Raw genomic sequence first — 576,716 nt, forward strand, 5'->3', positions numbered from 1 at the left:
CAAAGATGTGCCCCCACTTGCATATCTGAAGTCTTCACTTGCTCACTTAATCCTAGTTGTCATCTTTCTTTTTTATTTTTTTTTTACCTTGTCTAAGTCCCATATATGCTAGTGATGCATGCAGGCATGCTCTCTCATCTAAGGAGAGACCTACTGAATTTACCGAGCTGCTATGCAGATGCATTACTCTATTTCTTTTTGTAGGACTGGGGACACATGGAGACACTCCTGCTCACATTATTCTGGCAAATTCTCCCTTTATCCCAAAGGGACTAGAGGGTCTGAACATACACTAAGTTTTCTAAGAAGAAAAGACATGTTTTCCCTTTGATTTTAATATTTACATTTTCAAACTTTCTGAGGTTACAAAGCAATATATTTTTAATCAAAAATGTTCATAGAATTACGTTAATTCAGCAAACCACATGGATGAACAGAAGCAGTTTTCCTGGTTTTAAACAGGTTAGGAAAGTTGTTGTGCACCAATATTGTGTCTTCAAAAGTAAACTGGTCCTTGGATAGGACTTCCATTTGCTTACATGCTGCATTTCTTTTATTTATTTTATTTTTACTCTAAAAAATATGGTCTTAGTGGGCTTAGACAAAAGAAATTTGTTACAATGCCAGGCAGGCAGTTGTTTTAATTTAAATTACTATTAGTATGATTTTAATGAATCATCACTAAAAGATCATTTCAGAAATTATGTTTAAAAACATGGCTTGAAAAGCCCTGACATTTCTGAATAATCTGTTTGGGAATCCTGCCCCAGGTGCAGTGATGCTCTCAGTAATGAGTGAATAAATGCAAAGCTATTCAGTCACTTTTAACGAAACAGCTGAAACAAAAACATTGAAAGTATCTTAGTTGCAAATAGAAACATAGTTTTGCACTGTTAGTTATGAGTGGATACAGCCTTCCTGACCCCTCATGATGTCCCATACAAGGGCAAGCCCAGTACATAGATCCCATGTAACTTCTCAGCAGTGCAGTCAGCAAGTTACTTTAACATCCAATGTTTTGTTTGGTTAATACCATTATCTCTGGACAATAATTCTCTTTAGTAGTTTTCAGGCACTTTTATGAACACTGTACATCACACTACTGGCCATACAGTGCATACATCACACTAAAGTCGTATCCAAACGGTCCTATTAAATGCAGTCCAGATAACTCCATGGCTTTAGTAAAAATGTATTAAAAATAAGTCTCAAGGGATGAACTTAACCTACAATCACTGCCCCGACCACCTTACAGATGTGCCTAAGTGCTTCCAAAATGTTGACTTACGGGTACATCTTTCCTGTCATTCAGGTGAACTACAATCACAATCATAAAGTTATCATGGACTTAACATAATGTACATAACAATCACAGCTTAGCAATGTCTTAAAATATTCATGTGTTGTGTATGTGTGTCTGTTGTATGCATTTTGTGTATATACAGTTTAAATAAATGAGATCACTTATCTCAGGTGGATGTTTGTTTAGTCCGGTATTCTAACAGTGGCCAGTACAGGTTTCTAAGTTCAAGATAATCAGTAGCAGGCAATTACCAAAGATCTAGTCAACAGAAAGATTTTTTGTTATGCTATTGATCCCCAAGCTAGAGGTAGATCCAGCTTGCACACTGTTTGGCCAACTTCACTTGGCATTGTTGATTACTTGCTGAGGGAGATTCCAGCTGGTGAAATGTTTCATAGGTGAAGTGGAAAGATGTAGTCTTCTCACACCATATATGTGCTAGGTGTATCTGTCATCTAGCATGCAGCAGGCCCTGCATCCAGTTCCACTACAGAAGTAGTTTAGGAATTTCTGAGGGCTAGGGCAATATTTCTTCTAATATTTCTTCTTGCATGATAGGACTTTTATTTTAGCTGATGTCTACTTTGGCAAAACAGAGGAGAGCACAGAAGGCAAGGAATTTATGAGAAAATACTTTTTTGCAGGGCATATAATATACCTGTAGAACTTAAGATAGATGGGCCAACAGCTTAGGAGGATTCTGAAAAGCACTAGATATTTATGTGAGTAATAGGTATTAGAACAGGGAGCAGGCACTGACTCAGACAATAAAGATTTGGTACCTAACACTTGCAAGCTTCTTGTGTAACTTCCAGAAAATAATTTTTATTTGTAGCTCAGTTCCTCATATATGGAATGGGGATAATATTTCCTGACTTTAAAGGGGCTATAGGGTAAATAAATTTTGTTAGTCAACTAGGCCGTAGACCAAGACCGAAGACGTTTTTAAATATTCTTTGCAATGTCAAAGGACCAACCATACCTAGGAAGCTATTATTTTAGCCGTCATATATTCACAAGACACAGACCATGTTCTGAAGAATTCGCTATATATGTATGACAAGACAAATTAACAAAGATGAAATGCAAGCAAGCAATTTCAAAGTGAACAAATACAATTTCAGATAAACAGATTTTAAGAGGTGGACAAATGAATTAAATGATACTTCAGCAACAAGTGCAGTAGTGCTCTCAGAGCTAGTAACAAAATCTAATAATGTTCTCCCAGGACACCTATAAACAGAGAGATTGCATTCATATGTTTCCATTCCATTTATTGCTACTGAGTCATGTGGTTTAATTGGTCAGATGAAAGGTAATCATCATTTGGAGAGAGAGGAGGTTTTGTTAAACAAACCTCAAGTAATGATTTATTTATTTGCTAGTCTTTTAAAGCTGGAATGCCTGGAAGAATTGCTCTGTTTAATAACATATGCTTGCCAAGTTGATTTTGTATTAGAAACTTTCTCAGTCTGCCTAAGAGTTATCTGCACTGAAAGCAGTACTTTATAGTTAAACCATCAAAAAATACTGCACTGTGAGAGATGGTAAAAAATTTCAAACAATTGACTCTAGTATGTTAAAGAAAAACTTTACCTTGATCTGCCTTTGGCCAAGAATTATAAAGATACAGAATATGTGAATTGTTTGGCACAGTTAATCATGAGGTAAGCCCAGGCCGATGTCTTAATGGCTCAGACTGTAGGCATACTAGTGCCTCAGAGAGCAAAGACACACCCTTCAAAGAATAGCTTTTTTAAAAAATGCATTTTTAGTTCCAGCTTGGAAATATGTGTGTGCTGTGTGAGTTTGGTTTTTTCGTCTGGCACCTATGGAAAGGAAGGCTAGCACTAAGTGCCCTTGTTATGAACCTGACAGAATCAAGAACAATTTGTTTTTGTGAAGAAATGGTGGAGTTCCCATTCCATGGGAGGGAAGGGATAAGTACTTTCAACAACTTGGTACACATTCATTTTTTGCATCTGTTTTCACACTTTGATGTTAGAAGTGACATTAGTGTTAGCCCTTGATAGCCAATAAATGGCTGACTTTATATTTTGAGAATATTATGAATCCCATTTAAAATATTCCCTTCATCAAAAGTAATTATCAAGACCAAATCATTTTCATTATGTAGAAAATTGTTCAGAATTTTTTTAAATTCCAAAAGCAGTCTTCTAGTTTCTTCTTAGGCTGAATTTAAAAACTGGCAGCTTGCACTAATACAGCTGAAATGCAAATATTTTAGATGTGAGAGAAATGTAATAGAATGGTTGCAGATATTTAGTAGTCGACCAGACTGGTTGACTGGAGCAGGCAGAAAAACCTGGTACATATTTAGACTCATCTTAAATTTCAGTTTCACTTCAATGAGTCATTCACAAAGGTGACTCTCAGACCTTAAAGTCAGGAATGATAGACTTTATGATTTAATCTGAACTACATAACGAAGGCTGATAACTTTCGATTGAGATTAATTTATGTCTTTTAATAAGATGACACATCAAGGAACAAGAACCTACTCACTGTGCAGGCCTGTCTTTTGCCTTAGCACTTTACAGAATCGGGCCTAAGGTGTTAGAGTTTAAGAGATTTATGGATAAAAATTTACCAAAAGGAAAGATAAAGGTTCTAAATATGTGAAATAACTATTTCTTTGAGGCATGTAAAGGACAGGCGTAGATAAGTGTCTGTTGGCCAGAACAGCTGCTGGCATTGCTCCTTAGGTTTAATATCCTATGTGCTGTGGAAACTAGAGTTTGACCTTTGCTCCATCTCTTCTGGGTAAATGTTTTTGCATGATTTAATAGAAAGGTTATTTTTTATGCAGATGACTGTTAGCCATGCTCTGAGAGGCAAAGAGAAATTTTGAGTAGAAACTAACTCTATCAGCATGGTTGAATAAGCAGAAAGATTCTTCTAGCTATTCTAGTTTTAAGACACTTAAATAAAAAATACAGAAAATGAAATTTGTTCAATGGATATTTGTTTCAACCTATGTAATTATTATTAATACAATTAATTAAACTATGAATGAATCATGCTTTTAGATGTTGTTGGAGAATATTAGTAGTTTTAGAATTACCTCTGGGAGATTTACTGTGATTTGCTGATTCTCACAGTGCTCTTCTGTATTTTTTGTGAAAAAACTGTCTTTCTTTTCTCACACACTTGTAACTTGGCAAGTATATGCCATTGACAGGTGCAGTTTTTCTAATTAAATGTAAAATTTAAACATTACCCTGAATTTCAGAAGTTACTTTTTTATTGTCTGATTTTTTGTGGCATTTTACTGTGGTATATGCAAAATATTATCACATCTCATTTTATTGTACACTTCACAGAGGATACAGAGAAGCAAAGCTAGCTAATGATGAACTTTACCTTGAAGATGTAATTGTGACACTGTATGTCCAGGGTAAAAAAGTGAGAGAGTGATAGACTGTAGAAGGAGGAGGATTACAGTGATGGAGTGCAGGTATCCAGGTAAGCATATACAGATATGAAACACAGTTATCCTGGTTCATCTGTCTTTAATTTATGAAGATACTGACCCACAGCTGTGGAATTCAAGGAGGAATTAACTTTGTAAGATGAATTTGAAGAGAAAAAAGTCATGATTTTTTTGACTACTCAAGGAGGCAATGAGAAAAGGGAACTTTGACACTTAACAGGTTTTCTGGAATGGGGGTGAATTTAATGATGACATACATATAATTTTAATGTAGGAAAAAATCCTTTAAAAATCAAAAATAATTAAAACATTATTTCTCAGCCTCTACAAAATATCTGGCCAGTGTCATTGCTCTACTGAGACAGCTCCGGTTGCCTAATACAGCAAAAAAAAAAAAAAAAAAAAACAGTTAAAAAAGTTTGTCATAGTGTAAGAGAGTCAGATTACAACATTCAGTCTGTGTTTTATATTTAATAGATACCAGTCCAAAGAATAAAAGTTTCACTGAATCTGGGAGAGGGAAAATGGTGTTTATAATGGAGCTGAACAAGTATACTTGTACCTCCTTATTCTTTAACTAAATGGTTACTGTACAGCTAAGAATTATATATTAGTATTATTATAAATAATAAAATAATACAATCTCTGAATCTTTTATAATACTTTTATCTCAAAATTTTAATATTTTAAGATTTTATTAATTCAGATTTTATTTGTTTTATTTGGTTTTCAAGGATCACAAAAAATCTTATCCAACTTATGAAGTAGGTTAAGTTAATAGTCAAATAGTCAAATAATATATATTACAATGAAATTTTGCTTGTGGAGAAATGATTGTTTGGTGAAAAGTGTGTTCAATAAGTGACTTAAAGTGAGTTTTAAAATATCAGCTTCACTAGTTTTGGCCTATAGTAGACCTATCTTCACTCATTATAGAATAATTATCAAAATACATACTGAAGTATTCAGTGTTATATACATTTTGTACTCTTTTGAAGCGGAAAGTATGGAGTGCAAAGATGGAATTCAGCACCAAGAACAGCACTTAGTTCACAGTTTACGTTTACATACAGCTATAAAAGTTGATAAAAATTGTATATAATTTTAAGTGAAATCCTTGAACTTTTTTAAAGTATAAGTACTCCTTGTTATATAAAATGGGTTTTAGATACAAGGTCAAAGGAAAGTAAGGGGCTTTTTTGGATGACAATGAGATTTTTTAAACTCTTAGTTCATGCTCATAGACTAGGTATTTTGACTCATTATTATCATTACTTGAACTATTTTAGTATTTTCGTATTCTCTCATGGTCCAGGGTCCCATTGTAGGTATTGCACAAGCACAGAAATTGGTCTTTTTTTTCCTGAAGAACTGATACTCCACGGGTTTGTAATTACTAGAATGAGTGGTTTAAGCTGATGCAAGTATGAGCTGCTACTGAAGGGAACAGTCTCTCCAGCAACCTCCTTATGTTGTCATTAGTGATTTTTGTGGTGATCTAGATCATGATTACATGTTTTTCATCTAGATCCATTCCTAGGTCACCCTTCTTGCACTCATTCCTCTCTATATTCCCATGTTATGGTGCTACAAAATTTGCCTCCACAGCTGAGAATTGTTGAGCCAGCTCTGCACGCAGGTGGCTGGTAGTTGTGTTTGATGTGATAGAGTAGGTGTAAATAATAGAAAATTTTAAGTAAGTAGAGAAAAAACACTGTAATATAATCATTTTGTGTTGTACTGCTAGAAAAATAAATCTACCTATAGACACACTCAGCTATAGATCATCCTGGTATAGGGTGTCCTTTAGTAACAGAAAATCCTACACCGTTGTCATGGGAAATGCAGGTAAAGAGAACCAGGGTGGGGCAGTGAACTTGCACATTAGTCTTTTATAACTAGTTGTATCTAGAGCAGTATCAGGATGCTCTAAAATACGGAAGAGAGCCTTGGACCAAATTCAGTAGAACAGACCACTGTAATAACTCTTTACTGAGCAATAACGTATTATCCATGGCTAAATCCAGGCATCCATTCCTCTTGTCTTACACAATAAATTTCCTTCTCTGGTTTTTAAAAAAGCATATATATATTATTTATATTTTGTTGAATTAATACTTAAAGCCAAAAAACATGCACTCTTATTTTTTATTATTTTGTAGTGGGAGATTCTGACTAAAGAATGATGCTTTTCATTTTTAAAGATACCTTGCATTAATGCATACTGAAATAAAGATGTCTGGCAGAACCTTGAGTTTTCTGTAATTATCTGTATATACATGAATCATTAATATCAAAAAACTGTACCTCTCTGTGCACTTTAAATGTCACACGATTTTTTAAAAATATGTAAGCACTCATTAGTCCTGACCTAGTTACTTTATTTTAAAGCGTTATAATCAAAGGTAATATGAGATTTAAAACTAAAATGCAGTCCTTTTGATAGGGTGTTAAAAAGCCAGCTGAGCTCAATTCCTTGCCAGTAGGTGGAGCTAGCATGTAATATGCTGTCTTTTTTTTTCCTCGCCCCCCCCCCCTTCTTCTTCCTCCCCTTTTTTTTCCCACAACCAATTTTCTGATCGATGCTGGGATTCATAGAGTGAATCTCAGAACAGGAAGCAGGAGCAGAGAATTCAGAATACTGCAGAGGTTCCTTTGTTGCTTTGATGGGAAGGTTCTTTCTTCATTTCTTTCCTTTTTCATTTCAGTGAGATTAAGAGTTTACAAGCTTCTTTGCCAAGGAACCTGAACCTGCAATAAAAGGACCCTTATCATCTACAAGTGTATGGATATTTCTTATGCCATGATTTGTAATTCTCTTTTAATCAGGTAAGGCAACATGATATTTAATTAAAATGCTCATGCAACAAATTTCAGTCCTGTTGTACCAAGGTTCTTCTCTCATGGTGCCACACCTAGTTTTCAATTAATATTAATACAACAAGAGGACTGGAAAATAATAGCCATCTTTGTAGCTGTATGGATTTTTCATAGTATTTAATTAGGTTTTAGTGCAATAATAAAATATTTTGCTGTTCTTTGCAGTTTTATGGTCCTACATCTTTTAAAGATTGTATGTTTATATTTAGAATTACTTTTTGGTTTTTATTTTTCATCCTTATTGTGGTAATTTGTTGTTGTTGCTTTCAGGTGGTCATCTACAAGTGTTTTCCTTTCTGCTAGAGATTATATTGATGCTGTATCCAGAATACAAATTGGAGTGATATTTTAAGGCACATTAGCACATCCCTGGGATTGCCCAGTTTTAATGCTACCCTGTTTTGATGCAGAAATGTGCTGTTTCTTCTCTATAGCATCTTCAGACAGAGGCTTTCTTTGCTTCCTGAATTCATCATTTTGTTTCTGTGAGGTATAGGAGATGTATGGGATTCTCCCCTCCCTCATCTCCCAAAACAGCCTCTCCCTGGTAGAAAACAGAATGGAGGACTTGTCTGTAACTAAACATGATTTTTCACTGCTGCAGCTATCATATAAAAAATATAATGTGAATTTTTACATATAAGAATGAATTGTTATTTCAAAAACTTCATTCTGTATTGCATGAGAAAGAAATATTTTTCTATCATTATTTTTTAGAGATATGATACACACTGGGAGAGACAGCAGAATGACTCAGGAGGTGGGAAGCTCATGCAGCACCCCCTGACTTTTCTTTCCAACCTTCTGTTTTTTCTTACCTTCCCTTAATTACAGTAATAATGTATTTAGTCAGGAAAAACTGCACAGAAATTCACTGATTTACAAAGTCACAGATCAGAGAAAGGACTTAGTAGCCAATAGGTAAGAAAAAAGAATGTCTGATTAAATAAAACATTTCTTGCTTTATGCTATAAGGAGGTAAGTAGGAAAGCATTTATTCAAAATTTTCACATGCCTGTGTAAAGGTAGACTTTTTTATCAGTGTTTACTGAAGCAACAGAAATTTGCCTGTTGGGATTTGAGTGCTAGATGCTGTCTTGGATTTAGATGATTCCTTTGATATATGTGAAATGTTAAGAAGGTTCACACACATTCTTGTAATCTGTGCATGTTTCCTGCTTACACTTTTCTGATCAATGCTGACAATATGTGTGTGCGCATATGGCTCAGCCATTGTAGCTCTGAAGAGGTCTTCATTAGGTGGTAAAGGACCATCCATTCTTGAACAGACTTAGAGTGAAGATAAATAATCACATCCAAATGATCTGCAGTTTCCTCTAGTGATAAATGCATTAAATAAGTGATGGTCCCTTATGTCTGTAGGCCCCAATTCAACAACAAACAGGCGTGTCAATGGGATGACTCATGTTCTTAATATTAGGCAAGTGGATGAGTACCTGTCTCTGTTCTCTTGATTTTAAACCACACCAGTGCTCAGGGAAAGAGTAACTTTTTTCATGAGAGAGATTTTGCATTGTTCATGGAATGCAGTTAGTAGGCCAAACGAGTGCAGAGCTTCAAAGATGAGCTTTAGATTTACATTAAAAAAAATTCCAGTGAGTTCTTAGAAGCCTTAAAGGAAAATATTGAAGCTGAATCCTTACTAACTTTGAGTAAGGTAAACAGTAGTCCTTGGGAAGTACAAACACATAAATGGCCATATCATATCAAAGCATGATCCCTTTCAGTAGCAATGGCTAATGCCAGATGTTCCAGATGAGAAGTTCAAGAGAAAGTTGACCCTAGGAGAAAGTTGGTCCTCCCTTCCTCTCATGACATTTAAATAACCTGAAGCCTTAAATATCTCCAAAAAATCAGTCTGCTTTACTGTAATTGTGTTCTCTGCAAGTGTTCTCTGTATCCATATAAGCATCAGATCTTCCCAACCCAAGAGACCCACTCTGCAGCCAGAACAAGCGTCCAGCAGTGGTCACGTTGCCTGTGCTCCTTGCTCAGTTTCTTCATTGCGTGTCTTGATTAACGGATTTGCCTGGTTACTACCTGCAGCTCCACTCTACCCTGACTAGCCCCTGAACTCCTCCCCTAAGGAGATAGAGAGGACACTTAAGTCTACTATAGCGTAATTGTTTGAATCATGCTAGACGCTGGTGAATGGAAGGATGAGCATCTACAGCAAGCCCTTCCGATACATGCGCTTTTGTGCTGAAGTGAGAAAACACAAACAAGCTTTTTTCCGTGTTGCTCCCATTGCTTTCCAGCCTCACACACATGCGTGCACACTACACACTCTCACACCGGCTTCCCCACAGGACAGGTTGCACCTGCATGGACAGAGCTTCGCTTGCTGTCCCCCAGGGCCCCCTCCATCTCGCTGCCTTCGGCCTTGCTGCCGGCGTGCTGAGGAGGCGCAGGAGAGCCCACAGGCCTCTCTTCTGGAGTCTTCCAGAAGCCACCTGAAATAATCCATTTTCTGTCCTTCCTTGCCTCTCACCAGCACCTGCCAGTCTGACAGCTGCTGCAGTAAAAAATGATTTGGCCTTAATCTCTCTGTTCTTCTGTTATTCATCTTTCGAAAGACTATAATGTACCTGATTTGAAAGGGGTGTTAATGGAGGTGAGGCAAGCAATGTTGCGAATCACTAAATACTGTAAAGAATAAGAATCATAAAAAAGCTGAGGAGGAAATGAATAATTTTGTAGTCATTGCAGTTTTGGGAAGATATACAGAAAAGAAGGTTTGGGACCAAAATACTGAAAGAGAAAAATTTAAAGAAATGTCAGATAACCGTAGTCCTGTTACTCAGTTCACATTCCTATTGTTTCCCAGCTTGCAACTTTCTCTCTTTTGTTTCTGTTGCTTAATCTACTGTTGTTCCTTTTTCTCTTCCTACCTCCTATTTAAAGTTAGGCTGCTTCCTCTTTCTGCTTCTTACTGATTTGGGACCCGCAAAGGAGTCTTGCTTCTGCTCTTCGTTTCAGCATTTGATGTCACAGCAGTTCTCAGCAGCTATGATTATCAATCGCACTGAAGGAGCTGCTAAAGCTAGGCAGAAATGCAGTCAACACATATGGAAGCTCTGTTAAGTATTTATTGCAAGCTGCTAAGAAGCTTTTTCTGAGCATGTTTAGAAATTATTCTTGAGATGTGCTGAATAGCCAGATTTCAATAAATTTGAACGGGAACAGTAAAACGCAAACTTCCAGGCTCTTGAGCAGCCCAGGTGCCAAAATTCAGAGTAAAGAGATTGTAACAAAAATTCTTAATGAAATGGTTGGAAAAATATTTTATTGCTGCAGTATTACTAACCATACTCATTAGATAATCAGGAAATTAGTTTCTAATCTTCCTGTTTAAAAAAAAAAAGCAAATTTAGATTTGTTGTTTTTGACTTTTTGTTTTTAAACTTGTCAATTAGTGAAATGATATTTTCAAACCTTTCCCAAAAAGCAGACTAGAAACGTACTTTTTCTATTAAATGGGAAAGTTCTTGTAATTATAAGCATTCAAACTAAAAGAAATAAGAAATATCATGAGGTCACATGGCTCTGCATTGTCAAGCTGTGATTTCTTTCCAATTTCATTAAAAGAAATATCTGACCATTTATGGTGACATTAAAAAAAATCAGGGTGAGGCTTACAGGGTAAATTCACTCTGAACAATTAAGGTTTGACAAAACTGAATGCATTGGAAATTGATCCTCGTGATGGAAAATATTAGGCAAACAAACCTGTCAGCTCTGTTCATGCTACGTATAGAAAAGTTGAAAAAAAATTCAACAATAACCGTCTTAAGTGTCTGTATCTGAAGTGAAGTAATTGTTTCTATATGAAGTTTTCTTAGGTTTCATGTAACTCCCATTACACTTCTTTCTTAATTCTTAGCTGTTTCCCCTTAGATGTGAGTGGAATGAGATTCTGGCCAGATGAGTTGTTCTTCTGACCTGCTAATGCTAGCCAATTCTCGGCCATCTTCTTTACTGAGTTCCTCATGGGTATTTCCTGTTATGTGGTGAAAATACAGACTTTCCCCATCAATAGGGTAATTTCAATAAGATTCCTACATGCAGTGCGTAGTCACCTTGGATAAACTGATAACCTGTAATATTAGTATCTTAGGATGACAGATGTCTAGGTTTTGACATGGACCTGTCATATGGCAGGAGGTGCCTGCGTTTTTGTCATTGATGCTGCTCGTCTGGTCTTAGATGGAGTTGTAATGTATAGCCCTTAAGTACTTTTAGAAGATGTCAAGTGGCCCATTCCAACCAAAGAATTGATTACCACTCTGATAATTGCATATCTCAAACCTGCAGTAAAAAGTATGATTGCGGTAGGCTTAGAAATATCTGAGCCAGCTTTCAGCTTAGTACGCAGGTTTCAAAGGCAGTTTCTGTGCTGTATGGAACTGTACGTACCCATTTGATAATTTGGCTACTTATTTGGCCTGCTAGCCTATCACTCCATAGCTTTGCTGTCACTGGCACTGAGATAGCTAAATTAAAGCTAGAATATTTTCACATCTACTGCTGTCATACTTCTGACTGCAGTGCAGATTTTGCTTTAGTTAAATCATTATCAGCAGGCTTTCATTGTGGGGCAGAAACTTAGTCTTGTTATTTGAATGGATGTTATTTATACATTTTTTTCTATACCATCCTCACCATATCTCACCCTCCTCAGTGCAACTGCAAAATTCTCAGCAGACTTTGACCCCAATGTGGTTTTGTTTGATGACAAATATAAATGACTCATTCTGAAATTAGGAGTCTGACTCAAGTTCTCCAAAGCAAATACGCTGTGTTCTAGACTCACTCATTTGTCTTGGTAGGATCACAGATCTGTTAGGAGCCAGATTACACGTATGTATACAAAATGGAGTCAGATGCATGCAAACAGATTCGACAGTCTATGATCTCAGGAAGAGTGGCCTGATTTTAATACATTATGGACAGCATACAGCTAGACCAAGGTCAGAAATGAGTAAACACAGTCCTTTCCCTGGACAGACTGTGGTCTGAATGTGGTATTTAGACATGAGTTCCATAAGCAGGCACTGACAAAGAGAAGGTTGTAGTAGGCATGTGCTTATAGGAAAGTTAATGGCAAATTTCTATACAGTTTCTATACAACCACCACAACTTTTATGAAAAGAGAACTCTACCCAATATATTTGAAGTGTGACTGTCTATCTCTTTACTAAAATGAAAATGATTTAGTAGCACTGAATACTCATTGTATTTTTTTGCTTATAAATATTTGTGCCTAATGCAAAAGAGTGGAAAATCCTACATTTTGGGCCACAAAGAAAGCTTTGTTGCATCAGTTTTGCAGACTGGAGCTCTCTGGAGAAGTCATTCTAATTGGGACCCTGCGACATAGGGTCATATTACAAGAGTGTAACAGGTGAATCTGTGGAGTGTGTGAGCTCCATATGTTTTCTATTTACTGAGAGTCAATAAGGAAACCATGGAAACTAGAAGACAAGTTATAGCAGCTCTTGGGAAAGCTGATACCAGGCAGAATGAAGAAATCTCCCATCTGTACTTGCATTAACCTGAAAGCAGACATGGGCACGGTTGTTTCCAGGTTGAGACCTCGGTGATACCTGCACAAACATCCTAATGGCAAATGCATTTGCACAGGTTAGATTTTCCAGTGCAGACACTGGTTTCCATTTCATAGTATGGCAGGTACCACAAAAGTGCTGATGGTAGGCAGCATCCTAGGTACCATAGTAATACAACTGAAAAATTCTCCTAATAATGAAGCAATGAGAAAATATTTAGAAATACCAGTGAGCAGGACATTTTATAGTAATTTGGCTTGTGGAATTTCTAATACTAATGGGTAAAATGGAAAGCACCCAATCTTACCGTCAGTGGCAATGATAAGATACAAATATTAAGTTTATTAAGGGAATCAGTTTGATTAGGAAGTAGTAGACTGTAACTGTCACTGGGCCATATTTGAGAGTCACTTTTTCTTAGAATAACATTTTACATCTTGCAACCAGCTCGCTTTTGTAGTTTTATAAGATAATCATATGCAACAGTCACAGAACATTTTCAAGAGTTACTGTTTCAAATATAGTTTTTTTCCAGTACAGTATTTTCAGTTACAGGTAACATTTAAGCACTCCATGGACATTCAGAACATTTGTGAGTGTAATAAGATCTTGTGCTTTTGCCAGCTGTAGCTTTTATGAATTAAGTGATCTTTGATCTGAAGCAAAGCTCTGGCTCTCCAAGTCAAGCCGAAGGCAGGTCAGCAATGATACAGACAAAAACCTGTTACTCTATTCCACCAGTATTCTTCAGGGGAAAAAAAAAAAAAAAAAAAGTTGAGTGTAAGCCTAAAGGCGTGAACATGATGACCTCTAATATTTATGTAGGACATTTGGGTGCAAGTACTGATGCTGATATCTTGCTCCCTGGGGTAGCAGAGACTGGGAACCCAGAAGCATTCTCCATTGCTGGGAAAGGGATTGTATTGCTTTTCTCAGTATTGACCTCACTTCCAAATTAGTTTAAAGATTCATACATTCTCAAAAATAATCTGTCCTTAGTGAGAAAGATGATGGACATGATGCAGACGTTGAGTGAGCTTGTATGAATATTGTGGAGATAGGAGAACTGCTCTGAATCTGTGATAAGGGAAGGAAAGGAAATATCCTGTGGGAATCTGAAGAAAAGAGGAGAAAAGAGATTGACAGGGGAAAAGCAATCGAATGTAGGGAGAAAGGAGATTCAGTGAAAATTTTAGGAAGGAGCAAAAAATCTGTTCATAAGAGGAAAAAAAAAAAAGCAGAATCCACTGTAAAGCAAATATTTAAATGTGTATTTGTCTTTCTGTGTGGAGGTGAACAGTGCAATCTACATTGCCCCAGTGGGAAGATCTCCTTGCAGTGATGTACCTGCAGGTAGCAGGTGATGCTGTGAGGAAGGAGCTCTGGTGCCAGCTCTTTGGGGAGCTCTTGTATTCCCTCCAGTCAGAACCAGTTCAGCTGGCTTAAATATAGAGGGAAAAGAAAAACTGAGGAGATTTTCAACATCTGCTCCCTTATTCACATGTATGAACAAATGCAAATGGGTATGCACCAAAAAAATTTACATTAAGACATGATTCTGAACTGGTGCAAACTGTCATAACTCACATAAAGTGAATAAATCTGAAGTTCCCAATTACCCAGCTATAATGGGCTACAGCTGTGTTTTAGCGCAGAGTTTTGTAGATTATCCTGGGCAATCCTTTTCCCCCCATACTTATAAAGTGATGTTGTAATGGAAGAATCCTCTCCCTGCTTTTTTTAGTTACTTTGAAGCTGAAACCACTTTTTCAAAGATAGTGACTAGAATTTTACAGCTCTGGATCTCTATGGTTTGTTTCATGAGTGTTTCCCTCTTCTTGCAGAAAAAGCTCAGGAAGCTTAAATAGGTGAGTTTGGGGCAGATATATAACGCAACTGCTCAGCTTTCCATTTCCAGCACATTCTTAAACTTGAAAGGACAAGAATCTTGTGGCACAGATGTTTTCTTAACTTCATTACGCAGGAAATTAATGTCTAAGTATATAGAAAATTATTAAAAATAGTAATGCATTAAAACTTGGTTCAGAAGTGTAAAAGCAGCTAAGCATGCAATCTTAAGCTATATTAAAATGTATGTGTCCTCCTGCTGCTTCAGATATGAATTAAGAGAGGTTTGGATAGAAAAATAAACATTTAAAATAAGGCACACATTTTACTGCAATAATACAAAGCCATCAGAACAACCTACTAAAGGATTATCATGAATTTGGCTCTTTAAAAAGTTATGTTCCAACTGAGGCAGATGTTAAATCAGGGGAATGCTATAAGCTGTACTATGCAGAATGTCAGAACAAACACTCATAATGAGTGATTCTCTCATCCTACATTTATGAATCTCTGTTGCTCCCTCAGGCCTTTCAAATTTTTTGATGGAATAGTGCTATCACCTTTCTGCTCTTACTTAACTGCATATGTCAGCCACATGCACTTTGTCCCCCAGGATAACTTGATCCATAAAGATGTTTTTACAGTGTTCATAATATTCTCAATTAATGTCTTGACATGACAGTTAGGTTATCATGACAATATAAAAAGCAAGCAGAAACTGGGCTTGGCAAGCTGTTTCAGTTTTTTTTAAATGGCATTTCTATTTAATCGTGGGCCAATTAACCACTCAGTTTCCTTTCAGATGAAAAAAAATCCTCCAAACTTAATAGAGAGTTGTTTAATGCTTCCTAATGTTGTATATCTGACTAAGCTTTTAATTTCTCAGAGAAGTAAGCATGCTGGTCGGGTCACTAGGGAGTGCTGGTGGTGCTTCCTGTCTTCTGCTGTGAGAGAGAAAGAGAGCGAGTGCAGGGTGGGGGGGGGAAAGGTGAAATTCTAGGTTTTAGTGGTTCTTGTATAATGGTCTGGGAAAGGCTATATAGTCACCCAGCTGTGTTCCACCATATTATTTGACCATATTATTCATCATGGTATCTGATTTCCTTTCCCTATTTTGGTTGCCAAAGTTTGAATATACGTCCCGCCTTACGTGCCTCACACTGATGACATCTTTATTTAAAGGTCATTCTCCCTCAATTGCAAGGGTGCCTGTGGTGTGAAGTTTTGGATAGCTGGCAGAGGTGTAATAAGTCATAACTATTATAATTATTATAATTAATATATATGCTAATTCCATGACAGGAATACTCAGTTCCCACCCTGTCTCTGTTATTCTGGATCAGTAGGCAAACCACGTATGTTGTGGTATGTCATTCTGTTTCCCAAACCACATGTTGTTCTCTTTCTCAAAATGTAAAGTAGAAGTAATGGCCGTAAGTACAAAATAAGTAGCTGATATTTAATAGAGAGGTGTGGAAATATAAAGCTCCATCTAAATACTTCACAGGCCTAAGTGGCATTAAAAGAATATTAGTAAGTGGCAGAGTCAAACAGTAGTTGTGGGACACCAAATGACAGTTGTCTTTACATTCAGGAGACACACAATTTGTAGTCACCTGTGAAAAGTGTGAATTGAGTGAATTGCCTGCCATCATATCGGAGTACTGAGTGGGATTCATCTCATCTCTCCCTCTTTATAGTCAGTGGAGAGGAATAGGAACTTCTAGGGCACAGTTTGTGTCATCCTAAGGTAGATGTCTAAAATAGGTCAGAATTGCCTTTTAACGTACCTACTTTTCTCCAGTGAATATGAAAGGAGTTCAAAGTGACTTAGATGCAGATGTCTCCAGATACAAACACCTGAAGTTAGGGAAGGTGAGTCCTACTCATTGTGCCAGAGGCAGAAAGGTAACATCCAGTTCTCCAAGACAACATAGAGTTACCTTAGAAAATGGACTGTACTTTTTTCTCTGCATAGTTATCCTCCTTTCTCAGTTCCCATTATCCACTTTTCACTATCCATGTTCAGCATCAATGAATGAAGGAGCTCTCCTTCAAAACAAATCTCACACTGATCTTAAGAGCTCATCCATATTGTGTACTGCAGAAGATAGTATGTGACCCATTTAATGGAATGATGCATTACAGTACCTACTGGCATATTCTATCATTTGAGTCCTTCTTTCTCCAACAATAATAGTTGTCTTTTATTGGAGTGTTTGTATATAATTTTAGAGAAAGCACAGCAATGCCCATATGAACTATTAGCAATTATTGAATGTTTACATATACTTTGCAGACCTCTGCGCTTGCCATCTTTATGGTTCTCTATAAACTTATTTTAAAATCTTGCTTTATTGTCCGCTTGTCCGAGTTAATTCCAGTCCAGTTACCTCAGCTTTTTAGTCACTCTCTTGCCTATTCAGTCCAAGCCTTTTTGCTCTTCGTCCTGTCTCAGCTTGCCCCATTATGCTGGCTCTTACCGCCCCTTTTCTTTCACTTATTCCCAGCCTGGTTTCCTGTGAGGTGAAACCGAGCAACCTAGATGATTTGCCTGGACTTAATAATCTACATATCTTTGAGTTCTTCATGTCTCTCCAGCCAGCCTCCAGGACTCCTATAGCTAATTTCAAGACAGTGTCTTTATCCAGGCAGACAGTTCTCCTCCCAGATCTGATTCCCTGGAGGTTTTTTCTGCTGCCAGACTTCAATCCCAGATATGTCTCCCCTTCTTCTTACCTCCCCCCCTCCTTTTTCCTTTTATAATCTAAGTTTTGCATTTTTTTAGTAACCAACATACAGGATGACTGAGAACACAAAGAAGAAAGCTTTCTTCCTCTTAGTTGAGTCCAAAACCAGTGAGGCCTATAGAGAGACAGCACTTCAGCTGCAGAAAAATCCTCTCAGCTGAAGACTGAAACATTCACAGAAAAGGCAGCATCTCTGGAGTTCAGAGCTTTAAACCTCTGGTGTCTTCTTCCAAATGTATGCGAACTACTTCTTTTTTTTTTCCAGATCTGGCCCAGTTTTATAGAGATGTTGCTTTGACAGGAAAGCCAAAAATTCATGTTACTGTTCAAAAAGTTCTGCAAAACTTCACATTCATGTTTTGAAAATTGGCAGCTCTTGAGTATTTTTAAAGGCTTGAAGTTCACCAGAATTGTTTAAACAGTAGAAATACATATCTATAGCTGTTTCTTGGACATGGATGCATCATTTGACTGGAAACTTCCCTCAAAAAATGGGCCTGAAGCAAAAATGGAAGATTTTAGCCTGAGTGTTGAAAGTTTGGCCTAATCAAGCAATGAAAAAAAAAAAGTGTAAAAGGACAGGTTCAGTCATCACAGGGATAAACAGCACTGCCAGCCTTGCCTGTAACTATCATAAAACACGACAGCCCGTATCCCCTATCAGTGAGACCAGCTTGCTTCCATCTTACTTGAACGGGCAATTTCCTGAAACAAAGCCAGCCCTGCCAGTGCAGCGGCAAAGGGAGTGCAGTGGTGGCGATTAGCTGGAGCAGGGATTCGTGAGGAAGGGAGCTGAGCTTCTTCCTGTTGCTGTTTGCCTCAGAGACCTTGCTTTGTGTTTTTTTGCAGCTGCACACGCAGGTGAAGGCCTGGCTAGCGTTGCTGCGGGAGCAGGCGCTGCGGCGTGGTGCCCCCTGAGGCCCACGGCTACGCCAGGGTGTTAATGTTTCTTTCGAGCTGCATTAACTCCTGCAAGATCCCGCAGCAGCTGGTGCTGTGCAGCTGCAGGGAGCCTGTCAGCGGCAGCTCAGTTCCTGGGGGAGAATACTCATATGTTATCCCTGAAGATGTCTGTTTTCCCCCATGCGGACTGGTGCTCGTGCTTTCTGGGTCCATTGTATTTTGATTTTAGAAGTTCCTCGAGAAGCAGTTGTGTTTGTTACTAATAAGCTGTCTTTGCAGTTGCAGGCCTATTTTTCGCACACAAAATTCAGATTCAGATTCCCTTTATTTTGTAAAGTTACAAATTAAGTATGTTCCTCCTGATACTCTCTTACTCGTGTATATCAAAACATAAGCTCCAGGTTATTTGGCATATGGTGGAAGAGGCTATTTTTTCTTAAAAGGATACCAGCAACTTGAAATAAGGCCATCATCTTTTAAAAGTGGAGATAATTAGAAACTGTCCCAGCATCAGATTCTCCATGCCAGTTTCTATGGTTTTACAGTCACAGTTTCCTATTTAAAAAACAAAACAAAAAAAGAAAACCCACCCACATGAAAAAGAGAATTTGGCTGCCTACTGCGGGGAAACAGCATGGCTGGCTGCACGCAGGGCGCACAGTAAACAAACCTAAAAAAACAGGGGCCAATAATTCCCTGCGTCCTTCTACCTATGTGGTGCAAAGCCGGGGCATGGTAGCGCCCCGCTTGCCGCACCCTTCTCGCCACGGGCGGAGCCGGAGCCCGGGCGGCGGCATGGCGGCCTGGAGGGTGGCGGGCGGCAGCACCGCGGTGAGGGCGAGCAGTGGTGCCTTGCCGTGGCGACGCCTTTATGCATCCCCCGCTGAGGCTGCCGGTCTCCCTCATTCTGTGCCTGCCTCTTGGCCGGGCGCTGCTGAGGCGGCCAGGGCAAGTCTTCTGTCTGGCAAAGCTGCCCGCGGGCTGGTGCGGTGGCGGTGGTGGCGGCGGCGGCGGCGGGGCGCTGGGGCTGCCAGGTCGCAGCGCTGCCGCAGCGGCCGGGCCCCGTCGCTAGGCAACGGCGCCCGCTGCCTCCCGGCGCAGCGCGCCGCCACCGCGCCCCTCCCGCCGCGCCGGCAGGAAAAGGCAGAGCCGCTACGGCGAAGCCGTTTGTTTCCCGGGGCGGATGGCTCTGCCCGTGCCTCACTCGGCGCTTTCGCTTCAAACGGCCTCCTCCTGCCGCCGAGGCCTGCGTGCTCTGGCGGGGTAGCCAGCCTCGGGCTGCCGCACCTGCGGCCCGTGCGAGCCCTCGGTGCGGCTGGCTCCTCGCGCAGTGGCCTGCCGTTTGCTCTGCCGCCCAAATCCTTGCTCTGCAGAGAGGACTGCAATATCTTTACCTGCTTATCCACTCTGCTGAGTTGAAAAGAGGGGTTAACACTTCTGGGTGTTGAAATGGAGAGCTCACTGTAGCAGTTCCTTGAGGCGGAGGGGTGCTTAACCTGAAATTGGTGACCTGCAAGGAAGGGGCTCCAGCCTTGCTGCCAGGGCCTGGCGCAGGTCGACCTGAGGGATGACTGCAGAGGAATGTTTTTGTTCGTAAACTGGGTGTGCCTGCGTTACGATTCAGTAAGACATGATAAAAGTGGAAACGCACGTATTTTCTACCATCACCTGTCAGTGGGTTCAGAATCATAATTTACGTTGTTTGTCCAAAGCTGCTAGCTGGTTGTTACGGGGATATTAAAATCTCCTATCTACCTAGCATCTTTTATTCAAAAGGATGTAAACTGTATAAGATTGAATCTTCTATAGCAATGCTGTGGTTAACAGAGATTTCATTCTAAACATCTTTACATAATGCCCATAGTGGGAATGTTAAACTAAGGATTCTGGTTTGTCAGGAAAGAAATCACAGCATGTTTTATTAACAGCATAAGCAGTAAGCACATTCTTGTCTTCTGGCATCTGGAAATATCTAGCTCATCCCATACGCATGGCACTTCTGTTATCATTACCTCTGTGAATTGTATAGTCACTCTCCCCGTGCAAACACACTGAAAGTGGATGTATCTCTAGCTTGACGCTTGGTTTTACACAGACATACTTATGGGGATACATTTCTCACAACAGATACCAAAGATTAATTATTTGATGAAAAGCCCACCTCATCTAGATGGTTGAAAGACCTTGATCCCTTAACCAGCTTTGTTTGGGATTTGGGGAATGCTCTTCTCCCGTGACTTTGTCTCCTAAATTAATGTTTGCTTTGGAGAAGTCACTGTATTTGTCTTTTTGCAAAGGGAAACTTGAACAGTTTTGAATCTCGCTCAGGTGGGAATATGTTGTTTTGAATCTTGCTCAGGTGGGACTCACCCTTTGTTTGTTCCTCTGGTCATGAGGGAGCACTAGAGGAGCTCACCTAGATCTGGCAGACAGCTTATTTCACTTTGTGCAAAAAAGTAAAGAATGGTATTGTCATCTGGTGAAAAATGAAATGAATTGTCTAATGCTAAAAAGGAAGACGTAGGGGCCTCTTCCTTATCTGGAGAAGCAAAGAGCTTTTTTTTGTCTATTCACTGACATTTGATAGAAAATCACAGTTGTTTAGGTACCATTTTTGATGAAAGAGGAAAATGGAATATGTAACTATAACCAAATATGAGACATTGCTAGTTATCAACTAACAGTAAGTAAAGATACTGATCCATTTATTTTTACCAATGTTTCTCATTTTTCCGTAAAGTACATCTGACCATAGCTGATGAGCAGCATCCTGAAAGAAGCTTTAAATAAGATGAGAAAACTGATTTGAAGGAACCCCACAACTTTCACAGTAAAGATCTTTGTGCATATATCTTCCTGTTAGATAATTCTTGCCATCCATGTTGCATAAAATGCTATCCTGATACACAGTTCTCGTTGGGAGGCGGAGGGTGATCCTGGAAAAGCCGTCTGGAGGCTGCTGTAACTGCCGACTAGCCTGACAATCTCTAGAGTCTCTAGGGTTTAGGAATTACAATGAGCCTTTTTGCTTTTCTGTCCTCCCTGTACTGGATTCTGCACCATGTCTAAGGCCTGCAGATCTGCGTACGTTTATTAACTGTTCAACCATTAGAGCTGTGTTCAGCTCCAGTGTTCAAGCATTGAAGACCCACTTATCCATACTCTGGAGCCTTAAGCCTTACAGAGCTTTGAAATTAGGAGAAGCAGTAAAATTTGAAAAACATTGCAGATAATCAACTAGTCCTTTTCACTCTAAAAGAAAGGGGACAATTTAAGCCTCTTAACTTCCTTTCCTACTTCTCAACGTGTATCTTCATACTGGCAAGCATTCCCTTTGCTCAGCTGTACTTTCCTGTCTCCTTATTTTTACCAGCGTTAGGACCAGTGTGACCCCATGGTGTGGTGGATCAGCTCTATGATATAGCTGACATATGGTCACTTATTTCTAGTTTTCAAACAGGACAGTGAGCTGATCTGACTACAATGTATAGTTGCACAAGTGCTAAAGCCAGCACAGTGGCAAGTGAACAGAGTAAGAGTAGGTGGAGAACAGGACTGTCCCTTCTGACAGCAACACCATCTTATATTGGTTTAAGATTTTTCAGAAACTGCAGTTTCAGAGGTGATTTGCTAGTTATACATCTCTTAAATGTACATGTTGGACAATGTATAGGCAACGTTATTTTGGAATAGCTCTTGTAAGAGCCATTTGGAAGAATTTGTTGTACAGAAATGCCTACTGTTTGAATCTTGCCATTCAGAACATAGGTGCTGTATGAAGGGACCTCCGTCCGAGTCCTTGAGTTTGGTCACTGAACATACAATGCAGCATGGTGTGAGACATGCACACCTCAAGCACAGGAAGATTGATTTTTATCTGCTCTCTACTAATTTCAGTAGTGGAGTGGTGCGACCATAAATCCTTGCATAGATTGTACACCAGCTATAAACCTTCCTCCTTCAGACAGGGCAATCAAGTGCTTTGCATTCTTCTGTGCAGTGCCATGGGCTCTAACACATCCAGAAGGGCTACAGCCCTTTGAGGCTGAACAGATTTTATCCAGCAGTTGTTTTACCTGTGTATGGGAATAGCAATGGTGCTAGGTGTAAGTGGGGGAAGAGACTACAGAATAGCTCTTTTAAACTAGATTGTTTAATTTCTCTTTGTCAGCCTAGGAGAAAAGGGAAGAACTGGAAGGAAAGAGAGGTGAGTTATGAGAAACTGGGGGCAGGTCTTTCCTGTTCCACACCACTGCCTCCTTAGGCTCTCTCCTCCTCTGTAAAAATATCTTTGGGACTTTGCTGGATGTGAGAATCCTTTCCTCTGTCCTGCATGACACTGACTCTTCAACAACTTCCTCAGCCAACAGCAACTGCAACCAAAACCTCTTTCTGTGTTGTTTCTATACAAACAATAAGCTCATGCTCCCTTGGGACCTGGGGAGAAATGTAACAGATGGATCAGCACAGGACAGTAAGAAACCTATGCTTATATTGGAGACGCTAAAATTCTTAATGGCCCTGTGACAAGTTTCCAAATTCTCAGGCTGTTCAGTTTTGCTACAAGACTCACACTCATCACTGATCTTTCTTCTAGCCTCTTTTTACAAGGCCTAGCTTTTCTCAAAGCCCTTGAATGATTGCAGTGCGTCTACTGTCATTCTTCTCTGTTTTTACTTGTAAAAGATTTTCCTTTGAATCACCCTTGCTGCAATTTAAGCCTGCAACTTTTTCACCTATATGCCACAAAAAAAGAAAATGAATTCCTCTTCTTCTTTGGAGCAGCGTTCCAGACCCATAAAGGCTGTGATCATGTCTTCCATCAGTCTTTCAGAAGTTTAAAAAACCCACACAAATCCCATGAGGTGGCAGGAATTTGTTTATATCCAATGTATTTAACTGAATGTACAGTACTTACAGGAAGAAAAAGCTCCTTTTCCCTCTTCCCCTTTTTATTCTTTTCTTCTTCCCCCCTTCCCTCTTTCAATGCAAAAATACTATTACACTTAAAAGCATAAACTCCAGGAATGTTTGAAGATTAAAGTTCTTAGAGTAGTATTAACATACTTTGCAAATTAGAGCAAAGACTATAGTAATCCTGTACTTTGGTAAAAGTTGCTAGTTACCACTACAGTCTTGGGAGAGATCTTATTTTAATTTTTAGGTTTTTTTATTTTAATTAATTGTTTCAGGCCAAAAGTGGAAATATGCTGGTGTAGTTTGTTCCTATCACAAAGTTAGGAGGCATTGTCAAGCAAAGAAGGAGCAGGCTATCACACAGAATGGACTAGATGAGCTTGATGACTAGCGTTACTGGAATGAGATGAAATTCAGAATTATAAATGAAAAGTCATGCACTTAGGGACTATTCTATTATAGTACAGGAACACGCAGCTGGAAATAGCCGAGGAGTAAAAGGATCATAGAACCGCAGAATGATGGCAGGTTGCCACTTGTGCATTTAAATGCTCAACCTTAGCATTGAACAAACACAATTAATTTTTACAGATCTCTGAGGAGAAGCTGGTAATTTGCTTTCCTTCTGACTTTATTCATCAGGGTTGTCTGTAGATGAAGGCCTCCTAACAGACAGGAAAAGACTCAGAAGTCTCTCTCTCTGCTCAGTTCTGTCAGAAGTCATGCAGGCTTTTGTAGAATTTCTTTTCATGTAACACTGAACAGCTCTTAAACTCTACCCTTTCTATGGGCCATGAGTGTTTCTCTGAATGAATAAAAGATGGAATAGGATGGAGTCCACTTTAAGGTCTCAGACGTGCAATAATAGTGGGAATGCAGACACCACTGGTGAGAAAGTTATTGCTAGAGTTTATCCATGGCTTTAGGCTGGAAGCTAGGCAGCAATCAGAAGTAACTTAACAGAATTCTTACTATTTCATGTTTGTATTTTAGATAGTTTTTGACTGTTTGAACAATGTTTTAAATGTAGTTTATGTTTGGTTGGTTTCTGAATGATCATTTATTTGATTTGATCAATAGCTCAGCTTATTTTATTAATTTTGTCTAGATATGTAGCATGTATTTACAATGTTCATGCCTAAATATATCTTTATGATTGTTACTAGTTTCTCTAGGTGTACTACTGTGGTCTGCTCTTTATAAGTATATACATTTCTCTCTTAGAGAGCAAATATTGCATTTCATGCCCATTACTGTCTCTCTAAAATACTTGTTCTCTTCACCTTACACCTAGTAATGTTGTAGACCCATGCTGAAAGTTGCTGCAAGTTTTGAAAACACTATCTAGATCCACTCAAACTGTTCTTGCTCTCACCACAATTGCCTATGAAACAGATTATCAATATTTGTTCCCCTCTTCACTGTCCTCTTTTCAAAGCAACAGAAGTGGCTTTTCTCTAGCTCCTGTATTCATTCTTTTTCCATTCCTTTCTCACTTTATAGTGGCCCTGTGCTCTTTGTTCCTTGCCACAGCATCTCTAATCCTCTTCACAGCTGCGTGAGGGAGAGATGTAAATAACTACCTGAAGGACTGAATCTGTAGATACAGGAATGCACTGCTTGAAATGTTTGAAAGAGACTGGATACATGTGAGAGTAGGAGGGAATGGTAGAAAGTTGATGGTAGGGAGAGAGAGAGTATAAAACAACGACAATACTGCAGAGGGAGGAAGAGAAAAAGAGCTGAGAAAATCAGTAAGCTCTGCCACACAGGAGAGGCTTACAAGGCTCCCGATTCTGTATCTAGTCTTGCTCGCTGCTAATAGTGGCTGATTTCTGTGCAGAAATTTGCCACTGCAGTGAGCATTCATACCTGCCATCCCCCCGTTGCATTGCTGGGTTTCCCGGGTGCTTACAAAGAATACACATCAATTATATTGTTACATGAGCAAACTGGTACAGACTGTAGTTCAGAATAATCCAGACTGTTGTGAGTCCCAGCAAGTGCTTTAGTTGTACACTGTCTGGGCAACCTCCATTTTTGTATTTATCTGACTTTGCTGTCCCTCCTTCTTTCTTTTCTGTGTCAGCCTCACAGCTGTGGTCTCAATAGCCGATGCATAGTCGAAATATTTTGGAGAATCCTGAGTCATGGTCAGTTCTGCACAAGCGTGAATCTTAGTCCCAGAGTCTCAGCTTAAGCAAGTATTTGAACATTCAAAAATTCGCTCAGAAATCTAAAGCCAGTTTCTGACAAGAATTTATGGGCATATATCAGTACCATCTAGTGGCAGTAAGAGTTATAGCAGCTAGTAGGCTCGCACAGGAAATGCTGGATTTGACTTCAATAACCAGGATCCTTTAGCAGGAAGTTAGGTGTGGTCTTCAGAAGGAGAATTAAAAAAAAAAGAAAAGAAAAAGAAAAAAAAGAAAGGAAAAGACATGATGGGATTTTAGCTGCAGTCTTCCTTGGTGCCATTCCAAACCCACTTAAGTGCAAGAGTCTACACTGGTAATGAATTTTTCATTGCTTCCTGCAGTATTAAGACAGGGATATGCCTTTTTTTTTTCTGTAATTAACAATAAAATCTAGCAGGATTCTGCAGCAGGACCACTTTCCTTTTCCTAATTAACCCTTCTGCTGCTACTCGGCTGTGCATGTGTTTCAGCAGCAGTTTTCTAGAGACCGTCCATGACAGAATGCACCAGGTGCATTTGACCGCAGTGGAAGAGCATGTTCCACAGGGAGACCTGCAGGAGTTGGGATGCGTGTGCATGTGCCTGCAGATGGAAATGGCTATAAGCATATTAGGGATAACGAGGAGAAAACATCATGTTGCAGTTTAGCAGGCTTCAAAAATACGAATTTGTTGCAGCTGTGCTGGAGTCTGACAGATGTGTGTGTGTGTTTAGTGAGGCAATAAAATAGGATCGTACTGATTGTAGTCTGATTATTGTATCATTTTAATGTGATAATTGGTTTTGGGTATGTTGTCTTGCAAAGATGATGTTACTTTTTTATTCTATTTCCTGTATTTTTAATGTGCTTACTCAGGATAAGGATTCTCGAGAAAAATTGTGGAAGGCTATGGCAGAGATCAAATTTATGATTTCGTATCAAAGTGTCTGCATTGGGAATATTTTCTGTTTGTTGTTTTTAACCGAGCTGTCTGGAGGCGTTAAGAAGAGATGGTTCTGCTCTTGGTAGTGAAAATTTTGAAAAATATATACCATTTATATGATATCAGACTTAAAAGAGCTAAAAATGCAGTGTCTGATGTTTAAAGATAATTTTTGCTTAATTCAGAAATTCTTCCAGTGCACAGCATGTTGCAAGGCAGGGGATCTGAATGCAGGTGTCTATGCCCGATTCCTTGTTTCCTGAGCTGGCAGCTCTGCAAAGGCAGCATATTTGCACCTGAACAGAAGGGGCATCTCACACTGCTTTCAAACTGATCCCTCTGGCCTTAAATGTCAGTGGTGGATTCTGGGAGTCATTTCTGGTCCTTTTAGCTAGAGGGTTCATCCAACATCCAGCTTTCGGGTTAATGAAGAAGTGAATTGACAGTAGTCTCACTCCTCAACACCACACCATAACCACTTCAAACTGTTGATTACTCACAGTGAATGTACTGGAAAACATATCCTACCTTATTCACTGGAGTGATCAAACCATTACCCTTGGAAATGAGAAGAAGTCATTACTGTATTCTATGTGACATTATTTTATACAGTTTGTAGAATTGCCAATCTATCGTCTTCAGAAGCACTAAGAGAACTTTGAACAAAACATTTTAAGAACTGATGCCTTCGAGATGCCTCGAGGATGCCAACTGCAAAGGAAAATGGTCTGTCTTGAAATAAAAATGAACAAAAAAGTCCTCCTTTTGGATGATGATTACTGTATTTAACAAGTTGTCCCACAGAAAATTACATAAAGGTGTATTCCTGTAAATTGCTTGTGACTATGTGTATTGCTCTAAATTTTTTCTAAATTTGTGTTTTTTATGTTTTTAGCACTTTTTTATGAGGGAGGCTAAACAGTAATTAAGAGGTGCAGGATGAAAAGATGGCACAATCAGTGCTGGTACCACCAGGACCTGACAGCTTCCGCTATTTCACAAGAGAATCACTTGCAGCTATTGAACAACGTATCAACGAAGAAAAAGCTAAAAAATCCAAACAAGAACGCAAAGATGATGATGATGAAGATGGCCCAAAGCCAAATAGTGACTTGGAGGCAGGAAAGACGCTGCCATTTATTTATGGCGACATACCTCCAGGAATGGTGTCCGAACCCTTGGAAGACCTGGACCCATATTATATCAATAAAAAAGTGAGTGTTTATTACTAGTGTATGGTATATTTCTATCAGACTTTAAGAAGATTAGAATACAACAAACCCATTCATGGGCATAATATTTCAACTGCTTTTGGCCCAGTCTTTACTGTTAATTACGTTATTCCAGCTGACTTCATTGGCAGAAACCTCAGTTGTAAGAACAGAAGTTCCTAATGCAAGTTTGCAGAACCTAGTTTGTAGGTAGAGATGCATTTGTTTTTTTTCATGTATTTGGCATTTTACTCTAATTTGTAGTTTTCAGTGTTTTACATGCAGGAAAATTATTGAAGAAGTAGCACAAGGGCTATTTTTAGAGTGTTATTATTTTATTAATTGCCCTATTATAAATGTGAAAAGAGCAGATCTTCCTTAACAGTTTCAGCATTTTCGTTATGAAACACATTTAAAAGGTAGCTAAACACCTTCTCAGTAACTTTCATCTGTGTCATGTGAAAAGCCAAGGTCTTACTCTCTTTTTGCTGGCAAACGATGAGGTAATAGGCAAAGGTTATTTCTCAGGTCTATGCCAAAGATCTTCCTCTTTCATGCTGTACTCTATAGAAGCATCATATGTCTCTTCTAAATATTCTGGGTGAAAAATTTTTCTTATCCAGATTCATGATGTTCTATGATTGCTATCAAAGGGGGCGGGGGGTGTGTGTTTAAAGAGGCAAATAAATAAAGAGGTAGGAATTTCTATTGCAGTTTCCACAAAATAAAAAGTTGTGTTATTTGAAAAAAAATTATTTAAATATTTTATTTAGAAAAAACATTATATATTCTCTTTTGAGTAAAAAAAAGTCTTAGAGACAAGCACAGTAGCGCTAAACTTTAGACTTTTGTCCAGATGGCCTTGGGTTTCCTCCAGATTCCCACTCCCTCGGATTATGGCATCACAGCTATTGCACCATCATTATTCTACCAGGAAAGAAGGACCTACTGAAATTCTTGTGGTTTTCCATCTTTGTCTTTTTTACTTGCGTAGATAAAGTTTTTCTCTGTGGAAATTAGTGAGTAAAAACAAGTGAATTTAAAAACACACACACAAAAATACTTCAAAGGAAAAGAAGGACACCCCCCAAGAATTTTTAGGAGTCAAACTTGAACTAAGGAAAAAAAGAAATGAAGATTTTTCCTTCAGGAGTTAGGGATATGCCTCATGACTCGCATGTTCCTTGAGACAACAGCAATATAGGCATATCATGCTAAGCTAAAGAGAGAGAACAGCTTTAAAAAAAAATAAACTGCACCTTAAATGTTCAGTGCAACATTCTTAAAGCTCATTTTATGCTGTGGAAAACTATGAGTTAAATTTGAAAACTAAGTTTTCAATTAAGTACTGTGTTCTGCTGCTTTTCCTCCAGTGATTAATCCTGTTGAGGTCTGGAAGTAAGGCAAATGGTATTTGGGTCAAAGTGCTGTTCCATTTCCTTCCTTCTCTCCCAGTTCTGCAGTAATAAAAATACAGATTTCAGTGCTGGAAATCCTGAAATTAGCACACGCATTATCATGCTTTGGAAACCAGAAGAGTAATTCTGCAATTAACTGTGAAAATGAAGTAAAGTCCTTCTTCTGAATTGCTTGTTTGAGATGGACACAGCCGTTGTGTTGTTTTCTGAAAGCATAGTGGTTTCTAGCTGGAGATCTAAGATCCTAAAGTACATGCATTGCAGTCATAATTTCTCTTGATATTTTTCTTGCTGTCTTTGTATATCTTTGAACATCTTTGTTTATTTAGGTCAGGTTCCATTTTAAACTGTAATATATCTTGATAGGCCAGCATTACATAAGTGGTGCTTCATCAGAGGTTTTGCCAGAGTAAAGGCAATAGTATTTGAAAATCTCTGATTTTTGACCAGTGTTTCTTGAACTCAAGGAAGAAAGGAATACAGTTGAAAAGCAATGGTAGTCAAGGTAGTATTTTAGAGACTAGTTCTTTCTCCTCTCCAAATAAGGACCAAAGTGTGCCATGAGAAACAGTGGGTAGCGGGGAACAAAAATACGTTCAGTTTGGAAGAGCTGAAGTTTATGATTTCCAGCAGGGGAAGGCATCATATATGCAGGGTTTCAGCTGCTGTATTTGGCACACCTGCTCAGAAAGCAGAGCAAGATCTTTACAAACACTGCCCTCTGATCCCCGCTGAGGCAGAGCACGGCTACTGGCAGTGCTCTGGGTTTGCATGGCTCATGGTCCCTTTGGGATTTCTAGTGCTGCCAGCAATACTAGTTGGATCCTCTTACCTTCAATGAGAAGAAACTTCCACTTTTGGCTGTCCCGTGTGTAGAAAGAAGGGATAATAAAAATAGTTAGTAATTTGCCCAAATGCATGCAAATGTCAATAATTAAAAACTTGCTGCATGTTAAAAAAAAGGCTTTATCCTTCTCTATTTCCTAGGTTTTAAGAAAACTATTAACATTTATAAATGCTGTTTTAATGCTGGCAGTATGTATGAATTATTGCTGAAACCACAGACAGTGAAAATAAATGGATTATTGAATTCTGTATTAGGTAAAAGTAAATTATGACATAAAAAATAGACAGAACTGCAGATACGAAACTCTCAAGAAACGTTTGAAAAGAGAAACAATGTTATTCTTTTCCTAAAATACAGAGAAAACTATCCACTACATTGATGCTATGTCCAAAAACTGGTTATTGAACACTTACAATTTCATTTATTTTTATGACGATCATTCCTGAATATCATATTGCTCCATCGTAATAATGTATTAGTACTCAGATGATGCCATAATTAATGTTGGTATCTCATCAGGGAGTGCCAAAGTTTTAATGACTCTTATAATATTATGTATCTCAGTTTATATATGTTAAAAGCTACATAAAGTACACTAATACCTCAAATATTGTATACTTTAGTACCTTATATACTTGTGACTCTGTTTTCTAGCTAGCAATATCTGGATTGCTTATGGTTTCTAAATTAACTCCTTAAAATGCTTTCATCTTGTAGTAGTTTGGCTGGAGGCTGCTATATGTGAACTAGACAAGGAAACTGTGACTGGGCTGGTGGGGTGCAAATTAAAGAAGATTTTGGCCAAATATAATTAGTGATGAAATGCAAATTATGCTGGATTTGAAAGTTGTAATTGTTGGTATCTTTTAAATGCTGTTTTTCATTCTGTGTTTCTTCTTCCAGACCTTTATAGTATTGAATAAAGGAAAGGCAATATTCCGGTTCAGTGCCACCTCTGCCCTGTACATGTTAACTCCTTTCAATCCTCTTAGAAAAATAGCTATTAAGATTTTGGTACATTCATATCCTTTTCAAGTGGTTAGTCTTAAAATTGTAGTGAATGAAATGTTACTTAGTATTTAAATCATTCTCTGGCACATGTCCCAGGATGAATGTGATCTACAGTGCTTTGTCCCTCTTCTCTCTTCTATTTCTGTCTTCTGTTCTTTCCCTTCTTTCCTTTTTACATTTCTGCTTATTGCTGGATCTTAATATAGTAATATCAGAATCCAGACAACCAGTCATCTTCCTTTACGATTTCCTCCTATGTCTTTTTTCTTCCCCCACCTATTTCTTTTTTTCCCTTCCCTCTATTTTTCTGTAATGTTCAAATCTTTTTTCATCTTTTCCCCTCCTCCACATTTTTCACAAACTGCAGATAGATTGCTCAAAATGCTTTCAGTCCTTCCCTGATGTTTTGCGTTAGAATCAAATCTTTGATTCCAGGTTTTTGCTTGCATGACTATTTAGTAAAAATATGGTTTCGTTATTCCTTTTCATTTTACGATTCACATCACAATTGCAGAGGATCGGTTGATAGAACAGCTTAGATTTCTTGTTTTATCATACATGCTCAGTCCTATATGCATCTTACCTGTCTATTTTATTGCTTGATCATTATTACTTTATGTGCTTGTAATCCTATAGTCTTCAAGTGGGTCATGAGATTTCCATGTTGTAGGTAGAGAGGATTGCAAAGCTAGTGCTAGTAATTGCGTATCTAATTCTATCATTTTGTTTTTTTCAGTGTTTTGATATATGACTACCACAAGCATCCCATTGGTCTGATCCCAAATACTAACAAGGAGGGCATTGACTCCCTTACTGAAGTCTGCTTAAGACTTGCTTAAGCAAGTCTGCTTCCTTAAGGAGCAAATACGAATGTTTGCAACGTTACATCTCAGAAGAGTCAACATACGCAGTCTGTATTAATGAAAGGGGTTTAACGTAGCATTATCTGTAGGGATCCTATGATCACATAGAATAAATGTTTGGAAGGAACTTTTTAAATTTTATATATATAGTGGAATATTGGAAGTGGAAGTTTGTTAGTTGCGGTAGTTTATTATGTGATGGATGTTCGTATCAATGGCTAGCCTACAAGCAAATGCAAAATTACTCACAACTCTAGGTTTTCTGGTTCATATTTGCTTGCTACAGGTGTCACAACAAATATGCATTTGTCAATTATGCGACACTTTTTAGCATGTAACAGAGTATTACTCTATGACACAGAATAATCGAAAATCATGGAACTGACACGGCGGAAGTCAGAACGTTTAAAAATGTTGTTTAAAATTGTGGAAAGGGGTATTCTAGTCATCTCTCCATTGGTAGAAGAATAGTGAGCATTTGCGAATCTGAGAGGGTATTTAATCAAAAAAAAATCAGAAGCCTATGTACAATATAGGATTGTTAAAAAAGCTTATAACAAGTTATTTTATATGTTCCTGAATATGTCTTAAAATAGTGACCTTTCTCTTCTGCTGCTTGTATATAAGAATTATATAGGAAGAATCCTTATTCTGAGTAAAAGATTTGAAATATTTTTACTGAGCAGAACAACTCAAAGAATTGCTGCATGTCATGCCACAGCAGTTTGACAGTTCGGAAGGTAGAAATATTTACTGTCACTTGAAGATTGTTTTTGTTAATGTAGACATGCAAAGGAAACTTTGTGAGGGGAACGTCATTGTACTTCCCACCTCAATACGCTCAGTTTTCTGGGTGGGAGCACCGTATGAACCTGCATTTTAGCTACAGAATCTAAAGCTCATCTCGAAAATCTAGCTCTTTCTAATTTTGGGTCATGTTGCCATCATGTGGACATTTTGTGTATCATCTGTCTGGTTTTCATTTTGGTGTTTGTTTTATTTTAATTTCTAAGATGAATGTCACCAGTAATGAGAGCCGAGGATGTAAATCCAGAGCTGTTCTGTCAAAATCAGTGAAGTTACTTACGACTTGAAACTGTTCTGAATTCTCATTAGGTTGCTCTTTCTCAGAATATAACGTGCTTTCCCTTCCACCACCGTTTATATTACTAAAGTCATATATAAAAGAAACATGGATAACGTAATTTTTGCCCTAGAATTTCCCTATACTCTCTCCTACAAAATGATAACTATAGCTTTCAATATGTGTATTATAATGATAAGCAAAAAGTTTGGTATTTGCCAAATTTTCTGGTGAAACATAGCAGTATTATGAGGAAAATGTTTTCTTTTTATTGTTTTGTATGCATGAAGCAAATCAGATTTACCTAGATCCTCCAATACAAATGCTTGTTGCATCATTACATAACGTTAGAAGCCATCCCTTTAAATTTTCACATTTTTATTTCAAAAGAAATAATTATCTAGGATCTTCTTAAAGTTAAGGTTTTCTTTATATCTTTCAGATTTTAATTTTCAGTGCATGATTTTTCTCTTTTACTTATTAAGCAATGACTATGGACATTTTAAAATACTCAGGGCTTTTCCCTGAGCGTCAACAGAGCAGTGGAAGGATAAATAGCTCTTGATACTGGAAATCTGCCAAAGAGGGTGTTATTTGATATTATTTTAAAGAGATTTTCTGGCTTACATTCCTTAACTCCTAACCTACATTATTCAGCATGCTTATCATGTGCACTATTTTGACCAACTGTGTATTCATGACCATGAGTAACCCTCCAGACTGGACAAAGAATGTAGAGTAAGTTAAATGATTTTTCTTTGAATAATATTCAGAAGTCTGAAATAAACTGCTTTAAATGATTTTGTATTAATAAGGATGACATCTACTGACAGCAGCTACTTTGTGGCATATGTCTTCAACAGCTATTCTGATGCTAGTTTCTTCTGTGTAGTATTAAATTGATACATTTTACATTTCCCTTGTAATGAGTTTTTCAATTTCCATTCTCTATTTGCAGTGCTAAATGGGGAATGTACGAAGAAGAAGGTGGTCTTATGACTATGCAAAAAGTGGTTTATAAATATTTTCAACTGTATTCTCTATTGCATCTGTGTAAGGACATGGGGGAATATACCCTTCTGTCTGTATTGTGTAACCGTTATAAATAAAGGGAGTGTCTAATGGATGACTATGTTCACCATTAGGCAGCTTTCATTTACCAAAGACAATCCAACAATGACAAGCTTGTATAAAACAGAAGTTATTAGCTAAGTATTTAAGGGGTTGGCTGTTCTTCCCATGGGAAGTAACCCCTAGAAAGGAGAGGTCCAGCACAGTATTGACCCCTAGGTCCCCATACACCATTGACATGGACTTTGTGATAATTCTACGGCTGTAAACCACAGTTTGAAAACACTGCTCTTCATGGCGCTTAATTTTTATAAGAGCATTTTGTGCTTCTGCTGTTGCACTCTTACTGCTTTGGATGTTATTTATTTGATTAATCTTCAGTTATCAACAGGGAAATCGTAGCTCTATTAAAGTCAATGAAAGTATTGTCATTTTGAGTTCAATGTGAACATACATGTATCCAGGATGTCTAGCACATAGTAAGTGTTTATGAATAGAGATAGCTAGCTTGATTATTTCTTCGTATCATTATATTACATCATTTAGATATACAACAGAAGTCCTGATTATCTGTTGAGTAGAGTTGTGCAAGAGATTAATTTTTGTTTTAGTGCTTGAACTGAAAAAAAATCACATGGAGAAACTGATTTCAGGTTGACTGAAGTCTGAAATCCACTCTGAGCCTTTTCAACAGTCCAATATGAAACAGCATGTTTCATCTTCTTTTCCATTAAAAATAAAAATGAAAATAAATTTTAAGATGACATTATTTAAAGATGGAAAATTTAAATCACTCGGAATGCCAGAATTAAATATTTTCACTTTTTACATTTCATCCACATTTTTTCAGTCAAAATGAGTAGCTGAATTTGATTGGAATTTGTAAATATTTTTGGTTGATCTCACATGGGATTTTGCATATGAAAGCACTCATCTCATGCCAGTACTATATGCTTTTCTTGCTGAATGTGAAGTACTGAGCATGCTTGCCCTATAACAAAGTCAGTGAGGATTGATGAGGGTTGGCTTATTGCCAGATCGTGCTACTAACCAATGTTTCAGCATAAAGATGAGATTTGAAAGAAAAAAATTTAGTCTAGAAACTTCTCCTGAAATCAGAACTTAATCATCTGTGTGTTGTGACATGGATTCAGACTGGACATAAATATGCGCCAATGAAATAACGGGGAATTTTGCAGCTGACTCATTGGTGTGGATTGTGGAATCTGAACTTCCCCTATGGGTTGTCCTGCAGTCATTCCTTTTTTCGCCCCCAAAATAAATTCTGCAGATGTTTAAAGTTAGTTATATCTTCCATTAAATTCTTATACCACCTAAAGACAAGAAAATAATGAGAATAAAGCAACTAGAAAGTATAATCTATAAAGATAAGATATATTTGTTTCTATAAATTTCATTTTGCATATTTTCCTCAGATACACATTCACGGGAATTTATACCTTTGAGTCACTTATCAAAATTCTTGCACGAGGCTTCTGTTTAGAAGATTTTACGTTTCTTCGAGACCCCTGGAACTGGCTAGATTTCACTGTCATTACATTTGCGTAAGTCTTCTACTTGTTTTTTCTCCCTTTTTTTTTTCCTTCTGATAGCTTGAAATTGGTGACTAAAAATTGCCTCATATTTTGTCAGCCAGAACATTTGGAGCCTGGACTTCCTGCGGTTTCAATATGTTTCTTCTACCTCTTTTGTACAGTTTAGTATTTCTAACTAAGCATGTGCTGCAGAGGCCAGTATGGTGTGTCAGCCCATTAGGATTGCCAACGCCATCAGAGCAAACTGTTCATATCCTGTCTTCTTTCTGTACACCAGAATTAAAGGCATCCTTTTTACTTCCTGTCATAAACTGCCAAATTAGGTTTCAAAAATCAAGTCAATGTGGTTTACTTTGGCAAAATTTAGTTTAATTTTGTGGTCAGCAGCATTTTAATAATACAGGCAAAATGCAGTGAAAGGTGAAGAGGTCTTGATCAAAGACCCGAGTAAATAGGATAAGCTCTGCCTCAATTCTGAATAACTGTGATTTAATCCTACAGGTATGTAACAGAATTTGTAAACCTAGGCAATGTTTCAGCTCTTCGAACTTTCAGAGTATTGAGAGCTTTGAAAACTATTTCTGTAATCCCAGGTAAGAAGTAGTTGGTGTAAGGTGTTAGGCCCCTCGTATCTCCAACTGTTATTTGTGTGCTGTCATTGTGTTTGTGTGTGAACTCCCCTATTACAGATATGTGACAGAGTTTGTGGACCTGGGCAATGTCTCAGCGTTGAGAACATTCAGAGTTCTCCGAGCTTTGAAAACAATATCAGTCATTCCAGGTGAGAGCTAGGTTAAACACTGAGGCTGACTTTTGTTCCACTAAGGCTGTACTCACGTTTTTAAAGCATAAGCCTTGTTGTTTGCTACACATTGCTAACAAAATAAAAAAGCAGGAATCAAGACTAGTAATTTTATTTAAATTGATTTCTGCTTCTTTAATATTAGCTCTATTTTCTTTCAAAAAAAATCAGCCTTTGAGTTTAACAATTCTTGCATGAGATATTTGCAGTAAACAGCCTATGTGATTTGCATCTTATGACATCAAGCTTTCCTTTACATGTTCTAAAAATAAGTTAATTTTAAGCTTTCATATTGATGCAAATTTTATCATTTATTGCAGGCACTTGCTATAGAAACTTTAAATCAGTTTTGAATGTCATGTATAAAAAATAAAACTATAAAGGATAGCATGGGCTATGCATGGGGAATTGTTTTAAAGATGTCTTTCTTCTCCAAACCATCACCCCTTTTATATTGTAAGAATATTATCATGAGGATATCATTCACAGATGAATTTATAATGTCTTCCTGAGGATTTATTAATACAGAATACTTTTTAAATGGTTCATATAAAAAGGTTTGGGCAAGAGGCATCAGCAAAAGCGAACGATACTTTTCTATGTAGGGTTGAGATATAGCATGAATAATAAAATCACTTCTTTTGGCATAAACAATGTTTTGGGGAATATCTACTTTTTATTTCTGTACACTCAAAAAGCATAAACTTACAGCTTTTCACTCATCTTCACAAATAATCAGGCTTTTCATGAAAATTATTGTATCACAAACATTAGACTCATTTAGTTGTCATTTTGCATGAAATCTTTACCTTGTCAGGAAAAATCACATGATATTTTGTGTTTAGTATCTGTTTAACATCATAATAAAAGTGTTTTCTCTTTGCAGGCTTGAAGACTATCGTGGGAGCCCTAATTCAGTCTGTGAAGAAGCTCTCGGATGTCATGATCCTGACTGTGTTTTGTCTGAGTGTATTTGCACTAATAGGGCTGCAGCTGTTCATGGGCAACTTGAGGAATAAATGCCTGCAGTGGCCTCCAGACAATTCTACTTTTGAAACAACTGTTATTTCCTACTTTAATAACTCTATAGGTGAAAATGGTACATTTATTAATACAACAGTGACAACATTTAACTGGGATGAGTACATCGAAGATAGAAGTAAGAATTAATTATATCATTTACTGCATTTTTTGTCTCGAAATTTTAAAAACAGATACAAAAGCATGTTAGTATATTTCCATTGCAATTAAAATGGTGTAATCTGGCCCAAAGACATAAAAACTGTCAGATTTAGCAAATCAGATGCATCAAAAAATCCACCATGTATAGTAAATAAAGCAACAATTATAATGTGTATTAACATAACAACATGCCGGGTGCCAAAATGTCTTTTTACTGTTTAGTAAGTATGACTTTTAGGGCGTATGTACAATGCAGCACAATGCAGAGGTTTCCAAGCTATTTTCAAGCCTGCTAAAGTAGTGTGATGGTCCTAATATGGAATCTGAAATCTAATATAGCTACATTAGCACAAGATAATGTCCAAGATAATGTCCAAAATCATAAGCCCATAGTTGAACATTAATTAGCTCATGAAGCCTGCTAGTAATTCTTCCTGTGCACTTTGTTCTAGCAAACTAGGAAGCAGATTACATGTTATATATCTTTTCATTTGTTGCTAATACAGGGAAAATCAAGAAGACTAACATATTAGGCTCTGTTACACCTCATAATGCAGTATTTTCTCTGTCTTAGGTAATGTCACTACTGCATTAACAAAAATTGTTTTAAAATTCAGGTAGAACAACTCTGAAATTTTTTGCAATACCTTGCTACTCTGTCTTTTATGATGGTAGCTAGCTTCTGTCTCTCCTATTTATCTATTTTATTGTATTTAGTGTTTTAACTTTGTAACTAGGCACAACCTTAATTTTTTTATAAAGACTGCATAAATGTTGCAACTGATGCCTATGTCCACAAGGTATTTGGGTGTCTAGTTCCTGTAAAGCACCTAGCTCTCAGTGACTTTTGCTGAAAGTTAGGAGACCTCAGTTTAACAGATAAACCCCTTTGGATCTGAGTCTCATTGCCTTATAATCTTTTAATATACTTATCCTCTCAACATGCTAGTATTATCATAGAAATGTTGGATTGGAAGAGATGTTGGATGAGAACGTATTCTTAAAAACCTCTGAAAAAGAGATTCTGTTCTGTTCTGTTGTACTCTACTCTACTCCATGCTGTTCACCCTTTAGCTTCTTCTAGCACTACATCACACAAATAGAAAGTTTTTTTAATACCTGACGTGTTGTGAATTTCAGATTGAATATATTACTACTTCTCCTATGGTTTGAGAAATAAGATAATCAAGTGTACTTTATAATAACCTTTATGATATTTTGAAACTGTTATTTTCTCTGTTTCTGGTGTTTTCTAAATCAAGCAAGCCTGTTTTCTGTACCTCTTCTCACATTTTTTGCTCTTTAGGTCTCTTTCCAATTAGTCTGTATTTTTTTAAAAGTGAGGTGCTTATATCTCTTACTTTCTACTCCAGTAACAGTACAAATTAGAGATAAGTAATTAACTCATGTCCCACGTATGCAACATTCCTATTAACACATCTCAAAATTACACCGTTTTTTACATCAGCGCCATGTCACAGTCAGCTTGTGGTTCATGGCAGTCGCTGCATCCCTTTGTACTGCAGTGGTTATGGCCAGTGCAGTACACTGTGTAGACAGTTACTGTCTATTTTGCTTTTTGTATTTGATTTTTCCTTGTCAACAGTAGCATTTTCCACTTATCCCTATTGAAATAAATCCAGTTGCTTGTAGATCTGCTCATCCGTTTGTAAAAGTCATTCTAAATTTCAGTCATGTTCTCTCCTAGCTTGATGTCTTCAGAGTACTTGATGCATGTCCACATTATTCTGTCTTGAATTGGTAATGAAACTTGTTATGAAAACCTTGTATAGCACAGATCCCTTTAGGATCTTCAAGAAAATGCCCTCCTAAGTTAACATTGGGCCACTGGTAACGACTCTCTGAGAATAATTTTTCAAGTATTTTGTGATGATTCCAGCCAGAACATATCTCCTTAATTTGCTTGTGAGAGTGTCATGTAGGACTTGTTCCTGTGGCTGCTGTTATGTTACCAGCTTAGGCAAAGAAGGAGTCAGGAATATGATAATGATAAACTCATATTGACTATTTTTTTATTACATTATTATTATCATCGGTGTACTGACAAAATGATTTTTCCCCCAAAATATTAAGTTAAGCTGACTGGACATTCATCTGGGTCCTCTGCTTACCAGAGGAGGAGCTGTGCTACATAGGAGTGGGAATTAGGGACACCAACAATTTTGAAAAAACGGTTTGTGCCTATCTGCATCTTTAGATGTGTAATCCCTATTTAGGAGCTTAAAATCTCTGACAGGATATGGAAACAAGTCTCTTGAGGATTACATGAGCACCTGAATGTCTGAAGACCCACTGTTTTCCTATCTGATATCTGAGAATAGATTGCTGGTGTAGAAGTTTTGTACATAATCTCTCTGTTTTTAAATTAAGCAGATTTTATGCTGTGTCCATTGTATAGTGGTGGTGGCAGAGTAGAAACAGTCAGTAGGAACGGGTTGCAGTTCCCTGATTATCTGTTTAGCATTGGCCCCTAGCTGGTTCGTGCCAGCTAAGTTAGACTGCCAGCTGGCAGTGGATCTCAGGGAACCATCTGCTTCCTGGGAACAGCCAGAACGGAACCTAATTGTGGCCATTTCCCTTTAACTTAATGTGTCACCTGAACCAAAATTCTGCGCTAGAGATTCCCATTTTACCGTAAGGATCCCAAACAAGGAACTGATGGCAAACTGGTTTTCCGTTTCTGCCTTAAAGCAGGCCAAAGAAAAGAATGTGTCTGGAGATTTTAAGACTTCCATCTTTTTAAACTATATTTTACCTCATTTTAGTTGTTAGCTGAGGCTTAACATATTCTTACCTTAGTTCTATTAAGAAAATTCATGTAAAAATTTCAAGTGGATTCTTCTAATGGAGGATTTTGCCTAGTGATTTTGTATCATGTACAATAAAAGCTTGATTTCTCCCTCAGCTCCTTAAACCAAGATCCACTGGCAACTTGTTGTGCATGGTTTGTTGTGTTGCAAAGATTTCAAAATGTTTGCAAGTAATGTTTGGATAAAATAGTATGTAATGAATATTACAAATGAGTAACACTAAGTGCATTAAAATGCATGAACAAAGGCAGGGGATCCCTCATCCTTGGTCTTATTTTCCTGGCATTTATTCAGTCATTTGCTGACATACAAAATTTGATGTCAGTTGTATCTTTTTGGTAGCTTACTGACAATTAACTATCCAACTGTCTTTCCATTTTCTAAATCGGTGGGCCAAACTTGAAGACTGCGTAGAAAATCATTTTCCTGTAGAACAGTATTTTCCATGCTTTTTTTTATTTCTAATCATCAGATATTCCAGTTAAACTGTTTCTTAGTTCTGTTTGTTTCTTTAAAGTCTAAAAGTCTGTATCATTTCTCAGCTGGTATTACATATAAATGATATATTTCTTACCACTTTTTCTTTTTTTAAAAAAATAGACCATTTCTACTTCTTGGAAGGACAAAATGATGCTCTGCTGTGTGGCAATAGCTCGGATGCAGGGTAAGATAATGGTCATTGTTTTTTGTTGTGTATCAAGAAAAAATAATTACCTACTTAGAATAGTTCAGGTGGTCAAGTTAAGTATCAACTGTACTGTACAGTTTCAAATTACCAGTGTTTTGGAATATGAAACTATACCTAAATATAACCATCTGTGTGATTTGAGTTTACACTGGCATTTTGTCAGCATCTTAGGCTAGTACTGTAAAGGTAACCACGTGAATACTATGTGCATAAATGTTACTGCCAGCTGGCTGACAACTGCTTATCACCAGCCATGGTAGCTGACATTCTTCTGCTGTCCCGATGGAGATGTGTTGACATGACAAATTTGTGGGGAAGGGTAGCTTACTCTTAGTTATATTTTAAAGCATTGAAATATCAGTAGGAAATGAAATTAAAAATATATGTTATTGATTTTCAATTTTATCTTAGGTATGTAGAATAAAATTTTATTTGTTCATAATTGCATTAGCAACTGGTACTCCTGAACAATTTTGTGATTTACTATAGCATATCGTAATTTAGAGTAGTTGTTAAAAATAGCATTTCCTCTTCTTTTGTAGTCAATGTCCAGAAGGATATATATGTGTGAAAGCTGGTAGAAACCCCAACTATGGCTACACAAGTTTTGATACATTCAGTTGGGCATTCTTGTCACTGTTTCGATTGATGACTCAGGACTTTTGGGAGAATCTTTACCAGCTGGTGAGGACTTACTAAAATAAACAGCACCATCACCAATACCATTACTACATAGTATTTGCATAGTTATTTTCATTCACGTTTCCCTAAGGCCTTTGGGACAGAAATCATCTTTTATGTCATATATGTAAGCTGTAGGGGCTCTGTCCATAACTTAGGTTCCCATGTGCTACTCAAATACACAGTAATAAGAAATAGCTGTTATTTTATGGAGGTGGTTAAGTATTATTGGTTCCGTGCTATGAGTATATACTACAGTAAAATTGACTTGCAGTCCAGTACAAATACGTTGTCTTTGAAAAGGCTACATCACATCGCTAAACTACACAGATCCTAAATCTGAAGGACAATGTTGTTGTGCAGCATGACAATTCATAAACTGCACGGTCTTTGTGGCACTGTGTAGTTTGGGACTGATGAGACAAGAAGGTAAGATGCTGGCTAGTGGCCCCTCTACTGTTAGATTTAAAGACTACAACAGAATATAGAAGTATAGTGGGGGCAGCAATTGCTGCTATGGATTCTCATTAGTAGAAGTTCTGGAGTATTCAAGCTATAGAATGTTACTTACTTTGACCATAGCAGACACAAAACTTGAATTTTGCCCATGTAGCCAGGATATAATACTAAATACTTGTATATGGAAAAATTAAGTAAACTTGTGCTAACACAAGCAATCTTAAAATGTATTTCTAAATTGCAACACAGATGCCACCATTTTATATAGCAATATTTAAAAGTCTGCTAAAAATGTGTATATCTCTTTTTCCCCAGACACTACGTGCTGCTGGGAAAACATACATGATCTTTTTTGTTTTGGTCATCTTCCTGGGCTCTTTCTACCTGATTAATTTGATCCTGGCTGTGGTTGCCATGGCCTATGAAGAACAGAATCAAGCAACCATGGAAGAAGCAGAACAGAAAGAAGCAGAATTTCAACAAATGCTGGAACAACTGAAGAAGCAACAGGAAGAAGCTCAGGTATCTCTGCAAATGAAAATTCCTCCTTGTGATCAAATGTTTTATGACCATATGTGAGAATATTTTCACCCCCCCCCCACTCCTAAGAATATGTTACCTCCCATCTTATAAATTCCTTTGTTTTGCATCCAATCTTTAATTAATGTTTTCCATTGCACTAATTCTGCTGGCTTGAGTGGACCTTCTAGTTAGTGACAAAAATGATTGATAAAGAGCCAATAAGCTAAAATATTGGAATTTCAAATTGGAGATGGAAATGGAGATGAAGATGTGGAGAAAAAAAAAACAGGAGTTCTGCTTATTTAAGTAACACAAGCAAAATTATTTTAGGTAGTGTGGGAGAAATGTTTTGCTTCAGCAACACTTGGCTTTTTCTGCTCCCTCCCCAGCTCTCTCAGCAGAAAGCAATAGTGTTCCAGTTTCAAAGAAAGCTGGAAAAAGTGGAGAAACTGGAGAAAATGCTTCTCTGGTACAGACATCATGATTTCATACTATTTTGAATCTCCTTTTCTTTTTTTGGAGACCCTGAGAATTTTAATAGGATAACTGATAATGTCTACTTGACTTGTGACCACATAGAGCAAGAGTTGAACTACATCTTCCATGTAAGCAAATGACTAAAGTCAGGGACAGGTGTTTTTATGACAACTTGTAAATAAATGTTAAACAAATGCTCTGCAGATGTTTGAAGCTTTGAAAAGCAGCAGGACTCTAACAGCCTGCAGATTATCTCAGGTCTCTGATGATCATTTGCAACACTGATGTAAATAATGTTACGTCACATCTTGAATAGACTAGAGACTATTCAAAATACAGCAAAATGGTGTAAGAAAATGTTATTTCCTGCTAACAGGGATTTTTTCCCCCTGTTTGAGCCCTGATTCCTGACTTTTACGTAGTTTTGTTGTTTAGTGTAGTATTTGCAGGTGAAAAATTCACTGCAGCAGATTGCTTCAATCCAGAACAGATGCTTGTTAACTTGGTTCTTTGATAGTGCAGTTCTCCCTCAGGCTGCTCTAATTTCTGGATTATGGAGCAGTGGCAAATTATTGTTCATATGCTTGTTTTGCAAACTACACTTTATACAATATGCTGGGTTCAATGAATTGGGATCACTGCTTTCATTTCAGATTCTTTTTTTTTAAAGAATGGCAATACATTTAAAATAGTGAATGGTGTATATTTGTATAAATGGTGTAAACTGCGTATGTGCTTGTATATATAGGCAGCAGCAGCAGCTGCAGCAGCTGACTCAAGAGATTATAGTGGCGTAGGTGGAATAGGTGGATTCTCTGAAAGTTCGTCTGAGGCATCAAAACTGAGCTCGAAGAGTGCTAAAGAGAGAAGGAATAGAAGAAAGAAAAAAAAGCAAAAAGAACAATCTGAAGGAGAGGAGAAAGATGAGGAAGAATTTCACAAATCTGAATCAGAGGACAGCATCAGAAAGAAAGGTTTCCGATTATCCATTGAGGGGAATAGACTGACATATGAAAAGAGATTCTCTTCCCCACACCAGGTACCTTCATTACCTCTTAACACTGCTGTAATCTACTGATCATAAAAAAATCCAACCTGTAAAGTTGTTTGGTCAGGACATGAAAATCTCAATTCTTAAAAAAGTTACCACAGACCCTTTAATATCTTAAATCAAAATATGACCAAGTTAATACTTGCAATAAAAGATGAAAAGTAAGAATTTGAGAGTTTTTCTTTTTATTCTAAATTGATGCATGAAAATCAAAATAATATATATTACTTAAAATTGTATTTGCAAATTTCCTATTGAAAATGGACCTTTTTCTCCATTATGGATGATGTATTCAGCATGATCAGTGGATTCAAAATTCGGTACACATATACTCAGGAATTTCACATTTTCAGTGAGAAAACTGCTAAATTTGGGGTGCTAAAAACCTGGTAGACATGGCATAAAGGTTATTGTGAAATTTGATGAACTCATTGATTTGAGACTGTTAATTGTGTTATCTTAAGGTAGAAATATCTGTGGCAATGTGTTCTTGCATGTGTTCTCCTACCTTGATACACCAGTGACTCAGAAAGAGTGCCATCTGCATCTAACATCCAGACATTTATTTCATTTGATAGTTTTGTTATGTTATTCCTTCTACAGCTTTCAGTAGCTCCTCTTCATTTCTCCAGCTCAGACTCTCCCCTCAGCAGTTCAAGTCCCGATCTCACATCCATTTCATCCTTTTTTTGCCCCATCATGTGATGTTTGCCTCAATATGCCTCTTCCTTTTGTCCCCACCTTCTTGATTCTCCCTGGTCTTTATGACTTGCTTTTTCCCTCTTTTTAGTCACTGTTACTAAACTCATTCCTTCCTTTTTTATCCTCTTCTGTTCCTGTCTCTGGAAAGCTTGTTCCATCCCTAAAGAGATCAAGGGCATCCATATTCTCTTCATGTATCACTTTTTGCAGCTCCCATTCTCACAGAAGCTCAGACCTCTTCGTCCGCTGTTCTCTTATTTATTCAGGACTGTCCTCTTCAGATCAGGCTGTGGTGGGAATATAATGCTTCCAGTCCTGCCAAGTTAACTCCTCCTTTCACTTCTTTCCAACATATTTCTTTTTTTAATAGCACTGCATCCAGTTTTTTTTCTTGGTCTGCCACTGTTTTATGTTGTTAATTGTCTAAGCTCTGTTAAGACATCATTGCTGAGTTTAGTTCATGATCCATTCTGTTCCTTCTACAGATTTTCACATCTATCTCCATTGACTTCAACTTCCATGTTGAAGACCCATCTGATCCCTTAGGTACATATTCTTACCTGTGTCTTCATTCAAATTGCAGCCTTAGCTCAACTCATGCATCTTGTAAGAAATGAAGCACTCCTCATCCAACTTGCTTCTCCTACCTTTTCATCTCCAAGTTCATTTACAGCTGTTTATTATTGCAGTTTAGTGTTCCCCTTCCCTCTGGTTTTCCAACCCTAGTTCCTTTCCACTCTGGCTTCTGGCCACTATACTCAACAAAAATTCTGCTCACTACAGTTTTTAATAACCTTTGCCTAGCCAAAACTCAAATTTATATCTCATCTTTGACGTCTTCCTTGACATTTCACTTGCCTTCAACATAACTGACCATTCTGTTCTTCTTGAAAACTTATTCTTCCTAACATTCATGATTTGGTCTCCTCTCAGTTCTCCTGATTTAATTGTGCTTTAGAAGATCCTTTTGTTCCTTCTCCAGTTTTCTAAGGGATTTCCACTAGGCCCTGTTGATGGCCCCCTTCTTTCTTTTCCTTTCCTTTTTTTTTTTTAACTCTACTCTGGCCCCACAGCTGTGAATCATTTTCAGCTTGGACCTCTTTCCATGTCCCAGCTACTGCCGTATTCATCAAGAATGTTGTTGCAAAGAGCACTAACCATCATTGCTTTTACCTAATCTGCAAGTTAACATCACTACCTATAAATATTTTCGGTACCATAAAACATATAGCGCCTAAAGCTCTTCCTAACCTGCCCTGTCTACTTACTGTCAGCAAGTCAAGTCCCAGCTTTGACTGACCCATGCCAGCATCTATGACCTCCTGTTAAGTTTTCAAACTAGTTTCTTTGTGCTCTTTCTGTATGCCACCCCTCCTGCTTCCAAGAAGCTCCCCATGAGTTTCCACAAAACCACTTCATTGCTTTCCTCAAATCCCTCTTTAAAACTCTCTTTTACCATGCTGCCTACAGAAAGCTTGACAGGGAAGTGACTTCAGGTGAGCTAAGACCACTGTTTATCATACCCATCAATTTTGCCTCCTTGTACACCCTCTCTTCTGTATCCATCTGTTGTGTTATACTTAGATAATAAGTTCTTGCGGGGTGCCTTTTTGTTCTGCATTTTGCACTACCTAGAACAAATGGGGCCCGGGTCCATAAAGATAAGTTACAGAACAGAAACAAAGATACTGCTTTAAGTACTTCCGCTGTTCATAGAGGTCTTGAGTGAAATTAGGTGTTAACACAAGGTGGCAGTCTTTGTGCAACAGTAGTGTTTTTGTCATAGCTGTCCATCATATGCAATCATTCAAGTCAAGAGAACCACTGATGTGAATAAAAGTTAAACACATACATAAATATTTGCAAGATTAGAGCTTTGTTTTGACTCTGATCCCGAAAAGAACTTCCCATAGCAGAACACTTACTTGCATGAATAAGTCAATGAAGATTAGTGAGACTGTTCATATAAAATGACATGCATGTCTTCGCATATTCAGGATAGCTCACACTTTTGAACAGTAATACAAACTTTAAACACAAGAAATACAAACTTAGCAGTACTGTTGCTATTGACTAGCATCCCTGAAAATATGTATATTTTTTAAAAAAATAGGTGGTATTTGGGAGCTACCTCTATGTGCAGACTGAGTCACAGGAAATTTGCCAAAAATTTTATTTACTCAGCTGTGCAGACTAATGCCAACCTGGGGCAAATAGTGTCTAGGTGTATTTACTCCATTTATGAACAGTTGGTAATAAAACAAGCAGAATGGCAGAGAAAGCAATTCTGTCAAGCAGTTTCTTTTACTGTAATTAAACTGAATGATTTCATGTTTCCAAAGTAGTAAAATGACTAGTCTTTGTCTGTCACTTACGTGCGCTTTGTTTACTACCCAAAAGGGAGTGTATGAGAATGGGGGGTTATACTAGTTTATTTCTTTATAGATGACCTTACCCTTTAAGACATATTAACCTTTTTTTTTTTTTTTTTTTTTTTACCCTGGTATAAAAAAATGTATTTAAAGGAATTTTCAGCTGATAATTATTGTTTTTATTTGCCTACAGTCTTTGCTGAGCATTCGTGGCTCCCTGTTTTCCCCAAGGCGCAATAGCAGAACAAGTCTTTTCAGCTTCAGAGGTCGAGCGAAGGATGTAGGATCAGAAAATGACTTTGCTGATGATGAGCACAGCACTTTTGAAGACAATGAGAGCAGAAGAGATTCTCTCTTTGTTCCTCATAGACACGGCGAACGGCGCAACAGTAACATTAGTCAGGCCAGTAGGTCGTCCAGGACAGTACCTCCACTTCCAGTGAATGGGAAGATGCACAGCACTGTGGATTGCAATGGAGTAGTTTCTTTAGTCGGTGGGCCTCCAGCTCTGACGTCACCTACTGGACAGCTTCTGCCAGAGGTGATGATTGATAAAGCAGCCACTGCTAGCAATGTAAGGAAGTCTACAATAGCTCAGGCATGATGACCTCTCCCTGTATCACTGACTAGTATCTCTTTGGAGTGATTCCTCTCTTGGCCAAGCTGTGAATGCTCCTTTCATATATTGTAGTTATAAGCTAAAGTAGAAAATGAAGTTGTCTAGCTCTTGTTAACTAAACGTATGAAAATATACGTTAATTCACAAGGAATTAACACAGTAGCATAGTAAACAATTGACTAAAGTAATATGTAATATCTTATAGTATTTAGTTCATTATGCTAACGGAAGACTCAGCTGGGAGGTTCTGTATTCTTATATGTGACAGGTTATCAAAACTGAAAAAAATTACAAATGAGATATATTTGCTTAATGGAATATACTGAGTGAGAATGCAGTTCTCACTGACCATACATGAAGCTTTTGATGCCGCAGTATTTGATATTAAAACTTACATGGGTTGTGATAGCATTCCTATCAAATAGTTAATTTTTATAGTTAATTTTTTTGGAGATGTCAGCATTATTAAATATTTTTTATTTTATTTTGTTTGAAAATGTGTGCTAGGAAATGAAAAATTTAATCCAAATTAGGAGATATCTTAAGAAAACATATTCACTCTGTGTGCTCTCACAGCTGGCTATGTGGGCTGTGCATTTTCATATTTAGAAAAAGACTTCACTGCCTCATTAGAAAGATATTTATGGCAGAGCTCATTGACAAGCGTTATGAAACTTTTTTGAAACTTAAAACTCATGAATCTGTTTTAATCTCAGCCCTGATTCAGCAAAATCATGGTTAAAAACACGTACTTTAAGCCCAAGAGCAATGGCAATTTGGCCATTTGCTATATACAAAGTTAAGTAGACACTAGTCTTTGCAGAACCAGGATGTAAATGAAGCAGAGTGCAGGACAGCAGAATGTTTGAAGCCATTATACTATTGTAATACTTTACAGTGTTATTAAATGAACAATTGCTAGTCTGTTTTATCAGTGTTTTATTTTCAGGGAACTACTACAGAAACCGAATTAAGAAAGAGACGATCTAGTTCTTATCATGTTCCTATGGACTATCTAACAGATCCTAGTGCAAGGCAAAGAGCAATGAGTATAGCCAGCATGCTTACAAACACAATGGAAGGTATGTAACATCGAATTTTTGTATGGCAGTGCTATAAAAGGCTACTGAATATATGATACACTATGTAGTAGTGATGTTTTAATATAGCCATGTTGATCTAAGGGTGTAGGCACGACAAGATTTCTAAGTAGAGGTAGTATTTTTATAAGATAGTCTGATATATTTGGAAAAATCAGTCAAGCTTTCACCATACAAACAGGTCTGAGACGGAAGCAGCAAACTTAAATGCAAGTGGAGAGTAATTGATCAATGCAGTGTTTCTCTAGAGAAGCTACGTTTTTGGGTGAAAGCTCTATTTCAGTTACTGAAACAGCTATGATTCTTGCAGTAGAACAATCCCCTTTTACAGATGCATCAGACATGCTGTTTCTGAAAAAAATTCAGTGTACAAAGGACCAAATTGCTCTTTCTGCAAGGATAAATACAATGAATCTGAGTCATGGAACTAAACCGACGTGTAACAAAGGCCAAAATGTTGTTTTAGGGCAAAAATGACTATGCCCAAGACAGTAAATGGGAAGGTAAAAATGAGCAATTTCGCACATTTGGACCATAATACTGTGTAAAGAGTTGTCTGACTTTAGGGTAGTCTGAAGTATTTAACCTTCAAGAATAAAAGTTGAAATATTTTGTTCCTGCTATGTATGCGGTATTTCTAAGGCAAATTTCTTCTTTGCATCCTATTTAGCATTGGTTTGTGAACAATTATTTTATTTACTGAATATTTAGTATTCTTTTAACATGAATTTAAAAAGTAGCAGTCCAGAAATAGAGAAATATTGTTTAAAGTGTTATTTATATTTTTCTCTCTAGAACTTGAAGAATCCAGACAGAAATGCCCACCATGCTGGTATAAATTTGCTAACACTTGCTTGATTTGGGACTGCTGCACTCCCTGGCTGAAAGTAAAACATATTGTAAATCTGATTGTGATGGACCCATTTGTTGATCTGGCCATTACTATCTGCATTGTTCTTAACACCTTGTTCATGGCCATGGAGCACTATCCAATGACAGAGCAGTTTAGTGGTGTGCTTTCAGTGGGAAACCTTGTAAGTTTTTCATGATGTACCATGTATGACAAATGCATTTTTCCTAAATAATTCTTGAGTGATCTTTGTAAACATCTTTAAAAGTAAATTTGATTAGATATTTATAGGCTTGGGATGGTTGAATTTGGAACATTTAAGCTGTATTGAATGCCTCCTTGTTGACATTCCTGGACTTCTCCAGCTTTGCTTTAGGAAGTTGAATTCTCTTCCCTTTGCAGAAGATAGTAAGAGTTATAGAGCCAATAAGCATTTTAATTTTTAAAACCTTCAGCTTCCGTCACTGTAGCTGGTTTGTTAGGTTACAGGAACTTTCCTATCAGATAGGATACTTGCAAATCAGAAGAACCTTCAGGTCCATGCCCACACCTGTTCCACTGCTTGCTAGCATCTCCTGATGTCCTGAGTGTTCAAAGGAGGATAGAGCGGAAAGGCCCACTGAGCATCGCAGATGTACTGCAGCTTGTCAGGTGGTGCGGGGGGTCGACAGTCCCTTCTGCAGGTCCTCCTGAGGAAGAATGGTTCCACCCAACCTTCAATATAACTTTTTTTCCTAATGAAATAATTGTCCCTTGTATAAAGTTATCTTTATTCCTGGAGGCAAAAAAAATATCCCAAGCCAAAGATGAGATTTAAGGAGGAAAATCTGGAGATTAAAATCAGAAGAGATTCTGTGTATCAGTGTTTATATTAGCAGCCTGAATAGAAAACATATTTCTGCCCTTTACCTCTTATTGTTTAGCAGCCAAACATTGTGATGCCTATTTAAGCTTCATATCAGAGTATAATTCCTAACTCCCAATATATAGGAATATAAAGGAGCTATTCAGATTTATCATAGGTTGAAAATACAATGTGACAGAAATGTATAGTGTTAGTTTTAAAGTATTTTCTCATTACACTGAGTAAGAAACTATTTTGCTTGCAGGTGTTTACTGGAATTTTCACAGCAGAAATGTTTCTCAAGATAATTGCCATGGATCCTTATTACTATTTCCAAGAAGGCTGGAATATTTTTGATGGTTTCATTGTGAGTCTTAGTTTAATGGAGCTTGGCCTTGCAAATGTAGAAGGATTATCTGTCCTCCGGTCATTCCGATTGGTAAATATACTAAATAAACAACATGTTTCTATCTTATATTTTTTATTTGTGCATGTATGTTGTGTATTTTTCATTGTACATTATATTTGTGGCTGAGTCAGAAGTTCTTTGCATAAGAACTTACAAAATACTAAATTGCATATAGGTGACACGCATCTATAATATCAAGTTTCTTTTCCGTATTATCTTGATAAGGTGTATTTCCTAGTCAAGACATTGTCAACGCCGGTTCTGTTCTTGTAATGAATGTGCTTTAAGGAATAATTTTTTTAATAGCAGTATCTTTTAGAGTCTTTCTCTGCATAGATGAGGAAATAAAAAGTGCAAGAGCCACAACCCACATTCAATTCCTTCTTACTACCTGTGACTGAAGATTAGTAAATTGCTTAGTTAGTAAATAACTCATTAGTTAATAAAGTTTATTAAAATTTATTACAATAAAGTTTATGACAATTTAAGCTGATGAACTTCCATTATCAGGGTAACTTGCATCATTAGTTTTAGAAGAGATATTAAGATTAGTATTAAGATTAATATCAGAGATTTTTCTTTGGATAGGGATTTTTGAATGATGCAAAAGGTGTTGTTAGAGATACTTGCAAGCAACCTGTATGCCCGTCATTAAAAACTTTGGTTGTGCCTTTTTTGGGGAAAACTATTTCTTCTTTCTTTCTGCCAGTTAAAAAGCCAGAGGTCTGTAGAGTGTTGGTACACTTGCAATCTTGTAAAACTAATTGTATTTTATATGCGCAGGTTTATTTTTATGTAGTTGTAATGAGCATATAGACGATATTTTTAAATTATTATGACTTGAATTAGGACTTAAGACTGCCAGTGCCTAGTATGCTGCAAAGACCTGGAAGCATAAATTCTGTAACTAAGGTTTCGGAAAGTTATGTGGGACAGGATTTTGTCGCAAAGTAACTGAAATATGAAATGTATAACGACGACTTCATTATAGTTAGCAACACGAATAACTATATACTGTTCTTCTGTTTTGCAGCTTCGAGTTTTCAAATTGGCAAAATCTTGGCCAACTCTAAATATGCTGATTAAGATTATTGGCAACTCAGTGGGGGCTTTGGGGAATTTGACCCTGGTGCTTGCCATCATTGTCTTCATTTTTGCTGTGGTTGGGATGCAGCTGTTTGGGAAAAGCTACAAGGAATGTGTCTGCAAGATCTCTAGCGACTGTGAACTCCCACGCTGGCACATGCATGACTTTTTCCACTCTTTCTTGATTGTATTCCGAGTGCTATGTGGAGAATGGATAGAGACGATGTGGGACTGCATGGAGGTTGCAGGCCAAACCATGTGCCTTACTGTCTTCATGATGGTCATGGTGATTGGAAACCTCGTGGTATGTAATCAGTGGGGGGTTTTTTAACTACTAGAATGTATCTCATAATTTTCATAGTTTATAGATCAGAGAGATGAGGACTGGAGAAAGACTTTATGAGATCATGTAGTTCATTTGTTCTTTCTTTAACACAGGTTCAAATATACCTTGATCAGTTATGAAAAATGTTTGTCTACCTTTTCTTTAAAATCTTAGGTGAGTGTACAACCTCTTTAGTAAGATCAGTGCTGAATGATTCTTACAGTTAAAAATGCTTTTTAATAAAATATCTAACTTAAATCACCTTTGCCACAGATTAAACTGACTGCTCTCAATAGTCATGGAGAACAGTTGGCCATCAGCTTCTTCATACCAACATTTATAATACTTAAAGGCTTACTGTTTCCACTTTCAGTCTTTTCCTTCTGAAATAAAACAAGCGTAGTTATTCAGATTTTTCTCATAGGCCATGATTTTTAAAATACTTACTGCTTTTTTCACTGGCCTCTGAATTCCTCCCAAGCAATGTTCTAGATGGAGACACCAGTACCAAATCATGTGGAATAATTCTATGCCATGTCTTATACCCAGCATTCCTCATGGTATATCCCCAAATGACATATGAAAATGTTATAACAGCATTGCTTTTCTGACACACTCTATATGCCCTTTTTTTGCAGTGCTTCCACTTTGCCAGTTTTTACCCCTTTTGTAGGTTTGATTTTTATCATTTTATCATTTATACATCTGATTTTTCCTAACCAGCATTTTTACACTACTGCTTCATTATTGAATGCCCTATTGATTTTGGATTATTTCACTAATTTTCCATGGTTATGCCAAATGCTTGCTAGCATCCCACCTCTGTTTGATATCACCCACAAAGTTTATAAACATGCTTATCCACAGGCATAATGAAATACCAAGCCTAATGTGACTAATGTGAGACTCCTGTGGCACCCCTTCTAAAAATATTCTGCAAGTTTGAACAAAAAGAATTGATCAATATCATTTAAAAACAATTTTAAATAGGTTTTGCACACACCGTATCAGAATTACCTATAGTCTGAATTCCTCTAGTGTGTTTGTAAAAAGTCATACAAGAAAGTGTGAAGTAGTTTCCTAAAATCAAGATATGTCACACCTGTGGATTCTTTCTGTTAGCTAGTTTTCCTGTCTAAAACAAAAATAGATTGACTGATATATTCTTGGCAAATATATCAACTTATTATACTCTGAATTAGAGGCACTAAAATTATGGTCTGTTGAACCCTAGGACTGGAGCTTGTGCCCACCTTTCCTTCACCTATGAACACCACTGAGGATGTAGTTTGTATAGGTTATTACATCATACTGTATCCTTATTCCTTGTGTTATGCTCCACTTTGAGGAGTAGACCTACAATACTTCCAACGTGAAGGAAAAGGTGAAGGTAAAGGTTAGATTTTCACCTAAGTTAGTGAAGTTATGAAAGCTAGAAAATGTTTTTGGCAAGGTAATAAAATCTGGGGGACAGGGAGTATGGCCTGCTAAGAACAGCAAGCAGGTGGTTTGACATAAAGTTCTAGCTGTGAAATAAAAATTGTGTCATATTGAACAAGCCATAACAGAAATACGTTTATGACTTGAAAATAAGAGCTCCAGTATATTTTCTCCTTACTGTTTTTTAGGTACTCAACCTCTTTTTGGCCTTGCTGCTGAGCTCATTTAGTTCAGACAACCTTGCTGCTACTGATGATGATAATGAAATGAACAATCTACAAATTGCTGTGGCGAGGATTCAGAAGGGAATAGATTATGTGAAAAGAAAAGTGCGTGAATTCATCCAGAAAGCCTTTGTTAGAAAGCAGAAAGTATTAGATGAAATCAAACCTCTTGAAGACCTAAATAACAAGAAAGACAGCTGTATTTCCAACCACACCATAGTAGAAATAGGTAAAAACCTTGCCTATCTTAAAGAAGGGAATGGAACTACCAGTGGCATAGGCAGCAGCGTGGAAAAATATGTTGTTGATGAAAGTGATTACATGTCATTCATAAACAACCCAAGTCTCACTGTGACAGTGCCGATCGCTGTCGGGGAATCGGATTTTGAAAATTTAAATACAGAAGAGTTTAGCAGCGAGTCTGACCTGGAAGAAAGCAAAGAGGTAGGACTATTTCTGTATTAAAAAAAAGACTGGTGTTTTTTTCTTTTCTAAAGTTTCTAGTGGTGGTTTAAAATCTGTATTTCATTCTTGTATAGTAATGTACAGAAACTTGCAATTATGTTTAAGATAAATTGATGTAAGGTTGCTAGTTTTGAATGAGGTGGTAGTATGGTATTGTATTTACAGTAATAATCAAGATGCATAAGACAATTTTTTAGAAAATTAATATTCTTTTATTTTATTGAGTTGAATCATTAACCAGAAAAAGAACCAATCTGATAGTCTTAGATACTGAAGTCCTGGATACTGAAAGTGTGCAGGGGTTGTACAAGTTTCTCCATACTTACTTCATCTGTGCAGTTTATTATTTTATCTGCTTTCTGGAGGGCTTCCTGTCAAATTAACAGTCCATCCTGATCGTTTTGAAATTTTTGATACTTCAGAAGCCTTTGAATACACCATGAGTACATTTGAATACTGGACTAGCACCACTAAACAATTTTTTTTTACAAATTGCTTGTATTAGTATTTCTCGTTTGCCTCAAAATCATGTCTTGGGTGTGAAACCACAGAAACTGTTGCAGTTTGTCCTTTAATTGATCTGTATAATGGATAGGGTGGGTATATGAAAGTTTCTTGCTCTCCCTGTAGGATTTTGATTGATTCTATTCTATCTTTGTACTTAGGGTGAGAAAAGGAATCTTCTTCAGCCACCTCCCAAAACCCTGGGCTAGTGCTTTGTTCCATTGTTCCATTGTTCTGTTGTTCTATTGTTCCATTGTTAGCTGTTTAAAACTGCCATTGCTGCCAAAGCAGCAGCCAGTACTATTGCCAGTCGTGTCCAATTGCACCCAGCAGTGAGATCATCTCTAGTGACTGCATATGGCTGTAATGGCACACGTTATTTCTCTGTCTTTATGTAAATCACATAGCTTCTTAGTACAGGCCTGTTTCCTGGACCTTCTGGGTTTGGGCTTTTTTTTTCCTGCTAGTCATGCTCAAGTACATCTATCATTTTCACTGTTTTCCTGCATAGCAACTAGTGATACCCATAGCATATACTGAAAATTTGGGAATGAAGGATCATAAGTTAAAGTTCAGTACTAGGAAGCAGAATACTTTGGATTTCTTTTTTACAAAATATTTATTGCTATCTTGGTGAAGTAACAAATTCCCATCTGTCATTCTGTATTTGTCTGTAAAGTAAGTGTAATTATTCTATCAGTTTTAAGGGTGCTGTCAGCCTAAATGTATTATTTTTCATACAACTTTCTAAATACCTCAGTTGGAAAGCGTGAAGAAGATACTGTTATTTCATTCTGTAGATGGATTGTAACTGGTAATGAGGCCTCAGGTGATATTACTGTATGAATGATGCTAAAGGAGAATCCTCTGACATAGATAGTCTGAGATGGTGACCGGTAAGTCCTGTTAGGATCAGAAGTATATTCTCATAAAAACATTATTTTAAACTCTCCTCCCTTCACTCCTTATTTTGAGCTCCCACCCATATCAAATTAATTCCTGTTAGTAGTTAATCAGTCCATATTTCAACGTGTCCTATATACTTTTCCTGTGCTTGTTCTTTTTTATGGTTATGCAGGTATGCACATATTAACTGAAATTTTATCAAGATGTATTATAGCTCTGATAATTTTTAATTGGGAACTTGTCTGAAAAAAGTAATTCGGAAATGTAATTGAACTAGCTTAAATACTATGTCATTAAAATCACTGAAAAAGAAATACTTCAAACATTTTCATTGCTGTTTATTAGATTTGTGTGATGCTGAAATCTATTTTTGAAAATGTAATCACAGGAGTTTCCCATATTCGTGGAGTATTCTGCAATTCTCATGCTGAAGCTGCAACTATTGTGCAGTAAGGAGAAATGTGTTTTTCACTGAATGGTGGCAGAAAGAAGGAACATGACTTTTGTTATTGCCTGATGATTATGGCATTTATTTTGATAAACCTTTTCTTGCTACAAAAACTGTTTATAAATTTTTACATAGAATAGTCAATGGCTAAAATATAGGAACTACCTTGGAGTATGGACTAAAACCTGAATTTCCCACATAAATTCCCTGATTACCAATATTCTCCCTTTTACTTCCCCCTCTTTTTTGTAGTCCATTCAGTTTTTAACTATTTATTGCACAGGAGCATAACCTCACTAGCAGAAGAGATGGTGGAGGTCCCTTCTTCAATCCAACCTGTAGTCTGATGGTTAGCACTGGATGGGAGCACAATGACAGCGGTACATCTGTTTCTCCATTGTATAACAGGATGGTACAACAAGTGACTCTAATTACCGAAGTCTATCCTTTTCCCAGTGGACAGACCCCCACTTGGTTATCCTTCAAGGAGACAAAAATACTGGTTTGAATTCCTTTAGGGAGAATATCAAAGTGGAATCTCTCACATTTGAGACATGGACTCCAGTCATTATGCTACCATTATAAAAGACAGGCTTTCTCCTCCAGATGCGATATTTTAAAAGAAAAAGGTGTTATCACTGCATTCTTGGAGGCACTTAATTCTTTGTAAGCGTGTGTTAATCATGCTTGGAGAACTCCAACAAATGCTTCAGATGATTAGACAAAGAAATGCATATTCAGTCAGGAATGAGCTACTGCCAAGCAGTCTAGACTGGTCAAGGCTGAAACACTTCTGAGCATATTTAGGATCAAAATTTATTGTTCTTGCAGAAATTGAAGGTAAAAAATTGAAGGGAAGCCTTTACAAATTACAGGCACCTTGAAGAGAGAGAGTGAGCAGTTAAGCAATGACTGTGAGCCTATTTCTGGATTTAAGTGCCTAAATTTCAGTCAGATTGTAAGCACAAAATTATGGTTTTTGATCATAATCCTAGTTCCTGCTTCTGACTGGATGATTCTTATCTGCTATAGTTTTTGATATAAAGATGAATGAGGACGTACTAGTCACAGGGCCAACACTCTCGTCGTGAAAATGATCCATAGCAAAAGAAGGCATGTAAAATGTTTTTTGTAGTCAAAAAAGTGTCTGAAAATGTTTTTTTGTTCAATGATTCCTCTTTTTCTTCACGCCATAATGTTCTGCACTCTTGTGTTTTCCCACTTATATGATTCTGCCGTTGCTAAGTGTTTCTCTGCAGTCACTTTGTTGCTTTTAGCCACAGTCTAGAAGTGCTGAAAATAGAACCTGCTACCAAACCACGCTCACGTAGCAGATTCCCTAATGACAGGCAACGTAGGCATCAATCTACTGTGGAAACACTGCACGGCACAAGATGGCCAGATGCTGATGGATGCGTGTGTGTGTGTGTGTGTCTGTGTGTGTCTGTGTGCTTTTGTTTGTGTCTGCGTACATACGTACATACATATATTCATTGCAGTATAAGGCAATGAGCTGAATTTCTACAGAGTCATTATCATTTATTAGAAGTTTTAATTCAGTACATTAATGTTTGGTGAGTTCTTTATTATGACATACGACATACATCTTTTCCAGTATTTTGATGGAAATGTTAACTAGATTATGCCTTTCTAGAAACATGTGCGATATTGTACATGTTAGTACATGTGAATCTAAATAATAAAAAGGAGATTGGAATTTGTCTAGAAAATTGCCATTGAAACCTAAAAAAGGAGAAATAGGTATGAGAACATTGTGTCTATAAGAAAGGTAATAGAGGAATATAATGAAAAAAGGAAATTAAAGAACAAATACTAAATAAAACTTTTACTGTGGAAGTAGAGCTGTTTATATGTATGGGGCCACTATGCTGAGTCTGTTGTCTTATTAACAAAGGTTTATAGATCTGGGGTGCATTACTGCTATCTAGCACAGAAGCTATAAAATAAATTTTCCTTTCATGTTAGGTCCTTAAGTACTATTGGGATGGTTTATATAGAAAATTTTATAGTGCATGTATAGCTATATAATGATTAGATTTTTATTTAAAGTGTAACTTTTGGCTGGTGGTTACACGAAGATATACAGTTATGAGATATTTTTAAATGCCTTAAAGAAGGTGGGATCACTTAATGCTGTTGCAGACACCTTAACAGGGGACATTTTACTTTGCTCAGTATTCAGCAATCTGAAAGATATTTACTCTCCGGTTCTCACCCATATTCATATTATTCTGAACTAATGGAAAGTAAATGTGTGAAATCGTTAATCAGCTATTATATCTATATAAGAATTTCCAGTGCAAAAAAGCAGTGGTGCTGTATCCTGAACTTCATTTCCTACCATTCTTACTTCTCACAGGGGTAAGACCAAGCTGGATCAGTCAAGAATGCAGCTCTGGTGCCTTTTAACGAGGCAGAGCATCGTGTCACCAATTTTACGCAGGTTACCTAAACAAGTTATACCTATATATATATATTATTTAATCACTTTTTAATGGATACTGACTGGCCTGCATGCTACTCAGCTATGTCCCATTCATTGCAAGACAGTAGAAACATGCACAGCTGCTCTCTGTGGAGTCATGGGACTCGCATCACGGCATGGTCAGGCGGGATTGGCAACCCCAACATTTCCTCGATTCAGACGCTGTAGTTTTCATGATATTCTGACAGTATTTGTAGTGCATGCTATGTATGTTTCCCAGGCTTGATGGTAAAGTTTTCAGGACTCTAATTTTGAAGGGTTTTCTTTCCTTTTGAAAGGACGACAGAGTATGTAACACACAGAGTACGTTTCTCCTCAAAATTATAAGCCTATGTGTGAATTGTGTTGATACTTAGACTCTGCCAGCTGTTTCGGAAAATATTCATGCTATTGTATTTTAGGTTATAATGGAGGTAACTTGCAAACTCATATTATTATATAGTCGTGTTTACTTTTTACAATTTTTTGCTTAGAAATGCTTTTCTTCAGTAAATTTCGTATAAGCTTTTAGTTATATTGGAGACTAATATGCAGTAATTGAAGCACCATTAAGCATGAAATTCATTTAATTTCCACAGTCAAAGCATGTGACCATCATTTGGTAAAAAAGCTTATACAAAAGTGATATTTGGCTGGTCAAACATTCAGAGATCAGTTCTGCTCTTACTTACACCCACACTTAAAAGTGTAGAGGTGCAAAGAGAAAACTGATAGCAAAATCTGGTCATAGCTCTTTAATTTATGCTCACAAACTGACTACCTCCCCAAACATCTAAAATTGTCTGCAGTGAGAAACTTAAACTGACTGACATTTTTTTGAGTAGTAAATACAGTTCAGCAATCTAGTAAATAACTTGCGGACTTTGAACAAAAGGGTCCCTAGCTTCAGTATGATTTACAACTCCACTATTTAATAATACCATAGTATTTACTATGCCATAGCACAATATAGTGCTGCTTCCAGTTTGGATTATCACAAAACATAATGTAAATCAGTGGAGCTAAAGATAGTTTTTTATCTTATATTTTGTAATGAGTAATTTATCTAAGTCTGACTTTGATTTACAAATATTCATTATTCAAAAGTCTTTAATACCCTGATAAACTTAGTCTTTGGATTGTCAATTGGTCACACAGCATTGGCATATTGTGATTCAGAGTGGATGGTATTAAATTGTAAAGTATTGTTTCACTTTGCAGTTAGCGTTATTAATCTTTATAAGCAGCAGTTCTTTTCTCTATTTCAGAAATATATTTTTACTATTGCTTGTGTGAATTAAAGAGCCATTTTAAAGTAGCTTCCAGTGGAGTGCTTTTGCAAATACTTGCACTGCTACTTAGGATGTTTTTGCTTTCATCAAACATTCTTGCAAATATTTAGTTTCTCAAATGTTTGTAACTAAGTAGGTCGAAGGAATTATGAATAGCAATAAACTACAGAGTGGACTGTAGTTCAAGGATCCTGGGTTTTGCAGTAATTGTTAACAAGAGTTAGCACAGAATTGTTTTGCCTTGAATTACAATGTTCTGGTTTTTGAGCAGATAGAGTTACTATGCCTGACTATATAAGCACTATAAAGAGCGACATCTAGATTTCTCTTATAGCTATACCAGTAGAAATTCAAGGGTATTCAGACACTTGGTCATTTTTGTAGGTGGTGTAGCTGTACTTGAACAGACTGTCTGTTTGAATATAACTGCTATTTATATCACAAATCATCTGATTTTCATAATGCTACCCATACAGTTCTGAGAAAATTGAAAAATATTTAATTTCCATTATTTAACATTTTCACAGGTATTTGGGAGGAAAGGAAATTAAAAGCAAAACTAGAATGGTGGTTTCTCTTGGAGCCATCTTCCTGCTTCTGTCTGTTCTGCTCTTTGCTCCTTCGGTCCCTTAAATTGTGATTTCAACAGCAATTAGTGACATCTTGGCCAACAATGAAATTTCAAGCTTTGTTAAAAATGTTAAAGTAAGAGCTTTTCAGCTACTCTCAGATTACCATTTTGGAAACAAGGAAAGAAAGAAACGTTAGAAGTTCAAAGTGGCCTGGCTGTAAGTGAAGCAGAATTGTATGAATCTATGAGATGTTGTCAAGGTTCAGAAAGTAATTATGTCTAAAACTTCCTGACCTGAACTTGGCTGCTGCTTTCTGCAATGCTTCTCTGATAGGCAAGCTGCTTTCCACTTTCAGTTTCTATATTGAAAGCTAAACTAAAAACGGTATCTTGTATGGTATTGTATTGCTGACTGAAGCATGACTGGCAATGCTGTTGGTAAATGTGGCATAAGCGATATATGTATCTATGATGATCAGTATAATGCTGCTTTAAAACCATGTAAGTACTTTTGTCCCATTATTGTCTTCTGTGCAAAGGAGATGGAGAATGTACATCCTGAGCTTTTGAAAAGTAGACTTCTCTGAGAATAATTTCCTTAGCATATTATTCAGAAAACCTTTCTCTTGTGCAATCAAGGCTCAGGACTCTTGAACAATGTCTAATAGCTGATCCTGATAGATTGTTTATAATCTGGGTGACTGAATATTTTTGAAACCTAGAAGCGTGGTATCAAATAATAATCAAAAAGGACATGCTGCCCTATCAAAGATAAAGTTTGGTTTTGATAAATGATTACCTTGTTTCTACAGGTTCATTCTTTTAAAAAAGCTGTATGCATGTTAAGTACATAGCATTGCCTAAATCCAGTTTATGTAATGCTGGTGAGAAGTTACCAAGTACCTTGAGATATGTTCAGGTAAAGAACTGGGCATATGCTACATTCCCAACATGTTCCATTCCCAGATGGGTTTGAGTTGAATACATAGAAATCAGTGGAACATCCCTGTGTCAAGTGCTTTGTACCAGGGAAGAAGTTTGCTGTGGAAATATGTGATTGTTACTGAAAAATTTTTTTAGCATACTGAATTTAGTTGATTTGGTGACATCTTAAGATGCCGTATCAGGAAAACTTCCTAGCTGTTTGTAATGCATGCTTAACTTTTTAAATATTGCATAGAATGCCATACAATAAATTCATTGTGGAAAAAATAACAAAGAAACAGAAAGATAATTAAGTATTTTGTTGAATAAATTTAAACTTTTCCTATCACAGATGATACTGAATCATTACAGATTGAATTTATTGAATAAAGTTTATAATATGCTTCTTCACACAGTGATCTAGTTGGAGCTAAATTCAGGTATACACAGCCAGCATGCTAAGGAAATACTGTGTTACATCAACAGCAGAAGAGTAACTGAAATATCAGTAGGATAAAGTGTTTGGTTGTTGTTCTGTTTTAAATATCAAGTGCTGTTGCTTCAATTTAGGATTTATTTGTTCAGCTTAACTCCTGTGATTATTATTGCAGCTCTTTATGAGAAGCATGCCAGATTTTCAATGAGAAGAGACTTGTAAGATACAATTCACCATGCACACCGCCCCACATAAATAAAAATGGATTTCTGATGTTCCTGATAAATGACCATTCTGTATCATATTTCTGCCTGATCATTTTGATCTCTCCTTATAGTGGATATCTCTAAGCTTCTGTCTTGAGTTATCTGCTAGTTTTATGCAACTTCAGTAATAGGAATTTGTTACTCCTTCTTAAAATTAACACATGCTGAATTAACTCACTGCATAATGACTGAGTTACTGAACTCTTCATTTTCCTATAAAAAAATGGACAGTAGGTCTTTCAACCTTATATTTTAAACCAGTTCATAATTTTTGTTTGCTCTGCTACTACTGCAGCATTTTGCTAGAAATGCTGTCCAGATTGGAATGATGAAAGCAACATTTCAATAAAACTCTACAGAATACAGATAGTCACTTCTCAGTTTAAAAGTGATTTTTTTGTATTGTATTGATACCAGGTAATTTAAGCGCCATGCATAAAATTCCTTGGAAGGTACCTTGGGTTTATAGTATTTCTGGCCTTTCCTCAAATGGGTGATGGACATTCACTGATGTTTTAACACTGTGGTCCTTACTTGAGGACTGCAGAATTTGTCCCATACTTTCCAGTTTCACCCTTTTAGAGGCAGTATTCCACAATGGCCAAACTGCCATGCATCATCTGTAATTTTTAATATGTTGCAATGAGAAATTTGGAAATACTAGTCTTCAGAAAAGAGTGCATCCATGTGTGTACATTGAACCTAATCTCATAGATGCTAAAGCTCATGCACAAAAATGACACATGAATATGTAAACTGGGATTTTCAAAGAAACAGAAGGGAAGTGGGTTTGCAGATATCATTGAAATTACATGCATACAATAATGCATACACTAAATGTTTCTCTTTGTATTGTCTTCCTCTAAGATGTGGGCTACAGACCACTGTGGTACACAGAAATCAAAGTTAAGCCTATGTCAAAATCACAACACAGCAGATTGTCAGTATGACTTGATAAAATCAGAGTGTGGAGAAAGAAATTAATTTTCTCTGTGTTTGAAGAACATACTGAATGTTGTTTGCAATGTAAAATTATATCAAAGTCTTCCAATACTTTCTGTATGCACATACTAATACTATTTACATTTCCTTTAAAAAAAACTTTACAGAAATTGGGGCTTCTTGAGCATGTTTCAAAGGAATAATGCCTCTAACTTAAGTTTTAAGTGTCAGCAAAGATACATCTTTAATGTTATCGTGGAACATCCCTCTGTCTAAAGTTAATTCCCCATAAACTGTGTTCTAAATCTGCTTACATCATTCCCTTTATAAAATTAGCTACTTATCAATGCAGCCATTTTACTGATGTTATGCTCCACATAGTGATAACATTACAGGAGTCATCGAATGCTGTGATAGAACTGCTTTTACTTATTATAGTACTCATATTTGTCTGTTGTCAGCATAATATGAGGGTGTAAAAGAATCATTTTGAAGATCTGGCTTATGTTATGAGTATGATTCATTGGTGCAGTATTGCTTTTAAAGCATTTGTTTTCACTTCAACCCTCTGAAAAAAAAGATTTTTGGCTATTTATTTGACATGTATGTGTACTATAGCAGAGTAATAAGTAGTTTCAAATTGCACAATAAATTCAGAAAATGCATTGGCAAGTGAGAATGCAAAATAACAGCTACTGCTCTAAAAGAAATGTGCTGCTCTTTTGGAAATAAATAGATTTAAAATATCCTATATGGCTGGTAATATGTGTTTTCATGTCAATGACAGTGAAAAGTTTATATTCAAACTTTTTAGATTTTATGGACTTGATAGAATAACATGTATTTGAGACATGAAAATACATCTGTGCAGCTTGCTGTTGGTTTGGTCATGATGTTGGAAAAATTATTTGTATTAACATTTGCTATCTGAAATGTGATCTAAAATGCAGCCACATGATTGGAATAATTAAACAGTATGAAGCATGGAAGGCATCCATTCCTAAACTTTCTGAAATTTCATTTCAGAATTCTTCTGTGTGGCTCAGAATAGTAGTGTAATCATTTCAGCAATTCCTTGTATGAAAATATCAGAATATTTTCAATAGGGAAAATATACATGGTGTAGTTTCTAATCTTGTGACCTCACCTGTAGTAGAGCAATTTGGCATTATATATTGTAGATAAGAAATTCTTCTTTTAACATTAGAGCACGGAATACATGCAAAATATTTTGGTATGCATTTCAAACATTAACATCCACTCAAAATAAATAAAAATTCTTAAAAAATGTGGGGTTTCATTCACAGAAATTAAATGCATCCAGTTCATCGGAAGGCAGCACAGTTGATATTGGACTCCCTCCCGAAGGGGAACAGCCAGAAGCAGAACCTGAAGAAGCTCTGGAGCCAGAGGCTTGTTTTACAGAAGGTAAGAGGAGCAAAATATGCCCGAGGTGATTATACCTAACTATGTTGCTTTCTGGGCTGGGTTCTACTCTCACTCAGACTTAAGAGGTAGTTTTGTGATTATGGTTATATTTTCTTTTTGTACTACTATCTTCTTCAGAGGTGCTGCCACAGACATACTGTTCTGGTTCTCTCTCTGTGCTTGGTTGGTATTGTAAGAGTTACAAAATTTCGCTTCCAATATTGAAACTAAAGCCCTCAGATACTCAGGAAGATACATATTTACAAGCATCTGTTGCAAGTAATACTGAAATTAGCCAATGACTTCTGTTCATTTGTGATTCCTAATAAATGTTTGCCTTATTCTCACATCTCACAACTTGATATCGCACTTACCAGGCTGTGTGCGGAGATTCAAGTGCTGTCAAGTCAGTGTAGAAGATGGGAAAGGGAAAATCTGGTGGAACCTTAGGAAAACCTGCTACAAGATTGTTGAACACAACTGGTTTGAGACCTTCATTGTCTTCATGATTCTTCTCAGCAGTGGTGCTCTGGTAAATTCAATGTGGAACAATTGTGCGATACTTTAAACAGCAAGCTCTCAGAATTATAGTTAATTGTATAGCTACAGATGACATGTCAGAACTTAGTAGCCAATTCATTTATGTTCTAATATTGAAATATATCAACAAGCATTTAGCATGTATTGTATGATATGTAAGTTTTCTCACAGGCTGTGAAAGAAATGTATGTGGAGAGTTCAAAATATCTATTCATGGAAGTAAGAACTCAGTTGTATCAGACTGGTACTAACATGTCTTCACATTCCTTTTACATGTTGATAACTTTTTTTTTGTTTTCTTCAGTCAGAAATACAATATGATTTGTTAGCTTTTTTCTGATTATATAGATTTATAATAAACCACAGCTGAGGTAGGAATGTATCACCAGCAACTTGAACTGTCAAACTGAGATGTAAGGTGCAAAAGTGAGTCAATTACTTTACCAAATTTTACCAAAAATTTTTAAAATATTTTAAAATCATAAACTATAAATTATATAATATATTATTATATATTATATATTGTGTAATATATGCGATAATAATTATACTACATATAATTATTATATATTACATATGAAACTACATATTAAAAATTAAAAAGATAAAAATATTTTACCAGTATCACATTTTGCCAACTTGATGTAAGTCAGGTGTGTTGAGTTAGTACTGAAGTAATTAGTATTTCGTAGCAGAAGCAGAATATACTGTACTTGCTACTCTTGGGATTCAATGCACCGTGATTCTGTCAATGTAGACAATTCCTTTTGAAGGGAGAGTTATTAATCTCTGCACAGGATTGCTTTGTGGGTTACTCTATACACTTCATTTTCAATTATTATTTTCTCAAAAATTCTGTATCACAAGAGCCAGTATTAAATCCCTAGTATAATTTTGCTATCAAGTTGTAGCTACAACAAAGGAAATCCTTATGTCAATAAGAATTGCTATTCATGAAAATGAGAGAAAATGAGATCTGGAGAGTTGTATTACACTGAGTTTCATGGATCACAATTCAGCTCAGCAAAGAACTGAATATTGTATTTAGACTTGGCATTCTGAAAAGGCTACAGTATGGAGTGAAAGAGAAAGTTATGCTTGAGGGAAGGATATATAGAGTATCATCACATGTATCTTTCCAATTCAAATTCTTTCTTGGCTATTATATCTTCCATTGCAAATTGTGAAACCATTTAATTATGTCTTTGAAATCTTTTTTTCACAGGCATTTGAAGATATATACATAGAACAACGTAAGACTATCAAGACCATGCTGGAATATGCTGACAAAGTTTTCACTTACATCTTCATTCTGGAAATGCTGTTAAAATGGGTGGCTTATGGCTTTCAAACCTATTTCACTAATGCGTGGTGCTGGCTGGACTTCCTTATTGTTGATGTATGTATTCCTTTTCATATCCTTTACTACAGGCTGTAAAAATCAGAATATTAAGTTTTTAAGGTAAACTTTCTATTCTGTCCAATGGGAATTCTGTTTTAAAACTGTTGTGATACAGTTTGTAATTCTGTTTCTAAGAGAAAAATTACATAGAGGTGTTTTGCTGATATTCTATAGTTTTATGATGCTTTAATCCTTAATTTAAATGATGCCTTTTAATAATGTTTTTGCTGTATGGAAAGGATGCTGTTCATCCTCTTTAGTTTTTACTGCATAAGGAATTTGAATATTTCAAAGCAATTTCTTTTAAGGTTTCTAACATTTTAATCAATTACTCTAAATGTCCTATCACTTAGTCAGTGTAATCAGAAGGGAAAATGTTGCAAGGAACTCTCAGTTCCATTGTACTACACGCTACTCTGGGAGTTTTCACTGCATCGCATGGGGAACCTAAAGAAGCACTTGGAGCACTGTAGAGGTGCACCCATAGAACAAGTACCCAAATCACTTTCAAAAGGCTGTCCCATCAAGGAGAGAGGTGGCATAACTTCAAGCCTACATGCTCACAGTGTTGGGTAGCAAAAGTGGAAGTCTACAGTTCTTTAACTGTATAGCAGACATTCATTTCCCTTCCATCCCCAATAGCCTGACTACAGCTGTATGTGCTAATAGGGCACCTTTCAGTTCTGCGTATGTAATTCATGTGGAATGCAAGATAAGGATGTATCTTGAATTAACTTACTGAATTCACTCATGTTCACAAATTGTGATCAGCAGCAGAATTCTGTAGATATCATGATACATTATTCATCTCCCTCAGAATGCAGTGATATCATAGACCGTGAAGTCTTTACTACACAGAGCTTGGAAAACATAACTTTTATATCCACACCAACATTGTTGATTCCATGATAAAAAGTGGCCATATGCACACCTAGTATTCTGTGGTAGAGTCTGTACCCTGCTAAGTTACTGGCTCGGTAATGAGATTGCATAAATCATCATGATCAGTGAGTTTACAGAGACATGATGAATAATGCTTCATACTGTCATTATATGTTTATTGTATTTTTAACAAATACTTACTTCTTATCTGATAGTCTGTGGTTTAGTTACTTCTGTGAACTTTATGAAAAACTTTCTTAGTTTTTCATGGCAACCTTATTCTAGTGCATTTTTTCATGGAAAAAAAGTTAATTTCTGAAGTACTTTTTCTTTTTTTAGTGTTTAGCCAGGGGATAGAGATAATCAAACAGCAAGATTCATTTGGAAAATGAGAGAAATACGAGAGAACAGGAAGGTTGGAAGGGAAGGGCATTAAATGCTGGGTAATGGAAGATGTTAAATTATTTTTTTTACTAGGGCTTCTCCTTCCCAATGGTTTACTATAAATAAATTTCTAAGGATTGTTGATGAAAGATAATTGTATTATTTATTTTACAGCTATTCTAGTATATTTTCTCATCTGCCTGCAGACCAGACCAGCGTACAAGCCAGAATTGATGAAGTGGTTAAAGGAGTCACAGGGAATGTAATGAAGTGTGAATATGGCTAACAATGAAGCTTCTACTATTGTCTAACAAACTATTGTTTATCAGTCTTGATTAGTCTGGTTAAATCTGAGCAGCACTGGTAGCTATGTCTGTTGAATAAGATTTTGTAGACAGTAGAAAGTTGCATTTGACTGAATATCAGGTCTGAATGTGGGTTTTGAGAGCTTTGACATTCTCATCAAGTTCTGAAGGTACCAGGGAAAGTCCTGTCCTAAACTGACCATTCCAATTCACCCAACTTTTGGGAGTTTTCTTTTTGCATGTGACTTCATTTTTTCTTTAAATACACCAAATGATGACTGGTTTATGTGAATTTAGAAGGTATTTTTATACCATTCTGCCAACATGATTTCATCAACAGGTACCTACAATATACGTTTGTTCTACTTTGTCTGACTGAAAACATCTTTCTGCATTATAGAAGGATTCCTGGAGAAAGAGGTCCAGCCTTGAATCTTCTTGAGAAGTTCAGGGTACACATCATTCCCACCATATGCATATGGATATACAAGATGAATGAGCAATATTGCCTTTCTGTTTTTGTGTAGGTCTCTTTGGTTAGCTTAACAGCTAATGCCTTGGGCTACTCAGAACTTGGTGCCATTAAATCCCTTAGGACACTAAGAGCTTTGAGACCTCTAAGAGCCTTGTCGCGATTTGAAGGGATGAGGGTAAGACAAAATGAAAGAATCTGAAGTAGTGCATGCATACGAAGTAAAAATGCATGCAGAATAGTTAATGACAGATCCATGCAGAAATGCTACACTGTCATCCTATGTATTTTACATTTATCGCTAACATATAAGCAAAAGGCTTCGTCTGCTTATATGAATGCACGTGTTACTGCGCACATTATTACACTTATTTAGGTTCCTTGGCTTTTCAGCTAATTTCATATTTTCCTGGAAGGCCCAAGGAATTTTCAGCTGCATGGATCTATGCTATGTTAATACAAAACCGAATTTATCCCATACAATTAAATCCTGCTATAGATAGAACAGTTTAAAAAAACAGTACTTCCTCATACAAGTATGTGCACATATACACACACATATATGCCTAACGTGTATTTCATATAAATATAAAATGCATAGCCTATCAAAAATCTATTAACATATTATTCTATTAATATTATTTGGCAGTTTTTGTTGCAAGTTAAAGGGCTTGTTATGAACTCCTATGTTAATAAGTAAATTGGCAATGTTTAAATGCCTTCTGTCTTTCAGATTAGATGACTTGCATTCTATTTGAGACATTTCTAGTATATCAGAGATGCAGCTAGTATTTTATTTTATGACTTCTGGCTTAAATTGGCTGCATACTGCTTTCCATATTGATTTTAAGATGTTGATTTTAATCTATAGAGCACTAAGTAGCCTGAAAACATATCAGAAGACTTTTTGTTGACAAAGTTGGATAGATTTGGGAAGTTACTGTCCCTAGCTGTTTGTTATCACCATATTGGTTTCTACGTCTGAAACTCTGAATTGCCCAGCTGGGCCCGCTCAGTCTATTTCAATGCAAAGTCAGACTGATTAGTTTAAATCACTTCTTTAGTGCACTGAAATGGACAAAGACTTTACGAAATCTATGACGTGACAGCTCTAGAAACATTTCTCTTAGGGGCAGTAGTCCACAACTGGGGGTGGTAGATGTTTCTAGCTCCAACCACAAGACAAGGGCTGCCTCAAGCCTTCAGAGTCCATCTGTTTGCCTGGGGCATATTGCCATAGAGCTAATCAGGAGATGCACTTGAGCTGAAAAGCTATTGCTATAATTAAAAAGGATCCATGTGTGAGCTCCCTACTGGAATCACTGCCCTTTGGCAGCCCAGGTTACAAGCTTATTAGTAAACTTATAAATTTACTTATGACTGTACTTATGACTGTTTGGTGACCTTCTGGAGAAAATGCAATGTTGTGTGTCTATGGAAATTAGTGGACTTCAACCGAAAAAGAAACACGCTTTGATGAAAGCTAAACAATTTAAATAGAAAATACCACTTCCTTGCCTCCAAGGAATCTTAGGGTCTCACAGGCCCTTTCTTCATGGGCTGCCAAGCTACTCTGCATTTCCTGTGGTACACTACCACATCTCTTCTTAACAGCTATGGAGCAATAGATAAGTGAATTATAGTCCAGCTGAGGAACAGGGCCATAGAGAAGGCCGAGACTATGTAATATTCAATCCATGAAAATATTTCTGTAACTAAACTTTTGGATGGCAGCCAAGAAAACCCTTTTTGGCTCAAATTATTAAGCTCTTTTTTCCTCCAAATTATTAAGCTTGCTTTTTGAGTGTGTTTTCTACTACCAGATCTCAATTTTCTGCAGAAAGCAGATACTTTCAATTTTGAAAAATGTATTTCAGTTAACCTCTCCTCCTATTTCCATAAAAATAATTTCAATAGAAATGTTTCAGTCACCATTTAACAAATTTTAGTAAAGTTAGCAATCTGAGTCCTTTTTACTAATTGTCTTTATGCAAGAGTTATCTCTAAACTAAGTGAGATTGATTGCATGTTTAGATTGATTGCTGCTCTTTTTCTTATTGAATAGCTACAGGGAAGGTCTGTTAAAGTTTTATTAAAATATTTTTCAAACAAAATCTATTTCATAGCTCTGCATCACCATAACTGTGGAGGTCCCTTTAAAAAATCATGTGGCCTTCTTTGTAGGTAAAGATAGTATATTTATACTCCGCTATGTAACAAAACTTCATATTCTTTGGACTTTTTCTATCTGAAAATCAGTCTGCACAACACTTCACCATCTTTGAGAGATTCTGAATGCTTTGTCAAAATATGAATTCTCATAGTTTCTTCAGTATAACACACTTTTTATTCCTACAGCATTTTTGGAAAAGAGAAAGTCTGGAGCTGTCTGTGACAAAGTTTGCATGTTCAGATCATGTCTGACAGCCCCATAACCATTCAGTATTCTAAGAAGCTATACATATTTTCTCTTCTGATGTGACGTACTTGTTTTCACAGTTAAAGAGAAAGTAAAGTTTTCATAAGTCTTCTTAGCAAGCTTTGTCAAAATGTTTCCTGTGTTTAGACTGGCTAAAGCATACACCTATTCTTTATTTTAAAAAATTCCTCCAGAACCATGCTGAAGCGAATTTGAAACTTTAGGTTGTTTACATCAGATATAAGATCCATGTAAAACCTCAATAATACCTGGCTAAAATGCACATCATCCCCCTCCCCCCCTTTTTTTTAACAATAGTGATGAGCAAAAAAAACGAATACAAAATATTACAAATTTTACATGTGCAGTAAATTGCTTAAGTGGCAATTTAATGTTGCAAGGAGAAAAAAAAATCACTTCCTATTGTGAAGGTTTACCGATAATTTTCAATCCCGCAACTTCCATGTTGGCGTAAAGTTTACCTAGTGATTTGATCCTGACCTACTAACTGTATCTCTTTGTAAAACACCTAGAGAGTTCTGACTTTAGCAAAAGACATAATAGGAAGCAGTAGGTGAAGTTAGATAACTTCATACTGTGTGAGATGCAGATTTCTATTAGTTAGGTGATTAACCATTTGAATAACTTTTCTATGGATATAATGAACTTTGCATTATTTAAAGTCATTAATTTCAGGCTTAATATATTTAAAGATACAGTAGTCCAAGTTGGTGAAGAAATTAGTACAACGAAATTCTAAGGCCTGATATATGGAAACTCAAGATACCTGTTCATAACATAATCTTTTTGCTGTTTAAAATCTGTAAACTGAAAATATGACAATGTAGTATAGTTTACTATTTGCATGGGCACTTATAATTACTTCCAGTGAGTATTATATATGTGCAAGAAATTCCATTCTACACATTTTACATTTTTAGTCTGCCATACTATTCCTTTTGGAATCTGGAAACAAATCTGGATTTGTTTCTCCTTCCCCCCCACCCTGAACTCATAATTCATAGAAAACATTCCCCCAAGGGAAAGCATGTGATGTTTCTCCTGCTTCTTCTCACCACTACTATTGCTAGAGGAAGTACACTTTAATTTGCAGTTTAGACTACATGAAAGTAGCCTGTGGGAGTATAATTAAGAATTATGCTGAGACATGATCGAACTATGTTCTCTCCCAACCAGCATCACTTACGCCTGTATGGTGCTAGTCCCATACTATCTTTTCCTAATCAGTAAAGGGCACTTTTTAATCTCTTTCTAATACTGTCCCCACTTTCACTAGGTATATGTTGCGGTCAGGCCTTGCCCTCTCTTCTCTAAGCCCTACCACCAATGGAAGCCAGGAGGTGTCTAGATCACTGTTTTCCTTGATGTTCTGTCTCAAATGATTCATATTACAAGCTGGTCTTTTTATAGCTTCAGGACTTAGACTAAAAAGAGAAAAAGTAGGTCAACTGTAGAAATGCAGCAGTTATGGAAAGAATAACATGACTGGACCTGCAGCTGTAAGAGAAAGAGACTTCTTGGGTGTAATGAGACTGAAAGCTTGAGGAAAAATATCTTCACTTCAGTAACTATCCCTTTGTATCTCAATAACTATTTCTGATGGATGATATTATTACATTTAAGAAATCTAGTTATATTTTTAAGGAGAAGAATCGAGATAAGCTTAAGTAAAAATGTTTTCTTATATACTACCTTTTTTCAAAAATATTCCAGAATATGTAGATTTTGGCAAAAAAATCTGTATCCATTTATTACTTCCAGTCAAGTTTCCCACTAAAATCAATGGATTCACAGATTTCACATTAAAATTATTTCAACATTCATATTAAACTAATAATTTGTTTAAGTCAAACTATTCTTCTATCCGTGGCCTTCTACAGTCATGTCATCGACAAAGGTGAAAGTACAGGTTGGTCAACAGAAGACAGCACTGGAGAAATACTCAGGATTTACCCATTAGTCAGGGAATCATCTCTGCCCTGCTGATGAGCAATAAAATGCTGTATTATTTTTGCTTATTGATCTGTAAAAGGTATCGCTACAGATTTTTAGTATGAGTAACAAACTACTTTGAGTTTTTAAATTTCCCTATTAAAAATCAACATTTTTTTACAATATGTGACTTTTTTTCTGATTATGACATATAAATGTCTGATTTAAAGACATTTGGGCAAAAAACAAATCTGCACTGAAGTATGGAGAAAGTTCGTCCATCGTTCTATGCATTTTAGAGAGTCATAGAGTAATTTATGTTGAAAGGAACCTCATCTGGTCCAACTCCTAAATTTAACATAACAACAATTTCATTGAAGACATATGAGATCTCGAATATTGCCCAAAGTATGTAGCACCCCAAAAAGGTATTGTTTTGACAGGAATGGATCCATGAAAGTGCAAGAAATAGTTTTCCTTTCCTTCATGGAGGTGATGTTCATCATCTACTCTAACATTTAAAGTTTTTTTTTTTCTATTGTATAAAATGCCAATGAATGAGAGATGATCTACCTGGATGACTAGTTTAACAAGTAATTGAATCTATGGAGCCTATTAATTGTAGATATACGCTTAATGCCAGTATGTTTTACAGGCTTAAGCTACATATTTATGTTTCAAACAGAAAGAGATAAGATAGTGTGCAAAAGATCTGTTGTAGTACCCACATCATATAAACTAAATGAATTATAAATAATCACATCTATGTAGTGCCTAGTGTCCTACATTTTTAAAACAAAATCTTCATTAGGTTATAAGGATATGATTCAATTGTTTTTGCAAAACTGCTATTGGTGATCCATAGCTATTAAAGTGTATAATATTAGACTTATTTACAAACAAATTTAAAATAGTTAACTTTCTTGCAGTTCATCAATTTCATCATCAAATAAATCATTCTCATTCATAATGGACCTGCTTTCTCCCCAACTTTCTTTTCTTTACTTCTTCGTTTGATTCTGGCATGTTTTTAATCATCAGTCATCATACATTAACACATTCTGCATTTTTCTTTCGTGAAGTCTGATTTTCCCCAAAATAATTTGGAAATTAAATCAAGTCTCTCTGTTCTTGGAGCTATTTGCCACTTGTCTGAACAGCTTTTATGTGTTTGGATACTTAGCCAATTTCCTGGTTTGAATATATATCTGCTTTTCTGCTTTTGTATATGACCATGCAAATCAACATGCACACATCCCTTAATTTTCTTTTATTTAAAAGACATTTCAAAATCACTTTCAATTAAAAATTTGCTCAGTAATATTGATTTGGACTGTTTCTCCAGTAAATAAATAGTAGAAACAAGTTTGTTGTGTTTGATGCAATAAGTTATTAGAAGAATACGTAAAAATACAGATATGGTTTTGCAGACTTACATGAAGTAAATAGTCTAAAAAGAAGAATTAAATAATGCTGTTTTTTCTGTTTTTCTCAGAATTCTTTTTACCTATTTGTTCTTCTATTTTCATTTTTTAAAGCTACCATTTGCTGTTATGCTATATTATTGCTATATGTTTTTCCTTCATATTATGTTGACATTTTATCTTTCTTCTATACCTCTTTTCTTACTTGTTACTCTTAACGATTCAAAAAGCAAAATACAGATGTTAGAATTAAAATAATGTGTAACATTTAAAACTGATAAAGCATTTTTAAGATACTGGTGCCTGTGATCTTACGCTCTGTCTCCTTGGTTTCATTTGTACACTAGGTGGTTGTGAATGCCCTCCTAGGAGCAATTCCATCCATTATGAATGTGCTTCTTGTTTGCCTTATATTCTGGCTGATCTTCAGTATCATGGGAGTAAATTTATTTGCTGGAAAATTTTACTACTGTGTTAACACTACAACTGATGAGAGATTTGATATCAGCCAAATCAACAACTATAGCCAATGTGAGGAGCTCATAAAAAACAATGAAACTGCTCGATGGAAGAATGTGAAGGTTAACTTTGATAACGTAGGCCTTGGCTATCTGTCACTGCTTCAAGTAGTAAGTCACTATTTCTGTTTCTATATTTCTGTTGTTTAATCGTAACAGTCAAAAGTAGTTTCTTTAAGAAATCATTTAGGTTTGCAATTATGCTTATAAAAATCCTTTACACAGAAATGTGGAGTACATGTTTTAAAAACACAGAATCACATATGTGTGTGTGTGTGTGTGTGTGTGTGTATGTATTTATGTATGTATGCAGAAATGGATATTTAACATATATAAAGCGTATCTGTGAACTTCTCTTCAAATATATATCTGCCTTGCATCTCTGTTCAACTGATTATACTAGCTCCTTCTGTGTTGGAAGTCAAGTTTGGTAATCAGGAAAACTATCAAAGGTATATAGCCAAAATAATACACCTATAAACCAAATAAAAGGCAAAAATGAATTCTAGAAAGAAACTGAGCAGATGAATGTCGGCAGTACAGAATTCCTGTGAGGCTGGAAAGAATGCTGTTTAGGAGATTAGGTCATAAGATGTGAACTTCTGGGGCACATGGGAAGGTTTGGCGCTTTCAGGATACCCACAACTGAGATCAAAGCTTTAACTTTGGGACATTCCATTCATTTTTATTAATACTTGTATCCCTGTTTTTAAAACTTTTGCGAAATGTTATCTCTCATATTAGTGAAATCCTTGTATTTCACAAGATGCTGACTTAAAACCACTCTATGCAAACATGCCTGCCACATGCAAGATACTTTTTCTTTCTTTCTTGAAGTTTGTAAGAATCCCGAGAATTCATACATTCAGAATTGCAGGCATTTCCCTTATCTTTCTGATTTTTAGAGTTATAATATATCCTTTCCAGCTGGGATATCCTTTGTTAACTTCTTTCCCTCCACAAGGCTGCGTATTTTAGGGAAGCACTTCATCATAACTGATAAGATAGTTCTCCCTGTATTCATCGTTTATAATGTGTTAATTAATTGTGACAGATTAGTTGTCATGGGCACTGGAAAAATAATAATTCCTGGTCTAGAGTTAAGTTAATTCCTGTGAACTAGAAAGGTAAATAATTTTGAGCTCCTGCTCAGGAACTATAGAGTATCACTGCAACTGTTGAAAAGTGTCATGCCTTTGAGCCAAGAACTGGTGATGGCTTAAAGTGTGGGATAAATTCATGACTCCACAGAAGTAATATAAACAGTAGAGGCTATAAAGACTATGATAAAAGAAAATATGTAATTCAAACCCAATTCAACTTAGCTGCATTGAGTCAACATCAAGTACACTTACTCTGCTGTAACACAGAAAATAACTTTTATATCAGATATTACTCATAATGGATAAAAGTTCTTAATAAGATGTTGTGTCCTCTGTAGTAAAATATTAGACATTGCTTGCAATTCTTATATACAAATAAAAAACACAATAGAAAGCAAGAATCACCTATTAATATTGTACCATGCTGGTGTTTATTATGAGCCTTTGAGACATTTAGTCTTCACCTCTTAAACAATGTTTCTGACAAGCCATTTTCCAGGAAAAGCATAAGATAAACACAACTGTTCTGCTTATAGGCTACATTTAAAGGATGGATGGATATCATGTATGCAGCTGTGGATTCTCGTAATGTAAGTATACTCCCTTGACTCCATTTGTTTTGACTGCATGAGCTCCAAGATTCAAGAATGTATTTTTAACATCTTTCAGAAATAACAGTAAAAATGAGAGAACAAGGGGTTATTATAGTTTTATAGTTAGAGCAAATGGAGACCATAGGAAAAATACAAGAGACAAAGAGAGCAGAGGAGCAATTGAAAGCATTCTGCGTTCTCAGTGGTACAGTCGGACCAAATTTCCTAAATTCCACAGCAGACTGCACTATTGCCATGAAATGTGTTTTCCTGCTATCATTATGTGCCTTGAGGTATTACTTACATTTGGAAATAGGAACTGATAGCTTAGAGATGATTGTTTATAACACTGATTGTTTTTTTTAAGGTTGATACTGAGCCTTGCAGGCAGCTTGGTGCCTTTCCTCAGGGCACAGCTCTTATTCTCAACTCAACCTGTGCATTTTCTTACCCTTTTGCCTTCCCCTTTCTCCCTTGGTACAAGTTGTGCACTAGCTCTAAGTAGAGAACTGCATAAACTATACTGGTAACCCCCTAGCCTTTTTGGTAAGCTGCGCTCACAGAGAGAGGCCTGTTTTTGTGTAATAAATGTGCATAGCTATACCAAGAAAGTATGCTTACTCTAAACGTGCTTTGGATGCCTCCCTTTAGACAGCCTATGCCCATTAAGCTGTGAAGGATGTGTGCTGTGACCAGTGCATACTTTGAGTTAAAACTCAGGTTAAAGCAAGGGTCAGCTGCAGGGAAACTGCCAGAGCAGTGAGATAAAACAGTGAGAGAAGAAGTTACATAAAAATGGCAACTCATGGTACAAATACTAAAATCCATTGCAGTTTACCGAGCACCCATAGCAGTGAAAGCTCCACAGGCCCACGTCAGGGCCTTCCCGTGAGATATATGGGAAAATTCACGCCTTTAAGAGCTGTTTTTTCATGCTGGCTATAGATTCAGACAGATGGTACTATGCTAGTTTAAACGAATTGTGTCTTCAGTATTTTTTCGGCACTCAAATAGGCCAGTTACGTTTTCTAAATGAAAGATCAGGTTCTATAGCAGAGCCCTTTGTCAAGGTTGTAAATTCGGGGATTGCACAACAGTGGGATACGTGTGACCTTGAGCATAAGAAGCAAAGGTCAGAGTGACAAAGCCCTGAATTCTACCCAGCAGATGTTTGATTCCGTGTTCACAGTTAAAATAAGGCTTAGTATCTATGCATTTTTGCAGGTCTTGGATCAACCTAAGTATGAAGATAACCTGTACATGTATCTTTACTTTGTCATCTTTATCATCTTTGGATCATTCTTTACCTTGAACCTTTTCATTGGTGTCATCATAGACAATTTCAACCAGCAGAAAAAGAAGATAAGTACTTCATTATTATTCAGAGAAAAAGCTAAAAAATACTTCTTTTGGGTCCCTCCACAATGATTTTATTAATAAAATATATTTTCATATTTTATGATAAATTAACATGTGCCTTACATATTACATACATTAAATTATTAAGACTGGACAGTTTGGTATGATGAGAGGTTGGTGGACAATGACACTGTAAATCTGTCCATGTATAGTGGAACGCTCAGTATCATCTGTGTGAAGATGGGGTTTGGCGCTGGAGTCTTTAACTGAATCATAAAAAGGCTAACCATTGCAATAGCTAAATGTAGCTTTAAAAATTCTTACGTAGGTTGCCTTCATAACTCAGAGCTCATCAGTTCTGATCCCTAATAATAAACATTGTTATCTTTACTTTTATTCTCTTTAGTGTTAGTATTTTGTCAGCACTGCATCCAAAATACCAGTCTTTCAGCTGCAGAACTTAACTAAAGTATGGTTACACAAAAAGTTATTACAGTAGTGGAAGTGCTTCTGAATGCATGTGCTTCCTTTAGAAATTGGTTGAGATGGTGAGATGCTTTTTTTTTTCCTACTCACTCCACGTAGTAATTTCAGGAACTCCAAATTCAAGTCCCTAATGCCAGGAGAGGAAGAGGGTGTGAAATCTGATTGTGTGGATCCCTCCTAGTTCTCCTTTGGTATCATAGTTATCAATACTGAAATTATTCCAAAATGTACTACCGAGGAGAAACAAGCAAAAGGGATTGGAATAGTTTATCAGTCTGAGTCTCAGAATAACTGAAGGAATTTAGTAAAAGAAAGAAAAAGCACCTCTCTTGCCTGAAAGCTCCCATCCTCCGCAATTCCCCTTTCCCCGGTGAACACCAGAGGTCCATTACAAAAATTTAAAGTTCAAGAGCCTCTCAGAAAAGATCTAAACATTTAGAATGGAAGGTGTAAAGCAGTTCTTCTGCTTCCAATCACAACAAAACAAGACTTTTATGTCTTTCCTAACTTCTTCTACAGATGAGAGGGTGAACAAGAGTTATAATTATTGCTGCTCTGTATTTCTGGTTATAAGTAATTAAGGCAAGATATGTGATTGTAACCAGTTTTTGTTTCATTGCTTTACTTTGGAGGTCAAGACATTTTTATGACAGAAGAACAGAAGAAATACTACAATGCAATGAAAAAATTGGGTTCAAAGAAACCACAAAAACCTATACCTCGACCAGCAGTAAGAATGAAAATCTTGTTTCTTATTTTTACATTTATTTAATAATTGGACTGTTTTAACTAAGCCATAGGCTGAATTAAATTGTAATCTAAAAGAACAAATGATATAAGACAAGCTTCATCCATTCAAAATCCAATGTTTTTTTTGTCTTTTGTAATCTGCTTGAATATGTAGGACTCTTCCATTTCCTTTTTTTTCCTCATTTTCTCTCTGCTGATGACAATGACATTTTACATGGCATTTTTTCAAAGCACTGGTTTAGCTAGAAGAATCAATTGTGCCAGTGTATTTGTCAAAATATCTAAGCCTTAGGATACAGTCATTTTCAATAGCCAAGAAAGGTTCTCTGAAACTACTGTGTAAGGGCAACTTACCATATTATTGCCTGGAAAAAAGTCCTTCTTGTCTGTCACACTCCTGTCCTACAATACGAATCCCTACAACAGCTTGCTCTCCCAAGCAGGGCTACCTGCATGCTACAGAGCAGGGCTTGGCTTGGGCCAGAACGTGATTCCAGTTCTGCAGTTCCAGTTCTGCTTGTGAAACCTTCTGGAGCCAGTTCAGTGGCCAGTTCAGCCCTCAGTAATTTATCTATAGCTGAGAAATGGAAGACAGATTTTTTAAATGCTATTTTGGTAGCATGGAGACTACTGAACTCTGGGCTTGAAAACTTTGTATGTTTTCTGGCTGATGAAGTGCTATCAACTCTTCAGCCTGCCTGCCAGCACCCCGTACCGCCCCCTTTTTTTTTCAAAGTTTGCCGAGTTAAACATTCATTCAATAGTCTGTTTCACAAAAGCATACAGTGAATTGGTTTGAGATGGCAAAGTCTTCCCTGCAACTTTAAAAAATGCACCACGTTTTTAAGTCTTCCCTTCAGTGCTTGTAAATACCATAATTGCATGCCTATTTGATTTGTGTTTACATATACAAACTGGAAAATTCATACAAATGGAGGACTTCATGGAAGACATGAAATCATTTGCATGTACACCACAAGATTCAGTTAATTTGTAACAATTTGGAAAAAGAAATTCTACCAATGCATATCAAAATGATTCTTTTTTTTCCACAGAACAAATTCCAAGGCATGGTCTTTGATTTTGTAACAAAACAAGCATTTGATATCAGTATCATGATACTTATCTGCCTTAACATGGTCACAATGATGGTAGAAACAGATGACCAGAGTGAAGATATGGAAAACATTTTATACTGGATTAACTTGGTGTTTATTGTACTTTTCACTGGAGAATGTGTCCTGAAATTGATTTCACTTCGCCATTACTACTTTACTATAGGCTGGAATATTTTTGATTTTGTGGTTGTCATTCTCTCTATAGTAGGTAAGAACAATTCATTTTCATGAAAGAGCTAATTCAGTGGAAACTGAAAATTTATTTTTGGAATTTGAAGTCTATTTGCATTTGGGTTCAGCACTGTCACTAGAATGTCTGACTTCAGTTTTTCTGTCTTCTGATTTCATATTATTCATAAAATAATTGAACAGCATGGAAGAGAATTTTTATCAATAGGTTTCATATACTCTGACTTTTCCATTAGTTGAAATTAGACCTTTGTTCTGAATTCAGTAGAAATTCCATAGCACCTCACCACAGAAACAAATCAAGAAAGGAACAGTGATTTTGACCCTAACAGTGCCTAAATCCAAGAGCAGAATCTGTGTGGGACTGTTGTTAGGCAAACACGCTAGGTAGCATTTTAGGATGCCACGCAGCGGTGTAAAACCCTTGGCTTTCTTCAGAGCTGTGTTTGCCAAGGAGAGGTCTTACACCTGAGCTAATGTGAGCAAATGGACAAGCAGAGCTGAAGCACATGTAGTAATAAATATATGGCTTCACTAATCTTTCCTTTATCTAGAGCAGAAAACTGGAAAGACCTTGAATAAAAATTCTTTCATTTTAACTTCTCAGAGCTCCTTACTAAACAAACTGGTTTTGTCATTTTTGGATGGAAACAGGCCATAGTTACTGTTTTTCTGCTTCTCTGAGGCCCATAATATAATGCCCACCTCTGCTGCTCTCTGATGGGTTCTGTGAAGCCTCTATATTATCAGTTTATTTATGTTTGGAATTGCTGTGTCATTATTATTAAATTTGTGGTCATGTTATTTCATGTGTGATTAACAAGTTACAGTTCCCTTCAAACCTTTTTATTTGAATATTTATTTGAATACTGTAAGAAGAAAGATATTCTTCTGATCTCAGCATTTGCTCATCTACACCACACTAATTAGCAGTTTGTCCTAGAAAACTTGCCTTGTATATGTGAGTGTGTTTGTATATATAGTCATATAATTAATACATAGAAATCTCTTTGATGCACTTTTTCATTACTCTGCAAACTGCTTCAGAAGTTCTGTTGGGATTTATGGATTTCCATAGCATACCAAAGTTTAAAAGTTTTTTTAAAAAGAACTGAAAGGCTGGAAGCCAAATTTCTAAAATCTCTTCAAATTTGCTTTTCTTCTAAAAGATCTGCAATGTTTGTAGAATAAATCTTTAGCAGTGGCTTTTAAATGTAATAATATTCTTTACTAATTTAACTTGTTTTTCAACAGGTATGTTCTTAGCTGAGATGATTGAGAAATATTTTGTATCCCCCACACTATTCAGAGTCATTCGACTTGCCAGAATAGGTCGAATCCTGCGTCTCATTAAGGGCGCTAAGGGCATCCGCACTCTGCTTTTTGCTTTGATGATGTCTCTTCCTGCTTTGTTCAACATTGGTCTGCTGCTGTTCCTGGTCATGTTTATCTATGCCATATTTGGGATGTCCAACTTTGCCTATGTCAAGAGGGAAGTTGGGATTGATGACATGTTCAATTTTGAAACGTTTGGCAACAGCATGATCTGTCTCTTCCAAATTACCACATCTGCTGGCTGGGATGGCCTGTTAGCCCCAATTCTCAACAGTGGGGAACCAGACTGTGACCCTCATAAAGATCATCCGGGCAGCTCTGTTAAAGGAGACTGCGGCAACCCTTCCGTTGGGATTTTCTTCTTTGTCAGCTACATTATCATATCGTTTCTGGTAGTGGTGAACATGTACATTGCTGTGATTTTGGAGAACTTCAGTGTTGCTACTGAAGAAAGTGCTGAGCCCTTGAGCGAGGATGACTTTGAGATGTTCTATGAAGTCTGGGAGAAGTTTGATCCAGATGCAACACAATTCATAGAGTTCAGTAAACTATCAGATTTTGCAGCTTCATTAGATCCTCCTCTTCTTATAGCAAAGCCAAACAAAGTCCAGCTTATTGCAATGGATCTGCCCATGGTAAGTGGTGACAGAATTCACTGCCTTGACATCTTGTTTGCTTTCACGAAGCGTGTTTTGGGGGAAAGTGGAGAGATGGATGCCCTCAGAATCCAGATGGAAGATCGGTTTATGGCAGCCAATCCTTCTAAAGTCTCCTATGAACCAATTACAACCACATTAAAACGAAAACAGGAGGAGGTGTCTGCTGTCATCATTCAGCGTGCTTTCAGACGTCATCTTTTAAGGCAAAAAGTCAAAAAAGTTTCATGTATATTTAATCAGGATAAAGATAAAGATGAGGATGATCTGCCCATGAAAGAAGATATGATTATGGATAAACTAAATGAGAACTCCACTCCAGAAAAAACAGATATGACCCCCTCCACCACATCCCCCCCATCCTATGATAGTGTAACAAAGCCGGACAAGGATAAATATGAAAAGGACAAATCAGAGAAAGAAGATAAAGGTAAAGACAGCAGGGAAACTAAAAAGTAACAGAGAATTCTGTTTGTGATAAACTGTTTACAGCATGAGAAAGTCATGTATCTGTGTCACCAGGACTCCTGTAGGAGGTACATGCCAAACTGACAGTTTTTACATATATAAATATATATATAAATAATTATATATATATATATAAAAGGTCAGTGCCTATAATAAGACAGTGACCCCTCCTCATCAAACTGCAACTCTGTAAAACAGGGTAACATCTTGACAGGAGGTTGTTGTTTTTATTACCAGCTGACACTGCTGAAGGGAAGACAAAATGGCCAATCAGACTGTAGGGACCAGTTAAAAAAAGGTGCGAACCTATGAATATCTGTGTTTAACATGAAACACTGAGTAAAATAATTATATCCACTGTTTGCATTTCAACAGCCACATTTGCCATATTTTTACAAAAATCAGTGTTGGTGAATTTATCATTTTTTAATTCACAGGTTGTTTACTATTATATGTGACTATTTTTGTAAATGGGTTTTATGTTGGGGAAGGGGGTATGAGAACCAGGTGTTCCACTCTCGGATTCTCTATAATGTACAGACAGAAGTGATTTGCATGAAGGCATGCTGCACTTGTAGTTCATGCATGGAAAAACATGACGTCGCACAAAGCAACAGAGTCTAACTACTTCCACGTTTCAGGGTGGCTCTACATTTTGAGGTGCTTAATAACAGTATCCATCTAGTGTCTCATCCAGAGAAATCTTAATGTGCCTGTAAAGTCCCATAGAGTCTACAGTAATAGAACAGATGTTTTATTTTTTCATAAGTCATTAAACTGTAGTTGAATAAACTCTGCATAAAAAATTTACTGGGGGATATAAGGTCCATTTTAAAGCATTCTTCTGTAGAGAACAGCTTACCTGAACTTGGGAAATTGAATTTATCAAAACCCCACAAAACTAAATGATTATAAAGTTGTTCTGCTTCACCCTGCAGTATCGTTTAGCCATCTTCTGCTCTCAGCAAGGTTGACATTGTATGTGTTGATAAAATAATACCGTCTATGTAAATAGTTATTTTATCCTGTGGTGCATGTTTGAGCAAACAAATAATGACCTGTGCACAATATTTATTGCATCAAATATGTACCACAATAAGTGTAGTTTGCAAGCTTTTAACAGCTAATATGAAGTATTCTGTACCATTATAGATAGTTTGGAAGCTATCACTGATGCATGTTTATCTTGCCTTTGCTGCTGTAATTTTACTCCTTCCACTGTTAAAAGTCTAATATGGGAAGCCATATCTCAGTGGTTAAGTGAAACAAATTGTTCAATCAGTCATCATTCTTTCATGACATCAAGCAATAGTTTGCAGCTATTTAAGAGCTTCTTGCTTTGCATTCTAAAATTTTAAGTGAACACTGTACGGTGTATAGTCAGACTGTACAGGATATGTTGCAAACTGCTTAATCTGTTGAAAATACATGGATAGAATTTTCTAAGAAAGTATAAATATTGTAAAAATATCATTTTATTTTATTTTTCAGCGTTTTGTACATAAAATAAGAAATGAGAATTATCTTCAGGTTGATGTCACTGTCACTTTTGTTACTTTCTATCCATAGCACTTTTTAATTCGAGAACTTCACAAAATAAGAAAAAAGGAGAGAATGGGGTAGCTTTAGGTTTCTGCTTTTTTATTAGTACTGTATTTTTGCACACATTTTAATGTGAAATAAGTTTCAAACTGAGTCCAAAATGCACTTGCTTCCAAATAGGTATAACTTGTAATTGAAATGTGGTTGGGAAGATTTGTTTAAAATTCTAGCACTGCCTGCATCAGAAGTTTCAAGATAGTCTTTTTATTCATGAAATCTCTACCAGTGTTTGTTTACATAGACTATTCTTATTCTTGTTGATTCATGCTGCACTAGAACTGTTCTAAATATAATATGGGATCCACAATGGTTTTTTTTTTTTCCACAGGAATTAAATAGCAAACTTGTATAACTGAGCACATCAGGACATTTTGTGTTTCTAACACAAGCAAAAATTTGATGTTAATTCCTCCTTTTACAAAAATAATGACTTGTGTGTCGGTGAACTGCATGCAGGAAAATGCTATTACCATAAAGAACAGTAAACCACATTACAGTTGAGCCAAAAGAATAAAGACTTCATTTTTTATTGTATTTAATTGTTCTGTCTTTGTTTTAATCACTAAAAGCTATTGGCTATCAAAAGGTGCTATGAAAAAATTAATATATAAAATACAGGAGTAGTGATTAAAAGTCATTATAATAATAGAACTGTAAAAAGTAAAAAAATTGAAGCTTTATACTTTTGAAAATATCTATAATTAATTTGATTTGCACTTATATTCTTCAGGTGATTAATCCTATTTGAAATTATTGTGCAGTAGGATAATGTTTATATACATGATGCTTAAAACCCTTTTTCACATCAGGTATTCTGAGACAACTAGAAAAGCAGATGTTACAGAAATTATCTAGCTACAAAGCCTACAAACCAGTATGTATAATCTCAATGATATTTTACATTTGAAGTCAAGAATCATCTTTATGTTATAAGGAAAACTTTGTATGCTACAGAATTTGTAAAATATTTATAATTGATTATTTTACTTTAAGGCATGAGGAGGTGACTGAAGTCAGTGGACACTCTGCTGGAAGTTTTGGTAAAGCATCGAATCCATAAGATTTTTATTTATCTTAGGGTGCTGAGTGCAATTCGCCATAGAAGTTTAATATTATTTTCATACTATGAAAAATATGAAAAATAATATTAAACTTTTATGCTGAATTTATACACAGCACTTTTCACTGTAAAGGAACTGGCGTATGCACTGAATGATTCACATATGCCTATGTAAGTGTTAATACCAGAATACAGAAGGTAGGTGTAGAACAGTATTGCAAGAGTAGCAGCAGTGGAATTGAGGAAAAATTTTGAATGAGAACAAAGATGTGAAATACACATTTACTGAAGTGCTATGAGATTTCTATGAGATTTCTAATATAAAAACAACAGAAAGGTCATTGAGAAAGTTAGGTAAATTTATCCTGTATTTTATTTTTCTGTCTTCTGTTAGATGACCTTCACTGCTTACAAATTCAGTGGCTCCCTATTGGAGAAATGTTTGGGGGGGAAGAGGCTCTCATATAAATCAACTTTACCTTGTGTCAGTCTTGTCATGCAAATTTCCTAACTCCACTTTACAGAATCTATTATGAGGTGCTTGAAATTATTATGGAAAAATGCATTATATTGAAGTATTTCTTGCTTCTTCCCTAGCTGGGCTTCCTAAACTCTAAGATACAAAGTCTTTTCTGTAAATTTGAGGAGCAAGAAGTTGTCATAAGGCTATCTTATGACTATGACAGGATTATTTTCTCAATGCATTAAAGAGACTGTTCATTTACACTATTGCAGAGTGGTCTGTGATCCTATAAAAATGCTAAAACTGGTTCTGAAAAAAAAAAGCATTTGATACACTAGGAGGAGAAGAGTCAAATTTTTAGGTAGCAATCAAATTTAAGTGCTATTTCTAAAGAGAAATTCGGTCTGTTGTAAATTTCCAATAATGCCTTTAGGATGGGATACATTAAACAAATTAAAAGCCAGGGAAAACAGGCACAATCCCAAATAATCACTTCAAATACCTTATACTGTATCTCATCTACATGAAGAATGATACCGTATGTCTTGTAATCCTACCCTGAATGTGTGCAGACATGTCTCTACAGAGCATCAGGCAGGATAACCGGACATACCTAATTGTGTATTTGATGTATAAATCTTAGCTTTGGATGTGGACCCTAGACCAGGACAAAACCTCCCAAATGGCCTTTGCCCAAACGGAGCAGTAGGATGGTTTCCTTCATCTTCTCAGAGTATTCAACCACTAATGATCTGTTGAGATTGTTTAATCCAGATTTGGGAAATCAGTATTAGTATACTAAGTACAGCAAGCTCTTGGGCCACAGTGTTGCAATTAGAATTTTTATCTCTGCCTACAAAAAAATCAGTTGTCTAAGAAAGGGAGAGACTAGAGGATCTCAAATTCTGTAACTTAGGTACTGAATTTATGGCTGTTTGGTTGATTTTGTGGAGAGAGAGCGCTATTAAATGCAGATATCTATAATAGGTTTGTATGAATTAGACCATTCAAAAAATAATCAGTATGCTTCTTGAGATGATTTATACTTAAAAGAATAGTACAAATAATAAAGAAAAATACTTCAAACCTGACGAGCAGGGTTTTTTTTTTTTTTTTTTTTTTTTTTTTGCTTGGTACTTTTCCCCCCTTTTTTCTTCTATCTCTGTAGATTTAGTAAAAACACATACTACCACTTTGCAAAGCAGTCGTTCACAGCTTTATCCATCACCGGAAACTCACGTATTTTGCCCAGCCGATTAAGGCAGGACTGTGCTGCCCGACGCGATCCCCGGACCGAACCGGGCCGGCGCCGGCCTCGGGGCGGAGGGAGCTCCGGGCCCGCCCGCTGCGCCGAGCAGGCGGCGCGAGGCGGCGCTGAGGGACGTCAGAAGGGAGCCCGTTACCAGCACTGATCGCGCCTCCCTCGCTGTTAATTACGCCGCCGCGCAACGAGCGCTCCGCGACGCGACGCGACGCGCCGGGCCAGGCCGCGCCGCATCTCCCGCGGCTGCGGGCTCCGCCGAGCTGCGCCGCAGTGCCGCTCCGCGGCCGCTCCGCGCCTCGGCAGCGCCGCCCCCTGCTCCGCCGGCGCCGGGGGGACGAGCAGCGCAGCCCGGCATGGTGCGGCCGCGGGGGGCTGTCTCCCGGGCGGGCAGGTAGCGGGAGCCCGCTCCGAGCCGGCGGCGCTCTTTTGCCTCAGGGCCCTCCGGCGTCTCCAGCCGCCCGGCCCAGGTAGGAGGAGCAAGGGCCGCCGTGCGGGGGACGAGGGCTGCTGGTTCCCCGGGGGGAGGCGGGCTGCGAGCGGGGGCCGGCGGAGCGGGCACGGGGGGCTGCGCCGCTCGCCTGCGCGCGGCCTTGGGGGCGGCGGCGGGAGCCCAGCGGCAGGTGCGGGCGGGCCGGGGGGGGGGGGGCGGCGCGAGCCTAACGGCAGGTGCGGGCGGGCCGGGGGGGGGGCGGCTGCGCGAGCCTAACGGCAGGTGCGGGCGGGCCGGGGGGGGGGGGGGGCGGCTGCGCGAGCCTAACGGCAGGTGCGGGCGGGCCGGGGGGGGGGGGCGGCTGCGCGAGCCTAACGGCAGGTGCGGGCCGAGGAGGAGGCGGGAGGCTGGCGGGCTGGGGAAGGCGTTGGCGTCGGCCTTCGTGGGCTGCGAAACTGCTCGGTGTCACCCGGCCTGAGGGCAGGGGAAGCTCTCTGCTGGCAGCGAAGGGGTAGGTGGCCGTAAGGAGGACAGGCGTTCCCGTTATTCGTGTTATCTATAACTGGCACGGTAGCACTGATTAGTCTAGGCGGTGTCGCGAGTAGGCGCAGCGCTAATGCCTCGGCGGAGGACCCGCGAGTGCGCTGTGTGGCTGGCTCAAGGCTCGCCGTTCCGAGAAGCCGGCGGGCGAGGCCCTGCCTCGGGGCTCCGCCGCTCCGGCTGCCCCCGGGCGCCTGCAACTCCCGGCTGCGGGGGGCTCGGAGCCCCCTGGGCGCCGGTCTGCAGTACCGCGCCCGCCTGTGAGGCGGCAGGTGTGCGCCGCTCCGCCCGCGTTGCCGCGCAGGTGGTGCCGATGCGAGGCAGGCTGGTAACATCTTGCATAGCTGCAGCTGTCGCCTGAGATAGCAGAATAAATGGGAACCATGCTGTGGGTTTTCTGTATGTTCTCACGGTGCTTCTGGATAAATTATGTGCTGCTGCAAGACTGTGCTAGTTCTTGCCTAGTTAAAGTTAGCTCGAATAGCTGTACTGCTGTATTCTTGCCTCTTATTTTTTTTTTCTTTCCCCCGCGGAGGTTTCTATGTGAGAACCTCTTCAGAATCTGCTTAGTGCAGCAAACTCTGAAGCAACAAAATTATCAGCTCTCTCTTTGCTTGAAACACCTTCTGGTCTAGGTAGACAAGAAAGGCAAACTATTTTGGGGGAGACTGGTTGGGGCAGACTATTAGAGCTAAAAATACACAGACCAGTTCAGGATGAAGGAACTGCTCAGTTTTTGTATTCTTTCACTCATACCGATGAATTGACCCACTTGATTTTTGAAATGGGATAATTAAATTTGGGGATATGCTGAAGGAAGATTTTTTTTCTGTGTTGTTCTTTTACATTTGTTTCCTAAAATGCACAGTAATAGTTGGGGGTTGGGAGGGAATAACTGATGTAACAACCCAGTTACAATATGCCACGGTTATTTAATATGCATCAGCTATTGTGAATTGTAATTTCAAAACAAAAACCTTCATAAAGAAGATACAGGACAGAGTACAGACTAATTTGGTACTGGTGACACTGATAGCCAGCACAGTAGTAGAAGTAGCAGCTCTCTCTAACCACAGACAGATGTTACTCTGTGATCACAGAACTGATGTCATCCATTGATCTATTTGTTGAGAGTGGAGTGAATGGGGCCGAACTGTGGTTTGTTTTCTTTTTTTTTAAATAGCCAAATAGGGTTGGAGAATCTTCTACAGATGGTGGGTAGTGACTAATTTAGAGAAACAATGGGCCAGAGGAAAGGAGAGTTGCATGTGCCTGGCAGTGGCAAAGACATCTGCCTAATGTTTATAGGAATCTGAGAAACCCAGAGCATCTTTGTTGCTGAAATAAGGACTGATCAAATAGCTGTGACTTTAAGTAAAAGATCATCTAGAAGAATAAATATTTTTCTGTGTCTTTTACTATTTCTAATACACTTAGGTGTTGTTTTGTATTAGTTAATTTCTTTCCTTCAGAGATGATTGGTGAGGAAGAAGGGCCACGGAGTAAGAAAGTAAGACGTTTGTATTTTTGCTGATTCGAAAAACTTGTCAAATGAATGATGCCACAGGATTATAAATACAACATTTTACTTTGAAAAACTTTGCACACTGAACTGTTTCACTGTGTTGTAAATTGCTTGACTTCTTGAGTCCAATTAAAAAATACTTGAAAGTTTTGCAAAGTATTAATAAAGATACAGGTATCATCCCCCCGCCCCCAGCCACCATCATCCTGTTTATTTTTATGGCTTTGACGGATGAAAAAGTCTTGTTGCAGTTCCCCGATGAGAACAGTCTCCTTTGGAAATGACTTCCATTACTCTGAATACCCTCAATTCTGATTACCTGTCCAAGCATTTCATGAGACCAGTGCAGTTCTGTGCTGAGGTGTGCAGAGAAGGTCAAAATGGAGGCAGGTGCGGTTAAGTTTCAGGTAGCTGCTGTAAATTATTCTCCCAGTAATCTGCCCAGGGAATGAAGTGAAAAGCTAATCAAAACTAATTGTTTTAAGTAGTACTACATTCTGTATAATGTGCTCTCTGACGAACAAATGTTGTTAGGTTTTAATTAGGAAATACATTCTACTTTTTTTTAAGTTTTGCAGAGCCATCTTAAACCATGAAGCTGTCTGCAGATCAAACTTCCACTTAGTTTCCAAAATTTTTTTTTAAGTAGTCTCTCCTGGTACAATATTTAAACAGTTACGGTGTTAAAAGAAAAATGTATTTATAATATATTGAAACTACTTATACATACAGAAGCAATTTTTGCAGACATTGTTCTGCAGCATTTAAAAACTGCTTTCTCCAGGGATCTTCCCAAAATCGTTGCTGTATTACAGATCAGCTTATGGCATAGAGCTCCAGTAATTTTAACAGCATTTATGTGTAGTACTTGCAACGTTATCAAGACATTTTACAACTGTAAGATTATAGTGGAGTACTGAACAGGGTACATTTGATAGTATCATGAATTCTGTGTTATTACATGGATGTTTTGATCTTTTTTTTTTTCCTTTGTCGCTCACACTTCTGGGAGCTGTTTGTGTTCAAGCAGGAATTGCATGACTCTAGATTGGACACTGATTTTCACTTCGCTTTGAAGTGACAACAGCCTTCTCAAAAGGTTTGCATTTCTATTTTAGTAATCAAATTTTAATTTTTATTACCTGTTGAGAATACAGATACAAAGGCCAATTGGCGTGTATAATGAACCTTGAAATATTGTTTTAAATGAGTGCATTTTAAATCTTGATTTATGTAGTCTGTCCCATGTGATGGTTTTTTGGGTGTATCTTTCATCAAGTGCCTTAGTCTCAGTTTTTTTGAAAGGTCTATTTATTGTCCTATGTATAGATGGACTGAGCAATATGAATCGTTAACTAGTGCACAAGTTGTACCAAGTAGGTCTGGAAAAGACATGTATTCAAGTTGATAATATATTGTATTTAGTGTATTTTTAACACATTTTCTTGCCTTATTCTGTAGAAATAATATATGTTTGAGCACTTCTTAATGAAAGTTTATTAAAATGTGCAGGAGGAGGGTTTGTCAGTAAGACTTGAGGAAGCATTTCGTCTTGAGGTTGAAAACACCCCAGTATTTCTGATATGAAAACCTGGAGTACTGGTAATTTCCTGGCAGACATGTTTCTATTATAGCCTTGCTATGTCATGACTGACTTTTTTGTAGTTCCCATGGCAACGAGGATTTTAGATCTGCAAAACGGAATGCTGTGTATGGTTTGGGGAGGTATAAATTTTCTTTATAACAGAAGAAGTGTTGATCCATGAAAGGAGCTGATCAGGCACCCTGCTGTGTTTTTTTTCGTTAATAATCTGTGTTCTGCCTATAAGATTACATGTAAATATGAATTTCTTTTTGACAGAAATAAGGTTACTACTTCTAATTCTTGTCACAGTGGAAGAGGTGTTGGAAAATGTGAAGGCTTATTGTAGTTTTAGCATGGAAAACACATCGTCTTCCAGGTGGAATCTTGACAAACAGGAGGCCACATGTGTAAACACTGTATATGCATATAGCAAAGTAATGAGAGTTAAATTCACCCAGGATTTGTATTGGCTTCTACTAATGTTTACTTTGGCTTAATGGACCTGTTTGCAAGATGCATTAATAAAATATTTACTTTCTAAATGGACTTACAACACTTGAGATTCTCGTGTTAAAATGTGCTTTAATTCACATGCCAAGTTTTGTAAGAAGTGACAATCTCATAAGTGTGTGTGTGTGTGTCTCTTACCTTCTGAGATGAATACTTTGATTGTTTTGCTCAGGATAGTTTACGAAGACAGTGGGTGAAGCTCAGGGTCACGATCAGAGATTTTGCACTTTCCGAATTCGGGTTACATGGTCTGAAGTCACTGTACCTGCAGTAGGATATTGGCAATGTAGGCAGTGGGACGCTACTGCTTCCTCTCATGTTCTCTCTCTGAGCAAAATTGCAGCTGCATTGCCAAAACTTGCTTCTGAAAGCTGTGGATGGTAAAAACCTATTACTGCTTTCTTTGTGCAGTTCCCTTCTGAAAGGAAGGCTTTTGACAGCAGCTTTGCATATCCATTTCTCAAGACTTCTTAAAGTGTTTATTACTCTTGAGAATAATGATATTGATAGGGCTGGGTGCCAAAACAAAACTTTTAGCATCATATTTAATAAGTCACCCCTCATTAAATCATTTTTAACTCAAGAGCAGGATTCCAATATGTAGGTTAGAATTGGAAATGAAAGGTTTGGGATCTGCCCTGAGTACAGCATAGATGTTTCGAACTAAAGGCTTATAGGAGAACCCTTGATAGAGGAAGTACCTTTAGTGCATAGGCCATTTTTTCTAAATTAGATTCCCCCCCCCCCCCCCCAAAGAAGGAAAGCAAAATATTACTGGAACACTTTTTCTGAAAAAAATTAAGTCCATTCCAACTTGTCAATTTTTTTATTCTGTGCTTGTTATTTCTGTTTTTCACTGTTTTGATAACTGGTAACAAAGAAAGTGGGTAAACTACACAATTATTGTTTATTTTGTGAAAGCCTCTACAACAAAGAAAAACATCTACATGGCATCTGAAAGGCAATACAGAAGTGCATTGAAAACAAATTTGGGAGATTAAGTCTGCTCCCAGATCTCTGCAGAGATCAAACGCATGCAGTTCTGCTGGGGAAGTAGCGTATGGGATGGTAGTATGGCAACCTACTACTTAGGTGATAGCTTCATCCAAACACTCATGTTTGAAAGATTTTTCACTAGCATGGCCACCTTTACATGTCATAGCTTGTGTCAAAGCAAGAGTTGCATACACATAAGGGAGAGACCAAGCTTCACCCTTGTACCTGTGCATGCATTCCCTGGATGCATTAAAGTATGAGTATGTTGAATAATAGCTTATAGCCAGCAGTAATGTGTCATTCAGAATGCTTTATATGATTTTTGTGCATCCTCATGTTTGGGAATTCAAGAAAATTGGAGCGGGAAAAATAGAATTTTGAACGTGGGTCTGCAAAGCCTGATAGCATCTGGTAGTTTATTGTGTACCCCTTCTCCCTCCGCTATGCCAAGAAAACCGATTTCTAGTTTTGCTTGTAGTACTAGGCAGTGCAGTTCTTCATAGAGTGATTTGTTCAATGCTGCCTTGGTGAGAATTCAGGAGGTGGTTGGTAGGTCAGACTTTGTGCTTGAGAAGTGCCCCAAGGTCAGAAGAAGGGATCCCTTAACTGTACTTAATAAAAAGAAGAGTTGTGGGTTGCAGTGTCAGGTCTTTTCCATTACATATGGAGAGGATGAGGGGCTGGTGATTCCATGTGAAATTTGATGAACAGGTCAAACAGCTAGTTTCTGTAGCTCTGTAGGGACACCTTAGAAGGAGGAACAATGCAGTGACATAATCACCGACCCCAGATTGTTCTCAGCTATAAATCCTTCAATTGCAATCTCTGCTGTTCCTTCAGCATGTGTTGTTCACATTTAAGGGCTTTTCAGATCATCTCCATCACCATCTGCTACGTAATGGAAACAAAACAATTTCTGCTGAGAGAGATGAGGATTTGCAGAAATACATCTGGTCTCTAAGAACTTGTTTATCGGGTTGGTTTCAGTGGCATACTCTGCACTAGTCACTATGCTGTCATTATGGATGAAAAACAAGAAGATGTAATAAGTTGTTTGTAGGGACATACAAGGTTTTCAAACAGTTCAGGTACTATGTACTGTATGTTTGCATACCCACTGTTGCATACAAAGTTCTTTCATGCTTTTATATAAGAAATACTACACATCCTAATGTCTCTGCAGTTAGAATGAGGGAAACATAGTCCATATGTGAAGCATCTTGTCCACATGAATATAATATTAATTAATAACACTTGTTCCGCACAGGCAGTTAGAAGATAAGCAACAGTATTTCTTAACTGAAAGTATTCACTAGGTGTCAGTGCATGATCACACCAAGCTGATGTTCTTGCTGAGTTGCGTGAAAAATATGGTATCTCCCTTGTGAATAAGGATTTTAAAGGAAATGCTGCTTTTGCCTTGAGAATATAATATGACTTAAATTTAAGAATAAAAGCTCATTAAAAGCAGTCAATTCAATATATTTTATTTAGGAGTGGTTCTGATAGAAAGGTTGATTTAAAAAAAAAAAAATCATGCTTCATGCTAAGTAAAGGTATTCTAAAGACTTATAATAGCCCATGGGTTGATCATCATCTAGCCTTTTTGGCAAGATCTGATGATGGTGAAATGTTGATGTATCTGATGGTTTGATATACTGATCAAACAGCCTACATGATACTGCTTCTGATGCTGGGTATGACTAAAATTTCCATTAAGACAAGGGGGAAAAAAATCATAGTTTTCATAATGATACATTATCTGTAGAACAAACACATTCGCTTGTTTGCAAAACTATTGTTTTCTGTAATGGCTGTAAAAATCAGGTCCATAGTTATCAAAGTGGAGGACAAACACTGTGAATACAGCTAAAGTTGACTGGTTTTATTTAAGCAAATGATCTTACTCTCTTGCCATATCTCGTCACTAGAATGAAATGTGATGTTGTTTATTAGAATATCTTTTCATGCTTGAATTACATGCATCTCAGCAATAGGCTATTTTTTTCCAACAGATTTAAATTCAGAATATTTAAACTAGCTTTAAACTGATTTTAGTGACAGATGATTAGAGGAAGTATCTTTTTAATTCTGCAAAGGGTAGTAAGCATACATTTAGCATTTTAACTTGTTGCAAAACTATTCTCTTTTCTGTCTTGTATGTGGAGGTATTCAGTGAGAGCTATACATTAGTAGGTTAAAATATAATCTGGCATTCACTTGGTGAATATTTGAAATGTAGATCACTGGCTTTCTTATATCTTCTACTTCATGCAGAACTCTTCCTATTAGGTTTCAATCCATGCCATGTAGTGAGTGATAAATGCACATTTACACACGACTTGTATGCCTGATCTATTTACAGGTGAGGCCTTCCTTAACTCTACTATCTTGCATGCTCAGGAAGTTGTTAATACTTGTGCTAATAGATAAAAGAAGTCCGTTCGGTTATAAATACAAATTTTTAACTCATTCTTAGCAGTATATTGCTGGATATTCAAAATGTAGTGGAAATAATGATGTGATACACTTGGTGGCTGGCATTTAGTATTTTTCCTATTGTTGTAGCTGTAAAAGAGAACCTGTCATTGGTGTCATCTTTGTTTATCCATACCACTTAACTTTCAGATACTCTTCTATCTGATTGTCAGAAACAGAGGAGTATTTCTTGGTCTTCATTACATTTGTATAATGAGATTTGTGCACATCTTTCACTAGGGATGCAGCCACCTATCTAGCCAGATTTCAAGACAAATTTTGATTTAGCTTGCATACAGAAGGTCCATAAGATACGAGCTAATAAGACAAGTAGGGATTAGGTGGACCAGTGTTTAACATATGCTTCTCCCTTATACTGACATACTGAATGTAGATGTGTATAACAAGCTGCTAATGTAAGAGAGTGTGAGTGACTTCTCATTGTATATGATTTTTTTTTTTTTTTGAATTTGTGTCTCTGAACAGTGGATGAAAGTCCATTCTCCAGCCTCAATTGCTCATTAACCTCACCAGAATTACTACTGATTCATAATGATGGAAAATAGAGAAGATTCTCTCACTGTCTTAATTGCTCCTAACTAAGGTTTAACAATCTATATATAAGAAATGTTCATTTTTGTTTTTAATGACAACTTTGGTATTCTTTCAAGACCTCTCTTCAGAAGTTGATTTTTCTGAAAAGAGATCTCTTTGCTCAATGGCAAATAATTTATCTTTCCTCATTTGACATGTCTTGAGAAATTTTGTTAAAATCAATGCCAGTGCTTTCTGCTGTGCTGCTTTTCATTGCCAACTGTGACACTTTTTTTGGTATGGTTCCTGTGAATTTCATGTGATGCATTTTTTGCAGCCCTAATGATATGTTGGGGATGATTAAAAAGGTACTTGCAACCTGGGAAATCAATTTGATGGGTCTCTTCAGCTGCAGCTTACAAAGTAATACATTGCTGTGTTTTTAGCATAGCATCCCACTCTTCCATGTGGGTTCTTCATTATGATCTGTAAGGATCAGAATACTTACTTTAGTCATGCACCTTAGGCATCGCTTCTAGAATGTAGGTGCCTGTTCCTAGCAGGATAATCCTTAATGTCTAATTTAGCCTTGTTTTTTTCCTACCCAGTTAATGAAGAAGCATTTACATTGTCAAATCTATGGCTGGTACCGAGTTTTCTGTTCCACGTTGGCAGATTGATCCACCTCCAGTCCAGAGATTATGTAGTCGGATTAGCATAGAAACAATAATCCTTGTCTAAGATGATTTGGAATGTTTTGTCTGGGGATGCTTCTCTCTTGCTAAAATGGACAGGTTAGCACAACAGTATGTCTGAATTTCTGACTTTGGAGTATGGGCAGTTGTGTATACTGGGAATCCAAAGCACGGATCCCTCTTCTATGGGTGGACTCTTAATGTAATAGAATTTTCTCTTTTACAAATGTTAGATGTTTCCTTTTTTTATTGTAGTTGAGAGCAGTCGCAAAGAAAGCGAGAGACTTGGTTAAAGTTCTTTCCTCAGCCTGAAAGTGTTCAAATCTACACCTGCGTCTTCCAGAAATGTGCCATAATTGACAGGCTACAAAACAGTTTGTGGAAGACCGCAGAATAGTGAGAAATGCAACCTTGGGAGGAGAGGAAGAACAAAAAGAGGCATAATACTCTAAAACCTAATGATTGTGTCACTTATCTGGGCAAAGGGATATCTGGGCTTTCTCTCTTGCTCACAAGATTGCTTCTGTATTTTTTACAATGTTTTGGGAATAGTGACTAGGACCCTGGGCTGTCTCCTACCAGCTGCGTTTCCTCTTCTAGAACTTTTTTGCAGATCTGTTTGAGAAGACACAAGTGGATTATTTGCAGAGTCCTGTTTTCTTTCTTTGGTGTGGCTGAAGTTCATGTCATGCAGCAACCAAATATGTCTCAATTTATGAGTAAAACTCTGCTCAGCACTATGAACTCTGTCTTAGCTCTGATAGAGCTAGAAGGTAAACTAGGAAGGACCTTTTCACTGCAAAGAGCATGATAAATCAGACACCCAGTGAATTTTTCAAAAGACAACTAACCTTCTTTCATATTATTTCTCTAGAGTTCTTTTAGCAGCTCTGCTACATACAAACCTTGTATTTGTTTACTTTTCATTCAATTGTTGAATTCAGTGCTATACAGGGCATCATTTAAGATCGAAGATCTTTATCCGGTGCTTACATGGTGCATAAGTTCTTATGTTTTTTAGATATACAGTATTGAGTTTCACTTTAAAAAGCCAATTATGGTTTTAAAAAATACATACCAGAAGAAACACAAATAGAACAGGTGAAAGAATGGCTCTTAGAATACAATGGCATTGAAAGGTTAATGATTACTGGTTAGTTGCATGTCTTTATGGACTGGGTGCTATTCCCTCAGATATTGTTTTTTCCCTGTGTATTTTTGTGAGCCGTGCCTCAGCAGCACAGGGGATAAACAGTGAGTACTATGATAGCAGTTGTGCACAGCCTTTCTTAAAAGTATGCATAGGTTAAAGCAGTAGCTCCTTCAGTGACTTCTGGTGTTGCATTTTGCACAAGTGAAATAAATTTAGTCCTTGTATTGGGAAGAATGTAAAGTGATGTTATTCTTTAAAAAAAATTAGATTATGAAAAAAATATATTTTTTTATGATTGTATAATGTACTTGAGGACCAGACTTACCATTTGGTCTCTCCTCTTTGATCACTGGTGCTGGCTGACGTAGCAGCAAATGCAAAATAAGAGACAGAAAAAGCCTAAAATAAGGGTTACTGGGGTAGTCTTGTGAGCTGTCTGGTAACGTACCGGGGCTGATTGTGGGCAGTCCCTCAGTATTATCTGTGTCTTGGTTTAGAGCTGGTTTTAGGTGAATGTGACCAACATGTAAGGCTGAGGACAGGGAAGCTGTGGAGTTACGCGTGAAGCTGGGCTGTGCAGGGAGGGCAGAACATGTGGGGAAGAACAGGATTAGGAGAGTAAGGAGACTCAAGCTGAAATCAATGGTGGCACTCAGGGCTTAATTTATCTAGTGTAAATTAAGCTTTTTTTTTTCTTTCTTTCTTTCTTTTTTTTTTTTAATTTTCTTCTTTGTAAAATAAGAGATGTCCACAAAGCTAACATAGGGTCAGTGTCAAATGTCTGGAGCAAATGAAACTCTGTATTATCTCTGTTCCTTATGGTTTTCCACCTTCCCTTTCTGAATTAGATGTTTGTAACTAAGTTTGGTCTAACTTGTTAAGCACAGAATATTCAAATTCATGGATTTATGTTTTGGGGATTTTTATTATATTGTAGTACTGTCTGCAGTGAATTCTGAAAGAACCACGAAAGACTCAAAAAAGGAGGAATATTTACATGATGTCTGTTTGTTAAATATTTAACAAGCTTCCAAGAATGCAGGCATATGTGTGTGTACACACATACACATGCATGCATATATGACATCTAAAATCAGATTTCAAGTGTTTTCTTTACATGCAGGTTCAGTAGCAACATCTACGGGAATTATTTACCATTAGCATTCCATATAAAGCATTTTCTGGTTTTGAATAGGAAATTTGATCTGATGACAGAAATGTCGGTATTTAAGACTGATCTTGTAGGTCTTTCATCAGTAAGAATCTCTTATGGTCAGAAAACAGACAAATATTACAAATGGTCTTTGGTATTTATTAAAGTAACTATTCATGCAAGAATGAATCTCCAGGTAGGCCTAGGACACAGGCAAGCATTTTTTTCAGGCATCTTTATGCCTAATTGCTAGCTAGGTCAAAATTAGTTTGACTCGAGGTCAGCTTAAAGGTTTCATCAAGGCAGTGCATTAGCAGAGAAGGAAGGAGTATAAGTAAAAAGAGGAGACTCATCTAACCTGCTAAATAAGCAGAAAGAAAAAGAAACCTTATTAATCTTTCAGCTGTTCCGCTGTGGTGACTAAGACTCATAAACAACCTGTCGTAGCATTAAAAAGTTGTACTTTTCCTTGAACTAGGTGTCAGCTTCCACTTTGCCATCAGTTTGTGGCTGTGCTTGTTCCAGAGGGCGTGATCCCTTGTCTTTTTTCTTCCAGTGCTGTCGAAATGTTATGGTCCTGGACTTGATGTGGCTGAAAGCTAATCTTTTTTTCTTTCTTTTTTCCCTTCTTCTTCTTCCTTTTTTCCTACAGCTAGCAAAAACTAGGTTAGTATGTATTTATTTAGATTTGCTTAATTTTCTTTCAGTCATGAAGTCTAAGCTATGGTTCAAAGGAAACTTGCTTTCAAAGTCTTACATTCCGTCTTGTTTTCTGTTACTTATCATGAGAAGTGGATTTCTGATTTTGGAAAGAACTTATCTTAGTTATTGGTGTGTGCATAGTTGGAGTTGGAAATAATTGCCATGCTAGAAAGCTGAGTTATGATTGCCACAGATGAATTAATGGGAATCTGTGTATACTCTGGCACAGAAGTTCTTTTCTTACCTTTTTCTCTCCTAATCTTTTGTCACTTATTGTACTGCTTTTGATTTCACCGAAGGCAAATGACTGTACTCTTAAGTTGATTGAAGGAATATAAATGGAGGTTGGTAAGTGGGCAGGAGTCTGAGGAAGTTGAAATTTATGTAACTTGCATTTTGAAGAGGTGAAAATTAGATGGCCTGAATATACTTAATTTTTTCCTCAGATTTGTTTCCACCTGACAGTAGTTTTATGGAGGTTTCTGGTATTCTTGCACAAGCTATGTGTACGTGTGTGTGTCTATGTATGTATATATACACATATAAGAGAGGAAGTAAGAGTCGTTCCATTTGTTTTTATTAAAGTGTAAAGAAAAAGTTTCTACTCTGCTTCCTTCCATTTCCAGCTGTGACTTTTTTTGGCGTAATAGGTATAATACCTATTATAACAGAGGTGCTGTGGTACTCTCTCTCTTAAAACTGGGGGAGGAACTAAAGTTTTCTGCTTTTGGCATCCTTTCAGCTGCACAGCAAGCAGTGTATTTCTTTTCTTCTTCACCATCTTAAAATAGTTTTTTTTCTCCCTAAAATAACATTTTTGTCAGGTGTCAGATCCACTGACCAGTATGGTTGCTTGTTAGCATCCTCATGTAGTGTATAAAAAGGGCTTGGTTTCAAAAGGGGTAAACTGGAACACATTGTTAGGCACAGCTGGTTCAGAGACGGCAAAGTCCTCTAGATTCTACTAGGCAGTAAATATGAATGAATGCTATGGGAAAGTAATCCTATTCTGCTCTCGTGATGCAGTTTAGCTTCTCAAACTATAGGATGATGCATTTTCACTGTGTATGCGTTGTCCATAATTATCCAACTTCTCCAACCCCAACAGCCATTCCTTCAGGCTTCATTAAATGAGGTCAGTAGGACAATGAAGCCGATATAAGTTTATGAAGCCAAAATAAGTGCGTGGCTTCTGCATTTTAATATATTGATACTTCTGACTTCAGAGTTCTGGTTTGTTCCGAGACATAGGGAATCTCTGTAACACCTGCCCTATTTGATAGCTTCTCACTATTTAAACTTCGGATTTTGTATGGATTATACCCTACATGCATCAAGAGATTTTTAGGGCTGGAATATGATGGCATCTGTCCACTGTTCGTGAGAAAGAAACCTCAGTTTTCCATTTGCTTTGCCATAAATTGTAAGTAACTCTCTGTGATGGCAGCAGCATTCAAATTAAAGGAATGTGAGCAAGCTTGGTGTGGATTTCATAACAGAACATCAGTGGATCAGTTTTTCTGACCAAGCAAGATTTTCCAGGCAGCAGCCCTGAGTATACACCAAAAAGTCATAAATAGTTCATTCCTCACTTTCTTCTTTTTCTTCTGTCAGTGTTTATTCCACTTTGGACCATACTGGCACATTTCTTAATACCACTGGATTCTGAGTTGCTGCATGGAATTGGCAGTGGCTGTGAAATTCATATAATCTCATTGCTGCTTCACAGTGCTTGGTCTCTGGTACCCTTCGGGGATCTTTTCTCAAGTGTCTGCTTAAATCCGGAAGTCCCTGGGAGATACAGAAGTACTTCCCATTCATCACAATAGCTGCTGTTTTTTTTTACAATGGTTACTTCATTTTGCAAAGAGGAAGGGAAGTTGGCCACCCATTCTGGATTTAAGGCAGCTAAACCTCAGAATCCAGAAATTCAAATTCAGAGTTGTCAGTAGCCAATATTATTCCTGGTATGAAGAAAACGAATTCGTTTGTGATGCATCTGGGACACTGAACATGGTTTCATATAGTAATAATACAAGTTCAGCAATGAATAATCCCAGTCCATAAGAGGAAATATCATTTCAATTTACTTCCATCTCGTACTTCCACAGCTTCTTAGATCTTTACGATCTTCCTCAGATGGATGGTGGTGTCTTTCCCCCCTCACTCCTCACTATTTGGATAGTTGGTTGTATAAGAGAGCAGATCTTTATGTAGCTCATTTTTCACCTTAGTGAGAATGACTTTTAAGAAGTTGAACCTTTTGTCTTCACAAACTGTGCTAGTCATTGGTGTAACTCTTGATTCAAAGCAATGAGAGCCTTTTTTCCTCTAGACAGTTTCCTGGTCACTTTAGACTTTTAATTCTACAGCTGATCTTCCAATCAAGCACTGACAGTGGTTGTTTTTCCTAGACCACATGGCCTCTGACACCTAAGTAATGCTGTATGCCACGCTTTCTCAGCTGCCTCTAGGTGTGCTGCGCTGTAATATTTTGCTAATAGATCTTTCAGCAGGCACATTGCTCTTCCTCAAGTTGTATAACAGCATCTCCCAATTTGGCAAGACCCATGCAGTGTTTTCGGGAGCCTCTGTCCTAACCCTGGACATAAGCACATGTGTTTATCCTGGAGATTTTTTTGAATGATAAGACTGCAAAAGCCACTTGCCTCCAGAAGAACAGAGCCTGCACATCAGTGTATTAGAACCCAAGTATATTTAGAATGCATGCAAAGGACTTACCTCTTGTTTCGAATTATGCTCCAGTCATGACAGACATGTAGGGTGTAGAAAACTGAGAAACAGAATGTCTGTGCCCTTTCAGGAGATCGAAGAGATCTAATGTGTAGAGCATGACATATCTTCCTGGGATCCTGCTAGCAGAAGGGTAGATAAAATTCTTATTTCTAGACCATGTGTAAGAGATTTGTTCTGATGTCCTACTAACAATCTTCTGAGAGAGCTGTAATACTGTTGGAGATCTGTTTGCTTCCCATATTAATAGGGGAGATGATAGCATTTTTGTTCCTGAGCTAGACGGTAGCTAGTGTGTGGTTTTGTTTTGTTTTTAAGCAAATGCCTGATCCTGTGTTTAGTAGGCTGATGAACAAGTTGGTAACAGTTCCAACTGTCTGTCTCTATCACCAAGTATCAAGCTCTATCTCTATCTTCATTAAGCAGTAAGAGCTGATCTCACACTTGACAGAAGAGATCTACAGTAATCGTTTTAATGAAGGATTATGTGATCAGCTATCAAAAAGTTGCTTAACCTGAGGATATCTGATGGCAGTCACCCAGTATATGAATGTCTGTATGGATTATCAAGTGAAGATAAAAGATGTTACCAGTAATTGGAGTTCTCTTAGCCATCTTTTCCCTTTCCTTTTCTCCTACATGTAAAGATTTGCATTTCAGAAGAAACTAAAATGGTACAAGGTATGCTGCACAGCATCCTAAACATGAGGGCAGATGGGGCATGAGCACATCCTCTACTGGACTGTAGGAGGAACAAAGTTGTCTAGTCTTGATGTGAATCTACAGGTGAAGCATAAGGAACTGTAGTTACTAGTAATCAAGCTATCACCCACTAACACCCCACCCCCAAATCTGACTACTACATACTTTTTTTTTTTCCCCAAACTATGCAGTAAAGGCCACTAACAGAAAATTGGATGGCGAACTTAACCAGGGATCCTCTTTGATATCAAACGCTACTGTAAACAGTTTTCTGTACTGATGTAGCTTTAAAGAATTTAAACTTCTCTGTCTCTAGATAAATAAATCCTTTTTAGTATTTGGAAGGAGACTGGTGTGTACACTAAAGTGCTGTGGACCAGATATGGGATGGAATAAAGAACTGCTGTTTTGAGTGTGGGTTTTTGTGCTTTTTTGGGGGGGGGCGATTTGTGCTTTTTTGGGGGGGGGGGGTTGTGCTTTTTTTGGGGGGGGTTGTGCTTTTTTTGGGGGGGGGTTGTGCTTTTTTAAAAAAAATAAACAAGCATAAAACCTAAAGGGAAAGAAAAAGGGACTACTGATCGAGCCTACTGAGTCAGGGGAGTGGACCAATTAGCTCTATTGAAGGAAGATGCTAAAAGAAGGTATTCTGGGAAAGGTCATGGTTATGTTACAAAATACAAGAGATCATTTGAGATTTTAATTTCTTACTAAACCGTGTCTCTTCACCTTCACAAATCAGGCTCACCTAAGGCATTAAGATAAACATGAGTTTTGTTTGTTTTTTTCCGGGATCCCTAAGTGTGGAGGTGTGTATGGTTTAAGCATCATTGTAAATAACTTGTACTATGCAAGTGTCATTTTGCTTGTCTCCAGTGAGTCTGTGACAGCACCTGTCAAGTTGGTGTCCACTGTACCTTATCATTAGCTTACAGTAAGAAGTAAAAAATATCAGATGATAAGCTCCAACACAAAGAACTGTAAGTTGCAAGTGAAACCTGAAACAAGATTCAAGAATGTTTCATAATGAACCAAGCCAAATAGGGAACTGCCTTCAGCCCTGGCAGCATAGCTATATAGCTTCAGCCAAAGGACACGGGCAGCCTAGCAGGTACTGAGTTCAGCTTAGTCTTTCAATTTACTGAGTCAGTACCATTGTATGGTAAAGCAGAGGGGATTACTGAGGTATAATTTATATAGACTTTCTACACTTTTTCTTTTCTTTGAAGCTTTTGTTCAGGAAGGAGCTGATCTGCAACATAGTGCAGTTCTATAAAGGGATTATAAAAAGGAGCCTCATTCTATGTAGTCAGAGAAAATGTGAGCAAATATTTCAGTAGCGCAGACATAATCATGGAAAGGAGAAGCGAAAAAGTCATCTCAGGAATTTGCTTCCTGCTGAAGCCTTCCTTTTGTCTAGCAGAATTGTTCTAGAGAAACATTTTAAAATATATGTTGTAGGGAGCAGAAGTAAAGAGGGGAAAACAGAGTGCTAGAAGTTCAAAGAAAGATGAAACAGTCAAATGATTTATAAGCGCATCTCTTAATCACTTGAGTCACAGCAGGAAGTAGGTACAAACCTGGGTTCAAAAAGGGTACAATTTCTCGTTCCCCATCTCTGTGTATATGTGATTAGTCCAATATTAGCACTTCAGAGCTGGAAAGAATTAAGACTTTGCAGATGTTATCTATAGAAACTGACAGTCTGGTTCATATGTGGTGCCAGGGAGTCGCAAGGGCAGCAGGCTGCTTTGAGGGCAAGTGAGTCGGGAGCTGAGGGTGCCAGCAAGGCAGGCAGGGTCCGACCTCCCGGCTAGGGCACAGTGCTGCAGTAGCCAAGCAAGGCAGGCCCGGGGATGGTGGCCAGAGAGGCCAAGAGTCCCGTGGCTGCCCTGCGGGTCAGGGCCATAGTGGTGAAGCAGGTCTGGAGTCAATCCAGGAAGTCAAGTCTGTGGGTCAGGATCTGGAGCAAGGGGGTTTGTGCCAGGTACAGGCATGGCTGCAGTGTTGCAGCATAGCTCAGGCAGGGGCCAAGGGGAAGAGGCTTCACTTAAAAGCAGATTCCTGGCAAAGGAGGGGCAGGCCCTTGCTGGGGCTTCCGCTAGCTCTTTCTTTCAAGGCCACGAGCTGCACTGTCTCTAAGCTGGCCTTCAGCCCAGGCAGCCACGAGAGAGATGCACTCGGGGTCCTCACATACTAGCAGAATCACATTTCATAAATTAAAATGATATTTATCAAGTCAGATGACTTAAGTTTTGATGTACATAACAGTGCAAATTTCACATGGACTGACTGAACAGTATTCAGAATTTATAACCTCCATTTGACAGTTTCTTCAAAAGATCACCCAAACACCAGTCTGTTAGTGAGGTTTGTGTGTGCAGTTCTTATGAAGTGTGGAGGAAACATCAGCCTACTTAATCATTTTTAGAGCAGGACTATTTACTTTATTTTAGAAACATTGTCTATCTGTAATATAGAATTGCTTCAGTCTGAGACTAACGTGGAGGGGTTTTTTGTTGTTTTTTGTTTTTGTTTTAGCAATACTTTTTTCACAATAGGTTTTTGCAAGACATTCTGGCTTGTGTGTGTGTGTACTGCCCACTGCTCTGTGATTAATTAGTCTAATAATGCTTCAGGGCTGGAACACGGTTGCACTTTGTATCTGCACTGAAAAGATTATTAAATCCAATTTTGTGACTACCGTTCTCTGCTTCCTTCTGTCTCCCTCAGCAGTTCGGCTAGTTGAGAGGTGGAGCCTTGGTGCTGAGCTTCTGAAAGTGTACATAGATGACTGGTTAGTTTAAACTTTTTCGTATAGATTTAAAAAAAAAAACTCTGACAGGTATCTTCCAGCCAGTCAATCCTTAGGGCAAAATTTCTGTTTATGCTTTCCTCAGTATTCATGAAATTCCTTCTGCATGAGAAGATTTTTCTGGGTTTGAAGCCTAATACTAATTATAGTGTTTTTAACACTTTTGCAGGAATGGATTTCCCTTTTGTAGACACCCAGGAAGAGGTTTTAAGTTAAACTGAGGTAATTTAGTTGAAAAGACACCTACTTTGCTTGTTCAGACAGAATCTGGATGTTGTGCACATGATCCACTGACAGTTCATTATGATAAGTCTGACAGCTAATTTTCTCAGAAGCTAAAACAGCTATTACTTTACAGTGGAAGTATGTTAATTCATATGGTCTCACTGTGGTTAAAGATCAATAATTCAGTAAAGAGGATAGATGCTGTTATTTAAAGGAATTAATAGTTAATTTTATTAGAGAGTCATAGCCAAAGATTGAAATTTGTAAACAGAAATGTATTTGTCAGCTTCTGCTGCTTAACGTTTTCCTTTCAAATGGAAATCCTGGAGTACAAATGCTTTGAAGTGGTGGTAAACTTTGCCTTTGCTAAGACTGAAAACACATTCTTGATTTTTAGTTTAACTTAAACTGTCATAAAATCAGTGTAATGCTCTTGTCTTCAGCTGAGTTGAAACCTGATTGATATAGATATATGGAAAAATCAAGCTTGTCTTGGCTTGAAAAGACATTTTTCATGAAGATTGAAGAGGTTGCAGATAGACTTAGTCTAACTGAGGCACACAGACTCTGAATTCTCATTTAGGTTGAAAGTTTTGTGAGGACAAGGTTCACATTGGATTTTGGCACAGGATTTTGGCCAGTATATTATAAACAAGTAATAAAGATACACAAGCACAAGTTATTTAGGTAGATCTTAAAGAAAAGGTAAGTGTCTAGTACTTACTGTTTCAGGTATCTCATAAACTACCTCAAGCAGAAACATTAGTATGCTTTAATAAAAGAAAATGTGTTTAGCTGGTCTTAGGGATTGTATATATTAACATGAATGAAGTACAGTTACAATTCAATAGAAATTAAAGCCACAGAAGATCTGAGTTCTCTCCTTCCTTTTTATTTTGGCCTTTGAGCTTGTGATACTGCAAATCTTGGTGCCTGACCATTATTTTTACCCCTTACACTTGGTATTAATTTGCAGTTGAATGGTAGTAGGAAATCACTGCCATCAGTCTCTGAATTATTCTAATTTGCATTGAGATTTCAGATCCTTGTTTTGTGTAAAAGCTTCATTGTTATTTTGATGATAAAATTTCTTAAATGCAGGGCAGCACTCTTCACTGAAAATCTGGAGAGCTGAGTCAGCCTCAAAGAATGTGTATAGGCAGTAAACGTGTTCATACAGCTGCTTTCTTGTTTTTTCTTGGAAAAGGGCACTGAAGGGGAGAATTGCTATTCGCTAGTGGAGCTGCAGGTTTATTAATAGAGAGACTTCTTTCTTTTTTCCTGTCTCTAAATTTTGTCATTATCTTCCAGTGTGGAGTATCCTCACTGACTACTGAGTAGCTTATCAAAGCCGTTTTTCAGATGTGCTTTTTTTTTTTTTTTTTTTTTTTTTTTGGTTTGTTTTCCTCCCTTTGCTGTTTTCCCTTTTTGCTAGCATGTAGATGGGGGCGGGGAGTGGGAAATAAGAGAGAGAGCATGTTCCGGAGGATGCCAGGATGACTTCAGTTATTGGATGACTGCTGCTGATGGATGGAGAAAGGAGGAGTAAACCTTTCAGTCTGCACTGACGGAGCTGAAACACAGAAAGCCCGTTTACAGGTAAGGGAGAAAAAAATTCCTTTCTGAATAGCTGTTCTCGGTCCTTGCCACAATATTTCTTGGCTATAAAAATGCATGTGCAAGCATCTTGCAGTTTGTGCCTCACTCATGACTTTGAAGCATCTTCTCAGTTTATTATTCCATCTTTCTAGGAGATTTCAACTAGTATGAGATCCATAGCATCAGGCACGCCTATGATTTCCCTGTCTATCTGATAACTTTCCCATTTGACAGTATAAGCATTCCATCTGACTGATGCTGAAGTTGCTCAGTAAGCCGTAGGAAAACAGGTCTTGTGTGATGGAAAAACTCGCTGTTGAACAATACAATCGTATCAGCTATAAAACAGTGCAGGAAGATCTAAAATTGTTTTCCTTGAGTCTGGGTGCAAAAAGGACTTGCAAATGGACTGCTTCTAAAATTGTATATATTCTATTTAGAATGTTGAATGTACAGTGAAAATAGATCCTCAAAACAACTTACAGGTTTAAGGTTTTTTGTGGATTTTTTACATTACTTTTTGGTTTGGAATGAGTGTAGTTTATAATTCAATCATAAAATTGTCATTAAAAATATGTTGCGTATAACTAAATTATGTGTTTAAAAGGGGAAAAATCTTGTAGTACCCACAGCAGTTACATACCAGATTCAATCAACTGTTGAAATAGTTTGTATGCAACCTATGCTACCAAGTTTGCATATTATCAGCAGATTTTAATTCATAGACATTGGGATGGCAAGTATCAAATAACTCACTTGGTACAGGAAAGAGGATTATTTATCTAACCACGTCATTTGAGGATATAGGACTGGAGAATGAAGTCCCGGCCTCACTGAAGGAATAAGGTTTTGATACGGGCCTCACTGGGGCCAAGATTTCAGTGTGTGAACTCTTTATTGACATATTTCAGCGTGTTATTCATGTAGTGAATAATTGTTATACCACAGGATCCTATTATGCTGGTTTGAAGCAGAAGTTTTCATTGAAATAAATGACTTGTGATTAAAAATTGTTGCCTGTTTATAGCCTTTTTTGCCCTTTTTTGTCAGTCATTTATATGGCTTCACATTACTGATGGTTTAGATTACTATTTTTTTGGTGTATTTCATCTCATAATTATTTTAAAGGAGCTACTGCAGATACTCAAGCTACCACTATATACCTCTGTTGTGACTATTTATTTTTATACTACATTGAAAATGCAGTGATGGGATTATTTAATTGTTGCAGTCCATTTATACAACACTGAAATAAAGGAAAGGGGTAGAAGCCTTCTGCCTGGTTAGAGATTATGTAGTCATGTAATATGTTTATAAAGCTAGATTCTACTAAACAGTTGGAATTTAATTTTAAAAGATTTCAGAGATTAAAAACAGTAAATGAATGTATCCAGTTTTGTTGTATCCACTGAGAGTGAATTCACTTTAAGCAGAGTCAAAATTCTTAAAGTGTTGTTATTTAAAAAAAAAAAATGGAAAAGGTCAGTAAAACTCTTAGTGACTGCTAAAGATGATTGGAAAAAGCTCTATCCTCTGTCCAATTATTTATACACCTTACCAGCTGCAAACATGCAGTGGTGTCCTTTTCCCCCAGTTGTCCCTTCAGCAGTAGAGCCTAATGCAAATTTGCTAAACAAGCAATCAAAAAAAGCCTTAAGACTTACAGCAAATGTCAAGGATTTACAAAATTTTTCTAAAAGGCTGACAAACTGTTTCCATATCAATGTTTTATACTGAAATGTAAACACTGGTAAATAATACTGACTGAAAAATACATGAATTGCATCCTAATATTTTTGTTGTTTGTAGGGAATGGATATGCTTCTGAAACCATAATCAAAAATGTTAGAATACAATCTGAAACCTATATATTCCAATCACCCTTCAATCACTTTTTTTTTTCCCTATCAAATGAGAAATTTGACTCAAGGCAGCTCCAATAACAGAGAGGAACTGATGAAAACAGAGATTTTGGTTCCACATGTATTTAAATTATTCTGTTTCCCTGGAAACGCTGCTGCTGCAGATGCATTTGGCTTTTGGTGGCTAAAAATATCTACTCCTTAATAATGACAGCGTGAAAGATACTGAATAAAACTACTGTGTGTTGTAACTAGCTTTATAGTTCCCTAATGATTCAGGTATACTACCTGAGCTACAGATTTGCATTTTCTATCTAAGGTTCCCTCTCGGCTGCTGGCAGCACTCACCAGCTTTTTGGAAATGAGGTAAGCTCATTAGCCTTAGTTGCAGACCCTACTGAGAAGGCAGCATATGCGTGGGAGGTGGGATAGCCAAAAGGTTTGAAACCAGGTAGAAAGTTGGAATTTAAAAAAAGTTCATGAGAGTGTGTGTATATCTAATGTAATATTTGGGGTTCCAGGTTTACTCCCATTGAAGTCAATGGTAGGAGCCCCACTTAAATAAGAGAATGTTTAAACCTGCCTTTTTTATCTAGTCCCTCAGTGTAAGTTAACTGTTTGTCAATAAAATGTTTTACTTATTATATGACTTCTTCATCGGTTTTATGTGTAGATGGCTAAAATATCACACAAACAGGTCAGCAGTTGCTTTTTAAGTCAAATACTAAATTACCTTAAGCAAAAGCTGAAACCTAAATTACTGAAAACCTTGTCTTAAACAAGAAATACCTGTTACCGTTACTAGGAAGTTTCATCCTCTAAAGAATGAATTCTTTGCTTTTAAGAAAGTATAGTCACTTTATTTTTTTTTTACATCCAATTCATTATTCATTCTTCTGAGAAATGTATTTTTAATGGATTTACAGCTTCCACATACCATAGCTTCTTTTGTTCTTAGCTGATAATCAATATATACAAAAACAGCACTGGTATTCAACATACACGAAAACACCACTGTTCTGCTTTTCTTTGACCTCTTCTTTATTTCCATTGGATGACTTCCTGATTGTGCCAAGAAAACAGAACCAAGGACACACATTTCCTGAATGCTGTCTGGTGGGCTGCATATGCATGTGTGTGTGTGTGTGTGTGTGTGTGTGTGTGTGTGTGTGTTGTGTTTTTTTTATTACATGTGTTTTGTTTTAGCATAAATCACAATTGCTGATTAATTTTCCAGCATTGAAGGAGGCATTTTTCCTGTTCTGCAATGTCTCAAAGGCAACATGAAAATATTACAAGTTATTGTTTCACAGATAAATAATTAATCCTCTGCAAATTTAATACTAAAATCCATTTTTATCTGACAACAGAAGTACCAAAGGTGATTTAAAGTAAAAGCTGAATACTTGGTTTTGATTAGTTGAAATGAGTAAGAGGAAGTGATATGGTATCTTTCATTCTATAAGAAAGTATTAACATATTAATAGGGCAGATTATTGAATGGTTTATAAAAACTCTTCTATGAGGACAATGTAAATTAATCATAGCAGGCCTTCTTGTTGAGAATAATTTGTTTTGTAGGAAGATGAGCTAACCTGAATCACTTTAAAATTAAAGACAATTTCCTATAGTACATGACAACTTAATTCTAGAAATATAATATGCAGGATTACGATTTAAGATTCCATGCAGATGATAAGTAAATCTGAATATTATTTGAGGAAGAGAAGGTGTGAGAAGCTACTGGAAGTAACAACAGTGAATTTTACATCTGTGGTGTAATTGTACCAATTTGACATGGATCCTTTGATTTCTAGATATAGAAGCAGAAGTTCTCCTCTGCCGAAAACAGTAATGAGAAATTTTGTCTCATGTTGCCTGTCGCTATTTTTGGCTTGTGGAAGATAGTGATAATAACAGAGAGAGAAAACTAGAATAGTACTTTTTTTTTTTTTTTTAATGAGTTGGTTGTAGGCAGATGAGCTGCAGTTTCCTGCCAGGCTAGGCCTTTCCAGCAATTTTCTGCATTATTTGTTCATGCCTGCAGAAAAGAGGATTTAATTGTTCTATGCTAAACAGCTGATATCAGACCATGTGTGTGAAGATAGTCTATCTTGCCACATTTGTCACTCTCCAAAAGAAAAGAAATCCATTCATCTTGTTTCTCATCTCCTGGAATTAGACACTTTCTATCATATTACATATAGGTAGCACTGTTGTTGGCAATAGTTATGGTAAGAGCAAGGTAAGAAGGATTTCGTTTTTTGAAACTCTGTTAAACACTACAGATTTCAGAGGAAAGAGTAGCTAACCCTGAACCAAAATTCAAGAAACCATGGGACAGAAGAAGAGAGCTGTTGGATTCATGCTGTCTCTCCTAGCTTCAGTGGCAGTGCTGAATGAGTGCCCAGGCTATATGTTAAATAGATGCAGCAGGAAACTAGGTAGCATGCATCTGTGCTGTAGATGTCTGAGGGCCGCTTTGGTATATACCAGTCATGTCCACACTATACTTTGGCAGAAGTGTACTGAGATGCACAAGATACCCTGCCACCCTGTGCACTTTGCAAACAGTGCACAAGACTGATGTTCACAAAAAAGCAGTGTAGAAGATCAGAACCGAATTATTATGAAGATTATTATTATTATTATGTTGCAGTATGCCTATTAATGTTACTACCTGGGCTAATCTGGGCAAAATTTATATGAAGAACCACTCATTTCCAGCACTGTAAGTTAATGGTATTGACAGTCTCCATTACAGAGCTGGACTCTACTGTCATTCCTGCATGGGGAGCTGGGAGCAGCATAGTGCAAAGCAGCTGTGCTGAAAAAATGCAAAAACCACTACTGCTAGTCTCAAAATCTCTTTCCAGTTGCAAGGGGGTTGCTGAGCAAACCAAAGGTTCTCAGTCCTTTTGCAAAGAGGTGCAAAAAGACGCATTGTTAGCATGCTGTGTCTTACGCAGCAGTCAGACCAGTTCTTCCCTCATCTACGTGCTAGCTTCCTCTTTTATCAAAGGCTGTGTTTCTGTAGAGTTAGGCAGGACCGTTGGCAATGTCTTGCTCTCTCCCCCACACTTTGATCTTACGAGCAGTTGTGATGACTGCTGGCCAGAACTTTGCTATAAGCAGCTTCCTGGAACATAGTCTAAAAAGTAAAAACCTTTTCTGAGAATCCACCAACGAACTTTAGAAATGTCTTCTTGGATACAGATGCTTCTGTGGTGGAGGCAGAATACAGTGCACTGTATTTTTTCTTCATACACAAGCAAAAAATAAACTGGTTGCTTCCACAAGGATTTCTGCTGGAAATATTTTCATTAGTGAAAGCTTAAAGCCTTACATAAGAGAACTAGCCAACAGCAGGTCTTTGTCCCCTGAAAACTTTGGAGGGAGCTTCATGATGACCCCAGAAAAAAGTGTCCTGGATGACTTAGCTGGAGGTTAGGCATCATGCATCTGAGTCTGTAACCCAGTTTCAGCATAGCTTTCTCCTTAATCTCGTTTGCCTGTAGGACTCAGTGTCTTCTATGCATCTTAGACTGCGGTGGAAGCAGCTCTTGCTTCTAACACAACAGCAAGCTGAGAAGAGTGTTCTAAATGGAACACAACCTCAAACTAAATGTCTTGTATGGCCAAGTCTTCTCATGCTGACAGGAAAGCCCAGTCTCTTGTTGATTGCCTCTTAGTCTTCCTTCTCTGCTGCTGGCTTGTGCTCTTATTGCTGGAGACCTGAATGCCAAGCTCCTGGATTCCTGGTTGAACACCTCTTACTCATCTCCCTTTGACTTCAGGAGGTCATCCTGAGAGAGAAGACTTAGAAAAGCTAGCCTAGAATTTTCTTCTGTTGAAGGACTATGTGTGCGAGTGTATCTGCTGTAACTGTTGCCCAGTGTTTCTCCTGTGCTCTTTGTTGCTCGGCTTGAACCTCAGCTGTTGTAGCAAAGAAGTGAACTGAGACATCAGAAGGTTGCTTCGCTACTGGTGTATTTGGGGAGGAGGGTTATATTTGCATGATGGAGATGAGGATATTTGACCATTGGCAGTGTTGTGTGATGGCCCAGACAAGTGTGAAGGACAGGACCTTATGAGATGTTCCTGAAGAGCTGAAGGAGCTAGATCTATCATGGCTGTATCCATGCTGCATATAGGAGCTGAGCATATGCCAACATCCCTTCTGCATTCTACCTTCATTGCCAGTGGAGCCAGTTGATGTGTTAGAGCGTACAGCGATATGTAGACAGTCTAGAAGATTAGTGGATTAGTACTCAAGTGTGAAATCAGGAGCGTTCAAAAGCTATGATATAGAAACCCTGAAAAGAGCAGACTTGGCAGGATTTGGCTTGCCACGTCAGAGCAAATTCCCAGGTTGAATTGCACAGCCTTATTCTGCAGGATTTACCTAGTGCTATAGGTTTAGCTAGACTGAAGCAAACAAACAGGGAAAGACTTTTCCTAGTGTGTGTAAGTTGGCGACTGATGAGCATAAATTTAGGTACATAGTAAATGGATTATTTTTTTATATTTATTTCCCTCAGTCAAAAAACCGAAGCAGTAGAACTTGCTGTATCCTGCATATGTTATATAGGATTTTTCAAAAAAATTTTATATATAGAGAAAACTTGGAACGTTTTCAGTTGGAAACAATTGTGGTTTCATAGAGGATATGCATAATCCTTAAGAGTCAGGAAGAAACATGGAGATAAGGATTCTCCTCAGGTTTGCAGAGGACCGCAAACTGGGGAGAGTAGTCGATGGCCTCAAGGCTCCCATTCCGAGGGACCTAGGCAGGCTGGAGGAGTGGGCTGATATGAGCCTTGTAAAATTCAGCAGGGACAAATGCAAAGGCATGCACCTGGGAGGGAAGAGCCCCTTGCAAGAATATAGACAGGCTGGTGGCTGGCTGGCTGGGGAGCAGCTCTACAGAAGAGGTGCTGGGGGTCTTGGCTGGCAGGCAGACAGCAGTGTGTCGTGGCGGCCAAGAAGGGCAAGAGCCTCCCACGCCGCATTATCAGGAGCCCAGCCGGCAGGGTGAGGGAAGTGATTTTGCCCCTCTACACAGCACTCGTTAGACCCTATCTGGAATGTTGTGCCCAGGTTTGCATCTCTCCGCCCCCGCCCCCAAGAGCGACATTGATAAGCTGGAGCAAGCTCAGCAGAGGGTCGCCAAGATGAAGAGGGGCCTGGAGTGCTTGCCCTGGGAGGAGAGGCTGAGGGACCTGGGCTTGTTCAGCCTGGAGCAGGGAAGGCTTTGAGGGGGACCTGATAGAAGCTGTGCAGTACCTACGAGGAAGTTATGAAGGATGGAGTCAGGCTTTTGGCAGTGGTACGTGGCAGGAGGGCAAGAGACAGCAGACATAAATTGAAATGAGAGGTTCACGCTGGATATAAGGAGAAGCTTTTTCCCCGGGAGGACATCCGGGCCTTGGGACAGGTTGCCCAGAGAGACTGTGCGGTCATTGTCCTTGGAGGTTTTGAAGACCAGGCTGGTTAAAGCCATGAGCAGCCTAGTCTGCTCTCCTTAGCTGACTTTGCTTTGATCAGGAGGTTGGGCAAGAAACCTGCTGAGGTCCCTCCCACCCTGAATTATCCTATGACTCTAAGCAGATTTTATTTTTTATATCCTACAAATGAAAATTAGAGAACTTACAGATAAGTGCTGAAGTCATTTTTTTAATTTATTTTTGAAGCAGTTCCTCATAACTTTGAACTTGAGTGTTATTTTTCATGGAACTCTCATCTTATGAATCAGTTTCACTCTTATCTCCTGTTAAAACTGGATTTTTTGTAATGTACATGGTGATTTTTCTGTCTCTGGTTTTGTGCTGTTAAATAGAGTAGCAGGTCCTGAGAAGACAAATTCAAAAGGGCATTTTTATTTGCCCTTCTCCTCCCCAGAGGAGGAGGCATGAAAAGTGCAAAAGAAAAGGAAGAGCTGAAGGGGTGTGTGTGTGTGTGGGGGGGAAGCACATAGACTTCTCAGCGTAATTTAACTCTTCTGAAATCGTAAAAGAAGATCTGAAAGACTTTATCTGAAGTTGTGCACCTGTACAGGAACCATCAGTGAGAATCACTGTATCTGTCTCTCCCCAGACTTTTAGCTGCTGGATTTTACTGCAAAGTAAAGGTGTCACCTGACTGCAGGGATCAACTAGTGGTATTCCTTGGACCTACAAAGAACAGTTTCTATGTGGAATTATCTTGCTATGTGTTGCTAGTTTTTACAGACTGTGCTGGTGAAACTGTCGGAGCTTACCTCTGGCAACTGCTGCTTGTGATTAGAGCTGCCAACTACAGCAAAACATGTATTGCAAACATTAATTTGAATTCTGAACAGCTGTTTGATTCATGTTCTTGTACCTCTGTTGTTCACTGTTTGCAAGCATTCATGCAAATGGATTTTTGTCTGCATTAATGCAGTGCTTTACATGAATAGTCATTTTCACAAGCAAATGATATTCTTTGTCAGTGAAGTTGTCACTTTTGGTTTTGACCCTATTTTTTTCCCATTTATAACTGTCAGTTGCACAAAGAGCAAAATAATTAAGTGCAATATGTGTGACCACACAAACACCTTGATTAGTGAACAGTTCACGACTATCTCTGTTACTGGCATTTGTTCAGCAGGTGATTAGATAAGGAAAATTTGTTTTTTTAAAAGAAATCAAGTTTAGTTTACAAGCTTAAAAAAAGACCCTAATTCCAAAAGAATATTAATCACAACAGATAGTCCGAACATCTCTGCTTGTGAGCATCAATATTCATGATTTAACTGTGAAATTATTTGCCAACTCTCCCCTAGCAAGTTATAGTCCATGCTGACTGGCCAGTAGGTGCAAGTTGTTTGTGATGAGTGCTTTGCAGTAATGTTTTATGTCTAACATCTGCATTCTGCATCCTCCTGTTCAGTTTGCAATTGTTTGCATAGAAGTGTTTTTAGAAGCAAATCTATATTGCTGCTGAGGGCTTTGTCTAAAATTTTCTGTGCTTTCCAGCTGATATATTTGAGACATGGCAAAATGCTGTGCAGGTGATTCATAGGTCAGTCTTTAATGCCCTTATTTTCAGATGTGAATTCTTATCCAGGTAGACTTTATCATCGTATGTGATCTGCTTTCAAGAAGGAATTGATACAGAATAAGATTTCAGTAGTGAATGAAAAAGGCTGTTTATTGGGTTTTTTTCCTAAATGCCTGTATGTTCTTGGACTTTTTCCTGCTTTTCCTGAACTTTTAGTCAATAACCGATTCCTACAGTGAGGCTTTTCTCTAAAGCATGAGGATGTATTATCTGAGGCAGCGGCCTATTTTATCATTTCTTAGAAGTTGTTCTATTTTATGTTATGGTTACTGCATATGGTACATACTTGATGTTTATGTTTTCATGTATATTCCGTGCTTGTTCAGTTTCCCATATGATGCTGTTTAAGTTGTGTACGATAGCACTGAGTTATGCAAAATTATGTGTAGATTAACACTATGATGCAAATGTTATTTGACTATGTCTTTGTCATTGCACAAAGATTTTTTTCAATTCCCTATTTCCACATTGCAGCTTGTTCTCTGTTTTCTTAGTATCTGTTATCACCTTTTTATTGCTTTTCAAAGCAATAGCTGAAGTGCAAGATAGGAGAAGTCCTTTTACCACTCCCTGTGCTGCCTGTCTGATTTGGTTTGATTGTTTTGTGTGTGTGTGGTGGGTCCTTCTCCCTCATTTCTGTTCTCAGGTGCCAGTGAAACACTGAGGGTGATGATTTGGCATTAGTTTCTGTAAGGCTAGTTTGGCATTGAATCTCGTAGATATAACATCGTAATGAATAAGAAGGTTCTTTGAGGACCACAGGTAAGGCACTCTCACTCATCTCCACTCACTCAGTAATTCTGACACAGCCCTTTGGGGGCCTTTCACTGGTATTTGGAGACACCTGCTTTCTAAAGGACTGCTGCAGTGAGATTGTTACCATGGTGTTCTTAAAATTTCCAGCCTTTTCAGGCACAGGAGAAAGTCAGTCTAGCCAGGCTTTTACACCGATTTACTGTGTATATTTCAGGTAGTGTTGTGACTATTTTAAATACCCCCCCGCCCCGCCATTCCATTTACAAGGGATTTTTTTTTCTTCTAGTAATAACATATTGCCTCTGAACTTTTCAAATGTATGGTGCCTGCCAATTATCTGGCACTGTAGCAAGGTGAAGCCTGTTGCCATGGAGCTTTGTAGTCTTGCTTTGCCAGTCAGTGTACCTGCAACTAGAGAACTTGTTAAATGATTGCTTTGTAGGAGTAGTTTCTTCAGGGTGGAGGAAGATTAAGGGAAAAAGGAAGAAAAATGGTCAGGGGAGGGACTTGAGAAAAACACATTCTTCTCCCGCAGTCTTCCATCACATGCTTCTGCTGTGGCAAACTGCCATTTCCTTTACGAATCTGTATCTGCGTCAGGCAATTGGTGTTTGATCCGTAGCTCACACGATGCATGTGTGTGGTTGGGTTTGCTTGCTGTAATGTTCTTCCCTCTGTTTTCAGCTTTGTTTTGTCTTTCTGTGGATTAGTGCCATATTAGCATGGTGAGAAGTATGGCAGAGGATGATGCATCACATCTCTGTGTGAGCGCTTTGGTGGAGGGTACGTCAACAAACAGGAATGCTTCCAGTGCCAACTCATTACTCAGTTGTGTGAGTCAGTGGGATGCTGGTCCAAATCAAGAAGTAGCTTAGCTGTTAGATATCTATTTAATAATTATGCAGAAGGTCTGTTTTTAATTGAACTCTTCCACCCAACTTTCTCCCCTTTTCACCTAAAAGTCTGGTATAGCAGATCTGTAGCTGTTTATTGTCTCAGTGTTTGCCTCTGGAGACTGGAACTGCCTGGTATCTTACTGGGAGTCTAAGCATATTGAATTACCACTTCTTTAATTTCAGTTTTTAATCTGTTCTGTGCGACTGCTTTTCTGAGTCATGTGATGCTGTTTGGTTCCTATATGCAAGCATTTATTTTGGGGTATTGTATTCTATGCAGAAATGCAGAGATTTTGTTATTTTTCTTCATATATATATATATATATATATATATGTTGCTACAGTATGTCTATGAGGTTATTCCTGTTCCATATGACCTACTGTTCTGCTTACCATAAGTGACGTTTTTTCAGTGAAAGTTGTATCATTGTGTAGTTATGCTATCCTTATGGTTCTGCTGATAAGTGGTTTATTTGCGTATAGGTTTACTTTCTGTCCATATACATGAAAGTATGCTTTTTTGCAACTCCTTTGTGTCCTGCCCCTGAAACCTGTAGAGTTTTGAGTTAAGATCAGATAGGATCCAGGGCTTTTTGTGACTGTAGTTGTTTTAGTTTGGTTCCCCAAAACCTGAAAATATTGATTCAGGTGTAGTTGCAGTACAGGAAAACAATGGCAGTTCAGTCAGAATTGCCTGGCTTGGCTCCCTGGAAGGTATGGTTGTTGACATAGGGAGCCTTTATATCACCGACTTTGGGGCTTCATTGCTGTTAGAAGTTTGACTGCTGCTTTTTCTTGTCGATTACTGTCCTCCACTGGGATATATCACATCATCAATAGAGGGTGTGAAATAACGGCCTGATAAACAGTATCAGGCTGCATGTCACCATGTTTGTCACCATGCTTGTCTCCTAGTCGATGGAGATGTGGATCTCGCTCAGGTACTGCATGAAGTCTCTGTAAGCGATGAGTGGGTTAAATGTATCAGATAGAACATTCCTCATTTACTTCTGTGCAGATGGGCCTCTATCTGAAGAATATTGGCTTATGGAGTGGCAGCTGTTAATGCAGATGTTATTCTAAAGGAATCTGCTGCTGATGTGTAATGTGTACAAACAGTTTTGGATACTTGTTAGTCTGTCAGTGTAATATCTGAGCTTCTGAGTAATGGAAGTATTTTTTCCTTTCCCCTGTCTCCTGGGGAGATTTGATACCAGAGAGACTAGGATCAACAGATCCCAGGCAAGTGGCAACACCTAAATATTGGTGGGAATGCTTGGTCAAACAACATTCGTACCTGGAAGAGAGATTCAGGACAAAAAATAGGCAACAGTGACTCCAAAAATATACACCTTTTAAATGAATATTTTTAAATGAATATTAAATGAATATGCCTTCTTTATGAGTCATGGTGATACTCAAGCCAGGAGATATGGGAGCATCATAGAAGTTATCTTCATCAGGTAGCTGGGTATGGAACTAACCTGTATGTCTCTCCCAGGGATTCTAGGAATCACTTGTTAGGGTTCATACAGAAATTCTCGTTGTCTTAATAAAATGGCCCTGCTACTGCCAGGTCATGACACTTGATACAAATGTAGGCTATGCTATATGCAAGGAAATTTAAAATCCTTTGGTGTGAAAAATAGTTGTGTCTGCTACTAGCTGTAGTGGCCTTACTAATGTGCAAGATGCATGTTAGTTGTGTAGTCACTGTGTGGCATATTTGCAGAAGAGAATGTCTGACAAAAGGGTTTTTTGGGGAGAATTGTTTCAGGCTGTGAAACTAGTTCTTGCTTTCTGACAGTCTGTACACTAGTGATGATTACAGCTGTTAAGTTTGACTTAGAATTCAGTTTCGAAAGGGGTTATTTGGACTTGCAACTTTAAGAATCCTGTAGCCACAATTTGAATATGCTTTGACATGGGTTTGACCTAGGTTGCACTTACACAGTAAACCCTTTGTCAGCCCTTTTCTCACTTTCCTGTCTCTTCGTTGAGATGTTTGAATGTAAGCATTTTCTTTCTCACACTCCAGCTGCTTCTTTACCCTCTTCTACAGTCAAGCTGTAATCCTTTGGTTTTGATATTGCAGGCTGTTGCCATGGAAATAATTGTGATTTCACAAATTCTGTGCTATAAGCACTGCAGGAGGCAGTGGAAAAGGTGGTTGGCAAGAGGTACAGCAAGGACATGGGGGCAGTTCAGAGGAGTTGTTTCTGAACCTATCTTTTGAGATTTTCTGCTCCCTGTCCATTTTTTCTGGGTTTTGCCTTTTCTCCCCACTTTTTTCCTTTTTCTGTGTGTTTTTTCCCCTTTTTTGTAAATGTGATTTTATTAATGGTTGAAGCTTAACAATTTGGTGTATTCTTAAGTTGCTTGCAGAGGTTATTACAAAATGATGCAAAATGTTCCTTTTCTTGTCCTCAGGACAAGAATATAATGATTGCTGCTTGTGATAACTCACTTTTGGACAAAAGGGCAAGGGCTTAGAGCTAAGCATATTCAGTTTAAGTTACGTCTTTAGCCTAAAGAAATCCCTCTCAGGAAAACATTTTTCATAAATAGCAAAATAGGCTGAGGTGATCATGACAGGCAGATGCACTTAAAATTCTCTGTGATTGACAGTATTAAAACCTAATATAGTCGTTATTTAATTTTTAGCATGCTCTGCATTCAAACAAGTGCAGTCCTGAAGATCATTTTATGCAGCATCTGTTTTTAGCATTATATTGCAATTGCACATCTATACTGAAATCTTTTCTCTAAATTGGACACGTCCATGAAGACCTAATGAATCTTACTGGAGGAAATCAACTTTGTTATAAAATAAATTGAATTGTCAGCTTCCACAAGCTGAAAGCAAGTGGCACTCAGAAGAAGGAGAAATTCTGCTACTATATGTTTGAAAGCATCAAATAGTTTTTTCCCAGCTATTTACAGCAACTTTTCACTGATTAGTGTAGTTAGAGAATAAATATATTTGTGACTTTTAAATTAAGATCTTAACATTCATTTCTGGTCTTTTAGTAGGATGTAATTAGTAGTGATGAGGTCTTTTTAAATTAAAAATATAGAAAAAATGTTCTAGCCTGTCAGTTGTGTTAAACTGATCTAGAAATTGCTCTATTATTATTTTGATCTTTTTATGCTTTGTTACTCTGTAAATGGAGATAATAAGATCAGCTGTTATAAATGAAAGGGAAACGATAAGGATTGTTGAACATGACTGGCTTTACTGGACATATCTCAAATACTAGATATTTATCTTTTTTAGGCATGAGATTAGTTATAGAACTTTGTGCTGGTAGAGTAGAGGTAGTTATCAGTGAGATGATGAATATACTGATTCCTTTCTGGTAAAGTTGTTTAAAAGTCTTGGTAAGGAACCATTTGGCTAAAGGTAGTAGGATCTGACTGATATATAAACTCCTCCGTGATAAATGAATTTGAAGATCTTTGTTGCATGGATAGCCAGCAGATGTTTCAGTGCTTCACTGCCTATTCCTGTTACAGGTACATGTGACAGCATTGCAGCTATGAGTGGAATTTTAAAGAGGAAGTTTGAAGAAGTTGATGGCTCTTCATCCTGTTCCTGTGTGTGGGAATCAGATGATGACATTTCTAGCAGTGAAAGTGCTGACAGTGGAAATAATGTTCATCCAACAGCCAGTAATCATTTTATCCGTAAGTACTAAAGTGGTGTGTAAGCATGATCCTCCATTTTATACGACCTAAGGATTCAGCTTACTTGAAAGAGATGCAGTGTAGGCTATCTGCATTCATTTGGAAGCTTTTTTCTGTTTTTATTACATTTCAGTGTTGAGATTGTTAGAAATATTTCTTGTTTAAAAAAGCAACTACTTCTCTAATAGTTGTTTATGTAAAAACTAGTAGCTGTCAGAGTAAAATTCAGAAGTAACTTCACTTTTTTACTAATTCATTTACATCTAGAGAGATTGAAATGTTTCAAGTGTATGGGAGAGCACTTTCTGTTTTGGGTGGTGATTTGGGTGAGGAGGGAGGAGGGATTATCAACAGCAGCTTGGCTTGAAGTCTAGTGCTTTTGCTTGATCCTGGCAGTCAGGGTTGAGAGTAGCCTGCACTATCTGCTGTTTCAGAATAGCTGATTCCTATGGTTATCCACCATACTGCCTGAGCCAATGCAACCACATAGCCCTCTGTCCTTTTCTTTCATTCGTTACAGGAGTAAACTCAGTGTGTAATTCTCCCTGAGTGGAATATTAGATCTGTGCTTGATGTCTTGTGAGATGCTCAAAGAAAGCAGAAATTCTTTCCTTGTTTCCACTCAAGACCCAGCTGAACAGGAATAGTTAATTTACAGCATATTTTCTTTTGACTTCAGAGGTTGAGTTTGCAAGTTATGAGACTTGCATAATTTATCAAATCTATATAAACCCTCATATGTGCAGAAAATCATACATGTAAATGAGTAACAATAAGTGACCTGAACTACTTCTGAGAATTCATATGTACTTGCTGAGAGGATATTGCTTTTTTTTGGTTGGTGGGTTGGGTTGGGTTGGTTTGGTTTGGTTTGGTTTGTTTAAATTATCTGTCTTGCAAAGCTAGGCTAGTGCTATTTGTGAATCACAGCCGGAAGTAAGGTTAGTGTAGTTCCTTACCTGAAAATGAAAAAAGGCTACTCTGAATAAGGAACCCGCCACCTTTTCTCTGAGTAGACCTTTCAAAAGCACATTGATGGCTTGGATAATTGGGCTCAGAGGGTCAGGGTGAATGGATTGTTCTCTGCCTGGAGGCTGGTAACAGGTGGGGTAGCATAGGGGTCTGTCCTGGAACCTGTCCTGTTTAACATCTTTTTCAACGATCTGGAGGAGGTGATGGAGTGCACTTGTATCAGGTTTGCAAACTGGGGAGAGTAGTCGATGGCCTCAAGGCTCCCATTCCGAGGGACCTAGGCAGGCTGGAGGAGTGGGCTGATATAAGCCTTGTAAAATTCAGCAGGGACAAATGCAAAGGCATGCACCTGGGAGGGAAGAGCCCCTTGCAAGAATATAGACAGGCTGGTGGCTGGCTGGCTGGGGAGCAGCTCTACAGAAGAGGTGCTGGGGGTCTTGGCTGGCAGGCAGACAGCAGTGTGTCGTGGCGGCCAAGAAGGGCAAGAGCCTCCCACGCCGCATTATCAGGAGCCCAGCCGGCAGGGTGAGGGAAGTGATTTTGCCCCTCTACACAGCACTCGTTAGACCCTATCTGGAATGTTGTGCCCAGGTTTGCATCTCTCCGCCCCCGCCCCCAAGAGCGACATTGATAAGCTGGAGCAAGCTCAGCAGAGGGTCGCCAAGATGAAGAGGGGCCTGGAGTGCTTGCCCTGGGAGGAGAGGCTGAGGGACCTGGGCTTGTTCAGCCTGGAGCAGGGAAGGCTTTGAGGGGGACCTGATAGAAGCTGTGCAGTACCTACGAGGAAGTTATGAAGGATGGAGTCAGGCTTTTGGCAGTGGTACGTGGCAGGAGGGCAAGAGACAGCAGACATAAATTGAAATGAGAGGTTCACGCTGGATATAAGGAGAAGCTTTTTCCCCGGGAGGACATCCGGGCCTTGGGACAGGTTGCCCAGAGAGACTGTGCGGTCATTGTCCTTGGAGGTTTTGAAGACCAGGCTGGTTAAAGCCATGAGCAGCCTAGTCTGCTCTCCTTAGCTGACTTTGCTTTGATCAGGAGGTTGGGCAAGAAACCTGCTGAGGTCCTTTCTAACTTGAATTATTTTCTGGTTTTATGGGTTATGTACATGAGAGATTCAGAGAGAACTGAACTAGCTCTGCTTGTGCTAATTTTAGAACTGGGTTCACTGGGAAAGACAGTGTGGTAGTACCACGCATGTGTTTAGATTTTTGGGCTTTTGGATTTTTTTCTGCCAAGTCTATAGGGAGCCTTGTTTTGCTTCATCAACTTACTAGCTCAAGCATCTGCCAGCTCTGGTAGCTATCTGACCTGTTTCACTGCCAAATGTGTGTCTGTGTTCTGATTTGGAGTCTTGATGCCTTACTTCTGTGGGGGCAGAGAGAAGCCAGTACTGAGTGGTTTTGAAAAGCCAGTAGTTTTCTTCAAGAACTTAAAATACTAGTGAGAAGAAGAGGGATTGGGAATGGCTTGAGATACAGGTAGATGTGAGGACTTCCTCCCTCCCTGCTCCCCCAGCTCATTACCCTGTTCTGATTGAATTGGAGGCTTTTGTTGTTGGCTCTTGAACTTGAACTCCCTAGCTTAGTGATGGGGTTTTCAGAATCTGGAATTTGTTCCACTTGGCAGTCTGCCAGTGCTTCAGTCTAGTGAATAGGCTTCAGGGCATGATGCAGATGCATTTATTTTGCTTAGCTTTCATTTGTTTTCCATTTTTAGGTGGTTTTTGTTTTTTCATTTTCATTGTTTCATGCCTGACAAAGCTGCAACTTATTTGCTCGTGTTTCTGTAGTCAATGGCAGTACTTCTTTAATGCAGTTCATTTTGGGTAACTACTTTGTAAGGTTTTTGTGGGGGAGAAAAAAAAAAGCCTGACTGCTACAACAATAGACTTTGTAATTCACAAAGTAAATAAATCAGTTTGTGTTTTTGTGAAGCAGAAGAGAGAACAAAGATTGAATCTAAGGAGCACAGCTCAGCATAGCCACAGAATAGAAGCCACATCCACTTCTTACAGTTGTGTTTATATAAGGTGATGGAGAATCAGACCTATGGTCCAAGAAAATGCAGTAGTTCATGTAAATTACTCAGGAACTTCTGACTATTCTTTGAGGTCACAAGGAGAAGAAAATTTTGTGATTCCTTTATGAAGATATGATGCTAAAGCAGTTTTATTTTCCTAATTTTGCTAGCACTCATCATTTTTGGAAATATACTATTTTCTGGGGAGAGTGGGCTACTTTGAGCAATTACTGCAACAATTTTTTACTTAGAACAGGTTGTTCTGTTTTGCTTTGTTTTTCCTTCGTACAGGTTCTGGGATATGATTGTGTATTTTGTACCAGAACCCATTTTTTCTCAGCCAGATACTGGCAGTAGTTGTTTTCAGATTCCTGTTTTAAGAACCCAGTTCTCTATCATTGTTTTCAGTTAGTCATCAGCTTCTACAAAACGCAGATATTAAAATTTATTAACAGGCTGTGATCTCTAGATATACAAATGGAAGTCAGTAAGAATATTCAGAAATAAAGATCATCTGTGGGAGAAAGTTGCAGGATTAGCTCATACGGTATTTGAATACAGGGCAAAACATGCCTCACTAATGCAGGCAAGTATATCGTCACTAGCGTATGTTATATGCGTAACAGTAGGCTTTTAGAATATGTAAGATGTTTACCCTCATCTGAGATTACTGTCAAATTCTTTCCTCCTCAGCCCACTTCATGCAGTAGTGTGGTTATTCTGTATACATGTTCCTTGAACTCTAGGCTCCTGCTGTGTGCACAAGGCCACTGTGCTCTTCAGAAAAATCTAGAATAGTTAGTTTGAATTCCTCTCATTCTTCTTATGGATATATGCCAATTCATTGTTTCTCCAAGGGATCACTGAAACACATAAAAGCAACCTAAAAAACACTCTGTTATGCCATGAGCTCCAGTAATCCCTGTTAGTACATAGTAACTCTTTATGATAATGGAATGCAATATTATAACACTATATCATAAGTTGCACATAGATTAAGACTGCTGTTAATTATTAATGCTCAACATTTCACATTAATGTGTATGTTTCTTTTTCTGTGGTAGCATACTTTTTTCAAAATTAAATTTTGGGCATTTTCAAATCAATTTAATGATTACAGTAGCATTATATATTATATTAGATTTCCCTGGTGATGTGCACTGGATTTGAATATACTTTTTTAAAAAATACATAGTTATATGTGTGTTTGTGTGTGTGTGTGTGTATATATATATATAAAGTACAGTAAATGCAATAACCGTATATAGAAATATTCACTGATGTTTCAAATGTAAAATTTGTGACAAAATACTGCAGAACTGAAGAGGAGAGTGAGCAGCTACAGTATTTTTTGTGTTATGATTACTTCCTTCTCAGCAGGACTGTCTGCTTAAAGGGCAAATGGCTGCAGTAAGCTACTCCTGTAGGTTAGTTGTGACTAAGTGTCAGGTGGTTCCAGTAAAATGTTGGATGAACTCTCGTGTGGAGTTTGGTCTGTGATTTGGCTCTAGGAGATGGAGAGTGAAAAGCGGTTGTAGCTGTTGTTAGTTAAGAGTAGAATTTTACTTTGTGGAATTTCGTGTGGCACAGAAAGAGCCTGAAATAGTGTTTGGCATGGAGCTGGACCTGCTTGGTTGGAGAACAGGCATGCAGTTTATAATTCTTTTTTTGAATAGACTATGTAGGAGTCAAGAAAGCTAATGGCAGTATGTATTTTTTTTTAAAGGGACATTTGATTTGCCTTAGTTTAAAAGGCCAAAAATGGGATCTAAGGAATGTTGAGAACACTGTCCAAAAGTCCCTCCAGGGTATCTCAACCTTGCAGTCAAAGAAGTTCTGTCCGTCAAATTGGAGGCCTGTACTGAATGTTTTGGAAATAGTCTTTCTGTAGTTCATATAGCCCATGAGCAGAGCAGGGATAATACTACTTCACAGACTGTTAAGCAGATTATTGAAAATCATAATCATACCCGTTTTTAGAAGATGCTGTGTTTTTGATTTGAGGAATTAGTTGAGACTCTAGTTAAATTCACGGAAGCATTTCCAGCATGAAAACCTGTGTCAGGAGACATTTTCCTTTATCCCATTTTTATGTCATGACTGACTTCTCAGTTTTTACAGTTTCTATGGCAACCATGATTTTTGATTGGTAAAGAATAATAATAGTACTGAAAGGTTTTTTTTCTTTTTTTTCCTGACCATATAGTATTTTTCCATCAAAGGAATAGAGCAAGCACACCCAAGATGCTTTTCACTAATTAGTATTGTAGTTGAATTGCTGTTTAAATATGGATTCCTGTTTGTAGCAGACTCTACATATACTAATTTTTCAGATAGTACACATGAGAAAATAGCCTTATTAAAGTTGCTGAATAACTTTCTGGAAAACTCTTGATCATTTATACTTAGAATTTAAGACACTTTTACTTTTCAAATCATGTAGATATTTACATTCCCATGTTAATAGCTTCAGGAAACAGATTTACCAAGATACGGTGCTAAACAATGCAGCAGGCGATTTCCTGAGGTTCTTTGGCAATTCTGCAATTCATCAGCAAAATGATAGTTGGGAACTAAGGATGGAATTTCATCAGGTGAGAGTCTAAAGAAAGAAGAGAAGGGTAAGGAAATAAATTGCTAGGTTACAAGAGAACAGGGAGAGTGGTCTGGGATAACACAGAGAAGAACAAACAGAGAGCTAATCAGTGTGGGAAGACAGATTGTTGATGGTGTCCTATATGAAAGAAAGGAGAGAAGAGGTTCCCTGAGACAGGAGGAGCTTGACAAGCAACAGTTCTTTTATTTACTTTTTTTTGTTAGTATGAGCAAGAAAGTGGTAGTAACAGATTTCACTTGGTAAATATGTCAGCTTGCAGAAAAGGCTACAGATTGGCTGGCTCATAACTGGGAAAAGAGGGAGGGCTAATGAACAAAATGAGAATGAGTCAGCTTATCAAGACCAAAAGAATTTAATGCTTCAGCAGTTTACAAATTCTTCATCAGTGAAAATGACTTATCCTCTTTCACTGATGTGTATGTAACGTATTTCAAAATATCTGGTAACACTTTAGAAAATTACTGGAAAATGTTGATTGGGACATTCTGTAGTACTTCAGGTTTTGTTTTCTATTTATTAGCTAGAGAAAAGCCCCTTGTGCTAAGAACATATTTATAAATCTTGGTCCATATTCAGTAGTATGTACGGACTGCAGATCTGGAACCATCTTGTGCAGGCAGATCTGAAATCCTTAGATCAGAATGAGGGCAGCATGATGTATGAAATGAGATTTTCAAAACTGTTCTTGTCTGAGAGTTTTGTTAAAATTTAATATGGTGGTTGTATTTTTCCTTGATTTGTGGTACAAAATAAAAAACAGATTAGCAATTGAAGTATACCAGATCAAATTGTAAGCCATTATTTTTGGACTTCACAGATGATGATGTCTTCAGGTGCAATTATAATGTGAAAAACAATTTGAATAATTTTATGAATTTTATGAGTGCATGAAAATAATTTACAGGAATAGCATGTGTAGCTTCTTTTCTCTCTCCTGTGACATGTATGTACAATTTGAACAACATAAAATCATAATGACTGTGATTTTATTGATAAAGAGGTATGTAACTAAATCCACAGTCTTTAAAATCCTTCCATAAATTCATGTTTTTGACTAACTTTAAGCTATTTGAGCTAATTTTACCCCATGACCTTTTCTGGAGAAACCACAAGGTTAGAAAGTAGATGGGTTTTCTTTTAGTGAAGACTTCCTCTTTGGTCTTGGAAAAATAAGATCAAAATTTTAAAACTTTTTTCCTAAAGGTAAGCACTTAAGTATCTTGGGTGTTAAAGTAGCTGTTCTGCTTTTCACACATGAAGAAATATTGTGATGATATTTGGATAACATTTTGGACACAGTATGAGTACCTGGACAGATAGTGAAAGCTGTGGGTGGTGTGATGTCATCACATTTGCTTCTGTGAGAAAATTAAAGATTTTTATTCAGATTTGGATTTTTTATTAGGATAATGGATTTTCTTTTACCATTTTGTAACTTCTAATATCTTCATTTTTGTCTGGAAGTTTTTCTTTGTGCTTTCTTTCTCAAGGCCGCTCTATCCTAACACTAGCTTTTATTCCTACTGAGAGTCTCAATAGCCTTTCAGCAGCTTCCTTTGGATTATCTTTATGTGCTCTTATGAAGTAAACGAAGCTTCAGAAAGACTTATAATATCCTCTTTTCAAATCTAGTGCTATCTTTCTTGTTTCATGTTTAGTACATATGCTGCATTTTATGCTGGTTTACACCTTTTTAGTACCAGTCTTTAAAGGTGACTGATAAGCTAAGCCTGTTCTGCTGTTGTAAAAACTTAAAGCCAAGTTAGAATTAGTGCTGTTAATCAATGGTTAATTATTATAAGCTTTATAAATATTTTCATTGTGTATCATACTCAATATATGAGCCACTGATAATGTTTTCTGCTTTTTGAACCCTGCCCTGTTGTTCTTTGCCCACACAAACAATTAGTTTAGCTAGGGGAGAAAAACAGCAGAGAGACAATCACATACTCTAATTTAGAGGTTGGAAAAACAGTATATACATAGACTAAGTGCCAATATCTTTTTCCATTTTTGAATTAAATGTCTCCAATTTCTCAGTAAACTGATCTGCATTAGTGGTACGATTTCTTGTAGGCATTTTGATGGAAGTGAGTCTTTGAGAAAAATTAAGTAAAAGAAGATTATATTCTTAACATTTAGCAGTTTTTAAGTTCAAGAAGAACATTTCTTTCATTAAGGGCAACATGGAAGAAGGCCCTCAGCCGTTAAAATCAGAAATGTTAATAAGACGTTTCACTCTTCTAGAGAAAATGTTGTATTTTCAGATAATATAGATATACATTAACATTCCACTAATCTGTTGCTTTTCCATCTGTTATTTTGGCATTCCATTGTCAATCATTTCACACCATGTGCTGCCAATAAGTATCACTACTCTGTTTTTCTATCTGTCATTGCCTTGATTGAATCGATTCATATTGATAAGCAAAGGGCATCTGAGAACAAGGCTGAAAGAGGCAGCGAGAATGCTCACGCTAAAAGGTTTCTGTTGATGTTTGGTCTCATAGATGACGCACTGAGATCTCTTGGCATCGATTCGGTTTAGATGGTGGTTGGAGATTGAGCTGGCAGTCCTCATAATCCTGTTTCTCCATTCTCCATACCAGGCATACTGTCCCTGTATAATTAAGCTATGTGTATTTCTTAACATAACTGTGTGGTGACACATGCAGGGTCTTAATTCTTACAGGAAAAAATTGCTTTACTATCCACTGAGTTGATAACCATTGTACATCTCAGGAATATATCCTTGGAAGAAAGCAGGGTATGGTTATACTGCAGTAGTATAATGTCAAAAGAAGAAATCGGAATAGAGACAATAGAGAATAAATTACTGTTACTTTAAACATATTTTGGGGGAGTTTTGATTATATCGCATTCACACTGCTTAAGTTAAATACTTGAGATACTAAGTTCTAGACAATGTATAACTTTGATAATTGCATTTCATACATGGGAAACTAGATTTGTTCAGCAAATTTTTTAAGATCTTTACACAATCAGTCTCACAATTTGTGGATTTTGCTCACTTCTTATGAAGTCACATGCAATTTACGTGATGGACTGTTTCCCCTCCCTGGGTTCTGCTGCCTGAGGCTTTTTTCTTTTTTGTGGTCAGTCTTCATTGAAGTAAGTGGAGCTTTAAGTAGGAGTAGGTATTTTATTTGTGAGGAATTATACAGTGCTGCAATTACAACGTGTCACTGCAGGAGAGTGGGTTACCTTCTTATTATTGATTATCTGCTCATTATTTTAATATTATCTACTGAATACAAGATGATGCAATAAAGTCGTATTGTGCATATGTTCACTGTTAGTGGCTTCTTATGTCTAGCATTTTGAACAAACAAGAGGATTGCATCTGTGTCCTTGAGGACCTTACCATCTAAACAGCCAGTACTGTGGTAACTTAAGGAGGTGCATTCTTCTGCCTGTGTTGCACAAGCCTGATGACAGGGACAAGGTTACACGGATATCAAAATAAAGAGATGAATGAAAGCAATAGGAAATTAAATTTAAAAAAAAATATGTTTGGGAAGCACTATATCTAAGGTATAACAATGCAATTTTGCAGTTGTCATCTTGCAGTGTGTAAACATAGGGGACTGAAAGTCCAGAGTTGCGACCTTTATCCTCAGTTCTGCCAGAGACTGACTATATAAATTTAAGGAATCCATTCTTTAAGCTAAGGAAATAGGAACATAGGTTGGCCTTCCTGAGACATGGGAGTTAATTCCTTATTTTTAGTTGTCATTTTGGAACGTATTCCTAAGGAGAGCTTTATGAGTCATCAGAAGTAGGTACAGTAAAGTCCTACACTAAGATTCAAAGTATGCAAATTATACAGTAAGAGAAACAAACTGCAAGGTAGACCTATAAGAGCTGTACTTGCCTCACAGAAACTTGGGAAAGACTTCTGCTTTTCTCACAAATACATTTGCTTTCAAACAGAGATATTAAAAATGCAAAATACGACTATTGCTCTCATTTGAAGCCTACTGGAACATCAGAAAACAGTTTATGACCCAGTTCAACATTAGCAGTACTGTCTTTCAAGGCCACGTTCTGTGAGTCGGTGATTTGCACTTCTGGCAATGGCAGCTGAGGTGTCTTATCTTTTTGTCAGGTAAACTGCTGAAGTTGGCAGGTGCCAAGATGTTACTTAGTTAATCTTAGAAAAACATATAATGCTAGTAATTGTAGTAGTAAAGTATTTAAGATTCTGAGCCTGCTTTAAAAAAAAAATCAGAAATGCTCTCCTCAATGCTAATCAACACTGTTAATAGTCATTCTTCTGTTCACTGAACTTGTAATGTCTTTGGTGTTTTGTTTGTGTATATGAATGCTGATACTACCATACCACATTGTATTTGTAGCACTAACAACGTTGAGGCATGTGGATAGAGTCCAGACCTCAAAGCTTTTAATTCAGAATTTTCACAATACCTGTTAATAAATAGTTGGATAGTTGATAAGTAGCTGGTTCAGTCTGAATTCACGTAATAAAATGACTCTGTTCTAAAAGAGGAAGACCAGTTAGCAGTCCTCAAGGACACTGACCTGTCCTGTTCTTTTCTAGTTAACTATCAAAGTTGTTAGTATATTTTTGTAAGGTGGAGTCTTTCTATTTTAATTAATTCATCTTCAACTCTGTGCCCCAGAGTAATAGTGGTGAAAAAGGGATTTTCACCATCAGGTTGACTGAAGACTCTACTGTTATCTCCCAAATGAGGCATTAGCTGGTGTTACCTATTATTCCAGCCTTTTTATATTACTGGGTTTTGCTCTGTGTTTGGGTGCAAGATAATATGCCAACCCATAAAGTCCCACTTGCAGTGAATGTACTGAATATGCCATCGTGGAACTGACTGTGTCCTTATCAAAGATGGTTTAAGCTAGTATGAATGCTTTTTGAGCTTTCTGTATTACTGATGTTTAGTGGATTGCTCTGTTTAAATATTTTGCTTGTTCACAATTTCTTCTGAAGTTGATTGTTTTTGATGCTCCAGACTTAGGATGCAGGCAAAGGGTAGATTTTTAGTACTGAATAGCTAGTTTTTATGTTTTTCCAACTGAATAGCTAGTTTTTATGTTTTTCCAACTGAATAGCTAGTTTTTATGTTTTTCCAACCGAATAGCTAGTTTTTATGTTTTTCCAACCGAATAGCTAGTTTATCTATTCAAGGATATTAGGGGGATACTTTTGAAAATATTAAAGCAGGAGCTATATTTAAAGGTAAACCTCTTTTGTACTTTAACTGAGGCACAGCTGTACTTGTACATCACCTGTTATCAAAGAAAGCAGCTATAGGCGATGGTCATCTGTAGAGCCATAGTTCAGCAGTGGTTACTATGGAAACAGTAAGTGACCTACATTTTACCAAAAGTGATGAAGTTTCTGTGATTTCTTTTTTAAATGACACATGCCTATTTTAATTTATTTCTACTACTGTTTTTCTTCTTTTGCTCATTGTTTTACTCAATTTTTAGTTTTGAGTGATTAGTGTGGAATTGACACAAATCTTGGAGCAGAGATATCATTTCCATGTTACACTGCTATCTAAAGTTAATAGAAATTGCAGCCTTTCTGTCATGTCTAATTATATGTTCATAGGAAGAAGATAACACAATTTAATTACAGAGTGCATTATTATAATAATGTATTATTTATATAGCTTTTGGTATATGGTCTATAATGGCTTGCAGTGGAAGGCCAATTCACACAAATTTATCTATTTGACTAACACTTCAAGTCACTAGGCTACTGTATGAATAAAGTTACTCAAACTGTTAGGCCTTGAGTAAATGGTAACTTCAGCTTGTCATTGCCTTTAAAGAAATGAGAATTTTATCATAAAACAAGAGAATATTCTGCAGAGATTGTTGAAGAAATGAGCAGCCAGAAGAGAGGATGATATATGACATTCGAAATAAGGCTTCAGTTGGCATTTCAGATGTACATCTCACACAACAAGATCAACATAAAAGATAAATGTTGGGCTAGAGCATGTGTCTAATGAAGTCGTTAACTGTTCTGATTTGTCTAAAGCTATAGCTTACAGATGAGCCAGGCCTGGATTTTCAGAAGGTTTTATTAAAACAGGTTCTCAGAAAAGAATTTAAATTTAATGATTTTCATTTGGGTGGTTTTGTTGATGTTTAGATAAAACCTTGTTCTACTTTGAATTGTTTAATGTACTTTGTGTTAAGGAATCTTAAGTTTCATAGAATTTGAAGACAGAGAAAAGCTAGAATACAGAGTTGTTTGGGGCCAAATATATATTCCCTAGTTATTTTGTGAGCCATCTGCTAATCACGGAAACAGTCTCCCATAGCCATCAGAGCCTAACATGACATTTGGTGGGACTACCTGAGGCTGTGGTGGGAATACACAGATTCGTAACTACCAGTATCTGCAGTCCTTGCTCTCTGTCCCACTGGCAGCACAAAATGATAAACTGCTCACACGTGCAGTATCATACACACAGCAGCTGATACTGAAACCACCTCCTGATTACTCCCATCTTCCCCATTTCTGCTTAATGCTTAAGCATATTTTGCAGCTCTGTTTATTGCTCTGAAGTTTGTACAAGCTATTCTGTGTGGTCCATGCTGCTGGGCGTGCTGCTTTCCATCACCTCAGCCATGTATTACTACATCAGCTACTGACCCATTTTTGTTTGCATACCTCAAAAATTAAAACATTTTTTGTTACCCTGTTTTTTGCCCTAGAAAGTTTGAGTTGCATGTACATCTGCCTACACTGTGATGCATGAAAACAGCAGCAGCAGTATCAGTGAGAAATATTAATTACTTTGTGTAAAATGGCCAGTTCTAAGTGCTTTGGGAGTTATCTAGTCTGCCTTTGTTACAGGCTTTAATTATCACCTGAACTTCCTGTATCATGATCTAAAACATGGTATTCTCATATTATTTCGATCCTGAAAAATCATAAGTGTGCTTTAAATAGAGAATAGTATTTGTCAATCATCACATCACTGACACTCGAGATCACAGTAAAGGCAGAGTTGTTGCGATGTGTTATATGCCCAGAGAATCACAGCTAACAGAGCATGCCCTGTGCTGAAGGAAGATATGAAAATCACCAGAAGTCCCTCTGGACTCTGGACCTAGCTTCTTAACAACTGCATCATTATAAACTAGCTATGGGCATGAAATACCTTCCAGGCACCTTTGAAGTTTCTCTGTACTACTTCTGGGCATGAGCTAGTTTCCAGCTGTGATCAGTTTTCAGTGCCACAGAAGGAGGTGAAAAATGATGAGTCAAACCATAGAAACCAGATTCTGTATTCAGAAGTGTTGAAATGAATATTCCTTTCTGGTCCTCCACAAGTTGAGTTGAAATGCAGAACCAAAATATTATTATGAAGTTATTTTAATGCAGGACCACACATGTTATGGGCCAGAATGGAAGGTGATGCAAACTGGTATCTAATCCTGAAGCCAAAACTGTCACTGGCTTGTGCCATTGTTTCCTTCTCCCTTTACCGTAGCCACATGCACAAGTATGCAGTATGGACCAAATGTCTTTTCCAAAACCTAAATCCAAGAATGTCTTTTAGAAAAATAGCAAACCTTGCTTTAAGGACTTCAACAGATGGCAAGTCTGCCACCTGCCTTGGTAAACAAGATTAATGTTTAATTGTCCTTGCTGTTACAAAATTATGTCATGTTCTGCGAAAGATGCCTTCTAGGTTTTCAGACTTACTGTTGTGTCAGAACAAAAGTAGCTGCAGCGTACTGGAAACCAAATTTGTGTACCAGTTACGTGCTCAAAGATTATATATTTATCTAAACTAAAAAATCAGATCTGCTCCTTATTAAATATTTCATCTTGTAGAGGTAATAATTATTGTTCTTATATTAAATATTTTGGTGAAATAATCTCTATGGCTTACTTACACACAACTCGCATGTTGTCTTCTGACATTTTTTCCTCATATGTTAATTGGCTTCATTGCAAACAAAGTGTTTGTCCTGTGAGTGTGCATAAGGCATCACTAATACTTTGACAGAAATTCTGAATGTTCGTTGGTATCATTTTAACGGTAATGAGATGTGAATTTCATTTTTTTAAGGACAGATTAAGGAATTGTCTACAGACTGAAAACATGATTTCAGAGGTCTAAAAATCTCCTGAGAGAAACTGGCGTTCTTTGAGATCACAAGGTCAGTAGTACGGTAGCAGTTATTCGTGTGCATATATCCATACAGTTATGTGGCCCCAGTTTCAATTTTCTACTATCTGACGGTGCAAGGCATGATGTTATATTTTAAGCTGCAGGGATTTTTATTAGCAATTTTAGAACCATATTAGTGAAAACATTCCAATTTCCAGCTGCAACTTTAAGTTTAAAATTTTTACAATTCACACTAAAAACTATTGGAAGATCAGTATACATCAGCAGCTTGCAATGTGATTGGATTTGTACAGGAAAAATGTTCCTAAATTGTTGCCTGTGTTTGTAAATTAACTGTTGTATATTTACATTTTTATTCACTTGCTTGCAAGGGTATAAACTCTTTAATATTTTGGAAAAGGAAACACAAAGTTGTCTGAAGAGGTACTTTTAAAGCTTGTATTTTAATTTTTATGATGTGATGGGTTGTTCACTTGTTTGTTTGGAAAGTTCACCTAATCAAAGACTGGAAGTAATCAGTATGATGTATTCAACCACTAAGACCTAGGCAATACATTTCAAGTAGTAAATGTGTTCAGAGCTGTGTGTAATCAGTGTATAGGGTTTTAGTAACTTCACAAAATAATTTAAAATGTTTGATACATAGCAAAACTGATGCTAGTATCTTCTTTTAGATATTGTGTCCATAATTTATTGTAAGCTTTGCTCAGATATAGGAAAAAAACTAAAATTTTCCAGTATCACTGTATAACGGCTTTGAACATATTTCATTTATCTTTTTCCCCTGAATGACAACATGTAACATATCTTTGAGCATTTGTATAATCGTCATTAAATCTTTTAAGCGTTCGTTATTAGAATGTTATTTTTAAATGTTGCATGTATTGCTGAAATTGGAAAGTTTGAGTGTGGATAACTCTTATTTTGAAAGGACTATATGGATTGTGGGTTAACAAGTCTGTGAGTGCACACATTCAACATGGCTTTTTATGAATGAGAGGATCCAAATGTAGTAATGTTCTGCCTACGTACAGGGCTGTATCATGTGGACCTGCTTAGGGCAGTATTCCACAACCATAGATTCACTGATTGTCTTCTACTATTACACGCTCACTGAATATTTTTATAGTTTGACTCAAATGCACCTTTTCTGTGATCTCTTTACTTTATCGAGATTATCCTAATCACATGTTACTGAAGATGATTGAGAATTGATTCTGTTTCCATAACTTGAGCGTTAAATAATGTTGTGTCTGACTTTGATTATCTCTGATGAGTTTCTACAATGAAAAGGAGGACCCAACTGCTTAATAAAGGTTTACCTGAAATAGAAATGGTCTCAACTTTCCTCATCTCTAGTGTACAAGTGAAGACCAATTCATTAGAATTTTCTCCTAACTCATTTAAGAACGAGTAACACTCTTGATACTGAAATATTTTCCTTTTGGTATGCTCAAATGATGTGAAGAAGAGTGTTCCTCCTGTTTCTGTGCTTAGCATGCAATATACTGGAGCTATAATGAAAGAAAAAACAGTCTTGCTGACCTAAGAGATCCTCTGTTCAGTTAGTGACAAATGCTGCAGGAAAACTTTATGAATGAAATAATCCTTGGTGTCCCCATTGTTCCATGGCTAGATACAATTAAAAATGTGATTTAGAAAGGTAATAGGTCAATATTCCGGTAGTGACTGTGTTAGACAGAGGGGTATGTGGGGGATTTTCCAGTACTGAACAGTTTACATTAAGATGAGCTGAATAGCTCACTCTTAATATGTTACCTTCTCTAGACAGATGGATACATATGTAAAATGATGGGAAAATCTTCAGTAGAAGAGTGGTATGTCTGTGTTGCAGTATATTAATGTTATTAAAATTATCAAACTTAATTATTATTTAATTATTTAAAACGATCAAACTTCTTTGAATTATGGTGCATAAAGAAATCTTGTAAGGCCCTTACTGAAGGGAAAACTTTTGAGCTTACTAGCTACACGATAATGCTATATCTGTAACTTTATTTTTCAGTTTCTGGTGAATTTTTGGCTTGATATTATTGACTCCTGATGGGTTTTAGAGACCAGAGGAAGCTTAGCTAGGGTTCACTAGTAATAAATCTATAAAGAGGTTGGACAATTCATAGATACACAAACAGGCAGAATCCTTTGAATCCTTCAGAGCATAACATCAGTGATCATCAAAACCCATGCCCTAAGTGCTATGATGTTTATTCCTGTTTCATCATCTCATGCTATATTACAGTGCTTTAGGTGACCGTATAACATTTCCTTTAGATATCTGAATCTCTATTTAAATATTGGCATTCTAGTGAAATAAAGCATATGCAGGGACTTTTCCATCCTTATGATGGATGAACTGGTTTTTTTAGTCAACAGACTAGTATAATTTTATACTAAAATTTGTATCTTTTTAACCTGTATATCAAAAGAAACATTTATTAGGATAATTTCACAAAAGTACATGATTTAGGAATCTAAACTTCATTACTTTTTAATAGAATGAAGACTTCTTATTCAACTGTTTACTTTTTTCAAATTTCTATCGATAATGTGTCACTATGTTTAATCTTGCCTTAGTGAGAGAAGTATCTTAGAGCTCAAAAGTACTGTAAAGAAGCCAGTGTCTTACATACCCTCAGTTTACTAGAATTCCTTTCCTAACCTGTAGGTATTCCCAGTTTCCAACCTGATGTTGCTTGTCATTTTGTAGTATTTGTTGTTTTGTTGAAATCTTTATGAAATTGGGGGGGAAAGGGGAGGAAAAAGCACAAAAGACACACAAAGCAACTTCAGCTAAATGCCAGAAGTTTCAACCTGAGTAAAAATAGTGGAATTGTTTGTGAAAGGCAGTTGCATGCCATAGGTAGATCCCATGCTACCATTTTACATGGAAAATACATTGTAGACTCAGTGAGCTGAACTTTTGGAGTTACCTGCAAAACACTTATAAGGAAGAAAGATTTTTATCTGCTATTGTACAGCTGAAAAAAATCCAGGAGAGCCTTTCACTCACTGCCAAATCTGTGTTTAAAGGAAAAGACCTCAAGCGCTCCATGCAGAGGAGCACCCAGTTCCTGTAGCCACTGGGTATAGGAGTTTGTGTTCTCATTTGTTGTGATGAATAGCCTTTTGGTAAGAAGATAGTACTCTCCCTCCTGTTTCTGTAATTTTCTCAGAACTATGTATAACAGAGGAGCTTGTGATTCTTGACTTTGACCATGTGATTTGATAGGAATCTTAGATTTATTAAAAATTGTTGTTTAATATTAACTTAAAGAAAATGCTTCATTTATTTCAGAAAACATGGAAACATGAGTCAGATTTCTGGAATACATTTCTTAGATACCTAGATATTGCAGAACTTCTGGAACATGTTGATATAATTGCACCTAAAAATTCTGGGTCATCCTCAGACACTGGAAGATAGTTATTGCCCGCTACTAATTCCTTGCTACATATGTTATCCTATAATCATCTAGTACTTCAGTGTCATGCAAAGTTTTTTCATGTTCTTCTGATTTGAGAAGTGAAAGAAGGATAAAATTCCCCCCAGCACTTGGAATGAAGTTTCTGAACTACGTAAGAGAGCAGCTAACAGGGCTTTCCTTTTTTAGGATTTACTTAATAAATAACAGAAGTAACGTAATACATACCCTAAGAGCATAACTATTACATTATCAAGATAATTATTTACCATATTCATCTCTGGCTAGTGTTTTACATTCTTTTTGGAACAATTTTTCCTCCTGTCTCCCTTCTTTTTGTGAGGAGGAATTTTGTTTTGTGTGCTTCTTAAATAGCAGTGTGACTGCTGTAGCTAATTCATAAGAATAAGCAAGCTATCAAAACAAGGACAAGCTGGGAAAATTCAAAAATGAACCTCAGGTGAGATCTGCACAGAATTACTGATAAAAAGTTTTTCAAAGAGGTTTTTGTGTTAATAAGTTAAATTTAAGTAGCTTTAGAAGTTCCTATTCTGCAGTTATCTCATAACAGACCACAGTTTCAAACATCTCTGTGACTTCTTTGCCTTCTTCAGGCAGCAGCCTCTTTTCCACGCTTCATGGACACCCCTCCCTTACCTTCTCTCCCAACAGCATCACAACAGCCTCCACTTAATTTCTCCTTGTGGATCAGCCCTCCTCAGCATTGTTGACAGTCTTCATGGCCTTAATAGAGCAAGTGTATTTCAGGATATAATTTGATGCATTGAGTGAGGCCATTTTTCCATTTTTGGAGTGTTTTCCCATCTTTGTGTGTTGATATATTTGAATTTCTCTTTCAGTTACAGGAGAGACAAGTGATAGAAATTTCTGCCTACCTGTAAGATGCCAAATACAATTTTGATGAAACACATTTTTGTCCTTCCATAAGGAGTAACTGCTAGCTAATAACAATTCTGCTTTTAAAACATGAAGTCCCTGACCACTGTCTCCATGCTGCAAGCTTTGGCTAGCAACAAAGGAGGAAAAAAAACCCTGTCCAAACATCTACAACTCTTGAAATGACTCCGTATTCATAAAGGGACTGAATGGTGACGGAAGTGGAAGATGTACGTGTTTAAATCTCAATCCGTTGTCCTAAAGCTTGTAAAGGAATGAAAAGAAAGCAGTTACCCAATTGTGCTGGTACAGCTGCCCAGGTACAGCAACTGTGAAATCTGTAGTAGAACATGATTCAGTTGTTCTAAACCACTATGTCACCTAATTTGGCCCTGTGTGCTGTATCATAGTATCTGGATCCAGTGGCTGCTGTAGTCCTTCTTAGCTGGTGGGGATGACTTTGTTGAGGGTGTTACACTGCACACAGGTGCTGTTCCAATGCTGCTGGCTTGGTGTTCGCCTGTGCGCTGTTCACTCTTAGCACAGGAGAGAAGTAAGACACAGAAAGATTTGCCAAAGACTCTGAATTTCTGGTGGGGACGGTCTCCACTATCACAAAGGTAGTGGCTTCTCCCGACAGGATCTGTAAAAGTGCAGGATAACTGAACAGACATCTTATAGTTGATACTTCAGAACCTAATGGGATGGTTTTCTGTTTAAAACAGGCATCATTTAATTTTATATGACAGCAGCTGAATTTTAATGCATAGCATAATAAAGCCTGAACCCGTTAGCTGAGGTCGGTCAGTCTACTAGTGTTTCCTTATAGGCTTGGTTAAGCATATAAAGAAAAATTCTTATCTTCTAAGCACCTTCCAATGAATAACCATCTAGTACAAGAGAGTTTTTAATCAGAAATCACAGAATATAGGAACCTAGAAGGAAGACTTTGACTATAAATTTTCTCATAGCACTTTTCGTCATAGAAATTAGAAATATGTCATAAAAAGAAGATTTAAAGGCATGTGTCCCATATTCCAACTGAGAGACCAGCTGCTGCAAAATTTCTGTCATGGTTCTAGGGGCTCGTGTTGTGGATTGTAGGGCTGTGATTTCCTTTAGAGTTTTGCTCTGATACTGGTATTAGCTAAAAAAAAATTTCCTGGTCGTCGCAAAACCCAGTGTTCAGAGAGGAAAATTAATTTATATGTTGTGTACTTCTTATTAAATGTTAGCTATAAAAATACATAAGCTGTCTATTTCAGGATGGGAACCAGTTTAAAAATCCTCAATAATTCCCTTGGAGAAGGTGTGAATAATTTTAAAGAATAAGCACTTCTCTCTTCTCTCACTCTACTCTTTTGTCCATTAAGATATGGATTTTGTTCATAATATGATGTAGTGGTTGAACTGCAGACTTGGGAGACTTGTTTTTAAGGCTGTTGCCTTCCCTTGCTTTGGGTATCTGAGGAATTCATTAAGTGAATCTGGCCAGGAGAGATTAGGGCCCTCTTTCAGGAAGGTGCTTTAGTTATTGTTATACTTAACAAAATTAACTGTGGGGACCATTGTTTTTTTAGTATCTGCACTCACTCAAACGAGACCTTAAAAATCCAACCAAATTACAGCTGAATAAATGCTGAAAGATGCTGATGAGCAATTTCAAAAATGCACATTATTTGTGCTTAAATATTTTAACAATCTATTTCTCCCTGCCTCATTTTCTTCATCATCTCTATTGTCATTTTGATTGTTTGAAAAGCATTAAAATTCAGCAGTCCAGTTTAGTAAGCCCTAGACACATTCTTGCTATTTCTAATCCATCAAGAGTACCCAACAGCTCTTTTATTTCTTTACTTGGGCTTCCCTACCTAGCTGTCTAATGAGGTCAGGAAGGTCAGAAGAAACTAGCAAGAAAGGTCAGAACGGCTTATGCATCGGTCCTTTTCCGTAGGCTGATATTCAACATGCTGGGAATGGGTCAGGTTGTACTGTTTGGATTGTACGGAGAAAGAATGACCAGTTTGACAAGTAGCTCTCATTACCCTTTCCCACAGAATGTATTTCTGTGACTACAGCAATTAGTAGGGATTATCCTTGAGAAGAGAAAGAAATGGCTTTTAACAGTTTGTGTGTACTAAAATAATGCTAAATGTTTTAGATGTTTCTTATTTGAAGGATTTTTTGTAACTTCAGTTGGCAGGATATCACCGTTTATCAGAAGAAACAATACATTTCCATCCACTTATTCCTATTACTTAGATGTAAGTAAAATTGTGAAGTTCATATTAAGCTTAAACTTTTACATTTGCCACCGTAATTTGTTTTTTTTTTCTTTTTAAATGATAATAGCGCAAAATAATTCCTGCGCGATTTTCTTCCTATTAATTATTTTGACTTCTTCAATCAGACTGAATCTTTCTGGCAGTCTTGAAGCACGCCTTATACTCTTAATTCACTAAGAGCAAAATTGTGAGATAAGTAACAATAAGATGTTTGACTATGTACATATGGAGAAGCTAAGTTCAAAGTGGTTAAACTGCCCAAGATCTCACAATTATTCATTAAAAATGGCTTTCAGGGCTTTAACTGTTTTTGGATTTCAGGTCGTTGCTGCCAGGCCAATGCTAACAGTTAGATAGGTTCTCCATTTTTTAATCCATATCCTCTTTTTAATCCTCTGTATAATGAAAATAAATGTGCTGCAATTAATAATAATTGCTTGGCTTATTCTTTGCAATATTTCTCTTCTCAGGCTATGCTTCAGAGTTTTCACTGATTAGCCACTGTCTAGTAAAAATTCCCCTACAATCTATTTGATACTTAATGTACACGTTGGTCTCTGAATTTTTTTTTTTTTTGTCTTCTGAAGAAGATTTGGCTTTGATAGAAGACTGAGTGTTGGAGTGTTTCAGTGCTCTTAACACTAGTAAAGTCACCTGGTAACTTGTTTATATGCTTAGATCAAACAAATTGCCAGATTTGTGGACAGGCAGGAATTTTTACTCAGTTTTTGGTTCAGGCCAGATTTGACTTAGGCTCTGGGCCTGTTTAGTACTTTGGGTTTTGGCTATTTTTATCCCTGTCGCATTAGTTTGAGGTCACTTGTACACTTTGACCAATTGCTCTGTGATTTTTATGAAGCTATGTGATGCCTCTGCTATTCTGCTCAGCGCATACTGCGTTTTGTGGATTTTGCCTCTAACTTTGCTGGAGAGTTTGGATGCAAGTGAGTTTTGGGGAGGAGAAGTGGGTACAAATGTATTCCTAGCACAGGTTGGCAGTGCCATAGTGTGTATTTCTGATTTTCTCACTCAGTTGCTTTACAGGTGTGTTCCTTTCGGACTTTTACTATAAACTCATTTTTCACTGAATAGTTTGTCTTGTGCATCTCCTGCTAGATAGCTAACGGAACATCTTTTATATTTAACATGAACATCTTTGAGTGATGTTGAGCTGAAGGTCCCCAACTAAAACTGAGTTGTTAAGCCTTCTACCTTTGTGCTTGATTTCTTGGCTATTATAGATAATCTCTGTATCCTGCCTGCAACTTAACCACTGAGTCTTAATATAAGCTAAGTCTATTCCTCGCAATCTTCATTACTCTTAAGCCTTAAAAATTCCTTCTACAAATCATCTTTTCGGTTGGACTTTTCAACTCATCTGGGAGGCAAACTTTTTAGTATTTCCCATCTCAAGTATTACTGTGTTCTCGTGTGTATCTAATGCTGCTTCAAAGATGACTTTACTTTGACCACCTCATGCATCTCTTTGCATCCCCTTCAGCAGAACACTTTTTTACTGTTGTAAATGTATGCTATTTGACTCTGCTTCTTGGTAGAGACAAGTTCTTCTTCATCTTTTCCTCTCCACTTACCTGTCAACATTCATTAATATTGGTAGCTTTTAAAATTTTCAGCTCCCATGCTGTTTCTAATGTTTTGTTCCAGTTCCTGTAAGTCTGTAAATGTACTTCATTGGTTTTTAGATCCTTTTGTAAAACTCACCTTTGCCATTATGCCTAAAAATTTTTCAGATGCCATGTAAAAATAACTGTTATGAGATGACAAATGCCATCTCTTCATTTTCTTTGCGATCCCATCTCTTTGAATCGATCTTTATCTCTTCCTTGACATTTAAGATATATTACTTTTAAAACAGAGACCAACTTTTTTAGTTTCTGTTAATGCTGTTGTTATTGTGGTATGATAATGTAAGGATACCTACCAGGCAAGGTTTGTGGGAAAAGTAACATTTTTTTAATTAGATTAACTTATACAGACAGGCTTTTGTGTATATGACCTCATGTCCTCAAAGCATTCCGTTTTCCTAGTTATCTTAGCTGGTCTAATTAATGATACTACTTTTCTCTGCAAACTGCCTCTATCATTGCTTGACACAATGTCATGAAAGGGCTATCAGTTATCAATTTGTGTCTGTTCATGATTATGACTGTAACTTTTGAGTTTGCAACTGCAGCAAAAAAATAAGATCAACACCAAGTAAATACCAGTTTGCTGTGGTAGGTATGTTAAAAGCTAAACATGAGAACTTTTCAGGAATTCTTTTAAGTGCTGCAGATAATAAGAGAACTGCAGGATACTCAATGCATGGTTGTGACCTTATTGTCGTAAAAGGCATGAAATACGTCTTTGGCATTTAAAAGGGGTAACTACTGTCTCTCAATCCAAGACATCCAGGGTAGTGAGAATGTCGTTACTCTGGAAGAGTAGAACGGTTGGCCCTGGCAAACAGTAATAGTTTTTGAAATCTGCATTTACTATCCTTTGTCTTGGTGACTTACATAGTCATTACTGACAGGGGAGTTGCTGCAGAATGGGAACAGTTATATGGACACAGCTAAAGCAGCAGGATCATTGAAATCCGCCTGCTTGAAGAGATCGAATGAGACAGCAGAGGACCTTGACTTCATTCTTTTCAGTCACAAAACTGGTTAGTTCCTCTGAGCTTGGAGCTGTTGACCTGGTAGAAGGCTGCTAACAGTAAATGACAGCTGGTGCTGTCAGCTGACACCTTTTCTGTAACCTGGAAGGTCAAAACAGGCAAGTTGACTAGGCTCTTTCTAAATATCTGACAAGACTAGTATTATCTCCATCTATTTTAGTAGAAATAACCAGGGTCTTCATGCTGCTAAAAGGGAAAATCTTGTGACAGACACAGGACTATCCGCAGTGCTTCAAGATGTCAGGCCAAAGGGATAAATTTGGTTGGCAAACCTATTCACTGATACATTTATTGTGAGGATCCCAAAAATCACACTGAATTAATAATCACTTCTTTTCTGCAACATAGGAAACCACCAAGTGAAGCAACTTCCTACCAGGTGATATCAGTGTTCCCCACAGTCAGTCAGTTTTGTCTGTGCCATAAATTGGTGAGCCTTATTCAAAATATTTGCATATAATCCTGGACAGAAGTTTGATATTTTTTAACTGCTCACTGGAAAAGATGTGAAGTAATGATAAAATAGGGACTCATCTCCATTGAAAATGCACAAATACAACATAAAATGCTGAAAAAACATGATCTTTGAAGACTAGCCTGACATATTCAACCCTTGGCATTGCACTTCAATCTGAGAGATCAGCATATCTACTTCATACTATGAGGAAAAGTCTAATTGGAACATTAAGGCCTGTAGCTGGTAGGTGGCAAGCAATTTAATTTTAAAAATTCATGAAGATATCTGAAATGCTGAAGTCTTGAAAGACATTTGGGCTTTAAAAATAGTCTGAAGGTATCTTTATTCAGTCTCGATGCATTTCAGATAGACTTCTGAGATAAAACAAGCACTTGATTACCACTTCTACAAAAGAACTTCCAGACTTCAGCACGTTCCAAAAATGTTGATCCTTATACTGTTTAGGGCATGTGACAACTGCAGTTATCCTTTATACCTTTGGAAAGGTAGACCCAAAGCACAGTGTCCTTGAACACCAGTTGAAAACTGTGTAGTCAAATTGTAAATCAGTAGTCTGTTTTAATTGTTCATTGAAGTCGTGGATTCATAATGAGACATCTTAAAACTGTCTACCAATTTTCTAATCCGAATGTGGTTATTTAACTACTGTTAATCAGTCTCCTTCCTGTAGGAAAGAAATGGCAATCATTGTTCATTAGAAAGCATATTTCTGAACTGGAGGGTCTTACTGTATCACTGACACTTTGTTTTCTTTCAATGTTTCAATGTCATCTCCAAGTCATTAATGTTTATAATGAAATAATCAAAGGATTGCTGTAAGCATATTGTGGTTCAGGTTCTAACTTGATGGCAATCTGGCATATAGGCTATGTAACTTATTTTGGTTTCTAAATATATGAAAGGAGTCTTCTCTATTGAATTTCTTAACTACTTTAACATTGATTTCAGAGGAAGCCACATCATCACCGTATTTTTAGGGAACAAGGAGGAAAATCTCCTGCAAAATACTTTTGCCTAATAACCTTCTTAATGTAGTCTTCTGTCATGGAACATATGGGGGAAAATTGTATTTTGTTCTGCTGGTAGAGAAAATTCAACATAAGTAATAAACTTTCCAGTGCTGTGCTGACGTTATCGATGATGCTGGTACACAAAAAAGGAAGTGAAGAAAAATTATTTTCAAGCTCTGCTGGATACATGTATGGGAAAGAAATCAATGCTGGCCAAATGGAAATGGGCAGAATTATTAAAGGAGAATCAGTTTCTAGGCTGTAAAGGTTATTTAAAACAGTGAAAAATTAAAGAAAAATGAAAAGGACCTGAAAATACAGCCTGGAATATAGTGTCCTTTTAAACTTTGAACAACAGATCTAAGGTGGTATGTGGGGTGTACAAAGGTGGGAGTGTTGCAGCCAATTCACTTCCTGTGGAACAAGATCTTTAATTGATGTTTTTTTAAATTCAATACAGACACCTTGTTTTAGTATTTAAGTCTCTTCTTGCTTATAAGAATAAAAGTCCACACACTGTATACTTTATTCTAAGTAGTGCGTTGGAAATGTCTTGTGTTGTAGGTTGGGCCTCTTTGTAAGTTACTCCCTAGCTGTTGTGAAATGCAAAAATACTTTACGCTGCTGTTGAGGTCTGTCTGTGTGCCTATTATTTTATCTTTGTCGCTATTCAAATTAATAAACTTGTGCATGTATGGTAGGCAGGAACAATTTCCAAGATTTTAATGAAAGATTCATCTTCCAGTGGAAGGAATCTTTAGTAGCTGACAAAAACTAAAGAGCTTTTCTGCTGCAGTATGAAAATCTTCAAAGTGAAGAAAGAGGTAATGCTGCTGGTTATAGTGGTGAAGAGAACTTCAGAAAGTTCTATCGAGAGTAAGTCCAGTAAGAAAAGATGGTCTGCTGCTTCTTGACCAGATTTTATTCCTGTTTCAACTGCATTAACGTCAGTAAATTTCTTTCTGGTTTTCTGTTGTATAAGGGAGATTAGAACCAAATACTTGAAGGGAAAGAGAGAGGGAAAATAATAGTTATCATGCTTGCTTCAAGTATCTCTGTGTGATTTTATTTATTTTTAAGCTTTCTGCTGGTCAACAATCAAATGAAACTTAGAAGCTGAAAAATTGTAATTAGAGAAAAGGTGCGCTTAGTAACCAAGCAATAGAAAAGGAAAGAAGTATGTCAGTTAATTAATAACTAAAAGCCACCTTTATGTTTCTGCTGTTTACATCTTACAATTTCTAGCCACATTAGGAATAGCTCTGTGTAGCTCTGAATTACTACCCGGCATGGTTCATGTTGTGATGTCTGAGCTGTCATGGAAACTAGCTAGAGCAAAGCTGGCTTGTGAAATAGATGGCAGCAAAGGCACTCTGCTTTCTTAAAGTATATGGCTTTTTCTTAAGTCTTTTTTTTTCCTTATCTTTTTTAACAAGATAACGAGACATTTACTCTTTAAAATAGAGCAAACTCTTGAGAAACTTCATGGTCTGCTGGTATTCTGGACCTTGTATAAGGCCAACCATGGCTGTATCAAGCATTACAGCAACACTTGCAAAATTAATTACTTTGATTATTCACATTGTCTAATGCAGCAGCAGTTAAGAGGTTCTTTTGCCACTTGCTGTATGTCTCTCAGTGCATTAATTAGCCTGCCACAGTGTTAATATGCTCTTTGTTTTTGGTAGTTAACCAGCAGTTTTGAGGAAGGTTGTCAAAGGAGAAAGAAAGTCTACATGTTTACTACAGAGTATTTTTGTTTGAGTCTAGTAGCTTTTCTAATGCGTAGTACTATTCAAGTACATCCAGTTATCTTCTGAAAGGAAGTGTGCTTTCCTCTGAGATCTCACCCTGGTGAGAAGGTGCATTAAGATTTTGTTTTATCTTAAAAAAGTTCAGGTACTGTAAGATGTAGCAAGAATATGTCATTTTAAGTGAGGTTGTTTTCAAGAGCTGGTGTGTTAAAAATCACTTGGGAAATGGTATGATGGTGTTATACCTCTTAAGATATGTAAACAGAATTCACTCTTGCACTGTGGCTGCTTTACATCACATTTTTTGGGAAGTCGTTTTTGGTCAAAGAAACTTTTTTTTGAGTCAGAAGGAAGGGCAACTCTACAGACTGTCCTTTAAGCTGATACTGCATGGCAAATGTGCCAGAAGATTATCCACAGTAAGAGTGAAGGGCGGCCTAGGCAGTCTTACATCAGTTGACATGATACGGGTCACTGCATTATGTCTTAAGGTGAGATTGCTAATATGCCAGAAGTCGGAACAGGTTCTGACAAGCCTGTCCTTCAGTTTTTATCTGCTTTCTCCCTCCATCTATGGAGCTGAGGGTATCTTCTTACCTTTCAAATAGATTTTGTCTGTTTTCCTGCATTTCACTGACTAGACTCTTGCTTAAAACTATGGTTGTACTTGTTTGTTGGAAATTCATTTGGGAACAAGTAAGTTTTTCATATTGTGTAATTCAAGAATCCAAAGTATGTTGTTGTTCTTAACAGGCTAGTAAAATACATCAAGCCCCAGTATTTTGAACTGAGCAGTTAACTTGGTACTGCTTGAAGGCAGTTTAGTTGTGGCTGTGAGGTATCCAGAGAAAGCAAGATGTTTAGGGCAAGGGTGAGGGTGCTAAATAAATTTGATTGAATTATGTTAGGTCTAGGAAGAAATATATGGAATTTATGTTTAGGATTATTTTACCATGGTGGTATTGGCAGTAACTTCAGATGGAGAGCTTTAATTAGTATTACACTGCTTTCACTCATAGAACACAGGATGTGGGTTTTTAGCTCTGTAGAACTGCTTCTGAAATGACAGAGTTCCATAGGAAATTTGCAGCTATGCCTCATCCTGAGCTCAAACCAGAGGGTGTTGCAGGGGCAAGGGTTACAGATCTCACAAAGAACTGATAGGCCATCTACTTTCAAGCCTGAAAGCCAGGGCTCAGTTGAAAGCCAAGTTGCTGCTGCTAGTTCGTAGAATAAAAGCTGTGGCCTTCTAACTATGCTGCTGCTTAGAATTGTAGTGCAGAGCATGTGTGGTCCACTGGACTCATTTCATAAACCCTGGGCTTCTGATCTCAGACTGCAATAGAGAGTTTAAGCTAAACTGTCTATTCTCAGTTGCTGTGGAAATTGTGGCATTTCTGGTGCACTTGGAGAAACATACTCTTCTGTTTTACTGGAGGGTAAAGGATTTGGTCCTTTAGAATAACAAAGCACTGAATGCAAATTGTTTCCTTTTGTTTAATAAAATTGAACTGTATTGTTCCAACAGTTACTTTGATTCATATCTTGAATCATTCAACTTTGAGATAAGATACTGAATGACAGATCAGACTAAGTGTCTAACAAGAAGTTAGTGGTTAGAAGATGGAAATGATCTGAAGTTCAAATCTCAGGCTCAGCCTGTGTTCTGGTATGTGGCATATGGCTGTTTTCTGAATTCTGTGCAAGATCTGTATTTTGGTGCATATAATCTGTGTAAAAATATGCAGATTTAAATGCATACGGAGTAGAACAAACCAGACTTTATTCAACTATTCCTTTATAATGAAGGAGGTGATTCAGAGTCCAGACTTTCTTAACAATCCTCTTCTGCTGTAGCTTCTTTGGAATGGAAAAACATAAGAATGTTCCTATGAATTGCTTTTCCTGCAAAGCAGACATGAGATCTGATAGTTTGCCCTTATTTACAATTTACCAGCAGGTTCTCAGTTCTATTTACATTCAGATTCACGAAAAGCCTTACGTTAGAGAGGAGAGAGCCCCTGCTTGCTCTCGATTCCCATGGGAGACTCTCCGGGTGGGAGGGACTGCTAGGCAAATACACATCATTCTCCCACTTGAGAGGTGATTTTGGACTCTCCTGAAAAGCCTTCTCTGTGACAGGAAAATTCCTGCATGAGGGATACTAGATGCATCAATATGAGAAGGGTATGAAAGTATCGGCTCATTTGGAGCTGTTCCTACCCTGGAGTGACAAGGGTTCTTCTAATGGCAGCCTGGGTTCTTGCTACTGTGAAACTCTTAGGAGATCTTTAACTCCTTTCATGATGGTAAAACAGCACTTTCTGATTGGGCAGAAATCCCACAGATGGCTCTGATAAAGACTTCCTTCTATTTAGTAAACCTGTAAGAAGAGCCTATGGGACGGAAAATACTTAGCTTCCTAAAGATGTCAAATTGCAATTAGGAAACCCTAAATTCCACTGTGGAAGACTGAAGCATTTTCTTCCAACCTTGAACAGCTGATTGACTGAGGCTTTATCTTTTGTACAGCATTAAGACTGCTTGCTGTATGGTCTCCCTGCAGAATCAACACTTGCCTGCTAACTGGTTTAACTGTATCATGTTCCTGAATAGTTTCTGCTCTAACCTCCTTTTAAGATTTAAAAAAGGCTCCATAGTGTATATAATGACACACAGGAAACGTGACAATAATTCTCTTTTCCTTATCAATCAATTTTTGTTCTTTCCATCTGTCAAACATTTGGTGTGTTGCTCCCCTTCCTCCCCTCCCTGCCCCCCCTTCTACTGCAGCAAAAATGCCTGCCTGCCTTTTGTTTATGTCTTTCTACACTAGCATCGTGACATCATCAGTGGTATTGCCAGGGGAGAAAATATGCATAGCTGTAGCTAAACCAGCTGTTCGTTAGCAACCCATCTAGTCTGCTTTCGTTTCTTCTCATTAGCGTATATGCGATAGCGTTTCCTGCTTAAGAGATACAGAAGGTTCTCAGCCACGAACCTTCTGCTCAGACCATGTCTTTGGGTAGATAAAAATGGTGGCACTTTAAAATAAATACATTCTTGATAATGAAATTTTTTTGTTTTAAGAAAACAAATGTTAAATTGTAGAGGAGATTCATCAGTGGATTTAGTTGTGGTTTGTTCAGAATCCTTTACTCTCTTAATAATTCAGTTTAATTATAGAGACTGCCTATCAACTGTTCTAATAAAACCTTAATATATGATGAGCAGGATGCTGGGAACAACAAAGAAACCGAAAGTTTTGTCATTTATTTGCATGACGACACAGTAAGGCACATGATTGTCAGTGTTCATCATGCTTGTTCCTTCTTCCATGCAAATCAGTGGCACAACTCGCACTGAATTCCATAGAACCAGAATAAAGCCAACAAAGAGCAACAAGCTGTCAGTAATTCTAATGAGAGAGATGGTAAAAAGAATGGGTCGTAGGTGTTTCATTTGTGGAATTTTAATGAGTAAACTACTCCTTTTTGTCAATTTATATATTCAGAATGCTATGAATTATTCCAGAGATAATTCACTATTTCATAGTGCATATTTGCAATGTTAATATTACAGTTAATTACTTGTTAGGTACCAGTTTTCAGGGTAGTGAAGAGACATTCGGTTATCATCTCTAGCTCTATATTAGAATTTTAAACTAGCTTATTCTGTGAATTCTCTCTGAAGTAGAAGTTAGGCTATCTCCAAATATTCTGAAATGAATCACTGATACTGATAATGTATCAGTGAACTAGTCGTTAAATATTTATCATTTTATGTAAGTGCTTTCATAATTGTGAATGTAGTTTTTTATTTACTCCGACATACGGTGTTATTTAAATATTAAGTTTTTAACCAATATAAAATGTTATTTGAATTTATAATTTTGTGTAAATAAAAACCTGAGCTATTATCAAAAAGAGATCAGACTTCATTGTACTGTATAATTTGTCATTTAGATTTGGGAATAATCCTTACTCAAATGGCCAATTCTAATTCACCTGAGTAGTCTCATTGAAATCAGTAAAATTAATTTTATGACCAAAGATTACAGGATAATGCTCTTGACTGATGAGAGAATTTTAAAACAAGGGGCTGCTTTTTAGGAACAATTTTTCATTCAGAAGCTCTACCTTCTACATAAAGGATAAATGCTGGCAGACTTAGTGTGTTGGCAAAATATTACCTCTTTAGAATATTAATTTCAGTGTGTGCTATGTGTGGAGCAATGCAGACAATGCGAGGTTTTTGCCACTCCCCTCATGAAAAAATTACTTCTTAATTCTTTTGAATTTCTACCTGAAGCTTTGTTACAATGGGAGGGGGAAAAAAAAGTTGAGAGGGATTTCCGTAATTTCTGCCTCCTTAATGAGCTAAAGAAGCTTTAGAATTTGCTATTCCTTCCTCATAGTAGACCTCAGCTGATAAAAATATCCATAGACAGTGAGATCAGTGGCATGCCTGGCTTTCTCAGACAAAACTCCCATGTGATCACATAGGCAGCCTCAGTGAGACTGAAGCTGCTCAGCAAGCAGTAGGTAATGAGTCTTTGTGCAGAGTGAAGCTCTTGTCGCTGAACAATAAAGCATATGGTACCAGCAATAAAACACAGTGCTGGGAAATTTAAGAAGATTCTGCTGGAACTAGGAAGACAGTGAATATGTCAAACGTTATAAAATGACGATCAATCTGTTTTGGTTCCTAATTAAAAAAAACAGTGCATGGATTGGAAAAACAACAATTTGAACAGGTCAGTTGTTTTATAGATTATTCACACACTTCAGTGTTTTAAATATAAGCGTGTTTTTGCTATTTCCTTATTTTTAATTAAATCATTTTTTTGCATTTGGTAAGGCGGGATTGGAAAGATGCACATCAATGTGTTACCAAGCTAAATAAATTGTGCAAGTTCTGTGATCAGATTCATTGTACAAATGTTTTTACTATTATTCCTCTGCAATCCAAACTTCAATTATGCATGAAAAACTGGATAGCAAGTAAAATTAAATTTATGCTAGATGGATCATTTACCAATATCATAAAATATTTAATAACAACAATCTATTTTTGTGCTATATATTCAAGACTAATCCTTTCTTGAAAGGAAATTTGTAGTGTCTGTGGTCCTAAAAAATACAACATTGGAACGTACCTAACAGTGCACCTAGATTTTTTAGATTATTTTTCTTGAGTAATGTTAGAAGTGGTGTTTTATTTATTTTTAATACAACTGCATCCACACAAGAATGATACATTATAATGCTCTGCATTTATTTAACTCTAACATTAATGCAAAATGTATTTCTTTTTCTTTTTCAAGCAAGTATTTATTTCTGTTATTAATTCTTACAGTTAACTATGCATATTTTTTCTTTTTTGGGGAACTGGTCCCAAGGATTTTAATGGCCTGCGTTTTGTACAGGATAGACATTTAATATCTCCATCATATTGCACCACATTGAAATTAACCTTTTAAAAACTTTTTACCCATAAATCTCCAATTAGTAGTGTTTTTCTTATTTCTCCACCACTTCAAAAATCATAAGCTATGTATACTGGCAATGCCTGAAAGAAATGGAATTGCTGGGTGTTTTTTTTGTTTGTTTGTTTGGGGTTTTTTTTTTTTTTTGAGTACTTCAGCAATAGTGAGGTTGAGCCCTTGCAAAGGGAGTGCAGAAATAAAAAAAACAGAACGTGGACTCTTTTTCCTAAGGACAGGTTGTCGTTTTTATGTGAACTTCATGTGATAGCAACTGAGACATGTATTTTATAAATAACAGCTTGAATAGTTTAAAAAAAGAAAAAAGATTTACTTTGTGTTGCTGTCCAGATAGGAGTGAGAACATATCTGTACAGGCAGAGGCTTTGCACAGACGTCTGGGCGAGTTAGCCATAATTACTGGCAGTGCTAATGGCCAGTAAATACAGGCACCGGCTGGAGATGTACTCTCATATTCATCCCCTTTTACTATTGTGTCTGTATGTGATGCTAATTCACATGGGCGACTTGAGACAAGCTGTGCATAAATTAACCCCCTGAATTTCTAACCGGAAGTCGATGCCCTCTTTAATTAAAAAAACAAAAATAAAAGAAAAATGAAAGGCCGCCCGCGGGGGCACGTGGGGCGCCGCGCCCGGGCCCCGTGGGCTGCGGGCGGCGCTGCGGGCCGGCTGTGCCGGCGGGCGGGCCCGGCGCGCCCCTCGGCGGGGCGGGGCGGGGCGGGCCCAGGCCGAACGCGGCGGCGGCGGCGGCAGCGGCGCGGCCTGCAGGGGCGGCCGGCAGCCGGTGGGGGCCGCGCGGCGGCCGCGGGAGCGTAGCGCTGCCACGGGGAGGGCGGCTGCCGTGCGCCTGCGGCGGCTGCCCGGGCTGTCGCCGGTTTTCTCGGCTGGAAAATCTAACGCTGTCAAACGTTACGGTTAAAATGTTATTTCATTGCATCTGAAACACGGCGCTTTCTTCTCAGCTTCCCTGAGGGGAAGGATGAGGAACGGTTCTTCGTTGGCTGCTGTGCAAAATAAGAATTCGGGTTGCAGGATATCTGCAGATATTTGATCCGCGTGGCTCTCATTTGGCAGAGGTCAGTTTAAACCGTGCTGGTCTTAGAGTCAGAAATTCGAGTGTTTTTAAATGCAAAATTCTCCACTTACTACTAAAACCCGAGTGAAGATGCTCTGCCATCACTGTATTAAAATGCTTTTCCTGTAAAAATTCTGTATAAGAAAGGTGTAGCTTGGCATCTCTTTGAAAATAGACGTATATGTTTTTGAGAATAGAATGCGAAGAAGAATGCTGGTAACAGCACAGATACGTTATCTGTAATGTTCACCGTCAGACTGGTTGAGCTATGCTGAATCGGTTCTTTTAAATTATTTTAGAAGGAAAAAAAAGCAGTATATAGTCATACAATTTCCCTATTCATATAAAACAAATATGATGTACTTTCAGATTAGATTTATGAGGCTATTAGGTACTTACAGCAGGTACACGACGTAAATTAACAGCTCTCACTAAAATAACAATAGGAACATCACTATAGAACAGCATCCCCACTGCTAAAATGGATTCATAACATGAAGGTACACCTGTCTTTTCCATATGTGCAAACAGGAATAAAAAACAGTTTTCCTGTGGAAGATATCTTCATAAATTTCAGGTACTTAATGTTTTAAAGAGTTTTAAATAAAAAAAATCCAAAGAACTTCTGAAGCAAACAGGTGTTAATGTATTGCTGCCAAGTCCTGGTAATCCTGAAATACATTTTGTTCCTAATCTAGACTCCATTAATACTTCTGTTAATTTGTGGTCTATAAAAACATTTTGCTGCCATTTGATTGCTGGATGTTGAGCTCCTTTAAACATCATAAATAGAACCAAATATTTCTGCACAGATAAGAAATTCTGGAGACAGAGACTTGATAAGACCACCTGCATCACTGAAATTCAGTGTTAATTGTATTATTCCTGGTTTACCTCAAGATCAGAGAAGTATGAGTCTGCCGTGTAACACCCTGCTTTGAGCATGTGCAAAGTTTATCATATTTAGTGCTTTCTGTCTTTTTTGTTTAAAAATATACTGGTTTGGTCGGGTACAATGGTTGAATAGTAAGGTTTAAGTTTAGTAGTAATTGAAGGCATAAGCCATGGTTTAGCGTACAGAAGGGAGAATGTTTGGAAATTCATTCTGAAATGTTTTCCTTATTTTAGCAACAAAGGATTCTGCTGTGTCTGGAACTCTCTCTTGTCCTTAAAAGAGGCTTCTAGCAACAGAACCCTGCAGTTTAGGTGTTTTTTCCCTTGAAAAACAGATGGGAAGATCATGCTGAAGTGAGGCAGGTATAATCTATTGCAAGATTGATAAAGCTTTTTGAAAGATAAATTGCCGTGTTGTCTTTCACTATCTATCTTTGTCCTTGTTCTGAACCATTATGAAGCTGAGATAAACTGGATTAGTAATGTGCCATTCTCTCACCAAAATATCACCAAAGGCCATCAGATCTTTAAAATGTTTCTACTCGAAGTCCTACTGCTGAGTTTTGATCACTGTTGCTTCATTGCTCTTTGTAGTTTGCTTGACGCTGAAAAAGGGATTGAATTTAGCTAAAAGACAGATAAAACTTGTCTAGAAACATACACAGAAGCAGCAAAGATTTACTAGGTTAAAATAAATCTGTGGCTTTAATTTCCCATCCCTTCACAAATAGGGATACAATGTTCTAATGAAACCGGTGATAAATGGAAGTGAATAATTTCAAACAAAAAACCTCAGGCTGTTTTCTTATTCCAGATTTAAATATAATTCTCTTCAGTGACTTCGTCCTTTGTCTATTCTTACTCTTCCCCTCAAAATTTTATATTTCTAGGACCTCTCCTTCAGGTCTCCATCACTTCATACGTGTTTTTCACAAAGGAATAAGGAAAATGAGGAGGCAAAGAAATCTGTATCAACATAAAAATGTGATTAAAATTCCACTCAATATTTAAGTTTTAGGTTGTTTGAAGGGAAAACTGAGAAAAAGGAAGAGAGGTTTCTTGAATTCTTCAGGTTTTTGTTTATTTAAATACTAAAATTAAAAGCAAGGCTTGTTCTCAAGGCTAACATTTAAATGCATCAGACTGCTTATATTTAGGCTTTCTGATGAAAAGATAGATGGCTTTCAGTTAACACTTCATGAATCTTTTCATGAGATATTTAACTTGATTTCCTGACTTAGTCTGGGGCTAGATAGTATCCTTCTCTTTTACAAGCAATGGGGATTTGCATATTTATCCTTATTGACTAGTGTGAAATAGGAAATACAGAGTACATGGTATAGAGCCTGGCCCTCATTAGAGTCTTTCTGAGGGATCTGAGCAGGAACTAGAACGTTTACCAGTTGTACCATCACCATCCTGCGTATGTTGTTGGATTTTGATGTAGAAATTTAATCAAGTGCTACTGTTATGTAGGGTAAGACTGCAGAGTAAATAAGCCTCCATGGTAATCGTAGTTTTTGTTAGTACGCTGCCGCTTTGAGGATAGCAGGAAGAATTTGAGGTTGTGTTATATATCCATTTCCAACTGGTAAATCATTTTTATGTATGCCTATAAATAAATCATTTTTGTCTTCTGTGCTGAGAATCAGGGTAAATTGGTCTGTGTCGAGCTCCATGCTGCTGCAACTATTGTACTGTGAGTACTTCAGCTAGCTGGTTAGAAACTAGCTGGGGGATCTGTGCACCACTGCAGTAAAAGTCCTGTCCGCTTAAAGCAGCGGGAAGTGCTGCAGCCCCCGGAGCTGGGGAGGAAGGGCTGGCAGCCTGGCACATGGGCTTTGGTCCCCCTGCGAGGGGTCGCAGCTGGAGGAAGAAGGCTGCCTGTTCACAGCCGTCTCCCTGGGTGCCTCGTGAGCCCCTCGCGGGCATCTCCCACCCGCGGGGCTTCTGGCAGGTGCTGCTGTAAGGGTGAGTGTGCCGATCTAGCAGTGACTTCAGGAACTGATTGTTTCTTTGAATAGAAATCTGAGTTTGATAGGGGATTTCTCAGGCATTCAAAATTTGTTTTTTATTAGAAATGAATGAAGTCTTCTCTTAAGGTAGCAAAAATAAAGAAAAGAAGATTGGTTACAGATGTTTTCAGTTGCCCTGCCTATGAAACAGCAATCTCTAGCAAGTGCTGTTTTGTGTGGGAGTGAAAAGGCAAAGAAAAAAAAGTTGAAATCCACAAAATTTATTAATTCATTGTTTTTAGTGTGGATAACAAATGGCAGCGCTACTTGTTCCCAACAGGAAGAATGACAGCTGAGCGGCCTTCTCTCAGACTAACACTCTGTCCGTCTTAAAATATTTTATTATGATGGGGGGAGGGAAGCCCCATGACTCTTGCGGGATTAAAATACTGACAGAGTTTCTATTGTTTTGCTCTCCTATGATACCAGAGTTTTTGTTGAGCTTCTAATGGCTGTTCACATTAGTAGCTTTGAATTAAGTTCACTCAATTGTTTACCATTATGTCCTCCTCATTTTAGAAACTCATGTTTCTAAACAAGTGTCTTTTCAAGATGAAAATGAAAAAGTGGAAATCACAGAATATTAACTTTCTTGTATCAGCTGTCTTGGAAAAGACAAAATAATCAGTGATTTTATAAAGGAAAATGTCATTTTAAAAAAAATCTAGGATTAAAGGTGTAAGTGACATACCTTCACAGCAGGTTTATGGGAGAGCATAGGGCAGATGATTAGTTTTGTCCCAACAGAGTTCTCTGGCTGAGATGTTGTTGAATGGTCATAAGGAAGGTGCTTACAAGTCAGGCAATGCTATGGGAATGAGGTAGCTGCTTAGTTTCTGTTCATCACTGTCTTGGTGACAAGAGTGTCTTGGGAATTGGATGGGTACATACTTATTACTAGAGCTGCAGCTCTTCTGTCAGCCTTATGGAAGGGTTTTCAGCTGTGAATTATAAAGTGGACTGAAGGATTTTTAGACATGGTTATTATGATGCCAAGTCACTGGATCCATAAAGTCCAGATTTTCTTTAAAACTACAAAAAAGAGGAGAGTCAGCATTCAAGTTTAATACACTTATTTTGGGTCAATCTCATTGTGTTCTGTAGCTTTACACATTCACATTGTGATAACACCATACCCCTTCCTGCATGTGCTTTTAAGTCAAAATGCGATGTTGCAGTTAACAGTATATGCATAATTTTTGCTGGCCAAAAATATGAAGTTATCTTGAGAAAGAATGGCTGTAATCGAATATTTATTTTAAAAATCCTACCTTTCTGAGGGTGTTAGTTTTATTGAAATTATTGAGAAGACCACAGGCTTATAGAGAAAGGTTTTATTTTATTGGTTATACTTATTTTGTCTCCTCATAGAAATCAGCCAGTTTAGCCTGTGATGATGTGGTTACTAAATTCAGGACTTTGCAATCTTAGTGCAGCTGATCTTTTTTTCCTGTTTTCTTAGGCTAGTGCAGTTATGCTTTCCCTATACCGGTCGTACTGTCACATATCCCTATCGTATTGTCCTTATTAGCTTTTGAACTCATTACCTCATTTCAGCCAAATTTGAAAGAGAAATAGTAGATGATCTTCAAGTGTCATGCAAGTACGTGGTGAGATAGAGAACAGGCTGTTACTTTGCACCACAAAAAAAAGAGGTTGCACTGTGAGTAAATCCCTGCATGCCAAAGTGTAACCATATAGAAGAATGCTTTAAATGCCCTGACCTGCTGTGGGGAAAAGCATCAATGAAGCAAACCCCTTACTGTGCCTCAGGTGATCCAGCCACAAGAGGCAGATCCATAGTGAATCAAGCTCTGTTTGTTTCACAGAATGATTTTTTGTAAACTTGAAATTAAATCCTGCTTGTAGTTTGTAGCTGATAATTGAGTAGCAGATTTTCACCTTGTGCTCTTCTTAGAAGAGAAGGTGAATTGTCCACACTTTGCATGTGTGTCGGTGGCAGGGGGGATCTTATCACTAGTTGTTTTACACAAAGTCAGTTATTTGTTGTGAGTCTTATGCTTTTTGGTGATTTTTCCTCCTCAGTGTTAACTGTTGAAATTATACAGTTGCTAAAAAATCTCATCAGAATGGATGAAAAATCAAAAGGCAAATAATAGAAGCAAATACTCATTAATTTTACATCTTTTATTTTTAACATGTGTGATTTTTGTGGGCCTGAATGTCTGTTTAAGACTGTCTTAGGTTTGCATTAAACTGCAAATTTAATATTATATGTTGGTTGTACATTGCCCTCAAATTAGATATAAAAGCTTGAACTATTATGGCCATGAAGCTATTTTCGAAGATAGTTTCAAAACATCGCAGCCTTCCAGTAGGTATTAATAATTTATATTTTCCAGTATGAATATTTTTATTGAATCTGTTCTCTGGGGAGAAGGATGCACTTAAACATCGTTTTGCTAATTTTGGCTTTGTTTGAGGCCAAACTCAGAATGAAGTCATCACTTTACTCTTAAGCCATGAAGCTATATTCATTTCTTTGGTGGTAATTAAATGTTGAGCTCCTCTTGACGAAAATTATTTTTGTTTATAGGGGCCTGTTTCTTACACCATTCCTTAAATATTTCTGCAAAAGAAAATAATAGATTTTCTGATATTTTTGAGCTTCTGTTTAGTCTCCTTCATTTGCTTTCAGTTTTCCGGTAGGAAAAGGCCACAGGGTCTCCTCTTCAAGTAAGCTTTGAGCTACCAGAGACAATAATCTGTCACCAAATTGCTACTAATAACTGCCCCAAATATTTCTTTGGTGTCTTAAAAATGTGCAGAGTCCTGTGAGTGTATTGTAGAATTGGGCTAATAATGTTTTTTCTACTTAACAATTTGTACAAAGAGAAAAACAAGATGTTAGCAGAGATTTTTTTTTGGTTATTGGGAATAAAATGTCTTCCCACATTTAAAAGCAGTCAGAAAAAAAATCCCAACAGACTAAAACCCCTTGCTTACCAGATCCAATGAACCAAAGCTCACGCCATCAATTTTAAATGACTTGTTACTGAAGTTGGAAGAACATGATCCAACCATTTGTAGCATCAGGAGCTGTACACCAGGGTAAAAATGTTCTGCCTCACAGGAAGCCTGGAGGCTCCAGGAGCTCCCAAGTCTGTGATAGGACTTGCATAAGCATCGTAGATGGTATTCCTGCTGCTGTGCCTTTTCTTAGATGGATGTGACTTTGGCTTCTTCAAGACAAAGGCATCGGGTTGGGCAGAATCATCTGCCAAGCTGGGATTTGAACACTGAATTAGGAGAGGAAAGTTGAAACACAGTCTCCATCGCAGAACGTGCTGAGCATGCCGATTGTATGACAAACTGCAGCAATACTGAAAAGCAAATGGCTGCTGGCTGTGCAGAGGCAGTTCTTTAATATCTCAGGATTAGGTGCACAATAAACAGAGTATTTTTCATGCTACCTGTGCTATAAATTCTTTTTAACAATATCTCTTGAGACATGATAAATCTCTAAGATGTATATACAATTCAGTTTTATCAGCGTATGTAAAAAGAAAAGCTATGTTAGAAGAGTGGTAAAATTTGCAGCAGTAAGCTACAATGAATAATTGGGAAATAACAGAGTTTTTGCAGTCATATGACCCTTTACTGTATATTTGTTATGATATCCCAAAATGCATACCTGCACTTAGGAGATGTCTGCTGAAGGTAAGGACAAATTTCAGAAGGGTATTCCGAACAGTATAACTGTAGTAGGGCAGCATTGCCTTGGCAAATTAATTCTGCTAATAAGCTGGGTTATATTCATCCAGCTGATCTGCTTCTGCTGTTTGTGATAGCTTGTTCAAAGCAAACTAAGCATTTCCTTAGCTACATGTTCAAACACAAAGAAGAGATGAATACCTGCTGCAGGATGACACTTAACTTTGAGGATACCTGTTTTTTAATACCTGTTTTATTTACCTTGTCCCTTAAAACTGGCCTCCAGTGATCACACCACCACATGGCTTTGCTGGTTGATTTTACACTTCTCTTAAACATGAAGAAAACTTGAAGCTCAGCACTTTTGGATCAGATTCCAGCTTCTATAGGAAAGGATTTTTTTCAAGTTTGCTTAACCCTTCAGCCACTTCTTATCCTTCTTCTCTTTCCTGTTGTATCTCTCCTGTGTGTCTCCTCTCTCCTTTTAAATCGTTATTGTCATTCTCAAAAGCTTGTTAATTTGAGCAATTTTTTGTGTGTTTGGGCACATCTTTGACATCTGAAAGATGCCTCTGCTAAATTTCAAGTCTTTTCCTTGAAGTTCTTGGGAGTGAGAGTACTTTTCAACTAAGTTGCAAATTTTTTTGTACTTTTTTGCTTTTTAACAGAGGTAAAACATTTTCCCTAGTGTTTGTTCTTAGAAGTGGTCAGACTAAAAAGCAAATGAAAGTAAGTTTTACAGTGGAAGGCCATAAGCAAATCTAGCCATAGGCATCATGACACGTTCATGTGTTATGGGAGAGTCATTGCACAAATACTTTTGCTGTTTATCTCGTAACATTTTAAATATTTTTTGCCAAGTTTAAACTTTGTATGAAGGGATGTATGAAACGTGAGAAGGAGGTAGGAGAGCAAGTGGGTGAAAAGTGAAGGAATAGAAGAGGAAGCTCTTTATGTTCTCCTTTCCAGAAGAACATGTTTAGAGATCAGAATAGTCAGCATAATTGATTCCTGCCAGAGGTAGTAGTAATTTATATCTTTACCCTTGACTTGACTTTTAGCCTATATTTATTTAGCCATTTAAGTTATTATAGCCATTTCTTTTGACCATCTCCTTGGCAGTTTCTTTCATTGTTGCTGCTTACCCTTCACTTCCTCCATGCGTAAAGTCATAATGGCCAGAAATACTTTGAAAGAAAGCATATAGGCTACAATTAATACTGTGTCACTCTTTAACTCCAGTTGTTAATGCTTTCTCAATTAAATCAAACATTGTTTAGATGTATATTTCCTTATGGGGAAGTTTCAACTAAATATTTAAATTGTAATCATGATTATATGTTAATTGTATGTGACAGACAAATTTAACCTAATTAAGGATGTTAAGAAAGCAAAGTTGATTTTAAGGTGGCCAGTAGATAAATAAAAGGAATTCAGCTCCCTTTTATTGAAGGGGAGAGAGGTCAATATTCAGACAAGGAGTTACGAAATGAACAGGCCAAGGTATCATTTCCACAGAGAGCCTATTATTTAATACACCTCTTCTGTTTTTCAAACATTTCCTTTCAAACTGTTTTACATCAGAATCCCACTGTGTGTGAAGACAGGGCAAAATTACAGTGCCAGTAGTGCTGGTTTTCTCATGCAAAGGCCTAGTAACATAACGCAACTCCATCACTCTAGGAGGGAGCATGTGTTCCACAGCTATGTCAAAATAGCTATAGAATACCCTTTCCTTCCAATAGCTGCCTTGAAGTATTTTGTTACGTAGTAAGGTTAGCCTGTGGCCTTCAAGGACCACAGGTCTTTTGTTTCGGAATAAAGTTTTAGGATTAGTTGCAAGTAGCATCACATTAATATAATAATAAGAAACAAGGCAATTTGAGGTTAGAGGCTTAAAATTTAAATATTTTAATACATAAATTCTGGATGGCTGGCCTTCAACATGGAACTGGAACTCAATTGTTTGTTATCTAAGCTCCCTATACTCATTAGCCACCCTCTCCTGAAGGCAGGCCCATAAATCTTTTAAGAGCAGAGCATGGGTCACTCTTTCTCTTAAAGCATCTTTCTTTTAAAAATCTGGTACTGAATGGGTGTCCTGTCTTTTACACTGTAGTTTAATGGCTAAAGAACTCACTAAATGGCACTGGATGGCTGAATCTGTTGTCCAGTAATTGCTGCCTCTAAGCTATAGCTTCCTGAGAGAGCACCTTAATGTTCTGGTTAGGTAGAGACTGTATCATTGTGCAGAAAATAATCTGAGATTCATAGGCCAGAGAGAGTGCGCCCAAGGTAGCATGCTGAGTATTGTGTTGTATTAAACAGCTTTCAGACGCATAAACAGTCACTCTGGGAATGGGGCCCAACTCTACCTTTCCTTCCCTTTTCCTTCTGAACATGAGCTACAATCATATCCCATTTTTGGATACCTCCTTTCAAAGAATACCAAGTTTCAAGCTCCCAGGGAGGCTTAGACATCAAGTTGCTCAGACTTCTAAAATCTTGGTGCACATATCTTTGGATATGTGCACAAGCAGCCTGTAGATGTCAGGGGAACTTTAAAGTCAAAAAGTGAGACCTCAGAAAAGTATAGATGCCTTTGAAGTTTTTTGACAGATGAACAGTCTTTTAGGAAAGCAGTTTTGGTGTAAGGACAAGAGAGTCAAAGACAAGAGCATTGTAGTGGTTTAAAAGTTACTGTTTTTTCAGGTGAAAACTGCTATTTCTCAACCAACAAACAGTAATCAACCATTTGTGCACCCCTGTTCCATTGCAAGGAGTAGACTGAGCAAGTGTAATCGCTCTTAGTGGTGACTATAGTGTGTTTGCTTGGTGATATGTACTTGTCTAGATTCCTCAAATTCCTCTTATAATAATTCCTCTTATTTTCTGGCCATAGGGAGTTTTGGCACTAGTTCCCACAGCAGAATCAAGAAACCTGTATAAAGGACTAGTGCTCTCTATACATTGCGCTCAAGAATCAGATACCTTCTGATGGGATTCCTTGTCTTCTTTTGTGAATCTGTAACACAAGATTGTGAAGAATCCATCTGAATAATAACTAACTGGACAAGGGCTTTCAGATCAGTGTTTTTTTTTCCCTCACTTTCTCTTACTTGCTCTGGCCAGTAAACACCTCAGTTATCAGTAAAACTGGAATAGTATCAGCAAGAGCCTATGCTGTTTTGTGGAATTTCCCAAAAGCAGAATGTTACAAATTACGAAGCTAGGAGATTGCAAATACAGGCACTAACAGACTCAGTGCTTTTGGGAGACTAAAGCAGTATGACAGACTCCTAGTTTTGGGCTTAGCGTCCCATCCCCTTTTCCCCCAATTTTAAAGACTTTTCCAAGCTCTGTACAGGGTCAGTGGAGGTACTGCACCTCCGCTGTTATATAGTCGCTATTTGGTATTGAAATGGAAATATCACTATGAAAATGTAAGAAGAACTCTTCAGCTATTTCCATTTTGTGAGAAGTACCTATATGCGTAAAGAGTTCTAGTACAGCATACTGCTAGACACTGGCACACTTCTACTGCTTTCTACTGTGCAAAATATTATAAAGGCTGACATTGCTGTGGTTTTGAAGGGTCTGTGACTATAGTTTTGGAAGATTTGTTTGTTTGTTTTTGATACACTAATATGGAACTTGTTGCCTCAGGAGAGCAAGTCAAATGAATTTATAAGGGGCTGTGTGCACTGTCATATAGCAACGTTTCAGTCATATGCTTAGCAGAAATTGACTGCAAGGATCAGGGAGCAGAGCCGTGTATCTACAATGGCTTGTGGCTGGATTTCTCACTGCAGCGCTTTCCACTGAAGTATCAAATGCTGCCTACTACCCGAGACAGGATATTCAAACTTGGTGCAATCTTGTATGAGCTCCTCAAGAGCTTTTACTTCTTAAGAGGTGAATGATCTCCCATATTATAAGACTTAAGACTTCTGTTCTTGTCTTTGCAATTAAATAACATTAAAAAATTCTATTATGTGTCTGCAATGTCTAGTTTTGGCTTATAAAGCCAAGTTTAAGCCTGCCCATAACTCCCTTCTGCTGTGCGTAGGTCCTAAGAGCTAAGGCTAAGAGCAGGGCATCCTCATTCAAATGGCCTTCTGGATTTGGCACCTGCTATGTCTTGCAACATTGAGGAAAGTGCTAGTTGGCCTAGGTCAAAACTGTGAAGAAATCTGCTACTTGTTAAACAGTATGGCAGCTACTTGAGTCTGTGTCTTAGCCTTGTTTCCTCTAATAGTAGTCAGCCTGACATATATTAGTTTCTTGACAGATTTTTTCTTTTAACATATAATCATAGAAATGTTGTCTGGAAGGGCCCTCTGCAGGTCATCTACTCCGACCTCCTGGTCAAAGCAGAATGCAGTGTTGGCCTGGGATTAATCAGTCCTCAAGTCAGCAGCAGTGATTTAAAAAATTCCATTTCAATGAGGAATGCAGATGTCTTTTTTTCTGCTTTCAGTGAGATTTGGCAGTAGTCTTTGGTAAGTCCGTAGTGCTAGGGTGTGTCCTACCTGCTAAATCTAGCATTTCATCCTAGATAAACTTTTTGCCTGGATAAACATCTGCACTGCTTGCCTCTGCAGTGCTGTGGAAAGAAGCTTGAGATTGTGACAGGTGTGTGTCTGCTGGGCAAGCTCCAAGTGTCCTTGATCTCTCTCAGTTAGTTGAGCGTACACTTTCTCCTAAATGATGCACAATTCATGTTAAAGTTCTACCTCTGCTGCTAAATTTCTGCTTGCATACTTACCTTTCTGATCTTCTGTTCAAATTCAAGGCTTCTCATTTAGCCATATGAGGCTTCTCATTTCTTAATATGGAGAGGGGAGAGTTTGGGAGGCATTTCCTTCAGATTTTTTTTTTTTTTAAAAAGGTGCATTGCCTAGTATTTAGTGCCTCTGACTGGAATGGGGAATTTCTGAATTCCAGATATTTCCTGACCACAATATTGGTGTATGGTCTTTGTGAATTCATTGCATTTTATCTGTCTGTAATACAGGAATTATCAGGTAATACTCTCCTATGATGTCTTATAGGGGTGACATGAACGCTAATTAGAGCATGCACATTTGGGAACTGGAGTGTTCAGTGTGATTTCTTGTCTTTTAAATCCATCTCTAATAATGAACATTCCTTCCTCCACTAATGGCCTCAGATACTCATGTCTATGTGAGGGCCCAAGTAAGGGTGTCTGAAGAGAAACTCCAGTTTCTTTCCTCGTTTGCGGTCTCACAATTTAGCGCAGATAGGGGCTGATGTCAATGGAATCAGGGGTTCCAGGCGCTTTGAAAGATGAGACTGTTGCTGTTACAGTTCTCTCTGGCCTGAAGGTGTCTGCATTTCAAATAAAATTTGTGTACTTCCCATGAAAAGAGGTAACTTGAAAATGACAAAAACACCCCTCAGAAAGCAATTTGATACGTGTTATTGTAACAACAGAACCATCTTCACAGATAGGAAGTTAGAGTTCAGCCTACGAGGGCTTTTCCCTTTTCTCTAGTTTCACCGTCTCCTGATATATTATATCTAATTTCATGTTGAATGGTTGTGCAAGACTGTGGCAACTAAATAAAAATGACTTTGGAGACTGACTTGCTACTCTGCCTTTAGAGGTTTCAATGCTTCATTGCTTCTGTTCCTGTCACAGGTACATGTGACAGCATTGCAGCTATGAGCGGAATTCTAAAGAGGAAGTTTGAAGAAGTTGATGGCTCCTCACCTTGTTCCTCTGTGCGGGAATCAGATGATGAAGTATCAAGCAGTGAAAGTGCTGACAGTGGTGATAGTGTCAATCCATCCACCTCTAATCATTTTACCCGTAAGTATTAAAAGTTGTGTACCTAAATAATTCTTCCTGTTCTTCAAAATAAACTAGACTTTATGGTTAGATAAATGTGATGATGTAAAAATGAACTCCTATATGCCACTTTTCATCACTGATCACTTGGTACATTACAAGGAGGTGAGTGTCATTATCCTTAACTTACAGATGATAAAATTGACTTTCAGAGAGTTTGTGACTTGCTCAAAGTGACCTAGTAGACTTGTACCCTTTTGCCTTCGTGCTATTGATGTAAAATTATTTGTAATTCTAAAAATTGGAAGTCCCTAACTACTTGCTATTTGAATTTCATAGCTTTTTGTAGTTAACCTTCAGAGTTGTCACACTGAAGATATTTGAACAGGTACTCTAGCAAAGTGTTTTAGGTAAGCTTATTTATTTTTCTTGGATAAGCATAGTGAAGCTGTCAGCTATCTGCAGTACTGTATTGGTGAAAGTTTTTCTCCAAAGCGAGTAATAAAATTTCTTTCATTTAGGAATTGAGGAACATTGTACATTAGGCAAAGAGATACTGATCATTGCAGTAGTTTCTGTTCTTCACGTTCATGTGGGTATCTCTGTATTCAGCAATTGTTTTGTGTAAGGATAAGTGTTTTTAAGTTAGCAAATCTAGGTAGATTATGTGGGCAGCTTATCTATCAAGAATGAATTTGGGGTTTATTATTGTTGTTTATGATATTTGTTGTAGGTGGTTATGTTATTTTAATGGTGAACTGCATGTTTTAAACAGCTAGGGTTTGAATCCTTCAGTTTTGCTGTATAGTAATCTCTCCACTGAAGCTAGTGGAGGAATATAGCTGTTTCTTAAGATTGTGGGCCAAGCAGCAGGTAAGGGCTCCTGGTCACCACCCATATACAAGGTGATCCTTGTAAGTACGGTTTAGGTTGTGCCTAGAAATCATGCTTGTTGCATGTGATATGGAGGATCTCACAACTGATTTGTCTATCAAATGCTGTTGTGCAGTTCGAGCTTGATCTGGACATGAAAGTCCAAATCATCTTTGATCTAATGTGGAACACACCTGTGAAAAGGGTTACACGGGCACAACTTTTCGGATGTGTCTGTGTGTAACAATCTCGATGACACGTATTGCATTTAAGATACAGTATTAGTAGGGGACCTTATTTTATAAAAATGACACAAAGGAATGAGTGACCCTGTAAATCTTATTGGTAGTATTAGGCAATAGCTTGGTGACGATATTATCTGCATGCTGATCTTCTAACTTTTCCATCTGTTTAGGGCCTTAAATGGTTATTCATCATAGATTGAAAGTAGTCCTTTTGCATCAAACAATCATTGTCACCCACACAGAAGACAGCAATTTTATTGTGAATATACAGATAATATAAAAAAGGCTAATAATTCAGAGGCGAAACTTGGAAATTATAATACATGTACGGAACAATAAGCTTTGGTTGTAGTTGACACAATAAATATTATAGTTTAGCTTCTGAATAAAATCTTTAAGGGCAAAGTGAAACTGTAGCATTTCAGAGTATTATGATCCACATAACAGGTATTTTTGACCAGAGTAATAAATGTCTGTCTGTCTGTCTATCTGACAATTCCTAAAAATTAAAATATAAATATATATATATATATGTATAAATAACATTTATACATACATATATATCAGCTGGCAATATGGAAATACGAAGAGTAAATTGTTTTTATGTGCTTCGATACTACTTTTTACAAAGTACTGTCTTTAATATAGATGCAATGGCCTAAATTCCAAGAAATCAGTACAGAATTTTCATAGTTTTATGTAGAGGTGATTTGGGAAGAAAGTGATTGAATGAGTGGCCTTGCTGTATATTTGAATAGGCAAGTCTCAGGGTCTCCAGCAAAATGACTCTTGGAGACTGGTATATGGCTGAAAGTGGCATCTTTCAGAGTCTAACATTTTGCTTTGCTATTACTGTATGCAGTGCATTTGGAGGGGTTTGATAAAGGTAGCAATTTTTTTTTTATTGGTAGGAAAATAGGGAATGTTGATGCTCAGGTGGAGTACAAAATGGAAAGATGGTTTTATCCCCGCTTAGTTACTTTCACCTTGCATCCGGATTTTCTTCCAATCTGCATCGTTATTTCCTGGCTTTACCTGACACACTAATTTAAGCCATGTTACACCCGATGAGAAAGTTAGATTTTGTTAAATAATGGTTAAGGTGATACAAATGAGCTTTTTGAGACATTTTCTTCTTTCTTATTATTAAAACGTATTAGTTATTCATATGTTTACACAGTCATCTACCAATTGAGCAGTATTAGAAAAACTGAGATCACTAGTTTGTAGCTGGCCTTAGACACATCTGCTAAGAGCAACTCTGTACTAAAAAGGTAAGTCTTGATGATGATGTATGCTAGTAAAAGTTAATAGGTGTATGAAATAAAAACTACTCATGTTTTAGAAAAGATCCTAATTCCTTTCCCATTTAAAGTAAATGTTAAGAGTAATATTAACATTTTTCTTATTTTTGCCAATTAAATAGGATTTATTTTTAGATGCTTGACAAAAACTGAAAGATTTTCAACTTGATAAATGCCTCGTCCTAGAAAAAAACAATTTATTTTTGTTCAGGTGGCATTTTTTTTTATTCTATTCTTTTTAAATTTTTATGGAAGAGACTTCATGCCCTTTATACTGGAAAGAACACATTTTAAATGGAGAATTTATGAAGTTTTTATACATGTACAAGATTTGTTTTCATTTTGGTTCATGTCAGTTGTTTGACATTAGTTATGTGTGTTAGGTTTATGCTTCTCAGGACAAGAACACTTTTGTTTTTATGTTCTTAGATTTTTTTAATTTGTAAATTTTTAAAGTAATATTATTTGAAAAGCCTATTTTGAGTTCTGGGTAGTGATGAAAAGTGAGCTGATCCTGCTGTGGTACTTGGCCCTGTTTTGTGGAAGCAACGAGTATGTGGAAGTAGCACTTCTCATAATCTTGTATGTATATCATGACGTGTGTTTTACATATGGAGTAAGTTTCCTTTTGCTCTTGAGTAAAATGCTACCTTTAATGCACATCATACAGCCTGTGTATTAAAAAATAACCTTGATGAGGCAGGAGGGGCTTGCCTAGTGCCAGGAAGGGTGCCTGATACAAAGATGCTTCTCTCTTTTTTGAAATAGCTTTGAATCATAGCCCCAGCTTATTAACCAAGGCAGCAGAGAGACATTTTCTCTCAGTGGGGAGAGCATTGCCAACTCCAGGCACTCTGAATGTACGTTACTATTGCATTTCAAAAAAAAGTTTGTATATTCAGGAGTGCAGTCCAGTGTTGTACAAACAGGGTTGTAGTCAGTGTGTTATTTCACTTGCCGAATGAATACACAGGTGTCTTGCAGAGCTGCTGCATTAGAGCTCTCCCGTAAGTGATACTTATTTGAAAGGTGCGTGCAGGCATTTTGTTATGCAATAAAAAAACCTGTTAGCAATGTACATTAAAATATGTTTTGTTCATTCTTTAGAGACATTCAACTACTGAAATAAGAGATAGAAGCATTCCTATCTAGAATATTCAAATGAGTACTTTTAAGGGCATATGGAAAGGAGGAGTTCTGTGAAACTCCTTCAGGACAGTAAACAGACGGAAAATAGCCAGTGCGGAGGAGCTGTAGCTAGCACTCTTTCAGTCCCTCAGCAAGCATGCAGTATGTATAAACCTATTAGAATAGCTGATGCACCTTGTATTTAGGTAACCCTTGAAGTGCTACCTGTTGGGTCAGATAAACAAGAATGCTTCAGCTCTCCTGCTCTGTTAGCTGTTAAGTTCAGTTTAACCTGCCAACTAAACTAGGCGTATGGCTGCTGTGGATCACGCAAGTGGGGCAGAACCAGAAGGTGGCTTTAATCTGAACAATTATCCCTGTAGTGTGGTGGCAGAAAATATGTGAGTAATGTGTCCCTAAATGCTATCCATTGTGATTATTATGCAGAGATGACTGCCTGGTTTCTTTAACAGTATATTCATTTAAACAAATCAAGACAGCAGTAAGAAAAATCTCTTAGCCCAAGTTACACATATCTTTTTCTGAGTCATGAAATTAAATTACAGTGTGCTTCAGGCAGAGTGTACTGCTAAATAAAGTGGTTGCTGCTTTCTGCTTCAGAGCTTTCAGTTGATTTAGGGTTAGTCCAATATATATTTATATAAAATACAAAGTGCTCTATAAAGCATAGATAACTGTTGCAAGGTTCATAACCAGAAAAATAAACAACTGTTGCTGTCTCTTGGTCAGGTAGGTGTGTACATCTGCAGGTTTTTAATTCTCCTATCAAATGGTGATCAAGCAGTTTCATTATCAGACATTATCATGACAGATATAATCCTTACTGTCTCTTTTACTTACTTTCCTCAGTCTGTTGAGATCATTTCAGTTTCATTCAGCAGGCCAGTAGTCAGGCCACAGATTTACCTTTATAGATGCCAAAGCATATTCAAAACATTACTAACCAGTCTGCTTACCTGTCCCATCTCACAGCCCCTCATCCATATCAGAAAGGGCGATGTTCATCTTCAAATAGCAGTCCAAATGTGCAGTCTGTTATTAGTCAGGACTAAGAATATTTGTTCAAACCTACGTATGTGTTATTAGTCAGGCCTGAGAATATTTGTTCACTTTTTCTTGTGGGAAGGGGCATGTAAGGTGGGAGTGCACCCAGTGTAATTTCAGCTCCTTTTAATTTCCGTGTTGAGACAGGGCACCCTATCAGCTGCCCAGCAGGTTTTCTTTGGCAATTGCCATCCCAGATGTCTGTACAACTCCATGACAGTTTCTGCAGTTTTGCACACTGATAGACACTAGATTCCATGCTGGTGCCTTGTAGAGGTGCCTATCCCTAATAAATGCTTGATCTATTTTTCTGTTAAAGAAAAATATCCAAATATAAGCTGCAGAATTACATGCAATTGAAAGAGCTGTGAAGACCTCATTAGGTCCAGCCTTTGGTTCTTTTGTTCTGGTGAGAACTCCCTACACCAAATTAATCACAGATGAGTCTCTTAAGGAATACAATTTGAGGAGCTGCCTTTTTCATCTGCCATTTTGACTTCGGTTTAGTGAAGCTGAAACTTTCAGGCTAATGTAGTTATTACAGAGGCTTCTCAGGCAGGTAATATCTCTAACACTAGCTCATCTGAAAAGATGATGATCATATAATCTTCATCAACAGAAGGCAGAACTGTCACATGGTCTAGTGGATATCCTTCATCAGTTATCCATATCTTGCATAACAGTGTCATTAACAAGGTCATCCTACAGCCAACCCGCCTTTTCTTGATATTATCATACATTGTGTTGTTCTGCTAATTAGGGTGGCTATGGTAGTAGTGGTACTCTCTTAAAGAGTATTGGATGCCTGAAATTCATTATGAATGTGGCTGATCAGTAATGGGTTCTGAGGAAACCCTTCAGTCTTTATAAATATTGCCTCCAGCTTTTGCTTTTACCCTTAAAAATACCAGAAGGATTCAAAAATACAAATACAGCCCCATTGCATTTCTTTTCATATGCCCTTAAAATTACTCATTCAAGTATTCTAGAATGGCTAAAAATTGAGATTGTCTTGTCTGTGTGGTTACTTAGAATTTTGAAGAATTGTATCAAATCCTTTGAAATCTTTACGATAGTCTAGATTCTCTTATGTTATCTTTATGCAAAAGATACAAGTGTTATTTGGTGTGAGGTCAATGGCATAAGGCATTACCTGAGCCTTGAGCTTTAACTGTGTGTTTAATTACTGGTTAATGGTAGAAATCTATGTGGTGATGCTGGTTTATTATGGGAAAACACTTAAAGGGTGCAACTAAATGTAGGCATTTTTTTTTCGTGACAGCTTGCAATTATTTATATTGCCTGCAACCAGGCGCAGAATTTCCTTGTTAATGAGGAATACATTCTTACTGTTATTTGTTGACTCGCCTTATGAAATGCAAACAGATTGAGATTCTCTTGTTTCATTTTAAAAGAAGTGGGTTCATCTGGGCAGTAAACAAGAAATGCAAAGAAATTGAGTGAAGTGTGGTGTAATGTTTTAGCTTAAATACTCATACAAAATGGTAGGGCAGGATATGGCATGAGAGAATCTTGCCTGCTGTCTTTCATTGGGAGCAATGACTATTGTAGAGGGAATTTTTCAAAAAAGAGAAAGAGGGATTAGGAGGCAGGCTCCCGCTGATTTTTAGAAAGGTTTGTGTGACTAATTCTGTTTCTCTGATTTTGAGAATTTCTCACCTATAAATTAGTGCACTTCACACATTATACACACAAAGGGACAAGTTTTGCCTAAAATGATGGTTTTTTGGTCTGAAATAACTCCTAAACAAAAATTCTGCATGGAGAATGTTTATAACAGATATGCAAAATATGTTTGAAAATGTGAGGATGTGGCAGCTAAATGGGTAGTTGTATCAGACAGATAATTGCAGAAGTCACCCATAAGGTGGGAGAAAGGGGTAGACCGTAGTGCCTTAGAAGAGCTCAGTGCATACAACTGCTACGCATGGGTGTTCCTGCAAGGATACATGGTGACAGCTTTCCTCCTCACACTGTCAGAAACTAGAGCCAAGGTCAGAAATAATCATCCAAGAAACAGCAGCTGGCATTTAGAGCATTTAGAGTAAATGGTGAGGCAGAGGGCAGTTAACTGTCTCCACTTCTCCCCGTAGGCTGATTATATTTGCAGGATGGAGAAGCTGGACTATTATGATGAGGAATGTCACAGAAGAGTGTTAGAGGGATAGAGGATGGTGAGGAAGGAAACGTAAAGCTTTCATTGAAATTTTAGCAGTAAATTTCCAGCTTTTGGCTTGCATTCAAAGAATTTGACGTTTCTGTAAAATTTTAAACAAAACTGACGGAATGTTTAATTAAATGTTAAATGAAAAACCTCTCCTATTCATGTCAAACTCCTCTGTGAATTAGTCCTTTTCAAAAACCTTTTCAAATATGACATAAATAAATCTAGCATTAGGCAAGCATTCCCATTGAGCCACTCCTGTGAGGTGAGTTTAGCTGTGATTTTATCTGGGAGGAAGGTACCAGCAGGATGGAGCAGTAGAACGCTATCAGAGTGGGTGTTATTCCACAGCATAGCCCCTGTCCTGCCTAATTTCCATTCCTCAGTTTACTTCTTCCTGAGTGCACAGTTCCCTTAAAGACTTTCCGGTTCAAAGTTCTTTCAGAAAATGCCATCCTGTTCTCAAATGCATGTGTATTTTGGGGAGGGGATATAGTTGTGCCATTGTATTGCCTCCTAATGTGGATTTCTAGGCATATAGGAGAAACGTTTAATTTTTAAGGCATTTAAATTTGTAGATTTAGTGTATGGAGACTAGTAGAGATTTATCTTTTGGGAGGCACTGGGGGAAAGGTGGAAACAATTTCTGGAATATGCTCTTTTCCCCAGTTTTTGCTGTCTAGGAAGACTGCTAAGCAAGCTGGCTTTTGTAAGTGATGTTCTGACCTGGATTACTATGATGTATTAGGCTTGGCTGTTCTATATTGTTAGACTTGATTAAATACTGTGTGGGAAAGTCATGGAGCAGGTGCAGAATGGTGTTAATCCTCCTTACCATACTGGTTCATATGGTATGTAAAAAGCAGACAAACAGGATAGTAGAGTTTAGGAAAAGCAGCACTTCCCTCCTGTCAGAGACAGAGTTTTAATCAAAAAGACTGCTTCCTGCAGGTTTTTCCAGCCTTTTGAAATTTTCATGTGGCTAAGATACTTCTGCGATGGTGGCAATGAATTGCTTTGCCCTCATTGATGCAAGAGTGCTAGTAATCTGCTGCGTAGCCATATGGTTCACATTTATTTTAATGTGTCTTTGACATCAGGAGAATAGCTGATACAGCAGAAGAAAGTGCTTATGTTTTGGAGTTTGGCCAGAACTTAGGTTATTTATGTTTAGTAATCAAAGAACTACCAGTTTTCTCAGTAGAAATGGTTTGAAAAACATTATGAGCTTAACATGTCATTCCTGTCAGGATTTTATAAAATTAGGAAGCATGCTTTGCATTTTGTAGGCAGTGATACAGCTATAGTGGGATCCATTCTCAGTTGTGGGGTTCTGGATACTCTTTTGGCAGCTCAGTGTACAGAAGTAAATGCTCTCTCTTTCCAGGTTTTTCACTGCTGTAGTTCCACTGACGTCTATAAGGCACAGAGGACAAAATAGGATGTTCAGAGGCTGATAAAGCGTGAATGCATAGTGCATTATATGTTAGTACTGAGAGTAAGACTTTGTTTCAGTCTTCCAGTATGTTATTTCTGTTGCTTACCTATTTCATCAGTTATAATTTATTCGTATAGGAATGATACTTGGATGTTTCTCAAAGATATACTGGACTACTAGGCTAAATTCTGATATGTATCTAATATTGATTTTCCCTTTTGGAAAATTATTTTTCTTGGGATTGGGGAGTGGGCCTGTGATTGAAGTCTTTTACCAAGACATAAGAAATATGTTAACCTGAATTTTTCAAATATGGAAAGGGTTGGATTTGTGTATTTGTTCTTTGTATTGCATGTTTCATTTTATTTCAAGTCTATGCTTACTTACAAATAGTAAGTAAAAAAAATCCCCACCTTATTTATCTATTATTAATTATATATTTATTGTATTTAATGCTTATAAAAAGGTAGTCTCAGAAATTCCCAGATACATAAAGAACAGTTATTCTCAAGGAAGAGGGCACAAAATACAGCTTGAGTTGGAGAAAGAAGGGGGCCCCAGCACCGGCTGCAGACTGGTGCGGTGGCTGGGCAGGGGGGTGCGCAGGCGGCCCCTGCCATTGTGTCCCCCCCGCCTCTCTGCGATGTGCACTGCCTAAGGTGCTGGGAGCGTGGCTCCTTTACCAGGGGCAAGGGCTAGCAGAGGCAGCCCAGCCCAGCGCAGAGAGGTCCGTAGGAATCCCCTCTGCTGCTGGCTTTTTACTCTGTGCTTTGAGAATCCCTTGGTATGGGGTAGGGAGAGCCAAATTAAGACATTTGGAAAGAAGGGGGCAGGTTTCAAAAGTTGGAGAGCTTCTGATACATAGCTTTAAGTAACCTGTAGCAAATGAGTTAGTAATGAAAATCTAAGCTATAGTAACCTTCAGTCCTCCAGTGACACATAAAATGAAAAATAAATTTCATTTGTAATCTGCAAGGTAAATACAAAAAGTCTTAAATTTACAGGTCTGTTGGTATGAATATGGTGATGACAGCCATTATTTGAAAGGAACTTAGCAGCAGGACTTGGTGTTTTATTCCATGTAATTATGACACTAAGTAGGCTTCATCTTTATTGATGAACAAAAACCTCTCTTATTTTCTGACTTCACATGACTTGAGTGGTTCTCATTTTTCTTGCCATTCTCATTGATAAGAGTGACTTTCCAAAGCCAGAAAGTATTTCCTCACTGACTAGGTTTTTTGGTCAGAGAATTCTAGCAAAGATAAATGCTTTGTGCAACAGACATTAGCCAGAATGAATTGCCAGGTTAAAACCACTATTCATAATATTTGCCCCTCTCCCACTGACTGTCAATACAGCAGTGAGCTATGCCACACTGTAGCCCAAATGAGAAAAGAACAGCAGCCATGGAAGCTATCTTACATAGTTTTATTTAAGGCTGTTGTTGTATCTTTCGTGATAGATTTTTACATTGATACTTTCTGCAATTTTTACTTTAAATTTTTATTTTTAGAATATCTTTGAAAAATGAATTAGTGGGGCCTCCTGTTTCATGCAGACATACAAGTCACACTGAGTCTAGATAAAAACAGTTTAATGCACTCGATCAAGTATATCTATATCTATAAGCTTTAAAAAAATCTAAGGAACTTAATCTTTCCGGAACGGGTTCCATAAACCATCTTGTATGCCATTAATGTTTGTCAGTGGATGATAAAAATCATACTTTGCATTTAAATAGATAAAATGTTATATTAAATTGCAAACATTTTAATATAAATGGTGGTAATAAAAAATATGACTTGGTGGCCCAATGCAGGAGATGGTACCCAACTATATCTGTAGTTAACCACCTCCTGAAACAACCATAGTGATGTTTGTGTGTTTATTTTTAATCATTTCACAGTTCATCATCTAATATCTACTAGACCAGCGGTTGGGCTTTACTGAGTCACGCCTTCATCTATGTAATTTGGAATAGTAGCTCTGTGTGTGTGTGTGCGCGCGTGTGTGTGTATATACATCCATCCATCCATCTATATACATACATATGTACATGTGTGCATTCTTAGCAATATATATTGCTATGTCCTGCATGCTCTGCAATTGAGAAACAGATTGTATTGCGTTAAATGAAGCTTGTTGGGTGTCGGTGTGTAGTGTGATGAACAAAGCACTGGAAGAAATCTCAACTTCTTGAATTACTGCTAAGCAATTTCCTGTATTCCGTACTACTGAAAAAAGGACCTTACTGAAAACTGAAGGGCTGTAACTAAGATACTTAACATCTTGTGTTTAGGCATTGTAGATTTCTATAGATCTCTGACTCGTCTTACAGATGTTCTTAAATTTTGGAATTGCTGGAGAGTCCTTAATAGCCAGATAAGTGCATAAGCCAGGAACTGTGCATACCAAGAAATGGCAAAAGTATCCTACATAGTCATGAAATAATTATAACTGTTGTGGATAAAGAGAATTGTTATGAGAGAGAGACCAGTAGTTGAGAAAAAGGTGAAATAAAAGCATTCTGCTGTGCGTGTGTACATGCACATCACGAACAAAGACAACAAAAGGACAAGAACAAAGGTTAGGTTGATTTCTCTGAAGAGTTAACCATAATAACCACAGATGATAATTTTTCCAAGATTGCTTTGAAGTCTTTGGGCCTGATCTTTAGTTTGTTTACAGATGATTCTCAGTTTCCTTAAATACTCTGTGTCGCAGATTGCCTATGCTGTGGCTGTTAGCTCAGGTTCAGTGTGGCATGGATGTGGCTGTGGTGTGTCTAGATACAGGCCTGGATGCACAGCAGCTGCTTTTGCATAGCTAAGACACGGAGCTAGCATGCCCGACAGGACGAGCCGTGCTTCCACGAGGAGCCAGGCCAGCTGCAAGCAGGTTGTTAACTCGAGCCTGGCTCTGCTCAACCCAGAAGCTGAACCACTCAAATGTCAAGTGCCAAAACTCAAAATTTCAGCTGTTGGTATCATCTCAGAGGACAAATTCTAACAATGCTTTTTGAAGATAAGTATGTCTGAAGATGTTGTGACCTTTTCTGAGACAGTTCTGTACCAGTAATTATGTTCTTAAGAGTATCATCTTTCCCTCTGGTCATAGATATATTTTATGCATTGCAGTACTTAAGTTTTTATCAAAAGTATTAAATTCCATGTATTCTTAAACCCTATACCTATAAGTTATATTCATTGTTTAAATATATGAGAATGGAATATTTTTTCCCTTTATGGAAGTATAGCAGACTTAGGTATCAGACTTGTAATATACGTTAAACATCGTATGCGATCCATAGGACAGTTTTAGATGATGATGAATATTTATATTCCCACTGGCATCCTCTCCAGCCTTAAACTGGTAGACCCAAGAGAGTGGAGGTTCATTTTCAAAAATCACCTTCCAGTTCCTACTGACGTTATGTATGTAGCAGATGCTGGAATGAGTTAGTATCACCCCTTTTGCACAGTTGATAATGGCATTTGCTGATACCACTTGTTGCACAGGCAGATGACATGTAGGTATCTTTTTCTGAAGCTGGCCAAGCAAGGAAGCCTTTACCAGATCTCTTCCAGAAAAGTCTGGTGATTACATTCTCTTTGCATAAGTTTTTAGGTTGCAAGCTCTTCCTTCCCTGCAAAACCTTTTGAAACTGACTCCAAAAAGGCACACAAGCCAATTAATGATCCATGTACATCACTCCAAAAGGAGCCTGCAGGTGGATTAATGTCAGCAATTTTTTTCTGGGTCTATGTTCATGCTTTCTAATATATCAGAAAATAGATGTCCTGTATATCCTTTTGCTCTGTCATCCTTTCTGCTCCGTTTGGTCAGCAGAGTTCCCAGCAGTAATTGTGACTGATTTGACCCTACTATTTAAGGTACTATGCATGGAAAATAACATGTACCTCTGACTCTTGATAAGATGATCTGAGAATCTGAATTTTGGTTGGCCTGAAGTAAAAAAGCTCAATGGGTTATAGAGAGCTTTGTCACTGATGTTGAAAAACATTTAACTTTTCCATTGAATATCTACTTGTTTTTTAGAGAGAGGTGTCACTGTAAAGCAGTCCTCTGCTTAGAGGTTTTAGGAAGTACAGTAGAACAGGAACAGAGTGCTTTTGCAGTGCTGGCTCTGTGCAGTTGAATGTCTTACACCTCGCTTCCTTGCGTGCCCTTTGTTACTGAGGTGGTTGCAATTCTCCGGTCCCCTCACTGATGGCAAGCTGATTGTATTTTCAAAAACAAGGCAGACCTGAACATCTCTAATCTATGTTTCCTGGTAAACAAATAAAATCTTATAATCTTTTGCAGCTCCTGTCTGCTCTGCTCCTGAAAATAACGTTCTCATAAATATGAATATATTCTGACTATTTTCTAGCAGTAACACAGAAGAGATGACTACAGAATTATTCATAGAACTTTAGCTCTTTCCTTTAATGAGCTCTTGGGTGACACGGAAGCAGAACCATAAGATAGGATGTCTTTCAGAAAAAAATAATTGCATGTAATCTGAGGCGTCCGAATGTTTACGTGCTTGGTTACTTACACAGATTAGCATGTAATTTGCTTGACTAGGAACTACAGCTTTAATAAATAAAAGTATGAACTTTAATGACATTTGCAACAAATGCATGTGAGCTCCTGCCCTGTCTTCGTTCCAGTTGTATAGTGCTGGGTTGATAGTGCTGGTCGTTTTGCAATTACAGTATCCCAGTATCATCTTGAAGTTCATCTTAATTGCATTTTAACACAGTTTTTGTCAGTGATGATAAAAAAAAAAAAAAAAGTTCAACTTTGGTATTGATAATTTATTCACTAAAAGTGATAAAAACTATAAGGAAGTTGAGGAAATGCACAAAAAAGTTCTGTAAGACATCTCATCAAAAACTACAGGCTCTTGGAGAGAGATTGCTGATTTAACATATAGGCATAAAGTTAGCATGTTGTGTGCAGTGATGTATCCCAACTGTTGTTCTAAATTTTGACAAAACACATGCACACGTGTGCACTCCCTTTCCCCAAATGCCATACTGGAAAAGCTTATTCATGTAATCTAATTTTTACCATAATTACATTCTTTTTTTGGATTGGAAAAAGTTATATCACACAGTCGTCTTCTGAAGTTCATTTAACTATTAAGATCAGTGTTTAGATTGTGAATAAACTTAAAGTTGATTCCTTTATATGTAGAAAGAAAGTAGTCTAATCTAATTCTTCCATGAAAAGGATGACAGATATAAAACAAAGAAGCTTTGTTGCAACATTTGGTATTCCTGCCAGTAAGCAAAGATGTCAGGAAAATCCAATAGCTAAGTTCTAAAACAAATTTCTTTAAATTTAGACCTTATGTAGTAGATAATGAAGTTCACAGATACAGATTCAAAGGCATTAGTGTGTGCAATTCATGGGCATATTTACCTTCTGTTTCATCCAGAAGCAGCCTTTTTTTTTTTTTTTTTGATTTAACCTTCTTTATTTTCTTTCCTTTAATATTTTACCGTAGTACTATCTCTCATCCCATTTATGGCTGATTCTTTTACGTGGTAAAAATGCTGCTTGCACTTTGGTAGTTATCAGTATTGCCTCCCAAATACAGGCAAGATGCAACTGAGATTCAAATAATATCAACACAATTACATCAGATACTGGATACATCCCAGAATGGTTCATATGCCTCCTTCGCTAGGAACAGGATTTTTTAATACGCACTTTCCTGTGTAAAAGAGCATATAGGCAATGGAATTTCTGACTCAGAGTATTTGTTTTCATTCCAAATTGAAAGAGAATGTCAATGTCAAAATTACCCCATCTTTCAGATTCTATTAAAAACTTGGTTTTATTAATGGTAACAATTTTGTTTTGAAAACACGGCATATATGAAAAACAAGAGTACATTAAATCAATATTTAGTATTATACAAAATTGACACATTTTCTTCCCTCCAGTAAAACCTTCCTATAAATATTTTTGACAGGTTCTCTTGATATGAGATTTGCTTAAACTTGGACGCAAGTTTAGATATATCTAATATAAGAGAGTCTATCTTTTCATTGCTCCATGTACATCCTACATCCTTTTTGGAAAGCAGTTGTATCACTGAGAACATTTCCATGAATATAGGACCTCTGTTTATTGATATGAAATCTAGCATACCTTCAGCATATCTGAAGAAGTGCATATTATTTATTTAACAAACCATAATTTTAGCTGTTTATCAGTACTTAGTCAAAGTAATAATTATTTCAGTGTTGTACTGAATGCAAAATATTTTTACATTAGTGAGGCATGCCAACTGTAGTTTGGTTACAGGAATATATTTTCTAATATACTTTTTTCTCATATAGCTAGGTAGGTCATACTAATTTTTGGATAGAATTTCTGTATGTAAAAGTGACTTTTTTTCTACATTTCTGATTATCGTTTTGCTACATAATATTATTGAGAATGAACTATTTTTTAACTATGACAATAAACCAAACCTGTTTCAAAACCAGGGCTGAAAGCCAAGTGCTTCCAGTCTCTAGAGATAGCGCAATTCTAGATCAGTGCTGTACATCATGTTGTACCTTACTGCTTTTATAAAATGGTTCCAACTCTTTCAAAAGTGGTCAGGCACTTTTAAAATCATTTTACTGCCTGAATTCTGTCGGTTAGGTCTCTCATTTACCCCCGCTCAAGTGTTGCATCTAAGCTGCAAAGCTGTAGATTGTTAGCTACTTTCTCAACATCCTGTTGTCATTTTGCAATAAATCAAATAAACCAGGCTGCTGGCACGTCTTAAAAACCAAGGAGTGTCTCTTACGTTTCTCTAAAGTTTGTCTCTCTTATTTTAATCTAAAGGCTTACCATTGTTACCAGCGAGAAACAATATATCGGTATCACTGGAAGGAGTTACTAAATGTCCCTACAAAAAGAATAATATTTAAAAGTTAAAATAACACATTTATTTTTAAATAAATCCATTTTATATGATACTGTGTATTTGTATAAGAGAAACTGAGCAAGAGAGATGAATGTATGGGGTATTAGAAAAGAGAAAGGAATAGATTTTTTTTTTAATCAAGACTCTACACATTATAGCGAGTACGTGTGCACACACACACATACACACACACACGTATTCAGCGGATGGCAACAGAAATAAGGATGAAGGGAAAGAAAAAGAAAGTCCATCAGATTTTTTAATCAGCATTATTCATATATTATCATTCCGTGATGATGATGCTGTGAATTTCTGAGACAGTCTGAAACACTACATATATTGCCTTTATAGTTTTTCTAACACTAATTGCACATATTTTAGAATATAAGATAGGAATCTTCTCCTCTAATATGATCCAGTGATATGAAGATCTAGCCATACATCTCTGCAGCTGTAACCTTACTGACAGAATAATAATAGAGCTTATAGCTCTGTGAGAGACATTGGTCCACTGTTCTCCGGACTCCTGTCATAGGTAGTGTCATTGTGTTCACTGCGTTCAAAGAGGTGCAGTCGCTATCTTTGAGGTGAGACATTAGAAGAAGTTCCTTTTGCTAGGCTTTATTTGCTGCCTTGGTGAAATGATAACACATTATTAAAGTGCTGTGGGAAAACCCAAATGTCCTAGCCAAGAATTTCTGTTCTGAAATAGACAATAATGTTCATGGTTGTATCAGTTTGTAAGAGCTTCTAGGTTTGCCTATACTATAAATATTTCAGCTCTTATCTCCTCATTTGGAGTGCATTCCCCCGAACTTTAGCATAATCAGGTATTGTTAAGGCAAATTAAACTACTGAAGTGACAAAGTATTTGCTTATATGACTTCAAGTTATCATAAATGTAATCTGCTTCTGTTCTAGCTTCTTCAATCCTGAAGAGAGAGAAGCGGAAGAGAACAAAAAATGTCCATTTTAACTGTGTTACTGTGTACTACTTCACAAGAAGGCAAGGCTTCACCAGTGTTCCCAGCCAAGGGGGAAGCACGTTGGGAATGTCCACTCGCCACAACAGTGTGCGCCAATACACGCTTGGAGAGTTTGCAATGGAACAGGAGAGGCTTCACCGAGAAATGTTAAGAGAGCATCTAAGGGAGGAAAAACTTAATTCTCTAAAATTAAAGGTAAAAATTCCTTGGAGACTTTGATCCCTGCCTCCTGCACTTAATTGGGCAGTGTTAGGGTCATATGGACCCAATTTGTACATTTTAAACAAAACCCCTTCCTCGCAGTCAACTCTATTTTCAATGTAAATACTGATTTTTTTTCTTTTTTATTTCACTGAAGATAAATTTTTGTTTGATAATACTTAGTACTGCTGTAGCTATTTTTATTGTGTACCTCAAAGAGCTTTTCAGGGGGGTGGTTGTTTATTCCCTGTTTTCTACAGATAGGAAACAAAGGCAGAGAGGCAGTGTAACTGAGCCTTGACTAGGGTGTCCAGCAGAAGTCTAGAAGCACCAGAAAGAGAATGAGTCTTCTGAGACCTTGCACAGTGCCCTTATTAGACAAGAGATGGTAACATCGTGGTAATAAGTACAGGATACGAAACAGCTTATTTTCCTGGCTAACTAAAGCGAATTTGACAAAAAGTAAGAAACAGTTATGCTAGTTTTTTTAGTGTACTAATTTATATGATCATGTATCGTGTTATTACCAGCATGAGTGTTTAATATTTCACAAAAGGGTGATTAACCATCTATATCAGTTCAGTTGGTCAGAACTGGAGATACCAAGTGATATAAATCCACACTAAAGGTTTGAAGAGGGCTTTTTAAATATAGCAGAATAGAGAAAATAAACTGTGCATCTGAGGAGAGCAGAATAGAGGAGAAGATTATGGTCTTGAAAGTGTCCCTTGTGTCTTTTTCAAACTGGTGACAAAACTTCCATTTTTGTTATATTTTTGGTGGGTGAAATATTTCCTGTATAGTTGCTTGTCCCCCATATATTTTGGACTTTTTTTCAGGTGAATCCTGTAATTATAATTGAACAATTTTTTGAATTGTAGCCAAACTACTGTGCTTCACAGCCCCTTCATGATATTATATTTCTGTGTCAGACACTACTACAGTTGCCCAAAGTAAACTAGTATCCACGCAGTTTGAGAAATGCCTCTTAGCATTTTTCCCACAGATCTATATCTGAACTCCTGGAGAAGTGCATATGACTCTTATTATTCTAATTATTTTTTTCAGTCTCCTAATTGTTTTTTATTTGAATAGCTAAATAGATTCTTAAATAGTTTATAAAAATTGAACTGGCATAATAAAAACAAACATAAAATCACTCAGGACAAGAGGAAATTGAAGACGGATATTTGTACAGGTTGGAAGCGAAAGGCTTGAGTATTATTAATTTAACCACTGAACAGAGAGATTATACCTCTAAATGTCTTGCATCACAGGATCTTCAGAGCATTGTATGTGAATAGAGCTGTGTCAGTGTAACCAATGACTCTGTGCAGATCCCTAGGCAGACTTCCAGGACTCAGCTCAGATCATATATTCCCCAGAAATACAGATAGAGGATGAAATGGAGAGAGGGAGGAATCCCCAGTGGAGTGAGTAAAGAATAGTAAGGCATGCAAATATTTCATTTTTCCTTTTTATTGGGAGAAAGTTAATCATGAAAGATCATAAATCCTATTTACTTCTAAAGACCGGGTGAGACCTCTTAGCTTTCATCTATACTGAGTATAGAGCTTGCCTCTGTGTGCTTTCGTAGTTCATCTCCTGGCTGTGATGGATCTTCTTTCAACTACTTCACTCCAGCCCACTCTTTTTTAAAACACAGACTCTACTTTCGGCTCCTCTTCCAAACACAATGCATTCTTCCATCTGCCCTGTCACATTTTCCCATGCACCATAAATACTTAAGTGGATGATAATCTCTACTCTGAATGTTAAACTTCTGCAAAATCTCTTCATAAGTATTGAGTGAATAATGAAAGCCTGATTTGCATTCTTCCCTGTCTTAATTGTTTCCTTTTCCCAAATGGAAAAATCCTTACCCTACACTTAATTCAGCGTTGCCAAGATTCTTTCTTCATCGATCCTCAGCAGCTGATATGGGAATAGTTTACTAACCTTTCTGAGACTAGTAAACAGACTCCAAAGTTTCAAATTCAGATATGAAGAAATCGTGGTTAAGCGTTCAGAATCCTGAGAGTGTCTTAAAAATTGTGGCATCTAATTAGTGTTAAATCTTTTAGTAGAGTAAAATATTTCTTTCCACTCTAGAGCATATATAAAGAGGTAGGAAACAGAACACTTCCTTTAGGAAATAGTTTTGATTTGAGATAAAAAAAGAAACACTTTCCCTCCCAAAAACCTATGTGGGAATCCTTGATTTATATTGAAGAATGACTGTAAAGCACTGAGGATGTTTTATTTGCTTATAAGAATTGGGCCGTGGTGATTTCCTGTTACAGAGATGGAGGAGCTGTTTTGCTATTTGCCTGGTTTCTAAATAAACACAACAAGGAAAGGCTGTAGAGTTTTAAGGTGATAATGACAGTGATTATGATCTTTATTTAAAATGTACTGATCGGGATTTTCATCCAAATTACTGTACATCTGCAAAGAAAAATGAAGAAAAGGAGAAACTGCAGTAAGGCAAAGTTTGTTCGAAAAGGTTTTTTTTGTTGTTTGAAAATCTACATGCAAAAGGAAAGAAATAAGTTTCAGCATTTTTTTTTAATCTTGGTTTTCCTGGTTTGTTAATTTTTTCAATTGAATTAAACTGTTCAAGTCAATAGGTAGAGGGCACTATCTCTTGTAGAATTTGTTTAAAAAAAAACAGGTATACAGTAATATAGAGAATTGAGACTGTTACGTACTGTTAGGTACTTGCTAAAAGTAGAGAGCCAAATAAGAAACTTCTCTTAATTAAAATCAGAGAAAGACTTTAAAATCATCTTCAAGTGACTTTAGCCATTTAGCAGAAGCACTTTGGTGTAAACACTGCTGGTTGTGGCATACACACTATTAGCAGCTGAGTGTGAAAAGTCTAATGGCAAGCTGGGCATGAAAGCCATCTTGTCAAGATGAAAGGTACAAGGGAGGCTTTACTTTAATATGCTGCAATTTGAGTAAACGTTATGAGCAAGCACAGTAAATTAGCTGGAATGTTCCTTACTGCTTACTCATAACGTTTCCTCAAATGAAGATACATTAAAATAATTAGCATGACCCTAATGATGGTAGGGCTCATGGATCTGTGGACTGATAGATAAAACAGCACAGATTATTCTCATTCTGAAAACAGGGCAAATGCAAATGGAAAAGGATGTGGGTTTGCCTCTGAACAGAATTACCCTAGGAGTCTTTTTCCTTTTTTTTTAAAAAAAAAGATGTGTTTAAAAAGATTCCATCCCTTTTCCTGCCTTTTTATCTCCATAAGACATTAGGGAACGTGCATGAACACATGGCAAGGAATGGTAAAACCCTTGAATAGCTGCTTTGAAAATCTCTGTGCCGTTTCTTGGTTTCTTTATAAGCTAGGTAAAAAGCTATTGAGGAAACCTAAGTGGTGTGATTATAATGGTGCATATGAAGGTGTGTGCTCAACAATTTCCAAGAAAAGAAAGTAGCAGTACACTATCTGCATTAGACATATATGAATGAACTTAATTCATTCAAGTCTATCATGGAACTGTCAATAATTGGCCAATTAGTTTTATTTTAGGACAGAGTATTCAAATTTTACTTGCTAGTGCTGTCTAGGAACTTGCACAAATCTTTAACTTAAGGCTGTATCCTACTCTAGTATACATAGCCATGAGCTATTTAATTTCTACAGTTGAATGGTACAAATAGAAGCCAGTAGTTCTAACAGGCAGAATTAAAATGAATTGAACTGAAAATGAGTTCAATTTTCCTAGAGAAAACTGCAGAAACTAAAACTCTATGTTTTGTTTTGGTTTCCAGTGTAGGAAATTGTAAGGAATAATTTCCAGCTGGGGCAGGTAAAGGTGCTATGTGTCTAACCTAAATTTTACAGGTTTTACAGAACTGAAGTGAATTTCACCCAAGGACTTCACATATTGATCGTCATGAAAGTTACCTTTAGTTAACTTTTACCCATCTATATGCCAAAGTTTAATTCAGATAAGCAATGTTATCACGATCAGGAGAACTTAATGTAGTTTTGAGTAGGAAAATGTAATTTGATGGTCCTTGATAATCTTCCTCTTTCTGTAGTTACTCAATTACTTGTATGAGAGATGTTCAAATCTTACTTTTCTCAACCTTTCGTTGAAGTATTTAATTTCTTTCTTTACATCTGTGGTTGTGTCATTTGCTGTTTCCTCTGCCAGGCAAAAATAACCAGTCACAAAAACAAAAAATAATTTCCCCATCTGATCATTTGATGCAGAGATCATGACTGCATCCTGTCTATTTTGTTGGAGAAGTACACTGAAGTCCATCAGGAGCAAGTGTTGGCTGCTAATCAAACTATCTGATATTTTGATTGATCACTTAGTCTCATTCTGACCATATTTAATCTATGATGTACTGACCTAAAGAGAGTGTATTAAAAAATCAAACAGTAAAATGACGACTGAGAGCATGACCCAGTGCTCTGAACACAGGCTTGTGATAAGAGACTTGAGTCCAGACCATGTTGTCACCTTTGCAGAAATTTATGTGTCAGCAGAAAATAGAATTACCCACTTTTGCTGTTTGAAATAAACACAATAATTAGGTGATAATCTGAATGACCTATGAGTTATTATCATTCTTAAGACAGTACGTTCAAGCTCCTAACTAAAAGTATTGAATATGCTAAGCAGAAAAATAAGGGTTATTAAATGAGGAAAGATCAGTAGGCTCCAACTAAAACCCTAGATCTGAACATTTACAGAATTTGCATCTGGAGCCGAATTTTTCGGGTTTGGTTCCTGCAAAGCAAAAACAGAAGTAAAATCTGTTTTCTTGTCGAAATAGTTGAGATCAACTTGTCCCTATGTTTTGTGCAAGGTTGGAAAAATTCTGTGTGTTTTTATTTCCCACCCTGGATAACGAATCTCTCTTAGTTAGTGGTTACCCCCAAAATTCTCAGCCCCCAAGAAGCCTCCCAACTCAATGTCATTTTTTCAGTGTGGTATTTCTAAAGAGAAACTAGAATATACATTGTTTTTCTATAATGGACACCATTAGCGTTTGTTCTCTGGGTGACAAATTTGAGAAAAAAATCAGAGGACACAACAAAATGCAGTTTGATTTAAAAAAACGTGTAGTGTTCCATTCCAAATAACAATTTTGTAGACTTTTTTTTGTCGATGAATAAGAGTGCAGAGCAATGCAGCAAAGGACTCAGGATGAGCTAAAGTTCTCTGAAACTGCAAACTGCTGTCTAATCTCACTTGATGCCCTAATATTTGGCTTTATGGTCTGATGGCTGCATACAGCATTCAGCACCTGACTGGTATCCACCCCTTAATGCTCTACTGCTGTGTAGATTTACAGGAAGGGAAGAAAAAAACACGACAGGTCTGGTATCGTTTTGTATGTGCCTTTGTAAGCTGAGCAGTTACAGCATTCACCTCAGAGGTGAAAGCCCTCTACTCCTAGGACTGAAACTTAGTTTTTATTAAGTAGTCATATAATAAAAAAAATATTACAGAAGCATGGACTGGATCAGAATTGTTCCCCCCTTCCCAGTTTCACTTTTAAATTCTGATAGGCCATTAAGTAACACTGATCCGCTAAAGAAGTGGTTGAGTCATCTGTATTTATTTATTTGGAGAACTCAGAATTCTTAAGTCATTCTCCTATTGAATGAAAAAGCAAAGCAAAGAAACATAAATATACTGTACTTAGCTGTACCTAACTAACAAAAAAGGAAAAACAAACAAACCCCTGAAATCTGTTCAAAAGATGGCATTCTGGATTTGAACATTCAGGCTAAGTTGCATGTATAGTGGGGTATTCCCACACACTAGCTTCAGGCAGTTAATTCAAGATGATTTTAATCAATCCATGGATTTACCTGTCTCTCACCATAGATTGTACAGAAGGAGGAAGAGTTCTAATGTTAGCTTCTCTCCTTAACTCACTGAACTAATACATCGAAGTACCTGGAGTAAATTATCTCTCCATTGCGCCAGAGTCAAGCAGAACTGATTAGGGAGCTCTTACCCCTCTTTTCCTAGCCCCTATAAAAAAAGATAAATAGTAGAAAACAGAGTAGGAAAAAATATAAAGGTAGTTTGAGAGGACATTTTGAAAATGCCTGCATTTAAGATGAAGAAAGAACTGGAAGTATATGCACATATAGGGATTTGAACGTTATAGGGATAACAGACATGGAATTAAAATGAAACATGAAATAGAATGAGGGCGTCGAACTCCGAAGGCTGTAGTTAAGGAGTGAGAATACACTGGAAAGAGAAGGACACAGTAATGCCTGTAACGCGGAGCTGTGGAAATGGCAGAACACCTCTGCATGAACTCAGTGTTCTGAATTGCTAAGAGGAATGAATGATTACTGATGCTAAGGAGATTTTTTTCCTTATGTAGTGTAATGTATAGTCTTTACACAGTATGTAAGGACTACCAGTCATGATACTGGGACTCTTCTCCTCAAAGGGTATTGCTTTTAACCTGACTTAACAAGGAAGTAGCTGAATCATCTCTTTTTCTCTGTGATTGCTGTATCCAGTTGCTATAAACACAAAACTGCAATCACAAAGACAGTAAACAGTCAACAGAAGCCCACTGTTGATTAATTCATTTATGCCATAAAATGACAGTTGCAATCCAGAAGGTTGTGGAAAGGCCAAACTGTTAATGTAAATGGGAAAACTAAAATACCTACCCCAGTTGGGAACATTAAAAAAGCAGAAATAGTAAGGTGGGTCAGATTCAGGACTGCTTTCTTACTCGTAAACATAGCTAGATGGAGCATCAGGAGGAGAGGTGACAGGATTAGGTAGCAGAAAAAAAGGGAGTTCACTACACAGTGATAATTTTTAAATGGCTAACAGTGAAATGCATAAAACCCAGGAAACGGCAGCTATGACTTCAGAATTGTATCTCTATGTGAAATGGGTGTCTGAAAATCTATTTGGGATAACAGGCCAAGCTAAAATTTTCTGCAGCTTAATAAAGCAAACAAAATTAATTTGAATGCTTACTTTTCTATAGGTAAGAAACAATCAAATTACATTCACTGAGAGCCATTTTTCTGAGATCATGGTGATGCCCATGATGAAACAGTGTTTTAATGCAAACAAAACTTGAGATTTCACCACTGTACAAATACAATTTATATCATATTCTGTTCGCAAAATTATGGGTCCAGGTGCTCTGCTAGTGTAAGTCAGTAGCCTCAATTCAAAACATTGCTTAGTGCAGGGTGAACATTGGGAATATGTTTTTTTGTTTTTCCATTTTCCATTTTCAGCAAAATGATTTCATAGAACTAAAAGAATAAGGGTTCATTGCATGACAAAACAGTCACATAACTGCACTTGCTACAGATGTTTGCTGTGGTACCATGCTCAGTGTGTGTAACTTGAGATTGAGAAAATACATTTCCATGTAGTAAATGTTACCATCCCTCTCAAGATTTTTTTAGCGCTCACTATTCTTTTGATTCTCAATTTTCTCTTCAGAAGAACTTTTATAAAAGCTCTAGTTTTATTATCTGGCAGGTGTAGCAAGCTAGCTGTACCATGGATAGAAAAGTTACCCTTCCTTCAGTACAGTAGATGAAAGAATGTGGCCTTTTTCATCTTTTTCTTTTCTTCTTGAATATGTACACGCCTTTCTATATGAAATGGTTTACAAGCACATATGACACACATGGCACTGAAGTGTACTAATTTATGAAAGTGGAAAGTGCCTTTGGAGTTTTGTGCTTGATGCTCATGGGCATTTACTTTTGAAACAAATTTAAAAAGATTTGAGAGGAAAACTATACATCAGAAATGGTCTAGGGAACTCATAGTGCTAGGGAACTCGTATATACAGAGGGTCAAAAATTAATCTTGTTAGGAAATGAGCAGGAAAAAGCTTTTCTCGAGATCCCCCACAACAGGTTAACACCATATTTCTTTGTTTATTCATTAACAATCTAAGAATAATCTGGACTGGTTAGTGAAGTACTAAAATATATGATGGCACAAAGCTATTATTTAGGTTATTTTCAGGACCTAATATGACTGTAAAGAACTTCAGAAAAGCTGTATGCATAAGCAGCATGAAATCTATTGCAAATAAATTTGAAGTTACAGAGGTAGAAAGTAGGTAATATTAAGTGACTTACAGGTTCAAAAATAATAAGCAGATACAGGCATCTGCGCAAACACTTCAGTGGAAATACTGCTTTTTGACCTCAGCTGTACACATAGCAAATACGTTGTCAGGCTACATGAGGAAGAGGATAGAGAACAGTACATAAAATAAATATGCCATTTTAGAAATCTCTGATGTAACCTAATCTGGAACAGTGTTGGTAGAATAACTACTAAGCTCAAGAGGGATAATGAAGAATTACAAAGTGCTAAGAAATAGGAACTAAAATCAATTGAGGGCTCAGAAAAATCATCCTATGCAGAAATTTTGTAAAGGCTAGAATCTTATAAAGGCATGAGATCTGCCAAACTACTGCATATGGTAAAGGACATAAAGAACAGTTAAGAAATTGGAGTTTATAAGAAATACAGTTTCATGACAAACCTGAAACTAAAAATGAATTGCCTTTTCACCTCCCCATCTATGATTATATTATAGAACTTACTGACAGTTGTGGAGACTAGAGCAAGGCATGACAAGTAACAGGATTTTTACATATGGCTTTCTACTGTTGTAATTCATTACATGTATTTACATATATGACACACATTTGTAAGTATAGTCTACACATTATGTATGTTAATTGTTCTGTATTACAGATGACAAAGAATGGTACAGTGGAATCTGAAGAAGCTAATACCCTGACACTGGATGACATTTCTGATGATGATATTGATCTAGACAACACTGAAGTAGATGAGTACTTCTTTCTACAACCCCTGCCAACAAAAAAACGAAGGGCACTGCTACGAGCTTCTGGAGTGAAGAAGATTGATGTGGAAGAGAAACACGAGTTGCGAGCCATCCGCTTGTCCAGAGAGGATTGTGGCTGTGACTGCCGTGTATTCTGTGATCCAGAAACTTGTACTTGCAGTCTTGCAGGCATAAAATGTCAGGTAAATATCTATATTGTTGTTGTCATTTAACTAACAAGGGGTGTGTGTGTGTATTTTTTGTTGTTGTTAAAGTGATAACTAAACATATTATGGAAAATCATTAAATGAATTATTACATGATGATGCTTGTGGATCTCAAACTAGTTTTTTAAGGCCCAGTTTAAGAGTATATTGTGTGCAGTACAAATTATCTCCTTAAAACCATTATTTATTTTACAGTTGGTTTAGACGCACACATTTATACACATTTATCTGGTATTTTTTCATTCACATACAAATACAGTGCTCCTCATGTTCTTCTCTGGCCTTTATCTAAATGTTCAAATGGAGAAAACAGACGAATCAATAACCTGCAGATGTCAGAAGGGATATTAGCTTTTAGTCTAGAGACAGTTCACATACTGTTCAAATGTGAATTATAATCAAAACTCAGTAAGAAGCAACGCATGAAACCCTATGATACTGTCCTTACCCAACATGCAGATGTCAGCAATAGAGTACAACTGCTAATATGTCATGTAGTTTTTCTCTCTGAACTGAAAAGGTATTTTGTGTCACACATTTACATGGTCTCCTATGTACAGCTGTAAATGTTCCAGAATGTCCCCTAAAAGATGCTTCCACTAATTCTCTTGAGTAGCTGCTAGCACCTGAGTTGATTTCTCCATGAATACATTTTTCATAATTACTTAAACCCAAGCAAAACTCTCTCTGCTGTTCTAAATAATGTTCCCTTCTTTGCTGTTTGTTTTCATCTTCAGGTGTCTGGGCTTTATTTGGTTCTCCTCTGCATTACATTTTATGCTTAGGTATCACAGTGTAGATGAAAAAATCATAGACCTTAAGTCATCTGACTGAAGTACCTGATTTGTGGATTCACTCACATTTTTAGATATTTAAGCTAGGTATTATTAGATACGTAAGTTCTGCCCACAGTCTGTTGAGCTTACAACATTGCATCTACAACTGACTGAAGTATCTTTTAACACGTATTCAAGCTTCCATTTCCTATCTTCTGTGGTCAGGTGTTGCCCTATTGGAAGCTTTACAAAGTTTTTTATACATAATTCATGTTTCATTAGGTTTCTAATTATTTCCATGATTTTCATCAAATTCCATAATTTTTTTTTTCCTGCTAGTGATTTTGCCAGGATTTGAACACATTTAGTGTAGCTGTAGCAGATCCGTAAATAGAAAAACTGTGTATTCTTTGTTCCACTCTGTAATGCCTACAGCTGTGAAACTGAAGTATTTTTCCTATTCTGCAACATTGTAAATCCATGCCTTACTATTTTTTGCAGTATTGCTAAACTCCAGGTTAGCTGTCTGAATTATTGTTATTTTGGATTATTCTCACGAATACTTCTCAGGTGACTCCTGTTTTGTTTCTTTAGGCTGACTAGGTTCTGTCATAACACCAGATTTATGATATGTATTACTAATCTGTACTCTCTTTTTCTAAAAGGTGGATCGTATGTCTTTTCCATGTGGTTGCACTAAAGAAGGGTGTAGCAATACAGCAGGTAGAATTGAATTTAATCCTATCCGTGTACGGACTCACTTTTTGCACACAATAATGAAACTTGAATTGGAGAAAAATAGAGAGCAGCAAGTTCCTGCACTAAATGGCTGCCACAGTGAGATAAGTGCACACACTAGTTCTATGAGTCCAGGACCCCATCCAGCTGAATATTCAATCACAGAGAATTTTGAGATTGAACCTGAACCGCAGGCTGCAGTTATGCATTCTCAGTCAGCCGAGGACTTGGACTGCCCAGGGGAAGATGAGGAAGAGGAAGATGGGAGTAGCTTTTGTAGTGGAGTTACAGATTCTAGCACACAAAGTTTAGCCCCTAGTGAATCAGAAGATGATGAAGAGGAGGAGGAAGAGGAAGAGGAGGAAGAAGAAAAAGCAGATGATTTTGTGGAAAGCATGGGCTCCCATGCTGACATGGTGCCTCTTCCTACTGTCCTTTGCTACTCTGATGGCACTGCTGTGCATGAAAACCACTCTAAAAATGCCTCATACTATACTAACTCTTCAAATCTGTATTACCAAATAGAGAACCATGTTGCTGGCACTACTAACCAGATTGGTGAGACTTACTCAGAAAGAGATGCTGTCAAGAATGGTAGTCTTTCTCTGGTGCCTTACAACATGACTTCAGAACAGTTTGTTGACTACACGCGGCAATCAGAGGAAACTTTTAGCAGCCCTCATTACCCTTCTGCAAATCCCTCAGTGATTGTTTGCTGCTCATCGTCTGAAGGTGATAACAGCGCTCCATGTAACAGTTTATACACTGAACATAGGCCAGGCCATCCTCAAGTGGAATTTCACTCATACTTGAAAGGTCCCTCTCAAGATGGATTTGTTTCAGCTTTGAATGGTGACAGTCATTTACAAGACCACCCTGCTGAGAATTCGCTAAACCTCCCAGAAAAAAGCAGACTGCATGAAGAGTGCATCAAATCACCAGTGGTAGAAACAGTACCTGTTTAATATTAAAATTATTCTAGGACTGAATTCCTTTATTAAATGCACTCAGATTAGATTTCCTAGAATCTTACTTTTTTTAAGAGGTAGACAACACTTGGACTATGGTCAACGTTCCAGACACTTTTTTTTTTTTTTTTGAGATACATTGGCAGTGGCATTGCACACAGACAGTTCGTGTAAAGATTAAAGAAACAAACTGTCTTTTGATTTTAAAAAAAGCATAAGTAAAAAAAATATATATATTCAAAGTAGCCTACCTATCAAAGTATGTGAAACCTGCCAAGCTATGTGAATCAAAGCTTCATGTTTTTGATTGTCGGGCCTGTGCAAGATTGTTAAAAATGGTACTTTGAAATAATCATGTTTAGAGTCCTAATTTTCAACATATCTGGAAAGATGGTGAGTTTTAATGTAAAAGTAATTACTGTACAAAAAATTTTAATTGTTCTGTACTGTATGTATTTAATTTATGGTAGTTTAGTACTCATGTTTTGATAAAAATGAACAGCATGTTCATTTGAACAGAAGATCCATAGCTAATAACAAAGAGCATGTCCACTTTTCATCTGGAGTACCATGTACTTTTTTTTTTTTTTTTTAAAACACTATTCCTTGTAAGTTATCTAGTTATCTTGAAATGCATTTTTAGAGTGTACTCTTTTCTCTTTTTACTGTTCTGGACAAACTGAAGAGTCAGAAAGGGGGCATTTACATTTTCTAGAAAGGTGAAAGGTAGACAATCCGCCATTAAAATTAGAATCAGTGGCATTCTCAGAACTAACCTCTCCCTCCCCAAAGAAAAATGATCTTGTATATAATGGCAAAGCAGTAGTTTAAGCTTACACAGCACCTTTTAGCCCTACAAAACATTCAGATATTTATGCACTTTAGTGCCATTTTGCAGTACTTTATTAACTATGGGAACTGTGAACTATTTTGGAGAAATGCCATAGCTCCAGACTCTGAGGTATACGTAACATAATAGCATCCTAATCATTGTAACAAAACCGGTAAGTTTTCCCAAGCCAGTTTATGACTATTTCAGCAAGCAATTTATAAAGACTAAGTCTTGCTGATCACAGTTTAAATGAAGCATGGAAAACAATGTGAAAATGTCTAGGTTTTCCTAAATATTTAGCAGTTTTTATAAAATATGAGACTGCCTTTTTTTGGACGTCTGATCATATCGCAGATTTAGAGACCTAATTAGGTGCAGGAACCTGCATATTCAGTGAGAAACATAGCTTCAGAAATTTTGTATCTGTGACAGTTTGCAAGCAAAATACAAAAGTGCATCATGTGGATATCAATTACCTCGTACTCCGTTTTTTTTTAAATGAAAAGGGAATTAAAAGATCTATGTCTCAACCTTTAATTTATTAACTAAAGTTGCTTTCTTCTAGAGAAGGAGATGCAGGAGCCTGTTTTTCTATACACTGATAATTCTGCCCTGCCTTATTTTAATTTCAAAATTATTTTGATATTTTTTGTTTTTCTAATACTGAAATATTATTTATTATTTATCCAGTAGTTTGAAATGTAGACATGTCTTATTTGTTGAATTAAGGATCAGGATCTTAACTTTTATCTAATCAAATCTAGATGGTTAGCAGTATGCATGTAAACACAGTGTAAATTTTAGCTCATAACAGTGACTCTTCTGGTTAGAAGCTTTTTATGACATCATGTACAATACTCCAGTAGAAAAGATTGCCAGACTTAAAATGCTTTTTAAAAAATAAGCTTAATTGTTTTTTTATGAAAACTGTGCACAATGATTTCCAATTTTTATTTTTACATAAATTGGCAAAATATTTTTACTCCATGTAGTAGCCAGGAAGGGGTTTTTTTTTTTTTATTTATTTGTTTCCACACCAAGTCCTACGTGTTTTATCTTAAAAGAATTGCATTAAAAAGTCCTAGCTCTCTAGGGACTGGATCCACCTTTGCGAAGTATTCCATCTCCTGGGTAAGTGCAGTCATGTTGATTCTCTGTTCAGCAGTTCCTTGAGCTCTGTTCCTCTTATTCACAGAACACTCCAGTCTCGTTCTCTAACAGTTGAGTAGCCAGGTAAATGCATGTACTCTCCACTCTATATAGTATATACCCACCTTCATTTTTAAAGAGAAACATGTTAGGAACAGTTCATAAAAAGTTCTGCATGTAAGAATGAGAATAGTATAATGCTATTCAAGATATTTTACAGGCAGATATAACAAGTCTCTGTATATAGGCATCTTGCATTAACAGCAGGCTTAAATCTGGCAATCTCACTCAACACCAGCACCGAAAGCACAAATCCCTACTACTTGAGCTGGAAGAGTAGCTGTGAATCAGTAGCAGCTTTTTAACCTCAGTGTGTGTTGGCCACGGGAGGATACGATCAGGCACACTTTACCAGGGTATTACTCTCAGGGGAAAGTTAAATGAAATAGTTTTGTTTCATTATTCACCCCGTTACTGAGCAATAAGAATTTTTCTTGGTCCCTATGCTTTCACATGAGAAATATCTTTAATAATGTTAGCAAGCACAGTACATAATTAACTTTATAAAATACATCTCAGCTAGCTTTAAAATACTGAGATGGTGGTTATTTAATATTTCCATCGCCACAGGCTTCAGACCCAGGATTCCTTAACATTAGCATCTATATAAACTGAGTACCCAGATGTATATCTTCTATGCCACTGTAGCATCAGAGGTGAATACAGCTGAATTCTCCAAAGCATGCGGCATAAGCTGACAAGTAGCTGATACAGTGAGGGGTAAAGAAGGCAGTGGCTATATAAAGAGCTTTTGCTATGCTATTTTCCCTTGCTTAAAGGAGCTAGTTCCTGGGAACTGAAAAATAACATATGCCTAGTAAAGATTAATACTGAGAACATAATTACTGGGCCGTGGTGTAGACAGTGTAGATGATAGTAATACCCTTGTTTTGTCCTTCATGTGGTCTGGTATTTTGTGATCCAGATTTGATTTCAGGATACAAACTAAACAAATCTTGTTTAATTCTGGGAACAACTTAAAAAGTGAAGTCTGTGTTTATAATTGACAGAGATTTCCTGGTAACTATACTAATAATATTAACATGCCTTCTAAGAGATATAAAGCTTGTACTGAGGAAAAAAGAAAAAAAAAAGCCTTAAAAAAAAAGGCTTACTACAGCATGGGACAGAGAATTTTTTAGCTTCATTTTTTGGGCTTATATATAATAATATATGATGTGTCCAATTTTCCAGGTAATTATCATTAATGTTGATAACCACTCCTTTCATTATGGGTAGGCTTATTTCTGTGCACTGAGTTATGTTATTAAATGATAAACATAGAGCAGTGTGTGCTTCTGAATAGATCTGGCGCATCATTTGTTGAAATGTTTACTGATAGCCTGTATCAGCTTTATTTCCCAAGGTGTTTAGCTACTAATAATTATTTGTAAGAAGGCAGATAATAAACTAGCAGATAATTTATGATTACATTTAGGCAGTTCAGAAAAATTAGTAATAAGAAAAGCAGTTCCCTCTGTAAGAATAAAATAAATTTCCACACTAAAGATCACTGAAACAGCACATAAAATGGACTGCCTTTTTTCCCATAATGTGAACTTTGACTCTCTTAAGAAATGCATTGTTAAAGTTTATATATAAAGCTTTAACTGATGTTTGTTAGAGGTGAAACTGGAACTTTGCTGGCAAAAAGCAATTATAGTGATTGCAATTGTTTCCTTAGAGCTATAATTCATGCCCACTAGTACATCCTTTGAAAATTAAATGCCGGTCAGTAAAAGTTTCTAGTATTTCTTTTCATTTTTTTAAGGAAAATTTCTGATCAGCTCTATTCCATTCAGATCAAAAAGTTTTACTATTTTGCATTTACACAAGTTGCTGATCATGAATCAGAATTTGAGTTGACATCTATCATTTCCTTAAAGGCCATTTGATTATTCTTAGTAACCATCTTCACTTGTTATAAATATGGTTCAGCCCTCTCACTCATCTGTTAAATTGTTCTGAGTCAACTAAAAATATTAGCCTGCCTTTTGTGCAAGGTCTGTAGAAGCTGCATGTAGTGTTCATGGTGGTGTTACTCACAGGATTACTAACAGCTATAGATACAGTTTCTTATCTTACCTGGGTGTCATATTTCAGTAAATGCCCTAACAAACCAATCCTGTAGCACCTCTCCCATCAGTTGAGAGTGTATCTTCAGTAAGCCCAATTAGTTGGATAAAGATTGTATACATACATTTGTACACAAAACAGAAAAATGTGTTGTATTTGAGTATTTCAGATGTTTATGACATCTTGCTAAAAATCTGATCTACTTAATAGAGAACTGGGCTAGGAAAGAAGAGACCTGGACTCTGTTTTTGGCTTTGCCTTCATCCAGCTCTGTCACCGCCCCCCCTGCCCCATGTCACCCCCATTCTCTGTGCTGTGGTAGTAAGGTACTTGGATATGTAGTGATTAAAAAAAAAAAAATCTATAGATCAGCCAAAATATCATTTGCATCTTTTTTTGGCATCATTACTAAATTTCTGTAATACTGAGACACTTTCCCAGTCCAGCCCAATCCTGCTCAGAAGTGAACAGAAATTTTACCACAGAGAAGAAATATAGCAAAAGCAAGCTCTTCTTTCCATGGATCAAGTTAACGAGCAAAAATTTAATAATAAAGTTCACCATAAAAATGGGAAAATTAGAATAAAAGCTATGTTGAATACCTAACATTTACCTATAGACTGCTTAACATTTGAGCAGCAAGACTAGTTTGCCTACAACACCACACAGGGCAGCAAAAGCAGTCTTACTCCCCTGCATGTCTTCCTCCTTTGCCAGGTTAATTCCCTGAGTCAAAACTCCATGCCTAGGCTGCCTCCGAGGCAAGGCAGGTGGCCTTACTCGGAGCTAAAGCAAAAGAGACATTGGACCCACAATATTGTTTAAAGGGCATTTGCTAAATAAGAAGCTCGTGTCTGTGCTGTGGTCTATACTGTAAAGCAGTGTCATGAGCTGGGCTTAGTTATTGTGCCAGTTGTTAAATTTCCTGAAGGAGTCAGGAACAGACATCATAGAGGATGAGATGAGAAATCCTTAAATGTTTAGGGATGTTATGCTTTCCTCCTGGGGCTAAAGGGTACCCTCTACTTTATTATGGTTACAGAACATTTGATGTAAAATACATAGAAAAAAATAGAATTAACTCAGAGAATATATTCTATAGAATTTATTTCTAAAATATTAAATCTGATTACTATTTTTTTAAAATAGTAGAAAACTACAGTTATTTTCAGAAAATAGATACATGGAGTCTGGTTTGTTAACATGTTCCTTAGTGAGTAAGAGAAATCTCAACATTTGCCTTTTTGAATGTTTCCAAAAATTTCTTTTAAAAAACAATGTACCTTGTTTAATTTTGCTGTTCTCAGTAATCACTGTCTATGTGCTAATTAACAATTGTCTTTTCTCCAAGAGGTGTGCAATCGAAAGCAAGAACATTGTGAAGTGATGAAAAAGTGTGATTTAGTTGTAAAGACATCTGAGTGAGCACCTGCTTGAGTTGTTCATAAGTGCTTCCTGTGCATTGTCTCTTCCCCCTCCCAAATCAGAGGCAGTTTTTAACTTGTTTGCTAATAAATGTGCCACAAGGTTGTTGCTATCACTTAAGGAGAAGGAAAGCTATAAACACCCTTGAGACCTTTCTGCCAGCCTACTAGCTGATACCACGTTTTGACTTATTATAAGCACATCCAACTTAGGAGACATCTCAGTGTTTTGTAGCCTTTTGTTTTCCTTCCTCTTTTCACATCTTTGTCTCTGAGACAGGTTTGTTTTACAGTAAGGCTTTTCATTAAAAAAAAGGTTTGAAATGTATATGAGGGCAACTCTAGTGTCCTCTGTGCTATCGTTTACTTTGCTAGAAGAGTTAATTTTATGTTTCACTTAACATTAGCACGCAGATGGACTGGGACTTCGGGGAAAGCGTACCCTGTAGGCTCTGACTAGAGAGTCTTTGGGGCTGATCCCAACAAGGTCTGTAGGTGCCCCTACTCCATGCATGCAAACAAGCACGAAGGAAACCTACCCCCACCGGCTGCAGATGTACAGTATGAGATACTCACTGTCTCCTAATGTGCGTAGATCTAGGGGAAGAGTGTCAGTCTTGATGTAGCACAGCCCAGTACTGGATGAAAAATCCCAAATAAGGGAAGGCAGAAAAACATCACCTAGGGAAACAAAAAATTTCCATTAAAACTACCAGTGAGACATTAGCAATAAATAAATAAATGTAAACACCCTTTTGTAAAATGGAAGTGAATTGGATCTGAAAAAAGGAAAATTAAAATGTGTGTGGCTTTACTACTGCATAGGCTTCATGGTTAGGAAGATACCCAGCATGTAGAAGGTCCCACCAACTGGAGAACCGTATTCATGATGCTCCATAATGTTACCACTCAATTGGGAAGACGAGTCTTTCATCCAGGCTAGGAAACAAAAAATCAGAGGGCAAACTTCCATTTGTTTGCTCAGTTATTTTCATTTGGATCTTAGCAATGACTCTTTAGCAAGTTTTTTGTTTTTGTTTTTAGCTTTTTTATAAACCTCAAATGGAACAAAGTCAAAAGAAGTTTGTCTCATGTGTGTGTACTTCTCTAACTGTACACTTTTTCAACAACCTGTGAAGACTGGATTAGCTTTTCTGTATGGGCGGGAAGAACAATGGAAGATAAATATCAATACCACTATTATAACCCAAGGATCAAGACAGTCCTTTGTCTTGGCATGGGTGGATACACCCTGGGCAGGGGGGGAGGGGACAACAGAAAGGGCAATATAGAGGAAAGGAAGGAAGAAGGCAAGAGGTAGATTGATGAGAAGGAAATTTTTTTTTTCTAGAGGACAAAAGAAAATATAACAGAAAAAAAGGAAATAAAGACATGCCCAGACAAAAGATAGACATGTGTATGTTCTCTACAAGTTAGGTCATGTTAGAACATGATACGAGTTATGCCAATTCATATATTTTAAAACAAAACCATGAACTCAGTGCAAACAGGAAATGTCTTTTTTTTTTTTTTTTTTAACATAACAGTTGGATGCAGATAAACATTAAATAAAACATGATTATCCAATAGTACGGGGTAAAAAAAAAAACCAACACAATGAAACTCTAGAAACAGCATTACTGTCTTTTCTTTGCCTATGTCAACTGCAGAGGCATGTTAAAATACCGTTTTCGTTAACTCAGCTCCCAGGCATACGTTCTAACACAACCAATTTCTCAGATAACAAGTGACATTAAAGGCAAAGAAGAAATAGCTGTCTTTCTTACTAGCAATTCAGCTTGGGCTTTTCAAATGAGATTTAGTACCTTATTGGCAGCTAATTCCTCTAGGTTTCACCACCTTAAACTTTTTTTAGGTATGCAATTTTGTTTGGGATTATGGGTGCAGGTCAACCTTGCTGGGGTACTGGGGCATTGCTGTAAAAACAGCCACCTATCTGTGAGTTTCTGGTATGCAGATTGAGCACAGATGTTCATCTTCTTCAAAAGATCATGTCATTGTGTGCAGCAGCTGGTTCTCTTAAAACAAGACTAGAAAAAAAAGCATCCTGTTTTTTTCAAACCATCACACACCAAATACCGCCACTTTAGTTCTCACATAACAATGCCCACATAAACATTGCTTAACCACTGGGCCCTTCTTTTAATTGACTGATTGTAGGCACTTCTATGGAAATATGTCCGAAGTGTAGTTTGTGAAACGTTAAAAAAGTGTTTGATGTAAAATAAGCGCTAGACATTTAACAGTGCAAAAATAGTCAAAATCTGTAATTACAAATCCATTCCTAACAGCCTCAGCCTGTAATAGTGTCTTAGTAAAGTTGATCTTTAAGTTACATTGCATTCTGGTGTAATAATCTTTTGAAAATAAATTTGTTAATACAGATGTGCTGGTTAATACCTGCTAACATAAAACACGGCATTTCGTTACTTTGATTTGATTCCATCTACAGCCAATAGATAGCAATTCTGGAAAAAAACCCCCAACATTTATTATTACAGTATTACAGTTCTATGTTAAGTGTTTTCATCGTTTTAACAAATATGGACTGTGTCAAATTTACACTGTCTATTCCAGCTCTGTCTTTCAAAAGATTCATCTGTCTGTATATCTATATATAGATATATATTCCCATAAGAATATAAAATTGCTTTTGAAATTTTTGTTGGCAAGTAGTAAATAATACACTGCAGCATAGATTCAAAAGCATTTAAGTTGATGGTCTTTCAGACATGTAGTCCATTCAAATGGGACTAGTAAAATTGTGGTATAATTGCAGCCATATGTTTAAAATTTATACATTACTTCTAACTTCAGCAATTTTTGAGAAAAATAATTATGTAAAGGAATTAATATTTTCCATTCCGTAACGTTAACATTACAGATAATCTTACATGCTAAAATTATGGAGGTCTCAACAGAAAAGCAACATTTTTAATTGGACTGCTACTTTAAAACTGTTTGAAGAAGTGAAAGGAAAGAAAGTTCATCTTAAAATATGTACATGAAAATAATTCTACAGCTTCATGAATTACACATTTCCTTTTTAAAAAAAAAAAAAAAAGTTGTAACATCAAAGATGCCAAAGGGTAATATAAGCTACAATAATATTCAACAGAACGTAACCTAGACCTTATGTTGTAATAATTTATTCAAATTAACTGTATTCTTCTGTATTTATATTTTCAGTATTTATTATGAATGATATGGAATTTGATGTATTTATTGTGGCTTATTACTGCAATGTATATATTACAAAAATGAGCATTTTTAAGTCTTAACATTAGGATTTTTTGTTAATTAGTGGCACTTGTATCGGCTGTATTTTTATTATATATTGTACAATATATATTGTCCATTTGTTTGCAATGAAGTAAAACAGGTTTCTACGTTACATCAACAGTGCATCTTATTTCTATTATGCAGTCTAGACATTCCTCTCTTGTCTCGCCGTACCAGGATTAGTACAACATCTCCTCCCCCGGACCCACAGTGCCTGTCTTAAAGACGCACTGTGAAATTTCTAGCATTTCTCCCATTCCCCGTAGCATAAGAAGAAACAGTTTCAAAATTTTTTTTAACTTAACCAGTGTATAAATATTTAAGAAAATGAATATAAATGCCTTTTTTGGTATATCTGGTTGCACTTTAAGGAACACTAATGTCTACACTTTTCTTTGGCCAATGGAATAAACTATGTGATTCCTCTATACACTTCATAGTAAATTTGATCAGTTTGGTTATGTAGTAACGAAAGAAAGGTTTTCAACAACTGCTAGAGAAAAAAATTTGCAATAGCTCCCTCTGGTGGACATTTTCAGTATTTTTTCATACAGCAAATCATTTCAACAGTAACAAAGGCATATAAGCCATACTGTTAGATTTCAGGACAACTGCTTAATTATTTTTAAAATTGCTGATTAAGATTCCTTTATTATGACAATAATTTAAAATCACAGCTCTCTGCCATCTTTATGACATTTATAAATACTGAGCTTTAGATGTGTAAAAGGTGAGTTGTCCGTAAGTCTTCATTGATGACAAATTATATATGGCTAAGTTATTTGTATTTGTAACAATTGATAAAGATCAGGTGCTGTTCTCTAGATTAAAAAAAAAGTCCTCAGAGGGTTTAAGGTAGCATTCAGAGCTTTAATTTATTAGGAGTTACAGAGAAGAGAATACACAAACATATGCTATCAGACTGCTTTTGAGCTGCCATGAACTATGTATGACTAACCATGCTCCAGCACCTGGTAAGCCATAGGGATAAAGTCTTTTCTATAAAACAATGTTCAAGAGAAGTGTTCTGATTCAGGATGCCAGTTCAGACATAGGAAGGCTTAGCACTAAGATTCAGCTATGTAGTGATTAATAAATAGTACTCACATATTCTCTGCTCATGCTGGTGTGAGTCAGTAGTTACTCCTGAAGTAAGGAGACAAAATCCTCAGGTGTAGCAAGCTGCTGAAGCTCGGCTGCAGTTAATAGCACCATGCCCAAGTAGAGCCACCGAGGATCCAGGATCATCATTTATGGGGGCTGAGGCTGCTCGTCACCACAGGCTCTGCTGTTCTGGACCATTCAGGACCTGTGTTGTCCTGCAGGGAGTAAGGCTGAGCTGGTTTTGCCTTAAATCAAGCCTTCTTCAAATTGTGTAATTATGTTCATGAATGTGTAAGAGAGCACAGTGAGATCACTGATGCTAGCTTTTCTGGTAAACTTTAGTAGCCCACATAGCCATCTGACTGATGCATGGTTTTTACATAAATGTATAAGTACAATAATGCACTATGTACATATATAATGGTATTACTATTATACTATTATTGTTTGTTTTAGATTTCCTGCTAAAGAGTGAGAGAGAAAGGATTTTTGGAAATAGGGTGACCTCCTATAAAGTGGAGCGTAGAACAAGGGGAATATTCAATTGATCATGGTAAAACCCTGTAAACTGTTAAGCTGTTTAAAGTATAGTCATAGAGCTCCCTGAAATGAGATAATAAAATAGAGAAATGATTCATTACTAAGGAGAGTTTTGAATTATACAACAAATAATTCTTGGTTTCTGACACAGAAATGGGATTTAGCTTGAATAGCTTTTGTTTGCATTTTTTATTCAGTTTTATATATACATAGGCAGACTGCAGAAACCCTTTTTATTTCCACATTTGTTTTTAACTAGTTCGAGCAGCTACAAGCTGTGGATAATGGCAAGTCAGCATTTCCAGAAGACCTCTCCCATTTATACTTTGTACTGGAAATCGCCATACAGAAAGTGTTTCTAGTTACAATTCTTCTAAGTGTTGGGTTTTTTTCCCCTGAAATGCACACTGGACATTAAGGCTGCACCTCTGCCTCTTCCTTCCCATTCACATCAAAGGCACAGGCCACCTCTCATCTCTCTTGGCCTCTACATGGCTTCAGCTTATGCTGCTTGGGCCTGGTAGGACCAGCCACCCACCGAAACCGATCTTTGTTCCACAGCCAGCAAACACATTGAACACAGGCCTCAAATAAGTCAATAATAGGTGGCCTCTAGCTCTTAATATCCTGTTATCTAGACAGGAGGTAGTATCCATGATTCACCATGAGCTCTCTCTTTTCCCCTTACTCCCTTTTTTCCTCCCTGGCTACAGATTCCAGATCCTTTTAAAAATATACACAAGAGCTCTTGGATTAGCAGTCAGGCTAGAGAACCTAGCACATTCAGTGAATGTTTCCTGATCCTAGAGTAGAACAGTTCAATGCTTTAGGTAAGTGTGCTGTGTCACTGTTAACTGCTGTCACCTGCTAAATTGCAAATTTTATATTCTCATGGTAATTATTTATTATAAAAGCCAGGGTTAATACTAAAGCTAAGGTTTTTGATTAGATGCAAGGTAACCTATGCAAATAAATGGTATTTCACTGAATGCCATTTAGAAGCAATTATACCAGTGTGACCAAAACTATGTAATGGTTCTCCTTGGCCACAGGCCCAGTAGCCAGCAGCCTGTCAACTGACCAGTTATCAATCATGAGGCCTTGCGATGATTTTGTGATAGCATAACCACTGTCAACCACTTCTCTTCCTCCAGGCACAACTGCAGGTTTGAAGTAGAATGGGTTTAGGCAAATGGGGAAGACAGCATCTAAACTTCTCAAACCTATATAGTCCAGGAGACGCAGAAGCACTCCGCAAGAATCACTATTTCAGTGAAGTTTGATACAAATGAAGTTGGTGTTAAGAAACCTCAGCAGCACTGCATGATTCTAACCCTTGGAGCTCTTCCTTAATATGCTCACCAACATTTACTGTGCGACTTCCATTTCTGCTAATACTCTTCCCACCACCAATTCCAGATTCCTTATTTTCTTCAAACATAGCTTGCTACCTCACTTTTCTAGCTCTCTCCCGAATTCTCAACGGGCCCTCACTTGCACTGGCTGTCCCACACTCAGTCCTATTGGAGAGGAACCTGCTCCCTCCGGTTTCTTCATTTTTCCCTCCCACATCTTTTCTTTGTCCCTAAAGTTTCCCACTCAGTCCTTGACTAGCCATCCCGCCTCCTGCCTTGGTCACTGCTTCCCAACAGTATGTTCTTGCCCTTCAGGCTCCACTAGTACTCCCTTCTAGCAGAAGGCCTCTTTTTCTGGAGCTCTGAGTGTGCCAGAAAGTGGTCTTCTCTTCTTTATTCATGGGTTAACACCTGCTAGGCAGAACCAACCTTTCTTCTGCAGCTGTCCTTACCAACCATTTGCACACGGCACAGACTGTTGATGTCCATTGAGCAAATTATTGTTACTTCAACTTCAGTTATGTACTAGCTTGAAATGTTTCTCCATCTTCCACAAATACCCCAGGACTTACTGCTAATGATTTCAGGCCTCAGTCATACTGACTGAATCCAGATGGAAATTTGACTAGAGCTGCAGCACTGCCAAGTTTCACAATCACAAATTCACCAGAGTAGATCATCCTTTCCGCAACTCCACTGCAAAGACATTATCAACCACACACTCAGTCCCTGATGCTGGACTTCATACTACCAGAGACATTCCCCTTTCTGCTTCCTTTCAGCCCACCAAGAACTACAAAAAGAAGGGAAACAAAATAGATGAAAATAGAAAAACGGGGAGAAGGACAGAGCTAATCCCAAGCCTCCACTTCAGGACCTGCTATTTCTCCCGATCCTTCCCATTTGACACGTTGCTCCCTCCAGCAATTCCTCTCAGTTCCACCTCCCCTGTTAACTTCAAGCAGCATCCAAATTTCAAAGATTTGTTAGCTTTTCTCTCCCACCTCCTCTCTCAAATTACTACCAAATCCCAGCAAAATACACCTATTTATCCTTAGACCATTGCCTGAGCTCTCCTGTAACTCTGAGTTTTCTTGCACCTACCTTCTCCTTCCTGGACAAATTCTATTACTCTTTGTTGTTATTATTTCACTCTCCCAATCCTTCATTCTATTGTAGGCATTCCCTTCTTTCACCAGACACTCCCATATGTATTTCTCCTTCATGATCCCAAACATCATATATTCCTTCCTGGCTGTTCAACACCTACTAAATTTATCCACAATATTCAAGATATTACTGTCGAGGAAGGATTTACCCTAAACTGTCTCTACACTCTAGCCATACAAAATTATAACTTAGTACATAAAGCAGGCCATTCTGGAGGCTTGAAAAAAATACAATATCCACATGAAAATGTCTCAATCTGATCTTTCTGTGACTGCCAAGGTTCCTCCTGGTGGTAGAAGGAGACAGAGGAGGTTTAAAGGACTGTCAGGAGGGAGGGAAAAAAAAAGCTAGCAAGATGTTCCTCTCTTGAATGTGGCTTAGTTGATTCTAATCCCTCCCTAAGCATTTTGCAACAGCTTTTAATAGCAAAGACACATTACTACCAACAGTTTGTAATGCTGCTTTTGAGCTGTGCTGAGTCAACTTATTACGAGTCCAGAATTCCACTACATAGTTCTCCAGGTGTCTAAAGGACTGTCAGGAGGGAGGGAAAAAAAAAAGCTAGCAAGATGTTCCTCTCTTGAATGTGGCTTAGTTGATTCTAATCCCTCCCTAAGCATTTTGCAACAGCTTTTAATAGCAAAGACACATTACTACCAACAGTTTGTAATGCTGCTTTTGAGCTGTGCTGAGTCAACTTATTACGAGTCCAGAATTCCACTACATAGTTCTCCAGGTGTCCCGTTAGCTTTATCTGGTAACTAGTTCTACCAGAAAGACTGGCAGGATCCTACTGAATCACAGTGGACAACATACTCCCCAGATGATCGCTAACTTGCCTCAAGTAAGTTGCATCGCAGCACTCAGCCATCAGTAGATAACTTCCACAATTAATCAATCTTACCTTTTAGGATAAGCCAGTGGAATTGAACTCAGAATAGAATCTAATGTAAACATTGTATTCTGGGAACATAATACATTAGAGTTTCCCATTTGTTCTGAGGTCATTATCCCTAAGAAATTCTCTATTAGCAAAAATAGCATTTTTCCAGGTGCTTTATGCACTCTAGCAAAATGCAGCATAAGAAAATACACCAGAGAGAAAGCACAGTAAGTTTTCAAAAACTAACTGTAACAACTAGCCATTTTTATGCCTATCATTTAAGTATAATATAATGAAGTACTGTATAATAATTATATAATGAAGTGTGTGAAGAGTAGATGAAGTACGTATCTAAAAAGAGAAGCCAGGACAGCTTTAGTCATAAAGTGACAAAAAGATGATGTGTTATATCACCCATCTTCTAGATGATGTGTTATATCACCCATCTTCTAGGTTAGTTATAGATAGAGACAATCCCAAATGGCAATTAAACTATTTCACAGTGTTTAAAAAAAAAAAAAAGAATATATATATAATTAAATATATATAAGTTAATTTATATATATATATATATATATATATATATATATATATATATAAAATTTAAGTTTTAATTGCAACGGCACTTCAAAATTTGTTTTTGGTGTTGTCCAGAGCTGCAACCAGGATAGAGGAAAAATAATGTTTTGACATGCAAACCATAGATTAAAATGAAGAGAGAAAGAGGAAACTGCATTGGGGACACAGAAAAACCCACAAAAAATAAATTAAGCAAACAAGGGTGCTATTGGAAGTGTCTACCTTTGAGATTAATTTTTTGTAGAGACTGGCTTTAGGAGTAAAGGCCACTTTAGCAACATAAATGTTATTCGTTAAATAAATCTTATTCCTTACCCATGAGCTTATTTAATCCTGAAACTCATATATCCTATGCAACTGAAGCAGCACCTGTCAGAAAACATAGCATATCTTTTTTTTTATTTTGCGCAGACAGAAATGGCTGAATCGTCACTTCCTAGCTTTTCAGTGTGTGAATGTGTTGATCTACTCTAAGCAACTTTTAAATGCAATTCCTTTTAGAAAACCAACAAGTCAGAACCTTCATCACGTAAAACTATTTCACAAGGAAGTGGATTGGGCAGAGCATTCAGCGTTTAGTGCATTTCACTTTCTTTTGCCAAGCCTGGGGATAGCAATGTGTAAGTCTAATCTCTGCATGGAAAGCTGTAGTTTTAAACAGCTCTTTTCCTCATCCATCAAACTCCTTTTCTATTTTTCTTCTTCTCTTGGTTTCCTACACAGTGATACTGCTTTACTTTTAAAAGTTTGTTACTTCCTCTGGGCAGCAGTAATCTTCTTTTAATTTCTCCATCCAGCTGGGGAGAAATTTAACATTTAAACAAGACATACTAAAGTTATCATTTCCACCCTTTAAAAAAATACAAAGTCAAGCTAACATTTGGATTATAAAGGACAGATTCAACTACTGGAGATTTAAATGTAAAAATACAATTTTAAAAACAGTTAAGAGGATAACTTGAAGATGTAATATTTATAAGGCAAAGCTTTTTAATAAAATCAGTGATTTTTTTCTAAACACTACAAAATTAAACTAGGACTTGAAATACTATTGTGCCATGGAGACAAAGGCAGTTTTGGACAAAACATTCTATGAAGCAGGTTCCCTACTTGGAGAACTAAGGAGACAGGTTAATGTATAGAAAAGAAGAAAAGATTACATGCCTCTTCCTTGGATTTTTTTTATTTTTTTTTTTGGTAGAAAGTAGAACCATAAAGGGCACCCACGTGCTAAGAGTTCAAATGACTGGCTCTGGTTCTGACAACCCAGCCACTGACCTCAGGCCTCCTACATCTCAATCTAGTATTTTAATCTTGATTAGATGCATAAGATTACATAAGGGTAATTCACAAAATGTGGAAGATTATTTTTTTAAGGAAGTAGTGACCACAAGTTCTTGCAACTTCTCATATTTCTCAGTTGTAGTAACTCAAATATTTAAAGAAATGCATACAGCAAACCATCAAGTAGATAAAAGTCAGCATCACAATACAGAACGCACTGTATTACTCAAGAGAGTCATGCTGAAAGAGTAAGTTATGCCAAGAAGCACATCTGCTTCTGCCTTCTAACAAAAAACTACAAGGAAGTTTACTTTTCAGTAAAGATTAAAGAGCAATGCTAAAAAAGCATGGAAAAGATGCGTAATGACTAATACTTGAACCCCTTGCAATTTTTTTACTGCTGCTTTACTGCTACATTTTAAAGAAAAATTTTAAGAAGTTTTAGCTGCTAGTCACTGCAAATCTTCCCTGGGGAGTATTGGAGTATTTTGTTAAAGGATCACATATTCCACTTAGATACACTTTTCTAACTTTCTTTAAGTCTCCAATAGAAAGTCCACATCTTTCTAGACATCTGTTCCTATGTTTAAGTGTCCTGAGCATTCAACAGTTACTTTTTAGTTTTGTGAATTGTAGCAAGGAAAGCTTAAGTCTAACATTTTGCACTATGGATGTAGAACACTGTTCCCTTTCTCTCTGCTGCTACTGGTCACAAACTTAAGATTTATATCATTTAATAGAGAGGAGCCTAAAGGATATATATTTTCAGTCCTTCCTCCTAGTTCATCTAAACCTCCAATCATATTTACTGCTCTCATCTTGCTCATCTGAAATTGTCCTATATATATATATATTTTGGAGGCGATACCCAAAATAGGCACAAAACTTCATCTGAGATCTTTGCACAGAAAAGTTACTTAGTATCTTTCACTGTTCATACATCTGCCTCCCTCTTTTATTTTACTCAAAAGCATGGCATTGTTAATATTTTTCAGCTGCACAATAACCCCCAGCTCTTTTCTGCTGTAAACCTCTAGCAGGTAGTAGGAGTCCAAGTAACAGACTTAACTGCTGTTACAGTAAGTGCTGCAAAAATGCAGACTAAAATGTCTGCTCATAACTTAAAGAATAGATAGGAAACACAGAGAAAAGATTAGAATGTTTCATGGTGGTTGAAAAAAGCTTTATGTTGAAGTGTTTTACAGGTTTTGGACTACTCACCTGTGTTATGCCAGAAAAGAAAAAAAAAGCAAAATCTTAAAGGCATTTAGAGATCACAGAATAAACTTTCCCTTCCCACAGCTAGAAGTTGTCACAGAATATTAAAACTAGGCTAACTGCTATACCTGATCTTCCTAGAAAACAGGAGGACAAGTATATATATTTGCTGTACTTGTCATAACATGGTCTTAGATTAACACTTAGATGAAGAAAAAAGACAGAAGTGGTACTCTACAGCACTGAACTCCCCTCCATGCATCAATTCCTATCTCCAAGTGCAAGAGGATCCTTGTTTCCTTGCAATTTAAATTCTATCCACGTTTTGAATGTTATCTCTAAAAAGAAGAAACACTAATGAGCAATAAAGTTCAGATATGTAAATTCCAGTCTGGCAAATTTGTAAGAAAAACATATTGCATGAAAAAATTACACTTTAGCAGTATGAAAAATAATGTAATGCATTCGCTGTATAACATGATCTATCTTCACTGAAGTTTTTTTAAAACGATCAGTTATTCTAAATACCTTGTCTTCTAGAACTGGTTCCCTGAAAGCTCTTGGTTTTCATCTCATAACTGGGGACCAACACAGCATAGCTGCTATCTACGTACTCATCCTCTATTCATTCTTGTTGAACAATTTTCTCATTGACATGCATCCTATTCTTCCTCAAATGCTTCTCCAGTTTGTCAAGAGCATTTGCTGCCCTTCCCACATTGGTTTGATCTGCAAAAGTAATAAGAATACTTTGTATTCCATATTGAATCTATTCACTGAAAGATCTCAGGGCATAGGAGTGATCTTGGTGGAATCCCACCTGATACAGAATTTGAGCTTTACAAGTGTCATTAATAACCTTTTCCAGTACTGCTTTTCAATAACTTGTGTCCACCTTGTAGCAGCTTAGTTTAAGCCATATTGCTTTTACTTACTTCCTAGGATATTCTCACAGGTATCACCAAAAGCCTTAACAGAAGCCAAGACAGGACTTGACTTCTTCTAATCAAAAACATGATTATCAAGCCAGAAAAAGAAGTTAGCTTAAACTAATGATCCTGACAAATTTTTGCTGGACCTTACTTATGCTCTTGTTATCTTGTTACCTTACACCTACTGAAAGGATTTGTTCTTGCTTTTCTTCAGAAGCTGAACTTCTCATTAGTCAGATATTGCAAAATTAACCAAAGACAGGCTCCTGCCCACATTTTGTTTTTAAATTATCATTCATCCATTAACCAAATCCTAAAGGCAAATTACCATTGATCTTTAATGCGATATTACTATAGACCACAGACTACAGTTCATCAGGATAAATCAAACTTGATATTAGTCCCCAACCCTTCATTTTAAGTCTTAACTTTGTATTTGATCATGCAGCCAATTTTGTCTTCACCTTAAAAAAGGTAAGACTTCTTCCTCTATCTTCCTCCTCTTACAAATACAGTACTTAAAGAAAATACTATTTTCCTTATGAGTTGCATCTAACTAGTCTTGATCTCATTGTTCCATTTTCCACTCTTATGCACACCTTTCCTGAGATTTAGATCATTAAAGAGTTTATTATTAAGGAATGCTGGCTGCTCTTACACCTCCTAATTTTTTCCTATTTAAATAGATACCACAGATGTTCAATGCAGTTCCTTTGACAGACTGCCAAATCAAAGTGCCTTTTTACCTTTGACGTTTCCCGTAACTACTTAACAACAACAATGGCACCAATTACGCTAAATCTTCTCTTTGTCTTTATTTTGCCACTTCCCTCCCTCTGTGGAAGTTTGATTCTTATTTCATATTCACATTCCCCCCATATCACAAAATATGCAACTTTGAGGTTTATTTAAATCTCTATAATTCACATCACCCAGTTAAGTCTTCTCCAATCAAACTACAGAATTTTATTATGAAATGGAGTTTACCTTATTAAAGTGCACTTTTTATGTGATCTTAGATGCTTTAAGGGTGGGATGGTGTTTACTCTCACATACATACCCTGAAGTTTTTAAACACTACATCTCTGTTCTGTAAGAGGCCATTTCTTATGCTGAAGAGATACCTTCATTAAAGAAGGTCAGGAAATTGGCACGACTGGTGATTGTAATAGAAGACCAAGTGAAGGATGTTTGTATGTCTTCATGTATTTTACTATATGCACAGTTGTCATATTTTTAAAGTCCCTAATCAAAGGAAGGCTATTTATAAAGCCACAGCTCTACATGCTCTATTAAAATATACTTCTGGATACCTACAAGAATAAAATATTTCACTAAAAGAGTCAGCAGAACAGTTAGGAGGGCAAAGCTTTCACTTTGACTGATAAGCTGTCCTTTGGAAAAGGGAAAACAACAATAAAAAAGACAAGACATAAATGTTTTCATAAGAAATGATGTACAGAAAAAGTTAGAAACCTGTTAGGTAAACATTGCACAAATCACTACAGACCATATAAAGAAAAGTGGTGTTAGTAGATATGTGCAAGTTAAAAGCAACAATTAACAAAATACTTGAAAAATGTGTTAATGTTAAACAGCGTAGGAAATCTGTTACAATATAACTTTGTCATAAAATTCAAAGTTCATGAAATTATAAGAAAAGCTATACAAGAAGTTTTAGCTGAATAAAAGGAGATTAAGATCAGGATGAGTAGATTCTCCATTGAAAGAATCATACATAAATAGTGTATCAAGGAGAAGATACTCTTCCACAACAAAAGGATTGACTTGATAGAAGCTGAGCACAATGTGGCTCATTTGGTTTCAGTATGAAAGTCAAATATTTCTTTTTTTTTTTTCCTCAAGTGAGAGAAGTTTAAAAAATATTAAGAAAGGTACACTGAAGAAAATAAATGGTGAAAAAAATTGAAGTCAAGCAACTGAGCATTTTATATATATATATATATAAAATATATATATATATATATATAATCTTAGTTTTCAGATAGTATACAAGAATTTCTCCTAACTCTACAGAAAAAAAAAATTGCCTTCCTCAGAAGTCCTTATAGTATGTGGAAAAACAATATATATTTGGTCCCCCAGACGACAGGGGACTATGACATCCATAAATCAGTGGTTAAGATAGACTCACGGAAAGGCTGTAAACATTCTTCTTAACTGTGAGGCCTCAAAACATTCTTTGGTATAACAGTCTCCCCTAAGGGATCTCTGATGACACATTTTATATCCAGCTTCAAGTAAGGGGGAAAAGAAACTGCTTAAACACTTTACATTTAAACTTTGCATCACTTAAAAAATGCAGTATACACATATGGTCACAGTTTAGAATGCATCTGTTATTTTAATAAAATGCCTCCTAGTCTATAAATAGCAAATCTTAATTGTTTTGGCCAAAGATCCACTTCTGGAAGAGGTCTGATGGGTTACATGATGCCAGACTTGGATGCTCTCCATTTCCTGTAAGGCACATGTGTAGTGCTGCACTGTACAGTGTTTGATCCTAAAGTGGGTGAGAAAGGAAGAAAAAAGAAAATAAGCATCCAATGAGCATGCTATTTACCCTCCCCCCCCTTTTTTTTTTCCTCGCATGTTTACTGTCATTAAAAAGAGTTGGGCCATACGGGCAGAGCAGAAGAGGGCTAGCAAAAGAATTCTAATAGTACGCAAGTGTGAACTTGTTTTGATAGGAAGAAAAAACATTAAGTATTTTAAAAGATACAAAAAATCTGGACCAACTTCCAGACACACACTGCCCAAACACAGACACACTACAGGATATCAATCGTTTTTGTAAGTGATATTTCCACTTCAGTAAAATAAGGCCATCAGTCCAATTACATTTACAATAGTGAAATCATCAAGTTTCGACCTGGTAACCCAAAAGGTGAAACTATCTACATCTTCTCCCAGAACTGAACTTCCTCCTTTTTGGCTTCAGAGTTTTGTTTTGTTGGGGTTCTCTCTTTTACTGGAAACCAGAATTAACTGACACAAAAGATCACCAAAGATGCCCGTTCACTGCACAGTCTAAATACCTTTCGATGCTCCCATTGCTCTTCTCTGAGAGCAAAGGTTTTCCAGCCTTTGTAGTTACATTCACGAAGCTGCACTGGTCCTTTCGAAGCATGCAGACAAAGCTCCTTCTGAACGTTATGTCGGATTTCATGGTGTGCAGAATATTCAAAATACTATTTAAATAATTTTAAAAGATTAGTAAATAAATACAAACAAGAATATCGAACTAAATTAATCCCTTGAAATTCCAATATACGGAGAAATAGACTTCTTTTGTTATTCAACAATTTGAAACTAAGGAATGATTTCTCTAATATTTAGCAGGTACACTATAAAAAAAGTACAAAAATAAAAGCACTTTTGAATGTTCATACAACCAAATATAGTCAGTAGTACTTTAAAGTAAAACATGAAAAAACACTTGGTGCAAAGGCATTATGAGGCAAGATCTCATTGCTTGCTTCCCCAGGAATCATAACACAAGGAGGCAAAAGGAATAGTGGAGGCAGTTTCATGGATAATTTTAAATTTGTTATTTCTTAACTTCAGAAGTCTTACTCAATTTTTGTTGCAGATTTTGGTTTTTCTTAGAGCAACTGAAAACAAATTTTATCACATAAAACAAAACTGATTCCCATTTGCCAACTTTTACTGCTTGAACTAAGCAACAAATGCTAACAATAGGATGCTGTCATGTTCTGTGTGAGCTAGGCATTAGAAAAGTGTAACACAAGCACATATTTTGCCAGTGAGTTCTACTGTTATTTCCTGACAGCAGACTATTCTTAAGACTCAGGAATCCTAGGCTGTAATTCAGGTCTAAAAAGGGATTCTAGTAGTTACAGACACAGCTGTCCTTTTATACCTCTCGTCCTTCCCTTCTCTTCCTTTTCTCCTTCTTCAAACAGCAGGATTCCTATCACTGTATGTGCTTGGTTCCACACGTCAGCCTTCTTCACCAAATCCTTCCTTCAACTATTAAGTCCAGGTTCAGTTAGCTCCCAGTGGCTTCTACCTACCTGTCCAACTGGTCAGCTTCCCTCTCCTCACTGCCTTGGCATGAATGCAAATAGCACTGAGAAACAGGTATCTTACTCTTAGTTCCTGTGCCCAGCATCATTGCCTGAAACAGATACTGGAAGGAGTGACCTGCTTAGTCACTTAGCTCTTAGCCATAATAATTTACTCTAAAGAGTTAGTCTGCTCTTATTTACCTTTTGAACTCCAAAATTTCTACTAGCCCTGAAAACACGAACTGAAAGCTAGCTTAATGAACCTTAATTTTGATATCAAGATGCCACTGAGATGGATATGATCCCAGCTCTAGAATATCATTTGCTGTGCCAAAAGGGAAAAATGACAGACAACTGCTGTACAAGTCTGAAAATTAGGTTCCCATCTTGAACATACGGACTGAGAAGACAAGTAGCATGGAAAATTTCAGCCTACACTGCTAAAGTTCGGCAAAGAACATAAAACATCTGAAAACAGGATATTGCTATGAAAAGGGTTAGGTAATCAAATATATACAACTCTTGTGCAACACCAGCACAATCTGTATTAAAAGGCTGGCATTTAAAGGGATTCAGACTGTTATTGTATAGCAGGAGAAAAAGCAAAAACCACAAAACCTGAAAACAGAGTAGTACACCCTAAGATAGCTTAGAAATAGATGACAATAGAAGCATAAAACAGATGCATTAATACAATATTCTCAGTACAGTGTTCCTGCATCAGGGACTGTGACAATCTGAAAAGGTTTATATAGTATTAACCCACAAACAGAATCCAAAGAAAAATACAAAACTGTAAGAAATACCAACATAACAGGGTCGCTGTTTTTAATTCATAGAGTTTTCCTGCTCCCCCAGAACTTAATTAGGAAAGCATCAACTGACTTCAGGATAAGGTATCTGACTTATCATAATGCCATTAACTGGATGGCTATTAGGAGTAAAGTTTTTATACAGAGTGGTAACTGCAATAACCATTTTCTAACTAAAATGTTTAAACCTTTAGTAATTAAGGATCTCCAGTTAATAGAATGTATTCCCCAGATACTTCTCTGTTGCTTTAAAGAGTTATGTGTTTCGGGGCAGGGAGGGAGATGCTACTTTACTAATATTACAATAGTGTCTGAAGGATTCACTGTCTGACATCTATTGCAAGTCATACTGTAGAAGAAACAGAAGACCATTGCTTCCTTCAAGAGCTATGTATCAGAGAGAGCTCTTCTTGGACAAATTCAGTCATATTACTCATTTGCATTAGCCAGTATAGGGTAGACCATTTGGACCTCACACTACAAGGCTGCAATCGTGATAGGGAAGGTGGCTCAGGCCTGGCCACTTGGTCTCCCATTGACAGGATTCTCATCAACATCTTCCTTGACAGTGCGAGTCCTGGTGGCAGAGAAAGAAGCAATAGGAGGAAGTATGAGGAAAGGAAGAATCAAGCAGGCAACACTTACAAGAAAGTAGTAAGGGTAGGGTGAAAAGGCTGTGCATAGCAGAAAAGAGAGATCAAGTGAAGAAGTGCAATTGCATTATAGAGGAATTTGCGTATTTTGTCATGCAGAGTTTTTGTCCAGCTGATTCTGTACGCTGCTCTCAGAATAATCGTATTCTGTTGATCCAAGTCCAAAACTGAGGCTTAACTATAAAACTGTGTTCTCAAAAGTCTGTGCCAGCAATTCCATAGCTTAAATATTACTAGTTGTTTCCTGGCATAATGATTGCAATGTAACATACTGTAGGTGGAGATACCAAAGGTGCCTGTAGCATACTTCTGACAGAATATAAATTTCAAGACATAGAATACTTAAAATAATTTTTAAAACCTCTAGGAAACACATACACACACATACTATAAGCATACAGCTATCCCATTGCGTTTCTAACGTCCCACCACAGGAAGTATAAAGTGTGAATTTGTATGCTGAAGATATAACGCTAGAAGATTCCTTGAATAAATACATATAGGAATTAACTCTTAATAAAAAAAATGAAGCGTGAAATATACTAGAAAAATAAATGGTAAAAATGAGTCAGTTTCTCTAAAATAAATGTTAAGCTTTGCGACGGTAAAGTTATAGCTGAACAGATCATAAAAATTAGGTATCAAATATTTTACCTGATTTCCTCCAAGCCCATGACAAGAATACATAATCAGGGGTTTGCCACCATGGTTGTTTTCACCAACATCCAGACAGGTATGGCTACCTATATTTTTTAACTGAAGAAAACACATTATCAGCAAAAATGAAATAAAAACTCAGCGGTGATGAGGAGAATTAAATTGCCTCGCTTGTATATGAAACAATCCTTTCGCTTGACAATAGTTACAACAGTTAAGTCATTTTTACATACTTATGCTCAGATTTAAAAATACAGGTCTCTCAGTTAATCTTTTCTAGCCAAAGCCTAGTAACTGTGTTATGGTTATCTCCAGCCATGCGCTATGAGTTATCAGGTTACTAGTGCATGGTTACTATATTATTCACATTACAATTTGACCAAATAAACATAAAATATTCAAAACTGGAGGAAGGGAAAGTTTTATTTGCAAATACATGCTAAACATTCACATTTACCTGAAATTAAGAAAGAGTTGTTTAATATTTTGTTATTTTTACGACTGCAATACATAAGTTATTTGGTAGAGAAAATACACTGGTGTATACAGCTGCACACAGTTTATTTTTTTAAACACACATTTTCCTCACCACAAATCTAATTCTGAGAAGCAAACAGCTGTCAAAGCACAGGTTTCCTCTTTAACATGAACAAAAATTCCCTCAAACTTCTTACTATTTAAAGCTAAAATTACTCTGACAATTCAGAAAATCTCTCACCACTGGCTTAGTCATTTCATTGTTAGTGATGGGCAGAACACTGCTCATCTTAGCAGGCTGAAATGCTGCTGTTGGTTAGGACAAGGGTTTGCTAAAGTTTCATATCAGCATTGACAGAGTGTCAAAATACTTAAATAACAAGGTATGCAGAAGAGAGTCTTTGTCCAGAGTGAAAGTAAATGCTAGACCAATGGTAATGATGGCTAAAGTAGAACAAAAGATTAGCGAACTTTTTAAATTCTGAAATGCTATAGAAAATAAGTAAAATTAGAAATAAACTTACATATCCAAAAAACAAAGGATTCAGATCTGGCACGTATGCTTCCGGATAAACATTATTTAGATACCACGTAAAATTTTTACATTGCAGACGCTGCCTTAAATCAAGTCTTTCTGAGATGTCTCCAAATGTTTTCTGATGAAGGGAAGGAATAAATGGTAGATGGAAGAGGACTATGTTCAGGTTACTAACACCAATGTTGTGCATATAAATCTATGACATTCTGTATTGATATTCTGTATAGTATTATTAAACAGATTTTAAGCTTCATTTTTTGATTTTTTTTTAAATATACTAAACTACCACCATTAATGCTGCTTTTTTTCCAGTAGCATAACACCACTGACCTCCTGCAAGCAGGACCTCCTTTCAAAGCATGTGCAAGAAATGTACTTTGCCGCGTGGAAGCAGTACAAGCATCCTTAGTCCCAAGAGGGATTTAACACAGCACCGTAAGAGGGGAAACTACACACAGGTAAAGATCATATTGACCACAGCTATAAAGCCAGATGCATACATCTCATCTCACTAAAAATAATGTGCTGAAATAATGAATTGGATTAACCCAATAATCAGCATAATAGTCAGTGTAATGCAGAATCTCCCAAATAAAATGCAGTTATTGTTAGCCATTAAGCAAGCTAATTCTGTTAGTGATATTATTTTTTCTCAAAACTTCATCACATGAAGGGAGAAAAATTGGCTTTTCAAAAAGTGAAGTATAGGTTCCAGCTGGCAGAACACCTAAGTTCCAGAACACACAAAAATAAACAAACCAACCCCTGCCCCCAAATCTGCATTTAGCTTAAGGTTTTAATCAGATAGAAGTAGCATTGATATCATTGAGTAAGCTTTATTTTGCAGTTAAAGAACAACAAAAGCTGCTTTTAAGACAAAAATACTAAGCAGCCTGAGAAAAATGAGTCAGTACATTTCTCACTCAAAAAAAGGAATTTGCATTTTTTGTATTCAGTATTCTTCTAATAGCTCCAATAGCTGTTCAATGGAAACAACCCAGAGTTTTAGAGAATGTATGAAAAACTCTACCAATCAAAAAAACCCCATCATAGCCATCACTCAAACTCCTAAGTGTTTTGGGGCTACAGTGTTAAGCAAAATGAACTCTGCCTGCCTTTTCATTAAAATATCTAGAATTCTTACATACTTTGTCAATAAATAACTTTTGCTCACCAAAACTTTCAACGCAGCAAGCGTGATTTCTAATACCACCACCACCACCTACTTGTTTCACAATTTTTGCTGCCTCTGTATTTCTTCGGTAAAATATTTCTTTATATTCATCCATCCAGACTTCTGCAAGGCGGACTTGATTACGTGTGATCACTTGAGTACCTTTGGGGAAAGTATGGGGGCTCTTGCTGCGAAAGACATGGCCAACAACAGAGCAAGGCATGATCTCCAACTGTCCACCACATTGCCATACCTAATAATAACATTTTTGGTATAAGTGCACTGCAGTTAGAATTAAAGGGGTGGAAAAAATTCAACAATGTTACTGTTTACCTGAAAAACCAAAAACTAGCAAGAATGCGTATCTTAGGAATACCATAAGTGAATTTCCTATTCAGGTACACCCTGGAAACATAAATTCTGGCTATCAAACCTAAAAGCATTTTAGAAAAATCACTTCACTGAGCAAGTTTTTAGTTTATTTCACAGATCATTAGTGATTCATTTCCCATTTTCTATGTCCTAGCAGGCTGATTCAGCAGAGAAGTCAAGATCTAATAATCTGCCCTCAAACATCCTATACAGTGTGAGCATAGAGACTTCAACCTGAGCATTAATTAAATAGCTAAACTTACTCTGAAAGACATTTCTATATTTTCACCTCCCCATATTTCCATTTCTTCATCGTAGCTTCCAATTTGTTCAAAATAGTCCTTTGATATCGAAAAGAGACCTCCAGCAAAAGTAGGTGTTCTGCAAAAAAAGAAATTTACTGAGGAAATCAGGATTCAAACTGCATTAAAGGTATGTTAACTATAGGTTTAAAATCTCTGTATAACTATTCTAGGAAGTTTCAATGAACTTGCTAGTGTTTTACTGCATTGATACATTTTCCTAGCAGGGTTAATATCTCAAGCAATTAAATCTGCCCATATCAAGTCTCACTTGACAGTTTTATCATCATTTATTAAAAACGGATTTAGACAAATGACTTCTGGAATAATAGACAGCATCAGGAGAAATAGCATCTTTTCCCTGTAGAGAGGATATCGAGCAAAGTATTACTCTTCTAGACCAGTAACCAGTCTGAGGCCAAAGCACATACAAGTATCACTGAATGCACCACCATAACTGTCCAGTATTTCAGGGTTCTGAACTTTTATTGCCATCGCTTTAGGAATGATGAATGGGGCGCCAGAATCTGTGGTACCATCTTTGAAAAGAACAACTTATAATCCTCTCCTCTCCAAGAAAAAAAACAGAAATTGCTTATGAACTTCTTTTCAAGGCTTCTTTCTCAAATTTGAAATCACAGTACTGTACATATTTCCTACTTTATATAGGAAAAAAGAAATGCATAGCCTTTAGAAGGCTATGTATATTTTTATGAAAGCTTTAAAATTTACTATCTGCTATTTAAGGAAACTATTATTAAAAAAAACTCAGACATTAAGACTTCTGATCATACTCATCTGAAGAACTAGTTCATTTAAAAACTGCTGTTTATAACAAAAGGCATGAAAACTGAAGCATTTAAAATAGTCTTCAAATTCTGTTTACCTAATTGGGTAAGTTTCATCTTTTCTTCTTTTATTTTCGTGTTTAGGAAGAGACTCCCATCCAAATGACAAACTCCAATCAAAATTTCCTCTGTTATGGCTTTGCCCATAAGGAGACGGTTTACTGAATTCAAAAGTATTGAGATCTATAGAAGCAATATCAGGGCTTACAACAGCAACAGAATTCTCAGCTATTCTTGCCAATAGTGGCTCTAACCATCCATAAAAGCATTCACCTGCAGACAAAGAAAAAATTGGAGCAAGCACTAAATTTTGACTTCACTATATAGTAGCAGACAGACTACTTTAACATGCCCACAAGAAGCAACCATGCGATATCTTTAAATAGCAACGCCAATATACTTTAAATAATATAAAATAGTGGTTGGAGAGATTACACAATATTAATGTTCATAAATATTTGCAATATTAAATCAAAGCAAACAACGTTATAAACCAGACCTGCTGCAGTTACACTTACAGTGAGCATCCAGAAAGGTAAGGGTCTCTCCTGTTGCTACTGATGCTCCCAACAACCGTGCAGTGATTAGACCTTTTCTTTCCTTTTGACGGACTACTTTAACTATTTGAAATTGTTTCACGTATTCATCTAGTTTATCATGCAAGTATTCTAAAATGAGAAATCAATTTTAGGATATTCAGTACATATATGCCACTGCCTAAGCTTTTACTTTCACTTTACTAAACTAACAGGGTAAAAAAGAAGTTCACTCTAATGCAAGCAGTGACCTCTACATCAAAGCAGTAAACAATTCCTGACAGTCAAATGTTATTTTTAGGGGCTGATTTTTGTTTGTTTGGGGGAGAGCAGGCAGGGAAGTGTGCTAAAAATATTCTGTAAAAGGACATTGTCTAGTACATCTGTTCTGCAGTATCACCAGTAAAATACTCAAAATCCATTTTCAGGGCAAATAGATCATGTACCTACTTACTCAAGTTATCTGCAGCACCTGCAACTGCTTTTCCTTAATGACAGCACATTTTAAACACAGTTTCCAAAGGCTATATTTACTTGTGACAGAAACCACACAAAAATCTTTTTAGACATGCAAAATTTGAAAAACAATCCCACATTCCACTTTAAACATCCTGCATCCTCCCATCCCTTAGTTTTTAACTGTACTGAATACACGTCACATCTGTGTGTCAATATACTAAAAATAGATTTAAAAGTAAGTGTGAGTACAGTAATCAGTATGTACACACAGATGTGTTCATCTGAAGTTAAGCATACAAAGTTTTCTGAACTTTCATTTGTGATCACTCTCTGTATACATTAAATTATTTTTGGCAGTCAGATGGAGTATCAAAGATTATTTTTATATTAAATAATTTTACATTCTAGGAAAGAAGCTGCCCTTCATATTAAGGAAATTCATTTGCATAAAGGTAATCGATATGATAAAATCTTTGAAAACTGTTATAAGCATTGATTGATTTATCCTTGGATACTTTGTTCCATAAACTGTAATTAGTTTTAAACATACATTAGTGTTACTTGTCATGCTACCATTTATGCAGTTTAAGTAGCATTAGACAACTTAGAAAATTAGGTTATAACTGGAATCACAAGAACCGGGGTTTAAAAACCTGTTAGCAGACAAGAATTTCATATTTGACCACCCTTACGAAGACAAGATGAGGGGGTGACTATTTTTTATTTTACAGAAAAAGAAAGGAACAAAAGCACTTCAAATACTGTTACACATCTCAATGGTGTTAAAGAGCACCTTGTTTAATCAATTGTTTAATAAATTCTGTATAGAAACTTAACATGCATTAAATCAAAAAAACACATTCCAAAGCAAAATAGAAAGACTTTTCCTTACCATCAACACTGGCATCATCCACCAAAATAATCTCCTTTAGCAGTATGGCAGGAGACGTATACATCACACTGTGAACAGTTCTGAGCAGGGTGGACCATGCTTCATTATGAAAAACTATTATAATACTTGTGGTTGGCAATGGTGGGCAACGCTTAAACTTTTGTTCAATACATCTACAGATTAAAAAGTGTCAGATGTTACAAAACATACACTAAGTTTTGACTCAAACTCTTAAAAAACCCTTCTCTTTCTAATGCAAAGTTTAAAGAACGGAAATTAAATGGTTAAACTAAATTTCTAGCCAAATTTTAGAGCACAAAAGCCAGCATTAACTGGAGAAGCTGTAAAAAATATTTTTAAAAATCTGATGAATAAAAACTCTACTTGAACAATTAGCTCAGTCCTGCTTTTGTCCTCGCAAACATTTGAATACATTTGATATAGCACCCAAGTCTTCTCCGGACAAAACTATATGACTTCTGTTGAGTCCAACAGACATTGAGCTGCAAAGTTGAGACACCGTTACTGTTGAAAAGTGCAATCCAAAAATAAGATGACAAATATCTACCAGAAGATACAGGTATAAAATTCTGGATGGGTAGCTAACATATAGAACTAATACAGAATAAATTTTGAGGAGTGAAAGAGTTTCCAAACTTTCCATACTGGAGACTATGAAAATGTTATCTCCAGAGGAAGTTGTACTTAAGCATTCCTGTTCTCAAGAGGTGCAATGCCAATGTTGGTAATAATACCAATGTATTACTATCTAGACACTTGAGATATTTAGAACAGAAAAATGCGGAGCATTTCTGCGGTAGCACAATTCCACACTTGGAGAATTTTGTGCCTCTTGAAGACTGTCTGTCCAGAATCTTCCAAGCTTTTCAAGCAAGGAAAGATGGTTTCTACTCACAGCTTGTATGACACTGAGCATATCTGGCCATTAATGCTAATCATCTCCCACTGTCTACAAGAATATAGGTAAGAGTCCTCACATGAAGGGAAGCATTCAGCCTTTAACACCTAAATCAGATTTGTTTCTAAAAATCTGCAACTCTTTTGATTAAATCTTATCTAATTTTTAAATGATAAATATCTGTTCCTCATATTCAAGTTTTTCAAGATTTCTAGAGACAAGATAATATATTTTTGTCAATAAAGGTAACAATTTTATACATGAAATACTCAAATCAGTTAAGCATAGGATATTAGAGGGTCATCAGATGGTAACTTCCATCCATTATTACTTGGACATAGATTTAAAACTCATAAAGATGAAAGAAAATCCCCATTAATTATTATAACCTCTGCAAACATCATTTAAATAGAAGATTGCATTTTGGAGGTTTCTTTAAAGAAATATTTAGTTCTCCAAAATGTCTGTGAAGCCTGTAAAGCATGTATAGAATCATGTGCTTTGCAGAGTTTGAAAGGAAAGAGAGAATAAATCTGATTCAGCACTTCAAAATTTTGCAGGAATACCATATAATGCTTAGGGAATTATATCTCATTTAGAGGCAATGATTTTAAACTTAGTTTTTCAAGGTCAATGTATTCTAAACAGAGCTTTAAACCCAATTCCAAGTCTAGATCAACAAGACAACACTTCTGCATGTCATAAGCGACACACTAAGTGTTATTGCCTGTCAGCTCTAGAGACTGGAACACTCATCAAGCCAAGTATCACAGCCACAGCCAAAGCTCTCACAAAATACACAAGCCAAATCTCATCAGTTACCCTCTACCAAAGGGTACTGTGAGCTGCACCACATATAATGTGATACTCTTACTATCAGCAGCAGTTCAGGAAGATTAGTCACTTCTGATGCTGACAGCTAAAAACATTCTGACACTAACAGAGATTGCTCGAAACCAAAACCAATCCCACCCGCCAAGTCCTATAGGTTTCATTAGCAAAATCACTTCGGACTATAAGGTTGCAGAGATGTTCCACCATCTTGCTCACCAATTTACAACTCCTGGTTTATTAAATTATGCTAGTAGTTTTTTATTAATATGTAATACTAAAAAAGGAAAAAAATCTCTAAAATGTAAAAATATCAAACACATTGTTCATTTTCTTTAAGTAAAATTTAACAAGACCTCAGAAAATCACTGAGAAAATTTAGCTTAAAGGCAAAGCCAGAAAACCTTATTTAATTATCTCTGCTTTGAATTCAACAACCATGAAATAAGTGAGCCTTTCTAGACATTCTTGGCTTTGGCACTGTGGATCAGTCAATCATTATGTATAGTTAAGAGGCTTCCTTTCTTAAACTATCGCCTAATGCTGAATCCAATCACTTTGCACAGACTAGGCATTTCTGACAAGTTTTTCAACTCTCAGCACATACAGATTTCAACATACTCAGGAGGTCGAGTGTCTGGTCCAAGATCTCGGTGCAGAGAAATCCGGTCACTCGCAAATGCATTAAAACAGTGTTTTTCTTCTCCATGCTCTTTTTCTTTCTGCTCTTCTGAACTTAAGTTGATGGTTTTAAATGCTTTACCAGAAGCTCCAGGAGCATTAGGATCCTGAAGGGGTCGATCCAGAAAGGGTTTTAGTTCCACGGATGTATAGTGTCCCGGCAAACAGCGCCTCTCTCCAGGAACCTTAGTTTGCCTAACAGGTGCTTTTATCTGCATTTTCGGTTTTGCACCTTTGATATTGTTCACTGCATTTAACACGAGACCTAATACGTGACTTTTCTTTCCCACAACTGGCTCAATCCCTGCTTCATCTTTAGAATCCTCAATGCCAACTTCTCTTTGTAATAAAAGCAAAAATACCAGAAAGACAAGAACAATAATGCTAAATTTCCAGAGTTTCCAGTGAAAAAATAATTTCTTGAATAGTTTAAGTATTTTTTTCAAAGCCATGCTAGTTTTAGAAGTTTATCACAAGAAAAAAAGTTTCTGTGAATGATGTTCTTTAATGCTGACGAGGTCACAAAATTTCTTGAAATTGTAACACCTGTATATTGAAATAAAGAAGTCTTAATTTAGACATCTAATATACACAGCAATGTAAAACCAAAAGTAGAAAATATCTAGGAATTAATTTACAAGTCCCAACGGTCAAACATCGTATCTTTATCATTTAAATCTAGGTCAAACTGATCTGCAAGATACCCAAGATGCATGTTCCCCCATTTTTTCTAAACACTTCAAATAGAAGAACCAGAAAGCAAGCATACCAACAAGAATAAAATAAAAAAGTTTCTAGGCAAAGTTATTAATTTTCTTGCAAATCTTGAAAACTAAGTTTTTTTTTAAATTAGAGAAGAGTGTTGTTCTAGGTCTTCCAGAAGCAGGGAATTTTAGTTCAACAATGAAAGAGCAGGAAACCAGATGGGATCAATATGGTAGGTTCTGTGTGTAAAGATCCACATCAGACATGAACTGTAAAGGACAAGAAAGACCTCTCAAATCAATCCACTGAATCTTACTTCATCAATTTTGAAATTTCCAATAATTTTAAAAATATTTCTATTTCAAGATCAAACTTAATCAAATTTCTGAGTGGGAAATTTTTAGACTCATTTATATTCTGGGATACATGTTCAATGCAGACTTCATACAGGTAATTTGGAGTATGTTAATTTAGTTTGAGCAACTAGTAGCTATTTCCTACTTTTTTTTATTCACTTGTACTGCATTCTCTGGCATGTGCTGCTGCAACTCACCAAGAGAGCACGTCAAAGAGCTGTCATTCAGGAACTGTGACACTAATTTTTTCACAGACAAGCAAAAACTCAGTGGCTTTGAAAGACAGGGAACTGTGAAAAACATCTGAGGACTACCAGCATCCAAGTGATTTGAATTAAGTTCTCACCACAAAATTGGCAGTTTATGAGACGTGGAAAAAATGGCAGCCAGCCTGAATTTAAAGCAGCAATTTATTTTTGTATAAGTTGCATGTATGTGAACTGAGAAAAGAAGTGAGCAGCATCCAGGTAAAAGCCATACTTAATTCCCACTTGCTAACTACTGACTGTACAGAATTGCAGGAAGCCACTTCTCTATTTCATCCTTTAAAATAGATACAGACTCCTCATTTGTTAATTAGGATAACATACAAAAAGATATACAAGTCATAGAAAAAAGAAAAAACTCGCTTCCTTTCCTTCAAGAATTTGTGAGATAAGCTAAGCATCAGGACTTGTTCATATGATACTTTATTTCAAAGCTTATGCCAGCTTTTTAATAGAATCATATATTCAAATCACAGTAGTTTTACCATAGACCTACTGGTCTAAGGAGGAAGGGGGAGGAACTATCTCTAAACTCATTACAGCACAGCCATAAGATACTAAAAGTTATCAAAAATACTCTTCACAAGGCTCACAAGATTTCCAAGAAAATCCATTAAAAAAACCCCAAGCAACTTCAGTCTCACACATTATTTTGCCACACTTTAGTGCTGAAGGCTTTGCACTACAATATTGATGCCTGTGTATAGCACAACTGAGAATAGAAACGACTTTTTTCCTGGGGAAAGGACTGTAATCAACTTATGAAACTGCCAGATGAAAAACTGCCTTGCTTTACTGCACTGTAAAACATTAAGAATATGTACAAGTTCAGCATCCACCAAGGAGACTGTAACTTAGAAAACCATTATTGCCAGGTTTGCAAGGGTTCAGCTGTCTACAGTCTCTGCAACCTGTTTACCATGAATGTTTTCTGTAGCACCATAAAAAACACATTATTATTTATCTGTGCACATGCGCATGATATTTGTAAATCTTAAATCTTAGGAACTGATAAGCAATGTAGAATCTTCCTCAAATTTAAAAAGAAACATCTTTTTCATACTTGAGGCATTTAGTATCACAAGAGACATCTGGGAATTTCTTTATCTCACCAAGCAGTCATGAGGCATATTCAATCAGACAAACATCTGGCTAGAGGAAGCGGGGGGCAGCGGGGTTGTTTCCAAACATCATTGCCCTCAAATTTCTTTTGTATTACTAAACAAGCAACAATCCTCTCCAACCTCCTCCTCTTGCTCTTGGAAAAGGGATGCTAACGTTTGTTCATGACAAGGGAACAGTCAAGTTTTAATAAACCTTATGGTATGAGACATATCATGAATACAGATGTTAAAGTTCATTCCAGACAAGAATTAATACTGACTGTTAGACACTGAAGTTATCCTTCTGTTTGAGAACTTTATCAGCACTTGAGTCAAATACTGAAGACTGACTCTTTTTGAGTTAGTGAGCTTGCGGAGAGCTCTGTCTTGCTAGAGAGAGAATTAAGTCTCAGTTGTCAGATTTCCATTGCCCATCTAACTTTTCAATGCAGCAATATTTACTTACACTAAGCTCACTGCCTCATTAGACTTTTTTTTTCAATTTTATGTATATTACATGAAATTTGGCTTCATGTTTCCAGTAACAAAAAAGAAAAATGAACTAGATGACACCAAAGATTTCTTCTATAGATTTTCACACATACTTCAGATAAATAAAATCTTTTGAAGCTGATGGCTTTGATGGTTACACACCGACCTATTTTTAACAAAACATTTAAAGTACATTTGTACATTTTACCAAAAATGTGAAAAAACTAAATTAGTGCTAGGGTTAATTTAGTGTTAATTAGTGCTAGTTTTATTTGGGAATATTTCTTGCACAAATTGAGCATATACAAATCCTTAGGACACTCATAACTAGTACAACATAATATTCAAGATACCTGTAAACCAAAATAACCAAAACCTAAAATCTATCCAGGATATTTCTTACACTTCCAGTGTGTTACATGTGTCTGTCTTCAGACAAATTGTTCAAGGCTGTAATAAGCAGACTTAACGAGCAACCAAGAATGTAGGCAAATCATGCAGCATTTTATTTCCTTCATAACTATGTTCGCTTTTATATGCATGCACTTTGACTTCCCTCTGACACCACATCTCCTTGTATTGGAGACATCTGTCCCAGCTGCTCAGGACCAACTGCAGCAGGCTGCCATAATGCACAGGTGAAATGTGTCTATCCCAGGAAAGGAACAGACAACTCACTTTAGTGGGTTGTGCAGGCAGAGCAACACAACAACTTACCCTTTCAATGTGGCTTCACAGCATTCCAGTAGCATACATGGCAGCATGCTACAAACAGAAATAAAAACAAGTGATGCCTCATAGGGTGAGGAAGAAAGGGATAGCCTTGGGATAGCACATATAGCAGAAGTGAAGAGGACAAGCATGGGCTTGTTTGCCATGAAGCTTGGGCTTGTTTGCCATGAACATGAAGCAAACTCTTCAATACAGACAAACCCTGAATGTAATTTTATTGACAAAATATTTTATAGGTATGCTGCTTACAAGTAAGAGGAGAGCTATTTGTCTTACAAAATAATGTCAGTTTCCAGAACAGAGACTACATTGTCAAAAGAACTTCTGTCAAGGAAGCTGCATCTTCCTTAGGGATTTTGCCAGGATAATTTTGCAGTCAGAAGTGCAATCTTTATTCCACACAAACTCCTCACACATTTTTATGGCATAGCAACGTCAGTAAGCACAGACCAAGGTACTGTTCCATCGTCCAGGACATGCTCAAGAAATATGTGGCATGATTAAATTCCCCGAGGTTACTGTTTAGTTAAGTATTTCATCTTCTATTCAATTAGTGTTATTTTCACTGATAGTATTCTTTCTATAGGACTTTGAAATAATTAGCCCTGAACATGAGAAGTTTGATTCTAGGGGAAATTTTTTAGAAGAAAATAACCAAAAAACTAATATGCACTATAAAAGTCTTCCAAAATGTGCCGAAAAGCAGATGCCACACCACTACTATACCATATCACACGGGCAGTGTGTGAATTCAATACCCACTGTATGTTACATTTTGCCACCCACTAACTCTGATGTAAACCAGAGTTTTTTGCAGACAGTCTGACAAGAAAGCCTCACTCCGGTAGCCAACACACAGACAACTTTGACTTTTTGTTAGTTAGCTTGAACGGCACTGTAGACACTCTTTCTTTTTTTTTTAATTAAAAATTTCAAAATAACCCAAATCAGTGGTAGATCTTAGGTTACAGGGTTTTTTTCCCCCCAGCTTCTCTATCTTCAGCCTTTAATTTACGTAATGATGCTACCCTTTAATCAGCAGAAATTCTTTTAGACCGTCCTCGTAAGGAGAAATTTCTTGGTGTTATTGTTAACAATACTGTATTTGACCTTATTTTTTAATAAAAAACCAACAAAAATCTATCTTTATTTTATCTGCGTGTTAAAGAAGTTTCTAATGTTACTTGAAAATGTTCCCTATGGAACAAAAAATACTTAAGAAATAAATAATGACTTTAGCCTTAAGAATGACTCTAATTACAGCTATTGAACTATCCAATTTAGCTTCATCCTTAATTTAATTTCTTCTGTAACTCCTGCATCAGTTTGATTAAAAAGCTTGTCTATCTTTTCTCATTAGCTTAGTATACAATGCCTTTATCAAGACCTTAATGCTCCCCTTAACATGTACGGGAACAGAAACACTGAACAAATTCTTGACAACAAGGAGCTCATACTGATGATCAGCTGTTCTCACCAGATTAACACAAGCCAGCCAAAGATTAGGTACAGGGAATACTTCACCAATAAGAAATCCTACTTTCACCATTGCTGTTTCTGAAGGTTATCTAAAATGCTAGACAGTGCTTTCTGCCTCCTTTATGAATACCAGTGTAGGTGTTATTAATATATTAACTACTGAAGTTATAATTTAGGAAAGTGATATTCTCTTCTTCTGCCACCATGAAAAGTGAGATTTTTCTACCAGCAAAAAGTCACTGAACAAAACTAATTGTGTTCACTTCCCAGAACATCCACCCACAATACGAGCTCTTGTGACAAATTAAGAAATGTCAAATTCGGAGTGAACTTTGCCTTCGGGTCTAGGTGATCATGGAACAGCAAGGCAATCCACACAATCAAGAACATTCTTTGAAACTTGAGGGGAAAAAGTAAAAAACAGAGCGGCCTAAGATTTCCAAACAACGCTACTGTTTAGGAGAATATTAGCATTTGGCTTAAAGAAAGGAACAAGTTACAAAACGAAGCATGAAGAAGTTACAGATCAAGGCTTCATGTAAAAATAAACAGAATCAGTCTGCCAGTTCCTATCTCTTCACTCACAAGAGAAGATACCACGTCTGTCTGCCCCACCGAGAATTCCCACTGAACACACCCCTGGCCAGGGCACACAAGCCTCAAGGAAACGCAGATCCACAGACCTGCGATGCTGCTCCTCTAGGGACGTTCCTTGAAGCTCGGCCAGTGGAAATTTAGTTCTGCTCCTGAAAAGAGGAAGCTACAAGAGGAATACTGACTGCATTCAGTTCCTGAGCTGTAGTTTTAGAAACTCGAAGGGCATGGACTATTCCAGCAAAGACTGGAAGGAATCTGCCCCAGTGATCATTATGGAAAAATCAGCAGAAATAACCGGCTGATAATACCCTGGGTTGAAGAAATTCAAATCAGCAGCAGCAGTCAGGAATGCCTAGCTGTATTCCAATTTTGTAAACTACCTTCTTCTGCAATTTACTTGAGAGTAAAAAAAAACAAGCAAACAAAAGCACCCCTCCCCCCACCAATACCCTCTTCTACATCTTCTAATGGAAGTGTTTCCAAAAACTCTTTCCAAATAAGCATTGCTACTATTTCTCTACAGCTAAGCACTGTACGGGATGGGCAGAGACTGAAAGAAAGCTCCTCATGACAAAAAATTAGTATATTAAAGTAAACAGTAACTGTATAACAACAGTAAGATTTATTGCTTATTTTTACAGTCTTGGAACTATGAACTTGCATCAAAATTGAGTTAAATTTAAATATCACACAACACTGCAGCTTCCTATTTTCTTGACCAGTTTGGTTTAGGCCTCTGATAAAATAATTTTAGACTGTCCCTAAAAGTGCCAGGATAACAGGTGCCATATCAGCTGTAGAGTGCTGTTTTAACTTAAGATGGATTAGTGGCTGATTTTTATTTAAGCACCACAAAATAATCCCTGGATAACATCAAAGGGAACTTTTTGTTTTCCTGTCTGTTCCCCAGGACCTAAATTAATCTTGCCAGAACCTCCCAAAGGCATCTCTTCTCCTCTCCACACTCAATTTGTTCTTTTCCAGCTACATATTGCTGCTAGCAATCTTACCTAACACACAATGAGTAGTCACTTAACTATAAAATTTCATTACTAAGTAACTAAGTAGTTCTGTCAACATGATTTCTCTGTGTAGAGAACACAGAGAAGCAGAGAAGCAGAACTCGCACCTGTGACATGGTATCAGCAAAACTTCAGACGGTTGTGATCTACACCGAAGGCTAGCGCACTTCGGCAAGAAAATAAAAATGTGTTTTACACAAGTGGACAAAATACAGCACTTCATAGTATAAAATCTTGAGGCGCTTTCACACCTTCTAGAAGATGAGCACAGGAACAAGCGGATTACAAGGACAAACATCAGTGCTGGCAGGCACCTGATCGGCAATCCAGGTTACAAACGTGACTCTCTAACTTGCTTTTGAAGAAAGGCGAAGCCCTGCGCTAGATGTCAGCTCCCAGGACTGACAGACCAAGGAACACCTTCGCGCAAAGCACAAAGTAATGTCGCTAAGCAAAGTGGGCTGCCACTAAAACAGCAGACTTTCAGAAAGGACAGTTATATCCTGTGTCTGTTTCAACAGCCGTCAAGAGATCCAGGCTGCTGCTGGTATTGCCCCCAAAGAAGGGGGCAAACTTAAATGGTGACAGCAACTACAAGAGGGAAAGCTGTTCATCTGCCCCTCCACCCAGTGCACTAAAAATACTGAGTCTGGCTCTCTGCAACTATCTTAATTCTCATTTTGCTATCTTACTGAGAAGCCTTGAGAAGACAGTAGCACATGCCAAGTTGACCAGGCCACTGGGCAAACCCTAAGCTAAAAAAGAGAAACCACAAGCCATAAATTGGCTGTTCTGTTGGGCTGAGTCTTTAGCTCTGGCTCTAGGCTCAGTAGCATTGCAAGTATGGCTTTACTCCAGACTGAATAGATCGCTTACAATTTTTCAACAAAAGATGCTATTTTGTAAGAGAAGACTAACATGTAAAACACTACTGAGATGAACACTTGAAATTCATGTTTCCAATAAGATATTTTCTATTTAATCAATATCAATGTTTATTAATAAATTTTTTTTAATAAACATATTTTGCACAAAGCTAAAAATAAATCCCATGACACTAATGTTATCTGTGTTACAATCCACTTTTAGACTCGGTTCTCCGGAGCCAAGAAAATACTTGGTAAGTACTGTCACCTGCTGTGCAGAAATAAGACTAACAAACTGCCAGGAAAGAGACAATCTAGTAATTTAAAAACACTTAAATAACGTGGGATGAAGGATGCCAAAGGAAGGTGGCAGAACAACGCAATGGAAGTGCCACCCCGCCGTTATCAACGCGGTACCACGGACACATATTTGGAGGCGATGGGTACGTGGCGAAGGACACCTCCCTCGGTCAACACCGGCTTTGGACGCCGCATCCGGCCCGCGGCCCGCGTTTCCCGCAGACCTGTTTGCTCAGCTGGCGGGCGGCAGCACCCTGCCCGGTGCCGCCCGAGCTCCCCGCGCCCCTTCGCGCTCCCCCCGGGGGGGTGGCGGAGCTGGGCTGCCCCCAGCCCCCTGGAAGACGCTCGGGTCTGGCCCAAGGGGGCGGTGCGAAGGGAGTGGGGGGGGGGGTGTGCGGGGGGTGTGAGGAGAGAGGAGGCGGTGGGGTGGGGGGGACGAGGAGGGGGGTGCTAGGGAAGCGGTGAGAGGGGGGCGAAGGGGCGTGTGGAGGGGGATACGTGGGGGGTGCGGAGGGGCGAAGGGGAGCGTTTGGGGCTGCGTGTGGGGAGGGGCCGGGGCTCCCGCGGGCCGGCGCCGCCCCCCCCGACCTCTCCCTCCCGCCGCGCCCCCCGCAGCGCCGCGCGCGCCGGGCCGTTGGCGGGCCGCGCCGGGGCCCGAGGGGAAAGGGGGGGCGGGGCGGGGGCCGCGCGCCGGCTCCGCTGCGCGGCGGGACGGGGCCCCCCGCGGGGAGCGGCGCTGCCCGCGGCGCAGGGGGCCGCGCCGGGGTCTCCTGTGGGCACCGGGCTTCCCCGCGCCCCGCGGCGCTCACCTCGGTCCGGCAGCAGGAAAGGCGAGAGCGCAGCCCGCAGCGCGGCTGCAGGCGACGGCCGAGCCTGGCGCCCTCCGCCGCCTCCGCCCCGGCCGGGAGGCCGCCCACGGCGCGGGGAGGCTGCAGCCAGGCCGGTCCGACGGCTTCCGCTCGGCGGCGGCCAGGTGCGCGCGGGCGGCGGGCGCTGCGCTGCGCCTGCGCACGGCGCCGCCCTCACCTGCCAGGTGCGCGGCGGCTGCGAGCCCCGCCCGGGCCCCGAGCGCGGCGCGGGGCAGCGCCCGCCCGGCCGCATCGCCGCCCCGCAGCCGGCCCAGCGGCGGGGAAGGCACGTCCGTGCCGGCGCTCTGGCCCCGCGCGAAAGCGTAATTTTCAGACAATTACATAATGCGCACGGCGGGAGCAGCGAGGCGTGATGTGGGATCGCAGCTCGGGGTTGCTTTTCAAGCAGCCCGGCAGGGCGCTGCGGTTTTCCTTCAGCCCCGACGCGTGCTGTCACGCGGGACGGCGCTGACCGAGCGCTCCCAGCACCCGTTGCCGGGAAACGCAGCACCAAACCCCTCCGAGGTGAGAACAGGCTGAGGGAAGGATATCACACTGGGCTCCCTTCCTTTACCCTGCACACTTTCCCAGAGGCAGAGACATAAAATCACTTCTCTATAAAAGCAGCGTTGGACGGTTTTTTCGTTCCACAGCGAAGTTCTCTTAAGATAGTGCACTCTCTCCCCTTCTTCCTACCCTCAAATAAAAGTCGGGCCTTTCCCCGTTGATTTCTTTAAGCTTGCTGAACTGCAGGTAGCTCAGCTTGCTGAGCAAAGTTGGCAGCAGTTATATTGACTCAACAAAATTTTTATTACTAAATTTTATGAGGGAATTCTTTCCCAGGAGGTATTTTATCCATCAAGATTTAGAGCAGCATTTAATCACAGTTAGCATATACTGTTATTTCTAGCATATACTGTTATTTCTACCATGTCAAAATCCTTCTTTTTGCCTTTCAACGTTGAGGCATCTCAGTTATACAATTAAGTTGAATGTGTCATGAAATTCAAGTACAGCAAACTTCTAGCAGGAAGACAGTTTAAAAAAGGGGCCTTTTCAAATAAAGTTTACATTAACAGATGTATTTACTCCTTTAAAAAAAAAAAACAGTACTTTGAAGGAAGATGTAGATCATTCAGGCTGCTGCTGTTTTAGCAAGTGCCATGTCATATAATTACCAAACCAGCATGATATTTGAAGTAACAATAGTCCAATTGTAAGCAACTTAAAGCAGGTCAATGTTTTTTAAAAAAAAAAAAAAAAAAAAAAGCAAGAAAAAAAAAAAAAGCTATGATTTCACTGCAAGATGAACCACGAGGTAAAACCAGAGAGTGAATGAAGCCAAAAACTGAAGCCACAGTTGTAAGAGCAGAAAGTGATAAAGCAGTGATGTTGCTTTAAGTAGCAACAAGCAGATCAAGTACTTGCTAGTGGAACAATTCCTTATTTTTTTTTTTTTAATCTTTCTATAGGAAACACTCCAGACAATGAGATCCTTGCCATCAACATCTTAAGAGCCAGGATTCAACCCCAGATGTCATGACTACACTGTAATTTGGTCACCCAAACGCTTTCAAAGACAGCTCTTTCAGAAGTATTTCAGCAAGCTCCCCCACAGTACAGATTGTCTCATTTCAAAAAGATTCCTTGTTTGTAAAGCTACTCACTCATATAACAGCTCACAAAATTAAGGTTTAGGCTCCTAATCCAGAGTTGTTTGAATTACGAGCCTTTTTAAAATTGTTGTAGCCATACGAGAGATGCCTCAGGAGATGGTCAAACCTAGTCCAAAAAGTATGAACACTATAAACTACTTTTCCTGCTTTATTTTTCTATAGGATTCTTACTAATATGTTACCTAATGATGCTTTCTAGGCCATTTTTCTAATATTTGTACAAATTAGAAAGAAACAGTGGAGAATTAAGACAAAAGTATTATTTAGTGTTAATATTACCAGAAATCTTTATATACCCTCTAAAAGATATTCCAGGCATTCTGTACCTGCAGGGGGGAAGGGGAAAGAGAGGGGAGGAAGAGACACCTATGGCTTATGTTGCTATAGTTATGAGATGCTTGAATTTCCAGTTTCAGTGAATGAATCAATAGAAAACACAGCTTCACTCTCCTCTTTTATTCACCAAAGGCAAAACTGGAAGATGGGTTGCTAAGCAACAACATAAAGACTGCAACTCTTTGAAATTAGCCTTACTGACTCCTCTCAGTCCCAGGAGTCTCTCCCATTCAAAACCATTTATTAAGAAGGTGCCCCCTCCTCCCCCAAAAAAACAACAAAAAAAACCCCCCACTACGAGACTAAAGACATCCGTTTTGATATAGGAAATTAAAAGCAAAAAATGGAAAACAGAAGTTAACACTATCAATTAACTTGATAAAACAGAAAGCAAACAAAGCCATTCCTTCTGCAGAGGAAGTAAAAAAGATATAGCAAGGACAGAAACTTAGACTGGCTTATAGAAACCAGAAGGGAAATGGAAAAGCCATCTATTTCTTCTCAGAATACTATATTAAAGCAAGATTTTCTCCAAAGGAGTATTTATAGCCACAGATTCTTTTTTTAATTGAAATCCAAAGATATGCCTCAATTGCACTCTTCTTTTTAAAACCTCATCCATAAAAAACAAACATCTGTGACTGGATATGCTCAGGATTGCTAATGGGAATTTAGAAACCTTTTACCAGTGTGCCATGTGAAAAAAAGCTCTGCTAAAAATTAACAAGAAAAAAATGCATGTCTCAGTTCAATTTCTATCAACTAATTTTGTATCATATCAGTGTCACGAGGCAATCTCTTACCCATCCTAGTTTTTCACTATGAAAACCAAAGAATGAGCAGATGCACATACACATTAGTCTTGCCTCTTTTGAGCACATCTCTTGTACGTAGTGATATGAAAGCACCTATTTTTATTCTCAACTTAAGTTAAACATTACTCCAATGCTACTGAGCAAGCAAAAAAGACATTAAGCCTGTAGGAGAAGAGCTATGGATAAGAGAAGTGCTGTTTTACTAGAAGCTGCTGTGGTATAGTCCACATACCTATTCTTTGAGCAGTGGAAAAAGTCCAGCATAGTTTCTTATGGATTTGTAGCCTACTGACTCCTATGGCCCAGATGCCTTATAGTTTCCCCCAGCCCCAGTGCTTTCCTGATCCTTCTATGTTTCTCATTCCACCATCATACCACTAGTTTCCCCCCAGTCTCCTAAAACCTACTTTCTCCTCAGAGCTCTACCATGTTGCTTAACTACCAGGCAAAAGCCAGGAAGCCCGTATCGTGCCACCCTCGGAGTTAGGCCCATGCTGATCGCCAGTGCCCAGGCAGAAGGGATAAAGGCTGCAGCCTAAGTTTCAAGGTTCCTTGGGGAAGGAGAGGGGCTTATTTGGGTCTTTTTCCAGCTCTAATTTTCATAGAAAGCCCATAAAATTGTTATATATTTGACACCTGTAAGTTTCTATTAATTTTATGTTAGCTTACCAATAGCTCAACAGCTACTGAAATGCAGAGGCTGGAACTGCTGTGCCCCGCCCCCCCAGGTAGCATCATTCCTGCATAGAATGAGATTTATGCAAACTAGCCTATTAAGCTACCCAAGATACAGTACCCACTTACTGATAGTCAAGATTAGATACAATTTTAAACTGGCTCCCTTTTGTAGCCTTAAGTTGTCATAAAAAAAAAATACTTTACACAATGCAAAATGTCAACATAAAAACCTAAAATTACCTATGGAACAAAATAGAAACTGGTTATTTTACAAAAAAAAATACTAGTTTTAAGAATTTCATGCCAAAATCTAATTTTTCCAAATACATAAAAATGTGCTGCTTGGATATCAAATATAGTAGCATAAGTGTTTGATTTTTTTCTCCAAAGATATGACAAAGAAAAAAAATTGATCTTTCTCCTTCATCTCCTTTATGACATGCTATTGCTCCCTTAAGGATCCGCAAGTATATTATGTGCATAAGACAGGATCATAACTCCCTGTAATTAAAACAATTTCTCCAAAAAGATGTTTTATATGGGTTGAATTAGACTAGTGATAGCTTCTGCACATACAACTCCGCTGTCTACATAGATAAGGTTTAAAGTTTAAAGGCTTCAAAATGAAAAGCAATACGCATTTCTTCTAATGGAAATCTGACAAATACGTGACTGATGGACAGTATGATTAGGAAATAAATGCTGTGCAAAAAAGTTTAGAGAATCTTTAAAAGGCTTTACTGAAAATTTTCAACAGGATTTTAATACTAGATTTTTTTTAAAAAAATGGGTTTCATTGAGACAACTATATAACTAATTTTTCAACATTAAAAAATAAAGCATGCTTAAAAATATGTAAATGCCCCCGCCCCCGCCCCCCCCCCACACACACACACTGTGGAAAGATACCCAGAGTAATAATAAAAAAATCACATTTTTATTCTGAATAAATGCTTTGCTAGGACTGAATTTCAGCATCTTAGTAATAAATGAAGACAGAGAACCTACCCTAATAAGGGCAGGCTGTCATTTTGAGTGCTATTTCAAATGGACAAAGAACAATACTGAGTTACCAAGCATTTGCTTTAAAACATTTTTTTAATGCTAAGATTCAAAGGAACAAAAGACTGTGCACTCAATCTCCTCTATACTGTTTCTCTGAAAAGAGATCACCATAGGTACTTCTATATGGAATTATGTTATGTTATTTAAAGTTTTTCCTAGAAACACAGAGAAGTGTAGTTTCCTTACTACACATAGTGTAGAATATATATGAGTTTTTTGAAAAATAGATTTGAAAAGCACTTACAGTAAATAAGTCACTAGTGCCCTAGCTGTGGGTGAATCATTTTATCTAAGATACACTTGGGCAGTATTCTGTAGAGATGTTCATGGTTTTACATTTGTTATTTTTAGTTTTGGATGACACGCTACATATTGCTCATGTAACAGTATTACAGACCTAAGTATCTTTATACACAAATAACATCTGTTCAAACTGCAAAAACACCAATTGTCATCTAGATTCCTATCTATCTTCAAAAATTATAATGAACATACTTTTTGATATTAATATATTAAATCCTTGTGTATAAAAGACTCCTTTGCTGAATAAAGATAAATAAAATTCCTTTCAGGGCTGCAGTTTTCTTCTTTCTTGAAAATAATCTAGATCTCTAATACAATTCAAATTCTTCATATTTCTGATTCTTTTGTGCTGATATGCCTTCTGTCACTGCAGTACCTCATTCATAATTTCCAAAGTCAGATTAAGCACATACACAAATCAATGAGCCATAAAAAAAATTCAATTTCTTAATGATGCACGGGCCTTGTCAAGTATTTCCTTTCTGATCTTTGGATAGTTTGGGTGTGCTTCAAGGACCTGTCAAAAGACAAAAAAACCAAAAAACCCAAAACATACACAAATGTAGAGAGTTCTGTGTTTAAAAGGAAGGAATACTGTGGTTGGTTATTCCTCGCATCACTGAATTTACATGTCATAAAACTCAATAATAATATGACCAATTTGTTTAAAAATGCACAAGTATTTAACTGTAGCTAGAGAGAGGTCAAGACCAGATGTGTCAAAGAGACACTGCTTCCCTTCCACTCTGCCCTGTGACCTTAGCAGGAAAAATGCAGACGCTTTAGCTTTTGACACCTAGGTGGTTTTAAACATGCATTCAGAAGAGCGATCTCCAGAGACATTGCCGAATTTTTAAGCGTACTTTCTCTGTAACGATGAAGTATTCTAATGTTTCCACTCCCTTGGGCTCTTTCTTGCTATAACCATCCACTTCATCTTCTTGCCCTCCAATTCCCTCCTCTTCCTTATCCTTCAATTCAATTTATCCTCTCCAGCTCTCTTCATTTCCCCCACAAAGTCGGAGCAAATGTATTTAATTTCATTATCGTAATGTTCACTCTGCTGGTGTAACTGTACCCCCTTCCCTTAATCTTTAGCTGCTCTATATATGCTTGGACCATACAAACAAAGTACTGGAAGTCACTTCCTACCAGTTTCTTCTGATATTAAGATCTGATCAACTTCTTCAGCTACGTTTCTGTATGATTTACCAACTTGCAACCACAGGGCCAAAAGAAGGAGTTGCCACTTGGATATGATCCCACATAAGATATCCAGCCACTTCTTCCTCCCCATTTACTGGTGGCCAGAGAGCTCAAGGTAAAGCAGATGGATTATGTAAGAGGATATTTAATGCAAGCTTATTAAACTGGACATCCTTCTGTTGTTAAGCTGTATATTTTGTAAATATTAAAGTCAACAAAAAGAAACAGTATGTGAAAGAGTCACCATAGTAAAGAGAACATTAAGTATGTATAAAAATTTTACCTTATGACAAACATCAATTGCATCAACATATCTCTTTCCTTTCAGGTAATTGAAAGCAAGCTTGTATCCTGTAAGCAGCAGGAAAGAAAAGGTGACAGTTACTGTTTCTGTATTAACTAATGAAACCATCACATTCAAATTCATTTTGTCCACTGTATATTTCTGCAGTTAGTATAATTGTTTTCTAATACTCTTTCACCCAAACCTGTAAAGATCAAAATATCTGTTGTTCTTAAACTCGCTTCAAATAGTAAATAAAACTCTTCACGCTAGTAGTTATTTTTGAATCAAAAGGCAACAATATTCCAATGAGTATGTGTTACTACAGAGAACACCTAAAGGTTGCCCTTGTTCATTTACTGCAGTACCCCACGTAACTTCTCACTGTAGTTTACAATACACTGCTCCTCTAGAAACAACAACAACAAAATCAACAATTCCTTTATTAAAAGATGAAAATGAAAAGATATCAGGTTAGCAAAAACAAACTAGGGAATTAAAAATGCTACTTTGTTTCACTGTCAGCAGACCATAGATTAAAAAAGAATACATGCCAAGTCCCATAGCAACATGTCAGGCTGATTTTCAGGGTAATAGACACAGCTTATGTATACGAGCGTGGACAGAATTCAGGACTGAGAAAAAGGTTAAAAATATGTAATTTCCAAAAGATGGTAAAATGGAGTTTGGAAGTTCAAACCTTTCATTTACAAATCTATCCTTCTCTAGCAAATGAGTAAGAGGGATCTGAGACCAGTTTTTATGGTTTTACTTGGCAGCCCCAGTTTTTGCTGCTTTAGCCATTTTAGTTTTAGGGCATGGCAATTCTAAGTCTCAGAATGCTGTACAACAAAACAGAAGACAGAGCATACAGTGCCTTTAATTTGACCTTTAATTTTTTTGTAGGTAAGATCATTATACGTTTCACTTTGCTAAGGCACTCTTATGCAGACACCAAATGACAATCAGATTTTGTATTTTTGCCCAATTCTGACCCTCAAGAGGGTTTCAAAATAGCAAAAAAAAGTTTTAATGCATGTTTACTGCAAACTCAAGAAATTACCACACCTTTTTGCTGTTAAAAGCACCTTTTTGCTATTAAAATTGTATTTAATATATTTATTTGAACAATAACTAAGATCTTGGCCAAGACATCCATGGATCCTTCTATAAGACAATTAAAATTACTGCATTCAAGCTCTTACTTAATCTGGAGATTTTTTCCATATAAACAGAGTCAGATTTCTAGCAGTCCTTTTTAGTTCTGTTTTGACATTCGAGTCTTATTTCCGCTTTCACTCTCCTGATTTTGTGACCCAGAATATGCAGGGTCATATCTAGTTTTGGCAATCCATCCATGCCTGTCCATTACTATATCTTTAACTGTATTACAAAAGCAGGAGCTAAACAACAACACATTTAGCTCCATTAACAAAACACTTATTTCTTTATTTTACAGAGCATATCAGATATAATCATGAACCCAGATCATTGTGGCATCCAGGAGCTGCAGCTAGAAGAACAACAGGTATGACAGTTCATATGCATAACAATTATAATCATGCTAAAAAGCACTGGTGTTTCAGTCAACACTGAAAGCTGTCTCACCCTAACACTAAAGAGAATAAGGATGAGGAAAAAAAAAAAAAAAAAAAAACTGAAACAAAAAACCTACCACACGTTACAGACTGCAAGAAGTATGTATTTTTCCAAGCACAAGATCTATCTCAAAAATTTATCCCAAAACTGAGAACAAAAGTTGGGAAAACCACTATCCTTGGGACCTAGAGACAGACCACAGGAAATGAATAGTGAAGGGGATTATAGCCTATGTACAGTTTTTAAAGGATTTCCTATATTAAATAGTCTAAAAATATGACAGACTTCTATTAACCATCTGAAGTGGAACTTTAATATTATCCCAAGCTGTCAGTTGAGCAATTTTAAATGATAGATAAAACATTTAAATAACATTTTAAAAATCCTTAGTCACGTATACATACTCATATCCATATAGATATTTGTCTGATGACCAAAATGAAATAGTTAAATCAATGATCTGCCACCATATGATATAGAAGTACTATAAATAGTTCTAGTATGTGATATGTACTAGTATATGTCTAGTATTCCTATAAACACATTCAAAATGCATACTGTACTTAGATCAGTATATAAGTTGTTTACAAAGACATTAAACTATAAAACTATTCCAAACTAAACCTTGTGGGGAAGCCAGCTATAACTGGAAACTTCTTAAGTATTATAAAATTGCTATCTCTTGCCAGGAAGGCTCCTCAAGTGACTGCTGAATGGGCCTTTAGCCATTTAAGGCTTTTATGAGAAGACAACTAGTAAACACACACTACTTCTTTGGAAAATTAAATGCAGTCTTTCCAATAAAAGGTGGCTGTTTCATTTCTACTGTATTGCCAGAAATCATAAATGTAGGCTGTATAAACATACCTATTGTTGGATTCGTTTGGTTTCCGTATTTCCAGGCCATCTCATAATTTATTGCTGCATCCCTATATGCTTGTTCTTTTTCCATTATGTATCCCATGTATTCATAAGCCTTGCAACATGACTGCAAAATATAAGTATTCATTCAAAGTTTTATTTGGAAAAGCTCATATAGTACTGACAGCCTAATGCTTAAACACTTGAAATCTGTACAGCTAGAAAACATAAATAATATTTGTGTTAACTTCTATGACATGTTATTCTTTATTTAAAATATCAGTAATACAAATCAGCTGTATGGAATTCTGCACAGTGACTTTCTAAATTACTCTGAGTAAATACAGAGTAAGTACAGAGTTCTTCACAGAGGATACAGTTAATCTTCCAAAAGTGTTTAGAGCCTCCAGAAGGCCAGTAGATACCTCTCTTAATAGTAATAATCTTTTATGGCAGCCACATTTCAAGTCCAGTCTGAAAGTATTAGATCTTCCACAAATACTGTTTCACTATTTCTTAAAAACAAAAAAAAGCTTTTTCTTAGCCTTATTTTTGGAAGATGTTTTGCATTACAATTTTCCATTTAAAGCAAAACAGAGACAAAAATATCCCAAACAGAACACCAACTATTAAATATTTCATCTTGAATAATTGCAACTGGCAAGGTACAAGCAACTGAAAAGCAAATTCCAGAAAGTTTCAAACACTACATAAAACCATTAGTTTCAATTGTTACACCTACATAAAAAATCATTTAATTCCATATTTAAAACCTTTCTGCATTCAGAAAAAAATAACCCTGCAGAAATCTTGTATTAAGTATATAAATCAAATAAGCAAAAATGCAAATTATTTTAAGGTCTTAGTTTGAACAGCTTATAAGCTTGCAAGTTTACATGGTGTTGTCAGTAGGCCAAATATTTTCAAGGCAAAAATGAAACGATCATAAAAATATGCACCTAGTTTTATCATACAACAGAGCAAAGATAAATATTGATAGATAAATTATATTCAGTCTTTAACTTTGCCATTCCCAATTAGGCTTCCAAAGTCTACTGATGAAAAGTGCGCACATCACAGCATATTGGGATAAACAGAGTACCTGGAGGATGAGGACAATGTATTCCCTACAGTCTCTCCCATTTGTGATAAATTGGGGGGGACAGGGCGGCTCAAAATCCAGGAAGTCAGTAAGAAACCCAAATTTCATAGAAAAAAAAGCCTGCTCATTGGGCTCTCACTGATTTGAGATACAGCTCATGGACTGAAATTCTAAGCCTTTTAAATGGAAACAAACCCGTACTACATGATATTAGGCTTTTGTACAATCTTCACTCAACATATTTACTTGCACCGAATATATATAAATCCACATCATTATTTCTGATTGCTAAAAACAAACCTAAAAACTAAATAATCAGAATAATGTGTTCTCTCAATCTAATCAAATCCTCTAACTTGGAATATATTTTTTTTCTACGTCATTCTCCAATATCTAAAACAGTCATGATCTAATTGTACAGTATGATTCCTGCCTGGCTTCCTTCTTTGTATGCAAGCTGAAGAAAAAGCAGCATCTTCACTGTGCTGTGCTGGTAAAGAAGCAGAGTTGCAGATTTCTAACTTGCTATCCTTCCTCCTATTATCCAGAGCTTGTTTATGTAAGTACTTCAGGCATCTCAAACCTTTTAGAAGAAAACAAATTATTTGGTAGTCTGATGTAGACTATGCCTTTGGAGCTGTGTGGATATTTCTGCAGCAAGATGTCATTCGTGGTATAGACGTGACCAGCAGATCATCTATTTTGAGCTATGTCTTCTTTTGAAAGATGATTCACATATGTCTGCCCTGCAATAAGGATTTTACAGCTTCCCTTGGTCATCTGGACAAGCAAGCAACTGTCCTCATAGTTAGAACTTTTTCTTAACTAAATTCAAAACAATTTTCTGAAAAATGAAACTGAACATATCCTATTTTAAGAGGCATCTCAGCAGAAGTACATGATACCATTATGCCAGCATCTGTGGTGGTTGCCTCTTAATTTTATGTGTAAAAATAAAACGAGCACAAGTCTGAAAAAGTCAAAAGCTAAGACCCACAATTGTTCCTGTAGTCAAAGCAGAATATTTTGCAATTTGCCTGCTCAGAAATCCTGAGGTAAAGCATAAGGACTTGTCTCAAGTCAATTTACAAAATAATAGCTTCACAGCAGAGAATTAATACAGGCCTTATTATAAAAAATACTGCATAGCAGCAGGCTTGCAAAATAAGGCTTACAAACTTAAATGTTTAAAAATATATTTCAAGATAGGAAGATAACATCCCTTAATAAACAGAGCAAGTGCCCACAATTTTTATGGCTACATTTTCAATGGCTTTTACAAGACTTGGTGAAATGCATCTCTGACATTCCATGAACACCTTCAGACTGTAGTGTCACCACAGCTAAGACTTGCATAAATTGCTTACTGAATATGAATAAAAATGACTACGAAGCATTTACAAACAGATTTGTTTTCTGTCCTCCAGAGCAAATTGCTGGATCCCTAGTTTGCTTTGGTCTACTTCTTAAGTTAAATACTAGGCAGCTGGGAAAAAGATACATTTTGCAAGCATTTTTCAGAGGCAAACTAAACATTCAGATGAATTATAATGGAAGGTTGTTTTTACTATGTAGTCACTTACCCTGTTATGACGAAGGCATCGTTTTAATAAATCACCTGCCATATCATATTTTGCAGATTGAATATATATATCAGCAAGCAGAAGCCAACTCTTTTCAAACTCCTCTGCATCGATGGGATTCCAATTCATTTTTGAAATTCGTTTTAACTGATTTCTGGCTCGTGGAGTCTGTTTTAAGATCATGTAGGCTGTGGCCATTCCCAGAAGTGCTGGTATATGATCCTTCTGCAATAAAAAGCGTAGTTGCTTGGGTTTTTTTGTTATTGTTTTGAGAAAAAAAAAAGTTTTCTAAATTAAGACTTTCAGTGAACATCAGAAAGTTAGCTTGCACACCTCTTTTGGGTTGTGCCATAAATAGGATTATGGTAGTAAATTAAAAAAATGTCCCCTTCTCCCATCATCACCATCTTTTATGCAGATGGATCACTTTGCACTGGAATATAAATTCCATCAAATTGGCAATAGAGTACATGAAGGCAGCTTATACCAAGTTGTTTGTGCTTACAGAAGACACTGTATGAACTTATCAGACATGCTGTTGGCAAAGACTGCGAATTAGAAAACAATAGACCCAACAATCCAAGCCAAAAATTCAATTCACATTTTAGTAATTGTAGCAAGGTTGGCATACAGTTAAAGTTCGCAATTCAATGGAAAACTTAAAAAGATTTGCTGAAAATAACATCTTTTACATCAATTTGAAATAAAACATTCTTCATGAGAAAAATAAAAACCTCAGAATCAGTATTGTTAAGACACATCATAATATTTCTGAATGTAAACTGTGAGATTAGTTAAATAACCTGCCATGTATGAGGCAGGACAGTGAGGAGGATGAGACAGATTACTAACCTCAGCCACGACGATTTCAGTGAAAGCGTTCAGTGCTCGTTCAACATTTGATTTCTGTTTGGTTGCCATGAGACAATAATTTTCCATGATTCGCAACTGAATGTGACCCTGAACAGTCTGTGGTTTGAGTTCTTTGAGGAGATTTTCTGCTGTTCTCACTGCCAACTGCACAGACTCCTGCTTCTCTGTTGAATTACTATTATAGGAAAGAAAGTGTTTGTAAAAACCATTTTTATTATACGCCAAATTATGAGTTACTACAGATTCCATGCTAAAGGCATACTATTTTGTATAACATGTATCTGTTATATAGGTATTCTACATTGATTGTCTTCTGTAACAAAGGCAATTCCAACCTATCTAAGGCGGCAGGTTTTTAAACCTACAAGAGACTAGAATTCCAGATAAAATCCTCTTTATTTTCTGTTTGGAATTTGATAGGTTTCTTTCATAGTCCAGGATAGTCTCTCACAGTATAGTAGGTATAATACCCAAAGCATTAGACGAATTCAATTTCTAGTACTTCAGATAAGGCACATTATTAAGGGCGCAGCAGGGGGACTTAAGAACACAAACAGTATTTACTTCATTTGCTTACCCTATGTCAGCATCCAAATTTTCAAAAACTTCACCTCCTACGGTTTCATTATCTGGGTTCAAACAAATTTCAATCATGTTATAAACAGCATTCTGTCCCCAGTCACTGTCCTTTCGAGCTTTATTAAAATGTCGGAGTGCATCATTTGGTTCACCTGTATACCTAAATGAAGAATTAAAATATTTAAGCTTAAGTAAAACTCCATCCCCCAAACCCCACCCAAAACCCAAGAAGAAACTCAAGCATTTAAAAAACAAATCACATACTTGCACACATTGAAAATACAAGTTTTGAACAGCATGCACATTATTGCAATGAACATGTTTTTGCAGACTAAAAACAGTCTAAGAAATTCTAAGAATTGAAAATAAGAAATGTTATTACATTATTAAATCAACAAGAATATCCCTTTTAACAAACACCAAATATGAAAGATGCATGCAAGACAGATTAAATGAACAGCTTCACTTTCAAAAGGAGCTCACTGGAAAGTATTTTAGAAGAGATGAGGAAACCTATCCTAAAATCTAAGCTAGCATCTAAAGCAAAGTAATGCTATAGTACCTGGCACAATATAAGTAGGACCTTTGAATGATAACAGACAACAAGAAAGTTACTTCATTTATGTATTACATAATCAAATAAACCTTATCTTAATTATAATTGCAAATACCAAAGATATAGTCCTTTGCAGTAGTGAAAGCCTGGTTCAAGTTTCGTTCTGGAAGAATGTTTCTCAGCCATTAAAAGAAATCTTGGGACTTCTTCTAGCTTCCCAGCTCTTCTTAACAGATCAATTAATCGTGAAAGGGTTGCATAATTATCTAAATATACAATAATGAGACATTATAATTCCAGTTAATTGTAGTATGAATAGATTTAGAAATGAAAAGCCTCATTTTTCAGATACAAAAATACAATGTGTAATACATAAGGCATATTACATAATGACAACAGACTAAAAGAGATAACAAGTGATACTGATCTTTTACAGCTTTTTTAATAGTATTGCAAGTACAATTGTACTTCACTTTCAGAAACACCCAAAAGCTATTTGCTATTGCAAATAGCTCAAAGAAACTTCATCCTGTCAGGTTCAAGTTTCTTATATTAATCTTCAAAGGAAATGCTAGGTTTGTGTGTATACACCTTGATATCTTTAGCACAAGAGAAAGTGCTTTACGGTTACAATTAAATAACCCTGTAGCTATATTTGGCTTTAGGTAAGCAAGACATTATTTCTCCTAGGTACAGTAATTTACATTGTGGCAATGTAATTGTCACATCTTCTCCTACAGTAACAACATTTTTTTGAAAATATGTATATATACACATATATATACACACAAATAGAAAATGTTTATATAAAATTTAATTTTACATACATACACCCTTATATATAAAAATATATTTTAGAGTGTACAGTGGCCTAAAATATACCTTATATTTTAGACAACACATTTCTTTTTAATAACACAAAGCATTTTTTTTTAAGATGTGTGCTTCTAGCTCATTAGACTTGCATATCAGAAATAATTAAAGATATCACTACTAAGTATTCACCTGGCTTACGTTCTAGGAGCTGCTGGAAATGAAAGACAGCTTGTTCATAATCTTGCTTCCTGAACATGATATCAGCCATCATCTACAGTAGTGACCCATTTAGAGAAAACAAAACAAAAACATTATAAATGGCATTTTATAATCAACTGTGGTTCTTTAAAACTGCGGTTCTTTAAAACTGCGAGCTGAAACTATAGCTTTAAAGAGTTCCAGGAACTGTGCAAGAAGCAACTAAGTGTAGTTGTCATTGGTTTCTTTCTTAACATCTGGAGAATAAGCACACTATAGACACAGACACACATAATAGTGAGCAGGTACAGCTTCTCTACTCATTTTTCACTTAAAGTATAAATTAGAAAGAAACTAAGACCTTTTAATGTACATCTCTAATATGTTTTGGTTTTACTTGAATATTTATTCTTATTTTTGCTTCCCAGAAATGCAGATTAAGCATTTTTTTGTTAAGATGTTTGATTCAGTATTACTGTGCATGGAAAAATAACTTTTTCCCTGACCATCAGTCAACCATTAAAAGTATATCTGTTAAGCCATGCCTTAGTCAATCTTGTAACTACTATGTCTTCCTCTACTGGTATTTTAGCACACTTTTTGCATTGAGATAAAAGGAAGGTTACGAATGCTAGAAACTTTGTACTGAATTATCATCAAGCATAAACAGGAGAACATTTTCTTGCAAAAAATTTTTCACATTTTTGAAATCAGATAATGCAGACTTTCAGGAGTAATATTTATAGTTCCATCACATTTTATACAGGATATACACCTCAAAAAACTTCTGATATAGAATTAGTACAAAAGTACATTACCATTGTAGCTGCTTCATTATCTTGGTCATTCTTCAGTAACAGCGAACACTGGTGTTGACAGGCATCAGTATCATCTTGTGCAAGATATAAACGTGCAAGTTCCAACATTGCCTGTAGATAAAAACATTTAACCATATGTAATTCAAAGATATAAGAAAGCTCATTCAGTTCTAAGGGCGTTAACCTGAGATTTGAGACCCTCAAGTACAATTTTCTTCCCTTCTAAAACAAAAGCTTTCTCTGCTGTTTAGTGTGGGCTCTTGGCCAAGTAGTTTCACTTATTTCCATTCCCTCACCTGTAAAATGGATATATTTTCTGCTTCAAAGGGATATGCTGGAGGTATATTGAAAACAGATGCTTAGTATTGCTCTGAAGATAATACCTTTATCTTCAGTTAAAAAAAGAAAAAGTTCACTTGGAAAAAAAAAAAAAGGAAATGCAAGTAGTTTTAAACTCATTGACAGAAGCCAATCTCATCAACATTTACTGATTAGTATTAGAGTATCAGCAAATTCCAGCAGCTTTCTTATTTGCATTTTCAAGCCCATGAAGCCTGTGTGTGGATCTATTTCTGAGAAGCAACTACAGTATAGATATTAACAAACTGAAATTTGCATAAGCATGCATCATTAAGACTGAAGTCCCATCATTCTGAATAAAATCCCTCAAAAGTCTGTAAACACCAGAGTTACCACAGATTTAATTAAGTTGCCATTGAAGTAAAAGGGAGTTAAACCACCTACAAAGTAAAACTGTCAGTAGAAAAAATGGTAAGCAATAATCACTCCTGGTTAATTTTAAAGTTTTTCTTTTTGTTGATTTTGTTTTTAAAAAGGAGGCATTTATAATTGCATCTCAATTCTCCCTCTGGTTACACTTGTGAAAGGCACTCCTGAATACAAATTGTATTTTGAACATCCTGTTCAACATAAGCTTATTTGCATAATATTTAACAACTGTTCTGTGTATTTTCTACTAATTTATTCCCCACAGTTACTAAGGTAGCCAATATAATTCTTGTTTTACAGACCAGGCAACTGAGCAACTGACATCCCCGAAGGCTACAAAATAATCAGCAGGAACAGAAAAAAAAAAAAGAAAAAGAAAAAAATTTAGTTAACCTTATACTGAAAGTCCAGAACACATTTACATTAGCATACTTCAGTGGATTTAGTATTAACCAAGATAAGTTCTAACATCTTTTTAATACAAATAAATCAGTACAACATCTGCCTTGCTATTTTGTCAAGGCAACTGATTACAAGTCTCAGGTTACACAAAATTCAATTTCTCCCAACCTTTCTATTAGCTCTTCTATAAATACATTAAAGCCTTACTCACTGGCCACAGGAAAAGGGCAAAAAGGTTAAAACAAAACAAACCTGCAAGAAAAGAACAAACAAGCTATACAGGAAAATATATCCCTCACAACTGAACAATTCTTTCAAGCTTCTGTTTAAACAGTACACACATGCATCTCTGACCATAATCACAGAACTGCCTTCAGCAAATGGAAGGAAAGAAACAAAAAATCCCCAACATTATTTCCAATATAGCCCCTGGAGATCTTTGGAATGTGTTACTCTTGCGTACATTCCGCCAGCAAAGTAGACATATGCATAACCTTAGAAATTATGACCATGGCTGGGTGTATGGCAAAAAATATCGGGCACTGCAAAGTTTGTGTTTTGCTTAGTACTGTGTTATCTACTTATTCAAATATATGCTATGTAATTCCAACACAGGAACCCAAGTGAGCAAGGAATGGCATGCATATGGAGATAGCACATATATAAGAATTTTAATTATGGAACCATAATGAAAACTTTCTCCAAGCCACTGTTCCTACATGCATACCAGAAGATTTGGAAAAAAAACAAAACAAAACAAACAAAAAAAACCCACAGTAAAACCACAGTATTCTAGTTGAGAGAGACTTCCCGCTTGGAGCATGGGAAGAAAACCAAGGAAACTGGACATCTACACCGGATCCTAGTGACTGGAAGCTGTATCTAAATCTCCAGTTCCGACTCCAACCTCAAAACAATGATACTGTGAAGTGATACTCACGTGTTAATCCACGTCTGCATTTGGAAACTGCATTACCTCCTATTTGGTAAGAGAAACAAGGACTCTAGAGTATTACCTACAAGGTCTAACTATGTGGAAAAAAAAAAAAACTTCATATGGGTTGCCATCTCCTCAGTTAGCTGAATAATTTGGTTAATACATGTCAATTCTGTTCTGGGTTACTTTGGCTCAAGTCCAGGATGAAATAAGGTATAGATGGTATCAGACAAGGGAATTGCCAGTTCTTCCATGCATAATCAAGGAAAGTAACCCCCATGAGGGCACGAAAAAATGGGCATGTAATTAACAGCTCAGATTTAAATTTCACGATAATATAAGCATTCAATTCAGATCTTGTACTAGCAATGGTTTTAAAAATGAAGGGCAGCAAACAAGCTCAAGTCTACTGAAACTACAGGCAGAGAGAGATGATTCATTTATTGTAGCTGTTGGTTACAGAGCTGTTGCTTTCAGTACTCTAAACAGGGAATAAGATGTCATTGTATTTCATGTTGCTTGTGAGAAAGTATTAAAGCAAAAAAAAAAAAGGCAAAAAACCCCCACCCACCTCTCTAGTTAAAGTGCACAAAACAAAGATATGTCAGTGCATAACATACATTGTAACAATGGGAATTTCAGTTGTGAGCTTTTAGCAAGAAATGCAGGGAAATGCCATGCTTGTATTTCAGTACTGGTATGAAGAAAAGATGTATGCTTTGATCCTGAATTACTGGGACTGCACACCATCAAAGCCATAGCCGTACCTATATTAGCACAGGCAGTCTCCTGGCTTTTAACAGCAGAATGAGCAAATCTGCCTCCTTTGAAGATTTTAAGGATATTTTATTCCCTCTCCCAATTTTTTTTCCTTTATCCTTCTTGCAAGTTGCCTTGAAGTTGCCTGTCTCAAAGATCCTGAAGCTGTAGCTTTGGAAAGGCCCTAGATTCTTAGGAGCACAAGGCATGAGCATTAAGTACTAAAACCAGGTGACATGCTGATTATTTAGCAGCTGGTGAACCTGAGAGCTGTGCAACAAAAAGAAAACGAGAAGCTAAATAAATCTTCACATACACCCAAATATACAATAATGTACTTATGCTAGAACATTATGGAAGTAAATTTGATAAAAATTTATTTTTAATCTAAGAAAACCTGAAGTTGACACTTATTTTTGGTTCCGATAGACAGTGGTCATTGTAAATTTCTCAGCTCTTCCCTTCTCCCTCTGTTATTTCTAGAGCACAGGACTACTAAATTGGAAGAAGGAAGAGGGAATAAAAATAAGCTCAAATTTACCAGCAATTATCAACAGGCAGATTTGTGGGAAAAAGATCAGAAAAGAAAGTAGCAGCACAATAATCACTGCTGAACAATAGCAAGTTATTAAAACCAGAACACTACCAAGTACAGTGAGAAGTCTAAAACTGTTAAAACAAACAAAAGATGGAAACAAACCATCTGAACGGACTGAGGACACTGGGACTTCATTCCAGACCACAGGCAACAAGCAGGACTGGCACAACCTCTGCTATTTCCCTGCTCTACCTTACACGTCCTCCACTGGTGCACGAAGACAGGTGGATTGTACGGTCTAATGGACAATTCAGATTGAATGCAGAGAACCACTTGAATGAGAAATTGCGTAAACAGACAGGAATTGGTAGTAAATAAAACTTTTATCAAAATAAACACGGAAAGGAAGAAACTCCAAAGTAGAAACAAATACAAAAACTTTAAAAGCTTTGTGTACATCATAAAGCAGACATAACTAATATATACTTCTATACTGTGGATAATTGGAAAAATCTATTTTAGATATCGTGATGGAATGAAAAGCAACGTAAAATAGCCAGTGGGAGGACTGACCTTGTTATCGGTTTCACAGTGAACAAGAGCTTCTTTGTAAAATCTAATTGCTTTTTCATAGTTTCTCTGGGCTGTAGAAAGTTTTGCAATCTCAGCACAAATTTCAGCTGCTAACTGTTTCTGTGCCGGAACTGCATCCAGCTGTTCTATCTGAGCCCGTTTAAGTACTCTGGCTTGTAATTCCCGAGCCTAGTAGAAGAAAAGAATAAAGAATGACTGATGAAAATTTTTCAATGGAATGAATGTTACAAGCCTATAAATGCAAATTCTCCTGTGCATTTTATAGATATAACCCCCAAATAATAATAAAAAAACAGGTAAAAATGTCCCTGCTTCACAAAACAAATAAAACCAACAAAACAAAAACCCAAATATCCCTCCTTCAACAACCATGTTAAATTGCTTCATCTCCCCAAAACCCACATTAAAAGCACACTGAAAAGCAACCTAGTGTTTAACACTTCCAAAGAGACAGAATTCCAATATATTTTTTTTAAATACTCCTTATTACAAGTATATGCCAATGCAATACTTCCCAATCCAAAATCTACACTTCATACAATGTCATTTTGAGGTAACCATACATTTTGTTATATGTAAGAACAGCGCATTAAAAAAAAAAAAAAAAAAAAAAAAAAAGTCAGGGAGAATTCTAATTTATCCCTCACATACTGGATGAAGAGGGTGGTATGAACAAAATCCCTTAGGTAAATCTGTGTATAGATTTCCTTAACTTTTATTAGGGAGAATATATCAGTACCAAAGGTAAATGTGTCAAAGGACTGTCTTTCAGTCTGTCTCTGTAGCAACGGCACTAGTGAGACTTAATTAAAACTGAAGTTACTCTTGTGATTATATGGATTAGTTAAATATTACTAATATTTAGGGCAAATGCATTAACTTCAATTAAGATGTCACATTTTTATTGGTCTATATTTCCTCCATTTTTTATGTCTTGCATTATTTATAACTAATGTCTTCTCTAATTTAAATGGTTATGCTCAAATTTATAACTAATGGAGTTGCAATAACAAAAATAGTGGCCTAGGACATCATTGAACAAAGCCTAGTTATTAAAGGGAAAAGCAATGCTTTGGCACACAAACTCTACAGTTTTGCTTAGAGCTCTTTCTTCATCATCTCCATGGGTTCCTGTTAATAACTTGCTTTTTTTCAAATCTGTTTTATAACATCAAAATTATTCAATAGAAGTGCTACATAACTTTTTTTCCCCTTCTCTAATTTTTTAAAAAATTAAGCTTTTGATAAGGTGGATAAACAAGACCTGAAGGGCCCAAAGTCCTTTATTAAGCACAAAACTCAGCAAAAATGCAAAAAAAAGTCTTTGTTTTTTGGAGGATCTTCACTTACGGAGTGATTAAGGTTATAGCAGGAGCAAGGAAACAGAGCTCTTTATTAGCATTAGATGCCCCAAAAGAATAAAATGTCAGATAAGGGAATAGCTACACCCAATTCTGATTATACTCGATCTGTTCTCTTTGATTTCAACCCAGAATTCTACCCAGCTAGTATACCTCAGATAGCAGACTGCTTAAGCAGAAAGGAGAAGCCTAACTATCTCAACTTCAAAATCTGAGAAGAGCTGCTCACTCATTTAAAAGTTCACCAGCTGAAGAGATGGAAGCTCTAATACCATTTGCTTTTTCTTCTTCCCTACCTTTTCACCCAGTAAGGAAGAAGAATAAACAGACATAGTAAAATCTGGGGGGTAATTCTCATATCCCTCTGAAAAGCAAGGGAAGAAAGTTGTTTAATGAAAGAGGTAGTAATATGATTGTGCAGTCACTCCTACTGAAATAATCAGAATACAGGTGTTTTTGTAGAAATGAATGTGGCAGTAAAGGTGAAGCAGCAGAAAGACTTCAAAGAGAATGGATACAAGGAAGGGCGGTTGTGAGGCCAGTAACAAAAACAGCGACAAAAAAAGGGGAGAGAAACAGTCCTGAAATGATAAAACAATTTAATACATCTTTTTATTTCTTATGTAAAATTATCCTTCTAACCAATCTATGTGACTGACTCTTCTTGATGTTACCAAGGCTTATTGTTTGTGTAACGGAATTAAGGTGTAATGGAAGAGCAAAATGTATTGACACATCATCTTACTTTGCTTTCCAATACAGAACAATTTAGGGAAAAAAATCCTTGACACATTTAGTATTTGTGTGTTAAGAAATTATCTTTTGAATAGATAAAACTTATCTCTAGCTTCCAGTTCTGCTCCTTTCAAGCCTCATTCTGAGTGATAATGTTCAACTCTACAATTAACAGAACTTATTATTAATGCTTTCTTTAGGGAGGAAAGAAGAAAACACACAAAAAGCACAAAACAAAAACCAAGGATACCACAAGGCAACATGCATCCACTAAAAGCTGTACCAGATTGTTCTGTGACTAGTCTTCAATTCCAAGCTAAAGCTACATAAGCTAGCTGTCTTCATAGTTGCTTAAACTATGCTCCACAAAAAAAAAACCCTCATACTATGAATCCAGGCTTCCAGTGGTACCTTCAATTCTGTTCTGGAATGAATCCAGGCTTCCAGTGGTACCTTCAATTCTGTTCTGGAATTCAGATGATACTGGTCACAAAAAGCTTCTTTTTTTTTTCCTAATCACTTATGTTCTTTACATTTCATATCAGTCACTGGTATGAAATCACTGTGGTCATTTCAATCACTCATGGTTTATCACTACCATGTGTGAGTTTCTCCTCATTCACAAAAAATATTATAGTCAGAACCTGTGATAAAAGCGAAGACAATACAAGCTTTTCTAATTTTTTTTTCCCTCCCTTTACCTGTTGTAAGGAAGCAATAGCTTCATCATTCTTCTCCATTTTGCTGTAAATTTTTGCCAGAAGAGCCTGGTAACGTCCATCTTCCATCAGAGAAGACAATTCATTAACTATAAAAATAACATTAAACAAACATCATTCTTTCAAGAAATGAACCTGGGAAGTTCAAAGAAATATGAAGCTCCAGGCAAAAGTTTAAATGAAAAGTTTGCAGCTCAGGTTTTAAGTGTTTAGGATTGTGATTTGACTCTATGCTTGGAGTTAACAGGTAATGGAAGGAGTAAGCATTACATGACCTATGAACAGAGTGAGATTTGAGGCAGAAAGATGTTGAAGATCCATTTAAAAAGCATACAAAAAAATTATACATTAGTCTGTCTATTTGCATTCTCAGAAATACATGAGAGAAAGGCTTCTGACTTAAATGGAAAGGGGAGTAAAGTTCATCCTAATATTTCTTGTATAAAACCTCCCTCAAGGCAATGAAAAATGTCCAAACCAATTCAATAAGCATGTAAGTGTACCCAAAAAGCATAAAATCTTATCATGAAGTTTCCAGTCAGACCTCAAACTGCTTTCCTTTTGCTAGAATCTGAGAAAGACATGAACAAGAGCAGTTATTTTAATTAAATATTTTAGTATCTACTCAAAAAGCAGCAAGCTACTTTTGATTAGTGGTTGAAATATGTATGCATAAAATAATCCTTGAAAAATACAAGTTATGCCCTAGTTTGTATTAATTTTAATCTACTGACAAAGTAATATCTTGAATGCAGTTACCTATTTAAACACCACCAAAACCTATGTATTTTTTTTTAAAAAAATTAAGGTAATGAGCGATACTCTCTTAGCAAACTGTCTTTAAGGAGCTGTCATTGTGACAAAAAATATTTTAAGTTAGAGATCAGCTCAGGTACTCAATCATGTGAAATTATTCCCTCCAGTACATTTCCTATATTTAATTTTTCTTTTCCAGAGGACATATAGTTTTGAAATTCCACAAGAGATAGTTAACTGTTCTGTACTTCACCCAGTGGAACAGCTCAGTCAGTGACAGACACACACACACATTCCACAAGAAAAAAGAAACCAATGAACACTGATTTGTGTACTTTTTGCTTCATTATGAGATGGAAGAAAAGATTTTAAAGTATATGGGGGCAAGCTGTATTCACTGCTAGTTTATCTTTACTAAGAGATCAAATTTAGTCTTGCGTATGATTATTAGATTAGCCAGAGCCACAAAAGGGCTCAGCTAAGACAGGAATAAGAAGAGTGGTTTGATTTTTTTGAGAATAAAGAAGAAAACAAGACAGAAAAACACTTCCCTGCACGGTCAAAGATTAGTAAAGCAGTGACATAAGAAAAGCTTACCACAGGGATTGGTTACAGGACTTTATAACACTATTTCTGTTTCTCTATTTAAGTATTTGCAATAACTAAGTATTAGAATTAAACTACTGCAGAAAAGACTCCCTTAATTAAAAAGTGCTCAATTGCTCACAATAAACACCTCAGTGCCTCTTAATGGTCTTTTAACAAAAATAAGGAAAAAAAAAATCAGAAGTTTTAGCCTTATAAGCGCACATTCTTAACATGTAAAGTGGAGTCCTAGCAAGTATCTGAACCCAGTTTAGCTTCTTTTCCCTGAAGGATACTGAGCAGCATTTATCACTTGAACAACTGTTCCCAACAGCAGCAATGACTCATCTATACTTCATCAATTCAGAACCAGAGAAAGAATTTTGCCCCCTTGAAGCTCTACTATTGCATCTACTGGGCTACATTATATATCAAAGATGTCCAAAGTCTAGAAGTCCTGACAAAAGCACATTTAAATAAGAATGAAGTTTAGAGTATTCTACTTATTTTTCACTTAACAGTTCCAGGTGGTTTAAAGTTCAAATAAAATGTTTACATTGAACTTGTTTACTCCTTACAGTCACACAGAAAATACAAACAAGAAACAGCAGCAATTGAGTGTTTTCTTGTAAATTAATGACATTCGTACCAGGCTCATGATCTAAAGCTTGCTGAAGTACTCTTTCTGCCTTTTCATACTGCTTCAATTTCATTAAAAGCACAGCCAAATCATAGCAAAGGAAATTCTGTTGACCACTTCTCAATGCAGCCTCGTAGTAACTGATTGCCTAAAAGGAATAAACAAAAAATCCAAGATTTTTTTTAAAGACAACCAGCTTGCTACTTAGGTATTTAATGACTTATCTACTTTCCTCACTCCTGTTGTAACCAAGTATTTTTAAATAAATCCTATATTAAAAGAATGGCATTTAGTTGCAAGTTCAGCCTTTCAAAAATGTAGAAATTCTATTTGTCTTTAATTTGGCATAACGAGAGCCCACATTTCAGTAAACATGAATTAACAAAACGTAACCACATTATCACATTCTATTTTGACAGGATCACTGCTGATTCAACTACATTTTCATTAGCTGATAAAACTGTACAAGTCCAGTCAGATTGGTAAATAGTAAAACAGAACTTGAATTCTAAGGACAAATATCTTCCCAAACCTAGGTCTACCTGCAAAACATTAAGATGAGAAAAGTCATGGAAAAGTTAAAAAACAAACCAGTTATAATCTAACAGAAAGAGGTCACTCTAGTCTCTTTATATTTTAAAATGTGACAGTCTATGAAAAAATGTCTGAAGTACTTCCTCAAGAGAAAAAAGCAGTGTTCTGTCTCAATAGCTTATTACCATAGATTACAAAAAAGTTCATAACAACTTAGCCTTGAAATCAGATGTTGCTTTAGGTTTCATTGCAGTAGTTCCAAATCACAAAGGCAAAAAATATTTTGTTTATAGGCATTTCTAATTTTTGTCTTACATATTTCAATATCTCCTGGATTTCTCAAGTAGCTATGAATATGCTACTTCCAAGATGAAAGCATCAACTACAACCCCCTGGCTACTGGAAGTATACATTTGAAAATGCTGACTTCACTAGCTGAAAGGATAATTGGAACTGGAAATATGTTGAAAAATTACATTTCCAAAATGTCTTTGAAATATTTTATTAATTTCTATTGCTTTAAAATAGAGTATGCTCAAACATGCATAATATATGCCCCCACTCTATATTAGTTTATTCCCCAAAAAGTCTGAAGTTTCATTGAGCAAGTCAGGAATGATGTACTGACCTGCTTATAATACTGACCTAAACAGAAGCAAATGAATATTCTAACTCTTCTAAACATACAATGCAATCTTGACACACTCTCTAACAGTTGAGGTTACCCAGATAACATCATTTGGTCCTGTAAGTATTCCCCCTCCCCCCCCCCCCAAATTTCCTGTTTAAGTTAAAAGCCTCTATTACTGCTCTCCTAGCCAATGTTAAGGCTAGGAGATGTAAATATGACTGAGTCCATGGAGAACTATTTAACCAGTTTTGAGTCCCAACTGCAAGTCTGTTACAAGTTGTTTACCTTGTTTGGAAGTTTATTGATATGTAGCTCTCACTATCCATAATGGCAGATGGTAGTGGGAGGCTGCTGATAATATATGTTGCTACATGATTCCTGCACCTGGCAGTGCAGACTGTCAAACTCAAGTCAGAACACACACCATGCTTTTAAGTTCACTTCTCATCTCATGCACAGCATATAATATAGACTCAGCTTTCGTATCTGAACACAGTGCTACTAGTGCCTGAGAAGATACTATTCTGTTAAATAGATCTTTGCAGAGTATCTGTTAACACACAGCTATCAGCTATTTTAGTGCCGCTGATTGATCATGCTGTGTATCAGAAGGATTAGGAAATGTATGTGTTCAAGAACCAAGTTATACATGAAAAATATCAAACTTGTACCTTCCCTGGAATAAAACACTGAATATTTCAAACTTGTTTTGATAACAGAGATACCTGTTGTGGGATTTCAACGTGACAGAACTCCTCAGTCACTGCTTGGGGCTGGTCGCAGAAAGTTCATGTGCTTTCTGTACCCATTTTGTATTTTTTATTTCAATATATGTGACTAGGGAAAGAAATGCTGGTATTGAAAGACAGGAACTTGACACCAATTTCTCTGCAATCTGAACATGTCTGTCAGTCCATATCAAAGCCACTTGTATGGAAGAAAGCATATGTCAACTGGGGAATATGTTGACTTCCTCCAAAAAAAGAAAGAAAACTCAGCTTCTTTCACACCACACATGCAAAACAATACTGTGAGCATGAAAAATGTTAAGTCTTTTTAGCAACATAGAGACTATTTAAAAACAGGGTATTAGAGAGCTCAGGGAGATAAAGATGTCAAAAACCCAAGTTCTTAATGTAAGTACTAAGGCTACATCACACCCTTCCCTTAGCATCATTCTCCTAGGCTGCCCTAAAATACACAGTACAGGGAAGGAGAAAGTCCCATGAAATTAACTTTCGTGAGCTATTTCAAAGGGAACCTTCAAACTTACTTCCAGAATCAAAAGTGCTGTGAAGTAAAATGCTTTTTTCTACTCAACCTGAAAATAAAACTAAATAAAAAGCAGCCAAAACTCAAATGTTGACAATAATGGACACAATACTTCATTAGTCTAATGCAATATTTATTACATACCTTTGAGTAGTTATGTGTTTTGATTAGGGCTTTTCCAATTTTACTTGCTAAAGCTGGATCTTTTGGATTCTTCTTTAAGGCCTGCTCATAGACTTCTATGGCTTCATCAGGCTTGAAAAGTAACAGGCAAAAACACAGAATTCAAAAATTAAGATAAAAAGTTTGTGAAGAAACAAAATCTGGCGATACCACCAAGAATGAATTCAGTACTAGATGTTCATAAGCTGTAATACTTCTGAGAGAAGAATGATCACTACAAGATTCCAGAAAACTAAAGCTCATTTTAACATATATTTTCACGTTAAAACAGAACGTGCAGAGGATCTGGCAAACAAATGAGTTTGAATTAACCTTAGATTCTTTTTCCACTGTGATTCCCCCACAACTTCACTAGAATGTATCATAAAGCACATGCAATTTTTTTAAGAGATACCTAGCACACAAATTCCCTTTTCTTTTACTATTCTCTCTTAAGGAGAAAAACATACACAAACATTAATACCCAAATGATTGTTAATCACCTATGGTTCCGAAAACTAGACCAGTCAACTAAGCAATTAGTTGTGTGTCCCAACCCAACCTATCCTTTCAAAATCTGAACTCAAAAGCATATCTTTCAGATTCTTATGTCTACCTCACTACACTGCCTCTTCTACAAACACTGAATGACATCCGTGCTTTCTTGATTAACTGAAAAAAATACAAAAGGAATTCAATAATTTAAGATCAACTGAGCTTGAAATATAACTTCCAATATATGAACTAATTTAACTAGACATATTCTAAGCTTCATGATTCTTCTAAACATCACTAACTTCTCTGAATTAGATTTAGCTCTCACTTTGGATTCATAATTAGTCATGGGTAAATAATTATTCTTCAAGATAAAATTCTCTCCTTGACTTGCCACTATTCAGTCAGCAGAAAAAATGCATTTTCAGTATTTTTTTTCTTTGAATGAACTTATGTTCATAGAAAGTAAAAAAAAAATTTTTACATCTTTAAGCACATTTTGTTCGCTAATTATCTATTGATACGAGAATGTTACATAGTCTCAGCTTGCCAAAGTCAGCCAATGACTTTTGATCATGACTCAGTCACTCTACTCATCTCTAGCAAGCACCTACCTCTTGAATATTCATGTATGCATCACCAAGAAGGAGAAAAGTATGAGCACTTGGCAGCTTTTCTACCAGGTCTCTGGAAACAGAAGACAGAACCTTGCTCATTATTTAACAATTTTAACCTCTAGGCTTTTTTTTTCCCTCAAGACAGAAAAAATAAAAAATGTAAGATATCTTTCAAAAGCAAACTCCAATTACTGTTTTGAATGTTACGACACTTAAATTAATTCATTAAATTACCTAAATAAGTATTTCTGACTTATTTTAGTGGAAAAGTAAAACAGGAACTAATGTTAGCATTTAACATCTAGGAAAACAACATATATATATTTTGTGTGTGTGTGTGTGTGTGTGTGTGTGTGTGTGTGTGTGTGTGTGTGTGTGTGTGTGTGTGTGTGTGTGTGTGTGTATTTACATATACCCCCCCACACACTCACACAAACTTTTACCTGTAGCAGCCAGCATATAACTTCTTATCTTTTCTGCACTGAAGATAAATGTCTGCCATTTTTTCTTTAGCTTGTACAAAGTAAGATTGTTCAGGTGTAATATTTCTGAGCATAGTTAATGCTTGTTCTACATCTCCTTGAGCAAGTGCCAGATCTGCATTAGCAATCACGACTCTTAGTTCTTCAGGAGTTCCAGAAAATTCATTAATGGCATCTTGCAGTACTATAGCAGCTTCGTGCTGCAAATAATAAAACCAATAGAATTAAAGTATTTCTTGTCCTTGAACAGTCCAAAATAAAGGCACTCTAAGCAAACAGATGACTGTGGGGGTTATACAAAAGAAAACCAAGGAACCAAACCATAATGTCCCCATTTATTTTGCTTAATACATCTAAAAGGTAGAAAAGTGTTACTTTTCTCCTGATTTTGTAAGTGAAAGTTATATAATATGAATTATTAGAAAAAATATAGATAAAAACATTTTTGTTGCATATATCCATGAACACACTCAAAATTCAACTGGACAATGACTAGAGAAGGCTGCTTTAACTGACCCTGCTATGAGCAGGAGGTGAGAGTAGATAACCTCTGAACATCCCTTCTAACTACATGATTCTATGGATGATGGTATATTCTTATATATATGTAATGTCCTACTGTATGTTAGGATATAGCTGATAGTAAGGATGCTGCTACACCAAAGCAATGTCAGTATCTAAAGTATTTCTTGTAGCACTCTGACAGCAAAGCAGGCATCTGTAGGCCAACAAGAGAAAGTCAACAGTAGCCCCTTCCCAAAATTAAAGAAGGGACTTGCAGACTCAAACTAAGCACCTGCAAACACAATGAAGTCTATAGGATATATCTGAAATAGATATATGATGATACATAGTATATAATGAACACACACATAATACTCGAAAGGAAAAGTGTTAATGTAACTTCTGAAAAATCAGATCTGAACCTTTTGTTTCAGGTTTTTCCTTGGTAGAATTTAAGGCAGAAAATGTCAAGTCAGGTATTACATGTCTTTGGCATTGTGCCAAGCAAATCCTCTTAGTAAAAGAAGCCATGGTTTTCCATTTTGAACTAATGAGGATACACACTTCTGTTAAAAGGGAACTGCTTTCAGATATACATTACTCAAGTTTGTTATCATACCGGTTCTCCATTAAAACGATGAGCTTCTACTAATTCTAGAAAGACAGACACACGATCACTGGCATCAATTTCGATTCTTTTTGCTTTGGCTTTTGAGGAAGCTGTAGGTTTTCTCATTCCAGGTAAATTCCTTGCCATCTGTAAGGTCTTAATAGCTTCTGAGAGTTCTCCCATCTTCTTTTGTGTTTGGGCTTTAATTAAGTGATAAACAGGATGTTCTCTCACCTAAAAAATAAACAGCTGAAGAGTTTCTAAATTTTACTTTATGTATAATATTCAACCCCTGAAAAGAAGTTTTTATTCTTTTTTTCCCTAAATACTGACCTGTTTCTTTTCTCCCAATATGTCCAGTTTGAATTTCAGTAAGTTATTAATGAAAACATTACAATTTTCAAAGAGTATACAAATCAATAATAAAATGCTTAATAATCAAAAACTACTTCATGACACAAGACTTCGAGATAGAAAAACACGCACTACAGCATGTTTTGAAACTAGCTTGAATTTTAAGAGATTTTGAGCGTATCTCACACTGCAGCACATTCTTCATTAGGCCGTTAATAAAAAAAAATCAGTATAGGAACTATATGATCATTATCTGGCATAAGTCCTGCTTGCCATTTTTCCACCTTCTTAAAACAGAATTTTCATGTGAAAAACAAAACTCAGTGATGGAAACGTTACTGTGTACAAAGCTGCAAGCTCCTCAGTATCTCATGATTAGGTAGTTATCCTTCAGCTTTCTGACATCGCTTGGAGCAAGAAACTAATATGGGACCCTTTCTGTAAGGAAACGATAAATCAGTTTGCTCTGCGTTTCAGCTTAGCATGTACTTGTACATGCTAAGCATGTACTTGTTCTCTATCAAGAGATTTAGCACAACTTAGTCCTATAGAGCGCTGAGTACAGTGGTCCTAATTTACTGTTAATCATAAAAGATTCCATTGATGTCAACAAATCAAAAAATCCCAATATTGCGATGTATTGGCCACAAGAAATGAAGCTAGAGATGACCACTCCAAAACAGTGAAGGTTATTTATTCTACAACAATGCTTGATTTACCAGACTTGCTACCCAAGGGACAGAAGAGATGAACAAAGATGTGATGCTAGTAGAAGACCAGCATAGCGATATGGCTACTTCTCTTATCACTTCAAGCACTTATAGCAGCATGAATTGTCAGGGTCTGTTGCTTCTTCCTTTCTCACCCACTCATGAATCTGTGCTTATCTTCATCAGTAACTGCACTTTTGTGCAAGAAGTTTAGAAACAACACTGTGTCATTCTTCAAGTCCTTCTGTGTAGGCTTTTAAAGACTCTGCTGCAAGTTTTGTCTAGAACTACAAATTCAGTTTATGTAACTTATTCTTGACATCTTTGTATGGATTTGAGAAAAGGTACAATTTCTTTCTCTTGTATTCCATGACAATTTCTGTATGTTGCAGAAGTGATTAGTTTTGTCCTAATAGTCATTTCTCTGATAAATGTTTATCTGAACATGGAATCTGAATATTTAGGTACTGAACTTGCAGAGAGAGAGTCATAAAAAGTTCTGTTTAAAAAAAACCTGTATCCAAAACGTACATGAAACTTTGGATGACTGAATAAGATGGTTTCATTTTTTTTGTCTAACTTACCTCAAAATTGTAGCTCAGACAAAGTTCTAGGGATTGAGAACACAACTTAGTATTATTTTGAGCCAAATACACCTGAGCCATCAGTAGGTGTGCATCTGCATAAGAAGGATTCCTTTCAAGACAGTGACGTAGATTATTATGGGCTGCTTCAATATCTCCTAAGAAATTAAAAGGAGGAAAGTGGGAAAAAATAGATGGTAGTAGATAATGAATGGATAAATATTCTACATTTAACCTCTGTATTTCATAAATTCATAACTTTTTTCATAAGTGTGAGCATTTAACAAAAGAACTCCATATGAAGTTTTTTTTTTAATTGCTGTCATAACCTGAAATCAAAGCTAAGTCACAGACAAGACTTTTATTCTCAGTGTCACATCCCTAAATCATTCACTAACTGATCCTGTTTTGGAAACAATACGTGAAGTAACAATACCATAACTCTACATCTTTAAAAGTGCATTTTAGAATTAGAATATACTCATAAAAATCACTCACAAAAAAAGTGCAAGTGCTCTTCACTTAATTGTAATGCAGCACACTGCACTGGAAAAAAAATATTCTATTCATTATGACTGAGTTTTAAAAGTGCGCAAATAATTTCATTCATTCAGTTCATATAAAGGGCGACTAGCTAGCCATTAGCCGAAGTATTACCTGACAAGTATTTCACCTTCGCAATTAGAAAGACAGCTTGTTGAAGACCTGGCACAGTCCTTACCACAGTTTCAAGAACAGAGGCACAGTGCTTGAGAAGTGGTGAAGGAGACTGCCCAGAACTTGCAGGCTAGGAGTGAAAAAAGTACTGAATATCAACAGGAACACAAAATACACTCACTGACTCCAAGGAAGATCCAACAATTCAAATATGACATAAGCTAAAGAGCAAAGGTACAAATTTTTGGCCATATACTCTGAATTACCACGTCAAATAATTCTACATAATGGAAAGATGAATTAAATTTTAAGAGAACCAAGCTGCAATGACCAGTAGGATGAGAACAAAAGGTACTGGGCCAGACCTGTCCCTCCTGCCCTCATTTCGTTCCACAGAACATACCCACACAACTAGCAACTGAAAATAGCAGTTGAGAAATAGCTACTCTCATATAAACTGCTAGTATAATGTATGACATTTTAGTTACTTGTATTAGAAATGCTGTTCATTTCCCTCTACTGCTTTAGTTAGTTGCCTGAAGGGAATCTGTTGTATATAACCAAGGAAACGGCCTTCTGTTCACAGCTAACACATTTCCTCGGGACACATGCCCTGGGGGAGCAGCAATCCTCTGTTATCAAAATGGAAGCCTCCACCACCTGACTAAACTCCTCAGTTTTTAATGTCACAAACTCCTCTTTTTGTAATAAAGGGATTTTCCTGAAGTTTTCTTTATCTGTTTTTTACAGATCCTGCTATGAACAATAGTTGCAAAAACAGTTTTCTTCCCATGCTAAAGAACCATCAGCACCATTGATTAGTTCTGGAAAATACCCCAGGGAAATCTTCAGATAAGGTTTACTTAATAGAATGACATTGCTTATTTATGCCATCTTCATCTGCATACAAAATCAGATGACACTGACATTGCTATTAATGTTTTAGACTTTCAAACATTGCCATTTCACTGCAGATGGTGTGACAGAGTATAATAATGAAAAACTATTAATTTGCTGCTGAGATACTAAAATCATACATAAGCAAATATTTACAGGAAGGTTCTACAGTTAGCAGCTATAATTATATAACTCCTAAATTACAGGATAATAAAGCCTTCTCCCAGCCATTTCAGAGGAATAATCTATGTTAAGGAACATACTTTAAGGAAACATAAATGTTTTTCTTTCCTGCTTTGGAGATGTCAGGTCCCCATTCAGTTTGTGGAGCTACTGTTGCCAAAACTAGAGCAAATTCAGTCACAGAAAATTAGCTATCTAGGTAAGGGAGATTTTTGTTCGGTATTAAAGTTTAAGAACAGAAGAAAAAATATTATTATTCTGCTGACTTGCACCAACACATAAAAGGAACTGAAATGAAAATGGAACATATCTTTACTGGAAAGATATCCTGAGCTGATAAAGTATTTCGAGAACAGAATAATCACATTGTGAACATCCAAGTTTCACCTTAAGATAGTTCTGTTCATCATACTGTTATAATTTCCTGATCAAATAAGGTATTAAAAAATTACAAATACCTGCTGTTTATTAAACCTATACCCAAATTTTCCTCAAATATCATTACTGCATCTTGCTCACTTCACAAAAGATATTTCCCTAGTTTCAGATTAAAAAGTGGTAAAACATAAAACATTTTTTACTTCATATAAATTCACATTTTGAAGGGGAAAATTTTCTAAATAAAATCCAAGAATAATTCCCATTTTCAGACAGATGTGGTCTCTGGCTGCTTACCTGTGCTGGGCAAAAATTGAGATATTCCCTAATAATTTCTAGCAAGAAATCGGGATTTAATTTTTCAAAGTACTCCACACCAAGAGGAAAACCATGCAAAGACGAGAAGTGAGTATCCAGAACATCATTCAATAAGGGAATAACTTCCTCTTGTCTCTTATGTTTTTTCAAAGCTAAGACTGCACGCAAGAAAGATAATTCCTACAGAAAAAAGAAACAGAACAATTCTCAACATCCCAGATGCATTCTTCTCTTACTCATACAGCAGTATGTAATTATTAGTGCTAGCCATTTCTTCTTTATATGTAGGAATATTTAAGATATTCATTGTAAGTGACACCAATAATTATTGTATCAGTGTATTCCTTTAATTTGTGCAAGAAGCTATAAAGCTTCCTAACTGCAAAATCCTGAAAATAATCAGTATACCTCCCTCCCTGCTATTTCAATCTTATCTTCAGAGATAAAGTTTAAATAAGCAAATAGTTTTGTGTTGCAAAGTTAAGTAGCATGTTAACTTAAATTGATAGGGGAAGAAATGAAAGTTAGTTAAAATGCTGCTGCATTAAGAATGCTCTGCTCAAGTGATAGAAATATGGAACATAAACTAGCTGGTATCAGTAGAACCAAAACTCAGATCGTAACTGAAGTATTTTAATGAAGGAAGACATCTCCTACCCCAGATTTCCCAATGGACTGTTGAATTTCATTAAGAAATTCCAACTGCTGCTCTGCATCTTCTAACTGCCCCTGTGTTAGCTGACAGCGAATAATTCCTGCAACATATTAAAACATTGTATTTCAGATTCATCTTCATAGTTGAACACACACACTTTGTTTTCCAAAAATAATCTCCTATAATCAGCTTTTCTGTACACTGCAAATTCTTCAGCCTTTTAATAAAGTAGTGATAAGAAGAAAAGGAATAGATCAACATTTATAATCGTAATGCACTTAGAAATACCTAAACTGAATGACATATAACCAATACATTAATATATGCAATGCTATGAAGTACTTGCATAGACAGATCTCATTCCTAGTATTAAAAACTTAAAACGTTATATCTTCAATCTGTTCTAGGATAACACAAATAAAAGCAATGTAAAGCTTGGCTTCCAAACTCAGAACATGTTCAAAAGGCAAAAACAAATAAATAAAAGACAGCCTTCTCCCTCCTCCCCCCCAAACACTAAGTTTTTAGTATTGTTTAAATATCAAAGTAGAAGGCAATGGCACAGTCACGGAGAAAAATGCAAGGAAAATGCTGTGATGCAAGTATGTCATGTTCATTGTCTGTTTTCTTGATAGCAATTGAGTTTCATCAAAAGTGGATTTTTAAAAAAAAAAATAATATGTGCATACCTCAAACTCCTAAGTTATTGTAAATTTCAAATATTTTGAATTGTGTTTCTTTAATTTAGACATATGCATAAACACGTACCTTAGTCTTAGCCATGGATCTGGAAGATAAAATACCTTGTTCTGTCAACTGACCTTAAAGTTATCTCTCTACTGCCTAAGAGCTCTCTAGTCCTGGACCATGTAGGCATTGTACTGAAACACACTGGAATGGTAATGCTGCTTAAAAGAGTGCAATTTGCTAATTTAAACACTTTATAAATTAATAAAAAGGTAATAAATGTTTTCATACTAAAAACCATCCACGACACATAGGTATAGACATCTAAATCTCTGGTCTTTACCATTACTTTAAGAGTTCTAACTGAAAGGAGAAAAGTTTCTCTTTTGAAAAGGAAGACTGAAAGACTGATCCAAACAGTGGAAACCATTGCTGTAAGGAAGACAGCATAACATGAATACAGAAAGCACTGCCCAATGCTCTTTACCTGTTAGTCCTAGCTTTTCCTAGTAGCGGTAGCAGAAAAACTAGATCAAAAAAGTAGTGTTGTGTCTTAAAGCAAAAAAAAGGTAAGGCCTTACCAGTTAGTGCAGAAACACTTGTTTCATCAAGTGTCATAGCAGTCTTGTACCATTTTAAAGCTTCTTTGACTTTCCCTTGTAAAATCATTTGGTAGCCAAGTTCAGTAGCAAATTCTGCATTGTCAGATGCCAAACCAAATGCTCTTTCAACTAAGGTTTGTGTATGTTGAAGGATGAGTTGGTTGCGGCCACACTAAAGGTAAGAATAATCTTTTATCCTAAGCCGTTCAGATTTTTCAGTTTCATTTAGAAAAAGATACTTAAACAATCTCTCCAGGATTTTTTTTAAAGTTTGCACAGAGTATTGCTGCAGCTATTGAGACAATAACATCTTATTAAATTAATCTAATCTGCAATAATTTTTATGGAATTTTGACATTAAAGTGTGCTGGATTCAAATATAAATATATAATATCATATAGCAAAGAATTCTACAGGGAGAGTTGATAGCTGCTTTGAATGCTTCCTTAAAAAGCTTACAATAAACAAAAATTAAAAAAACCTTCCATTTCGAGGCTGTGCGCTTAACCTTACCCAACCATTGTCACTTTTCCTACATGCTGCAAGAATATGGTCAGTGGACATTTGAGGGTATTTTCACTGGAAGTCTGTTTCTTGTTTAAAAACAAGCAGTAAAAACATTTCTTGCAATGAGATGACTCAAGTATTTCAGTTCACACAATGTGAAACTTAAAACTTCAGATACCAAAGGCTACACAAGTTAACCTATTTAAACTTTCTGCAAGGCACTTTTTAGTAGATACTTAACATCTACCAGAAAATAAATCAAAACCAGGATATATGGATATCTGCATCTTGTATAAGAAGAAGAAAAAACAAAAGCATACTCACTGTTCTACTGAAAGCTAAAGCCATTTTACAGCACAGCTGCGGATTACGTGGTTCTAACCTGTCCAGTGCATTAATTAGGTCTCCCAATCTTGCTGAAGCCTTGCAAAAAAAAAAAGGGAATCATAATTAAAAAAGGAACAAGTACATTAGGACAATTGAAAAGCTTTCACTAAAAATTAGTCGCATAATATTTTACTACATAAATGGATCTTGAAACTCAAAGTCAGAATTTTTCAGGGTTAGGAGTTGGATTTATTCAGTCAGATTATTTTCTAGAAAAATACTTTGAAATAGTAAAGAGACAAAGTAGATCACCGCACATCCTCTTGCTGTGCTTCAGAAGTGACTGATTTGAGCCAAGTCCAACACACTTCTTCATAGGAAGAGTCCCATGAAGCAAGACAGTCTGAGGAATGCCTGATCTGTTAATCTTCCCAGGGCTTCAGTGTGATACAGGCATGCATGCTCTTCAGTTTCTTGCAAAACTGAAGCACTTCTAGATGCTCTGACTTTCAACATTACAGTTTCTCAAACACTTAAGGCACTTCAGGCATCTCTAGGGTTGAAATAATAACCTAAATGTTTAAAAGTTTTGTTTTTTTTTTTTAATGATTTTTGATGTAGGCCCTTGAATCATGCTTAAGTCTTATTTAAGGTTTTTATGATCTTTTTCCTAAATCTGGGTCTTGATCATATTTGACATTTTACTCTGGAATCTTCTGTTTGCATCTTATGATATTAAGCAAGTTCAATAAATTCCTGGACAGCTTTAATGAATTGGAGTCTGCAATTGCTACTGTAAGACATATGTTTCTGCATTTCCTTTGACTGTACCCAGTAAGACTTTTTGATTAACAACATTAAAGAATTCATTACAGCTGCTTAAAAATGCTTAAAACAACCTGAAATATCTTCTCCTCTACAACTTAAAAAACCCTATGAAACACCAAAACCTCTTCATTTATTACTAAATCTACGTTTAAATGTATTATACTAGCATTTTCATACAATAAGAAAAAGATATGTAAAGTTATTCAATGATTTTTTTCATGATAATTTAGATATTTCCTGAAAGTGGCAGAACCACCATATATGCACTCCTGTGCAAAAAGGGATCTAGGGAGAGGAAAGAAACATTAAAGAACTCACAGACCTATAAAAACATTGCTTGTCAAAAAAGGGTGGACAAAACACAGGACTGCATAATCTAATCTTGCAGATATATTGCTAATAGAAAATGGACCGATACATTGTTAATAGAACATGGACCCTTCCAAAAAGGGTCACTACAAGAGCTCATCACTTTATTTCTGTTAATAAGATATTTAAAACGAACAGCATACTCGCAATAACTTCAGAATTTATAAAAAGAACATACAGGAAGATGTTTGGGCAGCCAATGTTTCCGTCTGTACCTGGAAAACATCCCAACTACAAGCTACAGCAGTCACAGGGGTCAGAATAGGGGAATACATGTCCTCTTGTATCACAAGGGAACATACCTCCTCCTGTAAGTACATACTGTAGCACAGGACCAGTCGGAATATCCAAAGGGCAGGACACAAGGAAGATCACATACATGAGATCTAGTCCCTATAAAAGCTATGTTATGCTCAACAGCCTGCTAACAGACTCACCTCAGATATATTTCCTTCCCTACACAGATAGTGCAGAGCCTCCATCCTTATGGCTTCTAAATTGAGAGCATCTTTCTGCAACAGTCTAAAAACAAATAAAGATGAATCTAAAGAAACCAAAAACTTTGCTCAATTATTTCTTTTATCCTAAAAAGGGATTAAAATACACTTTAATAATATTCTGTTAAATTCTTTTTTTCCCAAATAAGCACCTTATGTTTTTGACACTAAGATGGACTGCTAAAACTTTGAAAATTAAAAGAGAGGAAATAAAACTTATTTTCAATGGAAGAGTTAAACTGCATGAAATTTAAACACATCTTCAACATAGATATTATTTTATATACATCAAAATCCTGTTTAAAAGGACTTTAATCCAGATGGTTTTGTATTGCCTTTCTATTATTTATAACTTTTCTAGTACTATTTGCCTTATAATTTAAAATAGTAGAAAATTCATAGTTTAAGAACTGGAGGATATAGCCTCTTTTGATCAGAGATCCTGCCCATAATTATACAAGAAAAAAGTTCCAGCCCACTGAGTTTAAGTTTTACAGGATGAGATCCACAGACAAATGTCCCTCACACACTATCCATGTGCAAATAGTACATAAGAAAAAGGAAAGTAATAACCCCTATTTTCAAGAACTCCAAGAAATGAACTGAAAGTTTCTATTGATGATGCACCTAACAGCTGTAGCCCCCACTATCAAGAAAACTGTTTCAAAGACTTTGTGGTTTTTCCAGAGTTTTGTTTCTTGTGCAAGGAAAGGTTAGTGTCATTCTTCAGTTAGGTTCAGAATTCTATAGACAGGTCTTATTTTCAACAGTTGTTAAAACTCAAATGATTCTTTTGGACAATGCAAACTGTTTGGTGTTTGGTGCATGGAAAATCAGGCAGACAACTACCTAAATATGGATTTAAGGCTCTTCCTCCTTTGTTTCAAGGATCTCCTCAATATTCAATAAAGTTGTTTAAATTAACTTGAGGTTCCTAAGTTGAGCTAGTTTTTAAAATGTAATATTATCATACGTAAAGCTATGAGAAAATTTCTCAAGAGTAAAGCTTTTCACAAAATCCGTCCATCTTAAAATGACCTTAAAACTTTTTCTGCTAATATGCCTCTAGCAGAAAGAAAGGAAAAAAATTTTTTTTAAATAAATAAATATCAAGCTATGAAGGAGACTGTTATAAAATGCTGACAGAGACAGCTATCATAACTTGCATGACACAGTCACTTTGAATCATAATTCTCTGCTGAAAGCGCAGCTTTATCACTTCATGTCTATCTCAGAACAGGCCCTCCGTTACACTCCTTTCAAAATCAATCCACATACCAATATAGTATCCTCATGAATTGCGAGGCTAGGTTCTTTCAAAAATTAATTTACTTTAAAATTCTGGCAGCGTACACACACTAAAAACATATGAGATGATCTGGATCAATTTTCTTACTATCACATACTAAATCACACAAATATTTTCTTGATTATTTGAACACAAATGAAAACCCAGCTACCTATTTTCAAAATATTCCTAATAGCTAAGCACAGCAAGAGCACAACCAGTGACATGCTGCTTCATACTCAACCTGTGTGCTGTTTCGACTGCCTGTTCCCAGTCTTGCAAGGCTAGTTGTAGCTTCATTTTCTTTATGAAAGCAGGAAGGAAGTTTGGAAAGTTTGCAATTATCTGGTTCACAGTTTCCAGAGCTCCTGAATAATTCTGGCGGACCTCAAAATACTGTGCCTAATGAAAGGAAGAGAAGTCATATCAAAAGCCTGTACTGACAGAAGTGAAAAGATTCAGTTCTTCCACAAGAAAATCTAGAAAAGCTGGTGAGGAAAAAAATACATATACATATTTTTTTTTTTATACATACATACATATATATACACACACACACACACACACACACACACACTTCAATAATATTTTTACCTCAGTCTCAATCACAACTAGAGATTCTGCAACAATGAAAAAGCAAAAGATGACACAAAACCCAGTACTTTGTAAGCACCTCCATAACAAAGGTAACTGTAGTACAGTACTTAAAAGTTACTGGTCATTTACATATAAAAAAGAGGGATGCAGCTGAAAGAAGTAACTGAGGGGCATTACTGCCTTATTAACTTTAAAACAGTTATGTATTAAGAATCTCAAAATTTTAGGATATTGAACACAATCTGGGGAGGCTAAACAATTTTTTGAGCCTTGAGATATGCAGAATCTGGAAAACCTATACTCTATAGGTCACTGCTGTTATCAAAATTAACAATATTTCATTATAAAGCAATTTAAAGGATACCCTAAATATAAGGCTTCTCCACAGGAATTGAATATCACAGTTTTAAATAAGGTAAGAGCAGCACTTAATTCTCTCTGAGCAGAAGTCAGCTTAGGGCTTAGATGCTCAATTTTGCTATAATGGTTAAAAGTTACCATACCCCAGACAACTAGGTGCGTGTCATTTTATTTCATATTTTGAGATAGAGCTGGTGCAAATATAGTACGTACTGAAATTTAGTTTCTTACGCCACAGCAAGGTAACTGCCTAAAATGTAACTGCCGTAACCAAATTTGAAATACACTAGTAATTGAACTCAGTAACTCACATAAAGCCATGCACACATACATACCCAAATACTATTGGCATGCTTTTCTGAATTTTAGTCTTATTTTCATTAATTAAGCAATTTTTTCTAGAAGTCTGCATTCAGTCTTAGAAGACTAAACAAGCATTATATTCATGAGTAATGACTTGTAATTACATGTCCATAACATAACCAAAGTTTAAAACAGAAACTGTTGTAAAGAAAAAAGTCATGCTGTTACCTTAATGAAATATAATTAAAACAAACACTTGAAATGGACAAGTGACAATTAAAATACCATATAAAATGTTTATAAACACTGCAGTTTCATGGTGCAACTACTACAATTTTTTGTGATAACACACAGCAATTCTGTGATGTTGACAGGTCTCTCTTGCAACAAGGAAGAATTCAAATTGAATTTTACATGTTCAAGTGTTTCGAAACCTCATCTCTGACATACCAATACAGGAATAAAACCAGTTTTTCTTGTGTTTATAGTATAACCGTAAACTCAGTATAAGGTTGGAGTGATCGTATTTAATCTATAGCTTCTTTTTTACATGGGTGGCTGGTGGACCCTAAGTTTCACCCACTAACTAATTATATTCTAAGAAAGAAACAGTATCTTTTAACACACTTGAAAGAAACACGAATGTTCAGAAACAAATAGGTACTAGCAGCAGTTCAACAGGAAAAAAAAAAAAAAGGAAAATTGATTTAAACAAACAATAACTGCCCCCTCCCTGCCCTCCAGGGCTAAATTTCTACTTCTGACAAGCATGCTTGTTATGGACAACTTTTCTCAGCATCTCTCTAATAACACAGTATTTATAAAGTGCTAAAATTACAAAATAAGCTTACTTTACCAAGCAGAGCAAAAACATCATTCCCTTCCAGCAACGCTTCATCAAAGTACTTCACAGCTTTTTTAATATGAGTTTCTTTCCCACAGGTGAGATCAAGCCATGCTTTTAGAATCAGTCCCTGCAAGCAAAATATAAATTGAAATTTTTCACTAACTAGGTAGCAAAAGAAATACTAGATATTTCATAGTAATAAGTATAAATAATCTAATAATAAACTAGGACTTAAAGCAAGAGTAAATGAAAACACCATTTTAACTATTTAAAACACATTTGAAATTATAACCAGTCTGTAACAGGAGCTAAAATGTTAATTCATTACAACATTAAATTGAAAATAATCAAATAGCATTACAGAATTAACAACAGTGCCTCTGAACTACACTAACATGCTAGGCAGTCATAACAAAATCTTGCAGAAGTCATCACCTATATTTTAAGAGTATTTTCTGCAAACATTTCTGCAGCATATCTTTTTCTTAAAATTTGGTTTATATGATCAGACACCAAGAAGTTTCTGGGGTGCTGAAAAAAAGAGAAATTTACTTTCTTCTTCTAGTATCTGACTAAAAGACAAAAACCCTCGTGTAAGGGGAAAAGATCTGACATTTCCAAAATCCAAAACAGTACTTTAACAAAACATAGTAGTTCAATTCATTAATTACAAAGAATAGTTCCTTTAATGAAAAGCTACCTTTCATATTTTCCTGTTGTATGTCCCAGGTACTTGACTGTAGGTTTAATTAAGTAAATCAAATCTACTTTGAAGTGTTGGATTATTTACCAAATTACAAAACAAAAGTTTATACTAGAAAATATCACTAGCCATTTTCTAAAATAAAATGAAAAAAATGCAACACACATTTAAAACCCCAAGGTTTGTACGAGAGCCCTATTTTGCTAACAATCAGCCAGTTATTTTTTATGCAACAGAAATGGAATGCAATTAATATATTAAAGCATTTAAAAGAATAGGAAGGATTTTATTGCTATGTAACAAGTACACAATAAAATATCCAATGAAAAAAACCTATATATAAGCAATAGTACTACATTAAGTTTAAGCATAACATTTCCCCCGCCCCAATAAAAGTACACATAGCTTCATAGTGTTAAATTAGGAAAAGGGATGTATACAAGCATACAGTGAACTCAGGAAAAGAAAGGAAAATAGTTTTATATATAAAAATACATATTAGCATTCAAATGTATATGTGCATGTACTACTGCAAAAATAAAAATTATTTGAAAGACATTAAATACTTCAGCTTGTAATACTTCCTACTGAGCAGTATTCCAAGAGTCATAAATACCGCTATTGTGCCAAAATAAGTATATCTCTATTCCTATTAGAAATCGGCACACTGGCTTTATGATGTCCTTAACTATTTCTTTAATTACTTGCATTTTCTTAGTGATATGTTCAAAAGCTAAAATATTACTTGAATTAGTATAGTCTCAGAAATCAGTTAAGAATAGTTATAGTTTCTAACTCTTCTAACTCTTGTAATATCATAGAAACTATAAAACTGTAGATTACAAATTAAAGTGAGCACTCTACTGCACCACACAAAAACAATTCAGAGATAACATTAAATACTGATGTCATTTGTAAGAGTACTGCACTGCTCACAGGGAGAGAGAACAACTTGGAAAAATTTTAGTCAGCTCTGTCTTCAGGTGATTTTTTTTTTTTGTGGGGGGGGGGGGGGGGAGAATCACCCTGAATTCAAGGGAAAAAAAAACCCACCACATAAATTCTTCACAACCCCATTTAAAGATTCTAAAAATGGCAAACTTTCATACCTGTAGACAAATGCAGGTGTCGCTACATACAATACTCATGCAGATTTAAAAATAAATGACATCTAGTAAAGGCAAAATTCGTCTAGGGTCTTGTTTATTAAATGCTGAAATTCTAAAGCCCAGATACTCTGGGTATTTTTGAATCTTCTATTTAAAATGGATGCCTCCCTCTTTAAGAGCAATGGAAGGGACCATCACTCTTAGGTTTTTGCTAGAAATCACCATGACGCTGAGCTTCAAATAGCAAAATTGATGTAACTACATATTAGAAAGATAAAAAATTCTGAAGATACAAAACAGTCTGATTAGCCTCCACATAGCATTGGATCAGTAAGTCTAGTTTCACAGTATACCTGATCCTATTCTTATTTAATATAGGAGAAGGGGGGAAAAAAAAGTTACCTCTTTACCACCATTAGAAACTTTGATCATTCTATCAACATATTCACGGGCTTTGTCCTCGCGACCAAGATGCCACAAAAATAAGCCTGCGTAGTACAGAGCTTGCTGTCCTGCAGTTTTACGTTGCTCCTTCATTTTTGCATCCAATTCTAGAATAGCATCTCGATCTGAAAAGGTTTTGTTCAGGTCTTTTGTGATACCATCTCAAAATATTACAGAAGAGCAGCACACAAAGCAAGGACTTCCAAAGCAAACATTGTTTTCTGTATTGTATATTGGTAAACACATAAGCATTACCTCCCAACTGAAAATATTAATCAAATACAAACATAAAAGACAGAAGAGGGGTCCCTTTAACATAGCCATTTACATCAAAACCCAACTACTTCACAAACCTCCTAGCTGAGATTTCTGCCAGATAAATGGAAACCTGACAGTGAGTTTCACCTTTGCATCAATGTCTGCTAAGTAAACAGTAGTTGTAGACTGACTCTAACATACTGAATACAAGATGATTGCAGTCCAGAATACTTTGAAAATCTGGGATCTAAATTTTATTTTCTCACATCCTCATTGTTATTGTCACCTGTTCTCACCCGGTTAATCACCTGCTCACATTTTGTTTGCCATGTGGGACCTACTGCCAAGTGTTTCTCTTTTATCCACATTCATTTCTGGGGTTTTTTTTGTTTGTTTGTTTTAAGTGAGACAGTAAATTTAAATGCCACACTCTTACTGCTGTGACTTTCACAAGAAGTACTTAAGTGAGGCAGTAATTTTACTACTACTACATTTGAAGCCGTGAGGACTACTACTAAGAGTGATGCCATTAGTCAGAGCTAAGCTTCACATCATACTGCTTCACAAGATTTGTAATAACAGAGTTATCAATTTGCAGAGTCAAGAAGACACCATGGCAACAATTTAATCACAACTCAGTGTACCTGTGTTCTTCATATGTATTTTTCAGAATCTAATTTTGAGCAAAATATTGCAGTTTTTAGATTGGAGAAAGGAGTACCAAAGCCTACCAAATTCTTTTATCCATTTGTAAAGTCAAGGTAACCTGAAAGGCAGAAATGGCCTGGCTTTCATGACTCCTTACTTAAGTTGCAGTTCTGCTCAAAAGAACTAGCATCAGTCAATAGTAAACAACCAGAAACATCTTGATTCAAGTATTCTCCATAGACGATTTTTCACCGTGGTAGATAACACAAGATTAAAGTTTTTTTAGTGTTTTATTTTAAAATTCAATCTTACTCTTCATAGTTTTGTATTTTGGTATTGTTATTTACAATCTTGATGCATTTCACTCAACTACACTACTAGACACTACATTAAACACAAAGCTGAAGTGTATCTTTTTAAAAAAGCTGAAACAATCTACAACTCTCAGGCCGTAACTTACAAAACACTTTTATAGACATCAAACTGTGTAAAACTTTAAACAGTATTGTCTTATTGATCATACCTGGATTAGGGCTCTTTTTATGCGCATAGATTAGAGCCATCATTGTACAAAGTGACACCTCCTGTTCATTTTTAATACACTCCAGTTGCCGAACACTGTCTTGGATGTCACCTAGTAAAAACAAGAGCAGAATAACCTCTCTCTCTTTCAGGACAGAAAATATAATAACTAAAACCGGCTTAAATTTTTTTCCTTAATTTTTTATTCTCTGCCTTTGGTTAGCCTTTCTATAGAACTTATGTCATTATTCACACATCCATTTTCATGTTTGTGCAAGTCTTTCAAAGGCAGGAAAGAAGAAAGCATCTCAAGGCAGAGAACTTGAAAGGAGTTATGTGCTAGTTCTGCCAACTGCCATAAATATGAAAGTCATCTTTATTATTTGGTTTATATGGGGCATTCGCAACCATTTGCACTCCTGTTTCTGCATATAGCCAGAATATTTGCTTGGTTTGTGAGAATCTTTTGAAGATCAAGAGGAGAGGAAAGAAAACTTTTTGAAAGATAGGAATGTATGATTGTAAAACCACACAAAAACAATTAGGGAGTTTGGGAACAGATGAAGCATCTCACTACCTTTGGAATTCTTCCTATTGCCTTCCCCTCACTCCTCCCCTCCAGCAAGAAGTTACACAAACTTTACTGATAGCCCAAAACTCCAAATTAATACACTTCACCTTATTTTAGTTTCAATAACTTAAAAGATGTCCAGCAGTGAAGTCTAGGAATACTTATTGTTTGTTTATATCTGCTTTGTTTTCCAGGACTTGTTAGATTTTTTTATTTAGACCGGAAATTTCCAAGATATAGAGGGACCTCTTTGAAGTGGTATGAAATAGCAGCTTTTGACTGCCTATATGAAGGTATTTAACTTGGTCTAAACACCATCACAAAAACAACTTTTTTAAAGATATGCATTTGGTAGCTGAGTTCAGCACATAGACAGATACTGCCAACCAGATGCTGAGATACATCTACCTTACCAGTTCACTTCTTGGAAAAAAAAATACAAAAAAAAAATCATCCTTGTTAATACAAGCTTTGGGTTACTCATTAGTATTCTATGACTTCCTAGCAACATGGATTTAGTTAAATAAACTTCTCAGAACAGTTTAGTGTATATGAAGATTTTCCCAGTAGGAATTATTTGTCAGCTCTCCAGAGGCAGATGGGTATCACAAAGTTACATATGACTGTATTGAAGAGAGAATACATTTAGCTGGGACAACCAACCAATTTATCTTTGTGATACAAAACAAGGGGCATTCGGGCAAGCACTAGTAGACTGCCCCTTGTCCCCAGAGCCAACAAACTTACCTTAAAAACGGCAGGCTGACAAGCATTTCAGCTCCACAGACCAGGAAAGCACAGCATATCCTGATCTGATCATCACTTCCACCCATTCACAGATAAAACTGCCTTCACATACCAGTCTTCGTGTTTGCATCCTCAGAGAGCCAGCAGGGACCAGCGCTCGAGCAAAGAGCCGGCTCCGAGCGGGCCCCGCACGCCTGCGAGGCAACCGGAGGGCGATCCGAGAAGAGGGGCACCGCGAGCTCCCGGCCAGTCACCGCAGCCGACTCCCGAGGAGGGAGAAGCCCCCGACGGGAGCCACCGCCCGGCTCGCTGCGCCGAGGCCCGGGAGAGCCCCTCGCGGGCCGCCAGCCGCATCGGCAGCGCCGCCCGCCCCCCGGCCCCGCCTCACCTGCTCTGAGGGCGCCGTAGGCCCGGTAGAAGAGCAGCACCGGGTCGCTGCCCAGCCGCCCCAGCGCCTCCTCGGCGGCGGCGCGGACGTGCTGGAAGTAGCCCTCCCGGCAGTAGTAGTTCAGCAAGGCCTGCGGGAGAGGCGGCCGCGTCAGAGCCGAGCCCCCCGGGCACGCGCTTCGCCCCGGCGCCGCAGGAGGCCGCAGGAGGCCGCGCCGCCCGCCGCGCTCCCCCTCCTCCCGCCGGCCCCCGCGGCCCCGCTCCCCCGGGGGTGGCGGGGTGGCGGCGACCGCCGCGAAGCGCCCCAACCTGTTGCCCCGCGGCGTCCATCGCCTCAGCGCGTTGCTACCCAGCGCCGCCCGGGCGGGGCCAGCAGGAGGGCGAGGCCTGCGGTGAGGGAGCTCGCTGCCATTGGCTGGCTGGCAGGAGCGCGCGTCGCCATTGGCTTGGAGGGAAAAGAGGCGTGAGAGACACGGGAAGATAGACAGCGAAGAGACGGAGTGTCCCTGCTGGTGCCATTGGTAGCTCAGGAGATGGAGGCGGGACTGTAGGGCCAGAGCGAGTTCCCATTTGCTACCCCCGACAGGAGGTTGTTACCATTGGGTGGGCAGTGGGCGAGGCGGGGAGGGGGTGGAACACGCCTTGTTTGGTTGGTGGTGGTTGGGGTGCGGCGCGCCCTGCCGGCGGGAGGGGGGGCCGCGGCTAGCTCGGACAGCGGTGAGCCGGGATGCGCTAGCGGCCGACGTCGGACGGCCCGGGGTGGGTGGGCGAAACGCTTCTGTGAAGAATATGACGTGGTATAAATGCTGCAAAGGCTTTACTAAGCAAGCTTGGATCTTTACAGCTAGCTTGATAATATTTGCACGCGTTTTCTTCTTGAAAAAGCCTAATACTTCCCCTCGCGTATCTTGCCATGTGCAGAGACGTGCCCTGGCCGCTCAGGAGCCATGATGTCTGTGCCATCCCCGTGCGGGCTGTGCAGGTTACTTCCAAATTGTCACTTGCTTTTTCAGCAATTCTGTACACTAGTAAATTAGTTTTGGCGTCTCATGCTTAAAAGATCAGGAAACCATAGTTTACAGAGGATTTTTTTTTTCATGAATCATCTCACTGACTCTCTCTTGAATATTTACACAAGCTGTTGTCTGAATGGAAGGCTTTGACACTTTGTTTATTCTCTCTCTCCCTCTTTTTTTTTTTTAGGCTCTGTGGTCTTAGAGATGACTAGACTGATGACTAAAAGGCCCAAACTGAGTAAGGTTTGTCAAAGACCACAATATTGAGCTCTTTGGGTTATGTAAAGCTCTGTAGAAATGAAATGAAATGTAGAAAGTTCCCTTTTTTGCTCTTTCTCTCCTCACAGTGAATTACAGAATTGGAAAGACTAGTGAAATTCAGGATTTCCACTTGATATGAAAGCATCCTCTTTCATTGTTGAGAGTTACCAGAAACAAACAAATATTCCTAAATAATTTTGCTTTATAGTCCATCTAACATGTAAACGAAGTATCCTTTGCAAAACCATCAAAATTGCAGTTTAATACAAGGAGGCAAACCAGGCTTCAAATCTTGCATATAACATTTCAGCTTCTGTAACATTGAAAACCTCAGATAGGTGTGAGGAAACTATTATTTCTGTGTGACTACGACCTGTAATCAGCAATTACAATGGTATAGTTCTCTTTTTATCTTGAAAGCTATTTTTTGAGCAAAGGAAGGCTTAAAATTTGTAGATAGAATATTAAATAATAATATTCAACTTACTCCTAGATTTTTGAAGCAGTCTATTATTTCTGTCAGATTGTGGATAATTTACATACCTTTGAAGATAACCTTTTAAGACCTATTTTGTCTATATACTAATCTGAAAATACATATCTTTTCACTTTGACACTTAAGCCTTTGTACCAAAGGTTTAGACTTTATTTTCAATGATGCATTTCAGAGCAATTTGAAGGAGAAATTGAATTCTGTGTGTAGGAGAAACTCTTCCTTTAAAAGATCTGTAATGAATTTTGGGAAACATGCTTTGAATTTTTATTTCTGCATTAGCACCTGCTCAAGCATACAGAACATGTTTGCTCACATACTGGTTTTATGCTAAGGTCAGTATTCACTTCAGACTTTCTTCAGTATGAGTTGGGACTGCAGTGTAAAATTAGGTAAGCATATAAAATGAATATTTTCAGAAATCCATAAGGAGTAAATTTCCATAAGAATCCATAAGGAGTAAATGACAGTCCCACTTTCCAGCTGTGTTTGTTTTGTCAATATTAGTATCCACAAAAGATAGCTTTTAGGCTAGTGATGCTTTCCAAAAAGGTTCTTAAAAATTCCTGAGAATAAAACAAATGGTTACTCACTCCAATGCTGATTCCCTTTTTCAGAAATGCACTTGAATAGGAGATGTTCTGTATCCTACTCATGAATAGGAATTAGCAAGAATAAAGTGGTTCTCTTGATCTAATGTGGGGAATATTATGCATGCAGTACTATTTCCTGTCCTCAGTTTCTCTTTATAAACGGAAGAATGTTCAGTTCTTCATGTTCAAATAAATGGTATGCGTCTCCTAGGATATATTTGGGATGGCGCAAGTGTTTGACTGTTGATTGCTCCATTGCATGGAGTTGCTGCATGAAGTCACTCAATTGTGAATATGTGTGTTGAAACATACAGAATCATCATGTTAGGTGTCTAACAGGTGTTGAATTAGAAATTTTTAGTTGGTGATTAACAGGACAGTCACAAGGATTTGCTTAGTGAAAAAATAATGAGCATAATCCTGTGGTATCCTGGGTGCCACAGGGCTACATCTTTAGATGCAGGTGATCTATCTGTAAATCAGTGTTTGTTAGCTTAAGAACTTCAGCATTGTGGCAAAAAAAGCTTTTACAGTTGATTTAGATGTTTTCAGTTTCCTTCCTGGTAATGGCTGAACATTAGGAGTTAACCTCTTAACTACCAAATCTCTCTTACCTTCAGTCATGAAATATTGCTGACACCTTTACAGTGTGGCTGTTTTTCAGTGGCATGCTTCCATCCCTTTCTTCCAAGATATCTCAGAGATTATTATTGAACAATGACATTCCTGCACCTGTGATTTTCATATGGAATGAACTGTTTTATCTGGCAATGTCTTAAGAAATACATTTGATCTGTCTCTCTTTTACTTGGGTAGGAAGTGAAATGCAGTGCAAAAAACCTTTATTTGGTATCGACATTCTTCTAGTGTCTCCACTGTGATATGCAGGTATCTTTCCTGCCTAGGTATTTCTGCAGCCTAATAGCCTATAGCCAGAGCATATTTTTGTCCTTTTGCAAGTAATGTGTCTGTTCCAGTGTTTACAGCATGTTATGGAAATTAGGCTTGTCGGCCACCATAACAGGGCCCGACCCTAGGTTCCTGCAGAAAAGTTCAGAGCCAAATCAAAGCAAATTAAATAATTACATTTTAATGACACGCGTGCAGTAATTACAGCTCGAGCTGGGTGCCTCCGAAGAGGGACCCCGAACAAAGAAATCCCTGGGCAATTATACCTTCCAGTCTAAGCTCTCCAGCCCTCGCGCGGTAGTTTGGACCAATAGTAATATTTTGGTCTGGGGTCTCCTGCTCCTTATTGGGTCTCATCACTGTCCCTAGGTAGGCTGTTTATCTTTACTGTTGCGGTTTCTGTTGACAGATGTGTCTTGATTCCTCGGGTCCCGCCCTTGTCTCTCAAGGCCCTGACAAAGAGGTGTTGTTCCAGCAATTAGCACTGCCCCAGCAGTGACAATAGGTGTTATCTCCCAGGGTCCTGACGAAGGGGATATAATCCAGACCCCAAGATAGTCCAGACCCCCTAATTAACACTGTTTCAGCAGTGAGAGGAGGCTTTGTTTCCCAGGGTCCTGGCGCCCAAGCAGGCCTTATTTCAAAGCCTTGACATCCTCCCTCCTGGAGCGCGAAGCACAGGAATGCAGACTGCTTGCAACTCCCTTACCATTCCAGTTTGAACCAGCTCTCAGGCCCTTTTCTTACTGAACTAGGTAAAAGTTCATTATTTTATCTAAGTGCTGCCTAAGGCTTCAACAAATTTAGCTACTCATGCTAAGCAAGTTTTATATAAGTTGTGCTATGCAGTTACCTCTAGACAGTTTCAGCTCAATATTCTTTAACACAGCATATCTTTGTAGCATGCTATTCGTACAGAAAAATGTTACTGAAATACAGTTAAGGTTGCAGGAGCAGGTCCTTACAAGGCAATATACGGAAAAATTGAAAAAGATAGTACTATGTACAAAACCAAAACAAAGTCTAACCAAAACAAACATTTTCTCTTCAGGAATTAACAAATAATAGTTTTATTTTTATATATAGCTGTTTCCTTTTATGAAATAGTATATTTCATCTGTATTTTGTCTTTCTCATCAGTACAGAAATAGTACTACCTTTAGGATAGCCTTGTGACAGCACTAGGATTTTAATAGTAAAGGTTTTCAGTATCCTATTTTCAGTATCCTGTGCATTTTTAAATTGTACCTTTTTAATGTCAGGTAATAAAAACAACAGGAACATACAATAAAAAATGTAATCTTTATTATTTTGGCGCATTAGTAATGTTGTTTAGCATCATTTAGGGTAATAGTAGCATTTTCCTGCATGCAGTTCACTAATACAGTATTAGTCAATGATTTTAGTAAAAGTAATCTATATTTAATTTTCCTGTGTAAGAAACATAAAATGTCCTGATGTGTTTGATTATACAATTTTGCTACTTTCTCTGTGTGAAAAAATATTGTGGACCCAAGATTACATTTAGAACTGTTCTAATGCAGCATGAAACTAAAAAAAAATCACAATTAAAAAAAAGAAAAAATCAAGAATTCTGAGAAAGAAAAATTGTACCTGAAAATTTCTGATGCAGGCACTACTTAGACATTCAATTAAAACTTTACACCATTTCCTAACTGCAAAAAAATGAGTCTTTTGGAAGCAAATTATGAACTTGTTTTGCAGAAAGTATTGAAATGTTTGCAAATATAGTAAAAAGTAACAACCTACAGCTATCCATTCTCTTGGACATCTCTTGCTCTCTGGAGTTCTATGAAAAAGTGCTATGGACAGAAAGTAATAAAAATGGTGTGACATCAACCTGAAGATAAAATTCAGTTCTTATTTTATGTACATAATGCTGAAAAATAAAATAAAATGATTTTTACAGTATTTATATTTGCTTATAAAATTCTAACATTATTTTCAACAGGTTTAGTAGTTTTCAACATGTCTGTACAGTTTGGATACACACTATATGCATTTCACTTAAAATTCAAAAATGTAAATAAGCTCCTAAATAGCTGCAAAATATTGCTTAATGGTATGAGGAATGAGGTCTTGTTGAAGAGTTTATTTCATTTAGCTCTGATGTATGGCTTCCATATTCAAGAATCCTGGACAGTCAAAGGAACAGCAGCATAGGCAATATAAGCATGCATTGATAGCATCCAAACTATCTATAATGGTAGAGAATACATAATTTTACCTGTCGAAAGCTTGCACGCTACACTTATTGTGGTACATATTTGATGCAATAAATGTGCTCAGGTCATTCTTTGTTTGCTCAAACATGCACCACAGGTTAAAAATTACTATATACATAACAGAGGGCTTTTCATTAACATATACAACATCAACCTTACTGAGAGCTGAAGATGGCTAAACAATACTGCAGGATAAAGCAGAACAACGTTATAAAGGGCTCTTTTCGATCAATTCTGTGGTTTTGGGCAGATTCATTTAGTATTTGTATGTAGAAGAACTTGACAAAATCTGTGACTCTAGACTTAGAAAGAAATTTGCTCTTTCTGAAATTTAATGGTCTGTGTAAGAAAATAATCCATTTTTACTTTTGTGAATTACAGAGGGGACTTTACAGGCATACCAAGACTTGTTTGGGTGTAATACAACATGAATACATTAATTAAGCACCTCAAAATTTATTATTCCTTTCCAGAGACACTGAGTTAAAAAAACCTGTTGTTCTTTGTGACTTAATATTTTTTCATGCATGATCTATAAGTGCAGCATGCCTTCATGCAAATCATTTCTGTCTGTATATTAGAGAGTCATATAATAGAACACCTGGTCCTTATACCTGTAAAGTAGTACTTAACCCTTCCCCAACAGAAGCCCCATTTACAAAAATAGTCACATATAATAAACAACGTATGAATAAAAAAAAGATGAATCCACCAACACAGATCTTGTAAAAATATGACATATGTGGCAGTTGAAATGCAAACAGTGGATACAGTTACTGTATTGTTTTACGCTAAACACACAAATTATTCGTTTGCACCCCTTTAACTAGTCCCTACAGCCTGAGTAGCCATTTTTTCTCTCCTCTTCAGCAGTGTCAGCTGGTAGTGAGAACAGTAACCTCCTGTCAAGGTTGTTTCCCCATATCACAGTCACAGTTACTGACGAGGGGTCACTGTCTTTTAATAGGCACTGACCTTAAATATACAGTACATTTGTAAAAACTGTCCGTTTGGCATAGACCTCCCATCAGGAGTCCTGTTGACACAAACACATCACCCTTACAGGCTATGAACTGTTTTGCACATAGATGATTTTGCTTGCAATTTACTTTTATTTCTGAACATCTTTGCCTTCCTTTTCATGCTTTTCTGTGACTGGCCTTGTTACACGATCATAAGATGGGGGACAAACTGCTGTTGATGCAGTTATATCGGTTTTCTCTGTAAATGAGTTTTCATTTAACTTGTCAATAAGAATTTCATCTTTGATACCCTGACCAGCCCCTCCTTCAGTTTTATTTTTGTTATAGATAAAGGAAGCTTGTTTTACTGTTCGCTTTAAAAGGTGACGTCTATAAGCACGTTGAATAATGACAGCAGATACTTCTTCTTGTTTTCGTTTTAATGTGGTTGTAATTGGTTCATAGGAGGCTTTAGAAGGATTTGATGCCATAAACCGATCTTCCATCTGGATTCTGAGGGCATCCATCTCTCCACTTTCCCCCAAAACACGCTTCGTGAAAGCAAACAAGATGTCAAGGCAGTGAATTCTGTCACCACTTACCATGGGTAGATCCATTGCAATAAGCTGGACTTTGTTTGGTTTGGGTAGATGAAGAGGAGGCTCAAGTGCTGCTGCAAAATCAGATAATTTCTCAAATTCCATGAATTGTGTTGCATCTGGATCAAACTTCTCCCAGACTTCATAGAACATCTCAAAGTCATCCTCGCTCAAGGGCTCAGCGCTTTCTTCGGTAGCAACACCAAAGTTCTCCAAAATCACAGCAATGTACATGTTCACCACTACCAGAAACGATATGATAATGTAGCTGACAAAGAAGAAAATCCCAACGGAAGGGTTGCCGCAGTCTCCTTTAACAGAGCTGCCCGGATGAGCTTTATAAGGGTCACAGTCTGGTTCCCCGCTGTTGAGAATTGGGGCTAACAGGCCATCCCAGCCAGCAGATGTGGTAATTTGGAAGAGACAGATCATGCTGTTGCCAAATGTTTCAAAATTGAACATATCATCTATACCGGCTTCCCTCTTGACATAGGCAAAGTTGGACATCCCAAATATGGCATAGATAAACATGACCAGGAACAGCAGCAGACCAATGTTGAACAAAGCAGGAAGAGACATCATCAAAGCAAAAAGCAGAGTGCGGATGCCCTTAGCGCCCTTAATGAGACGCAGGATTCGACCTATTCTGGCAAGTCGAATGACTCTGAACAGAGTAGGGGACACAAAATACTTTTCAATCATCTCAGCTAGAAACATACCTAAAACAGGAAAAAAAAAAAAAAAAAAAAAAGAGGTTTTACCACTTATTCTCCATATTATAGTAGAAATTTAGATATAAAAGTAATTTTAAAGTTGCTGGTTACATATAACAATTAAAGATATTCTGTAGATTCTACTTGCCTAATTTCCTTATATGACATTTAAAATTTGCAGGCACAATATATGTTGAGGGATAATAGTTTTGATTGTTGGATTAGATAAATTATTAGAGAAAATGAAAGTTGCATGACTTATTTGTAAACGTTACAGTGACAAAAGCCAACCATGCAGCCCCTTGAGTAAATGTTCACTTTATATTCATTTTACCCTCTTTTTTGTAAGTACAATAAACAATACTTACCAACTATTGAGAGAATGACAACTACAAAATCAAAAATGTTCCATCCTATGGTGAAATAGTAATGGCGAAGTGAAATTAATTTCAGTACACATTCTCCAGTAAAAAGAACAATGAAGACTAGGTTTATCCAGTATAAAATATTTTCCATTTCATCACTTTGGTCATCAGTTTCTACCATCATGGTAACCATGTTAAGACAAATGAGAATCATGATGCTGATGTCAAATACTTGCTGGGTCACAAAATCAAAAACCATGCCTTGAAATTTGTTCTGAGGAGAAAAGAAGAAAAAAGAAACATCCAATATGAATTATAATTGTTTTTCTTTTCCCATTAGTAGAAAATTATATTCAGTAATCCCTATAAGACTTCAATAAAAAAGTAATTAGTGAAATTAACTAGAATAGTCAAAGTGAATACAACAGCTTCATTCAGCTTCCTTTGCATGTATGCAGTGTGATCGTCTTCATCCATCCATCCATCTGGCAGATTTATGAATGAAATTTAGCTCTGTTGGGTCCTGGTTTCACCACCACATCTTTTTTCCTTGAAGCTTTTGCCTCAGCCGCTTTCTGTTCTGTGAAATGAATAAGACTGAGCCCTTGCAGAAAAAATACACAATGAGATAATGTCATTAAAGACAGTCCTTAAAGCATAGCCGTGAAAATGGATGAATGGAGATTGCCTGATCAATTTTAATTTTATGTGTCTTAACTTCTACAGTTCTGGTTTGGCTGTCTTAGCATTTTTTCTAAAATTGCTTCAACTAATCTATCTTTGACCAGGCTACTCATTTTTCCTCTTTTCTTTGAACTTTTTTTGCTGGAAAGTTCCAGGAGAAACAACTCAAGTTAACCAGCAAGTATGAGAAATTTTAATCAAATCTTTGCAAAGTATAGGAAATTTAAAATGAATTACGATTGATGGATTACAATCCATGGGGAGTGTTAGGAAATTTTAACCAGAAGTATTTCTAACATGAATAGTTTAAAAATACAATGGTTTTGATAATTTTTTTGTCAAATATTTTGACAGATGTCATTGAACTCTAAGGACATAGGCATTTGAATGCCTCAGGCATTTTTGAAAAATCTTAGCTATCAGTAAGTGGATGGTTTCATTTCTGTTTTCGTTGCTGTAGTGAAAGAAGATACATGTCTTTTGTTTGCTTAGCAAAAGTAAAACTCTGGAATTCACACATGAAATGACTGCAAGGGAAAAAATTTTTTTCTGTGTTTTTATACCCACTTTTGCTGACTGATATATTACTTAGAGATAATTTGTACATAAGCAAATTCCTGTTCTGTATGTATCAATGAAAACTGAGCTCTTCATAAATAACTACTGGCCTGATGAATATAAATAATTTTACCCCTGGTCTTGGTATAGGTTTTTGTGGTTTTTTGGATCCCAACTTTTTCATTGCATTGTAGTATTTCTTCTGCTCTTCTGTCATAAATATGTCTTGACCTCCAAAGTAAAAACATGACATCAGAACTGGTTATAATCACATTTATATGCAGTGTTAAAAAAAACTTTTAGAGAAAAGAGATTAGTATACATATATATATATGTATATTACTATGAAGACACAAGACTACACTGACATTGAGCTACTGCTCTTTTCCGTAGCCATTTTCAAATTTTAATATTAACATGCATTATGAAGTTTAGTTAATAATTAAGCTAGTGAGTTTTTAGTTTAAGGCTTTGTTATATCTGGAGGTAAGGCATATGTATGCTGTCAGTAATAATAAGCAGGACGTCTAATGTAAGCACATGCACTGATCCTCAGCATCCTTTGTTTGTCAGACTTAAACTTTGAATACTGGACACTGACTAGGAAGTGTCATGTCTGACAAAGGTGACCCACTTTTGTATCTGTATTGAAATGGCATTGTCTGTGATAGATATTAAGTCATTTTCCACCAGATTTAGTAATTTTTATATTGAAGCTTCTTTTAATTGAAATAGCAGTTTTCTAAAAAATGTGCCTTAAGGAAGATCCTTCCCTCAAAAGTTCTTAAAAGGCACTGAATATAAGTCACTTACTGGACAGGCAAATGTTGATTAATCATTTAGGAAATTGAGATTACTGAGTGGCTAAAGAGATACTCCTTTGAATAGTTAGATACGCTGATACTGAAAAAAAGTGAATTTTCACAAAAGCTATTGTGTCTTGATTATTAAAGTTCACTGAATAATCCAGGAGGGCTGAAAGCAGAGTGCATGAGAAAATTGATATTAGTAACCTTACTCTAACCCCTGCTAACCCATATCCATGTGAATGCATAAAATTCCAATATGGTGGCTTTCCAGGTGTGAAAAAGTTTTTTTCGAATTCCCAAATAAAAACATCCAGAACCAAGCTAGGCAATGTTTAAAGTTGTTCTGACTGGATCATAGATCTGCAGAGAGTTGTTAGGCAACGTGGATATCCCTCCCAAGGTTTAGGCACTGATTCCTGTCATTTTTTATTTAATGGCAGTTGAAAGCCAAAATACAACTTGTTACCAGCTTCAGTAGTTTGGTGAACCATAATTGTCTCAGCTATATGTGAGGAAGCAGCAGTCAGAAAAAAACACATTCTGTGTATTCAGTAGTATTCCTGCTCTAAAATGTTACAGGAGTATTTGCAACAGTAAACATCAGATACGCAGAGGTATTCTGTTTTCTGAAAATTCAAATGGCACAAATATTTCAAAAGATAGATGTTGTTCCTTGGTGCTTTGGGACAGCCTGTCTAGTAAAACAAGAGCAAAGATAAAGTACATATCCTTGCAGTAATTTTGGTTATGTATTATATAGTAGTGTTGACATCCATTAGGGTCATTCTTTTAAATGAAACAGGATAGGCTTTGCATACATTTGATAAATATTATGTGTATCACCTTGAATCCTGATTATTTTATAGTTCTTGTATTGGTTTAGTCTCTCCACATCATATGGCAGTACTGCAAATGAATAATCTTAAAGGTTCATGCAAAATCTTCTAAAATGTTCATTGTTTATGGAACTGACAGGAAATGTCATCTAAGGCCTGCCGCCTTCTGATTAGTTCCGAGACAAACATAACATTAATATCTTAGCAGAGTTAACACATTAAATTTGAGACAAACATAAAAATATCATGGATCTAAGGCTTGGAGCTACCTATCAATTTCAGATTAAACCTGGAAGACAGAGTATTTTGATGCAGGCAGCAATTTCCTGAAAAGCAAGAAGACTGGCTGGGGAAGAATCCCTTAGTTCATTACATATGGCTGTTGGCAATCTGAGCATTTATCCCAGGAGTTGTCTGCTGAACATCCAATACTGCATGTCACAAAAAAACAGTAATGTGACATTTTTCTACAGTTATTTTCCTTGGATTCCAACAAATCGTTTTCAGTATCTCTTTTCTTTCATAGGAAGTGATATGGAAAATAGAATTTGAGATAAACTCAGGTAGTCTGAGCTATTAAATGCTCTCATTTCTCATCTGTGACTGTAGTGGAAGAAAGGAAGTGGACAAATTCAGCATGTGAATGCGTCAGTGCTTTAGATACCTCTGGTTTAGCAATCACATTAGCTTTGGGACTCAGAGTCTTCAAGGTTCTTGAGAAAGTGGGCTACTAGGCTTTGGAGAAACTGAACTAATGAGGGAAGCAGTCTTGATATTGTTAACAGCAAAGTGCTCTCTTTTAACTCTTTTATGTTGATTGGCTTCTGTGCTTAATTAAATTCTTAGCAGATGCCAGAATTGGCCTTTGCAGTCTGATGGTGAAGATAAAAAGATATATATGGGACCTTCATGGCACCCTAAACAAAATCCACTGCCTCTTGTAACAGATGGCTTGAATGAAAACCCATCAGACTCTGCATACCTCTTGGAGTTCATTTTTCCCAGATAAAAAAAGAGACCTGCAGACATCTAATTCCAGGAATATCTATGAACACATAGGACTGGATGGCAGCCCTTTTTTGGATAGGCGTTTAGGAACTGCTATTGATGACATGGGAATGCATGCACTGTGCACTGCAAAGGTCCCTAATCATATACCTCTTGGTGTCTAGCTTGTATAATTTCCAAAATCTTTCTGTGGGTCTGTTGCTAGTGGCATAAACCCAAAGAAAGTGAGGAAGTCCAGTGAAAGTAATGAAAGAAATGTGAATGAAAGAAAATTAAATACAATTTTAATGAAGAAGTATTTTAGTAAATCATAGATTTTTTTTCCACTTAGCTTTAACTATCTAAAAAATTTACAGAAAATTATTTTAAGGATGAGCATTTGGTACTCAGACCACCTATACCAGCAAGATTCTCCACATCTGCACTACCAAACAGTAAAAAAGGCCCTGAAACAGTTACAGATTGGTCCTGTTCTGTATTGTTCTATATTGTTCAGTGCCACAAAACAACTTGTGCCATTGAATACTCAGGATCATTAAAACAGTATCTATAGTAGTGTGTAGAAATAATGCTTTATTTTTCATAACCAAGTAGCTAATAATACTTAAAAATATTCATAGTGATAAACTCATTACAAATCAAGAAAAAAATTATTCATACCCAAATGAATGAAAAAAATCAAGAAATTTTGAGTGCTTGAATGTAGAGGTCTAAATCAGAAGTTTGATCACATAAAGAGATTTCATTAAGTGTAGCCATGAAAAAGCAGATGACTTGAGGAACACTAAACAGGACACTGAAAACAGAAGAGCGTGTTCCATTCACTATGATGTACAGTCTTACAAAGTTAATATATACTATATCTTGGTTAAGATTTTATATCATAATGTTCTTTGGCTTTTTCAATTTTGAACAAAGCTTGGGTGTACATTCTGTATTTTATGAACCTTTGAAAAATTAACGTTTTTCAGTATCTTTAGAAGCAAAAGGAAATACTTAATACTTATCTTCTTTTTTTGTTGATTGAAGTTATCGATGATGACACCAATGAACAGGTTCAGGGTGAAAAAAGACCCAAAAATGATAAAGATGACAAAATACAAATACATGTACAAGTTGTCTTCATACTTGGGTTGCAGTGATACCTGAGGAAAAAATGTGAAATATCATTCCTAAGATTTCATGTGAAAATTTCAACTGAATGAGCAGCAACCTTAGACAAAACGTCCAGAATATTTTGTATTTGGACAATATCCTTGTCACTTAAATCAATGTATTTTTGCCCATTATATTTACTGCCAGCAGCATCTGGTAGTTCACTTTCAGTTTTCAACAATTTGTTACAGCAGAATTTGTCTCATATTAGATCATTTAATTTGGTTCATTCTATTATATAGATATTAATTGCTTTTGTAAGATATATAAATATATATTTGTTGATAGCAGACCTCAAGAAAAAAGGTACTTTAAAATATTTGCAGTACTTACATCTCTTGAATCAATAGCTGCATACATAATATCCATCCAGCCTTTAAATGTAGCCTGTAAACAGTACACACCTATTTAAGCATATTGCTTTAAGAAAGTTATATAACTATTTCGAACAACTGAGTACGGTACCAGGAATTATTAGCATAACATAGGATTTCTAGATAATTTAATCTCTTGGCTTTCTTCAGAGCTGCTCAGCAGATACACTACTGTGCCCCCCTGTTTTGTCTCTGTATGAGCAGTGGCATTATAGGCAATAAGTATAACCAACTAATTTATCACAAATGATAGAATGCAGTATCATTTTAATGGATTAAATGTTCATCAAAGTCACATCAATTGTGAAGGCTATGTACAGCTGAGAAATAGCTTTTGTAACTCAGTCGCCACCAATGAAGACTGATGTGTGGTCCCTGCCTCTCGTATCAGTCAGAAAGGTGGCAGCCAAAGGGAACCAAAGGTCAGATGGGCTCAGAAAAGGCGAGTATTTTCCTATTAATCAGAACTCTGATTTCTCTACTTTAAAAGATTTTTCCTGATTTAGTGGTTCTGTTTTCACTTTAAGTATATTTTATTGTGTTTTACAGAGGCTGGATCCCTCAAATATGTTCAGAGATGAACAAGAGCATGTGTGTTCTGTGTGCATCAAAGACTGAAGATGCCTTATACATAGTGGAATTCAGTTAACTATTATAGCTGTTTCCTCTGCCCCAAATTTGTAAATTTTCACATTTCACATTGAGGTGCATATTGCTTCATCTGAGGTTTCAAAATAGAAAGCCATTTTCTCTGTTGTAGCAATTAGTTCTGTTTTGAAGCAGGCACAGCGGAGGCAACATGTCCAAGCAGACATGTCCAAGTAGAAATCACTGTTTTTCATCCAGTTGTGCTCAGCATAAAGAAACAAAGATCTGAGATAGTTCTCTATCATTTAATCCCTATTATAATTTTTCTACACAAGGCTGCAGGTCATTGATTGCTTCATATTCCTTGCAGTAGAGACCAGTGCAGGCACAAGCTGAGAATGGGACACTCTTCATCCATGATTGTTCCTGTATCTCCAGCATCTTGAGGTTTCTTTACTAGTGGGGGTCTCGAAAAGGTTTCACTTATGCAGCATACAAAGCAACTGGCATCATCATAAGATGGAATTCAAATGAGAAGTTATTTTCTTAAAGGAAAAGTAGTCTCTTACACTTCTGAAATGGTAGAATCTTAAAACAAGCAGGGTTATCCTGAGATGTAAGTCCAATATGCAAGAAGTTTCACAACTTTGAGCCAACACACAAAAAATGAAGTAATTCAGGCAACTTATGGTGTGATGGTGAATTCAAAACGCAGTATCTGAGGACCAGTAAATCACCAATAAATCTGAAAAGGTGAAACACTCAGCTGAACAATCTAAAGCCCCTGTGGAATATTTGGATTGCAAGAGTAGTAGGATCAACTTGAATCTTTGCATATCATCTTTAGGCAAAGTGGAATTATTTTTTGTAAGCTTATCAGTGTAACCTGGACTAACTAAAGTGGAAGGAAAAAACTTCTAATTTTAAATATTTAGCTTCACCATCATCTACTGATAAAAGTAAAAATAGTATTCCATTATAAACAGGCAGTACCCTTTGCTCAGAGCTAGGAAAAAGATCTGAAGAACTATCAGAGCTGTTGTAGGCTTTGTTGTTGTTGTTGTTGTTGTTGTTGTTGTTGTTAAAAAGGAGACTTGAAAAGAGAGTGGAGACCAAAAAGATTTAAATATTATATGTTACTATCTTGTAGTTTAAAATATCTAAAATATAATCTGCATTTACCACAACTCAGTTAAACAAACCTGTGAAAAATTACCATTCTTGAAGAGGTGAAGAAAAAAAAACAAAAGCAAAACTTAATTAAAATGATGAATGGTTTCTTTCAATAATAAAATATGCTCCCTCATCATATTTTTTGTTTCAGATCCTTCATGTGAATCTTAAGAAACCTTGAATATAATCATCACTATGCAAAAATATGTACATTATTTGGGAGCTCAGCTGCAAACAAACCTGATTCTGTAATTTCCAAAGCAGAAGCCACAGCTCAGTATGAGAATTTTCATTTTGTTAAGTATGTTGCCTGAGCAAAGCAGAACAATTGAACTGGAGGTTCATTGTCAAGGTATCAAATCTAATGAGAGAGTGTCATTTCTCTTGCAGACAGTAGATGCTTATGCCTGCTTATGTTAGGCTTAAATTTGTCTACAATTATTTTTATTTCACAGAAATACTTACTTTACTTTTGTTAAAAGTATATCAACTTTTTTTCCTGATGAATAATTTCCAATGAAGTTAAAAGTAATGTTGGAGTTACACCACTCTATTTCTTTACCAGAAAGAACTGTCAGGAACATTCTGATTCCCTCTGAGATACAATAGTATCTATCTTCTTTTTAAAATACTAACCTGTTGGAGCTTTGCAGCCATCTTAAACTCTGTGATAGCCCTAGACTTCATCTTCTGATTTTTTTACCCTACACTTACCAAGATTTGTTTTATATTGTATATAATACTGTGTTTTGAGACCCACTGGTTTGCCACATATTATCCTGGTAAGCATCTAGGCTTCCAGGAGATTTACTTACCAAAGAATCCAAACACTAGGATGCAAATTTTTCTTACAAAGGCATAACTCTGTAAAAGTATCCAGGCAGATGTCACATCTCTTTGTGCACACCTACCTCTTCCTCTTCACTTACTGATGCATGAGAATTGTGAAAGGGGTTTCTCCAGCAGATCTGTCTTTGCTTTGACGCTTCTCTTTAGGGACAGAGAAATACTTGTACAAGTTCCGACCAAAAAGTGAAAAAAGAACTTTGCAGATCCACATAGACCAACATGAGCTATGCCAGATCATAGCAGATAAAATGTCTTACGGAGACAGTTGTGAACTAGCATGAATATTTACACTCCAGTTAAATATATCTGACTGCAAATTATATAAGACTTTTGGAAAATGGTATTGGTCTCTGATCACCAAAGTCTATAAAATTTGGTAACATTGCTGGCACATATTGTTCGCCTGTATATTTGGGCAGGAAAGAATTACAACATTGCTCTCAATACCATGGATTTTCCAGCCCCCCAAAATACAAAACACAAACCAAGATTAGTTTATCTCCTTTTCTGAGGTTTCTTCTAGGAGTCCATTCCTCCCCCCACCAAGGAAACTGAAGAAGGAGCTTCTCAGAGACTTATTTTGACTTAAAAATCCGCAGTGACACATTTCCGATCTATTTTTGGAGCCTACAATATTTCTTTCTGAAGTTGTCTCCCAGTTCTTTTGAGTAGTTCGGTATGAAATGGCTATGTTTAATTTTTACTTTACTCTTAAAAAGAGTTTTTCAGAGATGAACAGACCCATATATCACCAGCAAAGGCACAAGTTCATGATTCAGAAGAATTTTTTTTCATGGAACTCATATGTCTTTCCTAGAAAACTAAGCTCTTCAATCCCAGGTTTTGGAGTTTTTCAAGTTTTCGTTTGGATCTTTTTTTTCATGAGAAGGTACTACTTCCAGTAATATTCCCTTCAAATAGAAAGTATCAGTGATCCAGGAAATGAGGATTTATCTCATATTATCTATAATCCAAAAAAGCTGAAGGAATTTACAGATTTCTTCTTTGAATAACTCAAAAGGCATAAATTGGGGGAGAGAATAATGGAAAAAATACTGAATTGTAAGACACAGCCTGCTGTTGTTACTAGCCTCCTGCAAAAAGGACTTTGTAGCTGTAATTCTTTCATTGACACTTATCACTGTGTTTGTCATTAGAAAAATGGTATTGATCTCTATGGGGTTATTCTCAGGTCCCTCACAACCTAAACAACAGTGTGTGCCTTAGTTTGGAAAGGCAGAGAACCAAATCATTTTAGAGGACTTTTCAACTAATCATTAAGATGTAAAGAATGGTCCTTAATGTTTACATCGAGAGCACGGAAGGCATATCCACTGGAAACCATGATTTTTTAAATCAGATTTTTCAGACTTAATGTCTTACTTTGAGCTAAATACCCAACTTTCAATAGCTTCATCTTTGTTTCTGACATATTAGTGGATCCCTCTAATTAATTAATTAGTATTTTTTGTTACTAGAAGCTGAATAAGAAGGGTAGGTAAGTCTAAGATTATGATATACCTATTCACTTCTCAAGTTTCTTCAGAACATCATGACCTTAGAAGCCTGTACTAGATCCTCATTCAAAGTGCTTTATATATCAAACAGAAAATCACCTTATAAATATCTTCCCAGATTAGAATGATGCAGAGAATCTCAAACACTTATGAATTGTGGCCTTATTGTATTCTTAAAGGTGAAAAAAAGGTGAAAAAACCATAGCTTCTGCAAAATTTAAAGCATTAGTATCAAGTGGATACTTCCTTTTCTTTGCTGTAGGGCTTTTATCATTCCGTAACTGCAAAATCACTGCTACTAGTGTATTTACTAAACCCTAAAAGATGCAGGACCAAGTGTCTTTTTTTGTGCAGTGACAGAAATGTCTTTTTTTGGGGGGTATGTAAAACACAAAATCTCTTCACACTTTTTCACAGAAAAAATGACAGTGAATTTTCAGTGACAGTGGCGTCACTGAAATCCTACTCACACAACAAACTCCATCCACTAGGCAAGCCTTTGATACCTGTGTGAAATAGTACTCATATGACATTGCAGAGATATTAACAACTGGCCTTTCCTCCTATGAGAGCTGAGTCCCCCCTTTGGCCTAGATTAATTTTCCCATTTGGAAGCATGGGAACAAAATAGGCAAATTTCTCTGAACTTGGCTCCCAGAGCAATGCAATTATTTAAGTATCTAAGTTTTCATGTCAGAAATAATTTTTGTTGTCACCATTGGAGTGAAGATGGTATAAATTATGCATAACTGAGACACTGAAGTGTATATCACTCTGCAAATAGCTGATGGGTGGCAGCTGAGGCCATTAGCCAGGAAGATGGGTCCCTGGTCTTACCCTTGTCCCAGAATAGACTAGGTTACTACTAGAAGAGATGCAAACCTGGGAAGAGTTTTGCTGATGCCTTGCCTCTCCTGAGCATGGCCAATAAAGCATCTGAACCTCCCTTTCCTCATTCTAGGCCAATGGATTTCAAAAATCAGACTGGGAGAAAAGAAATATTCAAGATCTTTCTAGTACAACCCAGTTTTGTATTCAGTAGTTTATGTATGTTTCTTTAATACTGCTGGTCCCTCTCTGCTCTTTCCTGATGTGACAGTAATTAATCACAAAGAAATTTAAATTGTCAGAGTTGTCAGAGTTACACAAGGGAGACACTATGATATTGGCTGGAAGGGGCAGTTCATGATCCTCCGAAATACTGTTTCAGGTCCTCTGCAGGCCCACATCAATCACTGCATCATGTAACTGAACTAAAATGTTAACTAAACTAAAAAAAGGAAACTACTGACTTAGACAATAAACCTCAAAAAACATAGAGCTTGCTGACTGCGCATAACTCAGAGTCCAACGTTTTGTTGACTAAAGCTGGGACAGATTGTAAGCTATTCTAAAACACAAAGCAGTAGCTAATGCTCTGAGAACACAGTTTTTGATAGTGAAGACATAACTTACAGTGTGTTTCCACATATATTTGACACTCTTCCTTCTGTTTTTGCTAAATAAACTACACTAGGTGTTAATGCACAAAATACCAGGGAAAATATGTCATAGATTATATTATCTAACGTTTTTTTCTCCCATTTCTCTTCCTAGTGAGAAATTTCTTCTTAGATCACATAAGTCTGCACTGGTGGCAGCCACATCATTGAGAAGGGATTTCCTATCTGGAATTCTTTCTGTGACTTAATCAAACCAATGCAGATTTTTATTTTCAGCAACAGTAAAACTTAAAGTATTCAAATACCTCTAGAAACTCTTAAAGTTAGAAGGGCCTGGAGGACTAAAGGAAATATAAATGGGAAGACTAACAAATGTTCTGTCAGATGTCCTAAAAATTCTTTATTGTTAGTAGCCTCTATCTGCTGCTTACTATGAAAAGAGTAATCAGTTATCAATGCAGTGGTATTACTAAGTCACAGATAAAAATCGTCAGGTAAATATTTATCTTTTCCATTTTTGGAGCTAGTATTGCTTTTCACTATTACATTATAAACAATAAGAGGTATATAAAGAGTGATCACTTACTACTTGAAGTAAAGAAAGATACCCAAATCCTACATTATCAAAGTTTACTTTCACGTTTTTCCATCGGGCACTTTGATTGTTTTTTATGAGTTCCTCGCACTGACTAAAATTGTTGATTTGGTCGACTTCAAACCTTTCATCAGTTGTGGTGTTAACACAGTAGTAGAACTTCCCAGCAAACAGATTTACTCCCATGATGCTGAAAATTAGCCAGAATATAAGACAAACGAGAAGCACGTTCATGATGGATGGAATTGCTCCTAAAAGGGCATTCACAACCACCTAGTACACAAATACAGGGGGAAAAAGAAAAGAGTGTAAGAATATTTACAGCAATAAGGTTTTGTATACTGTTTTACCAATGCTTAATAAATGTTTGTTAAGAAACTAATACTATAAATGTTAATGCAATACATTGATAACTGTAGCATTGCACTGTTCTTTTAAACACTTAACATTAGTACATGTTATGAAAGAAAAATAAGTGAGAAAAATGAAATAGTTAACAAAACAAAAAAGAAGACCTGGTAGTAGTAAGATGAAGCCTGACACTGGTGTGTTCTATATAAAAGAGAGATATGTGTTAAATACAAATACAGAAATAATAATAATCTAAAAATGCAACAAATTATAGCTTAAAAATGATTTTAAAAAAAAGTGGCAACCTGGAGATTTGATCAACATAGCTTTGAAATTTAAGCTGAAAAAACAAATGCCATGAATCTAGAAACTAAGATCTCTATTAAGAGGATTATGCAGGAATATACATATCTTTATTGCCTTATTGATCCATGCAAGATTATAACAAAGATTAATTTCTTTGTATAGAAAAGCAAGACAGTTTTGCAATATGTTTCTATTTGAATCAACATAATTTATTTCAAGCTCCAGTCTTATTGTTTGATTTATTGAGTTTAAGTCAGTAACACCCTTCATTTATCTAAAGAAAGAAAAGTATCAAGGACATATTTAGGATTTTGATTTTGCATTTTAAATTATTTTTGGCTAGTTGCCTGCTCAGCCCCTTGTAGGCAAGAGGTCAATAATTACTTATGTAGAAAAAATATATTTTCTGATAGATATAGTAAGCAATTGCATGTGTCCGTCAGAGCTACCAAAACTTTTGTGATATCTGCTTGGCTGAACAGCTGAGCAATCACTTCTCCTTAAATATCCAATACCAGATCTTTTCACTTACTAGTTGCATTTTATTTTAAATTTTATTTTCTTCTCTGTAAAACTTTATGACCTTGTAGGAAGATAAATAGAATATATACTAGGGGTCTGTTTCTCAGTAATCCAATTCCTGCAGTAAGGCAGGAATGGATTGGGGTGGGTACTTGAGGTGTATTAAGGTGTCTTATTCCATCTTTGTTGTCCCTGCTTTCTGCAGCATGCAGGAATCTTCCCCACCGTCAGTATGATTTCCAGCAAGCTCAGAGCTGCTCAGTCTTACTACCTGTATTTCACAGCCTCTTGAAGGCCTTTGGAAGCAGAGTGTTGTGGCAGTGTTACTCGTCACTCAGCACCCTCCTCCTCCCAAATGTTATGGCCAGGAATTAGGACCTGTTTAGAGATCTTAGGTAGAAATGTTATTTTCAGGGCATATTTCCTTCTGATTTTAAGGACCTCCTCTATTGCCAGAAGGTAGAAATGGGACCTTTCTGTAACAGAGAATTATCCTATCATTTATAAAAACCTGAATGTTTAAAGATTTAACTTTTATCGGCAGCTTCTGGTTTTGGTGATAACTTTAAAGGAAGCGTGCTTGCATTCTTGAGATTTTTATTACAGAAAATGTGAAGTATTTAGATCATGTGTGCACAAGCTAGCCATTTATTGAAATTTTTGTTTAAAAAGGCTAATAAGGTCTGAACATACGAATCCCAATCTCAAAGGACTGAGGGAAATCTTGTCTTACTGTCCAGTAGGGGGAATAAATCTGTTGCTATTTAGGTTGATGAAATTGAGAGTAACATAAAAATTAGGAATGATTCTGGAATTTATTCTTAGTCTGACCTGATCAATGTCACTGCATTATGGTATTGCTGTTTTGAAATTCTAGGCCAGCTAGTGCCTGTATCCTGTTCAGGATGCATTATACAGATTGGGATTCATCTGTTTAGTCTTAATGAGAAACCTGAAAATAAAAATGTCAAGAGAGGAAGATGGGGATTTATTCCCACAACTCAAATAAATTAAGGTTACCTGCACTCACAGTAAAGAATGGTTTTATTGTATAAATTGAATGCCTGTGGCAGTTACCTTATTAACAACCCCTCAGGGGGTTGGACCACCGCACAGATCCAGAACAGGCAGCAGAATACTAACAGCTACAGTAATTTTTACGACAGTTATGAATTGATAATAGTTGTAGAAAGAAAGATTTCTACAAAATGCCATCAAAGTGTCTCGCATCTTCAGATGAACACGTAATGCAGTCTATCTACTGAGACTGCCAAAAAAGAAGCCACATGTTCTTGAATAAGAACTGAACAGCTTCCAACAACTGTTCCAACAACGGTTCCAACAACTTAATTCATATAGGTCACTGAATACCCATCAAATGGTAACAATTTTTGGTCACTACTGACCTGGCCTGGATGCGAACTGGTGACCTAGAGATGAAAGGCTCTGTATCCTATTACCAACCCCTTGAGCTATCCAGTCCCCCTGGAAGGTTTTTTAAGAAAAGAAGAAAAGAAAATTAAAACTTTTAGAAGTTGTTTTCTGTTTGTGTTTTTTGTTTTGTTTTTGTTTGTTCTTTTTTCTGCACCAGTGTTGAGCCTTTGCCCTACCTATGTATAATGTAAAACTGGATTTTTACATGCTGGTCAGATGCTATGGGGCTGACTGTTAAGTCCACTTTGGGAAGAAGCCTTTAATTTCTTCAAAATATACAGTTGGAGGCAATCACTTTTTCAGTGTTTTTTTTTTCATTTACTTTTTCTGTATTGTATTCGGGAACACCTGAGGTATATTAGGATAATGAGGATATTATCTTACATAATAAATATCCAAGATAGCACCAATACATACACAAACACAACACTTTCACACATAAGTTACTGCAAATGGACACCAAAAAAGAGAACCAATTAAAAAGTGAACTGAATCCAGAAGAGAAGTCAAGCAGCATTTCTTCATTGCTTAAACAATTTAACAAATAAAAAACTGCCAGTCTCCTCTTGTTGGAAACATGTCGAAAACTCCAGTGTTTTTGCTTTTTCTTCAAATCTAGATCAAATGTATGTGATTCTAAATGTAATTTTTAAGGGGCTGTTCTTTTTGGTCTATTTTCTGTTATTCCTTGATATTGAATGGAATGCCAATAAACTGGAAAAATATGTTTTCAGAGTTTTCCTTTCAAAATTACCAGAGCTGGGGATGGTGTGTGCCAGGTTCATTCGAGTGAGCAAGCTGCAAAAGCCTCAAGCTGAGTCTGCTCGTTCACCTTCCTATGGCCTCAAGTATGTGAAGTGGCAATAAGTAAAAGTGAGAAGCAACAGCTGACACCTGCACAGTCAAGTGGAATATAGATCATCTTAAATCTCAGTCAGTATTTATCCAGAAAAAAAAGAAAAAAAAACAATGTGGGGAATCATAATGACTCTTCTAGAAGAAAGCAGTATCCCATACATATACATAGCTTTTTTGTGTTCAGACTTTCATAACATTCATCTTCCAAGCATGAGATATAAGATACAAGAATTACTGCAATGCTAACTGTATGTCTAATCTTGTGGCTGACATGGAACTATGCCAATACAAATTAGTAATCCAGTTTGTTGTTGTGGTTGTTGTTGTTGTTGTTTGTATCTTTTTTCGGACAGCTGACCAAAGAAGACAGACCGTTTAGATGTACAGCATGAGGAATGTGCACTGGAATACGCAAAGTAACAGCTTATCCCTGCTATATGAGTAGAATATAAGGAAGTTTTATTGGATTCAGCCTTGCTGCATGACAGGACCTAAAGCATGTAGTGAGTCTCATAGCTGTAACTGTATTATAGGTCTCACAGCAAAACAGTTTCAGCAAAACAGCTCCTAGCATCTCAGCAACTAGATCCTAGCAACTACAGGCTTTCTAGGAACTCCAACATTACATCTGATTAATGGATCTATCTTGATATCTGTAAACAAACCAGGAACAATCTTCAGTAGTAGTTAGCAATTTTGTCAGTAAAATTTGTAGCTTCTTCACAGAAGTTCCAAACTCTGTCTCTGGTACAAAAGAGAAGGAAGCTACCATCTTTCAGATAAAAAGAAAGATTATAGGATTATGTCTGGAACATTCTTCCTAATAAAAATGAAAAACTGAAGTGACTGCCTACTTTATTTGCTTCCACTTTGGGAGTCATCAGCTTAATGTTTTTATAATCTAAATAATAGAAGTTCACCAAAGATTTGATGTGTCTGGTCTCGTATCTCAGTTCTCTGAAGGTGCCTATTGAAGGCTAGAGAGGTTATTAAACTGTTACGATTCCTCAGATTTTTTTCTGTACCTACTTTCTTAAATAAGATTTATGTACACAAGCACAGAAAGTGAAACAGTTTTTACTTCAACAGTACCTTTATGGATGAAAGCAAACTTTGTCTTCTCTGCATGCTTGGTAAATGACCGTAACGCGCGTGGGACGTGTTTCTCCCATACACAATTCCTTGCTAGCTGAGAAAGCCTGAGAAAACTTTCAAGAATTTCAAGGAAGAAGAGCAAAGAGTAGGCTTGAATACATATATCTCAGAGATGGAGTTTCTTTCTCTCTGAGTGACTCTCTGCATAGTCATGCAGTCAGAGACGTCACACAGTGCAATTTACAAAAAGCCATTCATGTTTCTCGGCAGTACAAAGGCTGAAGACCCAGTTGTTCATAGGCTGCAGAGAGAGTTTGGCAGTAGTATACCTAGCATTAGGAAGGAAAATCAATTGCTGACTCAGTTGAACTTCTGAAACTGCCTTGGGTGGGATATGGGAGTGACTTGTAAGTCTTGGCTTGAACAAATACAATATAAGAACATCTGCCATAAGATCACGAATCTCTCCTGCTCACCTGGCCAATGTCTGGAGGTACACAAACCTCTCAGAGCATTTCATTGAAAGATGAAGAAGCAAGCAAGTAGCCATTGGTTTATATGCTTGGCCCACTGTTTTTGATACTTGGCCCGTCACAGAGGTAAGATGCTAGAATGAGCAGGTAGGCATGCGATGAGTGGAAAGGAATAGAGGCTCAGGTGACATCCACGGTCTGAGTTTAGTATGTTCACATAGAACAATGGATAAATTTGGGGACTTAACACTAAGAAGGTTAGAAGATGCTGAAACAACACTGACTTGACCAGGAAGTGGGCATCAGGGTAACTACAGCTGTATTCTGTCTTAAACTGTGGATGAGTTGAGGCAAGGAAGGAAAAGACAAAAGGAATACAGTAACTTTCCTAGCATGAGATCAAAAGCATATCTGAGCAAGACCATAGAGAAAGCCCAAACCTGAATCAAAAAGATGGTGCTACCTGGTAGTCCAAGGCAAAGAATTATTGGAACAAACCTTTGTCCTGAAAGCTATCACCCCCTGCTCTCTCCATTCATGAATCAACAGCTTGAAGTGGCTCAGCCCATCAGCTGATTTGTTTTTACTATGGCAGCATAAGCATACCACCAGCCTGTCATCAGCCAAGTGCCAACACAGTGACATCAGCTGTCCAGTAGCTTGAATTCAATGTATGGCTCTCATTCATGTACATTTAACTGATTTCTTTTTCACTGTCTCATGAATTCTCTTACTGGTGCTTATCCTCTATCATACGTATACTATTCATTTTCTAATTTACTCATCACTAACCATGGGTGCACGTACCAATCCAACCAAGTGAGAAATATACAATAGGAACTTTTCTATTTACAGATGGTGTTTTCCAAAGTAAAAAAAAAGAAAGACTTTTGGTAATTGCACAGTAAATCCAAATCCAAAATATGAGTTGACCTATTGAAAATCCCTTTTGAAAGGTAATGAGAAATGCAAAGGCAGGTAATGTAGAGCAGCAGGTCCCAAGAATTCTTTAAATACCTTCCAAAAAATACTTGAATGGCTCCTCAGTCTCCAGGATGAAATTCTTCTCATAACTGTGTTTATGAAGAATGGGGAACTTCCTGAAGTTCTCTTGCAGAGTATCTCTTTGTTATCTTTTCGTACTTTGGGGTTCATAGGTGGCTTGGTGGTTTCTGGCTTTTCACTACTCAAATCATATAGATAAAGATAATCTGGAACCTTGTAGATGTGTAGTGTGATGTAAAACAGAGCACTAGATTTCTAGAAGAGAAGTACCTTAGGAAATGTGCAAATTCTCATTTGGTTTGTCAAGTAAAAAGAGGAAATCATGCACCTGCAGGGCAATCAGTGATGATAAATTCTTAATCAACAAACAAAGTCAACAGAAAGAAATCTCAGCAAACATAATTTTCATCAATTATCAGATCATCCACCAGTGCAGTGAAGAAATTTGCTAGTATCCAGGTTTGTGCTCAGGTTAACAATGGTGAAGGTGAGCTTAAACATTTAAATAATTCAAATTAAAAGTGTAAAATCCTTAAAATAATTCAGTTGGAAGATGTCCAGATGGTAAGTATTTGAATTCATTTACATCACGACAGCATCTTGTGACAGCATTGAGATGATATCATCAATATGCTGTCCCTAAGTAATTTGTAAACACTCTCTACCAAAATAATTTTAACCAGGTAGGAGATGGATTTGACTTGTGAAACAGTGAATTATAGTCATTCAAATCAATTCAAGATTTCTGCTGACAGCTTACTCCAAACACAGTGATTTATACGTAAGTGTACACATGCATACAGAAGAACACATAATTCTGTCCTCTTTAAACCTAAAATCTGGAATCTAAAAATTAGTGTATAGGAGTTTTCCTCCTAGACGATTTAAAACAAGGTATGAATTTCAAAGAACTGGCACTCCAATGATAAAGCAAGCGTGTCCCCTGAATTTCTACTGTTTCAAAATCCCCAAAAGCTTGAAAATTAGAAGTACTATTTTCTTACTCAGTAAACCTGACACTTGGGAGCAACCTCGTTTCTTAAAAAAAAAAAGAAAGACTCAGAAATAATTCATCAATAACCACTCATTTTTCCAAAGTGTAGTATACATGTAATGTAAACAGCATGTGCAGGTAGTGTAGTGCACATTCCCTTTGTGTGTTTATAGTGCTGGCCTGAAACCAGGGAAGTTTGTGTCTCTCCAGTATCATGGGAGGGCAGCAGCCTCACTCTTGGTCTACCTTCCTTCCCTCATGTGTCCTATGAGTGTTTATAAGGTGGATGAGGGAGGGCTCAGCAGAAGCTCAGTTCCTTCTCGGCTGCAGGGTAAAAACATTAGATAGGTAAGGATTAAAAGTTCTTTATGCGGAAGTGATAATACATATATACTGTCCCACAACGGTAATGTAGATGGGATTTTTTTATTCAAAGATAATATTCTTCCCTCATTCTGTCCTCATTTGCTAGGTTGCATTGCCAGATATGTTTTATTATCTGATATAAAAGTTGGAAAAAGATAAGCTGTCTTTACAGAGAGAGAGAGATTGCTGTTTTAGTTGTTTTATATGCCAATCTGTAATTTAATAAGATATCTCAAAATCATATAGTTTCTCATTGAGTAGGTTGGAACTGCTACTTTAGGATATAAGTAAACAATAAGAAATTGGGAAGATGTATGCTGCATATATATGATGACCAGATATGAGATGGCCTTAGAGACAACAGAGGATAGGAATTAGATATTTCTGTGAGAGGAAGTGTAATCTGCTTGACATCTTCCAAACAATGACTTTAGAGAGAAAGTATGGTGATTCTAAAAGTCCACGTTGTTAAAACCTTCTCATTTCCAGTAAATTATTCCCCAGTGTAACATTTTAATGGAATTTTTGTGAGAAACTCTCAAACCTGTCTCTCACAAACAGAAATCAGGGTGGTGAACCATGTTTGCATGAACATGTAATCTATAATCTGCTAGTTATTGATTCATCTAATCCAACCTCCTGCTCAAAGCATGTCTAAAAGATCGGGTTGCTCAGGGACTTGGCTGCTCAAGTCTTGAACACCTCCAAAGTTAGAGATTCCCAAGTGTCTCTGGAAAGCCTGTTCTAGTATTTATTTACCCCATGGTTAAAAAAAAAAAAAAAAGAAAGAAAGAAAAGAAAAGGAAAATCCTATGTCTACTGAGAATGGCCTATGTTCCAACTTTTGTTGCCTTTTGTCCTATTGCTGTGCACATCTGAGAAGAGTCTTTGTCTTCTCTGTATCCTCCAATCAAAAATTAGAGGTATTTCATCGAATTTGGCTTTAAAAAGTGCATATTTGGTAGTAAAAGAACTAGAATTTTGTTGTGAATTCACCTTTGCTACATAGTTTTCCTTAATGCCATGTATCTCCATATAATTTATTCTTAAATATGTGACCTATGATTATGCAAAAAAATTTAGAAGAATGTTTATAATAGTTAGAAGCAAGGGAAGAGATAAAACTCAAATCTTATTTGAGCAAACTAATTCTTTTATCCTTAATTCAGGATGACTAAAATGTAGAAAAGAGAAAGTACGTAAAAGGAAGTTACAACAGTGAAAATAGAATGTTATTTAAATCAAGAAAATAATCATGAAAGGTTGTTTCATGAAATATATCATGAAAGAAATGAATGCATTTGTCGAAGTCTTAAAAATGGCATGTGAAACATCTGACATGAAACAATTGGAAAATGTGAGCATTAAATGACAAGATTTATGACCAAGTTTTCAGTTTTCTGACTAAAATGAAGACTGTGTTAAGGACATAGGGTGAAAATTATGAGAAATCTACCTTTTAGAGCAGCAGTAGGAAAAAACTTTGGAGTTAATTGAGAATATGCAATGATAAGATAGGCAGATGGAAAGGATCAGAGAGAGACCCTGACAAAGTGAAACAACTTAGTCTTAACAATAGTGAAATACAAAGTTGAAGCAAGAGACAAAAGGTCACAGAGGAAAAGAAAATGGTTTCCTGAACAAGGCAATGCAGTCATTTCTACGTTTCCTTAATTGTTACTGTACAAGTGTGGCTGACTCTGCAGAATGCCTCCGGTAGCTTTTTTATTCATATAACAGTCTATTAAAAACAAACTACACTTTTACATTTAATAAAATACTGGGGTTCCCAGAGCAACTTTGATTCTGTTTCTTACCAGAGATCAAGTATATGACAAAATACTTTTAAAGAAATAACATAGGAAAAAGATGTCATTTAACAAAATGTACGGTGGAGGACAATAATTATCTGCCAAGCAATACATCACATGGCAGCAGTTATATGGGAAGACCTATAAATATTGGTAACAACACATATGAACTTGAAAACAGAATAATTAGTTCATGTGGGAACGACATCTTTAAATTTCACTGGATGTAGTGAAAAAATAACATTTTGCTCTTGCTGTTGCATAAATATGATACTGCCCTTTATTTTGCCGTTAAAATTTTAAATAAAAGTATAAACTATATTATGTAGCCCATAAACATTTCATTAAATTGTGATCCTAAAAGTAAGAATTCTCATCAAGATATGACAAACAAACATAAATCTTGACAAAAGTCATATCAGTTTCAATTATATAAGGAACTCCTTCAGAAGTTCTCTTGTAATTGAAGAAGTGTAGTCTAAGAAAAATCTCAAAATACTAAAATATTTACTTTTTGATTTATGAACATCTATACACAGAGTCTTCTCACACTGAATTTTGTAAATTTTGTAACTCTATTTCAGGAGACATAGACTTCCCATAGACTTTCCTTAAAACACAAAAGTAGGGAATAAGATCACAGTCCTCAAACAAAAATCCTTCATAGTTCATAATCTTTTGATCGACAAAATGTAGTTCTCTATAAATGTAAGGGAAACTTGCAGAACTTTCTTGAGAGTAAGTACACAATTCATAACTGTGACAAAAGATGCTAAATTTATGGTGAATCCTGTTTATGTTGATGCACCATTTATACTGAAGCTATAAAAGAAAGCTGCACAAGCGATACCCTCTTACAGTTGGTGCTTGTAAATGGTATAGTCAAAGATCTTTTTTTTCCTAAAGATGTGATAACGAATGCAAATTTTTGCATCACTAACATATCTCTTGCATAAGATTTCTAAACTCCAAGGAAGATACTATAAAAATAATGCTCAGAAAGTTGTTGGCATTTTATGAAAATTATAAATATTAATTTCCAATACAGACCAGCTCCTATCACAATGAAGACTGAAGGCCAATAATAATAAGTACTTGCAACAACTCACTGAATGGCCTGTTTTCTCATATAATTTTCTTCCCCTTATGTGCTCAATTCCATTCTACTTGAACAACTGTGATTCTGTGATAGAGATTCTAAGAAAGGAATATATATGCCATATGATATGTATGATCTCGTGATCTATAAACACTTGGAGTGATATACTTAAGTAAGATATATGAGTTTAAAAGCTTCTGTAAAAATTTAAACTACAATTATATAAATGTGTACTTGTGATTATTCAGATGACAGTATTTTGATGCATTTGCTGTATTATAAATAATGTTCAAAACTGATTCAATGAGATATTTTCAAATGTTTGTAACTATAAACTGAGTAAAGCACAGATCTTTCAAAAACAACATAAAAACAGATTTTTAGTTTAAAAGAAAAACTTTTTTTCTCAGTAAAACAGCATCTAAAAATCTAAAAGCAGGTGAAGTACCTTTCTCATGCAAAAAGAACTCATATAACTCAAAATAACCATCCTGATTTTCTCAAAAGTTTTCATGTTATTTCTGTAACTTCAGAAATTTCAAATGATTATTTTCAGAGATTGAAAACAATTAAGAAGGGGGTGTAGGGTGACTATATAAACTAATATTGCTGTTACTAAGGCTCTCCAATGAGATTATTTCTCCTTCCTAACGTTCAATCCACAATGTAGTGATTTGTCACACTGTAAACATTAAGGGTAGAAAAGGGGGAAATACTGTACCCATAATATAGATAAGGGGAGGAACCAGTGCTCCACCCCATCCCAGTTGAAGAAAGGTTATCCTATATGAAATAGAAATATATAGCTTGTTATTAGTCATGAATCTGTAATGACAGACACTTGATGTTATGTTTTATAACTAATCATATGAGAAATTGTTGTTTTCCTATTAATGAGGTTTGGAGAACTCTTGAAGATGCCTCATTATCGCTTTCCTGGTAAGGGAATCTAAGGAATAGCCATTGAATTTTAGAGGATATTTAAGACATCAAATACTCTAATTTAGTTTTACAGGTTATGAAATTGGACTGGAAATTTGAAATACAGTAAATGTTTAAAGCCATCAGCCAGAAATATGCATAAGGCATGCAAAACTGAAAGTGCAAGTGGTTTTCAGATTGTTTGCTGCCTTCTACTATTTCTCTAATAAATAAATCAAGCACGGCATGACATGCTTTATTTTGTGAAATTACACACAAATGCATGCGTCATTGTCACTTAATTCTCTAACTCAGCAAAGCAATGTATATTCAGTATTCTACATTTACAGGTAGCATACCAATTCAGAACTAGCGCAAAAGCATTATGTTGCAAGTACTAAAAAGCTAAACAAAAAGCAATGGGTATATTCAAATCTCAGTTTGCAGATAGTTCTGCTCAGTACATACATTAATTGAGATGAGAATATAAACCCTATGATAGAAATCTGAATTAAATGAAAGCAATTCTTTACTTTGCCTTCCAGCATCTGAGTGGAGTTGGTTTAGAGATTCACTGTAGAAAGTATTAAAATTTCTCAGAATGGAGTATATCAGCAGATATTTTAAATGCCCTTAGTATGGCAAAATTTACTTAGGGCAAGCACAAGCTATGGACCACTTGTATCCTGTTTTGGCGCAAGTGATTCATAGATCTTTTATTGGCTCTGTAAAGAGGATTTGTTTAACTCACTTACGAAACAATGTATTTACAAAATTAACCTGTAACTGTGGACTATATAATGATTTAGAAAGTGAAGTACGTTTCATATTTAGGGATAACAGAACAGTTGTTAGTATTTACTGATTATGTAAAAAGCTGTATTCTTCTAATTCACCAGAATTATAAACTTATTTAAGAAAAAAACCCCAAAAATGTGTGTCTGATTCATAGCTTCTGTATACTGTCATTTCATAACAAAATCGTGGAACTATATCAATTTAAAGTTCCTGAGAAATTAGCCTCTTATTTTCCAAAATGATACAGCGCTTCTTACATATAGGGGATTTTTTGGAATACATTTGATCTCTTATGTTTTCAGGACAAATTTTTCACAGTTTTGAACATGGGCAAAAATTGTAAAATTACAAATACATGCTGAATAAAAAAACTCAGCTTGTTTTGCCACAGCTCAATACAGGTAGAAGCAATATAAGTAAGCAAAGAGGTTGATTTATGATTACTGCCTTCTGGCAGATAAAAGAATATTTTTTAATGGACTTTTATGAAATGAATTAAGTTTCTGAGAGGACTGTGACTTGATATGGCAATAGTCTTATCATGAGCTGGTCAATTATTTGTTGCCATTTGTTATATGAATCTTTTTACTGTTCGTGAGTCATTCATAAACTAATACTAATCTCTCTGAATACACTGTTGTTGTAAATGTTTGCCAAGTGCTGTGGAAAAATGACTTTCAGAACTGCACATAATTCACAGCGAGGATAAGGACTACGGAGTTGGCCAGATTTGTTAAGCGACTGGAATCAGGTACTTTGCTGATTATCACTAACTTTGCAGGACAGAACTGTAACCCTTTTTGCCTTTCCAGGCTTGTCTGTGATTCTTGCATGATGTGCTGCTCATGAATTACTCACGTTGTATATCTGAGATTCTACTATATGATTGGGCTTTTGGCATAGTTTTGTAGTTTTTCAGCGAGAAAATCTTTTTATAAGGGAAAGCAATAAACAGATCTCAAATAGCAGATATCTGTCTTTGATCAGGAATATCCTGAATCTTTTTAAATAGAAAGATTTACTGAGGAAATCATGTAAGGGTACAGAGAATGGAATAAAACATTTAGCAATCAGTTTCAACATTATCTTTCTAGTTTCATTAGTTAATTGACATTATCTTCTGTTATCTTTCTGTTTTTTCCAAAATCATCTAAAAAGGTATTTCTTGTCCCTGTGTAACTTTTGTATTAGTCTCACAGTGCTCCTGCAGCTGATCCAGGAAGCTATTAGAAGTAAAACTGACAGCAATTTCCCAAACATTTGTCTGTACAAAAAACACATTTATCTGAATGTTCATGAACAGTAAGTACAAAGACAAAGAGAAAACGGGTAAATCAAATAGTCATTCTAAACTTAAATGAAAACTCATACACTCTGTAGTACTTGACCAGCTCTTACCCTGCTGAATTATCAATTCATGAACTTCAAATGATGAGAAAACTGTTAAAAGTCAAACTGTTACATGAAACTGAAATTAATTAATCTAGCAACCATCTGTTAGCAATATTTTTTCTGATGCATTCTGAAGTAGAGATACGCGACCTGATGGATACAATTTAAGGAACAGAACTCTAGGAATCTGAATTTGATTTCATTAAGCTAACATTTATATCTCAAAACTGTTCAGACACTACATTGTAGACTATTTCATTAGATTATATGTGACTTTTGAAATTCATTAGCACACTGTTTCCTCTCACGTTTCCATGAAGTAGAAAAAAGCATTCTCTTAAAACATAGTTCAATAACATGCACATAGAGTTAGTTTGTATTCAGTGGCTTTAAGGAACAGAAGGCATAGACAAATGAAAAAACAGGTTAAAATGCTTTCTTGAGTGAAATGCAAGTAAGCAGGGCCTCTAAGTTACTCAGAATAAGTTTGCATAACCTTATATACTTTGTACTGACTTTTGAATAATTGGAGTTTTGTTGAAGTAAGAAAAGCACTTACTTTACAAAAAGAATAATTTCATAGAGAAATCAAATAATTTGATTTATTTTTATTTTAAAGTCAGCCAAACTCAGATTTAAACCACTAGCTAGTATGACTCTCTGGTGTGATCTAGTAAAATTCAGTGGGGATAGACCAAAGTTGATTTATCAAATATAAAGAAAAATGGAAGATTTGAAGAGGTGACAGAAAATACAGTTATTACATTTATTAATTAATGTTAATTTAGATTCCTGCATAAGTATTGTGATCAGTAAAAAATTAATAAAATCCTGTTACATTTTATTCATTATTAAGAGTGTGTTAAGAGAGTTCATAGTTGGTAATTTCAAAGCCTTAAATGAAAAACTCCTGAGATTGGCTAGAAAGTAAAGTAACCTTGAAGAACACAACTCTTATGTGATACTGCATATGGATTTAGGTGAACTGATGAAGCTTTTTGCTTATCTGTTAGTAAAAAGTATGCAATAGATATAGTGCAGCCTTTCTGCATGGATTTGTCATTCCTTATTCTGCATGCATGATTCTTTGTATGCATGCATAATTTCAGATTCTTTCATGTTGTCTTACCCTCATGCCTTCAAATCGTGACAAAGCTCTTAGAGGTCTCAAAGCTCTTAGTGTCCTAAGGGACTTAATGGCACCAAGCTCAGAGTAACCCAATGCATTTGCTGTTAAGCTAACCAAAGAGACCTATATGAAAACAGGAAAGTAAAAATTATTATATTGTACATACTACTTTACATACCATAAATGTGAGATACAAACTTCTTTAGAAGGATCTAATTTTGCACCACTTTCTTCAAGAATAGGAAGTCTTTTGAGTAAAAAAGAAGTAATAAGAAAGAAGAGTAGGATAGGTAAATAAATAAATGAACAAGAATGCCGTAAGTTAACAGTTAAATAATATCTGGAAACATTAATACTTTGGAATTTTGTATTTTGCTGGTGATTTGAGGACATTTAAAACCCCCAAAGCAAATGAAATTAATCTTTCCTTTTTACCAATTTAGGTCCTGAACTCACTTTTTCTCTATTTTATAATGCTGTTGGGATCAATAAATTAAGTTGATGAAACCCAGTTGATTGCCCACAACTGAAAGGGAAGAATTAACAGATTTTGCCTGACTAATTTATGTGCTTTATAGGCTGACATTAACCTGGATTATACTCTTTCTTAAAAGACATTATAAAAACTGTTCCATAGGCAGCAGAACTAATAAAGTACCTCTTCCACAGGTCTATATATATTCTATGTCCCTACATTTCCTCAGTGAAAAACACTTTGTTCTTTACATTCACTATGGTTCCTGGCCAACATAATATCATCATTTTCCTTCACATTTCCCCTAAATGCTCCTTCAGTAACCTCTTCATCTTTAACTGTTTGTTGGAAAAAAACTAGCATAATAATCTAATGTGCTGTTTTCTCATAAAAACAATATATCAGAATTCTAGGACAGTGCTTTTTATTAACCATACTTTGAAACAAGCATTATATGTGAAAGCTTTAGCTTTTAAGTGTTAATAACTTTACTATGCTTGGCAATCCTGAGTTCTAGTATCCCATGAAACCAGGTCCTCCTGAAATCTGAATTTCCTTCTCCAGTCCATTCATCATGCTATAGGAAACTTTGTTTTTCAAACTGCCATAATCTAAAGCCAAATTAAAGCAAATACCCAGGTGTGTAAATCCACAATTTAATCATGACTTTATTCAGACACCTGAGTATGTGTTACAGCTTCAGGCAAAGAAGTATTCATATTTGCACATTCACAAGATTGCAGAGTTTCAGATATTATGATTAAAACAGTGATAAGTGAAAATGAGTTTAGGAAAGGCAATATCACTGCCATCTGCATATTTCTTAAAGCTTTTTTGTTAGAGGTACTACTTAGATACCCATTCTGAGGAGAGTTGAGATACTAAAGAACCAGTGACTGTTTTCCATACAGTACTTTCTTTGGATGGTTGCTATATTTGAACATGGTTATCTGTAATTGTATTTTTAATGTTGAATCCTATATATATTTAATGCATAACGTACACAAATCACAAAGGTTGTCAACACCAGTCACAAAGCAAAGCTCCATTTGATTTGATTAGCCCTTGTATGCAGGGAACACAGTCAAAGCTCCTTGGATTTTTAGCAATTCTTTGGTTCATTAATTGCTTAAGAAGACCATTTACTTAGTCAATGTCCATTCTTAAGTCATTCAAATCAGGACAAAATTAATCATAATTTTAAATCTGAATTTGTTTAATATTTATTTTCCTGTAAGTTTTACAAGGCATTTTTATCTTAAAAAATGAAGCCAATAGTTTTGCTTTTGTAACTATGTAAAACAAAGTATTCTAGTTTCACACACAGGATGTCATGGACTGCAGAAACAGCATGTGTTTCTGTACATTAGGGGGTTTCTCAAAGGGCCATACTTAGGACATTACCTTTTAAATTCTTTATCTGTAATTGGATCAATACATCAAGAAATGGTATCCCACCATTCACAGCATAGCACAGCAGAGTTATAACTATCGCTTGCTAGAAAGATTATTGAGCCTGATTTCAAACGCAGCTGTGAACACTGTAGGTTCAGTAACATGTACGTGAGTCAGTTAATCCTGAGTAAGCCACACCACCAATTCTACAGCTACATCTTCTGTTCCTTTTAAAAACCTGATTCAGCCACATGCTAAAATCTGTGGACATGGTAGTCTTTTTCTTGCCAGGGAAGTCTTAATTCAGGTCAATGTCTGATCTGGTTCCTCATGTTGCTGGAAGTTGTTTAGACCACAGAGGGAGAGAAAGTAGATCTGAAGGAACCAGCAGCCAGGAGCAGAAGGGGGGACAGCACAACCTCTCTCAGCGGCAGCGCTGGGTTACACTCTTAACTGCTTATAGATCTGCAGTGTTATAGCGGAACATCTTCCCATCTTTCTTAACTCTGTGATATAGGAAGAAAGTGTTGCAAGTGTAAAGTGAAAGACAGTGAACTATGGAATTTTTTCTATCTATCCACCTTGTTTTTTAAATTGAACAGTAAATTAGTTGGTTTACATAGATATTATAGTTGCAAAGAAAGTAATACAAAACAGATAAAATAAATAGAAAATTAACAGTGAGGAAATATGCTACATACATCAACAATCAGGAAGTCCAGCCAGCACCAGGCATTAGTAAAGTATGTTTGATAGCCATAGGCTACCCACTTTAGCAGCATTTCCAGAATGAAGATGTAAGTGAAGACCTTGTCAGCATATTCCAGCATGGTCTTGATAGTTTTGCGCTGTTCAATATATATGTCTTCGAATGCCTGTAAGTAAAAACATTCAAAAATATTTGTTATTCCATTTTGTTACTGCACATAGTTTAGATTGTAGGCACATACAACAACAAAAAAAGGTCTTTCTTCAGGAAAACACATGGGAGTATGGGTTTTATCTCATGTTTCCTTTTCTGCTAACTCAGTTTGTATCTCTCTTTTGTTCCCTATGGAATTGTATTTTGCAGCTTACAGGAGGTAAAAGCAGCAACCCAGCCACAGCTTCATTAGTCACTGATGGTTTTTTTTATTGCTGAATTGTTAAACAGGTTGTTTATGCTACTTACAAATAGTTCTGATTCTGCAAAGTGATATGCCTGAACTGAATTCTAGTGAAATCAGTTGGTTTGTATGCAGACAGATCAAGTTTCAAAATTAAAGGCCATGGTTGTAAAATTTTCACAGCATTGACAATATAGTTTCTGGTTTTAAGTCCTGCTGCTTTTTGAAAATTGTAGGTAATAAATCATAAAACAAGTTCTTTCTTTCCCCAAAGAAATGTATTTCTTTTACCTACCTGTGCAGGTAAATATAATACCTGTGTATTTCTCACATTTTATGAAACAGATACATAAAATTTCTGATGATCTTTTTGATAGTATTTTGTGTTTTCATTTAGATATCATTTACTATCATTTAGACAGTATTGTGTGTTTTCATTTTTAGAGATTTGAAAAAGAAGCTATTCAAACATACAACTTATGCTTTTCAGAAATTCTTCCCATCCTTCAAGAAATTTTCCCTTTAATTGTTTTTATATGAAGAGAAAAGTTGGTTTTATTGGATTGAAAGGACTGGAATCATCTGCTAGCTTTACAAAAATTCAGATATTTATCAATACTAACATTCATTTTTACCCAGTCTGCTTTTGAATCGCTTCACACCTATAAGTTCAAATGATCAGTGTTTGTCCATCAATTATCAAATTAGTATCTGTGTCAGTATTTTTGGATACTTAGAACAGGTACTGTGGTACCTGAGAATCTCATAATCACTAACAACTTTATCTCACAAAAATGGGAACCACTAGTGCATACCATTTCCATTTTACAGCTGAGACTATCCCAGAGGCTAAGTTAGCAATGCCCTTGGCAGCTGGAAGTATGTCTGCTCTCTGACTGAATGCTCCTACATCTGGCTTTCGCAGGCACATGGTGTTCAGTAAAAGCCGTTTATTTGATATGTTGATATTAGACCAAACAAAAGCAGAATGGTTATAGATTATTACAGATTTGGTTACAGATTTAACCAAAACTAACTCCAGGTATATGCATAAACTGCTAACCATTAACAGTATTTTAAAGTTTTGGGTGGAGTCTAAGAAGTTTCTAATACACTTTTGCAAAGTACTATTGTTTTATAACGTAGCAACCTAAAAGGCTACCTACTAAAGGGTAAGCACATCTACCAGGGTGTATACCAGCTATACTACAGGTTATCTCAGGCTAAATAGTTTGCCTAAGAAACTTCAGTTCAGTATGTGTCTAGGTTCAGCTTTATTTAACAATTCATTTCCATTTTTTGTATTATTTGTAATTATTTGCATTTGTAAACTAATATATTATTGGTATTTTTTTTCTTTTATTCTTATAATTTTATACTAAGATTGGCTTCTCTTTATTCTGTCCTCACATTCTTGCTAAACTTAGAGCATGCTGTTTGGTATGTTTGCATTTGCAGATATCCCTTTAGTCTACTTGAGTATGACTCTGTAGAGGCTGGATTAGAAGAATATATAATACGTTCTTATTCCTAGAGAGCAATAATTACAAAAACATAGTTTTAATCTTTTTTACTTTTCCAGCATATCGCAACATTTCTAAGGCTGTATAAGCCAGCTGCGGCTCTTGCAAGGTAGTGTAAGCTGTTTGTGCCCTCACAGTTACCTCCAAGGCACTCTCTTTCTTGAGGTACAGTTTTTTCCTGAGTTAGGCCAGTAAACACTGGTAAAATTAGAAGGAAAACTCACATAATAAAGTTAACTATGTTCTCCTCTTGTACTGCATGGTGTCACTTTCCCTGCTTCAGGCATATCACAATCTCTTTCAGGAATGTAGTTAACCCTGTCTAATCAATTATGTCTGTTCTTTTTTTGAACATATTGTTGAAAAGAGACTTTTTCTACCCTTTTTCAAAAGCAGGACTAAAATTTAGTCCTCATCATTTAAAGACATGGAATTATGGTTTGTTTGTTTGGTTTTTTTTCTCCTAGTGGAGAAAACCAAGCTACAGCAATATTTGAAAAGCCATCTTTTACGTTTTCTCATAAAATGATTACACTTTGTTCATGTTTTACTCACCAGAGCACCACTACTCAGGAGAATCATAAAGACAATGAAAGTCTCAAACCAGTTGTGTTCAACAATCCTGAAGCAGGTTTTTCTAAGGTTCCACCACTGTTTTCCTCTCCCCTCTTCTACACTTACTTGACAGCACTTGAACCTTCGTACACAGCCTTTACAAGATGTGTATTGAGAAAACAAAAGAGAGAATTTTTGCTGAATTGCGTTACCTCTAATTATGCATTCTGTTAGTGATATAACCACTACTTTTCCACAAACAGTGCTATATAGTAAAACCCAGCAGATTTTAGCTAAATGTCCTTTTTTTTTTCCAAAGGAAGAAAATTAAGTACTGGGACAATTAGAATTTACAATTAAATGAAAGAATGAGAAAAATTATTTCCCTTTTTTCAAGAACTAATCAAATGATCAATATGATACACACAAAAAGATAAAGTCAATGCATTATGAAGGCAAATTACAAAATATGAGGTAAAAATATACTAGCAAATGTCATCCAAATTTAAAGTAGGTTTATGCATTAATATGTGTGCAAGAGTTATTAAATTGTACTTTCTTCTTGTTCAGGATACTGGCCTAGACAATTTTTGTATTTACAGTGTGAATAAATTCCAAGCCCCCTTTCTGAGTTCTGAGTTTTTCACTACCAGCTGACTTCTCTAACTTGTGCCCTTAATTTATTTAAGGTTTACCTTTGCTTTAGCTGCTGACTTGATTTTGTTTCTTCTTGCATTTATTTTAGGTGGAAAATATTTATAATATATAATGGTTTTTTTCTTTACCAAAAGCCAAGTCTGTAAGAGTATTACTTCGTACTAGTTCAGTGTAAATTTGTAAAGAAATCTGTCTCTTATCACATCCAGAAATAACTCATTCCCAGCACTGATGGTAGCAATTATTTTCCAAACTTTATCTGGGCTAGTACCTCATACTAGTCTAGTGTGAAGGTGCTTTTTCCATTTGTATTTCCCTCTGTCTAGTATTATTACAGAGCCCCTCACTTCACCCATCCTGTTCCAGGAGAACCGTAGAATCTATAGTCGGCTTTTCAGACTATCCCAATAATATCTCTTTGATTAACATTTCACAGGTGATACTGACCTAAACAGATTTGGATTTATCAATGATATCCTTTTCTTACATTTTCACCTTTGACATATCTCATGTACAATGCTACCTATCAAAGCCAACTAGTTCCGTTTTTCTTGTATATACCTTTCAATTGCTAGGTTCTAGTTGTGATTAGAGCATTTTAATCTCTATCATATCAGACTTACTACTATATCATACTGTTACATATATGTAACAGTAATTGAGTTTTCTTCAGTTTGGTCTACAGGCAGCTTGGCAGGTACCCAAACACTGCTCTTGTCTTTTACTGGCCATAGCCAGCTTCTAACAGGATCTGGCAGTAATTTTCTCAGCAAGAAGCAAGAAGTTAGATTATTACCTATATTGATTATGATTTTTTTTTTGAGTCAAGGCATCATCCAGTCTACTTGCATTTTCAGAATCTAAATTTTGATTATAGGTACTAAAACCGGCATTTGTATGCTTACATTACTATTGTAAACTGATCCTCTTTCCCCACCTCCTTCACACATGCACACACTCATGATGTTTCTCACAAGGAAAGAAAATAGCTTAGCGAATCATGTTTAAGACCACATTCCTGTTATATCAAGTTGTGTAAAAAGTCCAATGGATGGAAGCAACAAAGATGAGTGAGTCAACCAGGTGTGCCTGTTATTTTTCCCTCAGGTGACACACAAAGGCTTTTCTGCCTCCTTTTGCCAATTTGTAGAAGGTTCATTTAGCATTTTGCACAAGACCATCCAGCTGCACTTTTTATTCACCAGTCAATAGCAATTTCAGTGATATACACTTTGCAAGGCACTTTGATAGCTACAAGGAGTGCTATAAAAAGTGTGCTATTGTATTATCTAATTAGACTGTAACTCAATTCAGGCAGTATAGTAGCTGGTGCTAAAATAAAACTGAGTAATATATTTCTTGTCATTTTAAAAATAATGATAAATTTCTGATAGATTGTTATGTTTTCTTAATTGTTATCTGAAAGGTCATATCATTATCAGTATTCATATTGTAAATTATGCTGTAAAAGTACAGATCATAGTTAAAAGATTGACAAAAGAGTAGGTAATATGTAAATATTAATAGCTGGTTTAAATAGATTATTCATTTTATTCCATATTTCATGAATAAGTATGATTATTTTTGTTCCAAATACCTTCTGTGAAGCAGGCCTCTGGCTCCTGGGCTTCTTCAGGTTCAATTTCTGGTTGCTCTTCTGCAGGAAGTCCAATGTCAACTGTGCTGCCTTCAGATGAACTGGACAAATTTAGCTTCTGTAAAGAAAAAAATTGGATCACAAATGCACAATAAATCTTTTAAAGGAAAATAGTACTTTTCAGAATAAGTAAATAATTCTGCTGGTTTTGAATGTTTTAATATTTAATATAAGTGAATAGCTGATAAACATACTTAAGTGAAATTTGTACGTTTTTTGCTTTTTCTTCTGCACTGCATGGGTCCTTTCAATAGAAAATGTATCAGTGATAATGCTGTAAACAAAATGACATTTTTAAACTGAAAAGTATGAATGATGGTCTGAAGCCTGCAAAGAGTTATGACCACAAGTAGCAATGATCTGTTGAACTGAATAGAACTAATAAAGCTAAATATGCATACAGGAATTTGTAGAGCCCACTGAAAGGTAGGTAAGACCCTAAATATAACAAAATAAACAAGGTGGGAGATCAGAGGAATGAGGGGGAAAAGCACTGATCAGCACAGAAAGCTATAATTTAGAGGTCAGCAAGGGATTAAAATTACTGCAAGTCTAGCTTAGAAGGAAGTGGAAGCAGCAGACAACGAGGCTGAGGTAGATTAACAACAGCCCATAAAACATTAAATCACATTTCATAATTTAGTCAAGTTTTTAGTAACATGATGGCATAAAGAGTGGGATAGTGGAAGGTGGAAACCAAACTCAAAAAACTTAATGCATTTCACTAACCCCACCATAAAATTCTAAAACAACTGTAATGTGCAGTTGTGGCCTGGTTGCAATATAGGTTCAGCAAAGCCGTGTTGCAGCAGGCTCTTTAATAACTGATTTTCTAGGCAAAGTAGTACTGTGGATCTAACATACTTGAATTTAAGTAAAAGACTTGTAAGGCTGTCATATTTGAAATTACTAGGTCAAGCTACTTTCTCAGGTGAAGACCCGAAGATTGCTCCTGGGTTAACACTGGATTTTTATTGAGAACACTAGAGGGCTTATGTACACTGAGGCGACAGCAGCACAGAATTCAGTTAGCCTAAAATTAAGTATCTGAAGTACTGTTTGCAATGCAACAGTGGCAGGAAGAAGATGAGCTAGCCCTCCAAAAAATTTGATTGCTACCAGAATGTAAACTGGCTAGTTTGAGGATAATCTCTGTGATAATTTAGGGACTAATTTCAGGTTCTTCAAGTCAGGAAATTAAATTTCTTAAATGTCTGGAAATAATTTTCTGATTTGGCCAACAAATTAAACCACCGAGGGTGTGGTTGTTTTGCAAATAATATCATCAAATTGATTTAAATTATTTTGTTAAAACATTCATGGACACAAAGCCATGTAAAGGAACATTTATAGGCTCAATATGTTTTTTTCTTTTTAACCACTATTTTCAATAACGCCTTATATCTATAACTTACTTTGGCATTCACTTAGCAACAGGAGATGGTCTAGTCTATTGATACTATTTTCAGTTTTAACAACAAAGTGGATTTGAAGTATGTGAAAGAGTCTGTGGTTAAAAACTCCTTTTTTGGGACTCCTGGTCTAGAAGAGTTGACAATCTAAAAATCTAAAAGAATTCTAGGGTCTAAAACACATAAACTAACTCTGTACTTTCTGATTTAGCCCTGCTCACAAAAAACATCACATAAAAGGGAATTTTCTGAGTGGCAGAGAGATGTTTATCACTCCTAAAGGGACCCTTGTTACAGGAGGCAAAGAAAAGTGTTTCTGGGGAAATAAGGGTGCAGATAAGATGCACTGCTCTGCTCTGCCAGTTATCGCAGTGACCATGAGAATCACAGCCAGTTCTTAGAGATTCAGCCCCTCATTGCCTGGCATCCTATCTGCTCTTGGAACTACCATAATTTTTAACCCCTCCTCATACTTTTGTTTATCAAGAATTAAGGCCTCTTTTATACACTCATTTTTGCCCATGTACAAAGAAGTGTAAAAATCACAAATGCTCTAGAACTGAATATGCTGGCTTCTGCTGAAAAAAAGGAAAATGTTCAATAGATCACAGAGAAATATTTGCACAAAATATCTAAGTACCTCTTTGCTTTCTTCCAGATCTGATTCACTACTAAATTCCTCTGTATTTAAATTTTCAAAGTCAGATTCGCCCACAGCAATGGGCACTGTCACGGTGAGGCTTGGGTTGTTTATGAACGACATGTAATCACTTTCGTCAATTATGTACTTTTCCACACTGCTGCCCGTGCCTATGCCACTAGTTGTTCCATTCCCATCTTTAATAAAATCATGGTCCTTGCTTATTTCCATATTTGTATGGTTAGAAATACAGCTGTTTTTGTTGTTTAAATCTTCAAGTGGTTTGATTTCATCTAATGCTTTCTGTTTTTTAACAAAAGCTTTTTGGAGGAATTCACGTGCTTTTCTTTTCACGTAATCTATGCCCTTCTGCATTCTTGCTACAGCAATCTGGAGATTGTTCATTTCATTATCATCATCTGTGACAGCAAGGTTGTCTGCACTAAAGGAGCTCAACAGCAAGGCCAAAAAGAGGTTCAGTACCTGCAGAAAGATAAAAAAGGACATTCTAGAATTTATCACAATGAGGAATATTTATTTTATAAAAATTGGTCATATTAGGTAACACCTAAGACCAAAGTCCCAAATAAGTCACCAAAACCAAACAAAAAAATTCTCAATACCTTTTCTTTGCTCCATAAAAATCTGAGGGTTTTTTTGGTTTTTTTTTTTTTTGTTTTTTTTTTTGCTTTAGGTCCTCTTCAGTACTGAAAAAAATCCTATAACTGTCTTATATCTGTAAATGTGTCTTTAAATCCCCACAGTATATAAGTATTTTGGTGCAAAAGCTTATCATCTAAAAAGGGAGATAAACTTTGCTATTCATCATCATCCAAAAGCTTAATATAGCCCATCACACAGCAGAAATTATATCAGATTATTTAGTTGACTAATTATATGTGATAAATAATAAAAAATACAGCAAATGGTTTATAAAGAGCCCATAAACTAAAATTATGTGAAGCACAAAATATTCACAAACAGCCAAAAGACAAATTAAGAATGTGACTAAGTGCTCACTCCAACATTAAGTCTCTGGATTTTGACATTGCAAGGTGCAGAATGCTTTGTTCCCAATTCAAAAAAGCTCTTATGCTTAACTTTAAGCATTGCGTCAAACCACCTGCTTAAGTGCTTTGTTGAAGTAGAGCCAGACCACTTAGTGCACCTCAGGACTGAGCCCACCCTGTTGCCAAATAATTTTTGGTTAATGTTTTCATTACATACCACGAGGTTTCCAATCACCATGACCATCATGAAGACAGTAAGGCACATGGCTTGGCCTGCAACCTCCATGCAGTCCCACATCGTCTCTATCCATTCTCCACACAGCACTCGGAATACAATCAAGAAAGAGTGGAAAAAATCTTGCATGTGCCAGCGTGGAAGTACACAGTCACTTGCAATTTTGCAGACACATTCCTTGTAGTTTTTCCCAAACAGCTGCATCCCAACCACAGCAAAAATGAAGACAATGATGGCCAGCACCAGGGTCAAATTTCCTAGAGCTCCCACAGAGTTACCGATAATTTTTATCAGCATATTTAGCGTTGGCCAAGATTTCGCTAGTTTGAAAACTCGTAACTGGAAGAAAAGAAAAGCCATTGTTAGGACAAGCAGCAGGAAAGACACAAAAGGACTTTAAAGTTAATCTGTGGAAAGGTACTACTGCAAAGTGTGACCAGAGTATGACTGTTGAGATGGTATCTTCCTATCTACAAGCATGATGACAGAAGTGCCAGCCGCAAAATTTTGTGAAGTTAGAGCTAGGTGGCCTCAAAGCATAATTTTTACTAAAAGCCAAAAAAGCTACCAGACATACTGGTAGCTCATACCAGACACGGAATTTAAAATCTAGGGTTCATCTCTTATAAAACGTCTGGGCTCCCCACTTCTCTATTTTTATTTGCAGAGCAGATCTACCCCGTGCTGTCAAGCAGAGCACCATACATCTAGCAGCTCTGCTTGTTTCTGCATCATGGAAAGTTTGAAGTGTGTATGTGCAAAAAACACATAGGAAATAGGCCCAGGCACCCTTTGCTACCCACTTGCCTGGATCCCCACCAGTTCCCATTGAAGACAGTAGAATACTGCACGTAATAAGGATGTGTACTAATGAAAGAGATTTCAGGATCAGTATCACAGCAAGCATCAAGCAAATTTTTAAGGCAAATAGAATATCACCAGTGCAATGAAACCCCATTGAAAAAAATCAGTGCAACTGATGTATATTTACCAATCTGAATGATCGAAGAACTGAGAGTCCTTCCACATCTGCAAGACCAAGTTCAACCAAACTAAGGGTTACAATAAAACCATCAAAAATATTCCAGCCTTCCTGGAAATAATAATAAGGGTCCATCGCAATTATCTTGAGGAACATTTCTGCTGTGAAGATTCCAGTGAAGACCTGAATTCAAAAGGCAGTTTGTTGTTTCTGTGTAAAATGTAATACTACAAGCTTAGCTGTTGTTTAGTTTTTACATTCAAGCAACATAACTGCAATAGGCCTCGTGCAAAACTGATACTTAAAAATAGTTCGGTGTACTGCAGTGATTTATTATGCTCACCTTCTCTTAACAAGTGCCATACACACTAAGTAATTTTTTTCAGTTATTTAAATTTTAGACTAAACACATTACATAAAATTCTGGTTTATGATGTTTATAATCCAATCTGAACTCTATCAGGATATGGACTTTCTCATTAACTGTACAAACAATGTCTGAAATTTGATTTTACAACATAAAACAGAATGCTTTCCAAGAAATTATATGTATAACATCATTCTTGGTATACTAATAACATTCTACAGAAGCATTAATGATGCCAAATCTAAGACTCCTGCATGTCAGCTCCTTTTCCGGTATAAACTACCACAATTCCATTCAGTTCTATAGAGAAACTTATTTATACAAGCTGAGGCTCAATCGAGTTACAATAATCTGCAAAAGCTGAGGAACTTCCATATGGGTGGTTCCACTAAAGGCAGTGAACACCAGATCACTAACTTTAACATCAGGAAGGAGACAGCATTTAATAATGCATTTTGAAAGTGATATTACTCATAACGCTTTCTTACCAGGGGACACAGTACAGTGTAATGGGATACAGTACACGTAAATCACATTTAAGAGCTGCCAAAATAGACCCCCAGTAGCTTTGAGAAAAAGCTCTTCAGGTCCTAGGAATATTAGGAGAACTTCCCATAGGATAGGAAAGTACTAATGCTTTTTTTCAGTTTTGATAACCCATTTTCAAACAAGCTGAACCAAAAGTGGAACAGGTAATAAGAATAATCTGAGATAATCAGAAGATGGACCAGAAGAGTCTGACTTGCTCAGCCTCTATGCTCAAGGTAGATTTTACTGCTGTTTTTAAATACATCACAGATATGAACACTGGAGAGGGAAAAGATTTTTTTTTTTTTTTGGCATTTTAAATTACAGATTTGGAGTAAGAGGTGGGAATGAAGAAGTACAGTCTGAAAATGTGAATAAGCTTCCTAAGCATGGGAAGAGTGAGATTCTAGAGGAGCTCTAGAGTGGAACTACTGGTGTGCGAAAACCCCAGGAGATTTCTCAGCACAGAGAGCTGAGATTATAGCCAGGTTCTCTCCCACCCTCTTCACAGTCTAATGTTCCCATATTATTCACCAAGGTTTAGATGGCATTTTTTTTGGTTGGAAAACAAAACTATAAAATGCTACAATACAAGATTTTAGGTTTAGATGGCATTTTTTTGGTTGGAAAACAAAACTATAAAATGCTACAATACAAGATTTTACAATTTACTAGGAAGCACATATTCAGAGGTTCACTTATTTTAAGTACATGAAAAGAAGTTATGCATTTATCTATTAGTTCTCCATAGTAAGTCTGGTATTTATTTGCATGAACTTAACTATTTGTTCTCATTACAAAACCAGGCGTATTAAAAATCTCATTACAAGAAATCAATTCTTAAAATAAGAGAAAAAGTAGGACTGCAGCTGCAAATACTTCTACATGATCAAACCTGTCAGTTCAAAAGCCTTAGAGTGCTGAATTCTTTAATAATTTATCTTTTTGAAGTAGAAGGGAGAAAACAGAGTTGACGACATAAGGAAAAGATATCTTACTAATTTTATGATACTAAAAAATATTTTAAAAGTACTGCAGGACATTTTTCTATTTTTACATAAAGCATACAGAGGAAACAATCAACCTATCCCCATAAAAAGTAATTTACAGAAGAAAATACTAGAAATGCTTTTAAATAGCTTTCAGCTATTGCAGACCTGTGCTCAGGAAACAGAGCAACAAGAGGAACACAATTAAAAACACATTCATAATTTATGCCTTTGTAAAGTACTGATTGAATAAGCACCACTACATTTATTTGCTTAATCTCCTTTGCACAGAAGTAATGAATTTACTGGCTTAGTAGTTAGATAAACCAACTTTTATTTAAGCTGGACTTAATGTAGCATTGGTGCCATTTTTTAAATATTTAATTTGGTTTTGTAGAACACTGGCATATATTGATTTTAAGGAATCCTAATTTACATGAGCCAGGGTTGAAGGTGAAATTTCCAAAAATGTTCTGGCAGAGATATCTCTAGAGGCCAATACATTCACTTTCTAAAGTGGTGGGGGAAAGCTATCAAAACTCCTGCTTTCAGTTCCTTCAGTAAACATAGAAAGTCATAAACATAGAAAAGTAAAAATATGTCACATGACAACAAATAGACTTACCAGATTTCCGACTGAAAGAACGTTATTGAATTCAGGAGTCATCGGATAATGTTCCATGGCCATAAAGAGTGTATTTAAAACAATGCAAATAGTTATGGCTAGATCGACAAATGGATCCATCACCACTAGGTTGACGATATGTTTTACTTTTAACCAATGTGGACTGCAGTCCCAGATCAAGAAAATATTTGCAAATTTATACCAGCATGGTGGGCATTTCTGTCTTGATTCTTCAAGTTCTAGGGGAAAAACATGCCAGGTGAGTATATGATTGCCCTAACCTTCCTCAAACCTACATGAATTATATCAGTCAAATTGTCAATCTGCACTGGTACCCATAAATCCCTATAAGTATGCTCTTTATAATCCTTACAGAGCTTTTTTATAAACCTATTAAAATGTTTATCAAATATATTTATTTTTTTCAAAGCTTATCTGCCTAAAACAATTTCTTTGCATTCCAATCACTGTTCTAGACACTAGCAATTTATGTATTGATTTGCACTTTGTATTTTATTATTCCCTGATTAAACTTCAACCTCTTTCCCCAACTTGCTGTTCCATTATGTGAATATTTTTATTTTGAAATTTTTGGTGTTTAGATATGAATTTTCACTATACTTTTAATTCCTATTTCAAGAAAAAATATTTTTATCAGCTAGAATAGAACTTCTTTATAGAGTAACTGAATAGATATAACTGCTAAAAATGTATTTTTTTAAGAATGATTGCATATATTTGAAAACTGTTTTATACAAGCTCAAATTTTGTGTCCAACAATATGTTTTTTTAATTAATATGCATAAGCTTCTATTCAGTTCTGATCCTTGAATGTAGCTCTCTAGTCCTAATGTGCACATGAGATAGATGGTAGCACAACAGTGAGGTACAAATGCTTACTTACTTAATATATAGCAAATATAGCAATGAATATGAGGTTTTGGGTTTACTGATAAATATTTGCTGGTTTATGGGATGATATCAATTAATATATTTTAAATCAGTTTTTAAGTTTCTACTCAAGTTTACAGAAGTTCATTGAAAAAACAGTAATTAAATATTAAACTACACATGGCACACACCTTCCACAGTGTTTGTGAGTATGCTAGCGATACTCATTGCTCTTTCTCTTAAAGCTGGATCTTCTAGAAAGTCCATAGAAACGTGAAAAGAGCTTGATATTCTCTTTCTCATTTCTGTTTCTGTTGTGGTGCCCTACACAGAGAACAATAACAGACGAGACCATGTTTGAGTAATGAGGGAAGCAAATAATATATAGAACCCTGTTAGTAATGTCTTAGCTTGGATACGTGCTTCGTGCACTGCAATTTTTATTTGTTGTGTCAGACTTTTCTTACTTTTCAACATCTTTAAAATAATTTTGAAAAGATATCTGAGGGAATAGTCACCTGCTGGAGTTTCTGTTCAAGACTTAGGCAGAGTGTGATATTTGCTTAACTTTTGCATTTCTTTCCTTCAAACATCAGATTAAGCAACCAAAAAAGATTTAAACAAATGGAAAGTGACTGAGTCTGAAGTAGGGTATCAAATATTTGCAAATTGTGATTTTTTTTTCCTTTTTCTGCTGACAAAATAGCCTGTTTTTTTATAACATTGACAATCTTTTCCTCCAGGCTCACTGTAACAAATAAGAAAAGTATGACTTCATCATGCTGCCTCATGCTAGTATTTTTTTTAAAGTGATGTAAGTAGACAACTTTTAACTAAGCCAAGAAATTTGTTTTCAGGACATATTCTCCTACCTGCAGATACAATGACAGCAATATGTGCTGCACAAATGCTCACAAAGACATTTGTATTTTTGGAAGTGTGTATATAAATGTGATCTTCCAATGAGCTATTTGTTGTCTACACTACAGAACTACACCAGCAAAGGATGGAAAATAAATAGGAATGAGAAATGAATGGTAATAATGAACTTACAACTTTATTCCATTTTCATGGGGCTGATATAGAAGAATGTTATCAAAATTATCTGATATTGCTAATTTTGATAAACTGGTATCAGCAGTGTTATATTGATTGCAGTTATACGATAACATTTTTGTATACTATTTTCAATTGTGTGGTAACTTTGATTTTGCAGACTATAGCCAGATAGATATTTATAGTAGCAAAAGTAGCGTAGCATATTTCTGTGAGTGTATACATAAATAATTATTAAATAAATTTACTATTTGGAAACTGCAATTTGCATTTGTTAGTTTTGAGAATGTTTGTAAATAAATGCTTAGATTGCAAACCTATCTATCTTATCTGTGTTATTTATTCAAGATTTTACAAGATGCAGGAGCATTCACAGCTTGGCCAACCAGGAATCATTCCAAGGACTCCATTCTGGAGTAAACACTGGCTGGTGCAGCGAGAAAAGGCCACGATGCCTCAACTATTTAAATCTTTCTTACATTGTCATCAGTAGCTGGTTTATCTATTATCACCTCTGGCAGAAGCTGTCCAACAGGCGATGTAGGAGCAGATGGTCCACCAACCAGAGAAACGACCCCATTGCAATCCACAGTGCTGTGCATCTTCCCGTTCACCGGAAACACCGCCAGCATCCTCGAAGACCTGCTGGCCTGACTAATGTTACTGTTGCGCCGTTCGCCGTGTCTGCGTGGCACAAAGAGGGAATCTCTTCTGCTGTCATTGTCTTCAAAAGTGCTGTGCTCATCATCAGCAAAGTCATTTTCTGAGCCTATGTCCTTCGCCCGGCCTCTGAAGCTGAAAAGACTTGTTCTGCTGTTGCGCCTCGGAGAAAACAGGGAGCCACGAATGCTCAGCAAGGACTGCAGGCAAACAAAATTTGTAATTATTAGCTGAAACCTTCAAACTTAGCATTGGAATGAGATAGATTTTTTTTCATATATGAGTGAAACCATTATTTCCAGAAGCTAAATGTTGCTGTGAGATTTTTGTATGTATTTCATTATATTTATATTTTGCAGACAGAAATATCACCATTCATGGATCCTTAAGATAAAAACAATTTTGAGCACTCCCTGCTCCTAATGCCAGTCAGAGTTGCTGAGTAGCTGCACAATACCCATCAAACAAAAATGGGAGCCTAAACATGCACATAGGTTTCATATATACAGTATCCTTCACATATTGAGCCAACTTACAAACATTACTGAAGCAAGAAGAAAATGTGAGGATATCATTATGGAAAAGTACTGTCGCATTTTAATAAGAGTATAGATAATGTATAATCACGCTAAGAAACCCACAGAATCAATTGGAGAATATTTTAATATGATTTTTAAATAACTCTACTACAAGAATGGAATTATGAGGTTACATTTCATTCTTTGTGCTTTTTTACAAGAGGGTCTAGCAGCTACAGCACTTTCTCTCAAGCAATAATAAAGAAAAAAATCTGGTAACAATAATTGAGCTTAATCAAAATATCGATCTTTCCTTTCTTTAGGCAGTAGGGCGATAATACTGTACCAGGAAGACTAAAGCAGTTTTGTAACAGCCTATGATGCTTTAAATGTGTGCTTCCACTAAGAATAACAATATGCAATACCTGATGTGGAGAAGAGTATTTCTTTTCATATGTCAGTCTATTGCCTTCAATAGAGAATCGGAAACCTTTCCTTCTGATGCTGTCTTCTGATTCAGACTTGTGAAATTCATCTTCATCTTTCTCCTCTCCTCCAGACTGTTCTTTCTGTTTTCTTTTCTTCCTTCTATTTCTTCTCTCTTTTGCACTCTTGGAGCTCAGTTTTGACACCTCTGAAGAACTTTCTGAGACCCCCCCAGCTCCTTCCCCCACACTGGGCTCTCTGGACTCTGCGGACGCTGTTACTGCTGCCGCCGCCACCGCTGCCGCCTGCCATGTTGCAGAATGCATTTGTGTCACTGAGCAAGCCACGACATCAGGGTTTCTTAAATTTTACTTACAGAGACTTTTTAGTCCAAAACCTCTGGACCTTAAGACTTTCCATAGGAAATCTGCTTCCTAGTTTCTTCTCTTTTTTAATACTTAATTGATTAAATATGTACATGTTTTGGTTATAACCTTCCTCCACCTTTCAAATCACATTTTTCTTCTGAGATTGCAAGCATTTCAGATCATGAATGAGTAGTTTTTAATTGTGGAATTGTATTACTGGTACTAGACTAGAAAGAAAACATAATGAATAAAGTATTCATAGTTTTGAATATTCCTTCTTGTTTATGCCTGGATTATTCACAGTAATGCCTGGATTGTTCTGCAGCAATGTCCCTGCTGCAGAAGGGAAAATGTCTGACCTAACTCTGTTATTGAAAGACCAACAGGTGGGTTTACAACTCATATTTCAGAAAGCATGCTAAATCTAAGGAGACTGAATATCTCTAGAAAAGTTACTTCCATATGCTTTTGCATTACTACAGCATAAGTTATACCTGAGCTGCTTCTTGTTGTTTTTTCAGTTGTTCCAGCATCTGTTGAAATTCTGCCTCTTTCTGCTCTGCTTCTTCCAAAGTTGCTTGATTCTGTTCTTCATAGGCCATGGCAACCACAGCCAGGATCAAGTTGATCAGATAGAAAGAGCCCAGAAAAATCACCAGAACAAAAAATATCATGTACGTTTTCCCAGCAGCACGTAGAGTCTGGAAGTAACAATACATTTATAAGCAAGAATAGGTTAATAAAAGTTCTGTTTTCCATACTGTGAAAATTAAGATGACATAAGATAATTAGTGTTAGGCCTCTTGTGTTATTGGTATAAGCTTATTTAATCTACTTGCCATAAAAATTTCTCACCAATTGATAAAGGTTTTCCCAGAAGTCTTGAGTCATCAAGCGAAACAGTGACAGGAAAGCCCAGCTGAAGGTGTCAAAACTTGTGTAGCCATAATTGGGGTTTCTACCAGCTTTCACACATGTATATCCTTCTGGGCACTGCCTACAAACATAAATTGGGTGTTACCTTACATAGTTATCCTAATATCATCATCTGGAAGGTCCAGAAGAAGATAAAGATTAAAAAGTGGATTTTTCTTTAGTGAATCAGGCTAGAAATAATAATAATTGTGATTTTTAGTAGAAAATTATTCTAAAGAACACCCAAAAAATTATGCAGGAAAGACACATAAAAAAATTAGCATCAAAAGTTTAATCTCAGCTTCTAAAATATAATGTTCCCAATAATAGATTTAATTATTAATGTTATAGTTTATGTCAATTACAGTATTTTCTACCTGTCTGTTCCTGAACCTCTTAATATTCATATAAGTGGCTGGAACTGCAAAATAACGTGTTTTCCAGCTGCTGATTCTGTTACTTCTCGCCCAAGCAGGAGCTGCACTAACACTAAATTACTGAGTTGGCCACACAGAGATTAAGTTTATATGACCAGTCCACTGAGCACTGACCAGGAACTCAAAGCCACAGGCCAGGGAAAGATCCTAGTAACATATCTTATGTGAAAGAATGTGATCGATCACTCAAAATATTTAAAAAATCAAAACCGTTTGTCTTAAGATGATGACTCTAATTTCTACATGGTGCAATAATACGGTGAAATTTGTTCTTACCCAGCATCAGAACTGTTTCCACAGAGCAGAGCATCATTTTGCCCTTCCAGAAAATAAAAGTGACCTGTTTAGAAAAGAATAATAATAAAAAAAAGAATATTACAATTCTATTTTTACTAAAGCTCTACGAAATAGCTAGCACTGACCTAAAAGTGTTAAGGTAATTTCAGGATGCAATTTTAAACAAGCAGTACTATTTTTCAGCAGGACCACAACTTCAAAACAAATGACAATAGGAATTGTAATAAGTGCTGCCTGTAACTCTTACTGTTAATATGCCAAAAATGTACTAAAAACCCTCTCAAATGCTGCTCGATCTAGATGAGATACACTGCTTTCCTTTTAGACTGATCACTAAACTAAATCATGCTTTGTGTGATTTTATTTTGCTCTTACTTATTACAGTACTGCTGCAGGTATCCTCCGTGTTGTGACTGAGGCACACCATTCGTGTGAGCAGTCACCAACACTGGAATTGCACAAATAGCAGCCTGAAAGCAGATATCATTTTTTTATTATTACTAAGTAATTAATATTCGTTAGTCACATACATAAGAATGGCAACAGAATTTGAAAGCCACATTTAAATTCATCTTCTAGTTCTGCTTACAAACAGTTCAAGAAGAACTAGTTATGAATTAGAGATAAGTTTTAGTTAAATAAAAATTAAATGCTTAACAGTAAAGCTATTTTTAAAACTAGGATTTGTTATTTCAAATTTTAACTGCTTCCAGTACATTGTATTTAATCCAATACATTCTAGCCTGGAGAACAGGGAAGAATAAGGGTTTAATTAGACTTTTGGCCCTGCAGTGTACCTAACTGGCTACAAAAAAACAGCATGCTGAATAACATTGAGGCCTAAGTGTCAGCTGCTTCTCAAGTAAATATGCAAGATCTAAATGACTTCAATGAGAACAACGTAGCTGTAGGTGAAGTACCAAGTTCTGCAATGTAGGCAAAGTAAGGTAAGTAGAAATACGTGAACAGTTCTTGAGGTTCCTGCAATTGAAGGAGTGCTCCATGACTCCTGACTCAGCTTCTAGGGAAGGTTAACGGGCAAATGTCAGATTCCAGTGTCTTTGACTTGCCGTAGGAAATATCCTGGCACAGATTTCCTCACGTTTCTTAAAGTGTTTGCACGTACAACATTTCAGAGAAATGATTTCTCTCCATATGATACACACAGAAACCGAGGGAATCTTTCAGGATGTGAAGCCTGGATGGCTGGACATCACAATGAAGGAATTGAATGAAAAAATAATTAATGAAAAAAAACACAAAATGTAATGAAGGAATTAAAAGTCTCTCAAATGAGAAGTACGATGAACTATACTAAATTGTGCTACATTCCAGCTTCACATCAGATCATGCATCACATGAAGGACCTGGAGTAACTGTTGGTCACATTGTCTTTCATAGACATGGTTTATTTAATAAGCGAAAACTCAGAAGTACCCATGACAAAATCTTGGCTTTGAGCATAAACATTTCATGTGTATACCAAAGAAAGACACACAGAGAAGAGGCTTGAAAGATATTTAAAATTAGAATGGGAATAATCTAAAGAGACAGAAAAACTATGTAAGAGATCAGCCATGCTAAAAATGAATAAATGTATAAAAATGATAGTCTTAACACATTGCTGCAGTTAATCTAGAAGTCGATACTATGAGATGCTAAGCAGCTTCTGTCCTCTCCTAGGTCAGATAAATGTAATTCATGCTGTAAGGAATATGGATAAAAAACTCAGTAATTCAACGTCAGGTGCCTATTTAAGGCACTATTTCTTAATGAATAGAAGCTGAAGGTATGCAGCATCAGTAAATGCTCAGCAATGTGGTAAATGGTCAGGAACTTTGAAAGAGCGAGTTGATCATCTCCGCTTCCCAAAGCTGAAGCTATTTGATATAGGAGGAAGGATGAATTAATCCTAGATATGTCTTACCTATCTAAAAAACATTTGAAAGTTGATTTATTTCGTAAGATTGTACAAAATGCAGTCCTGGCTAAATGAATATCCTTAAAATGAAATATTGTTTAGCACAAACTATCATAGAATGTCTAATATTACTTTTCTAAGGTGGCAATGAACATGCACAAAACAGTTTTGGTGTTTTACAAATATTTTAAAATATTAAATGCTTAGAATTACTGCTTTGTCCTCACTGCGCTGCCCAGGCCAAGGTACGGCTCACAGCTGACTGGCAGGATCTCGCCCATTTGCAGAGCAGCACAGTCGGGATTCTGACACGTTTCTGCCAGCACACGCTACTTCTTATTCACCTACAACGTTCAGCATGACTAGAGAAGAGAGTCACTCAGGCTAAAAGTATTAAGGTTGCACCATATTTTCTCACACGGTAGAAAAGGTTGATTAATATTCCTTGCTCCTCCTTGTACAGCTTTCCACTTCTGCAGTGAGGCTCACGTCCTCCCAGAAGTGATGAAATCGTTGATTATTTTAAGAAAGAAAACTTGGGTAAATTCCACCTAATTTTCCTATAGCTAACCATCTGATAATCTGTACAGTAACCTTGTATTTAAAGGACAGCTCAGATGGTTTAAACAGCAGTGACATTGACGTGTCTTTTCTTATAAAAATAAAAAGCGATGGCAAGTAAAAAATTGTGGGTTTTAAGATTTACTTTGACTATATCCTTGAAAAGTGCTTTTCTTTTTTTCCTCCTCAAATCAGACTCCTACAGCTGCTGTGCTCTTGCTTTTGCAAGAGTTACCGTGGTGGCAGATTCTCGGAGTGGTAAAGGGCTCCTGTTTAATCACAGACATAGGGACACAGTTTATGCAGGGTCAGGTCACGTAGCCCCGCGTCTCATTTCTGACAGAGACCGAAAGTGATGCTCCAGGCAGACACTAAGGACAGGGCAAGGGCGCCCCGAGTGCTCTCCCAGCCTCCCGCAGTTTTGAAGCACAGGCATCTCCGAGGTCAAATGGTCCCCTTTTTTGCTTCCTAAGGCGATTGCTACAGATCTGGTAACCCTCACTGGATTTCTGCTCCACTGAACCAGCCTATCAAGCCTCCCTAGGAGCCCATCTGTGATGCTACTAGCACTCTTCAGCTTAAACGTGACCGCAGGTACCCGCTGTGCTGCTGGAGCACCGATATCACGGAAGGTAACGGATCCGGGGGTTGAAGAGGTGTCACGAGTGATCGGTCCCGGCCGATCTGCAGCAGGGAAACAATATCTGAGCCAGCTGCAGCTCCTTTCTCTCAGTTCTGAGTGAGGCCCGCCCTTTGGGAAGGCAAGGCTTGGAGCTGTACGTAACCCTTGTCCTGACACTCTGGGCAGGACCGAACTGCAGTATCGAATGCTACATCTGCGTCCTACAGCGCACAACCTCCCTGCTGCGCACGGCGCACAGCCCTTGGCGCTGCTGCCATCGCTGGGGGCTGGCATGCATGGCAGAGCAGCAGTGTGCCGAAACGGAGCTGCGAAGAGTAAAGCTACCTGACCGGAGGCTGACCACAACTGACCATATAAAGCAAATCTTATGCTGCACTGTGTCAGCCCGTCTGAATCAAAACACGCTGGAACATAACAGCGGGCTGGGAGAAACCCAAATCTGATTCCACATTTACCTGGAGCGGTCAGCCATGCTCAGTGCGGCATCAGCTAAACTCAGTCTTCAGAACAGTTTACTTTACTAAAACTTTACTAAAGTTTTGTAGTTTAGACAAGATGTGCCCTAAAAGCAGTTTGTTCTTGCCAGATGCACAGGAAACAGCCATCCGGACTTTCCCTTAATGCCCTGATACAGCCATGTTATGCAGGGGGGCAGATAGAAACGCTCAAAATATTACCATGACAGGAAGATTTTTATGACTACGCAAGGTGACCGGCATAAGCATGTACCCCTAACTAGATGCAAAATTCAGAATGGCGTTTTGTCAAAGTAGTGTGGAAAGTCCCTCTCTGCTTCAAAGGTATATGTTTGACTTCCCTTTATTTGATTGTGAAATGGGAAAGAAATTCCTGAGATATGAGTACTTTTACCTAAACAGAAATTAAATTTTTTTGGCAAAACTTAGGGTGAAGACTAGAAATGAGTGTTTGCTGCATAAGTAAACAGTCACTAGGACTTCAGAGGGAACCCAGCGTCTAGGAGTGGGAAGACCACAGTGACAGGAGAAAGATCAAGGCTTTCCGAAACCTAGCACAAGGAAAAGGAGGAGCCTTGCAGGTGCTGCAAGATCTGGCACCGGATGGTGAGAAGGAGCATTTGCAACACTGAGTCAGTGGCAAAGTCATGTATTTTGGGATCAGCAGTACCAAATCCTTCGGTGTTTGCAACCACTATTGTGCAGGGACATTAGCGAGAGCACCTGGGCTGTGGCCTCTGGCCCTGAGACTTGTGGTGGTGGCTCCTCACCTTACGCAGTTCCAGGCACAGGAGGCCTCTGTGCAGTGTCCACTGTAGCTTCTTTCTGCTCCTTTCAAGTAACTTAGGAGGGAACTTAGTCTCTCTACCAGCCTTGGTCTTTCAAAGATCCAGAACACTACCTGATAAGCAGCTCTCAGGCTGTTTCCCTCTGCTCCTGAGCAGACTCATTGACAATATGTTTAAGATGAGAACACATTTTTTTAATAATATTATAAATATTATACCATAATATTATATATTATAATTAGATACATTATTACTATGGTATATAATAAAATAATATAATGTAATGTAATGTAATATAGTATTTTAATTTTTCTTAACCTATTTACAAGGTTAATAAAATGCAGAGGCAAGGAAAAATAGATATTTCAACTCAATTACATGGAAAGAAAGAACAGAGACTGCACAGGGACATCCCAAAAGATTCTGCTAGCTAAACCAAAAAAATCTGATTTCACGGACTTGAGCTGCACAGTTCATCAGAAGAGTAGATAATGTGGCCATCACTGGAATGATTCCCTAACGAGCAATGATGAATTTCAGAATTGTTCTGAAAGTCTCCCTGCAATGTTCCAGAGCACACCATTAAATACATAATATTAACTGGGAGACAGCAATTACTAGCTGAAAAAGTGTGTTTCAACACTCAGTGCAAGATTTATTTCCCAGAAAAATTTGCTTATGACAAGCTTAATGAGTAAACCTAAACAGATCTAGTATTAAATTTATTAGATTTGATATCACAGAAAAAAAATGGTAAAAGGAAGAAAGCATTTGACTTACCAATGTCAGCAGAGCTTACATAAAGTCTTTCTAAATGGTATTTCCAAAAATGAACTCAGAAGAAAAATTAGGGCTTACATGCTTTCTTTGCCTAGTACATAGAACTGTCGTCCTCAAAACTTTTATAATTCCTACCAAAGACATTGCCATTGCACTGCTGTGAGCTCCAGATAAGTCCTTTCTTATTGCCCTGTCACGCAACTGATTTAAGAACTAATTGCAACTCGTCCCCATTGCTGTATCCTGTCTGCCCACCGCAAAAAGACTAAGCTGTGAGAAGATCATTTTTTCTCTGTGCAACTGCCTGTAAGCAAGGACAAGCCTACTAACTTCATAATAAGCCTCATAATTTCATAATAAATTTCATAATACATATGAACTCCTGTGTAAATATACCAAAAGTGAAGTAGCCAATCCAAAAAAGTATTTTCTCTGCCTAATTCAACTTCATTTTTCAAGGGGCTTCAGGACTTCTATAAGCCAAATGGAATCAGAGGTTGAATTTATAGATTCCTTGTTATAAAGCTAGAAAATAAAGTTCAACCTTGAAGACTAGGTTGTTATTAGGAGACTTTGCTTAGATTTTGTTATATGCTGCAGCATGGGATCCTCCTGAATGCACATGTGTTTAAATGAGGTGTGTTTTGTAAAAAGATTGCATCTGGATTTAAGAAATTCAGATGGAAATCCATCACAGACATCGATCAGCTCCTTAATTGCCATCACAGTTAGAAACTGTCTTCTTTCTATTTCAAATTTGTCTAGCTTTGACTTCCAGCTATTGAACCTGTTATGTCTTTGCCTGCTAGATCAAAGAGATGTCTATGATGAATTTTCTGTTCCCCATGAGGTTTTTTCTCAACTGTGATCAAATCAGCCCTTAAACCTTCTCTTTGATATGCTAAGTAGGTTGAGCTCCTGGTCTATCTTGGTATAAGGCATGTTTTCCAATCCTTTAATCATTCTTCTCTTTCTGAACATTGTCCAATTTTTCAACATTCTACCTAAATTGAACTCTATATAGTATTCCAGTAGCAACTGCACTAGTGCTAAATACAGAGGCAATACTGCCTGCCTATTCAATAATTTATTTATGCGAACAGGATAGTATTTAGCTTTCTGGCTGCAGATTTTTGGCCTTAATTTTCCAGAGTCATGGCTGTTGCACAGTGCCTTAGGGGCCCCAGCCTTTATCTTGCTAAGGCCTTCTAATTGCAATTTTATACCCTGCCTCTCAGTTGCAGCTCTGTAACCCTTCACATGCAGTGTGAACACTGTGGCAGTGTTTTCCAGAGCCTCTGTGGCATTATTTTGCCTTGGTTTGCATGCTGTTTTTCCTGTGCTCTTATTTTCCTGGCCTTGCACCTGTGGCTGCTACTGGCATGAGGAGCACCCCTTCTTCCCCCCACTTCTCCTACTTCTTGGCTGCAGCATTTGGTTTATATTAGGAAAGCCAATATATGCATGCACAAAGCTTAGCAATTAGCCATGCCGTGCTGGCCCCCTTCAAAGCGAATTCCCATCAACGCTAACAGCACTCTAAGAAGGAGCAACCAGGAGGGATTTTGAGCAAATCATGGTGAAAAATATATGTTTAATGTGGGAAAAGTATTACGGGGGAACCACCTACTTTCACTGGAAAAGTGAGAACCCAGCAGAGGACACTCACCAGGGGACCCCAACACTTCTCTTTGCAGCTGGCCACTTTAGGTAATTTTCTCTTCTCCTTTCTCTTTCCCTTTTCCTTCCTCTTTCTTTCTCTCTCTTCCCTTTTGTTTTTATTTTTCTCCAAAAATAACTTTTACTGTTAGGGATGATGTATCCTATCAGCCACATAACTGCACTAAGAAATCTTTGTGCATGCGAACCTGTCCCAATGTGCTTTGTGCAGTATTGCTTTTTAGGATAGGGAGCTTAAGTTTGTAACCTCACATTTAGCTGCACTGAAATGTATTTGTTCATCTCTCTCCAGTTTGTCAGACTACTCTGCTTCAGCAAAACTCATTAGAAAATCATATGTTGGGATACTATCAAAACGGAAAGATGTTTCAAGAGGGCTTCTGACAAAATTTTTCTGGGACTGGTCCTATTCAAGAATTTTACTAATCTAGATGATGGAAGAGGAATTATGCTTATTAAATTTGTGAATTATTATACATATCTGATAAGGACGGCAAGTGAGTTGGAGGAAAGGACTACAATTTACAAGATCTGGGACAACTGGAGATACGGCCTGAAAAACCAGGGCACTATTCAGGCTGGAACAATGAACTGTGCAAATACAAAGTGAGGACCTAATGTGGTAAAAGTCTGTAAAAGATTCAAGAGACAGGCAGACCACAAGCTGAGCAGTATTTATGGATTTCAGTTGCAAACAAAGGCAAACACTAGCTTAGGGTACATAGCACAGAAATGTAAGTTACTGGGCTACAACATAATTCTTCTTTACTTAGCAGGCTTCATGTGCAGAAGAAATGCCTAGATGTGGGTACTGAACTTTAAGAAGGATGTTTACAAACAAGAAAGAGTCCAATGAGAGATCTAGATCTAGGGCACGACAACATGAGAACCGTTTCTAAATACCTCAGACACACTGTTTAAAGCTAGGGAATAATTTGTTTTTCATGCCTGTGGAGAATATAATAAGAACAATGAGCTTAAACTGCATCAGGAAGATTTATGTTGGATCTTAAGAAAGTTTCTAACAATAAGGCTCGTGAAGCACAAGAATGGGTAAAAGGTGAAACTAAAGAAGACTCCATCACTCTAACCACATGTTAGGTGGACATCTGTCAGAAATGACTTTGCAGTCTATTGTGATCTTGCTTTAGAGTATGGGAATGGACAATGTTTAAGATTCTGAACTAATTTTGAGGACTAATTTCGACTGCTCTCTATCCTCATGTAGCTGTGTACCTAGCAGAGGGAGGTGAGAAAAAGAGCTGTATCATCTAGAGCGACTGTGCTCCTTGTTCCTTCCTCTGCCACGCAGGCTCCTGGGGCAGGTCTATGAGAAAGAAAAAACACTTTTCCTGCTTCTTCTCAGCCAAACATATCCCTTCTTCCTCGCCTTATTTCTAAGAACTGTGTTAGCCACAAATCATTCCAGTAAGAATTACGTTAACAATACTTACTTTCATCCTCAATGTACCCCTTCCAGTCAAATGGAGTCACTGTTGAATTAACCAATGTACCATTTTCCCCTATTGTGGTGTTGAACTGGGAAGTAATATTTGTTTCCAAAGTAAAATTTTCTGGAGGCCACTGCAGGCATTTATTCCTCAAGTTGCCCATGAACAGCTGCAGCCCTATTAGTGCAAATACACTCAGACAAAACACAGTCAGGATCATGACATCCGAGAGCTTCTTCACAGACTGAATTAGGGCTCCCACGATAGTCTTCAAGCCTGCAAAAGGAAAGGAATTTTTATTCTGATGTTCAAAATATTTTTAAAGCATAAAAATGACAATGTCTCCCAGTAAAGTTATAGATTTCATGCAGAAGCCCAAATAAATGATTATAATGTCTGTGAAATAACATTTTTGTGAAGAACTTATTCACTTGTGAAAATGAATAAACAGCAGAAGTTTATGTTCATTTGAAACTGTGAATGGAATGAGTTGCATATATTTCAAAACACTTGTTTTAATGCTAAAACAAGTGACTTCATTATTCATGCTGTACAGGAATCTTACATAAAAGTCTTCCTTCTTTTTATTTGCCAATACCTCTTGCCCCAAACCTTTGCTATTATCAGTTTTATAACATACTAGATTGAGAAAACAATAGTAAAGAGCCCATTCAACAATAAACAAGATCAAAATTTAATGCTATAAAACTGGAGATGGTTTGGAAAATTGTAGAATTTTAAGATAATAAATCCCCCATGCAATGCCCATGCTATTCTTTATTATCTTATTCCTTTATCTACACTACTAAGTCAACATTTCAAACATTTTTATTTTTAGTCACAAATAGTCACAACAAAAAACACATAACATCATGTAGGTAAAATACACATGGGTAAGAAAACTTCAGGATTACTGATTTTCGTTGAATGTGGAGAAGAAAGCTTGACATCATAAGATGCAAACCACACACGCTGTGTACTGCAATGTCTCATGCAAGAATCTGTTAAACGCAAAGGCTGATTTCAAAAGGAAAGAGCTCATGTTAAAAAGCAACGAATCAGAGATTTCGGTGAATTCTAATATCTTCCGATTCCCGCTTTTTTGTGGAAATAAATCAGGCTTATGTTTAAAAAATGTGAATTCAGTTCCGGTGAATTAAAATCAGCCTCAGTGTTTAACCTAGCTCTCACCTGGAATGACTGATATTGTTTTCAAAGCTCGGAGAACTCTGAATGTTCTCAACGCTGAGACATTGCCCAGGTCCACAAACTCTGTCACATATCTGTAATAGGGGAGTTCACACACAAACACAATGACAGGATAAAAAGGAACAGTTGGGAGGTACGAGGGGCCTAACACCTTACACCAGTTACTTCTTACCTGGGATTACAGAAATAGTTTTCAAAGCTCTCAATACTCTGAAAGTTCGAAGAGCTGAAACATTGCCTAGGTTTACAAATTCTGTTACATACCTGTAGGATTAAATCACAGTTATTCAGAATTTAGGCAAAGTTTATGCTACTTACTTGGGTCTTTCATCAAGACCGCTTTGGCGAGTTTAGCAAAAAATTAAATAGCAACAGTCAGAGGTTTACCTTTCACTGCAGTTTCCCTTGCATTAATATGCTTTCAGGGCCTTCAGTTAAATTAAATGTCACTGAAGTGAATCACAGTGATTTAACTTTGAAAGCCTAAAAGTTATCTAGACTAGATTGGTAAGTTTGTAGAAGGAAGTCAAAGGGATGCTCCTTTTCTGCTCAGAGAAAAAAATTCAGGACATGAAATTAGCCGCTCTAATACTAACTGTACTAATGGCTTCTGCAGTATTTACGTTTACATCAAAATATGCATTTAGAATGTGAAAATTGTTTTAGACAAAGTAAATCCATAGAACAATTTCCTTTTTAATGCAATTGATGTTTATTGATACTAATTTCATGCCCTTTATACCCTTCACTTTCCAAGAAAAAGCAAAAAACAAAAACTTACGCAAAGGTAATGACAGTGAAATCAAGCCAGTTCCATGGATCTCGCAGAAAAGTAAAATCTTCTAAGCAGAAGCCTCTTGCAATGATTTTTATAAGTGACTCAAACGTGTATATTCCAGTGAACGTATACCTGGAAAATATCAGAAGATTGAAAGGAGGAAATAAGTAGCAACATTTCGCATTTCTATTTTGCTAGAAACCTTATGATAAAATGGAGAACTTATTTGATTTCAAAACTGGAAAGGAAATAGTGTCAATAAGCAATTTCTCCTAAAATTTATTATATTCATCACACATATTTGTATATTTACATGCATTACTTGTGACAAACGTTAAAGTACCCCAGTCCCGATCTTGTGCATAAATCAAAAGAAATAAAGCAATCGAATAAATGACATATATTAAAAAATTATTGGTTACATTCAGGTTAAAAGTAAACAGCACTAGCTCCATTACTGTTACCCAAGAATGTTGTAGGAAAAAGTTACTGGATGCTGTCTGAGTCACTAACATCTAAAATATGTAGCATTCACTCTAAAAAAGGAAGCATATAAATGTGCACCTGTGTCCCATACTAGGAATACTTGTGCTTATATGTCCTTAACTGGCACCTACAAGTGGATGGCCGTTGGTCTGTTATTAATGCAGTGGTGTAAAGGAGACATAAGAGCATATGTAGCTGGTAACGTGTGAATATGAGAGAAAACTTCAAATGGAATCGAAGCAGAATACTGCCTGTAAACAACCATTTTATCTTTTCTACCCAATTGTTCTACTACAAAGAGTTTTAAAAAAATTATTCAACATTTCTACATAGTTCAGAGAGGAAATAGTACCAGTGTCTCCTGGTAGTTCCTGCCAGCACACATTACAGCAGTCACTAGCATCCTGAACCTAGAGGGACAGAGGCAGAGATAGGAACTTCTTTAAATAAAACATGCAACTTACTCTACATTCTTTGTCCAGTCTGGAGGGTTACTCATGGTCATAAATACACAGTTGGTCAAAATAGTGCACATGATAAGCATGCTGAATAATGTAAATTAAAGTTAAGGAAAATACAGTAGTAAATCTCACAATATCACACCAGTCATGCATCTTAAGTACAATAAAATCTTACCACTTACACAAACCTTTTTGACTTTGCACTGCACATATATTTTGATTAATCTGGTAGTTTTCATTTAGTACATTAAACTTAATGTTATTCTTTATTTGTTGATGGTTTGGGTTTTTGCTTTCAGCTGGTGCTGAAAGATGACCAAGCAAGCTCTCACATGCCTGGGAGGTGATGTCAGCTGAATAACAGTCCAAAATGACATAAATTGCAGAAAAGTATTATTTTATGTAAGTACCTAACCTGACTAAGCTTGTCTTCCACTTCTACAGTCTTAGTACTAACAGTTGGCATATGCAAAAGCAGCTCAGGTGAAAAACCAGAGCACGTTATCCTTTTTATTGACCATGAAGTAGAGGTGTAGAGATGGCACCCAAGGCAGCCAGCGGACGCCCCCAGATATGGCCAGTGCAAGGTGCCCAGGGAAAGCTGGACTCTTCCCACCTCACCCTGGGCGAGCCACCTCTCACCACTGCATGCGGGGGGGACCAGCAGGGCTCTTCAGCCACATTAGCTGGCTACATCAGTGGCTTGAAGTGAGCCAGTCCTCCTGACTGCAGGTACCAGCTACCTCACGCATGAGCAGGTAGCTGAATCAGTTGCCTTAACGCATAACACATAGTTATAGATTAATGCATTAACTTCAGAATTTCCTTTCAGCCAGTTCAACAAGCTTTCCTGAGTAAGCCCTGGTAAGCAGGCCCTAAAAAACTGTGTATTTTTTTCTTTCTGTCCTTACTTCCTTCTAGAGGCCTTCATTCCAGAAGAAAACACAAGACTTACAGGGTGGAAAATAAGTGAAAAAAAAATGGGCCTACTTTGACAAGAGGATGTGGACAGACTGTGGTTTCTTACTCTGTCTTCGAAGCTATAACAACTTCTGGCAATTTTTCTATTTGCTCTCTCTGTCATACAAGATTTAGCACTGGTCTGACCAAACTGAACCTTCCCAGCTATTAGCATTTACCCAAAGGCCAGCTAGCTGGAATGACTTAACTGTGCTGACCAGCTGGATGAGATCAAAACACAGAATACTAGGGGGGGGTTTGTACTGTACCGTATTGCATTTGGACGTATAACAGATGCTAGCAGGAAAAGAAGCACGTCTTGTTCTACCAATGCTGTCATTTTGAAATGGTCAATACTGTCTCGTGGTCAATTGCTTGAAAAGCATGGAAAAGTGATGAGGATTAGACTGAAAATACATTTTTTTTTTAAAGAGTTCCAGCAAGGAACAATTATTCTGGGACTATCACACCCAGCCTGATAGCTCAAAGCGAGTTGTGATAAGGAGCTGGGGCAATCCGCTGTGGTTTCGTTGTACCGATCTCAGCTTGGCTTACAGGATCCCTCACGCTATGAACAGTAGGGCCTTCCCTTTTCTTGGTACTAAAATGACTTTGATTATCCAAACAATCAGAATGACACAAGTAACAAAACTAGACTAAAAAGTGACTCAAAATGACCACATGATGGCAGCAAAAAGTAAGAAATGCTTACACCAAAAGGGGAACTCATCTCTCATTTTTTTCTTCTAGCCTTCTCTCTAAATGATGTGCTCCTTAAGAACAGTTGCATCAAAATAGCCAGCACAGAAGCTAGCTTAAATTAAAGAAAGCAGTTTACAGATAAACTTGTATATAAGAGCCCAGAGTATATAATTTTATTTTAAAAATTAAGTGGATAATATTTTGTGGGTTTGAGTATAGTTTTATGCTCTGGACAAAAAGAATGTAACTTCACTCTAGGTGAAAGAAGAATAGAAGTAACGTCTCAGCCTAAACATTGCAGAAAATAGGTGCTAACATTAAGATCACCATTTAGAGCTGCTAAACAATTCATAGATATTTTCGAGTACACATTCAAATCCCAGGGAAGGATTTAGCTGCCTGATTCCCACAGATAGGTGGGCGACCTTTGGTGAAATTCCTGAACAAGCAGTGAATATTGCAATATCTTTAATTAAGTGACCTAGCTCATGCTGACAATCATGCTGTCACACAAACTCTGTGCAGTAAAAACTGCTGTTCAGTGCTGGGGAATCCACTGCTTGAGGGCCGTGCGGTGCTTGTCCACCCGGTGCACACAGTGAGCATCACCCTGCTCCTTTCTAATCCGCCTTGCGCTCCTCAGCTGCAGTCACTGTGCCCTCTTCTCTGCTCCCCCCACCTATTCCTGCGCCTTCCCCCTCCCCACAAACTCTGGCCATCTCCCATGGCTCTTGCGAAGCCCTGGCCATCTCCCATTACTCCTGCAAAGCCCTGGCCACCTCCCAGCGCTTCTGCACTGCCCGCTCTGCTCCATGCTCTGCCTTAGCTCAAGTCAAGCAGGCCCCAAGAGGAAAAAAAAGGCAGAATGCCAGGCAGGGAAACGACAGAGCACAAGAGAGGAATTCGTGCTGTTACCGGCTTCTGTCTCTGGTGTTACAGTAGGCACCAGCAGTGAGGAGCAATAACTGCGGTGAAAAGCCGCAAGGGCTGGGAAAGGCCACGCGCTGCCTCTTTGCAGGGGGACGCCAGGTCACCGTGCGGCTGGGCACGTGTGAGCAGAGCACAGTGTACCAGCGCAGTGCACACTGGCTCCAAAAATCTGGAGCATGCGCCGGCTGAGGCTTTCCAAGATCTGCCAGTTTCACCACGCTTGAATGTGTTTGTCCCATGGAAAGCGAAAGGCACAGTCCTGTTACAGAGGCCGAAATGGCAAACACCGACCTCGAAACATCTAGGCACTAGATCTTTTCAATAACGCAGTCATAAAATTATTAAAAATAATAGGCAACATGATTCTCTAGCCTTTTTCTTGTAAGTGGCTAACCTGGTTTAGGTGAAATATCCCCAAAACACTTAGACTGACGAGTTTGACAAAACACAAGCAACTCAAATCCAAACTGCATAATGGAAAGTATTAAGTGACTCTTAGTTAAATAGTCGCATTTGCAGTGTTTGTAGTGCAGTGGATTGCAAGAAGTGAACCTATGTGTTTTTATTCTTACATTTAAGATAAAAAGATATAAGATCTACATCTATATCTAAGATACAAATAACCCATCCATAGCTGGTAGTACTGAACTTTTTAGACTTTTAAGTGGGCAGGTCACAAAAGAAATCAGTCCATTTAGTGAACAGAATTCCCCCCTAAAACAGAGAGAAACCAGTATACCCAAGACCAGCCCATCACACAGGCTGGTACTAGAGAGAATGAAAAACATTAGCATTGCATATGGCTTATCAGAATCGCTTTTGCCTGATTGCCCCCGCGACCAGAGGGATGCTCCTTGACCACAGTGAGGAGGAACTTAAAAAACCAAAAACCAAAAACCCACTCGGTGAACAATACCTATGTAAAAACCATTAACCATAACGAGCACACACCCAGGGTTAGCAGCTATTGTAGATCAGAGCGCATAACTCATTTAAATGGATGAACATTCATTAGAGAGCTCAGCCTGCCTGCATGTGGCTGCATTTTCACACCATCCCCACCACCGTGTCCACAGGTCTCTACCAGGTCCCTCAGCTGCTGCTGGCTGCCACCTCCCCGGGCACCGTCCTCCCATTCTCCTGCTGCTTCAGCAGCCAGTGAGCGCTGGGGAACAGGTCTCCCAAGCCGGCAGGCGATCAGCTGCCTTTTCCCCAAACACCTAGCAGATCTGCCAGCAGTCTCTAGCATCAGACTTCCGCTTTTGACTCACTGATCTATGTTAAAAGTCTTACTGGGACACTGAAGCTCTCATTTGGTGACTACTTCTCCCACTCCCGGGCTTTTACAAGAAAGGTGCACCTAAACCTCTCCTGCTGGAAATGTCCACCAAGTGTCAGGACCACCAGGCACCAAGCCCACACACCAGTCTAAAAGCTTGGCCCATTCCCCAGTCTGTCCGCACGCAGACGCTGTGCAAGCCGCCCACCGGACTGCCTGCCTGTGCTTTCCTGCAGGGCGCTGAAGAGTGCGAAACGGGCAGGTTTGGGAATGTGAGGTTTGGCATGGCTGGACGGGGCGCCAGGCACACCACCGCAACGGTCTGTAAGGCTGGTCTTGAGGGTAGACGCAGAAGGTCCCCTAAAAGGCAGTATAAACACCCCCAAGTCTGCATACATGCTTAATTGCTTGCGAAACCAAAAGCTTATCTGGAATTTGTGAGCACAAACTGCAAGTAAAAAAAAGTAATCATTTAATGAATAGCTTCAGAGTGCAAAAAAAGAGCCAGGAACACATAACAATTCAATATTAAAATTAATCTGAAGAAACTTTTTCTGGAAACTTCCTACAAATTTAAATTGTCTTTAAATTCATGAGACTGCAAAAAAATTGAAAAAGATTTGCAATTTAAGAGAATGAGTGTTTTCTTAAATCTATCCATTCCATAGATTTCTACAACAGAAATAGTGAAATTGTAAAGAACAGCTAGTATCTACATAATGTATAAAATTGTTTTGTTATTTATAGAATTTTACCATTAAGTCTTACATTGTAAAGTTAAAATAAACCTAAAGGGTACAAAAACCTTTCATTTATAATGACACAAAAACAGTTATGGGTTTTCTTAATTTTTAAGAACAACATTTTGAACAACCACTGAGAAAGGATATGAATGTACCAAAATTTTAATAGCTATTTTTCTAAGAGGATTGAAAGGAGTTAAAATGTACAGGGCAGAAGTGGCACTGAATCGGAAGATTGCCTTCCCTTTATTCAATACTATAAAGGTCTGAAAAAGAGAAAGAAAAAGCAGTTTATAAGTGTGTGTTCAATGCAGAGGCTCATTTTAAAACTTTTCCTACAGAAAAATCATCAAAACTTTAACTTTTTATATAGATAAAACATAAAAACCATGTTTCTTCACACTTACTTTGCATATAAAACTTATCTTCAGTACTTACCCGCTATATAGAAAATAAACATTTTAAAGATAGAACGTTAGTAACCTTATAATAACACTTCATTAAACAATCTCAATGTAATTCTTACTATGATACATTTAAACGGTCCATTTCTTGTAACAAAAGGTGCAGAAATTATAAACTAAAATGATAATTTTATTCATGTTTTTCCATAGACAACTAGCCTCTCCCTTCCTGTTTGAAATACCATAGACAGGAGGGTCACATTACTGTGGATGTTATCAATGTATTAGCATGAGAAATCAATACACAAATTGATTTTCTAGACTATCCATTCCTTTATAGTTTTTATTTTATCCTCTTTCTTGTTCTTTGGGCTAAGGAGAGTGGGAAATGGCAATAACACACCTAGCCATGACTAGGTGGATCTCTGAGGACCGTGGCCATCTGAATACACCTTCTCCGAGGAGAACAAGAGATACATCCCAGCTCACCTCCCTGCGGCAATTGTGGTTTGAAGGTATGAAACTTTTCCAGAGCATGCGGAGCCTGTTAAATTTAAATTTTAACAGCTAAAGAGTCTATGAAATTCAGAGAAACTTCAAGGCATATAGGAATTTTGAAAACTCTTCTGAATAGAGGCAATATTTTTTACTGAAATTTGTCATATTCTTGAAAAAAGAGGCTTTTAAGCATGCAAGCCCTTCTTTAGCAAATAGAAGACAACTGGGTCTGAAAGCTTGTCTGTTTTTCTCAAATACATCACTGGGGCAAATACAGATTGCATGAATGCAAACCCTACAAACATTGCCGTGCTTAGACCATAGGTCATCGTGGTGCAACAACACTAACACTCCTGCACTGAAATGCGGACGGTCACGCTTCTTTGCAGCATTGAGGTGCTCTTCAGCTGCAGGATCAATCAAAAAAGAATGAACTACACTGCAGAGAGAAGGACGAATAATCTGGGAGAAAGCTGCACGCAGTGGAAGAGATGATGCAAGGATTATGGCCTAAACTCCAATAACATTAAAGGGTAAGGAAGAATCTGAAGAAGAGAAATGCCGAAAATTGTTTTTCTCTTTTACCAGAGTAGTTCGTTTCTTGGATAAGCTACGATAAGGGCTGATTCGTGGTAGCACTCCTTGTGTTTGTTACCTTGGTGCAAAAGCGAGCTGCCTGCCAGCGCCCCGGCGGAGCTGTGCGCAAGGGTGTGTGCAGCTGCCTGCGGGACCCGGCGCTGCTCCGCGGCTCTCAGCAACCGGGCTGCAAGCCTCTATTTCTGGACAGGCTGGCAGACAGAGAAAACATGCCAAGGAGGCTCAAGGAAGACAGCTCTTAAGCCTGCTTAGGTTTGGGCAGCTTAGCATGTACAGCCCATGACGTGCAGATGTGGAGGGAGATAGGGAGGTGAGTGAGGGTTTCTGCTGGTCTGTGACAGCTTCTGGTTACTAAAGGCAGAGGGGAAGCAGGGATTAATCCCTGAGGAAAAACTGTCCCCATCCCAAATCACTCACTGGCTTCTTGCACGCCCTGGATTTTTTTGCAACACACCCTATTTTGCCCTGTTCCCCTGCTCTCGTTCTCTGTCATAGCTCTGTCACAACCTGCTCGCTTTCCTGGTCAAACACCTTCCTACGCAGACTTAAACCCTTAATAGTAAGGGACGTTAACACTGAGACTTCATAATGAGTCTTGAGTACAGACTCAAGATATACAGAAAAAGTATAACGTATGTGTTTGATTTCCCCCTTGGCTGCATGGAAACAGAGAGACTGTGTACGAAACTGAGAACAGCGGGATAAAACCTGAGCTAAAGTTTCCAAATTAAACTTCCAGTTATGGATTACAGATAATGGTGACCTTCAAATGGTAACACTATATGATTTGACCTTAAATGAAGCTTTCCTTTAAAATACTGAGGCACCAAGGAGATGAATGATTTTTGGTGCACTGTTTTCAAGCCTCCCTCCCCACCTGCGAGGAGGAAGGCCAGTTTCCCCTCCCAGCTCTGTCCCCAGCTGCCCCAACTCAAGCAGCTCGGCAACCTGAAGCTTGCTCTCTCTGTTTTTGTAGCTATGAGGTAGTTGACAAAATACATTAAAAATCACACTCCATACTAACTTTGTATCCAAGACTACACCACCCACATTTAGTCAACCCACATCTTTTTAAAAATCTTTGAACACAAACATATTAAAATACATCTCTCTTCTATCATACCTTATGGAAAATAACAGCTTGCTGGCACAGCTCCAGGTTTGGTTGGAAGCTGCTGCTATTTTAGCTGTTCTACTTTTTGCTGCCCTGCATAAGCAGAACCAACAAGACTTAAATTTCCTATCTCAGTTTTAATTTTTCACCCAAAGCATCTTCATGACTGGAGCCTTCAGAATGACTTTGGTGGTCCTCTGACTTCTGGCTTTAAACGTGAACCAAAATTATATCCCATTTTTGAGGGAGAATTTTCCTCAAAAATCCAGATAACAGCTACCATCTAATCCCTATGCAAGCTTCCGTCCGTGGTAAGCCTGCTATCTCATTCCAGTCTCAGCTCAGATGCAAGCCAATGCGTTGGCAGCGTGGATGGACACGAAGCATTGTACCCAAAGCTGTCAGGGCAATGTAGACATACACTGAGAAAGGTTAAATAAATTCTAAATAAATAGGAGGTTAGTGTTAGCATATAAAGTATTATGAATACTTTTCCAATTTTATTCGTTACAGTATTTTAGTCATTTTATAAAGGCAGAAAAGCTGCTCCCACTCAAAGATTCCAGTGTGAATATAAGTTAAAAGAAATTAGCAGGAAAACAGAAGTATCTGATTTGCAGCTTTTGCAGTCGGTAACCTGGATTGCAGGTCTGTTGCTTCTGCCTTATTTGATACAAATCGAGGAACTGCATTCCTACCAGAGCAAAGAATGAGGAATGTCGAAAAGATGCAGGAAAAAGAGTAGATGAATCCATGCTGGACAAGGAAGACATGGCCTCCAAGAACCTCTCAGGACAGAGAGTTTTAAACCTTATTTCTCCTTTCCTTCCTCCAAGTTAGCTTTAAAAGTAGTTTCTGGAAGGCAGTATTAAGCAGGCCGAGGACTAGGGCTACTGCACTGCATTTCCACTTCCTATGGCTAAATCCCAGGAAACAGCGGTTTGATCAGATTTGGGACTGATATGCTCAAGTGCCAGGACAAAAGGAAGCATCTTTTCTGCCAGGCATCATTCCACATCCTTCCGTCACGGCAGGGCAGGGGGAGGCAATGGACAATACTAAATCTATAACCATAGCCGGAGGAAGTGAGGTAAGGCCCATGTAGTTCCAGCTATTCTTTTCCTCCTCTTTAATGTAGCAAGCTAGCTTCAGCCCTCAGAGTACGAAACCAGGCAGACTAGAGTTTGATGCAGGCCTGCAGGTCAGGATCTCAAGGAGGTCCAGCTGCTCCCTTTTCTACAGATAGTGATGGGGCCCCCTTGATCCTTTGTGGAGGCAGCTGGAGCATGAACAGGCCGTCACCGCTGCACCGGGAACACACAGATTTTCATTTACACAGAAGTGGAACACAAGAAATGGGTAAAATCCCAAGTTCATTTTTACTCAGTTTTAGACCAAAAAACCCAAGAGCATTGAAGTGACTTTGGATTCTAAACTTCACGGTTCTAAAGACTAACATTATTGAATGCCAGGTCACAAGTATTTCATTATGGTAAAATTCAAAGAATATAAGAACAAGTATCCTATTGCAATAAATAATTATGTCCCAAGGCCACAGCTGCTGGCATTCAGGCTACCTGCAATACAGTGTATATCAATAATCTGAATTTGCTATAATGGGCTGCTTTGTTGTTAAACAGAGGTTGTCAATTTTTATCTTTTCTTTCCAGCTTCAGATAAATACCTGAAGAGTGGTTTACATAGAAACACAGTTACAAAAACAGAAAACTAGCACACCTGTCTGTTTTTGTTTCTCTTGGCAGGTTTTCCTGTTTTTATCATTTCATCTCAGGACTACCTTCTCCACAAATTAATGCTCTTACATCAGCTCAGCACATATTTATTCCTGTATTATTCTATATTAAACTATATAAAATCATGGCATGTGCAAACCTATTGCTGAAAAAAATCTTAAAGATGAAATGCGAAACACTCTAGATGATGCTTCTACATGCAATGCATGCAAAAATACAACGAACTTGTTCAATCTTGCTACATAATTGAAAAGTTCTATTAATTTTACATGTACACACTTGATTCTTGCTACTTTTGCAGTGCAAGGAGGTGATCTGGAAGGATAAATTTTCAAATAGGCCCGGTCAAAAAAAAATAGGAAGGGCCAACTTATTGCTGAAGAATCACTGGCAGTGGAGACAAGGTGGTGATTTTACAGACAATCCCTGTTCTGTTGCAGTTTAATGACTGCGTAAGCCTCAGCCTTCTCACACGCGTGCGCTGCAGCGTGCCGGAAGCGCGACGAGGAGGCTGCCCTGGAGAACCGTGACGGCACCTACAGCGCCCTGAAACGGCTTCCTCGGGGCCAGGTCCCCGCAGAGAGCCCGGGCCGGCTGCGATTCCCCGGGGCCCTGTCTGGGAAGCCCCGAGGCAGCCAAGGAAGATCCCCAAATCGCTGTTCCAGCTGGCCGCATGCCACCCACCCCTGCTCCGGCCGGCGTCGCCGGAGAGCAAGTGGACCCGGCGCGAGGACGGCCGAGGCGCGCAGGCGCTGCATCAGCGAGACTCAGCGGTTTACAGGGGGCCTCTGGCCCTCGGCTTTCAGCAAGGCTGGAACGGAGCTCCGGGCCTCTTTGGAGCAATGTGTCTCCTGACTTTGAAACAGAATTAGCTATTAAAGCTGAAATGCAATCAATGTCATGTTGATTTACGTGCACCAACTGCAGAGGAAATGCAGAAGGAAGCTGTAACACACGCAATAAAGGTGTGAATTTCGTTTGTCTGCAGCATCATGCAGTATTTAAAATATCTAAAAGATAAAAAAATTTAAAGTATAGAGCAATAGGCATGAAAGCCTGCTTTGAACTTGAGAATACTTTGCCTCTAGAAGTATTTTCCTTCGGTTAAGAAAACTTCCACGAGTAGAATGAACAACAGTGTTCACTGATGTCCCTAAACAACAGACACATGCTGCATAAATCTTCTGCTGCTGCAAGGGATGTAAGTACCACCTAAAGAGAACCAGGCCAGATCCTTCACGTCTGTCTGTATTTCTGGTATTTTCCGGGTCTCCAGGCCAGACCTGTGGCCAGTGCTCGTCCACGAAAGGAAAATTTCAAATCAATGCAAACACAATTTTCTGCTTTTCATACTAGGGGTGACAAACCAATTACAAAGAGATTTAAATAACAGAGGGCCTTAGGATGGAAGGCAGGATTAAACTTTAAATGTATAAGATGTTGAGGTATGAAAGGGATATCAGAAATTACTTGATAGGTATCTTAGGAAATGTGGAGCATTAAAGGCTGTCTCTGTGTGTACTCAAAAGCTAAATAAGCTCCAATAAGAACTGGATTTATTTTTATGCATGTATTTTGCATTCTTCTTCAGCACAGGCTTATTTCTATATCCTGTCCTAGATACTTTGAGAACCAGCATCATCATATGTTTCTCTTTCAGTTTTCTCTTTGTAGAAGTCAGAATTATTATTCCTGAAACTATAGAAAATCTTCTTCTCCCCTATGGTTAATACTGCTGTTACCACAATCTCAGAGAATTTCATCATTACAATTTGGTCTCACATGCAGAACTAGGAAAAGAAAAAGGCTCTCTCTATCTGAAAACATAACTGTCTGAGGATGGCAAAATGGCTGATAGCCTTTAGTTAAATACTTATTTAGATGTTTTAGGAAGAACTCTGCTCTGCTGGTTCATGATTCTCTAAAAATAGGAGAAAAAGAAGCAGTGAGTGGGATGTAATACTTGGATCTGAGGCTGATAATGGATCATTTCACTCATGACTCCAATTTGGAATAAAAACATGTTCCTAAAAACCTTGCACAGCTTATTAGGCTTTCTGAATGAACACTATGACCATGTTCATTACTATCATTTGATCAAAGCTTTAAATAACTGTTTTTATTCCCCGTTTGAAAGTTTGGGATCTAAATTGATGTATTTCTGCAGATAAATCCAGGTACAGTTTATGCAGAGGTCTTTATATTGGTCTGAAGCCACTGCGGCACCAGCTGGAGCATTGCAGGAGCATTGCAGGAGCATTGCAGGAGCATTGCAGGAGCATTCCCTGGTACCATTACTCGCAAAAGACAAGTGGAACAAGATAAAAATCCTTCCAAAATTCACATACAGCTGGATAACAAATACAGAAAATAGATATTTTAAAATCAAACTATTGATGTAAAATTGAAATAGATGTTGGAACTTCTACTAGGAAAGTCTGGGCAAGCCGCCTGCTACTGGAGGAAGGAAAAATGGAAAGAATTGTGGTGGGTGAGAAATTTTTGTCTTGTTTCTGACTGATGGGGCCTGGTGGATGGTGCTATACTTGGCTATCAGCTACTTCTGTGAATGCTCTTCCACACCTAGAGACTGAGCGGGGGTACCTGTAGGTCATACCCAGCAAGCCTTCCCTTGTTATCACTGCTGTGAGACACAAGACAGGCTTATTTGACTATGAAAGTCCAGGATGGGCTGTGGGCAGGCAGGGGTGCAATTATATGTGGTTTTATATGATAAACAGTCAGACACAATTAGCACAGTACTCCACAACGCCTGCTTTTATAGAAACACATCTTTTATCTTCGCAAAAGTAGAACTGGGATTTAAAGACAAATCTTCATACACTGTGAATGGCAGATAAAGGCTCTTTCAGAGGCATCAAATAATAAAGGCAAAAATACTGTTCTTTCACATAGTATTTTTTCTCTTCTTGTCAAAATAGGACTCATAAATCACATAAAATTTAGCAAGCTAAAAGACACTTAGAACACAGCACCTTGTGGAAATCAAAATAACTCCTCTCTTGGTATTTATAGAGTTTCCATAATCACAGTATCTAATAATTAAAGTATCACCCAAGCAAGCTATCACTATAAACTGTGAATCTTTTCTGCAGCTTTCATACGGCTGTGCAACAGAATCATCCTGCAAGGATTGCAGACTTGCTAAAGGCCAGTTCCGCCAGAAACTTTTCAATCAGTTTTATATTCTCTTTATGATATTTTCTGCTTACCTGTGTGTTTCTCCATTGACTCCATAAATTTCCTAAGACTTTCGGGAGGCCTCTGCTATCAGAGCAGATTCCTGAGATGAAAATGTGCTATGGATTGGTTCATGCTGTCAGTTTTAAATCTAAAGAACCTTAGAGAAAGGATGCCATGTCCATGTAACCAGTTTCAATACATCTGCACTTTTCTAAAGTTTGCAAAGTACGTCATCTGTTATGTACACATACATGTTCCTATAGGTAATATTATTACACCTGGAATCCCTAAATTTGCTTATTGTCAAAGACTATGCACTATGTTTCTGCTTTGCTATAAATGTTCTTTTGATATAAATTAATTATATCAATGGATATAAACTGTGTAAATGTTGATGAAAATGAAAAAAAGCAGGAAAGGCTAATACCCATTAAGGATTATAGATTCTGCCCTGCACCACTGAAGGCAGTGGGCACTTTGCTACTGATTTACAAACAGTAACAATCATTCGTAATTTTACATTTACTGCAAATGTGATTAATTTAATGTTAAACATCATATTACTGTAATATTACTCGACCTGTAAAGTCAGAGGATTGGTGTGCCAAAGGCAGTCTTACAGTGGTAAATGTGTTCCAAAAACACGAGTTAGATAAATCAACTTTTTGTAAATAGAAGATGCTAAATAGCTATCTAGGAACTTTCTGGAAGGTAGGATATACGTATTCTTGGCATCAGACATTTTCTACACTGCTTGCACACCTAGGCCCTTCGACAATGCCCAGCCATTTCCACATTATTAGAATGACATTTTCTACATGTTTGCCAATTAACAAACTGAAGCAGCAAACTACATCATGCACTGTAAGGAAATTATATATCATGAAAACGATAAAAGACTACCAGCACAGCAATATGAACAAAGCTGGTATCAGACTCACTTTTTTATTGATATAATATGGGTCCATGTCCTCCAAGGGCTCAGACACCATTCCTGGAGGTATGTCGCCGTAAATGAACGGAAGTGTTTTTCCGGCCTCCAAGTCACTGTTTGGCTTTGGCCCATTTTCATCGTCGTCTTTACGATCTTGTTTAGGGTTCTTAGCTTTTTCTGCAGCAATGCGCTGCTCAATAGCTGCAAGAGACTCTCTAGTGAAGTACTGGAAGCTGTCTGGTCCTGGTGGTACAAGCACTGACTGCTCCATCTTTTCATCCTGCACATTTTAATTACCATTTATTCTTCTGCATAGGAAAATACTAGGAGGAAGCAGAAAAGAAGATTCAAATAAACAAGTTATAACCACCAACTAAGAAAGATATAACATTTACATTAAAATGCTTGTGTTTATGCTACTGCTGAACGTTCAAATATGCCCTATCGAAAAAAATGTAAAGGACAATGAAAGAGCAGTTAGCAGGCGATTTGACCTTTTCGAAAGGCACTACCTTGATTCTTCTTATGCTAATTATATAAACTGCAATAATTCCTCAACTCTAGAAAGATACCACACTTTTTACACAGAATAAGCAAAAGCATACTAGTTAAGAATAATCAGATACATTCTTTCTTTGTAACTGTAATTATCTTAAAATCACCCCACATCCCTATGGAATGAATCGGGATAATACTGGCAGTTATAAAGAGCGCAGTTCATCATTCCTAATGCAGAAGTTCCCACTGACTTCAGTAAGATTACCAGTAAACAAGCATTGTCGAACCAGAATTTTTGTTAAACAGAGAAAAATCAGCTCTGTATATTATAGAAGAGAGCAAACTAGTGGTTCCAAGCACTTGTACAATAGTTATTCTGGATAACAAGAGGAATAATTTCTTATTTTCATTTCCTTTAAATAGTTGCTATGTAATTGCTGCTTTAGTCAGTAGCTGTAACTGGATAATTTTGGAAGTATTCTAATATATGTATTTATTTATATAATGCAGCTGAAAAAATAAATCTGGCAAGAGAGAAAAAATGAATTCCTGTTAAAAGCTACAGATCATTCATTTTTAATCTGCTGAATGGCTTTCTCATGATATCAGACATATAGATGAAACCTGTATTTGGATACAGAGTGGAGCATATCCCGTACGCCCAGAATCTAAAGAGATATCTGCAGTCTCCAGCCACTGCTTGGCTCCTTGCAAAATGATTAGTCTACGTTTGAGGAGAGGTCAGGACTGATGCAGGCCAGTACACCTTGGAATAAGCAAGAAATACGGAATGCCGGAGAAGTAAAAGTACAGGAGTTGGTTGGAAGGGAAACATTTTAACACAGCTGAGAAGGAGATAAATGAAAGCAAGAAGTATGGAAAGAAGCTGAAAAAATAAGAGGAAAATAGGGGGGGGAAATGGAAAGAGGAGGACACAGTAATATCAATGAATGTAGAAAGAATTGGGAGACAAAGTGAAGAATGTGAAATGAAAAAAGTAGGAAGGCTGGAAGATAAGCAGTATAAAACCAGCACAGAACTGAAAGCAAAGAAAAATAGGAAAATAGGTTGAGGAGAAGAGAAGAGCAGAGCAGAGCAGAGCAGAGCAGGAAGGGTAGCAAAAAATAGATAGGGTTAAACTTGTGTTTAGAAAAAGTCAATAAGGAGAGTGAGAAACTAAATGAGGACTAAAGGGAGAAGAAAGTGAAATATAGCTGGGAAGTGAAAGAGTAGTTCACTAAAATATATTAGATAATGAAACCCAAATCTTCTAGATCATAATGACAGTGTGAACACAAATACCTTAACCACACAGACATATTGAATAGTGGAATATAGTAGATAAATTTGTAAAGAGGGGTCAAAGTGCTCATGGATTCTCTAACTCCAATTTTCTTGATTCTAGAGAAAAATTCTAAAAACATATTTCACCTGCCTCTATCGGATCATTATCCACAGAGGCATGGCTTCTAAAGAAGCAGGGTGAAAGATTTCTAATTGTAAAAAATGAAAGGGTGCTAAACTCCTACCAAAACACTAAGTATTGACCCATGTAGAGTGCAGACTCATGCCAAAAGTGGTATTCTGAACTGTTTCCTGTTTTCTAATCCTGACAGGCACCACAGAATCATCCTGGCCTCTCTCCACTGGGGGGGAACAGAATACCTGTAAATGTATGTCAACCAACGAGGATTTAAAACCTCCTCTTCCTCTAGATAAACAGCATACCCCAGGTACCTCCAACTTGCTTGGTTACGTCCACTTCTGGTGCACCACCAACCAAACAAATCATGGCAAGGAGAGAAGGAGATGCTGGACAGTAACAAGGGCAATGCCATGTTTTACAGGAGGAGGCAAGGACAGTCGGCAGCCAGCCCGCGCAAGCCAGCTCTGCGACTTTACGGCACCGCGTCAGCTTGGCTGAGCGCTGAGCCCTCCTCTGAATGAGGAGTTAAGCCTGCAGGATTTGAATGCAGGTGCATGGAAACAAGTTATTTGATATTCATTATTTCAGTTGCAAAAACATCCTATTCAGCTAGTGCGTTTACAAACTAAATTTACAAATGAGAAATGCTGTGGGCTTTTCTAATAATATCTGTATTTTTCTGTAGAAAGTAAAATTACATTAGCTCTAATTAATCTCACAATGTTCTCTTACATTTTAAGGTCTCTCAAATGTTCAAGTAGCTAGCCATATATATATATATGTACATATATATACACACACACACACAAATAAATATATAATATATATATATTTTTATATATTTTTTTTCAGGAATTTGAGAATGGGATCATTCTATTTCTTTGGAAATTTCCTAGACAAAATATGTTCATATATACTTTGTAGTGTATATATTATTGTACGCCAGGTAATTCCAGAGCACACTTGATAGACTGTGTGCACGGACTATCCATAAAACACATGCAGAATAAGACTGAAGTCATTCGGATGCCTCTATGTTACTGCACGTGTACAGTTGATCTGACCATGCATATGAAGACTGATGCATCCAGAACTACACCGGATCAGCTTTGCGCACTCTGACCTTCTGGGCAGTATGCATGCAATTTTTACAGCACTTTTCTGATGCATCTGATGGACTGTACACCTTCTGCAGTTGTAGAGCTACACGTGCTTAGGGGATAAGTCAAGCTGTCAGATATCCACAGAGGTTTTACAAATGTTCAGAGTCTTTAGATTTTACCCAGATAAATTTTCTAGGCAAAATAAAGGGACATGTCTGCAAATAGATGGAGGAATGGTGCCTCATCTGAAAGCGAGTCCAAACCAGTTGCACACTGGCCTTCGAAGAAGTCAGTTAGACAAACTTAACGATCTGAAAGGAGGCAGCTTTTAAGAAGAGGATTATTTCCTAAACTGACAAGCATCTGGTTTACTGTTAGCATTCATGTTCTTCATGCCTTCGTTACAAATAGTAAGAGCGACAAGAGTTTCTGGGATAGTCTGGTCAGCAATAACTTAGCTTATCAGCAAAACCTGCAAATACTTGAGCTCTATAAAGCTAATTTACACTTAAATTTAAAGCTGTTGTATGCTTCTATGTTTTACCCTTTGTGATAAAACCTGTAAATTAAATTCATCTTCATGGGAGTGCTGAGATGCAGAAGTTCCACTGGACCCTACGTCCTAGAAGTGCAGGAACTTGATCCTGACAGACAGGTTTAAACAATGCTTATGGTATAACAGGTCTAATTCAGCTTTATACTTTCACCTATATAAACAGCTATATAAAGACATACATGATCACTTTTTATATCAGAATGCTGAAATCAAACCTGATCTCTAAAAACCAAATTTCTTCCTGCCTCTCCCTCCATTCTTGCAGTGTTGAGATTCTCAGCAATGTGATAACTTTTAATTTTAGGTAATATTTAATTTTACTCACTAAACATACTTGAAATTACGATTAACTTTAAAAAGCTGTAGCTTCTCAGATTTGCCAAATTAGTGATCAGCAGAATACTTTGTTAGAACATACTACATAAATGTTCCTTTTCTCCTAGGGACAGCATCGCAGGTGCTAAGTGACGCGAATGGGTTTCTAATGTACAGACAGAGTGAACAGACCAGAACTGTGTATTTGCTCTTCTGCTGGTGTCGTCATGTCAGGTACAGAGGAAGGTAGGATAGGCATGAAGTAGAGAAGGGATTACATTCTTTAATTTTGTAGATAAAGTTTTTAGACATTGGAAGTGGTGGTGAATTAATACTTACGCCTCTCCCCTCACCCCCCTTAATTCTGTTGTATTTTCCAGTTTCCAATTAGGCGAAAGGCCACTGGGAGAAGATTTGTGTACTGTTATATGATGCAGTCAGAGATGGCGTACTCTGGTTTGCAGGATATGAATCTACCTCCCAGATCAAGTGGAAAGAGGGGTGCAATAGGAAATTCACATCAACATTTCACAAATACATTGCACATTCTTTTGCACTGCTACTTGCAAAATTAGTGACTCACAGGACTCTTCATTGCATATGTCATCAAATATGATTTGTTACATTTGGTGAGGCAAGAAATATGTCATCTTTCACCACTCCTAAAAAACCAAAAATGACACTAAATCAAATCGAACACATTGTAAAACATATCAAATCAAACATCAAGAAATTAGCAAATATAACTGTACTATTTTCATTGCCTGGGTAATCTTCCTTTGAATTTCAGAAAGCTACCTTTAAATGCCTGTACCCAGTGCTGCTCCCTGATACGTGCAGCACCGTGGAACTGATTGCTCAGGGAAAACTCTGGCAGGAGAATCCGCTGGAGTAAGCAGAATTTAGTCTGTGCCCTTCACTTTGCCCTTGTCCTGTGACACACATTATGTTTTCGCTTTTGGCATGAACTAACAAATCACTTCTATTAAAAATCATGCATCTTACTATTTTGAAAAAGCAACACAGCAGTAAACAGGCACAATAATATTTTGAAGTGCTTTAGCTGTTTAAGGTAACATCATTAACTTCATTTTTATAAAACAACTAACTGGGAATTAGTGAGGTTGTCTGTGACATGCACAGGCAACTTGACCTTCCTGATTCAAAGCCATGCACAATCCAACAGATCAAGCTACCACAAAATAAAGATAAATGAATGAATCTATATTTTAAATTCACATGCCTATATTCACAGCCCAAATCTCTACTTATATTTGTTTGTATTGTTTATTGCCACAATTTCTCATTATTTTTGATTTAACGTATCAATTAATCATAACATTTTATGTCTTCAAAATACGGAATAAGCATGAATTACCTTCCTCAAAGTGTGGATTTGTGGGAGGGGAGGAAGGGATTTACTCCCCACTACTGCAGCTTTGTATGTGAGGCTGTAAATAAGGAGAACCCCCTTCTCCTTCCTTCACAGAAACTGAGCCTGTATCTGGCCTGCTTATCTCCATTTTAGGGCTACTTTAAGAAGCAAAGTTAGGTAGCATATCTAAAGCAACATATTTGGCAGGAGGACAGAAATCAAATTAGAATATTAGGACTTTTTATGGCTCCCTGTAGCCCATATATAAAATTAAATTTAAGTTTCATGGACAGATTTATAAGGGAAACATGCATATTACTAGGCTGATAATGGGATTCTTCCATATCTTTTTTTACTGTCTTCTTGATGTTCCCTGTCAGCATGGCTAATGCAGAACTGGGCACAAGGACTTGCTTGTATTAGATTACTTGGGCTTGGCTAATTATACTTACTTAAAGCATATTAGTTTTAAATAAAGGGTGCATCAATCCTGCAGACATCAGAATAGAACATACATAAGTACTGACCTATAAACGAATTATCTGAAATACTGGAAGCAATCACATAGCAGATACTAGCTCAAGTGAAAGTCTGTGCTTTGCAGCTAGGCATTGCCAGTACCTTAGCAAGGTTACGGCACAGGGAAGCGGTCACAGCAGGGGAGGGATGAGGGCAGAGGGGGCTATTTAGTTTGCCACAGAATCTCAAACAGCCACGAGCAGCTTGTCCTACATGATTCAGGAGGGCAGGTTAGTGCCCCAGAATAGGCTGCACAACAGCCAGAAAGCAGAACAGACACAGAGATAGGAATTTCTGTGACACCTATGCTTTTATATAATTGCTTAGCTTGCATCTCATTCCATGAGTATCTATGCTGAACTCCCTCATCAGCTCTGGTGAATTCAAAGCCACGTTTTTCCATCGGTGAGCAAAACTCTTACCCGACCGCCAGGCAACAGACCATCTGAGCTCTCTTTGCCATCACCGTGCGAGAATGATGTTAAAATTTACAGGAATAGAAAGAAAGACCATGAGAAAATATGAGCTTGGCATCTTAATGGTAAGCTTACCATATAATGGTAAACCTTCATTTGGGAAGGCAGTCACGGCTTCTCATCCCTGCTCCTGGGGCTATTTCTCTGTTATATCTCATAATTGCACCTGAGAAGAGTCAGTGGAAAATCGCTGGAGCTGTATTCCTAGCTGAAAAGAAAAAAGCTAGGAATATCTATGGGAAAGGAGTGTTTAGTTCTAGTTCTCACTTCCAATTAATTTCTTCAATTCAAGAAGAAAACATAAGCCTTAGTTTTGAAAAAATAAAATGAAATAAAACAATCTCCCCTCCCCAAACAAACAAAATAACAAACCAAATAAAAACCCAATGTTGGGGGGGAGGTAGAAGAACGTAGACTGTGAGCTATCGGTGCTAAGAACTGGTGTCCACTCTAGTCTAAGCGGACTGTTGGGTAGCTGCAGCTTTTTTTCCCCCTAAAGCCTTGATTCTCAGTCCCATCCTTCTTTATTGCTTTAGAATAAATCAGAAAACCACATGATGCTGGATGCAGCATTTTATTCATCAGCATTAGTAATATCTATGTATTCCTTAATTTTCCTGTGGACTTTTCTTTATATTTTTTAATGTAACTAATGTATCTCTAGACCAAAATATAGCTAATGTGCTTTGCTTTAGACTAAAAATAAAGCGCTTGCTTCTGTTTGCTGCTTTGCTACCTTAATTCCATTAACTGCAACTGAATCATTTCTGTTTTAGAAAGCAGAAAGAACAAAATTAGTTATGTAGCTCCACAGAAAGAAAAAAGAATGTTAATGGCATAAATCACAGGGCATCTGCATTGCTACTCCATCCTAGCAAATACATTTAATAGGTTAGAGCTACTGGACTGCTACCAGGCTGAGTGGTTTCCACATGCACTGTGTTTCTGCAGTGCATCTTGTGCAGTAAATGACTGCAGTACAGAGGAGCAATCTTTCTGCTTTCTTTTCCTCAGTCAGTACAGGGACCCCCCCTCTTGGGAGTCTACATTAACAATTCAATATTAATTTTCTCAAGCAATGTCTGAAACATCTTTCTCCATTTATCTTAGCAAACATGAAAACACCTTTCTTTGGTTAAAAAAATAAACAGAGCAATAAAGGCTATGGAGGGTTAATTATATAATGCTACTGAGTCTTGAAAAATTATGTTTTACATTAAAGTTTAATTTAAGACAAGATTTAAGTTCTGTTACTGGCATATTATCATACTTGAGAAACAACAAATAAATAATGATGGAGCACAGATTGCTCTGTGCTCTGGAATAACACCAAATTTACAGAGCTAACAAACTCAAAGACATCTCTGCACTCAGTGACCTTTGTGGGTTGCTTAACCCCATTAACAGCGTTCTGGTTCTTGCTATCTCATCTGGTCAGGGGGAAGGCCAGTCTGACATCATAGCCAGAAGCCTTAAAGATATAATGCCAAAAGTATTTACATTTTTAAAAATTCGTGAAAGTTGTAGTTGTCTATGTACGTTTCTTGCAAACGCGTAGAAGAGCAAGCACTATTTCTGCCTGGAGGTTCCAGAGTCTAGGAAGCAGATGTGGGAACGACACGAACATTTAACTCAGAAGATAATGGCGAAAATCAACTGTAATTAAGAAAATCAAAAGAGCTGCTGGTCTGCAAACAAGATGATGAGACTGCTCTGAAGCGATAAGAAAACCCTTTAGAAACTTGGAAATACTTTTTGCACTACACAGGAAACCTGGGCACCCTATGAAGGGTAGGAGTTGAGTAGCCCTGCTGCAGCTTTGTTTCTCTCCAGTTCAATGAAACAAGTTCTGCTACTTAATCCCTAATACACTCTGCCTTCCTCCTTGCTTCCGCCCTGCTGTACCACCCACCGCGTGTTTCAGCACATGCTAGTTAGTGCGCAGTGCAGAGATCAGGCAGCAGCAGCCCCACTGTTTGAGTAGCAGGGTATTATATGCTGAAGTCAGTGTAGTGAAGTACCCTAAGTGAGGTATCTACCTCAGAAATCGTCTTTGAAAAAAGGGGGTGCTCAAGGAGTGCGAGATGCTCACACCGCAGCAGCTCTGCAGCCTCCGAAGCACTACTGCCGCTACACGGCTTCTGCGCAGCTCCTGCTCCTCACCCCATTCGGCAGGCGTCAGCCCCTCCTGAGGTTTGGGTCAGATGCAACAAATGCTCTCTTCGGGCTACACGTGAATCAAGTGTCCATCGAAATAACTTGTAGGCTATGCTAATGGCTTCGGTAAGTACATGGCATTTTTGTTCCTGTTCATGTGGGCAACCCCTGGACATTGTGCCCTTTCTGACTGGCCACTTCAGGTCCTGCTAAGCCAACGCATCTACAGTCCTCCCTCCATGTTCCTCTGCGGTTTTGAGTCTGAATTCATAAATATCAACCATTTTTACTAGCTGGGAGAGAATGCACTTATTTCTTGATAGGTTGGTTTTAACTTATTAATAATTGCTAATAATGTGTAAGAAATGGTTTATAATAACTAGGAGATTAATTATTTTTTACAGTAGTATAATCAGTTTGCATCTGTTCTCACAGATACAAATTTATTTAAGCTTATACACTATTTTAAGTTTCTAAACTTTTTTAGATACCCAGATAGGTTGCAAGCATGCTAAAAGGAATAATCTTACTACATTTTTTACATCTCAGAATTTCTTCCAATGAATATAAAGTGTTACACCACTGCTGTAAAGAAGCTTCTTCCAAAACACAGACCTGGTCAAAACAAAACAAGCAAACAGCTCTCACCAATTTCCTGATTAGTTTTGAACCAATTTTCAATAAAATTTGAATTAACAATGTTAGCTGAATGTCATTTTGTGGACGTCCGCATCAGGTGGACTACCATGTCTGCCAGGTGGACATCCCATGTTTCAGTCTTGTGACCAGGCACATCTGTATGTGGCAGTCATCTAGAAATGTGAAAGTGCTCTAGCCTTGCTAGCCTCTGCCCTCGAGGCAGTACAGCTGCATACCCTATTGAATGTTGAATATACCCTATTGAACACTAGATAGATTAGCTTGCAATAACATCCACAAATTTTTGCTACTAGCGCCTGAGCAAGCACGTGCTGAGCTAGCTGCTGTGTCTCTGCCTCGCGTTGCAATTGGTACGAGGTGCTCTCAGGAGGTTACACACTGCCTTGCCTAGTCTGTCTGGCACATCTCTCAAGCAAAGCCTGTCTGCTACCTTTCCTACAAATGGGTGCTATGGTTGAGAAGCAACCTAAAATCCCAACACCAGTGCATATTGCCACACTCACTTCTGTCTTAAACAGTTTCATCCCAAAGATTCAATTTTCTCACACTGGCGTGCAGCCCACCACTTATAAAAACAGCCGCTGAAGCATGTGACTTAGAAAAACAGCAGTTGAAGATAATGATACAGAGACATTGCAGAAGTCCTTAATAGTTGTGCTTTCCCCTGAACAGAATAAAGGAGAAAAAAACAAAGGAAAAATTTGCACTGTTTCGTTGCTGGAGCACCATGGAAACTAGCTGTGGGGTGACCCAGCTGGCACTCCCCCAGAAAGAATTACTAAAAATGAACATAATCTGGATGACATTAAATGACATATGTTGACTTCCTGTGTGGATGGGTCCCAGCCATATTTATTTGCTTCGTCTGTCCATAGCTGCCCTTGCGATATTCCAAGCAACTGATATTGGGCAGAGAGAAAGGCTTACAGGCATTCCTAGAAGACGTCTAGGGATCTGCAAGAAGTCTGAATTCGCATTGATAGTCTTGGTGAGCGCTAACTTCCACCTAGTGATGGCCATCCCAGGTAGGAACTGAGTCTTAATAATTTGTGAGAGCATTTTACATAGATATGAAGCATTTTATCACAGGGAGCTTGAATTAAAACATATTGATAATTATAAGGGTTTAGGAATAAAGAGAAGGACAGAATGATAAAAATCTGTAATATCTAAATCCAAATGATCACACCTGGGTTTAAGAGCTGAACTGGGCTTTTTGTATATAAGACTCTCCACTTATTTCTCAAGACTTATTTCCTTTTACTTTTCCTCTTTCCTCATTTCAATTTTCTGAGAAATTTTTAAAATGCTGATTTCATCTTTCTTAAGAAACTATAGGGAAAATCAAAAAGAAAGGAGACAGAGAAAAAAAGATTCAAGACCTAAGATATACTTTAAAAAAAATGATATCATCATCTTTAAAAATAATCAATTTTATGAACATCTAAAAAGAAAAGCATTTTTTGACTTGGTCTTCCGAATTCACAATTGCAAATATATATTGTTTGTTTAAAATGGGTAACCCAGCGAATCTAACTGTACACTCCTACGTGGGATATAACTTGGTGGCTTATGAATACAAGTGAAAAGCACAAATATAAATATCATTAAGATTTTCTGTATTCTTAATGTACTTGCTTAAAGAATCTGCCTTGAAAATTTAGAGAGATTTACATATGTTTTAGTACTTAACATAAGTAAATTTATACCAAAAGTTGAAATCTCTGCTTGGATGTGTTAATGAAAAGGAACTTGTACATACATATAAACATTCATACTCACACACAAAACTGAAGGGAAATTTCATTCTCCGTACAATGCTGATCATGTGGAAAAGTTAAAGAAGTGTGACGGTTGGTCAGCTGGCAGGAACTGACATCAGAAGCCAGTAATGTATTCAGATGATATGAAAAATATACCAAAAATTCTGCTCTGTTCTGCACTTCTTTCACTGACATGGAGAAAGGCAATGCAGTTTCAAATAGTTGCAGAAGTCACGCATGATATATCAGTTTTACTGGCTGGGCTGCTTACTGCCCAATGAAACCCAGGGCCATGGTGACAGGATCCTGCACCCTGAGTCTTTTTATTCCAGCTCAAAGAAGTTACATGATTAATTTTGGACGCTGATGGGAGAGTAAATACTCTTTTTCAAAGAGGCTGGGAAGTGTTCTCCACAAACAAATCCCAGAGCACTTTCCAAAAACCAGCCCTGCCATTGGGGCGATACACTTTGAACTGAGACAAGCCAAAGAATGGGCAGAAGGAACATAACCTAGAAGGAGATGCCTGCTTTTCAGAATTCCCACCTGGCTGCTCTTGCCATCGTTTTCACTCCCGCCATGATTTTTCTCTTCTGAATTAACTCTTGCCCTACATCTCAATAGTCTTTTCGTTCCCTCAGATGCTCCCAGCCTTCTTGGCGCTTTTCGCATCCAGCTGCCAACACTAGCAGCCACACACAGCCCACAGCTCATGGCCAGGGACAGAGACGCCACCTCAGGTACACAGCTGGGATCGGTATGCAAGGAGCCAGATACCACAGCGGCCGGTCTCCAAGGACAAGGAGCGGAGTTCTGGATCATTTTAGAAATCATCCTTCCTATATGCTGAGGAAGACCTCAAGAAAATCTGAGAGTGGTCATCCCTGCCTCCAGCTGGCAGCTCCTGTGGAGCGAGGTGCACCCCTTTGAGTGGGCCTGGTCCAAAACGGTGCAGAGTGCCATTACGAAGAGCTGGACTTCAGAGGAGCAACCCCTATGGGTCCTCCAGACATTAATCCACCTTTTTCTGGCTCTTCTGTCTTAGGGAGCCTTGAGAGAAAGTTAGCTGAGTCAGGGAGTTAAGGGATGTTTGCCCAGAGCTTCCCCTTGCCTGATGGTGGCTGTGGTGCGCCAAGCCACACAGCCTGCAAGTGCCCAGATGTTCTGCTGCGTGTCCAGGACTCCTCCAGCTTTTAGTTGGTTTTGAAATCTAAATGGCCCTGTGCTCTACTCGTGATATTTTCGGTTGCCTAAAGGGAAAGAAAATCTTTCTTGAAAATTCCTAGAAGCAATGAAATCGTTTATGGTATTAAATGGTTAACTACAAGCAGTAGCAAGGGCAGCTGCTGTCTCTGCCACACCCTTTGGGCAATGCCTTACTGTCAAAAGCTTCAGATTTGCAAAGGAAGGCAGAGCCTGGGAATTAGTATTTCTGCAGAAGCAGTTGGTTTGAAAGCTGCTGAATGAAGACTGTTAGCCACACCGACTTCATTTAAAAGCAGAGTTCACCTTTTTTTTTCTTTTGAGATGCTGGTGAGTTTCCAGTGATTTAATATTTTATATTCTAACTCTACAATAGATGTTCAGGATATTGATTTGATTTTTGAAAATTTCAGAATTTAAAGATATAATAAATGATAAAGCAGAAGATAGAATTAGTGTAATTATAGAGTATGAAATCTAGTGGTATTGAGATTGAGGTTTTTCTGTTATTTTTTAAACCTATGCTTGGTCAAGAAGAAAGATAAGAGAAATGTGTTTCTTTAAAATAAATGAGAATATATACTTGCAGTATAGAGGCTTTACAGGCTCACCAGGCCAGAATGTTCCAAAGTTCTGAACTTAATGCTATTAAGTATACTGAAAAACAGAAAAAATATACATTGCAGCTGACAATAAAGTTCAAAAATAGCAGAACTAAGTTCCCTTAGTTCTAGTTCTTAGTCCCCTAGTTCCCTTAGTCTCATTGCTGAATGCCAAAATATGTGATATAATATTCAATACATGGTGTAACATAAAACCATTAATCAAAAATTTCTGAAGGAATAGTTATATTCTTACAAATAGCATAAATGATTCTAAATTTTGCAGCAACACAATCAACCTTTCACAATCTGAGTCACTTCTGATACTTTCTCTACTAAAAAGCAGACTACGCTTACTTTACCAAATACAGTCCTTAACTGTGTGGTTAAAACTGTAATTGTAGTGCACATTTAGTGATCATTTTGCAAAGAAACCATTCTCAATATAGGTACAGAAGTGCCAGAAGGAAAGATGCTTAAGATCAGCACTTCCTATAAATATCATTCAGTGCACATCAAATGTGTGCAGATAAACTATGCTAATGAAACTAATGAAACATAAAATATTTAATAATTTTAAAGGCTTCTCTCCTGCAGTTGAATTGAAACCGATAGATGACACATCTGTACCATGGGAATCTGTTGATGTGGACCCACCTGTAAGGTGAGAGCTGAAATAAGAACTGCAACATGATACAGTGGTCACCACAGCAAGTAATGGCAGATCTGACTAATGGCAAATCACATCTCTCTCAACCTCAGTTTTTCTATCTATGAGATGGGGAATAACAATGCTTACCCATTTTAAAGGATTTGAGATATGTGATTAAAAATGCTTTTCAGCTATTCTTATCATTCAAAAATACACATTTGTCTTTTTAATGACTGAAAGTACCCATGCATTTGTGAATTTGGAGCACTGAGCTGCTTCTTGCTGTTCTAAATTGTCATTCTTTAATCCTGTAATAGTGGTTACAGTATTTTGGAATATTTTTTCTAAATAGTGATTTTTAAGTTATAGTAGTGAGTTATAATGCCTTACGGTATTCTGGCATTGAGTATCTAAGGCAATATTTTAAATCGTTTTTAGATAAATGATAAGATTAGTCATTAGTCTCCCTTCAATCTTTACTTTGCTAATAGCAGACCCACTGTAAAAGCTACTTTTAGTCGTACTAGATGCGGGAGAGCTCCAGCCACCCAACCCCCCAGGGTGAGGTATGGATTTACAATGCGCCCAGCCGAGGACAATGCACCGACGCATTCCTCAGCGCCTCACTCCCGCCTCCCATCAATGGATCTGAAGGCAGGGCACCATTTCGTATTGGACTCTCACAGCTGAATAATGTTTTCGTAGGTGCTGTGTATACCACCTAGTTGTGCTTGCGTAAACAAGCTTGCAGTGAAGATGCCAAAGATGGAAACTGCATATTTTAAAATAGCTTATCAACGTGCTTGAGAGAGTGCACAACAATGGAAATAAGCACACTACATAAAAGATAAGAATATCCAGTTATGAAAAGCAAGTCTTTAGTATGTGAACAATGAACACTGTCAGAGAAGAGATAAAAGTATCATGTAGGTTCTGGTCCTAAAGCACCAAAAAACATTTAAGGCTGTGGGAAACATGCACAATTAAGAAGCTTAGAAGTTATCATGTTGCATTAACTAGCAGCATAGGACAAATGGGTGACTTATAGGTACAAAGAGTATTTAGTGGGCCTAGCAGTTCTGAGCAAGAGTTGGTTTGTTATTCAAATATCTAAGTATTTATTATTCTTAAAATTATTGGGTTTGTCTATTATTTAAATCATGTCAGTAACTTATTTTGCAATAGAGCAGATGAATTCTTGATTCTATTGAAGCTGTTCTCAAAACATGTTATTGACTCCATTCATGCAGGTGAGTTTTATTATCTGATCAATATATTTGATTTCTATCTTGAAGAAGAATTCTCATTTGAGCTAGGCAAAAACATAAATTCAACTCAAACTATTTTGTCTTACCTGAAGGAAGAAGCACATAAGCCTGGAGAAATACTTCCCTTTAGTTTGCTTTATATACTGAAATTTTACCAGCTGACATTTATATATGCTAAAAAGATGCAGTTTCTTTTTCTGAACATTTTTTGATATTTCGGTGCTGTAGGATTAATAAATAAAATAAGAAACACAAGTGAGAGAATTTTTGTATTAATAAATTAATAAATGCAAATAATTGAAATACATATATATTTTCCATCATTCAATAATTAATTATTAACAATTTTGTACAGCGTTTATAAATTCATTATGATGGAGGTCATCTCTTGTTACTTATAGTGCAAATTACTTTTCATACTTTAAGTCATAGTGAATGTAAAATGCTTTTTAAATGTAATGTCATGGGAAAAGATTGCTGTAAAACAGTGATTCTCAAAGTGGGGAAGGTTGGAAGTGGGGTCAGTGGTTTAGCCCAGGGAAAGTTACAAGAAAATGCATGAAAACTTTATCCCTTCCTCTCCTCTTCTCTTACTCTAACGTTTTCTTCCCTCCCGAAATGTTTTCACCTCTCTGGCAGGTCCATGCGGGGCTTGAACTTAGCCTTGTGTGTGAGTGAGGGGGTTGTAGGGAGTGAGACGCGAGGGTTCTGCCCTCCTGCCTCCCCGGCCAAGGCCACCTTCACCCTTGGTGGGCAGCCGGGCTTGCGGGGAGAGAGAGGGCTGGGAGGAGTGGGGCTGGGAGCCGCGTGCTCGGTGGCAGACCAGCTGGGCTGGGTAGGACTGCGGCTGGGTTTTCAGGTATGCGGTTGTGACGTTAGACTTTGTGGCGGGCTGGGGGGAAGGGGGTGAGGGAATTCGTGGGTGATGGACAAGCTGACTGCAGAAGCATGGAGCAGGCCAGCAAATGGGGAGGGAGGTGAATGTATCCAAAGTACTCCAAAAACAGAGGTCAAGATCAAAACTGTCTGAGAATTACCACTGTGAAAGACTGGATGCTTAGACAGAATTATTTAATAATGATGTGAAAGGAGAGGAGATAGTACATCTCAGTCTTTAACTTTTGTTGTGCCAAAGCTGTTCAAGCAAAACAAGCCAGACTGTTCTATTCAGCAGTGTTGTCTACCAACGTTTCTAAAATCTGTGCTGAATTAGTACCCTGTCCTACAAATGTGGGACAAATGTCCTACAAATGTCAGCACATCGCAGGTTCCTACAGGAAGCTGTGGTGTCCCAAACACAGTGAACTGGCCCAAAGCACAGGTCAAACTGTGCTCCCTCACCACGCTCTCTGTGAGTGTCCTGGAGCTCACCAAGCAGGTTCCAAAGAGTAATAGGACAAAACCCAGCTCCAGGATCAGATACCTCCATAATGACATAAACCTGATGCTGAAATTAGCAGAACTAGAAGAAGAGACTACTGACTGGGAAAGGGTCCCTGCGTATGTCCTTATGTGTTTTAGACAGCTGCCGAAGGTAAGTATTAAAGCTGAATGTCCACATTCACTCAGAAACTAATACGTGCACAAGTCTTACCACACTCTCCAGTCCATGTGAATTAATGATGTGTTCTAAGACATTTTCCCTTGTAGATTCATAATGCCTCCAACCTGAATTTGTCACATCCTCAGCAAGTAAAAGCAATGCACTCTACTCCAACCTGTCATTCTGTATAGATGAAGCCAGGACATGGCATATGCCAGCACCTAACTAGGTATAATAACCTACCATTATCATGCTGAATTTTTTTCCAGTAATCATAGTGTTTGATATCTGTGTAACATCTATGTGTTCAGTGCTATCATCATCATTAAACATAAATGAAGATGACAGAATGATGAGAGGAAATACGTGTAGTGTATAGCACATAACTGAAAAATATAAGACTGCATTTTCCTATGGAAAGTAAGAATTCATATGTTGATGTTAATACTCTGGTCCTCCTACTGCTTTTGATTCTTATGGGTGATTCTTACGTGTTCAGGTTAAGAAATTTTCAAGGCCATTTTTGAGAACATGAAAACTACTTAAGGGTATCTGTCAGTAAAGCAGCTAGTAGGTAATTTATACATTCAATGATCAATAAGAATTAAAAAGATATCCTGCTTCCATCACCCATACTCCTCATGACACTTGTAATGCCTTGAAATAAAACGAATGAGAGGATTTATGACACAGAATGAAGGCTGAGACCTGTTAAACCAAACCAAAACAATGAAACTATATTTTAAATACTATCATATCACATGCTCAGACTTTTCTAAAAAAAAAGAAATGGAATGGGGTGCAGGTAAAATATCAAAAGGATATTTTACTGAAAAGACTAAAAAGTGATTTTGTTAGGAATAGCCTCTTTTAAAGCATATCTTAAATCAAATTATCTGCCCTGTATAGAATTCAGTGCAGAAAAGAAGAGCAATCACACTTTCCAAATCAAAATCAAGTGCATTTGCTAATATTCATTGGACCTTGTTTTTTTCTGAAAGAAGAAGTCCAGTGGAAGTAATGAGAGCATAGAATACAAGGCATTTTTTTCAATGAGAGCACAATGATCTGATGCATAACAGATGGCCAAAGCATACAGATGTGAGTAGGTACCTTACCAAGCCTGTCAGAAACTGAAGTGAGTATGTCCCCCGAGAAGAAAGGATCTGTGTGGAAAGATGCGATTTATTACGGCATCAAATTTTAAGATACCCGTTTTGAAATTTGAGTACATAGAGTTATCAGCAGCTATGAAATGTTAAGAGTCTATTTAATTTTACTACTTATTTTTCTTATCTATGCATATAGGCTGTATCTATACTATATTTGACAGAGAGCTGCCAAAAGTGCCTTCTATCACAAGCTGCTCCTGTGACAATACGAACTCCTCTGTACAGTCTTTTTTAGGGAGCCCTTCTGGATTCAGGAGGCAGGTTACTTGCAAATCTCCAAGTTTGTAGCAGGGTATGTCTGAGGTTTTCTAGGAAGATAAGTTAATTTTGTTCTTACCTCCTGAATAGCAGACAGCCAAGATGTATTCGCACTTCAGGTAAATGGGGTTTTACACCTTTCTTTGAAGATTACATTTTCAGAATAGCACCAGAGCAGTCCAAACCACATGGGCACCGCTGAAAGCAGGCAGTATGGATGGGTACCTATATTGGTCTCCAAGCTACCTTCAGAAACATTCTATACAGCAGTGTAAATGCAGCCCAATTGACCTGAATTTAAATTATTTCAGACTTCTTTCCACCGCTACTACCAGTAAAAGTGTTTTCAATTTCGAGGTGTAGTGATTAATTCCAATCTACCAGTGCTTAACACGACAGCTTGGCACATGAAAGCCTAAGGGCTCAGCCAAGCCTAAGGGCTGCTAGGGTTGGGTGGTGTCTATGCTGCTAGCGCTCATGACAAATCCGACTCTTACATGTCTCACACGTCCTCATCTAAGTTTTGGAGCCAGGTTTTGTCAAAATCTTACTGGGTTTTGGGCTTTTTTTTCATATAGCATATTTAAGATAAAGTCTTTCTTATCCATCCACGACATTATAAATGCCAGCCAAGCTCTTTTTTTTGCGTCATGTTTACTAGAAAGCTCATTTCTTTGGCCTGATCAAACACATCTTGCCCTCACGCAGGGCGATGATGAAGGGAAGATCAGTTTCTACCCTCTTGCTTAAATTAGGCCACCCTGCTGTCCAAATTCTCTATTCGTATCCCATCACACATTAGATGATTGTTTTCCTTTCAAAGGGTCTTTCCAGTCTATTTCTTCCTTATCTATCATCTGAAATTTCCTCTTAGGATGTCAAATCCTTTGTTCAATTTTTAAATTTACAACAACCTACATTGTGCTTTTGAAGAAAGTTCCCAGTCACATTTAGGAGGTGCACATATACACATTTGTAAAGCTGTCTCCTTATCCTCCTCTTGACCTATTCTTTTTCAAGATACCTTCAAAAATTTTGCAGTGGTTAGGCTGCTCAGCTGCTAATATCACTGCTTCTTCTCCTTAAAGGTCATATGTCAGTCTGTACCATCAGACTCCTTCTCCTTACACTGAGACTGTGTGCTGTTTGGGGCAGTGATTCTCTTCCTGAAACTTCCAGAAATGAAAATATGCCCTACAAAACCGCAATCTTATATTTTAACTGAGATAACATATCAACACCTCAAGAGAATATCTTTCTTTTCTTAATCCCCCAAAGCAGTTAATGATGGCTTTCAAGAAAGCCATCTGATTTAGAAGCATTACACACAGAAAAAGAAATCTGCAGACCTCTGAAAGGAAGGGAAAATTGCTAAGAGTGCAGGACCGCAGAATAATGCTAATCACAATTTACTACTCACAGCCATTACTTAGTCATTTTCACAATGTTTTCTCACATAAAAGAGAACAAATGGCTTATATTTCATATCCGGAATTTATCTGAACAGACAGCTAAAGACTTAAGCCAACCTTTTCCAAAGTGCAAAGCAATCAAGAATTCACACAAAAGTCAATATTAAATTCTGGTTACTCTGTTCTTGGAAATTATATTTTTTATTTAAGCACCTAAATATAAACACAGAGGCTTAGGCCGATCTTACAAAATTTTAGCCACAGCCCATAGTCAGTCCTACTTCAGCTCCAGGATAGAAGAAAAAAGCTATGGCCAAAATGAACGAGAGCCTATGTTTCAGAATCCTACAAAGCATATAACGCTGATCAATAAATGTCACTGCCGAGAGATCCATGGCAATGTTGCGGGCAAAGAGGCCAAAGGAAAGCGGAGAGAAAATCTTTAAAATAAACAGTTACTATCGTAAGATACTCAAATAGACTATCTTAATGTATTGAAGACAGATCTGTTCTAGAACAGAGAAATAGCTTACGAAAGTAAAATTGAATGTTTCTACTTCCCTACACTTCTTGATGAATTGATATTTACCCAAAAATCTGGAGCAGGGGGACAGACTTTAAGAAACTCAGTGCCAGCTACTCTCTAGGAATTAGGCATGCAGTCATAACAGAAAAAGCGTTGTATGAGCTAATCTGCTTTCTTTTGTTAATATGTGTGGTAATTTATCACGGCCTGCTCTTGAGCAGTATGCATTTTAGTTGCTCCCAGCAGAACCATTAAATATTATTTAGTGCTGGTTCAAGATTAGTCAGCTCTACAGATGTACAGAGACGTGTCTTGAAGGGGAAGTAGAGGGCGAGTCTGAGGTCAGTGCCCACGAATGACAGATTCACAGAGGGTCTGTGCAGCAGCTAAGCAGGATAGAGTCAAAATTACCAGACATACTATAGCTTTTACCAGACTGCAGCCTCAGAACTCCCATAAGAACCCTCGGGGCTGGCATATAACAATGACAGATTTAAAAAAAAATCCAAAATGTATAGGCCATTCTAAGCTATTACTCATTTCCAGCTCTTTGCAGTGATAGCCAAAATAAACACGGTTGTTAGCAAACAAAAAGAGACATCTTTTCAGTTCCTTCCATCCTTTCAGTTTAGACTGAGGTTGGTGTGCAAAAGCAAATGGTAGCACCAGTGCCACCTACGTCCCAAAAACACTTCCAAAAAAATTGAGAAATGAAAGACTAAAAATATTATTTGAATAAAATTGGCATTCAAATGGAATTCTACTTAATGTATTCAAAGTAATTGTGATTTTTTAAACATCATTGAATATGTATATCAATAAAGTGGTAAGATACTGTCTACTGTATGTCCCATTCATGAATTATGGCAATTTGACTTCAGGGCAGGTACACTCTTCACACCTGGTGACTCAAGACTGTCTACCTTAGCATTTATATATATAAAAATATACATATATATATACGATGCATAGTTACCTCTTATTGCAGATGTATAGGCTCTGGGATTTGGTTTTATTGGTCTCTCTGCCACACTTTGTTGCATTTGTAACTTTAATTGTTTCCTCAATACAACTTGCATTGCTGCTTGAATGCAGGATGACAGTCACAGTAAAATATTTTAGGTAAACAAACATATATCAGGTAATCTCTGAACACCTTGATTGCATCATTTGTTAAAGACAGATACCTGTTTCACAGTGTAGGAGCTTTATATATAAGGGTTCATAAACTCTTTGATATGGAAAGCACTCTCAGAGTGCCAGATAGTATTAGTTAAAGTGTAATTATGAAAAGTAGTGATCCTTTGAAGTGATTAAAATAATGAAGGTAGTTAACTCAACCAGGAATAGTGGGAAAAGCTAGCACTGATGCAAGTCAATTGTTTGCTTTCATTGTTTTCACCTGATTTAGAAACTTCCTTTGTTCTTTCAAATCATGCTTTTGTATAAGAATAAAAGTATTGGGGAAAAAAAATCTGACACATTTCTGGCCCAGGAATAAATTCTGCTTCTATACAATGTTACAGGCAGTTTTATATTTGCCCATCAAAAAGCAGACAAACAAAACAGAGGAAAAAAGTCCTGAAATAACATCCAGCAGACCTTCCTTATCTAGATGTCTGAGTAAACACAGCTTTACAAAGCTCCCCTGTCCAAGGAAACAGTGCTATGGAATAAAGTATAATATTCTGCAGCACATTTACAAGTATTTTTGGTGCATCTTCTTTAATGTCTTTATATGAATAATATTTATTTTGTTTTCTCTGTAGCTTAGAAGGTACATCTTACCAATACATTAAACAATGCTAACAAATACTTTTGGATCCTGGAACACAGTGTCATCTATCTTGTTAAATAGTTAGAGGTGACACTGGCACAGTTTGGGCCCATTTTAGTTAGTAGTTTCCCAAAGAGTCTGCAGGCATGACTGAAGAGATAGCTCAGCTCAGGCGGCAGTCCCTGTAGACAGGGTGCATATGGCCACCAGGTTTTGGAGGACAAGACACTTTGCAGATGCAGACTCTTTCATGCCAGTTGGTCTTGGCATAGATGGAACCAAAATGTCTAAGAAGAACTTTATTTTAATGTACAGATCATTTTCCTTGAAGTGAAAATTCATAACACTAAACGAAAAATATATATTTCTTTCAAGTATAATATTTTATTAATTCCAAATAGTAGAAATGTAAGAATTTCTATTACGAAACAATATGAAGTCCTGAAAACATGATAAAGGGTCATCCTTTCTGGTCTGTGTCCACGAGTGTGCCTGTAAAGAGCAAATAATCTGAGCTGAAGACACTCAGAGGTGAGTTTCTAGAAGAGATCCTGATCACACAGTTAATGTAAAGAAAAAAATCCTAAAAAAACGTTGAATAACCTCTCTTTCCATTAAGCATTGCTAATGTAGCCAGCATGGGTTTCTAAATAGTTCTCTGTCTCTGTACCTCATTGAGTATTTCAGATAATACATTTAGCATTCTTTAGGCTTTAGTTTTAGAAAAGAAATGTATCAGATTGGGTTTTTTAGCCACCAAAAATACTAAATATTAGTGTAAACATAACATAAAACATTGAAATGGCTCTGGTACACCCACTTTCATTTAATCAGCTTTTGAACTGTCCTAGTTCCCTCTGCTAAAGATAAACTCCTTCTGTAAAAAAGGTCTTTTTAATTAACTGTATAGTATTCTCCTGACAATGAGAAAAAATTTAACAAATTCGCCATACACTCTTTTTTTTACCCCTTTTACTCATAAATGCACTGTGGTTATCCTGTAAAGGCTAATTAATCTAAGAGAAACACTAAGAAATTAAACAGCCTTTTGGCACATGTTTTCAGCTCTTTCCAGAGCTATTTAAAGTGTTGCAGCATGTCTATTTACCAAAACATACTTAGAATAAAGCCTAGAGGAAATGTTTTTAGGAGGTCAAAGACTATATAACTTATATGCATTATATAACTTATGACATTCTTTTCTGTAAGTCTGTTTTACCTCAGATATCTATTACCTTTTATAGACTAACAGAGAAACAGGGTAGGAAAAGACCATCAGAGGCCATCTAGCTCACCTCCCTGCCCAAGGCAGGATCACTATACCTATTTCCCAACACATGTTTCAGCTAACCTATTCCTACAGACCTTCATGATGGACATTTTGCAGCTTCCCCCAACAGCCTATTCCAGTTCTTTGCTGTCCTCACCATCAGAAAGCTCTTCCCAGTACCTGCTCTGAATAAGTATTTTTTTGCATTCTCCTCGTCCTACCCACCATGAACGCGAAGAACAGAATTAATCTGCAGGATGTTTGAATGACTCCCTGACCCTTTTCCCTTCCTTTCATCTCTAGACCTTCTCCAGAAACCCTGCCAAAACTACACAAGCACCCTTCTCAGGCATTCCTAAGAGAAACACCCATCGTCTTCCTCAGAAAGATCTTAATCTGCAAGATTACCATTTGGAAAATAAATTTACAGTAAAACAAAATGGTTAGATGTTTGAAAACATCCAAGAAAATGAAAGATCTTACTCAGAAGGAAATGCCATTAAAGAGTAAGTAGAAAATGGTGTCCAGGGAGGGATGAGAGGGTAGAAAAACTGCATGCATCTGGAACATAGTCAAGTCATTGGTTTGAAATGCACTTAAATAACCAAACATTTGAAAGCTTCCTTCAGATAAATTACTTGAACTATAAAATAGTGCAGTTTCAGCTTAGTTTTGTCATCTTTGACCAACACCACTATTAAAAAAGCCTAATAGAGTCACATAAACCTCTCAGTTTATTTCTAAAATCTTCTTTGTGACCTTCACAGGATCTCATGTAGCGTTTTTGTTAGGTTTTTTTTTTTTTTTTTTTTTTTTTTTTTTAACCAGGAGGATCTTCTGAGTTATATTACAAACTAAGTAAAAAAAGCCATTGCTGGAAGCAAAACAGAGAATCTGTTCAAGGAGTAAGAGCAGAAAGATGAAAACGGTTGATCTGAATGTTTACAAGGTACTGATATACACAGCGAAGACAGAGGGAACGAGAAGGTATACAGCTTGAACTCACAAAGTGAGCTGGATAGCTGTTTCTGAGGCCAATAAATAGAGGGATTATGTCCTGCTTTTCTCAGAGACTTGTAAAAAAAGAGGAAATGAGTAAGGAGAAGGATGGAAACATTGTAAAATGGATCACTGCAAAGATGGCCAGAGATGCACTGGATACCACCGAGAGAGAAGGTGACAGAAACTTGGGTATAGAAAAAATAAGGTAATCAGAATTTCCTACCACAGAGAAGCAGGAGAGAGAGAGCTTCTGGGGCTGATAAATACAAACAGTATGTGAAATGATGGCTGAGTTAGAAACATAGTATTTCAAGTGATATTAAATATGACAAGAAAGGGTGTTACCTGGAATTTTGGTAATAAAGGCAAAATAAATATCAATTATTTTTATTAGAACTAAATAATGCATTAGAAGAGTGTGAAAGGGCCCCTGGAACCATACATAGTGGTGGAAAGGGAAGAGACAGAAATGGTAACACAGCAATCAGTAAAAGACAGGAAACCTGAAAACACTGAACATCCATGTATTCAGTAAGATATCAAATAAATATTATTAATATTAAATTAAAAAGTTCATTTTACAGAAATTGGACTAATTCCAGTAATGAAAAGGACTATGGTTTCTATGTCTACATATGTGACTTAACTAATTACTTCACCTACACCAAATTTCAGATTGTTTCCATCCAGTTTTTAGATGTTTTTGTTCGTAGGAAGCTACTAAGGATAACCCTACAACTAGAATAATGAAAGTAACATATGCCAGAACTACTGCGCTTTGGGAAAAAGCACTTGGAGAATTTTGCATCACACTCCCTACAATATTAGGTTTGATCAGAAACATCACTTGTAGCTTAAAGGTTAAAATTTACTTCAAGGTTCATTTTTTTCCATTTTAGAATATTTCAACTTTATGATTTTTTTTCCCTTAGAGCAATTTGTTCTCTTAAGTGCTCTAAAAGAGTATGCTAAAAAGAGCCTAATGGTGTTCCTTATCTGTCTTACTGACTGCATAACAATTTTTTTCTCAGTTTACATGTGTGAATATATATTGTTCAATTTTTAATACAACTGCCAGCAGAGAGAACTCAGATTGTCTTCTGCTATTCCTTTTGGCAGCAAAAGAAAGTCTATGGGCCAAATACAGAGCTCTCTTCCTCCTGTGGAATCCCACTGCCGCCAGTATATATAACAGCTGTCCTCAACGGAGAAATTGAAGGTGGAATATATTCCTGCCATTGGAAGAGAATTAAGAAGCCTATTCCTGATGTTTTCACCCCGAAAGAGCCAGCATGCTTTCCCACGGGTCAGTTGGTACTGGGGTTCAGAAAAATAATAAAATGAAAGAAACATCTTCTTCCAGAAGATTATCAAACACAGTTCTAATAGATGTAGGAACAAAAATGTAGAGCAAGTCTGTGCCACTTTTCTGAAGAGCTTTTCAAAGAAAGTATCCATTTCTCCCTTATAATGTCAGACTATTTATCATAACCAAAAGCAAGGAAACCTTCATAATTCTCTAATCTCAGTTCTACAATTTAAGGTGGCCAAAAATGACAGAGAAGGATGAGAAAGATACCATTTAAGGGACAAAATCCAATGCTAAGGTTAGTGGGTTTTGCCCCTGACTATATCTGTCATTGATCTGCAAAACTTACAGACTTCTGTAGGAATTCATGTGTTGGGAGAGGGCAGGATATGGTGTGATACGGATAGTAGCAGTGATGACATCCTTAAAAATCAACGATCAGCTGTCCTTTAAAGTGCTTGGCATTGGGATAATAAATTGAATAGAGGATTCATAGTCACAGATGTTCTAAAAGTTCAAGGCCACTTTTATTTTAAATGAGATCATCACTCATTATTTTAATTTTAGCTTCCCAACTATTTTAGTAGTTGACGCTCACAATTTCTGAAACTTCAAAGCAAGTTTCGGTTATAATACAACATAAAAAAAACTTGTAGACTTCAATGATCAATAATAAACTACCCTTACTCCTGATGTAATGTAGCATTGCATAACAGCCTATAAGATTTACGATTCCCTTATATATAGTCATCTATATTATCTTCCTGTAGATCATTTCAGTCAGTTATTATTTTGTATTTCTAGTACAAGATACTATGTAAACTGATACTGTTTTTCTAGAATATCCCTAAAATTACTTGGATTATACTATTATGCAGTAAAAACCTGACATCCCTGGAACAGGCTAAAGCCCTTACTTTCCTCCCACCATCATCAATACTTTCTTTAAAATAATGAAAATTATCTGTGACTCTACCTGACAAACTAAGGACAATCAAATTAAGGCTGCCTGTCTCTAACTTGCTTTCTTGTGTCTGAATATTTCAGCAAATACTCAAGATCACACAAATTAGGCTCAACAGAATAAACTAACTGGGTGTCAGTCTTGTCAGTAATCACCCTGTTATTGTTTCACATGAGATTCTCAAAGTCATTTTTAGCACAGCCTTTTTTCCTTTGTACTTCATTAAACCTCGGCCAATCTTGAAAAACAATAGAAAAGTAGGTCCATTTCAAGGATGTAACAGCCGATATAGCTCAAGAGTTGGACATCACAACTACAAAATAAGCATTTCTAGCAAAAGTATGCAACTGAATAGGCTTTCAACACTGAGACTAAAGGACCAATCCATTTTCAAATACTGCAGATTGAGCAACAAGAACTTTTTTGGGGGGGAGCGTTGGGAGCAGACAGTGTGATCCAAGAAAAATTAATTCAATGGGAGCCTTTTAAGCACATACCTCAGACAAGCAGCAGAGAAGAAATCCATTTTAGAAAAGATGCTGAAAGTGCTTGATGTCCACCTGGCAAATTTCTTGTGCTGTTCAAAAAAGCAAGACGGTTCAGATTATGAACCGAGTCATATCTACAGCATTACAACCAGTCCCATTCTCTATCTACATGAAAATAAGGTTGTCTAGCTATGTAACCCTTCATAAAGATGGGAGGGGGGGAGTGGAGAGGGGAAAAGGATAGAGACCTTTTCTTCCACCTTCAGTAAACCCCAAATGCCTGGGGAAAGCATTTAGCCTTAAAGCAGGGCTTCTGTATGAGAAGGAAAACTGTACACTCCTGCAGTGCCAGGGTTTTAACTACACGTTGTTTTGCTTCAGCCCTTAACATGTTTTCCAGGTGAAGAAACAACATGACTTCCATTATATAGTTACTATTTCTAAATAGTTCAGGGGAAAAATCTTAAATAAAAAAGATAAAAAAACCCAACCCTGGCAAATATCCAAAAATATAACGCCAGTGAAATCCATCTTGTAACAAAATGCTGTGCTGCCAAACAGACCTGACTGCAGCTTTTGAAACATTAAAAAATGCTAAATTGGATTTCCTCCTCTGTTTTATGCTTAGCATTAACTATAAAGCAAGCATTCCCAAATGATACCAAATAAAAAAAGCGGGAGATGGGGGGGGGAGGGAAGCATACAGATAACTGGCATAAATGAACTAATGTCTAGGATTTAACATTCTGCTCGCTTACCTGATAAAACATGAATATCAAATGTATTACGAGGAGAACAAAAATACAAAACCAAGAGACAGTGATGACAAAACGCTCTCTAAAAAATTTGCTGAGGTTCCCGGTGCCAAAAGGTTACCAAGTATTTACAATTGCTGCATTCTCCCTGGGAAGGGGGGGAACCTCTGCAGTTTCCTCGCTGCTTCGTGCCCGGCTTCCAGCGCTGAGGCTCACTCTATGGCACCGAACGCAAATCAGCAAATAGCAGGCAAAAAAAGGGGGGGGGGGGATGGGAGGAAGATGAAGAGAGACAGAGAGCAGGGCGAAGAAAGAAAAAAGGGGAGAAAGAGACAGAGGCATCAATCACCTTGAGGGACAGCCCCCTCTACCGCCAAAAGAAACGCACAGGTTGTAGCCGGCGGCTTTAGAGTCTGAAGATCTACAGCACCAGTTCCTTCAAAAAGGAACAAAGGGCAAGGATTAGGCTAGGAAACAGACTGCTTTATCAAGTGTTAAACGCGCAAAAGTTGTCATTACTTTTCATTTCTTTTCTGTTAATTATTTGCCTCTGAAACATGAGAAGGAAATACTTGGGTTTTAATACGAAAACAAGCAGTGCGGTTTATTCCAAAGGCACCAGAAGCATTAGCAGACCCAGCCCACAACTAAAATGTCCCACAACTAAATGCTACATATCATCTGTCTTGTTTTACACCTCTCCACTGAGTAGTAGTGGTGCTTTTAACATGTTCAGTCACTGGTTCAATCAAAAAAAAAGAAAGTGCAAGAGTCATCATATGATGGTGTGTCCATCTATTCCAGACTGTCCCGCATACTGGTCCACCTGCCTGTGATGGCAGGGCACGACGTTACACTGTTTTCACAGGACAGCCGGGCAGCCAAATCTGGAAACTAGACAAAAAAACGCTCCTTTTTAAAATTCAGACTGCTAAGTAACAGCAACTCTTAATACAACATGCAGCTGCGCTGGATCAGCCTCAGTTTTGAGCTAAATCAGACAGCATTATACATTTCTAGTTTTGCTTTCCCAACAAAAGAGAAAAAAAAGTGGAACTGGGCTGGCCATCAGCAAATGCTTTTGGAAAGCATAATTTCTCCCATGCTGGAGGAAGGTGGGTGAGGGATGAGTCATGCTGGTAGGAAAGGGGGCAGTGACTAGGAAGGTGGGAGGTGCACAGAAGAAAGGCCAAAAATAATACTGCATTTCTTTCATTATGTAATACGGTTTTGGCATGTAAAGATAAAATGAAATAAACCAAATTAACATCTGTGTACAAGGCTGTCACCTGTGATATAACAGATACTTGACACATTAACCTGCAATTCAGTGACCCCAGGCAGCTATAAAGAATGTGAACCCCTAGATTCAATTCCAATATTGTCCTTCCTATGTTCTTTTTCGTTCATGGATCTCATGAAATTTTGACAGCTTAAATCTTGAATCCAAGCTATGTGAAGCTGAATTTCTCCAGCTAAGATGCTTGGCCCCTCATGACAAGCACTTGGATTCTTTCACTATAATATCTAATTTGCAAGTATTTAACAATAGTAGAATATTATGAATAATTGTTCTAACAAAAATAATCAACGCTAATCTCGCATGCTGTTAAATGTTTTCTGTGCAAATACTGCAGTGATTAAAAGAACACAGCAAGAAACCTCTAAATGTTTAGTTAAAATACCCCCAAAAACATCCAAACACTAGCCTTCAGATGCTGAGATACTGAAAAAGCTGTATAACCTACTTCTCCTACAGAAGTTAGATAGAAAGATTACTGTTTCTGAAAAGGCTAACATCAAAAGAAAAATGGGTGGGTTTTTATTTTGTTTTGGGGTATTTTTCTGTGTGTTTTTTCAAATCACAGATGCGGTATGGAAGGTTGCCTGCAGCAGAGATTCATATGCTGTGTGCACAGGGCAAGAACAAGCTGGATACAACCACGCAACCTTTCTCCTTGGGATGTGTCTGAGCTAGAAGGACTTTCCATGCTTTCTGACACTGCTGCTATAATCACCAGTTTTGAATTTAGCTTTTATGCTGGCACTACAGTTAGGCCACTAAATACTGCAGGCAGGTCCCTGCTACCCAAAAGCAGTTCAGTTCTATGACCTAGAGGTGGAAAGACGGATGAACTGGTCTCTACTGCTTGCAACACGCTCTTGAACTGTTTGATTCTTATTTGGGTTTAATTATAAAACCTGAGAGATCTTTTTTCATACATTTGAAAAGTTCTTCAGGGTGTTCAGGAGTATTAGCAGCTGACAAATTACTTTGTTGCGGTAGTAACACATGACACAGAATTGCCCTCAAAATCTGAAAGACTTAACAAATGTTTAGACACTATTGCTGATGCCAACTGATCATTCCCAGAAGTCTCTCTGTTCATAGATGACATTCCTCGAAATGACAGAATTGCCAGGTGTTCATAAATACAGATTTGTCACTAGGTTAAAAGGCAGAATATTTACCCCTCAGCTTGAAATTTGAATATGAGTTCCTCTGGTCTTTGCTATAGTCTGGGTTTGTTTGGTATTTTACAGGCACAGCTCCTTCAAAACGTAGCACTTTGAAATGAACTAAACACTACAGCAGAAAACAATAAACTAGAAGCTAAATAGCTTAAACAATAAACACAGTGTAGTAAAAATCTTTGAGATTCCTCAGGTGCCTTCAGTTTTAGTCCTGAATGTATCACTGACCTTAGTACAATGCAAAGTGAAGCACTGAACACACTGAATTCCCCACCAGCTTAATCATAATTTTAGTGTATTATGAAAGCATCCCATGTTCAGTAGTCCTAAAATGTCCTTCTTTAAGCATCAGTAGAGATGCAGCTTAGCATACTTACTATAGCCACTGACTTTAAGATACCCAGAAGGACTATTAACAAAACACTGAAGTAGTCTTTTTTTAGGCTGCATTTATTGTGGCTCCCATTTCATTGGACACACTCTTATGAACAGGTGCTCAAGTTTAGCTCTATCCGCAGACAGTATTTGGAAAATGGATAGGGTCTGCGATTGTCTTAAAATCCTTTGGTGCCTCCTTGAACCAGACCAAGATATCTGATATGGGGTTTGGGAGAGTTGGAAGACTTTATCAAGACTAGAGCAACTTCTTTCACGCTGCTACAGAGCTAAATCCTTTGAATTCTTATATTTTCAATGTTTGAAACTTACACAAGCACAGAAAAAAAAATTCAAGATATAGTATATATATATTTTTCAAGATACAGTATATATAGTTTCAAGTATAGATTTCTCAGTCACACTGGCTGCTTCAACTCTAAAGTTAGTAAATAAAATGTGATTTCCCTTTCCTTTTCCGGCAAAACCCAACTTGCCTATTTTCATGTCTCTAAATACACAGAACACTGCTAACAGCTAGTAAAATATGGTAACTTTCAAAGACAAGCAAGCCCATGATACATGTTGTATTTACTTTGGCAATTCCTGGCCACCCCTCACTGGGGGTACAGTGAGAGCTTCTCCCACCCTGCGGCATGAGAAATCCTCGTGCCGGGCGCGGGCCGAAGCAGCCGCCCAGAGGCACGACGCAGAGCATGTGCGTGCCCCGCGCAGCAGGGCAGGGCTGTCAGGAGACACTCCACCACTTCAGCCTTGCGCCGGCAATCTCGCGGGTTTCAGATTCTGCGGACCTGGTAAATTTGCCTTAACAGAGATGTGTGGTCCACATGTCCTCATACAAATTTTGACCGGTTCTGCTCTTGGCTCTGCCTCAGGAACTGCTGTGCTGTGAAGAACAGACTGGCAAGTTTTCAGCTCAAGTACCACCAACTGCCCACCCTTAGTGATCACAAGGCTTTGGGGCATTCTGGTTTTCTTCAGGGAAACTTCTTTGAAGTGACAATGTCAAAGGTACATTTTGTTTATCAATGCATCGAGAAATCTCCCCTGACTCTCATATAGTATCTCTTTCTAGTTATTCTAGGAACAAGTTCTGTGAATTGCACTGAATGTGGAAAATGGGTAATGGAGTAATTCATCTGATATCTAACGAAGGAGCCATCCAAGATCCTCCATGGACAAGCAGGTGAACTTGATAGTCCAGAGGGCCTTTTCTCTCCCTAAACTATGTGAACCAACTATATTGCAGCCACAGAAGAGCTATACAAGGAGTCAAGGATGGAAAAACATCATCATGGAAAACCAGGAACTGGAAAAATGACACGGAATGTAGCAATATGGAACCAAATATTACTTCCAGTTAGGTCCAGTGAAAAGTAAGGGAATACTCTGAATAAAAGCATAATAACTTTTTGCCAAAGAACAAAGCACATCTGCCAGTTATTAAACAGGTATCTTTAGAATAGATATGGTTCATTCCTACATCAATAGATTTTTGTGACATTTGGAATGTTTTTGTGTACTAAACGTAAATGAAAGTTGGCAGTTCTAGACAACGAAAGACCTGAATTTCTGAGAGCCCAAACTTACCTGAAAAGTTTGTGAACTATAGAATTACAGACTTATATTTAGGTGTTTTGTGAGATAAACTAAAACACAGTTGTTTGTAGACTTTCTTTTTCAATTTATCACTAAATTAAATGTGGATTTAGTATGCATATATTTGTCATCACAATATGCATTTCAACTGCTCAGTTAAAATGGGCAGATACAATCTGAGATGTAAATTTGTCTTTATGGAAGTAAAAGTCTAATGTTTATTGCTATACTTTGCTTATATTTTAGATTAAAGAATTGGTATCATCATTGTTTATGCTAAACAAATTAGTCTAAAATAGTTTAATTCACACACTTTCATACTGTTTTTATGCTCCCCAGTTTTAGTAGCATTTCCAGTGCTACAAGGTAAGTATAGAAAGCCCTTTGTAGAACACAAAACTCTAGTACTGGGAGGTAAAACTCTAGTACTGGGAGGTAAAGTAGAGAGAAAAGTTTCTCAGAAGCTCAAACTGCATATTGTGATGTAAGGGAAAATACAAGATACTGAGCACAACCTACTGATGTAGCCATGGATGGGACAACTCTATAAAATCACAGAAATATACCAGGAGGAGGCAGTGACCACTAATGATCCATACCCTGCAACACAGTGGGTTCGTAAAATGCCTTACAGTTTGGATTCCATTTCTCGGCCCCGAAGTGGTATACCAGAATATAGGATACGAAACCACACATATGAAACACAGATTCTAACACTTCGTATCCTACTCAAGCACCTGCACCTTGTTACGCCGAGAGGAACAGTGCTTGCCCTGCTATGTACCATGATGCAGAAAATAAAAATAACATTTCCAGAACACCACCCTATATTTAAAGACAATAAATGAATGTTTTGAAATTTGAAATTTAATAGATAGGTTATTAATACTCCTTAAGCCAGTAAGAAAATACCTGAAGCTCCCATTGTGGAAATGGGACAGAACACAGTGTACTCATATAAAATGGCATAGCTATTTTAGAACACTTCAGGCAGCAAGAAGCAAAGAATCTGAAGTACATCATCACAATACTGTGTGGTACCTGGGCGTTTTGTTCTAGCCTCCCATACTATACTATGATTTTAATAGTTTTTTTGCAGGAAATACTTCCATATTTTGAACTAAAATGATATCTTTAAAATACTACGCAGTGTAAAAATAGAGCTGTTTTCAAGATACCAAAACCAAGTCATATTTTCTTGAACCTAACTTCCTTCAGAAAATAAATAATAAAGTACCAGTCTGGCATTTCTACTAAATCACAGTATAGATCTCTGTAACTGTCGTCAAAGGAAAAGAAGTAATTTGGTAACTGGTAAGGTAAGATCATGATGAACAGAAAACTGACTTCTTGGCAGTTCTTCTCCTTTTCCAGAGAAAGACTATATGCAAATGATAAAACAATTCACCTTACTTACAAACAAGTGTTGAAATGAAATTCTATCTGTTATTTCTAGAAGAGTGTGAAGAACTATTAGTGTCTAGTGGGGCAAAAAGAAACAATTTAAAGGACTTTCACTGTTCTCATCAAAATTAGTTCTTGGAAATACATTTAATCTTATTTTGATTCAAGAAAGGGGCTTCAATATTTATTTTGAGAATGAACAGTTACATATCAGACATGCAAATTCTGTAAATGCCATATTGCCAATAGATGATAATATTCTACTTTTTTTTTTTTTTCTGTTTAGACACTTGTGAGCAGAGGCACATAATTTAGTGTGAGCATCACTGTTTTTAAGTTTACACATTAAATGAAATCTTGGTAGAAAGGTGTTAACTGTAACTGGTTGGTACACATGTTGACCAAAGTTTCTTTCAGGCATTTTTATAATAAATTTCTCTATATTTTGGAATTCATTAATGTATCTTAAATTAGTAGTATTTAATTTTTACAAATTGCCAACCCCCATAAATTAGACCCTACAGTACTGGCGGGGGGGGGGGGGGGGGGGGGAATAGTGGGGGCAGTCGCTGTCCAAGGTACTGTACATCTGCACAAGTTTTCAAATTAATATTTCTTATATAAAAAAAAATTTCAAAGTTATTAAATGGTAAGTGCCCCTGGCAAGCACACTAGCCTTGCTGAAATTCCCTACATGATACTGCAGTATCAGTGTTATGATGTTACTTTCCAGGGCCTCTTCTACTGCATTCCGGTATAATCATACATTTCAGCATCTGACAATCCTCAGTATGTACAATTTGTTTGAAGAGAGACCCATTCCATGTTTTATCGTAGACTAGTTTTCAACAGGATGTAAATATAAAAGATTTCTTTGAGTTCGATATGGTGCATGCAAAAAAAAGGTACCCTCTAACACAAATCTACCTAGCAAATGCTGTTCTGGCACTCTGCAGAGCAGTCACTGAACATAGTTTTATCTGCAGTATTCACCTTCTCTATACCAGAAGCATATAGATTCATGCATTCATGCAGTAAATAGCAAACAGCATCCTGGCTTTAATTGCTACTTTCAAAAAATGATCAAAGAGTGCAAGACAATTAAATACAAGATACTTTTCCGCATTTTTGTTTTGTTTAATAAAGGAAGCATAACTGCAATTTTCAAGGCTAAAGCAATGCAACTGCCAAGAATTGCAGTAAACCTCTCAGAGCTAATAGCTATATTCAATAATGCGTTCCCACACCACCTTCAAGCAAATGGGTTTCATTCACTGCTTAATCAGTCAAATCAACAATAATCCCCATATGGTTAGAAAAGATGTTTGTTAAACAAGCCTAATTTAGGATTTATTTACTTGCAAAGTGTCTTAAAGCTGGGATGCCTAGAAGAACTACTACTCTGATAATTCGATCATGCTGACAGAGCTGGTTTCACCCAGCAAATCCTCTCTGCAATTCGCAGCATGGCTGACAGTTATCTGCATAGAAAAATAGCATAGTAACCATTTAAATCATGCAAAAACATTTACCCAAGAAGATGTAGCAAAGATGAGGATCCAGCTTCCAGACCCCATGAAGCATTAAGCTGAGGGAGCAATCCACTAGCTTGCTCAGGCCAGCAGTGTCTCTCCTACACTTGACCTAGACTGCCTTACATAATGAGGAATCGGTGCTGTATCCTGCGTGGAGGAGCAAGCTGAATGTCATCACTGGCAGAAGTAGGGAGAACCGGCAGCAGGCAGGCTGGTAGTTAGCATGGAGATCACGAAGTCTGCTTTCCCTGAGTGTTCTGGGAGAAAACACAAGAACAGCTCAGAAATGCTGGTGTCATTCCTCCGCTGGAGTGAATGACCGGAAGGAGCGAGGGTGTTACAAACGTGAGGCAGCCGGCAAGTGCAAAGGCTGCATCTGTACTTACTGTAAAGGTAACACAGTTCCTGTCACACTCTATCTAGAGGACTGCATAGCTACAGCTAATAGGACAGCAACAGCAAGGCAAAGTAAGGAAGGAGAGACACAGACTGCTGCTGCATACACTTGTCTATATATTGCTCTTTGTGGTGAGTAGCAGAAAAGCAAAGGTATAAGATATACTGGAATTATTTTCCAAAGGGAACATGCTATTCTCCTAATTTACTGCATGCAGAAAAGCTAGTTTCTGAAAGAAGAGCCATTTGTTATATGTTTTACCTGGTGTTACAAAGGCTAAACTGCTTTTATTACAGATATTTTAACTTTTTCAAGAAAATGATGGATAAAACATATTCCTGGTTGTGAAGCTATTTACAGTTGTTCTTGGTATTTCTTTGCTATTTTTTGGAAAGAAGCTTTGGAGGGTTTCTAGTTTATTATTGCCTGGAACATATCAGCACTTCTTCTATGGAGGGCATGAGGAGAAATGAGAATCTAGGGTTAGTCAACAGTTTAGAAACCTATACAACCTTGCTTAGAAGAAGCAGTTTCGTATTAATTAAAATCACTGCATATGACCTGTGTTCTGTATTTTATTTTATTTGAATACTTGAATAGTAAAGAATCTTAAATACTGATAAGGTATATACAAGTCATTCTTATCCTATGAACATTTTAAGTGATATAATTTCTCCTTACAGAAGAAATCAAAGGCTTCACTGAGATGAGACATCTTAAGTTTTCCAGTTATATCTGAAACTGCTTCATTAGGCTTGATCAAGACTAATGGCAATTGAATTCAAATTCCTAATGTCACAGATCAATATAAATATCAATATTGTGTTGACAATGAATATAATAACTGAGGGATAAAAGGAAGTATGAAATATTTACTCACGTTTAATGCTGCAGTTGATGAAAGTACTGATAGATGTGGTGCTCCTTCTTGTTTAAACGAAATGGGTTTAGGATGAGTGGGTGAGATAATGAGCATAATTTTCAGTACAGCTCTGACACTCACCAGGTTAAAACCCTGGGCTTCATTAAATACAAGAGGAAAGAGGAACTCAGCAACACCATTGCGGAAACATCAAAAGAACAGGTCACTGTACTTAGTGGAAGTTTTTATATTACAGGGTACCCCTACAAAATTACTCCTGCCTGAAAATTAAGAGATATGGAGCATTAGTGAGCATTCACAAAAGACAGCTTAAGTACAGGAACCATTATATTTAGCAGAGTGCAGATGTGATTTGAGCTCTGATCTTAAATACGAAAATCAAGGTGGAGGGGAATGAGATCAAATTATCCAAATTAAAAAAAATATATATCTTAATTATTATTTCCCTTTGCTAAGTAAGCATATTATGGCTTTTCTAGCAAATTTTATCAAGTTGAATAATATGCAGTTATCCTGAACGTCACCTTCTTTTGAAATATATGTATTCTTAGTCCCTTGTGGAAATGATTTTCTTTTTGTTTTCTTGAGAACAGCACAGAAAAAAAGGGGGAGGGGAAAAAAGCATATAGTAGAAAAGCTAGGTCACTAATGACCATCATATAATAGATGTAGGTCTAAAGTATAATTTAGAGACCAAAAAATGCAAGGATAATTTCATTTGAAAATGAACTTGTTTTAACAATTATTGTTGTATTTGAAATCAGTATCTTTTTATCCATTCAGTGCAATTTATTTAAACCACAACAACAAAGAATGACAAAAATAACTTCTATTGATGTTGACTGTTCATTCTTTCATGTATTGATGTTGACTGTTAATGAGAAGTCCCTATTCAAACTTTATATAATTTATAATTATTGACCACTACTTTTGTTTTTTCAAGTGTTAAATGAGACTACTTGCTTACAAGAAAACCATTCACATACTGTATGATGACCTGGGTGAGGCTATAAGAACCCACAACGTTTAAGGTTTAATCGAGGTAAGAAAGGTTGTGGCTTCTGTGGATCATGGACCTGAGAACAGCAAAGCACCCAAACTATTCAACCTAAAGCCAGCTCAGATGCCTCCACAGCCATGCCACAGTTAATACATCACCAGGATAATCTGCCTACAACTACTGTACTGAAGAGCTGACTGTATAGGGTAGGCAAATAAACAGATCATAGAATAAAGCTCAGCCAGTTAAACCATTCACAGGAATGGAGCAGAAAATTCTCCCCAAATGAACAAAATAGCAAATTTGACTGTCAGCATTATAAAGGCAATATACAGTTTGTTTGATGTTACTAAGACCAGTTTAGGCAAACATCTGTTGGACAAATTAGATACAGCTGATTCCATCTTTGGGCAGAATGATGCACTACCAAGTACCTCCTTCAAAGATTTGCTGGCCTTATTTTCCATCATCTTGCCTATAATCTGTATGTGCATTTGCAGAACAATGACCTGGTGTCACCATACTCTTTGCTCATAAAGATAAATAAACTACAAAGTAATCACAAGTAAACACAAGTTTTTGCCACTGAGAATATATCTGAAACCCATAGTTTTTGTCCAGATTGTAAAAATTGTTTACTCAGGAACTGGCTAACTCATTCTGCCACAGGCCCAAGAAACTTCTTGGTGTATGATGATTTTGATAAGTATTTTTGCTCTAGATTAGCTTGGCCAAAAATCCTGATCTATTGGTGGCAAGTCAAGAATGTCTTACCCAGAGAGGTGCATGGCCTGGTGACATATAGGTGATATATAGGACTCTTACTGAAAGGCTATTTCTGAGCCAACTGCACTGATAATGTAAATAGTAGACTGTAATTTTTGACAGGGGTAAGAAAAAAAATGAAATTTATATCACTCCCATTTATTTCCTTACCAATTTAGTTATTCTAATGCCTTAGTGGTCAGAAAGTTTTCTGTCAAAGTGAATATTAATAGGTTTTTGTTTTAATTCTTTTTTAAATTGTCTTCTTTTGCAAATAACTGTAGGACAGATATCAGCAGTTATTTGCTGCTGATTGGAAAAGAAAAATGGACTCGATTATCCCTCCTGTAAAGACTGAAATGAAAATATTAACAATGTTAGAGTGTTTAACGTGTGAGGAATACAAAACAAGCTAGCCTCTTTTGCTGTACATGTCTTACAAAGATACTGCTGGTGATGTTTCACAAAAGACTGTAAGCATATAAAATGAGTTTTGGAATTTTTCTTTAATGTAAAATTTGATAGCAAAAGTTAATAATGCTTATCACTAAATTATCCTTACTGGCTGGCTTTCTGTGCACAGGGTTCTATCCCATGCTGAGAGGAAGGAAGCAGTATCTCATAGACATTATTCCTGCCAACAACCTTGAGTAAACAGGACAATTTTTTTTAGACACATTGCTCTTAAGATGCCCTGCACATAAATAAATAATTATTTGAGGTTTGTTCATACTAAGATATATTCCATCTGGGGTTTGACAAAACGTTAAAATGGTCTAATATCACTGACTGGAGAGACTTCTACAATACCTTGAGGTGCAGATTTTTGGTTTTTTTCTGTCCTTCTCTGACCTTGCTTTCTCTTCTCAAAATAATTTCTCCCTTGTGTTCCTGAACAACTTTCACAAGTGATTTAGGCTAAAATGTGTAAACTGTGGCTCACAACTTTCAAATAATAAAACTTAATACAGTAATGGAATCCTGTATTTAGACTTGATCTCACACACTTTCTTACCAATGGACATTTTTTCATGTACAATTGAGTCCCTTACCAAAGTCTTAAGTCTCTCTGAAGATTTCGGTCATACTTCTGTATGTGCTATTTCTGTTAGCAAAAACAATAAATGTACTTTTGGCCTTTTTGGAAAGGAAAGTACCAGAAAGTATGGGGCTGGTGCCTTTAGTGGAAATCAATCTGCAGTATACATCAAGTATTCATACAAATGAAAGCAAAAATAGTGACATTCTTCCGTTTATATCACTAAAAACTCTGTGACTTAAGTAAATGTATCACAAAAGAAAAGTCAAAAAAACTTGAAATGGTAGCAATGGCTGTTAATTTGTTTATTTCAGTAGTGTCTAACAGCTAGACCATTAACAGCATGCTAAATTTGCTCTACACGTATTTTTTTATGATTTGACCCCGTCATGTCACAGTGACGATCACTGGAAGGCTAGCAAAGAGGAAGATTTTTCTCTTTAGTTGGCTAAACTTCCTAGAGTGTCTGACCGATGCCAATACCCAAATAGGCAGAAGTACAATTCTAATTACTCTTATTTTTATTGTTAGATGTTGCCTTACCAATCTTGCAAATGCATTAAAGAAGATTTTAAAAGTTGGTAATATTTCCAGACATAGTAAATTCTGTGTTTTAGATATAAAGCTGTGTCAGTGTTTCCAACGCTCCTTTCCTTGTACTCCACATATACATCCTCTAAATGCTCAAGTATTCCAGGAAAAGTTGAAAACTGAATTCTCAAATTCAGTGCAAATTCCTCAGCTAGGTATCAATGATCTTGTATTTTTTTATATACTTGCAGTTTCTGATATTCAACATTATATATTATCCCAGGAAATAACTGAAAAATTATAACCCAAATAAACCTACAAACTTTCTTAAAATTCAGCTCTCTGAACATTTAATAGGTCAAGGGCATGGTAATCTTAATAGTTGTGGCCTTCTACATCTCTTTGACATCTTTTCCTCTACCAGTAAAACTAGCCATGGTAGCCTATTTAATTGCTTTCCCAGATTTTGGTAAGCTTTATAAAGAGCTGCCTGTTATAGCTCTGAGAGTGTCTATAAACTGAGTCCCCAAGCCAATCTCTTTGTATTTATCTCTTGTAAAAAAAAAGAAAATCTGCTGTTTTGTATATTAATGCTACATCAGAATGACAAAAACAGGAGGAAGGTAAAATTAAAAAGCATTTAGTTAAGCCTTCAATAAATATGCCTATTTATTTTGAGCAAATGATTGAGCTTTATCAACTGAAATCAATCAGTACTAGCAGGGATTTTTTCTTTTGTTGTACTTCCTTCTCTGTCAATTATACCAGCATGTTGAATTTAGATATTATACCTTTTTAGTATTTCTCTAAACTAGACCTTATGAGCTAAAGAGCAATTAATAACACACACTTAGTATTAGAGACTGAGAGTTGTAAGTCACCCTTGAAAACTATTCTAGAAATTGTGTTAGTAGTACCTTGAACTCCAAGCCATGAGTCATTGATGCCTAAGAACAATGTCAGGGAGGTGGTTCTGCAGCCATCAGGCAAAGCAGATTTATGGTTCAGCATAATAAATGTACCATTAGCACTAAAAGCAATAAGGCTTTTTTTCAAAAACCTTCCTAAATAGCCGACAGCATGCATCATTTGTGATATTGATTGAACGCAGATACAGAACTGCCTAACACAAAAGCTTGAAAGACCTACTGCATAAACAAGTTCACAAGACTAGTCATACCCTCTAGCAACACACAGATACAATCAGTGCTGACTTTTAGCTAAAAGGCATAAATTCATCATTTTAATGTCATTCTAAACCCAAATGGCTTATTTTTCCTCTTTTTTCAGTTGACAAGGGACCTGGCCCTTTTAAACAAACTGTATTAGGTTTTAATCTTCTTTCAAATCTTTGAATTTTCTATACTTTTATACCTATTTTAAATTTAGAGAAAAGTATAATTCAGGTTTGATTCTTCATAGAAAAGTGATGCTTCTTGTTTTGTACTTTACCAGGAATTTCAGAAATCCATTAAACAACTGTAGGGTAGGAAAGATGTAGGTGACTTGCCAAATGCTTTCAACAGACCTATTTGGTCCCCACCAAAAAAAATATTTCAACCTCTGGATTCTGTCCTTCTTGTTTCCATGGTTTGGATGCTTCCAGTCACAATGATTCTCTCCGATCTCTTGCTTTTCTTCCCATGAGGCTCCTAGGCATTTGTTCATAGCTTACCATATAAGAACTCACATTTACCTAAAAAAAAAAAAAAAAAAAAAAAAAGACTATGTTTATGGTAACTTTTGAAGTCTCTAACATCTGCAGCTGTGTTCAATAAGGAAGTTACTGAGCAGTAAGCAGAGGTCTCCAGTATACGTATTTGATGCTCAGACTTTAGACTGGCACACTACAAGCATTCCAAGGTGAAAGACTTTGTTCAGCCTTTGCACTATCCAGAGGGTTAGAGAAAATGATGTACAGGTCTATAGGTCAGGGCATGCCTCTGTCTTCAGTTGTCCTTCACCAACGCAAAGATAAAGATTAGTAAGGATGAGACTAGTCCTTCAGGTCAATATCTTAGACCTAAACGTGGAACCTGCGTGCAGTCTGAGAGACGCAGTGGTCCAACTTGCCAGCTCTTCCAGACCTTCTTTGTAAGCAGAGGATAATCCCTTGTAGAGCAAGGGGATTCAAGGTGCTGTCAACTACACCCTGCAGTTCTCAGGTTCTCCAGCTCAGTCCTTGGCCCCTGGCTGGCTGATATTCAGTGTGTTATTTATTTATTTAGCAGGATATCCCCTTAACAACTCTCTTTATATACTCAGGTTTGCATATGCATTTAACTTAAAATTTAAATGCTCACATGGCCAGTGTTGAGCTTCAGAGCACTACATACAAGTCTTGAAAAAGATGTGAACTCTGTCACATCTAGAGAAAATTTAGTAACTCCTAGAATGCCTTCCTTCTAAAAATTTGTGTTCCTTGCCAGAATAGGTTTTCATTTGGCCACTATTAATTCATTTACTAAAAGGTACTTTTACTTAAGTAAACTGAACTAAAAACAATTAATACAATAATTATACAGCCAGCAACAGTATTTGAAAGCTTACAGGACAAAGATCCATACAACTCTTATTTTTGAAAAGAGACATTATTTTGCTTATCTTGCTCATCTTTTTGACACAGCTGTCTCTTTTTCATTCCCTTATGTGAGAAAAGTAAACTGAATGTCCTTGGGAGCCACTGTTTGGCTTGCTGTCAGGCAGAGTGAAAAATTAACCATGAACTGACCAAAGCAGTACATGAAAAGCCTCATGTTTTAAAGGCTATTACCTCTTGATGTTAATTCCCTTTGGATTGTTTCTACACTGTAAAACAACGAAATACCACAAAAATCTATTGCAGAAATTCCCCTTTCCTCAGTCATTACTAGTAAATCACTCTTCAAGATTCAGCTGTAGCTAAAGCAAACATAGCTAACTGTTTAGAGGTCAGTGAGGGAAAATACTTTTCCAATTTGTTTGCAGGTCATCTCAGATGTATTCAGCAAATTCTATTTTGTAAGTTATTTTAATGAAAGAAATTTATTTACGTCAGCATATTTACTTCTTCAACAATTTTTCATTTTTATTGGAAGCTGTGGCAGTGTGACCTTCAGAAAGACGTGACTCTGCTGTTTGTCCTTTAGTCACTTACAGTGCAGTGTTCAGCTAGCTATCACAGTCCTGTCGGAGACTATGTTCCACCCAAAACCAGTACCTCGATTTATGTCAACTTTGAGCCATTGCCTTGCAAAATGCAGATTTTGGTCTCCTTGTGTCTAAAGGTATAGTCACAGAAGAAATAAAGCAATGCAAATCCATCGGTACTCCTGCACCAGAAGAATTGGCTGAAGCTAGCTAAAAGCTCCAGGGCTAAACGGAGTCACTTGGGAAGGAGACTGAGATCTCTCTCACCAGAGATGTGAGGATTCCTGTGGTAGTCAAACAGGAACATTAATAGAACTTCCTGAGTATAACCACAGCTCTGTGGTCTCAAGCCTTCCTCCAGGATTTCTATTTTGATTCACCTGCTTCCTGGAAACAGGGGGGTACCCATTAAACCTTCCCATCCCTCTCCTTCAAGACTCAGAGCAGAATCAAGTCATCTTCCCCCCAGTTTTTAACATAGCAAGTCTATGAGGACACTAATTATGTAATTGCTGTATCCCAAACTGTAACTCTAAGCAGGGTTACCTTGACATTGGTTGTAGAGGTATGCTAACATTTTCCTTCACCACCCTCAGCCCTAACTTTCATTATTCAGAGTCTCCTAGAGTAGTAGTGTTTTACATTAATGCTAGTCTAGAATTGGAACAGTATGTTTAAATTGCAGTTCCATTGCAGAGAATTAATCTTCAGCATCTTCAATACAAATATAGAAATCAATGTTAATCCCTGATGACTTTACTCAGCTCCAGACACTTTCAGAGAGGTAAGTGATTTTAAGGGGAAAAAAAAAAAAAAAAAAAAAAAAAAAAAAGGTTGAATGGAAAATCCCAAGCAGCTGGACAGGCCCAGCTATCTGCCATGTCTTAATTTTGTAGATTTAAAAAATCCGAAAATATAAGAAGCATTGTTTCCTAGGCTTAAGGCCCCATGGACTAGAATATATAGTCTGATCTTCACTCCACTAAATTTCATCCAATTATTCCTCTAATGAAACCAAGATTTTATTTATTTTGACTTAAATCAGGAGGAGATGAGATAATTGGGTGACATGGGGCAAAGAATGGAAAAGACAGAAACGCTGCCAATGCCTCTACAGTCAAGTGATGGCTAGGTAAAATGTATAAAGGTGTTGCAGATGAGGCAAAGAGAAAAACCCTTGAAAACCTTTCTCTGATGATCTGAACTGCAGTCCCAAGCCTGACAATCAATTTAAATCTGAGTACATGAGCAAGGTACAGCTGGCATCTAATAAAATTACAACTATTCCTTCAGTATATAGGTATATTCTGAAAAGTTTCTAATCCCCAGTTGCTTATCTATGTTCTCTCAAAGTAATTCACATAAAAAAGAATACACAGAATACAGCTAACTAATTTATGCAGCAAAGAAAAGTTCCTTCTTGACTTCTAAGGCACACAATTTGATTACAAACATGGTCTTATAACAGGGCTGTCCTTATTGCCTGTAAGAAAGTATTCTTGTAAGAAGGAAATGAATAAAGGAATTCCTAAGCTAACAAATTCCAAAGTGGAAGTGAACAGTTTTAATCTGATTTGCTTTGAACCTGACTTAAAGGCCCAGATCAGTGGTATGTCAATTCTCATTAAGCTGCTCCAACATTTCTTTACAGTAAACTGTATCCTACAAGGTTAATTCATCTAATATCAATTGCCGGCTGTTAGGTCACATTGTGCCATCGTCAGACATACTGGGAAGTCCCAACATAATGTCTTCTCAAGCAGTCATACTCGCTTTTTGAGTTTCTCTTCAGTAAATTCATAAATTGAGTTCTTTAAGTTAATATTCTTTAAGTTATTGAGTTAAATGTCATTGCCAGTCTTTCAAAACACTTCTGTGGCTCTCCCACAGTCATTCCCTAACACTTAAAAATCTTTCTTGAACAGAAGGCAGAATACTTTAAAGAAACAGCACCAGTGCAAAACATACTAAGTGTACTCATACCAAGCTCACCTCCCTGCTTCCACTTGCTGTTCACCTCATGATCACGTTGGCCTTCTTTCCCAGATGGTCACACTAAGCATTCACATTGAGGTGTTTTGGGGGGCTTTTAAGTCTTTCATTCTTGATTCATTTGAAAATGAGTTTTCCTATCCTGAAGACATACAGCCTATATAAGTCCCAATTGTTTTACAGCATCTGGCTATATTAATATACATTGTGTTCAGAGATCATTTTTTAACCAGACTACCCTGTTTGACCTGGAATAGTAACCTACCCTTCACATGTGACACTGTTAACCATCACTGTTTTTCATGTCATTTGCAAATTTTACTATCAAAAACCTTACAATATTGTTCATATCACTGACAAAAATACTGATGACTCCAAACAAAGAATGTATTCATAGGGGTTCCTTCCTAGAAACAACATCACTCAATTACATCTCCCTATTAGTAGTATTTAAAAATCTATTGGCTCAGGTTGCTGCCCACGTAATATATTCTTTATTATTTCCAAATAAAGTCAATGGTTATTAAAAGCAACCTGCAATACTAAGTGCCTTAAAAATTCCGACCACATTTCTACATTTGCCTTTTTAAATAGATCTATAATCTTGTCCAAAAAAGAATAATTCAACAAGACTTACCTTCATGCTGATTGACCATAATTACAACCTTAGTTTCTAATATTTTGTTGTTTGAATCCAAAAGTATTCACTATTTTACTTGGAATTGGCATCCAGGTAACTAACCAATAGTTCTTTAGATGATCATTTTTACTGTTTATAAATTTGGAATAAGATTGGCAGTCATCTGGTGTTTTGAATGTCACATTTTCTGAGGCTTGCTAAAGTAATGTTAACTATAATGAGTAGTACTATTGCTCATCATGCTTTCACTGCTTAATCTCAGTTATTTCAACTTTTGACGTACAGTAAAAAATAAATAATAAAATAGACTCTGTGCTTGATATGTCAAGACACAACATTCAGAGATAGAGATAAAGAGATAAAATTAAGTATCATTTTTATCCTTTTCTTCTAGTTCTTGTTAGTAATGTGTTGCTTAACCATCTGTCTTCTGCTATTGCCTCAAAATGGAAACTGCCCTTAATGTTCTCAAGGACTCGTGTTAGTGCTGTGAATACTGAGTGTATATGCACACATCATTTACTTTTGCACCATACTGAAAAATGTCCCAAAATACCTCAGGGCTCTCAAACTTTTCAGTATTATTTGAGCATATATCTTCATAGAGACAACACTTTTTGGGTCACCTGTTTCTTCCATCATTGTTCATGCTCACTACCTTCCACCCAGCTTGGAATGGTATAACTGTCTGGAGTGAACTCTGACAGTCTCATAAGATTAAAACAGTAGGAAAGCATTTTCTGTACTTTTAGCCATCTTTAAATTGAGATTTGAAGCTGGAAATAAGAAGCAGCAGCAGGTCTATGCAAGCTGTGATAGGCCAGCTTCCCACTGGTTGCTTTTGTATTGCTATTTTGTTAATATTTCAAAAATTTTCATTACAAATAATTTTCTGTGCAAAAGACTTCTCTTTTGGTCTTTCTAGCATTCGTAATAAATATGCAAAGGTATTGTTCTGGAATTATTACAAAGCTTTGAAAGCTAAACATTCTGGACTTTTCCACCATAAGCAATAGTTGTGAAGTGACTGAGAGAAACTTTTTACAATTCTCTAAGTTTGCCAGTCCAATTGAATTATAATTGAAGGATTTTTTGTGCATCTTAGGAGCTGTAACTACTTTATTTTTTGAATCTCCTACTGTTCAACACACAACAAGAAGGTGCCATAAAAATGCCTAAACACTTGCTGAAAAACTACTCAGCGCAGTGTAAAAGGTGGTCTTCTTTCCTAAAAGCACAGTTCTCTCAACTCTTTAGGATGCATCAGCAATGCTTACTTTGATTCAAATATCTATTGCCATGCTTTGCATACTTTATATCCAACATGAACCTGAAGTCTTAGAACTACAATTTTCTTTGTCTGATGAGGAATAAACACTTCCTCCTGCACGCTCCAGGGAATATCTTTCTCCTATTCTCAAACATCTTTGCAGTCTATCTGATACATACATATAGCTACTAAAGAAAGAGGAGTCACACAGTCTCTGGATAAATGGTGAATAACAGAGAACTTAATGAAGACTTCTGTGGCACTGAGAATTCACAGTTTATATAGGTTGTGATTTCTTGCCTGCAGAGACAAGGAGCTCTGCAAAGCTATTATGGGCAAAGAGCTACTGATCTTAACTTTTTATTGAACAGAAACAAGAGGGAGTTGAAATAATTATAGGTATATAACATGACAGCCTCCCAAAGGATCCTAAGCCTGTAATAATAACAAGAAAAATAATTACTAAAGATGCTTAGATAATTTTTCAACCAAAATCCTGCAAGTGAAGTGCAGAACAAATGATTAATTTTGTGAAAGAAAACAAAATAATGATTTAAAAAGAGATAATAAAACCTACAGTCTAAAAGATTATCTTGCCCATTAAAACATTTTTCAGTGGGGGAAAGAATTATATTCCCCAAATAAATCAGCTTTTTCAAAAAACAAACAGAATAAATAGCTGAATAAAATGTAATATGTAATACAGTAGAAAATTATGCTTTTGTTCTTGTTTACATTCAAGTCTTAGACTTGTACTGTTTTTAGTAAATTAAAATCCCTGAGTTTATTATTGAAAAGTATCATTGCGAAAAACAATGTATGACTTCTTCTGCATGGTTGTGGCTGAATTTTCATCTGTATTGTGAAGGTTTTGCTACTGAGGTGTTAACTGTGCTTCTCAAGGTACTCCTAGCACATGTCTGTGTGAAGTTGCATACTGCAACTGCTGCATTTAACTTCCAGGACTGCATTTGCAGGCTGAAGTCATTACAAGTGTGATTTTTTTATATTATTTTTTTTTAAACAATTTGGTACAAAGAGCACAACAATCTTCTATAATGGAAGTGAATGAGAATATGTTTCTTTGCTTATGTTAAAAATTCCTTTAATTAGTGCAGTTGAGGACCTACTATATTTGGGAGCAGATATTTCAAGCTGAGCAATTAATATTTTTTTTTGCAAGGCATAGAAAAAATTACCAAATAATAAGCTTTTGTAAAGCCTGTTTTTTCATGTGGCAGGTACTTGCATCTAGGGAAATATCTCTTTTTCAGTCAATGATTACATGTTGTAGTTAAGGACTGCCAAGGCCTGATTTCCCTACAGATCCTGTGGTGAAGGACACAGGAACTGAGGAAGCATTTCCATTTCCAGCATCTCAGTGTTTCCCTGCATGTACCCAAATGACGTGGAGACAGAATCAGAGTAAGCCATATCCAGACCAGACTAAGCCATATCCAGATAAGACGACTTAGGAGATAGACTGAGAATAAGAACTTGTTTGGAGCGTTAGAAATAGAACTGATGAAAGAGGCAGAAATTTTGTGTGTGTGTAATAAAGGCAAATGTATGCACTTCTCTATAGGATAGTGTGTATATGCTATGCTATGCTGTCTGCAATAACATCTTATTTTTCAAATGTGCCTATTATCTATAGTTGCATTTTCAAGGAGAACAAGGCATTATATGTTCAAATATTTTTAAAATACAAGCAACGAAAGTTTCAGAAGATCTTAGCCTACTGTTATTCAAAATCTCAGTCAGCAAATATAAAGTAATTAGTTGATGGAGCATCGTGCATGAAGTTATTTTCTCTAACCCTTTTGATATATGAATATCATCAATTAAAAAAATATTTTTCTGTGTTGAAGCTAAGCCTAGGTCTAATTTTACACACTGCCACCTTTTAAAGAATTCAGAACTCCTTTTCCAGCACTCTGGATGTTGATAGCCTTTCAGTGGTCTGTCTAAAGTAAGCTTCATTCCCCTCACTCTCCATTTATGGTGCTCAGATGCTATCCGAAATGCTTAATTTTAGAGTTGACTACACAGTCAAGAGCTTCAAAAGTGCAGAATACTTTCAATTATCTATATTTGTGTCATTACATTGAAGTTTAGTATTCGGTGTCTAAGCCAGTTTTGCTTAAATTTGCTGATAAGCGTCTGGAAGATCGATCCTAGACCTGTTATTTGCTTCTCTGGCTGTTCTAATGCACTTTCAGTATTCAATTGGCCTTTTTCATCAGTTGATCACCTCCCATTAGCCACATTTTGAGAGAAGCTATACTTGGATCAGCTTGGTATTTCTCCTGGCCTATTTCTTAAAACAAATATGAGTTTGTCAGGTTCCCTTTGGACCACACTTACTGCGAACAAAGTAAATGTGGATATCTGTGATGCCTTTAGACTATTCAGAACAGATTATTCATAGACTTGAGTACCTCTGTGTAAAAGGTTCTGTATGCTGCAGACAGGGCTGTAATGTTAATGAGGCGTATCCGGTCATGTCCTGAACTGAAAAGTGAAATCACAGTGAGCTGAGTGACTCTGTCTTAATTTCTCTGAATCGTGCTTACCCAGTTCCAGCTGAGACTGGCACCTGCAGGTATTCTGGTTGGGAATCTGGTGAGTGGACTGTGACCAGGCAGCTCTGATTTAACAGAAGGAATAAGGTACTGACAGGAAAAGGATTTAGGGCAGTTCTATATGCAGTATCTATCTGACTAAAGCTTATTATCTCAAGATGCCCGGCCTTCCTGTATATTGAACAGGAGGAAGTTGGACAACTCCAGCCATGTACCACTTCTCTCTGAAGAGAGTCCCCCTTTCTCTGCAGCCGCAGTTCCTGCAGTCCTGACGAGCTCCTGGCTCGCCAGCTCGGCCCCGGTGGGGAGCCAGGGGTCCGACTCATTCGCTCTGACCTTCTCCCTTAACAGCTCTCCAGTGAGGAGCCCCCCAGGCAGGCAGCTGGTTTACTGCTACCTACCCTCTTTTTTTCCACTATAATCTGCTGCGCTAAACTAAAACAGCTGAGGCAGTCTAGACTGGCCTAGGACACACAGTATTCAGAAGCTGTTACAAAGAAGCTTTATGTTTGTCATGACTGGATCACATTTCTTTCCATTTTCCCTTTTCCCCCCAAAATTTGTACCCCTCTTTTTCTGCATGCTTCACATCACCAATTTCCTCTTTCCTTTTTTTACCCCTTTCACTTTTTTTCCCCCAAATAAGTTGCAAAATTCCCCCTCATCTACCCACATCTTAACATTTAGCATTTTACTAGCTATGAAGCCTTCCAAACACTGGTGACTATGTTTGGGCCTCTGAAAGGAATGGGAGTGAGCAAGTATAACTGTGGGCATAAAAACCCAAACGTGTCACGCAGTAATTCTTACTAGAGAGGAAGAAACATACAAATACAATTATATGCATTTGAGTTATAACCTGCAGGGTACTGTATATACTTTCTCTCTTCATTTAATGAAAAGCCACCTTTGCTTAACCTGTAAATCCCCTTTTTGCTCCCAGAAAAACACAAAACTTTATCCTTTGTTATGGAGAAGGGAACAAAGACTAGTCTGAAGGCCTTTCAGAGTAACATTATGCCTCTCCCTCTACTCAATATGCAATGACTCCAACTTGCCTTCCCATCCAGAGGCTCCTTCGTTCTTCTCCTGAGGAGATTAACACGGAATCTGATAGCTTTCAAGAATGGTTGGAAGCCTTGAATAAGAAATGAGAGCAGTTGGGACCAATTGTTCAGAACAGTGAAGTCTGTCACACTGTATAAAGCCAACTATGCTCTGACAGTTCTTTCACTCTGAACCGGGTAATGTGAAATTCAGTAAAGAAACATTACATAACCTGCCTTGAAACCCACATTATGTGAGTTCTAGAAAATTTGAACAAAATCCAAAGCAAACTGTATTTGTTTTAGAGGAAAAGAGTGAGTTGGTTTTGCTTATCTTTTAAAGTTAAGCTCCTGAAGGCAGCGACTGTATCTTTGTACTTTTTACAATATCAAGTGTGCTGCAAGCACATAACAATTAATAATAAATAGTAAGTAAATGTAAAGCTTGTGAGAGGTGCCAGACTGGCATCTCTGGAGAGTTCTCCTGTCTATTTATATATAGAAGAGGCACAGCAGCAATGCAGGCTTGCTTACACCATCCCACAAATCACTAATGCATTTCACACAGGCTGCTGAATAATCATCTAATGGTAACTGCTCACAGTCACTAAAATCCTAGAGAGATTTGGACTTCTGGCTTCACATTGTAAAGCTAGAAAGGGGTGTTATATCTCATTACCAATCACTAGAATGATGTAATGACCTGTATTTATTTTTTATTGGAATGATACTATTGCAGGAAATAAAATAGACCCTCAAAAATATTACAGTTTTCTAAGACTAGAGGAACCACTGTTTGCCAGATGCCTCTTTATGTACCTTAATATGTTTTTCTTAATAAGTGAATTAAAAGTAACTTGATTGCATTTTAGCCCAATAATTTTTATTTTAGTTTGCATATCTTATCATTTTCTAAAAAGGGAAGAACCATAGTCATGTTATAACTGGCAGTGGTAGATATTCTTAGGTAATACCTAAGAGTACCCCTTTGAGTTTCCCATAAAAAATACTTGTTTGAAATGCCTTTTAGAGAAATCCTGAACAAGGCAAAAGACAACTTCATTCAGTGCTGTACTTACCAGTAATGCTGTGGCAGAGTTAGGAGTGACAGGAAGAACTTCTTCATGCTGTGCAAAGGAAAAAACAAAGATTTAATATGAAGTGATTTCCCTGTGTTAACCTCATTCCAAAGAAAAATAGGTTCTGCTTCATATAAATTGCTTTGTAATTAATAAGGCAGCAGCAAATCAGGCTCATCTCCATTACGGTCACCAAAATCAAAACACTCTCTCATTATCCAGATAATGGAAAAAATGGGGGTAGCAGAGTAACAACCTGTAAAGGCATCCAGCTACTTTTGCATTGAGTTAGGCGGCACAGGGCTGATGTTGAGGCGTGGTAAACAAATTTAATCTGCCTGAAACTAACCCCTGCAGATCTACTCCTGCATGTCTGCTCTGGGTGCTCTGCGTTCAGAGGAGGCCTTGGTTAAGGCACAGAAAGGCACCAATGCATTTAGGTCCAACCATGTTACCAAATGTTTAAGAGACTTGGCTTGCCTAGACATCCTGAATTTTAGGAAAAGATGTTGCACTGCTTGCTGCCCTCCATAACTGCCCCTTCTAGCAAATACATTCTTTTTTCTACCACAGAAGTCTTTGGCTCTTAGGCTCCCTGAACCCCGCATGCCTGCCTCCCCATATGGCAAACCAAAATGAACTTGCATACAGTTGATTTGCCACGTTGGTTTTTAATTATCCATTAAAAAAGGCTCAAAGTACTGTGTCCGCTTTGCTTACATGCTGACCAGTTCACCTGGCTTAATAAGCATGCACCAAACACCACAGTAATGAAGGGCTTCACCCACTACCTTGGTCATTAGCCTGCAATTTTTTCCTAACATCCTTGGCTCTTCCTGACGCTACCATGCACTAGCACATCATTTAATGGTACCTGTAATCAGTCCTTTAATTTTTCCCTGAAAAATCATCAGAATGCAACTAATATGCACATCTCTACCACTCATCCTGAAATAATTAATTTATAGGCAATGTTCTGCTTTTGTTGTGCTCCCCCTTATTGCTGAAAATATTGTCACAGTGAACAATATTTTTTATTTGAAGTTTATTATTAGAACAGTTAATGTTTTGCATTTGCGACAAAAAACCCCAAAGCTAAAGTCGCTACTGTTCTCTGTTCCTAAAATCTAGTCAGTAGCACTAGCAGTTTTTTATTATTTGTTACAGTAACATAGAGAATTCCCTGAATCTCTTTTGTGAGGAAGACTGTTTTTAGCTGTTCCATGCGTCTGGACCTCATTTTGTCCATTTATGCCCATAAACCTCTAAGGAATCAGGAGCTTACTGAGTTTCTCAATATTCTCTTAAAAGGCGTCAGCAGAATCACTGGGTTACTGAGAGCTTGAACCGCAAATGGCTGCTGTCCTAACAACACCTGCAAACTGCTGCAGAGCATGCTGGCTGCCTGGCTCAGAAATTTAACCCCCCACTCGACAAGCATGCTGCAGTTAATGCAATCTCTCACCAATTTTGCCAAAAGCTGTGATATATTTTCTGAGCCTGGCATGGAAAATGAGGTATTTTTCCCATTTTATTAGCTTTTGTGGAGAGACAGGTGAGATCTAATTTTAAAGCCCTCAGTCTAATTCTTTTCCATACTCGGAATCTGGGCAGAGAGCCCAAAGATGAGGGAGGATGATTCTATTCATTTGTAGGGGAGTACACTGCTTTTATTAAATACCTTAAAGCTAGGAAAAGATATTTTTATTCTCTTCTTAATTTAAGAGGCATATGTAATGATGAGATACATGTATGAATTAGCTTCATCAATTATTTTCAGATGCATGGCTTAGATATTTATATCAGAAACAATGTTTATTCAGGAAGCATATTTTTGCACGTTCTTTATCAAGTGGTGTATTTCTACTAAAAGCTGATTTTCTCAAATTTAATGATTGATAGGGATTCTGAGGGAGGGAGAATTTGGGCCTCGCTCACAAATGCAAGATTGTATCTGTGTTTCCTCATCAAGCTTGTAAGGAAGTCGCCACTAAATAGATCTGCTTACAGATCGCTTCATTTCAGTTAAGGGGAGAAACCAGATGGCTCCCCAAAGCCTTTTCCGTGCTCTCCCTGCAAATTCCCGTGGAGCCCATATATGAAATCAAATGTTCCCATGGACTGATAGAAGATGAGTTTGCATGTTCCAATATGTTTAGTTGCTATTCTAGTCCATGGTAAATCTCTAGGTGACATCACAAAACCAACAGCTCTGCCACGTTGACTAAAAGATTTACCATCTGGGGATCCTCGCATTCAGCTTAGCTACAATCTGCCTCCTGATGGCATGAATCAGGTTGGAAGACTGATGCAGCTAAAATTCATACAAAGCCATTAGAGGCGGGGTGGAAAGATGCTAAAAAAACCCTCATGGGACAGGTTTTAATAATATTATCTGCCATGGCAGACATTAAAAAGTGACTAAAAATTACAAATGCCTCATTTTGATTACAAAATCCTGAAGAACAATTAATGGAGTAATTAAAAAAAATCAACTCCACAGCAATAAACATATGCAGTCTCCTTTGTAAAAAATCATGGAGAAGTTTTGCTTCATAAAAAGATTACTGGAATTCAAAGGCTTTTAAAAAAATCTTTAACTGAATAAAAACTCTTAAAAAAAATCTGTTCTGATCCCTGGAAGACATGGCTGTGGCAAAGATACTTAGGCACGACGCACTTCCAAATTATGCAAATCCTCAAGAGCGAATCATATTAATCCCCCTGGTTCTATGCATTCTTCACTAATCATTCCTTATGAACCCCCAAAACACAGAAAGAAAACCTAACATACCTTTTTTTTTTTTATGACCACATAAAAATTCACAGATCTTTACTGGACAAATAATACAGGAAGATGCAACCAAAAGATGAAAGTCAACCTGCCATTGAAAAATAAATTCATTGAATGGATGATATCTTACAACATCCTGAATTTTATACGACTGCCACATACCCAAGGTATCACCTTTGCTGTTTATAGCAGTAGCTGCCAGATATTTTGCAGCCGAGTTTCAATGATGATGGTTTCTCCTCCTTCCTCTCTGGGTCACTGCCATGGCCTTCACCCACCGGACTTGCTGCCACGTCACTGTCCCCCTGCCAAGGCCTGCTGCCACTACCTTCTCGTGGCAGACAGAAAAGAGTTGCATATGCTACAAGTATGCAGTGCTGAGTACTGAGTAACGGATAAAATCCTTCTGCGTAGAACTGCAGCAAAGGCTTCTCCCTTTAAAATGGAAGTGGGGTGTCTTGGCCTTCTCTGCTTCTACGTGCCTCTAAGCATATTATTGTCAAAACCAGTGCTGGAATAACTGGAATGAAGGACATCAAAAGTGGCGAGATCTAAAGTGGCACTGCATATTATCTATGCACTGCATTGTAGTCACACTCTTGCACAATTATTTGCAGCAAGACTGGGCAAGCCCTGAGAGGGCTACAAAGGATCAGGGTTTAAAAATCATCCCTCAGAAGCTGATAGGCTACACATCTTTCATTTCTCTTATAGGTAGACAAAACAACCGGCTGATACATCTGTAGCCACAGATGCAGCAGCCTGCACTGGAGGTGACAATATAGGCATTACTAAGATGCCTAAAAGAACAAGAAAGAAGTTTTTTGGCTAGACAAAACTTTGAAGAAGATAATTCCTCTACTGAAAGTAAGGTGATTTAAAGATTTAAAGACACAATGAAGAAATTTTGCATTTGAGGCTATAAAACTAGCTGCAGCAGAAGGCATGGAAAATAAAGCTCTGTAAGCAAGAGCTATTCCTGAGTATGTTTTAATTATCATGATTAAACTAGAGGAGAAACATAAGAGTTGCTATAAGGGGACCTATCTATTCTGCTGACATACTTATAGCAATATGGTACCAGATAATGGTGTTTTTTAAACAACCACCTTCTTAACAAAATGGAAAATTAAATAATAAACAGGAAATTGAAATATTATGTCTGCAGAAGGAAAGATGTTGATTTTTCTGATTTTCCTTAAGTTTCTTCATGTCTGTTTCATTTTGTTTGTTTTAAACGAAGTTTTTCAGTATCAGTTTACAACTTACAAATTATGGTAGAGAGAAATATTTCAGAAAAATATAACAATACACAATATTAATTGATGTTTAAACTACAAGTCAGCAAACATTTGCCTAGAGACAAAGACAGTATGAGGCTAGATTTTGAGTGGCATGCAGCAGTCACGCTCCTGGGACTCACAGGATCATGAGTGGATGGCTAGGTGGGTTACACAGGGGTACCTAACTTCTGGCTCCTGCCAAGCTGTGGACTCGGCAGGAGCTGCTGCTGCTGCACGCCTCAGCAAGATGCAGCACCTCGTTTCTCTGAGAGGCAGCATCTTCCGGATACCACTGAGTTTCTACTACTATATTTAACTGGTTGCTGAGTTCTGTTTTAAATAAATGAGCTCCTATTTAAAATAAATTAATCCTAAGCCAATTTCAAACTGATTGTATTTTGACAGTTTTGATTATTATCAATCTTCATTGATACCAGACATATTTCTATTTTAGGAAAATGAATTTAATACACCAAGTGAAGTTCAGTGGAGATACAAAGGGGATTTTCATCCATATTTCCAAATCGGAAAGTGACCAATTTTAGCTAACAATTTATTTTTCTTTTTTTTTTTAAGAAAAGACTATGTAAAGGGTTTAGAGCATGGTAATTTGAGCAGACACAATACTTTGGATTTGCTCTAGGTTGCCATTTCCATTTTGCTTCAGGATACCATAGACTCTGAATACTGATTTTTAATTCTCATAATGCTTTCTTTTTGCCTCTAACTTTTCATTCTCTTCTGGCAGGGCAGCAAAACAACATCAAAGCTTTAGCATCAGGGACCACACTAAGAGATACCCAAACCCATAGTCTCATGAATATCGAACTAGTATAAGAGGGCATGACTGCCAGTCCTGCCTGCTCCTGTCCACTTCCCTTCTGCCTACCACAAGCATTTGTATGGCCATGCAGTGAATTGGATAGGTGAATGAGCTAAGTTAAAAATAACATTCCCCCCCCCCCCCCCCCCCCCCCGTTGAGATTTTGGTTCTCCAATCTAGTCTGCTGCAAGGCCACACAAATGGTTATGCTAGCCTAGGGGAAAAGGAAGGGCAGGACTTCTTTCATATATTGCCAGCTGATGGCAGTCAGATATGTTTGTGAAACTATGGCCTAATTTAGGTCTTCTACTTGACAATTAGTAAGGATGAGGCACTTTCAGAGATATCAGCTGTCAGAAGTGCTACTGAAACAAAAATTACAGTGAGTCACCAGCTCCGGATTTTACTCACCAAAGTTTTATCAGGAATTTTGAGAAGGAAGAGAGCAAGCCATATCAAATTATTTTCCAGTATTCCAGTTTCGTCTCTTGAAATTTAATGCATTAGTCTTGAATCTCCAGATTCAGTATGAATATGGTATGAATAAACCGACAGCCTTAACTTTTGTAAAGCCAGTTATCATACAATCACCATTCCATTTAAAATGACATAATTTGATATGGATTTACAAAATATGAGCATAATTTTGCATTGATAACAGACAAGGAATGACATTTTCTTCATGAAAAGTGGAAGAAAAATTCACTTGCTTGAAATCCACATCCTCTTTACTCCATTCCTTGTGTAGCAGCATTGTTTAGAAGTCTGTTAGATAAACTCTCAACAGTAAAAGTGCCCAACACAAATTTTCATCAACAACACTGCTTTGAAAGGACATTCCCATAAACCCCAGAAAACCCACATCTTTGGTTTTGCTCCAGGTGCAACTGCATTGTCAGAGAACTACTGAGTTGACAGTATCTCCTAGCAGACTATTCATGCCACTAATACTATTCCTCAGTTATACTGGAGTATTATTCCTCAGTTATACTGGAGTATAAATGTCCCCATGCTTTTTAATCTGCTTTGAAAGGCCAGAGCAATTCTGAATTTTCTAAGAGTATTAGGGGAGAGCACTGATAAAATCAGTGAGGCAACACAACTCCTCTCCTAGCTAAGAGCACCAAAGGACGGGGTAGTGATGTGAAAGGTTAATAGAAATACATTGCACTATTTGTGATAGTAATAATTAATCATGATTATAGTATGTGCCAATATAATTGACAGTAATAGATCCAGATTATTTTGGAGGAATTTACAGTAATCCCTTAATACATCCAGAAACTAATCAGATGCATCCAGAAACTCAGAGTTTGCATGTTTGATAAATACAGAAGAGTTGTGCAATTGTTCAACACCCCTCCTAAAGAATTCCCTCACTGAAATAAAGTTGAAATTTTTTCTTATTTTCAGCAGACCCATGGTTTTATTGCATACTTTTTCTTAATGCTAAATTAAACTGTGATTTCTATAATACTAGTCAAAAAACAATCCAGCTAATGTACCCTGCATTAGTTCCAGAAGTTACTGCCCCACTTCTTTTTATTTCTTGTCCTTTGTGTCTATCTCTGCTCTGTCCATCTCCTTGTACGCTTTCTGAAGGGAGGTGCTTCTTCTCATTCTTTCCATCTCTTCCCTTCTCCCCCTCACCTGAAACCCTGGTAAACAGTAAAAAGCAGAAAATTGTGATGGGGAACCCCCCCTCCAACGGACTTTGCCAGTTTTGGACTCAAGGCTTTCACCACAGTGTGCAGAGTGGAAGAACGACTTGTTAACTGCTGTGTTTTAACAGATAGGTGTAATAAAGGATTAAGATGAGGTGCTCCTTGTGCTTGCGCTAAAAAGATGAGAATGACAGAATGTCTACCTGCTCTGTAACTGCCAATACTTATCCAGTGCATCTTTAGTAAATGGCAAGAAGAATTAGTGAGCAACATAGCAGTCAGTCTCTCATCCAAGGAATCAGTTAGGCCTCAATTTAGCTTAGTAGTACATTTGGTAGTTCTTTGACATTAAAGCTGCCTCAAGGTTTCTTACCATGGGAATTGGTTGGATCTCCAAAGGAAGGTTTTCCAGACCAGCATCTCAGCTATGCTCAGAAAGACTTTGGAAACTCAGATCTTGCTCTGCCAGATTCTACTTTTTAATTTTTTTAATTTACTTAGTGTTGCAGGGATAAGCAATATCTCAGAGAAGTCATTTGGCACCATGAGAAAACTTTTAAAGTGTTAGAGAAATTTGTAACTGAAATTGTCCTGACATGTTTAACTACATTCCTGAAACTGTTAACAAAATATAATCAAATCTAAAGAAACTCTCACAGGGTTATGAATAAACCAGATACTTCCCAAAAGCCTTTATCACTTCTATCAGATAGGACATGTTTTAAAAGCATAGAACTGACCTATTTACATGAAGAAAGATCAGTACAAGCAGACAGTAAGTTGGTGATCAGTCTATAAGTACAAACTATTATCTGTTTCTGCCTGCAGTTAAACAGGGCATTTTTGACTAGTATTTTTGTCATGTTTCAAAGTTGTTTTAAATCACTTCTAGAGTATCTTCTGTCCCTTGGGAGAGGGCTGAGTACTGTGCATCTGCTTTTCAAAGACCACATTTATACACAAAACTACAGTTTTATGTAGAACACAATATTCCTTATGACCAGTTATCTATTAATCCTAAAATACTTCAACATGTCTCTAATATTTTTTCTTCATTCATTCTTTAACATTTATTCTAATTGCGGGTAAAGCCTATTTGTTAATGAGTTTACCTACCACCATTTGCTGGTGCTGTCACATGAGAAATATAACTGCTACAGCTGATCCAATTACTCTTCAGCTCCACTGTTTGAACCATCTGCTGCAATAAATTGGTTACTGGTCTTCCTGCTTGAAAGGCATACTCTTCTCTCTTCCTGACTGGGGAAGGAGCGGGAAGGAGAAGCAAAAGACAAAGAGACTGCATCATAATTTGCTAGAGCTGCCTTAAAGTCAGAAGGAAAAAAAAGCCTGTATCTAGAGGAATAGGTATAGGCATTTAAGTGTGGTATTAAAGGTAAATGTATTGAGCCCTTTGTATCAAATTGGCACTACTTGAATTTTTGAACTGTTAAAAATACTTCTTAAAAGTTCAGTAATTCTTAACCTCTGAATGAGAGTAGCATCAGAATTACAGAAGATGGAGAACTTAAGTAACTTAGTCCATCGTTTGGCTCAATTACAGTTGATCTTCTAATATAACCTATCACTGGACTTGATACCCTAATGCCAAAACTTGGGAACTAACAAAGAATCTGGGCTTCTAAAGTAGAAGATTTGAGATGTTTCATGATATGGTATACCAGTTCCCACTTTCTCCAGAAATACTGGTTGAACATTTGAACAAAAAGTGCTATATCTTATTTGATTCTGTTCTACCAAAGGGACAGTTTGTGTGTATATATATATATGTATATATATATGTATGTATGTAAACACACACACACATATATACATGTATATATATGTATGAGATCATAACCATATATGCATATCCAATGCATATCACATATTTGAATAGAAACTTGGAGCAAAGGTCAATGGGAAGATTTATATTGAGCATGACACACTTCAGATTACTTTCTTAAGCAGTAAGCTAAGGACTTTCATTTTGTGGGTGTTAACATACTTTAAAATATTTGCTGTACCAGTCTTCTTAGCCTCATACCACCTATGCACAGCTGCTGTCCTTGCTTTATAGATCAAGCACTTCCATAAAAGTGAGTAGAGAATTCTGACTCTTTAACTTTTACACTTTGGTTATACACATGCACCTCACCTTCACCAGAAGTCTTAAAATTCGCTTGTGCCCAAGCAGCTCCAGTTCTGCTGAGCTTTAACCACGTGGTCATCCTCTAAAACATTCTACTGATTTGAGATAAGGCAAAAAAGAAGTTTTACTTTTTTTTTTAAAGCAGAAAGTAAGTTTTACATATTATTTCCTTAGATTTGTCATTGATGAACACAGGTTGTCCCTGTCCACTATAGGAAACAACTGAACAGTGATTCTCTGAGCTCCCTAAACAGGTCCTCAAAAATATCTCAATACAGTTGCTGGTTTTGAGCTCCTTAACTAATCAAACCTTAGAACCGGCTTCCCAGGCTTCAGGGGAATTTTGTTGAACATTCAGACTTTTCCAGTACATATGAGATCACTGTGAATGATAAAAGGTAAAGTCAGCAAACTAGTAAAGACAATAGAACCAGGCTGTCTGCATCATCCTGTGATCTAACATGATGACAATACAGAAATCCTCTTAGACTTGAGCATCATCATGGATAGCATGATGTCAGAATCAACTGCCAGGACAAGCTGACATACTTTAATCTTAAACAAATATTAGCAAAACAAATATTAGCAAAATTAGAATAATACCTAAAAGCAATAAACACCTCTTTCCAGTACGTGGCACACAATTCTATCCCCTGAAAAGGTACTGGTAAAGATTCTGAAAAGAGAGCTGCTGGCTAAAGAAACTGAAAAACCTTATCTAGCAGTTCTTAGTTTTAAAAAGGTCCTATTCATTGATCGTTCAAGTAATAACAACAACAACTTTAGATATTAGAAAAAGCATAGGACAGTTTCCTGCACCCTTTAATTAGCTATTTATTTCAGTAAGAGGCAGTTTTAAAATATTGCCTTGGAAAGATGGGTCTCGTGCTTAAATAAGTAATTACTTTTATTTCCTCTTTTATATTGTCAGAGAACTGACAATAAATCAAGACATTACATTGAAAACAAGCTACTAGAGATACTATTTTTTATATAGCGAACCTATAGATTTTAGCAATTTATAATCTTGCAGAATTTCACATTTTTAGATTCAAGAACAGGAAGCCTTAACACAAGAAAATGGCAATCTAACCTTCGTAGTCCAGGTAGAGACTAATTTATCCTTTTCTAATTGCCTGTGGACTTCATAGCAATTAGAAATTTACATTATTTTCCTGTAAAAAAAAATCTCTTAACTAGTGTGAATAACTATTTCACTAAAATTATGCCATTTCCAGTGCCTGGCTTTTCCAATATACCATCAGCTTCCAACAATTCCAACTATGAACAGAAAAAGTGAAGTCTTAACATACTGTAAACATTAATCACTACTTATAATATTAAACAAATAAATGCTAGCAATGTTTAAATTTAGATGCAGAAAAAAATGCCACAAAAGCATTTTTACATTATCTTTTGGAATTAGAGGGGCATTTGTATCTATTATTGGACTCCGCAATCCTTCCTGTCCATTCTTTCACATGCATGGTTTCCTTTCAGTGGCTTGAACCTCTGGGTATACAACAGTATATTATCATTATTACACTTGTTTTTATATATAAATACCATTTCAGAGATTTGGCTGTTGGATACAGATCTAATGAGAATCTCTTTAATTCATTTCTGAAACAGTCTCCCACATAATTTACTTTGAGATTATAAATCTCATGCATCTTTAGTGAAATAATAATGCAAAACCTGTAACCCCTTTTATATGTCTTGCATCAAATACAGGCAGTAATGGCATATTTTACCATTCTTTACATTTGGCAAAGCCAACTTGAAAAAAAATCAATGCCCTTCTCAATATTGTACTTTCAAGGGCATACAGAGTAAAATTCAAATGTGAACTAAGGGTTTTAATCACAAAACCCAAGTAGAAAAGTCATGTTAACATTTTGTTATGTCTTCTACACATCTGCTGTTGGTTACTATCCTTTGGACATAAACATCCTTATTTTCTTGTTCTTTTTCTTTTCATAGAAAATTAAATTCTAAAAGATGTTCCAACATGTCAGACTTAAAACACAACAAACAAAAAACTCCCCTAAAAGTAAAAGCAGTAAAGCTGGTGATCTGAATAGAGTTCACAATGCTTCCGAACGTCACTTCCAAAATTATATTTCTTGGCTTCACATAGTTCCAGACGGATGTTCTCAGGTCTCTGCATTTATCTCCCCACCTATCTGTTACCATGTAACTCACAACAATTTCCAGTCCTACAGAGGTAGAGCATGAGCAGTTGCGTCCATTCTAACACATAAAATATATCAGAATTTGCAGCAATGCTGTGTGAACATTTAAACGTCACATTTGACAGCCATCAAGAAGTTATAAACAAGAGAAAGGTTACAGGGATTCACAATGCTTATCAGTGGAGAAAACGTTTTAGCTCTTTGCCTGCCTGAGACCACAGGCATGATTAGCATCACTGGCATAGTCCAGTTTGCCATATTTAGTGGATGCAGATGCAGTATTTACTGAACGCTTTACAGAGATATACATATATACAGATATTAATGCAAGTACTTCTGCACAACATGGGCTAAAAGCTACTGTATATTTCGGTAATCAAGAAGCACCACATGACAGGGGTTGCTATGGTATCTGCAAGCATGACAGTTTTATACAGCAGTATTGAAAGAAGGCATGTAATTCCCTGGCCATTTATGAACGCGCATGCTGCAGATACTTACTACTTTGAAAATGAAAATGGCATATTATGCTCCATCTCAGAAATTCGTCTTCTGAAAAACACTATGGGTTTTTTAATTAGCTGGAAGATTCTACGAAGAGTATTAAGATTGTTGTTAAAAAGAAAGCAAGATGCTTTTAAGACAAACAATAGAAAATGAAAGTGCAGAGCATGTCTGGCACTGCTGTATTTGACTGTTATAAATTGTTTATGAACTGTCATTTCTTATTTTCATCAAATATTGCTCTTGCAGCAGAGATCATGTGTGCTTCTGCATGCAATTTCCCCTCTCCAGAGAGATGAGAATGTGCCGCAGTTCACTTTGCTTGGGCTCCACTGCAGTATTTTATTTATTTATTTATTTATTTTTAAGACAGGCACTAGGATAGGTCTGTGTTTCACTATGCAACAGCTCCCGCTCATCAGCGAGAAGGAAAATGTAGAATATGCTAAATATGGAGGCTGCATGCTAGATCACACAGACAAAACTCAGCTGTGCTCAGAGAATAAAAGACATTGGTATCATCCACCACTGCAAATGATGTTCGTAGTGCAGAGGTTTGTGAGCCATTAAATATTCTTATACTGCAGATATTTCAGGATATTTCTGCTAATGCATTATAAAGCTAGATAAGTCTTTCCGAATATGTACTATAGAATGGCTACCTTAAGAATTTTCTAGCTTCAAAAAAATTAATGCATTTTTAATAATACTTCATGTTATTTATGACTGTTTGCCATGCAAATGAGATAGACACTTTCTTTTGTGATTCTTTTAGAAGGTCGGAGCTGTGGATGCCCAGCAGAATTAAATGAATAATGCCTATTAATAAAAGCAGAAGCTGTCTGTGGAACTCCCCAGCACATTTTTAATAGAAACCCTAAGGCTGTATTTTAGTAAACTCAGATGAGTGTGGCAGTTCTTAACCAATGTGGTGTCAGCCCTAAATACAGGGCCACATGCTGCTGTTTAGAACCTAAATCCATAAATTGCTGGCCCAGTCACAAAAGTATTACAACAAAGCTGCCTTTACACAACAAGTTCAACTATCATGTTGTAGCTTCATTAGTTTACTAGAACAAAGTATAAAAACTATAAATTTTCTGAAAAGCTATAAGCTATCCCCTGTGTCTGTGACTGTAATTTCTACTTCTTGATTCCTTATGTGGCTTAAATCAAAGACGCCAAACACAGCATCATGATCATCGGGCAGGTGTTTGTGCCCTCTGCTGGAGGCAGTCAGGTATAACTATTTATTTTAAGTCCCATGGTAACAGCTATGGGAGATTCTCTTCTACTGAATCTGATGCATATATGATACTCAAGAACATGTGTTTTTGCTTAAAAGCAATGCAAAAAAAAAAAAGAAAAAAAGAGATTTCAGGCTCTTTACAATGACATGAATGAGGAATATCCTCTCTCTTCCTCATACCATCTTTCACTTTAATAATTTTACAATAGAGACAGCTTTGTATGCTGGATGCAGGTGAAGTCTTACCCACAGAAGTGAAATAGAGTTTTGTTATGGAGTTGAGCAAGGCGAGGATTTTCGAAAACAAGAATTTTTCCCCTTTCAGGTCCTAACGTATTTTTTTTTTTGGGGGGGGGGGGTTGTTTTTTAAACAGAGCTGATGGCACTTTCCTCATGGAACGATGGTTTAGATAAGAAAATACACTAACATTCCTAGGTGGATAAGAGACAGTAAAGTAGGCTTTTTCCTCAGAAACTTTAAGGATGCCTTTCTTATTCATTTTCCTTTCTCTGCAAACTAGGACAATAAGAGAGTGCAGTGCCCTCCTGTGCTGGTAATTTTGCTTAATGCTTCACATGCTGTTATATGACTAGACCATTATGCAGAAACATCTGTCTTATATCAACATTAAAACATTAATGCATTTTATACCTGCAGGTTAAGGAGGAACATTGCAAGTCAACTGTATCTTCCAGGAAGGCAAATGACTTCCAAGTATACTGGAATAATTTCTAAGAAATATAAAAGGTTGCAAGTTTATTCAAATATACACATTTGAAATTTGCAAATATATTACTCTTTCTGCAAAGGACCAAAAAGTTTGGAATTTGAGTCAACAAAAACAGTGACTTAATTATGCTTTCAACAAACATCCTGTACTTCTGCACAATACCAAATCATAGCAAAATTAATCAGGGAGCATTAATCAGGGAATAAAAATGTTAGATGTGACTGTATAAATTCTTCTGCAATGCTTATGAATGATAAACCCCCAAATCCTACAGTAACATAAATCGAGGGCTTAAAAATGCAGATACTTTCTTTGCTTTGGATAATATGGTTCCTATTCAGGTGCTTAGAGCCTTTGGATGCTGGGTCATTGCACAGTATCCACATCTCTCTCAAGAACAATTATTAAAGTTCTCCAGAGCAGTTTCAGATTCCACTGAAGTTACAAATGACCACAAAAAATGAATATAATTCAATATTTTATTTGTATGGTAACTGAATGACATGTTTCACAATTATTTTTCTTGTTTTTCCATAGGGGAAATTTTAATGTTTTTTATGGAAGATGTTGACTCAATCCTTCTGCACACCCTTCAAATCTAAAGGAATTCTTAAATTTAGCCATCTAAAACCACCTTACCACTAAAGTGGTTCCCCTTTACTTTTAACAACAATTACTTGTTAACCTGTATTAATTTTATACAGTAAATACACAAAGACTAAAACAAGTACATAAAAAGGTTATCTTTATTCTTTTCAGTTGTTAGCAATGTAGTTATTTTTGGTAAAACAACTTCTGCATGCAGTTCACCAGTACACTACAAGTCAATAGTTTCTGTAAAAGAAGGAGCCTAACTATATTTTATTTCTTTTGTAGGAAACACAAAGTATTCCACTGTCCATTATACAAGTTCACTATTCATTCTTATGAAAAAAGATTCTGTACAGCAAATTATATTTAAAGCACTTCTACTGCAGCATGAATCAACAAGAAAAGGAGACTGGAAAAAAAACATGTTTCTATGACTAAGATTAACTTGAAAATTGACAGAGAGTGGACTATGAATTTGAAAGAAACCCTTCCATCTCATTTTACATATAAGGAACAACCTACTGAGAAGAAAAAGAACTGTCCATTTCTTTTAAAATTATTCCTTATTAAAATATGTTTAATATAATTAGCAGAAACTTAGAACTACCAATTCACATCGTATCTTAGCTTTGCCAGCAGTAAAGTGTCATGGATGGAAAGCAATGAAAATGACTAATAACATGAAGGTATTTGTAGTTTCTTATTATAAAATTTTATAAAATAAAATAATTTTCAAAATAATATAGCTAGATCAATAGATATAGATATATAAAAGTTTTTTCTAGCCCTACATTTTAAGCAAGTTAAACAATATATTTGTCCTGTGTAGTCTCGTTATTCACTGCATGTTACTGATTAAAAAACTTAAATAGCAGCAAACTATTGCTTACTGATACGAGGAATGATGGTCTGGTTGAACAGTTTGTTTCATTCTACCACTCACATGTCTTCCCATCTTAGATTTCAACAGCCGTAGGATAATAGCAGCAAGCATGCATCAGCTAAAGCTTTCCAATTATCTGGAGTATTACAGAATATATCATATTATCTATTGAAATGTTATAAGCTACACTTTCTAAGGTACATATTTGATGCAATAAATACAGTACTTAGGTCATTGTCTCTTTGTTCAAACAGGTACCACTGTGTAAAACAATTGATTAAATAACAGCGGGCATTTTACTTACATACATAGTGTCAGCTTGGACGAGAACACAGGTTATCTAAATGATAGTGCAAGATAAAGCTGATTTAAGTACACCCTTTTGGTCACCTTGGCATTCTAGAGAAGGTTCCAGTGAAAGCATGACTGAAGTGCCACAGGGGTCCAAATGGTCTTTGACGTACATATTTTCTGTCTCTTGTATGACCCATCCCTCCAAAATATTAAAATTTCAGCCTGAGATATACATTAAGGCAATGTTTGTCCTTTGGGTACTTTGCTATCAATTTATACATGTAGCTTTGGTTACTGTCTTAAGTGGGATTTATTCATGTGAAATAACAAGCGTAGATGGACTGCAGAATTAAGTATGGAAGCCACTGATGAAATTAAAACAAACAAAGAAAGAGAAAAAAAGACCACCATTCTGTTTATTTTCAGTAATTCTCTGTAAGCACAACTTCACGTTTGTAGCTTTTCTGTCATAAAATCTGTTTAAATCCCTCAGAAATTAAGGGATAGCTTGGATCCTGACTGTAATTATGTTTTTTTCCCATAACTTCATGTTTTTTTAGAACAGGAGCTACATGTGTAGCATGACTTATTTAAATCCCTCGATCTGAATAGGAGGACGTACCACTATGTAGTAAATTATGAATTACTGAAGAATATTAAACATAAGTACATTAAAACCAAGACACTAAATTACCAACCTCCTTTCTGTGAAAAACATTCCCTTATGAATTCAGACGCTCCTTGTTGTGTTTTCTGATAACTTGTTTCTCTATACTCTGTCCTTTTATTATCATTTGCTGATGACTGGATCTAGATCCTGAGGTCCAAGAATCTGGGATCTTGGTTTTCTGTTTTTAGAACTGGCAAGTAGAAAACCATATTCACATTATGATGCCATAAATACAAATTCTTGACATCTGTATACCTCTGAAAGAGTATTTTTCCCTTATCATAGTAAAATCATAAATAATAACATGTGAATTAAAGCTAATGACATCATCAAAAGAAATTACAAATATAGCACATATATGGCAGATGAAACATACAAAGTGAATACACTTATTTCACAAAAATACAGACTTAGTATGACTGGTAATTTCATATCCCGTTAAGGGTCCCTACAGTCCGAGTAGAAATTTTACATGTCCTCTTCTTTACTGCTAGCTGATAATAAAAGCTAGTCTTCTGGCAATTGTTTCCCTGCTACAGAGTGAGAGTTTGCAAATGAAGGGTCATTGTCTTGATATAGGCACTGACTATAACAAAGGGTAAGTATGTAAAAACTTGTCATTTCGGCATAGTCCTCCAGTGAGAGTGCTATTGACAGGAATGTCATCTTCTCAGGCTTGTAAACACTCATCACAGACAAGCTGTTTTTGTCTTATTTTCTATTTCCTTTTTTGTCTTTCCCCTTGTCTTCTTTTTCTGATTTGTCATCTTCATATTTTTCTTTTTCTGGCTTTGTTACACTGTCGTAGGAAGGTGGAGATGTGGTGGATGCAGTCATATCTGTTTTCTCTGGAGCAGAGTTTAAACTTAGCTTATCAATAACCGTATCTTTTTTGATAGGCAGATCAACTCCATCTTTGCCATACATAAATGAAACTTTTTCTACTGATTTTCTTAAAAGGTAACATCTATAAGCACGCTGAATAACAGTAGCAGACACCTCCTCTTGTTTTCGTTTTAATGTGGTTGTAATTGGTTCATAGGAGACTTTAGAAGGATTGGCTGCCATAAACCGATCTTCCATCTGGATTCTGAGGGCATCCATCTCATCACTTTCCCCCAAAACACGCTTCATGAAAGCAAATAAGATGTCAAGGCAGTGAATTCTGTCACCACTTACCATGGGTAGATCCATTGCAATAAGCTGAATTGTATTTGGCTTTGGTAAATTAAGAGGAGGATCCAGAGAAGCTGCAAAATCAGACAGCTGGCTATATTCTATGAATTGCGTGGCATCTGGATCAAACTTCTCCCAGACTTCATAGAACATCTCAAAGTCATCCTCGCTCAAGGGCTCAGCGCTTTCTTCGGTAGCAACACCGAAGTTCTCCAAAATCACAGCAATGTACATGTTCACCACTACCAGAAACGATATGATAATGTAGCTGACAAAGAAGAAAATCCCAACGGAAGGGTTGCCGCAGTCTCCTTTAACAGAGCTGCCCGGATGAACTTTATGAGGGTCACAGTCTGGTTCCCCGCTGTTGAGAATTGGGGCTAACAAGCCATCCCAGCCAGCAGATGTGGTAATTTGGAAGAGACAGATTATGCTGTTGCCAAATGTTTCAAAATTGAACATATCATCTATACCAGCTTCCTTCTTGACATAGGCAAAGTTGGACATCCCAAATATGGCATAGATAAACATGACCAGGAACAGCAGCAGACCAATGTTGAACAAAGCAGGAAGAGACATCATCAAAGCAAAAAGCAGAGTGCGGATGCCCTTAGCGCCCTTAATGAGACGCAGGATTCGACCTATTCTGGCAAGTCGTACAACTCTGAACAAGGTGGGGGACACAAAGTACTTTTCTATCACCTTAGCTAAAAACATGCCTGTGAAACACAAAAACATATTTAAAGGATAAAATTTTATCACAGTTTACATTTTCCATAACAAAGAAAATGAATAAAGAACTCTATCAGTAGTGGAAATTATAAATGGAGAAAGAGTCAGTAAATTTTATGTTATAAATAATTCTAGCTTTTTTCCAGCATATTTAGGGAAAAAGAATATTAAAATTGGTATAAATTATTAAGAAGGTTACTACTCTAAAGTATGTTTCTCCATTCCTGAAAAAATCAGGAGAAATTCAAATCAAGTATTTCTCTGATCTAGAAAATGTGGAAGAAATAAAGTTTTTAGTATACACATATCTTAGTATATTTTGTTTTGAATATAAGAGTTTCTTACCTACTATTGAGAGAATAACAACCACAAAATCAAAAATATTCCAACCAATGGTGAAGTAATAATAACGGAGTGAGAACAGTTTGAGCACACATTCTCCAGTGAAAAGGACAACAAAGATCAAGTTAATCCAGTATAAAATATTTTGCATCAAGTCACTCTGTTCATCTGTTTCTATCATCATGGTGACCATGTTAAGACAGATGAGAACCATGATGCTGATGTCAAATGCTTGTTTTGTTACAATGTCAAACACCAGACCTTGCAATTTGTTCTGCGGGAGGAAGAAAGAAAGTGTGTACTATTATCTTGTACATAATGAACATCCTTTTCCTCTCTCCCAAAATATACAACTAAGCAAAAGGCTGAAAAATCTAAGAAAAACACTCTTCAGTAATTTTTTCTTTGCCAGCTGTAGGCCTCCCCTCCAAAATGGCAGGCTTATATTTCTTCAGATTCTTTGATTTGAAGGGCTAAGTTGTTTTATGCCTAAATCATTTTAGAGTAAAGGGAGACATTTTTTGATAGTTAATGTACCACTGCAATTTGTTCCCAAATGTAGATGATAAAAGAATAACACACATTCTTACCACTGGTCTAGGTATAGGTTTTTGTGGTTTTTTGGAACCCAACTTTTTCATTGCATTGTAGTATTTCTTTTGTTCTTCTGTCATGAAAATGTCTTGACCTCCAAGGTAAAGTAATAAAAATAAAACCAATTACAGCCACACCTTTAAACATATTAAATCACAACATTGCAGAACACAATTTTTATGAACTACTTGTTCATTCTTACGAATGGCTACAAAATACAAAGTATAGCAATTATATAAAAGATCATGAGTGTATTTCAAAAGTCTTGCTGGAAAAGTAAAACAGATTAGGGAAAGGAAAAAAAAGTGGAACAGCTTTTGACTATTTGTTATCAACAAAACATAGGAAATTATAGACTCAACCTAAATACAATTCATTTACATATGTAGGGAAAACCATTGTAAATCAGTCAACCATAGGAAAAAAAAAAGAATCAAAGGTAAAAAGATTTATTTTGAGCTGATAGATCCTCAAGGAGAATATATGAGGGAAGACAAATTACTGATGTTACTTAGTTTTCAGGATGCACATTTTATCATCTGAGTACAGGTATCTCAGTTCAGATACTTTTTGCCACCGTAGTACTTCCACAGTGCATATGTGGCTTGATCACCCCCTGCTTGTGCAAAGGGCATCAATAAGCATGGGTTTACTTTTCTTTTTATTTGCCTGAACAATAGGACACAGCAGTCTGACTAAAAGGGTATCTGGACTGCTATGTGTAATACACATATGGAAATGCCTCTCAAAAACACATTTACTTTGACAAGCAACCTCTCTCTCTCTTTCATGCATTTGTTTATAAGTCAGTGTGCATGACTCCAAAGCTGTGCCATTCTGAAATGAATTTCAGAGTCACAGGTGAGCCAGACCACTCTGATTTTGTTAAATGCAGTGTCAGCCTTAGTGAGAAAGTAATACTTGATGAAGATGGGCTCAGGCCTTTCAGCTATGGCTACTTACTGCAAGAAGATTTAGAAATCACAAGAGATCCTGTATAGCATGCTCTTCTCATAACCCACATATTCAAACATAATTAAATTCCTAGAGAGCAAGCTATTTGGAAAGAAAGCAAGAAATTAATTTACTGATTATGGCTGAAATGTGATGTGAATCTGTCAGGAGATTTTACCCGGTTAAGTTTAAAAAAAAAAAAAAAAACCCTATGGGGGAACCAACATTGAACTAGGATTTCTTCTGCTCCCTCACTGATGTAATGGTTATCAAGAATGAGCAAATCATCATTGTCTCAGCGTGCTATCCGTAGGGAGAATAGCTCTCTCAAGATACAACTTGGATGTCTTTGGGGAGCATGATGGTTAGCAATCTGACAGACAGTGAAACATTTTTTCCCATAAGAATTAATGTAATAAAAGTGGGATGCACACAGGAACTAAAGAAGTAGACACAATTTAACTACACAGGGACAGTACATTACAACACGAGGTCTTTTCCATTCATATCCCAACAACATTGCCCAAAGAAAGGGATCTCAGTGATGTCAATACAGAACAAAACAAGAGGGATACTGCTGCGTAGCCACACACAGCATGCTCTGTGCATTTCTACCAGCACTGTCCTTTGTGATAGCTGTAGGAGCCCTTTATCAGGAACCATTCTCTGCCTCCTGATTCATGATGACTGAAGATGTCAGTATCTGTCAAACGACTTTAACAGAACTCATAATCACCTCATTAATGGGTAAGGTCACCTTGTTACATACAGACTGCCAAAAAATGCCAATTGCATGTACTTAACTTCCTTAGTCTTCCTCTCCTAGGATCAGAAGAAAAAGAATCACCTTCTCTTAAGACCTGGAAGCCCCTGACATTATGCCAGGGGAGGTGCAAATTGACGAGGGGGATGAAGATGTCATCAGTTTTGGATCCACAAGCTCTTCCTTTCTACTATTTGGGTCTGCAGACGAGACTCAAAATATCTGAAGAAGCAACATATGAAGCTGCACACTCTAATCTCAAGATCACCTTGTAGTCAAATACACCAGACTGGCAGATAAAGAAACGGCCTGACTCCAAGGGTTTGATCTCACAAACCATGATGGGCAACCTTTATGATACTGGCCAACTTTCTCTGTCCTTCCAAAGGATGAAAGAGAGAAACTAAGAGAAAAACTGAAGAAAGTGAGGGGAAAAACAAATCAGAACAAACTAGTTATTGCACACCTATGACGGAAAACAGATCTAAGAAAAAATGTCAGACCAAAGTCCCTATCTGAGAGGCTAGTATTTCCTCACTGGAAATAAATATTGTCTCAAGAAATGAAAGAATAAATTTGTACAACTGTGTATGCTCTCCCTACAGAGCATAAGGAGAAGAAAGGAAAAGTCAAAACCTCTCAGAATTGAAGTGAGAAAAAGATAATCACCAAAAGGATAACACATTTCTTAAGATCTGTAGATTCCATAAAACATTTAAGCATTTTTCAGTATACCATGAACAAGCATGTTCCATTAGACCTATTCAGCCACAATTATCTGGCAAATTTACTGCCAGGTTTAGATAACTTTAACAGAGCACTCTGGAGAGGTGGTTTTTTTTTTTTTTTTTTTTTTTTAAAGGCTACAAGAGAACATCCCAGCATGTCTTTAGTGTAGATTTATGCCTAGAGTATATAGAAACATTTAGTAGAATTTTCCATCTCAGTAAGTCTATCAGTATCTCTTCTTAGTGTGAAGAATCAAATTTGACAAACCATCTAGAATCACAAATGAAGAATCTATGTCTGCCTTGCTATTAATTAGTGGCTCACCTGCCTTTTTTTTTCGCCTATGATTCCCATACAATTGTGCTCCAAATGTGTACAGAAAAATAAGACTACTGTAGACCTTAGAATGCATTTAGATAACAAGTAGAACTTAATTTGTCATCATAGTCTGCATTTTAATCTATTTGAATCCTGGAGTTCTGAAAGTCTTGTGTTCACTTGAATAATGGAAACAAGTTTCAGTTAAAAAAAAAAAAAATCGCGTCAACAATTTCTCTCCTTTGCAAGATCACTATCAATACATGAGACAGTTTTCCAAACCTCTCTAATCTTGCAGTAAGCAACACTTTCTGGATTCAGCTTTTCTTTATTAGTCTTTTTGTAATTGATAATGCCTCCACAGTATTGTTATACATGATCTGTTTTTCAATTTTACTATTTCTAGTTTTGCATAGTCTCTTCTTCCCTGTCACCTATTTCCTTGCAGCAGAAATCCTCTGCGTTTTCTCATAGCATTGTCAGAGCACTGTAAGAATAAGCAAAAATGAAATGATACATCACCTTCTGATGTACAGCCTATCATGGAGGTGTAGAAGGATGTGGAGAACACACAGATACCAGTGTAAATTCAAATTACTTCAAATGCTTTAAAAAGTAAAGACTATTATTTCACTATTTTTAAATTAAAAAAAAGTTAATAGTTGCTTTCTGTGCCTTTTTCCTTTGTGTCACTGAGAAATTTCTGATACTAATATTGATCCTTGCATATATTTACTGAATGCTCAATGACAATGAACAATTATGACAATAAAACATCAGAATACTTATCTTTTTTTTCTGTTGGTTGAAGTTATCTATGATGACACCAATGAATAAGTTTAGAGTGAAAAATGATCCAAAGATGATAAAGGCAACAAAGTAAAGGTACATGTACAGGTTGGACTCATACTTGGGCTGTTTCCCCACCTATTTAACAAAGAAAAATTGCAATACATCACCAATAGCAGTAAGGACAATTTACAGAAGACTGAGCAGAAATAAAAGTTGCATCCAGACAGACAGCAACTCCTTGACAAGGGCAGGGGCCAGGGAATAGCTGTTTTCGAGCATATCCTAAACTTGCCTACTCTTTGGTCTTGAAAATCTATTTAATTAGCCTAGTTTTCTAAGAAATACAGGTGTTTTTGATTACACACTTAGTGCTGCCATTTCTCCCCTTTCTGTCTCCCAGTTCTTCTCAAATGACATTTTATGTGTTGTTTAATTTCTACTAAATTTGACAAAAGTGGGCAAGCCTCAAAAGAGTTACTATGGATTTTATGTAAGTCAGGAGCTGGATGCAAATACCTGCATTAAAAGAAAAACAAGAAAAATTCAGCCATTTTATTTTTTGAGACATCCATTCAGTACTCTCACAACTCTGGATTAGCTATTGCAGATGCTGTCACTTGCAAATTGGGATTATTTTTGGAGACATATACAAAAACACATTTCCTAATCTATACCATCACAGTGGCAAATATCAAAAGGAATCCAAATTTCATTAGTTAGGTTACTTGCAGGTAACTCATTTAAGTAGTGATATTTTATGTAGATCCACTGATACAAAATTTCTTTTTAACCTATTTGAAATACATGCACTTAAATACTTTATAATTTTAGATTTATACAAAAAATTATCAGTATTCTACATTCTTCTTATATATATTTTAAGTGCCACTCAAGAAGCATTACATGAATCTTGTATTTGTTTACGCTCAGTAAAGTTTACATTGGACTTACTTCTCTAGAATCAACAGCAGCGTACATGATCTCCATCCATCCTTTAAATGTTGCCTAAAAACAAACAGTTTGTTAATATTTTCTTTCAAAGCTTCAAATAAAAAGAAGCCTCTTATTTTATATGCATCCTCAACTATAAAACTCTGTCTTTTGCAATGTATTTGCACCAAATAAAATAAAAAATATTAAAAGTTAGTGGCAAAATATGAATGCAATATTCACAAGAAATAATTTACTGTGGAATTTAATTTATCCCTAATACTTAGAAAGAATTTCTGAAAAAAATCTTATTTTCATGCAAATTCATCCAATTCTATGTGGGATGTGTTGAAATCAGTATCTGAGCATGACAGAATTGCAATTTATAAAGTAATAAAAGTGGGATGCACAGATGCACAGTGCAATTTATAATCTGGCTCTCAGTTTAAACTTTCTGACACCAAAAAGCTGGAGAAGGCCTATATTTAAAATCAGCCAAAACAGGTTTGCATTCTTCAGACAGAATATGCAAACAGTCCTAAAGGAAAGTCCAGATGATAAGCAGGCCCAGGAAATTTTAAGAAAATTTTAAACTTTTATTGTAAGGACAGATACTGTTTACCAGAAAAGTTAAGGTAATATACATTTACTGTCTGAAGACAGATAGATTTTAATTTAACCATCTTTTATATCATCCATAGAAATAAATCAATACTTAGAACTGCTCCAGCAACATTTACTCTCAAAAGTCTAGAAATAGATTTGTCACATCTCTGTGCATAGCATCACATCTCTGCAAATAACATCTCTTTGTGGTTCAGGTATTGAGAATGAAAGTTCTCTCTCCATGACTCTATCTCTACATAACATACTTTTCTCGTCATCAGCACTCATAGTACATATAAAGTACACGTAAAGGAGAAAAAACATTAACGCCGTAAGTGTAACAGGTTTGTCTTAATATGGACACTAGTGTCTCGCTATTGTGACAGATTGTTATGTGGCAAAATTGAAAAGAGTTTTAAAAAAGCACAGGGCATTTGGTGTAAGCTATTACAAGAGGCACAGAACGCAGATACTCTACTGTCTAAAACAGGTAGATACTATCTACTACCTTATATAAGATACACATTTTAGGATTTTCTCCAGATATAGAAACAACCCAGCATTTAAGTTACCACTCCCTTTAGTTTCCACAAAGCTGAGGGTTTCCAAAGTAGCTGAGCTGCTAGATAGAAAGTGGAAAAAGGTTATAAACAAAGTTCTAACTTTTCAAAGATGCAATAAATTTGCCTTTTGAAATTATAGTGGCAAACAAAGCTCAACCAAGCTTTTGGACATTGCGATGAGTGGAAAACTACCACCAATATTAAACTGGTATATTTAATGTAATAATAGTATTATTATATTACATAATAATACTATATACTATAACATTCATATTCTGCATCTGTTTTTGCAGTTCCTATGCTGCAAAGCAATAAGCAAACCATATCTGAATGAGTTTGAGAAACAACACACTTTTGTCAACATATTAGAGAAATTGTTGTTTCATAGGGTATGTAGCTTCTGTGTACTTGAAATGATGTTCCACAAAGTCACTTGCTGTTAACAAAAACATAAGAAGACTGTCTAGAAGTTTAAACCCGAATAGCTTTTGGCTTTTCCTGAGTAACCCCAGTTAGCAGGAGTTGTGTTAATATCAGTCTTAATGAGAAATTATTTTCAGGAATTTAAATATTTCTCAGAAATTGCTTATCAGTTCTGGTGAAATAAATTGAGGTGCCTGTAATATACCAGGAAAATATTCTTGTGAGTCATGATATTACATAAAAACAAGGTACAAATGTTTAGTTTGCTGGAAATACTACATACTTGAACCACTCTATGCAAGACATGCTACAAAAGCAGAAACACTGAGGTCTTCTTAGGCTGATAATTTATGTAATGTCCTGGAGCTATTTTGAAGTAGCTACTGCCCCTCCTTGGAGTCCAACAGCAATCAAATGGTAGCCTACTAGCACAATACTACCAGTTACCTGCTTGAGAGCCTAAAAGACAGAATAACTTCTCTGTCCTTATGAGCACAAATATTTTCCCAAAAGCATTTTGTCAACCTGATTAGGAATGGATATTTCTATCCTGTCAGCTCCACTCCACAGATGCTGCCACTAGAAGAAAGCTTGTGCTTACGATTCTGGCAAGTTTGCCAACTGCTGGGCTAGAGTTTAAAAACAAGCCCCACATGATCTCCAAACAAAAAAACCCTCAAAAATAGTGATGACTGGAGTGCAACTAATAAGAATAGTAAAATGGGAGGCAAACTTAAAATACAGGCAAAGAAGAGAAAGGAAAAAAGTGGTTTTTAACAATTTTTCCTTCCTCTCCTATTTCTAAATCAATAGTGGTCTCTCTTTTTGCTTTGAAAATCAGATGTACTCTAGAATGTACCTACTTGATAATCATGGTAAAAATCTACGTCTATATGCCTTAAAAGATCAAGTAAATAAAATAAAATTAACCTTAGCTGCATTTCATTGACTAGATTCTGTATTTCTGTAGAATTTGAAAAGACAGTAGTGATTGGGTACTTGCACAGAGCACAATCATGAAATAAAATACTGTATCCATGCATATATTGTAATATAATTCTGAAAATTATGGAATCAAATATTACTGCTACAAAACTTAAAGCTGAGAAATTAATTTAGCAAAATATATACACTTACTACTTGAAGCAGAGAAAGATAACCAGCTCCAACATTATCAAAGTTTACTTTCACGTTTTTCCACCGGACTTTCATAGCATTGTTTGTAAGATTTACACATGCAGTCATATTATCAATTTCCTCTGGTAGGAACATCTCACCAGTTGTGGTGTTAACACAGTGATAGAACTTGCCAGCAAACAAATTTACTCCCATGATGCTGAAAATTAGCCAGAATGTAAGACAAACCAGAAGTACATTCATAATGGATGGGATTGCTCCAGTAAGAGCATTTACAACCACCTAGTAAGCAAACACACACACAAAAAAATTTAAGAACAATATACATCAGTAATCAGAATTTTTTTCTAAATAAGGCAAAATATTTAATGCAAAACATATGTACAAATAAAATGTTGCATTAAAATATGTAGAAATAATGCCTTCAAAAATAGCAATACACAAGTAATACAAGCAAACATGATATTGACCCCCTTGGTAACAGCAATGCAATTCAGTGTTTCTGCATGATTTTATAATTCATTAGGCATATTTTTATGTATTTATTTCACAGATTACTTCAGAGTTTCCTTTTTTCTTACCCTCATGCCTTCAAAGCGTGACAAAGCTCTCAGAGGTCTCAAAGCTCTTAACGTTCGGAGGGATTTAATTGCACCAAGTTCGGAGAAATCAAGGGCATTAGCTATTAAGCTAACCAAGGAGAGCTAGAGGAAACAAAACAAAAAAAACCCAAAACAGCAGTTTTTAACAGCCTCAAAATACAAATGTAATGACTAGAGGAAGAAAACTTCAATATGGACATTAGAAAAAAGTTCCTAAGAACTCCAAGCTTCTAACAAGAACAAATGGAACAAAAAGTTAAAAAGGAACAGAAAGTTGTTTGCAAGTTTCTAAGTAGCTTAAACAACAAAGATCTGAATCTCTGGAACTTTCAGCACAGATATACACTGTGTATTAAACATTAGTTAAAAGAATACATGAAACAACTGTGCAAAATGAAGGGTACGGGTTACACTGAATTGCACATCAGATTTTTCTCTGGTATTGTCTGAGAAAATACATGAAATAATGCTCTTATATTTCTCGTGAAAAGCACTAAAATGCTGGATGAATTTTTTACCATCACATGCAGTAATCTGTGATAGGTTAGTAAAACTGCTAAAAGTTAAAATACAACGAAGTGCATCATTATATATCACATTCATGAACAAATACATTGCAAAGGAATAAATGATTTCCTTTTGCACTTACATTGCTACAGAATTAGTTGAAGAGCAGCTGAACCAAAAAATAATCTATTAAAAAGGAAAAAGAGTAAATCCATAGCATTTTTTAACATATACATAGTTTTACTCTTCTGCTTTGAATGTTACATAAAAATATTCTCAGTCAAGCAGCAAAATCAGAAGGAGTTTAGACACCAGTTGCAAGGGGTAAATGATCAGGTGTAAGTATATAGCATGCTAACCAAACTTTGCAGTGAATCCAAATGAAAGGGGGAACCAATTAGATTCAGCATTTTCAAAATATAAAGCATTCTTCCTGCATCCATTCTGGCTGCCACTGAAGTTTATGACGACATGACAATTTGGATAAAAGGAATTTGAATAAAAGCTCATCTTCCCAATAAATTCAGCCAAAGCTTCAAACGCCCTGAAAATCTATTCTGCTGTACATGAAGCGTTACAATACTAAACAGTGCTCTACTGCAGACGCTTTATTATAGACATGACAAAATCTGACACAGTAACATTTATTTCTGCTAATTTGCACTCAGAGTAATTCACATGATAACAGATATATGAATAACTAGTAATTCATATTTCTTGCATATGGTAACAGACTTGAAAGTGGTATACACTGAGTCAGACAGGTCATCCCTGTTCAGGTGCCAAACAAGACATGACTCCTGATTGTGTGATAGGCTACCTAAAAAGAAGTATCAATTTCAATACAATTACCTAAAAACAATGTACCCAAACACACAGAAAGATAACACTTTCCTGGTAAGTAGTACCTGTGGGAAAGTCATAGGATTTATGATGGAAAATCATTTAATTATGATCTATTATTTGTTGTCTCTACAGACTACTGCAGTCTTTGAATATTTAAAAATGATAATATGAAGTACCAGAAAAGAAAGCTGTGTTTACCTCCATTTGGCAAAGAATACTCTTTTCAGTGTCTGAAGTTCATAAATTAAGTTAAAAGTTCTAAGAAGCACAAGAATGATTAAGAGGCTGGCAAAGATGCTTTAGAACTATGTGCACTCTCAAAGTGGGTTAAACAGTGACAAATTACAAAACACATTCATGATGAAGAGAAACTGGCTAGCTTTTGATGTCTTGTAAATGCAGCATGAAAAATTTTAGTAAAATCAGGGTTGATTTTGAATTCAAGATGCAATAACTTTGTAAGTCACACAAACTAGATTAAACCAAAATGAATTCAAGGAACTCATGATGTCTGTGCAATATATGAAATAAAATTATATAGTCATCCATGAAAAGTTGTATTTATGAAATAACCCACCTAGAACTTTAAAAAATTCACCTGTTGGACTAGCTATAATTAGGTCAGATAGTTCAAGAGCAGAAAGTCTCATGAAAAAAATTGAAAGGAATTAGGAAAGGATCCAGAAACACATTCACTGCACAGAACTACCCTGATTTATGCCAGCAGACAAAATGATTTCCTATACAAATGCAACTATAATACCTAGTTTCACAGGAATGTGGCTGCTTTAAACTCAAACACATATATAAACATATTTACTGTAAAAAGCATTAATCCATGTGAATCTTTCAAAACCCTGAGATCCTTATGCCATACTTCTGTAATTCTAGGGAAGATATAGAGAAAATCTGCTTCAAATATTGCTGCCAATCCCCATATTCTCTTACAGATAATGCAAATATTTTATTTGCCTATCTAAATAGAAATAAATCCTCTTCCTATAAGATTAGCACACCTACATAGCAATAACTATATCTTACTTGAGAAACTAAGATACAATTAAGTACATTGCTTCTTTCTGCTTGTTTCTTCTTTCGGAGGGGAAAAGGGGAGAGAGGATAGTTTATCCCATCACAGCACTGTGGCAATAAAAGCTTAATTTTTTGGCACTGTGTGTGTGTGCACATGCTTGCACACCTTTTTAATTTCCTCTTTCTCCTCACGTGAGCATGGTTTGCACACCTTCATACTGATACCAGCTCTGAACTTACTTTCTTATTTAAAAGTGTTTAACTGTAACATTTCTCTGATGTAAAATGAAAAAAGTATCACATATCTTTTCCAATACAGTAAATTCAAGAGGTGTATTGTAACAAAAAAGAAGGGAAAAATGTATAAAGCACACTGTAATGATACCTGTGAGACAGAATCCATTCTCAGCAAGCTGCTTCATTTAAACTTTCTGTTCCTTGAACTACCAAAAATGACACTGCACAGAAAAGCACATTCTATTAATTGAAGGTGGATACATCCCAGTTTGGATTTGTTAACTGCTTGTGTTTTGGACAATGCATGTGCCTTGAGATTTATTTCCTCTTTCAATATTTATACTCTTGTGGAAGAGAGGATCTAATCCATGAGAATTTCTGAAACCTTCAGTACAGCTGGATTAACAGCTCAAGAGCTGATGGCCATGCTGTTTTGTAGAGAGAGTCAATGACTTGTGTCCCAAGTCTTCCACTCCAGACAGCTGTCACCTGTGGCATGTACACATGGCCCTGAAGGACGTATCAGAAAGCCTTATGTGGATTTCTTTCCTCTGATGCTAGGTCAAGCAAACTTTCAAACAACACATGATCCCACATATTCTCTTTTATATGACATCTTTGAATGTTCACATGCATGAGCAAAACCAGCATTTGTGCTTGTTTTGGGGCTATTACCCCTTTCAGAAACATTGTGAATATTGGAAGAACAGGTAAGACAATTTCCATTTGTATGCTACAGACTCTTTCCCAAAGAGGAGACAGCCAGAAAGTTTAGCTGCACATTTACAGAACAGTTTGCCTGAAAGAAGCCTGTAAAATGTTGTCTCAGTATGAAACATTTATCATTTAGACTGGTACTGGCGGGGCAACTGTGTTCAATATTTTGATGGATAGAGGCATAGGACAGGAAGATAGACCAAAGCTGGATTCAGGTAGTTGAGGTCAGCACACCACCTGCTCCCTAAATCAACCAAGAAAGAAGAGCAGCAGTAAGAGAGAGAGTTAAAGTTGTTGGCTACTACCTGAAAACAATAAAACCCAAAAAAGTCAGTAAATTCACCAGAAGCTAAGCAGACCACCACTGACTCTTTCTAGGAAAACAAATTCCACGGTGCAGGTGGTCAAACACTGGAAACGGGCTGTCCAGAGAGGTGACAGAATCTCCATGCATCTCTATTCAAAATTGGGCATCACACAGAGCAACCTGATCTAACCTTGAGGTTGGACCTACCCACTACTAAGCTGGCCTTGCTTCGAGCAAGGAGCTAGACTGGATAACTTCTGAAGGTGCCTTTCAACCTAAATTATTCTATGATCTGCTGTACAAGCCTATAAGATGTAGATATGCCAAGCAAGAGGTGAAGATGGCAACATGAAAGCACTGAAATCACAGAAAAGAGGGAACACTCCATGCCTTTCTGCATGGAGATACAGAATGCTTCATTAAACAGAACTCAAAACCTTATCTTGAACAAAACTCCATTTAAGATCTACCATTCACAATACAGGCTTGTACAAAGATACTTCTTAAGAATAACAATAGATTTTCTTTTCTTTATTTATTTGCTTTTGTTTTCACAAATGACAACCACAATGGACAAACAGAAATGCAAATTCAAATATCAATAGGTTCTGGAAACACAGTGTCTTGGAATCCTAACAGGAAATGAGACTAAAGCATGGACTCAACAATCCTATGCACTGAAGAGACAGACCAAATGGAGGATTGCTGCTGATTTCCCACTAATTATGAATTATGAAATGAGCCTATGTTTTTATTTAGCATTTCAGCCACAATCAACAAACAGAAGTCTATGGTGTCCTTGAAACAAAAAGAATATGCAAAAATTTTTCCAGCTTCATTCAGAGACAATCTTAATAGCTTTTCTTTGCCTTGTTGAGGGCACCTTGTTTTGCAGAATTTAATGTTAAGAAAAGAGGGAAACATCTTACTATATTTACTGGGTTTCTTAGAGATCACTACATCTGTTTTGTGAGCACATGTCAAGTTTATACTTTGTATAGAGATTGAGTGCTCAGAACAGAAGGAATGGAGAGAACAAGGCAAGACATTGAAATAGTCAGAAGAGGTATTTCCTAGATAAGGGTGCAAAGCAGCTTAATAAAGAAGGGTGGAAACTGAAAAGCTCTGTTACTTCAGAAGAAAAAGAGAGGGAACTAAATCACTACTGTAGATAGTGACTAAAAAGTAAAAGTCTGGAGTATACTGGCAATTCCACTTCTCTCAGCCACTGTGCTCAGACTCTGGAAGTAAAATTTCAGTTGGACACTGCAAGTGAGAAGTATATCAACTGTATTTCCCTGAGAAAGTGTATGTTATTTCTCATTTCACTGAGTTAATCCATTTGCTGAGAATGAGCAAAAATAAAATTATTTTTTCTTTACTGATGCTAAAAAGAGAAGCACAGTTAAATGAGGAAGACAGATAACACTACTTGTGCCCTTCCCTCCAAAAGAGTATTTTAAAAAGAGCACACGAGCTTCAATTACGTTGGTAGGGGACAAATGATTTTTGTCCTAGATTCCAGATTCCATCTTGATTCTAGAAATTATCCCTGCCCATTTGTAGAATTTCTCCTCAAATCTCTGTGCAAAGAGAAAGAACTCCTTAGTAAGAACATATGCTAACATCATGCAATGCCATTAATTTCATTAATGTCTTTGGAGCACAATTAATTCTGTTGTCTAAAAACTGGCTTTTATCTCTTACAGGGCCTTCACAATTCAGAGAAGCAACAATAGGCTCTCTCTGTGATCAGAGACAGAGCCAAACAAAAAAGAAGCTTTAGAAAGTCATCTGTTGATGAAAAACAGAAGAGTTGCACCGAAGTTAGCCTTGCAGTTAAGCATGCAGTGAGCACCATAAAAATCAAAATTAGGATTGCTTAAGAATGATTCCTACCCTTTTAAGGTGATCCTTGGGCCATTACTCCTTCTTCCTTTTTGTTTTCCCCAACCTTCTGTTCACTCCAGTTGCTGCTGCCTTGCCTCCCCTTTTCTTTAGCCGCCCTGATTTCCTGATACCATTCTCCTCTGCAGTTCTCTGCCAGTGACTCATTCATTAAGCTCAGGATCCGTTGTTCCTTCCTATCCCCAAGTGATTACTTAAACCTCCGTCTGCTTTCTATTCCCGCTTCCTCCTAGCTCCATATCACCAAATCCAGAAGACTGGATTTCAATCCGTATTTCACATCCCTTCTTTACAGCTGATACATCTCTCTCACTGGCTGGGAACCAGTGTAGTAAAACACAGATAGAAGACAGGGAATTAAAGATAACGTATATGTAAAGGCAGATGTAGTTACTCATTAAATAACTACAATGGAATCTTATTCAACCGTATGTAATTTTCTGTTATTTTTAACCCAAGCTTATATTCTTCACTGTATATACATGTATCACATAGGAGTCACACAAAATGACCTGCTTAAAAACAGAAATAGAAGAAAAGTAGAAATAGGCTACTTAGAGAGTATAGTACGTACATCAACAATCATGAAGTCCAGCCAGCACCAAGCATTAGTGAAATAAGTTTGAAAACCATAGGCCACCCATTTTAGCACCATTTCCAGAATAAAGATGTAAGTGAAGACTTTGTCAGCATATTCCAGTAGGACCTTGACAGTCTTGCGCTGTTCAATATATATATCTTCAAAAGCCTGTGAAAAATGGGTGGCATAAGTCAAATATTTATAGGTCTTCACAAACTAGAAATTAAATCACAAGAAGAGAAGAAAAAAAGGTAAACCACTTTCTACTTCAGATGTTTTACCTTTAAAAGGCAGCATTATAATGTATTCTTTCAGAGTTTTAGACTTCATCACCTGATGATGAGATTACAATATGTTGATGGAACTTGTCGAAAAGGTTTTAGAAATTTCAGTTAGAGTCCACACACAATTACAACTTGTCACTCTGAGAAGCCCAATCTCAACTCAGTGAGAATGCAGCCTCCTGATGGTAATAAATTCAACTAACAAAAGTGAGTAATGAGCTACAGTAACCAAGCATTGGGTTGCTGCTGACTTTTGCTGACTTCCTTAACCTTTGAATGACAGCACTTAAGAATCTTTTATATTATACTACACTGAAATGCAGATAGTCAAAAAAAAAATCAGGACAACAGTGATTCTCCTTGTAATGCAGGCAAGGAAATTCTATTACTAAAACACGAATAAAAGATACTCTACCAGTCAAAGTAACTGCTTACACATATAATCATTTTAGTTAATGCAGATCAAGTGACTTGGAATAAAATTTATTTATATTCTAAGACATAGCAAATAAATTTAACTTATGTCCTGCAACTGAATGTTGTACAAAATACTCATGGAACCTACACTAGAAACACCAACATCAAATTTTCAAGAGGAAAGAACTAAAAGGAAAGAGGTGATTATACAGTGCACATGATCTATAATAGATCTGTAGTGTATTTGGAAAAGTTGTTGATACTCTCATTTTAAGGCTGCAGGCATCATTTGAGGTTTTCTATACTTATAAAAATGTCTGCAAAGATCGAACCTTGAACTTCCAAAAGTCCTCATGTCTGAACACCAAAATGAAGTCACCTTTCACTCTTCCCACGGACTTTATCACTTTATTGGAAAAAGACTTCTTGAACCTTTCACTCACATTTTACACTCCACAGAGATGTGTTTTGAATATGATCAAATGTTTATGAATTTTAGTTTTAACTATTTTCTACAACTTCCTGCAGCAAATTATTGTAGGCACAAGAGAACTTGTACAATGATGAAAGGAACACCCATTTTCTTGCTCTTTCCCAACCTTCCAACAACCGAAGGCCAAACCCTGGTGAGACTCTAATGGTGATATGACTAAGTACTGACTAAATACCACATGAAGCATGGAAAACAACGCAGTATACCTGTGCACACAAGTTTGCAAATATATGACACAAATTACATATTTGTTGTATAACTACAGCTGCTTCCTCTCACTGTCCCTGAACCAAGTTGAAAAATGAAAGCATATTCCATAACCAAATCTTAGGGCAAGCAGCAACCAAAACAAACCCAATGCTGAGCAGCTGTATGAATGACTGAACTTCAATAACAGTAGCATAAAGGAATTCAAGGATGCCTGTAAAACAGTCTAGAGATACTGACAAACTAAAACTAAAGCAGAAAACAAATCAAGAACAGGAAGAATCCAGTATCTGTATTGCTTTGGGAACAATTTTAATTTACAATAGAATAACTATTACAGTTAATACATACAATTCACTCTGCATGTTTTTGTAATTACTTAAACAAGATTTTAAATGTAGTCCTCTTCATAAGCTCCCTCACACACACACATCACCTCATATTCATCAAAAACTGATCTGCAGAAAGTAATTTGACATCAGAGTTTTAATGACTAGTTTATATGCACTACCCAAAATATTCTTGGAACTTAGTCCAACTTATCTTTCAAGCCAACACTGAAATTGTTTCCTAATGAACACAGATGTGCTATAACCGTATCTTTGACAAAATGATTTTTAAAGGTGCTGTTTCTACAGGTATATGTTCTACTTACCAGAGCACCACTGCTGAGGAGAATCATGAAGACAATGAATGATTCAAACCAGTTGTGTTCTACTATTCTGTAGCAGGTTTTTCGGAGGTTCCACCAGATTTTTCCTTTTGTACTTTCTACACTGACTTTACAGCATTTAAACTTCTGTACACAGCCTAACAATACAAAAAATTATAAGTCACTATGTGATAGAATCTTCATCATTCTAAAATAGTAAAAATAGTGTTAAGTAGATCTTGTTTCATGAGTCAGATTACCAGATGCTACTAAAAGCCTTTCTGTTTTGATTCTCTGGACTTGGAAAACTTGCTTTTAGATAATTTTTCTACCACCCTGACACTACATCAGGCCTAGAATCAAAAAAGGCACAAACACAAAAAAGTTTACAGTTTACAAACGTATTTTTACAAATGCACTTTTCACCTATATACAGAGAAATAAAAACACAGTAGAATTGTCAGGAGGTAGAAATAAAGAGCGTGAACAACTTCAAGAGTTTAGCAGCTTCTTTTAAAAGGACTTTTGTCTCTAACCTAAGGTTCAAATAAACTGCACAAATGTAAACACGCCTCATTATACTGCGGAATGATGTCTGCTGCAGAGTTGACTAAGGTTACCTCTTTCATGACTCAGTAATTGCAATTTTAATAACTGATTTAATTGAAGATTGAGAGAGAATCTAGATGCTATAAAGTAAGCTTCAGATTCATTTCTGGTCAAGGTAATACAGTAAGAACTGTCTTCTTTATCCACTGATAGTACTTTTCTTCCTCAAATCTGAAAATCTCTTCTTGAACTGATATAAGAAATTACACAAGCAATAAGTAAAAAACGTCAAAATAAATGTCAAAATAATGGAAAATACAGCTGTATGGAATTTAACAAAGTACAACATACTGCCGCTACAGTCTCAATGCGAGTATTTAATCTGGATACAGATAGATTATTTTGTAATAATATACATTTACTGTAATTTATATTTTCATAAATTTCAAAAAAACATAATTTCCCAAATTAATATGGCAATGAAATAACAGTGTACTCTAATTATAACAGAGAGAAACTTTTCCATGTGGTACAGATTCGTGGTACAGAATTCAGCCCCACCTTGGAGAGCTCTCTACCTCACTATAAGACCTGAAGGATTTACCAGCATGGCTTTACCAGCATGGCCTCTAGGAGAACCTAAGAGCCTCAGCATTCACCTAATACCAGTCTCCTTTTTTTAAAAAAATAATTAATCATACAGAAACATAACAAAATTTAAATGATTGTAATGGGTCCCAAAGGCAACATTCTAGCTTTCTGGTGAGTGTCACTGAGTTCATGTGTTACATGTAAGTTACACTGTGTTTCATCAGCTCAGATAAAATTACTACCACTGTGATGAAGAGCATGAGTTACCTCACCTTCGATTACTCAGAATGCCTGGATAACTGAAAAATCAACCCTATGCCCAAGAATAATAGACATCACACATTATAAGGATAAGGAAGAGTTCTAATATAATGTGAAATTACTCAAAAGTGCAAAATGCAGAGCTTGAAAATGACACCAAATTCCCAAACAATTTTTATTTTTTAAAATGAGTTAAATAAGAACTTTTCTGAGGACAAGAGCCCTGGCCTTAAAGGCATCTTCATAACACTAAGAAGAAAAAAGCATGGCTGATAAATATATGATAGGGGTGGGAGAGTTAACCTGGGAACATTTCTGTTTTGAGTGATCTTCTGTTAATCATGTCTTAAAAGGAAGATAAAATCTGTGATAATATAAAAATGGAAAACATTCCTATACTGTAATTCCCCAAAAGAATATAGGTATGCAAAACTAAAATTAATGAAATCTTCTAAACACATGCAAGTATGCTGTTGGACTTCTACTAGCATAAGATCTCCTTTATCCTATTTAATTTTACTTGTGGCATCCCGCATTATATTTATGGCCCCCACCAATATTATCAGTGGAACTTCAAGATAATCCATCTGTTGTTTGATTCAACCTTCCCAAGATCCGAGCCGTCCCCTGGACTGCTTTCTAACGCCACGAAGGGACAACTGGTAATCACGATTCTGACGTAAGCCTCTCAGCTGGGTGGTTCCATTCAAGTGGCATGAGCCTGTTCTAAGGTTTGATCTTGCACATTTCACTACTGAGACCACAACATTTAAATCAACAGGATTATTGATCGTTGAGAAAAAGCTTATGGAATAGTATCTAGTGTTTACTTAAAATATTATAAATCAACATGTACACACATATGTAAGTTTGTATCACACAAATGACTCCATGGCCTTCAGTACCTCTGCAATGGTCAAAATTATTCATAAGAACTGACAATCTAGGATCTGGGACTGCTCTAGCAAATAGCTTCCCTGAAGCTTAGCTTAATTTAAACACTGCCAGCGCTTGTTGCAGACAACTCAAATGTAATTGCTAATCCCAAATTTTCTTTCCATACCTTCTGTAATACATACCTTCTGTAAAACATGCCTGTGGCTCTAATGCTTGATCTGGTTCAGTCTCTGCTTTTTCGTCTCCAAAGAGAGCTAAATTAACTGTACTTCCTTCAGATGAGCTAGAAAAACTTAGCTTCTGAAAATAAAATTCCACAATAATAGTTTTACTTTACTGATACTTACATGTTTAGCAATGGAATTAACATTAAGCATGCAACACTGTGTGCAGATAACAACCAAGAACAGTATTTGTGGCCAAGAATACACACAAACATCCACATATAGCAGTCAATGCTGTTGAAATGTGTGTAAATCTTCCACTTTCTATCTAGAGATTGGAAGGTGTATCATGTAATCTCTTTCACAGAATTTCAGAATTTCTGAAGTTACTATAGTACAGCATTATCATTTGTCAAAACTAACTATTATCAAGTGGATTTTCTAAAATACTCTATTTATTTTGCATTCTGCTACTATTTTCTTAATATGTATTTCTCTTACTACAGTCTAAACCAGTACCTATTATAAGGTATGCTCCAAGATGATGCAAGTTACTAGCAGCTTTTATTATAACTGTCTCCTCAACCTTAAGACAGTAAATCCTGACAGACAAAAATACTTTGAACTGTGAACTATAAGGATAAACTGTCCCAGAGAGAAACATGTAGCAGACTTTCAAGGATCAATTTTAATAAAGTGCCAGTTTTTCATAACATAAAAATAAGAGGAAAAAATTATCAGTTCTTTTTCATTGCCATCTTAAATATCAGAATGATGTAAGCTAACTACTTCTAGCATATATGACAATTTTTACAGTAAAATTGAGTACTTAGGAGGGTTTTTTTTGCTTTAGTTATACTGTAAGTCATGTCAAAGTATTAGGCAATATTCCTCAAAGAAAAAAAAATTATTTAAGGTATGTGATCTAGGTAGGGATTTCTTACCAGTAGATTGAAAAGTGCTAAAAGAAAATCTGTAAGTATTAGGAAAACTCAGATATGAGAAATGATTAGAATGTTTCGCTCAATACCTTTATAAAACAAATTAAATTGGGAAAATACATCCATTCCCTCGTCCTCCCCCCAACATAATGGTCACCCAGTAGAAAGCTGCATGGTAAGATTAGGCATAAAAGTAGTCAGGTTACATATTTCAATCCTTAATTTTCAACCTGTCTTAACTCATAATTATCATCATCATATGAACACCTTTTATGCTTTTTCACATATACAGAAAAGTTTCAAAAAGCAAAAAGTATGATAAATACATTTCAACTGGCATTAATTTGCTTTTTTTTTTTTGCCAATGCACAGATGTGCTACATTGTGCATTCTGAAACTACTCATTACTCTGGTACACATACCTGTGCAGTCAACAGACAGCAAAAAAGGATTTTTAAAAAAATAATTAAAATGACATAAATTACATAAGTAATAAAACAAATACTAATATATGAATAAGCCTGAATTTGTTTTTTTTACCTTGCAATCTGCATATGTCTTGCAAAACTCATGCTCTGGAGATTTTAAAGGAAGACTATGGTGTATTGCACAGTTAATCAGAATATGAGTACCAAACTAAGCCAAAGTAGTTTTGATCACACCATTCTCTGACGTTTTACAATGTTATTACCAATAAATATATAACATCAGCAATGGATTCACTGACACATGAATAAATGTGTGTAGGGAATGATGTAAGCACACCTTGTAAAACAGCCTCAGCTTTGTAGAATTAATATCATTTTCATGATTTTAACAAGACTTTCATGATTAAGAGATACATAAGATATAGTAGCAGACAAGTTGGAAGCACCATCCAATCAAGCTATATTTACAATTTGATTGCAAAATGCAAAGGGACGAAATCATTTTAGATATTAAATTAAAAAATGTTATTTTTTTGCTATGTTTGCAAAAGAAGGTAGAAATAATTTAACATGAGAAGGTGTTCTACATTAACTTTTGTGAAAAATTGATTAAATAATATTTCCTACTTTGCTGTGACTTTAGAAACTGAGTACCTGGAATAGAACACCCAAGTTATTCATATTTATGTAAATGCTTCTTCTCATTTTTACTAGAATAATTTTAAAAATATCAATATTCACAGCAAGCATCTTTTCCTATGACTAATTCTACTGAACCTGAAGATACCACTATATCCCTCCACCACTTTATTAATATGCTGCTTTCATCATTCCATGACAGTTTGCATATATAAATACATATATATATATATGTGTGTATATATATATATATCTCCACAGAGAGAGAGAGATTGTGAGAGAGAGAGAGAGAGAGAGCGTGCGCACGCGAGATGCTGCAATAGTGATGGGTACACTGAATTTATGAACTGGATTATAAAACAAATTAGTAATAATTAGTAATTTTAAAATACTTTTTTTTAAGAGAGTAAAGAAATTTTGTGTTATATTGCTAATGGAAATTAATAGCAACATGAAGCGACCTGGGTCCTTTGAACCGTAAGCTAATTAATATACATTCTGAACAGATGATGTGAATTCAACTGAAAAAATACAGATTTTTTTAAGAATGAGAAATATTAAAAGATGAGCAATCATAAATGGAAAAGAAACTAGAAAGAAGCAGTGTGTTTAGGACATCAAGGTAAATATTTAATACTTGGTAGAAGAATCAGATATTACAGAGTTTAGTTAAAAAGGGTAGGTTTCTTGACTCTAGAAAGCAGATCAGAGACTCTTTAAATTGTTTTGATATCAAGGAGAGATGGCCTCATTCCCTCTTTCTTCTGGGCTTGGCTTGAAGAGTGGCAGATTTAGTTAAACATCAGTAGTCTTTTTTTATGTAGGGTGCTTCCTTTTTTCACACCAAAACCTCCTATTAAAACTAAAGTATTAAACAAATAAAAACATCTACCAGAGCACTAGGTATGGAAAAGTTTCCTGCTCTGTTTTAATTAAAACCTGTTAGTTTCTTTCCCATGTACAAAGTTTGCAGGGATCTAACTAATTTTGTGAACCATTCCGGTAACAACAGTTTTAGGGAAGATAGAAATGTTCATCCTTCAGCTCCCAGGGCCCTTAGTTAACACTTAGTGTAATACAGTGCAAAAGAATGCATGAAGAATATATTGCAGGACTGCACAAAAAACCCCACGTGAACAAAATTTGTATTTGAAAAGGGAATGCCTCAGTGATCCCTAAATGGCAAGTAGCGGCACTGCCCATCTATTTAGGAGAGACGATTGGGAATAGGCAGCAAATAATTTGGAAGAATTAAGGTTTGTTTTTTGGTTCTAGAGATCCAGAGTTTAGAGATTTTGGAGGATACTAGTTGCTATTTTGTCTTTTTAACAGTAATTTTCATAATTTTAGCCTTATCTTTGATTTTTCTAATTTTCTTTCTTGTTTTAGCTTCCTAATTTTATATTGTTTTAAAATACCAACATTAATTTAGACACTTACTTACATCCTGCATAGAATTTTTGCTTGGAATTATGTTTTATATCTGCCTTTTACATAATCAGCTGGACTAAACTCACAAAGAAACATTTACTGCTGATGAAGAGCAAAGCTGATATACATGCTTTCCTAACTTCTGATCTTCCAGACACACACTAGCTTCATGATTTGAATATAACTAAAATACTATATCCTATTAAAAGCAAAAGGACTATGCATATGTATAAAAAAGATATGTTTGATTGTTCCCAGGAGCGTATCTTTCACCCTACATTTTAACTTCTCTTATATGAGAAAAATGGAATTTAAATGATAAAAACATTATGAAGAAATATGAAAATGTCTCTTAAAAATACAAAATATTTTAGCATACAAATAATTTGTAATATTAAGATATTAACAGGCATTGTTCAAATGAACATGACCAGAAAATGTTTGTAATTACATGACAGCTAAAAACACGGTTCAACGGATGAACAGAAAAATTCAAACATTTGCATTTCCATAAAATCATAGGCTGTTAATCTGTTTTAAACTTGAACAGTCTTGAAACTTAATAATTCAGTTAACAGTAATTAAAAACTACAGAGCATGCAGCTTATGCTACAGAAGTAGTACAGAAAATACCAAAGATGTAACAGAGAGAGAGACATGTTGGGGTTGCCCCCAACCATGCTGTGATGTGAGTCATGGGACTCAGCTTACAGAATAGCTGTGCACGTTTCCACTACATTACGATGGATGGGGAAAAATATACTGTAGCTGAGTAGCATGCAGGCCAGTCCATTTTAAAAGTGATCATATACTTTGTTTAGGTAACCTGTGTAAACGTGCTGACATGTTGCTCTGCCTGGTTAAAAAGCACCAGAGCTGCATTCTTGACTGATCCAGCTTGATTTTACTCCTGTGAGAAGTAAGAATTGTACGCAATGAAGTTCAAAACATGGCACCCTCTAGGTTGTTTGAGTTCTGGAAACAGCAGAAGTATGGATTCCTACTTAGTTAAAAATGCTTTTTCTAGATATGTTACACATTTGCGAAACACAACATTTATAGTTGTTGATTAGAGACTTAAGCATAGTTATTTAACACCTCCAATATAACCTATTCCCATTTAAAGGCAAATCCTGCAAGGAAGAGGTGAAACCACTTGTATGCTCTGAGGACCTGTGACTGACAAGGCTGTTTGTCCAAGAGCTGTGATCTGTCTACAACATGAAAGACAATCTCCTTACTGATTGTAAAGAAAATACTACTGTATGTGAACTAGTTTTATGTTTTTAATTTACTTATCTCCTATGCTTGTTTTTTAACTACGCTAATCCTTATCCACTTATCCACACTGGAGTGGGTTAAAAGAAGCCATAGACAACTGTATCTTAAAAAACAGCTAATGTTTGTGTTTCATATCAAATATCAGAGGTGAGAAAGCACAGACTCTGTTACCCAATTATTTAATATAAAAGAGTGAGGAACCCGGTATCTTCAACTGCTACATAATTCCTATGTAAGGGTTAGATTTAACATAGTTAACAGAGAAAAAGTAAACTACCTGGAATCATCGGATATTCCTTCCACAAAACCAAGATTTATTCAAACATGCTAACAAGAAGGCCAGTGGCCTTTATTCAGATTAATAATAAACAAAAGATGTAGCAGCTATTGAGCCGGAATTATAGCTTCCTAAAAAAGGGCAGTTAATGCTTTAACACATTTTATAAATATTTATGAACATTGTTTGTTTGTTTTTGAAAGGCCTCTTGGTAATCTAAGGTCTTCTCAACTGACAGGTCAAGATAATACACAGAACCTCCACAAAGCAGACAGAGAAGATCAAGTTTCAGTAAATGACCTGTTCAAACAGCAAGTAAGTACAGTATTATTGCAGCACTTCATTCTACAGTAAAAGAAACACCTAAAAACTCACCTTACTACACCTTCCAAATTTCCATTTAATCTAACTACATTTTGCTACAACAAGTTTATTGCTATAATCTGGAAAGAATATGGGCAGTACCCTATTTTTTCAAGCAAGTTAGTAATGCAAATTCATTGCTAGTTCAAAAAAGCAAGCAAAACAACCCACAGCAATCCAGGTTGGAGGAGCGCTGACTGCACAAGCAGTAGTCCTCAGTGCCCTCAGGCAGTCCTGCTTGACTGGTTCAAAACCCTCAGAAGCAAGCAAGAAGTTAGTATTTTTCATTTAGTGATTCTATTTTTCTCATTCATTTTCTTTGGGATATTCACCTTGTAATACTGCCATTGTTCCCTTGTTTTTTTCCCATCGTTTTAACTTTAGGAGAACAGGAAAGCTGATTGTTATGGCTCTCATTAGCACCTGTTTGCACCTCATTAGCTTATCCTGTACTAATAATGCTCATTTCCATAGACTTCAGTGGGCTTTAAGATTCAGATGCAAAGGGTGCTAATACTCTTTTTTAATGTGTCCACTGTTTATTTCTAATAGCACTTTACTTTCATCCTTACTTCACAGAAATTTAATGATTATATACTAGAACAATATGCCTTTTCAGGACACGGAGCTTTTACTTCTGTGTATTCTGTACATACATATTAATTCATCTATCCAACTGAAACATTTGGAAAAACTGGTTTTGGAAAACTCTTCTATAAATAGCTTAGTATGCCTTTGTATAATGCTGCCTTTCCCAACCTCTTTCACTCTCACTCACTTTCACACTTTACAGTTTATTCACTCACAGCCCACTCCAACAATCTCAAATCATAAATGCTTTCTATTTCTAAGCAAGAAAAGCCATACTACAAAAGAATACAATTGGTATATGTCAGAATATCATAACAATTCATTTGTATAAAATATAAGTTTTGAAATCCTACCTCCTTGCTTTCCTCCAGATCCGACTCACTGCTAAACTCTTCTGTATTTAGATGTTCAAAATCAGATTCTCCAACAGCTATTGGTACCGTAACAGTAAGGCTTGGGTTGTTTATGAATGATGCATAATCACTGCCACCTACAACACTGGTGGTTCCATTCTCTTTTTTGTGATAATTCAGATCTTTCTTTATTTCAGCGATGGTACGGTTGGAAATGCAACACTCTCTCTTATCATTCAACTGATCCGTTGCTCTTCTTTCATTTACAACAGTTTGTTTCCCCAAAAAAGATTTTTGGACACATTCACCTGCTTTTCTCTTCACACAATCTATTCCCTTCTGAATTCTTGCAACAGCAATCTGTAAGTTGTTCATTTCATTATCATCCTCTGTAGGAGAAAGGCTGTCTGAACTAAACGAACTCAGCAGCAAGGCCAGAAAAAGGTTCAATACCTAAAAACAAAGACAATACAGCTGGATTTTCCCACTTTATTCTTCATTCACATGCTTCTTCTATCACTGATTATTAACACCTTAGGCTTCACATTGTTCTCTGCTGCATATGATTTTGGAAATTAAACAGCAAATAAAACGTAAACACAATGTAAGCACAACACTTGTCCTATACCCAATGCAGTTGTTTTTTGCGGTTTACATTGCTATATGACTACGAAGCCACTTGCATACTCTTCTTCTGTCAATGTCTGTGCAAGGGTATTAAGGTCAGAAATGAATGTGTCTTTACTACTGACTGAACAGATCCAAAATGTTTACTTCTCTGCGGCAGTGGAGCACTCTGCAGTAAAAGACATAACTAATCTTTGCAGAAAACAGCTTTCTTAGAGGCTGGCTAAAACACACACAAACATTTTCCTGTATGCAACTCAAAATGCCCCCCAAATCTTACTCATCTCTCATCCTCTTCCGCTGGCAAGAAGAAACATACAATAGATTTCAGTTATGCTAAATCCAATGTCTAACAGGAGCTTAGGTGGTACTAGGAAAAGTCTATCCAAAGAACTTTTAGAGTGGAAGTTCTTAAATTCTTTATACTGGGCTATTCTTCTAAGCAGCTCTCAAGATAACAGGGTAAAAGCAAGCATCAGGCCAACAAAAAGAGAACCGGGTAACAGAGCACTGAAATACAGCAGGGATTGTCTACTCACGTAAGAAATTCTGCTAAAGTTATAGTATAAAATCAGGATACAATGAATACTGATAAAAATACAGAGATGGACACTTCATCGCACAGAGTTTCCTCTTCTGGTTTAGAGAATTATTTAAGGAGGATGTTTTGTTTGGCAATTAAATTCACAATTATCTTCATTACAAGATTCAAGATCAAGATCTTTGTACAAAATTATGGAGCATATCTCCAAAAAGGGTATTTCCAGGAATAAAATACAAGAAGGCAGCTGAGAACGGAAGATGGGAACATGCTATTTAGTTTGAATAGGAATGACTGTGAATAACAGCAGTACAGACAAGACAGTGTTTTAGAATTATGTTACTAGTACTCATGCATGACTCATTTAAAGATAATTCCTATTTCTAGAAATTTTATTCCTAAAGAATTGCACCGGGATGGCTAATTTAAAATCTCTTTTGCTGTTGACAGTTGCCTAAAGAGAAGATGAGAACCATGGGAAAACTCTGTAGGCAGTGAGAAGAGCAGAGCAACAGGCAGAGCAATGAAGGCTTCTTTACTAACTATTACTCTATTAACCGGCAAATTAATAAATACAGTACATATTTAAAAAGACAAACTAATATATGGGAATGTATAAACTACCGAGTGAATCTGATACTTTCCTCTTCAAGAGAAAAAGAAGTTAAAATAAAGTCTGCTTTAAAAATGTCTGTAAAAAATACTTAACAAGTAGGAAGAAAAAAGGTGAAGGAAACGTCAAGTATTTTAATCTTCTTTTCTGAAGAGAAGAATCTGCTTCTCCTTCCCAGCAGGCAGGACCCAAAATGGCTTAAATTTCAGAGTCTAAGAATTTTAAAGCAGCCTTTTTGACAGGAAAGGGCAGAAAAAGAAAAGCTGTCTGTATGTGATTGGAAGTAGTGTCTCTATCAATTAGGGAGAAAAAGCCCTTATATTTTGCTAGCTGGTAACCTCTGTCCTGGGAGCATACTTCTTGTGACTCCTTTTCTACTCTCTCTAGGAGCAGTCTGCAAGAACCTGAACACAAGATGCTTTTCTCCCTGTCTCTCTGTCTCTCTCTTGCCTCCTGGCCCATATCCTCTGAATTACAGTCTAGAGCCTCGAGGGAGCCCATCCTCCAATTTGAGGATGCTACTGCACAGAATCAAAAACCTAACAAACAGAAAACTGTGTTTCTGAACCTATTCATAATGAATTCAAAATCATACAAAACATAGGTAAATAACATATTTAATGTTAAGAACAACTCGATTACTGGTTTCATTAAAATTCTTTCTCTAAATGAATTCTCAAATTATTTTGGCTACATACCACGAGGTTTCCAATCACCATGACCATCATGAAGACAGTAAGGCACATGGGTTGGCCTGCAACCTCCATGCAGTCCCACATCGTCTCTATCCATTCTCCACACAGCACTCGGAATACAATCAAGAAAGAGTGGAAAAAGTCATGCATGTGCCAGCGTGGAAGTACACAGTCGCTGGAGATCTTGCAGACACATTCCTTGTAGCTTTTCCCAAACAGCTGCATCCCAACCACAGCAAAAATGAAGACAATGATGGCCAGCACCAGGGTCAAATTCCCCAAAGCCCCCACTGAGTTGCCAATAATCTTAATCAGCATATTTAGAGTTGGCCAAGATTTTGCCAATTTGAAAACTCGCAACTGAAAAACAAAAATATGGAGACATTATTTGTAGTAGTTACAAAAATGATATAGAAATACAGAGAAAGCAACAGATCGTGGACTAGCGTCTCTCTGCAATACCAAAAGACCTTCAACAAGTTTTGAAAAACCGTAACTTAATCAGAAACAGGAATTCCATAAAATTCCCCATTTTTAAACTTAATAAATTTTGGACTTTTCTCTCCTATCTTTTGCATAGTGTATCTGTATTCCATTCTATACAAACAAAACAGCCCACTGGTTGAATCCATTTGGCTAGTGAACTAGTGAACTCTGACATGGCACATATCTCAACCATTATGTGCAGAAACGCATGAAGAAATAAATAAATATTAAAAAAAAGGATTCTGCTGAAGGAAAATAAAGGATTCAAAAGCCCTCAAAGGACAGAGTCTCCCAAAAGAATAATGTCTTCAACAAATTTAAAAAGTATCAGGCCACAGTCTGGAAATAAAAGCCAAACATAAGCTCTAACCCAAATGTTCCCACTTATGCAGGAAAAAAGTGTAACTCACATTCTTCCTTATCCCTAATCCAGCAAAAAGAACAAAAGTATAAAATATTTTTATTTTTAGATAAAAGCATAATGGAAAATCAGTCAGTGAAAGGAACCACAGTGAGAGGATGTCTCCAATAGTCCACTACTCTTTAAAAATAAAAAGTTTTCTATTAAAATAAAGCATTAATTTTTTCCTGAAGAAAAAGAAAAACAATCTTTTTATTAAGTAAATTTATAAATCCTACATTTTAAAAGAGCAGTTCTAGTGTTTTGCCAGCTGTCAGATATGAAAGTAGATAAAAGAATAGGAATGTTTAATTATTCACGTCTTCTCTCAATACGCACTAAATTCCACACTTCACTGTGTTGTTATCCAGCCATGTCAATACAATTACAATAAAATTACAACTCTTTCCCTTTAAAAACAGTTAGCTGCTTCTGAACCATAAAATAGCACACACTACTTAGTTTTAATGACAATTAATTTTGAAAATCTTGCTTGCAGAGATATCCCATGACACTTAAGAAAAGTCACATATATCATGTAACTAAAGTGTTATTTACATTAGTATGATTAAAATACAAACATAGTGCATTAGCAGATATATTATCATCATTAATTTATTTACCAATCTGAATGATCGGAGAACGGATAATCCATCCACATTTGAAAGAAAAAGCTCCACCAAACTAAGGGTGACTATGAAACTATCAAAAATATTCCAGCCAACTTGGAAATAATAAAAAGGATCCATGGCAATTATCTTGAGAACCATTTCTGCTGCAAAGATTCCAGTAAAAACCTAAAGGAAGAATGTTGTTTATTATTATTTTGTAGATGAGTATGAATAAGTTGTACCAGAAGACAAGGAACAACTTAAATAACGTGTGATAACCTTCTTACAGCAGGATGTCAGTAAGGAAAATTATCACAAGCTGAACTTCACAGAAGAGATAAGTGACAACATCAAAATGAATTGCAGTGTATCTTTATTAACATTTTATTTAAACCTGAGATACATTTAGTGACTAGTAAGAAGTAAACTATTTCTAACAAGCCTCCTATTTTCTCCCTACCTCTGCCCTGCAAAATTAAAGGAATGTTCCCCAGCAAGATAATAATAGTTGTTCTTGCCACAAGGGAAGGTACTTTAACAAAAGACTGTGGAAAATTATGAACTGATCATGAACTGGAGGGTGATTTAGAGTTTTTGCTATTAAATGAAGTCTTCATCAGAACACAGAAACAGTAAGTGTCTCTCTGCTTGCTAGCTGCCAAGAAAGGCTAATTCTGCTTAGGTTCATGTTGGAAGCAGAACTCCTTTCTGCCTGTGACAGAGTCAGATGAAGCAAAAAGCAAAAAGCAAAAAAAAAAAAAAAAAAAGCCTCTGGAAAGGGAGCAAATTCATTGTATTTACTGTAGATGTATGCCCACAGATATCTATTGAATAGCATAAATTATCTTTAACTTAACATCTTTTCTGTGTATCCATGATGTGCTCTGAGTGACAAGCGGACCTGCTCCATCACCGAAGTTGTGGAGTTGAAGGAGAAAAGTGCAAGGAAAAAGAGAAGTGGAAAATGTCATCTTGTGCACTCTCATTCTCAACACTGATGGGATTTCACATGGCTAACCACTCCAAGAACAACATTCAAATGCTAATTAAAACTACCACATTGATTCTGTCACAGAAACATGGTAACATGGATCTAACTTAAAAAGTTACTGAAATATGCAATTGTATTTTAAGAGAGTAGTGTTTCTAACTGTAACAGAATTTCTGATGCAAAAGAGACTGAAAGATACTCATAATTTTTCTGACCAGAAAGATTAACAAACTTAGAAAAAATATAGGAACATTTGACAGGCTTTTAAAGATAGTGCTACACAGTTCAAAAAGCAAGACAGCAACCGCTGAAACAGTATGTCAATTTTGTACCAAAGTTTTAGCTGAGCGGGGTAAACACAATTTCTTATCAGCGTGAAGGAGCACCTATACCCACAGAGCTCAAAATTAGATTAATATTAAGCTCTTGTATTGCTTATCAAATCCAAATATGGTACCTTTTCTGGGTATAAGGTATAGGCATAATCGTAAGACGATCCTCTGCAACAGCTGTTGGTCCTCCCTGTCTTGCTCCTCAAATACATCCTGAGTCTGTTCTCACAGAAGCACAGAACAGTTGGGGTTGGAAGGGACCTCTGGAGATTGTCTGATCCAACCTCCCTGCTCAAGCAGGGTCACCTAGAACACGTTGCCCAGGACCAAGTCCAGTTGGGTTTTGAGTATCTCTAAGGATGAAGACTCCACAACCTCTCTGAGCAACTTGTTCCAGTGTTTGACCGCCCTCAGAGTGATGTGCTTTCTTGCGTTCAAGTGGAATTTCCTGTGTTTCTGTTTGTGCCCACTGCCTCATCCTGCCACTGGGCACCACCGAGAAGAATCTGGCCCTATCTTCTTTACACCCTCCCATCAGATATTTGGAAACACTGGCAAGATCCCCCTGAGCTTTCTCTTCTCTAGCCCAAGGAGTCCCAGCTCGCTCAGCCACCTCTCATATGAGAGGTCCCTTACCCATTTTTAAGGATATAGCCATCATTTTAAGCAGCAACATGACTAAACGTGATTATCTTCCACAAAAAATGATCTCTGACTCCAAATAAAGGCAAAAAGATTGAACTGTGTCTAGACTGGTTAAAAGTATCAGAATACAATTTAAGTGTTAACACCATGACGTCTCTGGACTTCAAGCTGGATATATTCCCAACATGTACCTAGAATTTCATATACCCTAAGAACTGAATTGTTTTGTTATTTTGCTAAACCAGAATTACTAGAATTACCACTTACAATGAGCATAGGCCAGAAGTGTAGCAGATAACATTGTGAGTATTATTGTCATAAAATAAAAAACCCAAGATTGTGGTTCTTTGGGAACAAAAGCCAACCAAATTAATAGGCATTCTCAGTAAAATTCACAAGTTCTTTGCCTTTCAAATAGTTACGGTCAAAAAACTCAATCAAAGCAACATCCTTCATAGAACTACAAAAAACAGAGCAAAAAATACCAATGCAAAATAATATCCAACATTTCTGGTGTTATCAACGATACTTATGGTAGAAAGAACCAAATTTGGCTCCTACTTTTCTTTTAATGCTAAATAAAAACAAATCGTATATATTTTGGATTGTGTGTCATCTTAAGTCCTGTTAATGAAAATTCTATCTGCAGAAATTTTAATATGGAAGTCACACTCCTAAATACATCACACCCCAAATGGTATTTTTAAACGACTTTTAATACAATTAAACATTTAAAATGTATTTTATGGGATGATAATAAAAATAATAACATCTAAGTTAATTATATTCCAAATAAAAACTATGTTCATTTATCAAATGATAGTTTAATGGACTTACCTGATTTCCTATTTTAAGCAAATTATTGAAGTTGTCAGTCATTGGATAATGTTCCATAGCCATAAACAGCGTGTTTAAAATTATGCAAACAGTAATAGCGAGATCAACAAGTGGATCCATTACAATGAAACTAACTATATGTTTTACTTTTAACCAAGGCTCCCAACAATTCCAAATCAAGAAAGTGTTGGCAAACTTATACCAGCAGGGTGGACATTTTTTCCTAGATTCTTCAAGTTCTGGAAAAAACAGAAATGCATAGTGAACAAGTCAATGATAAAATGAAAACAAATTTTTACTTAGTCTGATTTTTCAGGTTTTAACGTCTATGCCTGGGTCAAAAACAACCCAAGCCAACAAAAAGCATTTAAACTACAAGATGAAATTTGTGAGCTGAGCTTAAAAAAAAAAAAAGTGTATTCAATTATTTAATCAAAATTTCTACTACGGAAACTTGATGGGAATGTTTGAATGAATAGCTGAATCATCTATCTAGTCAATAAAACACGACAGTCAGGAAATAGTGATCTATGAACCAATGCTGCATATTTAGGTATTTGAGAAACAACATCTAAAGCAGCCTGGAAGAACCTTCTTAGAACTTTATTGTTGTCGCTGCCTGACAAGAGTTGATAAGAATAGAAGGAAAAACTCAAGATTATATAGTTAACAGTTGAAAAAGCTGTCTATTTATATTATTGTATGATCTTGTTTTCAAAACAAACAAACCCCTCCTTACATTTAGGGTTATTCTTAGTAAAGCTTCCAGCTCTGCAGTCCTCTCAAATGCATGATTAATTTGCATGAAAAGTAAGATTAATTTCATTGAGAATAGGTTTTTGACAACTTATCAAGTTTTATCAAGCATTGCACTAGTAATAATTTCACTCTTCCAAAATAACCCTACCACTAATTTCCTTCTCTCTGTTAACTAAGGCCTCACCTCTTATGCTACATAACATTTTTATAGGACAGCTAATGGAAAGCTTATACCAGTATCACAAGGAAAGGCACTTCTTTCAATAACTGGACAGTTAAATATGAATAGCTAGAATAAAAACACATACACCTTTATCAGCTTTAATTAGAACATACCTCTCGGTTTAATCTGCTTATCAGATTCTTTCATTTCTTGTTTCACTATGCTCAGGTAATTTTGTTCTACCATTCAGTCTACATATTTGCAATAGCTACTTACTTTTCGTCTTCTGCATGTGCATCATGAACATAATACCTTCACGCAAGTCTAAGGTTATGTCTTAGACACATCTACAACTGTAACATACCTTCCATTGTATTCGTGATAATGCTGGCTATACTCATGGCTCTTTGCCTTAAATTTGGATCGTCCAGCAAATCCATTGGTATTTGATATGAACTTGAATGTCTCTTTTTTATTTCTATTTCTGTAGTAGTGCTCTATGAAAAAAAAGGTGGGGGGGATTAATTAAATTCAACTTTAGAAATACTGAAAAACATAAAGGCACTACAGACCCTTTTCACTTTGAAGGTATTCATAATACATGCAGCCTTGGATTTATGTTGTCTATTACATCAGATTTTTCCATTACAACATAAACCTAGTATTCTTCCAAAAAAATCTGTTATTGTCATGTTAGACTTCTGAATACTCTCAAGCACCTTTTGAAATATTAAAAAAGTATTTGATAATTAATTCCCAGATTATCACTGCCTTATAGTTAACTACTATTAACTCCATATTAGACATGAGGAATTTTGGAAGAGGTAGAATGACATCACCAAGGCAACAAATCAAGACTGTTGTAGCACTGGAATCAGAAAAATTCATAATTCACATTTCCATGCTTAGTGCCTTCTCTAGCTATACTTCACTTCCAAACTACTTTAAATCACAACATACTCGTAAGAAGTAATTTATGATAGGAAATTTTCAGCAATAGTAATTATTTTCTAAATATAATTGTTATAGGTCAGTCTTGTTCTCTATACCCATTCAACTGATTTGATTTAAATTTTACAATGAACAGCTATTGACCGTGATTTATTTTTTGAATTCAGACTTAAACAAAACAAGCCTGCCTTAACTGACTCCAAAAACGACAACTTATTTTTTATTATGTTTTTATTAAATGACCTTGAAATTACACAGCTGTATTCTAGTTATATCATCAAGCACATGTTAATTATAAAGTTTTGAATATATGAGCATGGGTGTAATTTTCTTCAGGAAATTAAATAAATCATGAAAATGAAAGGATAATAGACCGGAAGGGGATGATAACTCTAAGGAATATATCTGACGTACCTTCAGATGCTGTGACCTGCATAACATTTTTTGCTTCAGTAACAGACGGTTTCTAAGACAAATTGTGCAACAGATTCCTCTGTCTCATCCATAAAAATGGATTAAGGGAAAAAGGGAAGACTGACCAGAGGGAGCAAGAGGTAAATTTGAATGTGCTTTTTTATTCTTATTATTATCTTGTATTATAACCTTGGCAGTGGGAAACTCAGACCATCTCTGAGACCCGGGGAAAGAGCTTTCAGAGCTTCTAGAATGTCAACACGATTTTAAAGGTTGTTTTTGCACATTTGCACAATACCAAATATACGGAAAGGAATGCAAAAGCCAGCAGATTACTGACACAGAATTAGGAAATACAGTTACAGGGAGGCCAAAACATAAGAAAAAAAATCAGAGTAAGAGAAATAACTAACAAAAAAACCAGAATGCTTAGAAAGCTGATCCTCTTGTTTTGAGTTCTAAAACCGATTCAGCAATGCAACATTACTCATTTTATTCAGAATGCAAGTACATGCATACCCTATATGTATATAAAATATGTGCTGCTTTGCTCTCATTTATTTTCATGCTTCATCCTCTCATTTTGGAGTGCTTTTTCACATACATGTACCAAATACTAAAGAATTATTATAAGCCCATTTCATCATGTTAAAAGGTACTTCAAGATGCAGAAGCACTCATAAGTTCTCAATCATTCTCAAAGCATTCCATTTTGTAAAAACACTGTCTGGTACAATAAGTAATGGTCACAAAGCCTGGAGTAACTTAAAACTTTCTTACATTGTCATCAGTTGTTGGTTTATCTATTATCACCTCTGGCAGAAGCTGTCCAGTAGGTGACAAGAGACACGGTGGTACGTCTGCTAAGGAAACCACCCCATTGCAATCCACAGTGCTATGCATCTTCCCATTCACTGGAAACACTGGCAGCCTTCTTGATGTTCTACTGGTCTGGCTAGTGTTACTACTGCGCCGTTCACTGTGCCTGCGCAGCACAAAGAAAGAACCTCTTCTGCTTCCAGTATCTTCGAATGTGCTATGCTCATCATCAGCAAAATCATTTTCAGATCCTACCTCTCTTCCATGATCTCTAAAACTGAAAAGACTTGTTCTGCTATTACGCCTGGGAGAAAACAGGGAGCCACGAACACTCAGTAAAGACTACAAAGGAAACAAAGAAAGTAACTTTAAGATTTTTAAAATACAAAATGCATGTCTATTTATAAAAATATCATTTACGTTCCCTAGGAATCTTTCTGCCGTGTTTTAATTCAGTGCCTCAGGCAGATTTCAGATATGCACTAGAGATGACAGTCATCTGAATGGGTAAATTTATAGTACACCTAAAAATAATTATTGAAGAGAAGAAATGGACATGCAGAGGCCATATAAGTTTCTGTGTCTGTATTAAATAGAAAATCAAGATTTCTAGAAATTCTAATGGCCCATGTAGGTCATGAGTTATATCAAAAAGGTATAAAGCATTTAATACCCTTATTCTTCTCATTGATACTTTATACTTGAATCTTCCTTTTATGAATTAAAAAGGAATGAAAACTCAAGGATTTCAGAATTTCTATTTCAAAAGAACTATGAAAATGTAATGCTGTGCATCATGTTAAGATCCACCAGATCACAAAATGATAACATGAGAAAAGGCAAAATATTTGTTTAGGTATACTCTAGAAAATAATTTCAGTGATGGTGACTGATGCAGCATATATTTAAAATATTGCAAAATTCTTTTTCCTTGGTTGTAATATTTTCCAAAGTTACAGTGAAGTTTGCTGGTTATTACAACTATCTCAGAAATTCAAAAAATGACTACTATTTATAGTACCTGATGGGGTGACGTCAACTGCTTCCCATATGCAAGTCTGTTCGCTTCCAAAGAAAAACGGAATCCTTTCCTTCTGATACTGCCATCTGATTCAGACTTTGGAAGCTTTCCATCCTTCATGTTATCCTCTTCTCCAGAGAGCTCCCTCTGTCTTCTTTTTTTCCTTCTATTCCTCCTCTCTTTGGCACTTTTTGAGCTAACCTTGGATGCTTCTGAATAACTATCTGAAGTTCCACCAATCCCACCGTCACTTTTAAATTTACTCATCTCTGCTGCAGCTGCTGCAATAGCCTGTCATAGCAATTTCTTAATGTAATATCAAGCATATTTAACTACCAGATGCTTTACAATCACAGCATTTTAGCTGTGTTAAGAAAGCAATAGTCCTTGTTTCTGAAATTTTTATCACATAACTTTTATATATGTAGCAAAAGCCTAGATGGGTTTATGCGAAACTTCAAAGCAAATTGTTATGTGCTACAAATACCAAGAAAGAAACAACAGGGCACTTGCGAAAGTTGCCATTCTAATAGAGTTCTACTTTGTGTCTCTATCATGGAGTAACTGTGTTGTGTATAACACGTTCTCGCACAAAGTTCATTAAAAAGAATTGGAAATTAATTAATCTATTAATTAGTTGGAATGAATACAACAGAAGATGAAAGAACTAAACCCCATTATACCTCAGTTTTTATTAATTTAGTTTTGTAAAATAATATTAACTGTTACTGTATTTGAGCTTCCTTAAGTTGCTCTTACTGCTTACTACTTCTAGTCCCTGATTCACTGGAAATAAGGTAAGTATCATAAAGCAGTTAGAAATGTATGGACAAAAATATCTTGAACTCTAATCACGGTCTGAAGTAAATAGCAATATTTAAAAATGTGTTTGTAACACAGTATTGCAATTATTTCTAAGCCAGGAATTTGGTAAATTCAGCATGATAAATTACTAAATACTACACCTAATTAAGAAATGTTAATTTTAAAACTATTCTTCTGATTTGGGGGTAATTTTTATTCTCAGTTCTGAAATTCATTAACACTTTGGACATTAATATTTTCCAAAAGAAAAAAGAGCCATTCTTTTACATATCTCACAAGTGCTCCACATTGATTGCTTTCTCTGTCTTTTCATTGCTGATACATGTATAATCTAACTATTGGTTTTGTTTTGAACAAATAACATACAAAGAATTATACTAAAGTTGAACTCTCATTAAAAAGATACCTGAGCTTCCTCATGCTGCTTTTTCAGCTGTTCAAGCATCTGCTGCCAGTCTGCCTCCCTCTGTTCTGCTTCAACCATAGTTGCTTGATTTTGTTCTTCATAGGCCATGGCAACCACAGCTAAGATCAAGTTAATCAGATAGAAGGAACCCAGAAAAATCACCAGAACAAAAAATATCATGTATGTTTTGCCAACAGCTCGTAATGTCTGGAGGAGAAGAAAAGAAATGATCCAGCTGATGAAGCAAATATGAAATTGATAAGCACTGACTGAATTTGAAAAGTGCGAAAGTGTATTACATAAGAGTTGTTCTTCCTTCTGTAATAAGATTACACGTGCTTTCTAAATTGCAATGTAATCAAAATAAAGGAAACACGAATTTATGTGAGAAAATGCTTGCTTAAGAAACTGGCTGCTTTCAGAGGAACCTATTTTAGTGCCTAATAATGCCTAATAACCTTTAGAAGGAAATAGAGTCAGAGTTTTAATGTAAACCACACTTATTTCACAGTTTCAGTTACACTGAAAATTGTATTAGCATGCCTTCCTCTTGGATTAACCAGAAGAATTAAATATGGCACAATCAATAGCAATAATATAAAAGCAAATGCTTACTACTATTACAGATTTTTGCATACCATATAATGAAAGGTTATGGCAAGAAAAGTCTATATACCAAGACACGTATTCTTAGCTACCAAAAATGGGATTCAAGGTACAAAAGTTAAGACTCAGATTTTGCTGTCACAGGATCTTCTTACAACTCAGTACTAAGTTTTTGAAGATCTTGTTATAAGGCATTAAATGAAACACATGCTGAAGACTGAAAGAAAGGTTCAGAAAAACTTGCATAGTTCTACAGAAATCATGAGAGATTCTGTAATAACTGCCCAAGTATTCGCTCAATTTTGTAACTGAACTTGCTTTCTTTGAGAAATATGGTTCATCTGAAATTGCTAACAATATCAATGGTAAGTAATATAAAGACCCTTTCCACATTTATTTTGATTTTAGGCCAGTAAGACACCAAACAATTTTTGCTACATACTCACCAGCTGATAAAGATTTTCCCAGTAATCCTGTGTCATCAGTCGAAACAATGACAGGAAAGCCCAACTGAATGTGTCAAAGCTAGTATACCCATAGTTGGGGTTTCTTCCAGCTTTCACACAGATAAACTCTTCTGGACATTTACTAGAAAAAATGTAAAGCGATGCAAATAAAAAACAGGTAACGCTGAAATTGTTTTAAAATTATTGTATAATGAGTTTCTAATAAAAACTCATTAGATTTAATTTGTGAAGGGGCTGCCATTTGTGGCTTAAAATATGTTAAGAGTTAGTGAGGAAATGAACAAAGTATTCTTTTAAAAAGCCAAAAAAGACCCAACAAAAAAAAAAGAATATTTTTCCTCCAACCTTCTTTCACCATTATGTACACAATAAAACTTATTCTCAACAGTTTGAATTATCTTTACATATACCACTTCAATGGGAATAATATATTCATTCAGCACAGAGGTTCCATAAGATGAACACTTCCATGTAAAAAAGAAAGTCAACACAGATATTTTAGTAAGCGACCCAGTGCAATTTCATGCTAAATTTCATCTGCCAGCGGGGTTGGCATATCAGCTTTCTTAGTAGTTTGTGAATTAGTCAAGTGGAATTAACAGATTCTACCATTTCCAAAAAAAGAAGTAACTGTCATAGTGATATTTTTCTCTTAAAACTGTCCGTATCAGTTTTGATAGTAGGCGACCCAATATCATTATCAACTGTAGGCAGATTGTTGCTGTTGTGATTCCACTCCTGAGGGCTGGAAGAGGTTCAGTTCTTCAAAACCTCCACAGAAAACCACTATAAAGGTTGCTTTGTGTGTGTGTGTGTGTGTGTGTGTGCGCATTATATGAGTATTTACACACACATAGACTTAGCACACAGACATAAAACTTTCTGATATATACTTACATCTGTAATATGTTAATATTATATATAAATATACATGCTTATGAAAAAGATTAAGTATATCTGTTTTGAAGATACAAGCATCCCAGAACAATGGATAAATTGGTTTATCATTAGCATCTAGTAACCTGTGATCCTGTTGCAAAGAATCGTTACAAAGAGAGACCAAGACAGTGCCATGCATGCCATTCATAAAGAGAAGCATCCTGAAGATGTTTTCCCAAAAGTCTGTCATAAGTCCCAGCGCAAAGTAAATAACAGATTTGTCTACTTTAGAGATGAGAAACAGGATGAAATCTTTGATATAAAAGTATGTTCTTAAGTCATTCACAATGCAAGATCTATCAGTTGAAATGGAATTTTCTAGTTACATAAGAATTTTTAAAGGAAATTCACATCAAAGTATTTCTCCTTAGTATTTTTACTAGTTCAAGTGTTAACTCACGATGAAGGGCTATGGACTGTTGATAGCAAAGTTAGGTAAATTAGCTTTTTAACTTCACAGTGATAATTTCTATATTCTGTTTAGACAAATGGTAATGTGTAATTTTCAGTATATCTTACCCTGCATCTGAGCTATTGCCACAAAGCAGGTAATCCTTTTGTCCTTCGAGACGATAAAAATGACCTAAAGAAAACAACAGTGGTAAATTATAATAAGTAAACTAAAGGAGTATGACACTAAATTACAGTAATATATGACAAATATCAGAAGCTGCAATACCAATTTGTTACAGAAAAAAAATGTTCCTTCAAATAACTGACCTGTGATATTCTGACTTAATTTGATTTCTTCCCACTCTCTTTCCAGAGCCCTAGGGTATGCTTCATTTGAACCTGTTTATACTGATTTATATGTCAATCAAAACAAGACCACTATCATATTGTGTTTGATGACATGTATTCTGATAGACCACATCACAGGCCCTATCGCAGCAAAAATACCAAAATGACTTCCACATCACCACCACCAGGTGATGTAATTTTCCTTCAAGAACTAGTTAAGAGAATGACATGCTTACTTTACTTATGCACTATTTTTACAAAAGAGACTTCATTTCTGTTTCACATTTTCCCCACATCCCCCATATCTTCCCACATCCCCTTAGAGACTTGTCCTACTTATGGTACACCTGCACCCCAAAAGGGACCTGCAAACAAACTATAAGCTTCCTCAAGGAAATTTTTTTCTTCCTTTCACCAGCATTCTTTCGACAGTTCTTTTGTAGTAGATGGAACCACTTACAGAACAAAGGGATATATATACACATTTCTCCCTCCTGCACAGATAGGAAGAGACATGGCTACAAATGGCAGGAAATCCTTTTCTGGGGGGAGAGACTGGAGGGGAGGGTTAAGATTAACATACTTTCAAGTTATCATGGTTTGAATGTTCACATTCTCCCATTACAACAGCAGCCTTATGAAAATTCAGCAGGGACAAATGCGTGCACCTGGGAAGGAAGAGCCCCTTGCAAGAATATACACAGGCTGGGGAACAGCTCTGCAGAAGAGGGCCTGAGGGTCTTGGCAGGCGGACAGACAGCGAGCTGAAGGTAAGCCAGCAGTGCGTCCTGGCAGCCAAGAAGGGCAACAGCCCCCAGCACTGCATTATCAGGAGCCCAGCCGGCAGGGTGAGGGAAGCGATTTTGCCCCTCTACACAGCACTCGTTAGACCCTATCTGGAATATTGTGCCCAGGTTTGGATCCCCCAATACAAGAGAGACATTGATAAGCTGGAGCAAATTCAGCAGAAGGTCACCAAGACTAAGAGGGGGCTGGAGAGGGGGCTTGTCCTGAGAAGAGGGGTTGAGGGACCTGGGCTTGTGCAGCCTGGAGAAGGGAAGGCTTCAGAGACACCTAAGGGCAGCCTTCCAGTACCGATGAGGAGGTTATCAAGGAGAGAGAGCCAGGTTCATGACACTAATGTGAGGCAGGATAGTGACAGGCAACGGGCATAAGCTGAAACAAGAGAGGTTCACATCGGATATAAGGAGAAATTTTTCCACACAAGGACATCCAGGCATTGGAACAGGTTGCCCACAGAGGTTGTACAGTCTCTGTCCTTGGAAGTTTTCAAGACCAGACTGCCTAAAGCCATGAGCAGCCTGGTCTGATCTCCTGGATGACCCTGCTTTGAGGAGCAGGTTGAGCTAGAGACTTCCTGATGTTCTTTCCAACCTGAATTTTCCATGTTCCTAAAGAGACAGATCTGGAAGAACTCTCATCCCCACTAAATTTTCCATCATCCTCGATTAACATCTTTTATGTACCTTTCACATTGACTAAAAGTATTGGTTTTCACAAGATAAAACATTTTTGTAGTCTTTAAGTGGTCAAAAACAGCTCACAGTGTGAAGAATGTATGAAGATGTGAGGATTCTAAAACTGGTCACTTGAATCAAATTCAGTAATGCCAGAATTCTACCATTCAGGAACAGTATTTATACACTGTTCGAAAAAAGATAATCCTGTCTCTTTTGTAATATCTTTAGACTCGGCCACAGCTCTCAATGTTCAGATATTCATCTAAAATGCCAGGAAATGATACTTTGACACGTGGATCCAAGATCTGTGCATATCTTCTCAAAAAGTGAATCTGGCCATGCCTTTTTCCTTAATAACTGAAGAGGTACAGGTGCTAGGAAAAGCCACTAGAGGGCATCACGATCAGAAACAGCTGACCAGCATAAGATAAACCAACAGAAATTTTAGAAGGACTTGCAGCTGAGCCTGGTGAAATTACTACACAACTGACACATGTACAAATGCTTGAAAACAGGCTACGAGAGAATGGAGGACTACAAACATCATTATATGGAACTGTCTTGCTTGCATAAGCACTCTGTAGAGACTACAAGCAAAGTCAATGGTTGTAGCATAGGAAATAATTGACATTCTGGGAGATTTTAGTGCTTTCTGATTTTGGTTGCTATTTAATGGGAAAAGGAAATAGAAAACCTACGCACTCTCTGTGAAGAGAGATTTCACAAATGTTCTACAGCATATCAGCCAAAACTGCATACAACACTGATAAATGGCTCTATCACCATTCCATTTCCTTTCTTAGCAAAACAAATTAGCTAAAATGACAGGCTGCACAGAAAATATAAATATAGTCACAAAATTTCCAGAACTTCAAGAATTTAGAAGTACAGAAAGAATATCTAAAAATATAGGAAACAGCAGAGAACTTTAAAGCTCATTTTTAAGAAAGGAAGGGAACGGGACTCAACAAAACTTAAACAACTGTATTTTCTTTCACTTCAGGGCCAGTGAACCATTATTCTACCAATTGCTTATTACTTAAATACATTACTTTTCCAATTAATTACTTAGCAAGACCCTGTAAATCCACCTCCACTACAAACACATACACAAAAATGAATTAAATTTTTGGCAATTAAGAGTTATTATACTACATCTCGTGGTTCTGTCTGTGCTATTACTTTACTGGTGCCGTTACTTAAATAGATGAAAATAAAAAAATCTACATGTTTCTGAACTGACCTGAATGTTAGCACTTCAGTCTACAGATATTAGAACCATTAAAAAATATCTGGGCACACACGTCCTTGTCACTCCCCTTGGAAACAAACAATACCCCCTGCTACTCCAACAGATGAATACCATCTCTTCCCCAACTATCGCAATCTCTATTTGCCAAGTGACTTCTTTATTTCATGGACATGAAAGGGTTTCTTATCTCTGCCTAATTATAAAGCCCATCTTAACTAAGAAATCTCTGATACTTATTTCACCCTCTCATGTTTTATTTATAATCTAAAGATATGTCACATGGCGTTATGAGCAGAGGCTGAGAATTAGTTTTGTTCAGCCTTGAGAAGAGTAAGGGGGGAACTTAATACTACCTGTAACTACCTAATGGAAGACTGCAGAGAAGATGGAGCCCTGCTCTTCTCAGAGGCACACAGTGGAAGAATAAGAGGCAGGAAGAATAAGTAGGGACATGGGAAATTTTGTATTAATACAAAAAAAGAGTTTAACATGAGGTTAGCCAAACATTAGAACAGGCTGCCCACAGAGGCCGTGGAATCTCCATCCTTGGAGATATTCGAAATTTGGCCAGACAAGGCCCCGAGCAACCTGCTCTGATTGGACCTGCTTTTGTGATACATTTGGACTAGATTATCTCTGGAGGTCACTTCTGTGATGTGAAAGCTAGCCTAACCCTATAAATATGTTACAAACTGCAGTTAGGAGAAAGAAAATCATGTCAGCATGAATTTAGACTGCAATATATAAAAATCCCTACTCTGTGATCCTATTTAATTGCTTTTTATCTTTAGGCACTAGCAGTCTGATTTGTCCTATAAAAAGGTAATCTAATGCGTGTGTGTGTGTGTGCATGTATGTGCTTAGAAAAAAATATTTTAGCAAGTTACAGTAGAATTTCTTACTTTCATCCTCAATGTATGCCGCCCAATCAAACACTGTATCATTGAAGTATGGAGCTACGTATTTTTCAAAAGATGACGAATTTTTGGACGGCCACAACAAACACTTATTCTTCAAATTGCCCATGAACAGCTGCAGTCCTACTAGTGCAAATACACTCAGGCAAAACACAGTCAAAATCATTACATCTGAGAGCTTCTTCACAGACTGAATTAGGGCTCCCACAATAGTCTTCAAGCCTGCAAATAAAAGCAGATTTTTGCTATAATATTAAACATCTACCTAAGCTAAAATGCAAGTTACTCGAAGACACTATTAAAGATCATGCACAGCTTCACAAAATAGTCTTAAAATATTTTTCAAAGGAAAAAGGTATAATAAGCTTCATAGTTCATGAGAAATTAAATTGAAACTATGAATGGGAATGAATAGCACACATTCCAAAGCACTTGCTCTTCAAATAAACAAGTAATGCTTCTATTCATGCTCTCTGTACATGTTAACTCCACGTAAAGGAACACTGCTCCAGTTTTAATTTTCTTCTGGATGCCTCTTGCTCCAAACCTTTGCCAGTGTCCTTTTCCAAAACACAATATATTGGTTCTATAATAGTAAACAAAAACAAAACACAATTGCATTATAGTAATTTCAATGATTGCATTCTAATGCATCCTATTCAGCTGGAGGTGGTTTGGTGAAGATAGGCATCTTAAGAGAATAAATACATCATGCAATTACCATGCTATTCTTTATTATCTTATTCCTCCATCTTTATTAGAGATTCAACTTTCAAAACAGATTGAAATTTTCCATCCCAAATATCTTCCGTTAATGGTAACATTCATATTAGTATGAGAAAAATGAAAAAAGAATTTATTTTGATTCTTAATGTGGGAGAGAAAATCTGACATCATGAAATGGAAATACACGCAGACTATATAATTCAATTTCTCATGCAAGAATGAATTAAACTCTGAGGCTGAGTGTTTTAAAGTATTAGGAAAAAAGGAATCTTAAGATGAAAATCTGGATACTTGTGTCAAAAACATTAATTCAGCTTCTCTGGAAATACAGTCAGTCTCAGTGTTTAACCTAGCTCTCACCTGGAATGACTGATATTGTTTTCAAAGCTCGGAGAACTCTGAATGTTCTCAACGCTGAGACATTGCCCAGGTCCACAAACTCTGTCAGATATCTGTAGTAAGGGATTCCACACACAAACACAATGACAGCACACACAAAATTAAACAGAGGTGATGTAGAGGGCCTACCATTTTACACATTTACTTCTTACCTGGGATTACAGAAATAGTTTTCAAAGCTCTCAATACTCTGAAAGTTCGAAGAGCTGAAACATTGCCTAGGTTTACAAATTCTGTTATATACCTGTAGGATTAAATCACAGTTATTCAGAATTGAGGCAGAGTGTACACTACTTACCTGGACCTGTAATCCAGACTTTTTTTGGAAGGGGCAACTTTAAATGGAAGACTTACATTCATATTTTCCTGTAACTTCCATTGAAGTTTTCCCTAAGAAACATATGCTTAAGTATTTCCACTGAATGTAAATGAAAAATGAAATGGATTACCCTGATATTACTATTTAAATATTATTTAAAATAAACTGTTTAGGGGTAACTTCTCTTTTGTACTATGAGGTAGTATACTGATTCTGTTGTATGGTACATCAGTGCAAAATATTAAAATGGGAAAGGTTGAAATATGTTTTGATCACAACTCATTTTAAATGAGCTACAGTGACTCAAACAAATTATCACACGTTCAAAAAAAAGTTTTGATTGATATTTCAATTTAAAGAAAAATTATATACTTACGCAAAAGAAATGACAATGAAATCAAGCCAGTTCCAGGGATCACGAAGGCAAGTAAAAGCATCTACACAGAAGCCTCTTGCGAGGATTTTTACCAGAAATTCAAAAGTATAAATTCCAGTGAAAGTATACCTAAAAGAAACAATCCAAGCAAAAGTTTAAGATTGTCATTCAGTGATACAGTGTCACAGTCATAAAGGAGAATCACTCAAACCTGGTATTATTACATGGATCGTAATGGCAGTTACAAAACTACAAAAAGTATGATTGTTTTTCCCACCATTCTTCAGCAAGATTATGGGATTCTGTATCTGAAACATATTCTTGCAGTTTCTGGCATACAAAATGATGAAAATTCAACTTGGTACAAGTAGTAATAATAATAATAATAACAAGAAGAAAGTATTTTTGCTCAAGTAAAAATTTCAGCATGGTCAGCATTTCAGAAATAAAATCCATACATGGCTAAGTGAAACAGCATTTACTACAGTGCCTTGATGGTTGACCACACAAACTTGAGAATGTCAAAAAATAATCCTGAGCCAACAGACACTTTCTCTAAAGAGGCTGGGTTTTCCATTTTTAGGTTTTGTTAAAGAAAATGAGGGTGTTTCACTGTAGACTGCATCTACTGTAGAAAGCATCTTCCACACTAAAAAGCAGCAGTTTTAGTTTGAATAGCTATTCCCTTTCTGTCTATCTTTCCTTCTTTCTTTCTTCTTTCCTTTTTTATACAAAGTAAAATAAAAATGCTACAGGAACACCTCAAGAGGGAGACTGCATAAAAATATTCCAGGTACAAACATTCTGACCAAGAGCATTAATTAGTTTTGTTCAAGCAAAATGTTAACAGTATCACAGCTTCTTCTTTCACAGAACTTGCAGGCCTGTGGTGGTTTCAGTTACAGCCAGGACCAAACCGTAGGTTAGAAAAAGGAGAATACTAGTTTTGTTCATAACAATAAATAAAACTATGTGGTTTAGGTCTTAATTTAGCTTTTGATTTTTGAAACCTTTTAAAAAATGTTAACTAATGAAGACTCTTTTTTTTTTTTTTTTTTTTTTTTTTAAGTATACTTACTCTACGTTCTTTGTCCAGTCTGGAAGGTTACTCCATGTCATAAAGACACAGTTTGTCAAAATAGTGAGCATAATGAACATGCTGAATAATGTTGACTGTAGTTAAGGAACACACTCTTTTTTATGTTGAATTTGTATCATATAAAACAGGAGGAACTTTCCAGCCTATATAATATTGACAACAGATATGATACAAATCATTTTAATAGCATTAACAATGTCATAAATAATGTAAAGATGTTTCATGTTAATGACAATGGCTATAACAATAATTCCGTAATCGAGGTGTACGTTATGCATCCCTTCCTCTGAATTTAATCCAAGAGTTAAAGTCATAAATTTTAGCTCTGCTTCATTTTGAGAGAAACAGTTAAGGACAGGAACACATTTAAATATGTACTAAAACAAACAATCTAGTGTTATTAAATATTAAAAAAGACCAGTAATAATTTTAACAAACCACTTGAAAAGGATATGAATGAACCAAAATCTTTATAGCTAGTCTTCTAAGAATATTGAAAGGAGATAAAAGGTACAAGGCAGATGTGGCACTGAACCTGAAGATTGTCCTCCCTTTATTCAATACTATAAACGTCTTTGAAAAAGAAAAGGGAAAAGATTAGAAAATTCAGGATAGATGCCTGCAATCTTCGCATAAATAAAGAGAGGCTGCACCTAACACAGATCTGAGTGATCACATTTATTTTCAGCAGAACTTTGAAAGCAAACATTAGGTTCTAAATTTTGATATGAGCAATGAAAATCATACATTCCTGGTCTCTGCGCTCTTAAACAAAATCTGCTTTCAACATTTTCTAGGATTATGTAATTATGCAAAAAAAAAAAATCAAGACTGGTCCTTTTTAAACATGAAAAATGAACTCAGCCACATTATTTACACTAGAGATCAAAGTTGGCTGTGCCAAGCAGAGCACCTAGTTACTCAATTTTGGATGGTTACCGGTCTCACAAGAGTAACCGTTTAACCCTTTCAGCACTTTAAAACTGCTTATGACAAGAGATATCCTGGGTTTCTAGAAGTCTTATTACAGTAAGATTATTACTAATACCATTTACATGACCATTGTTGATTTGGACTAGGAGACAAAATCAAACAGTGATCAAATGAAATATTAGTTTGATCTATATTTTATGACTAATGTCTGGAAATAGGCAGGTTTTAACATTGAGTCCTTCTGGTACTTTATTGTAAAAGAAAGAGATTGTTTGACAGTACAGTTCATGGCTTTGAAACAACAAAAATCTTACTAAGGCTAGTTATTAGTTTTCAACATTCGATGCTAGAAGAAAACTGCTTCCACTAAGTAGCGTCTTACACAGATAATATAGCTATTTGGTCATTTGTTTATATAAAAGATATTAATCTGTTGACTATCCACTGGGCCACTTCAAGAACCTGTTTCATGTTTTTAATTCAAACAACCTTTTTAGTGATTTACACAATAAAATAAGCACTTGTTGCTTATTTTATGTGGCCTTTTTAAAGTAAACTCAGTTTTGCTTTGATTCTGAACAGCTTTTCAATTCTCATCCTCATATAACAACATCATCCTCTCTTCACCTAAGATCTGTACTTGCTGAAGTCATCACCTTTGGTTTTTTCTCCTCGTTTTATCATTGTATCTATAGAAACTCTGAGTTAAGAATAAAGACACGCAGGTGTCTTTATTCTACATTAGAATACACACATATATCAATTTAAATTTCATCTTCACATATCGGACCTATAACAATACTGAAACACTAAAAGTGCAGAGTCTTAGTCTTTACACACAAAGACAGTCCCATGTGAAAAGTGTATGTGGGGCTATCCACATGAATATGTTATTTTTATACAGTTTTGAGGGACTCATGCTCTCAACCACAAATCTTGTTTTAAATCAAACAAAGAAACAGCATTTATATAAAATCTTTGGGAAAACTTTGCATCCATACAGATGTGAAGTGATTCTAAGAGGAATGGTACAACAACTTTGAAGTCCTTCCACTGTAATATCCTTTTACTGAGGGCATATAACCTCAAATTGTCTTAGCAGTATACTGCCTGTCCCTCTGGGGACAAAATTACTTACTGGTAAACTGGTATTAAAATCATCAGGAAAAACATAGCTGGCCAGAAAATCAAGTCCTTCCTATCACACTCAGAACTGCTGCAGTGGTCCTGAAGCAAAATCTAGCACAAGGAACTCATGTCTGTAAGTGACACCAATCAACAGAAATGACCTCACGTGAAGTTGGCAGTAAGCGCTAACAATCACATTTTTATTTTTTACGTCCCCCCAAAGTCAATTACAGTTTAATCTTTTGTACAACAAATATTTTGTGAAGTTTCAAGGAATGTTTGACAATAGATCATTTTGATATATGACAACGTATTAGCACTTTGTCCAAAGAAAATCTGCTACCAGACTTAACAATAATGCAAGAATTCTTCTAAACTCTAATAATCTAATTCTTGAAAAAAGAAACATATTTCATCAGAAATGCTCAGTTACAACTTCCTACCAGCCTATATCTCAGGTAACGGCTATGTTTCCTAGAATCTCCAGCAATAGAGAAGCCAAAGAGAGAGGAAGTTGAATGCTTCAACATTCGATCATATTTGAAGATCTTAAATAACATCTAATGCAAAATCCACTAACTCAAAGAATCATCATAATGAATCCCCAGACCTTAAAAGAAAAGCAACTTAAGTAGAAGACTTACCATCACATTTATATTGCATTCAAAATGATCAGTTAACATGATCTCACAGACTGCATAAAACTTTCATTAAGGCTGCTGACTATCTCCATACTAGATAGCATTTACAACCTTATAGTCCAACAGGAGTATTTTATTTACGGTTCCAACAAAAACTCACTTTTTTATTGCTATAATATGGATCCAGATCCTCCAGAGGCTCAGACACCATTTCTTGAGGAATATCACCATAAATAAATGGCAGTGTCTTTCCTGCCTCCAAATCATTATTTGGCTTTGGGTGACTTTCTTCATGACGGCCTTCTTCCTTATGCTCATCTTTGTCACAGTTATACCTTTCATCAGAAATACGTCTTTCAATAGCTGCAAGAGACTCTTTGGTAAAATAGAAGAAGCTGTCAGGTCCAGGGGGTACCAGCACTGCCTGTGCCATCTTTTCATTCTGCAAATTTTAAATGCTTTCAGGCTCTTGTGTAAGAAGATCCTAACAGGACATGAGGAAAAAAAAAAAAAATTAGGAAATCAAGAGAGTGCAACAGCAACAAAAAATTCCCTAAATACATAACTTAGGGCATACAGGTCATTTATTTTCAATCCAGTCACCTACAGGTACAAGTTCAAACCGAGCATCATCTGCCTCTTTCCCAATTACAAAACACTGTACTGAGAAGTTTTTGAGTTAATTGTCAAATACTTATTACAAAATTAGCTACCTTAGCTTTACCAAAGAAACAATACAGCAAACAGATACAGATTATGGAATAAAGAAAAACCTGAAAGGACAGAAAGTACGGTCAAGTCTGTGTAGTATTGTCAACTCAGGATAAATAAAATGTCACAAAAAGAAGAAAAACATTTTCATTTTCCCTAGCCCAAACATGAAGCCTAAAACATACGTTATTATAAAAAAGCAAGAAGTATAAATGCAATTTGGTGCTGTTCTTTAACACAGCTATGTACTTCAATCAATGGTTACTAGTTGTAATACATGGATTTATTTAAAAAGCTGGCCCAGTACCTCCAAAAAACCTGCAATTTATATTACAAAAGGAAAAAGAAAAAACATAAGAAACACCTTTCCTAACACTCCCAGCCATTTCTGATGGCAACACTACTCCATCTGGTGGCTTACACTACACTTGCTTGACTGGTGTTTATAATTTCCTCTTAAGACAGGTATTAAGATAAATACATACTATATTTAAAGCCATATGCACAAGCAGAAAGCAATCAGGCTGAAGTTTAGCCTTTCTCTTTTTTGAGTTTCCTGACTTACCTCTTCTTGATTTTCATTTGTAAATTTGGTGGTGCATGCTCCATAGTTAAGGAAGTTGTCATAGATGAAGTATTTTAGATTTGTACAAAAAAACAAAGTATACTCTCCCCAAAGTTACAGCACTCTCTCTGAGGCCAGATTTCTTTCCATAGAATCTACAAATAATTAATTAATGAAATTAAAATAAACAATAAGTTTTCAATAGATCACTTCTTCCCAGGTTTCTCTTTTCTAAAGTGAGAGCGCAGTAACAGCTATGGGTGCAATTTCTTCAGGATAAAACAATTCAGTAAACAAAGACAATGAGATAAAATGGAAGTTTGCTTGCTGACATCTGTAAGTGCTGTAGCCTTTGTCAATACTTAAGAGAAATTTAAGGAATATTCTAAATACTACTAAGGGTGCTGTGAGGCCTAATTCCCAAGAGGAAAAAGCCTGAAACTGATTTAAATGAGTTTGCTATTGCTAATTTGCTGCTGGCTTCTATCACCAAAAACGTCACAGACTGAGCTATTCTATCCAGGATGTGACAGTTGGCATGCTAAAGACAGAGGGTTTTTTTTTTTTTATGATAATGTGAGCTCAATAGTAGAGGTGTGATGAAAAATAAAAAAGGATTGATGACAAATAGTTTAGCATGTAAATGTAAGTTTTAAGTTTAGTGGGTGGTATCTCCAATATCAATTAATACATGACACAACAAATCCCAGAAATGTTGAGGTGTGCCATTAAGGCATATGTCTAGTAGACATATGGGATTGGTGATAGAAACCAGTAGGGGAAGCCAGAAGCCAGTCTACTAGACATATGCCTTAATGTACACCTCAACATATCTGGAGACATATGCCTTTAAGGTCAACTTAAAGTTAGTTGAGAGGTCTTTCTGTTTTTTAGAATTTTCCTGTAGAAAGTAAATTCTCACTGACATTGAACCTAAGATCACACAAGCCATCTTTTCCTCAGAATTAGCCAGTCAATGGTACAAACATACTTCAAATCCCAGCTGAGATACAACAGCTTCCAAGTCCTTAGCAAATACACTTGATGGTGGTAAGAGAAAAAAAAAAGAGGTCATAAAGAGATGAGAAATTTCCTAATGGATAGATATAGAAAAACAGACATTGTTCTTGTTGGCCACAAATCATTTTAGGATAAAATGGAAATGATTTTTCTCTGGAACAGAAACCCAAGAATGCTAAGCCTTCCCGTATTTATTCAATAATGGAGAAATTCACCCGTGCCAGCTTAAAAAGATTCATCATTCTCAAGTGAAAGTCCTTGATCATTTAGACTGCTCTAGCAAACCCTGAAGATCTTATGAAGACCTTCTCAAATCATAGTCCCAGCGGGACTGAGGCATCAGATCTGTCCAGCAATGCTTTTATTTAGAACTAGCTGTGTCCCAAAAGATACTTTTGCTTCAGAAGCCAGATGATGTCTGTGGCTTCAATTAGCTGGGCAACATGCACCAGCAAAAAGGGAGAGAGCTCCTTTTCCTAAGTTCCACTTTTATCTGAGAGCTAAAGGAAAGCAATGTAATTGCTATTACATGGTACCCTTAGTTCATTTATCTAGCTTACACCTCTGATTTTTGGAAATAAAACACTGGGGGAGGTGTGTGGGGTTTTTTATCTGCTGCTCTCTGATTTTCTACTTGTAAGTTGCAAATTCACAAGGATTTCCAAAGTGTGTACAGCCATGTAGATTTAATTTTTAAGCCAAGGAAAATTCTTACTAGGAAGGGCCTTTTCCTTCAGCAAGGCAGTAGCAGCATTAAGATAAATAGTAGGGTTTTTCCCCCAGAAAAACTTCCTATATATTAGCCAGTGTTGTATGTGTTTTAACAGATCCTGAGGACTACACAGTGATAAAATTTGCCATTTCTGTACTGAAAGATGTAGGCTTACAGTTAATACTATGTATTTTCATAACAGTTCTATATAAACAGTTTACACACATACAGTTATCTAAAGTGGTCAAATAGCTGCATAAACTCTGAAGAGGCTAAAGATACAAGGGAGCAACCTCTACAGCCCTTAGGAAAACCTCTGTCTTAAATCAAATGAACACAGGAGCTGCAAGTAAGGTGCTCTGCCCTGATAAGAGTCACGCTGCCTTCTATGGTTGAAATATTGATTGATACAGGTGTTTCTGCCCATCTTCTACACACACTGACCAGTCCACCATGCCTGCCAGCAAGTAAGGGCATACTTGGCAGTCTAAGAGACATTTCTGCAATGTTGTGTTTTCACTACTTTCTTCAGGAACAAGACAGCCAGACACCAACATTTTAAGGAAAAGAAAGGGAAGACCCTCAGAGGATAGGTGAGCAGTCTACCATAACCTTCAGTTAGTCTTTTGGGGATGCATTCATTACTTGGAGAAAGACTTTATGAAACTTTTAAAATTGTTTTCTACTCAACTTTATGAAATAAATGCAGTCTCAGAATGTGATGAATATGATGCCTGCCGAAACTACTTTTTATCAAATGTGTACTTGAAAAATGTCACTAATCTGTTATGCCTCTGTAAGCATTTAGGCTAAACCTACTGTAATACATAAAATTAGAAGTACAGGACTACTCATTTTACCAAATACCACTATGGCCTTATGGCAGTTTCTCTGAGTTATAGATGCTATTGGAATAAAAACCAATCTTTCTGCTGATTGTTGATATTCCACTGGTTTATGCAATGCTTAAGCGGTGTCCTTAGGGCTGACATGAACTCCAGCATTTCTCTCTAGAGACACCATAGCTAATGACTGCAGAACATCCCTCAGTGTAAACATAAAACAGAAAAATGTTCTTTTCCAACACGTATCAGAAATCTGTTCAATTAATGATTTACTCTAGCAGTCTAATAACAACCCATGCTTGAAAAAAACCAACATCTGTTAAACAAAACTTGAGTTACAGTTCAGTGACCGTATTTTCTACTCATTTCTTTTTGAAGTATTGCAAATATATGATCTCTGTAACATTCTGGAGCACCTTGATGCCATTTACATGGTTACATCAGGGAAACCAGTTTATCCAAGAAAGAAATGGAGAGAAAAAAAGTATGCAGAAAGATGGACTGGTTTTAATAACTTGAGTTCTCTCTCTCTTTTCTGCATTCCTGATAGCTACTATATTACCAACTAAAAGGTAATAACAAATTAAATCAGGAAACAGGAAAGAACATTGAATACTGAAACCCCCTCTCCCCCCAAAACACACAAAAATCCCTCAACAACCCCCCCCAAAAAAAACTACCACCAACAGGAGAAAAAGCTAAAGCTCAGCTTGAAATAGGCTTCTAACCCAACACAACTGCATGTGAAAGCCTGAATACAGGCTTCCTAGGAAAAACAAGAGCTGGAAATGAAGGGTTACAGTCAACGGCTGCCCATCACTGCCTATCTAGTAGCACAACACTAGCAGAAACCTCCTGGGTCCCAGAGTTCAGCCCCATAACATTATTATATCAACACTAACGTCAATATAGTTCTTGAGGAGTATAGCTGAATGAGCAAGAAGAATTTTAAGTGATCTTTGAAATATATTTTAATAAATATATTTATGTCCCACCTACGTCATTTTAGAAACAGCACAACTACTTTACAACTCTGTTTTATAGATGTGACATGTAAACAGATTGCTGCTGCAGTACGTTCTCCATCAAGTTCTATTAAACCTGCTCCTGTATGATTTTACATGTAAAATTTCAAGGTTTTAAGTTGAATCCACAGTTTATACTACAGCTTTTCAACAATAATGTACAAGCTTAGACCCAAACCACATGGCAACAAACCCCAGTACCCAGGAAATGTATTTCCCATAAATACATGCAACATTTATCTTCAAATATTTTAAGGTTAGGAACAACAGATCTGCTCTTATGACTCTATATTCCCTAATATAATGATGAATTTTTGCAACATTATTTCCAGTGTTCTTTATGTCTTACTGGCAATTACTACAGTAAATTTCAGAGTGCTATTTAAATAAACATGAACAGATTTTTCAGCTTACTGAAGAAGCCCTGCTAAATTACTAAATCTCAACAGTCAGTGTAAGTTCTTATGCGTATGAAAACTAACTAAAAATAAGCTACTGCTGCTGCAATGACAGGCTGGTGATGATGTACACTGAAACTAATTTCAGCAAATGAGTAAATTTGATGACTCATCGGCAAACCTACATATATTTTATTTGCTATGCTCTTTTCTTGTGTTTGTACATATAAAATAATATGGCTTTTTTCAGGGATATAAAATTTGACTAATGAGATAAAACTTAGATTACTCATTACTACACTGTTACTATTCAGTCATGCAGCCTTCACTGTTACAGCTTCTAGAGAAAAGAGGCTGTTTTTACCCCTACTGCTTCAATACTCCTATGCTGTGATTGCCTGCTAAACGAGGGACTGGCTATAATACAAAACCAGAAAGTTCTTGGAAAAAAGGCTTAATCTAGAAAGCATCTGCTGTTAATCAACAATTAAAAATCTAGTATTCTTCCTTCTCCTCCCCCCAATTTCCCGTGTGAATGCTAACAGCACATACAGTATTTGCCCATTAATAATCCTGAACACCAATAAGAACTAAAAGATGTTTGAATTATTAATTGCTCTGAGTCTGAATAAATTAGTCCTATGGCACATTTCATCCTTAATACTTCTCAGCAGATGACTATGACAATGCAATATGACCAACTGGGACAACTCATCTTAATCAAAAGGTTTTGCCAGGTCCTTCATTTACAAGTTGTTTCTTTCTCTATAGTTTGTTCCTGAAAACTATTTTTAAAACTACCTAAACATATGCCTCCTGAAGACATACTGAATTTCTGTGCGTTTCTAATGATTCAATCCTTACACGTAACGCTCCTTACATGACCTGCATCTTTTCCAAACAAAATTATTCTAAACTAGTTATTTTTAGTTCAGTATATCACATGAATTCAACGTACAAATCCATAGCAATACTTAAAAGGCTTCTGAAGACCATCATATCAATACTGCAGGAAAGAAAGATGTTAAAAAAATACAGTTGATGTTAAAAAAAAACTTCTCTCACATGACTCCATTTTTAGAAAATGGAGTGACCACTTATGCAAACCAATCTGCTTCTTTCCTTAATGTTAGAAAATGTATTCATCAAGCACAGATCCCAGAAACCTAGTGCTAAACAGACAAGCAAGCCAATCACTGATGTATCAAACAAGAAAATCTTGAATAGAGCCAATACATCAGCAAATGCAAAACTGTGAAGGGCTTTTGTCACTATCAATGCAATGAAAACCAGTGAAAACCATATGGTTTGCATCATCAGAAATATGACATATATACACTTTTATACTAGCAAGTATGCTATTCCAGTCATTCACATGGATGACTATTTTGACTTCTTTTCAGAGAGTATTTCTCCAGGTTTTGAAGACTCTAGTTCCAGACAGGTCCTAATGAATCACATAACCAAGTCCTTGGATAGTAATTCTAATATAAGCTTCTTCAAACTATTAATTCCTTTTAGACTCTAAAGACAAGTTGATATCAGATTTGCTCCTACACTAAGGTTATTCTTCAGTTAACAAGCCTGCCAGTCACTGATGCTTACTCCTTTCATGTATTTATAGCTAAAATTAATATCGCCTTTCAGTTTCCGTTTGCTGGCTAAATGATTTCTTTGAACCTCTTCTTTACGTCAAATGTAGCACCAGCCACTGAAATTTACTTTTACAGTTTGTGTGTATATGTTCTTTTACGGAGCAGATTTGCTTTTGTGCTTTGTGTCCTGGTGTTTAGTCTTGCAAAGTTTCATTTTTGTGGGCTGTTTCCCCCCCCTCCCCCCAATGGTTCTCAAGACTCCTCCTTCAGTTTGCTGCTATATTTATGAAGTGTCATTAAACCAATTTATGGCAAGAAAGATTTGATACAGTTTTCAGCATAAAGTCCTGATAATATGTGCTGGGTGACCTTTTTTCCAGAACATGATTTTTCTTTTAGGAAATAAAAGATGATGACATCAAGATAATTACATTATGACCTTTTGCTTTATCATTTTGGATTAATTTTCTGTACGAGTTCATGGCAAAGACACGAGTTTTAACATGCAGACAGCGATCTGCCGTTTTGCTATGAGTGACAGTCAAAGCTTTTAAGTCCTATTTCCATCTGTGGATTTAAATGAGTATGTATCTAACTCCTTGTTTTGATGCTTATAATACAAATAAAAATTTAGTATCTCCAGGGATACTGTATAACAGTATACTGTAGCTGCTTAGAGATCAAGCTGTGGTACAATACCCTTTTAAGGTATTTGAGAATTAAGTTTTCAAATAATCACGGTACTTGTGCATTGTTTTGTTTCTTGTATTCATTACCTGAATGACAGTATGAAGGAAAGGTAACTATCATATCGGACATAATAACGATTTATTTTCTTCACACTGAATACTCACTAAACAATTATTCTTTTCAATTACAAAACTTAATACTCTAATTAAACTTGTTTAAGCTATATGAACTCTTCAGGACATAACTGCCACATTCTCCAAATTATAAGCCCAAACATCTTTTGCGAAGTGGTCCAGAAATAATATGGAGCTTATCTTGCAGCACTTTAATCTTACAAGTTGTACCACCAAAAAGTTAGTGAAAACACAGTGAGAAAAGCTTTTATTGTTATACAACAGAGAGAAAATAAAGTTTAAGAAAATGTTAAAAGGCTGATTAACAGGATGTTTAAGAAGAGACTGGAAAAAAGTTCATCAGCTTGGTATGTGGCTTTGTTTGCCTGTTTCTTTAAGCATATAAATTAAGGAATAAAGTTATGTTTTAACACAGATATAATTCCAATAAAAATTAAGATTTTCAGAACTATTTACTCTGGCCTTACTTCCAGCATATGACCGTTAATACGCAACAAAAGAAGAACTGTAGCAACAACGCTGCAAGTTAATTTTTAAAGCACAGATTTCTCTTACATCACAGACTTGCTGCAATGATTCCAAGAAGTCAATATATAACACTTACAGAAAAGAACAGAGCACTACAATGCTTTTAGATTAAATTTTCAGAAGCCCTCTGGCTCAGATTTCACCTTCACTGAACAAATGCAAGCTGAAAAAGAAAAGCACATATCCTTAAAATGAAATTGTGAAGAAAAGAATTGCCACAATATACAGAAGTACTGCTTTAAAATGTTCTGCCTACATAAAATCAATACATCTAAGAAATTCTTAAACATCACAGTCACACTATCATTGTTACACGTACTCACAGAACGCATGTGACAGACTCGAACTCCTCAACAACATTCTGTTTTGCTGCCATCAGTCTCATGCTAATGGGTGATGCCACTGAAGTAGTGAATACCATGCTCCTGATTCTTGTCTCTTAATTTTAAATTTAAAAAATTCAGGCTCTGTGCAAAGGAACTAATGTGAATGAAATGTCCAGTTCTGAAAAGTTTTTAATGCAGATTATTAGATCTGCAGATTATTAAGCATAACTTCACAAAACAGATAAAGAACATCTAAAATTACTTGGATTACAGTAATATTCTAAAATATTACAAAACATATTAGGAAATACCTCTGTTTTCATCTTCACTTCACATTTTCTTAGATAATGTAATACTAAAATGAGTAAAAATAACTTCTCATTTTAAAAGGAAATCTTTCCTGGGGATAATCTTTCTTTCTTTGGAGTATAAGGAGGTAGATAAAAGATGAGCATATTTTTTTTTTTCAAATGAGACACTGACAAAACTGTGTAGCCCTTACCAGGACTCATCCACAGAATGGGAGTTTATATTGACATACATGTCGAAAGAAATCTAGAAATTAGACTACTGCAGACTGGAAAATATTTCTTTCAAGTTCGCAAGTTTGTTTAGTATCTGACAAATGCCACATTATAACAACCAAATACCCAGAATTTGCTCCAAGTTCTTAAATCAAGAATTCTTATTTGATTTAGCATATATATAAGAACTCCAGCTTTTAACGTAATAAATAAAAGTGATTATGCAGATCCTCCTTGCTTAATGGATCATTTCTTGGAGGGTGCTCAGCTACTCTGGTCTCTAGCACAGCAGAATAAGCATAATTGTATACAGCATTATGTTACATGACTAATGTTAAATTAGTTTTATCCTATCCAAAGCCACTTACAGCTTCCATTAACATATGGAGGAGATTAAAAAAAAAACTTAATTATGTTTAAAATGGTTAAGGTCTCCCAAACAGTCTTCATTACAAAGAGCAAGCATTTACAAATAAACAATGCTTGGAAGTTATAAGCTTGGAGATAATAAGCAACATTTCTTTTCTAGACTAATGGGAGAATGGTAACTTTTACAAAAACTGAATTTGCAGTGTGTCACACTTGCATATAAAACGAGGATAATACCCTTTAACATTTTATGTGAGGTGCTTGCAGAAGAACAGTTAAGTGAAGAGACATTTTTTCATGTATAAAATGAAAAGTTGCCTGTAAAATAAAATGGACATGGAGACAAGATTTATAACACTTTGCCTAACACCTACGTTCTGTTGCTATAAACTTCATCGATAAAGTACAGTCCTGCCACTTCTCTATGTTAAATATATTCATGTTTAAGGTACTCATAGTGAGTCCAAAAAACAAGATACAGTTTTAAACGTGTAAATGGAATGTAGTCAGAGATCTTTCTCACTATTATCTTGTATAATGAAAACTGAAGAAAAATAAGGAAAATTACACAGCTATGCTATCAGTCTTCTGTCCAGGACTACATTAAAGCAGGATGTCCCAATTTCTTATTTACAGGACTGTGAATAAAAGAGACAGATCAAAAACAGCTGGTTTAAGACTGAAACATTGATGAATAGGTCACAACTCAATTCCAAAAATTCTCTGGGAAAAAGCTGAGCATTGAAAGTCTCTTGGCATCAGTCAGTCTTACGATAAATTAACACCTTCAGCAACAGTAACACAGAGAAAGCCAGTGTTATATTGCAACCAGAGACGACCAGCCCATCAAACACACTGTTCTGAAAAATCTCCATTTCGTTGAGAGCTTTAATTCTGGGGAAGCATATTAACGAAAAATTGGCAGACATCACTGCTCGGACTGTTTCACACAGACTGCGAAAACTATGAATTACCAGCAAGTGAAATAGAGTGGATGTAGTACTCTAATCTCTATTAGAGTATAGAGATTATAGTACTATGCTCTTTGATTTCTGAGTAAAGCGTCTTGTTCTGTCAGAAAAGGTCTCAAAATCATTTTGCAAATATTAATTAATTGCTGCCTCAACATTCACAGAAGAAGTTTCATGAAGTATTGTATCTTTGATTTTTGCCAATGGGTAAAGAATTGCACCGAAAAATTCAATTCTTTAACCAAGTTTATTCATCTGAGAAGTCCACAGTCATCTTCAGAATCAGACCAAAATTTCCTGGTTCTCAACTTGGAACCACAGCTTTCTTTTTAGTGCTACAACTGAATCTGTTTCAGATTAACATAATCTGAACTATACTATAGGTTTCTGTAGGATTAGCGTCAGAAAGACACTTTTGAAAATTCCACTTGCACTATGTTTGAAATAACGTTAGTCATACATGGAAATACTGATGAACTGTTCTCAAACTTTTTGCCACTTCTATCTTAACTTATATTTTTTAAACAAGCGCTTACTTTTGATTTATTAACAGGACTTACCTGCAACAGGACTAAATCAAAATGACAGTTGATTATTAAAAATCTATAAGAAAAATGCATAATTCCCTAGCTTTCTAATCAGATGCCTTGACTTTGTAATCAACTGTGCTATTTTAAACAGTTTAAAGTAATGTATGTTTCTATGTATAGAAATTTCTATACATTTCTACATGTAAGACTTTTCTACTCTCAAAGCAAAAAGCTGCTGTGTCTGAAACAACAAATCTAACGATCTCTGTATCTACACAGTTATTATTACACAAGAGATTTATGACTTCCCACTGGAGGTTATTATTTCCCCTGAAGCACGTAACCTCTTTAAGCTACCAATAACTCTGCTTTCCTTCAGAAAAAGAAAAGCAGAACTTCCTACCTCCACCACTTGGAACTTCATATTTATGTGCAGCAAGCAAGGAGTAAATTCGCTCTCTAAACAAATACATGATCCGCCTGAAATTTTAAGTAACCTGAACTTCTAAATGACTGTCCCCTGAGAGGGAAGTGCTCAACATTAAGTAAACCTAGGAGGAGGCATTACATCATACATGTCAACACCACATCAGCAATACTGGGTCGCAAAGTATGGAAGAAGGTAAAATTATCTCCAATATCTGCATTCACTCCTTAACCAAAAGGGCATTTCAAGTTAATACATGTATGATGTACTAAAGCCTGGCAGATCACTCCATCAAAAATGATATGTGAGTTTTAAATAAGCTGTATGATGTACGAGTTTTAAATAAGCTATTTTGTTGATTAACTATTATTTTTCCCCTTGCTATGCAGTTACACCACTACTGGCCATGCCTTTTTGTACCCAAACCTATTTTTCCCATAATCATTAAAAACTTATTGGGGTCCATAGAATTGACTGATAATAACAATAAGGCTTTTTCTGAGTTTGTTTATAAAAGATGTATTTTACTCATGTTACTAAAATGTATTACCATCACACAAATATCTACAGTTCTGCCCGTGACCCTGAAAGATGATCTAAAGTTACTGATTGGTTGTTCTTACCAACCATTAGATGAAAAGACGTTACGCAGGAAAAGCTGAACATGCAAAACAGAAATAAAATGCCAGACAATTTAGTTATTTCATTAAGGGTGATATTTGGGAAAGAGTTCTTGAAGGCCCATGGCTGAGCCTCTGCATCTGCTGCTGGTGCTGGGCTGGAGCCTTAACTGCTGTGATGGAATTGCTGTCCCTCATCACTGCTCTATCGCTAGGGTATACAACAGCATGAACCTCTATTTTTAGAAGGCAGCTCTCTGCATTTTATGTCATTTATCATTTTAAGGAAAGAGGATAATTCTCGGAATCAATAATACGTATAAAACACAAGAAACATTTACTATAGAAATAATTTACACTATGCTTTTGATAGAAAAAATAGACAATCCAAGAATAATTTCAGATGCAGCTCTCTCCCTCCTTCCCTCTCTCCACCCTCCCTCTCTCTCTGCCTTTCTTTCTCTCTCCCCACAGCCTGTCATGCTCCCTCTCCTTCTCTCTTGTAAAAAGATGCAGTGAAAGAATCCTTTAAAAAGAGGATTATCTGTAAATTAAAGGACTTAGTGTTGGGAGAAGGGACAAAAGTTGAGAGTTTCTTTTGACTTTCTATAGATAGGTGCTGGAATTACCACAGTGAATCCGTTGCTGATGTATTAAAATACATCCTCTCAGGTTTCCTTCACTTTCCAGAGAGACTGCCTCCACAGCTAATCAAAACTGCTACACAATTTGTTTTGGTCAGATCTCACAATTTAGTATTAATACATTATTAATGTAGTAATAAATAAGTTACATGCACACAATATTTCCAAGTACATAAGCACTGTGCATGGCAGTAAAGTTGCACGCATCCACGCACATGGGATTTTTCATTATTTCGGCTTTTATAAACATGGAGTCAAAAGTCTTCTGTTGGGCCACATACATAAGAATGCTCCGCAAAATGTATCCGGTGTCCATAAGCGATACTCGGGCAACACAGAAACATCTGAATGGTTTATTTCAACTCACAAAGGTGTAACTCATTATAAATCTTATAGACTTTAGACTGTTTTGTGGCTCAAACTTTTTGTGTCATCATTCCAATAATTTTACTGCAAGATAAATTTAAAAAATAAAATGATCTTGAATGCCTTTCCTGTCAGATTAACATCAATGCATTGAAATCCCTATGAATGACTGTACCGACACCATCTTTATATTGATGATGCTTTCACTAACGCAGAAAATGATATTGTGAATCATGACCAACTTCACGAAAATTATGAGAAGAAGCTGTACTGGGTTTTTCCACAGAGAGAACATTATGCGATGTCCAAAGCAGAAGACTAAATTTAGCTGAATTGCAGCCAGACAAGAAAAAATGATAAACTTATCTGATAAACTTTTGAGATTTTATTCATAATCAGTTATGTAAAATAACACTACAGAAATCAGAAAAAAAAATTAGGGAAGGGACCTTTGCAAGACAGATAGTCTAACCTGCAGGTCAAAATAGGGCTAAGGTTACACACCTCGTACCACCTGTAATATTTAAGACTACGAACTGACTAGGTTCAAGGGGCCTGTTCCAGGTCCCTTTTTGTTGGTCTTCTCTCCACTTCAGGATTTCCCGCAGCGCTTCCGTAAATCCTCTGCCTGCCACATTTCAACCTGCTCCTTGCACAAGCCCAAGCTTCTCTTACTTGCTCTCCATCCACACTCAGAGCTATCTCCCCCTCCAGATTGCTGATGCTGGAACAGTTTCTGCAGTTTGTGCTGGCCTGCTATCAAATTCCTCTGTGTTTTTCTGCTTAACCGTTGTGCTTCACATCGGCTGCCAATACTAACACACCTTACCACTGAAAAGCAACAGCAGTAAATAATGTTAAACCAGTACTCCCCCCCGCAAATAAATGGAGCTACAACTCTGCCCCCTTGAATAACAAAAATGAAGAATTACTAAGGGAATGATTAATTTTTTAGCTATCTCAAATTCAAGCTGAAGTTTATTGGGGTTTTTTGATTTGTTTTTTAGGAATGTCCTCTTGAAATAAAAAAACAGAGAAAATTTGATTAAAAAATAACAAGATACAAGTTTATTAATATACTGCAGGACCCAAACCTACATTTCACTGGATTTTGAACAGTCAAAAATAATGTTCTGATATTCTTAAAATGTACACAGACCCTAGTTTTTTATTCAACAGAAAGCTCAAAACATTGTCTCCTTTAGACCAAAACAGCAAAGCACTTATCTCTACCTATAATACATTTTAAATTTATTGAAAATAATGAAGCAGTGTTGACGATTACTTGCTGTTATGCATAACATACTTACAATAAAAGCAATGTGATATTTACTAGGTGTTTTAAAGGCTGTTCTAAAAATACTGTTTTCTTGCAGTTTGATTCTCCGTGTGCTGATACATGGAGTTCCGAGAAAGGGTCAGAGAAAGCGTAACTGGACAGACATGGCATACAGAAGATTTTAGCAAGCAAATGTACTTCATGGAACTTGTTAATCCTTTGTACACATAGTCCATGGTATGAGTTTTATAGCCTGCAAACACCAGTCACGTCAGGTTTTCTCCCTCCAATGGTGGGAAAGAGTAAGAATTTTTTTTTCTTTTTCAAAATAGAAGAATGTGGGAGAAAAGCAAAAACAACAAGAAGAAAAACCTCCAGTAAATATACAGAAGATGAAAACTGGCTACAGAATATAATCAAAATAAAGAAACCAACACAGCCAGACTTCTGCTTTCAGCTCCTCCTTCCAGCCAGACAGGCTCCCTGTATCTCACTTAATGGTCTCATTAGTGTAATCTGAGTCTACTTTTTGTGCCTAATTTTCTAGCAAAGCTCAGCTGCTTTTCTGCAAATTGATATAGGCTGGAGATGATCAGTAAAATCTGGCTAGGTTTATAGGGATATGGAGGTAGCATTCCCAAATCCATTCTGCGAGTACATATATGCCTTTATGCAAACACCTTGAAAATGGAAAATTACATCAGCATGAAGAGTGGAGACATATGACAAGGTATTCTTCTTGAAAAGGTTCACTTGTCAGATCCAAAAAAGTGTTTGGCACCTGTGGTATATTATTGAATTTTTGTATGTATTAAAAAAATGTATCTACTCATGACATCCATTAATAGACCACAGAAGCAGAATAAACCTGTAAAAATGAGATGAATGTTCAATACCAATTATTCCTTTCAATTCAACAGCCTAAAACACAGTGCTTATAATGCTGCAAGAGATTTTGAGGCTGTCAACCACATTGGCAAAGTCCACTACCTACTTCCCAATGGACAGGAGAGCATGAGAAGAAAATAGAAAATACGCTAGAACACTTGACATCACGATGAGCAGCCACAGAAAAGAGGCCAAGACCAAGGCAGACATGAAGAAAACAAAGTTCTGCTGATCTACTTCCAGCTGAAAAGTTCTGATGAGACATTTTGGAGTGACTCTAATGTCACTGTTTCCACTACATCCAATCCATAGATAAATACAAAGCTTTATTTTCTAAATATTTGAATCAGCATTTGAATCTATAAAAAACCTAACTGCCAGACAAATGTATGTATGACTTTTTTTTAATAAAGAAGAAAAAAAGATAATTAACATAAAAGATTCATACTCAGTTCTTCATAGAGGAGTACCCTAAGCAGAGCTCTGTTCCCTAAGCAAAGCCAGACTGCAGGAGCTGGACGAATATCCATCAGAAATTCCCATTTCCCTCATGTCCCACCTGGAGGTGACCAAGTTACCGGAACAGAACAGCAATTGCCACCAATACCTGCAGAATTTTGACAACACAGGGGCTTAAAAACAACTGAAAGAAATAAAAAAGCTCCCTTATTTTGCAATCTCAGTTAATCTTTTTCTTCCCCCTCACCCATTAAGGAAGTATAAATTCTGCTTATATAAGCTGATTCCCTAAATAAACATTTATAAGTAGATATATCTGTGAAATAAGAAAGTAAAAGTACTATTTATTTCCTAAGCCTGTAAAGCAGTTCAGAGAAAAACTGCTGAATAATAAGTATATTAGACACATACAGATGTGCTTGCTAATATGTTAGTAAAAAGATCTTGGCTTTTCCTCAGTTCAAATTTTTGAGTTCACATTTAAGCCTTAACACAACCTAAGCTTTGAAGTTTCTGGGATTTTAGGCAACATCTGAAAACAACATTATTTGATAATTAGTCCCAGGTGATCTATTTAGACAGATAATTCTGAGATAAAAGTGATAGCTTTTATCCTAAATACCACAACCTGGCTTCAGCTACCTTTGAGCAATTAATCAACGATAAATTTTTTGAAACAGAAAATGAAAGAGCTTCCACGCTTGAACAAGACAACAGAGATTTTCACAGATGTACAGGAGCTTGATTTGACATCCAAAAGCCAGCACTGTGCAGCACACTAAGCCTGTAAGCTAGTTACCAATTATCAGGTCTAAAAACCCAAGTAATCAAAAAAAAAAAAAAAAAAAAGAGGCAAGATGGAATATTTGAAATAACTATTTGTATATATTGTATATCAAGATATTTTTTATTTTGAATTTACATCAATAAGTGAATCAAAACCTGTTGAACAGAGTTTGACTTTACTAAAATTTAATATCAAGCTGCACATGTTGATTCAGCTCTAATTTAGGGCATTTCCCCTTTTTTTACAGTATTTTTACTATTATTGATAAGACACACATAAAGATGAAAGATACAACTCCAGCTTCACTCTTAAAATCAAATATGATCTACAAAAATACACTGAAAGTAAATGACTTAATCCTGTCATCTTCATATTCAGGGCTGACCAACCTGATGAATTTAGCACAATAAATATTACAGATTCAGATATATCTGTGCACATTTCTGTGAGTTTACAAAAAACACACCCCTTCATAAATATCAACATTAATGTAAGATTGTGCCTTCTCTTTGGCATTGTGGCCATCTTCCTGGGGAGGAAAACCCACAAAGCAGAAGTACCAGAAGGGTATAGACCTATCTTTTTTCTCATACCATATTTCCCAAAAAAAGCACCCACATCATCATTGTTCTTAACCCAAACTTTAATCCAAGGTGACAACTTGACACTATTTCCAAGAGTTTGCCAGCAGCTGAAGTAAAGAGATAGGAAGTGTTTTCTATGGTTTTCCTATGCTTTCTAAGAGTCAGATCTATTTGGCTACAGAATTGCTTCCCATCACAAGTAAAAGACTCAAAGGAAAAAACGTCTAGAAGAGAAATCCGGAAAAGAGGTTGCTTGAATTTGAAGTAGTAGAAAAAGTCATGGTGAGACTAGGACGATAACTACAGGTCTGTTCCATGATCACATAAAAACTGCATTTATTATGCTCCGCGTATTTTACTCAGTTTTGTTCAAGGATGTAATTTTTCTTGAAAGAATTTTCCCCCCTATGACTACCAAGCCTTTTCTGTAAACAATGTTAATTCAGTTAGTCTTTATCAGTCATTTTCAGACATTCATGTGATCATAAGCCAGGGCAATGGAACTTGCAAGGTGGCTTTGGCAGTTGTTTCCTCTGGGGCTTAAATCCAAAAATCTTTGTATTTTCTTAAGGATTTGTCCCTCCCTTCCCTGCTTTCCCCCCCCCCCCCCCCGCCTTGGCTGTACTTAGGTTGAAGCCTTTCCCCACGCTCACAAAGCCACACAAACTCCACACAATTGAAGACTTCAAAGGACAGCTGGAAACACATCTCTTATGCTTTCACTTACCCATTTTTGAAAAAATATTCCCGTTCTAGATCGTATAAAAAACAATTACAGACAACAAAAATGCACTGGTTTTGATTAAGCTATTCTAAAACAAGACTAAGGTTACGCTACCATTCCACCTGCAGGAAGAATGATGAACGAATAAATAAATAACAACAAATAAACAAATAAAGCTGCCGAATGAAAAAGGAAATGCAAATCTGAAGAAGTAATTTAATTTCATAATTATTTGCTTTCCACTGAGAATGTTTTGTCCTCCGTACTTAAATTTAGGAATTGCAAGTCAAGGATGAACTGGCTGATACCAACTGCCAAATGATAATGAACAAGAGGCAGCAACAAAAATCACGGACCACACTGGATTGTTGAAAAATACTGAAATACTGAAAGTTATTAATGAAGCGTTACTACTGATGATACTAGAATCAAAGCAAAGAACTGAATTCTACAACCAGTTCACGTGGTTCCGAGTCCAATCTAAAGGATGTCACTGCTACAGGCAATGAGAACCAGAACCTTCATCAATTAAGCATTAAAGACTCTTGAAGATCAACAAGGATCAACTTCCCAAAGCTATTTCACCAAGATCTGTATGCAAAGATAAATGCAGGGTTCTGTTGCAATCCCCTCTTCTGGTCATTGACAACAAAAAAGAATACAAAAGAGAACTGAATTTTTTCACCTTCTATTATTATGAGAAGTATTAATATTTCCCAAACACGCTCCACATTGCTAATGAGCTGTCCAAATAAAATTAAATGACCAAGACTAAAGAGACAGAAATTTATTAATTTTAGTGACATAGATATTGATAAATTCTGAAGAATTCAAAATACTTGCAATAACTGCAACAGCTGCATGATTACATTTTAAAAAGCTGCCCAGCTTACACGGCATTTTCAAGGTGTGCCACCTGACGGAAGAAAAAAAAGCCATAGAAAAGGTGTTTGCCAATCCAGAATATCTACTCAGAAGTCGCAGAACCATTTTCATACTTGGAATCCCCAGTTTCCTCTGCCTCAAAGCCGGTGGCTCGCACCTTTCTGAAGGAGCGTGCCCGGGCGCTTGGCACTGTTCCGAGCATCCAGGAATTTTTTGCTCATGAAACACTTTAGGCTTCTTGATGAAAGCTAGAACTCCTCAAAGTGAACCTTCAAAGGAAAACTTCAGGTGTCCTAGCAAAGCCAAACTGCTCATCATAACCTCCAGTGGAAAACTGAACTAGCAGGCTAATTAAGATGTGCTGAGGTTCCTAATTTAAGAGGTCAGCAGTAACTCTCAAACTCAAACACTTTAATGAGTGAGAAGAGCCTGAGAGGCCATATCTCCTCTCCAGCCCCTTAATCAAGGCTGAGAGCACAGGGAAGGCTGGGTATACACAGTAGCTCTTGGGTAGAATCAGAAACCAAATGAAAAGGAACTATTAGAAATTATGAAAAGATGCTTTCTTCATGTGAAAATGTATAATAGAAATATTTAATTTTTATAAAAACAGCTTTAAGAAAAACCTCCTGAAATCATTGAAAATTTGAAACATACATTTCAGAAGGTTCAACAGCATAACATTTGCCATCATGCATCTCAATATCAAAGTACTGTACTATTGGCTAAAGCCTCCTATATTGACTACCACTGCTTAATTCATATGTACATTCATAACTCCTGTATGCAGAAGAAAAAAATGCTGTTGAATCCAAGAGAAGTACCAAAACTGAACCCCACACTTTCCTTTTGCACCAGTGGATTGAAGACATCTTTTTAGATGGTCAAGGAAAAAACAAAGTGTAACTCAGTGTATAGACTGACTTATTTTTCCTTGACATTGACACACAACTTTTCTTAATCTGTGTGCAGTAGTACACGGTTCCCTAGAAACAAGAAATTATTTGTCCCAAAGTGCTACATCACAGCAGAAAGTGATTATATTGCACAACCACAATTTAATTAAAACAGAATTGCAAGACATCCACTGAAAAAAATTATTAAAAGAAAAAAAACTACACAAGGTGTACCATTTGGTTTACAAAAGCAATTTCTTTTTTTACTTAATCCACCACCATTTTCTTTTCTAAGCAAAAAGAAAGCAACTGTTTCAGATCAGACCACCAGATCCACTGTACTTTATCAGCACTGTGCAGTGACACTCAGCTTCAAAACCTTCACAGTTCCTTCCTCCTCAGTCATACAGAAGGAATAAATAATTTAATGAAATACTCATCAGGAGAGGGGAACAGCCTATTAGTCTGTGCCTGTATTCCTCTCGCTTCCTTGAATCTCTTAGAACTCCAAGCAAAGGGGAAGTATGTATCTTTCTATCTGTATCTTTAAAATATGTATTTTACAGCTTAGCCCAGATCCGTGGACTTAAAGATGCTTCCAAGTACCTTCAAGTTCATGCTCAGCTTTCTAAAATTAAAACTGAGTAAAGAACCTGTATAAACAGAATGGTACAATTTTTTGAAAAGAACCAGAACAATCACACTGCGTAAGAAACTACAAGAATGGCACTAAAAAAAGGTATCATTCTTAGAAAACCTGTTACCATAATGTTTTTCAACCCACAAAATTAAAAACTGAGCTCCTTCTAAAAGACACCTACGTGTGCACATACCCATAATTGAAAACCATGAAAAAGGCAGCTTTGTCATTAAATAAAAAAGGTTTTTTGTGACTAGTTTATTTGCCTGTAAGCACATCTTCTACATTTCTTCAATTATTTACAAAGTAGCAAGCTCGTGTCTTTTGATCCATTCCACCAGAGATGGGGAAGCACTATCCTCAATCTAACTGACCAGGGGCAGATTCTAAATGGAAAAACTTGAAGAGCATCCTTATTTATTATCTCCATTAGAGGTGTACTGGAATCCCAGTAATCAAAAAATACAAACAGAGTAGTAACTAGTGTCCTTGTAGGACACAGTTGTCCAGCTTTTAGAGTATTTAATTAATGTTTTAAATAATGTAAGTGCTCTGGAAAAAGAAAAAGACGTCAGTACTCCTCTCAAATATTCAAAACACCATCATTTGGAGGTTGGCCCTCCAAATGATGACCCCTGCTTAAAACAATAGGTGTTGCAGTTCTCAGGCCTATAAATGCTTGATTCTATTTATTTGCCTTCTCTTTTTCCTATCTCTGGGATTCAGTTGCCACACGCCATCAAGCATTCCCCCCCCTCCCCACCCAAATCAAAACCAACTAGAAATTGACTTTTGTCTTACAGTGAAAACTAATGGAATGCCATTATTCCACAATAGAGGCTCTAAGAAAAAGTACTAAAAAATGCATTACAATGTAAAATCTTGAGATTCCTTTCCAGACTGAATTAACTTTGGTACCAGCACAGAACATCCTACTTCTGTATCTCTGCTCCTAACAAAATCAGCATAACCATGCGGTACTACTTCATTTTAAAGTAATTGCTATGATTTATCGTCTTAAGAGTTGTCAAATCAATTGTTTTAGATTTATAGTAAAGCTCTCTCACCCTCTGCATGTCTCAGCAATTATTAGATAATGGTTTAAATCTGCAGACCACTGGTCCATGTGGCCCTGCACTTACCTTCAAAGAAATCCACAAAATGCAAGTACAACATTATGCAGCAAAAGGCGTATAAACAAGATCTAGATTTACAACAATCTAGGAAAGTAGTATTTCTGAAAGGCTCTGGCAAATTTTTTGTAATCCACAGAACAAAAAAGTTGAAAAACACACAACTAGGGTAATTTCTGTAATGTTTTGATTACAGACAAAACTTTACTGAAAGTAAGTGCCTGAAGATTCAATCACAAACTGAATCTACCTGTTACAGTAAAAAACGAGACACTTGAGTTTTGTAGCGCCTCACCAAACTTTATTTCGAGCTTCTGGACTTCTCTGAATTATCACCTCAGAAATACTGGTACATATGTGTCTCATGAGAACAGTGTGCCATAGCCCTGAACAGAAAAAATAATGTGATTAATTAGAAATAAAAAGTCCACCGACGCTTTTGCTAATAAGTGTACATCATCACAAATACAGTATGTGTTTTCCCAGTGTAGCAAAACCTCTGGAAGGCATTATTTTATTCCTTTTCATCATCCATGAAGTACATCACCACTACATGGTGAGAAATAACCAGCCTGAATCCAGTGAAAGGACAAAAAAGCAGCAAGATGAAAGTAAAATATGCCTTAAGGGAATGGGAGACAGGAGGAGAGTGAAGGAAAGAAAGACAAAATAAGCGATCATGGCTGTTCTGTGCTCCAGACAAATGGACTCTTCTTTCATTTAATCTATTAAATTTAATTAACAAAATAATCTTTTTTAAGCCACAGAAATGGCTACAAAGTATCATTAAATATCACCTCTGAAACACCATTAAATATCAACCACAAGTATCTACACTCTGAGAGCTCTAAATCATGTCTTCTACATGACAATCTTCATCTTAAAAAAAAAAGTCATGAATATTCATAAAAACACACCACTTGAAGGATATACAATAGATTAAGTCTTTAAGACTATAAAGGTCTATGAATATAGCAATTCCCACTGATTTTACTTAACTATATATTTTTGAAAGTCCTCCTAGGTGTCACTCTAATTCTGAAACATCTTTTTTCAGCTGAAACTGAGGGTCATCTTATTAATAAACACTGGGTCACAACTGAGTAACTTAAGAGTAAGATGAAATTTTGCTTCATAAGAAGAGATATAAAGTCTTTTTAACATTGGAAAATACAGCAAAGCCTTCTAAAAATGACATCAATTAGTTTGCAAACAGAAAAATAAACTTCTGAGAATTAGGAACTATTGCAGTATTTGAGTTATTTAATTGAGTAATGGAGTTAATCATAAAAATGAACTTAGCGGTGCTAAACTTCCATTTTGGGGTACAATTACAATGTGCAACAAAAAGCAGCTAGCAAATCCCTAAAGAGAACTGGGAACAGCATGGCCACGTCCAACAAAGAAGCTCTTGAGAAGGAGAAGCAGCTTTCATGAGCTCATCACGCTGTGATGTAGCATAGAAATCTATAAGCTCATTCAAAATCATCTAACAAAACAGTCCTCTGTGTCATGTAGTTATGTCCTTTGAAATCTCATGCACAAGCTATAAGAAGAAATATGGGCTGTGTTTATCAAGAATTTTGAATCCAGCTGTGACAGGACCCACTTCAGGCAGAGGGCAAGCAGGCTGCTATCTTTTATCCTCTAAGACAGACAACCAGGAGGTAACAGGAACTCAGCACAACCCCTCACCACCACTGCTCTACACAAAAGCCAAGGTACAGGTCCCAAGACAGCGTAAAGGCATTGTTTTTGTGCTGGGGTAGGAGGGAAGAAAGGATAGATTAGATCATGCTGCCTCTAACCATGCTGAACCAGAAGTCTTCAAAAATCTTTTCAGTTCTGATGCTCTGGTAAGGAACTGAGCCACCTTCACATGTTGTTAATATGGGTTAATTCTAAATATGAAGTTCTTTAATTCCCACTGCTCTTCCTATATCCACACGTATCTAAGCAATGCCTGCATAGATTTTTCTCCCTCCATAATTATCACTCCCCTGTGTGTATTTTTAAAGTCCCACTCTCTCCTTCCTCCTTCCTCAGTTGGCCTCTATGTATTCGTAGATAACCAATATTAGAAGTACTCTATCCAGTAGTTTCAGCTCCTGGATAATGACCCTCCCCTTCCCACCAATCTACCTAGTTAGAAAACTAAATTTAAAAAACAGCCTGTATTCCAGATTTAAAAAAAATAAAACCTATAGCAAATTAAGAACTTTTTCAACAAAACACTAAAAAACATTTACAAACACATTTCAACTACACAGTACACTGTAACTGCTTTCTTTTGCTTCTGTCCGTACTGATTAATGAGACTACACAAGTTAAAAACTTTGAGAATACTTGCACATCTTCAAATTATTAAATTTATTTCAAATCCTTTCAGGTTTCCTGCTTGTATAGAAACCTTGCTGTAAAAGCAAGGTTCCCAAATACAAGTGGGATGAAGATCTGCAAGGTGAGGAGGCACAGCAAAACATACCACTTGCTGGCCGAATACAGCCCTCAAGGCTAGGAAAACGAAGGCAGCAGGTACCAGGGAACCAACTGATGTATTTGGTGCAAAGAAGCATGGCTCCCTGCTAGCTGGCTGACCTTCAAAACAAAGAGATTTCCTCACTGGCTGCCCAGGCACTCAGAAGACACGTTTCTCATCACTATAAAGTGCGTGCATGCTAGTTGAGCAAGCCAGATCACCAGTAAGTACATGCACACTGATTAATCAGTTGGGTGCCAGGAGCACAAAGCTGCTTCTTAGCTGCTAGTCCAGTGAAACATTGAACACTGTCCCTATGTGCAAAGTTAAACTGTCAGCCCAAGAGTTGTCCAACTTTGCCTTACCTGGGAGGGAAATCACCACAGAGCGTGGAGGCAGCAACAGGAAAATGAGTGAGATGGGAAGGGGAGACATGGGGGTGGCTATAATAAGAAAGATGAGGTGTGAGATGGCCAAGAATTACTACAAGGAAAGAAGACAAATGCAGGAAATGCAACAGAAAGGGGAGGATACAGCCCAATAGAATCTGTAATGGCCTATCCACCTATTTGATTTAGAAGTTACTTATACACAGAAAAAATATTTGGGCAAAATACTTTCTGTGGATACTGTAAATATTCCAAAACATACATCCAGGAAATGTGGAGATACATTTATGAATTCAGTAAGATTTAGAAATGCATACTTAAGCCACAAAAAGAAACTTGGCAATTACACAGTAGCAAAGTAAATCAGTATCTACAGAAGTATTATTAAATACGCACCTTCAAATGAGATCTAAGTGAATTTTCAAGATTGTGTTTGCTATTTGATTGGGTTTTTTTCATCGTATCTTTTCACTGTGCTACAAACTCATTTCTACATGCAGATAAACTTATAGTAAATTGCAGTTCTCCAGATACAGAGACAAACAATAAGTCAAATATAAAGGCCTTGTCTAGCCTTTTCCAGAAATTCAGGCAGCAAGACTTGGCACTCTCGCACTAGTACTCACAAGACAGACCAAAACTCCTACGGACAATCTGCTTGCTGCCAATTTGGGTGCAGCGTGAACGGCACCAGGTCTATATACTTTACCCACCCTGGCAAGTGTGATGGGCAGCAATATCAGCCCATACTGCACTCCCTCTCTGCCTGCCCATGGCTGCAAGCAAGAGCTCCTAGAGAAACCGTACTCCAGGCTGTCTGCAGGAAGCAGGTAACAGCACCAGGGTATAAAGGGACACTTTATGCCACCGTGCTAGTTAGACCACTCTTGGCCCAGGATTTAGAAATTCTGAACAAGAATCCTATGTCCAAAAATTCAGGATAATATTAGCTAATGATCCTGCATATTCATCTTCTTAGAAAGATACCACTTCAGGCTAAATGAAAAACAAACTGGATCTATACTTCAATAATTCTGTCAACAGAATAATAGTTTCAGAGGATCAACTAAAAACATAGATAGAGGAGGGGCTTGCATCTATTATCTGTCACAAAATTTTAAAACTGTATATTTTTAAAGAGGCTGCCTGGAGCAGAAGTTGTTTTCTCTTCTATTTTGGCTGTTTTCTTACCTCCATGAAAGAAAACTTCATGGGCTGACTTTTCAAGAAAGAGCCTAATTTTGACAGAGAACTTCACAGAACTTCTGCTGAAATAACTGTATCAAACTTACATGGTCACATATGCAAATATATTCAGACTTTCACAGTAGATTTCTTCCAAGATTTTAAGAAAATTATTTCTACTTAGTTTATTAAATGGCATCGAAATATGCAACCTAAATTAGAAATGTGAGAACACGTTTATTTCCTTTTAGGTAATCAGTAAGTTAATGGTGGCAAAAACCTTAATGAGACACACAAGATAATTGATGAGAAATTTTCTTCAGTAACACACCAACACGTTTTGGACATGAGTGCTTCAACCAGTACAACCACTCAGTGCTGAGAATCTCTCTCTGAGGACGAGGACATCTGTGATTATTATTGATATATAAACTCTTGTCCTAAACTGAGTTTACAGTTTATTTCAAATGGTAACAAGTGGTCTTCCTGCATGTAAGAGCAAGCAAATGTTCATGGGGAAAACCCTTTTGGAAGATTAATTTAAATTATACTGGACTTCAGTCTGCACGTTCAGGATTCTAGATACGTAAATACACAATCCCAAAAGGCATACCAAATAAGGCATCGAACTTCATGTCCCAGTGAAAAAATAAATAAGAACATGCATGTTTAAAAGACTGGTCCCAGAGAGAGTATGTTTTCTTGGACTGGAATAAGCTGGAATGTCTTGTATATGTTATCACTGCTTATTAATGGTGGGGATATATTAATACAAATGAAGTTTGCTTATAGGAAGAGAGACAGAGTATTTAGCATCTATTCAACATTACCTCAAAGCCTCCTCTTCCCCACAAACAAGAGAAACTAGTTTTAAAATAAAATACTGAAGATGAAAATTGTCCATCTCAATATGGTACCACTGCTAATAAAACCTTAGATTAATAAAATCCTTTTAAAAGCCCAGTAATTTGTTCACATCTCATGCTATTAATCTACATTTTGCATTTCTCTAAAGGCATATAATTAAAAATCAGTACAATCCACTTCACTAATTTCCATTTCTCTCTGCAAAACTTCAGCTGCAAACACTGTCTGCAACGATGTTTTTATGTTAAAAAATGGAAGGGGGAACCCTTGTTTTTGTGTCTCTTAGAAGTAACAGAAATGTATATCTATAAATCTCTTAAATTCACCCGTCTTGTTTTTTCAATCAAACCTCTATCAGCATAAATTTCAGCTAAATATACCTTTAAGAAATCATTAAAAATATTTTTAAAAAACACGTGAGAACAAAGAAAAAAGAAGAGCCTATGTGAAATTATCCTCTTGAATCCCCAGCATACACAGTTGACAGGGACAGAGCGTCGGTGAAGATGACCTGAAACCACTTGGGCTGGCTGCTGGCCAGGCTGGCCCTTGGCAAAACTTGCAGCAATCTGCGCGCCCCTCGCACTGCCCTGAATCTCTGCGCGCGCCGCACACAAGGGATCTCCTCCTTCCAGCCCTGACACACCCTTCTGCATCAGGACTCGCAAAAGATTCCCTGTGCTTCTCCAGAGAGCTCACAGCCAACAAACAGGATGAATTCCTCCTATTTGCATGCAACGGCTGTTTGACAAACAACAATAACAAAGATGAAGTGATTGATCACATTCAAATAAAATGTAGATTTGCACACCACTTAGAAGCTAGAGGACTGCATTTTTTTTCCACTAGTGTCATGAAAATGGCAGTGACAGACTTGCCTTTCATTCCGTATCCAAAAGAGTAAGAAAATTCACACCTTGATAATGCTGTGGTGCTACACATCAAATGGCAAATACAGTAATTTATTACAGTATTTACTGTCATTACAGTAATTCATCTTATGAAGTATTAAGGTTTTTTATTGCTAACTCCTATGAATAAATGTTTGCTCTAAAACAAGCTCAACTGGGGTAGAATTCTAATTTTCACTTCTCCAACTTAACTCTGCATTTTGCACCCCACTCAAATTTAAATATTATGTATTTTAATATATTATGTATTTTGATATATTCCAGAACAGTGAGATGTTTTGATAACAGAGAAACATCATATAGACTAGAGTCCTCAAGTTAAACAGGAAAATCTTCTGAACTTATATGTGTAGGAAGAAAGTGTACAGAAATCAATTCCCTTGATGAAAAATTTTCCACTGCATGGTTTTTCATAAACCAGTCAAGTACTTTGGCGTAAGAGCTGTTCCCGATGCTTGTTCGTTTTCCTACCAAGACGTGTTGAGGTAAAAGCAGTGCCACACTCACGTGAAAAGCACTAAGTGTGTTTTTCTAGCTCACTACTATTGTATAGCATGATAACCCAACCCAGCTAACTAAACTAGTCGTGCTTTATCTGAGGTAGAAGATGGGACGTGAGAAGTTTAAAGTAACAAGTAGCGTAAGAGTGATTTAAGGGTCAGCTCTTAATTTTCACGCAAATACTCAACAAAGAAGGCACCTGGAAATTATAACGTACTGGTCTTCCCAGATTTTCCTGTTGCTGTCTTTCCTCCGTGAGCTTCTTCGATCCTTCTACAGATGTGGTCACTACTGCTTAGCAACCAAGGGGACATGATGGAAGACAGGAAAATTCTCCATCCTAGAGCTCACCCTGTTCCATGCCCACGGCTGCAAACTCTCGTTTCACGGCAAATCGAGAAGAGTATGTTTTCTTTGCTGCCTCAGAGATAGCAAGTGGGAACTCACACATGGCTTTGTAGGGGCTTGGGGTGGAGGGGAATTTAACAAGTTGGAGATCAGGAGAACCTGAGAAGATCTGCAGGTAAAACAGCTCTCTAAATGCTAAAGCCAATTTAAAAAAAAAAAAAAAAAGTCACATACCACAGTGATGAGGACCACAGAGAAAAGCAAATGAATAAGCCCAACACATTGCGCACTTCTACCAAGCACTGGAGCCGTCCTCCAGGGTGAGATCAGGTGAGGAAGGTGCCGGGGTGCCCTCAGGGACGCGCAGGCGGCGGCTGAGAGCGGCGTCCAGCCGAAACCCCGAGAGCAGGAGGGAGGAAGGACCGTACTTACTTCTCCCATGCCACAGGTAGCTGCTGCCTCCGTGCCCGAGGGCCGCCTTCTCCTCCCGGCTGCCGGCTCTGTCTCTGCCTCGCCTCGCCGAAACGCCCGACCCGGCCCGCCGCCCCCCTCCCTCGGTCCCGCGGCCGCCGGCGCCGCCGCCCCCAGGCGCCTCGCCCGGCCGCGCTGAGGGGAAGCGACCGCGACCGCCGCCGCGCCCCCTGCCGGCTGCCGCGGGGCTGGCCGGGCCGGGCCGGGCCGGGCAGGGCGCGGCCGTGGCGCAGCTCGCCGCGGGGGGAGCGGGGCCGCCGGCCGCGCTGCTGCTGCTGAGCCGGTGCGGCGGGGCCGGCCCGGGCAGCGGGGGGAGCGAAGCGCCGTGCGGGCGAGGGGCAGCGCCCGGGAGGAGCCGAGCGGGCCGCCGAGGGGCGAGTGGAAAGGGGAGGGAGCGCGCGGGGGCCGCCGCGGGGAGAGGGGAGCCCGGCGGCGCCTCCCTGGGGGCGCCTTTGCTGGGAGGCAGCCGGGCGGTAATTCCCCGGCGTGGCGATGCGCCGGCCCCGGGAAGCGGTCCCGCCGCGGCGGGGTGTGGTGGGCACGGCCTCGAGCCCTGCCTGTCCTGCGTATTCCCGGGCGAGAAGCTGGCGGCGGCGGGGGGCGCCACACGGAGGGCAGAGGGGGCCGGCGGAGCGGGGGGCGGCTGGGAAGGCGCCGGGCCCCGCGGGCGGAGCGGCCGTGCTGGAGGGCGAGGGGCCGCCGCCGGGGGAGCGCGGGCGGCGCCCACCGCGGAGAGGCAGCGGGGGAGACCCGGCCGCAAATGGGCGCGGGCGGCGGGCTTGCAGCGGGAGCAGCTCGGCTTGGGGTGGCGGAGTCGCTCTCCCCCCCCCGGTCTGGGGCGGAGGAAGGGAGGGAGGGAGACGCCGGGGAAGAACAAAGGGCTCTTCCCGCCCGCGCAACCTGCTGCCGGGGCGCTCGGCCCCTCCGCACCTGCGCGCCGGTGCTGCTGCGGCGCCCGGGGCGCCTCTTCGCGGCCGTGGGGCGTTTTGTGTGCCACCTCCTACTCACTAAAAAACTGAAATACTTCTTCAGAGTAACTCTGTTCTGCTGTTCTTCATTCATGTTTAATGATAAATGGGTTTGTGAGCGGAAGTCATTAACAGGTGTCCTTGGGCTGTAATTCGAGGCAGTGAAATTACACATATGCCTAATGAGCTTTTAAAAATATTTACGTGAATTTTTTCAAGTAATGACTAATTGTAATACCTTTTGAAAGGTATTTTGGATTTTGCCAAGGAAACGATCAAATATGAGCTAGTCTTCAGTGTGTAAAGAGATATTTTAGATATTATTTTATTAAAGAAATTATCTCTAAGTTTTCATTTTATGCTTATACAGAAGAAAAATGCCCTCCACACTTTTAAGCATGGACATTAGCTAATGTAGTCTAGTATAGTAGTTGCATACAGATTCTAGGGGAAAGCAGACATCTGAATAGCTTTAAGGGTAAGGGCTGCACAACTCTATTTTTTAAAATATGTCTCTAAAAGAATTACAGAAAGATAACTATAGCCACAGCTAAGCATTTTGATGGAGTATGCACCCACCTGGGCTCCTCTGCACTTCCAGCATCAGTGCTTCATCTTCCTGCAGGCTTCCTGCCATGGGTTCTCGGCACTGATTCACGATTCTGATGTTCCTAGGGCCGCTTGGAGCTGGAAGGTTGCATAAATTAGGCATGCCTGTGGTTGTTGTCTTTGGTCATAGCTTAACATAAGACCATCAAAAATCACTGGAAATATCCTGAGTGCTGCTTCAGAGCAGGAAAGGGCAACTTGTGGAGGCTTGATGGCAAAGTATGGAAATTCAGCACATGCCTGTTGGAACAGAGTAATGATCTAAATAATAGCAACTGTTACTTTCCCCTTCTGTAGAAATAAAACTTCACCTTCTTTAGAAACAACAAAAATGCATACTATCAACAGAAATCATGAGAATAAGTTGGAAAATGTTTGTACGTGATCTGTCTTCTGTGCTCGGATTTGCTTGACGAAAATCCATTGCTGCTCCTGATGCGGCATGGGCATACCAGGGCAAGGAAGAAGAGGTGCCAAGAGAACTTTCTCCTCTTCACTTCTATCACTTTAGCACAGATAATGTGTCACATGTTCCTGTAGCATACTTAGTTGTTTCCCCCAATTGTGTCAGATCTGGCACGTGCCCCTGGCTGCATATAGACTGCATAAAACACTTTCCCTATTTGTCCTGTCTCACTGCCAGAAACCAGCTTCTTGATTGCGCCTAGTTTTCTCTTCAATTTAAATGGAAAAAAAAAAACAAAACCATCGTGTACAGTGCCAATTACTCCCTGCAGGTATAGTAACAGTACTTTATAGCTTCAGTCTGGCTACTCCCTCTAATACAACATGTGTTCTAAGAAGCAGCAATTTAGTACAGCAGACAGTGTTACCTGCCTTTGGTAACTACGAGTGAAAGCCTTTAGTTTGCTACATGCATTTAAATTTGAATGTTCAACTGCAAGAGACCAAACACAAGGGAAGAGTTTTCTTTCTATTCTCGCTTTTTCATAAAGCAACCAAAATTAGGATTTCCCCCCTTTTATTATGTTTTTTAAGTTATTTGCTTTCTTTTTTTTCATTCTCATTATCTTTGACATCTTAGTACTGATGTACATTTGCTTTCTGAACACCTTGACTATGTTGAAATCTGTTATATTTCTGTATCCAGTGTTACTGGGTTAGTCATGTTTGTCTCTGGCAGATCATGATGATTACATAGTTGGCTAATAATGGCAGTGCTTTTAAAAATCACTGTGTGTTATACAACCAATAAATTTCCTTATGACACAGTATTAAATTAATATTAAATCAGTCATTTGTTACATTAAATTGAAATAGATCGTTCAAAAGTATTCCCTCAGAGATGTAATGTCTTTCATCTGTTTATATAACATCTAGTACAGTGGGGTCTGGTTCATTAGTAGGCTGGGATTACTCAGTGCTAGAGTTGTACAGACAATGAGAGCAGACTACAGCTAATTTACTTGTTTGGTCCCTATTTTCATGCATACAAAGTCTTAGTCACACAATAATAATGCAATTATTACTATTTAATACAAGTAATAAGTTAATAACTGTAATAGCTAATTAATATGTGAAAAGTGGTAAGGGTTTGTCAGATGGTATGATCAACTTGTTTCTAAGGGAACATTAGTGTGAATTGCAAAAGTTAATATTCTAGCACCCCTCTGTGTTCAAAGTGGATATAGCTTTGCACTCAGTTGCTTACAGCTATGTTGCCACCTGACAACACAGTGAGTTTATAATTTCATTAATCCTATACATACTCTGTGTAGCAGAGTTAGATATACCATTAGAGAAGTAAAACATGGATACAAACGTGCTGAATATAAATATACCGGAATAGGAAGAAAAATGGCTAGTACCTATCTTGACATAAATGAACCAAATTGAAATGCTAACCAAATGGAAATTACAACAGTTTGTTATTGAGACACAGCATCTTTTCTCCAAAAAACTAACAAAGAATTTTTGATCCATTTAGTCCTTTAGTCCCTTATCTACTTTCGTACTTATAATAGATCATCCAAAGAACAGAACAGACTTACCCTTCGCCCACACTTCCTGCCAAATAACATTATTACCATATAACGTATTACTGTTCTAACTTTTCATTCATGGAAATGATTAGCAAGGAGATGGTCGATAATTGGTTTCAGAAAGTCTAGCCTCTTGCACCATAATTCCAGCTTGGCATTCAGCCATATTAAAGTAGAAATGCTTGTATTAATGGACGGTTTCCTCATAAGGATTGGATATAGGTGAAATGATGATGATCCTATTTTTTTACCCAGCAATCTTTGTTACTGTCAGTCATGAAATATTGCTGTCTCAGGAGCTGCTTCACTGGTGTCTCTGCAGTAAGCCAAGGTCAGTGTCTTCCTCAATGCCTGTGAACAGTCAGAAACAATTAATTTTTGTCATCACTGGTTTTCACTGGCTTTTTTTTTTAAACGTGTACTTATATTAATCTTCCCTTCCTCTTAGTCAACAGTTGTCCTTTTCCTTTAAAATTTGTGCCATCTCACTTCACTGATCACATATACCTGTTAAGGATTTCTTTCTGTCATGACATTATCCATCTTCTCCTGGCTATTTTTTTTTTTTTTTAAGAATAGCTTCTCTTGTATTTTAAGACAGGCCATTGAGATGGCACCCTACTGTAGGACTGTCGTGTGTGAACTCATGCTGCTATGACAGTGGTTTAAGAATTCAACATCAAATTCAATGCAAGATGTTTTTTGATAACACTGTATTGAGTCAATATTGACATATAAAATATACATGCCAAAATTCAGTGTGTAAATAAGCAACAGTGAAAGCAAAAGGCTCATCATCTCATGAGACACTGCTGCAGTGGTCTAGCTTCAGCTGATACTGAAGTGACATTGCATCAGACTGCTTACTAATTGTAAAAGGTAATGTGTTCCTGGCTCTGTGACTTCTTTTCTCTTTCACATTATACACACCATCTGGCTTGTGCTGCAGAACTAGTGGACTATAAGAACCAAAGTATTAAGATCTTTCAAAATATATCTGATAGTGAACTAAAATACAACTATGAAATTATCTAGCAAAAAGACTAGAAAAGTAAAATACAGTAAAAATTTGCAATTAAAGCTTTTCCTGTAGCACAGCCCATTTAAGTTTAAGCAAAAACTAATTTTATGCAGCCTAGAAGCAGCATCTGAAAGGTCTCACTAAGCTGCAGTGTCACGGGGCTCAGAAGCTGTACAGAACACACACTTTCAAGCCAGTGACTTGTACAGTGGTTGGGGGCAGGACATAGGGAGTTAATTTACTGCTTCCTTAGTCAGCCTCTTCCAACAGCCCATCAACATCGGTCTCCTACTTCATGCTAAAAGCTTGCATGTTTCTTTTTTATTTTAGTGAAATTGTCATCCGTGAGTACAACTGATTCTGTAGAAGGCTGAATTCAACTTCTTGTTGGCTACAAGAATTTTTAAAGGCAATGAGTATGTCTCAAACATAAATCCCAGTTTTTTATTTTCTATCTCAAAGAGCCAGCAATGTAGTAAGATCAAGATATTAGCACAAATTCTCATTGGATTGTTCAACTCTTGCCGTATTTGATTATCAGTGTTACACTGCACACAAGTACTTTTGCCACTTCATTATAAATAACAAAATAGATGAAGTGGATGGAAAAATACATTCTGTAGAAGTGTAACAACTTGCACTCAGCCCAGTAAAGACTGGATCTCATTCTGATTCTTAGTGCCAGAGGCATTATCATCAGTAATCTCAAATACCAGTAGATCAGCCAGTTCTTTTAGACAAGCTAAACAGACAAGTTCTTTAGCTTCTCACCATTAGCCATGTTTTCTACACTTAACATTACATAACATTGAAACTAAATGTGGGCAGAGATTGGTTGACCTTTTGTTTTTAATCAAGCTTTTCCCCAACTACCCAAATATTCTAATTTTTTTTAAGTCATGCTTTGTCACTGGTTGACTAAAAGTTCTCTCAATCCTTTTTAATTATAGTTGTTCAATTTCTATCGGTGATTGAAAAAGAAATCCAAGTGTTGTTGAAGCCAAAGGCAGAACTTCCTTAAAGAGAAAGATTTTCATAGGAGCGTATGATGAAGAAACTAAGTGATTTTTTTCAAAGACAGTCTCTACTTCTTAAGTTACATGTTTTACTACTTTTTCAGCTATTATAGTTTGTTAAAAATCCACTATGTCGATTTGTAAAGAAAACCCTCTCTATTAAGTCCTGCAAACATCTTGAAAACTACCAAGTCTTTCTGCCCACAATCTCCATAAGAGGGCACCCTTATCAAACAGCTGAATTGCATATGAAAAAAACCTTTCTAAAAGCTTTAGGAGGGGAAGAAAGCCCTATGGAGAGCTTAGTAGGAGAAAAACCCTATTAAATTATTTTAATTGTAGTTTTAGTGCTGATAAGGCAAGTCTAACTTGGGAGCTACAAACATACATTAACTCTGTATTGATGTTTTCCTTAAACAATTCTGTTGGTTGAAATTTCCTCATAGTCTAAAAGTTAAAATAATTTAATTTAGTTTCCAGAATTACACAGCTTTTTTAGCACCATCTAGTAAAATTGATTTATTTAACCAAGACAGAGTTGCTAGCAGGAGCAATGGAGTCTACATAACACATTCTCAAATAAGAAAAATATTCCTTTTTTTTAATCCTCTATCTTACCATGGTAAGATCAAGTTTTCTAATTTTGTTGATAGGTAGCTAATATTGACAGGAGTATTAGCTGCTATGTCTAGTTCAATTATTATTGATATGTCTGCCAGTGACAACATTTACATGGTTATAAGACTGTAAACAGTGGATAAAATGATTTAATTTATAAATTGTCACCTTTAAATTGCCATGAAGATGTTTATCCACTTGGTAGTGTGTCTGGAAGGAAGGAATGCAATTTAATAGTGTCAGCAATGTATTTAAAAATATATTTGTATCTGCTGCAAAAAAAAATGTTGTTCTACCAAGAAATTATAACATTTTCACTTATCTGTTCCCTTACTACTGACAACAAAACAATTTCCACTGATTCAAACTAGTACTTTTTGTTGACCTCTCTCTATTCTAGATATCTCTTTTGTTACTAGTGTAGGTATGGTGGATCAGACTGGTAGTAGTATAGTTGTTTTGACAGCATTTTTAGGACATTGGTTTTGACTGTATTTTAGCCAAGAGGAAGATAGTTGCTATTTTTAAAATGTTAAAGCAGTCAGCAAAGTTTCTTCTTTGGAAAGCTATGGTTTGGAGCAGGAACTTGCAATTTAGCCAGGGCAGCCTTTCTGAAAGGTACCTCATCTCTGTGAACATCCACTCAAATTATATGAACGACAGCCTTTTAAAACCTGCACTTTGTATATAGCCACTGAAAATTTGTAGCTATAACTGCTTAGCACTTTTTTCCACCCAGAAACTGAAAAAGAGCAAAGGTAGCTGCTGTCTGAAAATGGCAGTCTTAGCGATTTGCCAAGCATCCCACTAGAACTTTGTGTCAAGGCAGAGAGGAAAACCCAGTTCCCCAGGGTAGCCTTCTGCCACCTTCTGCGTAACACTCTTCCCTCTTTCTGCAGTACCTGGCATCATCCACTGCATCTACAGTAATTTCCTCAGCTGTAATACAATTTAGCTGTAGAATGTATATTAAAATTTCATACATGAAATGTGAGAAAAATGTCCAAGTTCTATTATCTTTTTTACACATTACGTTCTGATGTTACAAAGGACGGGTAGTAGTAGTGAAACAGAGACTATTAATCACACATTCAGTCAGTAGATTAGGAATCTCTAAACATAGTGTCTAATTTGTGTTCAGAGAGAGCTACTTACAGCTGCTTTTAAAAAGTATTCCTGAAGTTTTGCTTTATGCAGATGAACTATCCAGATTGACTTAATGATCACAGGGGTTCCAGAGAACCTTTTTCCTCCATTTCTCACGTACCCTTACAGTCTTTTTTGTCAGCCTGTTGGAACACAAATATATTCCATCATCATTCATCGTCCCCATAACATTTTTACTTGGAATAACAAAAAGGATTGAGGAACACTGTCACAGAGAAAATTTACTTTGGTTGAAACGATGGGGCTACTGAATCTTTAACAAGGATGGCTTTTGTTTAAATATTTACTCACCATTGAGTAAATTATTTCTATTATACACAACAAATAAAAGCTATCTAGTATAGAATTTGTTTTAAAACTCCTTTGCTAGACTCACTGCAATTTATTATTTTACTAATTCTGAAGAAATCACACATTTTCCAAAGGCAAAAAATGTGTGAAAAATGGCTATATTTGGAATGGAGAACTTAATGCAGCAGTAAGACTGCAATATTTAAGATAGCTATTTAATGCAGCTCTTACAATAAGATGAAGAAGATTCTAGAATATATCTTTCCTGTGTCACTGACTAGGTGTTTATACAGAGTACAATATAGGGAATGGCAATATAACACAAATGGAAATCAGTAAATTTCAATTCATGCACTTGTCACAAAAAATAGTGGTGGCCATCATACTTGCACAGAAGGGGAATGATCGTCAGAACTTCCCCAGCAGATCTTAAGCCATGCCCTGCTGGTTTTGCCTCTTAAAGAAGGATTTGCCTCTCCTTAATCGTCATAGAAATATTTTTAATGATAGTTCTCAAATACTGACCTGTAAGGGTAATTCACGCAGCCAGTGGCACTCTCCTTGCAGCTGCCCCTCCTGGGATGATTCTGGGGCATAGTGAGTGGTCCAAGAGCCACATGAATTGCTCTGAGTTGACAGCAGTTTGCTCCCCATCATTTTTGAAAGCATCCTGCCTGCCTTAGGACGGGTGCATGCTCATGATTAGCAAAAACTGTGGAGGCCGCAGAAAAGATGGCAGTTACACACAGGATGTTGCTGTGCGTTTCTTCTGTGCGTGCTCTGCCCAGGTAAGCAGGACTCTGCAGGAAGCCCTAGACTTGCTGAGCACACACAACACAGCAACCCCATCCACACAGACTGCACTGAGCTTCCGCAGGAGGTGCAGCTGCCTATGGGACAGGTTGCAGCATGCAACCTGCCCAGGATGCTGGCAGAAGCTTAAGTACTCTTCCCAGAAAACGTGGGCACTGTTAGTTTGGAGCAACAGATCGGTTTATATAAGGGTGTTTTTTTTTCCCCATGGATCTTTTTGTTTGACAAACTACATTCTTTCCCTATTCAGGTTAGGTCTTGGCAGAGGCACTTTCAACAGACCCTCTAAACAAGCATTTCAGACCCTTCCAAAATAAAAGTTACTTCAGCTGGTTGCAAACTCAGTCTTTTGCATCGTCTAGCTTTCTTTCGTGGTTAGCTTTCATTACATATAACCACGGGCTAACTTTCTCTCCCCCAAAATCTCATGTCTTCAAGCTCACATACTGTTTGTTGTTGTAGTCTCCTCAGTATGGTAATGCAAACAGACAAAGTCTGTGGAATAATGAGACAGGCACAAGCTCAGCACCAAGACAACATGAACTGCTAACAGGAAAAAAGATTAGCTGCAACTCCCTTCTGACTAGTGCTGTTTATTCTACCCAGACAGGTTTTTCTTCCACTTCCCTCAGATCATGTCCTTCCTCCCAGGTTTATTCCTCCAGTCTGGAGTCCCTCTCCTCTGAAAAGATCTACCACCTGTTCTGCACCTGTATATGCCACATGTGCAGAAACACACAAAGCAAACAACAGCTCTGATGAAGTATTTTGGCTCACTACACTGATAAAAATCTCACCTCTCTCATCTATTTTTAGAAGATAAAAACCATTAGAGAAGGGACATGCTGCCAACTTTGAGAGGAAGGGGAGAGAGGCTAGGTAGAAATGTCTCCAACATCCATGCCAAGGGCATAAGACCCTTTCTGTTATGACAAGGGAAACTGTCACAAGTTTGTACTGATTGATGAAACTATTTTCCTATAAATATCACCAAAGGCAAGAAAAATTGTATTGTTCCTTTGTTACCAGACCATTAAAAATACTGCCACGACCACAGTATATAAGGTCAGTATATAATATTATGTCACAGTATATAATATTATGTACACATAGAACTTACTTAAAATATTTTTTTCTGATTTTGGAAGACTATAGTTACACATGCCCTGGCTCTATGCTTCCTACATTTCTATTTTTTCCCCTTAAAACTGAGTCTGATCTGTAGCCATTTTCTTGACTATCTCCCCAGATTCTGATCTAAATTACAGAGGTAGCTGTACTGAAAAGTACATTATTACTCCTGAATTATGTAGCGTGTCTAATTTTTAAAAAGAGAATTCAACTATTCCATTGAAAGACCAAAGGGAGCCTCTCTGAATCTGAATCATTCTGAATCACTTTTGCTGAACAGCAGCAGTCCAAAGAAAAACATCATTGATTTCAAAAGAATAAAACAATAAAGTGACAGTTTTTCCTATGCCTGAGATCACAGACTTAATTCACAAGAGGGAGAACTTTAAAATTAGTATGTAAATAGAATGGTAAATGTACTGAAAGTTGTTTTTGAAAGAATATGAAGCTAAAGCTGGATGACTTCACCTTGAATTGTAAATTAACTTTTAATCATAATTTTTTGTGTCACTTTTTTTTAAATTTATTTTTAGAAGATGCAGGCACTCTCTGCTGAATTTTAGGAATAAAATCACTGATTCCTAAAGGAAAATCTTTTTCATTCAAGCTAATATCCTACTTGAGGCTTATTAATTCCAATAGCTGCAACTCACTGCCAAGAAATCTGTCAAATGAAAAGAACTTCATGTCCCTGTTGTATTAAACCAAGTAACAGTATCTTTAGACGCCCGTTTTACCTTTCCCACCTTTTTTTTTTTTTTTTAAAGGAGAGTACTGTTAACTACTTTTTTCTGCCTCAAACTTTGCTTGGCCTAGTTTCTTTTTCACATTTTGCTCTCATTAGACCAAGAAGCACCTCATTTGTTTTAAATGGCCCACATTCAATAGAAGTGAAAACTGGAACCATTCAACTCACAGATCTCTTTTGTAGAGAAAACTGTGACTAATTCATATGCATGTATGTATTAATTCTGAGGCTATCACCTTTTCTAGACTGGTTGGAAATTTTTCCTCCTTTGCCATACATATACACGATATAGAAGCTGGGGCTGTCCTTTCAGCATTCAAAATGAATAAATTTTAGGGAGCTTGAAGTCTTTAGGAATACTTAAGCTATGAAAAAAGATGAATGATACAAGAGTAAAACCAGCTGTGATTGACAGTGGAGACTGGAGAATCAGTTGTAGCTGACCTGTTATCTTTTGTTCCCTTCTGTGTATTTATTTCCAGCATTTTCCTTGTTAAATATTTATGAAATATTTTACAATGTATGTAATAGTCTAGTAGATTTACCACTACTACTATTCTACTCTAAACATGAAACATATTATTTGTTACACTGTTTTTTGTTTTATTTTTGCTCAAGAATTCAAGAGAAGAACATTAAAAATACTCAAGTTACCCATTATGCCAACAGGTGCCAATGGATAACCTGCTTCAGTTGCTTTTATCTCCACAGTACTTTTAGTAGTCATGGAAGGTGTTGGACTGAGAAAGAAAACTCTGATTTTCAGCACAGCAACCTTCTTTCATCACCAGTAGTGTGCCTTACGGTGACCCCTGTGTGAGGGAGGCACATAGTTCAGTCTCAGTACTCACTCATTCTAAGCAGAGCTCTGGAATATTGCTAACTTCCCTATGAGCAGAAATAATATTTTAGAGCAAAAAATTAACTTTCCTTCTGCCAGCAGAATGCACATTGTTTAAAAACTCTTTGAATATGCATGAGGTTTATAGTAGAAAGCAGCTAAATTGTAGAAATTGTATTGCTAACAAAAATAACAAAGTTTAATCCTCATCTACCAAAGAAATACATCACCACTCACTTGAAGACCTCCTCACTTCAAGACCTGCCCATGGGGTAAGTTCAAGCTGCTACAACCAGACAGTAAAGATGTTTGCAGCAAGGATTTCTCAGCAGAAGCTACAAGCTATGACAGGTTTCAGGAGGGTGCTGTAGCGCTAAATATCTTCATGTTGAAATGGAAACAGTAATCATTTGTTGTCAAAAGACCACTGCCAGACTGGAGAAGTAGGGAGAGAATTGCTGGGTTCTCCTCTGTGCATTACTACTTAAATGCAATCACACAAAATGCAAGGACCATGCAGAAGGGTGGAAGAGAAGGATAAAATCCTGTTGCTTGCGCAAATATTGTCAGATTTTGCACAGAAAATTTCCTTCATAGGCCCTGATTACTTTGATTCAAATGGACCAAATTTCAAAGACACAAGGGTGTTATTTCTATCTAGTATAGGAAAGCATCGTCTTTTCTGTTACCATCTAAGCCAGCATTCTTAGTCTCCTCTCTGATTTAGTCTGGGAACAGCTGAAAAAATGAATTCCATCTCCCTGCTTCAGGGGAGCTCCTGTCTTCAATAGGGCAAGTAGTAGGGAGCATTTGTAGAACTCAGCTGCATCTTGAAAGACAAGAAAGTGTATCATACTTTTTCTTCATAGCAGTCTACAACTAATTATTAAAAGTATATTTTTTTAATTTGCTGCAACTGTTAGCAAGATCAGTGGAGCCTTCACCAACACAAGACATAGATTATTAACCTCCACCTTTTAGTGTCTTGATGTAAGTCCTACTGCATAAAGACTGTCTCCCAGAGAACACAATGTAAAAAAAGTGAAGATGCATAGCGTTCTTTTAAAAAACAATGACTACTTACCCTTCCCTACTCAAGCCTCTGAAGAAAAGACAGAGTCATAGACCCCTCCAAAATGCATTCTTCTTTAAGAACAGCCATCACTTAACTGAGGAAGAGGTGAGGTGAGGGGGAAAAGAATTCTTAAGTCTGCATTTCCTGAGTCTTGGATGCACAGCTTCATATCTTAGAGAGAAATCAGTGCTTAAGATCTGCAAGTGCTAGAAGAAAAGAGTAGCCACCAGCAAATGAAAACCTGAAAAGTTTTGAAAGACATCAAGAACAAAGCTTCCACAAAGTGAGTCCATGAGGCAATCATCATATGCAAGAGACAGGCTATGGAAGTATGTGTGATAGCACCTTTGTTTTCAGACTTATTTCTTAAGAATATTCTGAAATACTAAGTGATAATTCTTTGCATTAGAGTATTTGCTTCTCAGCCCTCCTCCCAATGATTTTTTAAACCCGTCAGTCAATCTCAACCAGATTTGGTAAAAGGAGAAAGCTGTAATTATTAAGAGTCTAAAAGTTTCAAGAAACTAACAGCTACACAGACAGGAGAGATGTTATTTGTGCTCTCCGTGAAGGGAAGACTGGAACCTTGGCACAAGTGTTATTAGACACCAGAACATCCAGATGGGAGAGAACTGTTAAGAATGCTCAGTCAAAGTCTGCATCTCATTCAAAGGCAAAAATAATATAGAAAGCCTTAATAAATTAAGCTCCATTTTCCCCAGTATTCAGAAATCTACTGGAAATGTACTTTTTATGTTATACAACTATTTTTTACATTGAACACAGTTTACATAGCAATAGGTATGTGAGCATTCACACAAAACAAATGTAGTAAATTCACAGGTAAAAATTCAGATTTGCACAGAGGGAGTGCAAGATGAAACAGACAATCTGGGACATTGATAGGAATCTTCAGAAGCATATTTATATTCATATACAAATATATTTATATTCATATATTTAGAACAGAAAATTCCATCTTTTGTTAGTTCTGGTTTCATTCCAGTGACTAAATAGTTTTATACATTTAACAGAAATACAAGAATCACAATGTTCTGTGTGCTACGATTAAGATTCCTGTGCAAATGTGATCAAATATGGTAGCAAAATACCTCCTAAATGGCAGTCCACACCTGTCAAAGCATTGCCTGAAGATGCCATGTTAGCTGGCTGTCTCTGTAAGCACTTATGTCAGCACGATTAATATATAGGGAAGAAAGACTCTATATGACCTGTTGCTCTTGCTCTGTAACAATGAAGAGGAAAAAATTTAGGTCTCAAATCTACAGACTACAGATGTATGCAATTAATGTAGTGTTCAGGAGACTGTCTTTGGGAAGATACTGTGGAAGATACTGTGGAGATACAGGAATTCAAATGCACAGTAAAGTGTATTTAGATGGCAGGAAGAATTCAGCGGAGGGTGATATTTGCTCCATAGCAACATATACTCAAAACTTACTACACAGACTGATGTCATCTATGTCCGTTTGTGCTGTAGTAATAATTGCATCTTTATGAATAATAGCCTTTTTTTAATGATATGACTTCAGGGAGATAAAGCATGCCAGATAGAGAGGTAGGGAAGCTTCCTCTATCTCCAGGATTGCAGAGAAAATGGCTCGGGCACATTCAGTGGTGAAATAATGTGACAGCATAGAAAGAAATACAAAGCTATTAGAGCATCAGTTGAATTAGTCATTAAAATTATTCATATTCTGTCTTATTTCTATCAGCATATCTGTGTAAATGAGGGATAGATAGTCATACTTTCTACAACAAAGCCTGCATATTCATTTTCCAAATGTCCTTTCTGTGGGCCAGTTGAACCAACATAGCAAATGTAGTTACAGGCCTGGGGGAAGGGATTTTGTTTTCCTGTGCAGTAAGTGGAATATGGAAGCAGTCAAGGTGACATTTTGGATAGAGTCAAAATTCTTTAGCTTACATCTGATAAAAGACCATACTATAAAAAAACCCAATTCCAATGACATTTCTATGCAGGCTGTTAAATTATTTCTAGTGATCAGACTAATGAATGCATTGGGTTACATTTGTAGTCCTTACTGATATAGTTAGATTTAGAATCTCCATTCATAATACCACCTTAAACTAATCCCCATTTATGCCCTCTTTTTAATTGCATATCTCACAGATGTCTATTTTGTATTTAAGAGAGCAATCCAACAATGAACCATCAAGGAAGCAACAGCTCAGAAAAAACATTTCACAAGAGACTATTTTGAAACATATTAGTGAAAAAATACAAAAGCAACTTTTTGTGGTGTAGCTATCATGCAGTAATTCCTGCATGAATTGAAAATTGAAGCATCCTCTATATGCTGTGTCATGTGAACTACCCTAATTCTCTTAGGAAGGCAACGCCATGGTTCAGAACAATAACACTGCAGTATCTTTGCTTCTTTTGTTCATCCATAAAGTGTAAATAATAAAGTACATTTTAAAATTAATTTTGCTGATGTGTCATAAGAGGCTAGTATTACATAAGAACTGCACCAAACCCTAGAAGCTAGCTCTGTATGTAAGCCAGCGGGCTTTCAGATCTCTAAGGCCCTTTCCCTGAGGAAGACTGATGAGCCTGGCTGCAGTGGCATTCATGCAGTGGCAGGATACACAAGCTGGCTGATCAGCACGACAGAGAGGGAGCTGAACTGGACTGGAGCTGAGTCGCATCCTGAAAGGGGTGGGTCACCTGCACAAAAATTAAAATGGTGCTTTCTGCCTGATTTCGTCCCTGTGGCCATTATCATGGTAACATGCATTCTTTATATGAATACCATTGTCAGAGAGGTAGCATACATATTTACATATATGGAAAGCAACTTTCTTTCCACAGGTTATTTAGGAACTTTAACATACTTTATTTGCTTCTTACTATTCCTAACTGATGGTATGTCACTACCTGTCCAGCCATACTGAAACACTGCTGCCACCTTTTGAAATTCTGTGAAACTGTAGGCATCTTCCTCGATGGATGAATGGCCAAAGCATTTTATACCTCAGACAGTAGTATGAGTCTTACATCTATACTTAGGACCAAGGGAGGTTAGTATGATATCTGTGTAACCATTTTGTTTGCAGTGGTAATGCTAGTATGTAAACAGCAGGCCAAAAATTTTAAATGAAAACAAAGCACTGAATTATTTGGATAGTTAAAGTATGCATTATTGCACTAAGGAGGTGAGGTAGAATGAAGACAACTGCTTTCCTTCTTCTGATGTAGATGACTATAAATAATATCCTTTTAAAATGGTAGAATCTGTCAGCAAGTTTAGTTTTTCCAGCTGTGTTAGCTTTTTTCAGTGCTTCAACCTGAAAGTTATTTTTACAATGTGTTTAAGTGAACAGGCTGAGTGATGAAGACTGCAGATGAATCTGAAGACAGCCTAGTAGCCAAATCTCTTCTTCCTGACTGAGTGGTCACCTATACTATTTGGTTGTATTTTACTTTATTTAACTTTTATTTACTAAATAATTACAGTTGGATGGAGAAAAGCTTTCTTTAAATTGCCAGTATACTTTCCCAATCCCAATTTTATAGGAGAAATAATTTCTCAAGGATATAACTTCTTAGTCTGCAAAGTCTAACGGTATTTGAGATTTTCTGTTCTCGTGTTTTAGAATATCCACTAAAGTAATAAAAAATTATTGCAAAAAAAAAAACTTACATAAGCCATCCTCGTATTTCCAAAGTCTATCAGACTAGATAATTATATTATTTTAACTACCATACTACACAAGAATCTCTTTAATAGCAGAAGCAATTTATAGACTAGCCATTTGAAAAATAGAATATTACAAATTCAGTTAGAAAAAGTAGCAAGATACAAACTCTGTTAACTTCCCATAGACCTTCTCCCCCACCTCCCCCCGCCCCCAGGTCCATAGCTTGGTAGTTAAAGTAATACTGTAATGAGTGTCCAAGAAATTGCAAGAAAGTGTTTTTAACTAACAACTAGTTAAAACTCAAAATCACCCAGTTTGTACCGTAAAAATTTGTAAAGGAAGATGAAGAATGAACCCAGTGATTCAGAAGTTACTTAGTATTCACCTGGGATATTTTGGCCCTCCATAGGAAATGCTTCCAAATTACTAGGGGCATTTCATAGTTCTTTTGCAAAAAGTGCACACTTTTGATTTTAAAGATTCAATATATTTGTGAACAGTGGTAATTTAAAATAACCTTTATGTTTCAAATCATCCATATTAATTTCAACTCTACTGTTGCATGTGTCTTAACCTTGAAGTAACAGCTGCTGAAGAGCTGTAGGACATCTGAAGAAAATGTAAAACCATCAGGAGAATGTTTTTAGGCTCAAGCTTAGGCTGTGCTTCATAACTATGTTTCTCTCAAAAAAGAAAAGTACTTCTTGCTTCTGTCAGCATATATTTTCCCTCTTGAATGCGATGTCCCATTTGAATTTCTTTTTTGCATGAATACTATCACCAACACCATCCCCTGGGTACAGAGAAGACAATAACGTTTCGTACTAGAATCTAATGTACAGCTTTGTACTAGTTTAACTCTAGCTGGTTATGATTAATGACTTACCTATTGCATTTTTGTAAGGCCTGGAAATTCAATACATCAGGCAAAATATTGGCCTCATTGAAATCCTTAACACAGTTCCCATTGACTTAAGTGTGTTTAGAATTTCATCTATTGTCCTTTGATTTCACAGTGTTCTTGATTATTTATTTGCTTGAGTATTCACAAGATGATATGAGATGAAAAATACATATTTTTACCTATTCACATTCTTTTAGATAAGCTGCAAACAGATTTTGTTTCTTAAACATAAATGTTTTTGCTATGCACAAAGAAATCTGGGTTTCAAATACCAAAGTCACAATCATCTGAAAGCAAGATACTGAGTTAATATTTACTTCTCTTATAATGCTTCAGATATATGCACAAATATAAATATCTGTAAATTTCAGTATTTATTTATTCATATACTTAGACATAAACATGCATTTTTAATATTTGATTGTGCCATGAAACATTAAGATTAGAAAATTTCTAACCTAAAGATTAGAACAATTTTATTTTTTTTCTGAGACTGAAAATTCTTTAAACACTCTACTAGAGATTACAGATCAAAAATTGTTTCTTTAAGAACTGAAATCTATGTCCCAGTCACTTTTCCAGATCTTGTCACTATGGAAATCTAATACTAAGTAGAATGAATCTAAGTAATACTAAAAAGGATAAGCAATATATAGGGGAGAGAGAAGGCTTTTCAACAAGTTTTTTCCTTTGGCCCATTGTGAGGTGTTTTACAGGTCAGTGCTACACAGCGAGAAGGAAGACCACATGAACACAGTAGCCTTCTCTGGCAGTACTATGCCCCTCTTGCACATCAGTAATGTTGTATTGTTCGCTCTCTACAAGAACATGGCCACCAAACACACAAATAAATTATGAAAAAAGTAAACACAACCCCCAACCTGATGCAGCATTACTACTTGATATTCTACATGCAGTCAGGTCCTCTGTCTATAGTTGTTTCTACACTATCGGATCCTTTTGCCCATATTTCCTTCCATTGAATGTATTGGGTTTCAGAGTGATCCACTTAGCGTAACTGTCTGTTCTGAAACGACTTGCTACTATACTAACCAAAATGCCTTATTACTAAAAAGATCACCCAACACGAAACAGCAAAAACAAAAACAAACAAAAAAAAACCCCAAACACCTCCAATGCACCAGGAGATAGAGTTTGTACTTAAGATGAGCTCTGTGACTTAATTTCCCTGTATGTAAAAAGAGGGTTTATATGCCAACTTATTTTAAAGAGGTTTTGAGAAACTCATGTCATCATAAAACATTTCAAAATCTTGGGTGGAAGCGATTAGACAATTATCATAAGATAATAATAAAGCTATGTAAGATATTACACTGGTAATAGTGTCCAAACTCCTATATTGTATTAGGATGTTTTACCTAACGAGAAATTAAATACGAAAAATTAGATAAAACTTTGATCCCACAGAAATGAGACTGACTAATACTAAATTTTACTACACAGTAAATGATTACTGCTGGAAAGCATCACAGACACCATAAATCCCTGATGCTTGAGTATGTTGTACGCAAAGTCAGTATGCTGATGTTCTGCTGAACCCCAGCAGCATTGCTTAACATATCATTCTTGTCCCTACTATATCAGTAATGGTAGGTTCAGTGATAGCATCAGAAAATACATTATCTGACCTGAGAAATCAGACTCTTGCAGAAATGGGGTAGTTAATAACCCTTTATAGTATGATAGGCCTTTCATGCAGAAGAAAGGTACCAGAGTTGCAAAAGAGATTTTTACCTGAGCAGCTTGATTATATCAGGATTTAAATGCCTGTTATTTCCAATGAAATGCTGGATTTGTCGGGAGATAACCATGTCAAATGGTGGATAAAAACTTGTATATGTACACATACAGATGACCTAAAATAGAAAAACATATAAACAACAATATTTAACTGTAACTGTCACACAGAGTAGATTAGCAGCTGAAATTGTAAACGGGCATACTAGAACCCTGACAGCATCCTTACAGAGGATATCTAAGGAGGTTTGCAGAATCCTATTTTATGCTTTTATGTGCAAGATGCATGAACAGACAGATAAAAGCTAGCATGTTTCATCTTCACTCCAACCTGACCAGGGCTAATGGACTTTTGGCTATCAATAAAACAAAGTGGTGGTTGAATTTTAACACTCTTCTTAGGGGAGTGAACAATAAAACAGAAAACCTTCATGTCTGACCCTGCTCCAAGAGAACTGCCCTTCATTTTATGTTAAATTAATATTTAATGTAACCCCATTTAAAGACTGGTGCTACACACTATCATTTAGTAATACTAATTTTATTTCAAACTGATTAGATATGCTTCAGCTTATTGTCATATTCGTTAACTACATTCACTGCAGCGAGAATGTAACACTAATCTGTTTGTTTGGATTATTTTTCTGCAGCTGAACTACCTGGGAAGAAGTTAAGTGCACTTTCTGACTTTTATAGATATGTAAGTTGAGGAAATCAATTTCTGAATCAAAAGAGTGAACTTGAGATTACCCTCCCTGCTCTTAAAGTAGGTTTAAAAAAAAAAAAAAAAAAAGACTGATGTTCCAACAAAGTGCCAGGCTGCTGTTACTTAACATTATTTATCATGATTCGCAAATTGATTTTCTGGCCTTACATATCTTTAAAAACCATTTGGGCTTTTTAAATACCATCATTTTTCATAAACTGATGAGTAAGACAGAGATTTAGAGCTTCCCAGCAAACATTCCTGCCATGTGCCAGTTCTCAAAAGAACATGGTTATAACATGAACTCGTCAATTTTGTTTCTCTGCTGTATGTTGTTTGTGAAAATCTCTGGGACTCCCAGAAACATTCATTTTCTGTATTTCTGCATTCACATGAAGATTCTCACCCTTTGGCCTTTCTTTTGGAATGGAAGTTAATAGGTCTTCCCTTCATAAGTACAGGGATAGTCTCAATCTGCAACATAAATTATGTTTGTAACACCAGGTTACACATTTTATTTAGTCAAAATATGAGTAAAAATGATAATAGGATAACCTTCCCTCATCCATCCCAGATCTTCTGCTTAAATTTGTGTTGATCTGAAGAAAATTCAGGATACAGGCTGGAAGGTAAAATGCAGCTAAATATTATAGGCAGCCTCAGCCCCATCTACAAAAGCAGGTATGAATCCTCGGCTACTCAAGATTCAGGCACTGCATGTATAGGCTTGAGGTACCACATGCTTGGGTGAAGAAGCACCTTAAGAATGAGATGTCCCTCTATAACATATTATCTTAAATGCTCAGTTCAAAAACTCATTAGAAAAATAGCACCTTCCTAATCTGAACTAACCATGATCATAACAGAGTTTCATTCTGAAGGACTCTCAAAACAAGAGGCACAATTTAAATGTTGATTATCTTTAACATAAGGATTTCTGTGCTGGACTGAGCAAAAAGTAGCACAGAAAAGATAAACAATGTTTTGATAACAACACTTGTGTAATGTTTACCAGACAAGCTAAGTATCATCAGAATCTCTCTCATGAATTCTTTTTCAGACAGCTTGCAAAAAGGAGTTTAAACTTTATATAAATTAAGAATGAAGTATTGATTAAACAGTTTAATATTAGAAAAACAAGCCCAAGTAGAAAACAATGGCAAGTTCTCTAATGATCATTTTTATTTAAAATATAAATTGACTTTATCGAAATATAATCTCATCATTTCAGTGAAAACTTGCCTTCTATATACTATCATTATAGGGCTCTGACTAATTTTATTACATAGCAGCAACTATACAAATTGTTTTTATAGGCATGTGCTCATATTGAACCATTGACCACCACTAGGTGTCCTTTCTCAGTAATGGTTCTGTAACAACAGAGTAATACCTCTCCTCTTTGAAAAGGATTTTTCCCCCATTAAAATTACAGTCTCAATCTCCAAACATAAGTGACTCTTCTCTGTTCTACTCATTTAATTCTACTAAACAGGTGCTTGAAAGTCATATGGTAAAATACTTAGATGTCTGAACATCTGGAGATAAAGCCTATGCATTGATGTAGTATCATATGTTTAGTCAGTTTAAAAGATATATAGCTTTATCTGGGTAGCTGCTGTGGAATTTCTGATCTTAAACTGAAAGCATCAGACACCTTGTTTATAAAGGGGTCACCAGAAATTCATACCTCCCATCATCGTTGCTTCAGCCACAACTGCATCCATGATGCTTTACCCTTAATTGGGAAGATTTTCTATTCAGCCACAAAAGCCACTAATCTTCTTGCATGCTTCTGTACGGTTTTGCTGTTGTTTTATTATTTATCTAAGTTCAAACTGTGCAATGTGTGCCGGGTCTGATTTATTACTGTTTGCTTTGATGCTCCCTGTTTGAACCCTTCAGGCCCTGTTCTTTCTACAAAATGTATGATGTCAACCCCCAAACCTCTCGTGATCTCACAAATGAAGCATTGCTCAGGACTCTTTTACTGAAGTTACATTCTACCTAATCGATGCAGTCATTAAGCAGAATGTATTGAACATGCTAGGAAAGTTCTTTACAAACCAACATTTGGTGAAAGTAGAAAAGGGATGGATTGGGGAAAAGGATTAATGGAAAAATAAGTAACGGTTTAATGGAAAAATAAGTAACGGTTTTAGTGAAACAAGCAAGAATTCATTCAAATTCCTCTTTTTCTATTCATCACCTCTTTCCACTGTGCTATGTAGGAGGGGAGGGTGGGTAAAGAGGGATCCAATATCTCCAAAAATCTAGATTAAGGAGAAAAATCATCCACGTACATCACACCTACCAACAAAAACCATAATATCATTTTTAATATGGGCCTTGCTGTTCACACTAAGATTACCCTTCTGCTTCACTCTTCAAAAAATTAACAGTGGAGACTCTAAATGAAAAAATACAGTTTCTCTCTTCTTGTCCCATCCATTTCATGCCCACTGGCCAACACAACAGAAAAAGTACTAGAAGTACACGTGAGCTAATAATTGCTCTTGAGTATCTATAAAAACACTGTAGAAGAAATACATCCCAAATCAAATTTCTACTTTGTGAATTTAAGCAAATATCATGAGGAGTGAGGGGAAGAGTAGACAGCACACAACTTGGCAGCTTCATAGCATCTGGTGGGCCCAACAACACACAGCACTATCTTCCAAGTTACAGAAAATTAAACTTTGAGTTACAATATTTCCTTTACACCCATTAAAAGGTGTTCATATTTTGAGTTTAAACTGTAAACTGCTTAAGGACAGGAAAAAAAGAAAAACTGTTTTAATTTTTCCACTGTCAAGGAACAACACTAAGACATTTTCTTAGGCTTCCTGTGTATTGAGTTTTCTAATTTGCAAAACAGAGAAAGATATCTAATTTTGTAAAGGGATCTTGGAATGCACAGTGGCAAAACAGCAAATCTAGGGGCTTCAAGGTCATGAACCCTGTTGCATAACGCAGTCTCTCTGACTACATAGTTACTGTTTTTACAAAAGTCAGATTTATCTTGCCTGTTAAGACCAATCTTCTATTTAGTCTTAGAAAGTTTCATTTGGTTAGTTGCACTGAGGTTCTGAGCAGCAGCAACCCTGCACATTAGAGGGTAGAGAGAAGTATATAAAAACAGCAGCTGATTCATTACAATCACTTGTCTAGATGTAGACAAATACACTACAGAGCCAGTTCCTTAAAAATGAGAATCACCTCCCATAAAGTCAAATGTGGATCCTTGATGTTGTGCTTTGCTTTCTAAGACTGCTCTGTGTAGCTGACACCAAGCAAGGACTCTGTTGGTCAGTGAGTAACAGGCTGAAGTCTTAACACCGGGAAAAGTCAAAGCTTCAAGAAAGACCAGGCATATTGAAGACTCTTGTCTCATGACAGTTTCTCAGGTATTCTGTATCTTATAAAGCAGTGTCATTTTGTCAAACATTTTGTGTTGCTTCTTACATCTGTTGCTTGAAAATTTCCTAGACATTTCAATAGTAATACACAGTGATCAGACAGACATCTGTCAAGCCCAGACATACCAGAAGCAATGATTTGCTGTGGCTGGTTTGGGACAGGGTGATTGATCTGATATTCTCTTTTTCTATGACCTCCTGAAGAAATCACAAGCACCATGCCTGCAAACTGCATCTGCTTATTCATCCTCAGCCAAATTCAGATTTCTTAAAATTCAGAACAGTCCCATAGGCATAATGAAGAAAGCTACCATGGTAATGCAGATCCAGAGGAGGCTTTTTTTTAAAAAAAACATGCAAGGTGGACCCAAATGCTTTAATTCTAAGAAGTTAACTATCAAAAAGGTGACTCGCTAAATCCTGAAGGTTTTAAGCAATTTAAAATTAGCTCATATACTACTCTGGACATTAGGGATTACTGGAGTCAAAGGTTATATTGTCATTTACTTCACTGGTAATAAATCTGGTCTCTAACATTTGGCAATATTGAAAGAATGGGTGGCCAGGCCACTATGCTTAGTGAGGTTGTCATTGAGAAATTTGTTTAGGCATACTTCTAATTTTTGACAAGTAGTCCCATTGAAGCTAATTCTTGTTTAAAGATAGCAATGTGATTCAGGACCTTGCTGAATCAGAACCTAAGTGGTTCATTTCAATCCACAAGGCCAGCTGTAGAGAGACTCTAGTTTAAACCACTTACAAATAAGAATTTTTACATCCACTCTGTACTTTTTGTACCTTGGGACAAATGATTCTCAAGTTACAGACACTGGTAAATTGGATCCCAAAAGGAGCTGATTTACCCAAAGTCATCCTTTAGTTCAGTGACAGAAACAGGAATAAATCTGGTTTCCCAATTAGCAACAGCAAGAAATGAAATATACCACCTCCTCTTCTGTTTTCTTTCATTTCTGTTCTCCTGTGTTATTCCCTCCCACCACTTTCTCCCATAAAAAGGTTATATGAAAAATGTACAGAAACATGAAGGACTGACTTTTTTTTTTCCTTTTTCTCTATGCTTAGAAGAGGTTTACTGTTAAGTACTGACATTACAATCAAGAGTCATCTAACTATATTCAGCTTCCTAAAAAAATATTTAAAAATGTATCCATCAGTAAATTCATGCTCCTTAGTACATCCTGTCAGTGATAAGCTATTAAAAACACCAACCTAATATACTACCCTTCATTATCATCCTTTGCCTCACTAAACATTTCTTATACATCTGTCAAACCATTTAGTATTAGTTTATCTCTATTTGATATCATATTCAGTACTCCTAGAAAAATAATTTATTGTTCACTGGATATAGCATATAGCACAGTTAATAGAAGAATATAACTTCTCAATATTTTACTTCTTTAAGGGCTATACTTGCCTCCCTTTTTTTCCCCTGCATCTTTACTTACAGAGTTTGTACTCACAGTATCAGGACTGCTGCATTTACAGCGTTTCTCTCCAGATGATTTTTTTTTTCTTTTTTTGTCAATACCTCTGGATCCTCTACTGGATCTGACTGACCAGGAGACAATGCAGCTGACTCTTTAATTCCACACTACCTTGTCTATGCTTCTGCAGTTACTTAGAGTCTGCTGAAATTCCAAAACATCCCACTTTTCATTAAAACAAAACCCCAAACCTGTAAATTTTGCTCTAGAAATATCCAGTTTTCATGTTTTGATCATATATGAAAACAGGAAGAGGAGAAAAAGTAGTATTAATTAAAAAAACAAACTTTCAAATTAATACCATTGTGCAGCCATACTACAGAAGAAATTCAAGGGAGGAGTTTAAATAAAACAAGGGCCAGGTGTTCAAATTCTCCACAAGTGAGCTTCCTGAGTCCACTTATCCACAAAATCAGATTCTGTAACAGAACCTCCCTCTCAATCAGGCAAGGATATGGGAAAAAAAATAGGGAGGGTTAGCAAGCTGGGAAGCTTTTCTCTAAGTTAAAAGACAGCACTAGGTAATCCTATTAGCCTCAGACTCTTCATTTGTCAGGCAATAACCTCCTTACTTACAGAAGCACCCAGTAATTCAGGAGTGGGGAATGGCTATTTATGACAAATGCAGTCTTGATGCAACTGCATCTAAGCATGAGATTAACACTGAAATCACAATTTCTTCTAATGCTGAAAGAAATCTTCCTTCGCAATATAGTCCACTGAACATAGAAGTCGTTCTCCCCAAATATATGCAGAAGTTCTTCCAAATATTAAAAATGCAGTGAGCGCTTGCAGCTGTGTAATGACTTTGCTAGTATGTAATACTTAACAGTACTGCGCCTTCAAGCATTCCAGACATTTTTAAAAGATCCTCTCCTTTTCTCTTGAAGACAAATACTTTAAAATATCTATTTTACAAATGCATGTCACATCAAATACATCCATGACACAAAATTTTTTTCATCTTTATTAATCTGTGGCTCTCATTAATAACCTACCCAAACTTATATTTCCTGGCTCTGCATTGTTTGCCTTTTTTTGAACTAGAATTTTCCTCTATCTCAGGTATCTTTCAGTGTCCCGTTAGGAAAAACTTTATATGATTCTTTCAACAATTTCACGAGCATAGTTAAGGCACTTGTTAAAAAGTTAATATCATGTAATTATTATGTTTCCCCAAATTTCTTTAGGCCACCTTGGAGCTTGTAGCAGGCTCTCTGCTAAATCAGCTCTTGAGAGCCAGAGAGGACCCTGTTCCAAAATTTTCCGTAAACCTGGAGCAACAGGACTGCAAATTTCCCTGGAGACTACAGGCTAGAATTTTTAATTCTGCAGAAAAACAGTGTCTTTGTTCTGCTTTAGACATTCAGATTGACTGATAAATGAAAAAATAAAATCTGGACTGTCACCTGACCCTGACAGCAGATTTTTTTCATTTTATACCTAGTTTTCAGATTGCTGTTATCATAGTGAATGAATCTGCAATACACATTGCAGTTTCAGTAACACTTATTAGGGACTGCCTACAATGAGCAACTGATTATGCCTAATTTTCTCTGAACAAAAGGCTTTTCCTGAGAACACTGTGTAATGTAAAGTATGAACCTTCATGTACTCATATTTTTTGTGGAGAATTAAAATACTGGAAGGACTATCAGGGGCATTCTAGTTAACCCAGGAAGCATGAAAATGGAGATGAAACACTTTGAACCACATGTAAAAATAGGATATAATCAGATTTTTTTTAAAGCTTTGGATGTCTTCTGCGAGAGTCACTGCCTTACAGTGTGCATCTGTTGAAAATTATTACTGGTTTCACTAGTCTGTCTTATCTGAAAGAATGCTCTCTGCTGTATTTTTTGTTGTTTACAAATGCTGTCAATAGAGTGCATAGGTGTTTGAATAATACTTTACATCCACTGGATATGAATTTTCTCTTGCATTGGTGTAAAACGGGAGTCACTATTGCACGTCATAAAGACATATTAGTTTCAAATAACTTTGAGGGCAGACTTAGGGCAATGTAATGTTTTTTAATAAAGATCTCACAGTGATCAATAAATAAGAAGATATTAAATCTTAAATTCACTCTGAGGTAGATAGTACCATTTCCGTTTTTAAAAAAGAGTGAATTTAGCACAGAGCTGTGGCAGAACTGAGATAAATTTCAGGAGGGAGGATGACTTGGGCTGACGCACTGGACAGGGACTTGGATGATCTTGGATCAGTTCCCAATTCTGCCATCAACTTCATCTAGAGCCACACATGCTTCTTTAGGCAACGTTACAAAGTTAGATATTTTAAAATGCAGATAGGTGTCTACTGGGGTTTTGAAAACATCTAATTGAGCTAGGTAATTATGCCCTGTTGACTTTGATTTGGACACCTAATCTCAAACGCTGCCTGTATGCACTACCATAACACAAATGATAAATAGCATCAAGTCCTCACTCAAACTTATCTGATACTTGAATCAATCATCACACCTGAACATCTGAATCAAGGATTAAAGTCAACACCTTCTCGCTCCTAGGGACAATTCACTTTCAGTAACTTATGAATGTTGAGTCACTGTGATTCAGAGCACAGTTAAACATCCATAGCTCTTCTAAAGATTTCCTTCCTTTATCCCCTCTGGTCACGAAGTGGAGAATTTTGAATGGACATATGCCCTATAGCTACCAGAATAAATCCCATCATTTAACTATGGATATCAATTTCTGGGTAAGTTTTCTTCATCCTTTTTTCCTCAAGACTGCTAGAGGATAAATTTATTAATGCTCTCTGAAGAGGTTCTAACTGGATCAGACAGTGTCATAAGAAAACTGTGAGCAGGATCATTTGTCATGCTAATGCTGTAAGTATTCTAAGAGAAAAGAGAATGCAATTCGTTCTCAGTATAAGTAATTGGGAATTCAGCAATTTTCATTCTATTATTTATTTAAAGACTCTTAGTGTAAATCACAGAAGCCCATGATTGTCTTACACTACTTGGAAGAGTCATTAACCATAAAACCCCTTCACCTTCTTTACCTTCTGCTGGTTAAGTGATTTAAAATCAATCCCTCAGTTCTACTTCATGAAGGCCAAGTGTAAACTACTGTTCACTTCAAGCCTCAGCCTTCCCACTATGTGTGAAAAGTCTCACCCTTGTCCTTGCAGAAGTCATGGAAGAATCCCCAGGTGCAAAGCACCAGCCAGGCTGATATTCTAACAGCTTCACAGATAGAATATTTGGTCTTCAAGTGCTCTTAGATAATGATCTGATTTCCTCTTAACCAAACCTAACTCTGTCGAGTATTCTTGGTAACAGTTTCGTGAGTTATGGCACTGGAGGACAAGTAGGGTCCCTAAAACACTCATTGAATAGTCAGAAGTATCCATTACTATCTACAACATTGTCTGCCCACTAAACTCCTCATGAGTGTCTACAATTAACATCAAACTACAATGTGAATACCAGTAGGGGAGAACAAACATTTTGCATCAGGGATAATGGGAGATAAGGGTGCATTCTATTCCCAGGCTTTTCAAAACACACACCTAATTTATTGCAGTACAGATCTTTGGAAGATATGAAAAAGTAAAAAGAACTATGGCTTCCACTGCTGGGTATCTCTCAACCATCTTCTGAATGCTGATGCTTGGCCTTTGTTACAACCTTTAGTACAACTTAACAAAGTCAGTAAGGGGAGGTAGTAGCAGTATTAACTATCTCTGAATAGTCACTGACTCAAAAAATAGTTTGTATGTAAAAATAGAATGCCCCTCAGTATCACAACTGAGATGCAAGCTGTAGAGGTGACAGCTATCAGGCAGGACTAAATGAAGGGTATATAGAAGACTGTGTGAAGAATTTCAGGAGTAGTTTCTGGCTCTGGAAAGGCAGTCAGATAGCTTAAAAGGAAGTTCATTCAAACTGGATGGTATCGAGGCAAAGGGAATATAACATATTTCAAATGTGAAGGAATTTAAGATATTTATGGAATGTATATTTAAGTTGCATGAATATTTTAGCAAAATAGCTTGGGAAAAGCTTGTTTGTAGAAATCCATTAAGTTGTTGGATTTTTTTAAATCTTAAGGCAATTTCAGAAATCAGTCATTCATGTTGGTCCCTCAGTATTCTCAATTGTTAAATTCCATCAGATGTGGGAAAAGTGAACTGTAGTAGCCTACTACGAATTAGGAATAATATAAATCACTGCTGTGTATTTAAACTGTTTTATCTGCAGAGAATTTATCCTCACTGAAATTCAAACCATGCTGAAGATACCTGCTATACCTTCTGCCTAAGCAGATTCTGTTGACCTTTTGTAGAGGATCCAGTCACACCTAACATTTAAATCTCCTTATGCAATAAATGGAGAAAAACACTTTCTTGCAATACTAGAACCACTGGATGCAGATCATAACTCACATTACTATGAGATTTAGGAAAATGAAAGCAGATGAAGCCAGAAATATTGCGTTATGGAACAGAATGGCTCTAATCACTTCTTGGGTGACTAAGTCACATGAAAATTAAAATACGTGGAGAGCTCCCCAAATGACCATAAAATCGTATTTCTACCCTCTCAGCAAGAGTGAGCAAATACTTCTAAAGTGGCCTTGAAGACACCTGTAATACATGCCAGGCTGGAACATGCCAACTTGCACCTATAGGCAACAGGAAAATCTTACATTCTGTATCAAAGGGTTTTAGAGAAGGTAGAAGACTTTAGGTACAAATACTACAGCTATATACATAACATACTTCATATACCACCTGACCCAAGGTTAATACTATCCTTTGATCAGGTATCCTAACACAAAGATAAACCCACCTAAATTGTCACACTCCGAAACAGAAGTTGAATCTTTCAAAGCCAAAGAAAATATAGCCATAATCACCTTTAATTTGAGCAGATAAAATTCTCTATTTGCCTTTGAAAATTTCAGCTGAAGAAAATTAAATAGTTCTACATCCTGCCAAAATATAAACAGTAAATTTAAAATTTTTTAGCTAGAAGATGCACTGCTAAAGAGATCATGTGGGGTTTAGTTAGAATTTTGTTGGACTAACTGGTGTGGATGAGAGATTCATCCCACCTTTTTCTAGGAAAGTAGAACGGAGGTGTTTTTCTTTCTATCATTCTCTGCTTTCAGTTAAAACATTTTCCCAATGGCTTCTAGAAACTTTCCAAATAAGCAATTGACTTTAATGACTTTCAGTGTTTCCAAAGGAACTGCAGCACAATATGCAGTATGCAGCTTTCACAGCTGAATGGGTATTCTACAGGAGTTTCTACAAGGTTTTTCTTAGCAACAAAGCAACGTTAATGGAAATGTACCTCCAGAAAAAGAAAACTGTCAATCTGTAATTTGTTTATGTTTTAAACAAGTACAGCTGTACATTTGGAGTCAATTGTGAAATTCAAAGGAGTTTGCACATATTCTTAGGCTGTCTAGAACTACTATATCTATAATATAAAAGGAACAAATAAGACATGAAAAGAGCATTGAAACAGAAATCTCAACTGATTAAATCACTTCTTGCCCAAAACCAAAACTAGAAATACCTCCTCTTCATTCAATAACAATCTAAGAGAACTGGCAAGACAGTTGGCAAAGAGCATGGGAAGAAAAGAAGTCTTAAAATCATGATCCTTCAGTGTAAATAAAAACAAATAATTATGCTAGCACCCAGCTCAATGAAAGTGGGTAGGACAAGACAAACCTCTCACAGTGTCACAAGTAGTAATGAAGCTATTCAATCACAAATACTGTCTGTGGAGTTCTAACTTCACATTGGCTGGGTACAGGACTCATTTTAGTTATTCTTACCTCAGATTCATGAGAACAAAGCCTGCAGTTTGCTGGGAATTTGATTATGTCTAGGGGATTCCTAATAGGAACATCATGAAAATGTTCAATAGACCTGATCTAAACTGATCAAAACATGCAAAAGGAGTTGTTTGAATCTATTGATAATCTCCTCTAGATCACCAAAAAGGAAAAGTCTCAACTTATAACTTCGGTCTTTATATAGCCAGAGGATCTGATCTCCCTCTCATGGAACAGCCAGCTGATAATCACAAGTCGCTGTTCCACAAGCACTAATAATCATTTTTAATCCATTTTTCCTGTCACAGTGTTGTTACTGTCATATGCAGATTACTCTGCTGTGAGGTCACTCATGACATTTTGCTTTTAAATTCCTGGGAAATGTATATTCCACTTAGCTCTAGACGCACATGATAATCTCCCACAGGCCATAAAAACACCTATATTGAACATCAAACAGGCACTGTGCATGTGTGTGTGTGTGTTTACCATTTTGCCTTTGTCGATATAATCCTGCTTTGTAAAGACCATTCCCAATTTAAGAGTGACATTCCCAGCAGTGTAAATCAGGGGAATGGTAGTTTCAAACATCTACCATAGTATCTATTGTGACAGGACCGTATTTCCCAGAGGAGTCCCACTGTTGCCAAGCCCATGGCCACATCTAATTTCAATAAAGGGGGAGAGATCACTGTAGCCATAAGAAACCCTAACAGAAAAGGATGCCCTAGTAAGAGTACACTTCTACACTGAGATGAGACATCACTGCATTCTCAGAAGTGCAGTCACCAAACATGATATGGTCAAGGAACTTGTCTGCCCCCAAATAGTGCAAAAATCATCCCAAATGTCTCAGATACTTGCAAATAAACACATACATATCATCTATATACAAACTAAATGAATAATTAAAATAAGTAAAGAAAACAGACTAGGCTGTTTGTTTTGCTATTTAAAACAACAGGCTTACACAGTGCAATGAAATATTTATTCATGATGTTTTCCTTTTGCTGATCTATTTTTCTGGATTGATTACCTCTGAAAGCTTTCGTGACATAAGCTTTTGTATGCTGACAAAAGGGAGGTGAAGCGAAGCATCTTGATTAGCTACAATGCAGATCAGCTTCTAGTCAGACCTACCAGACCAGGAAGAACAGAGAGCACATGGTCAGAAGACTGCATCTACCATAAACTGTGTTTACACTGAAAGCAGAAAAACTACCAGATAATACTTACAGTTGAGCTGTTAAATTAGGTGGCTCAGTTCTTTTGAGGAACAGTGACAGAAAGAGCAGTCAGATTTGATTGCCATGCAAGCTGTACTTGTCATTAGAATTAAAGTGCTGCCTCATAATCATGGGTTTCAAAAGGAGTCATTCCTTCAGAACTGGGAAACAGTCACTAAGCATTACAGCTGGTTCCCAAGGTCATCTGCCCTTAGCAAACATTGATTAACACTCAAGCCTGCAATCATATCAGTGTATACTGTCTATTCAAATGTACCTTAAAAATACCTTAAATATACTCTTTAACAAAAACATAGATATGTTTTTATGAACATCTACTAAACTTATAAATCAAATAGGTTTGTTGAAATATTTCTGCATACTATATTAATATCTTCCAAAGGAGCATAAGCTTTGTCCTTCTAGTAATCTACAAGGATCTATCATGAATACCCACTAATCCGACTATTAAGTTCAACCTTCTAAAGCCCACAGATACCACTGCTTATATTCTGCACAAAGATAGAAAAAGCTGCAACTGTCAAGCTCTTACTTTAATTAGAGTTAACCAGTAGCTTTAAAACTATGCATCACTGGCTTTCTTTCCAGTTGAACCCACTGAATTTTTAGTAATTGTACTTACTCAAGTTATCAGGGATAGTTATATATTACCTGCCAGTGAAAGAAATGAGAACTCTTTGTTTCTATGTAAAGTTATGTTCTGATTTGACAAACTAAGCCCAAAGTACCTATATAGGTTTATAGATATACATTATTGTCATTCAGCTACAAATCTCTTAAGATTTAAAAAATTTGGGGGTTTTTTGTTTTGTAGGAAAAGTGTAACAGAAAACCGTATTTTCTAACAAATAACCCATTACTGAAACTGTAGTTTCATGATTTTATTATTTCCTAGATTTATAGGAAACATATAAAGTGCTATTAAAAATAGTTACTGAATCCTCTAAGTCCACAGTGACTCTCAACAGTAAGCTTCATCAAATAGTGATATTATTCAAGAAAAAATAATGAAACAGACCGCAGATGCTATTTTTCATTGGAGATAGAATCTGGCCAGATGTTTTATCTTGCCTGACAGGAGAAAATGACCATTAAATGATAATCCTTCAAAACTATAGAGTCTGCATATGTCAGTCCCTACTAACTGCTGAACAATTCAGGGATATGGCCTTAAAAACTCTATGGACCTGAGTTTTTTTAGGCCTCATCAGTCTCTATAGCCATTTTCAGTCCTTTGGGCAGCCAACAAATCATGCAACTTCACAGCCTTACAGTAGTTCCAATTTACACTATGACATGGAGGAAGACACAACCCAAGCCCCAAAAGGTGAAAGGCTGACACATCAGCTTTGCGTAGCTTGTTCTAATACTCCTCAGCTGTGACTAAAAGTCAGATCAATCACTTAGTTCCGCCTAAAGAAACTGTTTTTCTCTCAGTATGCTATATCCTTCATAAAACCCTTAAATAACTCTTAAATTTAATGTAAAAGGCAATTCTGTCTTAACTTTAACTCTGTTTACACTTACATAAATAATAACGTATGTTGGATGAATATGGCTTTGAATGAAACAAAATGCCAAGATTGCACTGATGCATGGCAGACAATTAACTTGGATTGTATAGCACAGTATTTGCATAATATGTGTAGTAATTTTTTCTCTTCACAAGAAGTGGCCCACATGTGCTACAAAGCTGATTAGCCATTCTGCATTAGTCGAGTTTCAACCAACATCACGTATGTAGTGGTGTGTATTTGGTGCATGCTGACTGTTATTCCTTTTCTTCTGACAGGAAGGGAAATGCTTTTCTGTATTATACCTTCCTAGGCCACTTACTGGGGAAGAAAATAATGTGGGGAGACTTGAGGACTATAAGGATATTTCCTGCCATCCAATAAAAAAATAAGTATCATTACTCCAGCTGTCTCTCTGGATAATTATAAACTATTCATTTTGTCCTCTGAATTACAATATCCATGAAAATAAGGATCCTCAGAATTCAGTAATTGATACCTATTCCCTTTTTGTCAAATTGAAAAGATGACTTGAGTTTGCTCATGCCAGCATCAGTCATCTCAGATCTGTGACTCAAGTACTACAAACCTTGCCCATAACTGCTTATCTGCTGTACAGTACATAATCCTTATTAGGTACATGCAATTCTTTAACAAAATAAGTTATAAAATCCTTAGACTTTATTACATACAGGATGATTTGCAAGATATTTGAAGAATTCATTAATTCTTCATTGTATTAGTAGCACAAAAGGAATACTAAGCTTTAAAATTCATAACAGATTTTATTAAATAAAAGGTGGAGAAGACATTGGTAGCTTTTTACTTTTTTATTATTACATTTTTCACTCCACTTTTCAAATCCATAAAGATTTCGGATAAATGAATGTGTACACACTGCTTGATAATTCTATTTGATAGCTTGTATCATGCAAAATGTATCAAAATAGTTTCCTTATTACTACACAAGACACATGAATGCCCTGATTTTTCCTTCCTGAATTCTTAGAATAAATGCAAAATTAAGAATTTAGGAGAGGTGCATCACAGGGTAAGGATGAGACTGAGAATGATATCAGACTTGTCAAAGCATCAGTGAAAGGCTCACAAGAGTCATCTAATCTCTTCTGCCAAAGTGTCTAATTCAAATTCTAGTACTCAGCCAAGTCAGAGTCTATTATTCCATTCATGTTTCTATGAATATTATGGGCCCTTGTACTTGATAATTTGGCTTCAAAGCTTCCCACTGAGGTGAAGAGAGGAAATACACACCTGACCTGATGCTATTGCAGTTTATGTGGCTGAAAAAACACTTCAGTTAAAACACTTATGATACATATATTTAACATTTCTTAATGCTGCTTTGCCATTAGCAATTTCTAGTGTTTAATCCTGAATGATTGGAATAGATTCTTTTAAATTACATTCCTTCCTACTGGTAAAAAAAAGCTAAAAAAACCCCACAGATTGACAGTTTGTAGTTGTCATCAGGACATCAGTTCCATTCACATTTATATCTCCACAAGCAGAAAGGACAGAAGCTTGAAGGCCAAAGAGTATAGTGAAGCCAAAGGACATATAATGTCAAATTTTCATCTATGCCTCTAGGAACATAAAAGATTACAATATGAATGACATATCTTGTTACTGTATTATGGACAGTTACAAATATTCTGCATAAATACTACACCCTTGCAGCTCATCTGCCTTTAGACACCAATAATTTAAGTTATAACAGTCCCTAAGAATTTAAGATCTAAAATGAGAAGAAACTAATTCTTAAAATGATTTTCTAATGCAAAAATCAATATGCAATAAAAATTTCTTTGAGATGCTTCTTTCTATACAAATCCTCAAAGGCACTAGTTATTTTCATGCTTTTCAGAGTGTTCAATACATTTCAAAAAAGTTCGGGGGCACTGCAGTTACATAAAATTTTTCTGAAATAGCAGCCTTTAAAAAAAAAAGCCAAGAAAAAGACCAGTGATAAACATTTAATTTTTCAGCTGAGACACAAGATCTGAATCCATCCCAAAACATCCAAAATGTTTATCTTTGCAAGTCATGAATAATATACAACCTAAAAAAACCTACTGTGTTTTGGGAATTTGAGCAGAGACAGAATTTAGAGCACCTCTTTTTTTGTCAAAATGCACTTCTACTGCAGATGTGAGAATTTATGGATTTTGCCAGGAATACAAGCAGAAGCTGGTTTGGCAACTACAATTTCATACAAGCAGTAAAAGTTTCTTTCTAGAGTGAAAAGATAAAGAGATTCTATATGAACCATTACAGTTACTGCTCTGTGCCTCCCCTATAAAACAGGCTGTACCAAAACATCACAAAACATGTATTTAACATGGTCATAGTACGAATACAAAATAAAAGAGTGAACGGCCCTCACATATCAGTGGTAGCACTTGGGACATTATCTGAAAGGATCTCAATTAGGACTAGAAAGTTATATACCTCTACCATATAAACACACATCCCTTATAAGGTCTTTGCACACAGTCTTATTTTATATAATGAACACAGTCTTATTTTATATAATGACATCATCTCCTGGAAGTGTTTGTGCAAACGACAACACAAAGACCTCGAATTAATTACAATATTAAGCAGGTTTTTGTGTTTCATCCGTTTTGGAAGCTGTACTACTAAGATGAAGCATCTGTTGTTGTTAGAATGGTTTATAGTTCTGCTGTTAGATAGGAGTTAGGATAAAATTCCACATTTAAAGCTCTCAGTAATTTTTTTCCTATACAAAAAAATAGTTTAAATGGTATATGCTGTATTTTAATAATATCTCACAGATCTTGAGTATATGTTTACAGTTCTCTACGAAAGTAAAACAAATTATATTTTACATCCCCTGAAGTTCTCTTGCTGATGCTTTAAGATAACTTCTCTTGTTTTGTTAAAAACTGCCATAGTATTTACATTTTTGAAATACCTGCCAATCTATATTTTCAGTAGTTACTTGTTATGATTATTACCTCTTCTTACCATATGTTCAGTCTAACTCAATTGTTAAAGGTACTTTGAAATGCATTGTATGAATGAGCATCTAATCCAGGAAAAAGTTTTACGTTGTATATGTTCCCTGATCATTTTCTCAGAGAAAGAACAGATCACTGATACTTTTAGACTACTTTTTTTCACTCCATGTACATATTAAATGGCTTGGCTACATATCACATTGCTTGTCTTAGCCCTAGATTGTATTGTTTGTGTACAGACATAGTTTTTGTATGTAGAAGGCTCATTAGATTAACTAATCTGTTTTCCTGTGGAGAGAGAACTTTAGCCTTACTTCCTGATTTATAAGCCAGGAATGGGGTATGACAACACAGGATTAATAGCTAACTATTAACATCTAACCTATTAATAGATTGATATATTATTAGTAAGATTATTAATAGATTAATAGATTATTAATAGGTTATTAATAATTAATATATTAATACCTAACTATCTAATTCAACCCCCCAAATGCCTATCCAGGATACACCTCACTGCATGAGACAGAATGGCAGTTTATTCTTGTGTCCTGATTTTCTCCATCCAGGAATGGCAGAGATGTAAGTACTATATACTAGTACAGAGCTAAAATAATCCCATGATCATAATGGTGAAAAAAGTCATGCAACTCAGAGAAATCGTAATCCGCAGGTAAACTAAATTTCCTGAGCCACCTCAGCTTTAGCAAACTCAACATCTTAGTAGTGAGGTACTTCATTTTTATATCACCTAGAAATTCTGTTAAGGAGCAAAAAGATGATCTGCATAAAAAGTAACAATTGCTTTTTTTGTGTAAAGTCTCACACACCAAATTGTGCCAAATTCTCTTTACCCTTAAAATTTCCTTCTGCCATTGCAGTTGACCACCAAATTATATGGCCCAGATATATTATATGGCCCAGATTCAGCTGTTTCAGATATGTCATGCCAAAGTACCTGTCTGAGAACTTCTCTAGGTAATTGTTAATTATTCATACATTAAAAAAAAAAACAGCAAGAAAACTTTATAGGATTGGAAATGAGCCAGCACCATGTCAATATTTAAAATATAAACAGGACTGCTCTAAGTAATTACACACTTATTTTTAAACCACAGTTTAATGGTGCTTATGTAGAAACTATGGCTTATGTTATACAACACATCACAGTAAATGGCCATAATGATCTCTCCTTAAAATCTTCAACTCTATTGACAGTTCAGTGAAAATGCTCAAATGTGCAGCCGTAAAAAAGAGCTAAAATTTCAAACACAAAACTTGCTTGCAAAAGCCAATTAAGGCTAACTCCTAACAACATGCCTCTTAACCAAACATTTAAAAGTAAGGATATAAGGGTTAATATCCCCCCCAAAACCCAAATATAACACTCTTTTATAATTTATGACAGTTGCAAAGAATACCTTACAGTTGCAGTTTAAGACTTCAGTCAGGATTCAGGGTCATGATGTGCTAGATCCTGGAGAAATGAGGGCAGCTGAGCCAGCCTACGCAATGGAGTTTGTTGTCTACAGTTCTAACCAGGTGAAATGGATGGCTAAACAGACAAATAGAAACAGGATGGATGGTAAGTGACTGCAAAAATCAGTATACTTACACACAACAGCAAGGCCAGATCAGGGCAGAAGTAGCTGTAAGTCTCATGGGCATGATGCTAAGATTGACCAGTCTTAAATGGAATCACAGACTCCTTTGAAAGCATCCTTTTTGAAAATCACTTTGTCATCACCATTAAAGGAACTGCACTCAGTTGCATTGCAATGAAATATGCCTTTATATCTGACATGGAAAATGTGTTTGTTTATTATGTGGGCTGTACACATTATCTGCTGTCCCTTAACAATTAATTTCATGGCTTGAATTTTCTGAAAGATTCAGTAGGTGACTTCAGCGTTGCTTATTAGCAACTAGAGCTGATTTCTACAATAAAATTCATCAATTTTGTTTTTAAAATGTTTTCTTTTTTCTTTTCAATAAATACGGGAGGAGAGAGTATTCTCCATTTTAAATATAAGAGGTAAGGTGAACTGCAGAATCAGACCCTTTCAAGCAATGATCCAAAACTTCCTGAAGTCAACAGGAAGCTTCCCAGTGCCCAGCTGACAACATATGTGCACATCTAAGTTTTGCCACAAAAAAAACATGGGTATGTTTAAAGCCCCATGTCTCTTTATGGGTACTTTTAAATCAAAGAGAGTGTGATATATGTGCTGTGGATATGAAAAAAATAGTTTTAAAAAGCCTTATTAATGATTACTATTTACCTCAGAAGCGGTTAGCATACAATGATAAACTTTTGTATTGCATGGAAGTCTTTCTTTCACATCAGTCTAGACTGATCTACATTTAGGCAACAATGCGCACCTTAACAATTCTAGTTACCACTGTCCCTGAGCTTCCTTTTCGCAGTTCTGGTTCTGTGTTACAAAGCATGGGCAGGCCCTAGTGCTTTAGACCTGCAAGAAACTTAGAAACCTCCAGTTCGACGGAGTAACTGAGTGACTATTTTGTTTCTGGTGTTGCATTCACAACCACATGCACTTGAAGAATATATAAATAATGAAACTGTGATTCCCTTCAACATATTGGAGCAAGTGGCTGAACTCAGCACTCTTGCTGAACTTAGCATGACAACTTATGGCTGCTCTTCAAATATAGAAATGCACAATTTAATTATTTATTAAGTGTATTTGATTAATTAACTAGTATGTTTGCAGAATAAAATATGTGTTGTATTTAAATAGAAAAGAGTATTTTAATTTGCTTTATGAAGTGGTTTGACCATTTTCCTCAAGGAAGAATAGATATGAACTAGCAAGGTCCCATGGTAGAATTCAGGTCCTGCGGGACGGTAACAACAGATCAGAGAAGCCTACCTCTAACTAGAGGATCTAGTCCTGAGCAAAATATTACATAGTTTTGGTTTTTTATTTTAAAAATAAATACAATTTTTAAATAGCGTTTTCATGGGTATTCAGAAGATCCAATAGCCCTAATTCAATATACAGTTCAGCTTTTAAAAAATTTGAACAGATATAGTTCAATTATATTTTTAAAATCAGATACATCCTGGTGTCAGCAAAACCAAGAATTTCTTGTATCAGAAAGAGTATGGTGGGAAAAAAAATCCACAGGCCTCAGTTTTTCCTGAATATTATCAGATCTTTCATCAGTGCATTTGTTATTCTGTCCCTACAATGTTTATAACCCTCATCACTGATTTCATCATTTTTCTTGACATATTTCCTTGATCTAATTATCACAGTTTATTTAAATTTCTCATGCCAAAATACATATGTTTCAATCCTTCACACTCAGTTATTTGAGGTTCAGTTTCACAACTGGCGCTGATTTCTGAGAGTGTGAGATCAGGCTCACAGCTTCATCACTCTAACTCAGAAATAAACATCTCAGAAATAACCATTTTTTTCCCTCAGTTTTATCTGGCATTCTTTTTTATGCTACCTGTTTCCTCACTTCTTAGCTTGCAGTCTCAACATTGTGTACACCTGTCACACTAGCCAGCTTTCTCTCATTACAGTCCCTCTGTTTTCTCCAACATATTCAACATATTTTAATAAGCGGCTGCATCTTCTCTGTATATTAGTGCCCAGCTGTAATTATAATGGAAAGTCCCACATAACTACATGTCCAAGTGGTACATTAAGCCTCTAGAAATATTTCAAATTGGACAGACGTAAGAACTAAACATTTAAAAGAATGTTTAATTTAAAAAAGAATGTTTATTTAAAAGAAGATATGCAGCACAGAACACAAAAAAAGCAATGCAAACAAAAAGGATATTGCAAGGATGTTATTTAAGAAAAGCTATACTATATATATACTATATATATTTAAGAAAAGCTATACACAATCTCAGAAGAGACAGACTGATTTCAGTCTGCAAGAAAAAAAAGGAAAGAAATTGTATCAGGAAGAGTATACAGAGATTGCTGTAAAGTTGATGTGTATTAAGGAATCAACTGCAGTGATCAGATTTGTATGTTGTGGCCCCTTTGAAGAAACAGACATAAGAGACAGTTATTTCCTTAGACTCAAGGAATAATTCAGTTGACTGAAATGCCTTGTGAGTGCTCCTGGAAAGAAAGGAAAAGAGAAGTGTAGCATACGAGCACTAAGAAAATGCACAGACAAAAGTAGAGTGCCATGTGAACATGAGATGGCACTGGTTCATTATCCAGGCTAGACTACTATTTGGTTTCGCCAATGGAAAAATCAGTGGAAATTAAGTATTGCAGAGCAGCATAGGTTGCAAAGTGACATTCTGTTTTATAACTTTCACAATGATTTCGTTGATCATTCAACTAAAGGCAGCTCATAAAAACAGCACCTCAGATAGATTAAGCATCTATGAAAAGTAAATCCAGGCATTGTTTTATCTACAGAAAAGAAATAGCATTTTCAAACAGAAATAGAGGAAGAAAAGTATTAAATAATTCATATAACTGAGAACTTTGCAAAAATATAGTCACTGTGTACTGCATATGGATATCTGGTTTTATGACTGGAAAGCAGATCTTGAATCTCCAGAAAAAAATCATGTCATTAATTTTAAATTCAAAGCAATATTGAAAAAAAATGCATGAAGATCAATAAATAACTATAATTATTGAGGAAAACTATGAATAAAACATTAAATTTCAGGGCCATAAGCCTGTAGGCACTTTAGCACCATTAAATATATTTCTATTTTTATATCCGAACTCTCTCTGAAAGAAGGAAGAAAATTAAGAACTTCAAAGAAATTATTCTTTTACCAAAGGAAAAAGAACCTTGAACACCTACTTTATTATTAATAAAAATTACATTGAAAGTCGGTTTCCAATACCATATTATTTAAGTAGAAAAGAGAAGGAATTTGTTCAACAGGAGAGAAATTACAGGGTAGACTGCTGTTTCCAATATTGCATATGTGGTTTTGGGTACAATACATACACTCTGATATACAAAGTTTTCAGAACACCAGCATACAAAAGCATACATCAAGAAGTTAAAAATTATCCCTAGAGATTTAACTGAAGCAGCGGTTACCAGCAATTACTTTCTCTTCTCTTTTTGTTGGAAGCTAATAGTTCCTTGAAAATTTAGTCTGAAGGCCTCGCTGACTTCTAGATTAATGAGATGAGAAAACTAAGATCTTTCAGTGCTTTCCAACTTACAATTACTCTGCAGACCAAATGACTAACAGTTTTTTCTATTAGAATATATATTGTATAAAGTCTAAAATAAATTATGTTTTGTGTATTTTTAGTGTAAACATTTTCATATGATTTTATGTCATTTCATTATAAAACACCTATTGTTTCAAGGAGTATGATTTCAATGCAGGACTTCTGATGTAAGTACAACTACATTTGTTCTGTAATTACAGAACTACTTCTGCACCATAAATATAAACAATGTTTCATTTTTTGCAGGGGGGCTGTTTTAACATTTACACCTATCTCTTTTGGTACAGTACAGGGTTTCCACCTTCTGATTCTTGTTGAGGGTTAATGACTTTTTTCTGCTTTTTAAATTTGTGAAATCATTAGCTTTTAACTCACCAAGTAGTCATTTTCTTTCCATTCAGCATGCCTTTTTTCAAAGATTTATTTTGCATGTATTTAGTATATATCATTGCAAGTTTTTGCCAGGTAGTCTGCATAACTGACCTTACATTGCCTTAACTGCTAACATCCAGGCTACACATGCCTCATTATGAACATTATACCACACAGCGTTCAGCATACTTCCTACAATGCAGCAAGACATAATAAAATAATAATCATATGCTTGATTTTTAATGTAAATATACTTCTCTAGGTAAATTAACCATATATTTACAATCCGGCACAAAGGAAATAAATTTATAACATACATACCACATTATTAAATATACTATTAATTATTGTGAGATCTAGATACGTACTTTAATTTTCAGCTTAATAAGGCTATCTATCCTACATTCTATCTCTTTAATCAACTTAGTAGGCTCTGTTCTGATGCAAGACCTTGACATTTCCTCACTCTGTTAGCTTATTGCACAACATTCAGAAACCTTTTTCTGATTTAATGCACAAGTTTATCCTTGCTGAGTAAATATAAATATGATAGTATTTAAAGGCCGGATCCCATATCTGTCAAAGTTAATGATACCTGGGTACTGAATTCAGTGTGTTAATTGGCTGCAACTGATGAAGCAAGCTACAGGTTTTGTTTCACAAAAGAAACACTCTTCTACGTTTATTTACTGTTAGCAAGTTGACTGTACATTACTGGACCAAGAATACTGATTGGATGGCATAAACACAAAAACAATCTTACTTTCAAAAGCCACGTACACACTATTTACTTGTAACTTGTGATGATCATCAGGCCATGCCTGAAATGTTTTAAGTTCAGTCCTCGAAACTGAAAATGGGTATTAAAAATGGTGTACAGAAAGATCACTGAACCCCATCTCACTGCAAGCCCAACATGCACTACATGTATTTCCAACACCCAATGAGTAAACTAATACAGGAAAAGCCTCAAAAAACTACCACCTGCCAGAGGAAGAGAGCAGTAGAGATCCAGAATATTGACAAAACCCATAAGAGCTCTAATATGTGAAAGGAAAGGTCCATCTATTTTATTTTTCTGTTTTCACACAGTGGCCAAAAGAAGATGCCTAAGGAAGACTAGAAAAATAGAGAAAGCAATAGTTTGTTGGAACACTCTCTTAAGCTGCCTTACAAATTGTTGAACCAAAACTGGTATCTTTGTATTTATCAGCCTTTGATTAGGCTCCTTGAGCTATCTCCCATTGACCCAAAAAACAATTAACATCTGTAACAATCTGTGAGGACAGTATCTAAATACAAATTACATGTTAGACAAAGACTACTGTCTCCTGCAGGAAACTGAAGCCAGGACTCCAAGGAGACATTCTGTTCCTAGGACATAAGAACGGCCAGACCAGAACACATCCTTCTATCCCAGTACATTGGACACCAAAAGAACAAAAGAACAAAAAAACAAAGAAAGCCTGTCTTGGTTCTTTCTCAATATAATCTCTCTGCTCCAGTCATTTGGAGGGAGTTTCCCTTACAGCCAATATCCTTCTTAGGTGATGCTCTTGAATCCTTTTCATTACCCCTCCTAGTTGTCTGAAGGCCCTAAGGCTATGAACCACCTTGGAAAAAGAGTTGTACATTATAGCTACTAGTCCTGTCCCAGAGCCAACCTGACTATTGCTGCTGCACATCCTCTCCAGCAGCTTGAGAGAGTCAGGAAGCCTGCTGCCCACCTACCCACCAGTACTGATTCAGGGCCAAGCAGACTACTCCCAATTGTGTCAGGCTATTGGGGAGGAGAGAATTGTAGCAGCAATAGCAGGAAGATGGAGAAGTTTCACAAGTGGATGAGCTTTCCTGTTTGGTAGCACAACAACACAAGCAGAAACAGTGGGAGACCCCAAGCAATATTCATCTCTCTGCTCTACACTACCTTTCAGGATAGTGCCTGGGTGGCCCTTTCTTTCACAACCTCACCTGAACTTGGTGACTGATATAAATAGGGTGGAACAAATGTTATTGTCAAGTATCACTCACATCTTCTTGCAGATCCCTTGGAGGCCACAACACAATGAACAGGCAAAACTAGAATGAATTCATTCAGGACTACTCTTATTCTGCCATAAATTTAGTAAGCTTTGTGTGGAAGGAAATACAGGTTCCTTGCTTTCATTACCTTGTTGGACAGCTGCATAAAATCTTCTCTCTAATAGCTAGAAACCTTAACAAAATTTCCAGTCTAAATGAATTCATGCCATATATCCATTTGATCTAATTCTACTTGAATTTGATCTAAACCTACTATAATTTAAATCATTCTTCTTTATCCACAGTATTGATCCTCCAAATGCATTTATGAAAGTAATCATGCCCTCTCAGCTGTTAGCTCGAGCTTACTGATATATTTTGCAAGACATTACACAAAGTAATTCTTTGTATTACTTATTTCCTTAATCATTTCCTCTAATTCTCTTAAAGGTCTTTAACAAACAAGTCAGGTTATTCTGTAAAATACGTTTAAAATAGCTGATTAATGCTAACTATATTTTTGTATTCAGTTAATGCTACTATTTATAAATACTTCACAATATACTACATCAGCAGGATGTGTGAAATCTCCTGACAAATGATTAAAATACGTGGGTATAAAAGTTCTATGACTAATTTCATTCCTTTTTCTGTGATGTACCTTGTGAAGAAGTTTGTACATCAGATAATGATAAATGAAACTGGATTTTGACCCTTTGGAAACATTCTCAGTTTCAAAGTACAAGACTGACACGTCAGAAATATTTCTCCAAGTAATATTACTGGGAAAATCTCAAGAAAATAAGCACTGCAAATATAGTTTTCTCAGGAAAAAAAGGCAGCATAAACTACCACTCTTCTCAAGTTTCTCATACATTGCTTGTGATAAATACATATGATAGAATGACCACGGATGCTTCTGAAATATACTGACTGGGATAAAACAAGACTGGATATGTTATAATGTCAGTGCTAACACTGAACATCTAAGAATAGAAAAATATCCTTCGATTCCATTCCAAGGTGGCTATCATTTCTGTTAGGTGACCACAGAATGCTTAAATTAAAAGCAAATGACAACTTTTCATAAATTGCCTGTTTCAAAAAATTCTGTTTGCAAATAATTGCTCTTTCCCTAAAACTAGGTATATATGTCAGCAAGATCAAGCACTTACATATCCGTTTTGGATCCTTCGCACATACCCTTGTTTTGTAACAATTAATATCTGTTCACTCCTTATTAGAAGAATATTGAATGAAATATATTTAATATATCTTTTATTTATTCTCTTTTGTGTATTTATTATTGCATTACAAAATTAATTCAACTCCCCTCTTTACAGTTCTAATGTAAATTCTTTCTGATTTTTCTTGACTTTTTGGATTGCTGAAATTATTCCTTTAAGGCCTATATCTAAACAGCTAGGTAAACTCATATTATGCCACAACTTCCTGCTCCTAGAACACTACAGATCTTATTTTTTTAATGTGAGTTCTGTAGGTCTACATTGTCATTTCAGGTCTGTAAGGAAAGGTTTTTAATTGAACCAAATATAAAACATAGGTTCTCATTTTGTTTCTAAGGCAACTCTGTGCCTAGACTTTAAAATGCAGCTTGCGTACTTTTAACTCAAATACCCAGTATTCCCACTTGCAATGTATTCCTCCTCTCCTGTATTTCTCCTAGCTTTAATATACCTAAATGTGCCTGATTCTGTCCAATAAGCTATTTCAGTTTCCATTCTTAATATTATTTTATATAACAAACAGAATAGAAATGTGTATTTAAAAGCAGCTTTAACTTGAAACCTCACAGCATAATTCCTGTTTTGATACTTAAATATGAAGATCTAATGATAGTACAGCTTACAACTGTTGCATGCTAGACTGGTTTTGAACATCAAAGTGAATAAATTTTAAATGTCCCTTGACAATATCTACACAATTCTTATAGATCATGTTGTTTTATTGTAAGTATTGACAGATTTGAAAAAAACAATAGTAAGCTCTGAAGACTTTTAATAAAGGAAGTACTAAAAGCTTTCTTTTAATAAAGAAGCTATATTATAAATCATACCAGCCATATTTTATACTTTTCTATTTATTACAGAGGGTAAATAACTAACCTAGCTTTTATTAAAAATTTTTTTCCAAAACTCCTGAAACTGAAGAAATGAACAGCTTTATTCACTAAACATAAGTATCCATCCTGATTAACTAGCATTAGGAGATTAATATACATCCAGTAACTAAATATATAGTAACTATATGACATAAATACATCAGAGTATATGCAATATCTGAATTAAATGCAGTGTTGGTTGGTCATATTTTTGTATTTTCAACTCCAGCAGAACAAAAGGGGTAGATATAATTCCCAAGACACACTCTGGAAATACTGGTCAGATTTTTCCTGACATATAGGACCCTGATTTGGCAAAGGTTTTCATGTCCCTTTTAAACCATATTTACTGCACTAGAACTGGCTGTAAACACTAGAAAACTCCAGGCCACTTCCCAGTATCTGCTGCTTCCAGTAGGGGAATCTCTCTGCCATCTCCTTTTGCTACCTGCATAAATACATGCCTTTACTGAGTGGGGACATCATCCATAACCCAGACCAGTGGCTCCCAATGGTAGGTTTTTCACAAGAGTGTACATCACAGAGAGACACAGACAATGGTACGGAGGAATTAGCACTCCAGGACTTTAAAAAATAACAGAAGATTTGGGTTTGTAGAGATTTGTTGAAGTAGAGAGATGCAAAAAGGTCACTCCTAAAGACTCTCAGAAAATGTGGTGAAGGAGAAACACATGGAATCTCATCTGTTAGGTAAAATGCATCAAGTTAAAGGAAACTACAAAGTTTACTGACTGCATGCTATGGTGCCTTCAGTTCAGTCCTCTAGTGTGGCTGCTAAACTAATTCTCAGTCTGGATGAGTCTATTCCTTCAAAAATGATGTGATACACAGTTGACCTTATGCTTTCAGCCTTATCGCTCTATTCCCAAATCTAGATACGTGGTTTCATTGAGATTTCTTGTATTAATAAAGGAAAAACTCTGATAAATGACTTATGATAGCAAGTTAGTATTTGTGCTTTATATAGATGTATTTGATAATGGAAGCAGTAAGGAAGAAAGACACTAGCAAAGCTGAACTCGTAAGTGAAACATAATACTTGTTGTTAAGATGTAATTTTCAGGAGGAAGATAAAATTATCTACCTTACTGCTAATGTGGCTAGGAAACTTCAACACAATCTCCAGAAAAGGAGAGAAACAGCTTTTAAAGATTAAAAAAATCTCAGCAGGAACTGAATCCATTCAAATGGACCTATTCAACAGATTAACTATTGTTTGAAATATTTTTTCTGAGTCATATATCATAAAATAAGGATTAAAATTTAACACTGGAATCTGAAGAAAATGTCTAGCCAATGTCAAATTTTAGGATGAGGATTTAAAGAGAACTTTTATTTTGTGTAATGACTAGCAACAATTCAAAAAAAAAAAACCAAGATGAGGAAGGAAAATTATTAATTTGTGAAATATTCAATAGCTGTGATCATACAACTCCAAAATTCAAAACAATTGGGAGGCTGTAGTAGAGCAACATTTAAAGAAATAGATAGCAACATTTAAGTAACTTATCACTTATCAACATTTTGGCATTAAGTCACTTATAACTGTTGTATTTTCACAGTAATTATTTCATTATTTTACTATTAAAAGAAACTATACTTATACTGACATACTAGGGTTTCAATCAGAATAAACCGGCAAATTTTTAATGAATCATTATAATCTATAACAGCAGAGAAAAGCTAATGCTGCTGTAAAACAGCATCAAAGTAGGAACAAAACCAGAATTTGGAATAGTTACTGACTCTGAAGGTGACTAAAATTGTTCATGTAAATATATTTATAGTGCACTGTAGGCAAAGAAAGAATATTATTAGAAAAATTATCGCTATTTCAGAACCTTCACACTATTGCATGGACAAAATGCGCTAATGACTGACATTCTTCTAGATTCCTTTGTGCCAGTGTTGATGCTGCACTAAAAGGCAATTGCATTGAGCCTTATTAGTTCTGTAACTTAGTCTCATAGAAGCCGGATAAGCTGCTAAGTCGGAGAGACAGCCTTAAACATTTGCTTTCACAGAGTTCAGCCTAATCAACAAAGCAGAAATTATTGGAGATTGTGAGCATGTCTGTTCCATTAAAAACACATGGCCTAACCTGTTGATAATCCATATAATGACCCCTTTCTTAGAAGACAAGTAAAAGGCACCATATTGAATCAAGCAGTCAGGCCCACTCTGAAGAAAGCTACACATAACATCAGGAAAGAGGTTTTTCAGCTTCTAATAGCTTCACTCTCCCCAAACCATGGACATGGACAACCTTTTCCTGGTCTAATCAAGCAACTAAACCATGATTTTTATCTATCTGCAGCCTTTAGCAACACTAAAGACTTGGTCATAAGTTCATTTAGAACTAAACAGGACAGCATCGTGATGGGCAGCTGGTCTTATTTCACCCTCTATTTCCACTTTCACACTAAGCCATTGAAGTGTATCAGTGCTGTCACCTGCTGCTACACCTCTACAAACCCATTGTGCATAGCTGACCCAAACATGTAGTATCAGGCCGTTACCATACACCTCTTTGGTCCTTTTGTGCCCTGAGAGGAGCACAGTGAAAGAAACTCCTGTGCTCCAGAGAACTCAAGAGCTGTAGTGGTACATAACTGCACCCTACCTGTGGTGGTAACTGGCAAATATGTTACCCTGTGTTCCCCCTTTTAGGTCATGGACTGGCCACACACACAGTGAGCAAGCAGAATTAACCTGCATTGTAATATATTCTGGATCTGTTTTTTATTAAGTTCATTTTTAAAACAAATTTTCCTGGATTTGAAACATCTTCCTGGATGTTTATGATCTAACTCTGGGAAAGCAGAAGGCAACTCCTTAATTAGGTTTATTAGTTATTAGTTTTTCTGAAAGGATGATTCCATCAACACCTACAACATCTGTTTATGACAATACCACTTACTGAGGTCTCTGCATGCAGGTGATGTACTTTTACTACCTTGCATTTCAAATTAAAAGTATGTGTTCTAAATTTCCACAGTTTGATTGCAATATTTATTTTATAATTAAAGTCTAGGAAAAGACTCCACTCATTTTTAAGCTTAGTGGTTAAAGAAATCATATGAACTGTATTTCTTCCATCTTTTCTGGTATCAGGCAGAATGCTAACCATCTGGAATCCTTAAGATTTGTTTCTGAATTGTTATATATTACATCTGATGGTTTCATACCTTTAACCATTTAAGCACCATGCCTGTGGCACACTCTTGCTATTTTAAAAAAAAAGGAACCCAGAAACCCAGAATGGTGCTTGCCTCAGAAAGAAAAGTGTGATATATAGGAGAAATGTTGTCTGAAATAAACTCATTTATATACAAACATAATATGTTAGCAAAACTACCTGTTAAAATATATGCTAAGTAATAGAGATAAAACATACATTCACCTGATCTATAGTATACTTCAAAAGGAAGTTTTAATTACAAAAAAAGTTAAGATTCAAGTTCAAGTATTTTATATTTTTGTATATATTGTATGAATCACTGGACAGATCCTTATTTGGTTCAGTAGCTTGGAATCTGTGTATGTCTTCAAAGGTGGTAGAGCCATTTACAAATACAAAACTACTGGGCCTTTTTATGATTGTACTGTAATGTATTGTACTGGAAATATCTCATTGAAGTACCACTGATGCGACAAGACAGTTCAGCCACTTAAGTTACAGACATCCATCATCTATATAACAAAATGAATTGCCAACAGATAATCTTACTGAAGCTGAGTCATTGAACTGAATAACACATCTTCCAATGCCTTGTTCCATGTAGCATCTTAGCATACCTCTCTCTTCAGCTGAATTAGACAAATTTGTTAAGCTAAACAAATACTGGCTGCTTGAATATAGCAAAATATGAAGTGAAAAATTATTTCAGATTCCTATAAATTAATAAATTCAATAAATACAAAGTGAATTTTTATTCCAAATACCAATAACAAATAACAAATTCCAAATAACATTTCCATTTTACAGACAATATAAACAGAAAAGCTATCAATTTCCTTTCCTTCGGATTTTTTATGTATGGTACGTTCATGCTGCCTGTTAGTGTGTCCCGCTAAGTTTCTATTATTAATGAACATCAAGGAGTACTGGAAACCTCCACATTAGGATGTTTCAACAACAGTCATGGAAACTGCATTCTCAAATCAGCCTTTCTCTCTGATAAATGCCTTTGTTCATTGCAGATGAGTTGTAATGTGATATGTCTTCTGGTGTGTAACTCCCACTGTGGAGATCTAAGACCTCGGTGAGAATGAAGGAATCATGATGCCTTTGTTGCTCTCTAATCCCATTATCTCTCTACATCTTCTCTACCTATCTAAATACCTTTACTACCCTCCTGCTAGACTCATTCAGAAACAGAAAACCAGCCTACGGATCAGTACAACTGTAGCAAACCTATAAATTATCAGTCGTCCTAGTTGTAGTGACTCTTCAAATCTGCCAAATAATAACGCCACATCTTGGTGAACTTCAAACATGTAAGTGGAATAGATCTAAACTTGTACTTCACTCCTTCATGAATTTCCCTATATATTTCTTATAAATAAATCACATAACATATTATTCTTCTGTTTTCCCAGTTCCCTTAGAAGTTCTGCTTTTAAATGTGAAACATACAGGTGGGCACACCTATATAAATACACATATACACACATATTAAATTATTATTTTATTTACATGAAGATTGTGTGAGTTCTTCTCACACACCCAGATACATGCATAGCATTAAACATTTAACACTGTTTTGTCAGACACGTCTTGTCAGAACACATACCTTGTTCTTGCAGAGGTCAGATAGAGCTTCCATCTCTTCTCTACAGTAGGAAGATCTTCAGCAAGACTTGTTGTCCCAGGCAAAAGTTTATGTACAGGAAGTGGCATTTTTCTGTAGTTCTTCACTGACCCTCTCTCCTTCATGGACTCCAGATCCACGTTTGTCAGGTTTTCTATTTTTAGGTTCAGCTTTATCTTTCTTGTGACACAATACTCTTAAAGCTATTTAGAAAAGAAAATCTTTCTGTTCCTGTTTCTACTGATGGAAGTAGAATTTTTTGCAATTAGAAAGTTGGCAATTTTATTTACAAGAGAACAAAATCATGCAGTGTTTCTAGAGCTGTTTTAATCTTTCTTTTAATGCACATTTCTCATCCAAAATCACCAGGTGGCTAAAACATTGCTTCCTATATTTAACTGGTTGATTCATATTTTTCTGTGCAAGGGATTGCTCATTTTATCACCTGCTGAGGATATAAAAGTAACTGAAAAGTTACTTTATCCACACACCTCATAAGAAACAGAGTGACATATACTTAAAGTAAAGAAACAACACCAAAAAAGGTTTTAATTGTCTTGACTCAACAGTCAAAAAGGAATTTTACTAATTACTGAAGACACTTCAGTTTGTGCACTATAATTGGAGGATAAACAGCATGTATATTTAATATCAGCATGCTAAAAAGCAGTACTTGGGTTTAAATAATTAGCACCATGAAGCAGAGGATAAACAAAGAATTCTCCATACACAAAATAAACTGCAGTCTGTTGTATGCCTGTAAAAATGTATCCAGACCAGAAACCTATCAAAATTTCAGATGAGTAATTACAGAACGGTGCTTCTTATTCTTGCTTTCAGTCTGAACATTTACTTCCTCTTTCAGCTTGAAAACAATAGTTAATTGAAGAATTATTTTGTGATGATAATTGTTATAGAGAGGGAAAAACAGGAGGAAGAGGCAAAAAAAGGAGAGAGATGGCATACAGAAGCTGATTCATAGGTCATCATGTTCAGTCTTTCTTGCTTGCTACAGCTCCCCTGACAACAGATATATTTCCTACACCAACTTTTGATTAGCATGAGTAAAAATACAGCATTAATTCCCAGAGGGCTATTACACATTCAAGGAGAGTAGGCAAGTGCTCATATAAAAAGCACAGACAATAACTCCAAGTATTTCCAAGAGTGCCAAAAAGTGACATAGTATCTAACTTCACAATATGTATCTTACTGATGTTTTGCATTGCCAAAATCAGGCAACATATCAGTCATATAGATAATATTTTCATACGGAAATACTTTTGTAGATTCTTACAGTACTTTTAACTATAGCCAACTCATACCACTTTTTATGTTAAATGTACCTCAGCTGTCCAAAAAAATTTCCACCATATCTTGTAAAAAACCCTTTCATTTTCATTACAATCCTTTTTACTGTAGGCCAGCATCACTTCAGTATCAGGCAACAGTGGAGCTCAAAACATCCTTAAGTACATTCGATTCCAATGCCACAGCATATTTTCTCAGGTGACATCATGGCAATCAGCACTGAGTTTACAGATCAGTACAATTGATGGTAAAGCAGATGCTGTTCACGAAATAGTTTAATAAAAATTCTTGCCCAAATGGCTGGAGAACAGTTTTGCTAAGGCCATTTATACTGGGGAGCACAGAGGTCTCAGATCATGCAAAAATGACTCTTGGTAACCCCCATGCAGATGGCTCCTCTCCATCTCTTGGAGTCCAAAAGAAAAGGAAAGAAAGCATAACTTGCAGCAGCCCTCAGATGTCTGCAAAGCATGCTGGAGAAGAAAGAAAAGGAGAGAAGCCAATCTCTTGCAGCCACAGAAAAAGTACAAGGCTTTGTTGCTCCCATTTCTGTTTATCACCCGGGTGCCAGAACGGATAGCAACCAAGAAAAAAAGCTGTGGTATGGAAGTCTTTGATCCTCTTTTCCTACTAGGAACCTAAATTGGTAGTCAGGATGGTAATGCCGCTAAGTGGGAGGAACTACAGAGGCATCACATGAGACAGTCAAAATAAATCCACTGTGTTTTGACACATTGCATAAATTATGTCCTCTTACATTTTACCACAAAACGATGATAAAGAAAAACATGTAAAACTTGAAGCCAATTCTCTGTTCTCTGGAGTACACTGTGATATGGCCCCACTTGGCATATTCACCAGGGAGATGAGTGAAAACACTGATAGCTAATATTGCTGTTCACTTGACAGTCTTAAGATAAATTCCTAAACTTCAATTCAATTCAGGTCTTTGTCACTGCAAGCCTGGAGGCCACTCTAGTGAAGAACAGTTTCTGAGATAACTAAGCTCAAAGCTCAGCTAACTAATGATGTCTTAATCAATCAAAAATTTGGTCCAACAAATAAACTGGTACATTCCTCTAAAGGCAACCATATGGTTCTAGCCTGACAACACCACCAACGAATTTGTCAGCAACTCATAAAATGTTACAGAGCATTAAGCAAGCTCCTGGAGCTCTGGCAATAAAATAGTGTTGGACCAGCTCCTTTCTGTGCATGACTGGATTTACTTCCAAATACGATAGCACAAAATACACCAAACATATATATACAAGAATAAAAAGCTCAGTTTAACCAGTCTGTCTGGATCTCTTTGTGCTGCTCTGGCCACATGGATACCAGAAACAAACTCAATTTTCCCAGCTGAGAATCTCCTTACAACAGAAGAGGGTTTAGCTGGTGCGGAGCCTCTTTGGCAGACAGAATGCTGGCACTTTTGCCTCTGTCCCAGCGTATGGGGCACTACCAAGTTTTATCTCTTCTCTGTTGGCAGGCAGCTATTTAGAGGCCAGTTGCTATAGTTTAGAGCATCTCTAAGACTGCTATAAACTATAGTGGGCTGGCATAAATCTAGCCTGAGAATAAGATGGTACTGCAAGGCCTAAATGTTCATTTTTTGCCAAGTCTTACCCCAGTAGTTATCATGTACTCCACTTTTTGCTTTTCTTTTTTCTTTTTTTTTTTTTTTTTTGCTAGTTTCCAAGCTTTCCCAAACCCTTTGCTTCGTGAGAATACGAGAGTCTGATATTGGAATTAATGCAGAAGATATTCATTACCGTGAATTTTAAAATTATCTTCATTCAAAGGACAAATGTTAATAATGAGAAGAGATTAGGTGGCCCCCAAAAGCACAGTGCTTGAGCTTTAAGCTCCAAGCAAACTCGGAGAATATTTTCTTTAGCTAGCTTGCCCATCATCAAGCAGCTTCAGTAACTTTTACATCCTTTCTCAGTTTTTGTCTCTAATGACATGCTGAACTCTTCCCATTCTCTCTGCTGGAACGCTGCTTGGCTTGGAGACTAGAAGTTATATATAGTATTTATGGTCAGTATTTCATCCTTCAAATATATACTTACTTTCTTTTTTAACTACTTAACAATTAGATTGTTTTCTAACCTGCAATTTTAATGATAGGTGTCTGGCAATACACTATGATTCTCTCTCACCAAGCTTCTTTTTCTCAATGCTCTCAATGTTCCTAAAAAGCTGTTAATAAGATGCCAGCCTCCATGTAAACTGTAAGAGAAGAGACTGAAAAATTTCTGTGGGTGGAGGACACATTAAAATAATATATTCTTCCCTAATGGCAATATCTGTTTTGCCATTAGTCATAGTTTGGAATTACACCCATCGACTAACAACATTATGAACAAATGTAATACCCTGCAACAACAGAGTACTTCAGAAACATTAACTGATTAATCCTCACAGTGCCACTCCCAACATGTGACTGGGAATCAGTGCTACTTCTATTTTCCAGAGGAAGAAATGAAGTCATGTTTCTAAAGCATACAGTGTCAGTAGATACAATCTACCTGTAACAGCAAAGCACTTCATGAGGACAATATTAATTGTGCTACAGTATCTAAGCTAGCTCTAAGAGAATCAGCTCAGGTATGTCTACATCTTCACTGTCCACGTAGGCTAAGAGGCAAAAAGACCAATGCTTTTCAAAGAAAAGATCCGAGTCTAATAACTACACACAGAAAAATATACCAACAATTATTCCTATTTAAATAGAGTGTGCTGGTGCAGCCAGTTATTTGCAAGGTAATCCCACCATTAAAATGAATGCTAATTTTAGCAGGACTTATTTTGATAGTAACTTAATTTCAGAGTAATTGTTGAAGTAAAATATTCTATTTATTAATTGCCTAAAACTATTACTAATCCACTTTCATAAGCAAGGTTTGAATTAGGTTTCTCTGGCTCTGCACACTCTTCAACTGGTTATTTACTGTTATACTTCAGAACTACAGCAATCAGGCCTGAGAATTCAGTGTTTTATGAGTATATGTAAAGAATCAGCACTTACCTAATAAGCACTTACCTAAATTGGTTCCCAGGAAAACTCTAGTGTTCAGACTTGCAAATATGCTATATTCTGTTGCTGATATACCCCTGCCACATGATATACAAAACTCCATAAATAAAGTGCTGGCCATACTCCTTAGTCCTCTGTAGATCAAAGATTTAGCAAGAATGTGCACACTACAGAAAGGAAGTAGACAGAAGAAATCATTAGAAATTACATCCCAGGTCTGTTCTTTCAAGCTGCTGAAGAGGGAATGCAGCTGAAACACACACCCTGTTTGTATCCCCTTCACATGGCAAGTAGCTGCTCAGGTTATACTTTTCCATGAATAGGTTCCCTTCTCCTTAGAAGGAATTTAAAATTCTTTGGTAAGGACAGGAGTAAGTGATGGAGTTAAGAAGGAGGATGAGAGAAAGATCAACAATCAGAGGAGAGAAAGAGAACGAATGAAGACATGCACATAGCACTGTCAAGGAGTGGTGAGGGCCAGCTACTCTGCAAGAGAAGGTGAGCTGCAAGCTGAGCATCATAAAAAGGCAGGTGCAAGCAGTGACTTCACCAACAAGGAGTGGGGATGCAGAGCAGCAAGTCAGGTCAGGATCGGGTCAGAGACAGTGGTCTAGGTCAGATGGTCCAGTGATCACCCAGTTAATCCACAGGAATGAGACAGGTCCAAGGTCAAGCCAGGAAGTCATGTCAACAGGTCCAGATCCGGACCTGAAATCTGGATTCTGAAATCAAGTGGTGGGAGACAGCGCACAAACATATCCGCTAAACAGCTGCAATGAAAAGCCTCAGCTTAACAGCAGTTCCCAAGGGAAAGGAGGGGCAGGCCTTCGCTTCTAGCTTTCTTCACAACAGTTCTTATCAGCAAAGGAGCTGACCTTGGATTGAGCCAGCTAAACTCTTTAACTTAGCCAACTACGCTCCTAGAAAGGGAATGCGCTCCAGGCCCTGATAAGCCCTTTCCCACACTGGAGACTGTTCTGCTTCTCAAGCCACGTCTCTCTAGTGATCTCTCATAACGGGGCTACCATGGTTGAAGTTTGGAATGCGTTAGCTCACAGGCAGGACATCTGGGCTTTGACTCCAGAAGGCAGAGCTGCTTTCTTTGCCCATCTGGACTATGGCTGTTCATACTGTTTTCCACAGAAATATTAAGACAGTGACTATGTAGGAGGGGGACGAGGCCACATACAGCTTTTTGGCAAGTATTGTGGATTACGTTCACATGGAGGATGTGTAAAAAACCACCACTTTGACCGATGCCATATATGGAATTGCAATGTGTGCACTGAAACCGCACTTTTGCTATGTGCACTTGAATTCTATATCACTATAACTGCACTATACCCAACATCACTGCAAAATGGTATCACTGTATTTTGAGATACAGCCTTGCCTTGAAAATGTAAGATTACTATTTCATTAGCCATGTGTGAATGGAACCAGAAAAAAATATTTTGAAGCAAAGAGGAAGAACCAATATGAATCTATTATTGCATCACATATTTATTTCCACATGGAATCCAGTTTTGTCTATGAACTGATAAATCTTTTATTCTAGCTCTAGCATGAAATGACACTGCCTCTCTGTGCCTTGTATCTCCCATGCTACCTCCAGAAATTAACTTTTCCTCCTCTAAAGGTTTTCCTTGCTCCTGGAGGAAAGTTGAATTATGTCATTTCTTAAAACCTTGGTTCATCTTTTTGATCGAAATACATTCAAGAAACAATCGGATTCCCAAAGGGAGGCGTTGGGGTGCAGAATGAAACACACATGCTAAAAAAGTTCTCATGTTCACCAAGACCTTGCCAGTTTTCAAGACAACATGGTAGGAACCAAGACAGACAGCAAGGTGTTTGCATCCAATATCGTCTGAATAAGTAAAAGTTGCTGACAAGATTTAGAAGCTGGGACAACATTTTTGGAGGGGACAAGAAAATTAAATAAAATCTCAACTAACTTTTTATTTAGAAAGATTAGAAATAAAGCAGCTATTTCTCTTAAGTGTCTGCACTAGCAAACGCACAAAACGTGCCAGGAAAAGCAAGCTAAAACTGTCCTGAATCTACCCTAACTGATCTAGTGGTGGGACTCTCTGCTTATGAAACAATGAGGAGTGCATTTCTGCTTCTGCTGACCAGAAGATAGAGCCTCTTTATCTCAGACAAGACATTTGCTGCTCTAATGCATGCTGCGACCATGTACTACTCAGAACACCATTACTACATGTAACACTAGCATTGCAGAGAAAATGCAGTTCCTTCAAGAGATCAAAATCCACATGTGAAGTACAGAAAGATCTTAATGTCCTGTTTTTTTAAATGAAAATCTTAAATTTCTAAGGCACAGTATTTTCTAGGTCTTGCTTCAAAACCTATTTTGGTCATTACAATCCAGAAACATTGATGTGGATGGAGAAATCAAATAATGTCCAAGATCTCATCTTGGAACCCCTACCAGAGAATATTTGATAGAAATAATGCAAATAAAAGAACAAGTTATCAGAATTGTTGCTTGATAACATGAAGGAAAAAATAAGAAAGAAAAAAGGATGAAAAAGACAGTAATTGGAATACCTATCCAAGCAGAGTTTTTACTGTATAGAAGATATGAAATCAAAGAATAGCAAAAAAAAAAAAAAAAAAAAAAAAAAAAAAAAAAATCCCTTTAAGACATTATGAATGCTATCTAATAGCACTGACTCATACTAAAGTGACATATGCATTACAAGTAATTAATAAGGATAGATTAAATGAGTTTCTTCTATACTTATTTCCAAAAATGCATTTAAGGCTGCCCTAAGCCCTTCATGAAACTTAATGGCATCTCTTAGACCTTTCCTATTCTATTCATAAAAAATTGGAGAACTGAAATTCGAAAATCTGCATTAATGATACATTAAGACTGCAGAGTCATAATAAATAAATCAGAAACACTTATCTCTCAAATATACACTCCAATCACCTTCTGACGCGACATTACTTTCTGCTGTGATACAACACTACCTTTACATACATAATATTCTAGGAATCATAAATTTTGCACTTCATGATTTTCAACGGCAATCTATGACTTCTTACCATTGTATTAATACAGATTTTGATACCTTTAATTAATATCTTATTTTGGCCAGAATGAAAGAAGACATCTTGACCTGTGCTTGAAGAGACAAAATAGCCTAGGAGATAGCTTTCATTGCAGGCTTTTACATGATTTCTGTTTTTAAAGGGCAGTTAAAATAAGCTCAAAGTGAACTCCGAGAGGAGTGTCATTATATAGCAGGAAAGGCTTCAGCAAAAGCTGAAGAACTACTGAGCTTGATATCTGCAAAGGTAAAATGTAACTAGTGCTGGAGAGAAGGGTCTTTGAACATGTGGAGAGGCAGAACATCTGGAAGGAGAAAAGATTATGCAAGAACTAATCAGACTGCCACACTTTATTCTTCCTAGGCAATGAGTGCCATAGATAAAAATTCTGAACTTCAACCAGTAAGAGGAGCAAAAGCTGTCCACAGAGGTCAAGACAATCCAAGAATGCTGACAGTAAAAGCCAGAGGGATTTCTGTAATTCACTGTTTTGCCTCATTGAGGAAAAAAGTCAACAGATATTTCATCTCTGCATTGAAAATACACTCAGCTTTCCAAACAGGCATGTATTTGAGTCCTACTATTCTTTGTTAGCAAGGAAACCAGGAGATCAGGTGCTGAGAAATCATAGGACCCTGCAGCATTAGCAGCTGCTTGTGTCTTAACATGGAGCTAATTGACTCTCCTTGGTTCCTATTTGAAAGGTTCCTATTGTCCCTTTTACTCCCCCCCCCCCCCATTATAAAATAGTTTCCTAAATGACTTAGGTTTTTTTTTCTAATATCCCTTTGCCAAACAAGATGGTTTGGCATCCCTTCCTGTGTTACACAGAAACACTTTCCTTGTTGACACAGAGGCAACCCCACAGCTGGTGACTCCTTTGGGGAATAAGAATAATTAATGCTGACCAGAAGATGGAACCTTTTCCTCTCTGCCTTCTGAAATGAAATCAGGCTTTATATTGATAAATAAACAATCAATATGTCAATAGCGACAAGCGCATAATTTCTAAATTTCCAGCTCATTTTTAAGCATTATCCACAACCATCCATATGTGAGATGATTTTTTTTTTTTTGCCTTCTTCACAAGTCAAGGACACAATCTAAAAACTTTTTTAAAAGACAAGTTTTTCAATAATGTAACACTGGATGCAGTGTAGGATTCAAGTTTATTATCCACATGAGACTCATAACCTATGAATATAGTACTGTTAAATAATGTCATTCTTCTCATAAAGTATATATTTTCCAGCTGGGTGCAAGTTAACATAGTTTGATATTTATGTTCTTGTAGGACTGAAGTGCAGATGGACATAAAATTTGTCATGGAGCCCAGAAAAAAAGAAGTCTCCAGGTGGATTTTTCTACCACGGCAGTCACATACAATTCAGTATGTGCTCCAGAGCATTTAGTACTTCTAAAAACAGTGTCAGCAAAATTTCTGAAGCTCTTTCATGAATATTTTAAACATTTTAATCACATTGAAACTTGAATGTTCTTTAGCGAGAAGTCTCCACCTCACTGCTGAAGGCTTAACAAGACAGAGCAAGTCAAGAGAGCAACAGCATAGAGAGCCGCAGATTATAAGACTCTCTAACAATACTTTTTCCTTGCCACATAACTAAATGGGTCAACTTCTTGCTAATAGCGCTAAGCTTCAAGCATTCAAGGAGCCTCAAAGTTGTGATATTTTGGGGCCTCACACAAAAAATGTACACATAGCTGATATCTCAAGTGATCTGCTGATGGGAAAGCTAAAGGACCCTATCAGAAATCTGCACTACAGTACTATTGCCTGACGGGTGTCTCTCACTTTCAACAATCCTGGCAGCTATTTCAGAGAACTCCAGGAGTCTCTGAAAAAAGAGATATATGTTGCAGAACTGAAAACAATACTGTAATTCAGAAGATTCATTTTCATATAGATTTACTATAAAAAGGGCCTGCTATACCTCAGGTTTAACATAAACCTGCTACTACAGGTGTTGACAAATACAACACAGAATGAGTACATGAATAGTGGGGCTTATGTACAGAGCATAATGTATGATTTGCACAACTATACCAGACCAGCATAATATTCTACTGCTATCACTGTACAGCAATTATTAATGTCACTAGCAACAGCAGCATTATTACAAAAAAGCTGCTGTGCAACACAGTATCTTATGATTCCCATTTTTTTAATTAAAAAATCTTTTTTCCTCAGTGTCTTTTTCCCTGAAGTATATTAAACTCAAAGTCAAATTTTGAATTTATGCTATGCTATCCCTCCGTTGCACAAAATTATCTAAACCCAGTGTCAAAATACACAAGCGCTGAATTCAGAATTTCTTTTTTTTTTTTTTTGGAGAAGATTCTGCACAAGATGAGTTTTCAAATTTTTTTTCTTTTATGTAAGAATTTTCCTAAGGCAACAAATATGAAAGAAACAGACCCTGCCTATCCACTGACATAATGGAAAACAGATATTGCCAGCACAGTTTGTTTCTCTGTTATTCTCTCTCTCTCATATGAAGAAAATCAGAGTTCTTTTTAACCAATCACATGCTAATAGCATCTGTTTACATGTTGAAAAGTAAGTTGGCTAGCGATGCATGTAAAAAGCTGTCCCCACAGTTCACAGTCCTTTTTTATTATTATTTTTTTTTAATAGCAGCAAATCCTAGAAACTGCAAAGGAGACTTACAGCACTTTTGCATTAAGCTCTTCACAAACATACAAATGCACAGTATCCATGGCAAACAACTTATAATCAAACACTCTGCTCCTAAAGGATTTGGGCACACACAGTGTAAGCAGTCCAACTGTTGCCCAGCCTGACAAAGTACTTGCTCAGACAAATATAAAGAGATTTCTTTACAATTTCACTGAACTAATTTTAAACCACTCAAACGACCTGCACCTAAAAGCAGAAAAGTCTTGCATTGACAACAATTCCAGTTTCACAACAGGTTGGCAGATGTGTGCGTTTTGGGAGTAACTGGTAACCGAGTGCCTTTAACACAAGGCACTGGGCAATGTACAGATGAGATATTATGAGGTTCCTTGTTCCCAGGCACTTTATGTTTAGATCTTACAAGGCAGATTAAGATGCCAGAACGGTTAGCCAAATACCAAATCAGTATCTCTTCAAGTCTGACCAGATAAAGTACATAAAAAACAGTTATTCTAGAAAAAAGTCTACTCAGCTCAAAAAAAAAAACCTACTGACATGTTTCTTGTAATATTTTGTTGATTTGGAAGAGAAAAATCTTCTTTCATACTAAACAACTGGGCTCTGTGGCAATTAATATCGCACATCCCCAAATCCCAGTGATCGTGACATGCATAGAATATTAGTATTCTGTATTATTCATATTCTGTGTATTAGGAATTTTTAATGTAGACTGTCTCTTTGCAATTTTCCATGAACCAATGAACCTGTATTCCAAAAATGTTGAGTAAAGGTACTTGTATATATAAATATGCTCTTTTCTCTGTTGTAGCTGTTGCATTACTTAATGTCTAAAAAAAGGAAGTACATAAAATATGTTGTCACACATATGTCCATGTGGGACAACTCCCGAACATTAGCAATACACCAAGCTTAACATGATAGATATCAGGATTTCACGTTATAAGCATAGCTTTCTATTACATCTATTGTCATGCTTTAAGTTCTCTCATGTTAATAATTCATGAAAAGAGAAATAAACCAGTTTGGTCAGCATGGTATAAAGGTTACACTTAGGATGTATGATTCGAAGTATGTTGAAATATGAATCTATGGGAATTAATAGCACATAAATAATATTTATAAACACATTTACATGAGAAGTGGGAAATAACATGTTGCTTTGTATTTTCTTGACATCTTTTACTTAAGTGAAGTTTTCAAAAACATTAAAAATAGTTCAAACATCAGTTCACAACTCCTTAGCAAATATGTTACTATTTAAGAAGTCCAGAAATTAAGTGATATGTCACAGGTTTTACAGGAAATCTGTAAAAACTGGAAGATAACTCTTCAGTTTCTGTGGTATTAGATCACATTTCTCTAATGGAAACAATACAGAAAATAAATTGGATGGAACAATGTTCTCGCTCTCTCTTTTGGACCTTTTTCAAGAAGACAGGATCTACTTTGGAGACATGAAATTGCCACACTTGTACCAGCTGGAGAAGTAGCACAGTCTCTTCTCAGCTGGATTCAATTCCAAGAAAGGCAGAAGCAAACAAGACAAAAGAGATGAGCCAATCAGTTATGAGTATGGCTCCAGAGAAATGGGGGCCTCACAAGAGACTGGAGGATACTGCAATCACAGGTGATGAAACAAAACAGCACAAGAGACTTCTGCCTCTCTATAAAGTCATGCACTCAAGAAAAAGTGTTGAGGTATTTAGTCAGACAGTTGGGTATCTTCTCCAGTGGAAGATATGAGCAGACATCTGAAGAAGGATATTCATCCTAAGGACAGAGTCTGTGACTTGAGCTTCTGAATAGAATGCAAAACCATCCTTTCTTCTTGTGACAGAACTCCCTGCAAAGAAGTAGAGCCAATGTAGGTTTAGTGGAAGACACAGTCCTTCAGTCTTACTGCCAAGTACACATGGTGCAAAAAAGCCATTACAGATTCGATTTTTGTCTAACCTTTACAGCACTAGTGATTCAAGATAGCGATTCTCAAGTGGAATATCCAGTGGAGCTCAAGAGTAAAGCCACTGTATAAAGCACGGGATAAGAAACAGTCACTATTCCACGATAACACTGTTTCTTTTTTAGAACGCAAAGTGCTCCAAAGAATCCCACTGCTTCCAGCAGCACAAGTTAGACTTGTCTATCTCTGGCTCTAAGCATTCAGGACTTTTGAGAAATTCAGAGGAGGTAAATCATGCAAGTAAATGTGAGAATCAGTGGAACAGATAATGAACAAAATTTTCAAAGGTACCTAAGAAAACCAGGCGCCTAAATTCCGGTTTCAAACTGCATCTACCCATTTAAAAATCTGCACCTTGTTGGTTGCCAAATAGCACTGTCCCCTTCATAGGGCAAAGGCTGAGCTAGGCCACATAAATAGAGATCTAGGACTCCATAATACAAATGACCAAATTTTTTTAATGTCATATAAGCCAGACTTTTATTTTTAAATTTCATAAGAAAAACCACCTTGTGTATTCTCCCTACTATAATACTCAGGTATTGTAATGTTCCAGTCTGTAAATGACTTAGTTGTGCAACACGATTGTGTTGATCCTTAACAAGGAAAAGAAAGAAAAAAGTGATGTTTGTGTACAGACAAAAGTGTATTTATTTTGTTTTGAACATGAGATAAAAGTGAACGACAGCACAAGGAACAGAATCCTTGGGAACACAAAGCAAGGCCTTCTGTTTGCATTCTGCGTTGTGGGATCATCACAGATAAGAGGAATGCCAGAGGAGATGCACATGGGTAACTTCTGTGCAAAATGGATGGTTAAAGAATACGCTTTGTTACTTTCAGAATTAATGGCAGGCACTACAGTTGTATCCAAAAGATTTCTGGTGAAGGGATAATTATTTAGTAATTTTCCTTCATTGTCTGATCTTAATACCAGAACTGTATCACTTCTTCCAAAAAGATTTTGTTACATTTCTCTGCGTTGACTAAAATCTCATTTTTCCTCCTTATGAAATAGGTAAGGAAGAAAGCACAATCATTTGATGTTTCTGTGAAATCTGGATTAAGATAATGATGGAACATTTCACTGTACTGCAAGTGCATATGTAAGATTGAAAAGTGATGCCAGCATTTTAAAATTTCATCAAAAAGCAGTTCAATCATACAAAATATTATTCTGTAACTGAAATGAACATTAAAAGCTTTATCCATTAAAAATTATAAAATCAAAGATAAATTAATGAAGCATTCCTTTTTCCCCTTACAAAATAAATTAACAAAAACTCTTTCAACACATCTCTTTTTTCAAAATTAAATCCCTGTCACTACTCCGAATTTGTGCATGAAGACTTGTGCTAGTGAATATCACTGACAACAAAGTTACTGGAAGAGATGCAGTTTCCTTCATACAAACATCAACCCGTTATTTTGAAAACAACTAAAATTAATATAGTCTTATAATTTTACTCTCAATAAAGCAAGAAAGTGAGAAGCTGAGGGAGAATATCCTTTTTTAATTGGCAACAGTTTACAAACATAAGTTTGGAGTTTTCCTCTGAACAGGCAGTTTTGCATGCAGAAGTAAACTGCAGTGAAGAATACAGTCACACAGGTAATGCTCCTTAAAACAATGGTAAGACAGCCATGGGAAAGCTGGTAATCACATGAAAAGGAGATTGTCTTGCAGTCAAAGAAGAAAGCTCCGCAAAGTTTCAAGAAAAGCAAGCCAAAACTCACCAGCAGATTGGCAAACATTTGTGAAGAAAGCAAGAGGTAAATCAAGAGAAAGCCTCCCTATCTGCAGCATTTTTTATTTTTAAAAAAGTAACTATTAATCAAAGAACAATATTATGTAACAGAGAGGAGACATGGCGGAAAGGAGAACCATAAGGGATACCCTGAGCTAAAAGAAATGACATACTGACAGAATTATTAGTCTTTCACTTTGTTGTTGGAAAACCATTTTGAACATACGTTTTATTATAGAAACCAAGGAAACCAATTGCAAGTATTCTGTAAAAGGTTTGTGTGAATGCCAATGATATTTTTTTCCAATAATTAAATAGAGAGTAGAGCAAACTGCCCAGCATAGTTGACAAAATTCAACAGATGATACACTCTTGGTATTGCTGCCATAGAATGATACTGCCACTTCTCTGTTGGGCTTGTGAAGATGATGAAAGCCCAGGAGAGAAGCTCTAAGTTAAATTAATCAGATATACATTAAAAATCGTGATCCTGACACTGAGCATTTCATGTGGCTCACTTCATACGTTCCTTTTGAATACTAATGCCAATATCTGAATGGATATCTCCCTGCACCCTGATCAACTGCTCTTGAATTTTACATAGAATTTTGAAACCTGACAGAGCCACTGGGTCCACTATGATTATTAGCACACTGCAGAAAACTTTTATCACTTTCTTGTAAAATATTCTTCCTCTATGAAAACAAATGCAGAGCAGGAGCTGGAGGCAAAAATATCTGAAAATAGTCATGGACAGAAAGTTAGAAGTGATCATGCACTGGCATAAAAATGCTAATAAGCAGATTGTGAATGTCTGCACACGAAAATATTTTCACTCATCCAAGAAAGTTTAACTTGAGTCTACATAGTCACAGCACTGAGTCATGCAACAAACAATTTTTCTGTGAAGAATTGGAAGCAAAGTATCCAGAGCATTGTAAGACTTTTCCCCCAAAAGACACCAACATATTGAAGAGAATTCAAAAAAAACAGCAAAAATGATTAAAGGCCTGTGCAGAAGAATTAATTTCTGAAAAATATAAAATACCTATAGTATTTTTACTAGCTATGGTAGCTACAGTCTTGCTACAGGATGAACGAAGAGGTATATAAATGACAGTCTACATGTACTAATTTAAGCAACAATGATAATGTATTTAGAAAATGTATTACAATAAGTAATAAAATACAGCTGAAAAGATTAAGATTTAAATTGGATACATAAATGTGAGGTGGGGGGCTCTTGTGGAAGATCAGGATGCAGATACTGTTTCATGAGCAGATTAAGCAAGTATGAAATGAAAGTGGTTCAGAAAGGACAGACACACTATTCCTTCTGCTGACAGTCTCCAGTGAAGCGACTTTTGCTGCTTCAGCTCTAGCTTACTGATTCAGTTGAAAGGGAACTCAGCGAAAATGATTAACTTTGAGCTGAATCAGCTACTGTCAATTAGACATATCTGCAAGAGAAACAACAGAAAATGTATTGTATACCATTTAATACAGACCAAAGTAACCACTCGAGAATAGACCAAAGAGAGCATCTGTGTCTTCTAATGCAGGTCAAGAACATCTGTCATGCCCTAGATCTACCACCTCCTGCTATCTTCTTTGCCCATTTCTTGTAGAGACTGGGGAGGCTGGTCTGTAAGGGCTGAGAGAGCACAATCACTACCTCTTTCTCCCTTCCCATAACCTTACTTTTCTTCTGGTTACACAGACAGTTTATTCAGCAAGATAACAGAAGTCAATTGGCTATTGTCTTTATTAGTAATTACAAAAGAATGTGTCTTCTTAAGTCAAAAGATAGAAGTCTTCATTCTGCTATATTAAAAGACTAGCAGAAGACAACATTTTGATCTTCTTTCTTGACGATTAGGACACACACCAGGCCACTTAACTCAGAGTGGAGTATACACAGCTATTGCAGTTACAAGCGGAACTCATTCAGAAACAATATCCTACTTCATTGCGTATGTTGGAAAACAGGTCTTCCATTAGATCAATGGCAGCTTAACAAAATAATACTTTTGCAATACAAATAAATATGAAACTATTCAATGACAAAGAAGGTGAAAGGAAAGAAAATATTATTGGGAAGATAGAAAAATGAAACTGCAGTAGCATTTCAATCATCAGATCCCTTCCCACAGCAAGTTAACATGAAGACCTAAGAGAGTGCTAACAAATAATAATCTCCCCACCACAATCTACAAGGTGCACACTACAAACCTTGTCTCTTCCAGTCAGGCAGTCTCAATAAAGAAGCAAATTAAACTAGATACCTTCCTACCCTAGGAAACATTTCTCTTAAGGGGGAAGGGTGCAGGGTTGCTATGGTTCTAGAGAAAAGCCAGTTACCATCAAATATTGTTGGAAGAACCACTGTGGCATCACACAGATGGGGTAAAATTTATAATTTCATTTGGCATACAGAGTCAGCGTTAAAGACAAAGACAAGTTACTGTTCTACACACTTGGACATGAATGTGTGTAAGGCTCACAGAAGGGCAGTCTCCAGGCAACAAAACACCCCACCTCTTGTTAAAACCTATCACTCATATTAGTACTTCAAGTTGCACATGAAGAGTCAACCTGCTTTTACATGACATTTTAAGTAAAAAGCATTGTACTCCTATATGACAGTCCTATATTGACACATCATCTTGACAAGTATTCATACTGAATCAATCTGAGACTTTAGACATATGTTCTCATATTGCAGCTGCAGAATGATAAATATGACTACCCAATGGCGATATAAAATGAAGGTACAGTTTGTTTCAGATAGATATGAAAGAAAGCATTTTACTGATTTTGTAATTCTCATGGTCACATTTAACAACCAGAGTGAGCCAATAAAAAGGACAATCCCTTCAGCCATTCTGTCCTTATAATTAGGTCTAATCCTCCTCTCTGCTGGGACAAGGAATGACAGTAGTGCACTGGAAAGGCTCTAAAACTGTTCAAAGAAAAATGAGAGTATTTTATTTCTTCTTTTTATTCTAGCATTTGTAAGTTTATGTTTCTGCCTACAACACACCTTAAGCAAGAGATATAAATAAAAATGCCAGTTATGTTTTATTTCCCCATGCTACTCCTTACAACTTACCTACTATTTCATCCATAAAAGTGGAAATTTTATGGGGAGGAGAGAAAGCAAGCTAAAAAAAAGGCCGCTGCTGCCACCACCACCACCACCACCACCAAAATGTGATTAATGATCTGTATGTGTTTTACTCAGCATTGCTTGATACATGCTTTTCATTGATTCTGAATGTCAAGGTTTTAACTCTATCTCCCGCAGCTCATCCTTGTAGGACTAAAAAGTCCTGTTGAACAAGGACTGTTCAGAGTTATGGCTTCTTCTGTTCAGTTATGTGATGTCATGTCAACTCCATAGTAGAACTCCTCCAAGTTAAAATTATTAGTGTCATTATCTTCATTGATGATGATATTTAAAATGTCTTCCTTCCCTTGATTTTTCCTTCTAAAAGCCCCGTTACATTTGGTTGTTACTTTGACCTTCGAAATTTTCATAATCATTCCCTAAAACATTTTTGCCAAGTTTCTTTCACAAGATTCAGTAATTTCCTACAACCTATTGACTCTCTGTGCATACAACTGAAAACTAAATAGTACAATAAGGATGCATCTGAACGTAAATATAACAGCCTGAAAAAGAATATTGTATATAGCTCTAGCTTAATTTTGACTCCAGCTTCTTCAAAAATACTGTGTCTGGAAAGTTGATGTCACTTATTTCTTTTCCTTTTCTACTTACTC

General features: G+C 36.8%; 7 protein-coding genes and 3 long non-coding RNA genes across 27 annotated transcripts; 4 read left to right on the top strand and 6 right to left on the bottom strand.

Annotated features, from left to right (window-relative positions):
* Positions 1 to 25,887: 25,887 nt before the first annotated feature.
* LOC112979781 (sodium channel protein type 2 subunit alpha) lies at positions 25,888 to 85,648 on the top strand. Of its 6 annotated transcripts, XM_064514871.1 has the most exons (25): positions 25,888 to 26,154; positions 27,660 to 27,978; positions 35,706 to 35,834; positions 36,515 to 36,606; positions 37,514 to 37,786; positions 41,241 to 41,304; positions 41,871 to 42,012; positions 42,784 to 42,990; positions 44,216 to 44,506; positions 47,786 to 48,166; positions 49,161 to 49,293; positions 50,107 to 50,345; positions 51,271 to 51,444; positions 52,448 to 52,804; positions 54,454 to 54,933; positions 65,036 to 65,156; positions 65,534 to 65,688; positions 66,922 to 67,095; positions 69,197 to 69,319; positions 75,285 to 75,566; positions 77,095 to 77,148; positions 78,376 to 78,513; positions 79,622 to 79,726; positions 80,802 to 81,072; positions 82,308 to 85,648. In XM_064514871.1, the coding sequence occupies exons 2-25, from the start codon at positions 27,704 to 27,706 to the stop codon at positions 83,501 to 83,503; spliced, it is 5,856 nt and encodes a 1,951-aa protein (XP_064370941.1). In that variant the 5' UTR covers positions 25,888 to 26,154; positions 27,660 to 27,703; the 3' UTR covers positions 83,504 to 85,648. The 6 variants fall into 6 exon arrangements, with proteins under 6 accessions (XP_064370941.1, XP_025950028.2, XP_025950043.2 ...); XM_026094243.2 differs by lacking the exons at positions 25,888 to 26,154; positions 27,660 to 27,978; positions 36,515 to 36,606 and adding exons at positions 33,824 to 33,936; positions 36,327 to 36,418; XM_026094258.2 differs by lacking the exons at positions 25,888 to 26,154; positions 27,660 to 27,978; positions 36,515 to 36,606 and adding exons at positions 33,824 to 33,936; positions 36,327 to 36,418 and having other exon boundaries at positions 47,786 to 48,133.
* A 2,595-nt stretch (positions 85,649 to 88,243) lies between these two features.
* Positions 88,244 to 204,781, top strand: CSRNP3 (cysteine and serine rich nuclear protein 3). Of its 6 annotated transcripts, none has more exons than XM_064514872.1 (6): positions 88,244 to 88,368; positions 122,408 to 122,578; positions 167,734 to 167,904; positions 183,983 to 184,242; positions 193,023 to 193,319; positions 194,785 to 204,781. In XM_064514872.1, exons 2-6 carry the CDS (start codon positions 122,431 to 122,433, stop codon positions 195,820 to 195,822), a joined length of 1,914 nt encoding a protein of 637 aa, XP_064370942.1. In that variant the 5' UTR covers positions 88,244 to 88,368; positions 122,408 to 122,430; the 3' UTR covers positions 195,823 to 204,781. The 6 variants fall into 6 exon arrangements, with proteins under 6 accessions (XP_064370942.1, XP_025949946.1, XP_025949970.1 ...); XM_026094161.2 differs by lacking the exon at positions 88,244 to 88,368 and adding an exon at positions 108,123 to 108,294; XM_026094185.2 differs by lacking the exon at positions 88,244 to 88,368 and adding an exon at positions 136,297 to 136,382 and having other exon boundaries at positions 122,450 to 122,578.
* On the bottom strand, positions 181,957 to 202,042 carry LOC112979778 (uncharacterized). Its single transcript, XR_003258266.2, has 2 exons — positions 201,943 to 202,042; positions 181,957 to 197,931 (listed from the first exon to the last, which is right to left on the bottom strand). It is a non-coding gene; the product is annotated as an uncharacterized LOC112979778 (long non-coding RNA).
* Positions 204,782 to 211,467: 6,686 nt separating the features above from the next.
* Positions 211,468 to 236,807, bottom strand: GALNT3 (polypeptide N-acetylgalactosaminyltransferase 3). 3 transcript variants are annotated; one of them, XM_064514874.1, is made up of 11 exons: positions 236,665 to 236,807; positions 227,878 to 228,483; positions 225,507 to 225,679; positions 224,138 to 224,287; positions 223,658 to 223,892; positions 222,733 to 222,850; positions 222,150 to 222,350; positions 220,910 to 221,041; positions 219,906 to 220,007; positions 216,794 to 216,946; positions 211,468 to 216,258 (listed from the first exon to the last, which is right to left on the bottom strand). In XM_064514874.1, exons 2-11 carry the CDS (start codon positions 228,387 to 228,389, stop codon positions 216,136 to 216,138), a joined length of 1,899 nt encoding a protein of 632 aa, XP_064370944.1. In that variant the 5' UTR covers positions 228,390 to 228,483; positions 236,665 to 236,807; the 3' UTR covers positions 211,468 to 216,135. The 3 variants fall into 3 exon arrangements, with proteins under 3 accessions (XP_064370944.1, XP_064370945.1, XP_064370946.1); XM_064514875.1 differs by lacking the exon at positions 236,665 to 236,807 and adding an exon at positions 231,577 to 231,595; XM_064514876.1 differs by lacking the exons at positions 211,468 to 216,258; positions 216,794 to 216,946 and adding an exon at positions 217,890 to 219,175.
* A 4,319-nt stretch (positions 236,808 to 241,126) lies between these two features.
* On the bottom strand, positions 241,127 to 283,849 carry TTC21B (tetratricopeptide repeat domain 21B). 2 transcript variants are annotated; one of them, XM_026094122.2, is made up of 29 exons: positions 283,759 to 283,849; positions 283,451 to 283,580; positions 281,746 to 281,856; positions 280,275 to 280,441; positions 278,065 to 278,187; positions 276,198 to 276,355; positions 274,606 to 274,690; positions 272,969 to 273,067; positions 272,117 to 272,309; positions 270,851 to 270,948; positions 270,173 to 270,373; positions 268,418 to 268,547; positions 267,761 to 267,918; positions 266,122 to 266,346; positions 264,960 to 265,198; positions 264,514 to 264,586; positions 263,387 to 263,497; positions 260,815 to 260,953; positions 258,807 to 258,913; positions 255,989 to 256,177; positions 252,051 to 252,161; positions 251,224 to 251,305; positions 250,334 to 250,484; positions 249,661 to 249,822; positions 249,063 to 249,258; positions 248,211 to 248,435; positions 245,532 to 245,652; positions 243,066 to 243,133; positions 241,127 to 242,093 (listed from the first exon to the last, which is right to left on the bottom strand). In XM_026094122.2, the coding sequence occupies exons 1-29, from the start codon at positions 283,777 to 283,779 to the stop codon at positions 242,016 to 242,018; spliced, it is 3,951 nt and encodes a 1,316-aa protein (XP_025949907.2). In that variant the 5' UTR covers positions 283,780 to 283,849; the 3' UTR covers positions 241,127 to 242,015. The 2 variants fall into 2 exon arrangements, 1 of the variants encoding a protein (XP_025949907.2); XR_010389968.1 differs by lacking the exons at positions 241,127 to 242,093; positions 243,066 to 243,133 and adding an exon at positions 247,211 to 247,373 and having other exon boundaries at positions 245,531 to 245,652.
* A 238-nt stretch (positions 283,850 to 284,087) lies between these two features.
* LOC135328850 (uncharacterized) lies at positions 284,088 to 292,995 on the top strand. Its single transcript, XR_010389969.1, has 3 exons — positions 284,088 to 284,166; positions 284,653 to 284,708; positions 290,395 to 292,995. It is a non-coding gene; the product is annotated as an uncharacterized LOC135328850 (long non-coding RNA).
* On the bottom strand, positions 288,005 to 348,794 carry LOC112979697 (sodium channel protein type 1 subunit alpha). Of its 2 annotated transcripts, none has more exons than XM_026094093.2 (24): positions 348,710 to 348,794; positions 347,763 to 347,891; positions 346,964 to 347,055; positions 345,776 to 346,048; positions 337,452 to 337,515; positions 336,679 to 336,820; positions 336,318 to 336,524; positions 335,455 to 335,760; positions 334,364 to 334,711; positions 332,987 to 333,119; positions 331,905 to 332,143; positions 329,405 to 329,578; positions 328,396 to 328,752; positions 327,169 to 327,651; positions 325,057 to 325,174; positions 322,803 to 322,957; positions 320,320 to 320,493; positions 317,749 to 317,871; positions 303,186 to 303,467; positions 296,990 to 297,043; positions 296,509 to 296,646; positions 292,982 to 293,086; positions 291,610 to 291,880; positions 288,005 to 291,247 (listed from the first exon to the last, which is right to left on the bottom strand). In XM_026094093.2, exons 1-24 carry the CDS (start codon positions 348,787 to 348,789, stop codon positions 290,079 to 290,081), a joined length of 5,616 nt encoding a protein of 1,871 aa, XP_025949878.2. In that variant the 5' UTR covers positions 348,790 to 348,794; the 3' UTR covers positions 288,005 to 290,078. The 2 variants fall into 2 exon arrangements, with proteins under 2 accessions (XP_025949878.2, XP_025949882.2); XM_026094097.2 differs by lacking the exon at positions 346,964 to 347,055 and adding an exon at positions 347,154 to 347,245.
* Positions 348,795 to 353,421: 4,627 nt separating this feature from the next.
* Positions 353,422 to 362,142, bottom strand: LOC135328930 (sodium channel protein type 1 subunit alpha-like). Its single transcript, XM_064515500.1, has 2 exons — positions 361,833 to 362,142; positions 353,422 to 353,586 (listed from the first exon to the last, which is right to left on the bottom strand). Exons 1-2 carry the CDS (start codon positions 362,094 to 362,096, stop codon positions 353,422 to 353,424), a joined length of 429 nt encoding a protein of 142 aa, XP_064371570.1. The 5' UTR covers positions 362,097 to 362,142.
* A 34,488-nt stretch (positions 362,143 to 396,630) lies between these two features.
* LOC135328851 (uncharacterized) lies at positions 396,631 to 458,539 on the top strand. Its single transcript, XR_010389970.1, has 3 exons — positions 396,631 to 396,811; positions 455,018 to 455,094; positions 458,255 to 458,539. It is a non-coding gene; the product is annotated as an uncharacterized LOC135328851 (long non-coding RNA).
* On the bottom strand, positions 426,763 to 477,608 carry LOC112979715 (sodium channel protein type 2 subunit alpha-like). 4 transcript variants are annotated; one of them, XM_064514877.1, is made up of 24 exons: positions 477,524 to 477,608; positions 476,446 to 476,574; positions 475,712 to 475,803; positions 474,611 to 474,847; positions 470,754 to 470,817; positions 469,275 to 469,416; positions 468,223 to 468,429; positions 466,992 to 467,282; positions 465,932 to 466,312; positions 464,151 to 464,283; positions 462,865 to 463,103; positions 460,072 to 460,245; positions 458,566 to 458,922; positions 456,087 to 456,539; positions 449,801 to 449,918; positions 447,324 to 447,478; positions 445,262 to 445,435; positions 439,113 to 439,235; positions 438,532 to 438,813; positions 435,824 to 435,877; positions 434,870 to 435,007; positions 431,313 to 431,417; positions 430,726 to 430,996; positions 426,763 to 430,367 (listed from the first exon to the last, which is right to left on the bottom strand). In XM_064514877.1, exons 1-24 carry the CDS (start codon positions 477,601 to 477,603, stop codon positions 429,184 to 429,186), a joined length of 5,583 nt encoding a protein of 1,860 aa, XP_064370947.1. In that variant the 5' UTR covers positions 477,604 to 477,608; the 3' UTR covers positions 426,763 to 429,183. The 4 variants fall into 4 exon arrangements, with proteins under 4 accessions (XP_064370947.1, XP_025949893.2, XP_064370948.1 ...); XM_026094108.2 differs by lacking the exon at positions 475,712 to 475,803 and adding an exon at positions 475,903 to 475,994; XM_064514878.1 differs by lacking the exon at positions 445,262 to 445,435.
* Positions 477,609 to 576,716: the final 99,108 nt, after the last annotated feature.

Source organism: Dromaius novaehollandiae, chromosome 7, assembly GCF_036370855.1.
Source record: "Dromaius novaehollandiae isolate bDroNov1 chromosome 7, bDroNov1.hap1, whole genome shotgun sequence".
NCBI lineage: Eukaryota > Metazoa > Chordata > Aves > Casuariiformes > Dromaiidae > Dromaius > Dromaius novaehollandiae.

Excerpts from the sequence above, each read along its gene's own strand:
- LOC112979781 (XM_064514871.1), top strand. The coding sequence starts at position 27,704 with ATGAAAAGATGGCACAATCAGTGCTGGTACCACCAGGACCTGACAGCT. Across the intron at positions 42,991-44,215 it reads AGCAACAGGAAGAAGCTCAG|GCAGCAGCAGCAGCTGCAGC; the intron begins GTATCTCTGCAA and ends TTGTATATATAG. Across the intron at positions 78,514-79,621 it reads TCAACCAGCAGAAAAAGAAG|TTTGGAGGTCAAGACATTTT; the intron begins ATAAGTACTTCA and ends TCATTGCTTTAC.
- CSRNP3 (XM_064514872.1), top strand. The coding sequence starts at position 122,431 with ATGAGTGGAATTTTAAAGAGGAAGTTTGAAGAAGTTGATGGCTCTTCA. Across the intron at positions 184,243-193,022 it reads TTAATTCTCTAAAATTAAAG|ATGACAAAGAATGGTACAGT; the intron begins GTAAAAATTCCT and ends TCTGTATTACAG. Across the intron at positions 193,320-194,784 it reads TTGCAGGCATAAAATGTCAG|GTGGATCGTATGTCTTTTCC; the intron begins GTAAATATCTAT and ends TTTTTCTAAAAG.
- GALNT3 (XM_064514874.1), bottom strand. The coding sequence starts at position 228,389 with ATGGCTTTGAAAAAAATACTTAAACTATTCAAGAAATTATTTTTTCAC. Across the intron at positions 222,851-223,657 it reads GATGAAACTTACCCAATTAG|AACACCTACTTTTGCTGGAG; the intron begins GTAAACAGAATT and ends CTTTTTTTGCAG. Across the intron at positions 220,008-220,909 it reads ATCCTTTGTTTTTTGGATAT|TTAAAAAATATAGGTAGCCA; the intron begins GTAAGTTTATTT and ends TGTTTTCTTCAG.
- TTC21B (XM_026094122.2), bottom strand. The coding sequence starts at position 283,779 with ATGGACGCCGCGGGGCAACAG. Across the intron at positions 274,691-276,197 it reads GCAGTCGAAACAGCACACAG|ACTGTTGCAGAAAGATGCTC; the intron begins GTTGAGTATGAA and ends ATTTGTTTTTAG. Across the intron at positions 252,162-255,988 it reads ACTGTGAAACCGATAACAAG|GCAATGTTGGAACTTGCACG; the intron begins GTCAGTCCTCCC and ends TTTTATCTACAG.
- LOC112979697 (XM_026094093.2), bottom strand. The coding sequence starts at position 348,789 with ATGCTTATCATGTGCACTATTTTGACCAACTGTGTATTTATGACCATG. Across the intron at positions 332,144-332,986 it reads ACTCACAAACACTGTGGAAG|AACTTGAAGAATCAAGACAG; the intron begins GTGTGTGCCATG and ends TTTTTCCCCTAG. Across the intron at positions 325,175-327,168 it reads ATCTGGAAGAAAGCAAAGAG|AAGCTAAATTTGTCCAGTTC; the intron begins GTACTTAGATAT and ends TTTTCTTTACAG.
- LOC135328930 (XM_064515500.1), bottom strand. The coding sequence starts at position 362,096 with ATGGAGCAGTCAGTGCTTGTACCACCAGGACCAGACAGCTTCCAGTAC. Across the intron at positions 353,587-361,832 it reads CATATTATATCAATAAAAAA|ACCTTTATAGTATTGAATAA; the intron begins GTGAGTCTGATA and ends TCTCTTTTTCAG.
- LOC112979715 (XM_064514877.1), bottom strand. The coding sequence starts at position 477,603 with ATGTTCATTATGCTCACTATTTTGACAAACTGTGTCTTTATGACATGG. Across the intron at positions 476,575-477,523 it reads GACTGGACAAAGAACGTAGA|GTATACTTTCACTGGAATTT; the intron begins GTAAGTATACTT and ends TGTTTCTTTTAG. Across the intron at positions 469,417-470,753 it reads GGCAATAGCTCAGATGCAGG|TAAATGTCCAGAAGAGTTTA; the intron begins GTAAGATATACT and ends CATTTTTTCTAG.